Source organism: Bactrocera dorsalis, chromosome 5 (assembly GCF_023373825.1).
Source record: "Bactrocera dorsalis isolate Fly_Bdor chromosome 5, ASM2337382v1, whole genome shotgun sequence".
Classification (NCBI taxonomy): Eukaryota; Metazoa; Arthropoda; class Insecta; order Diptera; family Tephritidae; genus Bactrocera; species Bactrocera dorsalis.
Window position 1 is genome coordinate 37,864,514 of NC_064307.1, and position 576,716 is coordinate 38,441,229.

Below are 576,716 nucleotides of genomic sequence, written 5' to 3' on the forward strand. Positions count from 1 at the left end.
CACAAAATTTTGCGGATTGATAGTTCTTGACTGGATAAAGAGTCCGGGTTCCTTCCACTCCCGTAGACCTGAATGTCGTGTCAGAATTTCTTCTTGCTTACCTAAGCTTTTATGTGCTTTTTAATGCCGGATTGATTATAACTTTCATTTCTATCGTGTAAAAAAACATTGGAGCTGTGAATAACCCTCCCGTAAATTAGAAATAAATGCATATATGTACAGATTTCAATATCTCTTAAATAGTATTCAACTTTCTTGCTTCCATATTTGTCAATCCAAGCATCTTATATGAGAGCAGTCGAAAGTGAGAAAGTCGAATATTTGTGTTATCACTAGTTTATACCGGATATAGCAACAAATAAATAATTCTAATCGATGCAATAATTAACATTCCAGATAATACAATTAACATGCCAATTAACAAACCAGATAATATATATGTATGTATGTACATACTTGTATGTATATTTAATACGGAACTATAATCAAATTGTTAATATTAAACAGTAAATAATTAGGAAAAGCATCAAAAATAGTATATTAAAATTTTATACAAGGGCTAGAATACAATGCAGTCGGATTTCAATAACCAGAACGTTCTAACTTTATCTGAAAAATTGCTTCTCGAGAGTGTTTTGCGTTTATAACATATTTCAACTTTTTTTGAAAATTTTGGCGTGGTCCCATCTCCTATTAGAAGACCATTTTATGCTAAATCAAACAAAATTGCTCAGGACATATCTTCTTAGCACATCTTCTGACAGTGTGAAAATGAGTGAAATCGGATTATCACCCTCACCAAGTAACGGTTATGCTGGTAATAATAAATAAGATACTGTAAGCAATAAATAAATTCGACATTAAATTGGCGAAATAGAGCTAAAACCACGCGCTCATCCCATAAAAGATAATTTTCATTCCCTATAATTCTTTCTTCTTCTTCTTGATTGGCGTAGACGCCGCGTACGCGGTTATAAGCGAATTTATAACAGCGCGCCTGTCGTTCTTCTTTTTCTCTGCTTGGCGCAAATTGGAGATTCCAAACGAAGCCAGGTCCTTCTCAACCTGGTCTTTCCAACTGAATAGAGTTCTTCCTCTTCCTCTGCTTCGCCCGGCGGCTTCGAAAACTTACAGAGCTGGAGTGTTTTAGTCCATACGGACGATGTGTCCTCTTATGATTCTTTACAGTATATAAATGAAACACCAATGCATATATCGAGATCTCAAGTCTGAAAATTGTCAAAATCTCATCATAATTGTTCAAACAACTAAACCGTAGATATGGACCTAGCGCATTGACTGGCTTATTTACCCAAATTATCGGTCGAAATGTGTATATTATTGAAAATCAGAGATAATCTTTTTTCCTGATAACACACAAGGGTCCGTGTGTCAATAATGAATAAATCCGGGCCAATACTACCCCTAGCTCCCATGTATCCAATATAAGGATTTAAAATTTCCGGCAGTTTTTATACCGTATTTATCGGTAAATTTTTACGATATCTTGCAAAATTAAGGGGTCAGTAGGGTAATCTTAAAAAATTTTTTTGCATTTTCTGTTCCCTTATACCCTTACAATTAATGTGGAAACCCACTGGAAGGTCTCGAAAAAGGTCCAAAAATAATAATACCGCTCGAAGTTCGGAGCGCTCGGAGTGCACAACTCAAACATAAAACGCGTTTTTCTCAAAACATACTTTTTTAAACTTTCGGACATGATTTCGGTCGAACTACTCAACCGATTTGCTTAATTTGGTTTTAAATGTCATGATTAAATTAAATGTTTTTTCATAATTCTAGTAGGGACGATAACCACTCACATACTTTTTAAGAATAAATCCTGTTTCTGTGTTTCAGATGATCCAAACATGAGAAATCGTGTCCGCCAGTGAAAAAGCGCATCTCATTCACCCAGGAATTTCTCCGGCAGATGTCATCAAAAAATTCCGAAAAAATTTGTTTATACACTCCTTGATATACCTCATGTGAAAAACGTTCTATTGTAGAAAAAAATTCTATTAAAAAAAACGTCAAAAAAACAGGCCAGATTACCCTACTGATCCCTTAAGTGAACGTATAATAGTAGACATGTACCTTATGCATAATATTGGCTAACGGATTATACCAACTAGCATATACTATATACATATGTAATGGTATAAAATAAGCATAAAATAATAAGCCGATCAGACTTCGGATGCAACAAACTTCAGACATGCACTTACCGCCATTCACCTTCACCACCCTCTCAGTGAATGGCGTCCTTGGAGTCAAATCACCACCCATTGCAGACGAAGAGCAGAAGTTGCCGCGAGAATCGAGAGTGACCCTTGGTTAAACTCCTACTTATCAGCTAACCCTATAAATCAGACATCCTCTCCTTATGGCCCGACCCCGTCTAATCAGCTCTTATGGCCGCGGCTACGTGCCACACAGCACCTGTAAGAACCGAATTATTGCGAGAAAAGCTGAGAGATTCGATTATTTCAAGAAATTGTGGCATTGAATGGCCTCCAAGAAATCATTGGTCTTTAGCAATAAATCAGACTCTCTTCAAACTTTAGTCAATATTGAAAGTGATATTCATGACATACAAGTATGACTTGATTTAGTGGAAAAAATACTCGAAAATTGGGTTCATCGAATGCGGTTCTACTAAAGAAGTTGTGGGTTGAATGATGTTATATTCAGCACTTAATTGTATCGATTATACATACTTCACATTAAATAAAAATCATTTAAATTTCCATAATGACTAGTGTGTTTTATGGGAAAAGAAATCATACCACTTTTATTGTATAATAAGCAGAATTTATGTCGCTTATGTATGTCGTTCAGTGCGTTTGTTATCTTAAAATATTGCCTGGAAATGAGTTCCCGAATATACTTGAGTAATACCACAAATGAACTCAGACAGTCTAGACCTTCTACTCAAATACAATTCGGTTACACCCGAACTTAGCCTTTCCTTACATGTTTTTTTTTTATTAAGTTATTCGACTAATGGTTGTTTGAAGACTCGCAGAGAACTAAAAACTTGAAACATATACAAGTTAACAATTGTTATATTTTCCATATTTACTCGAGATATTTTTGCTATAATAAAATATATATTTTAAGGGACTAATAAAGACTATTTTTTATTTTTAAATGCAGCTCAACAACACAGCCGCAACAACCGTAGATATTAGAGACTTGTCAAGGAAATAGTAGTAGCGTTTACAATAACAACACTCTGGAATACTTTTACGTGAGCACAGCCAGTGAACTGCCAAACGCAACGTTTACATGTTTTTTACGTAACACACGTCAATTTGATTGTAACAATAATAACAGATATCTTAACGATCCGTATGACTCACAGAACCTGAACAACTGCAGCAATAGTGACGATTCCTTTATCTACATCAACAATCAGAGTCCACATCAATACCTTAACAATCACCTGCGCTACTTGCAACAACAGCAGCAGCTACTACATATTCAGCAACAACAACTGCTAATAGAACAACAGTACCTCAGTCAACTTCATAATATACATCATCATCATCATCAACGCCAACGTTACGATTACTATAATCAGCGTTCTCGGCTCTCATTGCCAGTGTTGCCACGCGTCCACCTGCAACTGCAGCAACAACAACAGCAACAGCTAGTACGACCTGTGCAACCTGTACAGCATACAACACTAACGCTGTTACCGTCTCAGCAGCAGCACCAACAGCCTTTGACGGCATCATCATCATCAACAGCAGCGGTGCACAACGAAGAGGAGAGCGCCGTCGCTGTCGCTGTCGCCAACGTCGTCGCTCCCACTCCCGCGTCCACATCCGTACCGGTAACTGCCTCCTCTGTCGCCGTCATCGCCGCCTCTGGTGCGTCCTGTACACAGCCGCAGCCGCTACCGCAGCCGCAGCAACCATTCACCCTGTTACAACACACACAAATGTCCAATAAGCTAAATCCGAAACGCCGCGAAGGACCGATCACTACCGGTACCAGCACAACATCGGCCGGCAATACATCCTCAGCCGCAAATACATCCTCCTCATCTAGCTCATCATTGTCGTCCGCCGGAGGCGGTGATGGTGGTATGTCTGCCGATCTAACTTCATTGTTTGAGTGTCCGGTGTGCTTCGATTATGTCTTGCCACCGATATTGCAATGTTCTAGTGGGCATCTGGTATGCGTATCGTGCCGCTCGAAACTCACCTGCTGCCCAACATGTCGCGGACCATTGGCCAATATACGCAATTTGGCAATGGAGAAAGTCGCCTCAAATGTGAAATTCCCGTGCAAACACTCGGGTTATGGTTGTACAGCTTCGCTGGTTTACACAGAAAAAACCGAACACGAAGAGACATGCGAATGTCGACCATACCTGTGTCCATGCCCGGGTGCATCGTGTAAGTGGCAAGGCCCATTAGATTTGGTCATGCAACATTTAATGATGTCACACAAAAGCATTACTACGCTACAGGGCGAGGACATTGTCTTTCTCGCCACTGACATCAACCTGCCCGGCGCTGTCGATTGGGTTATGATGCAGTCTTGCTTCGGCCATCACTTTATGTTGGTGCTTGAAAAGCAAGAGAAATATGATGGACACCAGCAATTCTTCGCAATTGTGCAGTTGATCGGCTCGCGGAAAGAAGCCGAGAATTTCGTCTATCGTTTAGAGTTAAATGGCAACCGTCGACGTCTCACTTGGGAGGCTATGCCGCGGTCCATACATGAAGGTGTTGCATCTGCTATACACAACTCCGATTGTCTGGTATTTGACACATCGATTGCGCAACTGTTTGCGGACAACGGAAATCTCGGCATTAATGTTACCATTTCGATTGTCTAAAATGAAGCAACAACAACAAACACATACACAAAAAAGAGAGAGAAGACAAGGACAGGGAATATTTGTAGAAGATAAGAAATAGTAGAAGGGGGGTGGGAGTGACTTGGATTTTTTCAATTGTGAGGGAGTGCAAAACCCGATAACAAGCTTCAGCAAAATGGGACAAAAATATAAAAATTGGCGCACACTGTTACATATATGTATAAAGTGGGTTCAAGCATGTATCCAAATAACCTAGAAATAACAAAAAATAAATGCGAAAGACAGAAATTGGATTTTTTGTTTTTTACCAAAAAATGTATATATTACAAGCTAGGCCGGCAGCGTGGAAAACTTGAAATAAAAATAAACACATTTTTACATTTTAAATGAAAGCCCCCAAATAATTTCTAATAAATGACCATTGCACGGTTTGTCCTTATTTACTGTTCGTAGATCGCTGGTACGTTGGAATCGCGAAAGTCAAAAATTTCACCTAATAATAAATTGCACATTGTGTACATACATACATACCTATGTATATAAAATAGATTTGGTTTACTGGCAACCCTTATTTTTTTTTTTTTTTAAAGCGTTTGTCCCGTTCCATTTTGCGTTGCTTGCCGTTTATTGCAGAAACCGTTTTCAAAACGATTTCATAAAGTCAAGGCTTCATTTGTTTCCTATTTTTATGTTATTCTTCTAAATCTATAAATATATATAATGTAATGTAATATCAGAAGAAAAACACTTTGGTTTAATTTATTATAATACGACACAAAACTGCTCCATCTTTTCATGGCCAAACGAATAAAACGCAAGGTACAAACATGCACTCAGAATTATTGCCAATATATGTACATACGTACATACATATGTATGTGTACCCGAAAATACTACTGTGAGCAAAAAATAGTAAGACTTTTTTTTCACATTCGTAAAAATATTTTTTTTCTAGGTTGGCATGACTGTTGGTGACATCTGTGCCAAAATTCACATCAAAATTTAATATCATTAGTGATTCATCATTGTTGTTTTTCTGAAGTCCATAAAGTGCATTCGTCAATTTTTACATCGAGTGAAATTATTCAACAAAGAAGTTCCACTAAATTTTGTATACGGAATCAAATCTCTGGTGCCGAAACGTGCAGAATGTTAGAAAAGGACTTCGGTGATAATTGTTTGTCGCGGGAAAGTATTTTTGATTTGTATAAATTATTCAAAGGGGGTCGAGAATGCGTTGAAGACGAACCACGTTCAGGATGGCCATCAACATTAACTGATGATCAACACGTCAATAAAATAAAGGAATTGGTGCTTGAGAATCGACGATTAACAAAGATCAGAGATCTTACTGGCATCGATGGAATATTTGAAGGGTCAGTGAAAACCATTTTGAAAGATCATTTGGGCCTATGAAAGCACTATTGGTTCCAAAATCACCACACAAATGATTAATTGGACCAAAATTGCAGCAAAGGTACGCCAAAGCTGAAAAAAGCACGTCAGAGCAGGTCAAAAATCAAGGTTATATTGACAGTTTTCTTCGATTATCGTGATTTGGTGCACTCCAAATTTCTTCCGACCGTCCAACAGTCAACAAGGTATACGATAATCAACACCACGATAATGCAGCGTCGCATACTGCATTGATTTTTCGTCAAATTCTCAACCAATATCGTGCCGCAACCACAGTATTCGCCTGATTTAGCTCCGTGTGAGTTTTGGCTATTCGACAAACTCAAATGACCGCGCGGGGGAAACCGTTTTGAGTCAATTGAAGTTATTAAACGTGAATTGCAACGCACTTTGAAGCCTATTCCGGAAATTGGTTTTAACAACTGTTTCGAGTATTGGAAAAAATGTTGGCACAAGTATATTGAGGCCAAGGGGATTACTATGAGAGGCATGACATAGATTTTGAAAAATGAATTAAGAACTATGAACAAAATCTTACTATTTTTTGCCCATAGTAGTATTTACTTTATCCGTTCGGAAACTAGATTCATAATTTTGCTTGCTCTAAAGCATTTTACTCTTCTTGCTCCTTCGGGGAAACATGCAAACAGGTTAATAAAAATGCATGTGTATGATTATACGCATATTATGTAATTAAAAAAACTCGTAGATTGATCTGATCGGGGTTTACTTAAAATATTTCTATAAATTTTAGTACACAAATGCTGATATTGGTGGACATAGATCTTTATACCCTTGACTACACTTTGACTACTTTCTACAATAAATGCCCAGTGATATTATAATTTAAAATAAAGCAGTAAAAACATTAACTTCGTTTGCATCGAAGCTATAAAACCCTTCTCAAATACAAAAAAATGTATGAAATTTTTTTTTAACTTGAATTTGATTTTGTTCGTTCAGTTTGTACTTGTATGTATATCTGTTACATGCTATACTGAACCGATCTGAAAAATTTCTTTGGATATTGCATCACTGCACACTTAATACCGATCTTTCAATTTCATTGGCAGCTATATTGACCCAATAACGGTAGTTCCGATAAGTGAGCAGCTCCTTGGGGAGAGGACATGTGCAAAATTTTAGATCAATATCGCAAAAACTGATTGACTAGCCCGCGTATTTGTATACAGTGAGGCGGATGGGCAGACAGACAGGTTAAATCGACTCGGTACGTTATGTTGATCATATATTTATGGACATATATGTATTTTAATAGGGTTTCAGACGTCTACTGCGGGTTACAAACTTCATAGCAAACTCAATATACCCTTTTCAGCGTATAAATATTTATTTAGCCACAACATTTAGTAAAATAATAGTTTCTCGAAACATTTTTGTAGTCTTAAATAGTACTAATTCTAACTAACTCTTAACTTTAATGTTTCTCCACATTATGGAAATTGTTAAGCTTGTATGAAATTACTGGCGCTTATGTAAAAATTGAATACAAATGTAAATTAATTTTTATAACTTTGCTGTACTAAATTACATAATTTTTAATGCATTTGAGCCTGTTTGCACTAATGATCGATCAAAAAAATTGAAATGAAACCAAAAAGGAACCAGAACGTAAAGCGAAATGTGGTGAAAAACCTACAATGCCGAATGTGTTAATAGTTTATAAAAAAAATAATGGACACCAACTTTGCAACTGAGGCAAAAATTTAAGAACAAATGCGATAATAGTAGACAAACATAAATATATAGTTAAGAATATGCCAATTGGTATATAGTAAAACTCAATTTGGAATCTACGCATAAACAATGCGCATACATGCATACGTATGTACATATATGTTTAACACATGTGAATGTGTATGTATGTACATATTTACTTTACTCTACGCTGACACCTAAGAAGTAATGTATCATACCATTATTTTTACCATAAGTCCATGGAGCATTTGCCACAAACAAATGGACGTATTTAACTGTATGTAACTGTTTTCCTACTTGATTTCTTAATTTTTCCCCCAACTGGGTTGCTTTCACCGTAAACACTTACATACGTTTTTTCCCCCCAAATGCATAACGTCTATGTATGTTTGTATGTATGTGTTGTACTTTAGCGCTCTGTACAGCAACTGCACGAGCGTATTTATATGAAGATATTTTAACTTAAAATATACATAACTTAAGCTAAACTTATGTATACTGAAAGATGTAGTTATTCTGTAATAGGTTAGTCGATCTCTAAATTATGATTGATGAGAAATACTGAAGACACTAAAAAATAACAGTAATAAAAAATAAAAATAAAAAAATTGAAAAGCGTAAAAAACATAGAAATGTGAAAAATCAACACTAGTTTAATTTGATTTAATTTTTAGTGCTCCTATGTGACTTGTAAATTATCATTATCTAATATCTCATTAAATATACGCATGAACATTTGTAACTGAACACTGTTTTCTTTCCAATTATCATCCTACAATATGTATGTTTGTCTTTGCTTGTATTTAAAAACATTTTTAAATAAATTTTATGCCACACTTTATGTTCATATCTCAAAGCAACAACTGAAATCGTTTAGTAGACTTTTTTTTAAGTTTTCCACTGTTTAGTTATGCTCCGACTTTTTAATTTGTTAATTTTTATTTAATATCTATTAGTGAAACGAAATAATGTAAAACACGCGTTGAAAATAACTTAAAGTGCATAAGTTTAAGGATACATACTTGTAAGACAACCATAAGACGGACGTTCAAAACACGGCGGTACGAATCGAAATTCTTGCAAGTCAAAGGACTACAGTGAATGTGAACATACAACAACATGTGTTTAAAACATAAAAGTGATTAGAGAAAATAAATATTTAAAAATGAATTTAAAAAGGTTTTTTTTTATTCTTATAGAGGGTGATCCATTTCGAGGTTCTCTACTTAAAAAAAAAAATAACAGAAACTTCAAATTTAATGGGGATAGTCGGCATAAACTTTAGACTTTACATAACCCCACAGGAAATAGTCCAACGGAATTTGGTAATAAAGTTGAACGATTTGAAAACATTCTTCAGGCGTATGTAAGTCTTTCCATGATTCTAAGTCTTTTCCATGACAGCTTGACACGACTCAGGCGTGATCTGTAAAAAAATGCTATTGAGAAAGGTATCTCTGCTTCGATCACCCGTTATATAGAGATGAGACCCATTTTTGGGCGTCGTATTGCTATTGGGGTGAGCCAAGTCGTCATGTGGTTCAGGAAACGCAAAAGTTGACCCTTTGGTGCTGGTTGTGATTGGCGTCAGCATCGGGCCTTATTCCCTTCGAAATCAGCCAGGAAATATCGTTACCATAACGAGCGTTATAACACCACCGACTTTTGATGAAATTGACGCGAACGATCACTATTTTCAAAAAGACGCTGCACCACCTCATGTTCCAAGTCTATACATGGACACGTTGCTTGGCGACTTGTTAATTTAGAGAAAAAGCTCAGTGGAATGGCTTCTAGCCAACATTCAAACGAAATGCTGCACCGGGTCATCGAATATTGGCAATATATGCAAATCATAAATGGCCTAAAATTATCTGCTATAAAAAACACCCAATTTGACCAAATTTGAGTGTTTTATTTCATGCTAACATCACAGCATGCAGACATGTCAGATTTAGGAGAAGTCACCGGAGAAGAGGCTAGGAGAGGATTGAGCTAACAAGAGGGGCACCTTTGCCCGCTCACATTGGAATGGGAAGGAGTTGGATCTTCATTTTCAGCTTGCGTTTTAGCACTGGACCAATGGACATAGCGTGCGCTTAGCAGGCGTTCATGATGCCACAATCGTAGAGGTCTTACTGGACATTGTCCCATAGGCATTCATGCGGTAAAAGTCTTGTTGGATACTAGTTGTTAAAGTCATATAGGGAATATAGAGGTGGTACAATCCAGGCTCCCCCATTGCCCATTGAAACATTTCGGCAGTTTTACCTTCGGCGAACCAGTCGACATAGCCAAAACTGACAACAGCAGTTTAAACAGGAGTTTATTCACTTTCATTCCTTTATTACAAAATACAGGTTGTGCAAGAACTGAGGTTCTCGACCTTCCCAAACGACACCGCTTCGCTCTATGGGCTCTTACAAAGTACTGAGAAGATCCGCCGTTTTCGAGCCAAATTTTGTTGAGCGATAAGCCCCATTTCTGTCTCAGTGGGTATGTAAATAACGGAAATTGCCACATTTGGGGCAAAGAGCAACCTGAAGAGATTCAAGAGCTGCCATTTCATTCCGAAAAAGCAACGGTTTGGTGTGGTTTGTCGTCCGGTGGAATCAACGATCCATATATCTTCAAAGATGATGTCGGTGAGAACGTGATAACCGACTATTGGATACCTGAAATTGAAGCTCGTGATGTCAGCGACACGTCAACAAGACGGCGCCACTTCTCACACATGGCATCAATCAATGGATTTATTTAGAGAACCCTTCTATGAGTAGATAATTTCAGGGTTTGGGCCGGTCGATTGGCCACCAAGATCGTGTTATATTTCACTGTTAGACTTTTTCCTGCAGGGATATGTATGCGAACATCGATTCAGGCCTTGAAGCAAAATATCACCCGTGCCGTTCGCCAGTTACCAGTCGAAATGCTTGAACGAGCCATCAAAAATTGATCTCAACGGACAGACCATCTGAAACATAGCTGTGGCCGACTTTTGAAAGAGATATTCACCGGGATATTCTTTAAAAAATTAATGCCAAAGAATGTTCTTTCGAATGATGATAAACATTCCACATTAAATTTGAAGTTTCTGAGTTTTTCTTTAAAAAGTAGGGAACCTCGAAATGGATCACTGTTTATTTACCAGGGGTTTCGAATAAAACAATTTAACTTCCCAAAATCCAAATACACGAACACTTAAAAAATTTTTTGAAAAGCTCTCTTACACTGTCACACTGTATGTATATTTTTTCTAATATTAGTTATTTCAAATCAGTTAAATATATCGGCAATTTACCACAGGCACTATCAGAGGTAATTTCTTTGTACACCTGTAATGTATTTCCTGCAGCGTTGTGAATAATTTATTATTCTTACCATTACTGGACATTGTAAAGCAATCAGTCGTTTAGCACATATTTCAACTCATTCACATACCTGGCACAAAACGATCCCAAAAGCCAGTCAGTGGCATAATAACCCACGGAGTACAGTACACCCATATCAGGAGATTCATTATGATAGCTTTGGTCATGGTCATTGAACGGTTCATTGGCTTCGTAATGACGTTGTAACGGTCGTAGCCGATAGCCGCATTCAACATACCCGCACCAATGCCAGAATATGAGCCGATGGCGGCAAAAATTTGACACCATGTATTGCCGAGCGCGAAACCACGATGGAAACTATTGTAGATGAATATCGGCGCTTTGGCGCACATAATGAAATCTAGGAAAGCCAAATTCAAAACGAATATATTGGATGGCGTGCGTAGGGACTTTGCGCTGTGGAATGCAAAGATCAAGAAAAAATGATTAAGAGCATTTACCAAAACGCTTTTATGTGCGACAATTGACAAGAGCTCGTTGGCGATGCATACCTCATGAAAACCCACAGCACTAGTCCATTACCGATGGTCGAGGCAAAGAAGAGGAATGTGTAGAGTATAGCGAGCATGTAGTGCATGGATGCTGGCGGTTCTAACTGGGTGAGCCAATGCTCGGGTATATATTGTATCTGATCGGGCGGCACATTCCAGCCCAGAAACTGTAGCTCATTCGAGACACTGGAAATTAAAAATTGAAGAATAGTACGACCATTGCATTATCAATTGACGCAATTCATATTCCAACTGGTGATATATTTTACCGCGCTTGTGGTCGCAGTACAGGCTCCAGGCTGGCATTGCAGCGAGGCAGCATGTTTCTCTCGTTGTAATTCTCTTGACGACGACGGACTGGATGCAGCGAATGAGTATGACGTAAGTCCACAGTTCATACGTTCACTCACTAAATGTGGTACAGGAAATTAAAAGAAATATCTACGAAAAACGGCACTTATGCGAACCAAGAAACGATTTACTAATTTAGCCGTTTAAAAAACTCTTGAAAATGCACCGCGCGCCACATAGCCACTGCAACTGAAATTCTCGACGCTGAGTAACGCTTAGGAATGTGGTGGGCTTTTATAGTTTCATAGGCATCGTGTGATTGCGGTTGGCTTAAAATGATTCTAATTAAATTTGCTATTGCATTTTGTGTAGCACTTTGCTTGCGTGCTGCTTAATCGGCGTTGTGGCAGAGAAAATGTTGCAAGTTGACAAATTCCGAATTCCATAGGGCCAAAGAGCAGTCAATGCCAAGAGTGTGACTTAAATCTATTCTAAGCGGCGAAAGTGAGATGGACAGCTGTTGATTGAATCCCACACACTAAATAATTATTCAATCCTAATTATGGTAAGTAAAGGTATAGATGAATTCTCTACCTCTCAAGTATTTCTAAACCTTTATCATAATGTGTAGATTTCTTTTATTATACTCGTACATTATTGTTTGTTTTTAGAAAAACTGACCTTGACCCCTTATAACACCATTCAGTTAAGCCTGACCGAAAAAAATGGTATGCTCCATTGTAATATGTGAAAGGAAAAACATTGAAAATAAATATTTTAATGGGGATTAGGGGGTGTAATAGAGTACAGTAATGCTTCTGGGTAAGCAATTACAGTCGTTGGACTATATCCAATTCCTATTCTTGCGTCCTTGCCGCGTAGCCTGAAACGTGAGTAACTTTTGTGTAACATGCGGTAGCCACGGTTATGGTTAAAAGAGAGGAAGCTTCAGCGCTGGCACTCCGATAAATTCAGTTTAAGGGTTCGCTAGGAATCGAGTCCTGACATTCACTCCGATGGATGGGGGTCTAGCCACAATCCGCATCAGTGCACCCCGACGGAAGAGAAGGACGATATGATCAAAGATGTCTTTTATGAGTGGCTGGAGCTCGCTTATGACGACAGCCCCCACCGCGATGTAAAAATTGTTCTTGGCGATGTTAGGGTGGGCAAAAAAGGCATATTTTATAAAACGGTCAGAAAATACAGCCGACTGGGGGAAACCACTCCAAAAGAGTTGAAGCCTGATCTTGTGGGACGGTATTTCAAGCCCCTCACGTACAGCTGCAAGCAAAAATCATTGGTTTTCGTAAGGTAGAAAGAAAAGCTGGTATGATTAGGGGACTGTCGTGTCGCAATGTAAAGGGACAGTCCCTATCTCGCAATGATGCAACCGACTACAACCCGAATGGGTTGGATAGATACCGAGAGTTGAAGAGGGAAGCGAGACTCTTATGCAGACAATAAATAAATAGGCCAAAATACGTGAGTACGAAGATCTTGACAAGCTGGCCGACAGGGGTAATGCTCAGAAATTCTACGAAAAGATGCTGCGATTAACAGACATTTTTCAAGACCAGAGCATACTCTTGTAGAACCCCAAGATGATCTAGAATTATGGAAAACTTTTCCAGCCTTCTGAATGGCAGTGAGGCATAACATCAGGAGATGGCGAACCCGATTCTGGAATCGTTGACGAAGGAGCAGAGGTTCCATTGCCCGACCATAAAGAAGTTCGAATAGCAATTACCCGTCTGAAGAACAACAAAGTGGCGGCGAAGAACTGATAAGGGTCATGCATCAGCTTCTTTGTAGAATATGGTTGGACGAAAGCATTCCCGACGATTAGAATTTAAGTGCCCAATCTACAAAAAGGACACCCCACAATCCGCGCCAACTACCCTGGGATAAGCCTCCTCAACATCGCATATAAGGTTCTATCGAGCGTATGTGTTGAAAGATTAAAACCCACCGTCACAACCTGATCAGATATTCACCATGCGCCAAATCTTGGAAAAGACCAGTGAAAAGAGAAGCGACACTCTCCACCTCTTCGTTGGTTTCAAGCTGATTTTGACAGCACGAAAAGGAGCGCCTTTATGCCGCGATGTCTGAATTTGGTATTACCGCAAAACTTATACGGCTTTGTAAGCTGCCGTTGAGCAACAGCAAAAGCACCATCAGATTGGGAAGGACCTTTCGAGCCGTTCGATGCCAAGCGACGCTTCAGGACAAGGAGACTTCCTATCGTTGTGACTTTTTCTATCTATTACTGGATATAGTACGATTTGCAGAGCTAAATAGACAAGGTAAAATCTTTCTACAAGAGTGTACAACTGCTGGCGTACGTCGATGATACTCGTATCGATATCAGTAGTCATTGTATGGGGACAGTGACTAGTTAGCAGTTCTACTAGAGTTGTTATGTCATTCCTTTTGAATTTAAAGTCGACATGTGTGGTTCATTACATTCAAAAATGTTTGTAAGTAAATTGATAATTATTCGACGAAACAATAATGGATTAAAATTCTATTAGGTATCTTATAAAGTTGTATTATAGGCCATAAGTAAAATTATCACATATGTATAGGGACCGATATATACATACATTAAAACGTCAACAGGCAAGTTCGAGAATCCTTATTAAGGATATATGTGGGTTCGGGAGAGTTTTGACCCGTTTTTAATTCATTTTGTTTTCAAAAGAACAAATTATTTTAAAAAGTGGACGCTGTCTGAAATTTATGAAGTTAGCTATCATAATATCGGTGTAAAGCCATCCGGCAGTTTTGAAAAGCCTTATATAAGTTATATGGGAGCTGGAGTAAGTATTGGCCCGCCTTTGGCCCAGGCGATTGGACAAAAAGAAACATTTTTGACGGACAAGTATGTCCTCTTTATTTCATTAAGATATTACACATATTGACTGATCTTTTCAGTTTAAGCCCAGTCATATTCTTTAGCTGGGGATATGAAAAGTTATATTTATTTTAGTTTTAAAGTTTTTATTCAATTGAAATAGCAAATGATATGAATCATGCACATTTTTACACCCTGAAGAAGGTATTTTGAGCTTGCCATGAATATTGTAATATCCAGAAGGAAATATTTGAAACCTTATAAAAGACGAAAGAGAGATTGTTGCAGACATGCCTCGTTTCTGGACGACCTTCGTCTATTCAACTGATGAAAATATTAAAAAGTGCAGAATATGGTGGTTGAAAATCGTTAAGCAAGTGTTAGAGAGATGGCACAGAGAGCTAGGCATCTCATGTAAGTCCGTTCGAATGATTTTGGTGGATATTTTTGGGTATGGAACGCGTTCTCACTCGACTAATTTTCGGTTTAAAACCCGTTCTTCCTCGACTAGCTCCGCTACAGCTGCATTTTTTTTCAAAACAAGAAAAAACGTTAACTTCGGCTGCACCGAGGGCTAATATCACCTTCACATTACATTGTTGCCTTAGAAAATAATCTGTACCAAATTTTGTGAAGATATCTTGGCAAATGAAAAAGTTTTCCATACAAGATTCCGATCGTTCAGTTGTATGACAGCTATATATTATAGTGTTCCGATATCGGCTGTTTCGAGAAGTGATCAGCTTCTTGAAGAGAAAGTGACGTTGGCAAAATTTCAAAACGATATCTTTAAACTGAGGGACTAGTTTCGTATATATACAGACAGACGGATATGGCTAAATCGACTCAGCTCAAACATACTGATCATTTAATACATATATACTTTATAAGGTCTCCGACGCTTCCTTCTGGGTGTTACAAACTTCATGACAGGGTATAAAGAGTCCTGTAAACAGGTTTCTTTGGACATGCTTCATCGTGCGAATTTCAATCGCATATTCATGGAGAGAATTATAACTGCCGATGAGATATTGATTAATTAGTTTGAAATGCAAACAACTCAACAATTGTGGAATGAAGAGGAAAAAACGAGCCGAAACCAAAAACACCAAGCCAATGCCGCTCAAAAAAACTTAATGTTTTTCCGATATTCATGGTTTGAGGCAATAAGGAGTTCAATTTGGCTGTATTTAGGCGTTTTAGGGTGAGAACATCCGGCGAAAACGGCCAGATCTGACAAGGCTCGCGATCAGTTTCCTAACAGTTTGGAACTTAGCATCCCAATGATGCTAGGAATATCTTCTATTATCGCTCATGTTTTGACAATCACGATTTGTGTGCGTACATGTCGGTAATCAGATATCAAAGGATTGCTTTAAAAAGTTCGAGAGAGTATAGTCTTATTTAGTTTTTAATACATTGGATTCAGAACAACCTTAAACATATTCGTTAGAGTTTTTGGATCGTCCTTACAGCTGAATTGTAATTTTTTTTTACTTCAAACCTCATCAATTTTACCCCTTCACTGCTTTTCACTTATACATGAAGTTGGTCTGTCACATCTTTCATGGCTGTCATCTTGTCACGGATTATATTGCAGTGGTAAGTAATTTATTATTAAGGAAGGTTCAATTGGCTGTAGTTTTTAAAGATGAACTAACAAATATCTTAATATTTATAGGCTTTGGAAGTAAAGTAATGGTACAAACTACAAAAGTACTTGTGAAATAGGCAATATTGTAAAAAAACCATATTCCACTTTTTAATACATTATTGCTGAACTCCAAAAGATCGCTGAAGTTTGAAGATTTGTTGGTAGTGGAAGGACCAAAATATTGGCACGCCGTAGGCTAAAAGTAAATTGCTCGGAGTATCAAGGAACACCACAAAATATTCAATGCCGCTATCGCCAAGGCCTTCGTGGAAGCTGGCATTGTATAAGTCCATCTCAAACTATTCGGACTTTTTGGCTTCATCTTATTATTGTGCAAACACCACGAAAAAAATCGCACTTATCGAAGAGAAATATTGCGAAGCGTTAACTATATTCCAAAGAGTATATCCAATGGGATAAAGAACTTTGCGATTCTGTAATTTTTACAGAGGAGTCCAACCACGAGGCTGCATTATGGCGTGGAGTGCAATGGAAGTTAATAACGTCGGGGAATTATGAAAGTCCAGCTTGGAAAAATACAGCTTGTGCATGAACTGAAGCTGACAAGTGACTTCGCTTTACTTTATGGGCTCTTGAAAACTTCCAAGAAGATCCGACGTTTTCGAGCCAAATTTTGTTCAGCGATGAGGCCCATTTCTGGCTCAATAGATATGAAAACAAGCAGAATTGCCGCATTTGGGGCGAAGAGCAAACTATAGAGATTCAAGAGCTGTTATTTCATTCAGAAAAATAACGTTTTGGTGTGGTTTGTGGGTCGGTGGAATCATCGGTCCATATTTGTTCAAAACGTAACCGTCAATGGCGATTGTTATCGCGTCATGATAACCAAGTATTTGAAGCCTGAAATTGAAGCTCGTGGTCTCGGCGATATTTCGTTTTAACAAGACGCGGCATGTCCCACACATTGCATTAATCAATGGATTTATTAAGAGAACACTGCGGTGAACAGATAATTTCACGTTTTCGGCCGGTCGATTGGCAACCAAGATCGCATAATATCACACCGTTAGACCCTTTTCTGGGATATGTAAAGTCTAAAGTCTATGCGGAAAATCCCGCTTCGATTCGGCCTTGGAGTTACGAGTCGAGAGATACAACGGTTGGACCATCTGAGACATAGCCGCAGCCAACATTTGAACGAGATAGTCTTCAAAAAATTAATGCCAAAATATTTTCTTTCGAATATAATAAACATTCTCCAATAAATTTAATGTTTCTGGGGCTTTTTTTTTAAGTAGGGAATCTCGAAATGGATCACCCTTTATATTACAAATATTAGCCTTCATTCACCTACCTGGTACAAATTTACCCCAGGTCTCAGTAACACATCCAATCACAAACGGTAGAGCATAGATGTATACAGACAAAACCATCATGACCGCCTTGCCGTGTGTCATTTTGCCCTCCATCGGCTTCGTGATGACGTTGTAGCGATCGTAAGCGATCAACGCATTCGTTGTGGACGCACCGATGCCTGTGAAGGCGCCAAGTATGCCATACACTTGACAACCGAAATTGCCCAACTCGAAACCTCTATGAAAACTATTGTAGATGAACACAGGTGTCTTCATCATCATGAAGAAATCGCATATAGCCAAATTGATAACGAATATGTTGGAAGGTGTACGCAGCGATTTGGCACTGGAAAAAAGTAAAAAAAAATTAATTGTTAAAGAAAGCACTGCGGGGCTTTCCAACATACTTACACGTACTTCATAAATACGACGGTTAATTATACTTACGCAGAGAAAACATAGACGACAACACCATTGCCACACATTGATATAGTTGTGAAAATGATGTACAACGTACCAAGCAAGTAGTGGTAATGCGCTGGCGGTTCCGGGTACTTCAACCAATGATCCGGTATGTGACGAATCTCCTCAGGTGGCACATTCCAACCAATTAGACGTACATCTGACGACAATCTAAGTAATTAATAGCGATATTATATTATCAATTTATCAACCTCGAAAAATGCAATCAGCACCTTGCTTCAGCGCGCAAAGTTGCCGCTGTCGACACATTGCCTAAAATATTTGGTAAGCTATATGAATAATCCACATTCACATCCATATCAACAATTTAGTCCTGGTCAATCACTGCCCAAACCCAAACTATCCACTTTGTATTGATTGAACCGAGGCTCTTGGCTACAATTTCTCTTCAGTTCGTCAATAATCACTTTCACTGGTCGACGTTGACAGAATTGTGCCGACTGCTGTAACGGTTTTTATACTAACAATAGACCAAGAATTGGCAGTGATTTTCACAAACTCAAAAGGGATTAGATTAGCCACTCGGCCGTATTGGATTAGCAGAGATTTTAGTAGGTAAAATCCAAGTTCACCAAAGCTATGCGCTGACAAGGCGATTTCAAATTTCTTTGCTATCGATGAGTTGTTTTGACATTTCACTGGTTAAATCATTTATTACGCGCCGAAACTATGCGATATATTGCATATTCACGTATGTATAAAAAAAACATACCCTGCAGGAACTTAAACTGGTTCATAACTGGTTTTCGTCGAGTTCGCTTTAAAAACTAACCGATGCAATCACTCTTAAAATTGATTTTAATAAATTTCTCAGTTTTTATATATGTAACAGACAACTTTCCTGATTTATAAATTTTGCTTGTGAAAATTAAGAGTAACTTCTATGCGTAACCAAATTTGAACCGGACTGCAAAAAAACAACAAAAACTACATTTCCACATGTTTAATATAAATCTAATTTCCCATACACTTGTTATCAGCCTCGGCTGGGATGGTCCTCTATGCCTTCAGCGTATTTTTGTTTTTTTCGGTTTCAATTCATTTTTGGAGCGCCATTCGCTCCATTGTTGGATAGTGGACAGTCATATTCATTAACTCACGTCTTTTCATCAGTAATGATGTGCTTGATGAATGTGGCTTGTCATTGTTATTGAGGCTCTTAGATATATCTATTATCCTCTACTAGACTTCGTTATTGGAAAATATTCAGGTCTTTTGGAACTAGTCTGACATTGACACCATTCATACCCAAAATATTAATCCATAAAAGATCTTGTGATCGTCTGCTATCTCTCTGATACCAACACGATGATTTTTAAGCATTATTTCCTTAAGTTTTTCGGCTGGATCGTGTCCAGAGTTGGATGGACAACTGGCATGAGCTAATTATCTTCATTGCTGCTTTCCGTTGCTATTGCACATGATCTCGGCTATTCAGCATGTCGTTAAGTCGTTCCTTCTCGATCTGATATCTGATACGTCTATCAGTAATTTCGGAGATTTTCACCATGAGCCAAATTTTTGAAGAGACCCGTGAAAGGAAAGAACACGCACCGCCACTTCGTCGATTTCAAAGCCGCCTTCGAAAAGGAACTGAAGAAATAGCAGCATTTCTGAACTTGGTATCCCCACAAAGCTAATACGGCTGTGTGAGCTGACCATTCGATACCAAGCGAAATTTCAGACATGGGGACTCTCTATCGTGTGACATCTGCAACATGTAGTTGGAGAAAATAATACAAGCTCTGTGCAGCTAAATAGAAGAAGTCCAATCTTCTCTAAGAGCGTAAGAGCTGCTGGCGTACGCCCACGATATTGATATCATTCTCCTTAATAACCACGTCTTAAGATCTGCTTTCTTCAGACTAGATAAGGAAGGTAGTCGCCCTCGCGGCTTGGCTCGCATGGCATTGTTGACAGTCATAACTTTGAGGTCATAGATAATTTCGTCTATCTTGGAACCAACATCAACACCAGCAACAACGTCAGCCTCGAAATCCAACGCAGGATTACTCTTGCCAACAGGTGCTACTTCGGACTGAGTAGACAATTGAGAAGTAAAGTCCTCTCTCACTCATAATTCTCGTCCTGATATATGGTGCAGAGGCTTGGACGATGTCAACAACTGATGGGTTGACGTTGTGAGTTTTCGAGAAAAAGGTTCTGCGGAAAATTTATGGACCTTTTCGCATTGGCAACGGCGTACGAGCTATATGAGATACACCACGACATTGACATAGTTCAGCGAATTAAAAGAATGGACGAAAACACTCCAGCCCTGAAAGTATTCTACGCAGTACCCGCAAGGGGAAGTAGAGGAAGAGGAAGACCTCCACTTCCTTGGAGAGAACAGGCGGAGAAGGCCCTGGCTACACTCGGTATCTCGAATTAACGCCAAAAAGCGAAAAGAAGAAGAAATGACTGGTGCGCTGTTGTTAACACAGATAAAGAAATTACATACATACATATATAATTTAGATATTTTATTAATTTATTAAATAATAATCTTAACCGCACCTTTTAATAAATGCTCTTATCGCTTTACAAAATCTGAATGGTTGACCCTATGCTCCTGTCCATAACTGTAAGTAAGGAAGACCTTATATCGTTTCTGCATATTGAGCTTTCCTATAAAACGGTGCTATAATTTTGTCTTCTCCAAAGCACCGGTAATATGTGAGCTTCTCAAACATCCGCAAATGCACATACATAGATACATACATACATATGTATATGTGTCTCGTCAGTGAGGCAAATAATCAGCTCCACCAACGCTGCGATGCTTAGGTCACTCGCGACCAAACAAATTTACAATATACGTATGCATGAATATATGTGTATACGTATAAATGGGTGAGTGTGCGCACGGCATCCATATGTAGTATGGGTGCGTGTGTGTGCTGACTTGGGGTTGTCAGCTTGCCGGCTTTCGTAATTCCAGCTGTTTTTGTGCTCTGCGTCTGTCTTTTATCATTCGCCACATATTGCTGTTTTCGGTTTTGTTTTGCTTCATTTGTTTATTAAATTGTTGCGTACGCTATGTCGCTTCGTGTCGGCATTTTTATGCCAATTGTGGTTGTGTTGGTGGGTGGCATTGCTTTTGCTGGAATAAGTGCACAAGTGGAAAAATTTGATTTCTGGTAAACAATACTTTGCCAGCGGTTAATCGAGAAAACTTCGGTTGTACCTGCACAAATGCAAATAATTCCGATTGGTCAGTTTGTATGGCAGCTATATGCTATAGTGATTCGATCTCAAAAACTTTTTTGAGTATTGTCTGAGGCAATAATCCCTGCCAATTTTCGTGAAGATATCTTTTCAAAGAAAAATGTTTATAGTTCGCGTATATGCAGACAGGCGAATGGATTGATGGACTTATACAAGTATGTCTAAATCAATTTGTCAGTATATTATCAGTACTCTTAAAAAAAATATGTCTAGAAACTACAATAAGTATTTTTAAAAAGTAATGGAGATTGGTACAGCTCTATTTTATAACCTTTTCCTATACCGGTGTAGCATAGAGTGGTCAAATATTCATAGCTCAGTCGTTTTTTAGCGCCAATTGGAGATTCCGAGGGCAGCCAGGTCCTTCTCCACCTGGTTTTTTCAACGGAGTGGAGGTCCTCCTCTTCCTCTGCTTCCCTCGGCGGGTACTGCATGGAATACTCTCATAATTAATCTCAGAAAAATCTTCCTCAGAACCTTTCTCTCGAAAACTCGTAACGCCGAATCATCAGATGTTGTCATTGTCCATGCCTTTGCCCCATATAGCAGAACGGGAATAATGAGGGACTTATCCAAACCCTATGAGTCGTTGAGACACAATCGCTTCTTATTATTACTATATCAAACTAGTGTTTTTTAATCTTAATTTTTCAATATTTTGTGGTATATATGTTCACTTATTTTTAGGTGGGCTACTCACATAATCTTGAAACATTTCGAGAGTGTTATCTTCGTGGAACCAGAATATGTAGTGGGAACTGACATAAGCAGCCACAACAAATTTGTGAAAGGCTCAAAGCGCTTTGTCGATTTGTAAGGGTCTTATGACGTATTATATATGAGTTCTAGGTACCGCAAGGAACCGGCGTTCTAAGCTGTCCAAATGGGATCCCTCTTAGGATCGACCTCTTAGCCTAACCTAACTAACATAATGTCGGCAATCAACTGCTATTCTCTATAAATGAACGAATTTTATTTACGTCCAAGTAATTTCTCTGCGAATCCAAGGAAATTGCACTTGTTACTATTATGCTTGTAGAAGGAGCTTTCCACGCGCAGCTTTGAGGCGTCAATGAATAGTTGTTGAATGAAAAATCTGCGAAATGCGCCCTTCACTTAAGTGCATTTGAAAATATATTTAATACCAAATTGTAACTAGAAGGATGAGTTTCACTACTGCACATTGTCTCACTGATCTCCTTTTTATAACTAAATTTTTTTGGTATTTTTTTTAAATTTTTCTTTCACCTCTCAGTTGTGAATAATATGCAATTATAGGTTCTAACATTATTTAAGAGTTAACTACTACGTTATGTATAGTATCGCAGGCTTCGTTCTAGCCGGCTCCAAGCTTTTCCAGTGTATTTTTGCATTCTTTCATTTCTCTCTGTCATATCAGCGCCAACACCACTAAACTATTGCATACACACAACTACATACATACATATATATTCTACATACTATGTACATTCATATGTAAAGGCATTGAAACCAAAATTTTGTATAATAAAATAATAACAATAAAAACCAATAAACAAAACACCGGTCGAGCCAGTTGCTGCTTTATGATGATGACTCGATTCGCTCTTTGGAACAGTTCGGCTGGAATCGTTGTTGGTCTGTTGAATGCGGCAATCGCCACGAGCGTCTTGTGTTGGTGCTTACTATACACGCTTTCGTCGAATATTTTTCGTAACTTCAGTCAGTCAGACGGAAGCGACTCAAGCGAACGAACGAATTTTGTACGGGAAATAGTAGTGGAAGCGCGCCCCAACCAAAGTACGCATACGAGTAAACAATACGGTACAATATACTACACGTGCAACAACAATATCGAAAGCGCCATATTCATAAAGCCGGCAAAAGCAAGCAATTGTGAATTAAATAGTGACGCCAACCAACCGACCAAAAAGTGCTTTAGTGTTTTAAACGATTTTATTTTGGTTAATTTTGTGTGTTGTTTTTTTTTGCTTTAACATTTCTTCCGAATTGGTATTGGAAGTGTTTTTATGTGTTTAAGTGATTCGCAGCCGAGACGTTTCATTTGTTTAATGGTTAGTAGTACTGGAGGCAATAATATCTAAATAATATTAGATGTGCGTATGATTATTGGTGCTTTTACGACTGTGCTGTGCAAGTATTTCTATGTGTGGTTATGATGTTTATAATTCTTAAGCATTTTGATTATTTCTTTAACATACATAATTCACGAATGGAACGCGAATGTAAATTTAAACTTAGAACAATTGAAAATATATTTTTTTTTTATTTATCGGGCAAGCGAATATATTGCAAATTCGTTTGTATTTTAATGCTGCGTGTGTGTGTGGCTCAAAATTGACTGCCAGTGTGAGCGATTTGGCAAGTGTGAGACCGCCTGCTGATTTCCAAAAAAAAACACTAGGAGGCCCCCAAAATAAAATATACTACATTTTTTCAACGCTCATGAGCGTTATTTGCCGCGTTTGTGTGTCTGTAATCAATGGAGTAAAACAAGTCGTACATCAAATGCGTTTTCCGTCGAACTTTTCACCGTTTAGTGAAGTGTTGATTTCTAACATAACCTTCCTGCCCGTTGAGTGGCGTATCCTCTACATACTACAAAAGTTTTACTCGCGCGTCAGTGCGTTCACAACGTTTACCAAATTCAAATGTAAATTCAATTTGCCACTTTTTGGCCAACATTTCTCACACTTTTGGTACATAGCAACTGTAGGGGCGCTAGATGAGTTGTAAAACCACAAGAAATTATTGTTATCACACATCTCCATACAAATAATGTGCTAGTTTATAAGTACTCGTATGTACGCGTGTAGTGGCGCGGTGCGTTGTGCACTGCCAGTGAAGTAGTTAAAATCTGTTATATAAACATTCTAATTATACGAACTTGTACTTATATAATGTTTATGAATTTGCGGAAATTTTGCAAAATTTTAACAATTTACGCAAAATAATCTGAAATAGCGTAAGTGTTGTGGAAACTGAAGCTACTGAAAGTATAAAAACTTTAGCAAAGCTGACGTCGACAAAATGCGATCACCATAAACAATTAAGTATACATATATGTATGTATGTATGTATGTAAATACTTGTATATTTACATAAGGCACAGTGTAAAATGCTGACGAATGCTGCAATTGAAGCGAATATATTAAAAAATTATTAAATAAATGGCATTTTTTATTATTCGCATGAATTCGAATTCAATTTAAGATTTCATATGGTTTATAAAGTGCCTACCAATAGGGATGACGTGCCGTTCCCACGAAAGTTGGGTCTAAGTAACTGGAACGGAATGACGTGATTTTCACGTGCCGTTCCCACGACAGTCGGATCTAAGTAACCGTTCAAAGACTGTTAACTCGACACTATTCCTTAAAATTGCTTCAGGCATGTTTTCTGCCGCTACAGCAACAACAGCAAGTGATTTGAGAGCTCGTGGCGGCAAGGTTGTTTACGGATTTGTGTCAAATTGTGTCAGTGTGTTCAGTAAGGTTTGCCATTTCATCATATCTGGCTTCGTCGACGAACAAAATTGTCGGTATTCGGTGAGTCAAATTCTCGTGTGGTCTAAGAAACGGAAATAGTTCAGTTAAATGGCCACCAAGACCATATGATTTAACGCCTCTGGATTATTCTCTATGGAAAATAGTTAAATAAAAGACTTACGTCAATCAACCAGCAAGGTTTGAGGAGCTTGAAGACAACATTCAGAGAGATTCCAGCCGAATCGCTGCACCGGGTCATCAAAAATTGGCGTAAACGGGGGAGATATGCAAACGGAGCTGTGGTGGCCATTTGGCCGAAGTTTAGTCCAAATTTGAGTTTATTTCATTTTAACATCACGTTGTTGTTGTTTTAACGGTATATTATATTTAACATCACGTCTTTCTTATTGGTATACCCTGTAGTAAACCAGTTAATATTTCGAAGACATTTCTTACTGAGTTGTGCAATGAGAAAATTTTAACAAAACTCATCTTATAAGAATAATATTATCAATTACGATATTTTTTATGAATTACCTGTTCGAAAAATTTATAGTCAACTTAGTTTGAATCACATAACAATCGCGTGGTTAAAATTACTCCAAACATTTATTGCAGACCACACACAAATTTTAATTAAGAAACCCTTCCTTCGCTTCTTATCATTTCTAGGTAAATTAATAACGATACATTTCTCAGCTTAAAACACTGTGCCTTTTTGTCGTCGTCATCATCATCATCTTCGACACCTTCAACGCAAACACATGACCATATAAGAGTGTGCTATATACCACTCATATACATATACATACATACAACATATGTATGTATGTGTTCAATTTTCTTTCTACTATAACTCCAGGCACCCTACTTTTATTTATTGCAAAAAAAAAACCAAAGAAATAAAGGAACATTAACAACAAAATTATGTAGATTTTGTTGTTGAGCAAAAAACAATAATAAAAAAAAAGAAAAAGAAAACACAAACCTGTACAGCACATAAAACGGATGAGCTGGACTTATTATTTTGCTGTTGTTGTTGTTATAGCTATTATTTTAGATTTTGTTTTTGTTTCCATACAATTTAGTTTAAGCCAAGAACCGGCAACTCACATTACTCAGATAACGAGTTAAACCGGCCTGGTCGTCGTTTGGGTCTACACCAATTACGATGAGGGCCAAGAGTAAAAGGCGAATGCTGGAAATCGAGCGGCGGGTGAACGATCAGCAGCGCTGCGCAAGCAAGTTAGGCAGTCAGCCGGTCCAAGCAGCACACACAATGCCGTCATGCACAGCAAGTCATGCCACAACGGCGGCTCGTTGTTGCAGCAACAAAATCTCGTGATCACGTTTCAGTGATCGCTATTGCACTTCCTCTAATAGGAGAATGCAACGGCGATCGCCAAACTCCTAGGTATTTGCTGCATGCATGTACATATTCATATGTATGAGTGGAAGTATTTACGTCCATCTGACTATGTACAACAACACAAGTGTCCATAAGTATGTATGTATGTACATATATGGAAAAATATGTATAAATATAAATACGTATTTAAAGATACTTATACATACATATTAAATAATAAAGGTATAATATGTTGGCGCTGTAGATATAGCAAAGTATACTATGTAAGAATATGTATGCACATACAATATGTTTATATGCATATTCAAGCGCTTGCCACATGCCACATTTTACAAGACGTACAAGGTAATCCTCAGTTTTTGCTTTGAGAGGTTTCGTATGTGTTCTTTCGTGGAGGAATCCGTTATTCTGATGATCCATCCCAATGGAGGTATTCTTCACATTCGCTTTAGCGTTATAAACCCATATACTTTTTTTTCAAACGTTGGCCGCGGATGGTCCATTCTTTGAGTCTCAGATGGTCCATCCTTTGATTCCAGTTTTCGATGATGCGTTCGAGTATTTCGACTGTTAACTGGCGAATAACACTCGTGATGTTTTGCTCCAAGACCTGAATCGAAGCTGGGTTATTCGCATAGACTTTAGACTTTACATATCGCCACAGCAAAAAGTCTAACGACGTGATATCACACGATCTTGGTGGCCAATCGACCGGCCCAAAAGGTGAAGTATCTGCACACCGAAATTTTCTGTTAATAAATCCATTGATTAATGCGATGTTTTGGAAGTGAAATACATTTTCACAGGCATAATTTTTGAAGAAATATGGACCGATGATTCCACCGAAATCAAACCACACGGAACCGTTGATTTTTCTTGGTGAAATATCAGCTGTTGAATCTCTTCAGGTTTCGTCCCAAATGCGTCAACTTTGCTTGTTTGCATATCCCTTGAGCCAGAAATGAGCCTCTTCCCTGGAAAAAATAGGATCGAAAACATTGGATCTTCTTGGAACTTTTCAAGAGCCCGTAGAGCAAAACGATATCGCATAAGGAGTTCGAGCGGTTTCAGTTCTTTCACAAGCGGTATTTTATACGTTTTGAATTTAAGATCTCGTCGTAAAATGCGTCAAGTCGTTATATCAGTCCGAATTGCTGCGAACGGCGCCAAATCGACTCTCCACGGTCTTCGTGTACACTCTCAGCTACGACCGCTATATTTTCTTCACTGCGTGCTGGATGTGGCCTATTCGATTAATATTATCCAGTAACAAAAGCTGGGTCTCACGATAGTATGCTCACTATTGACCATAAGTTGAGCGAAGCGCGCGAAGCACAAAACGTGAATTTTCGAAATAAAGTTGAACGATTTGTAAAAGTAAGTCTTGGCATAGGAATAAAATAGGACGTAGGCGAGCGAGGCGTAAGCTATTGTACCATTATGCCACTGGCTTCTATGATTTCACCCATTTTCATATTCTCAGGGGATATTCCAGAAAGACTTGTACTGAGCGAATTCGGTTGATATAGCTTTAGTGGGTTGTGGGAGGAGGACTGCCAAGCCCAATTTTTTAAAACCCAAATTCCTCTCGCATCTGAGATCCCCTACTTCTACTATTTATATATATACATAACTCTATAACTATCTCGTTTAGTCGTAGGTGCTATAAAGAACCGTTAGGCGATAAAAAACTATTGTACTCTGTAGTATCATGTTGCGAGAGTACAAATACCACATACATATGTATATGTTCATACATATGCACTGACCAAAGGCAACACAGTGGAAAACTCTCCAGCTGGCTGAGCTGGTTGCTATACATTTCTCACATTCCTGCCGAGGAGCCTATTACCGCTGTCAATGTAGTGCGGTGCCAATAAATGCATTGTAGTTTTCGTAGACATCTATATGTATGCAACAACGAGGCTTGTTTAAAAAGTATGTTGACTTTTCGAATTCCGGGGACTGCATAAATACTTTAAATTTGAAATTTAATATTTTATTCATATTCCTTGCAAATGATTCCGATGGTTCAGTTTGTATCGAGGGTTCCGACAAATGAGTAGACACTCGGACGGACCGACAGACAGACAGACTTGATCAAATCTACTGAGGTCACTTTGCTGATCATTTATATATATTTTTTACAGGGTCTCTGACGTTTCCTTCTGGGGGTTTACAAACTTCGTTGCAAACTCAATTTTAATAAAAAATGGACCAACGTTTAAATCAACCAGAAGTGAAGAAAAGTGCTTAATCATCGCTGAGAACTTTAACGATCACAATTTCCTCAAGCCTCATGAATTATCTCATGATTAGGCATCGAAATGTGCGATAGCTCACTCACCACCTACCTCTGGGTGAAATCATGTATTTCCGGAACAACTGTATCAATTTTAAACAAAGTCTATACATAAAATTAAGCTGACAGCCTTCGGAAACCAATCAGTTCTATTTTAAATATAACATATAACACAATTTTAAATTTCGTGCGACTCTTTTTTCTTTTACTTTATTGTATATAAATAAACGTCATCGAAACAAAACTTTGCTAAATGGTGCCTTTTACATTTTTGTAAGCCGACAGGCACAGAATATGTGGTTTCCAGTGTCTAAGCCTGAGTTTTTACCGAAAATACCGGCCAATCAGAGATATATATACTTGAAATTTTGACAGTATCTTTTTATGATTATAATGTGCCCTTAAGTAAAAAATGGGTAAACTTGGGTCAATACACCCTCTAGCCTCTATAAGTTTACGATTATTATGTGATAATATTGGATATACTACAGTTGTGTGAATGACATATGGCTTTCAAGAAGAAAAAACATATAAATTGAATGAGTGAAGAATTTGGCTTTATTATAAAGATAAGGCTTGTTTTAAAAATGAATTTGACTATCGATTCCAGCCAGGATCCTAATTTTCGACCACCTTTTCAGCAATTTGGGCCAAATGCCAGCAATAACGGCCCGAATATTATCTTTCATGGAATAAAATCGCAATCATGGAGGCCACGCTACGGATCCACGACTCAGGATAATACCCTCACCAAAAGCATCCTTTAATAAATTGATTGTAACACTATGCCCCGGCTTCATTTTTGAAGAAGTATGGATCAATGATTTCTTCTGACCACAGATCACGTCAAGACTTGCGGCTTTTCGAGGATAACATAACGTTTCAATAATCTCGTTTTGGACCCACTTTAAGGTGTCTCTGATAATGCGCTTTATGCATTACAGTAAGCGAGGTTCGAAACCGATCCATGATTGTTTGATTTACCGACTCATCTGGGCGATTACGGGTCCAAATATTGGACGCAGCTCGTGATAAATTCCTTAAAAGTCATTTTTTGTTTCTTGCTTATTTGAGTTTTGGGCGTGAAAAGTATTTGAGAAACATTCCTGTTAAACCATTCCAAATTGCGTGCAGATTTCTGGTCAAATTAAAAAGCTCTCCATGCAAGTCCTTGATTATTATCGTTAAGTTTGTATGCCAGCAAATACACTCTATTTAGTTTATAAAAATAAGATAACGATCTTTTAAACCCTTTCATGTTATATTAAATGCACCTGTGTAGGGTATTCTTGCTTTGGTGTAACCGTTAAATTTATGTTAAGGGGGTATTCTATTCTAGAAATCAAATTTTGGGCAGTTTTTTGAACTTTATTTAAAATTAAGAAAAAAATTTTTTACCATCCATTTTTTTATGGTGTTTTTATTGATATCTTAAGAATACAGAAAAAAAATTTACAAAAAAATATTAAAAAAAAATATTAAAAATTAAAATAAGTCTGAAAAAAAAAATCAAAAGAAATCTTAATCAGTAAGGATGCTGTTATAGTCCCTACCTCAGGGAACACGAAAATTTTTTTTTTTGAAAAAATGGCGACTGCCTGAAAATAAAAATCATTTTTTACGATTTTTTTTGAAATTCCTGATTTTTTTTTAAATATTAAAAACAAAGGATTAAAGATTATATAATCAAAGAAGGTTCACACAAAATTTCAAGTAAATCGGTTATATAGAGCTTGAGATAAAGCCGGTACCGTGTGGAAAAAAGTAGTTTCGAGAAAAATGCGTTTAAAAAAGTGAGTCTACCTACCTACCGAGCTAGGTACTGCGTTACTAAAGTAACTGTAGCTCTTAAAATAATTTTAATTTTGAAAAATCCTATGGAGTATATGTTCTTAATGGTCTAAACTTTAAATATATGAAAAAAAATCGAATTTTTCAAAATTCTAGAGTGGAATACCCCCTTAAAGACAGAACTAAACAAGTTTCGGCTCCATAGCACTTCCTTTCACATGTTGCAATAAATTGTAAATTTTACTTCGCTTTTCAAATGTTAGCCAATATTTTTACATTGTTTGAAACAAAAGTATATGTATCTATGTAGAAATATTCATTTGTGAATGCTCTCTCACCCACATTCTTTTAGAACCAACAACCATTTATAACTGTTGCAAAAGCTGAATATTTAGCCACAATCAAAAAATAGTTAACCTTTATAGGTATTAGTATAACAACAGCAGTAACGTATATACTAAAATTGTTGCACATTAAGACAAAAAAGCACCTGGAAATTGTAAATAAACCCAGTCCTCGAAACATGTTTCATAAGCACTTTTTGGTATGGGCTTCAGCTCCTTCAGCGAATTTTGGTTTATCTCTTCGAACGACTGAAAAGGAGTTCCATTCCTATGATTGTTGACTTTTTTTGCATGTCAAACCCTTAATGAATGTGGGATTGGAATATGTTCGATCAAGCATGTTCCAAGAGACATGTTTGCGGTTCTTTTTTTGAAAAAAAAAATCAGCGTTATCGGGACGAGTCGAGCAAGAACGTGTTCATACCAAAAATATCCACTAAAATCATTCGAATGGACTCGCGAGAGATGTCGAGCTCTCTGGGCATCTCTTTAAGACTTACCTCACGATCTTCAAGCACCATATCCTTCACTTTTATAATATTTTCATCAGTTGAAGAGATCAAAGGTCGTCCTGAACGAGGCATGTCTTCAACCAACTCTCGACCATCTTTGAAGGCCTTGTACCACTCGTAGGCTTGTGTTTTTGATAAAAATGAATTACCGTAAGTCTTTTTCAACATTCGCACCGATTCCGCATACTAAATTTGGTTAGAAATTCAAAATGTGAGACACATTCTTATTTCGATATTTTTATGCATTGTAAAAATGGCAACTCACTACTGGGGTGTACCGACTTAAGCAGCTGCTGTAAACATACTGGTAGGCAGATCGCGTTCAAATTTGGCATAGTAATTAAGGACAGTCCTACCAACTTAGCAAAATACATTTTGATTTGGAAATATAATTTACCCGGTGAATTTAATTATAGTTTTCCGGTGCTTTTTTGTCACAATGTGTTTACTTACTTACAGTATACCAATCGATTCATTGAAAAGTTTACTCGTAACTGCTTCCAACTTTGTTTTACCAGCAATTATAGTTTGTTATGCGCAGGATTTTTGCTATTGATAATCATTCTGCCATTAGTGGATACCTTCCTAGATATATAAATTTCTCTCCCTTAAATTTAAGTTACATGAATAGCTGTAAAATTAGGCAAGAGTGTGAGCTTTTCATATGATATTACTTAATTGTGCTCAACAGGTATCTGTAGACATCGCTGAAACTGTTATATGTTGTACATATAATAAATTTCTAATTTGCTTAATTGCTATAGTAAAAATGGGTAGCCACAGCTAATTTAAGGTTATGCAAGTTAAACAAACTTGTACCTGAGCAAAAGTGTTAAATAGGTGCATATAATCGAAAAAATCAGTAATTGCAACCCTGTCTGTACATATCACCCTTTTACCATCTACGCCATTATATTTCACTTCTCCTTTGTTACCCTCCCAAAACTCTATATTTACAGTGCACACCACCAGGTGCTCAGCTGTATTTTGTTCACAGTGTCTGCAGCGCTTGTTTGTGTTGTTATCAGTCTGTCCTACAAACACACATTTATGCATTCCGTTAAATAATTCGCTACGCTCACCCATCATTTACCTGTCCGATGAGGTGTCAGCCAAGGCGATTTTATGTGGAGCGCCATTCTCGCGGGCGTTGAATGCGTTTTAATCGCTTCGACAGCTGCGCTTGTGGGTCTGCGCCGTTTGTGCCAAGCGATAGCCAACTGATGCGAAATGAAGGGGTGTGAAGCGGGGAAAAGCAGCGCAGTGGTGATTGAATTTCTAAAAATAATCATAACGATAGTTGGACGCAACGTACGCTTATTGTTTCTAGTGTTTGTCAGTTATTGCGGAATAAAAAAAAAAACGTTTTTAGCTTTGCAGGCTTGCATTTTTCATTTGATAACCATTGGATAGCCAAGGTGATGATACTTGGGCCAAATCGAAATCTATTATTTTGACCGAAATGCTTTGCTTTAAGTTTACGGTGAAGTTTGATCTCTCACAAGTCACTTGATCGATTTGAACCGAATTCGGTACATAACATTCTCGTCTGCCAACTTAGCACAGTGTAAAAATGTGGAAACCACCTACAACCACGCACACTCAGCTTAATTAATTTCGTAATAGAGTCCATGGATTTTTATCCATTCATGCAAGTGAATCGTATTAAAATCTATTACTTGGATTGTTCTTGATTTAAGTAGACTTTTCTCCAAACTGGGTGATTCTGTTTAACATTCGTCCCCAGCCTTGGTTCTATATAGCGACTGTAGGCTTCTCCACCCTTATACCTTAAATGTATGTATAGTATATGGGTCAGTAGATGAATGTTAAGTGTTTGGAATATTATTGATTATAATATTGTTATTGAATAAATATATATTATATTTGACAGATAACTTATTGAAATTGAATGGGAATCGTTTGAATAGCGTTACTCGACATTACTCGACTGGGTAGAAACGTTCCATTTAGCCCAGGTATTCTGATATCTATTTCAAAAATTGTATAACATATTTTTGCAGACGTCTCTGTTATCATATTCTGATAGACCTTTCAAAGGTATACATACATAGATAAATGATCAGCGAGCCGAGGCTATTTATTCATGTCCACCTGTCTGTTTGTCTCGAAATATCGATCTGAGATCTTGCACATATCCTTTTCTCACCAAGGACTGCTCATTTGTTGGAACCATCGGACGTCTATAACATATAGCTGCCATACCAACTGGCTGATCAAACTCAAGTCCTTATAAAGACATTTTTTATTTTAAAAAAATTTCGTTATGAAATTCGGCATAGACTATTATCAAAACCATCGCTACAATGCTTACGCGGCTATAGCCGAGTTAACAACAGCGCCTGTCGTTTGTTCTTTGTGCAATGTGGCGCCAATTCTAAGCGAAATCAGGTCTCCACCTGATCTCTCCAATGGAGTGGAGGTCTTGCTCTTCCTCTGCTTCCCTCGGCGGGTACAGCGTTGTATACATTCAGAGCTGGATCCATACGAACGACATGACCTAGACAGTGTAGTCGTTGCCTATTAATTCGCTGAACTATGTCAATGTCGTCGCACAACTCGTACACTTTGTCGTTCCATCGAATATGAAATTCGCCGCTGCCAATGCGCAAAGGACGATAAATCTTTCGCAGAACCTTTCTCTCGAAAACTCTTAATGTCGACTCATCAGATGTTGTCATCATCCATGCCTCTCCCACGTAGAGCAGAACGGGAATAATGAATGACTTACAGAGTTTGGTCTTTGTTCAACGAGAGAGGACTCTACTTCTCAATTGTCTTCTCAGTCCGAAGTAGCACCTGTTTCTACAAGGACCTACCCGCCTCAGTTCTTGACCTGTCCATCATACACTAATGAGTACCTCAACAAGCTGAGCAGCGGCACCTCCCCAATTAAGGGACCGGACATTCTATGTGCATGCCCTTAAGTCATAATCCTTAACACGATTGCAGGCGTCGTCAAATGGGTCTTTATCTGAGGCTGTTTTCTTCTTTTTGGTAGTGTATTTCACGTGGCGGGTTCCAAACCCAGCGTACAATCCTGGGGACGGGATGTTTCACCATTTCACTTTAGCTCACTTTCAAATGAATGTTCTTTGGTTACCCAGAGGATACTTGGCCTAAGACCAGAAGTCGTGAGCTGCTTGAGACATATGTAAAAGAATCGTTTCTGGCCCCTCCTAAGTGAATGGTGCTCAGAGAACTTTCCTCACTTGCGTGAACTTCTACATATAACTCCATCCTTGTACTTGTTTACTTATATTATATAGGCAAAACGTATAAATATCAGAAATATGTATTTATGTTTTTAAATATAGTATGTATAATATAATTTCCTCTTTCACACACCGTTTATAATTAGTGGCAGCACAGTCGTCATCAGTTTTCAATGATTTGCAAACATTAATGAAATTTGTATGTATGGTATATATTGTATTTAAGTGTAAATATACTCACAAAACTTAGCTAAAAGTGTTAACTAATGCAAATTGTTTATTTACAGCTGAAAATATTGCACAAAAGAGAGTAAATCCAGTGGAAAAGTAAGAGAATAAATTTCACCGAAACGAGCTAAAAACTAGTGCAGTGCAGTGATTTCTAATTGAAAGAAGAATTGAGGTATAAGAATTTTGTTCCAAACTGTGTTAAATAATTAAATGTCACCCACTAAGGACAATATGAACGGCGCTACGGTTTCTAGACGTTCACGTGATGAATTCTCCGAAAAGGTGAGTGTTTGAATAAAATCTGAACCTGATATTTTGGACTGTGAAACTATACTTTGCTTATCAGTTTATTATATTCAGTTGATACAAATATGTATGTATGTATATTAGGGTGATTCAAAAAAAAAATTTTTTTTTTTTCAATTGGTACTCGCAAAAATAGGTTCCTAGACACCTCTAAGAAAGCCTCTCCAAATATGAGATTTTAATTGTAACGGGAAGGTCCTCCGCCTAACGGTTTTCTATTTTTTCTTATTATCAGATAGAAAAATTTATATCTCGCTTCCAACTACTTGAAAAAATATCTTGTTAATTAGGTTTTGTAGGAAATTGAATGCTCTAAAATATGGTCTCTTATGATTTTTTCGTAAACCCAACCGTTTAAAAGATATTAACGGTTGAAATTTGACTATTTTTGGAAAAATTCTTTATTTCTTATTAATTTTATAACTCAATGAAAAAAAAATTATTATGAATGATGAAACTCATAGTTTTGTAGGAAATTTACTGCTCTATAAAAATGGTCTACTGTAATTTTTCGATAAAGTTAAGCGTTTACGAGATATTCATCGTCAAAAATCAGTGCATATTAGGGTGGATCAAAAAAAATAAATTTTTTTTTTCGTTTGGTACTCTGAAAAATAGGTTCCTAAGCACCTCTAAGTTAGCCTCTCCAAAAACCTATTCGTAATAATTTTTTTTCATTGAGTTATAAAATTATTAAGAAATAAAAAATTTTCCCAAAAATCATCAAAGTTTAACTGTTAATATCTTTTAAACGGTTGGGTTTACAAAAAAATCATAAGAGACCATATTTTAGAGCATTCAATTTCCTACAAAACCTAATTAACAAGATATTTTTTCAAGTAGTTGGAAGCGAGATATAAATTTTTCTATCTGATAATAAGAAAAAATAGAAAACCGTTAGGCGGAGGACCTTCCCGTTCCAATTAAAAACTCATATTTGGAGAGGCTTTCTTAGAGGTGTCTAGGAACCTATTTTTGCGAGTACCAATTGAAAAAAAAATAAAAAAAATTTTTTGAATCACCCTAATGTATATATTTTATATAAGTATTATATATGGTATGTTCGTACAAAATTTATTAATAGCGATAATAACAATTTTGCATTCACTTTAATATGATTAGTTTCGTATTATCTGCCGTGGAACTTAATCAGGTTTAAAAGTACCGATTAAAATCATGTACTCATGTACTCCTAGTACTCAGAAAGCGTTGTTTCATAGGCGTTAACGCGACTCTGTTTTTCGAAGAAATGTAGAGATTTTGGAATCAATCGTGCTTTCACCTTTCTGAGGCCCAATGATCTTTCTAATTGTTTTTACCGATTCTTCCAATCTTCCAATAATAATCGTCGATTTCCAAGCATCAATTCCTTTATTTTATTGACGTGATGATCATCTCTTGATGTTGATGGCCGTCCTGGACGAGCGAAGCCGCTTTCTCTTATTTCGCTGAACTTCATGTGTCAATGTCGTCATATGTCTCATACAGCTCACCGCTCCATCGACTGTCGTATTTACCATTGCCAATGCGTAAAGGAAAATATAATATTTCTTACTCAGAACCTTTCTCTCGAAAACCCGTAACACCGACTTATTAGATTATAGTTATTAAAGTTGTCAACGTCCATGCCTCTGCACCATATAGCAGGACGGGGATGATGCGAATACTAAATATTAATGATTATTTTGACGTGACATTTGTTACAGATGCTACTGATAATCATACTGATTTTTTAAGAGCTTGATAACTTTTTTTAAAAAAAAAAACGCATAAAATTTGCAAAATCTCATCGGTTCTTTATTTGAAACGTTAGATTGGTTCATGACATTTACTTTTTGAAGATAATTTCATTTAAATGTTGACCGCGGCTGCGTCTTAGGTGGTCCATTCGGAAAGTCCAATTTTGGGCAACTTTTTCGAGCATTTCGGCCGGAATAGCCCGAATTTCTTCGGAAATGTTGTCTTCCAAAGCTGGAATAGTTGCTGGCTTATTTCTGTAGACTTTAGACTTGACGTAGCCCCACAAAAATAGTCTAAAGGCGTTAAATCGCATGATCTTGGTGGCCAACTTACGGGTCCATTTCTTGAGATGAATTGTTGTCCGAAGTTTTCCCTCAAAATGGCCATAGAATCGCGAGCTGTGTGGCATGTAGCGCCATCTTGTTGAAACCACATGTCAACCAAGTTCAGTTCTTCCATTTTTGGCAACAAAAAGTTTGTTAGCATCGAACGATAGCGATCGCCATTCACCGTAACGTTGCGTCCAACAGCATCTTTGAAAAAATACGGTCCAATGATTCCACCAGCGTACAAACCACACCAAACAGTGCATTTTTCGGGATGCATGGGCAGTTCTTGAACGGCTTCTGGTTGCTCTTCACCCCAAATGCGGCAATTTTGCTTATTTACGTAGCCATTCAACCAGAAATGAGCCTCATCGCTGAACAAAATTTGTCGATAAACACATTTCGAACCGAACACTGATTTTGGTAATAAAATTCAATGATTTGCAAGCGTTGCTCGTTAGTAAGTCTATTCATGATGAAATGTCAAAGCATACTGAGCATCTTTCTCTTTGACACCATGTCTGAAATCCCACGTGATCTGTCAAATACTAATGCATGAAAATCCTAACCTCAAAAAAATCACCCGTTACCAATCTAGAAAAAAAAATTTCGGTAAATTAATTTCATTAAATTAATTTTATTTAAAAAATCTTACTATTATTGCCCAATATATGATATTTCCTAATCCTTGCCGACCGAACTGTTGAGGCGGTTTGCCCCAAGTACATAGTGCCACCAGTAAAGGAGTCAAAAGCCAGATATTTTATTCCGCACTAGAAATTTCATTCGGCAATCACTTCTTCGTTCGACGAAATTTGATTCCCAGCGAGCATTGTTTTGCGATTTCAGACAACGAAATATAGTAATCTCCAGATCTGGAGAATACTTTTAATGTGGAAGCAATTCGAAATTCAATTCATGGATATTTGCCACCTTTATCACTATCTTGTGACTCAATGCATTGTCTTGAAGAAACAGCAATTTCTTTTTCTTTAAATGCAAACGTTTTTCTGCGAGTTCGTTCTTTAAACTATCCAATAACACTAAGTAGCGATTATATACTGATGGTCTTTCCTTTTTCAAAGTAGTCAATAAAAAATATTCCATGCGCATCCCATAATACAGACTGCTGCGTCCACGCTTTGGAACGGGTTCATCGTGTGCAGCTCACTCGGTACTGTCAACTGGACTTCAGAGTGAAATTATAGGGCCATGCTTCTTTCATTGTCAAATATTGATGCAAAAACTCGAGTTAATTACGCTTGAGCATCTCCATTGTCCTACATTGTTTTTGGTCAGAAGTGAACACGGGTGGCACCCACTTTGCACAGAGCTTGCTCATGTCCAAATATTCGTTAATGATACGAGTATGATGTACAAGTTCAGTTGAAATCCTTAGAGTGCCTGCTATCTTGAACAACTTTACTTTATTAATTAAACTATTTTGTGGACTTTGTTGATGTTTCCATTTGTGACAGCCTCTTCTGGAAGTCCACTGTGTTCAAAGTTTTCAAGTTTAAACTTAGCATACAAATCCTGGATGGTTGATTTTCGTGGGAGATATATGTATATATATATATATACGATATATGTATACTATATATACATATATTTTTGTAGGATCTCCGACGTTTTCTTCTGGGTTTTACAAACTTAAGGGTACAAAAGCACAAAATATAATTAAAATAAGAAATTTCGCAACCCCTCGCAGCATTTATTTTAATAAGTTTAACAATCAAATTAGTTGTGATGTAACATCTTGTTACAGCTCTCTCAGATTAATTACAAATGTATAATTCATTACTTTTCACAGTTGTTTCTATAGGTATTCTAATGAATTCAATATTTCATTTATTTTTTTTTTTCACAAACCAAAAACCGCAAGGGAATTCGCTGCACAACACACATAATTCTCAGCAACTGTTAAGTATTTATTGTTTTCATTTTGAGAGCCAGACTGTGAGTGAGTAATCGCGGTATTTAATTGCTGATAACAGAAACTCGCGAGAATTCAACAAGGTGTTACTACCTGTGTTTCATGCCTGAATAACATCTGTAAATAAATTGATATACAGCATATGACGAAGAATTAGAAACAGCAATCTTATAGCAGATATACACACATATTATATACCATATACTTGATTTAAGTGAGTGTTGCCTACCAAAAACTATAATTATTTATTTTAATTTGCGAAAGCTTTTCTTAAAAGATGTTGCGGGATGGCCTAGAGAGTTTAGAGATCCGTATGTTACGAAAGCAGCCCTTTATTAGTATCTGTGGTATGAAATCCTAATTGCGAAATCTAATCTGGCAAGTTGATAGTTTTTTCACCAGACATTTAAGAGATGCAGTTAGTGACATGAAACAATTACAATTTTTTGCCAGTAAATTATTTTATTTTATAAAAATTGTTAACAAAATATTAATAATTTTAAAATTAATGACTGTTTGTGTTGATTCAGTTCCAATCGAAGCTACTTGCAGTAACAATCACTAATCCTTCATTTAAATGAATCGGACTAAACATTAATTTAATTATAGATATTAATCTTAAGTTTTTTATTTGACAAATGGCAATCTCAGCAAATATTTTTCCAGATTTTCGGGAGAAAACAACTATTACACATTTGTAAAAAATCGAAATGAAAAAATTTCTTCGATCAGGTACTAATTTTTCATGTTTTCTAAAAGCTTTATCGTAAATTTCTACCAAGGGACTTTTGAGTCACAGTGGCCACCAGTTAAAGAAACACAGTTTGGAGAATAATGCATTTGAGGGTTTAAAAAGGAAATTTTAGAGTATCCGAGAACGCTTTGCTAATTATCGAATAACTCAGCAATTGTTTGTCGCATTTACTTTAAATTTCCAGAGAATATTTTTAATATATTATACTTTATGATAATTCTACACACTCCTAACTCCGTAAAACTTATAAATATGCACAGGGAAAATGCTGTGCATAATATTTTTAGTGAATCTCCTGAATGCATTTGGAGCTCTTTTATATAGTATGTATTGCCTGAAGTCCAGTTGGCTTAGACCCTTCAAAGTTTTAGTATTAAAATCAAATAGATAAAATTTAAACTAAGAACAATTCTGAAGCGTATGTCATGATTTTAACTCTCCTTCTGGCATATTTGATTTATAAAGCTTACTATTCAACATTAAACTGTATTTTTAAACGTGGTTGTAGTCCGATTTCGAACATTTTCATACTGTAACTTAAAAATGTCAGAGGGATTTCACCTACCAAATTTGGGTCTCGAGATATGTGATTTCCCCTAAAATTGGGCGGTTCATCTCTTCACAAATCGAAGCATTTGATTCTGTACATTGAGTTTGTATTGACAGCTATACAGGGTTTGTCGGGAAAGTAATAGGACTGATACCCGCGACTGTACTTTGGAGCGTGCGCGCACCGACTGGATAGATGGTAGAGGGCGTTCCTAGCTAACGAACGAACGGCTGACCGGTTGTCTCTGAGCACCTGGAGAGACAGGACAATCATTTTCGCGCGACGTGTTTCTGTGAGTGGTGCAAGCCAAAAATGCAGCGTTCGTTAGCGATTAAGTTCTGTATGAAACTCGGTAAATCTGCTACAGAGACATTTGATATGATCAAGCAGGTTTACCCAAATGTTGCTTTAGCAAGAAGTGATGTGTTTCGATGGCACTTGGACTTTTTGGTGGGCTGGGAAGAGGTCGCTGATGAAGACCGTGTTGGGAGACCTGCGACTTCGACAAACATCGACAATGTGACTCGTGTGCGCAAAGTTTTAAACTCATACCGTCGGCTAAGTATTCGTTTAATAGATTAGATGTTAAATTTATCAAAATCTGTGGTTCATGACATTGTGACGGAGCACTTGACATGCGCAAGTTGTGCGCGAAGATAGTCCCAAAAGTGAATATGTGTGAAAGTGACACCCAATTTTTGAATAACGTACTCACAGGTCATAGATCTTTGAGCATGATTCCTATGAGAGGCAAGCATTTTGAGATGACATAGGGGATCCAAGCAACATTGACCACGGCTCTCAAGGTTATTCCAGGGAATTCCGTGACGCCTGCAATGCTTCGAAATCACGCTGGCAGCGTTGCATCGACGCAGATGGAGCCTATTTGGTTCAATACATTTTTTTTAAATCTACTTAGTCCTATTACTTTCCGGACAAACCCTGTATGCTATAGCGATTCAAGCTGAATAATATCTGCAAAGATTGCAACATTGCCTTAGATTATGACGCTTGTAAATTTTCGGAAGATATCTCGTTTGAGTCTGAGCACTTGTTTCTGATCGTTGAGTTTGTGTGGGAGTTTATGCTATGGTGATTCTACTACTGTGAGCAATAAATAGTAAGACATCTTAATTTAAATTTGGTTTGGTATCTGTGCCAAATGTTACATCAACATTTTTACCATGAGTGAATTCAACAAAGAAGTTTAAATTCTGGTGCCGAAGCCTTCAGAATATTGAGAAAGCCCTTCAGGAATAATTGTGTGTCGCGAGAAACATTTTTTGTTGGGTATAAATTATTTAAAGAGGGTCGGAGAGGGTGAAGGCACGGTTGGTTCCAAAATCACTAAATTTTTTCAAAAAACAGCATCGCCTTAACGACTGTGAAACACTGTTTTTCGACCATCAGAATGTCATGAAACGTATTATTATTGGCGATGATCTTGGATCTATGCTTACGAAAACCGCTGATCAAGTGGCCGAATGTCGTGGCAAAGGTGAGCCGAAGCTGAAAAAGCCACGTCAAAGCTTCGATGTTTGGAAAAGGCTTTGACACAAATGTAACGGGACCAAGTGGGGTTACTTTGAAGTGGACTGGGAAATGAACAGCTTTTTGGAGAAAAAATAATGTGTGGAAAATTTCAGATCGGTATCTAAAAACTGAACTGAACTCAACATACTAGTGGCAAACTTAATATATTCTCTGTTCAGGGTATAAAAAGATCAATCCATTTTCGAAGGTTTGATAGGTCTTGTGGTAACGAAGAGGGAACACTACTATTTTGGTTAGAATCAACTAGTTAACTGTATGGAACACTTCTCAAATCATAAATATAATGTTATAATCAGGAATTTCTGCCATGTGGCAACTTTTTTTAGAAAAATTTACATATAGTTATGACATTAGATTTTGCCAAAACTGTAATTTCAGCCACGGTACACCAAAAAATATGACTACTTCATTGTCTTCTGACCTTATGGAGCTCAACTTATCAAGTTTTTATCAAATATGCGTACATATAAACAAACATAGCTTTGTGCATACATGTTTTTATCTTTGAACAACATGTTATATTTAAGGTATTTGATAAAATAATAGAATGTTGCGAAGTATGAAGAATCTATCGTATAATACATTCACATATCGTGTAAAAATACCTAACAATATTTCTATCGCGAAAAGATAGAACATAACTGAGATTTTGTTAGAGTCATTTATAGTTTCGTTGTTATACTTCGAATGTAGCATTAAATACGTTGGACAATAAGTGATTTAAAGGCTGTTTTTAGACTTGTGGTTTTGAAGAAGAAAACACCGCATATACTTTAATGTTATACCCAGGAAATTAACTTTAATATAAAAGAAAGAGGTTGCTATCACGTTTTAAAAATAATTTCGGTTAACCGCTGCGGTTGGTTGGTACTCGTATGTCAGTCATAATGTGTCGAATATTCTTTTCCAAAGCGGCAATCGTCTCAAGCTCATCTGCGTAGGCAAACGATTTCACATAAACCCGCGAAAAATAGTCCAGCGGTGTTAAATCGTGCGATCTTGGTGGATCACTAAAAGTTTACTTCAATAAATCATTGGCTGTATAACATGTAGCGCCATCTTGTTGGAATCAAAGGTCGTCCACATCAACAACCTCCACAACAGGCGCGAAAAAGTCATGGGTTGACTCATGAACTGTAACATTATGATCGGCTGATTTTTTAAAGAAATATAGAACAGTTATTCAAACAGTTATTCAAACATTATCATCTATAATTGGGGCGATATTGTCTTTGTTAAGAACCAGTAGTTTGGATTACCTCTTATGGTTCAGTTCGGGCAGAAGAATTTCGCAGTCGCACAAGTTTTGGTTGTTGACCAGCGCTTTCCCTGGAGGTCCAATGATCCAAGCAGCAAATATCGGAGAACCGGCTCTAATCTCTAACCGGAAGAAATGGAGGAAAGGGTGCCCACTCTAACCAGCTCATAGGTTTTGCAGTTTCTAGCGATTCCGCTGTAGCCGGGCACCTATACTAGTTTAACAGAGAAGAATATATTGCTAATGCGGTCATACACTCTTTGACTAGTTTTGAATGCATAGTCAGCGAGCTCAGAGACAGTATAGCCACTCGGCTGGTTGTTGACCAGCGCTTTCCCTGGAGGTCCAATGATCCAAGCAGCAAATATCGGAGAACCGGCTCTAATCTCTAACCGGAAGAAATGGAGGAAAGGGTGCCCACTTTAGCCAGCTCATAGGTTTTGCAGTTTCCAGCGATTCCGCTGTAGCCGGGCACCCATACTAGTTTAACAGGGCAGAATACGAGTATATTGCTAATGCGGTCATACACTCTTTGACTAGTTTTGAATGCATAGTCAGCGAGCTCAGAGCTAATATAGCTACTCGGCTGTCGGAGCGAATCCATACCGCTCTGAAAGAGACTGCACTCCGGAGCAGTACATCTACTGTCGCCTTGATGGGAGCCACCTCTACTTGAAAGACGTTACAGTGGTCTGCTAATCTGAAATTAGAATTGATGGAGGGCTGCCGGCAGAAGACTCCAGCACCGGCTGTCTTCCTTAACTTCGATCCGTCCGTGAAAAAGCTCACTCTAACGGTTTGGCCCCGTCCACAAATCCCTCGCAGGGGTATGGGACAAGAAGGAAGCGTCAGGAGAAGGGTCTGCGGGGCAGTTACTGGAACGAATGTAATCGAGGCTGTGGAGAAAACCCACAAATCAACGGCAGATGTACTTATTCGGGTGTTCTTCGATACTTTGCTTCACAGCAGGAGCACATTGAACGGCGTTTCTGAGTATGTGCATTATGCACTAGAGCAAACGCGGTGCGAAACCGATTGATGGTTCCTCGAATTACCGACTCTGCTGTAGGATTATATTGCGAAACAATGGACGCAGGGCGTCCACACGTCTTAAAAAGCAGTCATTAGTCGTCAACTGAATGAAGTAATTTGGTTTATACCGGGATCCAACCACAACAGGCTCTGTATATCACAGGCTATCGCGTACTTTTTCTACTAAGTTATAGTTTTGTAAAATAAGATTATTACCAACTAAAGCATATATTTTATAAACTTTAAATGCATATATATACTTATCTAGTGTTTACAGTACTTACTCACACACACACATTTGTACAAATGAAAACCTCCATGAGAGTAATTTGAATTATTCACTTTGTTATTAGAATCAATGAATTGTTAAGAGATTTGATGACGTCTCAATAATAACCGCAAAACTAGTTGTCATGTGGTTATTGCGGTTCATTCATACAAAGCTGTAAAGATAAGTGGCCATTCCAGCGGTTTTGTGCTTACAAATGGACAAATACAATTAATTATGTTGAGTAGCAATATTAAAAAAAACTATTATTCCAAAGTGTGAGGTTGTCAGTAAAGAAATAATTGCACAAAAGTACCATATATACATACACACATGCATTTGCTTTGTATATGATTGCTGGTGCGTCTGTCCCTCGAATGCTGCTTTATTTGCTTGATTGCCTTTGAAGGCTGATTAGTCGAATCTGGCAGGGTTTTGACAAATAATTTCAGAAGGTAACACTTCAATTGTCATTTGACATTTTTGGAGGTGGACGAAAACTATTCATATATATATGTATGTAAAGGTTCGGTATCATAGATATATACTCGTACATAAGTATGTGTATATAGCACGTACATATGTGAATGTGAACTGAAGCATTATTTTTGACAACGAGTTGTTTAGATCCCTCAATGAGTTTATGAGTAATAAATTATTATTAATAATTATGACTTATAAATGTAAACATACTATATAAACTTCGTAAATACACATGCATATATGCGTAAATACATACATACACACTCATGCTTGCTCAAATATCGCAACTGTTTCTCCAACGTCTGCAAAGTCACTACATTCTTGAGCGCTGTGATGCAATCGATGAGGTCATTGCAGAATGTAAAAAGATAACAATTATGAAATATGCCAAATGAAAAGAAATACAAGAAAAATTTTAAGTTTGTTAAATTCCACCGAAGCTATAATACCCTTCACACACAAATACGAGAGATTTCATACAAGAACTTTAACTTTATTTTGATCGGTCAGCTTGTATGGTGCTATATGCTTTTTAGTGGTCCTTAGTAAATAAAAAAGTTTTCCACTCAAAAACTCGATTTTGATTTGTTTGTTTGTTCGTCGAATCGACGAATGAAAGAATAAGCTTAATGTGTGTATTATGGAACTTACAAAAATTCTAAAGATTTACTTATCTACAATTCCATCGACAATTACACAGAAGTGACAAACAGATCAATTTAGTTGGCCTATATATGGTACCAATAATTTGTTTTGGGAGTTTACTAAATCTCTAAGAATATGTACAACATAAACTGAGCCATCATAATTGTTTACTTGATGAGTGAAATATACATTCGTATGTACATACATATATAATATGTCTTCTTCTTTATTGGCGTAAACACCGCTTACACGATTATAGCCGAGTTAACAACAGCGCGTCAGTCGTTTCTTCTTTTCGCTACGTGGCGCCAATTGGATATTCCAAGCGAAGCCAGGTCCTTCTCCACTTGGTCCTTCCAACGGAGCGGAGGTCTTCTTCTTCCTGTGCTTCCCCCGGCGGGTACTGCATCGAATATTTTCAGAGCTGGTGTGTTTTCGTCCATCCGGACAACATGACCTAGCCAGCGTAGCTGCTGTCTTTTAATTCGCTGAATTATGTCAATGTCGTCATATATCGCATACAGCTCATCGTTCCACGAATACGATATTCGTCGTGGCCAACGCGCAAAGGACCGTAAATCTTTCGCAGAACTTTTCTCTCGAAAACTCGCAACGTCAACTCATCAGTTGTTGTCATCGTCCAAGCCTCTGCACCATATAGCAGGACGGGAATTATGAGTGACTTATAGAGTTTGGTTTTTGTTCGTCGATAGAGGGCTTTACTTCTCAATTGTCTACTCAGTCCGAAGTAGCAGCTGTTGGCAAGAGTTATCCTGCGTTGGACTTCAAGGCTGACATTGTTGAGGGCGTTTACACTGGTTCCAAGATAGACGAAATTATCTACAACTTCGAAGTTATGGCTGTCAACAGTGGCGTTAGAGCGAAGTCGCGAGTTTGTTTGATGACAGGAAATATTTCGTCTTGCCCTCGTTCACTGCCAGACCCATTTGCTTTGCTTCCTTGACCAGTCTGGAGAAAGCAGTACTAACGGCGCGGGTTTTGAGGCTGATAATATCAATACCATCATTTGTATATCATATAAAATATAATATGTAGATTATACTTTTTCTAGCTGACTTGCCAATTTTTGAATTCCACATAGATTCAGATTGAATTCAATAATTTTTAAGGGCATATTTTTTAACAAAAACACACTATTTGTGACTAATATAGTCCAAGCTACTACATTTGAGAAGGTCTTGCAGTGTTATATAACGGGTGATCCAAGTTGGGGTACTTTTTCCGATAGCCCGCGTGAGTTGTGTGAAGTTATTTCTGTTCAGTATTGTTTGGCATATCATAATGGAAAGACTTACATAAGTATGTACGTCTGAACAACTTTTAAAAATCGTTCAACTTTATTACGAAAATTCACGTTCTGTTTTCTTTGTTTCACTCGATTCGATCAACTTATGGTCAACATAATTGGCCTATTGAGCTTACTATTTACAACACCATCACTCATGTTGAGACCCAGCATTCATAATTGGATAATATTCGACCGAATAGACCAAAAAGTTACTAAAAATTACATGCCATAGGGTTTTTATTACGCTAAAAAAGTAAACCGATAGTGACGCCATATTTTTTCCCCGCGCTTTTGACATTTCAATTCAGTAATCCAACTATGCCCAAATTATTAAAATTTAATACAGAAATTCGGAGTCAGATTAAGGCCGGAATGTTATAGTAAATGGGAATCGCTACCGCTCAATGATAATCAAATATTTTTGACCCGAATTGGATGATATGTAAGGGATCTTTACAAAGCTGCAGATCACACATTTATAAAGTTACTTACTCTTTATAGAAAAGACTACAGAAACACGATTGAAATACTCCATGGCTACAGTCTGCTAGCGGCACAGGCCTGCAGAATGCGGCTGACAGAACAAGATGACTGTAGATAACATCCTGAGCAAGGTACCAGGGAAGCGCCTCGCACTAGAAAGGCACAACTTCAAACACACAAGAAATGTCGATAATAAGGCAGCAGAATCTATTCAAATTCCTTTCAAGCAGTGGCATTCTGAAGGATGATTACTTTTCATGAATTACATACAAAACGACACTCCATCTGGCATCGCTAAGAACCGCAACGGTCTGTACGTAACTGACGAGCCTACCAGACTAACCGAACCTAATATATCCTTACAAAGTCTGTCGCAAAAGAACCGCAACGGTCTGTACGTAACTGACGAGCCTACCAGACTAACCGAACCTAATATATCCTTACAAAGTCTGTCGCAAAAGAAACAGGACTGTTAAAAAAAACAACAAACAATTAATATTTTTCAAAAGTTATGAAGTTTTCCAAATAGGCAAAAATCACAGGGTGCCAGATCAGGTGAGTAGGGTGAGTGATTAATGGTTAATATGGAGTTTTTTGTCAAAAAATCAGTGACAAGCGTCGACCATGACACGGCGCATTATCGTGCAACAGGCGCCAGGACCCTGCCTCACGGTATTGTGGTCGAGCACGACGAATGCGTGATAAAAGGCGCTTCATAACACCAAGGTAAAACACAGAGTTAATTGTTTGGCCAGGTGGGACGACCTCTCGGTGTACAATACCCTCGGAATTGTAAAAACAAATCAGCATTGTCTTTATTTTTGACTTCTGAAGACGACCGACTTCTGATCGTCACAGAGGTCCCCACGATGTTCTTGGAATCGCTTAAACCACTCATGCACGTTACTACGGGATAGGCACTGACCACCATAAACTCTTTTCATCATTTGAAATGTTTCAGTAAACGTTTTCCCAAGTTTAAAACATAATTTAATATTTACTCTTTGCATTTTACGACCGATGACCAAAAGTTGCTGTCACTTTTTGATCGATAACATCGACTGTAGTTATCCAATTGTCTTAAAATTTTTACGAAATGTCAACAAGAGATCAAACTTTTTATTTCATATACCCACCAATAGGTGGCGCCACCAGAAACAGTTATATTTAAAAAGTTCTGTTTCTTTTGCGACAGACCTTGTATATTATTTATTCATTGGATACGGTTGTGGTGACGAGCATTTTGTTTTAATTTTTTCTTCAGAATATTCATTTTATCTAGTTGATTTCCTGTGTATCTTGTAGGGTAAGTAATAATTATTTGTGTACATTCAAAATCACACAATTAGGCTTTTGTGAAATTTTTATTATCAATTATGAAGGAATTTTTATTTCAGCAACGAATTGCGCTTTAATTTGAAAGTGGTCCCACACTTTTATTTTGCATTATCGTTACAATGAATAAAATTAAAAAAAAAATTACTCATAAAATGCAGAGCTAATAAACACTCAAAAAAAATCAAATTAAAAGTCTGCTGTCAACAATATATATTTATGCGTATATTATATAGCATATATCGATATTGAATATTATAGGCTTTATAGCTGAGGTTGTATGAGTGATTTGCGTATTAACGAGTATGAACTCAGTATACGTTGCGTAGAATTATGGACCGATTTCCTACGAGCACTGTGCGAACTTGGCCTTATCGTAGTTGTTTGCTTTTTAAGTATGACATCATTATACCCGAAATAAGGTAAGCTCCATGTATTGTGGTGGTATTTCGCGCGCTTCGCTCACTTTGCTTGCCTACTCAGAACTTTGGCGAGCGTGTTAACTAACATGTCGACTGTTGTGCTGTGAGTGGTGCGAACGCAGGGTAAAGCCAAAGGTAAATAAGGAGCGTGAAGGGCTTGCGACATTGTTTTTGTTATTTTTGCTGTTGATAATGCAAACATACATACATACACATTTATATACATATATATGGTAGCAACGCATTTGGCAGCGCTGTTAGCCGGTAGGTAAAAAGACCCTAAACAATGGCAAACAAAATCGCGGAAATTGAATTTAAGTATTTAAATTTTTATAAACAACTCTGAGTGGGTATTTTATATTTATTTACTCGAAGCGTCTTCTTGATACATTGCGGCGAGACCTGATGTGATTTTCCGCCTATTTATCACATTTCATTTTCTGTTCTAGCAGACAGCCGGTTTTTCACTTAAGTAAACACGCTGCCGAGGTCGTACAAAAGAAAGTGTTGGAGAATTGCATAAGTAAACAGAATGTATGAAAAGTGACAAAGAGGGAGCGTCGACCTTTATACGCCTAAAAGCTGACCTAAATTTTGATTTTTGAATTGAAGTGAACGAAACGGACAAGTTGTTTCCAAAGTGGGTGGAACTATTGCAAATTGGTATTATTGGGTGGCATCTGCTCTTAAACTCATTCGATTTTTATATACAATATGTACAAGATAACAGTGTTCGAAAAATATTAAAAGCAAATGTATTAAAAATATACTAATATCAAAAAATGGTTAATTTATTAGCTTAAATATTTATAAAATACTCGATTGATATATAAACGACGTTATATATTCGAATTGAAGTTAAGGCAATCGAACTTCAGAACAACCAAACTCTTGTTTTTTGGTATTAGATTAGCTAAGATCATTTAGCCTTGAAATCAAACGCAGAATCATTCTTGCCAACTTTGGACTGAGTACGCAATTAAGTCCTCTCTCGACAAACAAAGTCCACAAGTCCCCCAACATTCCCGTCCTACTATATGCTTCTGAGGCATGGAAAATGGCATCCTCTAATGAGTTACCCTTAGGAGTGTAAGAGAAAAAGGTTTTGAAAGATTTCTGGTTTTTTACGCATTGGCAATTGCGAATACCGCAGTGGATGGAACGATGAACTGTACCAGATATATGGCGACTTTGACAAAGTTTGGCGAATTAAGAGACATTGACTGCACTGGCTTGGTCATGTCGTCTGAATGGATGAAAACACTCCAGCTCTGAGGGTATTCGACACAGCATCCGGCGGAGTAAGCAGAGGAAAAGACCAAAGGCCGGTTACACTTGGTATCTCGAAGTGATGAAGATCACCTGGTCATATAATGGTGTAATCCAACACAGAGTTTAAAAGAAAAAACCGGCAAAAGAAAAAAAATCGCGTAGGAATGTTTTTGTAACGGTATACATACACATATGTATGTATATGTAATCAAAACGTAAAATAGTCTTAAAATACAACAAAAAACCGGAATGGCTAATTCTACTGATTTAAATGACCTTTAACAGATTGAAAATTAAGGAACGCATGACGATCCATGCTTTATAGCCTGACTTCTTCCTTCTTATTGCGTTCACGGGGCAAGCCAGGAGTATGTGTTCTGATGTCTCCGCTCATGAACATTATCCAAATCTGTGCAAATGAGATTGTAGCCTACGGTCACCTGTATAAAGTCTCTAAAACTGCTTTAATTTGATTCTGAGAAAGAGCGATGAGTTGAATAGCCAGAAGTCACACGAATCACAGAAGTCGGGCGAATACGTGGTTTCGGGCCGATATTGCCGACGGAGCATTATCCCGATGCAAAAACCAAGATTCGTCGGCTCTCTAGAAATAGTTTCAGGCAAATGACGCATAACACTCAAATAGTGTTTTTTGTGGACAGTTTAGCCGGTCGGAAAGAATTCGGAGTGCATCACACCTTGATAATCGAAGAAAACTGTCGACATAACTTTGTTTTTTGACCTGTTTTGACGTAGTTTTTTTTCGTCTTCGACTCACCTTAGCCATGATATTCGGTCAAATGATTGTCTATTTCAGGATCGCGACATCCTGGTAGTAAGAAAGTATTGTTTCATAGACGTTAAAGCGACGCTCTTTCTCGAAAAATTAAGTGATTTTAGAACCAATAGTGCTTTCACTTGTCTTACGCCTAAATGATCTTTAAAAATGGTTTTCGTTGATCCTTCCGATATTCCAACGATGCTAGTAAGTCCTTCGCACCCGCCTCTGTGCAGCAAAAAACGCACGTCAACAAACACAAGGAAGGTTCGACGTCGAGAAGCTGCAATCACAACAGACAGCCGAAAGATTTTCTACTCGTCTTGCACTCCTGCTCTCTGAGAGCACTCGTCAACAACTCGGTATAAGGGAACTGTGGGCCGGCATTTCAAACTCCTTACGTACAGCTGCAACCGAAACCATTGGTTTTCGGAAAGTGCAAAAGAACAGCTGGTACGACGAGGAGTGCCGTGTCGCAGCGGAGAGAAAACAGGCTGCCTACCTCGCAACGTTACGATCGACCACAACACGTGCGGGATGGGATAGATACCGAGAGTTGAAGAGGGAAGCGAGACGCATTTGCAGACAGAAGAAGAAAGAGGCCGAAATGCGTGAGTACAAACAGCTTGATAAGCTGGCCGACAGGGGTAATGCTCGAAAATTCTACGAAAAAATGCGGCGGCTTACAGAAGGTTTCAAGACCGGAGCATACTCTTGTAGAACCCCCAAAGGTGATCTAGTTACCGATGCCCAGAGCATACTTAGATTATGGAGGGAACACTTCTCCAGCCTGCTGAATGTCAGTGAACGCATAACACCAGGAGAAGGCGAACCCGATTCCCCAATCGATGACGATGGAGCAGACGTTCCATTACCCGGCCATGAAGAAGTTCGAATAGCAATTGGCCGCCTGAAGAACAACAAAGCGGTAGGGGCCGACGGTTTGCCGGCCGAGCTATTCAAACACGGCGGCGAAGAACTGATAAGGAGCATGCATCAGCTTCTTTGTAAAATATGGTCGGACCAAAGCATGCCCAACGATTGGAATCTAAGTGTGCTATGCCCAATCCATAAAAAAGGAGACCCCACAATCTGCGCCAACTACCGTGGGATTAGCCTCCTCAACATTGCATATAAGGTTCTATCGAGCGTATTGTGTGAAAGATTAAAGCCCACCGTCAACAAACTGATTGGACCTTATCAGTGTGGCTTCAGACCTGGTAAATCAACAACCAACCAGATATTCACCATGCGCCAAATCTTGGAAAAGATCCGTGAAAGGAGAATCGACACTCACCACCTCTTCGTCGATTTCAAAGCTGCTTTCGACAGCACGAAAAGGATCTGCCTTTATGCCGCGATGTCTGAATTTGGTATCCCCGCAAAACTAATACGGCTGTGTAAACTGACGCTGACCAACACGAAAAGCTCCGTCAGGATCGGGAAGGACCTCTCCGAGCCGTTCGATACCAAACGAGGTTTCAGACAAGGCGACTCCCTATCGTGTGACTTTTTAAATCTGCTGCTGGAGAAAATAATTCGAGCTGCAGAACTGAATCGAGCAGGTACAATCTTTTATAAGAGTGTACAGCTGCTGGCGTATGCCGATGATATAGATATCATCGGTCTCAACACCCGCGCCGTTAGTTCTGCTTTCTCCAGACTGAACAAGGAAGCAACGCAAATGGGTCTGGCTGTGAACGAGGGCAAGACGAAATATCTCCTGTCATCAAACAAACAGTCATCGCACTCGCGTCTTGGCCCCCACGTCACTGTTGACAGTCATAACTTTGAAGTTGTAGATAATTTCGTCTATTTAGGAACCAGCGTTAACACCACCAACAATGTCAGCCTGGAAATCCAACGCAGGATTACTCTTGCCAACAGGTGCTACTTCGGACTGAGTAGGCAATTGAAAAGTAAAGTCCTCTCTCGACGATCAAAAGCCAAACTCTATAAGACGCTCATAATTCCCGTCCTGCTATATGGTGCAGAGGCTTGGACGATGACAACAACCGATGAGTCGACGTTGCGAGTTTTCGAGAGAAAAGTTCTGCGAAAGATTTATGGTCCTTTGCGCGTTGGTCACGGCGAATATCGCATGCGATGGAACGATGAGCTGTACGAGATATACGACGACATTGACATAGTTCAGCGAATTAAAAGACAGCGGCTACGCTGGCTAGGTCATGTTGTCCGGATGGATGAAAACACTCCAGCTCTGAAAGTGTTCGACGCAGTACCCGCCGCGGGAAGCAGAGGAAGAGGAAGACCTCCACTCCGTTGGAAGGACCAAGTGAAGAAGGACCTGGCCTCGCTTGGAATATCCAATTGGCGCCACGTAGCGAAGAGAAGAAACGACTGGCGCGCTGTTGTTGACTCGGCTATAATCGCGTAAGCGGTGTCTACGCCAGTAAAGAAGAAGAAGCTAGTAAGTCCTCACACTGTTAATCGTCGATTTTCAAGCACCAATTCCTATATTTTATTCACGTGTTGATCATCAGTTGATGTTGATGGCCGTCCTGGACGTGGTTCTTTGCCAACGCGTTCTCGACCCTCTTTGAGTAATTTGCACCAAACAACAACACTTGCTTGCGACAAACAATTATCACCGAGGGGATTTTCCAACAACTGAACGTTTCTGCACTAGAAATTTGATTCCTCTCGCAATTTAATAGAACTGAATAATTTTACTTATCGTAAAAATCGGCGAATGCACTTTATGCACTTCAGAAAGTCAAGTAACCGTTACTTAAATATTTATATTTTTTCTAAAAGCGTTTCGGTATAATGGTGCGAAAGAAGACTGACTTTTTGTCGAGTGTTTAATTTGTGGTATTGAGTTTTATTAGACATCCAGTTATTGATATCACTCTAAACATAACTCAATGAGTTTAAGCTGTATCCAACTCACTGTTATGTGAAAAAAAACTGTTATATTATTTTCAATACTTTATTTCTAATCTCCAACGTCTTTGATGTCTGACTCACCAAACATTTTCAACAAATCACACCATCATTTAATATTTCTGTTTTATGATTTCCTAATATTTCAATATGTATAACTGGAAATGTTTGGAGTGACACCGTAAAAGGTCAGCATGTCCCTGGTTGCCTTGTTGTTCTCTCATTCCAACCGAACCATGTAGTAGCTTTCTAACATTTGAGTTAATGCCATCTAATGAAGGACAGTTGTGGCAAAACTTAAGGTGTGTCTTCATCCCTCGTGTTGCTGTTCTTTTTTGCTGTCAATATTACGCCATAGTTTCGTCTTCGTATATTTTTTTTCCTATAAAAGCGCATGCATAGTATAACAAGAGGAGCGGAAAATAGTTTTGTTACCGGCAAAAGTAGACAGACATATCAAGCTGGTTACCTAGAGGTCTTTATGCACTCGTGGCATTCACACATCACACATTGTTAAGGACAATTGCATATTTCGCTATTAGATTGATGAAAGCGCATGACGAAAGGCACTGTGTCTATCTGCGTTCCAAAAATGTAAAATGTTTTTATTGATTTTTTGTCTTTGTAATTTCCTATTAGTGCATTGGGTTATATAATATTGGCTTTGTAAATTATTTACGCCACTTTTTTCGAACCTGTTTAGTGATTTTGAGTTGATTTTTTCATAAAAGCTCGGGGAGCTCAACACAATATGGTGACTAAATGCCGTCTGCGAGATAAAATTTAAAAGAACTGTAGGTGGAAAAATTTTTCTGATATTATTTCGATTCATAGAGCTTTCGGCAGGTTTTGGTTCCTAATGAACCATGTGTCTCACACCGCTAGTCAAAGGATATTTATGCATTCTCCTATTATAAATCTTTTTTTTTATTCCATACTACTCATGACAGTTGATTACAGATTATTCTCATTGTATTTTATAAGTTATTCTTACTCTTGTTCTCTTTAAAATTCATATGTTTCTCTTTTCTCTTTCAGGTAAGTTTTTTGATGCCATATCCCCGAACTGTTTAGGAAAGAATATACGTACATCGTTTATGATATTTATCTAAAGACCAAAAGTAATGCATTTTGATCAATATCAATTATTTGATCTATATGAATTATCATCTAATGATATGGCTTTGATCTCTGGGACTGTGCGCTAAAAACTAGTCTAGGAGTGTCTGAACCCATTAGCTTCAAGCTTCTTCCATATTAAAATAGTATGGGTGCCCGGTTACAGTGGAATCGCCGCCGGAATAGAAACATCTGTCCAAATGAGATTCATCGATTTTGGATCAACCCAATAATCTAACTTAACCTATCCTAACCTGTGATCTAACTGGTAAGATGGGATAATGAAAACTCTATAGAATTATAATTCTATTTACTAGTTACACTGTTTTTATTTTTTAAAAGAAAAGGGGCGGTGTGTAGCTGCATCATTGTCTATACTGTATCAGTAACATACATTTCCTTGTTTATTTTGCCTGGTCTACCTGTGTACCAAAGAGGTTTATTTGGGGTTTGGAAAATATGCAATTAAATCAGAAAGATCAGCTTTTTGCTACACTGTGTACCTATGTCAATACGGTTAAATCGGTATCAATAACTGTAGCACCTCCAGCACTTATTCCGTTTAATATGGCTAGTCCGTCTCTGCAAATAATCAGAGCATCTGAGTGTTATGTCTTCATAAATACACTTATATTGTAATTACTTCTGGTAGGAAAAATTTGTTCTACTAAATTGAACTGAACATTTTAGGCTCAGAGAAACTATTTCAAAGAGTTTGTGTATAATACGATAACGTTGTGAACAGTTACTAAATGAAATATATGGTTTGTGAAAATAAGGACTTTAGGACTACTTTTTGTATATGCACTACTTTCTGAAACCATAAAAATAGAACTCCTGTATTCGATATTTTAAATCAGCAAAGCGCCTTGCGATCAATAAAAAATTGCTTAGGCGTTAGATTTTTATTCCCACTAGCCCGGTGGGGAATCTGAAAGTGTGAGTTTAAGCCTTGAACTCGCAACCACCGGACAATCAAAAAGGAAGTGTATAAATGCTTTCTCTTCATCTTCTTCGATACAACTTCTGCAGGTGGCATTCGGTAAGATTCTCAATCTAACAGCGTCAAGACATGGTACAACTCCCACAACTAAGGAGTGACTAGCTTTACTGAGGGTAAAGAGCTCACTGGACTTCTTATGATCAAGAATCAAAGCTGTGGAAATACCTTCAAGTATAGGATTTTTCAATAGAGGACTACAAAAGTATACCGATAGGGACGGCAAACGACGCCATATTTTTTCCTGCTCTCTTGACATTTCTCTTCAGTAAGGGTTGAAATTTCATCATGGAAAGTTATACGAAACAATGAAATTCTATATTCCTGTGAAAGTACATTCGTAAGTACTCCATGAGCCACCATTGCATCCCGAAAAAATTGCGATTGTGATGTGGTGCGGTTTATGGGCCGAGGCGTCATTGGGCCGTACTTTTTCCGTGATAATCAAGACCGGCACGTTATTGGAACGGGAATCGCTACCGCCCATTGGTTCCAACAGGACGGCGCCACAAGCCACACAGCGAATGTTACAATCGATCTATTGAAATCCAAGTGTGGTGAACGTGTTACATATCTCACGCAAAGGCCCAGTCAATTGGCCGCCTCGGTGGTGTGATTTGACGCTGTTAGAGTATTTCCTGTAGGACAATGTCATGTCTATGGTCTGTGCCAACAAGCCAGCGACGATTGAAGAACTTCGTACGAATGTCGAACGTGAAATTTCAGCAGTATCGGTCGATTTATGCTTGAAAGCTGTCGAAAATTGGGTTCAGCGTCTGGGCTTCTGCAAGCGTACTCGTGGGTGCTATGAAAAAGAAATCGAGTTCGATACATAAGGGCATCGAATGTACTTTCACAGGAATAAAGAATTTCATAGATCTTATTGAAAACTCCGTTACATAAGCTTGTTAGTTATATGGAGTCGAGGGTTAGTTTTCGCCCGATTTTATTAATTCTAAGCACAAAGCGGCATCGTTAGAAAAAAATCTGACCTGATGCAACCAATTCTTACCTCAGGAGAGAATTCTCTACGAATTTCAATTTTAATTAGATTAAAGCAATTAGAAGGCGGAATCACTTACATTTTTTGAAAATTTTTTGCCCACACGTGCCTCTTGTATAATCTTATACCATAATTTAGTGGTCAGTTATGGTATTTTATATTGGTTTGTCCAAAAAGTCTTGCTGTATTATCGCTAGTTGGCGCTGAAAGTGCATAGTTCTAGTTTTATTCGTCGCATCGGGTCTTTTTGACATCCCAATATATCGGTTAATGGCGTTTTGTGGTCGTGACAGTGGTCCGATAACGTCCATCTACGAAGTCGTCTTACGTTTTTTGTCAAGGCATACATGTACCAAGTATTATTTCGATATCTACATTTTTAATCAAGTGAATGTTTGTCATCCTGATTATGATCATTTCTATATAATACTACATATGTATATAACCCAATATCTATCTCGATTAGTTTTAGATGATACCAACAACTGTTGGGTGAACAACACTATTATGCTCTGTAGCAACATGTTGCAAGAGTATAAAAGTAACATTAGGAAGAATAGAAGATTTTAGATGACTATAAAAATTATGCAAAGACATTATAATTTTGCATTTTAAGTTTACTGTCATAACCACCATCATCTACTCCAACAAAAACTTCAACAGGAAGCATTTCATCCGGCAGGGATATAACACTCGCTTCAACAATGATACTATAAGGACACATACACATGTATTAGGGTGGGTAAAAATGCAAATATTTTTTCGCTTTTGTAGGAAATTGCATGCTCTATAAAAGTGGTCTCGTAGGAGACTTTCGGTTTATACTGAGTTTCATAAAAAAATTATTGGACCTATCAATTATAATCAAACTTCAATCGTTAATAACTTTTAAGGTTTACGAAGTAATCTTTTGTGTAGTGCAACACATTTTCTATAAAATCTATGAAATAAGAGAATTTTCCTAGTAGTTGGAAGTGAGATTTGATATTTCCTGTCCGATAAAAAAAGCATACTGTAAGGCGGCGGACCTTCACGTTACGAGTATGAACTCCTCATACTTGGAGAGACATCCTTACAAGTGTCTAAGGACCTATTTTTCAAAGTACCAAATGAAAGCAAATTTGGATTTTATGACCGACCCGAATATGCATGTATGTGCACATATATGACATATAAAATACTGCTTCTTTCAACACAATTGTTTCTCCTTCTGCTTTGCGACTTCCCGCCGTTTGTGCTGGTGCTCGACTTCTGTTTCATATCATTTGATTTTTGCACTGCTTTGTTCACACTTTAATTTAATTAAGTTTCTCATTCAGTTAGCACGCGTTGGAAAGAGTTTGTCTGTCAGTCAGTCAGCCATGCATTTTTTACTTCTTCGGGTCACTCATTAATTTATTTGTTTACGTTGGCGTAGGAAATTACGTTTTTTTCGTATTCATTAATATGCAAATTTGTTAAGTAATTTCAAATGCGTTATTCTAAATTGGTTTTTGCATATTTAAACAAATGTTGGACATAAATATACATATATATGCATATATACGAGTATACATTTCATTCAAAAAATTACACTTTCGTTTTCCAAAGTGTAGGTCAAGTTTATTGGAAAAAACTCAGTACTAGCTTCAATCTTGCGTATAACTTCGAAAATATTCACCGGAACGATATGCAATTTTCTGTGTGTGTGTTTCAGTTAAGAAAATAAAATAATATTATTACCGATTTTTTGAAAACTCTAACTATATGTAACCCCTTAAATATTTTCTTGGTATTTTGGCTTTCATTAAGCCCAAACAATGTTTATTGAATTGGCGTTGGCGCTTGGCCACCATCTGTTAACGCGCTGTCACATAAGTATTTTGGACTAAGATTAATCTCAAGAGATCTAGTGATCTGTTTGCCCACAGTAAAGCTAGCTTTTCCCTTTCCCTGGCTTTTAACATGTCATTGCCCTATTGGCGTCCACGCAGTAAGTCTGGGAATCCTACCAGACGCCATCTGCAGAAGTTGAATAGAAGAAGATGAGGTGTAAAAAACTTACTGCGTCCTTCTTGACTGTTCCGCGTTTAGGAGTTCAAGACTTAAGGGGGTATTCTACTCTAGAAATAAAATTTTGGGCAGTTTTTTGAATTTTATTAAAAAAAAAAAAAATATTTTTACTATCCATTTTTTTATGATGTTTTTATTGATATCTTAAGAATACAGAAAAAAAAATTTACAAAAAATATTAAAAATTAAAATAATTAGAGGGGGGGAGGGACAGGTGTAAAAAAAAATTGCGCATCCTGGTGACATTGATCCTGACTCTCCTGGTGGTCTAAAAAAAAATCAAAAGAAATTCTTAATCAGTAATGATGCTGTTATAGGGAACACGAAACGTTTTTTTTTTGAAAAATGGTGCCTGCCTGAAAATAAAATAATTTTTTACGCTTTTTTTTGAAATTCCTGAATTTTTTTAAATATTATAAACAAAGGATTAAGGATTATATAAAGATACAGGATAAATGATTATATAAAGAAGGTTCACACAAAATTTCAAGTAAATCGATTGTATAGAACTTGAGATGATGCCGGTACCGTGTGGAAAAAAGTAGTTTCGAGAAAAACGCGTTTAAAAAAGTGAGTCTACCTACCTACCGGTATAGGTACTGCGTCACTAAAGTAACCGTAGCTCTTAAAATAATTTTAATTTTTAAAAATCCTTTGGAGGATATGTTCTTAAGGGTCTAAACTTTAAATATATGAAAAAAAAATCGAATTTTTCAAAATTCTAGAGTAGAATACCCTCTTAAACACTTGGGAGCTTACCTTCAGACATCCTATTAAAACTAGCGGGAGTTGAAAACAAACGCCTATTTAAATTTTTTTGGCTACTAGCGTTTTGCTAAGTTCGAACACAGGAGTTCTTCTTTTCTATGGCTTCACAAAATACTACACATGTATAACAGTAATCTAAAGGCCTTCAGGTTTTCTGTGAAGCACCTCAAACCCCAAATACATGAACAGAACAGTACTCATAACATGCGCTTATTTGGGTGTTTAGCTCTCCTCTTAATAAATGTTTGTCCTTTTCTGAGTCAAACTTGTCTCAAGGGATTGAACATAACAAAGATGAATTCTTCTACGAGTATACATATTACATTGCTTCAATACCGGTTGATGTTTTCTGCGCTCAATGCAACCATTTTTTCAATGTGTGTATTTCAAACTATGAGTTTGATTACAGTATTGCTGTGTTTTGTTCTAGATATCTGAAGCTAGTCCCGAACTGTATTTCGAGAAATAAGTAATCCCTTTAAAAAATTATCTTTTCTTAGACTGCGCAGGGGAGAAAGGAGATCGAAGAAAATGCTGTATGAAATTCTATATTTCAAGGACTATTCGACTGATCTGTAGTAATTTGGATGTGTATCCATATCTCAACATTCTTATTCTATATTATAAAACTGGGTGAAATCGAGCAACAACCACGTCTACTTCCCATTAATTAAAATTTTAGATTTCCAATAGATCTATCACTTCACAGAATATAACTCAGGCACCAGTGATTTTTTTTTTGGAATAAAACGTTGAACAAAATATGATGTATACTATCGCACATCGAAAATTAGTCGAAATAGAATCAGAATTATTCAAATCCCCAGGTACCGAACATGTGGTGTTCAGTACCTACAATTGATTTTTGACTGAAAATATCGGTAGAACTCTGAGACAAAGAACGAAAACTGTTTGGGATATGAATGAAATTCTTTATTTCTGTGTCGATGAAAATCTAGATTATTTTCAAGTTGTTGTTCAGACCAATTCACGAACATACGACGATTCTGCTGGTATAGCGGTTTTAGCTCTTGAGTCAATTTGATGTTGTAAAGATGTAGGCCTAGATCTTTTCGCAAAATTCGCCACATGCGAATCTTCACAGAGATGTTGAACACTTGGGAACGACGTTTAAGAGACTGATTTGGGGCTTCCCCAATTGATGCGCTAGCGGCAGCAATATTCTCGACACTACGGGCACTTTGTCTTTTGTACTGTGCCTGTGGATTCAAAATTTTCCATTAAACGCTCCATTGTTGATCTGACGACCGTAAATTGGACGAATCGCTCTTAAAGTTGAGGCCATTGACTCCGAATTTGTTTGCTGTCTCTATCTGTCTACTTCTGTATTGTCTCTATTGAAAACCCCGTTAAAAAACGACTATGGGATTATACATTAATTTTTCCGGTATTATCATTAAACCAATATTACTAAATTATGATAAGTTATAAAGGGTGATTTTTTAAGAGCTTGATAACTTTTTTTAAAAAAAAAACGCATAAAATTTGCAAAATCTCATCGGTTCTTTATTTGAAACGTTAGATTGGTTCATGACATTTACTTTTTGAAGATAATTTCATTTAAATGTTGACCGCGGCTGCGTCTTAGGTGGTCCATTCGGAAAGTTCAATTTTGGGCAACTTTTTCGAGCATTTCGGCCGGAATAGCCCGAATTTCTTCGGAAATGTTGTCTTCCAAAGCTGGAATAGTTGCTGGCTTATTTCTGTAGACTTTAGACTTGACGTAGCCCCACAAAAAATAGTCTAAAGGCGTTAAATCGCATGATCTTGGTGGCCAACTTACGGGTCCATTTCTTGAGATGAATTGTTGTCCGAAGTTTTCCCTCAAAATGGCCATAGAATCGCGAGCTGTGTGGCATGTAGCGCCATCTTGTTGAAACCACATGTCAACCAAGTTCAGTTCTTCCATTTTTGGCAACAAAAAGTTTGTTAGCATCGAACGATAGCGATCGCCATTCACCGTAACGTTGCGTCCAACAGCATCTTTGAAAAAATACGGTCCAATGATTCCACCAGCGTACAAACCACACCAAACAGTGCATTTTTCGGGATGCATGGGCAGTTCTTGAACGGCTTCTGGTTGCTCTTCACCCCAAATGCGGCAATTTTGCTTATTTACGTAGCCATTCAACCAGAAATGAGCCTCATCGCTGAACAAAATTTGTCGATAAAACACATTTCGAACCGAACACTGATTTTGGTAATAAAATTCAATGATTTGCAAGCGTTGCTCGTTAGTAAGTCTATTCATGATGAAATGTCAAAGCATACTGAGCATCTTTCTCTTTGACACCATGTCTGAAATCCCACGTGATCTGTCAAATACTAATGCATGAAAATCCTAACCTCAAAAAAATCACCCGTTAGATGAGCGTGAAAGAATTAAATTTGACAGAGAGAGGAAATATTCGTAAGGGTTCACGTAATGTCCTATCTACCATCCGAACATACATAGATCAAGATATATCTACATATATATAGTATATCTGTACTTTGTTAGCTTAAAACACCTTATAATCTCGATTGTACATATAACGGTGGTGGACTGGAATAACAGTGTAATGACACACGTGTGGCAGCTATCAAGTGCGCGAACTTGTTTTAGCGATTTTGACAAGTTTCAAACAGCTGATTATATGCCATTTTCGGCAGAGTTGTTTTTTGATTTTGAAGCACTTCTACACGTTTCATTTCTATACAATAAAAGCGCCAAGTGTCGTGAGCATTTCGAAAGGTGATGGAAAGTCGCTATCGATCGGTCATTTTCATTTCACCACCGCATCATGTTGAATAAGTGTTGGCTGGCGCGAAGTGCCACAAACGTTATTGCAAACACATGTAGAGATATTTTGTATGTATGTAGTGATTGTATTGACACCGTTTGTACATACATGCATACGTAAATACATATGTACATATGTGAACTCGCATTAGCGCCAATTGCCACTCGTGGGCTGCCAGTGGAAAGTTGTCTTAATACTCTTGGGCCAAATGTTCAGGCGTTAGAGAAATGTTGCAACTTGTTGCTAACGGGTTTTCAGTATTTAGGTAAATATTCAAAAACGAAAAAACAAGAAAATACGCCATCAACTGGTTATTTGCCTTCCAGGCGGATTGAAACCGAAATTGAATTAAGCTTTGTACGAATAATAAATCTTTGAACGCGTTTTTGGCGTAGGCTGTCTTGTTTCTCAAACTCTCAAAATTCGGTTAGGTGTACTTGTATGTACTATACATACATACGGTTTTTGAAAAAAAAAAATTATTTTTTTTCACTAATGTTCTCGCCTTCAAAAGAGTACCCATTCGATATAATGTAATTAGGCTCGCGCTTCTTGCAATCGTCAAATCACTTCAATATATCAACATAATAAAAAAATGAACAATTGGACTCTCCGAACCCGTAAAGCTTTAATTTTAAAATTTGCGTTATTTTTTTAACATACCTCGTCCGAGTCACACTGACAATCAGATTTGCTGGGGACAAGTTATTCTCCTCTTACAGTTTGGTAATGGGTGAAATCGGGCCAGCCAGGTCTTCTACGGTGGTGCGTTCTCGTTGCCATCGGACGCATTCATCGTCGTTTTTTGTCGCGTCGTTGGATAACAACTGAGTTTTGTAAAAGTCGACTTCTACGGACTTATCCATAAGTTTAGGTCTTTATTAGTCTGGCCGTCCGTCTGCCGCGACTCTCATTCTCCCGTCTTCGTAGCCATGCGATTATCGTATCTTTCTTTATCCAGTCCAGCTCTTGTTGTTTTCGGATGTTTTCTTTAGCTCCTGCAGCTTTTTCCTTTCGTATGCCAAAAGTTAAATTGGGGCATTATCGATTATAACTAATATTGCATCGCCTGACACCGTTCGGTAGGCTGATACAACGCTGAGGGCTGCAGTGCGGTCCACTTTGGCTACTACGCTGATTGTCGTCGACATTAGGAGTTTTCTTTTTCCTTTACCGGGGCAGTCTATGTTGGTCAGTAGTCTGCAAAGTTGGGAGGTGATTTTCGCTGGCTTTCATGCGGTGCGGAAGATTTGTACCCAGAAGGTTAATTTGGGGTCCAGAGTTACGCCTCGGTAGTTTATTGCTTTTTGTGTCCTAAGAATATCTGTAGTCGTTGGCATACTTATTTCGAGGAGTATGTACTTATTTGTGAGCAGTAGCAGCTCTCTTTTTTCCTTAGCGAGCTGGATGTTGTATGAGTCGAGCCATGCTTGCGTCCGTATATACTGCTCCAATGTCGTCCGCGTAGCCATTTAAGTACGACTCGTCTGGCATTTCGAGTTTTAGGATAGCGTCGTAGGTGATCTTCCACAAGTCTGGATTTAGAATGTCCGATTTCGACAAATGAGCGGCTTTTTGAGGAGAAAGGAGAGTCAGCAAAATTTTCAGATCGATACATAATACATATGTAATACATAATAATTACTTTATAGGGTCTCTGACGATTATTTGACGATTTTTGGCTGCTACAAACTTCGTGGCAAACTTGAAACATCCCGTTTCCGAACAGCAGTTCAGGATATAATAATTTTACAAGTGTATGTAAAAACTCTCAAAGCTCTTAATGCTTAGTAGTACTTTGAAAATGTACACAAATTCATACATACGAGTACGATATACGTATCTATACGAGTACATTCTACTTATACTCGTATACGTAAGAGCTTACGTAAGTACATATATATACTGGTCCATTTGTCTTGCGTATAATAATATTTTATAGGTATTATTTTAGCAATGACTTAATCAAACATTGCTATAAAAACTTGAGTTACAAATTTTCTCAATGTCACCAATTTCAATATTTAAGTACACAGTTAAATTGAATATAACCGGTTTGTATAGTGTTTTTGTAGGTACTACATATACTTGTATGTGATATATTCATCAGCGAGATGTGGGATAAAACCTCGGAAACGACAAAATCTGGAATTATAGAAATGCTTTTACAAAAAGTATAGATAACAGTTCATCGGACAATTTCATACACTTTAAAACTTTCTATATCAATATGTCAGCTATTAACAGTAGAACGAAAAATTATGGACTATTTTTTGACGAATAACAAAGCGAAAACCTCAAATAGTTGCGAAATTTTGAGCGAAGATCCAAAGTTTAAGTACATATGTACATATATAGACATTATATATACTTTACATATATATGTAAATATTAGGCCGGAAATATCTTAAGAGACCATTTTGTAGAGCTTTAAATTTCCTATAAAATCTATGAGGCGAAACATCTCTTGAAGTAGTTGGGAGCGAGTTTTCAATTTTTCCATCTGATAATAAGATCAAAATGTGAAAAGTAAAAGACGGAGGACCTTTTCTGTATAATTAAGGGATTACATGGGCTTCCTCCGGTAAAAAACAACATTTTTTTCCACAATTACACAGAATATAAAGAATTGTATGTCAAAGATCTGTGTAAAAATTCATGAAAATCGGTTGAGTAGTTTTCAAGAAATCTTGCCAATCGACTTCAAAAACACAGTTTCGAGAAAAACGAGTTTAAAGACGGCGAACTTAGCCAACATATTCTCGAGCGCACAAATTCTCAAGGCCGTAACTCTGAAACTATTACTCAGATCAACTTGAAAATTTAGGACAATGTTTTAGAGGTGTTGTAGAATTTAATAAGATAATAAAAAAAACCGATTTTTTCAAACCCGTAAAGCCCCATAATCATTCATACTTGGAGAGACTTTCATAGAGGTGTCTAAGAACCTGTGTTTCAGAGTACCAAACGAAAAAATATAGTGTTTTTTGACATACCCTAATAATGTGCCATATTCTGTCCCCATTGAGTGTGTTTGCGGTAATATTTTAATTGCTTCGCGCACTTTAATTAGTAGTTTAATGGAAACAAACATTTAAAAGCAGCAAATTAAATATTTTTTAAATCTCCGAGTTGTCGTTAAAAATTCGTTTGGCACTAATCATCTCGCGACGCTGTTTAATTTGCTGAATCTGTGTCATTGTGCTGTTGAAGAAAGTTGCAAGATTATTTTCAAATTCTTGGTAATCAATATTATTTACGTACAAAATGACGTGTTCTCTGCTTTGCAAACCATTTACACATACTAAATTTGCTTTCTTTCACTAACTGCACTTGGTTAACAAACTTTAAATTTTTAAAATTTTTCTTATATTGGCGTCCCTAAACAATAACACGGAATTGAGAAAACTTAAGGCATCAGCCTTCTCACATCAAAGCATATCTTCATATATAAAAATTACGTGTCACCTTGTTTGTCCGCGATGAACTTCTAAACTACTGAACCGATTTTAGTAAAAGTTAGCACACTGTGCCCAGTTCGAATCAACTTAGAAGATAGGATAGTAAAAACAATTCATAAATAGAAAAAATCAGTAAAAGTTCTATTAAATGGACACTTTATTAAGCGGATAACTCTATTAACTGGACAGAAAGGCTGGTAACCAGACATTGAGAAAACAGCCTTAATGTCGTTATTTTTTGCAATGACATTTATTTGCATGAACTTATTCAAAATTAAACCTCAAGTACAATCCCTCGGATTGATATATCGAAGAGAACGTTTTCGCCTTTATTCGTAAAAAAATTTTCACTGTATTGAATAGTTTATTATATGAATAATACTATAAAATATATACTACAGCAACGTGTGGCCGGATCCACTAGTATTTACTAAAAAATACAAACATCAGCTACATTTAGAGGAACTATTGCTTAATATTGAAAAAATACTTTTGAATTTCGTGAATATTGGGCCTCTGTAAGGTATTTTTAAGTCTCCAAATATATTTTGCTAGCATTCCTGCACGTCGTTTCCCTTGATAGCACTTTTACATTAAAGAGACGTGCTGATAAAGCCTCTCTCCTTGTTGGTCAAGAAAGGGAGAAATCCAGATGAGAGTACAGCATATATATAATTAAGGACATATTAGGCCCAAAGCTTTGTTTACAATCTGCTACGGCAATCTTGCCCTTAATTGGCACGTCTTTTTACAAATTATCAAATCATTTTTGAGACTCTCTGTATTTTCCTTTATTTGTCTATCTAATTGGCTTCAGAACTGCTTACTTTTAAATGTTTACTTTAGTTGTGCTGAATTTTATCAAATTATTTTGTTTTTTTACGATATGCTTACATTTCGGGCTACCTTTACTAAACACTAATTACATGGCTGATTGATTCCTTAGAGCTCCAAATGCCATATTTTGCTCAAAGGACAGAAGGTAGTTTAGAAGTTTCCACCAAAATATTTATGTGTTCTATCTACATAAATATGTATGTATGAACTTATGGAAAGGCAAATATTTATATTTTAGTTCATACGCCTCTGTCGTTTCTTATCGCTGTCGTGTGCTATGAAATGGCAACTGGATTTTTAAAAGCATCGTTTTTGCGTAAAGTCACATTTATGTTTGTTCTGTGATTATTCATCAAAGCACCGAAGGTCTTTGGTGTTCTTTGCTGACTTCTATGTTATACTCGTATCTGGCACTGCAGTTGTATTATTCATTGATTTTCTGCGAAATTGAATTGTTTATACAGAACGCAATGGTGTACCAGTTTAAGAAGCTTGTTGTATGAAGTTATGAAGTTTATTCTTGTATTAAAGTTTTTGAAGAGGGCATATGCATACATATTACACACATTAAAATATCTTCTCATAGGGTGGCTCATAGAATTGAGTACATATCATCAATGTTGTTTCAGCGCAATGTATTATTAAAATATGTATATGTATTCTACATATCACTACGAGATAATTTGATTTTCATTTGATATTTATATTGTTTTAATTAAATTTCGAAAATTTCAATTCTTTCACAAGAGCTGCCCAATGTCTCTTATGTTCAAGCATTTAGAAATATATCCCGTCTCAATCGCTGAAGGTTGGGAATTCGCAAAGAAAATGTTCATCATTCCTGCATTCCGATAAATCCACTTTACCAACTTTCTGAAGGTATGATCCTAGGTATTTCCACCATCAACCACCACTACTCTAAAGAAACTTTGTGGTAAGCTCTGTGTTCAAAGACATGGAGGTACTTGAATTAAAGCAAAAATCCATTATATACATATGTACAAGAAAAATTAATCTAATTTATGCAACTTTAGGGTTTTGTGACCTTATAATAGCAATATAGTGTAGTACAAATTTTTTTTAGGGTAGAGGACCTTTTAGATTTTGATTGCTGAAATCACTATTGTACGAGTACTTCCATTTTTTATACTTTACGTAACTTCCATTTCCATTTGGTAACTCTTCTGCAAAGCTTTTTATTCTTGGTTATTCGAAATCTTATACACTCTGACAAAAAAGTACCCACAAATTGTAAAAAAAGAAAAAATATTTTTTTATTCATCAATATTTATTTTGTCACCTTCAAAATAATCCCCACCAGATCTAATACACTTATGCCAATGATTTTTCCAGTTCTCGAAACATTTTTCATAAACACTTTTTGGAATGGCCATCATCGAATTCTGTTTTATCGCCTCGATCGATTGAGAATGGGTTCCAGGTTCGCCAAATCTGGAGAATACGGTAGTTTATCGCTGACAGTCATTGCATTTTTTAAATTCGGTCACTATCATACTAGCAAAATTTCTCTAACCCATGCCTCGATCTCTCGACCATCTTTGAAGACTTTGTACCACTCATAGGCTTGTGTTTTTGAATCGCCGTAAGTTTTTTTCAACTTTCGCAACGATTCCGCATACAAAAATTGGTTTGCTAAGATATCTTATATATTATTTGATATATGTGTATTAGGGTGTTTTTTTTTAACTATTAATTTGTTTATCAATCCCCTCACGAAATATTCTAGATGGTGTATAATAAAAAATTTATGAAAATTGCATACATACTTACTTAAAAAGTCGAATATCTTGAGAAGTATTAATGATAGCAATTTTGACCTTGGCTCTTGGACCTTTTTTGTAGCAAATAAAATTTCCTACAAGTTTGTCACAGACATTTTTTCTATAGCTCTTGTCATTTACGAGATATATACAAAAAAAATCGAATTTCGTGTCAGGTTTAGAGCCCCGTACTACCTCGCCGGAGTGAGTTACGCCTTTGTTGCACTGGGCACTTTTGTAGAGTGAACAATTCTGAGAAATATGCGTCTAAAGTCAAAGCGATACCTCTGCTCTGTAGGAATTTGAAGATAAAAAGTCACGATTGTAGTGTATTTTCTATGGAAAATTTTTACATGCCTTGGCCCAGTTCTTAATGTGAATATTAAGAGCTAAAATTTTCAGGGACTTTTCTTTAGGGTATTTCCAAGGAAATTTCGTGACTGGATTGAAAAAAATTAATAGTTCAAAAAAAACACCCTAATGTGTATGTTATTGAGTCCCCCGGAAGATAAAAAATTTGTATATCAATCCCATCCAGATTAAAGCAAAGACTGGATCGATTTGAATCTTCTTAAACCATGTGATGGCTGAAAGTTTGATCGATATTTTCGTTATAAAATCAGTCATATGCACTGAGGTTCACATATTTGGAGGGCCTAAAAAGTTACAGTATGAATACGCCCACCCAGTCGAGAAATCACACCTATAGAGAGACATTTTCAAGCTGTAATAGGAATATTTGATCGAATTTGGTTGCAATCGAACAGCTACCGTACAACATATTACAAGAGTAAAATAATACAGATAGAAATTTGCATTTACTGAGAGACAATTTAGTTAGATTATGTTTTATGGCTGTTTCCAGAGTTGGAGATCATATATGGGGTGCTAAGAACAAGCCCTTTTTGAAGCCAAAAAAAGTTCTGTAGTTGGATCTCATGTCTGACAAGCCTTCACCATTTATTAAATTAGCAAAATATTCAAAATAGGAAATATTTTTGAGCTACCCTACTATGTATGAAGGCGGTATTCTGCACCATATGCTTGTGTGAATCTGTAATTGCTGACAAACTGATGAATTGTGCGAGCTTTCAGCAATTGAATGCCTTTTGGGAAAACTCTGGCAAACAATTCATTGCCATTTTTCATGTGTCAACAAGAAAACTTTGTCTTTATCAAATGTAATTATTAATTAACTTTCATATTTAAATGAAAAGCTTTTCAATTCGTAAACAAACACTCAATTTTATTCATTTCATCTCAATTTTATTCAGTTCGCTTTCATTTTCGCTTATTTTGTTTATTGCAAATACCATGCATATATACAATAGTATATTCGATAGCAAGTTTGTTTAAAACTGTATGTATGTATGTGTGCACTTGGATATACGAATGAATTTGAGTTATCGGAATCATGGCAGAATTCGTTGGAACATCAAAAAATTGACATTCATTAAATTGAAGTCAATTGCTTTTGCACAATTTGAATGTATTAATCATTGCGTTACATGGACACACTGTTGCTGTAATAAACATGTTTGTTAGTGTCTATACTTAGACATTACTAAATGGAGGTGTCTATTAAAACCATAATACGTACGTACCATACATACTAGTATAACATTGATTCTAGTTTATGAGACTTTAACGATTTATACGGTTTGGGATCGTAGATACGTAGGCTGCTATATATATTTCTGGACTAGGCAACACTAAGTGTTGCCAGGTGCAATCTGACATTTCCATTGGAAAGTCTGACATTTTTTAGCATAACATCACTCAGAACGTTTTGTCATTTAATCGTTAATTGTTTTATTTACAGGAAATTAAAAAATTCATCTCGGCCAAAAAACGGAATTAACTCGTGAACATTTTCGTGCGATCATTTTTCACAACTTTCGACATGGATTATCACGACAAGAGTGCATCGATGCACTAAAATCTTTATATGGCTATGAAGCACCATCCTATAGCACTGTGAAAACTGGTACAACGAATTCAATCGTGGCCGACGCTCGCTCAAAGACGAATTCCGTGAATGTCGTCCAAAAACAGCCGTTGTGCCAGAAAACATCGAGCCGTACGTGAACTGATAATGCAAAACCGTCATGTAACATACCTTCAGATAGAGGCATGCCTATGCATTTCTCCCACCAGCATACATTCGATTTTGCATGAACACCTGGCCGTAAAAAAGGTTTGTTCTCGTTGGATCCCGCACAATTTGACAATCGCTCAAAAAAAGGCTCGTGTGGATTGGTGCAAAGAAAAAAGAAATGCTGAAAAAATACGATCGCGGTGCTTCAAAAGACGTTTATAAGATCATCACAGGTGACGAATCATGGATCTATGCGTATGAGCCCGAAACAAAACAGCAATCGACCGAGTGGGTCTTCCAAGACGACCCAATCCAACGAAAAAAAAAACCATTTTCGTTGATAAATATGCCTATTTCCATTATTAAGCCAGATATATATATATAGCAGCCCTCGTTTAAGCATAACCGGACAGTTTGACAAGCTTTTTGGTATTCGAGGACTACGTCAGAGTTTTTTTTGGGGGGTATGAAAAGTTTGTATAGATATTCAATTAAATATTAACTCGCTCCCTTAAAATTTTAATTCGGTTTGTTTCACTACTACATTCTAAAGGGTAATCCATTTCAAGGTTTTCTACCTCTTTAAAGAAAAAAAATCATAAACTGTTTTTTTTTATCATTCGAAAGAACATTCTTTGACGACATTTCATCATTTTTGAAGAAATATGGACCGATGATTCCAACGGCCTATAAACCACACCCAAACGTTGTTATTCTGGATGAAATGGCAGCTCTTGAATCTCTTCAGGTTGCTCTTCGCCCCAAATGCGGCAATTTAGTTTATTTACATACCTATTGAACCAGAAATGGGCGTCATCGCTGAGAAAAAGCTGAATCTTCTTGGAACTTTTCAAGAGAAGAAGGTCGAGCGGCTTCAGCTCTTGCACAAAGTGTATTTTGTGCGTGTTTAATTTAAGATCTCGACGTAAAAGCACCAAGTCGTTCCATACGTCAGTCCGAGTTGGTGCGAACGGTGCCGAATATACTCTCAACGGTCTTCGTGTGCACTCTCAGCTTGACTGCCTATTATAGCTAGTAAAAACGTACTTAATATATTTTAACGTTAACACGCTTCTTTTTTCAATGTGTAAATATTGTACATACGCATTACATCAACTTTGTTACAACGAACACTGACCAATTGATTGCTGGGTTATGAGCAGTGTTATTGTTTGTTGATTGCATGCCTTGCGGCGCACTCAAAGCTCGCTCGTTGTGTTGCGCCTGTAGCTATGCTAAAATTTCGTTACATGAAAAATTAATATGAACTGAACTTTTTCACTGTCGTTGCCATATTTAAAACACATATAGATAAACGTATATGAATTACTTCTGCCAAAAATAAATTACAGTTGAACGTCACTAGCTCCAATCGCCATAAGGATGTTTGAGTTATGGAAGTTCACCTGCGTTTCAAAATATTAAAATTTAAAAACTAAATTTTATGCTTATAAAATTTATGATCTTTAAATTATTTGCTTATATTATTATATTCTTATTATTTTATTTTTCAATTTTACATTTAAACATTTTTAAAGTTTTTTAGTATCAATAGGCTCTCTTACAGCTCATCCGCCACTTACCTCGTCTAGCATACAAGCTACGAACGCTTTTAGTTTTTAGCCAGCAACAAGCACTTTGGTTTTCTTATCGTCCGCTATTCTTTTTATGAATTTTCACTTTACATTCAATCTTAACGTTAAGGCTATTTGGCATCGGCATTGTGTTGCCTGCAAAGAATGGTTGGCAACAAATATTATTCTTTTGTTATTCGTTATGCAATTTGATCTTAAAGTCTCCAAGGCCTAAGCTTTTGTCTAAAATAACTAAAAGTTTATACATTTGTTCATAAATATACTTAAATATATACATATTTGTATACGTGTATACTTAAGTACTAATATACATATACATATGTATGTATGTACATACATATACATATATATTTGGTGCAAATAAAAGCAAATGCACAATGTCAATATTTTCTTGCCTCCTAAAATGGCCTTCAATACAAAAGAAAGTGTAAAGTGGCACAAGACATTAAAGACAAGCTTAAAATTATTTTGTCGAGAATTATTGTAAGATGGACGCAAAATATGGTGGGCGAACTCGGGAAATTATAAAACATTATTGAAATGCGGCAGTCGCAACTGAGTATGTTGATGGGTTAGCAGGAAGATATATCATTTTAGGTGATAGCAGTCACTTTTCCGCAAGCAGTGCCAATATTTTTCTTGCATTCTTGCATCAGATTTCCATCTGTTCTGAGCTGTTTGTCCCAACTGTGTATAGAGCTCTCGCATAATCGTTGGTAAGGGGCGACGACAAGGCTAGTAAAGCCGCGTGGATATCTTTGTATACATATTATGCGTATTCAGACCAGCCAGGTTAATTCGTTAATCGTTATTCGGTAGTTTTTTACATGTATTTTGTTTTTGTAAAATTAACAGACTATCGTGTTACCGAGTAACGAACTATCCATCTGGTAAGCTTGACAATTGTTTCGTTACTCGGTAATATCACATCAGCCGTTCTCCTGTTCCTCTGTTCATCAAATTAAAGTACTTACCAGTAATAAATTTGATCTGCTCCACATAATTTTCAATTAAATGACTGACAATTTTTGATTTTGCACTTTGTTGAGGCATTTTTACTCTTTAATAAAATTGAATCAGCTGTTTCGGAATAAAATTTACCATACTACAGAGGTAGAACAAAAAGTATGTTCACAGTTAAGCCTTTTAACGAAGTATCAACTAACGAATTACCAAATTAACAGGCTTTGATCTGAATACCCCTATTGTAGGTTTCTGGATGCTCTCCTAGTTATTCAGTAGAACTCCACATACCTTCTGTATGCCTAGTACTTCCACCTTGAAGATACTATCTCTGTTTGGCAGATAGATAGGGAGAAAGGTATCTACATCCTCGGATTACAGAACTTTATAAAGTCATAAACTCTGAAAAGAAAATAAATCTTAATGTATGGTTGGAACTTGGCTATTAAACTGAGGTAGCTAATTCCTATATCAAACAAGATTTTCATTCTCGATCAAGTAGACTCCTAAGCGTTTAGTTTTGGTGTAGGTTAACATATTGAGGTTCAGAAATATCGTCTTATTCTTTATTGGTAAAGACAACGTTTACGCGGTTATAGCTGAGTTTACTCTCTCTTGAAAAATCGCAACACCCACTCATCAGCTGTTGTCATCTACAGTGACTTATAAAGTTTGATCTTTGTTCGTCGAGAGAGGACTTTACTTTTCAATTGCCTACTCAGACCGAAGTACTTACTACCTGTCGGCAAGAGTTATTCTGCGTTGGATTTTGAGGCTGTCATAGTTGTTGATGTTAATGCTGGTTCCACGATAGACAAAATTATCTACGACTTCGAAGTTAAGACTGTCAACAGTGAGTCCGGGTGTCGGACCCAAAGTACGGCAGAGGTTTAAGATGGGCCTCGAACCCGGCCAAGGTGATTAGTGTGTCTAATCCACACTGCCAATTGGTACTGAAAATGCTTAGCATTCTCAGGGCGCTGAACAACGCATTGATTTGATCCGCTGTGCTTTTGAGCGCCGCGTGGTAAGGCTGTCGTCAGCAGGTACCCACGATAAACACACCGGACGTTGTCAACAGTGAGTTGCCTCGCATCCTTATCCAATCAATCAGCCAGCAGGCACTCTTATAGAAGATTGTACCTTCTTAATTCAGATCTGTATTCAGATCATCTTATTTCAACCCTCAATCCAGCAAATTTGGTACATCAGATCTGATTTTTAGCATTAAAAACAATATTGTTCTATCTCAGCTGATGAGTTTAGTTCTGTAGCTGAATATTTTCAAATTCAGACATTTAAAAGGCGCCTTCCATGTGATATATTCGTAATCTTATTACACTCTAAAGAGGTTATATTAAGTTTGCCAAGAAGTTTGCAATACTTAGAAAAAAATGTCGAATATCCTATAAAAAAATATGGGTAAATGATCACCATTATGCGCTGGGTCAGTTGAGGGGTTACATGGGTTCCACAGTTAAAAAAAATCGAAAAAAAAATTTTTATCTTATTAAATTCTATAACATTTCTAGAATATTGTCCTAAATTTTCAAGTTGATCTGATCAATACTTTCGGAGATACAACCCTGAGAACTTATGCGCTCGGGGCAATCTAGGCTAAGTGCGCCGTTTTTAAGCGCGTTTTTCTCGAAACTGTGTTTTCAAAGTCGGTTGTCAAGATTTCTCGCGAACTACTCAACCGATCTTAATGAAATTTTACACAGGTCTTCGAGATATCGTTTACAAGATCTTGAACGAAGGATTTTCTTTTTTTTAATTACAACTAAAAAAAAAATGTCGAGAAATTTTCATCGAAATTTGCATTTTTTTATAAAACGTCTGCTAAAAATCCAATTTTCATTTTTTTTCTTTTTCCTTCGTCCAATACCCAGTTTATTGTCTTTACTAAAACATGTATTTTTTATTTTTATTTCTGATGATCCTGAAAGAAGTTCTGCTGACAACGCAGATGCATCTTTTTTCCGAGGGACTGCCGGAAATGGCGTCGTAATGACTGCCATTTTGATATTTTGTTTTTGAAAATTTTACAAAATGTTTACTAAATATGAGTCTTTTAAATAAAAAAAAATTCATTAAAATATTTTATTTTTTATATGTAAAAAAAAATTATTGAAAAAAGGCCGTTTTTGCCCGAGGAAACCCATGTAACCCCTTAAGCCAGATCCGTTAGTCTGTCTGAACGACCTTCGACTCTTCAACTGATTAAAAAAAGTGAAGGATATGGTGCTTGAAAATCATCAGGCAAGTGTTAGGTAGATGCCAAGAGAGCTCGACATTTTTCGCGAGTCTGTTCGATTGACTTTGGTGGATATTTTGGGTATGAAACTAGCTCTTGCTCGACTCGTCTCGATTAAGCTGAATCTTTTTTTCAAAAAGAGTGCTGTAAATAGGTCTCTTTGGACATGCTTGATCGTGCGAATTCCGGTCCACCGTTCATGGAGAGCATTTTAATTGCCGATGAGATATGGATTCATGAGTTTGACAAGCAAACAAGTCAACAACTATCGAAATGGAGGGGAAAAAACGATCCGAAACCAAAAAACCGCACACCAAAGCCACTAAAAAATCAAGGTGTTACTCATTGTCTCGTAGTTTGATGCAGCATGAAGTTGTTCCGAAAAAACACACGGTCAATAAGGAGTTATATTTGGCTACATTGAGGCATTTGCGTGAGAACATTTGTCGAAAACGGCCGGTATTGTAGAAGAATAGTGTTCCGTAGAAGAGAAAAGTGTTTGGAAGACTGGAAAAATCGTTGGCTTAAGTTTATTAAGTCTGGTGGGGATTTTTTGTATGAATAATTAAAGATTTTGCTTTTTATTTACGTTTTCCGGGTACTTTTTTGTCTCAATGTACATACATATGCACATATCACCACTACAGTAAAGAACTCGATTTAACGCTTTTAATTCCAAACAAATTCGAAACGAATTTAGAAACTAGAATGAGGTGCTTTTAATTGCGTTACCGAACAACTGGAGATACCCACTTATGTGCAATTATAAGATATAAGCATGTGTATGCATGTGTGTGTGTAGTAGTACATGTGAAGTGTGTGTTTGACATCGATGCAGCCGTGTTTTGGGGCGCTGACGATTAGTCTGTTGCGTGCATTTGCGGAAGTATTTAGCATAAATAAACAATAGTTAACACTTCAGGCGAACGCAGCATAGCGTAAAACACAAAAGGTGGTAAGAAAAATAGTTACAGTATTTATCACATATAAACACACATAGACATAAAAGAGTGGGTGCAAATAAAATTTAGGTGTAAAGAGGAAATAAAAATAAAAAAATAAATGCCAAAAGAAATAAAATAAAATTATATAATTCAAACTGCCTTATTGTGCACAAATACATACATACGCACACGTTTAAATATATGTAAGTGCACAAAAAAGTACTGAAATTAGAGTAAAGCCGCACAGACACACGCACCGCACGGGAATGTTGTCTCGCTAATAAAGGTGTTCGTTAGACCGACTTCATAGTGCTTAGGTGACCGCCAATAATATGTGCTCTATGCCCAAGCGCAAGCGCAATGCCGATCAGTCCGGCTACTAAAAATGGTAAAAATTGTTGAAGCTGGTCTAAAGCTAATGACGTTGATGGCCATCGAGTTATTGAAAATGCTGAAGCGTTACTCGAATTGAGATATATATGTGTATGTACTTATTTAGTAATCAGCATGTGTACCACATGTGTGTATGCTCATGAATGCAGTTCTAATATTAGGCAAAACAAATGTGTATGAATACTAAAGTACTAAGCTTGATTAAGGAATCTTGAGACCTGCAATGGTTTTAATACTTAATAGGCAGATATGCATCACTACTTATGCTCCTTCCAACTATGCGGTGGATGTTGTGACGTTTATTTTTTATTTTCACATAATAAAAGGTGATCCAGGGTGAGCTTTTTTTTTTAAAAAAAACACAGAAACTTCAAATTTAATGGGGAATGTTTTTCTTTATCATTCGAAAGAACATTCTTTGACATTTATTTTTTGAAGATTATCTCTTTCAAATGTTGTTGACGCCTACATCTCAGATGGTCCATCCATTCAGTCCAATTTACGATGACTCGTTCAAGCATTTCGACTGGTAACTGGCAAATGAGGTAAATGACAGGTGATATTTTGCTCCAAGAATCTTGAATCGAAGCAGAATTGTCCGCATAGACTTTGACTTTACATGCTCCCACAGCAAAACGTCACCCTTTGTGATATCACACGACTTTGGTGCTCAATCGACCGGCCCCAAACGTGAAATTATCTGCTCACCGAAGTTTTCTCTCAATAAATCCATTGATTGATCTGATGTGTGGGACGTGGCGCCGTCTTGTTGAAACCAAATGTCGCCGAGATCACGAGCTTCAGTTTCAGGCATCAATAATCGGTTGTCATGGCGCGATAACGATCGCCATTTATCGGCTACATTCTCACCGCCATAATTTTTGAAGTTATATATGGCGATGATTTCACCGACCCTTAAATCAAACCAAACCGTTGATTTTCTGGTTGAAATGGCAGCTCTTGAATCTCTTCAGGTTACTCTTAGTTTGAAATGTGGAAATTTCGTTTGTTTACATACTCATTGATCCAGAAATGAGCTTCATCACTGAACAAAATATGGTTCGAAAACGTCGGATCATCTTGGTACTTTTCAAGAGACCATAGAGCGAATAGATGTCGGTTTGGAATGTCGAGCAGCTTCAGTTCTTGCACAGGTTGTATTTTCTACGTTTTCAATTTAAGATCTCGCGCCAAGTCGTTCCAAACGTCAGTCCGAGTTGCCGCGAACGGCGCCGAATCGACTCTCCACAGTCTTCGTGTACACTCTCAGCTAGGACTGTTTTTTTCTTTACTGCGAGCTGGACATTATCTATTCCGTGAAATATTATCCATTAATGAATACTGGATCTCAAGATGGCTGACGGTGTTGCGAATAGCATGCTCAGTAAATTAAGTTGACCATAACAGAGACGTTCTTTACAGAACGTGAATGCCCATAATAAAGTTGAATGGTCTGTAAACGTTATTTAGGCGTAAGTCTTTCTACCATGAAATGCCAAACAATACTGAACAAAAATAACATGACAGCTTGACACCACTCACGCGTGATCTGTCAAAAAAGGCTATTGAAAAAAGTTATGGGACCTGGGCACGCCCACTTTTTAAAACACAGATAAGTATTTATTCTTTAATGGTTTGTATAAAATTACAGTCTTGTATGTTATTGTGAAGCTAAGGATTAAGAAAGGGCTTGAGTTTGTTATTGCTGCCGAATGACTGGACTTTCGATGATGGTGAGGAAAGGGAGTTGTAGGAGCAGGCAGCAAGATCGTTGGGACAAAAGCGGTAACGGAACTTACGAGTACATCCAGGACTTCACATTTGTTAATCGTATGTCAGACTTCAGACTTATTGCTTACTGAGCATGGATATATTTTTGCATCAGAGATAACTATCTGATGAGTCGGAATGTTTATGTGTGGCTGGTTTAGACGATTGAGTGTTCGTTCTTACATGTGGTTATAAGGATAAGCTGAACTGACGGACGCTTAGATCTTCACTAGTCGAAATGCTGAACACTTAAAGTCGTTTGATATATTTGCGCGTTACGTGAATCTTAACTCTGGCACCACGTGGAGCTAGAGCCCTTTTAGTTCGTTTCAGAGGTTTTAGATGGACCTCGAACCCTACCAAATTGGCAATTGGTACTGAAAAATGTCTGGTATTGACTTAATCAGCTGTGTTTTCGAGCGCCGTCGGATATTCTCCGGTGTGGAGTAAAGCTTTGACACTTTATATGTTTCTGTAGTAGCGCTTATCTGTAATTCCAATCATTCTGCCAAAAATATTTTATGTTTTTATATTTCTTGTCCTTCACTCGAAATCGGATTTACACGACTATGTGCTCGTTTATTCCGAAGCTGAATGCGTTCTTGGGAAAAGTTGGAAAGTCCGAATATTTCAAGTTGTTCTAAATCATAATTAAAATTCTTCTTAAAATGTTTTCGTCCACGTTTGCAGGGGTCGTCATCAAAAGGAGGATCCGTGGCTGTTTTCTCCTCTTCATGTATGGTTTCTGGCTACCCAGAAGATACTTGGTCAAAGACCGGAAGTCGTGAACTGCTTGAGTCATATGTAAACAAGTCGTTTCTGGCCACTCCCGAGTAAATGGCGCCCAAAGAACTTTCCTCACTTCCGAGTACTTGTTCAGATGTCTCCATCCTCCATCCTCCATCACCACTCACCTTTTTTTAGTACCGAATTCATCACCCGATCTATTCCAAAATTTTCTCAAACAATATTTTCAATTATGGAAAAGCTGGAGTTAAAATATACCGTGTTGTGTGTGCTACATATGTACATACGTGCAAACGTAGTTAGTTGCGCTCACTCCCTTTACTGAGCAACTGAACGAGCTCCCAAGTAAAGCATGCAATGTTGTCGATGTCAAAAAAATATTCAAAAACTACTCACGAAATGAGCTGTTTTCGTGAAAAAAATAATCGAAACCTACAAATAAAAAGAAGCATGTATAAAAACTGAACAATAACTAAGTGAAAAAATCGTAACTCGAATTACTCCCGCGAGACCACGACTTCGACGACTATCATACGCCTCCGCAGCAGCTAATATAGTCTCTACGAAGCCAGCAGCAACAAAAATCGCAACGCAAAAACTTAAAAAACACATTTGAATACAACAACATTACCGCCGTTTCAACGTCATCATTAGGTTCGCGCCACGAAAATGGTCAAAATTGTCTGAACCGGCGCCGGCATTGTGGCTTAGACAGCGAACGCGGTTGACGATAACGGCGGTGAGTAACGACACACCAACACAACCGCGCAACCGATCACGAATGACTACTGAACTACAGATCACAAAGCAACAACAACAGAGCTACCAATAAATAATATTTAGCAGCAGCCAGCGCAACAACAACGCCATCAGGCGGTGCAGCCAACGATTGGAGTACGAGTTTTTTTGCTTCGATTTTGCGCTGACGGATTTCGGTTCGCCACTCTCGCAGCAAACACGTTTCAGCATTAGCTACGAAATACAAAACAATTATTGCCAAGTTTGCCAGTACGTCGAGACTTGGTGGCTCAGTTGCTTGGGCGCAGTGGACGTGTTAAGACCGGAACGGTGTTTGAACGTGTAACAACGCACGATTGAAATTTGCTTATTAATACGAGGGGAGTCGAAGCAGCGCAACGCTCAACGGAACTTGTTACCGCAACCGCTGAGAGGCGCTGGAAAAGTGCAACGAATCGGTGACAAAGAAAAAATCGACGATAAAACAGAAAATCAACGGTAACGAAGTTCAAAACATCACATCCACAACCACAAGCATTCAGTTTCGTGACAGCATTCAGACTAGAAGCAGTAGCCGTTTACGGTTGCGCGCGGCTCAAATTGCGATAAATTACCGACAATTGCTATAATTAACGTTAAAGAAATTGTGCACCGAAAACTGTTAAGTAATAGTCGAACTGTCGTCTGCTTGTTTATTAGATATTACGCGACGTCACCGCGCTTCGATTCGATTCTCGCCAAGTACGTTAAACGCGCTTGCGAATGTCGTTCTTTCGAAACTTCCGCGCGAAAACGCGTAGTAAGAGTACGTCTCGCGACACCACACCTGTGAATACGAACTCACGCCCCGGCAGCGTGATTAGCAACACAACGACGCATACACTTGGCTCATATTCGGCGCGTCGTGAATCGGTTGATTCGCGCACTGATTCACTGCTCAATCGTAGCGATACCTTCATACTAAACTCCGACCAGGAGGATAAGGAAAGCAAACAGAACTCATCGAATAGCTCAACGCTGGAGAAAAAGTCGAAAAAATCGAAAGTTCTAAGTAAATTTGCCACTTTTACCAAACGCAAGAAGACGCCAACACCGGAAAAAGTCGATTCCTTGGAGCATCACCCGAGTGATAATGCCACCAACACTTACTACAAATGGAAAGCCGATGGTCCGACTTCGACTCATACATTGGATTATGATTCACAGTCGGATCCGTTTAATTTCCTATACGAACAACACTCGAGTTTAAAAGAAATGCAACAGGGCAGTAGTAGTGGCTCCATGCACTCATCGCACAGCTCCAACTCCAGCGTACACAATCAGCCTTTTGACTCATCCACCTATCGCAAGGGCAAAATACCAACACAGTTAAAGGAACAATTGTCACAGCTGAAAACACAGACCAAGCCTGACTTGCACGAAGATGAGGAACTTACGGCTGAGCAGGAGTCGGCGGCGGATAAATATAAGACAGTGACGCTCAACAGTTTTCGTAAGTCGTTTCGTGAAAAATTTCTGCTGAATCAACACAACCCACCACATAATCCCGCCTGGTTTGTGGAGGTTGAACCGCCCAAATGCGAAACGCTTGCGCGCTGTGAATCCAAAGAGAATCGTCCCGACTTTCTTGTTTTCGAGAATGAGAATTACCGCCCCAATTCGCGTTCACCAGTACGTGATAGCAAGGAGCATACGCCACGCAACAACAGTCGTTCGCCGGTTAAACGTAATGAGACTTTCCGCATGGAACGACCGACATTCGATGCGACCAAAAGTAGTACAGAACGTCACAAGGGCATAACAACGCCGGCGGAGCCTTCAATACGCATTGAAATTAAGAATTCAATAGCGCCGAATATGCCCTCACGTATGGTGCCGGTGGGCGTGGCGAAACCCATGCTCTCCCCGCACCATATGCAGGAAAATTATCACAGTACAACGGCGCGCAGTAACGCGGCGGTCACTGCCAACGCTGTACAGCCAATGAAGCCGAATAAAGTGGTCGGGCGTGATAAGTCGCCGCTGCATAACTGGGGTAAGCCGATCACCGTCACGCCGGTACGCTATCCAACGGCCGCCAAAAGCGGCGCAACCACAACAACGACTGGCCGTTACCAAACATTGGTGCAAATACGCAATGAGGCCAATGCTAAAGCGGCGCCCACACCAAATCAGACGCAGCGGTCACCAGTGAGCCGCAGCCGTCTATCAACGCGCATACAACTGGGTGGAGCTGGCGGTTCGCCCACCTTACAGAAGCGTCTCAATACGCCTGGTACACGCCATTCACTTGCCACACCCTTACAAACGACGACGCTCAACAGCTATGAGCTGCTGAAAAACACGCCAGCATTGACAACAAAGTCCGCCGTGGATCAACGGAAGCTGCAACAGCCAAAGCACACTTACTTTGGCGACGCGGCCATGCACACCGTCAATAGTAACAACAACGGTAAAAACATTTCGACAACTACATTTTCGATGGGTCGCACGCCGGTTCATTCAACTATCGGCGGTTTCGGCGGCGCCAGCAGCTATGCAACGCCTGCGAGTCGACTGCAACAACCGCAAGTGCTGCGCGCAACTGGTGGCGGTACCAACTACCGAGCGCAGCAGCAACAGCAACAACAACAACAGCACCAGCGTGTACTTGTGCCAACACAGAGGCGTTCACGATCGCCGATCAAAATACCATGGCGTTGAGCGGATCAATGGTGGTTTAGCTGGTTTTTGTACTGCGTGGGCAAGCTGGGGTTCTGTGCCTGGCTAATGGTGGTGTGCGTGCGCGGGAGTCGTTGTGTTCTACGATTTTTTCCAAATATTATTAGCAGATATATATATTTTTGCCAATTTACCATAAGAAATTGCTGCAGCAAACCGGAAATAGTCATTTCTCGTGCGGACGGCTCCGTGTAAATCGGTTTCGACAACGAAATTCACTAAAAAAACTGCTAAATGATTAATATAACAAACATAACTGTCGCTTGTTATGACTGATTAACATCTGCTTCAAATAATTACTTAATACTTGAACAAAAATGGACTGAAAATCAAAAGCGCACATTTCGAATTCAAAACGATTGTGTTGTAGCACCAAGTAATTAAATACAAAAAACAACAACACAAAATTCCGAAATCCCAATTTAAAATATTAATATTATTGTATATATAAAAATGAAAAATTAACGACCGCGTATAATTAAGCGGCACTTATTTTAACTAAATTCCCATTTTTATACACTCACATGCATCCATAACTGTACATATGTGTATACATATATGTACTTGCATGCAAAAACGAATGAAAATTGCTCAATAATTCAATAATAATGAGTATACTGAAAATGAAATTACTTTGCGTTTTTTTTGTTTTGTTTTTCTGTGTCACCTTGAGGTTCATGGAAATGGTAATTAAGTGGTTTTCTGCCTAAAAGGTGATCTTTGCCTCAGAAATGAAATGAGATGAGATCAGCCCTTGAATATTGAGGCAGTTGTAAATGAGGCGTAGTTACATGCCTTTTGCGCGTATAGTATTATACTACTGAGTGGGCGAAGTGCGATGAAAATTTGAGAAAAGTGAAATCAAGACGAGCATGACTTAATTTAGTAGTGGCTACAACGTATAAATATTTATGTAACAATTTTTTATTTTATTAAATGTAAATAGAAACATACTACTACGAGCAAAAGATAGTAAGACTTTGTTCATAATTTTAAAATTCTTAATTTATTCTTCGGAATCTATGTCGTCCCCACAAAATAATCTTACTTGGTTCCAATACACTTGTACCAACATTTTATCCAATCCTCAAACCAGTTGTTAAAGTGTATTTGCGGAATAGCCTTCAATGCGATTCACGTTTAATGTCTTCAATTGACTCAAAACGGTTTCCCCCGAGCGCCAGTAATAATACGGTTCATAACTTACTGATAGTCGGAAATTGTTTGACAGACGTTAACGCTCTTGTTTTTCGAAGAAATTGAATGATTCGTGCTTTCACTATTCTTAGGCTGAATGATCTTTCAAAATGGTTTTCACTGATCCTTCCGATATTCCAACTATACCAGTTAGATCTCTGACTCTGACCAATTCCTTTATTTTATTAAATTGTTGATCATAAGTTGGTTTTGATGGCCGTTCTGAACGTGGTTCGCATTCAATGCATTCTCGACCATCTTTACTACTAATCCTGGATGCTGTTTCTCCGCTCATATGCTCACGAAGGTTATGTGAACTGGGAGAAATTTTAGAGAAGAAACGCAGAGAGCTTTTTCACGGATGGGTTAAAGATGGGAGAAAAAATTGGATCCACATCCACCTGAAAGATCTATACTTAATCTTACCTTTACGTTATCCAACTACTGTACTGTTTTTTTCAGGTAGAAGTGGCTGACTGCGAGGTCCTTCCCTTCTACTAAATCTACTGAACTGCTTGCCCTTAGTAAAGTCTATTTTGCAGCAATCGTAGAAGCTCTGACTGGACCTTCAATGTTATGGCTACAAATGCAATCGGGCGCAACTTCCAGACACTTTCTGCTCCATTGTCCAGCCCTTGCAAGAATAAAGCTAAAACATCTCGACGAATCAGAAGAAGTAGCCGAAACTGTCATTGGCACCTCAAAAAATGTGTAATCAGCTCAAAGCGCTTTGTCGATTTTTGAAGGTCTTTATAATAAGTTTTTATAAAAGCAGTAAGTACCACAAAAGCTGTTGAAGTGAGATCCTACCGTTGCCTAGGACAATAGTCCATATCAGAACATATCTTGTCAAAAAAATGTTTTCCATACAAGAATTCGATAGCGATTGTTCAGTTTGCATTCCAGCTAATGCTACATTCGTCCGATATCGCTTATTTCGACAACTGTACAGTTTCTTGGGGATAAAAGGACGTGTGCGAAATTTCAGGATGATACCGCAAATATTGGTTTGTGTATATACAGATGGGCGGGCATGATAACTTTCATAATTTTTCGAGGTAACGAAGAAATCTAATACGATTATGGAGAAGCTTGCTGATCAAGTGCAATTTGTGGGGAGTCAAGAGGGACTATTAATTTGTTATTTTGTGAAATTATTGAGTTTACAGCGGTAAAAAAAAGTCCTTAAATAATTCTCGACAATGTTAGATGACAATCTTTGGCCATATACTAATCAGGCTCCATTCCGGTGATATGGACTTGACTGTTTTATACTTTTAAATTTTGGCTAAGTCAGCTGATCTAATCCCGTAAGAGAGCAGTTTTTAAAGAATTGAACAATTATTTACAATTATGTCTCTAAACCCCGCTTACTCATTGCGTTGTTTATAAGGTATGTAAGCACACTGCCGGAATTCGCTAATTTAATAAATTGCGTAAAAAATAATTGTAAAACTCGCAATTGACTTAATATGAAGCCAAAAACACTTATGATTGAATTATCTGCGTACTTGTGGAGAGACAAATTTCTGGGTCGTACATTTCGAAAGTGTGAAGAGAAAATTCTCCGAAGGTGTAGCAATTTCCCGCAGTAAAAATGTTGTGAGACTGTTCAACACAACAACATTTTCTTGTTTTCCTTATTTTTATTATTTTGTTGTTTTTTTTTTACCAATGGAAACGTGTTAATTAATGCAAAAACAAGCATGATTTTACATTTGAATTTGTGATTTCGCGTGGTTTTGTACCATAGGTTGGTGACTTCTTGCTTTGTCGGCGGGGCGTCGTTGCCATCAGCTGTCGGCTGATTGTTTGCACCGCCGGTTGTTCACTTGCCACTTACCATTCGCGCGATTAGTTTTCTTCAGCCACACACACACACACCTATGCATTCAGCCGCAGTGTGAATGCTCTTCAGCCGAAATTCTCAGCCAGAAGCAAAGCAGGTCAGGTTGCAGTAGTACATATTGTAAAACCTGTCCAAATGTGCGACGCGAGCATACTCGGGCACTCAAGAAAGACCCGAACGATTACTTACAATTGGATACAATGACACTAGAGACATAGTTTAAAGTCTACGTTAAGTGCGAACAACGCGCACAATTAAACAATGGCAATAACGATTGTTATTGCTAAAGCAAAAACAACATCGAAGCGCCGCTATAAAATTAAACAATTAACTTAAACTTACTACCTACAAGGCAACAAATGCAAAGTTAAAGCGAGTTTAAGCTTGACCACTACGCTGGTGTTAGTAAGTATGGTAGGGTTGCCAAATTTGATAATTATAAGAACAAGTAAGGAAGAGCTAAGTTTGGGTATAACCGAACATTCCATACTATTGCAGCTTGCAAGGATTAAAGTCAGGGAAGTATCTTCAGGTATATACATAAGACTTGTTAGTTATATGGAGCCCATTGCGAGTTTTTACCCGATTTTAGTTGTCAGTAAAACACGCTGTCTCATTTTCATTGAGATTTTGTTTGAACATTGGATCGCAAATGGAGGATGGAGTTGGTGCGGGGATATACTGTCCAGAGTTAGGTATAAGGCGGCCTTTTAAGTTTAAGGTCTTTGCATTTGCAAAAGCCGCGGAGCTGACCTATAATGGAGACAAAATCAACATCTTTGTACACAGCCAAGCAGCAATTTAGGCAGTAACCTCGTATCGCATATCGGCCAGTAGTGTTTTGGGAAGCAGGACAGTGAATAGTATTGCCAGAAGCAAACAACTTCACTTTACTGGGTGCCAGATCACAAAGCATTGAGATCAATAGAAAAGAGGACAAGATTTCTAAGAATGTTGTGCGGCTAACACCCGAAAACGTGATCAAAATTGCGAAACCAATGCATTGTCTGTACAACGATTTCGACTGCAAAACGGTCGGAAGTACACAAAATTCCTATTGGCACTCAATAGAAGAGACTGTGGGAACATGATCGGAATACTAACTGGTTACTGTCTGGTGGCGACAAATGCCCGCAGAAGGAGGTTGATACTCGTAGTAGTAATGACTGTACGAAATGTCTAGAGCAAAGCACTAGGGAAACAACAGAACATCTCTTATGCACTTCTCGCGCATTGGCAAGACTACGCTTTAACACATTGAGTGCCAAAGGGGTTTTGACGAAAACCTTCCCCGGGTGCCAAGCACATTTTTTGCTATAAGCTGGTGTAAAAGTAGAAAATATTCGGTTCTGCGCCAATCCCGGATGATTTTGTGGTTTATTTTGGATTTTATAACGGTTTTTTTTTGTCGCACGTTTCCTTACGACATGGCACTGCACGACGGAATTGCAATCGTAAAAATCGATGTCATACGAAAATGTGCGACGCAATTTTTTTGCTATTTCTTATTTTTTTTTTCGTTTTACGCATTTTCCTTTACATTTACATGCCCCGATAATGGTATCCATAACAGATGGAGCACATAATCCTGCGGAGCCTTCAACTAGTCAAGGAGCGAGACGTAAAAGAGGAGCAACAGAAAAGCCACTGGCTGTGGTAGAATATAATGAGGGGAAATCAGGCATTGATCTTTCCGACCAAATGGCTTCATACGAAAATACCCTTCGCAAAGGGTTAAAATGGTACCGAAAGCTGGGAATTGAACTTTTACTTGGACTTTCCGTGGTAAATACCTTTACTGTGTATAAAGCAGCTACGAATAGAAACATTAATATACGGGCCTACTATACATAGATCTCACATCCCCGCAGCCTATATCGCAATCAAATCATATTATCACAAAAAGAGTAGATGAAAATAATAAAACCATCCGACGTGCTTGTGTTTTATGCTACGCTGAAGCAAAAAGAAAATTTAGTCGAAAGGAAGCAAGAAAGAATATCAAAACAACAACTTCGTACTGTCCGCAATGCCCCAACACTCCCCAATTGTGCATTGATTGCTTTCCAAAATATACACATCTAAAAAATTAATGTAAAAAATCCATGTAATTGGAGTTATCATATCCTAATTTTAATTTTCCAATATCTTTTTTATACTTTTTTTTCCGAAATATCGAATGAATTCCAATAAATTTTCAAAATTAAAAAGAACCTCCGAGTTTTTATTATAAAAACCGCAAAAATGAAGATATCTCTATGAAATTCGGACCAAAATTTAGGGCAAACATTAGGCTACTAGAAATACATTTAAAAAACCCTGTAGCGTCAACCAAAAACACATGACAATACCTAAGGCCAGACAATGCCTGTCGCACGAAAACGTGTAGCCATGGCACTCAATGTGTTAAGCATCTGGGGTCTCTACGGTGTGCTACACTGGAAGAGGTATCGATAGCGAGGCCACAGAATCTGTTAAAATTCGTGTTAAGTGCAGGCATGTGAAAGAATAACTACTCTTCATGAACCTAAAAACTGAGCTCCATCTGGTATCACAACATAAGTTAAAAAATAATAAAATAACAAATGTTTCTTTTAATTTTATATTTTATATATTTTTTTTTTAATTTCATGTAAACTATCCTTTTTATGTTCCATCGTTGTCCTCCTGAAGAATCCAATCTTCATATTTTCTGATGAACCATCGTTTGGCAGATAACAGTAAAGCCTTTTTGTTGATTTTTATCATTTTCTCGGCATTTAGGTTGTCAGTAAAGAGGTACAAAGTGCCGAGTTGTTTACGATCCGCCGAACAAGCCTATTGGTGGAAGTCGACCAGGCTCGCGTGAGAACAGAACGTGTCTATATAGAACATTTATCAGTAAAAATGACATTTTCAAAATCTCTATCAATATTCTTAAGCGCCCAAGCGAGTCGCTTTGTCACAAGTTTTTCAGTCAACAGAGGCTTCTTCATTGTGTTGCGCCATTTCAGATCATGAGTATGAAGAAGGGTTCGGATAGTTTTGTAAGATATATAATATAAACCTTTTGCCATTAATTTTGCTTGTCCTTGCCGCAGTGTTAAAGCAGGATTCCGCGAAAACAGATTCACTATTCTTTTTTCCTCTTTTTTGTTCACTTTTCCTATCGAACCACGTTCTGGTAAATCATCGACATTTTTAGCCACTATTTATCGCTGTTATCACTTCTGTACAAATGCCTTCGACTTTCTCATATATGTATTTAGCAGCCGCTGATTGCGAAATTTTGGAACCTTTCGGGTGGATGCAAAGGAACACAGCTTCGTAGCGTGAAGCGTACTTAGTATTCATGGCGTTTAACGTGATTCTCCTACAAAAAATCAACAACAACTGAACATTTGTTGACAATGCATCAAGGACAAAGTTTCCCTCTATCGGCTCGCGAAGAAATTAAAGCGAAATCTTTCATTAACTGTCGGTAAAGTCGACCACGCTCTTACTTGACAGACTGTATTTATAGTTTCGTGTTAACATTATTGACATCTTTTATTTCGGTCTGATAGCAAGTAAAAATAAAAAGGTAAATTCACGTAGATTCACACAAATCTTCGTGATTCCCTTTTTGTTCGATTCTCTGTCTATGTTGATGCTCATTATCGGTTAAATCTCACTTCAAGTTTAGCTGAGTTGTATGGAACCTATATATAATATATACATATATGTACATATGTATTAGTTTTATGCATATGCTTAACTTTCTCAGATTAGTACCAGATGGTAAATCGAAGTTGCCTTGAGTAGAGCAAGCAAAAATAGCAATGATTCAGCGCAAAGATTTTCAAATGGAGCTAATCTGTCATCTAAGAATATGTTAAACTGAAGAGCTTGTGTATCGCAACCACGTAGGTTAACAAAGTAAATAGTATTGAACTTCCGATTCCTACTTCCTTAAACTATTGAAAAAGTATATTGATACGATATCAATTGACCGATTGTTAGGACTATAATAAATTAAAATAAGAGAAAACGTTAACTTCCGCTGCACCGACCCATAATATCTTTCACAAGTAAAAAAGTTTCTTTGCAAGAACTTTATTTTGGTAGGTCAGTTTGTATAGCCGCTATATGTGATAGTGGTCTTACATAAACAATTTATTCGGAAACTATACTGCAGTCTTGTTTACTAATACGTACCGAATTTCGTGAGTATATCTTCTCGAATAATAAAGATTTCCATACAAAGACTTGCGTTGGAGCGGTCAGTTTGTTTGTCAGCTTCAAATATAGCTGTTCAATATCCGTAGTTCCGTTAAAGAAGCAACTTCTTGGAGAGGTCTGCAAAATTTCCGGCCGATACCTGAAAAACCGAGGAGTTTGTTCGCATATATATAGACTTACAGACAGATGACTATGGCTAAAGCAACCCCACTGGATAAACCCCTTAGCAGGTTAGGTTAGGTTAGGTAAGATGGCTGATCAAAGATCCCACGTAGACTAACAATTAGTCTTTGGTGATGCCATTGAAAAGGAACTTCCGTGTTCGGACTTACAGATTGGCGAAACGCTTTGTAGCCAATACATAGTTACACAGACGCTTAACTTCAACACCCGCCAGTTCGGTGGGGTGTCCAAAGGTAAGCGTCCCCAAGTGTCTGAGTCTTGACCTCCCAAAAGCGGGACAGTCAAGTAGGAAGTGCTGGCTTGTTTCTACCGCATCTTCTTCTAAACAGTTTCTGCAGTCGGCATCCATTCTTAACGCATGTAGGCCAATAGGACAGTGGCCTGTTAAAAGACCCACTAACAATGAGAGGTTAGCCTTATTGAGGGCTAAGAGATCATTGGATCTTCGACGATCTATCCTGGGCCAGAAGGCTTTTGCAACCGTACAGGTGCCGGTGCTGGCCCAGCGTTGGACGAGCATCCGCGTGGTCCAGCTATCTAGTAGTAGACCACAAGAAGAAACAGGAGCACCGATCCGTTCCCATTCTACCGGTAATGATTCTAGGGTACCTTTCCTTGCTAACTCATCAGCTTTGCAATTGCCTGCAATTCCGCTATGGCCCGGTACCCACACCAGTCTAATCACAAAAACTCCAGCTGCTAGAGATAACGACGCTAGACATTCTTCGACCAACCCTGAACGCACTGCGAATGAGTCCAAGGCTAATATAGCCGCTCTACTATCTGAGTGAATAGTCACTTCTCTGAAGGTGGATGTACTCCGTAGCAGCAAATCAGCTGCTACCTTGATGGCTGCGACCTCAGCCTGGAATACACTACAGTAGTCGGGAAGTCTGAAACAGGAGTTGATGGAGAGCTCCCGACAGTAGACCCCCCACCAACCTTCCCCCCCCCCAAGCTTTGACCCATCCTTGAAGCTTGCTGCCCCCTCCTCCAACGGCTTCTTCCCACCCACATCTCCCTCGTCGGTATATGGGCAGAGAAGGAGCCGCCAGAGTTCGGTATGGCGAGTCCATGATCCAGATGATCCGGTATGCAGTCAAAGTTTGTAAGGATATCTGAACGACCAGATGCACGTTCCCTTAGCAGGATCCTATATATATTTTATAGGGTTTCCGAAGTTTCTCTGATGATTCTTTCTGGGTGCTAGTGGGAAATTTAATATACCTTTTTAGGAGCATACAAAGAACTATTTTACAAAAGATTGTACAGAATTCCCAAACTAATTAAAAATTTCGAAATTCGATTGTAAAAACTTGCGAATCATAGCAAAAGACACCGAAGTTGATATTTTTTAAGATATTGTTATTGTTTTCTGTTTACTGAACCTTCTTATAATTTTATCTAACCTAGTTATGTAATACAAAGTCTAAAGCTCAAACTGTGTTACTGAATGACACCAATTTCGCTGGAAGAAAATATGCTTTTGTGTGTTTATGGTGTTAGAGCATTAATTGTTGTTCTGGTTTAGTACTAGAACTAGGACTAGATTTACTAAGAAATTCATTGTGATGCTCTTTTGAAAATTTATACATATACATAGCTACATATACTTGAGGGGAACAGAAATTGTGAGACTAGTTTGACTGGCTCAGCTGGTTGAGAGTACCATTAACTCGTCTCGGAGTTTTGTTGTTGCTAGACTTGAGTCTATGCGCTTTTTGTTTTTTGTGCTTGAATTTAACACGAGCAAAAATCATGATTCGCTAAATGCTTTGTGATCCGGAATTCTTTGCTGTTTGCTTGCCGTCCAGCGCTTGTTGTTGTGTGGAGTAAAATTGCGGGGGTTTCCAATTTGGTGTGCAACAAAAACAACTATCGACTGTTAATTTAATTCACATTTTTATTGCTAATTTTTGCTATTTTTTCTATAATACAAATGCCGTCTTAAGTGTTGTGCTGGAAATGAAATCTAATCAGGTGAAAAAATTCAAAGTAAACATATCGTCATTTCGCAGAGCGTAGCCGCTTTCGCTGTAAAGTTGTCTTTATACCCTGAACAGGGCATATTAAGTTTGCCACGAAGTTTAATACATGAAAGGAAACGTTGAAGACCCTATGAAGTATATACAAGTATGTACATATGTAGTGTAAATGATCAGCGTGAGAAGCTGAGTCGATTAGCCCTGTTCACCTGTCTGTCCGTTTGATATACGCGAACTCTTCCCTCAGTTTTTGAGACATCGATCTGAAATTTTGCACACGTTTTTTTCTCCCCAATAAGCGGCTAATTTGTCGGAACAGCCGATATCGGACCAGTATAGCGTATAGCTGTCATACAAATTAATCGATCGGAATCAAGTTCTTGTATGGAAAACTTTCACATTTGACAATGTATCTTCACAAAAGTTGGCACAGGTTATTTTCTAAGGCAACAATGTAATCTCCGAAGAAATTGTTCAGATCGGCTTACTATAACATATATCAGTCATACAAATTAATCGATCAGAATCAAGTGCTTGTATGGAAAACACTTTTGTTTGACGATATATCTTCCAGAAATTTGGCAGAGATCAGTATCCAAGGTAACGGCACAATATTCGGAAAAATTGTTCAGTTCGGGCCGCTCAATATATGGCTGTCATACAAACTGACCGAACTTGATCAAAATCAAAATCAATTAATTGTTTTTATATTTGTGAAGGGTATTATACTTTCGGTTCGATCGAAGCTAACTTTTTTTTACTGATTTCTTTGTCATCTCCGTCAATAATGAATTATTATTGCCATTAATGATTTGTTGTGTGTATGTGACGTAAATTGATGATGCTTGAACTTGCAGTTCTTTTATTTTTGTTCATTCACATCAAAAAGTAATTCGCGCGTGTTGTTGTTTTCTTAGTTTTATTTTGTTTGATGAAAACGAATCTGTAGAGTACATTAGAGAACACAAAGCATTAGAGGGCAGGAATTATGATGATCGTTCACATTTCTTAGGTTTTCTCTTTTTCGCATCGTAACTAAGCATTATAAAGGGTTATCCATTTCGAGGTTCCTTATTATTTTTGAAGAAAAAACACAGAAACTTCAAATTTAATGGGGAATGTTTATTATTATTCGAAAGAATATTATTTGGCCTTTATTTCTTGAAGATTATCTCTTTCAAATATTGGCCGCGCATACGTCTCAGATGGTCCATCCCATGAGTTCAATTTTCGATGATTCGTCGAGCATTTCGACTGATAACTAGCGAATGATACGAGTGATGTTTTGTTCCAAGGCTTCAATCGAAGCGGGATAGTTCGCATGGGAATTTAGAACTTATATATCCCCACAGGAAAAAAGCTAACGGTGTGATATCACATGATCTTGATGGCCAATCGACCGGCCCAAAACGTGAAATTATCAGCTCAATGAAATGTTGTCTCCATAATAATGGATAAATCCATTGATTGATGCTATGTGTGGGAAGTGGCGCCGTCTTGTTGAAATCAAATGTCGCCGAGATCACGAGCTTCAGTTGCAAGCATCAAATAATCGGTTATCATAGCGCGATAAGGGTCGCCATTGACAGTTACGTTCTCACCGCCATCATTTTTGAAGAAAAATTGACCGATGATTCCACTGGCCCACAAATCACACCAAACTGTTGTTTTACTGTTTGAAATGGCTCTTGCTCTTCTTCAGGTTGCTCTTCGCCCCAAATCGACTCTCCACGGTCTTTGTGTATGATCGGTGCTACAGTTGCTATATTTTCTTCATTGCATGCTGGACGTGATCTATTCAGTCGCATTTTATCCAATAATGAAAGCTGGGTCTCAAGATGGATGATGGTTTTGCGAATGTTACGCTCAGTAGGCCGATTATGTTGATCAAAAATAAAATTACATCTTTTCACGACTCACGCGTATTCTGTCAAAAATAGGCTATTCAAAAAACTACCTCGACTTGGATCACCCGTTAACTTCTGTATAAAATTATGTTCTATTTTGATATGTAAGTCTGTAAATATTAACTTAGATAATGTGGTTTAGAGTTAAATTATAATTTTCAGGCCGCACGAACGAGTTCGGAATTTAGTTATCGAATAGTCGATAGAAAAATCTATTTTCAGTGACTAGTAGAAGAGTTCATTGTCAAATAAAACTTCAAGATTCTTAAACTAGGTGATTTTTTGTAATAAATAATTTCCATTGGACCCCTTGTCTTGAAAGAATTCTTGAGCCTTGAGAATATCACATGAAAATAACAATTATTCAATCGTTTCATATTTAAATGTACGTCAGTTGCTTGTTCGATTTGCCAGTTTTCATGATTTGACAACTAATTACTAACTGACAGCTTCTATGAGGACTTTTGACGGTTTGCAACATAACGCTTCGTTAAAATAAATAAGTGGAAATAAATTTATATTACATATCTAATTATTTTCGCATAAGCCATATTGCTTAAGAAATATTATTTATCTTTATATATATAAATCTTCTGACCGTGTGTTTGCATTTGAACTGCTCCTAAACGGATGGACCGATTTTGATGAAATTTTGTGTGTATGTTCAAGGAGATTCGAGAATCGTTTAGATTTACAATTTGGTCCACTGGAAAATGTTTTTTAAATTATTTTTTCATTTTTAATCAATTGTTAATTTTGGAATGTTTGACCGATAGATGGCGTAGGCGGGTCCTCTAGTTATATATAAAAATAAATGATAACTATGTATATAAGACAATTTGATACGTATACATTTGCATATATGTATGTACATATGTATAAATTTATTTGAGCTTCTCCTCCTTTCGTTCAGTTCATCGGCGATCTTTGCGCCCGGCGAGCATCTGCTGAGCGCCGCGGTCCCAACACCAATCATGTGGAAACGACGACGTTCAACACGGTGAGATCATTTTCATTTTCGATTGTTAACTCTTTTTGCTTTCGTTGCTGTGATTATTGTGCCCACATGAATAGCTGCTGTGGTCGCTTTTATTGCCATAATTTTTTTTAACTTTTTCCTATTTTGTTTACTGTCATATAAAATTGTCATCAGAAATTAGTTTCTCGTAATTTTCTATTTTTGCACTTTGCTTTACAAAAAAGATGGAAAAATATGACATGTGCAAAATAATTATCTAACTCATTGGAAATTGTAACAATTATTATTAATTATACAATTTTTTACATACATTTCTATTATAAATGCATTAACGGATGTACATACATGTATACTTTTACAAGCATGTGTATAAACATATGTAGGTGTGGTAATACTTATAATATGTTAGGTATTTATATGCATATAAGACATTTTTATATATTTTAACGTTTAAATTTATCCTCTCTTCCATGACCAGATTTACCTTCATTCTGCTATTTTCCATTCTTCCATGCCTTGTTTTTATACTCCCGGTACATGTTGCTCAAGAGTGTTATACTTTTCTTTCTCTAACGGTTGTTTATATCAATTAGAACTAATCGAGATAGATATAAGGTTATATATGCATATATAAATGACCAGATTGGCGAAAGGAGCTGAAATCCGGGTGACTATCTGTCCTTCCGTCAAACAGATGATTTAAGTCGAGTCCTGAGTAAAATTTATATATCATATCTTGATGAAGCTTAGTATACTACTATGAGCAAATAATTTGCGTTGCGAATCAAGTTTAATGTATTCAATTGACTCAAAACGGTTTCCGAAACTCCGAAGAATCAATGCAGTATGCGACGGTGCTTTATCGTAGTGTAAAAACCAAAAGTTGTCGGCTCATAATTCCGGCGTCGTTATATGAATAGTTCGCGCAAACGTCGCATAACACTCAAATAGTATTCCTTGGTGACAGTTTGACCGGTCGGAATTAATTCGGAGTTCCCACATCTCGATAATCGAAGAAAACCGTCAACATAACGTTGATTTTTGCCCTGTTCAACTTAATTTTCATCTTCGGATCACTTTTGCCGCTATATTTGGCCGACTGATCGTCTGTTTCCGGATCGTAAGCATTGATCCAAGACTTTTCACCAGTAAAATACTACGTTTCATGACATCATGGTAATCGAAAAGCATTGCTTCATAGACGTTAAAGCGACGCTATTTTTCGCAAAAATTCAGTGATTTTGGAAGCAATACTACTTTTACTTTTGTTAGGCCCAAATGATCTTTCAAAATGGTTTTCACCAATCCTTGCGATATTCCAACGATGCTAGTAAAGTCTCTGACTATTAATCGTCAATTCTCAAGCACCAATTCCTTTATTCGATTCGGCACCAGAGATTTAATTCCGAACACAAAATTTAATGGAACTGTTTTGAGATATTGATATTAGAGATGGACGGAATCGGACCATTGCCACTCCCATAAAATGCTATACCTCCCAATAATATATATTTTATTTCGGTACAATGAATCCAATCAAGCACTGGACTCTATAGGATCCGGAATCAAACTTGAACAATTGTTGTGACATCGCCCACATTTGCGAGAAATATTATATCTCAGGTGCCTAGCAGTGCCTTTAACGCTTTTTTTCGGAAATCTAAAAATTATCAAAATGCCCAGATACTGAAAATGTGGACCTAGTGCTTGTGGTCAAATTTTTCACGAGAATGTTAATATAAAGAACTGAAAGTATTTCCTCGGCTTTGATTCTTGCTGACTGCGAGTGTATAAAACCATCGGTTACATTCGAACTTAGCCCTTCCTTGCTTGTAAGTATTTCGTAAGCTCTCTTCGTATATTTTTCCTTAGCATATTCTAATAAAACTTAGTTAGTATTAACCTTTCCCATTAATATATGTAGGTAATCTGAAAAAAATAGGTCATGACTTACAAATTAGCTGAATTTATAAGTAACTCCGATTTGGATACAGACATAAAATTAATAGTGATGAATATTTACATTTAATCAAACGAGTTTTAAGGTGTGTTGTTATTAAGTTAATTTAATTAAAAGACCCGTTTGATTCTGAATGAAAGTACTAAGGTCAATGATTGAAATACTTATATGAAAGAATGAGATATGATTGAAAGAGCATATGATTGTGGCACGTAATGTCATAAGCGAAATAATGAGGAGAAGATGACATGAAAAACCTGCCAAATTTGTTTGTAAATTGAAACAAAGATATGGATAGATAGATATCGGACATTATATGTACAAGACTCCAGTGCGTATGGTTGATTTTTTACCGAACATAATCAATCTGTGATGTCTGTTATTGAAATTCGGAGATAGTCTCTTCCTAATAACAATGTATACCCATGTCAAAAAGACGTAAAATTGGATACTTTTTCTAACAGAGATTGAATTTCTAATTTTTGAGTTGTAATTTATTTCATCTAATGAAAAAAATGTGCCGTTAGGACCTTCTCCAGGAATAAACGAATAACTGTGCAAAATTTCACGACCTTCTGTGCTGCAATTTTATGTTGTTTTGTAATTAACGATAAAAAGTGGATAATAGTAACGCTTTCACAACAATTTAATCTTGTTTATGTTCATGTTTGAAATTTTGGCCTTAACTACTCTTCTTGTCGAAGAAGGTGTGTTTGCAATCAAACTTTTAGATACAGTTGAAAGCAATAAAAATGCAACGCTGCAATTATTGCAAGACAACGACAAATTGAAAAGTTACTCATTTCTAGTAACCTTCGATATCGGGTCACTATAGCATAGCTGCCATACAAATGATCAAATATAGAGTGGTCCATTTCGAGGTTTCCTACTTTTTTTTTTTAAGAAAAAACACAGAAACTTCAAATTAAATGGGGAATGTTTATTATCATTCGAAACAACATTCTTTCGCATTTATTTTTTGAAGCTTATCTCTTTCAAATGTTGGCCGCGGCTATATCTCATCCGTTGAATCCAAATTTTCTAGCGCTGGTTCGAGCATTTCGGCTTGTAACTGGCCGCGTGGTGTTTTGCTCCAACGTCGGAATCGAAGCGGGATTGTCCGCATAGACTTTAGACCTTACAAGTACATATTGCCTCAGGAAAAAGTCTAACGGTGTAATATCACACGATCTTGGTGGCTAATCGACCGGCCTAAAACTTGAAATTATCTGCTCACCGAAGTGTTCTCTCAATAAATCAATTGATTGGTGCGAACTGGGACGTCTTGTTGAAAACAATTGTCGCGAGATCACGAGCTTTTAATTCAGGCATTGAATAGTCGGTTATTATGGCGCGATAACGATCGTTATTCGGTCGGATACGTTTTTGACATACTCGTTGAGCCAGATATGGATCTTATCTTTAAACAAAATTTGACTTGAATACGTCGGATCTTCTTGGAACTTTTTAAGAGCCCATAGAACTAAGCGATGTCTCTTGTACACTTCGAACTTAAGATCTCGACGTAAAAAGCGAAAAATCGTTCCATACTATACATCAGTCAGAGTTGTTGCGGGTGGCGCCGAATAGACTCCCTACGGTCTTGAAAGCACAAGAACGGGAAAATTACTCTTGATTGCGTATTTACCACTCGCTACTGTAGGCGCAAACTCACATACGAAAAACTGTTAAAGGTACTCAGCCCGAAGGATTTGTGCACTGCAGGGCTCACGCCATTTCAAATGGAGATGGGTGCTTCACTGAAAAGTAAATATAGGCACATTTTTGCACTTAAACATATAAACATACACTTGAGTGTAGAAAAAAGTGTGTGTGTGTGTGTGTGAAAGTACTTAGAAAGGGGACCACGCTACGCCAAGAACTTGGAGCATGCGCCTACGCTTTAACTTCAATTAACTGCACTGAATTATGAAACAATGTTTTTCTACACACGTTTCTTGCTGCTGGTTGTTGTTGTTGTTTTTATGCCTTGTACATATTTTTAATAGCTCTTTGCAACAAGAAAATGCAGTGACGGTTGCGAGTGCACTTGGCAAATAGGCGCAAGCAAAAGCAACACATGAATACATAGATGTGTTAGTGTACTTGTATGGATTTGTGTACGTGTATATATGTATATGTACCCAACATACATATATAGTACATATGCATTTATACATGTATGCATAGGCATAACTGCATTTATTTATAGCACAGGGCCCGTTGAAAGAACATTGTCATGCTTGCCTCAGCTAGTGAGTGAGTCACGCCCAAAAAGTGGGTCATCGATTTGGCACGAGCTTTAAATGTTACACATGCTGGCTATGTCAGAGCCCAAGACAAAAATAAAAGCAACCACAACACTGCGCCTAACGAGCAGCAATGTAGTGTCGAACAAACTTACAAACTGCTTACAGCCAAGTACAATTGCGGCAACATTTTACAATAAAGTGAGAACGCTGGTAAGAATGCTGGTTGCACGTGCAACATAATGCAGGCGAAACGAATTAAACCAAAGCATTGCAACGCCGTGCAGAAGTTTTGCAACTCCAGCGATGGAGAGGAGGTACTATGACATAAAGAAAAGTTGAGATATACTAAATGACTGCTGTGAAAGGTATTTATTTTCGAATTTGGATTTGGTGCTGTAACAAATTGGTTATTTGGATTTTGCAATCTTTTTCTGACTAACGAGTTTCTTAATAAAAGCGCTATGGTTTGGGATATCTATGAAAATAGATTTGTATGGAACTGAAATTCTATTGCTTGGTCACCACGGGCACGCTTGCAGAAGTTCAGACGCTGAACCCTATTTTCGACGATTTTCAAGCATAAACCAGCCGATATTGCTGCAATATCACGTTCGATATTCGTACGAAGTTCATCAATCGTCGCTGGCTTGTTGGCATAGATCATAGACTTGATGTAGTCTCACAGGAAATAGTCTATCGGCATTAAACCCCACGACCGAGACAGCCAATTGATTGGGCCATTTCGTGAGATAAAACGTTCACCAAACTTGGTTTTTAATAAAACGATTGGGACATTCGCTGAATGGCTTGAGGTGTCATTCTGTTGGAAGCACATACTGTACAAGTCCGCATCCTCTAATTCGGGCCAAAAATATTCAGTTATCATTACGCTGTAGCGATTCCCCTTCACAGTCTTCGGTCTTGGTCATCACGGAAGAAGTACGGCCCAATGACGCCGCCGCATATTTTGCTTACTGACGAAGCTATTCAGCCAGAAATGAGCCTCATCACTGAAAATGATTTTTCGATGAAAATCCGAATCATTTTTAAGTTGTTGCTCAGCCCAATTCAAGAACATACGAGGCATGCGACGGTTCTGATTGTCAAGCGGTTTCAGTTCTTGTGTCAATTTGATCTTGTTAGAATTTAGGTCACGATCTTTTCGCAAAATTCGCCACATCGACGTCACAGATATGCCCAACGCTTGAGAACGACGTGTGATGGACTGATTTGGGTCTTCTTAATTGTTGATCTGACAGGGCGATTATGACGACCATAAATTGGACGAAGCGCTCTTAAAGTTGAGGTCATTGACTCCGAATTTTGGTAGTAAATTTTAATAATTTCGACGACTTAGATCGTATATCTTTCCATGATGAAAAGGCAAACTTTACTGAAGAGAAATCTCAAAAGAACGGTAAGAATATGGCAGGTCAACCTCTTCTTATTCTTTATTTGCGTAGATGGTCTTTCCAACGGAGGGAAGGTCTCCCCAAGCGAATACTATGTCGAAAACTTTCAGAGTTGGAAACTAACACCTGTTAGCCTGCTGGTTCCAAGATAGGCGGAATTTTCTATGACTTCGAAGTTAAGAGTGTCAACAAGGACGTGGGAATCAAGCCGCTGTTGCTACGACTGTTTGTTTGATGACAGGAGATATTTCGTCTTGCCCTGGTACATCAGACCCATCTTATTTGCTTCTTTGTCCAAACTTGTCATCGGCGTACGCCAGCAGCTGTACACTCTTATAGTAGATAGTAACTTCTTTATTTAGTTCACGATAGGGAGTCGCCTTGTCTGAAACCTCAATAGGTATGGAGCAGCTAGGAGAGGTCCTTCCCAGTTTACAAAGCCGTATTAATTTTGCGGGGATACCAAAGTCAGACATACCGACATAAGTAAAGGGAGCTCCTTTTCGTGCTGTCAAAAGCAGCTTCGAAATCGACGAAGAGGTGGTGAGTGTCGATTCTCCTTTCACGGGTCTTTTCCAAGATTTGGCGCATGGTGAATATCTGGTCAGTTGTTGATTTTCCGAGCCTAAAGTCACACTCATAAGGTCCAATCAGCTTGTTGACTGGCTTGTTGTGGGCTTTACTCTTTTACATACATACATGTGTACATATATGTAATCCTCGATTGAACCTTATATGCGATGTTTAGGAGATTTATCCCACACTTAAATTCCAGTCGACGGGCATGCTTTCGTCCGACCATATTCTACAAAGAAGTTGATGCATGCTCTTTATCCAGTTTATCCAAAAGACAATGAAACCCTTTACATTTGTTGCATCGAAGCTTGGAATACCCTTCATAACTAAAAAAGTTTCCATATAAGAACTTGACTTTGATCGCTCAACTATAGTGGTCCGATATCGGCGGTTCCCACAAAGACATGGTATATAAGTCTATTTAAGCATTAACTCTATAAAATATATGTACGTAATAGATTTGAAGTCAAATTATATAAAAAAGTAGGTATGTGTTTGAAAACTCAGACCTTATTTAAGTTATATATAAAATAACGAGAATTTGTGTGATGATAGAAAATTACACAGAAAAGTACACTAATAATTTTTTTACTTCGGAATTTTTTTTATTAAATTTAAACAAATTTTTTTAATAACAAAAATTATTACTTTTTTTTATAAATTTCTTTAATTGCAATCACCTGTTGGTAACACTTATATCATTTAATCACTACCTAGTGGCAACACCTTCACTTATGTCAAACTTCCGCCATCATTTAAACAGTTCAAGTTGAATTTCCGCGTCGCGAGTGAAAATTTAGTTCAAAATAGTGATTTATTTTAGTTTTTTCAGAAAATGTATTATTCTGTTTACTTCATGGTTATTTAGTGTGTTTTCTATCCTAAAAAAGTGAAATATATTTCCCATCAATGTTATTTAATGTATGAGTAGTGAAAATATCCGTGTCTCGTATAAGCAGGCGCAGTCGGTTCGCGAAAATGCAACAAAAATTGTATCTTCCTTTGATTTGCTGTTCAAACATTGCAGGTAAACTCTTTCGAATTTAGAAATTGAGACATTTAACCACAATTAACTCTTTCCAAATCGTTAATGACTGCATGAGGTACTTTTCAGCTGTGGCTGGCTGTGCCCAGCGGAGCCCTACTTTTCTTTCGTTCTTGCACGAAGCGTTCAAATAACAGTGCCACCTACTTGTGGCTTTATCAAATTTTTACTTATTAGTAGTGCCTTTTAAAATCAGCTGAGATCAATTCGAATGCATTCCTGACATACTCAATTATTCACAAATAGATGGTGCTAAAAATTGTTTGTGTGAAAAGTGATGAATCAAATGCTCTCACACTGACACATATGGTTCAGCTCGTTGTAGTTGTTGTAGCAGCAGAATTAACAGTTCTTGGCCAGATAAAACTGCGGGTCCGTTCCGGTTACATAGACCCGACTGTCGTGGGAACGGTGCCTCAGTTCCTCATACTCCGTCGTTTCCTCCTTAGGACTTCTTTCTAGTTAGAACTTAACGAGGCCTTTCCAACATACTCAGTTATAAGTTCAGTTTCCAAACTTTTCGCCTGAAGAAATATACCATTTCTGGTTTCTTTAAATTCTTTATTCTTGTGTGTGCACGTGTAAGTACATACAGACAAAACCAGCCATGCTTAGATAAATACATATGGACAAATAAGTAGGCAAACGAGCACATAACGGGCGACATTTGAACAAAAGCTGAATTCAGATCACAAAACTTGCATGAAACATACGCTTTTGTAAAGTTCGGACAGACTGTCAGGCGACTGAAAGTAACCAATTTCAACAACGAGCAACGAGTATGTTTTTGGACGGATTTCAGCCGCAAACGAGAAATAAAACCAAAGCGCAACGAGCAAATAATATTCATGCCACATACATAAGTGGATATGTATGTATGCATGTGTGCACCTATGTATGTGTGGGCATGTATGCATGTGGTTAAGTAAAAGCGTTGGCATATTAACACAAAATAAATGCACTCGTTGAGGAAGGTCGCTTGGTCGGACTTGGCGACAGGATGTGGCAGCTGCAAAATGTGCCAGAATTGTCAACGTGGGATTTCATTGTTACTAGAACAGCATCAGCAGCTATAAAAAGCGAGGTCTATTCTCCAACAAAAAAAAATCATGTTTTCAATGCACATGAATGTGCACGCGTATGTAGTTGTATTTGTGAAATATGAAATCATTGCTCGGTGTTGTTGCAATTTTCTGCTGCAGTTGGTGTCACAATCGGTTTCGTTTCATGCATTGTTTTCGTTGTAACTGCATGCCGCATTAATTAATCATATCGCATAGTATTTAGTTATATAATACTCGTACTCTGCCCGACAGAGTTTTTCTACACACGTGATAGTAATTTTTTTTACCATAGAAGCTTGAAAAAAGCATGAATAGTGTTTTTGTCACAGGGCAGCAAATTGATATTTTTAAATTTTCTTTTGTAAATATGTAGTAGAGTCACTTGAATGTTATATGTTTGTTATATGAGGGCGAGGTCAAGTTTTCGTCCAATTTTATCCATTTTACACATAGAGATACACTGTTATCAATAAAACACGCTCTCTCATTTTCATTGAGATAACTCATACTTATATTGGCCGATATATGCGGTGTAAAGTCACCTAGAAGTTCGCAAAGCGTAGTGTTAGATATGTATATGGGGCTAAGGGAAATATTGACGCGATTCAACTGACACATCACTGTCAGGAAGGGATTCTTTCTGCATTTCAACTATAAATTTAACACACTGACCAAAATTTCCGATTAAAAATCAACTAGGGGTGCTGAATTCCAAACATTCGGTACTCAGTGGCTTGAACAGTTTCTGTTGGATTTGGACAATTTATAGTCATAAGATGACATACGCTAAAGGTATTTTTTGTGCAAAGTTTTATCCCGTCATTTTAATAGCTTCTGGCCTTGCACAATAAAAAGGAAAAAGTCAGTTGGAATTTAAAATTGTGTTATATGCTAAGTAGCCGTGGTTGCAGTCGGATTTCGTCCATTTTACTACTGTGTCATAAGAATGTTACCTGCCGAATTTGGTTGACATCGGTCCGGCAGATCCTGAGATATGTGATTTTACCTAAAAGTGGGCGGTGCCCATCGTCCAATTTTTTGCACCGACTTATATAAAGCCTTTTAATACCATCTCGGGCGTAGAATTTAATGTCTCTAGCGTATTTAATTTTTGATTTATCTCGCTTTTAGTAGTTTTTAAGAGTATCGTTAAATGTGGAGTCGGCAGGGTTGTCTTCCGATTTCATTGTCGATATAACTTTCTAGAAAAATTGCCTTCAGCGTTTTTGGTTATTGGGTTATTGTAGCTTTAGTAGTCTGGGAGTTATGTACATTAAACCTATTATAGGGCTACTTTTTCAAACTTTTTTACTCACAGGTTCCCCTTACACCTACGATCGCGGGTGCCAAGTTAGGGTTGTATATCTTAATTTAGTGCTTAGTTATGGTACTTTATACGTTTAATGGCATTTGTCGGCGTGGCAGTGATTCGATTTCTCCCATCTACTATCTCCGCGTTACTTACTTATTTTTACTAAGGAAGATGTTTACCAAGGTTCACCAATATATCTTAACGTTTCCTCACGTTACAAGGGTTTCAACTTTTCACCTCATCCTGGTCATACATATATAAACAACCCTATAGCGATTATTTTTAGGTGAATAAAGTGAATAAAACTATTATATTCTGTAGCAAAATGTTGCAAGAATAAAAAAATATGTTGAAAGGAAAGTGAACGAACTGTTGTCACTTGTTTGGTCTTCATTTAATTCATGTGGCCTTTTTTACTTAAATTTTCAGCTAAAATTCTTTAAATAGTTGTTTTTACTAGTCTTTAATCCTTCAGCTAATTCTGGTAGTCGCTAATTTCGCGGAATTTTACTAGCAATTCAGCACGATGACTAGCTACTGAATAACCTGGCCTCTGGTCGTTATTTAAATCCATACGGATATTTAAATAATATGCTTATGTACACTTTGACCTTTGTTGAAGGAGAAAAAATTAATCCCGGATCGCCAGCTTGGCTTCAGAAAATTTCATGGTACAATTGATAAATGCCACAGAATGTCATGGAATAAATAATAAATCCAAATATTGTTCAGAAGTTTTGTTTAATATCCGCCATTTATTTGATAAAGTCTGGCATCAATGCCTATGCCAAAGTCATTATTGCATAATCGGACGTTTTACGTCAGATGTCGTCATGCTAACTCGGAGCTGACACCCATACGCGCTGGTGCACCTCAAGACAGCGTTCTTGCACCTAATTTTCCAGTGATGAATTCTGACTTCACAATTACTTCAACCTATGCCGATAACACTGCACTGATGGCGTGGAGTAGCAATTCTATTGTCGCCTCCAGGAGACTGCAAACTCAATAGACCGCTCTAGAATCGTGGCTCACCAAATGCAACATTGGCATTAATACTGAAAAATCCATACAAGTGGTGTATACCCACACGAACGAATTATGTCCAGAATATCATGGACTTACAATTAATAAGAGACGTGGAGATATAAACTAAAACTGAATACAAACTCTAGTTAAGAGTTAACCAGATGTATTGCCTTCTAAGGTGAAGATCCCGCCTCAGTCTCAAAACAAGTAACTCATATGTATATAAAGCAATACCCAGACCGATCTGGTCATATAGAATTCAAATCCAGAGGAGTTCAACTGATTCAAATCTTAACAGGTCCTGACCCATGAATGGCTCTACTACATACGATTTTTAGTTAGCACTAACCTTCAAAAGGCGCTAGTATCAATTTGATACCTGATGGATCATTAATTTATCAATTATATGATTTTGAGTGAAACAACTTTTGTTATTACTTTTGATATTGCGCAAAAATGGATAAAAACGAATTTCGCGTGTTGATAAAATATTCCTAGTCTTCCGAGTAGACTGCACACGATGTGTCCACTCCATAGCGTGGAGAAACGCCCGAGCCGACTAGCAACATTACGACGTCTGTATTTTGTAATAATTTTTATTGATTACCTTGCCGCATTTGAAGAAAAAGGAAATTCTGTCTCACCATGACATGGCACGGTGTCACAAGTCATGGAAAACGATGACAAAAATCCATGAATTGGGCTTTGAATTATTTCCGCATCCACCGTATTCTCCTGATCTGATGCCCACCGACTATTTCCTGTTTTCAAATCTCAAAAGTATTCGCACTGGGAAGAAATTTTCGTCGCATAAAGAAGTGGTTGTCGAAGTTTAGGCCTGTTTTGAAGCAAAGGACAAATCGTACTAGAGAAATGGTATCGAAAAGTTGGAGGATCGCTACAATCCGTGAATCATCATTGAAGGAGACAATGTTGAATAAAAGAAAACGAATTTTGCTCAAAAAATTTATTTTACTACGGTAGACCGTGATTTTTTCGGACTGTAGTGGGCGCACCTAACATCCTCCAACGAGACGTCAAAATGCCTACTATAAAATGAACTGTAGAAGAATTTACTTGTCGTTCCCTTAGAGATGATGACGTACTTGTAATCCAAGTGCTGGGTAATATTTAACAATGTATGAGACTAAAATGGAGCTATCCTGTCGACGCGGTATATTTCTTAACAGTCGTGTAATAAGAATTCTGGTACATCATTTACGATTGGCCGTTGAGATCAATAATTTCCGGTATTATAAATCATAAGATTTCAATTCAAATATTCGGCAAATAATATTTCTTTAATTGCATTCTTTATTGTAGTTTAAAAATATTTTGTCTCACACTTTTACTTTCTCTTTTTTCACTTTGCAGGGGGTTGTTATACGAGAGGTGGACGACGGCGTACGCTGCGAACAATGCAAAACAAATTGTCCCGGTTTTGCAGCGCACGATTGGAGGTAAGCGCAACAACATGCCTATATACATATAATGTTTTAAGTCTTTTTATATACACACATGCAGACACTGAGTGCCACTGAGTGAGTTCTGTTTATGCAAACTAAATCTAATAGAATTACTTGCGTTCACTTTGCCCTGTACATTAGTCTCCCACACTAGCCTGTATGTTCATAGGCGAGTATGCCTCATTTCACTTACAGCAGCACACACATACATACGAACACACTTGTCACATTCGAGTAAGAGCTTGCAACGTTTCGCCTATACTGAGTGTTTCCATAACTTAATTTATGCCAACACTCAATTGACGTGAATAATTAAATATTGCACACAACACTTACAAAGAAGGCATTTAAAAGTTGCGACTTCATAAGCTGATGCATTCACTCACAAACAAATATACACTGATGCTTCGTGAGCATCAGGGAGAACATCATAAATGTTATACCCCTTCTTTTCATGAGAAAATGGTTACTGCCTCAGCAGCTGGTTTTGAAGAGCTCTTGCACTATTAAATACCAAAATCCTCACAGCTTCACTAAATATGGAGCACATACTCGTAAATATGAAATTAAAATTTTGCTGCCTCTGCTTTGTGGAGGGCGTAGAATACCAGTGTAGATGATTCGTTGACAAGGCAGCTATTTCAGAGATTACAAAATTTTAATGTGTAAAGGTCGTAGCATTGTTTTATGATTAATTTAAGAGCACGAACACATGTTAAAGGGAAAGGAGCTACTTATTGCTGGTTGACTTATAACGGGTGTCTTTTTGTTAGATATGCATGTGGTGTACAAAAAAGAAAGGTTACGACCAAGAGTTTAGCCTAAGTAGTTATAAAGATAAGGGTTTGTCATTATGTTTTGAAAATGATTTCTGGCAAGTAACCACCGGAACTGGCTCGCTCTAAAAAATTCGAGAGGCCAAATTTTCAACAACTTTTTGCAGCTGCTTTGCCTTGCTGTATGTCAGCAATAATGCGCCCAATATTCTCTTCTAAGACGCAAATTGTCTCGGCCGGGTTTAAGTGCGAAGACAAGAGACTTCACATAACCGGGCAAAAAGTCAAGCGGTGCTAAATAGCGCGATCTTTGAGGCTACATCACATGCCCGAGAGGCGAATAACGTGCTTACTAAAATTCTCCTTTAGTATTTTGATTGCCTTATTGGCTGCCGTATGGCATGCAGTTCTTATTGGGACTAAAGTTCGGTTAACATCCTCCAATCGCGAATTCTCCAGGCACTATAAAACCACGAATGACTGGTTTTATAGTGATCGTCAATGACTGTAATATTTTGAGCGGCGTTACTCTTGAAGAAATATGAATCAATGATACCCTTTGCCTCTAAAACACACCAAAGAGTGCCTTTTTGGCAGGGATAGATAGATTACCGCCCAAGCTATTCAAATACGGCGGCGAAGGACTGACACGGTGCATGCATCGGCTTCTTTGCAAGATATGTGATGAAAAGACTGAAATCCATCGTCAAAAAACTGATTGGATCTTGCAATCTACCACCGACCAGACTATCATCAAGCGCCATACCTTGGAAAAGACCCGTGAGAAAAGGATCCAGACACACCACCTCTTTGTCGATTTTAAAGTCGCCTTTTACAACATGAAAAGGATCTGCCGCAATGTCTGAACTTGATATCCCCGTTGATGTTGAGCAACACTAAAATCTCGGTCAGGAGCGAGAAGGATCTCTCCGAGCAGTTCGATACAAAGCTATATTTCAGACAAGAAGGCTCCCTATAGTAACTTCTTAAATCTAAAAATATAAAATAAGACGAACTGCAGAGCTAAATAGATAAAGTATACGTACCATCCTTTCTAAGAGTGTCCAACTCCTGTCGTCAAACAAATAGTCATCGCATTCGCGACTTGGCTCGCACCGCACTGTTGACAGTCATAACTTTACAGTCGTAGATAAATTCGTCTACCTTGGAACCAATATCAACACCAACAACAATATCAGCCAAGGAAGCTTATGCAGAATCACTTGTGCCAACGAGTGCTACCTTAGACTGAGTATACAACTGAAAAGTAAAGTCCTCTCTCGACGAACAAAGGCCAAACTCGACAAGTACTTCATCATTCTCGGGAAACGGTGGCATGGAAATAACCTCATCTGATGTGTCGGCCTTAGGAGTGTTCGGGAGAAAGATTTTGCGCAAGATTTATGGTGCTTTGTGTACTGGCAATGGCGAGTACCTCAGTTAATGGAACGATTAGCTGTACGAGATATACGGCGATATTGACAAAGAAGAATCAAGTGATAGTGGCTGCGTTGACTAGGTCATGTTGTGCGGATGGAAGTGAACACTTCAGCTTTGAAAGTTTTCGATTCAGTACCCGCGGGAGGAAGTAGAGGAAGAGGAAGACATGCACTCCGTTTGAGATATAAGTTAGAGAAGGACCTGGCTGCACTTGGTTTCTCGAATTGACGCCGAATAACGAAAAGACGACACGACTGGCTGTAGTTAATGCTATAACTGCATAAACCAGTTAAGAACAAAAACCAAACTGAGTAGAAATCTGGTAACCGCTGTAAAAAAGATTAACTTCGAAAGAAGCAAACCCTCATTAACAACCACAGGTTAAAAAGCCTTCCTTTACCTATGTATACCTCAGCGCTTAGTTTCTCTAGGCATCGTTTTCAGCTAATTTGTCTTTTGTTACCTCCCTCCAGTTCAAATAACTTTTGAAACGAATTTACAAAAGAGGTTATTTATAGTTTAAGAAGAAAACTTTATTAAGCATTTGAATAGCGGACAAATTTCAAATTTATCATCATATATATCATTTGATATCATATGATAAACGTTCTCTGAATTTTATTTACGATATGCTTGGCAATATTTACATTTAGCCACCACTGTAAAGCTTTCTAAGTAAAAGCTTCCACCGCTTGGCGTATGTTCACCAACAGATGACGCTGTGAAATGCTCAGTATTTGTAGTCGTATGAGTCAGTATAATTATACTTTATTTATAATTTAAATTATGTACATATATACATATGTTTTGTGTTTGTTTTTATTAAGCAAATTACCAATAACAAGTAAGAAAGGGCTCAGTTCGGGTGCAACCGAATATTTTATACGCTTGCCACTTGCAAGAATAAAAAACGCGAATCATTATACATGTCTAGTATATGGGACTTAGTGGTTGTATCAACCCGATTTTATCTATTTTTGCCAATACGACATACCATGAATGTGCCACATACTAATAATATGTTTTCTGAGGTTCACTAAGGTACCTCACATAGTCTTAACAATCATATGGAGTAAAGTCACCCGGATGTTATACGAAGGTTATTTCAAGTTTTCGCCCAGTTTTATCCATTTTAGGTACAAAGATATACTGTTTTCAATAAAACACGCTCCGCTTTATTTTTATTGAGCTAACTCACATATTGGTTGAAATATGCGGTTTAAAGTCACTCGAAAGTTCGAAAATCTTTGTTTTGGGTATATGGGAGCTAAGGATATTTTTGACCCGATTCAACCTATTTTGGACACACAGACATACCATTGTGAGGAAAGTGAGAAAAGGATTCTCTGTGGATTGCAATTATATATCTCATATATTGACCGATATTTTCGGTCTAAAGTCATCTATACAAGTAGATACTGGGGCACACGTACTCGTATTCAATACCTAGCGGCTGGAACAGTTTTGGTTTGATTTGGAAATGGAAACGCAAATGACTAAAGCGACTCAGCTCCTCAAGCTGATCATTTATCTTTAAATTGAATAGTGTTTTATTATACCCACTTCAAAAATTCCTTATCAATCACCTTTACATGAATACAGTGAATGAATTGTGAGTGTTTTATTCAGCCAGAGAACTCTGAGTAAAATTGGCTAATTTTACTTTTAGTGAAAGGAAATAACTAAATTTTCTAAATACACCTAAGCAAGCATTAAATTCTCATTACCACAGATTGGCTAATAAATTTGCTTCGACGCATAAAAATATTTTTAATTGCATGCGAAATAGTATTGGGTATATATTATATACTCACGTATGAAAGTAGTATTTTTCACGGTGCCACAACTAATGAAAACTAAATTTAGCTGCCTTCGCGTTCGGTATTTATCATGCCGCTGAATTATATCTGACATGAATTTGAGTAAATCAAGTAGCAGCCCAGCAGCACTGCTGTTACGTGTGCGTGTGTGTATGTATGCCGGTGTGCAGTTGGAAGCGGCAACAAATAAAAACCGCGTCAATAATTATACGGCTAGTCGTACAATTAGTAATGGATCTGGTGCACATGGCGTATACGTATCCAAGCTAGAAATCATTGCTAATTTAAATTTATCGCTTGTCTTGTCGTCGCACATGCAAATCAATGGCGTATACCACACACTCACTCACACACACATACGCCGTTAGGGTGAGTAAATACAGGTATTTACATATTTACCTGTGGGTGTTCATAATATTTATTTATTTTAGCGCTATAATTGCACGTGTGTTTGGAATTGCGAAAGAGTGCGAAATAAATGGAAAATAATTGTAGGAAAAATATAAAAAAAAATGAATCTAAAACGTTAAATAAAACAAATACCTGTTGTTTCAAAATTACTTTTCAGCCGAAGCGCGATTTAATGGAATGAAAATAGTAAAAGTTCATTTGCCCAATGCGGCTTATAAAAACAACTGTAAAATTATTGAAAAATAGCAAGAATTTTGATAGAAACGCATTTCCGCATTTTTGAAAATATTTCAATTTTCATTGCGAACAACTCTGGCATTCAATACGCGCATACACAATATGACTAATGAAGTTAAAATGAGTTTTAGAAATATACCTGTATGAAACTGAGTGGCAGATGCTTTTATGACACGGATTTTGCTTGTAGTTCTTCTTCTTTACTACCGCTTACGCTGTTATTGCCGGGTTAACAGCGCGTCAGTCGTTTCTTCTTTTCGCTATTTGGCCTCAATTCGAGATACCAACGGCAGAGAGATCCTTTTCCACCTAATTTTTCTAACGTAATGGAGGTCTTCTGCTTCCTCTGTTTTCACCGGCGGATACTAAACCTAAAACCTTCAAAGCTGTAGTGCTCATCATCTCATGGGTCTCAGCTTATGAAGTTTCACAGTTTCAAAAAATCGAAAAAAATTTTTTTATCTTATTAAATTCTATAACATTTCTCGAATATTGTCCTAAATTTTCAAGTTGATCTGATCAATGCTTTCGGAGATACAACCCTGAGAACTTGTGCGCTGGAGGCAACTATTAAAAAAAAAAATGTCGAGAAATTTTTTTTTATTTTTATTTCTGATGATCCTGAAAGAAGTTCTGCTGACAACGCAGATGCACCTTTTTTTCGAGGGACTATCGGAAATGGCGTCGTAATGACTGCCATTTTGATATTTTTTTTTTTGAAAATTTTACAAAATGTTTACTAAATATGAGTCTTTTAAATAAAAAAAAATTCATTAAAATATTTTATTTTTTATATGTAAAAAAAAATTATTGAAAAAAGGCCGTTTTTTGCCCGAGGAAACCCATGTAACCCCCAAAAGGCTATTAGTGGAGAAGTTTATAGGAAGTCTGATTCGCCTTTCAGTTTGCAGAACATTGCATTGCGGTGGGGTCCTACACCATAAAATAATTGCACCGCACGAAGGAGAGAGTGGGGAGAGAACGTCACTAGCAGCAGGCAACAGCAATAAGCTAAGCTAAGTTGCTTTTGGGTGGCTACAACCTAGCAAGGTTTAAAAATATGATCAACAACCTCCCCGAGATATATTCCGTCTCCTTGTCGCGCTCTATACTGGGCACTATAGGCTCAAGAAACACTTGTCCAATATGGGCTTAGCCTCTTGTGCAGACTGCCTTTTTTGCGACATGTCCGATTCCATGTCCAGAACACCTCATACCAGATTGCCCATGAATTTGTAGAAGCAGCCTCAAGGCCCTTGGATACATCTACATGGACAGAGATCACATGGCCTCCATCGTGCCAAGTAAGCTCTTGGTTGGCTTGGCAGAGTGCTGAACCTTTGTGACCATAGGTCGAAGTGCAAAATTAATTTCTATCCATGAATTGTTCTTCTACAATTCCGGCCTTTTTCAACGAGTTTTCTCACGCAAACGCACCAATACGGTCAAAAAGAAATCCTTTTGACCGTGTGGCCTTCCCGAACAAATTCATGATGTACTAAACCACGAATATCGAAAAAAAAAACAATAAGCATCCCCTTGATTTTTGAACGGACTTGGCGTGTTTTTTTAGTTTCGGCTGATTTTTTCCCCTCCATTTTGATAATTATTGACTTGTTTGCATGTCATACTCATAAACCCATGTCTTATAGGCAGTTATAATGCTCTCCATGAATGTGAGATCGGAATTCGCACGATCAAGCCGTGTTCAAAGAGACCTGTTTACGGTATTCTTTTTGAAAAAATTCAGCTTTATCGGGACGAGTCGAGCATGGACGCGTTTCGTACCTAAACTAACCACCAAAATCATTCCGAAGGACTCGCGAAAGATGCCCTGTCATATCTCTAACACTTGCCTGATGATTTGCAAGAACAGCCCTAGCAAATATATTTTTTTGAAACATAATTTATTTGGGGAATTTAATAACAATTTGTGGGTGCGGGCCCAAATGTACAAGGTGCCTTCCAAAGGGAACATGACATTATGAATCTAGCGTCCCCTGGTGGCGCCTTCTATATGTCGTGCGTTAGAATCTGCTATCTTTATCGATTTTCCAGTTAGAATTTCATGACATTTCATTGATTGGAAGTGAAGTTATTGCATTTTAAGTGTCAGTATGTCTGTGTTATCGCTGCGAAAATGAGTTTCGAACAAAGACCCAACATTTAATTTTATTTTAAAATTAGTAAAACTTTTACCGAAACGTTTCAATTGATGAAGCAAGTTTATGGCGATGATGGCTTATCTCGTAGCAGAGTGCTCGAGTGGTTTCAACGTTTTCAAATGACGATCAACATGTGGGCCAATCAAAATCCGTGATCACCGGAAATTACATCGACACTGTTCGTGAACTCATCAAAAATCAGCCGAAATCATCCTTGACATTCATGGAAATGGAATTGAACATCTCCAAAACATCGACCGAAATCAGATTTTAACCATTAACCACTCCTCGTATTCACCTGACATGGCACCGTGTGACTTCTTCCTTTTCGAAAAAATGCATGTGCCCATGAAAGGAAAGCGTTATGCAGACGTAGAGGGTATTCAAAAGGCTTGCACCGGCATACTGGTGGCCATACCGGCCAACGAGCTTAAACCCTCAATCGACATGCTTTTGGACCGTACAAAAATCTGTATTGAAGCAGAAGGAAACTATTTTGAATAAGATAAATTGATTTTGCCGAAAAAACTATTTGTTCTGTTTTTTTTTAAGGGGGTATTCTAGTCTAGAAATGCTATTTAACGACATTTTTTAAAGTCCAATAAAAAAAAAACTAAGAACATTTTTACTATCCAATTTTTTATCAGATATTTACTGACATTTTAAGAATACAAAAAAAAATAAAAAAAAAAATTGTGATAATTTGATTAATTGCGGCGTGGTGGCGTGGCGGGGGTTGAAAATAAGGGTACGCCCTTCCTGACACGATTCCAACACTTTGGGTGATCAGAAAAAAAAAAAAAAAATTAATAGAACTAGGATAAATAAAAAAAAAAAAAAATTCAGTAAATGGCGACTGTTTGAATTTTTTGCCCGTTTTTTGGCAAAGTTCGAAATTTTTTAAAAATAGTAAAAATCAAAATTTTTTTAAAATCCTAGTTCCAACTATAGAGAGATATATAAAGAAGGTCCACACCAAATTTCAAGTTAATCGGTTCATTAGAACTTGAGAAATCATGTCAGAAGTGTTGAAAATAGTAGTTTCGAGTAAAACGCGATTAAAGTTTTACGTTATACGACATTCGCTCAACCGTTATACGATATTCGCTCACTAAAATGGCTATAACTTTGAAAATAATTTGAGTTTTGAAAAATCCTTTTAGGGAGATATTTTTGAATATCAAAACTATCGAAATATGAAAAAAAAATTTCGATTTTTTCAAATTTCTAGACTAGAATACCCCCTTAAAGTCCTGTTTACTTTGGAACGCACCTTGTATATACATACATATGTATTGCGATATTCTTAAAAAATATTTGTATCACCTCAAAATTAATTGGATCGCTGATTATTATTTATCTCAAATTATTTGAGCAATAAACAAATATATTCTAAAAATAATCCACATTTCGGTTAATTATATTATTTTATAGCATGTTCTTGTTTGTAATCCGAATAGTGGTTTTTGCATTCGAATAATGGCATATGAAAGTAAAATAAAATCTAAAATTTGCCATCAATCAATAAAATCAACAATTAGTTAAACTACTGTAAACAATTTCGTATGTAGGCGGAAAAGTGTTAGACAAGCGTTGAAGTCTGTTCACATGCTAATTTAATTTAAAATTACCTCGCAGATTTTGCTGAATTAAATTTTAATTTAAGTTGAATGCTTTTATTTCAGACTAATTAGAAATAAATTTGCAGCATCTACACTTAAGTACTATAACTCATTTTCTAGCAATATTGTTGCTGTACGAATAACATCAAAATTTCAAAATGACATTTACGCAATTAAATTGCTCAACAACTCATTAACTCATAGGAATCAGAAATTTTCAGCATGCGAATTCGTTGTGTTACGAACTGATGTCCGAAGCATTGGTCAAAATTGTTTACAGTTATTTATGTGAACATATTTCATATATACATACATCATATATACAGCGGCGATTTCAGCTACAAAATAGTACTTCTATATCTTACATATTTGCATGAAAATTTTTCCATTTCTTTGTTTTAAACATGAAAAGTCTGCTGATCTTGCAGACGCCATAAATAATTTCTTACAATTCTGTTTTAATATTTTAATTTTCATATTGCAATTCTGAATGACGTTAATTAAACGTGAGCAATATTTATTGTCTGCTTTCATTTATAAACAACAACACTAGTACGCAAATGGGACACCTTTTATGACCAATTAACGGCATTTATTGCAATACTAGAAAAGCAAATTTTGAATAAGAATGACTGGCGAACAATTTAACGCGCTTGATGTACATATGTTTAAAGACTTTTCCAAGAACTCATGAATATGAACGATTGGCAAATTGTGTGGGATCCAACGTGAACGATTTTACAGTCAAATGATCATACAGTATTGACTGTATGCTAGTCTCACTAATGCTCATAGTTGTCTCAATCTCACGATACTTGTAGGTCAGATCACGACCTTGCAAAATCAGTTTGCACACAACATCAGTTATTTTCGGAACAACAACTGATCTTGGACGACCTTCACGAATTTTGTCTTGGAGTGGCCTTCGTCCTCGATTGATTCTATCATACCTTAGATAAATACTGCTCCTAGATTAAGGTTCATTGCCATAAATTGAGTTAAGTACATCGATACACTGTTGCTGAGTTAATTCACGTCGACAGTTGTAAAAAATTATCAAGCAAATGCCGATTTGAATATTTTAGGTTACTGTAAAAAACACGAATATCTCTTCGAGATATATATATTTTAATCTACCTGTGCCCAAAATATGTGACATTTGAATTTGAACTGCGCGCGTCGAAGGATTTGCAGAATTATTTTTTTTTAGGTTGGTAGTACTGTCAGTCACATTTATGTCAAATTTCATGCCAAAATATTCATTAGTGTTTGAGATACGTGTCGTTTTGTGAGCTGCTAAAAGTGAGTTTTTCGTTTTTTGCGATGTCGAAATTTGTTGAGAATTTGAATTAAAATTTGTTTACGGAATAAATTTTCTTCTGCGGATACATTGAGGATGGTGCAGAAAGGCTTTGGTGATGAGGCTATGTCTAAAAAAAAAGTTTACAAGTGGTATAGTGAGTTCCAAGCTGGCCGTGAACGTTTCGAAGACATTGAATTTTTTGGAAAAAAGGCGTCGCGTTGATGTATGTGAAACGATGCTTTCCGACTACCAGGGTGCATTGTAACTGGCGATGAGACTTGGATCTATGCTTACGACCCCGAAACAACCGATCAATCCAGCGAATATCGTGCCAAAAGAGAGCCGAAACCAAAAAAATCGCGCCAAAGTCGCTCAAAAATCAAGGTCATGTTGACTGTTTTCTTCGATTATTATGGTGTTATGCATTATGAATTCCTTCCAACCGGTCAAACAGTCAACAAGGAATATTATTTGAACGTTATGCATCGTTTGCGTAACGCTATCTGCCGGAAGACAATTTTTGGTTTTTACACCACGATAATGCACCATCCCATACTGCCCTCATAATTCGTGATCATTTCGCCAAAATCTCAACCCATATCGTTCCGCAACCACCGTATTCACCTGATCTGGCGCCGTGCGACTTCTGGCTGTTCACCAAGCTCAAAAGACCGCTCTTGGGACACGGTTTTTATACGATAGAGGAGATTCGAGCCGCGGCGAAGACGGAACTGAAGGCCATCCCGGAAAGTGACTACAACCAGTGTTTCGAAGATTGGAAAATCCGTTGGCATAAATGCATTGCATCGGGAGAGGATTACTTTGAAGGGATGAAATTGATTTGGAAGAATAAATAAAGAATTTTCAAAATAAATACAATGTCACCTTATTTTTTGGGCACAGTAGTATTCAGCGCTAAACCAATTCTTTTTTATGAGACCTTATCCACTTAAGTCAGGTATAGTCAAATATCACTATATAGAGTACATTGGGGTATGAGGAAAGTCTGCACTCATGGAACATGTTTCCACGCAATTTTATCAAGATAATTCCAACAACATATTTTCGGTATTAAACATGATTATTCCAATCTTATATACTTAATGTTCTTACATATTGACTGACATATGCGGTATTAAGCGAAATATTGAAAATGTTATATTAGGTATATGTGGGTTAGGGAATGAACTGACCCTATTTTTTCATGCAAATATCCTCTTCGAGTTCAATACAAAAAACAACGAACAATATAATATCATAAAATAGATGTTCAAGCAACTTCAAGAAACTGAAAATTACTTTACATGTTAAGAAAAACTGTTCCTCCAGTCATTTTTAAAAATTGTTCGTTATATATTGTGACAAAAAACCACCCGGAAATTGTAAAGGGTGATTTTTTAAGAGCTTGATAACTTTTTTTTAAAAAAAAACGCATAAAATTTGCAAAATCTCATCGGTTCTTTATTTGAAACGTTAGATTGGTTCATGACATTTACTTTTTGAAGATAATTTCATTTAAATGTTGACCGCGGCTGCGTCTTAGGTGGTCCATTCGGAAAGTCCAATTTTGGGCAACTTTTTCGAGCATTTCGGCCGGAATAGCCCGAATTTCTTCGGAAATGTTGTCTTCCAAAGCTGGAATAGTTGCTGGCTTATTTCTGTAGACTTTAGACTTGACGTAGCCCCACAAAAAATAGTCTAAAGGCGTTAAATCGCATGATCTTGGTGGCCAACTTACGGGTCCATTTCTTGAGATGAATTGTTGTCCGAAGTTTTCCCTCAAAATGGCCATAGAATCGCGAGCTGTGTGGCATGTAGCGCCATCTTGTTGAAACCACATGTCAACCAAGTTCAGTTCTTCCATTTTTGGCAACAAAAAGTTTGTTAGCATCGAACGATAGCGATCGCCATTCACCGTAACGTTGCGTCCAACAGCATCTTTGAAAAAATACGGTCCAATGATTCCACCAGCGTACAAACCACACCAAACAGTGCATTTTTCGGGATGCATGGGCAGTTCTTGAACGGCTTCTGGTTGCTCTTCACCCCAAATGCGGCAATTTTGCTTATTTACGTAGCCATTCAACCAGAAATGAGCCTCACCATAAATCGGACGTAAAGCGCGAAACACATTTCGAACCGAACACTGATTTTGGTAATAAAATTCAATGATTTGCAAGCGTTGCTCGTTAGTAAGTCTATTCATGATGAAATGTCAAAGCATACTGAGCATCTTTCTCTTTGACACCATGTCTGAAATCCCACGTGATCTGTCAAATACTAATGCATGAAAATCCTAACCTCAAAAAAATCACCCGTTACTTAAATTTCCCGGGTAAATGATATTTCAAAGATATTTGCTAAGTTGGTAGGATTGTCCTTAATTATTATGTCAAATTCAGGTATGACTGTCAACCACTTTGTTTAGAACAGTTGCTTTAGTCGGTACAGCTCAGTAGAGCGTTGCGATTTTTATAATAGATTAAATATCGGACAAAGAATTTGTCTCAAATTTTGTATTTGCTGAGGAATCGTTGCGAATGCTGGGTAATATGGCTTACGGTGATTCAGTTTTATCAAAAACACAAATTTACCAGTGGTGCAAAGCCTTCAAAGACGGTCAAAAGATCGTTGAAGACATGTCACGATCTGAACGACCATCGAAAGTCTTAAAAAAGTGAAGTATATGGTGCTTGAAAACCGTCAGGCAAGCTTTAAAGAGATGGCAAGAGAGCTGGAGGACTAGAAAAACCGTTGGCATAAGTGTATTACATATGGTGGGGATTACTTTGAAGGCGACAAAATAAATATTGATGAAGAATTAAATATTTTGCACTTTATATACAATATCCGGGTACTTTTTTATCACAGTGGAAAGTACTTGCCGGGCTGGGCAGGCACAAAAGTGAATTAAGCTAAATAAATTAATTCAAAATGAATAGAATTATTTACTCAGAAAAGGTAAGGTAACATATATATTTGAAAATGTGAATATTTTAATTAGATAATACATATTATATATGTATATTTACATTTAATTTCCCAATTACTAAAGAATGTAGTTTTATTTGCAAAGTGATTATTATACTACTGTGTATTTATTTTGAAAATTCTTGATTTATTCTTCCAAATTAATTTCATCTCCTTCAAAGTAATAACCTCCCGATGCAATGCATTTATGCCAACGGATTTTCCAATCTTCGAAACACTGGTTGTAGTCACTTTCCGGGATGGCCTTCAGTTCCGTCTTCGCTGCGGGTTGAATCTCCTCTATCGTATAAAAACGGTGTCCCAGGAGCGGTCTTTTGAGCTTGGTGAACAGCCAGAAGTCGCTCGGCGCCAGATCAGGTGAATACGGTGGTTGCGGAACGATATGGGTTGAGTTTTTGGCGAAATGATCACGAATTACGAGGGCAGTATGGGATGGTGCATTATCGTGGTATAAAAACCAAGAATTGTCTTTCCACAATTCCGGCCTTTTTAGGCGGATAGCGTTACGCAAGCGACGCATAACGTTCAAATAATATTCCTTGTTGACTGTTTGACCGGTTGAAAGGAATTAATAATGCACAACACCACGATAATCGAAGAAAACAGTCAACATAACCTTGATTTCTGAGCGACTTTGGCGCGATTTTTTTGGTCTTGGCTCTCTTTTGGCACGATATTCGCCCGATTGATCGGTTGTTTCGGGGTCATAAGCATAGATCCAAGTTTCATCGCCAGTTAGAATGCATTTCATGACACCCTGGTAGTCAGAAAGCATCGTTTCACACACTTCAACGTGACGCCTTTTTTCCAAAAAATTCAATGTTTTCGGTACCAGTCGAGATTTGACGCGCTTGAGGCCCAAAACATCCTTCAAAATGGTATTGGCTGAACCTTTCGATATGCCAACTTCATCAGCAAGGTCTTTAATTGTTAATCGACGGTTTTTCAACACCAAATCTTTGATTTGTTGAGCGTGAGCTTCGTCGGTTGAGGTTGATGGGGGCCCTGGACGCTCTTCGTCTTCGACACGTTCACGGCCGGCTTGGAACTCACTATACCACTTGTAAACATTTTTTTTAGACATAGCCTCATCACCAAAGGCTTTCTGCACCATCCTCAACGTATCCGTAGCAGAAAATTGATAAACCCGTCAACAAAATTTAATGCAAATTCTTTGCTCAACAAATTTCGACATCGCAAAAAACGAAAAACTCACTTTTACCAGCTCACAAAACGACACGTATCTCAAACACTAATGAATATTTTGACATGAAATTTGACATAAATGTGACTGACAGTACTACCAACCTAAAAAAAAATAAATCTCTAAATCCTTCGACGCGCGCAGTTTAAATTCAAATGTCACCTTATTTTTTGAGAAAAATGCAGTTTCCAGAGTGTTTGGTTTGGGGAAATTGTTTGCTTTATCTATTCTATCAATTGAATATTGTTGGTAGAAGTAGTGTACATATAACTTAGTGCAGAGATATAATTTCTTTATATCAATTAATGTATAATTTTTTTTGATGCCTAAAACTTTCCGTTCCTTTGTTATTTTTATTTGTTTGATTTAACTGAAATGCTCTTCGAGCGAAGTTTACGTCATCTTTCGATTATTTAATTTCTAAGCTTTGATATGACATATTCATCAAAAACAGTGCGCTCTATTTTTCTTGCTGAGTTCTGTTCTTTTTCCGTTTGTTTACATTTTCGTTCCTTCGCCGTTTGTAAGAGTGATTATTGAAATGTTTTCGTTATATGCCAGAAAAGTAAAGAAACAAAGCTACACGGATTTTGTGATGAACAGCTGATTGATATTTGACATATTTCAAGCAGGCATGCTTACATATTTTCGTGAAGTTAAAATATTTAATATTTAAAATTGTTTTTGAGCTATTAAACCATTTCACCTCAAAAACCGCGGCCGATTTTTGTCTCAAATGAAGACAATTTGAATGTATATGGTTTGATCGCTAACGCGGTTATAGTCCAGTTTACAATAGCGCGCCAGTCGTTTTTCATTTTCGCTGTTTGGCGCCAATTGGAGATTTCCAGTGTAGCTAGGTCCTTCTCCATATAGTATTTTCAATGGTGTGAAGGTCTTCCTCTTCCACCGGTGCGTACTGCGTCGAATACTACTCTCAAAGCTGCGTTAGTTTCACCCATTCTAACGATTTGGCTTAGCCAGCGTAGACGCTATCTCTAAATTCGCTGAACTATGCCAATGTCGACGTTTATCTCGTACAGCTCATCGTTCCATCGAATGTGGTATTCACCGTTGCCAACGCGTAAGGGACCATAAATCTTGCGCAGAACCTATCTCTCGAAAATTCGTAACACTGACTCATCAGATGTTGTCATCGTCAATGCCTCTGCATCACATAGATCACATAGCAGGGCCGGAATGATGAGAGTTTGGATTTTATTGACGTTGTTGTTGACGTTAATACTGGTTCCAAGTTAGACGAAATTATCTACCTTATTGCTTTCTCTACTTTGGACAAAAAAATATGGTTTGAAGTCAAAAGTCAGTAGAACACTTTTATCTTGTCTCACATACAATATAAATCTGTAACTTCAAATTATAGACAATTTCTTAAGGAAGATCTGACTTATTGAAGAAATGTTTTGACGGCTTCTGACAGAGTCTGAGAAGCATTTGGCGAGACCAAAGTCGCTTATGATGTTTTACAGTCAACTTAGAAGCATTAAAAGAGAAGTTTGGATCGTGAAGTCCTAACTCTCGCTCAAATATGAACCCCATATAAGCAAATAGCAATATCGACGCATTTGCTTTCATGAAACTTATCAAAAGAACAATTGCAACACATTTCGATTGTGCTAAGTGTTATACATCAACATAAACAACACTTTTGAAATTGTAAAGCAACAACGGCGAATAGAATTCTATGACCGAATTTGCAATGCGTTGCACGTTTGCCTCACACATGCACCTATCCATACGTTAGCAGCATACATGTATTTCGCAATGCGCTCTGTGTTGTATACTTTTTCGAAGAAGTGTTAACATTGCGCCCGTGTTATTGTGGACGGCCAAGTGCGCGCCTGTGCATGAAATTTCCGACATTGCGTCGAGTTTGCCGACTTCGCTGACATTGACACTGATCAAATTGATAGCTCCACTGTCGGTGGCTATTTTTAGTCTACAAGCGATTCATTTGCTTACGCGCTCGTACGGGTATTTACGAATATGCAAATATGTTCGTACGCTGAAGTGCTATTGTGGAGGAAGTTGTGGGCCCTGCACGCTTTGCATAGTGCTTCTTGTGCGTGGTTGGCGGTGAGTGGTTCTGGCTGTTCAAGGAAATGTTGCATGCGAGTAGCATGTGAAGTGGTTTACCGAATGTTGACGATCTCGCTTTGCATTCGAGTCGAGGGGTGAATTACCTTATAGGAGTGGCGCTTTCACGGTTGAGGTTGTGGGTGCGGTTGTGGTTCTAATTCGGCTAATTCGTCCGCGTTTGTCTGCCTCTAAGGCGAGCAAATGCCTCTTTTTGATGAAAAGCGTCTGCTAAAAGCTGCTCATCCGCCTTCTAGTTTTCCAGACTTGCTTTTATTCTTTGAATGTCGTGCGTGCGTGCGATTTAGCGCATCACTTTCCAAGCGTACGCTCACCCCCACTTAGATTTGCTATAGTTGAGTGTCATCACCAAGATTTGCATTTGCGTGAAATGCTATGATTTGAAGAAATCTAGCGTGCTGCTAATGTGTTTTCTAAAAGCAAAAGCGAATGAATGATAGTGATTAGTAATGAGCTGTTTTTAATTTTTTTCATCCGATATTATATTACTTATGCATCCATTTGCTTATCTAATTTGCCGTGTGTATCTGAAATATGATTTTTGCAACCTATCTAATTTTGAACCATTCTTTGTCTCCATCAACCATCTAAAAAATTAACTTGTATACTTGTACACTCGCAACATGTTGCTAAGGACGTTTGTATCGCCTAAAACTAAGCAGGATAGATATGGCGGACAGATAATCTAAGTAGAAAGGTACACCATTGGGCTAATATTTTTTTGAAAGTAGGCATGACTCACCCCCTAAACGGTTAAATGTTCCTTACATATCCTCCAAACCACTGAAGCTAACTCAATCAAATGTGCTGAGAAAAATACTTTTAGTACAAACATTTCTATTCCTATTATACAGTGTGATAAAAAAAGTACCCGGAAATTGTAAATAAAACGAAAAATATTTAATTATTCTTCAATATTTATTTGGTTGCCTTCAAAGTAATCCCCACCATATGTAATACACATGTATACTTATGCCAAAGATTTTTCCAGCCCTCGAAACACTTTTCATAAGCTCTTTTCGGAATGGCTTTCATCTTTTGCGCATTTCGATCGACTGAAAATGGGTTCCATTCCGATGAATGTTGACTTGTTTGCATATCAAACTCATTTACCCATGTCTCCACGGGAGTTACAATGCTCTCCATGAACGTTACAAAGGTTGTGGACTTGGTTAAGTGTAAACAAAATGTTCATTGACCTTCTAAAATGTAAACAAAAGGGTCATTAATCTCGGTAAATTGTAAACAAAAAGTTTCTTGACCTCATAATGTAAACAAAATGGTTACTGACCTCAAATGTAAGCAACGGTTTTTGATTTGGCTAAATGTAAACAAAGGTTGTTGACATGGCTAACAAACAAAAAGATCATTGACCTTCTAAACTGTAAACAAAGGAGTTATTGACCTCAGCAAAAAGTAAACAAGTGAATTTATTTATTTCAGTACAATGGACACTGTATAAAATGCCGTAGTTGGATGATAACCATGCCTACTTCTCATATAACAAAATTTTTAATTCCAATTACACTTAACAGTTACAAATCCAACATTAGTAATGTTATCACAATACAACTTTGCACAAATAATGTTCTCAAGGTATTGAAATTTATGCCCAAAATTTTTCGAAATCGGACTATGTCTCATGGGTGCTTGGAACCATGCACCAAATATGTATGTATGTGGATCCCAGTGCATATGGTTGATTTTTTACCGAAGACATATTGGTCGCAATTAGTGGGGTCTAGTATTGAAACTCTGGGAGAATATATTTTTGATGTCATTTGTCATTTCATTGGTTAAATCGGGATAATAGCCCTCATATACCTAACATAAAAATTTTCGAACTTCCGGTTAGTTTTATACCGAATCGATTGGTTAGTATGTAAGGAATATTAATACAAATTCAGAAAAAATCTCATTATAATAAAAGTTTATCCTCCCACCTAAACATAATGGATCAATACAATATTTTCCATTGTTCCTATATACCTATTATACGGATATTCAAACATCCGCTTCGCTTTTTACTTCTTATAAATATTAGTTAATCTGTAATTTTTTCTAATGAAATTCAAGGCATCTCTTTCTGATTAGGACATGTTGTAAAATCAAAACTGGATAAAATTGGGTTAAAATGTTCTTTAGCTCTTATGTACCTTATATAAGAAAATTGATAAGAGTTATATAACAACATTAAGCTAAAGAGTGGCTTTTTACCGTATAAATTGTGATTTTCCATCCTTTGGTTGATATTTTGTTCGTAATATTGAATTTTGCTTTGACTTAGGTTTATTTCACATACACTATATCTCGTTTAGAACGAGGGTAAGATAAAATTTCTGCTGTCATCAAACAAACAGTCACGGCATTCTCGACTAGCCTCCCGACAGTAATAACTTCGAAGTCGTAGATAGTTTCGTCTATCTTGGAACCAGTATTAACACCAACAACTATGTCAGCTTCGAAATCCAATGTAGAATAAATCTTGCCAACAGGTGCTACTTCGGACTGAGTAGGCAATTGAAAAGTAAAGTCCTCTCTCTACGAATAAAGACCAAATTCCTCAAGTCACCAAAATCTACAATTCACTCATCATCACCTTCCTACTATATGGTACAGAGGCGTGGACGATGACAACATCTGATGAGTCGGCGTTATGAGTTTTTGAGAGAAAGGTTCTGCGAAAGATTTTGTTTGTGTATTCAGATTTAAACATTTTGTTAAAAAAAACTACAGATATCTTCTGTTTTAATTGGTTAAATTAAGTTTGTCTCTTAAACTTCGACTAAGGTCGTAATATTTGGTCTAGTTATAGTCCATACCCTAGGTCACTAAAAAAGCTTGTACCTCATTACTTTCTCGGCTATTCGGTTTATTTTGATTGGTTGAATATGTGTGAGAAGTTGACTAAAGTTTTGAGCCTTATATTATTAAACAGACTGACCTAACCGATGCATGAGAAACAGTAAGAATTTATTTGTGACATTCCGGCGAAGCAATTTGAGTTCATTGAAGAGCGAGGTTGTACGAGTACTGTGTACAAGATACTGCTTCCATGTGTGATTTCTGAAATACCAAAAAGAAATTTTCAGTTCCTTCGTGAAATGTTATATGTATATACGAGGGCTGCTATATATCTTTCTGGCCTAATAATGAAAATAGGCATATTTAATGTTTTTTTTTTTTTTGCGTTGGATTTGGCTCGTTGGAAGACCCACTCGGTCGATTGCTGTTTTGTTTCGGGCTCATACGCATAGATCCATGATTCGTCACATGTGACGATCTTATAAACGTCTTTTGAAGCACCGCGATCGTATTTTTTCCGCATTTCTTTACACCAATCCACACGAACCTTTTTTTGAGCGATTGTCAAATTGTGCAGGATCCAACGAGAACAAACCTTTTTTACGGCCAGGTGTTCATGCAATATCGAATGTTTGCTGGTGGGAGAAATGCATAGGCATGCCTCTATCTGAAGGTATGTTACATGACGGTCTTGCATTATCAGTTCACGTATGGCATCGATGTTTTCTGGCACAACGGCTGTTTTTGGACGACCTTCACGGAATTCGTCTTTGAGCGAGCGTCGGCCACGATTGAATTCGTTGTATCAGTTTTTCACAGTGCTATAGGATGGTGCTTCATAGCCATATAAAGATTTTAGTTCATCGATGCACTCTTGTCGTGATAATCCACGTCGAAAGTTGTGAAAAATGATCGCACGAAAATGTGCACGAGTTAATTCCATTTTCAGAAATATATATAGCAGCCTATGTATTTATCCCAAAATTGTGGATAGGGCCACTCGATTAACTGGAGTTCTCTCTAAGTATTCCAATATGCTAAGCACATGAACGTACATAGCATATACAATTTAAGCTACGTGTACTTTTGTGTATTTGTTGTTAATCAACTGTTAATTTTGCGCGAATTCATAGCTTAACCAACGGGTATAATGCCGATCTGAAACCTATCAACCTAGAATAAACTCTGAAGAAGCTTCCCAAAAGTAAAGCAATGAAAAAGAACTGAGTATACAAAACACACATACATACATACGTATATACAAATATGTTCACAATACGTGTGTTTTACAGAACAAATAAAAAAGTCAAAACGTGATGCGTCAAACAAAGCAGAAATAGTAGTTTTACGGCTGCTCTTAAAAGTAGGCGTAGCATGCATGTGCCCAGTCAAAAGCAAGAGTCAAGTGCCTCGAAATGTGCCCATTGGGTGCGGCAACAGATACGAGTGCAAACGCCACCCTGTGACTAGCGCTTTTCCTTTACTCGAATCGCTGGTTGTTTTGATTTTGAGGGCTGTTCGCGTGGCTCGTGTCAACTGCTAATCCTATTGAAGCCATTAAGAGGCATTGAGATTGTGGAATTAATTAGCCAAATGCGAGACACTTATTTTAGCTGAAGGCTAAACACGCATACATATGTGCATGTGTATGTGTTTGTATGAATATTTGCTAAAAAGAATTGAGTCACGTGTTTAATACGGTTTTGCTGTGGGTGAATAGAATAGCTTCCACGAATGTTCGTAAAGCCACCGATCATCATTTTTTAAGTATTAGAGTATAACGAGTAAGGAAGTAGCACATTCGGGTTTAACGGAACATTTTATACTTTTACAACCCGCAAGGATTAAAGGCGGGGAAATACCTTCAGGTACATAAGGCTTGTTAGTTACATGGGGTCCAGTGCGAACTTTCATCCGAGTTTACTCCTCCTAAATACAAATGTGCACCGTTATGAGAGAAACGCGCTCTCTCAAATTTATTAAAATAACTCACATGCGGAATAAAGGCACCCAGAAGTTCGAAAACCTTTATATTGGGTATATGGGGGCTAAAGGAGGTATTGACCCAATTCAATCCATTTGTAGCTTGCAGACATACAAATATCAAGAAAGGAATTTTTTGAATTTCAATTATATATCTCACACATTTGCAGATATTTTCGGTAAAAATTCAACTATAAGCACTGCGTCCACATATTCAGTACGTAGGGTCTTGAACAGTACATACATTTATATGTATGTACAATGTAAGGCATCTATCTCGCTTAGGTGATACGTACAACCGTTAGATTAAAAAACTATTATACTCTGTAGCAAGCTGCTGCAAGAGTATAAAAACAAAAAATGTGCCAAAGACCTACTTACCCAAATAATTATATTCACAGATGCATATAAAATAAATATGCTTAGCCAAAACAACGAATTCCATATAAAGAAGCCATAGATTTACAGCTGACTTCTGATTGACCTTTCTCGGTCCATTTGCAGAAATATTCAAATTGGCAAACGATTGTTCTTAATTCGTTGCGCAACGCCATTGGATTCGCATGTCAATAAACTGGATTGATGTTCCAGCTGCGCTGCAAAGCACGCTCACACTCGCGCTGATTGATGGATTGTGGCGAGTGAAAGTCGTGAGATGACTCTTGTGAGATCATCGGCGAAAAGTATGTTTTAGCTTTTCAAAAGACAAAAGCTTTGCAATTTTACTTTTTATTTGTTTCTAGTCATTGACTTTTTGAATATTAAAATATCATTGTTTTCTCCACACGAAGTTGAAGCTGAGATTAATTACTGTACTTTTGTGCTTCATTGTTTCTTTCAGGGCGTAGAGCAACAAGTTAAGTTATGCATAACACTATTCGTCGTTCATTCCTCTTTGAATTCGTGTAATTATTTTTTATATATTTTTTAGTTATATAAAAAAGTAATTTTGTAATAAAACTGCTTATCCAATGGAATGTATTTATTTTCTCTCAGTTATTTCGTATAAAATTGGATGTCATACAAATTGAAATTCGGAGCCTCAAGTTATGTAATAGTAGCCAGAACCGAATATCAATATATCGCTCATTTGCTGCAAGACCGGCATAATTCAAAAAACGTGATTTTGGAGTTAATGCTGCAGAATTGTTCGTTATATCATACTTCATGTTGAGTGAAAAATTCATATGAATACCTCTTATATGCTCCGCTTGAGAAGAGGTGTAAGGTTGGAGTCACCGTGTAAGGTTGTAGTAAGTTGAAAACTTTAAACGCGTTTTCTGGAGAATCGATTTTTTTGACTTATGCCGGTCTTGCAGCAAATGAGCGATATGTACATAGGTAAAACTTATTAGGTATACGTCGATAGCTAACCGGCAACAAATTGCACAACGCATTACGTCAGAGAATGTCTTTAGAAGCGGGGAGACAATAGCTTTAGTGTCTGTCGGAGATCGACTGCATATATCTGCGTTTAAGGCCCCAAAGAAAACCTGGATACGACATAGCTGGTGAGATTGCCAAAATTGCCACCCGTCTTCGGTAGCTAGTGCAAGAATTATGTGAGTCGCTAAAAACTATATACAATGAACTTCCGAAAGGATTAGCAGACTGATCAAGGCGAAATGAAAGGCCTTAGTGGCATACAGGGTACTAAAGGAAAACATGTAAGCTTTTTCATGGTCTCTAAGGGACTGCAGGACGGTTATTGGTCTTATAAAAGGTCACAATGGCATCACATACGACTCAGATATATGCAGAAAGTGCAGGGAAGTAGGCTTGAGAGAGTCACTGGAGCACCTTCTATACTTCTGTTCAGCATTATCTCAAATTACTCCTAGATATCTAGGAGCTTCGCAGTTTAATTGACTAAACGAAGTATCAAAACAAGAAAAAACGTTAACTTCGGCTACACCGAAGATAATATACCCTTCACAAGTGCATTTCTTTTGGTAACTATGTGTTCAGTTTGTAAGGAAGCTATATGCTATAGTTAACCGATCTGAACAATTTCTTCGGAGATTACATTGTTGCCTTAGAAAATAATATATATCGAATTTCGTGAATATATCTTGTCAAATGCAAAAGTTTTCCATACAAGAACTTTTTTCCGATCGTTCAGTTTGTATGGCAGCTATATGTTATAGTGGTCCGATATCGACAGTTCTGACAAATGAGCAGATTCTTGAAGAGAAAATGACGTTTGCAAAATTTCAAAACGATTTTTGCACTTTTCAAAACTCAAAATTGAGCTCAAACATCGGTAAAGGATCTTTTCAGTATGTTCAAGTTTTGTACTATGAATCGATTAGTAACAAGCCAAATTGGTTCTTCTTCTGTTCAATACACTTTACGTTTGATCAATGCCCTCCAATCGAGGCTAAATTCAAAGCAACCTCTCCTCGTCCCTCTGCGCTGTCCTTTGATTGCCTCTTGTCACATGTGTGTACTCGTAGTTGACTTCATGTTGACATGTGACTATAAAATACACGTGCAGTAGCTGGCTTGATGCACAGTGCGAGTTAGGTGTTACATCGTCTTTCACCTTCTACTACCTGTATAAGGGTCGTCTTAACGCTAACTGCCGAATAGTAAATTCTAATTGTTCGAAAAGTAACGAGTGCTGATAAAAATTTCTGCAATGGAAATGTACTTTGATTCCAAAGCCGAGTAAATCTGAGCAACTTGTCAATTCACAGAGTAGACCGTTTTATAACTGATGCGTTTCCAAGTTGTAAATAATGTTCGGCAGTTTTCCTTGAGGTACGTCAAGCATTTGACAAGTGCTCTCCTTAGAGCTATTATACAATTTAAGGGAGAAACTTACTACTTACTGCCGAAATCATACTTGCATAATCGGACGTTTTACGTTAGGTGTCGTGATGCTGAGTCGGATCTAAGAAGTATTTGTCAACGCCTTTTGCGACTTTTAAGAGCGACTTGAAATCTAATTTTGATACTTCACCTAGCCCCTTGCGCTGCGAAGCTCCTAGATATCTAAGACGAGTTGTGGATAATGCTTCATAGAGGCATAGAAGGTGTTCAGACGTCTCTCTCATGCTTACTTTCTTGCACTTTCTGTATGTATCGTCGTTATTTATGGCCATCCGACTCGCTAGTAATTCAGTAGGTTACCTGTCAATAAACCAAAAACAGTCCTGCAGTTTTTTGGAGACCGTGTGAGTAAAAATTATGCTTGTTTTTCTTCAAGACTCTTGTATAGAATCTTGGTGATTGAGCATTTCTTTACGCCATTCCATCTCATCCTGATCCGTCTATCAGCCCTTTCGGAAACTTCATTGTATATCGTTTTCAGTGACTTCCGTATTTCCTGTATTGGTAAGGTAACCAGACGAACGGAACTTTTAGTAATCTCAGCATCTATTTTATTTTCCGGAATTCCTTTGTGGCTTGCAACTCAGTATATATGCAGTCGCTTTTCGGCAGACACTAAATATACCAGTCGCCCTGCTTCTAAAGACAGTCTTTGATATCTATAATTGGTTGCGAGATTATTGTCTTAATTGCCGCCTGGCTATCGACGTTTATATTGAACTTCTTTACCTTGTTCCCTGCAACGTTAGCTATCTCAGCCGCTTTCCTGACTGCAGCGACTTTTCCTTGGAAGATACTGCAGTATTTTGGAAGCTTGAAAGGTTGCCTAAGAGCGTCCGCAGTGTGGATGGTTAAAGCCGAACCGAGCGAGTTCCCATTTACAACACGCGCGGCCACTCCTTAAGCCATTTTTGATCCGTCTGTGTATATGCTGTTGGTCTCATCTTAATTTAAGTATGTAGAATACTTTTCAAAAAAAGTTTATTAGAAGTCATCTTCTTCTTTATTGACGTAGACATCGCGAGGATGGAGCCATGTGTAGAAGTGAGTGAGCAAGTGAGGAAAGTTCTCTGAATGTTATTCACTTGGGAGTGGCCAGAAACGATTCTTTTACATATGGCTCAAGCACCTCAGGTCTTCCGGTCTTAGACCAAGTATGCTCTGGCTAGCCAAAAAATATTCATTTGAAGGCGGGCTAAAGTGAGAAGGCGAAACATCCTTCCCTAGAGTAGCTGGGTTTAGGACCCGCCATGTGAAAAACAGCCAAGTGAAAAAAGAAAACAACCTCGGATGAGAGACCCCCTGCAAACGTATTAAGGAATACGATTTAAGGGCATGCCCCTGGAATGTTCGGTTCCTTAATTGAAAAGGTGCCGTTGCCCAGCTGATTGATTGGAGGCCAACAGGCTAATAATATTTGGATTTCTGCTATCAACGCTCGAAATGTAGTTCTACCAAAGCGATAGCAAAAAAATCGCTCCACCCTAAAGTAGACTTACAATATTTGTATGAAAAAGATGCATCTACATACAACTGCATACGCCTTTGTGTCTGCGTAAGCAAATACAGAAGAGCGTGCACCACGCCACGGCTGTTAAAGTAGGGCTTCGACACTTCGTCAAGCGACGAGCTACCGCAGCGCATCACAGCTGTTCGATTCATTCAGTTGACATTCAAGTGGTAATCAAAGCTGACGAATTTGCTCCAGTCAAAAGCTCGCTAGAGTGAATCTTTTCGCGTCGGCTAACGTGCGGTGTCTTCAAACTATTTACTACTCGGTGGCTCACGTTTCTTTGTTGAATGAGAATTTTGCTTTTGACGAAAGCACGCTTTGCGAACAGCTGTTCGAGCGGCGACTCTGTTGTCACTCTCTGCTTCTAATTTATGCTAATTGGCGCTTTTGTTAGCCGGATTACGTTCGAATCGTAGCAAATATATGTAGCTTTTTGTTGGTATGAAATAATAATTCGTACTTCGTGTCTTGACGCGCCTGTGAGTAAGTGCAACATATCTTATCGCGTACGCAGACAGACAACTGACAATTATATGACATATATAGTATGGGTGTACACCAAAAAGTGTTGATTTTAAAACACTCCTAATATATACATACATATTTACATGTGTGTTTTCGTATGTACATTCGTGTATATAGACAAATATGATTGTGAAGCATTGACGGCTACAGTTGTTGAAAATGAGTCAAATTGAAGTGGTAAATAGCGCTTATCAGTAGATACTTGTATGTATATGTGCTCAGATATTCAATGTATACACATATATATAGAAATATAAATATATTTCACGATTAAAAACACTGAAGCGCTTCAAAATTCAGTTGTATTTTGTATAACGGGGCGTATTTTCCCTTTCCTTCATACAAACATATAAAAATTGAACATGAAAAAAAGTGAAATAAAACAAAATAAAAAATAATTGCAAAAAAAATATAAATTACTTAACAATTAGTTGCGCTCAAACGACTGATATAAACGGTTGTCGTGCAATTTGACTGACTTCGTTGGCCTCCGTATTTGCACGTCGCGCGCTTCAACGAATCGCTTGCCGTTAGCAACTCAGTTGCGTTTTGAAACCGGCCGCTTAACAAACTGTCGAAGTGAAGTCTACGCTGTCGTTGAAACGCGCGCGTAAATAATAAATAATAATAATAAAAGTCCAATTCAGTTTACCAAAATGCGTCTGCCCGCGTGCATTGAGAGCGCCAAGCCGCAACTCCTCAAGAAGATTCCTAAAATTAAATTGTGCGATGAATTCGCCATACAACCGATACTGATTCGGAAACAACCGAAATTTTTGACGCGTGAACGTCACATGGCCATTCGCCGTAAGAAATCAAAGGCTCTACTTTTTGGTAAACAAACTGAAAACAAGAACAACATCAACAATCAACGCAAGCAAAACAAAGCGCATGAAAATCATATGATAACAAGGTAAGTAAGTGGTGTGCGCTCACACAGCTCTCTTTGCATTGCCATTGCGTTACAACTAAGCAGGTATGCGTACGTACAGTGGCGTTCAAAGTAGTAGCAGCGTTAAGCGTACGCGTATGTGTCACAATAGTAAAATTAAAATAAGAAAAATGGTTAATTTCGGTTGCATCGTAGCTATAATACCCTCCACAAATAAAAAAGGTTTCTATGAAAGCACTTGATTTCGATCAGCCAGTTTGTCTGATTGCTATATCATATAGTAGCGCAATATGAAAAATTGTTTCAGCTATTGTTGTGTTACCTTGTATAATAATCCATGCTGAATTTCGCCAAGATATCTGGCAAATACAAAAGTTTCTCATACAAGTCCTCGATTTTGATCGTTCAGTTTGTATGGCAGCTATATGCTATTGTGATCCGATCTGAACAATTTCTTCAAGGACTATGCCGTTGCTTCAGAAATTAATTTGTACAAATTTTCGTGAATATATCTTGTAAAATAAAAAACTTTTTCATACACGAACTTCATTTGAATTGTTCAGTTTGTATGACAGCTATATGCTATAGTGATCCGATCTAAACAATTTCTTCGGATATTGCATTATTGGCTTAGTCCATAATGTACGCCAAATTTCGTGAAGATATCTCGTTAAATTACAAGGTTTGCCATTAAAGTACCTGATTTTGATCACTCAGTTTGTATGACAGCTATATACTATAGTAGTCCGATATCAGCGCTTCTGGCAAATGAGCAGGTTTTTATTGAGAAAATGACGTGGGAAAAAGTTCAGAGTGATATCTACAAAAGTGATAGCCTAGTTCGGGCATATACACATTGCTAAATAAGCTCAGTTCGTCATTTATAGGGTCTCCGACGTTCGTGGCAATCTTAATATACTCTGTGCAGGGTTTAATGAGTATGAAGAGTTATCTCTACGATTATTTTTTACTTCCTAACAAAAAAATCAAAAGTTTGTCCTTAATGAACTAACATTTGAACCACTTTTGATTAGTTAATGGTTATTGCGGCCTAAAAGTATGAATTTTAGTAATTTAGATTAAAGCTGTCTTGTTGAAATTTTGTTAAAAATTCGTTAAAAATGTTTGCTAAAATAGTTTTTTAAAAGTCTTCTATCATATTCACATTGTATGCTTCCAAAAATATGATTATTTTTCCACAACTGTATATCTCAGCTGTTCCTAACCACTTGCCTTCGACTCACTGCCATTCGTCAAACAACCTATGCCCTCAATTTGAGCCACTCACATGTAATTTAAAACGACGAATCGTTTTTTACTTGATTTCCTACATACTCCATTCGCTGCGTTTTTATGTAAGCTTCGTTTTTGTGTAAGATTTTCGAATACGATATGTGTATGTGTGTTGGATTGCATATTTAAATGGCATGCAAAAATGGACACAGGGCCAAGTCGGAATTGTTTGTGTTTATTGCTTTAATCATTTCATTACATATTAGGTGTATCCGAATACAAAGCTTATAGGCGGTGCGTTGGGTAGGTTTGTTATGAATTAAAGCTTGAAGGTTTGGATTTTTAGGCGACTAGCAATCTCAGCCTACTAGCTTTGATCGGAAACTTAAATGTTATTTATGGCGAGTTTGTGTTATTTTCTTGATGTGGGCCTTATCACACACTAAATAGTAACCCATTAGATGATGGTAGTGTTTTTAGTTAAAATATGTTGTATTTTAAATTCATTTTTGAGTTCTCGAACTGAAATCCGAGGAAGCTGGTCATGTGTTGGAACTAGCGTTATCTGAGCATTATAGCATTTAGCTGTCCTACAAACTGAACTATCAAAATCCACACCTTTTATAGAGAACTTTTTTATTTGACGAGCTATCTTAATGAAATTTGGTCTAGATTATTGTCTAAAGCATAACTACAATATCCGAATATATAATACAGATCGTATCCCTGTAGCTTATAGCTGTCATGTAAGCTGAACGATCAAAACGTCTGTCATGAACTTCGATTTCTTTGTCGTCAGATATCTGTTTTCTTTGTGAACTTTGAACACTTGAGCACACTTTAAACTGCTCTGCTTCAATCCATAAATACAGACCGCAGACGACACGAATAGCTCCAAAGCGACGCATAAAAGCAAGTGCTAAAATAAAGCGACTGAAGCAGTCATTATTTGCATAATAATAAAGCAAGCAGTTTAAAAGCAGAGAAGAAATAAAATTGACAACAATTGAAAACAAAACACACTCACATACACATTAAAGCCATGGCCATGGCGCTCAAACAATTATTGTTGACTTGTTCATCTCCTATTCGCTTCTCTTTCCGTTTGGCAACTTGCCGCTCGCTTCGCTATTGTTGTCATTAGCATTCAGCGGCATTAGTAGTTTCGCTTTTGTTGATATTTCACTAAAACAACAATGAAAAATATGAAGAATTCATTCATGATTCTAAGGTAAAATCGAAATGCGAAATTTTTTTTTACTCTTGAAATAGTTCGATGTAATAAATTGCTTGTCTTAAAGAATGAGTGAGCAAATATTAGTGATTCTTATAAGTAATTCATATTTCCTCTCAGTGAGAGTGAAGTGATACGTTTACATCAACAGACATAAAAAATAATCAAATGAAATTAAAACTAAAAGATTCGTCTTATATGATGAATATATATTTTTATGTGTTTAGGAAAGGTGATCCATTTCGAGGTTCCCTACCTTTTTTTCAAGAAAAAACACAGAAACTTCAAATTCAATGAGGAATGTTTATTACCATTCGAAAGAACATTCTTTGAAATTTCGTTTTTGGAGATTATCTCTTTCAAATGTTAGCCGCGATTACGTCTTAGCTTATCCTACCGTTAAACCCAATTTTCGACGATTCGTTCGTGCGATTATTCGTCCGTAGAGACTTTAAACTTTACCTATCCCGAGAGGAAAAAGTCTAACGGTATAACATCACACAACTTGGTTGGGAATCGACCGGCCCAACACTGGAAATTATTTACTCATCGAAATGTTCTCTCAACACATCTGTTGATTGATGCAATATGTGGGAAGTGGCTGCGTCATGTTGAAACCAAATGTCGCTGAGATCACGAGCTTCAATTTCAGACATCAAATAACTGGTTATCATGGCGCATTAACGGTCACCATTGGCGGTTACATTCTCACCGACATCATTTCTAAAGAAATATGGACCGCTGACCCCATTCAAACCACACCAAATCGATGTTTTTCTGGCTGAAGTGGCAGCTCTTGAATTTTTTCAGGTTGCTCTTCGTTCCAAATGTGGCAATTTTGCTTGTTTATATTTATACCTATTGAGCGCCAGAAATGGGCTTCACGCTGAACAAAATTTGGTTCGTAAACGTCGTATCCTCGTCGAGCTGTTCAAGAGCCCATAGAGTGAAGCTATGTCGCTTGGGCAGGTCGAAGGTCTTCAGTTTAGGCACAAGCTGTATTTTGTCCGGTTTTAGTTTAAGATCTCGACGTAAAATGTGCCAAGCCGTACCGAAATTGTAATACCCTTAACAGCTGTATTTATTATAGCGTAAAAGCATATAAGAAGAAGATTATGCTGATTTTAATCGGCCAGCGTGAATAAGTAGCAGATTTAAGCTACATATAGTGCCCGTTCTGAACAGTTTTTTCGGAAATTTTACCAATACCTCGGATAATAATCTCCAACTTTGATCAAGATACTTTGACAATTAAAAAGTGTGTCCTACATAAACTTGAATTTGATCGATCCGTTTGTATGGCAGGTATATGCTATAGTGATTGCAACTGAAAGACTGGTATGAAGAATAAACACACCATTCGTTTGGACAATGAACTCATGCCAAATTGCGTAAAGACACTTTGTCAAATTAAAAAGTTGTGCATATAATGACTTGAGTTATATTTTATCAGTTTGCACTTTACGACATCGGTGGTGCCGACAAATGAGTAGCTTCTTGGTAAGAAAAGGACGTGTGTAATATTTCAGATCGATATCACAAAAATTGAGGTAGTAGGCGGCATATAAACAGACGGACATGGCACTCTGTTTATACTCTCTATATGATCTCCGACGTTTCTTTTGGGCATTACAAGCATGGTGGCAAACTTATTTAATATACCCTCTTCAGGGCATAATTATAATTAATAGGAAAATCAGTTGAACTCTGTAAAAAATTGAATAACATTCGAACTCGCCGGCATGACTCTGGGGCACATTAGTGCCGCTTAGTTGACTAAGTGTTTTGTTTCGCCGCTTCTATCATTTGGCAGTCGTCTCAGCTGTTTCGGGCTGGTTATTAAAATTTATGAGCCACGTAGAATGACAGCAATAAAGATAAAGAGAATTTAGAGCTGACGCAAGTGCACTTTTAAAAAGATTTTAATTCACCAATTCAAGTGTGCTATCGCACAGATTTTTGTAGAGTAATGGCTTAATCGCCTCGTGTGTACGTACCGAACAAAAGCTTTTCGAGCCGAGGTAGCAACAAGCTCAAAGCACGAAAGTGAACATGAGCAACGGAAATTAACTTAAAACTTTGATTTTTCCAAAGAAATATTATGTGTTTTTTTTTTAGATATTTTTGCACAAAATACTTTTTTTTATCAGAATTAAAGCGAATTACTCAATTAATTACTGGATTACAACCTAATGTTTTCTTATAAGTTCGAATAATTATAAAAGTCTCACCGCAATAAGTTTGCGCCCAGATATATACTTAATACTCGGACTATACACTAATTGTTGAGAACCTGGAAAATTTGATGGTCTCGGAAAGTTGAACGATTGAAATAATCGGTACCTAATATTGGTGTAATAACAGTCATCTAGTCCCCATTAGGGTGGTAAGGTTCAGATCAGTTGTCATCGAGGTCATCCAACAGTAGGCCCAAGAAATGTGCTGCTTCAACGGGGTTGGATCCTAGGGAAAGGTGTGTCGGATTTGTAGGGTTATCTGGGGTTATCAGGGTGCTAGACATAAGTTCAACCTGCTACAGCTGCAATTTTAAGGTCAAACCTGTACTCCAATTTGTGAATACGAGGTGTGTTCAAAAAGTATCGCGATTCGTAACTGACAGCTTTCTCCGATTGCAGGGGCGTGGTGCATCATGAGTTCTTGCCACAGGGAAGAACGGTCAATAAGGAATATTACCTGCAAGTTATGCGCAATTTGCGCGAAGCAATCCGCCAGAAATGCCCGGATTTGTGGAAGAACAAAAATTGGCTTTTGCATCACGATAACGCCCCTGCTCACACATCGTTGCTTGTGCGCGACTTTTTGGCCAAAAACAACACACTAATGATGCCGCAGCCACCGTATTCCCCAGATCTGGCCCCCTGTGACTTTTTCTTGTTCCCTAAACTGAAGAGGCCCATGAAAGGACGACGTTACGCTTCTCTTGACGAGATAAAGACGGCATCGAACGAGGAGCTGAAGAAGATAAAAAACATGATTTTTTGAAGTGCTTCGAAGATTGGAAAAACCGTTGGCACAAGTGTATAATATCTCATGGGGATTACTTTGAAGGGGACAAAATAGATATTCATGAATAAATAAATAATTTTTGAGAAAACACAAAATTCGCGATACTTTTTGAACACACCTCGTATGTGTTTTAATTTTGCAAAATATTAAAACTGTTCCATCTAATCGCCGTTAAACCTCAATATATTTAGGAAACCCACTAAACTTTATTAAAATATCATCAATTTTGACTAACACGAAGAGTTTAAAGTTGGATTGGGGATAAGGGAGGGTTTGGACTGATTGCATTAACTTTTGGAATAAATTTTTTATGACTCGCTCGAGCATTTCGACTGGTAATTGACAAATGACAGGGGTGATGTTTTGCTACAAGGTCGGAATCGTCCGCATAGACCTTAGACTTTACATATCCCCACAGGAAAAAGTCTAGCGGTGTGATATCACACAATCCACGACCAGCCCACAACGTGAAATTATCTGTTCACCATAGAGAAAACCGAAACCGAGAGAAGACCTCTCAATAAATCCATTTATTGATGCTATGAGTGAGAAGTGGCGCCGTCTTGTTGAAACCAAATGTCGTCGCGTTTACGAGCTTCTATTTCAGGCATCAGATCTTCTTGAAACTTTTCAAGAGCCCATAGAGCGAAGCAAGGTCGCTTGGGAAGCTCGAGTGGCTCCAGTTCTTGTAAAAGCTTCATTTTGTATGCTTTCAATTTAAGCCAAGTCGTTCCATAAGTCAGATGGAAGATATTATACTCTTTAGCAACATGTTGCGAGAGTTTACAAACCACTTCAAAGGTCATTGCAGTTTAATTGAATATCCTTTTAAATGGCATGAAGATAGGAAAAACAACAATACGCACATGCAATAAGTGTAGATACAAGTAAAATAAAAATTTAGCTGGCAACCTGTTGTAGTTGCCTGTATATACATATGTACATATGTGTATGAAGCAATTTGCAATTTGTTAAAAGAGCGCCGTGAAGAAAGCGCAGAAGTGTGGAATACATAGCCGAAAGCGGTGAAGACTAGACTCGCCTAGCAGCGTTGAATATGCATATACCTGTACATATGTATGAATACACAATAACCTCGTCAATGGGTTTGTCAACATTAGCGGCCCCTCCGGCATCGCCGCGGGCAGCCAAGCGTGGCGTATATTATGGCCGCCGCAACTTCATTGCAAATTGGTTGCAAGCCACAAGGGGTTCATGATGAAGATGTGAGCTTACATAAACATCTACATAACCAGTTTCAAGCATATCGGCTGGCAGCACAAAGTTGGTGGACGCGTTACTGGCGGCGTGCCGACTTGTTCCGTGATGGAGCAATGAAATGAAAATGAGCCTCGTAAAACTGTCACAAGTTGGCGAAAACGTGATAAGATTGGAAATGTATATACATGCAGGTTGTAATTTAAATGCGACAATTCGAACGCCTCGAATCATAATACGCAGATGTACATGTGTGGAGGCAGATGTTCCGAAATGATTGCAAATTCGTTAATGCCAAGTGTGTGACTCCATCAGAAAGAGATCAATTATGACATTTTATGATTTTGCTACGCTTTATTGCTAAGAGATGGAGAAATGAATGACATCTATAACTGTTTATGTGCATATACATACATACATGTACATATATGCATCTACGTACCCTGCAGAGATGTTTAGAGGTCGTAAATAACCTATTGAAAGTAGTAAAGTATCTGTAGGGAAGATGTTTGGTTTCCACCAAAGGTGGTGTACTCAAGTCGTGGTGAAATAAATAAGGTTTTATGGTGGAAGCTTTCCTAGCTACACTCGCTAAGAAGCTTGAATGTGTCCAAGGAGCGTCCCTCATTGGCATCTGTAGTGTATTGCGGGCTACACTTACAATTTTACTTAATACCATTATGCATCATAGACAGTGTCGGCAGGTGCATTGCTGCAAAGGTCGCTCTAATGCTCTGTCTTACAGCGACTTTTGCAGAAATGTTGGATACATGAAATGGTCGAGAGATTGCTACGCCGAACTATTTTCTGTTTCAATTGCATCTCCGAAAATGTGAACCCATCCATCCAAATCCCAGAGGCTACTCCCAACGGCTTTTCCTCTGCTTACAAACTGACCCAGAGGACTTGTGGTCGATGTGCAGTTAGAGCTCTTTAGCGGATGGATCAAAGTTAGGAAGTAAGTTTGGAGGGGAAGTCTCTAGCAAGCTTCACTTTAGACTTCCAGACCACTGTAATGATTTTTAGGTAGAAGTGACTGTTGTTAATGAAGCAGTAGACGTTCTGCTGCGAAGTGCAATCTCTTACAAAGAGGTGAGCATTCACTCCGATAGCAGAACTGCAATACTAGGGTTGTGCTCGCTAACTGTGCCATTAAAGTTAGTCAAGGAGTGTCTGTCCACCTTTCAATAGCAACAAGCTACCTCATTATCAAACTCGTCTGGGTGTCTCTGGTCATAGCGAAACCATTGGAAACTGCAAAGCCGATGGACTCATAAGATATAGCACACTTACTGCGCTCACATTAAAGTGGGAACTAGTTAGAACTCCATTGGCATCTTGCGTTATAACATTGGGTCTATGCGCTTAGTAGGTGTGGGTCGATAACCAGTTGCTTCGCAAATTCGGGATTATTTAGGCCTAAAGAAGAACATAGGAGATCTAATGAACTGCTAACACTCCTTTCGCAGAGTTCTTACCGGACATTGTTTAGTAAATTTGTGCTGTAAAGCTAAAAGTATTATCAAATTCATGTTGTCTAGGTGTATAGAAAGAGGTGAGTTTGAATCATCACTTTCTTCTCTATTGACCAGCTTTTCCAAGATTAAGGTTGAAACATGTCGGCCATCACAACTTCGACAAACCAGAAGACATAACCGACACAAGCCATTCCTGGAAAATTGCTAATGAATCCATTAACTAAAGCTTCTGGACTTTGAGCTAGTAGAATTTATTGTTAAGACATAAAACATTGCTTGAAAATATATTTAGATTGGAAATAATTGATTACGAAGCAATCAAGTGTTTGATTTCCCTCGGTGTTAGGGAAGGTGAAGGTTGCTTTACGATTCGATTCGGGTGAAATTTTGTTACACGAAAGCTGGCTAAGTAAATTTTCAAAAAATCCTCACAAAACACCAAATTTCTCGCGATTTCGACCTTCACTTCTCTCTGGTTCACTTCTTTTATGATTTCACACAGTTTTCTTGTTCTTCCCTCGCGTCTGCCGATGAATTGATTTATTTGTTTCTGCTTAAGATTTGCTGCCTTCTTTTATTTATTCTCAACTGTTTCATTTCATTTGGCAACTTACATACAAATGTATATTTTGGCAACTACAAAGTGTTACTACAATTTTCTATTTATTTTCATGTAAAATTCGTAAGTAAACGAATGTTAATAATAAATAATGTTTCCACTCGCATAAACTCAATTTAAATGAAAAACGACATTAAACAGCTGTGAACCTCCTACGCATGCAATGAGTCGCCAAATTCTATGACTGCATACCAAAGCGGTAGAAGCTTGAATAAAAGTAAATTTTTCCTTAATTTGATTATTTGCATTAACCTCATTTCAAAAACTATTAAAAAGCACATAAAAATATAGCAAACAAATCATTTTAGGACCTGGACTCGAAATTCTCAAACATTTCTAACAATGTGAGGGAGTAAAACAGAAAAATTGAAGTAAGAAGGAGGTAAGTTCGGGTGTAACTGAATATTTGAAACTCTCGGAAATTGCAGGTCTCAAAGGCGGGGAATAATTTCCGTTGTTGGTAACAATGTTTAATAAATAAGTAAGAATGGACTAAGTTCGGGTGAAAAATATCACACATACTATGTACTGACTGACATAAATGGTTTCAAGTCCGGTAAAAACTACGACATCACTATATCAGGTATTTTGGGAAAGGTCTGGAGACTGATTGCGTTGCCATGTGAGATTGTTCAGGTATATTCGAGAATATATTTTCCAATTTGTTTATTTTTATAAATGAACTAAGTCACACGCTAACTGTCAAAAAAAAAATTCGGCATAAATTTTGATAGTAACACGAAAATCATTGTAGCAACTATTCGTATATGGGAGGACCAATTTCAGACGATTTTAACTTTGGGCATATATCCTTCTATATGGAAGGTTACATAATTTTCCTAAGAAACCTCAGATTGTCCAGCTGTCGCCAGATTAAAGTTGAAGCATCACGGTTGCTATACTTTTTACGAATACGGCAAATAGGCTGAAGTATATATAGTACATAAATATTATCCAGCTCAATAAATTTGTGGCTGCTCCTAGGCGCTGCGTGTGCGACGGTCTCTTTAATTCGTACCTACGAGTTCTGACTATCACAGCTGTCAGGCGTTTCTAGTTGTAGAAGTGAGATTACTTGTTGTATCAGCCTGGTTATCACCCGATTTTCCCCCTTTTCACTCTTAAATATTGAAGGAAGTATTAGAAAGACTTGTCCAGAGCAAGTATAGTCGATATAGCTAGCTTAAGGGGCTATAACAGTGTAACCCATGAAAAATTAGTCGATTTTCGCAAATTTTTTAAAAGAAAGTACTCTATCGAATATTTCGAAGTTCTTTGGACATAATAAGGTATTTTTTCAGCTATATTTTAAGTCTTTTCTTTTACAAAAATATTTGAAAATAACGTATAACTCCGTCCGTGCTGTCTTCGGAGGTACTAAAAAAAAAGTTCCTCAACTGCTGACATGATACTATTGTGAGCTATAAACGCTAAATTTAGACTTAGTGTTCTGCAACTTTTTCAAGAAGTAGTTCGCTACTCACAGAAACACGAAGCGCGAAAATGTTTGTCCTAAGTCTACAGGTGCTCGGAGACAACTGACCAGCCGCTCATTCGTTAGCTAGGAACGCTCTCTATCGAAACTAGTGAAGAAATTTATCAAATTGGACCACTTGATCTTATAGCTGCCATACAAACTTAGCGATCCCAGTCAAGTTCTTGTATGGCAACATCTTTATTAGTTCGACTTTTAACTCAAATAAGTGGCTTTACTTAATTTTGAATTGCTGACAGTCGCAAAAGTCATTTTAATTTTTAACGCACTTGTGCCACTGTGTGGCTTCTTCGCACGCTAAGCATTTAATAGAATGCCTTTTAACATGTTTATTTAACTATCAGCTATTCAAATGTGCGTAAATAAATAAACATTCCATGCATAGATATATATGTATTTACAGTATGTATAATTGTACAAATAACGGGTGATTTTTTTGAGGTTAGGATTTTCATGCATTAGTATTTGACAGATCACGTGGGATTTCAGACATGGTGTCAAAGAGAAAGATGCTCAGTATGCTTTGACATTTCATCATGAATAGACTTACTAACGAGCAACGCTTGCAAATCATTGAATTTTATTACCAAAATCAGTGTTCGGTTCGAAATGTGTTTATCGACAAATTTTGTTCAGCGATGAGGCTCATTTCTGGTTGAATGGCTACGTAAATAAGCAAAATTGCCGCATTTGGGGTGAAGAGCAACCAGAAGCCGTTCAAGAACTGTCCATGCATCCCGAAAAATGCACTGTTTGGTGTGGTTTGTACGCTGGTGGAATCATTGGACCGTATTTTTTCAAAGATGCTGTTGGACGCAACGTTACGGTGAATGGCGATCGCTATCGTTCGATGCTAACAAACTTTTTGTTGCCAAAAATGGAAGAACTGAACTTGGTTGACATGTGGTTTCAACAAGATGGCGCTACATGCCACACAGCTCGCGATTCTATGGCCATTTTGAGGGAAAACTTCGGACAACAATTCATCTCAAGAAATGGACCCGTAAGTTGGCCACCAAGATCATGCGATTTAACGCCTTTAGACTATTTTTTGTGGGGCTACGTCAAGTCTAAAGTCTACAGAAATAAGCCAGCAACTATTCCAGCTTTGGAAGACAACATTTCCGAAGAAATTCGGGCTATTCCGGCCGAAATGCTCGAAAAAGTTGCCCAAAATTGGACTTTCCGAATGGACCACCTAAGACGCAGCCGCGGTCAACATTTAAATGAAATTATCTTCAAAAAGTAAATGTCATGAACCAATCTAACGTTTCAAATAAAGAACCGATGAGATTTTGCAAATTTTATGCGTTTTTTTTTTTAAAAAAAGTTATCAAGCTCTTAAAAAATCACCCTTTATATGTGCATGTATGTAGGCTGCTACAAAGCTTCCAGATGGAGGCACGAAAAACGCTTTGAATATTTCCCAGAAATCCATTTGTAGAAATAAAATAAAAATTAATAGCGAAACTCCTGAGACATGGGAAAAGTAAGGCAGAATAAATAGACATCACTTTAGCTATTTATAAGCGTCTAAACATTTAATCGTGCTTTGTGTGTGTGCGTGTGTGTGTGAGTATAGCCCAAAGTCTTTCGCGCTGTAGTATTCCACAGGTGTAACCTAACTTATTTCGCGCGATTGCAATTTTGAAACAAATTGTAAATGTACCGTTGGAATATAATTAGTATGTACATATGTATGTATTTATGCATTTCATTTGTGTTTCATGCCCAACCAATCTAATTATAAAATAATGTGCACTAAAAATTATTTGAAATTTAAGTAAATAAATATATTCTTTTCTTTGATCTATAAAGAATTTTGCTTATTTAGTCATTATACTATATTCTGTCGTCATTAGAATTACCAATCATTAACGAACGATCATGCTAACGATTTTTCTAGTCCTCGAAACACTTTTCATAAGCACTTTTGGGGATGGCCTTCAGCTCTTTCAGCGAATTTTATTTTATCTCTTTGATCGACTGAAAGGGGGTACCACGGAGCGACAATTGTGGTTTGGGCAGCAAGAAAAAATCACACGGAGTAAAATCTGATGAATACGGTGTTTTGTCGATAGTACTCATTGTTTTTGGCTTTAAATTAGGTCACAATCGTACTATTTTTGAAAAAATTCAGCTTTATCGGGACGAGTCAAGCAATAATACGTTTCATACCTTGCCCTCTAGTATGTTCAATATACAGATCTTCTTGACCACCAAAGCTAAATTGGTGAAATTCATTCTGGAAAATACTTGTAAGAACTAATGCCGATAGTAAAAAAATCGATGAAATCGGATGAAAACCCCTCCACGCGATAAATCAATAACTAAATGCGTTAGAGACATTAAATTTTACACTAAATATGGTAGGGTAGGGATTTATTTTGACGGTGTAAAAATTGAACGATGGGTGTGGCACCGCCCACTTTAAGATAAAATCACTTATCTCAGGTCCTAGTTGACCGATTTCAATCAAATTCGGTATGTAACTATCTTATGTCACAGCGTGAAAATGGGCGAAATCGAACTGCAACCACACCCACTTTGTATATAACACAATTTAAAATTCTGTTTGACTCCTTCCTGTCCAGTGTCCATTATCAAGAAGAAATTAATATAACGAATATGTGGACTCCCGTATCTATAGTTGGCTTTTGATCGAAAATATCTGTCAATGTATGGAATCCACAATTTTGAATTCGGAGATTTTCTTGATAATAGTATCTTTTTGTAAAAAAAATGGATTGAATCGGGTCAATATTTCGCTCGTCCCCATATACCTAATATAAAGATTTTCGAAATATTGGGTGACTATACCGTATATGTGAGTAGTCTCAGTTAAAATAAGAGAGCGTGTTTTACCCATAACAGTATATGTATCTTTGTGCCTAAAATAGATAAAATTGAGCGAAAACGGACCTAATCCCCATGTAACTAATTTTAAAAATTTCGAACATCCGGCTGACTTTACTTCACATGTTATTGGTTGTATGTATGGTACCTTAATGAAACCCAAAGAACATTTATTTATTATCTGACATATTCGTGGTTTGTAGTATTGTCAAAAATAGTTAAAATCGATTCGATATTATCCCAACTCTCATTATACTACAACCTGGCTAACAAACCTGACGTCAATATATCGGTCAGTGTATGAGTTATACACATATAGAAAATGTTTATATAAAATTGCTTGGATTCCGATTTTGTGGTTGAAAATTTACACCTTAAGGTATTTTCCTGAATTTGATTCTTTCAAGTTGCTAGAGTATAAAATGTTCGGTTAGACCCGAACTTAGCTCTTCTTTATTTGCTTTTTAATTACTATCTTATACTCGTATATTGTCATAAAATCAGTCCATACTCCGTTCAAAAATTTATTTAATTTGAATTTACTAAAGATTCCTAATATTTTCCAAAAATGGCTCTATATTTTTATTTTATGTATTAATTTGTCATAAGGATATTCATTACCACATTTAATGAATTTTATTTTTATTTTAGGTAAGCAATTAAAAAAACATAGCTCTTGACTCCATGGAACAAAATGTAAGTTTATATCCATTTTGTTTTGTCATTGCAAAAAAAAAAAATTATTATCTATCACGAATTTCATGAATATATCTTGTCAAATAAAAAATACTGTATGCCTCTGAAATACGTCCTTTCCCAACATAGGGAAATTCAAAATACTTTTTTAATAACATAAAATTGTAATCTTCTTCTTCTTAATTGGCGTAGACACCGCTTACGCGATTATAGCCGAGTTAACAACCGCACGCCAGTCGTTTCTTCTTTTCGCTACGTGGCGCCAATTGGATATTCCAAGCGAAGCCAGGTCCTTCTCCACTTGGTCCTTCCAACGGAGTGGAGGTCTTCCTCTTCCTCTGCTTCCCGTGGCGGGTACTGCGTCGAATACTTTCAGAGCTGGAGTGTTTTCATCCATCCGTACAACATGACCTAGCCAGCGTAGCCGCTGTCTTTTAATTCGCTGAACTATGTCAATGTCGCCGTATATCTCGTACAGCTCATCGTTCCATCGAATGCGATATTCGCCGTGGCCAACGCGCAAAGGACCATAAATCTTTCGCAGAATTTTTCTCTTGAAAACTCGCAACGTCGACTCATCCGCTGTTGACATCGTCCAAGCCTCTGCACCATATAGCAGGACGGGAATTATGAGCGACTTATAGAGTTTGGTTTTTGTTTGTCGAGAGAGGACTTTGCTTCTCAATTGCCTACTTAGTCCGAAGTAGCACCTGTTGGCAAGAGTTATCCTGCGTTGGATTTCTAGGCTGAATAAAATTGTAATGCCATCGAAATTTTTCTATAAAGAAAGTCACCTCATCAATTTGAGAATAAGTGTGCGAAATAGTGCGTTAATAAATTATTGTTGCTCATATACTAGAAGTGAAAATTTTTTCTCAACTTGTATTAAAAGTTCTGACTGAGCTCTGTTGTGCAGAAGTTGTTTACTATCAAAGGAAACCTGTTGCAAATGACGGCCAACAAAAGCCATATCAACATAAAAAGTCAATGTAAAGGCAAATATTAACATAAGCAATAAATGCTGCGAATTTCAGCCAACATGTCAACAACAATGGACGCAGCGAATATCTCTGTTACAGCTCTGCTACGATCCACATGCATTTGTTTGAGCAGTGATAACACTGATGAACAGCAACAGCTGCATTACAATGTCAAGTGAGTGCCGAACAAAATCAACGGCGGCAGAAACGACTCCACGCGCAAAGTACTTTCATGCACCTGCACACACGCACGCATATTCTCATTCACTCACAAACATATGTGGTCCACTGAAAAGTAAGAGCAATGTCAACAGCAGCTACAGCGGCGCTTACTCACTTCACAGCACTCGCACGTGCAAGCGACGTTGAGTTGAGCCAGTGGTTGTTGCTGTTGCTGTGGCTGCTGCTGGCATTCATGAGATGCCCTGCCATAAAAGACAATGGGAATAATGGTACTGCATAAAAAGTTGAGGGGGTGTTGTTTGTTGCGAAGTCAAATGTGATATTTACTTTCATTGAAAATATAAAAACAATTGCAAGTTTACATTTCTCTTGTAAGGCACTGTGAAGTAATATGCTCACAATTCGAAAGCTGTGGATAAACCCAACCAGAGATATATGTATGAATGTACATATACATATTTATAATAGTTACCTGTAAGAAATTTTTAAGCTTTAGGGAATCGCCATGAAAATTTAAATAAACTGATTTACAGTGGAAAGACCTTTGCGCTCGTCCTTAAGGCTTTAGAATAATTCAGGATATACCAAACATCGATTATCTTGTTTTTTGGCCTAAAGTACACTTTAGAGTCCTAAATACATTGTTCCATTATTGTAATAGCAAGAAAAATATGCTTCCTCTGTGGAAACCGCTGTAGTGTCTAAGCATCTAGGTTAGTCAGCTTTAAGTGAAATTCTCTTGAAATTGCATGTTTTTTTAAATCGGGCAACGATGGTACTTGGAGACTATAGCGTGTCTGCAATTGTAATTTTACTGTATACTAAGTATACATATGTAATTTTATAGTACCATACCACGATACGATTTTTATACCAGCTGTCGAACTGTGGGTTTATGAGATATAGTTTTTTGAGTGAAACAACTTGTGTTAGTTTACAAAAAATGGTTAGAGAGGTATTTTTTGTGTTAATAAATTATTACTTTTTGGGTAAAATAAATGCTGTTGACGTCAAGATTTGGCTTGACGGACTCTGCACCAGGAAAATCAACTATTAAGCAGTGGATTTCTAAGTTTATAAGATGGGAAATGGGCACGAAGGACGATGAACGCAGGGACGCCGCAAAAAGGCTGTTACCGACGAAATCATCAAAAAAGTCCGCAGAATAATTTTTGATGATCGTAAAGTGAAGTTGTTCGATATAGCTTATACTCAAAATATATCAAAAGAACGTATTGGATATATTGTAAATTAATATTTGGATCTGTGAAAGCTCTGTGCAGCGCGAGTTCAAAATCTATCAAAACCAAAAACGAATTGATGATTCTGAGGAATGTTTGGAGATTATATGACGAGCTTTTAGAATCACAGTCGTTCATAGAATTTTGGAAAATATGATTTCGAAGGCTTTTCGAAGGATTTCGTGATTATGTATCAAAGTCCATATTAACAATATATACATATGTATATACTGAAATACATGTCTCCAAGAATTGTCTCAGATTAAAAGAGAGAAATTTTAATTCGTTTTCCACAATCCCAAAAAATAACCAAACTTAGGCTTTTCTTGGGTTCTAAACTGGCCATACAAAACATCCTATATACATATTTTTAAGGAGAACGAATCCCTACTCACTTTAAACAGATAAAACCAAAGAAGTTTAAAAAGTGAATACAACACTGTAATCTGTTCTAAATTGACAGCTATTTTATGTAGGAGTTATCTGTTAATTTCAACTCCTGCAACAACTTTCTTGAGCGGTTTGTTAAGGGGGTATTCTACTCTAGAAATCAAATTTTGGGCAGTTTTTTGAATTTAATTAAAAAAAAAAAACAAAAATATTTTTACTATCAATTTTTTTATGTTGTTTTTATTGATATCTTAAGAATACAGAAAAAAATTTTACAAAAAAATATTAAAAATTAAAATAATTAGAGGGGGGAGAGACAGGTGTAAAAAAAAATGGCGCATCCTGGTGACAATGATCCTGCTTCTTCTGGTGGTCTGAAAAAAAAAAATCAAAAGAAATTCTTGATCAGTAAGTATGCCGTTATAGTCCCTACCTCAGGGAACACGATTTTTTTTTTTTTTTAAATGGCGACTGCCTGAAAATAAAAATCATTTTTTACGCTTTTTTTTTAATTCCTGATTTTTTTTTTCTAAATATTAAAAACAAAAGATTAAGGATTATATATAGATAAATGATAAATGATTATATAAAGAAGGTTCACACAAAATTGCAAGTTAAGCGGTTGTATAGAACTTGAGACAATGCCGGTACCGTGTGGAAAAAAGTAATTTCGAGAAAAACGCGTTTAAAAAAGTGAGTCTACCTACCTACCGGGCTAGGTACTGCGTCACTAAAGTAACTGTAGCTCTTAAAATAATTTTAATTTTGAAAAATCCTTTGGAGGATATGTTCTTAAGGGTCTAAACTTTAAATATATGAAAAAAATCGAATTTTTCAAAATTCTAGAGTAGAATACCCCTTAAAGTTTCGTTATTAAGGTCTGTTAGCTCCAACTAGGGTACATTAACATGCTCTGTAAGTATATGGACTGCAAGTGGCTTCAAAACACTTATTAGCACACAAAGTAACAAGTGCAAATGCATCGCTGCATTATACGACAATCGTATGAACATATGTATGTTGTAGTAGACATGCAAACATGAACTTGTCTTCCGTATAAGCGTCCCTCCCTCATATGATCCAACATATGTATGTAGTTAAATTTTGTATGGATGCAATTTGTATTCTCTACTCGCTCATTTTGTAATTCATATGACACATACATATATATACATATGGTACATACACATGTACGTAGAACATGTGTACGTATTTATGAATATGACTACTGTCCGAATCTCTTGCTAAGATGATTGCTCAGCAGCGATTACAGCCCCAGTTTCCCCATACGCTTTTAGCTTTGACTTTTAGTTGTGTTGTTGTTTTCGTTGGTGCTACGGCCCGTTTTGCATTTGTTCTGTCTCTTTACGAGTATTTATCATCTGGCAATTTGCAGCTTTCGCCAAACACCGCTGTGCGCCAGCCACAAGAACAACTCATCGAAGTGGTCCATTTCGCGATAGTGAGCGCTAAATTTTTTTTCTCTTGTATTCATAAATTGATGAACTTCGGCGTAAATATTAAAATTTGTTAAGGAATAGTATAAGTAAAACTAGAAAAAAAACGTTAACTTCGGTTGCGTGGCCAAAACAAACGATTCTATACCAGAACTTGATCGGTCGATCAGTTTGTATTATATGCGATACTAGTCCGATCTGCAATATTGCTTCGGAGATTTTACCATTGCTTTAATAAAAGCGTTGAAGTCGTTCCGTTTGTTTGCGAGTTACGATAGACTATTCTAGTTAGCATGAGAGTTCTTCAAGTTGGCGTCTACCATTCGTTCGCCAGAAGTTTTCGGACGTTCACAAATCCTGTACATTTGTGGGTTCCAATAAAGATAGATAGTAAAGATGAAGTTGTGCACTGCGACCTACGATCTATTGTACCCCAATAAAAAGCAGCTCTGTTTGTTGGTTTTTCCAATAGGTCTTGATTATAGCTGATAAGGGGCCCCCAGATCCTTAACTTTTTCTTTTAAACCTTTTCGTAAACACTAGTTTACAAAAGACTGCAGTTTCCGTATCACCACTCTTTGTTAAGGATCAGGATTCGCAACAGTATAAGAAGGCTGTTTTCATCCTGGTGTTAACTAAGATTCATTTAGAATACCAGATGATGTTTAACTAAGCAAACATATCACGAGCTTTGTTGATATTCGATTGCCACTCTTTGATTTTCGCCAGTATAACGCGGTGTCTAACTATAAGATTGGAACATGATCTGTTTGTGCGAAAAACTGCTTGTTACTTTCTCATTGAATCCTCAAAACGGGCCATATTCAGTTTGAAAGAAATTGGGTGAGAATTTCTGACGGGATGCTGATCAATGTGTTTATATCGGGATTTTCAATAAGACCGCTACAAAAGTAAGCAAAAACGGTTTGGGATATCAATGATATTTTTTATTCCTGTGAAAGTACTTTCGAGGCGCCCAATTGACTGAGCCATTTCATGAGATAACACCTTCACCTAACTCGATTTTCAATAAATCGATATTGACATTCGCCTTGTGGCTTGTGACGCTGTCCTTTTGGAACCATTTATTGCCCAAGTCCATATATTCCAATTCGGGTCAAAAATATTCGGTTATTGTTGAGCGGTAGCGATTCCCATTCACAGTAACGTGCCGGTCTTGATCATTACGGAAGAAGTACTGCCCAATGACGCTGTCGTCCCATAAACCCCACCAAAACGTAATTTTTTCGTGACGCATGGAGTACAAGTGGATCGCTGAACATGATTTTTTGATGAAAATCTGGATCATTTTTAAGTTGTTGCTCAGCACAAATCACGAACATACGGCGTGAGAGAGATACCCAACGCTTGAAAACGACGTGTGAGAGACTGACTTAAGTCTTCCTCAATTAATGCGCCAGCGGCAACAATATTCTCGGGCATTTCTTTTATCTCACTGTCCTGTTATTCTTCGCGTCAATTTGGTTCAAAAAGAGGATCGAATTAGCGAGGGAAGGTTGGACCTTGGAAGAAGCCTGTTTTTCTTGATTTAAGTTGTTTATAAGCAGCCTCTATTTCTTCCAAGTTGGGCGAAGAAGATGAAATTGATTAACGATGATTGACAGATGTAAAGGTTAGAAATTTAACACTTGTCGCGGCTAACTCTGTATTCCGGAGGGGCAAGCACTCCAGAAAATTTTCGGAACCCTAATTAAGCGATTGGAGCAGTCATATTTTCCAAGTGAGCACGGATATACATATTTCCATATTTTCCAGTGAATTTACCCTATAAAATAAATAAATAACTATGTCTAGTAGGTGTAGCATGACGAGCAGAGTCGATTTAGCTATCCATACGTATATACGCGTTAGTTTCTGAGATATTAAACTGAAATTTTGTATAAACACTGTATTATAGCTTCGATGTAGCCGAAGTCATATTATTTGCTCGTATTCATACGTTTAATTTTCGTGAAACACTCACCCTACACTTTCGCAGCGCACAAATCGTCAGCGCCCACTGTGCGCGTCAACGGAGTAAATAGTTGCTTATCGGTCGTGTGTTTTCTTGCTGCTCGCTGCGTAAGCATTCGCCAAGCGCGCGCAGTACGCGCAAGTGGGCAGCGTTGCAGCGTCGATGTCGGTGCTGGCGCGCGGTTGATTCACCGGCTGGTTGTTGCGGCCAGTGCTGCCAGCGCGTCAGTTAGAATTCGCTTGTGAAACGTATTGGTTGTTCGCGGGAGCTCTATCGGCAGCTGTGCTGTGTGTGACGAACGCGTAAAAATCTGTGCGTAAAATTTCGTAGTGAAATTGGCGCGCAACTTGGCACTTTCGACTGCCATTTGTGGGTGTAGTGTGTGCGTTTGTGCTTTTGTTAACACTCCCACTTATCATCAATCACTCGGTCACACCGAAGCCGAAAGTGCGGATGAAATGTTGTTTGTTGGTTTGTGGGGGGTGTAGATTTTTTGACGCAAAGCGATTTTGTGACTTACAACTCAATCGCTATTTCCTAGTTGATTGCTGTGCATGTTGTTGTTGGTGCCGACGCTTTCATTACCATTGTGTGCGTGTGATAGCGGGAGTGTTTTTTTTGTTGACGCGTCAAACATTTTGATCTTTCGAAGTAACAGTGATTCGTGTTAGTTTTTGTGAGTGCGGTCCTTTGCAAGCGTCTAAGCGCATATCTTTTGCAATATTTAGATGGACAACAAAGTGTCAGTGAAGTGTTGAAAGTGCTTTTTGCTTTTTGGTATGTTGGGGTTTGCGCGCCATCCTAAATAACTGTGTGTGTTGTCAGTTCTCGTTTGAATGCTGAATTTCGCTTTGTGAAAAATATTTCATTTATTATATTTTCTTCATACTTCTATCAATCGGTGCGATTTTGTGGGTGACTCGGTGTTGACAAGCGAATTCAAGTGTTTCTTCGACGCTCGCCTTAAAGAATGCGCGAAGATAAACGAAAATTTATTAATTATTTACACAGACAAAACGCTGAAGTTATAAAGTAATATATACATACATACTCACACAGTTTGATATAGCGCTGTGTACATATGTACATACAAAGTACCAACAACAAACTGCTGAGTTGAAAGATTCTTCTTCTTTACTGGCGTAGACACCGCTTACGCGATTATAGCCGAGTCAACAACAGCGCGCCAGACGTTTCTTCTCTTCGCTACGTGGCGCCAATTGGATATTCCAAGCGAAGCCAGGTCCTTCTCCACTTGGTCCTTCCAACGGAGTGGAGGTCTTCCTCTTCTTCTGCTTCCCCCGGCGGGTACAGCGTCGAATACTTTCAGAGCTGGAGTGTTTTCGTCCATTCGGACAACATGACCTAGCCAGCGTAGCCGCTGTCTTTTAATTCGCTGAACTATGTCAATGTCGCCGTATATCTCGTACAGCTCATCGTTCCATCGAATGCGATATTCGCCGTGGCCAACGCGCAAAGGACCATAAATCTTTCGCAGAACTTTTCTCTCGAAAACTCGCAACGTCGACTCATCTGTTGTTGACATCGTCCAGGCCTCTGCACCATATAGCAGGACGGGAATTATGAGTGACTTATAGAGTTTGGTTTTTGTCTGTCGAGAGAGGACTTTGCTTCTCAATTGCCTACTCAGTCCGAAGTAGCACCTGTTGGCAAGAGTTATCCTGCGTTGGATTTCAAAGCTGACATTGTTGGTGGTGTTTACGCTGGTTCCAAGATAGACGAAATTATCTACAACTTCAAAGTTATGACTGTCAACAGTGACGTGAGTGCCAAGTCGCGAGTGCGACGACTGTTTGTTTGATGACAGGAGATATTTCGTCTTGCCCTCGTTCACTGCCAGACCCATTTGCGTTGCGTCCTTGTTCAGTCTGGAGAAAGCAGAACTAACGGCGCGGGTGTTGAGACCGATGATATCAATATCATCGGCATACGCCAGCAGCTGTACACTCTTATAAAAGATTGTACCTGCTCGATTAAGTTCTGCAGCTCGAACTATTTTCTCCAGCAGCAGATTGAAGAAATCGCACGATAGGGAGTCGCCTTGTCTGAAACCTCGTTTGGTATCGAACGGCTCGGAGAGGTCCTTCCCGATCCTGACGGAGCTTTTGGTCCCGCTCAATGTCAGTTTACACAGCCGTATTAGTTTAGCGGGGATACCAAATTCAGACATTGCGGCATAAAGGCAGCTCCTTTTCGTACTGTCGAAAGCAGCTTTAAAATCGACGAAGAGGTGATGTGTGTCGATTCTCCTTTCACGGGTCTTTTCCAAGATTTGGCGCATGGTGAATATCTGGTCGGTTGTTGATTTACCAGGTCTGAAGCCACACTGATAAGGTCCAATCAGTTTGTTGACGGTGGGCTTTAATCTTTCACACAATACGCTCGATAGAACCTTATACGCGATATTAAGGAGGCTAATCCCACGGTAGTTGGCGCAGATTGTGGGGTCTCCTTTTTTATGGATTGGGCATAGCACACTTAAATTCCAATCGTTGGGCATGCTTTCGTCCGACCATATTTTACAAAGAAGCTGATGCATGCTCCTTATCAGCTCTTCGCCGCCGTGTTTGAATAGCTCGGCTGGCAATCCATCCGCCCCCGCCGCTTTGTTGTTCTTCAGGCGGGTAATTGCTATTCGAACTTCTTCTTGGTCGGGCAATGGAACGTCTTTTCCATCGTCATCGATTGGGGAATCGGGTTCGTCTTCTCCTGGCGTTGTGTGTTCACTGCCATTCAGCAGGCTGGAGAAGTGTTCCCTCCATAATTTAAGTATGCTCTGGGCATCGGTGACTAGATCACCTTGGGGGGTTCTACATGAGTATGCTCCGGTCTTGAAACCTTCTGTAAGCCGCCGCATCTTTTGGTAGAATTTTCGAGCATTACCCCTGTCGGCCAGCTTATCAAGCTCTTCGTACTCACGCATTTCGGCCTCTTTCTTTTTCTGTCTACAAATGCGTCTCGCTTCCCTCTTCAACTCTCGGTATCTATCCCATCCCGCACGTGTTGTGGTCGATCGTAACGTTGCGAGGTAGGCAGCCTGTTTTCTCTCCGCTGCGACACGGCACTCCTCGTCGTACCAGCTGTTCTTTTGCACTTTCCGAAAACCAATGGTTTCGGTTGCAGCTGTACGTAAGGAGTTTGAAATGCCGTCCCACAGTTCCCTTATACCGAGTTGTTGACGAGTGCTCTCAGAGAGCAGGAGTGCAAGCCGAGTAGAAAATCGCTCGGCTGTCTGTTGTGATTGCAGCTTCTCGACGTCGAACCTTCCTTGTGTTTGTTGGCGTGCGTTTTTTGCTGCACAGAGGCGGGTGCGAATCTTAGCTGCAACAAGATAGTGGTCCGAGTCGATGTTAGGACCTCGGAGCGCACGCACATCTAAAACACTGGAGACGTGTCTTCCGTCTATCACAACATGATCGATCTGGTTGGTAGTTTTTCGATCCGGAGACAGCCAGGTAGCTTGATGAATCTTCTTATGCTGGAATCTAGTACTACAGATAACCATATTTACGGCCACGGCGTAGTCGATCAGTCTTAACCAATTTGGGGATAATTCATCGTGGAGGCTGAATTTACCGACCGTTGTGTTAAAGAAACCTTCCTTGCGCACCCTGGCGTTAAAGTCGCCAACCACGATTTTGAGCTCTCATAGAAGACATCCTTGGTCACATCGTCCTTTTCTTCCGTCGGTGCCTGGGCGCAAGTCAGCGAAATGTTGAAGGCCTTTGCTTTGATGTTGATTGTGGCTAGATATTCATCCAGCGGGATGGATGCCAGTAAGCGGCGAGGGAATCTCTCTCGCCACGAATACAACACCAAATTTGTGCTGTTTTATATGGCCACTGTAGTAAATGCTACAAAATGCTACAAGGACTTGCTCCAGTCCTTGTCCCGTCCAACGCATTTATTTGACGGTTGTGATGTCAGCTTTTAATCTAACGAGGATATCAAATTGCGGGGCAGCGGCACCTTCCCAATTATGGGACCGGACATTCCACGTGTATGCCCTCAAATCATAATCCTCTACTTGGATCGCCCGTTAAAAACACTGTTCAACGGTAGTTTGGTATTCATTTGATGAAATATTACTCTGCTTTAAGCAAATAAATTCATCTGACATCAAGTTCGTAAAGCTTTTCGGCTATAGAATATCACCTGAAGCAATATTGGATCTAAGTTGTGAATATATATATTCAGATTTGTTCATTTGAGGCGTTAAGAGCTGACATTGAACTATCATTGCTAAAAGCCAAATCCTCCTCAAACTCAACCAAAACTTTCAACAAAAAAAGCTCCACTAAAGCGTAATTTAATTCCGTTATAAAGTTATGAAAGCTAAAAGTGTTCAATTATGAAATTTTACTTACATCAAAGCACCATGAGCGCGTGCAACATATCCGTTGAGTGAGCACAGTCTAAGCCATATCAATTAAATTAAAAATAATCTAATATGAAAATAATTATCCGACCACTTTGCGGCAAGCTAAAGCTCTGTTGCATCCGCTTTTAGCTCGTGGGCTCTTCGTTAAACTTAAACTAAAAATACAGCGCTTTGTGTACGCAGAGCGGAAAGCGCGCACTAACTGGCTGACAATGTTGCTGCAACTGCAACGGCCTGCAGCGCTTAGTGCGCGACGCGAGGGCGAGGGCGTGCAACCGTTGGCTTATGCATAAATTAATTATGCGCTTATTATGCACTCAAAACAATAACTTTTATGAAAATAACGCCGAGTGAACTTGGGCACAGGCATGCACTGATCTAGCGGGCATATATATAGACATATAAAGTATGGCTGTGTGTGTGTGCGCATGACAATGTGTGCGTTTGCTAAAGCGCTTCAACTCACTTTCAATTAAGCCACTTAAAATCGCTTGTATGACAATGCACGGCAGCGTTGGTGCAGGCAAGCGAGGGCATGTTGCACGTGCAATAGATGTGCAGGTTGGTTGACAGAGAGTGCAGTGCAACATGTGGCAGCAAAGCCTGAGAGCACTTGAATGTCGGAACAATGAATGGCTGATCGTTGCCAGAGTGTGCAGGCGGGACTAGATAGCAGAGTATGCCGGTTGCTGGATGATAAATATTTCGGATAACTCGTTTGTTTTGCTGCACGGAGTGAGAGACAAAGCGATAATCCGTAGTCTGTAGTTGCATTGAAAGCACTTGGGCGGCCAAAGCGTCGACTTTTTGCACCTCGCACTAAGCAAGTGCATATAAATGTGCATTTATACGGTGATAAGCAACGGGATGCTGGCAAATTGGCGCAGCTCGACAATTGTTCGAATGGCACAATTGTGGGAACAGACTGTCTGTTGGGCGCGGGACACTAAAATTAGTTGCAGCTAGTGTTTGGAAGGTAGGCGGGTGCGCGTTTCCATTTCTCAATTGAATTTGTTGTGGTGCCGTACATGCATAGATACATACATATGTATGTACATACATTTGTGTGAAAATGTGTATTTGCGCTTGTATGCGTGCCCCAGAATTGCATGCCAAATGTACCCTGGTGCAATAGGCAGCAATCGGTATTTGACGCTCGCACCAGCTGTCAATGTAGACACACAGAAAGTGTGTGATAAGAATGCAAATAGTGCACAAAAGTAGAAAACAATCACTATCTATGCACTCACACAACTCAACGCACTGTTTTATGGCAGTGTATGTATGTACATATTGTCACCTTAATTGAAGAACAACGTAACACCACTTTTCATAAGTTTGCAGGCGGAGCAAAAACGGTATAATAGAAACCACTCATATTGAAACAAAATTAAAAAAAAATTTTTTTTTGGTTATTTATTGGTTATGCATTGGAGAGCGGAAGCTGAAAATTTAATGCTACATATTTGTAATATCATGTTGTGAATCGTAAGCAATAAGAAACAAATTTGAGTTTTGGTTATGAAGTGGTGATGTATTGGTTATGTATTGGTTATGTATTAGTTATGTATTGGTTATGTATTAGTTATGTAATGGTTATGTATTAGGTATATCTGGCAGCGGAAGCTGAAAATTTTGTCCTACATATTTCTAATATGGATGTAGTAAATCGTAAGAAACTCAATTTCGATTTTTTCAAGATCGTAATATTGTATATACCTGCATATACATATACATATGTTTCTTAGTTTTTGAGCTATCGCTCTGAAATTTTGCACATATTCGTTTCTTGTAAAGATGCTGCTTATTTGTCGGAATCGCCGTGAACGGGCCACTATAGCATATAGCTGCCATATAAACTCGATGATCAAAATCCAATCCTAGTATGAACAACTTTTTTATTTTACAAGATTTCTTCACGAAATTTGGCATGAATTTCTAAAGCAACGGCATAATCCTTGAAGAAATTTTTCAGATCAGACCACCATGGCATATAGCTGCCATACAAATTGAACGTTCAAAATCGAAGACTTGTTTTAGAAACTTTTGTATTTGCCGTGTTATCTTCAGTAAATTTTGTATAGGTTAATGCTTTAGACCACACTGCAATCCAACCACGAAGAAATTGTCTAGATCAAACTACTATAGCATATGGCTGCCATAGAAACTGAACGATCAAAATCATGCCCTTGTATGGAAAGCATTTTTATTTGTAAGATATCTTCACGAAATTCGGCTTTTTCATATCGGACCACTCTTGCATACCTATATAGCAGTCACTCAAACTGAACAATCACTGTTGAAGACGAGAACATCGAATATATTTCATCATCTACCACATATTTCCGCAAAAATGTTCTTAGAGTATATACGAGGGCTGCTATATATATTTCTGGCCTAATAATGAAAATAGGTATATTTATCAACGAAAATGTTTTTTTTTTCGCTGAATTTGGCTCGTCTTGGAAAACCCACACGGTCGACTGCTGTTTTGTTTGGGGCTCATACACATAGATCCATGATTCGTCGCCTGTGACGATCTTATAAACGTCTTTTGAAGCACCGCGATCGTATTTTTTCAGCACTTCTTTACACCAATCCACACGAGCCTTTTTTGAGGGAGTGTCAAATTGTGCGGGATCCAACGAGAACAAACATTTTTTACGGCCAGGTGTTCATGCAATATCGAATGTATGCTGGTGAGAGAAATGCATAGGCATGCCTCTATCTGAAGGTATGTTACATGACGGTCTTGCATTATCAGTTCACGTACGGCATCGATGTTTTCTGGCACAACGGCTGTTTTTGGACGACCTTCACGGAATTCGTCTTTGAGCGAGCGTCGGCCGCGATTGAATTCGTTGTAACAGTTTTTCACAGTGCTACAGAATGGTGCTTCATAGCCATACAAAGATTTTAGTTCATCGATGCACTCTTGTCGTGATAATCCACGTCGAAAGTTGTGAAAAATGATCGCACGAAAATGTTCACGAGTTAATTCCATTTTTTGGCCGAGATGAATTTTTTAATTCCCTGTAAATAAAACAATTCACGATTAAATGACAAAACGTTCTGAGTGATGTTATGCTAAAAAATGTCAAACTTTCCAATGGAAATGTCAGATTGCACCTGGCAACACTTAGTGTTGCCTAGTCCAGAAATATATATAGCAGCCTACGTATGGTATATTTTTCCATTACTAAGTACTAGCTTCACCTGCTTTCCCAACGCAATGAAGAGAACAGTTTATGTGCTTTGCAATGAAGCCTTAGTGCTCAAAAATGCTTGCATGCAAACAATTATGGAGCCGCACAGACAAAGTACACAATGTGCCATTGTATGTGCGCTCGTAATGTTCGCACATATTTGTTCAAGCGCTGGCGATGGAGGTGGTAAAAATCTAAATTGCCATTAAACTGCGGGAAAACGCAAGAAATTGTGTTGATAAAAGCAGCATATAGGAAGCGATTACGTTCGATAAGCTCGAAGCAATAGCCGTGCTTGTTTTAAATAAACCATGCCAAATTTCGTGAAGATATCTCGTCAAAAAAAAAAAAATTCATTGAAGACCTCGATTTTGATCGTTCAGTTTGTATGGCAGCTATATCCAATAGTAGCCCGATCTGAAAAATTTCTTCGAAGATTGTACCGTTGCTTTCGAAAATAAACCAAGTTCAATTTCTTGAAGATATCTTTTCAAATAAAAAAGTTTTCCATACAATGGGTTGAGCTGGATGGGACAATTTGTATGGCAGCTATGTGCTCTAGTGGTCGGACCACGGTGGTTCCGACGAGTGTGCAACTTCTCGATGAGAAAAGAATGTGTTCAAAATTTTAGATAAATATCTCAAAAACTGTCATCAAATCAGCTCATCATTTCATATATTGGTTAGTCGAAAAGGTCTTTTCGTATTTTTTCAATAGATGTCGTGTCAGTCGTATATCTCCAGTGCTACCAATCACATTGTGTCATACCATATCTTGTTGGAAAGGAGAGATTTTTTAAGCTCCATTTAGTAAAAAAAATTTAATTCGGGGAAGTTGAAAAAAAGTTACAGCTGTTCAAAAATGTGTGAAAATAATGAAGAAATTCGCTATACTATATACTATGCTATAGTGTTATATTTTGAAATATTTTGTTATAAAAAAGGGATTGGAAAGGAATCATCAACTATGAGCTGCTCCAGTCTGATCGAACGATTGATTCTACATTTTACTGTCAACAACTGATGAGATTGAAGCAAGCAATCGAAACAAAACAGTCAGAACTGATCAACAGAAAGGGCTTCGTCTACCAGCAGGACTACGTTAGACCTCCCACATCTTTGATGGTTTCGAAAACACTAGGATAGCTTAGCTGGAAAGTTTTGATGCTTCCACCATACGTATATAGCCCTGACCTTGCACCATCAGACTAATATTTGTTTCGGTCAATGCAGAACTCCCTTAATGGAGTAAAGTTGGCTTCAAGAAAAGCCTGTGGAAATTACTTGTCGCAGTTTTGCGCCGAGAAACCAGGAGATATTTACACTGATGGAATAATGTCTCTAGCGGAAAAATGGCAAAAAGTCGTCGACCAAAATAGTATATTTTTGTTTATTAAAGTTTATTATAAATATAAAAAAAAAATAAGTTGAAGTTTGATTAGAAAAACGAAAAGACTTTTTCGACTACCCAATATATATACTATATTATATCTTCGTTGCAAATTTAATAGACCCTGTTCAGGGTATAAATATATGTATATAAATATAAATATGTCAGCGGCATGTGCAAGAATATAAACACACAACCATATAAACAAAAGTTGTGTATGTATTTGTATGTGCGTGTGTTTATTTGAGGAGAATGTCATCGATGGTGTTGACGCGCAAATGTGTCGCTTCCGCCGAACGAAAACACTTGACGACATGATTTTGGCTTTGCTCCCATTGCAACCAACGCGCTGCTATTTGCTGCACTTGCGCTCGACGGCAAGCATTTGCTTAAAATGTTATCATCTTTATTCAGTTTCATATTTTACGATTTATTCGCTTAAACTTTTTTGAAATTGAAATTTTCACAATATCCATCGACGCACTGAGCGCATGGTTGAATATTGTGCACTCGCATGAGTTCGGAAAAATCGCATTTAGAAAAGCAAAAACAATAAAAAGCGATAATAAATAAATAAATGAATTGCTTTGAGTTCAAAGCGTCATAATTTCTCAAATTGCTTGATCGTCTTAGCCGCCTGCATACACACACATACACATCGCTTGTTATTGAGCATCCATTTCAATAAAAGTAAATGTGCAAGCTTTTTGTAGACAAAAAGTGTTGAGGGGCGGCGGGCGATCTCGATTTGAGCGCTATTGACAACCTTAATTGCATTTAATTCATTTTCATCGGCAATCCATGTGAGTTCAAATGGCGCACATTGCCCAATTTCCACTTATGATATTGCTTTTCGACAATGGGCGGGGCAAGTGCATTAAGTCCCCCACTTAAAATTATAGCGGAGACGTCTGGTGAATGTACGTTGCTGCGTTGCAGGCGGCATTGCAGCGGCAAAAGCTTAATTTACGAACTTATTATTTTAAAATATTTGATTACTCGTACTTCATGAGCTGATTGATAAATTGAAATTTTATTTACGCTTCTATACGTGACAATGAATTTTTCGCTCATATAAAATGAGAGTAATAATAAAAAGGGCAAAATATGTATCTATTGGGTAACTTGGCAGAAATCAGGTCATTGGTTCACAAAATGCAGTTTCTATAAAGTATCACGGTGCCCTTAAGGTGGTCCATCCATTAATTCCAATTTTTGATGACTCGTTTGTGCATTTCGACTGGTAACTGGCGAATAACATGTGTGATGTTTCGCTCCAAGGCCTGAATGGAAGTGGGAATATCCGCATAGACCTTAGAATTTACTTATCCCCATAGAAAAAAGTCTAACGGAGTGATATTGCACAATCTTGGTGGCCAATGGAGCAGCCGAAAACGTCAAATTACCAGCTCAACGAAGTGTTCTTTCAATAAATCCATTGACTGAAACCAAATGTCGCCGAGATCACCTTTTTCAATTGCAGGCATCAAACAGCCGGTTATCATGGCGCGATATCGGTTGCCATTGATGGTTACGTCCTCACCAACATCATTTTTGAATAAACAGTTATCGACTATTCCACCGGCCTACATACTAAACCAAACCGTTGTTTTTTTCTGAATGAAATAGCAGCTCCTAAATCTGTTCATATTGCTCTTCGTTTCAAAGGCGGAAATTTGTTTGTTTACATGCGCATTGAGCCAGAAATTGGCCTCATCGCTGAACAAAATTTGACTCGAAGACGTTAGATCTTCGAGGAACTTTTCAAGAGTCTATAGAGCAAAGTGATGACGCTTGGGTAAGGCTATATTTTGTACGCTTTCAGCTTAAGATCTGGACGTAAAATGCGCCAAGTCGTTCCATACGTCACGATTCTCCGAGGTCTTCATGTACACTCTCAACTTAGGCTGCCATATTTTCTTCACTGCGTGCTGGATGTGGTCCATTCGTTCGAATATAATTCAGTAATGAATACTGGGTCCCAACATAGGCCAAGTATGCTGACTATAAGTTGAGCTAAACATATTCTTTACAGATCGTGAACTTTCGTAATAAATTTGAACGATTTGTAAACATTGTTCAGGGTAAGTCTTTCCATAATGAAATGCCAAACATAACTGAACAAAAATAAACTTGAGGGGGAGATTACTGGCTCTGTCTATACATTTAGGGTATACATGCTTCAATAATTTTGAGATCTCTATTTCTATGCATCTACCAAACTCAGCCGGAATCTTCCAAGCAGAAGTACTATGTATAAAGAAGGCCTGTGGCCACAGATTAATTCCAGTCTAGTCAACAATTCCAAGAAGGCTTTAAGTTCACTAGCAGGTGAACTCCACACGCTCACAATTTGGGTTTCCGGTCACAGGAACATTTTCGGCAACTAAAAGGCAGACAAGTTGGCAAAGCTAGGAAACTTTTTAGCCGATCACTTACAGATCTTACGGTTATTATGCCAATTAAAAGTCGCTTCGATATATGTATGTATTGTGGGTAGGTTGGCTGTAAGGTCTTCACAATACGTCAGAATTTGTTTACAAATTGTCTTAAAATCTTAATACGTTTTTTATCCAATGGATCATTTTTTGAGTGTGGCACTGTGCGTAGCCTATTTCAGAGCGTAATTTGTTCAATTATCGAGGTAGCGTCACTTTGAGACCAATAACTTGAGCACAATTGAATGGAAAATCACTAAACTTTGATAGTAATCTAATTAAAGCTGGTACTCTAAGGCAAAGGTGGATATTTTTTTGGTTTTTGCATGAAAGGCCAGTCCCTTTCCGCTTATGTAGCAGTCTAAATAATTCTCTCCATAAGAAAACTACATACAAAATAGTATATTTACAGGCAATAAAATGAAAACGCTACCTTTTGGCAACCAGCGACTGCCAAAAATTTGGCGCCTTTTTCAATAAATCGAGAACCCTAGCTGACTTGGCGCACTTAGCTTTCGGTGTCACATTTTATCGTATTAACTTCGATTACATTTTTATCTACTCTTCATTATCAAGCTGACAATATTATGACTGTGTGTATGTGTCTTTGTGTAAAAATATACACATAACCGCTCCCATAAAAAATATATATTATACAGCTCTGATAGCTGGATTCACTTAATTTTTATAGCAGTCACCGTTTAATTGAATACCAATGTGATAAAGCGATTTGACGAGGGAAAATTCTTCCGGCATGCACATACATATGTATATACACCTACACACACATTTAAATTGGTACGTGTAATGCAAAAGTTGTTATCACACGTACTAATTGCCGCTTTTGATATCAGACAGCGCTACAGATTACTGGCTAATTACGCATTACACTGTGACGATTTTATTGGAATGTCGTATAATAATAATTTTCGGTGTAAATGCTCGAGTATTACTCACAAAAATATTTAGAGTGTACGAGTAAATATTCAGTATTTCCGGCGTCTCTAGATATGACACTGAAATGCAACTGGAAATATGCTTGATTCATAGCCTACACAGCAGTGGGCATTGCTGAATACTGTTGGATTCTAGGAAAATCGTATTGTACACCTACTGAAGTAATTTCATTAATAATTGTCAAATCTATTTAAATAAATTAAAGGGTGATCCATACTTTTTTAAAGAAAAACAGATAAATTTCAATTTAAAGGAGGATGTTTATGATAATTCAAAAGAACATCCTTTGGCATTTATTTTTTGAAGATTATATCATTCAAATGTTGACCATGACTACGTCGCAGCTGCTCTATCCGTTGAATCCGATTTTCTATGACTTGTTTGAGTATTTCGACTGGTAACTGGCGATTGATACGCGTAATGTTTTGCTCCAAGGCCTGTATCGAAGGGGGATTGTCCGCATAGACTTTAGACTTTACATATCCCCACAAGAACAAGTTTTAACGGTGTGATATTACACGATCTTGGTCGCCAATCGGGCAGACCAAAACATTAATTATCAGCTCAACGAAGTGTTCTCTCAATAAATCCATTGATTGATGAATGTGTGGGATGTCGCGTCGTCTTGTTGAAACCGAGATTCAAGTTCAGGCATCAAATAGTCGGTTACATTCTCACCGGCATCATGTTTGAAAAAAAAGGACCGATGATTCCACCGGCCCACAAATCACACCAAATCGCTGTTTTTTCTGGATGAAATGGCAACTCTTGAATTTCTCCAGGTTGCTCTTCATCCCAAATGCGGGAATTATCGCTGGACAAAGTTTGCTCGAAAACGTCGGATCTTCTCTTGAAAGAGCCCTTTGAGGGAAAGCCCGATTTTCGCTCGGGAAGGTCGAGCGGGTTCAGTTCTTGCACAAGTTGTAATTTGTACGCTTTCAATTTAAGACCTCGACATAAATGCGCCAGTTTTTTCCATACGTCAGTCCGAGTCACTGCGAATGGCTGCAAATCGACTCTCCACGGTCTTCGTGTACATTCTCAGCGACGGCTGCTATATTTTCTCTATCGCGTGCTGAACGTGGTCTATTCTATCGAATGTTATCCAATACGCGGGATGGATTCTTTACAGAACATGAAATACCAAATATAACATGACAGCTTGACTCAACTCACGCGAGATCTGTCAAAAAAAGGCTATTGAAAAAAAGTACCCTCTACTAGGAACACCTGTTATGTTGTAAGGTATCACATATTAAACGGCTTAACTTTAGTTTCTGAGTGTTAACAATGTCGACCACCATCTTTAAGGTTAATCAACCTTCAAAATAACTAAAATCATAATTACTTATTTCTTCATAGCGTAGAATAGTTTCGCGCTGCCATTCTCTTCATCAGAGTGTCCTCAACACCCATCAATCTTCCGTCGACACATCAGGTTTTTGCCTTTGAAGGAGTCACTGCAGCCCCGGTTATACCGTGCGAGATACAAGCACCTTTGCGTCACAATGCATCTCCGGTGCACTATCTCGAGGACGGCCGCCTGCCACAAGCCTTCAAGCCTCACCACTCCTTCTTTTATCCATGGCAGTGAAGGGTCTTTACATTTTAGGATTTTGACTCAATTTTGTCAGCTCGCAGCAACAAAAGTTGGCATAGGCGTGACCGTGCCTCTGTCCATTTTTGCGGTTTTTTGAGTTCTATCCGCCTTGTGGCCGCAATTGCCTCCACGATCCGGTTCGCAAACTTTGGGGCTTTGCACGAGATTTTCGATGCGTTGTTCCTTCAATTTTCCCATGGTCCCAGCCAGCCTCAATTCTTCTTCCTTTGTCCGGTTGGACTTGCGGCAAAGACTTTCATGGGCTTTGACCGCCGCTTCGCATACAGCTTGCGCCTTCCACCTCTCTGTGAACCGCTTCCTTTACAGAAGAGGTATGGCTGCTAGCGACTCAGCTAGTAAACTCACTGTGCGAACTGTTGGTAGCTAATATAGTATTTCTTCCATTGAATTTTGGGGTGATAGCCAGGCCAGATTTTTCCCCTCGTTTTCGTCCAAGTCGAATTTTATTATCAGGGAGCCTCTACCCTTAGTGTTTAATACCCTGTAAAAGTTTAATAATTTTCACGTTTTCGGACTGAGTAGGCAATTGAAAAGTAAAGTCCTCTCTCGACGAACAAAAACCAAACTCTATAAGTCGCTCATAATTCCCGTCCTGCTATATGGTGCAGAGGCTTGGACGATGACAACAACCGATGAGTCGACGTTGCGAGTTTTCGAGAGAAAAGGTGGAGAAGGACCAGGCTTCGCTTGGAATATCCAATTGGCGCCACGTAGCGAAGAGAAGAAACGACTGGCGCGCTATTGTTGACTCGGCTATAATCGCGTAAGCGGTGTCTACGCCAGTAAAGAAGAAGAAGAAAAGTTTAATAAATTTTGCAGTAACCAAAAATCATTAAATTATAGAGAAAGAGAAATATATGTAAAATAATAAACTATATTCTTTATTTCCATTTACAACCAAATCTCACATAAAATCTCACCGCCAGTCGAATTTAAGTCAATCATTTAATGTAAATAAATATCAATCCATTACAACAAACAAAAACACACAGTAGTAAGTTTTTCACATTATTAGAATCCCTCTAATGCTGACGTACAAACGCTGCCACCAAGTTGGCATATCCACCGAATATTTCGAATATCAGATCATCACCGGTGTTTACGCACACCTTTGCCGCTACGTCACTTTTTCCAAAACAAATATTCACACATGTGGCCATAAACAAACAAAAATACCATGCTTACCAACCATTTAGGTGTGTGTGTGTATGTGGGTTGTATGCCACCGGTATCTATGCACTCTCACTGCCATTGAAAATCCATATAAATATACAGATAGCACATAATAAATATATTCCCAAGTTGTCGATTACGCGCAAAACTTTGCTATCTCCGTTCGAAATTGTATATCGAAAAGTAGCAAAATAAAATCTCTTTGCGCTTTTATAACCTATCGTTAACGCCTCTGAGGATTGTGTGCCAAAGAAAGCCAATTTTAGTGTGGAATATTTCTTACATGAATGTTGCGCCGAAATGATTCCCTATCAGTGATACCCTGCAGTTATTTCAGCTGGTTATTAAATACCTACGACTAGTAGTTATGAAACGAACTAGTCAGATGACTGACTTCGTTATAAACAAACAACAGTATTTTGTATTAAATTCGGGTGCACCGAAACCATCAAATCCTTCGCCAATATAAAAAATTCTATATACTATATTGGTTTGATCTAAACAATTTTTTCTTGAGATTATATGTACCATTGCTCTAAACAATGATCCATGAACAATTTCGTTAAGATATTTTGTCAAATCAAAAAGGTTTCCTTACAAGCGCAAGACAAAGATCGAACTGTTTTTATAACAACTATATGTTATAGTAATGCGATCTGAACAATTTATTCACAGATTACATTATTGTTCCAGAGAATAATCCGTACAGGCTCAAGTCCAAGATTCTTGCCGAATTTCGCGAAGATATCTCAACAAAGAGAAAGATTTTCAGCAGCTTTATGCTAAAGTGTTCCGATATCGGTATTACAACGAATAAGTAGCTTCTTTAAAGGTCGTTTGTAAAATTTCAGAGCGGTATTACGAACTTCGAAACAAGAATACCCTGATGCACTCTGCTGATGATACCTACCTGAAATAACTTCGCAAGTAACTTGCAGAATTCCATTGCTTTTCTTAGTAGTTGGATTTGAATCACAGCAGAAGTTTAGTGAATACTCACACACAAACACATAAACATATGTAGGCTTGTTGATTCTTCAACATATTAATGCTGCTAGTGCAATATATTTCAAGATACTGGGAAATGATGGCAAAACTTCTATTATCCCCTAATAATAATGCCGCTCAAGTTATGAGCATTCGCGTATAAATTCAAATGTTCAGTGGCAAAGGGATGGTTTTTCTTGAAACTTTTTGCATGCCTTGTTGTTGCCTTTGGCACGTATTTTGGTGAGAAACTTCAAATTTGATTATAAGTTATTAACCTATTCATACCCATATGATTGGCTAGTAGATGGAGTGTAGTGCCCGTTAACGAACTTCGCACCACAATTTGATTATGCTTTGCAGATAACTGAGTAATCAGTCAATACTTTTGGTGTATTAAAGGGTGATTTTTTAAGAGCTTGATAACTTTTTTTAAAAAAAAAACGCATAAAATTTGCAAAATCTCATCGGTTCTTTATTTGAAACGTTAGATTGGTTCATGACATTTACTTTTTGAAGATAATTTCATTTAAATGTTGACCGCGGCTGCGTCTTAGGTGGTCCATTCGGAAAGTCCAATTTTGGGCAACTTTTTCGAGCATTTCGGCCGGAATAGCCCGAATTTCTTCGGAAATGTTGTCTTCCAAAGCTGGAATAGTTGCTGGCTTATTTCTGTAGACTTTAGACTTGACGTAGCCCCACAAAAAATAGTCTAAAGGCGTTAAATCGCATGATCTTGGTGGCCAACTTACGGGTCCATTTCTTGAGATGAATTGTTGTCCGAAGTTTTCCCTCAAAATGGCCATAGAATCGCGAGCTGTGTGGCATGTAGCGCCATCTTGTTGAAACCACATGTCAACCAAGTTCAGTTCTTCCATTTTTGGCAACAAAAAGTTTGTTAGCATCGAACGATAGCGATCGCCATTCACCGTAACGTTGCGTCCAACAGCATCTTTGAAAAAATACGGTCCAATGATTCCACCAGCGTACAAACCACACCAAACAGTGCATTTTTCGGGATGCATGGGCAGTTCTTGAACGGCTTCTGGTTGCTCTTCACCCCAAATGCGGCAATTTTGCTTATTTACGTAGCCATTCAACCAGAAATGAGCCTCATCGCTGAACAAAACACGCGCGCGAAACACATTTCGAACCGAACACTGTTTTTGGTAATAAAATTCAATGATTTGCAAGCGTTGCTCGTTAGTAAGTCTATTCATGATGAAATGTCAAAGCATACTGAGCATCTTTCTCTTTGACACCATGTCTGAAATCCCACGTGATCTGTCAAATACTAATGCATGAAAATCCTAACCTCAAAAAAATCACCCGTTATATAATCTTACCATAACTTGTTATAATTCTTCTTCTTCTTTATTGGCGTAGACTCCGCTTACGTGGTTATAGCCGAGTTTACAACAGCGTGTTAGTCGTTCTTCATCTTTCTCTTTCGCGCAAATTAGAGATACCAAGTGTAGCCAGGTTCTTCTCCACCTGGTCTTTTCAATGGAATGGAAGTCTTCCTCTTTCTCTACTTCCCCCGACGGGTACTTCGTCGATTACTCTCAGAGCTGGAGTGTTTTCGTCCAGTCGGACAACATGACCTAAGCAGCGTAGACGTAGAACCTTTCTTTCGAAAACTGGTAACGCCACTCATCAGATGTTGTCATCGACCATACCTCTGTACCACATAGCAGGACAGAAATGATGACCGACTTTTAGAATTTTGTCTTTGTTCGTTGAGACAGAACTTTACTTTGCAATTGTTTACTCGGTCCGAAGTAGGACCTGTGTTATTCTGCATTGGATTTCGAAGCTGACGTTATTTTTGGTGTTAATGTTGGTTCAAAGATAGGCAAAATTATTTACGACTTCGAAGTTATGTCTTCAGCAGTGACGTGGAAAGCAAGTTGCGGGTGTGTTTTTGAAATTGTCAAAGAGGTGGTGTATGTTGATCATCTTTTCACGGGTCTTTTCTAAAAAAAGGTGAATGTCTGGTCAGTTATTGATTTTTCAGTGCTTAAGCCACACTGATAAGTTCCAGTCACTTGAATTCCAATCGTCGGTCATGCTTTCTTCTTAAACTTCTTCATAGTCGGGTAATGGAACGTCCACTCTATCAGCATCGATTGGGGAATCGGGTTCACTATATCTTGGTATTATACTTTCACTGCCATTCAGAAGGCTGGAGAAGTATTCTCTCCATAATTTCAGAATGCTCTAGGTATTTGTCTCTAGATCATCGCTGGAGTTCTATATACAAAGAGTGTGCCCGCTCTTGAAACCTTCTTTTAGTCTTCGCATCTTTTCGTAGAATAGTATACAGAACTGTCAAATTTAGTTAGCATCTCAAGACCAAACCTTTAATATTTGGCGATTTTTGAAGTTTTTGTATAACTTTGAGTAATAATGTCAAATACGTTGAACTGTGCTTATCAAAAATGAAAAATCAAAGATGTTTTATTGAGTTTTAAGTATACTGACATCAGTAGCCAATGGCAATACAAATTCATGTTATAGTGGTATAGTATTACCAACTATTTAGACCTTAATGAACACTCTAAATGCATAAAAAGAACATACATATATAAAATCATGTACCATAATAAGACACAGTGGAATATACCAAGGGCGCCCTTAAATAATGTAAATACAATTTCATTAAAAAGTAAATTCTGAAAATGAGTGAATCACTATCTCGAGCAAATGACTAGCAGGCTCTTCACGCCAAAGCCACTTCAATAATTTCTTTGCATATACATACATACATACATAAAAAATATGACTTTGTTTTTATTTATTTTATTTATTGACAACACGCAATCTCACAAACATACGTATATACTTAGGTGCATGCTTCCTAGTATCTGCACATACTAACCGAATGAGATTATTTTCTAGTGACATGAAAACGTGCAATCCGATAAGTCTTGATTCACCAATGAAATTAAGCCCCTCGATTTAATCTTATCACTTTTCATTTACTGACTCACCCACTTTTTTCGTGCAGCCGCACAATATTGGCTTAGTAAGCAGAAAGTTACGCGTAAAATCAGCAACCCTCTGTCGTACCAATTTCGAGTTTTCCATTTTTGTTTCTATTTTAGTTTTTATGATGAGACTTCCTGCGTTTAGTGGTGAGGGTGTGTGTATTTGTGAAAATCTAAAACCGCAAAATTAATATATTTTAGGGGAACAAAGGTGAGGCAGTAATAAAAGACGAAAATATTGTTTAAAAGAGACTCCAAAACACATTCAGAAAATTCAGAGGGTAAAATAGAAACAGTGGCATTAATAACATGCTGACTGACTGACTTCTTGTGCGTGACCGTGTCAGTAGTTCAGATGTGCATTCACGAGGGTAAATATGCGATACAACTTTATTTCAGACACAACAGTTAAAGGGACTTTAAATTAAACTTCCAAATGAAAACGGTAATGAAATAATACCCTTCACAAATACAAAATATTTCATTTCAAACTTGATCTGAACAATTTTTTCGGAGATGATACCGTTGACTTGCCCAATAATTAATGCTAAATCTCGTGAAGAAATTTTTCATATAAGAACCTGTTTTCAATCAGCCAGTTTATGTAATAGTGGTTCGACATAGGCGGTTCCCACAAATGAGCAGCTCCTTGAAGAGAAAAGGACATGTCCAAAATTTTAGAGCGATATCCCAAAAACTTCGTGTATATACAGATGCACTTGGCTAAATAGACTCAACTCATCATGGTATACGAGATATGACAATTAAATAATGAGACTGATTCCATAAAAACCGTATATTAGAAAATTATTGTACAACTCTGTCATCCCCTTCAAAGTAGTTCCCTTGGGTAGTTATACAGCGATTCCAGCGCGTTTTCCATGCTTCGTAACATTTCTGGAACGCTTCGACTGGGATGTCCGCGAGTACCCTTGTCAAGGCCGTCTGGATGTCCATAATCGACTCAAAATGGGTTCCTTTGACCACCGATTTTGTTTTAAGAAACAAAAAAAGGTACAGGTTGACATATTGGGCGAATAAGGCGGCTGTTGCAACACGGCGATATCTTAGAGGCTAAATACTGGGACACGCTCAGGGCGGTGTGGCACGGCGCGTTGTCGTGATGAAGGATTCAGCGATGTCTGGGCGCACTCGTTATCGCAATCTTTCGAGTACTTGGCAATATTAGACTTGGTTTACAGTTTTCCCCGGTGGAACGAATTCTTTGTGGACGATTCCACGGCTATCAAAAAAGGCAATAATCATCGTTTTCACCTTCGACTTGCTCATGCGAGCTTTCTTCCGACGGGGGGCGCGAGGAGACAACCATTGTGAGCTTTGGTTTCCGGGTCGTATTGGAAAATCACCATACGAGGTGTGTTCAAAAAGTATCGCGAATTTTGTGTTTTTTTCAAAAATTATTTATTTATTCATGAATATCTATTTTGTCCCCTTCAAAGTAATCCCAATGAGATATTATACACTTGTGCCAACGGTTTTTCCAATCTTCGAAGCACTTCAAAAAATCATTTTTTTATCTTCTTCAGCTCCTCCTTCGATGCCGTCTTTATCTCGTCAAGAGAAGCGTAACGTCGTCCTTTCATGGGCCTCTTCAGTTTAGGGAACAAGAAAAAGTCACATGGGGCCAGATCTGGGGAATACGGTGGCTGCGGCATCATTAGTGTGTTGTTTTTGGCCAAAAAGTCGCGCACAAGCAACGATGTGTGAGCAGGGGCGTTATCGTGGTGCAAATTTTTCGATAGGTGTTCTCCCACAAACCCGGGCGTTTCTGGTGGATTGCTTCGCGCAAATTGCGCATAAATTGCAGGTAATATTCCTTATTGACCGTTCTTCCCTGTGGCAAGAACTCATGATGCACCACGCCCCTGTAATCGAAGAAAACTGTCGCGATACTTTTTGAACACACCTCGTACACTCTTACAATTTTAGCGTACGTTTCCGAAACTATTTCGCCCAATCTGGAGCAAAATTTTATCGCGACGCGTTGCTCTTGAGTTCGTTTTTTCATTTTCGTGACGAGCACTACAAACACACGTCTACTCAACTTGACGCAGCAGGCGAACTAAACAAGCTAGAACTATGGTACATATATCAATGAAGAGGGGAGGGATGCCAGAAAAAGAGAAAGGAAATTTCAAGGTCACAAGTTTACCACAAGCGGCAATAAAATCAGTCTCATTACTTAATTGTCAAACCTCGTATTTTCAGATGTGAACAAAACTTTTTATTGCAAAATGTTGCGAAAAGTCTTAATGTTCAGTGTTCGTTGAAACTGGGCATCGGAAATCAGTAAATTAACTCATATCCCTAATTTACATTCATGTAGAGTTGAATTTCATTCATATTCAGTTTTAAGAAAGCTTCTCTATTTATTTTCCTTAATTCACACATCTGGTGGAAAGTTGCAACATACTATAAAGGATATTTTGAGGCTGGAAATAGGTCTGGAATGATTGGAACATATTTTCGTACAATTTTATAAATATAACTCATACACATTCAACGCAGAATCACTCCTGCCAACGGGGCTACTTTGAACTGAGTAGACAATTGAAAAGTAAAGTCCTTTCCCGACGAAAAAAGACCAAAGAGAAAAGTTTTGTCGAAGATTTATTTGTGCATTGGTAACGGCGAGTACCGCAGTCTATGGAACAACATTGGCATGGTTCAGCGATTCAAGAGACAGCTGCTGGGTTGGCTAAATTTTGTTGTCTCACGCAAGTGAGGAAAGTTCTCTAAGCGCCATTGATTTATTCATTTGAGAGTGGCCAGAAACGATTCGATGAAAAGGACACAACAGCCTCGGATAAGAAACCCCCCTTTCGATGACGACCACTGCAAATGTATTAAGGAATACGATTTGAGGGTATGCACCTGGAATGCCTGGTCCCTTAATTGGGAAGGTGTCTTAATTTGAAAGAGTTGATGTCCTCGTAAGTGATGAAACTTAACATTTTTTTAAAGCTGGTCTTGTCTTGTTTGTCCTGAAATGTATAGTACTTAGTATGTCATTTCAACGTGGTCGGCTCCACGCCCATTGTCAAATTTGTATACCACCTGCTTTGGACGTGGCAATTTCGCTCATCTACAATACCAACCTTTTTATGTTGCCATGGTGTTCATCTATACGAAATTGCTCATTGAATCTCTGGTTTTACTTAAGTTATCACCTGCGGACGGAGAGACAGCTACCCTGAAATCAACTTAGCTCATCATCCTGATCTGTTCCGTCTCGGTTAGTTTTAGGTGGCACATATTCAGTTATAACCGCGTAAATGGTGGCAACGGTTGCAAAAATTTTACTAACTAAATTGTGAATTTTATATTCTATATTTTCATTGCTTTCTGTAGACATATGTATGTATATCTATAAAGAAACAATAAAACGCATACAAAATTGCAACCTAAAAATACTACAATATACAAATCATTCAGCGTAATTTTCGGTGTCTATCAGTGGCATCAGTGGGTTGCCCAATCAACCGCTCAAATTATGACGATAATTAAAATGTCATAAAGATATACGATCATATAAAAACAAACAATATTTAAGACTTCCTTATGCATAAGAAATCCAACAAACTCACATCCAAACAAAGCAGTGAAAGTGGACGTCGCGTTGCTTAAATGATTTCCATCTAAAATAATTTCTAAAACTGCTAAAGTGATAAAGGTTTTGAAAATGTCAAATATTATTGTAGTTAAATTGCAAACAAATTGAATGGAACATCTCGATTTTGTTTACGAAAATGACAGTGTCAGTACGGCGGTGACAGTTCAAAAACATAAATATTAGTGTTTCGGCGTTTATCTACACATTTCAGCCAACTAACATTTCTAAATAAACAATCAATAAACAACACACAACAACAGAAAACAATGGTGAAAATGCTCGACTTGGATCGCCACGCTAACTGTCCCTTATGGGAGGCATTGGCGTCACAGTCCATCCCATGGACCGGCATGCGTTATGCCTGCCTCAATGTTTTGTACGCTTACTGTAAAGTATTTGATAAGAAGGAAATCTATGATCTCATTGTAAGGTAAGAAAAAGCAAATTGAAGTTTTTGTCAATTAGTTTTCAATCTGTGTCAAGTTGGGGAGAAAAAAAAACAAAGAAACAAAATATTTTTCACTTTTTTCTAAAATAGGATGTAAAAGTTTGACTACTGACTATTGTTTGTATGTATATAAAATTTATATAAAGCTCAAAATTTACCCAACCAGGCAAACGATATGCCAGGTAAAATTTTGACATACGTTCATCACGAAAAGTGTCAAAATTTCTCTCTCACCTGTCAAAAATTTACACCTTCTACTGTTTGGCTCACAGCCTAACTAAACAACAAAACAAATAATATTTTTGACTTGAGAAAAAACAAAAACAAAGCAAAAAAAAAAATCCTCAAAATTTATTTAACTTTTTGTTTATTTATTTTTCGATTTTTTTCTCTCTTCTTTTTCCTTTGGTGTTAAAAATTCTACAAACAGTAATTGGTTTACCAAAATAATAACAAACCCGAATATATGCATTAAAACATTTAATATTCATTATAAACAAAAATTTGCTTGCGTGAAATATTAAAAAATATGTACAGGTGCTGCCACAACTTTTGTGGTCTTTGGCTTCCGCTTAATTTCTTTGTTTGGCTATCATTTTCATTTTAACGAACGGCTTGGTCCATTTGAGTGATGCCATGTCATGCTATGAGTAATGGAAATATCGAACTTACAAAATTAATTTTCTTCCATATTTTCATTATCAATGCCATTAAAGAGCTGTGAAAAGCCAAATAGCAGAATGATTGGATCGATGTTGATGACTCCGAATATCACAAAATGTTTTAATTAAACAGCCGAAAGATTTGTTATAAAGTAATAACATAGAAAGATGTTAAAATACTGGTAATTGTTATAATCGAATTGAATTGGAATGTGTGATAAACCAAAAAAATATTATAAATTGTCACATCAGTTCTTCTGAATAATTCCTATGTTAATACCAGAAAATCTCTGGATCAACTTGTTTGTTTTACTTACTCTCCTTACATGACCATCAGTTCCACTAAACGTGGTTGATAAATACATATATCTGTCACACTTTTCTTCAGTGCACTTTCTGTTCTCTTTAAATTATAATATATGTAAGTTAGGTTAGGTTAATCTGGTAGGCCTATGACCCATGCATAGACCAGTTTTGGTTCTTTAAGATACCAGATGGAGTTCAGTTACTAGATCCATGAGCAGTAACTAGTTATCCTTTAGGACGCCTAGGCTTGACGCGAGTTTCAACAGACAGTGAGGCCACACTTTCGATACCTCCTCCAGTGTATCATACCGTATGTGGTCCCCCAAATGCTTACCGTGTAGTCTTGCCTATGCGGGACAAGTGCACAGGAGATGCTGCATTGTTTCCCTGGTGCCTTGCTCTAGACATTTCCTGCAGCCTTCTCGATCTTTCAGCTCCATTCTGTGTCGTTAGTATTCCGATCATTCCAATAGAAATATTGTGTACTTCAGATCTGCACATGACTTTTGCAGTTTTCTACCGAGGTAATTCCATCGCGTTTTGATTTTCTTTACCATGCTTCTGTCCAGATTGTCGTATAAACAAAGATGGGTTTCTCAATGTTGATCACGTTTTCTGGTGTTCCACCATTCTTGGTAATCTCATCCACTATTTCATACCACTCGATGCTTTTGTGGTCTGGCTCCTAGCAGAAATGAAATTGATTGCTTCTGCCCATACTTTCCACTGCTGCCCTGCTTCCCAAGATATTTCTAACCGATATGCGATACGTGGCTTTCGATATAGCAAAGACCTCAGCTTGAAGTATACTGCAGTGGTCGGGAAACTTAAAAACCTCCAAGAACGTATTCCTCATATTCAAGAGACCTTTCGATATTAAATTCCAGTGTTTCTCTACTAATCTGCGCCTTGGACAAGCTCCTAGGAGGCGCTCCGGCCAAGATATTCTATATCGTTTTCAGAAGGAAGGAAGTTAAGCGTGTAGACTTAAACTCTTTTGAGTAGGTTGGGTTGTGTCTACCTAACTTCGGTATGAAAACTACCCCAGCCTATCTTCATCGATATGGCATATAGCTAAGCTTCATCCATCCCCAAAAATCGACTTCAGCCGCGGCACGGATAGACAGAGCGCATCCTGTGGGAAATTTGTTTGGGTCGAATAAGGGGATTGCACATTCTATTTTTTTCTAACGTAAAGATGTGTTCAAAGCTTACCGTATCTTTACAGTTTGGAAAGTGGGCACTGACTGGGTCTTCCAAGGAGTTCTGCCAGTTGTCTGTCCACTCTTCGCTACTTTTGCGAATTAGACCTAAGTCTCGCCACATCGTGGCTCTTTTCAAAGGCAAAAAAGTTATTCACGGATTCTCGCCTTGTCCTACGCACCAACTTCTTGTAGTCCTTTAGTAAATCTTTATATTCATTATGAAAATATAATAAACCACGAAAAGACATTAACTTTGTTCTCCGACGTTTCTTTCTGGGTATTATAAATTTCGTGGCAAACCTAATTTACTCTAGTTCTTCTTCTTAATTGGCGTAGACACCGCTTACGCGATTATAGCCGAGTTAACAACCGCGCGCCAGTCGTTTCTTCTTTTCGCTACGTGGCGCCAATTGGATATTCCAAGCGAAGCCAGGTCCTTCTCCACTTGGTCCTTCCAACGGAGTGGAGGTCTTCCTCTTCCTCTGCTTCCCCCGGCGGGTACTGCGTCGAATACTTTCAGAGCTGGAGTGTTTTCATCCATCCGGACAACATGACCTAGCCAGCGTAGCCGCTGTCTTTTAATTCGCTGAACTATGTCAATGTCGCCGTATATCTCGTACAGCTCATCGTTCCATCGAATGCGATATTCGCCGTGGCCAACGCGCAAAGGACCATAAATCTTTCGCAGAATTTTTCTCTCGAAAACTCGCAACGTCGACTCATCCGCTGTTGACATCGTCCAAGCCTCTGCACCATATAGCAGGACGGGAATTATGAGAGACTTATAGAGTTTGGTTTTTGTCTGTCGAGAGAGGACTTTGCTTCTCAATTGCCTACTTAGTCCGAAGTAGCACCTGTTGGCAAGAGTTATCCTGCGTTGGATTTCTAGGCTGACATTGTTGGTGGTGTTTACGCTGGTTCCAAGATAGACGAAATTATCTACAACTTCAAAGTTATGACTGTCAACAGTGACGTGAGTGCCAAGTCGCGAGTGCGACGACTGTTTGTTTGATGACAGGAGATATTTCGTCTTGCCCTCGTTCACTGCCAGACCCATTCGTTTTGCTTCCTTGTCCAGTCTGGAGAAAGCTGAACTAACGTCGCGGGTGTTGAGACCGATGATATCAATATCATCGGCATACGCCAGCAGCTGTACACTCTTATAGAAGATTGTACCTGCTCGATTAAGTTCTGCAGCTCGAACTATTTTCTCCAGCAGCAGATTGAAAAAGTCGCACGATAGGGAGTCGCCTTGTCTGAAACCTCGTTTGGTATCGAACGGCTCGGAGAGGTTCTTCCCGATCCCCCCCTTTACTCTAGTTAGGGTATAAAAATAGAGCACAAATAGAATAAAACCACAACCCTTGAACTTGTTTGCTCATCGTTGCATGCCTTTGCTTATAGGTAAAAAGAAAAAGCAAAAACTCAAGCAACATGAACAAGAAGTTTGCCCTGCCTGAACTTAATGAGTATGAAAATTTCTAATTGGTTTCTACTTTCGTGCTTTCTTTTTGCTTAAATCTGAAATAAAATAGTATAACCATTTCACCTCATTCTTTTCGCTTATAATTTTACGCTTGCGGTCAATAAGAACGCACCACCATTGAAATAAGATAAGAAGACTTTAGCAATTTGTTTACACATTAAGAATATTAGTTAGCCATAAAGAATTTTCGCAAAAATAGTTTTTACTTATAAGCGATAGCTAATTTATTAAAAAAAATAAGAAAAATGTACAATCCATGGTAATGATGAAGAAAATAATGTGAAGTTGATATAAAGCGAATAAATCATTTTCACTCTTAACAATAGATATTGTATATTGTATATGAGTCTATATTGTATATTGTCGCAATAGGTGGTTCTAATAACGTATCATTCCCCCTTTGGCCTCATTAACTGCCTTAATACTTGAAGAAAGAGAATTAAGGACTTCAATTGATTTCCTTACAATGGAACCATACCAAACCAGTTCTAAAATTTTTATCAATTGACTTCTGTTTAGAAACTTTATACTTCATTCTATGCCCAAAGTGCTCAATAGAGTTTAAATCAGTCGAGTTTGCAGGCTAATCCAGGCGTTGTATCTTTAGAACGCTAAATTTATTGGTCAATTGAAAGTAAAAATTCGAGCTGAATGGGGTCATATAGGCCAATATTGTATAGATGTTTTATACGAGATTTGTTTCTTATTAAAACTTGCCATTTTGCACCATGGCTTGGCCCGAAGTCATCTTTAGGCGATTCTTATAAGGACAATGCCCTTTAATTACGCATATTTTTTATACTACGAGGGTTGCTATATATATTTCTGGCCTAATAATGTAAATAGGCATATTTATCAACGAAAATGTTTTTTTTTTTCGTTGGATTTGGCTCGTCTTGGAAGACCCGCACGGCCGATTGCTGTTTTGTTTCGGGCTCATACGCATAGATCCATGATTCGTCACCTGTGACGATCTTATAAACGTCTTTTGAAGCACCGCGATCGTATTTTTTCAGCATTTCTTTACACCAATCCACACGAGTCTTTTTTCGAGCGATTGTCAAATTGTGCGGGATCCAACGAGAACAAACCTTTTTTACGGCCAGGTGTTCATGCAATATCGAATGTATGCTGGTGGGAGAAATGCATAGACATGCCTCTATCTGAAGGTATGTTATATGACGGTCTTGCATTATCAGTTCACGTACGGTATCGATGTTTTCTGGTACAACGGCTGTTTTTGGACGACCTTCACGGAATTCGTCTTTGAGTGAGCGTCGGCCACGATTGAATTCGTTGTAACAGTTTTTCACAGTGCTATAGGATGGTGCTTCATAGCCATACAAAGATTTTAGTTCATCGATGCACTCTTGTCGTGATAATCCACATCGAAAGTTGTGAAAAATGATCGCACGAAAATGTTCACGAGTTAATTCCATTTTTTGGCTGAGATGAATTTTTTAATTCCCTGTAAATAAAACAATTCACGATTAAATGACAAAAAGTTCTGAGTGATGTTATGCTAAAAAATGTCAAACTTTCCAATGGAAATGTCAGATTGCACCTGGCAACACTTAGTGTTGCCTAGTCCAGAAATATATATGGCAGCCCTCGTATATTGCATATTCTTCCGAAACTAGAATCAACCGATATGGTCGTGGTTTGAAATTTTTGGACACTTATCAATATCAACAAAGTAGCCTTCACAGAATTTTATTATTAATGTTAATATTCAATTTTTTTCTTAGGAAGAAAAATACTTACTTCAAGGCATTCAAAACCTAAAATATATCGTCGACTATTTTTAATTAAATTTTATTTGAAATCAGCGAATTTTAATGCAGAAAGAACCCGTTAGGTGTGCTGCAATCGCTGCATAGCATTGCAAAGCTTTTCTGCTAAAAAGCGCTTTGCTCTGTTAAGACACTGTTAAGAAACATGTTGCTAGTATTTACATGTTTAACAGTGACTTAACAGAACAAATTATTGAATGTTAACAAAATTAAGTAAATATATTTGGTTTACAATTTGAATTATAATTTAATTATTATTAAAATTATAAATTTTTAATTTTAATATTTATGTGTTTTGCAGAAAAACTTGCCAATCATGCAAATGCCCACGAGAAGCGCATGCTATTTACCAGCAGCAGACGACCACGGTGCATGAGCGTTTGGGCTTCAAGGTGGTGTCGCCTGCCGAATCTGGCGTAGAGCCGCGCGATCTCGGCTACACTTGGGTGCCGCCGGGCATACGTGCCTCATCGCGCATCAATCGCTACTTTGAACAGCTGCCACTGGAAAAGGTGCCGAAAATCGGCTCGGAAGGGGCGCGCTATCGCGAGCAACAAATTGCCTATCAGCTGCCTAAGCAAGACTTATCGCTGCAGCACTGCAAGCACTTGGAGGAGCAGCATGAGGCTTCATTCGAAGATTTCGTGACGGCGCGCAATGAAATTGCGTTGGACATAGGTGAGCAAAAAGCATTGAAAGTTAATTGACTATTAGAAAAAATTAAAAAAAAATCAATTCACTTAAGGTTACATTAAGGACGCGCCTTACGATGAGCACTGTGCACACTGTGAGGGTGAGATCAATACCGGCGAGATGGTGGTGGCCGCGCCGAAATTCGTGGAGAGCGTCATGTGGCATCCGCGCTGCTTCACATGTAGCACTTGTAACGAGTTGTTGGTCGATTTGACGTACTGCGTGCATGAGGACAAAATTTACTGCGAGCGACACTATGCGGAAATGCTAAAACCACGCTGCACTGGCTGTGATGAGGTAAGTTAAAAGCGAAATTGAAATTAGAATTGAAATTGCAGCGTGGGTGTACATGTCGTATACGCAACCCCACACAGTGTAATTTAGAAATATCACTCATACGCCATGTACGTCATGTTAATGCGCAGGTTGCGTTTTTTCGCTAAGAAGATAATATAAAAATCATTAAATGTCTGTATGAGTTCGCTTGGTACATTGTCGTGTCAAGTGGTCATATGCGCTTTGAATTGCACTACAAGTAAGTCTGCTCTTCGCTGTACTTTTCACCGTTATCGGTATTAATTGGTAACGTAAGACTTTCACTGTCCGCACCCAGTGACCTGCTGATAAGTTTGCGCTTAATGACTGCTCACAATCAGCAATGAAAGCTGTAGATTGAGGTGCAGTCCATCTCTCAGTGTACTTGATAGCCAGCTAGGCAGACCTTTCACGTCAAATATACTTCAGAACTCAAAAAATTCTGAGTGCAGCGTGTTTAATTGCTATTAAAGGTTTTTTTTTATTTGCCTTAACTCGCTCTTCATGCCTGTAACTGCGTTTCAGTCCTTTCGCATATTCGTACACTGTCACGCCGCATGTAATCCAATATCTGTGGGCTGATGCGCGACCAACCGCTGGGTCGCCGTAATTATCAGCAACCAACGCCACCTGGTTGAAGCCGTCAGTCACTGTCTACAACAACATTGACGCTGCTGTCACTCTTGTTGTTGCAAGCCAGACTGTAGGTCGCCAGAATGTGGTTTACGCGTTGTTTCTCATCCACATCTAAGCAAGGATATTAAGCGTTAAAAATATTTGATTTCAAAGGAAAATTTTCCAAACACATTTTGCGGTGAGAAGGTAAAATTTTAATACTAAATCGAAGTGTTGACTTTCGGTAAATATTTCAAATAAATATTTCAATCGCATTATTCGCATCGCTCGTGTCGCGTTAAGATGTTGCGTTTCGTAAATGAATAAACTTTTGTTCCCAGTCGTGCGTTAAAGAGCGTAAACATGTGAAAAGGAAAAAATAAAATAAATCTATCGGATCAACCTGTGAAATACTTGACAATTTGGTATGTTCAACTTAAATACTCAGTATTAACCAGCAACTATAATACTTATTTGTGAAAAACATATACTAAATGGTATATTGAATGAGTTCTGTGTTGAAACTTTCTCTAGCATGGCTAGTGTCAGAGATCGCAAGCAGTTCTCTATGCCTTTAATTCAGTAGCCTAACTTGCGAAAGGGTAATGTACTTTAAAAGGAATATCAGTTATCTTAAATTTTGTGATAAAGAAATATAAAAACAAGAAACAACGGTAACATCTGTACCGAAGCTATAAGACCCTTCACAGGTGGATTTTTGGTAGCATGAAAGGGTATAGAGAGGTATAAAAAGGTCTTTAATCTGATTTTGTTCGGTCAATTGACATATATGGCAGCTATATAATATACTGGCACGATCTGAACAATTTGTTAGAAGATTGTAGTAATGCCTTAGTTAATAATCTATGCCGCGTTTCGTGACGATATCTCGTCAAATAAAAAAGTTTCCCCCACATTAGCTTGACCGGTCGGTTTGTATGAACGCTATATGCTATAGTGGTTCGATCTTAGTAATTTCTTCGAATATTATAACGATGTTTTAAATAAAATTCTCTGCCAAATCTTCTTAAAAAAGTTTTTCATACAAGGGCTTGAGTTTGATCGGTCAACTTGTATAACAACTATATTCTATAGTAATCCGATATTGGCGGTTTCGGCAAATCAGCATTTCTTTAAAGAAAAAAAGCCATGTGCAAAACTTCAGGTCGATATTTCGAAAACTGATGGATTAGAGCGCGTATGTACTTAAAGATATGGAAAAATCGACTCAGCTCATAACGTTGGTCATGTATATAGTACGTATACATACATATCGCCACCTGAAATGCAAAACAATGTACATATCATCAAAAAATCGAAATTGAGTTTTTCATTGCTCACGATTCACTACAACAAATTACATATATGTATGTAGCAAACCTTTTTTTAGTTTCCGCTTTCAGATATAACCAATATATACCCTCTTTATAACCAGAACTCAAATCAAATCTACAACTTTGCTTCCACCGTTTTCCAATAGATGTCTGTACGGTCAAGCACTGGTCGATTAAATCGCTTTATATCGATCTTGGACATTTGTGTCAACATTAACTCAACAAAATATTTGTAGAGATTTGTTTGCATCCCAAACTTATTCTCAACTGAAAATGTCACTTTTTGAGCCGAATTCTCGACATTTGCGGGAAATTTTGCTTTTCTTCTTTAATTCCAAGAAAAGTGCGACTGAGGACCGGTCCACGCTTTACTGAGGCTGATACATACATATGTAGATAATACTATTAATCTACTACTGCCATCTATATGATTAGGTATTAAAAAAATATAGAATTTTTGTAAAGCAACTTGTGTTAGTTTACAAAAAAATGGAACATAAAGCATTTCGTGTGTTAATTAAGCATTGCTTTATGAGGGACCCTTTTTATACAATTATTATTATCTTTGAAAACATTCAAGAATCATTCTTTACAGCATTTGAACCAATGTTCAAAACGGCGCCACCATTTTTACTATAGTAAATTCCAAATATGTGACTTAACGATTCTGTAGATGTCAAAAATGTTGTAAGTTTCATTCAGTTTCTGAACTGCCGCAGTACTTGCGACAGTGGATGAAAAAAAAAACAAAAAATTATTTTGAGTCTACAAGTATAACTATATTCGAGCTGCATTTGTTTTCTAAACTTTCAACTTTTATTGAAGTTTTGCCCATATGAAGCTATAGCCATAGTCCCGTCTCTCTGACAATGATCCCACGCAATACAAAGCTTTACGTTGGAGTCATGTAACGGGTGATTTTTTTGAGGTTAGGATTTTCATGCATTAGTATTTGACAGATCACGTGGGATTTCACACATGGTGTCAAAGAGAAAGATGCTCAGTATGCTTTGACATTTCATCATGAATAGACTTACTAACGAGCAACGCTTGCAAATCATTGAATTTTATTACCAAAATCAGTGTTCGGTTCGGTTTTTATCGACAAATTTTGTTCAGCGATGAGGCTCATTTCTGGTTGAATGGCTACGTAAATAAGCAAAATTGCCGCATTTGGGGTGAAGAGCAACCAGAAGCCGTTCAAGAACTGCCCATGCATCCCGAAAAATGCACTGTTTGGTGTGGTTTGTACGCTGGTGGAATCATTGGACCGTATTTTTTCAAAGATGCTGTTGGACGCAACGTTACGGTGAATGGCGATCGCTATCGTTCGATGCTAACAAACTTTTTGTTGCCAAAAATGGAAGAACTGAACTTGGTTGACAGGTGGTTTCAACAAGATGGCGCTACATGCCACACAGCTCGCGATTCTATGGCCATTTTGAGAGAAAACTTCGGACAACAATTCATCTCAAGAAATGGACCCGTAAGTTGGCCACCAAGATCATGCGATTTAACGCCTTTAGACTATTTTTTGTGGGGCTACGTCAAGTCTAAAGTCTACAGAAATAAGCCAGCAACTATTCCAGCTTTGGAAGACAACATTTCCGAAGAAATTCGGGCTATTCCGGCCGAAATGCTCGAAAAAGTTGCCCAAAATTGGACTTTCCGAATGGACCACCTAAGACGCAGCCGCGGTCAACATTTAAATGAAATTATCTTCAAAAAGTAAATGTCATGAACCAGTCTAACGTTTCAAATAAAGAACCGATGAGATTTTGCAAATTTTATGCGTTTTTTTTTAAAAAAAAGTTATCAAGCTCTTAAAAAATCACCCTTTACATTCAGCTTTAAAGTTTATTTAGCTGGTTGCTAAGATTCTACATATGATTTGTTGCTTTTGGTCTTCTGTTTGTAGCGCTCAAGCATCGTTTCTTTAATTCATATGCCCTCATTTATGAAATGGCTCCTTGAGTGACTCTCCTAGATTTTGTGAACTTTTCATCAAATAATGCTTCCAGTTCCTCATCTTCAAACCTTTTCGGCTGCCTAGGACGTTCTTCGACTTTGAAGCCAAAATCAGCTAGAACAAATTCTCCGCAAAAGCACTTTTTCAAGCACATTGTTCGGCATATATATATGTATATTTGAGTGAAAAATTATTGTTTACGCTACGAATGTGATACTTGTGGTATATTGAGACGCAGACACATTTGCAAAATTTGAAAAATAAAAAAAAATCTAAAAAAACAAAAGAGTTTTGACAAGCAAAATACTTTTTATACAATCGAAAAACTGATCATTGTACGGATGGTTTTTACTTACACAATTAGCAAAAAAAGCCAAATCGATAGAATGATTTGTTTTCGAATTAAATATGAAGCAGCCTCGATCGTTTTATAATTATCGTTTTCAGACTATTTTCCCTATATTCCCTGCATAGCAAAGGGTTAATGCACCTGAATTCATCAGAATAGTAAGCAGGATGGCTCGAAAAGAATACCCGAGTCGACTTAATGTTATTGGTTTTATATACTTTCAAATTACCACAATATCGTAATATGAAAAAATTCTTTCTAAGTCATTAGAGATTCTTTATGGCATTAGCATTATCTTCTCATCTTGTTGAATGAAATAATAATAATGTAAATTACTAATGTAATTCTACTAATTTACGACTAAACATTTATATAAATATTTATTCAAAATTGAATCACCTCACATCCACATTCAGCAACATACGCTTTTTTCCTTATATATTGACGAATATTTGAATGTACATTGGACCTGCAATATCGTCTTCTTTTTAGCTCTGCCCGTCGACACACTTCCCTCACCATTGAAATTATTATTAAATGTTGAAAATATAGTTTTCTAAGATGTTTTTGAAACAATAACTTTGTAAATGAATATGTTCTTCGCCGAAGTACTTTTCTCGACATTGAAATTCATTTGAAGTACATATGTACATATATGTGTAGCGTTTTTGAAGGGTACCTGGCGAGTTCATGCATCTTTATCTACCTAAGCAGTGCTCTTAGCGCCACAACTTGTTTCTAATTGTTTACATCAGACGCCGAATTTTCTAATGAAGTAGCAACAGCTCATCAGTCAGCGCCTTAAACCTCATGTGCTGATTGGCAGCATTTTCAAGTTCAGCCAACTTGCTTCTGCTTCTGGTTTTGCTGCTGCAGAACGCTGTACACAGTGCGATTACTACCTACGTACACTAGTCCTTATGATGCACACTTTCTATAGACCTTGAAAAATTCTTTAAAATTAATGTGTAAATACTATTATTGCAATACTTTTTATGTTTTAAAAATTACATATTTGTTCCTGCAACGATTTGGGATTACTTTTTGAACGTCAGTGGGCCATAGAGTAGAATTTTATAATATTTATTTTCTGAATGTGAATGTTACGAAATAAAAAAAAAATATTTGTAAAACAAAGTTTGCTTTGTCAAACGCTTTCCCACATCATGAAAAGTCCTTGCTTATTTTATAACAAGGAAATCAAAAAGTTTCCCATATAAGGAGTCGAGTTCGATCGGTAAATTTGTATGGCAGCTATATGCTATAGTGATTCGATCTAAGCCTTTTCTTAATATATTATAGCGACGCTTTGAATAAAATTCTATGCGAAATTTCGTGAAGATATCTTGTCAAATATAGAAGTTTTCCATACGAGGACTCGAGTTCGTTCGGTCAATTTGTATGGCAGCTATATGCTATAGTAATTCGATCTAAGCTATTTCTTCGGATATTATAGCGAGGCTTTGAATAAAATTTTGTACCAAATTTCGTGAAGGTATCTTGTCAAATATAGAAGTTTTCCATACAAGGAATCGAGTTCGATCGCTCAATTTGTATGGCAGCTATATGCTATAGTGTTTCGATCTAAGCCATTTCTACGGATATTATAGCAATGCTTTGAATAAAATTCTGTACCAAATTTCGTGAAGGTATCTTGTCAAATATAGAAGTTTTCCATACAAGGGCTAGGGTTTGAACGGTTAGTATACGTATAACAAAAATTTGCTATACTTGTCGAATATCCGGTTTTGACAAATGGTCATTTATATATAAACTTTATAGGTTCACCGTCATTATAAGAGTGAACACAAAATAGTATTAATACAAATGTTTGTTTCCGGGCATATTCTCGCAAAGGAAGAAAAATAATCATTACACCGACGCACAACAAAAGTGAAACTTTGCTGAATATTGTGGACGAATCACTTTAAATGCTCAAACAAATCTAAAAGTCAGTCAGTTTGGTTACATTGTGGCTTACCGACAATCGCTTCGTTTTCATATTTTATTTTACGAACAGCAATTGCTAGGAAGTATATGTATGAGTACTTACTCATCTTGGATGATATCATATTCGTATGACTATAAATTGAATCCATGCGATGGCAATAAAACCATTTGGTGCAGGTAACCGAAGGGCAGTCGCTGCGAGTGGGCGCACTGCAGCGCATTTGACGACTGGAAACAGCAGGAAACCAACGAGCGCTACATTGTTGTGCGCCAAACTGTATAAGTATTTGTAGTAATCTTGATGCAGACATGCCATGTAAGAAAATATTTGCAAAGTTTAAGGGGTTACATGGGTATCCGTGGGCAAAAAATTCTTCTCATATAAAAAATGGAATATTTGATTAGAATTTTTTTATTGTTACAAATATTCACTATTAACAAAGAAATTCCGAAATTTTTGGAAAACAATTTTTTAAACCCGGCCACTACGTCGCCATGCCTGGTGACCCCTCGGAAAAAATAAGCGCCTGCGTTGGCAGGATAACTCCTTTCAGGATCATCGAAAGTGCGGAAATATGTGTTTTAATTAAAACTTTAACTTAGAACTTAGACAAAGGAAAAAAACTGAAAATTGGATTTTTGGCGGACAATTTTACAAAAAAATAAAAATTTCTGTAAAAATTTCGCGACATTTTTTTTTTCAAATAGTTGTCATCGAAAGAAAATCCTTCGTCCAAGTCTTTAAGAATTCTATCTCAAAGATCTGTGTAAAATTTCATAAAGTTCAATTGAGTAGTTCTCCAGAAAACTTGCCAAGTGGCTTCAAAGCACAGTTTCGAGAAAAACGCTTTTAAAGACTACACACTTAGCCTAGCTGGCCTCGAACGCACAAAATCTCAAGGCTGTATCTCCGAAACTGTTACTCAGAAAATTTGAAAATTTAGGAAAATGTTCTATAGGTGTTTCAGAATTTAATAAAGCAATAAAAGCCGATTTTTGAAACCCGTAAACCCATGTAACCCTTTAAAAGACCGTTGAAGGCCGAGCGGTGTGTAAAACTGATTCCGATTCGAGTTTTGGTACCGTCGATCAGCTACGAAAATCACTGCTGAAGTTGTAGATAAGTGAGTACTAAAAGGCTGCTCCCATATTTCCCACTTTTACTCTCAGCTTTATGCAGTTTCCTTGGCTCGTGATGGCCTCTAAGCACGCAACCATAAAGCTGACTTACGTATATTGAGTTCACCAGCTTCAAGCTCGGTCCTCTTTCAGTATTCATTCAGCTATTCTATGTTTATACTTCATAACATTATTGCCCTTAATATTGCTCAAAAGCGGCTGCTACAAATTTCCAATTGGGTCACCTGAACCGCATCAAAACAAAAGGCAGCTAAAAGCCAAAAAATAATAAATATATTTGAGACAACAAATCGAAAGGCGAATTGTCTCAAAGCACGAAAAGTCAACAACAAATAGAAGCAGAACTTCGTGTCAAAGCAAAAATCACAAAAACAGCAAGAAACGGAAAACAAAAAAAACTAAAAAAAAGTGCCAACTATGACGCCAACCAGCTGTGCGCTGTGGCTGCTTGCGTTGACCCATAGCAAGGGATAAGCGTTGAGCATTGACTTCGCACTTTGGCGATGATGACGTCGCCACCACTAACCGTTGCCGTTGCCGCGCAGTCTGTGCGCGCTTTTAGCCATTTAGCATTGCACATATGTATGTATGTACTTATTATTCATTTCTATTTCGATTCTGCTGACGCGTTGCATGCCACATACCCACAATGCGTTTCTTCTATTCTGTTTAGCATACGGATTTCGGCTGAAGTCAGTTGTTACGCGTTGAACTGTCAGTTAGCACCTACTTGCGCTGGCACTAGAGTAGCGCGCCAGTACTCAATAACCGTTTTTGTTGTTGTGTGATTTTATACAAATACGCATAGCGAGCGGCATTTAAGCAGCTCAACAGCAAACTCGCTAATCTCTTGAAGTCTATACAGCGCTACTTCACATTCCTCAATTCGGTGTTGGTTATTTGGCGGCGTACAACGGCGGCGGTTTGTTGTGGTTTCACTCGACGGCGACGTGATTCATTGCTCACTGCATTTTTTATTTATTTTTTATGGCTTTCGCTTGCATTTGTCGAGAACGCAACTTTCGCGTACTGCAACCAGCTGCCGCTGGCCGTTAATCTACGCTGAACATTCTAAATTGGGCGCTTCGCTTCGCAGTTCGGTTTTTTGGCCGCTCGCGCTGATATCATCGCTTCGATTAGTGGTATTAACGATTCGGCAAGCCGTTCTGATATCACTGCTGCGAATATTTCGTGGTCAAAGCAGCCGTAGGTAGCAGTCGATCTCGCAGAAGTCCTCTTTCTGAATCAGCTGCGGACGTTTCGTTGCGGTGCTTGTTAAATTCTTGAAAGCAAATCAAAATTAATTTCCAAATACTTGTTAAATTGTGGCACACAAATGGCAAAGTGTTAACCTTGAACACGCTAAACAGTGCGGCGCGGGTGTGTGTGGTCTACAAAGTGCTCTACTATTCATAAATAGCGTCCATATTTTGCTTGTCGAGTGCCAAGAAATTCCAAGGCGTTCGCACTTGAATTTTCGCGAAAAATAAAACAAAGTGCCGTACAAATAGTCGCATGTGTAGATACAAAGTGTATTTTGTGTGCATATTTTCGGAAAAATAAAATCTGTGCATATGAAGAATAAAATTGAAAAATTTTCATTTGGTGAATTACACAATCAGTGAAACGACGGTGCTGGTGTGGTGAGATTTATATAATATTTACGCGCACAAGCAGGCAACGAACGAGCAGTGTAGAGCTTGCCTAGTTAGCCGGTGGCGCTAGTGACGATTTGTGGCCTGTCGGAGTATCGCGCAGCTCGTGAGCGCGCTGCAACAGCAAAGTGTTTAGTGAGTGCAGTGCGGTGGTGAATTTCTTGTTCCCTTGTGGATGCCACACACGCTTGTGCCTGCTTGACGCTCTCAATTCGAACGACGACGCAGTTTAATATTGCGTGTGGATCTGTAATATCGAACGCCACTTTTCATTTTATAATTCTTCAAAACCGTGCAACCTTTTTGCTGGCGTGCAATACTCAAGTGCAACATAAAATTAAACAAAATAAGTCATCAATTTTGTGCGTGTGCGTCACAAGGTCGCAGAAAGTGTTCTTTTGTTGGCTTGCTCCTAAAGTAGTTCTAACAAAACTTATACCTCTTCGCAAGGCGTCACATACCTAATTAATTTGTGGCTGCCACATATTTTTTGACTAAAAAATTCGAACTTAACTCATTTGTAAAAACAAACCGTTACGAAAATGGGTGATGAGCTGTTGCCCGAACTCGGTGATCTTGTGTTTTCGGTGCTCATCGGTTATGCCGGCGCCTTGGAATTCCTTTATGTCGTACGCCATTTATATCATTGGAGCTGTGGTCACATGAATACAACGCAAAATGATGCCGAAAGTCTACAGCGGCTCCAGCAGCGTATGCGCAATGAATTGACGGCGGCCGAATCTAAAGAACGGCAAGTTGGCACCGAAGTTATGAAAGATGGCGTGCTTTATAAAGACGGCTTTCGAATAGATGCCGAACAGTTGGAGAGAGATCGCTTAAAAGCGGCAGAAAATACACCAGAAGCACGTGAGAAGCGTAAAAAAGAAATTGAGCTGGAATTAAGACGCCAAAAGGAGATTGAAGACGAGACACGTAAGCAGTTGGCTGAGGCTGAGACAAAATTAGCCGAACAACGTAAGCAGGCTGCGGAAGAGCTCGAAGCGCAACAGCGTGCCGAAGAGGAACGTAAGTTATTGGAAGCAGAACGTGTGCGCGAAGAGCAACAAAAAAGAGAAGAAGAGCAGAAGGAAGCAGCGGAGGAAGCACGCAAGCTTTTAGAAATAGAGCGACTGCGCGAAGAAGAAGAGCGCCGAAGAGAGGTAGAAGAAAATGAACGTAAAGAGCGTGAGGTGGCAGAAGCCAAAAAGGCGGAAGAACAAAGGCAACGTCAGCAGGAAGAAGAAGAAGCACGCAGAGCGGCAGAGGAAGAGGAACTTAGGCGCCTGGAAGAAGCAGAATTGGCACCTAAAGCAGCGGAGGAGGAGAGAATTAAGCGACAGGAAGAAGAAGCAGCAGCAGCAAGAGTAGCGGCTGAAGAAGGGGAACTTAGGCGTCAAGAGGAAGAAGAAACCGCACGTTTAAGGGCAGCGGAAGAGGCACTAAGGCGTCAAGAAGAGGAAGAAGAAACAGCACGTCTAGCGGTTGAGGCAGAGAAACTTCAGCATCTAGAAGCAGAAAGTGCAGCAGCGGAACAGAAACGTGCAGAAGAAGAAGAAGATCTTGAGCGTCAAGCAATGGAAATTGAAGAGCAGACGATAAAGCTTATAGAAGCAGAGAGACAACGGGAGCTAGAACAACTTAGAAAGGAAATGGAGGATTCGGAACAAGCCAATCAAAAAGAAATCGACGAAGAAGCCGAAGCAATTGAAAACGAAAGAAAATTGCTTGAAGCGGAACGTCTGCAAGAAGCAGAACAGAGAGGCCAAGAACTCGAGGAATGGGAGTCTAAGATAAATACAGAAGAGCACTTGGAAGACTCTGTTTACAAAAACGAAGTATACGCAAGCTCGAATCCCAAGAAGACAGACGAAGCAGAAACTTTAGACAGCATAATGCAGCTGCTCGATGCAGAAAGTGAGCGTAATCTGCGCGAAAAAGAATTTGAGGAACGTGCCGCACAAGAGCGTTTAGAAAGACAGAAAATAATTGAAGAGAATGCTCGTAAGTTTCTCGAAGCCGACCATGAAATGGAGGAATTACTAGAAACCGTACAAAAGCAACGTCGTCTCTCAGCCACTGAGAGTGCACCACAATCTCCAGTTTTCGAAGAACCATGTGTCAAAAAAACGATGAGCCCACTCTCCGATAACTCAGACAGTGGAGGTGAACGTGTGACACAAACGGTTAAAACACAATTTGGGCAAACCAGCAATGAACCATATTCGTTAACAACGAAGCCGTTGCTCTTTAAGAGTATATCCGATGATACTCCATCTTTTGAGCCACAGAGTTCGTTAAGTGTACAACCATCAGAAGAGTATGATATCGATAGAGATGGAACAACAACTGAGCATAAAATAGATGTGCAATTCGCACAATTGGAACGACAAGAACCCGAGGGTGGTGAAGAAAATGATACTGCAACCTCCACGCAATATACCGAAGACTACTTGCGCTCACTCGATGGCATCAAGCAACGTCCATTGGTACGTGAGGATGGTTCTGGCCGGCGACGAGCTTTTAAGAAGCGTCGTTCCAGTGGCAGTTCGAATTCATCATTTGATTCGCGTGCCTCACGTGAAGAAGAAGTCAAAATGTTCACATCGCTAGAGGAGGAAGAACTGCAACCCAAGAAAGAGGGTGATACGGATTTTACGCCAATCACATACGCAAATGAACCGTTGTTGAAGGTAAAAATGCCCCGGCGACGTCACAAGCGTAGTCCAGCGAAAGACGCCAAGCCGAGCGACAACAATGTAAGAGGTTCACTAGAAATGCTTGATGAAGAGGCGAATACCAATCCGTGGGGTGAAGTTACGCCCGAGCACTACAAGGATATGCCATTCTGGAAACGTGAGAAGTCCATGTCCATCGATGAGGAAGCCATCGAACTCGAATCTCCAGCCAAGAAAACCGAGACAGAGAAGGACAATAACGCTAGAAATGTGCCACAGACTGCTGCTTTCGAGGAGGCTACGCATACACAAAACGAGGAAGCTATAACAGCCATCAAGCGCCAACAGACGAAGGAAGAGCAGGTGAGTAAAATTTATTTTAATATCAATATTGATAATTATCTCGAATCACATTCATTGCTTTCAGGACAATGCAGCGCAGAAGCCAGATTCAGTTGAACCAACACGATCAGACATACAATCGAATGTAAGTTTTGTACTTTTAGCTCACTCATCATTTAGTTTCAATCACATGACCATCTATTGCTTTTAACACTAACGGCTTTGCTTAACTATCTTGCATACTCATCTCTTCATTCACGCACGTGCTTCGCACACGCTGCTATTCCCGCTTTATTAGCTTAAGATCACACACGAAGTATCGCCCGATTCTCCGGGTGGACGTAAATCTGCTTCTCCACGCTTACGACGCAGCCCGCGTATTGAAGAAATGGATCAGTACGAAGAATTGTGGAGCAAGACTAACCAGTCGGTCGCTGCGGACGAAGTTTTAACACCCAACACGCCTTCTACGCCATCAATTACTGTTGACAAATCACCCGACATTGCGCCCTGGCGTGATGAATATGGGCTTCTGATGGAAGGGCTCAGTGATTTTTATGATTTTACCGCTTCGGTGAATCCATCGCGCTCACGTTCCACATCACGTCAGGCCTCGCCAGCATCTTCGCAGCCCAGTACGCCGCTACCTAAGAATGTGGAATTTGTGTTTAGTGATGATAGGCCAGAGGCCTTGGAAATATATGATGACACAGGCTCCATACTGGAGGCAGAGATAACAAAGGAAAATGTGGTGGAATTTATAGAATCTTTACAAAATGACTGCGTAAAATTGTCACAGACAATTGGAGATCAATTGAAAATTGTCGCCGACTCTCCGAATGTTAGTAGAGAAGGATCGGAAGGTGATTCACAAAATGAAATGAGACTGTTAGTACAAACATTGCGCGTAGAAAGACAATCTAGATCTCATTCACGTTCACCACTTCCAACTCCAGATAATATTGAACGTAGCTTGGAAACACGACGTACAAAACGTATTCGGCAAAATGATGAGTTAGGTGAAAAGCTTGGTTTAGATTCCAGTTCAAGTCGTACAACCAGTCCAACAGAGTCTCCCGTCGAACTTTCACCTGATCCCCTGACAGGTTTTGAGCAGGAACACTCGAAAGAGAGTATGAATCTCTTAGTACAATCTCTTCGTGTGGAAAGAACACAAACGGGTTCACGTTCGCACTCTCGTTCACCCTTGCCAACGGCAGAAAACTTAAGAACTGGTTTGGAACAACGGCGGAAGAAGAAAATACAACATAACGATGAACTTTTTCAACAGCTTCATATCAATATACCAACATACACAGAGGACTCTTATAATGCTTCAGAGAGGAAGGCAATTACGGCGCCGGTTATATCGATACAATGTTGTGATGAAGAGCACACAGGAAGTACTCCAGATACTGCGCAGGAAGAAAGTGAGTATTCACTAGAAAGTATGACTAGTTTGGTCGAGTCACTACGCTTACAACGTTCCCGGTCCAAATCACCGATGCGACGTCTTGAACGCGAACGCACGCCCGATCCCAGCAACATACGCGTGGGTATAATGGAACCAAATCAAACGTATGAAGACGAAGATGAACATGAACGTAGATCACGGACGCCATCACGCTCAGTTTCAGTCTCTCCCACACGCGTTAGTATGGATTCTCCATCACAACCAGTTGAAGAAATCGACTTTCACGTGATGTTAAATCTAGAAGCTTCACAAAATCGTACACTTTCCAAGCGCAGCGAAGAAATAGAGAGCATACTGGCTGAGAAGCAACGCCAAGTGGATGCGGATGCCTTACGTAAATTGAGTAACGCTAGTGAAGAAATAGAGCTGCGCACAGTGACGCCAATATCACCACTTCCACCTGCAGATAAGGACAAATTGATGGCCTTACCCGTCGACGAACGTATGCGCCAACTACGTTGCTCACCGACGACGCCCGATTACGATCGCACCATATCGCAAGAGTGGAGTGATGTGCAGCGCATAAAGGATGAAATGTTGGTAAGTGGATTTAAACGCTCCACCTATGTTGGCGAGTCATTGGATCTTGGCAGTGAATTTGTGCCATTACGCGAGCAGACAGCGCGTTTCCGACGCTCACGTAGTCCATCACCCTCACTTATTGCTACGGAGCCCTCACAAATAGCGGGTGAACGCCGGCAAGTGCAGGATAAGATTTTGGCCGAACTAATTTCAGCCTCAGAACAGGTTGCAGTTGAGGAACGTTTGGGCGCAAAACCCAAAGAGTTGCGAGACACCAAATCAAAAGAAAAGCAGCAATACGAAGAACTGCGACGAATGAATGCAAATTTTCAGCGATCTCGCAGTCAAAGCCGTTCGCCGCTGGGCGACATCGAGGCAAAAGAAGTAGCGAAAATTGAGGAAGAAGCAATAAAGCGCGAGTTGCAAGACAGAAAAGCCGATTTGGAAAAGGCAAATATTAATTTTCAAGAGTTCTCGCGATATCTAAATGCCGGCTTCTTAGATAATGAACGCAGAGCTTCGGACTCAGCGCTTATACAAAAACCGGAAATTATAGTTCAACTACAGGAGCTTGAAGAAGATTTTGAATTAGAACCCGAAAATTATCACCATTTCCGACGTTTCTCCTTGAATCAAGAACAGTCGATTGAAGAATACCCGAATGATGATTACGTCTATGTGTCACAAATCGAAGTGCAAACGCCTAGCGGTACACGCACATGGATCAGAGAAGACTACTATAGTGAAGATTTCGATAAGTTGAATTTTTTCGCAGAAGAAAGTAATGTAAATATAGGACCTATAATAGGCGCTTATGATGAAGTAGCAGATGAACAACTTCAGATTGCGGAGGACGAAGAAACGGATGGTAGCGAAGATGAGCGACAAACAGTAGTCGACGTAGACGATGAAATCGATGAGGACATTTGTGATTTTAACGAACGTGGTCCAGCCGATGAGTCCCACCACGAACAATCCGAATGCGAAGAAGCAGAGCGCGAGATGGATCATTATGCCGGCAGAGATGCCGATGACTGGCAGCGTGTCGAAAATATCGACGATTTGTTAGAAGATCAGATCTTGCTGACTAATGAGGAAGGCGCCGTTGGTGGCACCATTTCGGCATTAGACTATGATTCAGATTCAGCGGCGATCGACGAGATCTACGATGAGGCTATCAAAAATCGAAAACAGTCGGGTATACTACGCGATTACGATAGCATTTTAAATGAAATGCAAAAGAGCTATCTGAATAAAGAGATTTCAGCCGATGGCAGTGAAGGCGACGTGAGCGGTACCAGCGATACCGATCGTACGAATAAGGCAGCCAATAAGAGAAACGAGCATACGTCGTCCCTCAAACTGATAAGTAATGAGCGCCATGAGCGTGAACAGCGTTATCTGGGCGATGCAAGTGTAGCGGAGAGACAATCAACGCGATTGCGCACACGTTACGGCTACGCACCGCAACTGAATGTTAAGGGTATGGAAGATTTAGACATCGAAGTAGACCTAAGTTATACGCCAAAAAGAGAGTATAATTGGCGCAAGAATTTCAAAATAGACGAAGATGAGGAGAACTCCAACAAAACACAATATCTCGATGAGGAGATCAAGACGCCTGATAGCATGAACAATACAAATCAATATTTGGACTCGCGTAAATTTAGCCTTGGTGGTGAGAGCATAACACTTTTTAGCCGAGGTGCGGAAGGCGTGTGCTATGTCGCTGATGAGGATCAGCAGTACACCGAAACCATAGAGGAGGAGAAAGAGTGCTCAAATGAGTTAAATGAAACGTTGCAGTTGGAAGCAGCCGAATCAACCCTGATTAAAACCAAGAAAAAGAAAAGTAAAAAGAAATTACGCAAGGATTCAAAAGGCAATAGCATCGAATTTGTCACGAAAGACGATGATGACTCTGAGTCACACATCCACAGTAGCATGCAAAGTGGTGGCATTGAAACCGATTCACCCAAACGCATAAAAGCGCGCTCCCGCCGCAACTCCAGAAATAGTTTAACCAACGAGGAAACAAATGGCGCCCCATTCTCACCGCGCAGTAGTATTGTGGACGAAGAGCCAACCGATAATCTGCTAGACAATTCAACAGCAACAGTTAACAACAAGAAGAAACTCAAAAAGCGTAAGAAGACCAAGGAAACATTTGCCACAACGGAATCGGACATTAAAGAGGAGTTTGCGGTGGAGGGCGCTGAGCGTTCGTCTTATTTCGATTTAACTGTCAAAGTACCAACAGCGTCGGCAGCAGTCTCACCGGGCACGATCAGCATTAATCCACTCGCTACGCTGAGTCCACAAAATAGCATCTGCACGCCGAGCAGTTCCTTGGACTACGAAACGCCCGAGTCAAAGGAGCTGAACAGTGCCGCGTCTTCAGCCGAAGGCTCGCCCAAGCAACAGGAAGTCGACACACCCGCTGTAGAGGCGCGAATTTCGGCAGCAGCTGATGCTTTGACAATAACACCAGCAGCAGCAGCAGCAGCAACCACACCGGAAGCGATAGTAACGGTGGCCACACGCAGCTCTATTACCCCCACCACTACAACCAAAACAACCGTGGATACATTTGATATACTGAAGGATGCTAATTTCTACCCGCTTTTCTAATAATCGCTGCAAGTAATCTGTGTGCCTTCTATGTATGTGTGTGCCTTTGTGTTTATATGTTTTGCTTTCCATAAAGTGTTGACGCCACTTGTTTCCCACTTCTCTTCCTCGTAGTCGTATGGTGGTGACATCATGTTTAATTTGTCTTCATGTTTTTTAATTATTTTATTTTTTAATTTCAATTTTTTTCTATTTATTTCTTCTTATATTTTTTTTCTTTTCTTTAGACAGACTCATAGTTGAAAAGAAAATCCGAAAAAACGAAACCTCAAATAGCCTCACACTGCACCCGCTCCTGCACCTACTACACCTAGCATAAAGCAACTTGAAAATATACACATTAATATGAGTTAAGTTCATGCCAAAATGCAGCCGCATTGTTGATATCAAGCAAGCAAGCGTTTCTGCTTTCACCAGCGCGACATTAAACGAAATCCGATGAAGAAATACAAACTGTTCCAAAAGACACAGACCCACACGAACACCTTTTTATCTTGTATTATATTCATTTTTATTGATATGCGAATCCGAGTATTTCAAAATACCAAACGACGTTGTGCCAAATAACGAAGATTTATAACTCTTAACCTGTATTCACGCTTACATACATACATATCCTTTAAATAAAGTATTTACGTTATTATAAAATGAAAATCAAGAACCGACAACTGTTTTGAATCGTTATTGCTTATGTTGCTTTGTGTGACGTGACATTTGCTTTGAACGAATATTATATACATTTAGTTTGCATACAGTCTCTTATTGATAAAGATGTATCTAATACTATTAGCCTACTATTTGGTGTACAATTACCACTCAATATTTAAATGATTAGCTGTCTTCGACTCGCCAAATGCCTCTACCTCTGCTTCTCCCGGCGGGTACTACTTCGAATATTCCCAAAGCTGGAGTGTTTTCATACATTCGGACGACATGATCTAGCCACCGTAGCCGCTTTATTCTAAAAACTATGTCAATGGCGTCGTATACCTCGCACAGCTCATCGTTCTATCGACTGCGAAATTCGCCATTGACAATGCCTCTGCATCATATTGCAGAACGGGACTTGTAGAGTTTGAAATTTGTTCGCCAACAGAGGACCTTACTTCTCAATTGCCTACTCAGTCCGAAGTAGCACCTGTTGGAAAGAGTAGTTCTATGTTGGATTATATTATTATATTTATATTATAGACGTTGTTGTTGGTATAAATGCTGGTTCCAAGATAGACGGAATTATCTACCACCTCGAAGTTATGACTGTCAACCGTGACGTGGGAGCCAAGACGCGAGTGCGACTACTGTTTGTTTGATGACGGCAGGCATTTCGTGTTGATCTCTGCTGTACACTCTTATAAAAGATTGTAACTTCTCTATTCTCTTCTGCAGCTCGAATTATTTTCTCCAGGGGTGGATTGAAGGGTCACACGATAGGGAGTAGCATTGTCTGAAATCTTGTTTGGTATCGAACGGCTCGGAGAAGCCTTTCCCGATCCTGACGGAACTTTTTCACTTAAAGCAAATACTATGTTGTCAACCCCTGCCGAAGGTGTGGAAGTGGATGAAATCGAATTATAACCCTGCCCACTCCCCATATAACGGTTTTGTAAAAAACTACTAAAAGATCTATAAATTATTAACTAAAAGCGGCAGAGATAATGAATTTTACCAACAAGATGGTATGAAAGGGCTTTATGGGAGACGGTCTGAAAATTAAATGATGGGTGTGACACGTTCCACATTTATGTGAAAATCCATAGACGATATCAAACGTTTTCAACCAAATTCGGTGCATGACAGTACCCTGCCGTCCCTACATTAAAATCAGGCAAGAATCACGTCTACTTCCCATATAATAAAATTTTAAATTCCATTTGATTATTTAACTTTCCTGTACATAAATCAGATCAATGTATATATTTCTATAAACAGTGCACAAATACTCCGTTTAAGGTATGCCTTTTCAAGTCAAAATATTTACAAAATCGGTCTATAACAGTTCAAACCCTCACATTCCGAATATGTGGACACCAGTATGCATGGCTGACTTTTTGTCCAAAATTTTGGTTTATCTGTGAGATATGTTACTGAAATTCGGGAAGAATATTTCTTTGATAATAATATACGCTTGTGTCAAAAATGGGTTGAATTGGATCAATACATTCCTTAGCCTCCATATACTTAAGATTTTCGAACATCCGGATTTCCAGGAGTTTTAAGAGTTCGGCTCACTTTACTCCATATATGTTTTATCTTTGTTCTTCTTATTCTTTAAAGGTTTTAATGGAATTATTTGCGAGGGTTATATATATATATAATATGGTGTAGTTGAATGCATGTTCCATTTTTCAGGACATGTGCTTGTATGCGACAGAGCTCTTGGTCGAAATGTGGGATTTCTATTTTCGTTTCCAAGCTGATGCCAATTTTTGTATATTTATATTCAAAACATCAGTTCAACATAGGCGATTATTTATACTATAATTTTCTACTTAAACTTTACATATTTTTCAAATATCTCAAATATGGCTTGAAAGAAAAGACACAGTTTGGCTTTCCCATTCAATATACAAGTATGTATGTATTTGCTATCGAGGGCAGCGCAACGATTATTGCGATCTTACGGTTGTCCTATACCGTTTTTGTTGTAAACGAAATATTTGGGGCTACTACTTTTTCATAAACCAAAGTGCTGGATGGAAGTCTGAATAGTCTTCTTCTGGTTGGTTTCTGCTCCTGGCAGTTTTCACGAACTCGATAGGCCGAAAAAGTGCTTCGTCACCAACCACACTTTTTGAGATATACATCTGAAACTTTTCACAAACTCTTTTCTCACCTAGAAGATGCTCATTTGTATTAAGTATCGGACCACTATATAATAAAGCTGCAATATAAACTGAACTATCAAAATCACGTCCTTGTATGGAAAACTTTTTCATTTGACGAGATATCTTCACGGAATTTGGCACGAGTTATAGTATAAAGTAATGAAAGTAAAATCTCTGAAGAAATTTTTCAGATTGGATCGATATATCATATAACTGCAGTACAAACTGACCGATCAAAATTAAGTTGTTGAGTGGAATATTTTGAATTTGGGAAGGATATAATATTTTCGGTGCAACCGAGGTCAATGCTTCTTCTTGTTTTATTAGACATTAGACATGGAATTCAATATCACATTTTTTACGTTAACAATTTTGATAGCATTTCTTTTTTTTTCCGCCAACCACCAGCTGTTTCATTTTACATGAAAGTAAACGCATTTTGCCTAAAATATTGATTCTCGAGCTCGGCAACTAATACAATATTGTGTGTGCTGAAAAAATATTGGTTTTAATTAACAATGACGTGTTTTCGCCAAAATTTCTACAGAAAACAATTTTCAAAATACTCAAAAAACAATACATATTTGCACTCACATAAAATTAATGACCGCTGTATTTACCGTTGATGCATGACCAAGATGCATTCATATGTGTGATGTGTGTACTATGTATATGAGTACATTGGGCACAAAAATAGTTGTGCTGATGACAATATACGCTTGTATGTACATATGTAGGCGTGCATGCACATACGAGCATTTTCTGTAAATATAAGCAACAACCAACCGACAGTGAATAACAACAAACCCTAAATTCAATGTCAAAGCGTGTGTAGATGTGTGAAGATATCGAGAAGCACATACAATTTAAGTGAAAGCGAGTTGTTTTAGTTGCGAGGAGGCAGTGCTCATATGAAAACGATGATGGCATGTGTCCACCGTGCGTCTGCGCGCTGCCAGCAAGTGGGTTAATATGCTAGACAGTGCCATTGATATCATTTCTCAAAATATCAACTGGTGTGTCAGTTGTATCACTCATGAAAGAAAGAAATGTGTTTATTTCAAAAAGGAGGCCAGAGATAAAGTTGAGCAAATTAATTTTACGCTGTATATGTAATACATTTAATTAATTAAATAATAAAAAATTCCTAAGCCATATTGAAAACTTGGTTGGCACTAAACTTCCTTACAAGGGGAAAGCAAACTTCTGAGAATTTTTGTTCGGTTTTATTTAGTACTTCCATACACTTATGCTAAATGCTTGGATCTAAAATTTTTTCCGTTGTGACGTGTGCCCTATTAAGGTAATCTGGTAGACAAATAAGCCACTCATAGACCAGTTTAGGCCCTTTGCGATACCAGATGGAGTTCAGTTCCTAGGTCCATGAGGAGTAGTCATCCTATAGGATGCTTGCGCTTGACGCGAATTTTAGCAAACTCTGTGGTCTCACTATCGATACCTCCTCCATTGTATCATAACGTGAGGAGCATAGTCTTGCCAATGCGGGACAAGTGCACAAGAGATGCTCCATTGTTTCCCTCTAGATATTTCCTGCAGTCTTCTGACCAGTTAGTAATCCGATCATGTTCCTACATGCTCTCCTATGGATCAATAGCAAAGACCTCAGCTTAAAATATACTGCTGTGTTCCGGCAACTTAAAGGACTACTTTAAGCTTAACTCTGGACAGTATATCGCCGCACTAACTCCATTCTCCATTTTCGGGCCCTCCTTATAAATGTTTAGAGTGTTGCGTGTAGTTAACATAGCTTTATGCCAGTCATATTTTTCCATATTCCTCTTGAACCTTCTATCCCAGTGGAAAATAGTGGTCATGTAGTCGGTGTTTGCCCAGCCGCCATTACTCACCGATCTATGCTCGAAGGTTTTATATGTTAATTCTCTTGCAGCAAGTAGTCGTCCCGCCGATTTTGCTGCACAGTTTTCAGCGAAGAGGTCTATAGATGGCAAGTTTAGTACTAGTTCAAGAGCCGCCGTTGGAGTTGTTCTTAAAGCTCACGTTAAGCATAGCGCCTCTGAACCTTTTCCATTGACTGCCGGTAGGTGAATTTCCGTACCCTATCTATGATATTACTGCACCGTAGAGCAGAATTGGTCTTACAATAGCTATGTAGCACCAGTACATGAAAGAGGGCTCTCTCTCTCTTTCATGTTGAGCCGATCATCTGCATACCAACATATAAAGCATTCATAGCTTTTCTCACACTTTCTTTCACATTGTGCTACCACGGCAGTTTGTTGTCCAAGACTACCACAAGATACTTGGTGCGATCCTTGAGAGGGGAGGGTGTTGTGTCCTCCGCATATGTCTTTTTCTTAGAGGCTTTGCCTTCTAGATTTCTTAGCAGTTTATTCACTAATAATGTCCATAGACTTTGCGGAGTACGTCTACAGACTTTCTTGGTTATTTTAACGTCGTTCCATTCTGCTCTTATCCCTTTAGAGGTCAAAAGGCTTCTGAGTATGCCTCAAAATTTGCACACTTTATTTATTTATTTATTACAAAAAAGTCTTCGAATCGCGTACGTCTCTAACAAAATCTCATAACTCTTATATAGCCAATGGATTTCGTTTCTTTTAAACATTGCTTTGAGAAAAAGTGAACGAAAAGCGATTTTTGAAAGTAAAAAATTAACCGGCAAAAAAAGTATTCTACGTAGAAACTTCTATCTACTATATTATGATATTTTATTGATAATTTGTCGAAATCGGCCAGATCGAACAACTATATCACCTATCTTCCATACTACCGATTATTCAGATTTTTTTAACTTTGCCTTAAAAATTGCTGGTTGCTGGTTCGAAACCGGTTTTAGACCCATAGTCGATTAGGCAAAGTCGATCAAAATGATCCGTTGAATACATCCCACATACGCGTTTAAAAGAGAAATACCCGCTCTAATGCATATGGGGTATAATATAAAAAAATAAAAATAAAAAAATCGGCCCACTCCGGGATTAGCAGGGATAGTTGGCAAATTACTTGAAGTTTTTTTTGAACTTCCAAAAAATGGCGAGAAAACCGATTATTTTATATAATTGATCGTGTTAAATTTTTTTCCCGTATTTTTTCGAAAAGTTCATTCAAAAACAAAAATTTAAAAAAAGGTCCCCAAAAGTCAATTTCTACAAAAGTTATGGCTATTTGAAAATAAAAAATCCATTTTTTGAAAAATTCATAACTTTTTTGAAGTTGGACAACAAATTTTGAAAAAATTCTCAAAAATGTTTTTGAAAGGGTAGAAAGGATGGATAAGTTTCAGCAAAATTTAAAGGGGTCGGGTTCAAAAGTGGTCGATTTGGTATGGAATACCCCATATGTATAAATCTCCATTTTAATTGACAATTCAAATGATTCATTTGAATTACAAAAAACATTTAAAACAAGTAAGGAAGGGCTAAGTTCGGGTGTCACCGAACATTTTATACTCTCGCATGATAAATTGATAATCGAGATTTCATTATCCGTCATTTACATATTTTTTTAAACGTGATACCTCAGCTCAAATACCGTATTTGTGTAAAGTTTTATTCCGTTATCATCATTGGTTCCTAATGTATACATTATACAGAGAAGACATCAGATGGAATTCAAAATAGCGTTATATTGGAAGAAGGCGTGGTTGTGAACCGATTTCACCCATATTTCGTACATATCATCAGGGTGCTAAGAAAATATTATATACCGAATTTCATTGAAATCGGTCGAGTAGTTCCTGAGATATGGTTTTTGGTCCATAAGTGGGCGACGCCACGCCCATTTTCAATTTTTATTAAAAGCGTGAGTGCAGCTTCCTTCTGCCATTTCTTTCGTAAAATTTTGTGTTTCTGACGTTTTTTGTTAGTCGGTTAACGCACTTTTAGTGATTTTCAACATAACCTTTGTATGGGAGCTGGGCGTGGTTATTATCCGATTTCTTCAATTTTTGAACTGCATATGGAAATGTTTGAAGGAAATGGCTCTGTAGAGTTTGGTTGACATAGCTATAGTAGTTTCCGAGATATGTACAAAAAACTTAGTAGGGGGCGGGGCCACGCCCATTTTTCCAAAAAAATTACTTCCAAATATGCCCCTCCCTAATGCGATTCTTTGTGCCAAATTTCACTAATATCTTTATTTATGGCTTAGTTATGACACTTTATAGGATTTCGGTTTCCGCCATTTTGTGGGCGTGGCAGTTGGCCGATTTTGCCCATCTTCGAACTTAACCTTCTTATGGAGCCAAGAAATAAGTGTACCAAGTTTCATCATGATATCTCAATTTTTACTCAAGTTACAGCTTGCACGGACGGACGGACGGACGGACAGACAGACATCCGGATTTCAACTCTACTCGTCACCCTGATCACTTTGGTATATATAACCCTATATCTGACTCTTTTAGTTTTAGGACTTACAAACAACCGTTATGTGAACAAAACTATAATACTCTCTTTAGCAACTTTGTTGCGAGAGTATAAAAATTTCAAACAATTCAAAGATATCTCAAATTATTAAAATTTTGGATACTGTGCTTAATTGATATGATATTATTGATTGCATATATTGCTACAGATGTATAATATAAAAATAAATAAATATGTCTAAAAAAATATTAAAATATCTACAACTTATATGAAAATTCTGTTAATTTCTTTTCAATTTTTTTTTCATTTTTTTTTCAATTTTTTTTTTTCAAAATTCCTTTAATTTTCCACACAGCTCTAGAACCTTCAGCAGCAATACCTATTCATTCATCACTAATTTTCACATTCACATTCACTTGATTTCCACAACGCTTGCGCCTAAAAGCATGCTGTATGCACAAACGGAAGCGTTGCGCTGAAAATTTCTATTTTATTTGGCTATTTTGGTTGCCATTTTCAAAATGACTAAATATTTAAGTGAAAGCATTGATACAGAAATATAATAGGCTAATAAAATGGTTATTGTGAGCATATTTCCAAAATTTAATATTTAAAAAACTTAAAGATATTTTCTTCAAGAACTTTGGTGTTTACTAAAGAGTATATACAACAAAATATTGTTTAAAAATTTATATAGCGAAGCAAAATACTATTGTTTATTACAATCACTCAATAAAGGTAAGCGAAAGTTTTTAGGCAGTCACTTCATTTCACTTATTTATTTACGCAAAAACAATTTGTAAGGCTCAGTCAGTCCGCGTACATTACGCCCCTTCACGAACATCCGTTGCGTTAATCACCGACACTCGCTGCGGTCTCACACAACAAATTGTCGCATGTGTCAGCCACAAAGGCGAAATTCATTATTTTTCCAAACGTCAATTTGAATAATCTTTCGAGTGCGCGAGATTGAATATTTTCTGACATTTTCGCACCAATTTTTTTGCGAGCGCCAATTCATTTGTTTCGCTTGTACCTTTTTATTTTTTATTTTATCTTGCGCTGTACGTGTTGTTTTGTGTGTGTGTGTTTCTTTTTTAATTTTTGGTTGTACTTTTGTGTTGGGTTTCAAATTTTACTAACGCTTTATGACACTGAACAGCGAATTGTGTCATCCATGCAATTTGTTTGCGATTTTTGAATTTCGGTCGCGAGATGCCTATTTTTAGACACGCCAACAACTCACTGCATTAACCATATAAATATATGTACCTGTATGTAAATCGTTTACATATATACTTGCTCTATATATACAAGTATATCGGTTGCATTGTTGCCATATGCCCGCGCACAATTTTTTCATAATATCTTTCATACAACCATTACATAAGTAATGTATAATTAGCGGCGGTGGCTGCAGATATTCGCGTAATGGATTTGGTGAAATGAAAATTCTGGCAGTTGGAATCAACGTTTTGTGCGCCATTCAAAATTATACTCTTGTTGCAAAGTCTAATTGAGGTTACATTGTGGGGACTTAAGTACAAATACACACAGCAAAGATTTTTTTACTTTTGTATGACGTTGAAGTCCAACGAAAATAATAATTCCACTTTTGACATAGAGATTAACAAAGGACTTATATTGAAAATAAATTATGTCAGTACTCCAAAGTCAATGTAAATTTTATAATTAGTAAATTAATAAGGAATAAATGGTTTTTATTTATATTAAGTCCACATATTTTAAGAATAAGCCAATCAAAGGAGCAGATTACATTATATTATGTAGTGATACGAGTAGAGAGTTTTCACCGTAGCAATTTCATTCTCATTCAGAATAACGAAAATTATTATACATTGTGACAAAGTACCAGGAAATTGTTTTTTGATTTTCAGTGATTACGTCCTTCAAGCGGTCACATAACTCTATGTAATAGTCTATGTTGATGCTGCTCCCTTTTACAAGGTAGTCAATACAAATTATTCCATGCGCAGTTCCAACTCGATCCCATTCCGATGTGTGGTACTACCTCTGGCTAACTCACCGACTTTGTATTTGGCTATTTACTAAGTATCCTTCTTTAAATCATAAGTGCACGCATTTCAGTTAGTTCTGTACGATTTTCGAGTTTTTTTCATCTTCTAAATCCGTCATAATCCAACATATTGTATATACAATGAGCAATAATTTTAATGAAACATACAAATGTGAAGTCTCGGAATTTTTTAAATATAAACAAAATTTTCTGCAATTTTAATATTGTATATTTTCACGAAGTACCATTTATTATCGGTGGAAATCTATAAATTCACCAAATATGTTTATACATTTATGTATGTGTAAGGTGAATCACTGAAGTACAAACATTAATTATTATCTTAATTTTTCGCTTTTGACTCAACGCCTGAAACCTAAAAAATACTTTGCTATCGGAATTTTTTAAATCTCTGCTTGAGAAAAATGTTTATTTTAAAAATTTTAATTACACTTCTCAAATGCTACACTTGTGGTTAATAAGTTGTGGCTATGTACCCAAAAATGTTCACCGAATTTTATTTATGTCTAATTATATACATTTTGCGAATCTTTCTCGGGTAAAAAACACGGGAATGTTTGTGTAGATTTATCATTACTCTTTTAAATTTTTAATTTTAATTTGTAAATAAAAAATAAGTAAACATAAAAATATAGTATACAAGTACAAGTGAATATAAATACATTTGTTTAAAAAAGGGGGTTTTAATAGACTAGAGGTGGCAATACCCCACCTCATCCCACCCCTTCAAGATTTAACCCTTATGTGAGCACCCAGTTTTAGCCACCTTAATGGGCACCCAGGGTACCCAGGTACCTACCACTATAATAAAATACTTTCGTAGTTTGGAAGCGAACGAAATTCTGAAAAAACAATTTAATAATTCTCTTAAGAGAATATAACGAGTATTTTATCTGTGTTTGACTTTTGTCGCACATTTTATTTTATTTTTCTGGAAGAGAAATCAGGATAGGGATTTCCCGCGCTCTGCGAGTGGGACATGGTCAGTTTCCACCTTTACACGCCGACACGTGTTCGAAATGTTTGTAGTTTTGGTAGTATCAAAGAATAGGCTCATTTCAGTGACTTCGGAGTACACAGTGATGAAGCTTGGCAACTGTGGATCAAAGAGAAGTGAACAGTTGATGAAGAATGTCGTGTAATAAAGATTTGCGTTCCAAGAGAATAATTTGCACAAAAAAGTGCTGTGAAAGGTATTGTACAGACAATTTTTTTGAAAGTCAAGATTCTTCCGAATTGTTACAATATTTTTGGTGCAAATGGGAATATCTATCGGCTCTTCTTTTAAATGTATATTGAAACGACTGGGAATATCTATAGGCAGTTTTTATTTAGCTGTGAGGCAATTCTTTCTTCGGGGACAATTGTCTCCTTATTCTTTTTTTGTAGTTTTGACAGCTTTTACTTGATTTGTACAAAGTTCGGTTAGCCATTTCGTATTAACAGAACCATATTATTCTACCAAAATAATGGTTTGTGTGCTGGGTTTAATATTCGGTGGACATAATCGCTCAGCAGAGTCAATAATTCGAACAACTATGAATCGTTTTCACACCACGTTTACTCTAGTGGATATTGTACATCCTTAGAGATGATTGCTGTGGAGCTGGGCATCGAGGACCACCCATGGAATCTATCCGCTATCCGCCAACGCGCAGTGTCTTTACACTTTATGGAAGATTTTGCAAAATGACTTTGATTTGTGGGCTGGCAAAATCCAACTCGTGACATAAGAGCCGTACGATGATCAAGCGCGACGCACGTTCGGTGAATGGATCCAAAATGAAATGGCTACGAATCGCGATTTACACAAGAAATTCTCTTTTAGTGATGAAGCTGACTTTTGGTTATGTTAATATGCGAAATTGTCTCATTTAGAGTGATAATAATCAAGTGATTGTTGAGACGCATTATATTCTGAAAAAGTCACTGTTTCGTGTGATCTATGGGCAGAGGGAATCATTTGTCCATATTTCTTTAGAAATGTCGGTCATAATGTTACAGTCAAAGAGAAACACTATAGAAATATGAATGAATATGAATTTTACGTATATGAATTGGAGGATGTTGATGTGAACCACCTTTGTTTCCAACAAATCGACGTTACATGTCAAACATTAAACGAAACAGGCAATTTATTGAAGAAAACTTTTGGTATGCGCATTATGTCGTGAGTGTGCTCCAATATAGTGCGATTTAACACGCCTAGAATATTTTTTTTTGGTGTTATGTGAAGTCGCTTGTCTACGTGGATAAGACGGAGACTATTGATGCATTGGAAGAGCGTATTCGATGCGTTATTGCTGATTTACGGCCATTTTGAAATATAGTTTCTCTAAATCAAGTTTTTCTAAAACCATAAATAATATAATATTAATGCCTAGAACTCGTATTATAAGGTCTCAGCTAGACGATTATTGTATGATTTGGTAAAAGTACAGTAGTGGCTAAATAAAATCTTCAAAATATATTTGCTGATCACTCTACTCTCTGCGAAAAACTAACCTCCAATGTTTCTATATAAATTTCTATAAAATTCCTTCATAAAATTTTAGGTTGAAGTATGAGAAAACTTCAACTGCTGCCAAGCGTTTTTTCAACTCAATTGCATTTGCATCAGCTGTTTATAAATTTGCTGAATGACAGTCGGAGTATTGTTCACAAGTGTACAAAAGCGTTTTGCCAAAAGCGCAAAAAAAAGTGAACAGCGATGGAATTCAAACGCAATAGTGTGATTGCTTTATATTTAGCTGGAAAATCACAGCCAGCAATTGTTCGTGAGCTCAAACACCTTAATGTGAATAAAGTTTTTGTTTATCGCACCATCACTTGTTACAATGATACAGGTAGCATTGCAAAACGCCATGGAGGTGTTCATCAAAAGACTGCAACATCACGTGAGATGGTTCGGAAAGTGAAGAAGCGACTTGAGCGAAATCCACGACGAAGTGCCAATCAAATGGCTAAAGAACTGAAAATATTCGACAGCAGCATCCGACGCATATTGAAAAATGAGCTCAAGTTCAAGCCTTATAAGTTCCAAACGGCCCATGATCTCACACCAAAGCAGCAACAAGTAAGACTTGTGAGAGCGAAGCTTGACCGAAAGCGGTCAAATTCCGAACATTGTGTTTTCTGACGAAAAAAATTTTCTAATTGAGCAATTCGTAAACTCTAAAAACGATAGGGTTTACTTGACCGACCGTTCATACGAGAATCTAAGTCATCGGTTGGCCACCAGGAGGCAGCACCCGCCACAAATAATGGTTTGGACCGCTGTCACCGCAGATGGGCGCTATTCAATTGTTTTCATCGGGCCTGGCGTCAAAGTAAACGCGACTATTAACGGGAAAGTGTTCTGGCCAAACAAACATTTCGGTCGCAAACCATGAACGTTTCAACAAAACTCAGCACCGTCTCACAAAGCGCGAGTGAACCAAAAATGACTGAAAAACAACGTACCGAACTTCATTACGACCACACAATGGCTCTCGTATTCACCAGATGCGAAGCCAATGGATTATTCTCTCTGTGCCATTTTGGAGAGCAAGGTCCGAAGTAAAAAATACACCAATCTCGAGATGCTGAAGAAAGCCATTGTCCGTGAGTAGGCCAAGATACCGGCAAGTCACATTCGGCCAGCTTGCGGTTCGCTTTTTGACCGTCTCAAGGCCATAGTTAAGGCAAAAGGTGGTCAAATCGAGCAAAAGTGAATTGGTCCTGAATTTATGATTATTTTCACACATTTTGTAATTTAAAATAAATTAAAATAATTTTCCAAACCGAATTTATGGCTTTTTTAATTGGTTCGATTGCCGGACCCTGTACAAAAAAGTTGAAAAGTTGTTCAAAAGTTGAATTACTCTAATTTCAACTCAACTGAGTGGAGTTGAAATCGGTTTATAACCGGTTATTAATCAATAGGAAAAACTTGTTCATTTCACTATATGTATGCGTGGAAATTCACCGAATATTATTAGTAAGTAAGGAGAAATCTATACATTAGATATATAGACGGTATGCAATATGTAGGTGAAAAAGCATTTTTCAGCGCATTAAAATAATTTATTTGCGAGTAAATGAGCGAATTAATGAGGATGCAAATGAAGTGTGACATTGCCAAGTCTCTTGTGATTTGTTTTCTTTAAAGTGTCGCTGTTTGAATGTCGGTGCTTGCTTTCATAAGGCTGGGAATTCCTTCAAACTGTTGAAAACATAATATTGCATTCAAAATTAAATTTGAAAACAGATTTTTTACCAAACACTTACGAAAAATAACCAATCAAACTGTGTATCTGCGCGCATTCATTAATTTGAAATGTTTTCAAAATTATTTTGATCACTAATTCAATTTATTTTTAATAAACCTTAAAATAGCTTTCTAGAGATTATTTTTAGCTGACAAACTTTGGTGATATTTATGTTTAAAAATGAGATCAAAATGTGAGAATTGTCCACAAGTCTTTGAATAGCTTTTATATTCGAAATTTAGAAAACATAAATTAGAAAATAAATTTTCTCTGCCAACTTGGCACATCAGATATCTGTCTTCTTCTTTATTGGTGTAGGCACCGCTTACGCGTTTATAGCCGAGAGATATCTTTCGAGAGACTAAAAATATTGTTTTGAAAGTCATGGCCGTTATTAGTCGGCCAGTTTTTCTTATAATTTAAAGGGGGTATCGACCTTGAATATTCCATAAAACTGGTCTCAATTGCAAGTGTTGCAAATATCTTTTTAAAACAACAAAAAGTCCAATTTTTTAAACAAATTGATTAATAAAAATAATTTTGCATGAATCACCTTTTTTTGTTTCCATTTTTTTAACTCATAATTTATATTTATTCGCTCGATTTAGTGCAGTCGCAGGCAAGGCAATAAATTCGTTTCGCCTTAATTTAGTTATAAATGCTCTAATTATTTAGTATGAGAAATTGCAAAAGAATGGCTGAAGCAGCATAGAGATATGTAGGTATTTGTATTTTGGTCACTAAAAATGTGGCAATAGCAACCAAGAATAACCAAGAATAAGACACAAGAATACACTGGCAAAGTTGCAGTGGAAAATATCACAAGTGCAGTGCCACAAAGAATATACATTTTAATATGTCATGAAAATAATATGAAATTAAGTAAAATTACATTAAGTGAGGAATATTTATAAATAAAATTGCACACTTCAACATTCGAGAAAATCCACATCCGTTGTGTGAAATCAAGGCGGGCTGTCGGGGCGTATGTGGAACATTTTATTTTATTTTACAGTGCTTACAAAAATATGAGTGCGTTAAAATCGAAATATTTATGTCGAGCAAATTAAAAAAAATCAATTTTTCTTTATTGTGAAAATACGGAATTAAATGAAAACTAAGTTTAAGTTATTTCTTCAATTTTTTGAAGCAGTGTATTACTATAAAACTATCCTTAGACTTCGCTCACTTTGAATATCTTAAATAAATATAAAAGATTAAGTTTTAATAGAAATAAATTAGCATGATAACTGCAATATACTTGACTGGGACCATCAGCATCGTTAAATGGAAACCATAACGTTTTTTTTGACTTCCTATCGTTCATCGTACTTTCTTTTGATCAGCTTGGCTTTTTACAAAAAGACCTATCTGAATCTTTTTGAGGAACGGCTGATCCAGAGGTTGCACTTGCATTATAATATATGCACTCCTTTGTGAATCAATAAAAATAGAACACTGTGTGTCAAATATAAACTTGCACAGACGTTTAATTGCTCCCACCAGTTCGGCGGGATATCTGGAAGTATGAGCTCCCAAGCCTTTAAGCTTTGCACCTCATTTTTTTTCATCAGAGCTTTCTGGCTTTTGGTAAAATTTTCAATCTCACGGAATGGGCGCCGAGAGAGCAATGGCGTGTTAAAACCTCCAAATCTAGTGAAAGGCTAGCCTTACCGAGGGAAGAGGGCTCACGAATCTTCCACGTTCGATCTTGGACCAAAAGGATCTTTTGACAGCGCATTAACAGATTGTAGCTCAGCGCTGGCCAAACTCGCCCGAAACTCAGCTATCCAATAGTAGAACACGAGGATAGGGGTGCTTCCTTGCCACCTCTTAACCTTAAGCTTAGCCTTAATCTTAACCTTAACCTTAATCTTAACCTTAACCTTTACATTAACCTTAACCTTAACCTTAACCTTAACCTTAATCTTAACCTTAACCTTAACCTTAACCTTAACCTTAACCTTAACCTTAACCTTAACCTTAACCTTAACCTTAACCTTAACCTTAACCTTAACCTTAACCTTAACCTTAACCTTAACCTTAACATTAACATTAACCTTAACCAGTAGTAGATAAGATAGATAAATAATTGAGGCATGCACTGCGACCATGGGTCTATTGTGCCCTCTCCTAACTCACAGAGACTCGCTTAGCCCCAGCATATTGATAAAGTCCAATATCCTGCTGGGTGCTATCGAGGCAATGTGATCCCTATCCGGAAACATGGATCCGAGAGCCTTCGACCTGCGCCTACAAACTGCGGTGCAGTCGAATAGCAGGTGCTCCGGGGTTTCAGGCCCACTGTCGCAGAACCGACAAAACCAGTAGTATCGCCACCCTGTTATCAGAGTGGATAGTCACTTCTTTGAAGGAGGCTAATCTTCAGGGCATTATATCTACTGCTACTTTGACCCTCAAGTTTTTAGTCATACGTGATGGAGTTTACTGACCCTTTTCTCCAATAGGTTCTACCCACTCACAGAGAAGGTCTGGCTGCTCCAAGTTCCAAAAGATCAGAGATAAAGTCAAAACGTGTGAAGATTTTCCATATGTTCAGATATGTCTTCATTTAGAATCCCTGATTATCTGAGTCTGATAGCAACTTTCACAGAAAAACAATTTCTGGCGATAGTGGACCTTAGGGTACCACGCACGCCGAAAAGCGCCGCTCGTTGAACTCTCTCGAGCTCCTTGGAAGTGTGGTCTCTTCTGGGGTCCTCCCCATAATACATAATAAGCTGAACTATGGTGCCGTAGAACTAGGGGACTACTTTCGGTAGGAGACCTCACCTTTTGTCAATGGTTCCCCTGCAGCCGTTATAGAGAAATCAATTTTCTGCGGTAGGTAGGCGATACTCTCTCATAAAATTCAATTTCCTGCTGTCGACTGCGGCTGCTGTAATCGCACATTTATGGATGCGTGGTAGAGGGGGGGATTTTTTTCAACTTCAATTTCAGTTTAAGCTTTTGGATTGCCTTTCGGAACCTCGCTTAAATTTTTAAAGCACCACGATAGTCGCTCCTTGAAAGTTAATGTCAAACGGAATTAAACAAATATGAAAAATCACAATCACAAAATCCCACAAGCTATTCGGGTGGATTACTTTTTATAATAAAATATGTATATTTACATAATAGAAACCACTAATTTAAACAGAAATTTAATGAACTTAGCAACATTTTAGATCAAATATGCTGTTACTCAAATACATTTGGAAATCCAAAATGACTGCTGCTTGTCTCCTCGCTTTTACTGAATTAATGCAATTGAACGGATTCAGGTGAAATGCGCCCACATGGATCTGGAGCGTGATATTAAACTGCTGGTGTGGTGTTGTTGTCAATTTTTCTTCAGTTTAAGTGCTCTACATTGTTTCCAAAAGAAAAAATGCAAAATCGAAAATTGGCAAGCGCATGGGATCGTAAAAAATATACTATGTATATGTACTCGTATGTAATATACGTTCTATAATTTCTGTGTCGCTTTTACCGCTTATATATTTTATTTCTGTAATGCGCATCAAAATTTTTGCGTGAAAATCGTTTTATTTTTTTCTTAATTTTTTTTTATACAAATATTTTTTTGAAATTTTTTTTTTTATCTTTTTGATAATTTTTTTTAACTTTGTTTATTTTTATTTTTTTTTTAATTTATTTATTGTTTTATTTAATTATAAATATATATATATATTTTTAAATTAATTTATCGTTATGCGTACCGTTTTCGCATGGTCAGCTTTGGTATTGTAGTTTTCCCATAATTGCAGTTTTTCAAAAGCGGTTCTCATATCATTTTTTTCTCGACAATTTGCACTTTTCTCTTCCTCTTCCCCACCATAAATTGCTTACAATATCATTTACTAAATATATTGTGACGAAAAGGTAACCGGAAATTTTAAATAAAAGGCAAAATATTTAATTATTCATCAATATTTATTTTTTTTTACCTTAAAAGTAATCCCATCCAAAGTAATCAGCTCCTTCAGGGTTCCACGGAGCTTCAATTACAGTTTGGAGTACAATAAAAAATCACACGGAGCCAAATCTGGTGAATACGGTGATTGATCGATGGTGTTCATTGCGTTTTTGGCTTTAAATTCGGTCACAATTGTGGCTTGATGTGATGGTGTTTGTCATCGTGTAAAGTCCATGAATTGTTCTACCACAATTTCGGCTGACAGATATTCTCAAGCAAACGCCTTAATACGGCCAAATAGAACCCCTTATTAACCGTCTGTCCCTCCGGAACAAATTCGTGATGAACCAAACCACGAATATCGAAAAAACAATGAGTACGACCTTGATATTTTAGCGGCTTTGGCGTGGTTTTTTGATTTCGTCTCATTTTTTCCCTCCATTCCGATGATTATTGACTTGTTAGCATGTCATATTCATAAATCCGTGTCTCATCGACATTTGTAATGCTCTCTATGGATGTGGGATCGGAACTCAGATGATCAAGCATGTAAAAAGGGAGCTGTGTACAGTACTATGTTTGAAAAAAATTCAGCTTCACCAAAATCATTCGAGCGGACTCGCGAGAGATGTTGAGCTCTCTTACCATCTCTATAATGTTTGCCTGACGATTTTCAATCACCATATCCTACTGTTTTTTGGTAAGAAATACAAAACTTGGGACAAATTTTTTGTTGGATATTTTTATCCATTTTAAAACTCACAATGTACTACTGAGGTGTAAAGACTTGAGCAGCTGCTGTAAACAAACTGGTTGATAGATGGTTCATATATTTGGCTTAGTAATTAAGGACACTCCAACTTAACAAAATACATTTGTTTTTTAAAATATCATTTACCCGCGGAATTTAAAATATAATTTCCGGATACTTGTAAGTCATAATGTATGTACACACTTATTGTTTATTGTCACAATTTCGTCGCTATTAATAATATCTTATTGAGTAGGCACTGATTGTGCTTGCGTTACCTGAAGGTCATCATATCTTCCGATAAAAATCAGAACGCACCTCAATTAACAAAATCACATTAGACTAGCAGCACGCTCAGCGATACATTTGTATGATTCGTCAACGGTATTAGGCGGCATTATTTGCTGAGCAAATGCATATTTTCATATACAAATGTCATTTGAATTTTCGCCCTTGCGGTATGTGGCAAGCAACTTTCTATTGCACAACCCAACGTCTCCCGCCGAAATAATTATCGCAACCCCCCTCAAGCGTTGTCACCTGTCATTGTCACACTGCATTTGTGTGTTCTTGATTAATAAATTATCGCTTGCTCGTTTCTTTCGTCCTACGTGCAACAAAAAATACAACGTGTTTTGTTTTTAATTAGAAACAATAAAAGATTTCACATTTGTCGTTAGTTCTATTTACCTTTTGTGGACATAAGTGTTAATTCAAGCAAAAAAAAAACAGCCGTGCCAAAAAAGGAAATAAATTCTTGTACTACACGTGTACAAGTTGTTTATTGATATTTTATATTTCAAAGTGACAATCGTACAAATGATCAGCCTCAATGACAAATAGTGAGTAAAAAAATATTTTCCACATAAATGGTGGAACTCTGTGTACAACTATGGCTAATTAGAAGCCTTAGAACACGCACAAGGCGATGAACTCGTTGGTCCCACAGATCTATAATATTGTAATTTCTGAAGCCTGTAAAATTTATACAAATTGTTCTCTGTCCACATTCCATGATCTCCAGTTCTGTTTTTCAGTGACTCTCTCTTTTCTCATTACTCCAGATAAGCTCTCTTATGCGATATTTTATTACATTATAATACATACATAGATATTCAATATAATTATTATGAATATATGTGAATACAAATATCTTCCGGGGATCCGAATTTATTCATATTTCTTTTTAAAAATGGAGCGAGAAATAGGAAAATGGTTTCCTTAACCCTTCTAGCTTGCAGCTGCTTCAAATAATGTTACATAATGCCCCGTTATAGTAGCTGTAGATCTGTAAATATTATTGCTGGATCTATTTATTAAATTCCCAGTTTTAGTCTTGTCGTATTTCTGTCTTATCCACTTCGCTATCTTGCATTTGGTTGTAGATTTCTTTCTATTCGAGCCATTTGTTCGAATTGCATTTTTAGCTCCCTTCTGATCGTTCCTTGCGGGCACGGTATTGTCTAGGCCTTAAACTCGTTGTTGGTGTAGTTATAGCGGCAGATTTCTGCCGACTTGATAGTCCTTGACCACATAAAACATCCGGGTTTATTCCGATCGCGTAGACCCTACTGTCATGAAAACGCCTCACACTCGTCTAGAGAGGTGCCTGACATTACCAACTCGTCTCCTTTTTCGTTGCCACAAATATTTCCATAACCGGGAACCCAAATTATAGAGTTGCCAGTGAGATTCTTCTTCTTCTTTACTGGCGTAGACACCGCTTACGCGATTATAGCCGAGTTAACAACAGCAAGGCTGTCGTTTAGTTTTCATTGGTACTGTTTTTACGTGATGGGTCCCAAACCCAGCGCACAACCCTGCGGAGAGAAGGTTTCGCCTTCTCACTTTAGCTCGCCTTCAAACGGATGTTCTTAGGCTACCCAGAGGATACTTGGTCAAAGATCGGAAGTCGCGAGCTGCTTGAGTCATATGTAAAAGAATCGTTTCTGTTCACTCCCAAGTGAATGGCGATCAGAGAACTTTCCTCACTTGCGTGAACTTCTACACACGACTCCATACGCCAGTGAGATTACCTTCCTACAATTGTTGACTAACCTGGGATCAGTCTGTGGCGTCGATAAGAACAGCAATTTCGGCAGGCTATCCATGTGTATGGTTGCTTTCTGCATCGTATCGTAGTTATTCAATAGAACACCAGAGATCTTCTTAATACCAGACACTTTCACTTGGAAGATGTTGGCTGTGTTTGGAGAGAAAGAAGTCAAGATCATTGGAGCATAAACCAGCCTCTACTCCATAGTTTATTTTTAACCCTTCACCACATATAGCGGTTTCTATCATTCTCTCCTACTAGTATAACTGTAACTTATTTTTGTAGAAAAACCCGCTGATTAGAACTATATAACTCTATAATTGTTTCCCAACGGGAATGGTCAATTTTAGCCTAAAAAACGATTGAATCAAAGTTCCGTGAAATAAATGGGACACCATCCAGCTTAGACTACTAGGTATGTTGGAAAAGGCTTACGATGATTCAGTTTTATCTAAAACACAAGACTAAGAGTGGTACAAAGCCTGTAAAGAAGGTCGAGATTAACGCCGCGTTCTGGAACCGATGAATATTCAAAAAGTGAAGGGTATGGTGCTTGAAAATCGTCAGGCAAGTGTTAGAGAAATGGCAAGAAAGCTCAACAATTCTCACGTGTCCTTTCGAATGAGTTTGGTGGATATTGTGGGCATGAAACACCGTTTTCAGTCGATCGAAGAGGTAAAACAAAATTCGCTGAAGAAGCTGAAGACCATTCCTAAATGTGCTTTCGAGGACAGGTAAAAATGTTAGCAAAAATGTATTACGTACATCTGCTTCCCTTGAAGGCTACAAAATAAATATTGATGAATAATGAAATGCGCTTATTTATAATTTCCGGGTCGTTTTTTGTCACAGTGTACGATCGCCGTGACGAGCTGAGTCACTTTAGCCATATCCGTCTGCCTATGCGAGAACTAGTCCCTCAGTTTTTGAGATAACGACCTAAAATTGGTACTGATACTGACCGATCAACATCAATTTCTTGTATGAAAACTTTTTTCTTTGCGAAGTGTATGCTGGCTTCAATGCAGCCGAAGTAAACGTTTTTTCTTGTTCTTGTTAAGCTTAGCTGCGATGAGAACTTTTCAAGTGCTCACACAAAAGTTCAAAACAATAAAATTGGCATTGCTTTCATAGTTTCATACAAAATTTATTTATGATATTTATTCATGTAGGTACGTACTGCCGATTGTGCCAAACTAAAAATGTATGTAATTCAAATAATTTTCAAATATTTTTGCTTAATGCTTAAAAATATGAGCACACACGCAATGTCAGTGAATTTTCAAAGCGAAATTTTTGGCTTAAAATGTTGCTTTAATTATTTGCTGTTTGCTTTAACGCTTCATGTGAGTAAAAATAAGTAAGGTACATTTATGTATGTGTATGTGTGCGTATATGAGCAGTAAGTAAAATTTGTATACGCGCTGGCAGTTCTTCTAAATTTCATGAACTGCCGCCCGCCGCACACCGGCCACTTATTTATGCTTGATCTGATTTCGCGCGTCGCGCGGCTGCTGTCGTGTCGTGTGCACTGCAAACACAACGCCGGCCAAGCGGCTGGGCGCGTTGACGCACGGCGCGCGGTGGCAGGTGACGCTGCTGTGGAATATGCGTGTTTCACGACGTGAGTGCATACCGAAGCGTGCCGCGGGGCTTAGATGGATTTTAATGGCTGCTTGTCAGATTTTTATTTTACAGTTATAGTACATGCATTAAGAATTCGGTGTCTTCGTTCGCATTCATAATATTGCGTATAGAAAATTACGCAAAAATTTCGCTTCCTCCGCGCACCCCGTCTACTATTCAGTTCCATTGTGTACTCATATGTTAAGGAAAGCGTTGAAATGCTGCCAACTCTTTTGGGCTGTATATATGTATATATATTTGTATGTATGTATGTATGTACATATATTAGCAAAACTTATGTTATTTCACTAATAATTGGGCAATGTGCCGCCGCAATATTTTCAAAAGCCTTTCAAGCATATAGAAATGCATGTGAAAAATTGCTTTTACTCATGTGTCTTCTCACTCACACCTCAGCCGCGTATAAATAATTCGAAATAGTCGCATAATTTGTTTATGCTAAAATATTTCGAACACGTAAATGCCAATTATTGCAACGTTATGAGCTTTTGCCAAACAAATTTTTCAAAATTTCACCTATCAATGAAGAATTCTTCATACATACAAAAATAATTCCGTTAATTAAACCGTTAATTCTTGTGTCACAAAAGCTGCGGTTGCCTTGGTTACAATATCCATTGAACGCTGCGCTCATCGTTACCCAATGTGGCCACGGTGATGCGCCAACCCAAATCAAAATTTCCAATAATTCATATTATTTTTATAGCATATGTTTCCTGTTTGTACTCGGCAGCAAACATAAACAAATGCTGTATGTGCGATGTGTGAGTGTGCGGACATTTTTGGCACAGAATTTGCGTGAATTAATGCTTTTTGTGGAACCCCCGCTGCCAGCCGCCGTGCGTTGGTTAGGAGGAAGGTTCTAAAGTGCCTGCCAACCGCCAGTGGGGTCCGCGCAATTGACAGTCGTTTGTTTGGCTTTACGTCTAGCTGTCCATCAGCGCTGCTGACGAGGAGCTGCTCCAATTACTGGCGCGCCACTCGCGCGTTTCTTGGCGTTTGCGCGCTCTTTGCTCTGTTGGAAACTAAAGATTTTCGACAGATTCGGCACTATCTTTGTGCTCCAATACTTTGTGTACCGTCAGCCAGACCATATGGTTTGGCTTGCACGTGTCTGTGTGTGCACTTTGCTTCAGCGAAAATGCTTCAAAAATAAATCCATACATTAAGAGCACAACGCTCCCCAACACAATTCAAAAATCCGCTACAGTGGTGTAGTAGTGGTTGATATGCGGTAAAAAAATTTTAAATCATACTGAAAAAATAAAAAAAAAATTTTAAAATTTTTCATATATCTTGAAACTAAATATTTAAGGTATCAAATTTTTAATCCACACTTTTTCTTTCCCCAATTCCTGCAACTAGATAAGGTTAGGGTGTATAGCAGAAATCCTCGAACATTTAACTTTGTATGGAAAGGGTGTTCTATTCCCTACTTTTTTTAAGAAAAATCACAAAAAAATTCAAACTTAATGTATAAAGTTTATTATATGCCGAAAGAACATTCTTTGACCTTTATTTTTTCACCTTCAAAGGTTTATCTCTCAGATGGTAGATCCGTTGAGTCCAATTTTCGATAACTCGTTCGGGCATTTCGAGTGGTAACTGGCGAATGACACTTATGATGTTTTGCTCCAAAGCTTGAATCGACGAGGAATCTACCGCATAGTCCTTAGATTTTACATAACCCCACCGGGAAATGGCAAACGATGTGATATCACACGATCTTGGTGGCCAATTGACCGGCTCAATAGATGAAATTATCTGTTCATCGAAATGTTCTCTCAAAAAATCCATTGATTCGTGCGTTGTGTGGGAAGCGGCGACATCTTGTTGAAACCAAATGTTCCCGAGTACACGAGCTTGAATTTCAAACATCATATAGTCGGTTATCATGGCGCGATGACGTCGCCATTGACGATTACGATCTCAGCGACATCATTTTTTGAAGAGATATGGACCGATGACTCCACCCACAAACCACACTAAACCACTGTGTTTTCTAGATGAAATGACAGCTCTTGAATCTCTTCAGGTTGCTCTTCGTCCCAAATGTGGCAATTTTGTTTGTTTGCATACCCATTGAGACCGAATTGAGCCTCATCACTAAACAAAATTTGGCTCGAAAACGTTGGATCTTCTTCGAACTTTACAAAAGCCCATAGAATCGGAAGTTCGAAAATATTTTTATTAAGTATATGTGGGTTAAAGGAAGTTTATACCCAATTTTACTAATTTTTGGCACATGGGCGTGCTGTCATCCCAAAAATATTCTATCCAAATTTCAATACCAGAGAGACAGATATAGATCAGACATACTTAGATTGTTCGATATGTATGAGGCCATGCCCACTTTCAAAAATTTTTTAGCCCACAAGTATTCCTCGCTATAGCGACTGTTTTGAATCTTAATTTAGTACTTCATGAAGGCACTTCGTAGGTTTTCATTTTGTGGGCGTGGCAATGGTCCATTACACTCATCTGCAATAATGACCTCGCTTGGCGGTCAAGTTCTCACTTGCACGGAAGACGCATAGAGAGACAGTTAACTGGATTTCAACTCGTCTCGTTAGCCCGATCATTTATATATTATAACTCTATATATATCTCGACTAGTTTTAGGTGTTACAAACAGCCGTTAACTGAACAAATCAAACCAGAATCATATCTCAAAATGTAAAATCCACCAGATCTCAGTTATAAATTATTATTTTTCAAGAGTCGCTCTGAATGTTTTGAAGTAAAGGTTGAAAATGATCGATCGCGTCAAATTTCTTACTTTCTACGATTAACGTCAATCTCTCAACACTGTGCAGCACGCATTCTCTTCACTCAAGCCACACATTCGTACTTATACACTTATAAAAGAGCGCATATGCAGTTTCTGTTTCTGTTTCAGCTGATCGGAAAATTCATTAGCGACTCGCTCACAAAGTCCATGCACGCTGAGAGCAGTAGAATTTCCCTTATACTCACCATTGCGTTGGTAACTCAGCCACTCGCCTATAACATTTCGAACACTTTTTCTCACGCCGCGAAGGCGCTGACGTGTGTGTGTGTGAGTGCTTGCGCTGTTTTAATATTGAAACATTTCGAAAAAACACAACGTTTCAAAATTGGAATTTTCTTACTCATACACGGCCACAGTTCATATTTTGACTCGGCCAAGTTAAAAGCGTTTTTTGAAGAATCTCGAAATTGCAGTCGGAAAAGCGAAAAGCAAAAAGTGTATCGGCGGCAATTATACACACGGCACACATTTTGGTTTGGAAGCGAATTTGTATTGAGAAACGGGCGATTTTCAACTGAATCGTACAGCTGAAGTTCAGTCGGTCAATCGGCGTGCACGGAAATACATTTGGTACATTCATTGGCATTCACTAGGCGGTGAAACGGTTTCGAAAGTTCTACACGTACTACAAACACGCTCGTTTTTGACACACACTGTCACTGCCATTTATAACACAACGGTATTAACGCGCGTAACGGACGGTTTATTTATTTTCGCTTGATTAATTGCTAGGAGATTTAAGTTTCGAAACATTAAAAAGAAGTGTGAGCGGTAAAAAAAAAACTAGAAATAAATATGGCCGACGTGGAAATTATGCAAACCGTTTCGGAAACGAAGAAAACGAAGAAAGTTAAGAAAACAACAAAACGACGCGAATCTGAAGTTCAAATAACCGAAGTTGAACAAACCGATCAAAATGAGGAGAAGGGGTATGTGTCGTGTCGTCTTGTTTTGTGGCAAACGAAATTGGAGAATGAGTGCGAAATCGTTTTTGGAAGGTTTGGAGTTTTTTTGTTGTTCTGAATTGGTTTTTTTTACCACTTGATTGGAGACACTGCAGATAGTTGAAATATTTACGCGATCTTGAGTAGTTAATAAAGCGGCGATTTTTATTGCGAGAGTTTAGTTATAAAGTAAATTTTATTTAGAAATTGTTTTATACGTGAACTAGTCCCTCAGCTTTTGAGATATCAAACGCAAATTTGGCACGTTCCAATGAGTTGCTGTTTTGTCGGAACTTTACTGGTGTAGAACTGAGAACTGGTTATAGCCGAACTATAGCATATGACTGACTTAAAAACTGATTGTTCAAAACCATGTCCGTGTAAGCAAAACTTTTTTAGTTGACAAGCTATCTTCACAAAATTTGGCATGAGTTATTGTTCAAGACAGCGTTATAAGCTCTGAAGAAATTGTGCAGATCGAATCTCTATAGCATATAGTTGTCATACAAACTGAGCGATCAAAATCAGGTCTTTGTATGACTAACTTTTTTATTTAATAAGATATCTTGATGAAATTTGTTATGGTGTATTCAACAAGGTAACAGTACAATCCCTGAAGAAATTGTTCAGTTCGGAGTAGTATAGCATATAGCTGCCATACAAACTGGCTGACCAACAGCAAGTTCTTGCATGAAAACCTTTTTACTTGACAATATATATTCAGGAAATTCGATATAGATTATAGCGAAAAGTAATGCTATAATATCCGAAAGAAGTCTACAGATCGGATGACTATAACATATAGGTGCCGTACAAGCTGAACGATCAAAATCGAAGTCTTGTATGGAAACTTTTGTACTTTTTAAGGGTTTTATAACCTCGATTCAAGCGAAGTTAATCTTTTTTTCTTTTTTTTTTCTTTTTATTGGCATTTATTAATTATAAAAACATACTTACATTTTTAATATTTTATTGTTAGAATTTTCTTTAAATAACTATTGTAATAGTTTATTATTATTTTTTTGTTTTTGGAGAACTTGTTTTTGAATAATAATTTTTTTAATAATATTTTTTTTTTTTAATAAATAAATTATTGCCAAAGTAGAATCCGACATTTTACAGTAAAAATTCAGTATTAATTACAAAAGCTGATTATTATGAAAAATTATTTGGAGAAGCGTTAAATTTTAAATATATTTATTTGCTTGAAGTTTATTCTTCAAAATGCTAAATAATGCAGATTTCATTTTCATAAAATTTTTTTTTTGATATTTTTTGATATTAAAGTTTTTTAAATTTTTTTCTTGCAAATATTTTTTTTTGTTTACTATATATTTTATTTGCAATCTACCTGAAGATACTCAGCAAATTTTAAAAACGAAAAATCCTTAACTGAATTGATTGTGCTTCATTGAGACTAATCAATGTATTCTTCAATAACATAATTTGCTAAAAAATATTCTTAAAACTACTTAAACTTTGGAAGCTCAAAAATGTGAGTTCTTTTTAAGCGTCTAATATCCATGCTGTTGTCCAGCAGACTTATTGCTAGTAAGTTATCATGATTAGAAAGTCTATTTAGGTACCTTGGACAGGCTTTGTTGATTTCGTTCCTAGCAAAAGATATATTTAAGTCTTTGTGGACTTGTGGAGTTGCACAAAAAATAAAAAAATTTAAATATTCCGATTCAGCTTCCGTCGTATAAATTTTAAATGTAAAAACCTTTTTTTTATTATTTTTCAATTTTTTATTTTTTAAATATTTTTTTGAAATTACTTTTTTTATATTTTTGATTTTTTCGATTTTTTTTTAATTTTTTAAATTTTTTAATACTTTTTTAAACTATTTGTTTTTTTTAATTTTTTATTTTTGAAATTATTTTTTTGATTTTTTTCAATTATTTTTTTAATATTTTTGAAATTATTTGTTTTTTTTTAATTTTTTAATTTTTTTAATATTTTTGAAATTATTTTTTTAATTTTTTTCAAATATTTTTTTGATTTTTTTCAAATATTTTTTTAATATTTTCGAAATTATTTGTTTAATTTTTTTTTATTTTTTTAAATATTTTTTTTTTATTATTTTTGTTTTAAAATGTTGTTTTTAAATATCTTTTGCGTTAATATTGTTTTTTTTTTTTTAATTTCATGACTATTTTTTAAATATTTTTTTGAAATTATTTTTTTAATATTTTTGAAATTATTTGTTTGATCTTTTTTTAATTTTTTAATATTTTTTGAAATTATTTGTTTTTTTTTTAATTTTTTAAATTTTTTAATATTTTTTGAAATTATTTGTTTTTTTTTTAATTTTTTAATTTTTTTTAATATTTTTGAAATTATTTTTTTGATTTTTTTTCAATTATTTTTTTTAAATATTTTTGAAACTATTTGTTTGATTTTTTTTTAATTATTCCAATTTTTTTATTATTTTTGATTTAAAATTTTGTTTTTAAATATCTTTTGCTTTAATATTGTTTTTTTTTTTGTTAATTTCATGACCTGCTTTTAATACCCACTTTCTTTAACAAAATAATTTTTTTTCTGTTCTACAATTATATAATATGTATTGCGTTTTTATGCTGGCAAGCAAAAAAATTACATAGGCGCTTATTTCGCAAAGTAGCAAACGTGTGCCTCATGGAAAAATCTTAACGAAAAATAAATTCGGCGAGAGTCTAAACAAATGCTGTTTTCAGCTAAAACCGAATTATTAATGGGTTTTTAATAAACAGCCATAAATTCTGAAATAGCCGCAAGCTTTAGGGAAATGTTGCGCACAAACACAGACGCAAAAGTTCACAACGCTAAACAGAACAGAACAATGTAAGCTACATATGTATATTATACAAACATACATACATACAAATGTACATGTTATATATAGTACATAACTGTAAACCGATCGCGCAAACTTTTGTGTTGCCATAAGAAACTGCAGGCGTTCACTTGGGTCAAGAACTAGCACAAAATACACGTAAAAATTTATATGAAAAAACCGAAAGACTTGAAGCATTTCAAAAATACTCGAGCCTATGCATTTGGCACAAACAAAACGACACATGTACTCCCTTACTCCTTGATTTACGCAAAAGGTACAACAAACAAGCTTATATAAGTGTAATTTACAACAAAAACAACAACAACAAAGCACATTTAACAAGCAAAGGACTATTTCCAAAGCAAAAACCAAAATAAAACATGAAGCAGTGTTTCTATTGGGCACACTTTACAAAAATACAAATACAACAAACACTTGTTGTCACATACAACAAAATTGAATGTTTTTTGAACTCTAACTCCAAGCATTGTTTTGAAAAATGTTACACTGCACAAAACTACTTAGCTTACAAACAAATTTGGTAACTCCACTAAACACAAAAGGTTAACAAAATACTTCAATAAATGCACACACATACAGTTACAACATGCACATCATGCATTAAGTGAAAAAGTTTTGTGATACAGACAACAAAAGTGCATTACAAACAAACAAACATACATACATTTTACACAACAGTACATTTAATTGCCGCGTAACCGCTGGGCGTTCCTTTTTAACATTCCCGAAAATTTGCTTCCCTTTTCAGTTGATTTTCAGTGGGGAATACACGAAGGCCATGGACAAGGATTGGCACTCGGGCCATTTCTGCTGCTGGCAGTGCGATGAGAGTCTAACTGGACAGCGCTACGTCATACGCGACGATCATCCTTACTGCATCAAGTGCTACGAGAATGTGTTCGCCAACACGTGCGAAGAGTGCAACAAGATCATCGGAATCGATTCCAAGGTGAGTTCAGCGTTTTTTTTAACAAAAGTTAATATAAAAAAAAATGAGTAACGAAATTAGACTAGAAAATTAGTACAAACAAGTTAAACGGCAATAAAGAATAAGAAGAATAAAGGGTTACATGGGTTTCCAAGGGTAAAAAATAGCGTTTTTTCTCTTATAGAAAATTATTTTCTTAGAATCAAGATCATCTAAAGTGAAAAAATACGTGTTTTAGTTAAAACCTTAACTTAGAACTAGGATGAAGGAAAAAAATCTGAAAATTGAATTTTTGACAGATATTTTTACAAACAAATGAAAATTTCAGTGAAAATTTCGCGACATTTTTTTTCAAATAGTTGTAATCGAAAAAAAATCTTTCGTCCAAGTCTTTAAAATTTTATCTCACAGACCTGTGTAAAGTTTCATGAAGATCAATTGAGTAGTTCTCGAGAAATCTTGTCAACCGACTTCAAAAACACAGCTTTCAGACCAACGCGTTAGAAGACGGCGCAGCTAGCCTAGATAGCCACGAGCGAACAAGTTCTCAAGGCTATATTTCGGAAACTATTACGCGGATCAACTTGAAAACATATGACAGTATTCTAGAGATATAGAATATAATAAGACAATAAAAATAAAAATAAAAAAAATAAAAATTCGATTTTTGAAACACGTAAATCCATGTAACCCCTTAATACAAGCTGAGATACCAGTGCATATTTTAACTTTAGGTGATAGTTTGGTTTCAAGGAGATTTCATGTTTTTAAGTTAATGCTACTGTGATCAAATGGTAAGGTGACAATGTTATTCAAAACTCCCGACTATCAAGAAGACAAGTAAATTTGTTTTTTAGAGTGGTAGGACTGACTATAATAATGCTCAAGTGTCTCTGTGTCCAAAAAAAAAGGTTTATTTTACGATTTTTACTATGGTTGATTTTGCTGAGCAAAGAACTTGCTTTAAATTTTATTTACGGAGAGAATATTATTGTACGGACATGCTCACGACCGCTTTTGGTGATCAAAATTCTTTTTCTTCTTCTTCTTTACTGGCATAGGCACCGTTTACGTGGTTATAGCCGAATTAACAACAGTACGCCAGTCGTTTATTCTTTTCGCTATTTGGGGCCAATTAGAGATACCAAGTGCCAAGTCACATGATCTCTCCAACGGAGTAGATGTCTTTCTTTTCCTCTGCTTTCACCGGGGGTACTGCATCGAACATCTTTATAGCTGGAGTGTTCTCTTCCATTTGGACACAACGACCTAGACAGCGCAGCGGCTGTCTCTTGTTTCGCTGAACTTTGTCAATGTCGCTGTATACCTTGTACAGCTTATCGTCCCATTGACTGCGGTATTCGCCGTGGCCAATGCGCAATTGATCATAAATCTTCCGCAAAACCTTTCTGTCGAATCATCAGATGATGTCCTTGTCTATGTCTCCGCACCATATAGCAGAACGGAAATAATGAAGCCGTGAGAGTTTGGTCCTTGTTCGCCGGGAGAGGACTTTACATTTCATTTTCCTACTCAGTCCAAAGTAACACCTGTTGGTAATTGTGATTCTGCCTTGGATTTCAAAGCTGATATTGTTGTTGGTGTTGATTTTGGATTCAAGTTTGACGAAATTCGAAGAGTCCAAAGTAGGCTGAGAACGCGTTATACACGAACCAAACACAATCAAAGATTTATTGCTTAAAAATTGTCGATTGATATTTAGAGTATTCGTGGATGATCTTGTAATATCATTTGACTCACTCAAACTATTGGTGGTACCAAAGTCACGATAAAGCACCATGTCATACTGCATTGGTTCTTCACGACTTGTTTGCCAAAAACTCGACTCAAATACATACTGTTCTCTAATCACTATCTTCACCTGATTTGGTTCCATGCGACTTCCGACTACTCACAAAACTCAACACTATTGAGAACATATAAACGGAATAAAAGAAGATCATAAAGCGTGTACCTGAAAAATATTACTCCGACTGTTTCGAGGACTGGAAGAAGTGTTGGCAAAAGCACGTTTAATAGGACGGGACTTGAAAGAATTATTATGTTGCCAAAAAGCAGAATAGTACAAACAGTTATACGGGATGCTTTTTCATGCAAGTTTTTGACACGAAAGCAGCGTTCAAAGTTAGAACTACAGAGCAAATCGAAAACGGGTTTTTGAAACACTGTTTTTTAATGGTATTAACCCACATAGTAGGTTAGGTTTAGCTTCCTTGGCTTCGGCAGTTAGTCTACTGACAACTTCGCCTGATCATGTTCGGCCAACATTTTATATAACAGCTGATATTTTTTATAGAAAAAGAATTTTCCTCACAAAGACATGGTTTTGGTCCGATCTAAGTCATTTTTTGGAAGAATTACCGTTGCCTCAGGTTGTAATCTATGCTAAATTTTGTGGAGATAATTTTTACTCACAGAGATTTCTTCGAAGATAGTACCGTTAGGACAAAAGCTTGTACATGGCAGCTGTATGCTATAGAAGTCCAATATAGGCGGTTCCGACAAATGAGCATCTTCTAGGGGAGGAAAGGACGTGTGCAAACACTTAGATCGATATCTCAAAAACTTGGAAACCAGTCCGCGTATATACAGACAGACAGAGGGTAATTGTTCAATCGAATTAGGTGATAATTTATATATAGAAACATTGCGACAAACTTAATATACCCTTTTCAGTGTATAATAAAATGAAAATATATTTAATTCATGAAATGATTACATCATAATATTTAATAAAATTATTAAATATCGATTGTTTTCCTTCCTCTCTTAATTTTCTTTCAGGATCTTTCCTACAAAGACAAGCATTGGCACGAGGCCTGTTTCCTTTGTTTCAAGTGCCATTTGTCGCTGGTGGATAAACAGTTTGGTGCGAAGGCCGACAAGATCTACTGTGGCACTTGCTACGACGCACAATTCGCTTCGCGTTGCGATGGCTGCGGCGAGGTGTTCCGCGCAGGTAAGTCAAGTCACCACCGAACTGTATTCTCTGACTAACAAATGGAAACTATTCCATTGGAATTTAGTAAATTTATTAACAAAACTCGTTGCATACTTTTCGGAAGCGCCAACCAAACCGCTGGCTACCGTTTAGAAAGCGTTGTAATTTATTACAATCAAGTGTAAAAAAATAACTGAAAATAACAACTTCAACGTCTGTAGCCTAAAACTAGTTTATTTTACATATCTACAGCATTTAACCACTTTCTTGCGACTGCAGATGAAACGATCTCTGCGTTCACATGTCATTGGCATATTGAGTTTTATTCGGCCCCTCTGGCAATTAATTACCGACATGCAATCAGGCACACCAAAACGACATAAATGCCCGAGTTGCACAGTTGCCTTTGCGCGCTGTCTCAATTCTGCTCCACAAACATAAATTGCTGCAAGTCTATTTTGTCGCCCAGTCGATGGTCATACATGCCAATTGGCTAACTGGTCCACCAACTCCCAATCGGTAACTGAACGCACACACATGTGCATATGAAACCATATACGCTTACATTTTTGTACTAGCAGTGTATGTACATGTATGTGCGTGCGCCATAAGCGGCAGTTGCGCATTTTTGGTGGCCCAAGAACCATTGCGCATGCGCACCACTTTGGATTTTGGTCAGCGTGACATTAAGCATTCAGCAAAGCCATATAAAATATATATACATATACGCATTCAGCGTAAATATTGGAAAAAATGCAGTACTTTATCGCTAGCTAAATGAAGACACAAGGCGATTTCATTCACATATTTCGCCTTTAGGCATGTCTGGTGTTTATCATTCGGTCACAGCTATTTTAATAGTTTTCAAAGAGTTTTAACACTTTTCTTATCAATTTTTTATAGTAATAAGAAATTTTTTGTTTTCCATAAATAGGGTTGTGTGAAGAAACACACATATGTGTATATATTTAGATATCTGTACGAGTATCTCCAATGTATCTTCATCCCATTTGGGCGGCATTTCACAACGTAAAATCAACCCCTAAGCGCCATGTGACATCTTTTTATGGTCTTTGTTTCCATATATAGCATTAGTATGTATGTCATTGGGGCCATTTGTATGAAACACACGAGGAAACCAGTCGAGATAAACGTCTGGGTTCAACTGGAATGATGGAAGTCTTAAAAGTGTAGAAAAAGCAGCGTGCTCTATTTTTATACTAGAAGAAGAAGCGTTAACTTTGCTGGCATCGAAGCTACAATACCCCTCACAAATAAAAGAGTTTCCCATACATGAACTTGATTTTGATCGTTCAGTTTGTGTGATAGATATAAGTTATAATGGTGCGATCTGAACAATTTTTTCGTACATTGTACCTTTTACGATTAAGGTTAAAGAATTCGCTGTTGAAAACTTCCTTGATGTTGAGGGAGCTTGCAATAACGTCGTGACGGAAACGGCCATAACTGCTCTGGACGGTCCTAAGGTTGAATCAAACCTCAAATACCTCATTTTCAGTCTTCTGTGCGACAGAGTGATAGAAACGGAATGGGGCAACGCACGACGAAATATGAGTAGGGGAACCCTAGAAAGAGGATCCTGATCGTTAACGACCTGCTTAAAAACTTGAGGATCTTGGCTACCAGGTTATTGCTTATGCAGATGATGTCGCTGTTAACGTGAAAGGAAAGTTCTTGAGTACCGTGTACGAGTTGACGCAAGGGTATCTCAGCGTCGTAATAAATTGAGCAGTAGGAAGTGCCCTCGCCATCAACCCATATAAAGCCAAAGATGGTTTTATTTACTAGAACATACAAGATTTTGGGGTCACCGCTGCCGCTGATGGGAAAGATTTGTCTGCAATCGGCGGATACAGTGAAATATATAGAGCTTATACTTGATAGGAAGCTTTCATGGAAGCCAAATATCAAAGAGAGATCAAAAATGCCCCTTATACTACTGTAGGGGAGTCATTGGTAAAAGGTGGGGTCGCTCACCGAAAGGGGTTCTCTGGCTTTACGACACCATAGTCAAGCCCATTATATTCTCTGAAATCTTTATGTGATGGAGGGCTCTAAAAAAGACCACACTTGCGCTTGGGTGGCGCTCATCAGCATTTGTGGTACACTAAGGTCCACTCCATCCATGGCACTTAAGGCTATCTTGCACATAGTGCCCGTAGACATCGTCGGAAGGTGTATGAATGCGAAAGTTGCTATCAGTATCAGAGAATCTGGGTTCCTAAAAGTACACGTATCTGAACACTCGTAACTCCTCTCACACTTTCACTTCATACCACTATATATCCATATCATTTGGATCATAGAGTCGCTAAATTGAACTCTGACAGCCACTTTTCTGCCGATAAGCCTTTGGAGGAGAGGGACAGTGAGGTACTTTACGGATAGGTCAAAGCTTGAGCGAAGGTTGATGGAGGGGTGTATTTCAAGAGCTCTCTATCAATTCCAGCATCAGACTTCCTAGCTATTGCAGTTTCTTCCAGGCCGAGATTGAAGCCATTAAGTTGATTTACTACTCCGGAGCACAGCCTCCTTCAGAGAAGTGACCATCCACTCAGATAGCTGGGCGGCGAAACTATGAACTCATTAACAGTGCGATTAGGGTTGGTCAAGGAATGGCAACCCTCGTTACCAATTGCATCGTTTGTCTTTGTGATAAGACAGATATGAGTGCCAGACCACAACGGAATCGTAGGAAACTGTAAAGCTCATGAGTTAGCAAGAAATGGCACCCTAGAACCACTATCGGTAGAATAAGAGCGGATCTGCGCTCCCGTATCCTCTTCTATTACTGAATAACTGGGCCTAGCGGACGCTTGGTCAGCGCTGGGCCACCAATGGTACATGCGCTGTTGCAAAAGTTTTTTGGTACAAGATCGTTCGCAAGAGGTTTAGATTTAGATGTAGTGATCTCTTTGCTCTCTGTGAGGCTAGGCTCTCCCTAATTTTGAGCCTTTTAACACGCCATTGACCTATTGGCATCCATGCAGTAAGGCAGGGAATTCTACCAGACGCCATCTGCAGAAGCTGTGTGGAAAAGGACAAAGTGGCAACAACTCAAGGCCGCCTTCTTGACTGTCCCGAGTTTGGAAGGTCAAGTCACCGAACTGGACGGAATGGAAATAACACACCTTTGCAAAATTGTATTGTAACACAAAGAGTTCTTGTTTTCTATGGCTTAACAAAGGAAGACCTATAGCAGTCTACGTGCAATTTTTCAAGATCTAGATAGCCGACCAACGAACCATTACTTTAAGCAATAATCGATGTTAAATTTCATGAAGATACATACCTTGTCAAATGTTTTTCCATACAAAAACTTATTCCGATTATTCAGTTTGTATGGCAGCTACAAGGTATAGTTGCCCGATATCAGCGGCTCCAACAAATGATAAGCTCCATATAGACAAAAGGAAGCGTGTCAATTTCATATCGTTATCTGAAAATTTAGGGACTAGTTCGCCTATATTTGCTGGGTGTTACCAATTTCGTGGCAAAGCAGTTTGTGTTTTATGCCATACTTTCACTTGCAAAACCATAGACAGATACATATGTAATTCTCTGCGAATGTTAAATTATTTTTCCGTAGTTGACAATTTAGCAAGCATCTCAAATTTCCGTCTGGGCAGAGTGCATACTGTGATATTTTCTTACTTCCTCATACCGACATAAGACATCAGCGCTTAGTTAGCAGCGATTATATCGTCTTCAGCAGTGCAAATATAGTATTTCGCAAATAAATGCAAAATAATACAAGCCAAAAGATATGAAATAATTAAAAACTGGCGCTGCAAATTTTACAGCCGCAGTTGCTGTCTATGCATACCGGTATATAAAATAAATACAAATATATAATATTAGGCAAAAACATACTTACATACTTTTCACATATAACTTTCTGTGAGCCATTTTTTTGTATTTGTATGACATTATTTGCTTAAAATTGTACTAAAACCTCTTGAACCCACACAATTCGCCGGACTACAACAGAGAGTCTGTGTTGCCATGCAATTTGTGTAGCATGATTCAGACGCACCAAACAGGAACAGCGGAACATGTGTTCGAGTCTCCACAAGGTACATATATGGCACTTGACCAAAACGCGCTGAACAGGTCATTAAAATATTATAAATCGTGGATTAACATTATAATACAAAAGCCATAAATTGTGCTGCTTGCGTTGTCAAATTTTTCAAATATCTTTTTAATAATTATTTATGTATGTTTTTGTTAATTGTTTTACACGTGTAATTTTTGTTAATTAATTAAGGGAGATATAGCATTTTTTACTAAACAGAGCAATTTATATTAAAATAAAAAAAATTTTAACTTGGGTTACACCGAAGCCAGAAAATCCTTCAGAAAAAATTAATTTTTCTTACAAGCACTTGGTTTTGATCGTTCGGTTTGTATGGCAGCTATATAATATAGTGGTCCGATCTGGAAAATTTTTTCAATTAATGTAACGGTGGCTTGGACATTGCTCGCTGCAAAATTTTGTGAAAAGGTATTGTCAAATAAAAAAGTTTTTCTTACAAGGGCATGGTTTTTATCGACCAGTTTGTATGGCAGCTATGTGTTAAAGTGATTCGATCTGAACAATTTCTTCTAATATTATAGCATTGTATTGGAAATTATTCTCTGTAAAATTTCATGAAGATACCTTGTAAAATAAAAAAGTTTTTCATACAAGGACCTGATTTTTATCGACCAGTTTGTATGGCAGCTATATGCTATAGTAGTCCGATCTGAACAATTTCTTCTGATATTGCACCATTGCTTTAAAAAATAATCTATGCCAAATTTCAAAAAGATATCTTGACAAATAATGAACTTTGCCATACAAGAATATGATTCCGAGCGTTCAGTTTGTATGGCAGCTACTCGAATTCGTATTAAAGGATATAAAAAAACTTTATTATTACTATTTATTATACTTTGGTAGACAATGCCAAATGAAATTTTCCGCCTTATCTCCCTTTTTAAGATTTTAGCTAAATTCTAATTAAATGCAGAACCCTTAAATGTGCTTGCGATCGTGTAGGCAACCTACCCAGCAAAGCATGGCACACTTGTTTTGGTCAGTTCCACTCGGCTTGAGCGTAATTTTAATATATTTTACCCACAATTAATAGGTATTTTAATATATTAGCATCATATATACATACATGTGTACGTAATTAACATTCCTAAATTGAATTGTTTACATGCTAACCATTTGTTTGCCGTTGAATAATATAGAACTAGACATTGATTGCTTTGCCAGACGACATATGTGCTTGTAGTATTTATGAGTATGTATTTAGGCATGTGTGTACATTCGCCCCGCCCAAATAGTTGTGGTAAGCCCACTTAATATAAATATGACTGTATACTGAGTGTAGGTTTAAACGGGCTAAAACAAATCAGCCACTGAAATACAACCGAAACGAACACAGTGCTTGAGATCTCAAATTAAATTGTCAACTGTCAGCTGTCAAACGTCGCTGAGAAATAAAAATCGCTAATTTTGCCTTAAATATCTTAAAAACAGACGCAAATGATTAAATGCCAATTGTTCAGTTTTGCGCAGTAGATTTGTCTCCGTTAATTTAGGTATAATGGGGTAGTTGAATTTAGTTAAGTTGAGTTGAGTTGAGTAGAGTTGAGTTGAGCTGAGTCAAGGTAGATGTTAAAGTTAGGGATTTCCACTTGTCTTTGTCAATATTTTTTCTATTCGGAATCGAATTGCATACTACTTTTTATAACCGGAAGTTCGCAAAACTAATAGTTTGGTTATGGCTTATAAGGAAAATTGAAAAATATCACTAAATGGATGCTAACTATGGTATATAAAGCTGATCCATTTCGAGGTTCTCTAATTTTTTTAAAGAAAAATCACATAAACTTATCATCATTCGGACATTCTTTGGCATTCAATTTTTGAAGATTATCTCTTTCAACTGTTGATCGCGGCTACGTCTCAGATGGTCTATCCGTTGAGTCCAATTTTCAATGACCCATTCGAGCATTTCGACTGGTAACTGGCGATGAAGATCTTTTGCTCCAAGATCTGAATCGATGCGGGAGTGACCGCATAAACTTAAAACTTTACATATCTACACAGAAAAAAGTCTAACGGTGTGATATTACGCAATCTTGGTGGCCAATTTACCGGCCCACCGAGAAATTATCTCCCCACCAAAGTGTGTTCTCAATAAATCCATTGATTCGTGCGTTGTGTGGGAAGCGGCGCCATCCTGTTGAAACCAATTGTCGCCGAGATCGCGAGCTTCAGTTTCAGACATCAAATAGTCGGTTATAATGACGCGATAACAGGACAGCTCCAATTATTGGATGCGATGGCACATGGACTCATTCGTCTTCTTCTAGACTCTGCTCCACAGCAGCAACAGCGTCTTTGGTACGCACTGTACGACATCTCTGAGGATGTGTATTATTCAGTAGAGTAAATCTAGTGCAAAACCGATCCATGGTTGCTCGAATTACCGAATCTGCTGGGTTATTATGTTGATCGAATATTGAAGGCAGCGTCAGGCGAACTGAAATATTATTTGGTTAAGACATTTTGCACAATTCGCAGCATTTTGCTGAAGTAAGTCTGAGTATAACTCAAGTAACAGTTGTCAAAAAGAACAACTGCGAAAAAAGTATTCTTTATTTTCGTTGTTTGACACCATTTGGAGATTACAAGTATAACCAGGTCCTTCTGCACCTGGTTTTTCCAACGGAGTGGAGATTTTCTTCTGCGTCTGCTTTGCTCGGAGGGTATTTCGTCGAATACTTTCTGAGTTGGAGTACTTTCGTCCACTCGGACGACCTGATCTAGCCAGTGTAGCCGCGGTATCAAAAAGCTACTTTCTTCTATTCATTGGTAGTGCTTTTTACGTGGCGGGTTCTAAACCCAGCGCGCAACCCCGATGAGAGAATGTTTCGCCTTCTCACTTTTGCTCGCCTTCAAACCCATGTTTTTAGCCACATACTTGTTCTCAGACTGGAAGTCATGAGCTGCTTGAGCCATATATAAAATAAATTCTTAAATTGCGTGAATTTTTAAACATGGCTCCATCATTCACTTCTTCGAGAAAAGTATTACCACATTGAAATCCACACGTCTAAAAATGACATACTCTCTAGTACGAATTCAACACGATAACTTTGTGCTTGTTAATAGCGAATCGAAGAGACTTCTACTTATACCACTTCTATTGTGAATACTTTTCGACCCTAGGGCTAAGTTTTAATAAGAGGAAGAGACTCAGGAAGATAATTATTGGCTTTATAAAAGTTAAAGTAATCGGTTATCCATACTTAATGGTTGGTAATCAAAAGAAAATAAAAATGTATGTACTTCATATACATAAATATTCTGTAAAACGGTAGTGGCTTCTTTTAGTTTCACGCAAACACACAAATTCTGCACTTTTTACACACATATATGTAAATAATATAAAATATGAAAATATGTTTAAACAATGTCTGCCCGCAGCCATATTCACACATTTCGAATTTTAGTAGTTATTTATGCCCATTAAAAATATGGCTGTGTGTACCCGGTAAACAACATAATTTAGCAAAATAATAATATTTGCGTTGGCAAGACGTTTACATTTCATCGTCCTTCTAAATTTGCTCACCCAAACACAACACACAACATGCACACACACATACATGCATATACATAGTACATATGGACATATGTATGTAAAGTAGTGGCTGTGCTTATTCGCCGAAGGTGTGCCTCGGAAGGTTTTATTTGAACTGAAATGGAAATTATTTGCGATTTTCAGCATATTTAACATAATTCGTCTGCTTATTTGTTTCGAATTATTATCTGTGCATATAATGAAATCGTAAACACCTTCCACCATTAAAACTATTTGGCTGGCTTGCCAACTTTGTAAACAATTATATAAATGCATATGTGTATATAGCTGTGTGCATTTGCTTGTTTTACACCACCTTTGCAGCGGTGAAATAATAAAAATTTTATTATAACAATATTTTCACACATTACATTTTGTGTTTGGGGAGAATAAATTCTAAATTTAAGCATTGACTAAAGCCTCAAAATGAATATGCATAAGTAAACGTATGTAGTTGGTGCAGGGTTTAGATGAATTACATATTATTTTCATGCTTATGTATGCTTAAATACCAATAAGCCTACCTAATAACCAATTGTTATACAACCGTAATGGTTCCAACGTTAATGATGGGTGTCGATTTCACCAAGTTCCTCAATAGTTTAAAGTGAGGAAGTCAAAATATTATTTAATAACATCAAATGCTTTCGAAACGGCCAACTAATATCAATGGAAAACAATTTGGTTGTCGACAAGCTCATGACTGTATTATGATTACTATATTATGCAAGGCGACTAGTGTATAGTTGCCGGTCTACTTGTCCGACTACTATCGTAGCATATTGTATTGCAATTTTCAACTTAGTTCAGATATGTAACTTAAACACAGTTTGAAACCATTTTGAAAGATCACTTGGACCTAAGAGGACTGAAAGCACGTTTGGTTCCAAAATCACTCAATTTTTTTGATAAACAATGTTGCGATGATATCTGTAAACCAATGCTTTCCGACTACCAGGATGTGATGAAACGTATTATTACTGAGGATGAATCTTAAATCTATGCTTATGACACGAAAACAGAGTTTATTCGGCCGAATATTGTGGAAAAAGTGGACCGAAGCCGAAAAAATCACGTCAAAGCATGTCAAAAATCAAGGTTATGTTGACAGTTTTCTTCGATTATCGCGGTATGGTGCACTCCAAATTCCAAAAAGCAAAACTAACAAATAAAAAAATATAATTTTTATAAAAATAATTTTTGTATATATTTTTTTTTTTTAGTTATATATAAATATATTAATTTTTTTAATATTTTTTTTTTTGTAAAATGTCACCGAAAAATCGATTTTTTATGAAAATCTATTTTTTTTATATTATATTTAATAATTTTTCTAATTTTTTTATAAAAAAAAATTATATTTATTTTATTTATTTTTTTTTGACTTTTTTTAAAATTTTTTTTTGTAAAATATCACCGAAAAAAATAATTATTAAAATTTTTCTATTCAAAAATATATAACAAAAAAAATTGATTTTTAAAGAATTTTATTTTTATTTGTTCTACTATAGAAACACTATTTTCATATAAAATCGATTTTTTTATATTATATTTAATATTTTTTCTAAATTTTTTTTTTTTAATAAAATCATACCGAAAATTATAAAAATCTACGACAGAAACACTAACAAATAAAAATCAATTTTTTTGTTATATATTTTTGAATAGAAAAATTTTAATAATTATTTTTTTTTTTGTAAAATGGCACTGAAAATGAGGAAAATCTACAATAGCAACCCTAACAATAAAAAGTATAATATTTTCCATAATTTGTATATTTTTAGCAACCATAATAAATAAATATCAAATTTTTATAAAAATATATATTTTTTTAATTTTTATTAAAAAAAATTGTAATACCTTTTTTATAAAATGGCACAGAAAAGTAGGAACTCTAATAAATAAAAAAAAAAGAAATTTTTATAAAACATTTTTTTTTTAATATTTTCTTTTTATTAAAACAATTTTGATACTTTTTTTCTAGATTTTTTTTTATAAAATGGTATCGAAAATTCGGAAAATTCACTATAGCAAACCTAACAAAAAAACCCAAATTTTTATAAAAATTTATTTTTATTGTTAATATTTAAAAAAAAAAAAAAATTTGAGATTTGCTATTTTTTAAAAAATATTCAAAGACTTTAAAATTTTTTATAAAAAAAAGCAAATCTCAAAATTTTTTATTTAAAAATATATTTTTTATTTTTTATAAAGTCATTTAATTTCTAAATGATTTTTTTTTTTTGATATTTACTTTTTTATACATTTTGTTTAAATCTTATTATTATTTTTTATAAAAAAAGTTATTTTTTATAAAAAAAGTTATTTTTTAATTAACTTTTTTTTTGTTTTTGTTATAAACATAAATTTGTTTAATCTTTTTTTCCAAAAGTCGAAACTTCATAAATTAAAGTCAATTCGATTTGAATTCTTCCAAGCATTGGGTTATTCGCCTCAAATTCCGCATCCATTAAGCACAAAATGTTAATGTGCTTGCAATATATAGTTTTATTGTCAATAGTCCATGTATAATTTACCTTATTGAATGCTTAATTTACGCTTTTACGTCAATTTAAAAGTCAACCATTTCACAAGAAAAAAGCCCACGCTTATTAAAAATGTCGCTCAATATTTGTTTTGGGAATTTGTCAATAACTGTACACATAAATCAAATAAAATGTTGTTAAAACTTTTTGGTACACCAGTAAATTATTAATCTCAAGCTGCATGCACACACACACACACACATACACGATTATGAACACAAAGGTTGCTGGTCAACAACACCAACGCAGTGCCAATGAACGCCAAAGTGCAGACAACCTTTACCAGCAGCTACACACACACATATATGCATGTGCTTAGATCTCAGTGTGTGTTTGTAGTAGCTTATGTAACTGTTGGGGCACTTGCACACACAGCATTTCAACTCACTTGCCAGCTTGTAAACAAATATTCGGTGTTGGGCGTTCTGAAAATGTTGTTGCTTGTTACCTCTTAAATGCCTGGAAGGTTATAAATTCATTATCGCCTATGAGATGCAGTTGTTGATATTGACGAAATACATTGACAACAACAATAAATACACTCAGTAGTGCAGCAATTTCAAGTTCACTTCGAACGGCCCACATCCAAGCAACTCGTACTTGGCAGCATACACCGAAGCATTACTTAGTGTGTTTCTTCCGTATATAGAAATATATGTACAATGATGCCACAAGTTATATATAATACTTATGTAAATATGTTTGCTAGAATGACTCTCTTTTAACCAAATCGTGCTAATAGAAGCTTTCCCGCCAGTTTCTGGACATCAGCTGTGCACACATACCTTGGTTACGACTGTTCAGTTTGTATGACAGCTATATGCTATCGTGGTTCGATCTGAAAAGTTTCTTCGGAGATTATACCAATTTTTTTAGAGATGAACCCGTGCCGAATTTCGAGAAGTAATCTTTTCAATTGACGAAACTTTCCATACAAGTATTTCATTCCGATCGTTCCGTTTGTATGACAGCTATATGCTATCGTGGTTCGATCTGAACAATTTCTTCGGAGATTTAACCGTTTTGTTAGTTAGTTATACCTGCTCAATTTCTTCCAGATATCTCGTCAAATACAAAGTTTTCAATAAAAGATCTTAATTTTGACTGTTCGGTTTTCATGGCAGCTATATGATGTAGTGGTCCGATATTGGCGGATTCGACAAATCATTAACTTTTAGAGAAGAAAAAGATGTGTGCTAAATTTCAGATCGATATTTCTTGTACCTTAGTTTTAGAGTTGAAGTTTCGGGTATATACAGACAGATAGACGGACCTCACCTCACTAAGTCAACTTAGCTCGTCACACCGATCATTTATATATATATGTTTTACAGGGTCTCCGACGTTTTCTACTGGGTCTTACAAACTTCGTAACAAACTTAACCTACCATGTTGTGTAGTATTTGTAGCAACGAGCTTGAAGTTCCGCCCTACATGTGTTGTAAGCTACAGTTAGTGTGTATTTAATGTTGATCAATGATCATGCCCACTGGCATTTTTCTCGTATAATAATATTATAATATATGCAAATAGTAGTATAGCCTTTTAGTTAGTACCTATACATATATGTTTACATTTAAGTTAAGTTAAACTGGTAGGGCAATAAGCCACACAAAGACCAGTTTTTGTCCTTTGCGATACCAGTTGGAGAAGTTGTCATCCTTTAGGATGCCTGCGCTTGACTCGACTGCGACCTCACTATCGATATCATACATGTATTAAATCGTGGGGACCTCAGATACTTATAGCGTAGTCTTGCCAATGTGGGACATGTAAACAAGAGAAGCTCCAATGTTTCCCTGGTGTCTTGCTCTAGACATTTCCTGCAGTCTTCTCGATCTGTCAGCTTCATTCTGTGGGCGCGTGCTGCTACCAGACGGTGATCTGTTAGTCTTCAGATCTTGTTTCTACAGTGTCTTCTATTTGCTTAAATATTAAATCCAACACTGGGTACTATGGATACCAACCAAATATTTCTAAAGGATCTTTGAAATTTGTTAGTGTAATTTTAAGATGTTTTGATGATATCTCCCATTAGGAAATAGTATATGTTTCCATCCTTTTCTTAGAATTAAAGTATTAATCATTTACTTCATCATACTTTAAAGCTTCGGACTAGAGATAGAGTTTGATTGCGCTTTCTATTGCTAATTGAACGGCTAGCCCTTAAGACAGCCATTTAATTTTCGTGCAGCTTAACATTGATTGTTGCAAGGAAAGCTCTCTGAAAGACTTGGCTGCACTATCTATGCTACCAATGTCTACGCTACGTGTTTGCCCTGCTTCTCGTTAGACTCAAAATAACAAGCTCATCGCTGATCAAGCTGGCTACGTAAGCTAAACAAAATGAAAAGTTCCAAGTCGAGAGCGATATTTTGTGTCCATTGATGAGGCAGTGCTGCTCTCTGGCAGTGTCTCGCCTACTCAGCTAGTTCCAGTTGCCATAAGCAACGCTATGTAAACAGAGACTGACAGCACAAGAAGTTCCACTTGCTGCAGCGTCCTAATGAAGAGAGTCAGCCAAGCAATGTGTTGTTGACTGCTTGGTTTGCAAAAACTCGAATACTCATTAATTTTGTTATTTGTTTACCTTGCTGCCTTGTCCACCTTTCCGCTCCTGGCGCTATTTGAGTGAACGCACAGTTCCACGACAGCACATTTTAAGCTCACTTCAGTAACAAAACAACGCTCAACGTGTTTGGTATGCTACGGCAGTAAAGAACAGTATTTTTTGTGAAATATTTCTTTTTATGTTTTCATGAATGAAGAAAGTTTCGGTCGCGCGAAAAATATTTGCATGAGCTTAAACAGATGAGCTAGTGATAAATTTCGGAAAAATTGGAATTTTTTTGGTTTAAACAATAAATGTATATATGTATATTTGAAATAAAAAAATTGATTATATATACAAATGGACAATAAAAAGCGCGTATAGAATTCTTAAAATCGCTTGTATTGCGCTTTCAAGTCTTTGCGAACGTTTACAATTCCAGCCACGGAATATTGAAAGAATTACATTTCTTTTTACAAGCGCGTAAACAATTCCATTTTTTATTTGTTCAGCTTCGGCTTCGGTGTCGGAAGGTGCAGTGTGAAAACGCCAGCGGAAATAAAAAAAGCTTGAAAGGAATTAATAAATTTCAGTTGCTGTTCAGTTTTTGCTCGGAAATGACAATCAGTGTCAGGCAAATTATCTAATTAAACGCTAATGGTTAATTAAATTGTTTCTCAATTATATTTATGTTGTGAAGATTAAGGGAGTTTTCAAGTAAATTTAGTATGTAATTAAGGCATAATAATTGAAATAATTGTGGTTAGCGAAAAGAATTAGAAATATTGTTTAAAGCAGTTTTTTGATAAACCCTTTGGCGCATTATTAAAGAAAATATATATATATCGTCACCTTAAACGCAAAAATAACGTAGCATCACTTTTCATAGGTTTACAGACGATAGAAAAGCAATATAATAGAAGTAATGGTTATAAAATGGTTATACATATATTGGTTATGTATTGGTTATACCCTAAAATGCAAAGTAACAAAGCACCACTTTTCATAAGTTTACAGACGATACAATCGAAATTTGAGTTTTGGTTATAAAATGGTTATATATTGGTTATGGATTAGTTATATATTGGGTATATCTGAGCTGAAAATTTTATGTTACATCCATGTAATATGGTGTAGTGAATGGAAAGCAACAAAAAACTCAATTTCATTTTTTTTTTATGAAAGGTTGCTTTGAATTTTAGGTGACGATATACACTGACTGCGTGTTTGTGGTATTTAAAGCATTGTTTTTGCCTTCCATACTACGTTTATATGTGTTACGGTTAAACTTTTAACTGTGAAAGTATTATAAAAGGTGATTCATTTCGAAAGAAAAAAGCGTGTTCTGTCAGAAAAACGCATACTGAAAAAAGTTACTTTTAATGGATCACCTGTTATATTGAGCTTGAATAGTGTGACAACTTCAAAAGCTTGCAACTCAAAACAATTTAGAGGAAGAATTGAATGTTTAAGGTCATTAGTATGATAGTTACCCAATTTTATAATAAAGAAATACTCATAAAAAGGACGAATAAAAATCGTTGCATACATCTTTCTCTTCCCAAAGAGCTGTTGATATATTGGAACCGCCGATGTCGGATTACTACAGCATATGCTGTCTTACAATCTGAACGAACAAAATTTAGTTCTTGTATGAAAACTTTTTTATTTGACAAAATATCTTCATGAAATTTTGTATAGATTAATACTATAGGCCACTCTTCAATTTTCGAGGAAATTGTCTAGATCGAACTACTATTGCATATAGCTGCCATACAAACTGAACGATCAAAATTTAGTTCTTGTATGAAAAACTTTTTTATTTGACAAAATATCACCACGAAATTTGTTCTGAATTATTATCCAAGGCAACGATACAATATCCGATGAAATTTTGTATATCAGACCACTATAGCATAAAGCTGTCATGCAAACTGAACGATCACCATTGAGTTTTTGTATAAAAAATTCTTTATTTGTGAAGGGTATTCTTTGTTTTTTCTTGCTTACATTTGTATCGTAATGCATACAACTAAGCCCACGCAGCATTTCTGTTTATATTGAATACAATTGATGTAAGAACACATATAAAACATACATACATATGCTCATTTGTAAGTACTACTTATAGGTATATACATCTATGCATATGCTCATCGCTCAACTTACAAGTAAACTACATAATTCATACTCATTTATAGTTATATAGAACATAATCGTATCAGTACTCATTACGTCAGGCTCATTTCATTTGAACTCAACATTTGCTCGCAACATGTTGCTCTGTTTCAATGTTGTCTTTACAAATTTTTGTTGTTGCTATGCATTATGTTTTCAGTAATATTTACACATATGCAGCGGCATCTCTATTAGCGTCATGCGAGTATGTGTGCAAACGCCGGTGGACGCTGCTCAGCAATGTACGTCATTAGTGTTGTTGTATTTCTGACAGAAACATTTTTCTTTGAAGAAAAAAACACTTCCCTTATCTGCTACACTCATTCATGCTCAATTTATTGAGGCTCGTCAATGATAAGGTTATCAGCGTTTGCGGTTCGTTGGCCAGCAGTGCGTATAAGTAATCATCTGCATACAAAAGTTCTACAAAATCTGTGGCACTGTTCGACACAAAGTTCTGCATGCCATTTGCTTTCACATTAATAAGGCAATGCTCTCATTGTTATGGGGAATTTCGCAAACTTTTTGCTAAATTCTGTCTGCATGCTTTTCATGTACGACACGCAGGCACATGCAAATTAATGTCCCAAACAATTGCCTCCAAAGCGGGGGTTTTGCAGAAATAGCGTATGGAAGAAAATGTTGCGTGACCACAGTACGAATGCGTAACTTAAGCCTTTTAAGTGTTTTTTGTTTATTTACTTTGTAATTGTTTGATAGCAACAACTCATCGAATCACTCTAACAACAGTTATTCATTAAATTGTAGTTCAATAGCTTCTTGCTTTGTTGAACTTGTCATGAACTCATAAATATGTTTCATGTGCGTGTATTCTAAATTAATTCTTTTATAAAAACGTAATGATGTTTTATTTATTAAAATATTTATTTTATTTGCCAGAAAATTGACATTGAAACAAGCAATAACAAATGTAAAGGGTTCGTCTGTGTGTACACGAACTAGTCCCTTCATTTTCGAGATATCGCACTGAAATTTTGCAAACATTCCTTACTCTTCAAGAGCCTGCTCATTTATAGGAATCGCTGATATCGGTTCACTATCACATATAGCTGCCATATAAACTGACCGACCGAACTCAAGACTTTCTATAGCAAATTTTTTCATTTGACAATATTTTACATACATGATTAAATTTTGCTCTTGCTTTCATACCGAAATTGTCTATAAAACAAATTTCCTTGCATCGATATATACCACTTATTTCCTATTCAGTATACAAGTCGACGTGTGCTCGCTTGAATGCGTCGACCTGCAGCTCGCAGACATTCCACACAAACGCCTCTGCACTCGGCGCCAAGCTACTGCCAATCAACCTTAACAGGCTAAAAAAAGATTGGAAAAGAAACTAAATGCATTAATTGAAACTTTCGTAACACATATTTACATATTCGTGCATATCTTCAAAGGCAACCTGAAATGCAAGTGACAAAACGCACACACATGGCCATAAATAATTTCTACTGTCCATATGCATATGTGCGTATGTATATAAGTGTGCGTGGCAAGTGTGTCAAGAGACCAGTGATTTCAACTTGTAAACCGGAAATGTCTGCACTTACCGCCGTCATGCACTCCCCGAGCCGCCGTGTAGAGTAAATAATTGCACAATATAAATTAATGTATCCAGAGCTATAATTGCAGCCGTGTAAGAAGTGGGCGTGTATACATGGAAGTTTAATAAGATTTTTAACTTAAAAAGTTATACATAAATTATAATAAAACACTTTCTTATCAAATGAAATATGGAAATTTTTTCTTCGAAAGCATAATTTTCTCGCTTCAAAAAATTCCTCAACTGCAAAATTTCATATTCAATGCCAGAGATTAAGTAATTCAAGAAGCATTTTCAAAGTTAGGCTTTTAGCAATGTATGAAAAATCCGTGTGTTTTTGTTGTAATTACAGCGTATTTTATATATTGTATTCAATATTCGGTGACAAAAAGTCTGTATTCCATATAAGAACTTGATTTTGATTGGTCAGTTTGTTCGGCAGCTATATGTTATAGTGATTCGTTCTGAACAATTTCTTCGAAGATTATACTGTTATCTTAGAAAATAATCTGTGTCAAATTTCGTGAAGATATCACGTCAAATGAAAAAGTTTTCCATACAAAGACTAGATTCTGATCGGTCAGTTTGTATGGCAGCTATGTGCTATAGTTGTCCGATCTGAGCAATTTCTTCAGATATTATACCACTGCTTCATATAATAATCCATGCTAAATTTCATGAAGATATCACGTCAAATGAAAAAGTTTTCCATACAAAGACTTGATTCTGATCGGTCAGTTTGTATGGCAGCGATGTGATATAATTATCTGCTGTGAACGATTTTTCCGAATATTGTACCACTAGCTTAGACAACAGTCCGTGCCAAATTTCGTGAAAATATCTCGTCATAAGAAAAAGTTTTTCATACAAACAGTTGATTCTGATCGAACAGTTTGTACGGCAGCTATATGTTATAGTGATTCGATCTGAACAATTTCTTCGGATGTTGTACCGTTGTCTTAGACAATTATCTGTGCCAAATTTCGTAAAGATATCACGTCAAATGAAAAAGTTTTCCATACAAACCCTTGATTCTGATCGGTCAGTTTGTATGGCAGCTATATGTTATAGAGGTCCTTGATCAGCGTTTCCTACAAATAAGCAACCTCTTGGGGAGTGAAGGACGTATACAAAATTTCAGATCGATATCTCAAAAATTAAGGCACTAGCAGCTCGCGTATATACAGAGACAGTCTCGAAAACTATTCTGAAGAACTCGAAGATGGAGAACATGTTGTATATTTTTACAATGAAAAGTTCATCAAAATCATATACCGTCGCCAATCAAAGTGTATTTAACCTTCAAAACGTCACACAGCACTACTAACTGCTCATTGATTTCAAAGTGGGAAAATTGGAGTGATCATGTGCTCTACAATTTAACTATTCGCAAACGAAAAAGAAATAATCATTGTATATGTACTATATAAGGTACAAGCAGTCGAACACATACTGGTGCTGGTACTCATTACACACGTAAATGGGTTCGTGACGCCCGCATATCAACCTAAACAACCGCTAACATCCGCTGGCATGTAAACATATCAGCCAATGTTGATTGGTGTCCAACATGAACCGCAATATTCAATTACATTACAACTGCAAATGCTTACTTTACTATTACTTTATTATTTTTTTGTATTTAAAAGTGAAACTAAATGGTTCTCAGCTCTTTTCTCAATACTTTTGTGTGTGTGTAGTCGCGGTTGCCATATCATATGTACTCAACTGAATGTGTTGCCATAATTTCTTTTTGATTTCTCCAACTACCAAAATGGTTGGTAATGGCAATGAAGCCCTTTAAATGTTGATAATACGAAACCAATAACAAAAACAAATTTTCTTTTGACACAAATCAGCGTGCTAAAATATTTATAAGTTATTAGCGAGTGTTTTTCAGCTTGCCATGTGTTGTTGCCTGTTTCTTTCAATGTCACTTTCCGTACTTATTTTCATGTATGTACATATGTGAGTAATATGTATGTATGAACATACAAGTATGTATGAAAGTGTGTACTCGCTTGCGCCTACTCGCCAATTAAGCTTATGGCTCGCTTTTGTAGGAAGCGTGTTGCATACAAAGCTGCGATAATTTGTGGGCGGCTGCACGACTGCAATCTAGCCATTCAGGTGTACGGCGGTAAGCCCAAATATACAACTACATATACATATGTATATTTATATTTGTGTTCAAGTGTTCGAAATTGTTTGCAACTCGTTCTTTGTGCGTTTCACAGTGTTGGCGAAAAAACTGCAGCGTATTTATGAATGAATTGTGAATTTAAATTGTAAATCAACAACAACAACAACTAATTATTGCTCTACAGTTTGTTGATATGCAAATTTTAACATTCAAATGACTTTTATGGGCATTCAGGTAATTTATGACATTTAATATGCGATTAAATTAATTAAAAAATTGCAGTTATCTTTTTTGGTTGCCTCAATGAACTTTCTAATTTATGGACTTGCAAAGGATTACACTGCCTATATAAGCAAAGTAAGAAAAAAGTCAACTGCGCTTGCAAGCACTTCATTTTGAACGGTCAATTCGTATGGGAGCCATATGCTATAGCGGTCCGATCTGAATAATTTTTTCAGATATTATAGCATTAATATTAAAAATAACTCATGCCAAATTTCGTGACGATAGCTTGTCACATTAAAAAGTTTTCCATACAAGATCATGATTTTGAACGATCAGTATGTATGACAGCTTTGTGCTATATCGGGCCGATCTGTATAATTTCTTCAGATGTTGTAGCGTTGATTTTGAAGATAACTCTTGCTAAATTTCGTGATGCTATCTCGTCAAATAAAAATATTTTTCATACAAGAACTTGATTTTGAGCGTGCAGTTTGTATGGCAGCTATACGCTATAGAGATCGGATCTAAAAAATTTCTTCAGATATTATAGTGTTTTTTTGGAGAATCATCCATGCCAAGTTTTGTGCAGATATCTCCTCAAATTCAAAAGTTTTCCATACAAGAACATGATTTTGAACTAGCAGTTTATATGACAGCTATATGCTATAGCGGTCCGATCTGAATAATTTCTTCAGATATTGTAGCGTTGCTTTGGAAAATAATCCGTGCCAAATTTCGTGAAGGTATCTTGCCAACTAAAAAAAAATCCCATACAAGACTTTAATTTTGATCGTTCAGTTTGTTCGACAGCTATATGCTATAGTGGTCCAATATCGCTGGTTCCAACAAATGAGCAATTTCTTGGTAAGAAAAAGATGTGTGCAAAATTTTAGCGTGATATCTTTAAAGCTAAGAAGCTAAAAATAATTTTGTTGCTTCGTCTGTTTTTAGTCGTAAAGCCCATAAACTAAAAACACCTTTAGAAAATGTAATATTATTAGAAATAAAAACAAGTTGTTTCATTAAACACTTGAAAGAAACAATAATTTTCAAAAGCTGCCTAACTTTATGCTTTTTAGCCAAATTGAAAGGCATGTTTTGCCCCATCAACAACTTCTTGTTGTCCACTTATGCACAAGTGTTGCCATTTGTTTAGAGTGCCGAAGCATTTCGTCTTAATATTCAGCGCTGCGTGCTCGCACTCATTCAGTATGCCAGAGTGCACGTTAAGTGCTGGAATCACTTTCAGTTGGTTCGTGGTCACGTCACACTTGCACTTTCATTTCGTGGGCGTCAACCTACCAGCACTCCCTTCTGACGGCACAAGTGAGCCTGACAACTATTTATACATTCCACGCTGGTATCAAGTGGAATTTATTTGAAGTTTGTTTGAGATACATATTTTTATGGATATGCAAATATAATAATTTGTTTTATATATTTTTCATGTTCTGAAACCTCATCATTGATCACTTCCAGTTCAATCAGTCATTCCAAAAAAATAGTTTATCACTACACACCCTTTCCTTTTCTTCTTTCATCGATCTTTCGCTTCTTTCTAAATGGCGCATCTTCGTCCAGCTGCTGCGCCAATAATTAGCCAATTTATTAGCCAATTAATTGGCAATCTTGAGCTGTACAGTCAATACTTCATAGCTAATTGGCAAAAGTAAAGCCACTTAAGAGTCTCGAAAAAAGTTTCCGCTTTTATATTTTTGTCTATTTTGTCATAATTTTTGTTGAAAGTCATTGTTGACCTCAAAACTGCGTTGGCCGGGTGTCGTGTATATTCGAGGTAAAATTAACTTGAGACGGCAACCACCCACGTTGAATATGACAATTGTGAACAGAAATTAATTAAATTGACAATTGGATTTTGTAGGACTTGAACTGTATTGGCACTTGAGAAAACTCGAACTATCGAGAGTGGTCATGAAATTTTTTGAAGGTGAAATTTGTAGTGCCAAACCTGCACTCAATCACCTACTCCAGTATAAAGGGTGTTTACTTTAGGCATGTGGTTTTGAAGAAAAAATAAAACACATATCTATATTTTAATATTATAACCTAGAATTTTGCTTTATTATTAAGAGAAGAGTTTGCCACAAGACCATAGGCCCAATCATCGATCACTTGCGATTTATTTTGCGCCGTATGTCAGCAACAACGAGCCGAATATTATCTGCCAAGGCCTCAATCGTCTCGGGTTTATCTGCGTGGACAAGCGACTTCACACTTCATTTAAACAAATAGTCTAGCTAGCGTTATTAAATCACACAATAATGGAAGCCCCGACTCGAGATTATGCGCTCATCAAAAGTTTCCTTCAACAAATAGATTGTTTCATTTTTTTTTGAAAATCGGGATCGGTGGCTATCTCGTTTTGGACTCTTTCACCGAATATGGAAAGCGTTTGATGGTGATTCTACTCCATTTGTTGAACGAGTTGGATTTAGTAAGCCTGCAAACCAAGATCCTTCCGCTAAAGTTCCGCAATTAAGTTCATGAAAACGGCTCCAATTGTTGCGCGTGATGGCTAATGAACTCATTCGGACCTTCTTCGACTCTCTGCTCTACAGCAGGAGGTTTTCGGTGCGCACTGTATGTCATCTCTGAGGATGCCGATCCATAGTTGCTCGAATCACTGATTCTGCGAACAATTTCGAAACGAATGATTACTTTGGTAATAAATTTGCACGGTTTCCAAACGTTCTTTTGGAGTATGTCTGTTTATTATGAAATTTCAAACCAAACTGAGTATTAATCAACTAACAGCTGTTAAACTGTCCAACTCCAAAAAAAGTATTTTTTATTGGCGTAGACACTACTTGCTTTGTTTGGCGACAATTAGAGATTCCAAGTGTAGCCAGGTCTTTTCTCCACCTGGTCTTTCCTACCAGGAGGTCTTCCCCTTCGTCTGCTTACACCGGCAGGTACTGCATCGTATACTCTCAGGGCTGGAGTGCTTTCGTCCATTCGAATGACATGACCTAACAAGGTCTCTTCATTCACTGATCAGTGTCAATGTTGTCGACCATAAATCTTCCGCTGAACCTTTCTTTCGAAAACTCGTAACGTCGCTTCATCGGATGTTGTCATCGTCCATCATATAGCAGGACGGGAATAATGGAAGTCTTTTAGAGTTTTGTCTTTGTTCGTCGAGAGAGGACTTTACTAGGAGGACGGAGCCATGTGTAGAAGATCACGCAAGTGTGGAAAGTCTCTGAGCGTCATTCACTTGGGTGTGGCCAGAAACGATTCTTTTACACATGGGTCAAGCTGCTTACGATTTCCGATCTTAGACCGAGTAACCTCTGGGTAGCCAAAAAAATCCATTTCAAGGATGAGTGAGTTTCATAACTCTCTGTGTTACATAATTTTAGATCATTACAATTCAAACTATAATATCATAACAGTACTGCTGCATTTGCCTCTAAAAACTAAAACAACAATTTCACTGAACAGTTTCGAATTTCACTGCTTTTGTCGACATGGCAACTTGTGACACAACAAAAAGATTTTGCAATGAAGTCATTTTCAGACAAAACTAGGCTCTTTTGTCTATTTTGATCGTGTCTTTTTCTTGCTCACCCTTAGTTAACGGCAAAATCTTACGTCATTGCTGTTGTTGAGAAATTTATATTTACTAGAACACAAACAATTTTGGCGAATCAAGTTAAACACGATATCTAACACCGCAACGAATTCATCTCATAATTAACTACTTTTCACGCGCAAGAAACAAGTGGCGAGTCAACAAAATCTGTTGCTGAAGAGATGAAGTATTATTTAATATCTATATTTATAAAGAAATCTCGTAGAGAACTATATTGAAATTAGTCAAAACTATAAACCAGATTTTTACAGAAAGTTATGTTGCAAAAAATCAAAAAAAAAAAAAAAAAAAATTGCTGACAAAAGCAATACAACATATATACATATGTGTGTCAATTAAGTTTTCCGTCATCCAGCAGCGGCTTAATGTCTGCCGGAGTCGGCGTATCACGCTAACATGACATCATGGCCAAAATTGTTAATCGGCAGCATGTGTGTGTGTTTGTTATTTCTTCCATCACTCAGCGACCAGTTTCACCCGCCATCACCAAAATTCATACACACATCTAACTCTAATTCGTAATCTGGTAATTTTTGTTTTGATGAAACACATTTGCAGCTACAGACATTTCGTTTAAATATTGGCACTGGTCATTTGTGAATGTCTAAACCGAGAAATCGGCATTATTCAATTAGAAAAAAATATTAATTTATTACAATCAAGCGCATACAACTAATCGAAAAGCGTAGACAAGCAAGCAGGAAGCATAAAAAGTTGAAAATGCAATTAATGGAAGGAAATTGTAGGAGCACATGACAGGAAATTTGTTTGAGTTTCGTCTTAAAAACGCGCCATTATTCCTTTTTCGGTCTTCCCAAAAAAATTAAGTTTTATAGTGGACGAATAAGTTATAAAATGAAATTAATTATAAACACCCATGGTATTTATTTAATGTGAAATATAGTCGAACCACTATTTTTCGACAGCCATTTTGATCATCTGTGGAAAGACTTGAATCAATATGGGAAAATAGGTTTTTCTTTACTAATATCACTGATCTTCCTTTATAATTACTCTGGGGGTGTATGTTGTGTAGTTTTGTGATTTCCGCCTAGCAACCACGTTACCCGATACAAACCATGGTTCCTGGACTAAAGCCATATCGTAGCCGCCCTTCTCTAAATTGAGAAGAAGCTCGGCAAAGGCGATCTTACTTTTGTGGAGGTTCACTTGGAGCACCCTCAGCTCTTGGTTTTGGACCATCAGACTGTGAACAGTGACAAGTGGGGTAGTCATGTGACCTCTTCTATGCGGAAATCCTTTTCTACTTCACCCGCCTACAACGCGATTTTATTGCCGTCCGATGGAATACTGCTGCGGGCTATCACCTCCTGTTTAGTTCCTTCCCACAGGTTTGGAAGCGTTCCGATCGCTTCCCTTACCCATGTTAGCGTCGTGTCGTTGTTACATTTTAAAACGTTAAAATTATACTAAGCCATCCTATTCTATCAAATGATTCTCGAGAAGAAGGCTTCCAATAGCTTCATTTCCACTATTTTCCACCGCTCCTGTGACATTTGTCCCAGCGGATTACTCTGGTCTATGCCGTTTTGCAATCTCATTGGCTGCCGCCGCTGCCTTGGACGTTGTGGGTTTGTCCGCGTGCTTGGCGTCTAGCATCCCGGCTAGGCCTGTACAATTCGTCTTTTCCAGAGGGCCATTCGCCTCATTACACCGAATTCGAGTGGCGAAGTGTGTCGGCCGTTCTTTACCTCCTCTCTAGCCCAGGCCAGCCGTTTCACTTCCTTTTCCTTCAGGCTGGACTGGCCCTCGAGACGGTTGCATATTCCCATCGCCGACAGGAGAGTGAAGAAGCTCTTGTTTTCTTTTCCGCGTCAAAGTTTACAACGCTTTCTTAGTACGAGTCTTCGTGGACTGTGGCACCTGTGCGCTGTTAAGCTAGTTTGGCAGTAGTCTGCTCCTGTTGCAGTGGAGGTGTGGCCGCTGGCGACACAGCTCCTAAGAGTGCTGTGCCCGACGGTGGTAGCAGCCTCGTCTACTACCGTCGCTTTCGTTCCTTTATTGTTCTTCATGTTTATCGGGACTCTCTAGCAATGGCAATGGCCGTTGTATTACCCATTTACCTACTTCTTAGGAGTCGCCTGTTTGCAATGTAATGACTCTGACAGAAGCCGGCTTGAGATCATGACATTGTAAGCAGCGACAAAATTGCCTAGTCGCGTGGAGGTTACAGCTAAGATGATTTTTGCCGACCCACTTATCGGTTAAATCGCCGGTTAATTACCCATAACGCTAGCAAAGTTTCCCGTTAAAGTTTCTATAAGCCCAATAGACCTAACCGAAACTCTTGTGTACATGAAATCGTTTCTTCCTTACTTACGCAAAGGCCTTGTACCTCATACAAATATATATATGTGCACTACTTTAAAACTGAATTGAAAGATAACGAAAGCAGTAATCATCAAGGTTTTTTTTTAATACTTTATTGTTTATAGTAACCGTAATATTACATAAAAGAAAGAAAAATAATTCTTATAAAAACATTGAAAAACTTATATGAAATTGTTCTTCGTAGTAAATGTTTATATGTGCATGGTAGGTTTTCCAGGTTTTATTTAGTAATTCCGTGCCATATTTCTGTTTTTAACATTTTATATGCTTACCTTTATTCATTTTAACCTGACTAAGTCGATATGGCATGGAATTCACCAATGATTTTAATGTGGATGTGCTTATTTGGTTCCACTCCTGCACTATAGCCGATTTTAATTCCTTTGCCGTCTCAAATTGCCTTCCATTTTTGAAAACCCTTGCAGAGAGTATTCCCCAGAGGTCCTCGATGGGATTTAGGTCTGGGCTTTTCGCTGGCCAGTCCAATAATGGTATATTTCTGGACGCAAAAAACCCTTTGGTAAGTTTTGCGCTATGAATCGGCGCATTATCCTGTTGAAATGTCCAATTGTCCCCATATAGCTGTTCAGCAAATTCTATTAATTCATCATCCAATAAGGTCACGTATATTTGCGCATTCATTGCAGTTGAAATAAAACACAATGGAGATTTTCCTTTATAACAGAATGCAGCCCAAACCATGATCGATCCTCCACCATGAACACGACGATGGAATGTTCGCCGCGGTTGGCTCATTTGCTGCCAATACCTCTTGGAACAATCAGGATCGTCTAAGTTGAACTTCTTTTCATCGCTAAAAACTACGTTCCGCCACTCTTCATCCCAAAATTGGTATTTGACAGCGAACGCCAATCGAGCACTTATATGCCGAGCCAAAAGCTGCGGTTGAGGTTCCATGCAAGTGTATCGAACGTCCGAATTTTCGTTGAGGATTTGCACAATTCTATTTCTTGTCACTTCTAGACCCAAATGATGCTTGATTTGTCCACTACTCATCCCTTCATACACTGCTAGGCGTTTTATATGCCGTTTACATCGAGCATCAATAGTTGGTTTTCGACCGCTGCGCTTGATAGAACCGTAATTAAAGGGCTCTTTTAGAAAATTCGTAATAGTATTTCTATGGCGATTAAGTGCTGCAGCAATTTCAGCAATTTGCGATCCTTTTTCACGCATTCCACGAATTTGACCCTGCTCAAATTCAGAAAGGCTTGTTCCACGTGGCATTCTGGTCTAAATACCAAAAATTATTTAACAATATTTACAATTTCGTTATAATTTATTACTTAAGATTTATTTCACAACTTATTTTTACAAAAACACAGCTTACAAAGTATTTTCACCAGCGATCAATCAGCAAATGACATAAAGCACATATAATTATTTACTATGAATCACCGCAGGTATACTTGCACTTTTCAAATAACGGTACTGCGAATGAAGTGATAATGAGAAGCTGTTGTATTGCAAATAGCAACAACGAAATATACTAACGTTCTGCATATACGAAATAGTAAGTGCGTACTTAAAACAAAGAAAAATTGAAAAAAAAGCAATTATGCACATATATATATTTGTATGAGGTAAGTTGCACGGTGCATATGCAAAGTGACCTTACTCCACAGGTTATATTAGTTGTCCAATTGCGGGATCTTATAACATATTGGCTACTATTAAACTATTTACCTCACCCTACCCTATAATATGCTTACCGAGCTGCTCCTATAACTTCAGCAACAATTTCATTTTTAATCTTGATTGTCATTTAGATCAGCCTTCGGTAAAAATAACGCGCAAAAACGAGGAGATGATTCTTACACTTTACAGTAATATATTGACTTCAATTAAAAGTACTATTTTCAAAGTATATTTTACATGTGTATTGTATCTATGTACTTGTTATATGCATACATTTGTTAGAAACGTCGACCGATGGCGACGATCGCACATTTAATTACGATTCAATTTTTACAATTATTAAAGCAATGACAATTGTAATGAAACACAAAATAAATCACAGACGCTATAACCCATACGTAAGCTAACGAGGTCTATTGCTTCGTATATTCATACATACATACATGCAAACACAGAGTTGTACGAGTGGTCCAATAAGCAATTTAAAGTCAAGTAACTTTAAGGAAGAAGGAAATTGTTAAAGTCATGCTCAATCATCAACAACAACAGCAAAAACATCGGCTTCAACAGATTTGAACTCAGCCTTTTGTAGTTTTATCACGTATTTATTTGAATTTTCTTTTTTGGTTCGGTTGGCTTAACATCAGATAATCAAAACTTCATAAGTACAAACATATTGTACTTGTATTAGTGCCGGTTGATTTACAAGGAGCCAACAAAAAACAACACAAAAAGTGTCGCATGCGGGATATATTCTATGGAGCATTTTGAACAATTTTACCTAAGGAACCGTGGGTCTAAAACCAGCGATTTTAAGGCAAAGTTTTTTAGCGATCATAAAAATTTGAGCGTCAGTTTTTGAGATATACGACTGAAATTTATTACGCAGGCGCACTTTGATATTCCATTGATCATTTGTTGGAATCGGCGAAATCGGACAACTATATCACATATCTCCCATACTAACAATTATTCACATTTTTTAAACTTCGCCTTAAAAATCGCTGAATCGAAACCAATTTTAGATTTTAGTTGCTTTGGTTTTAATTTCTTAGGAAAAGTTATTCAGTAGAGCTTTTCCGGCATAAGCAATTATATAGGAAAAAAATCGACCCGTTCTACTACTATATGTGTATTGGATACAAATTTTGGCTTTGGTGACACGTTCAAATCTTTTTCTTTGCTTTTGAGACACGTGCTATTTTGTTAACTTATGTTATATTCAAACAAGCATTCAAAGTCTTTGAATAAGTGAGACCAATCTATTTTCGTTCCCATAATTTACAAAATTTTAATAAAATGTAGAAGCTTCTTCTTTCTTGTCGTAGACACCGTTCACGCGATTATTGCTGACAGAAAATATCTAAGCATAGACATCTTCGATGTATTCTATACATTTCTTTCAATGAAGTCAATCAATTTGTCAATCAAATTGTCAGTCGTCTGCTTTCAGATGATATTAAATTGTTATTAAATAATGTATGTATGTCTAATACTCTCTAAATGTATTTTATTGCTTAGTTATATGTTAGGTAAAGGTAAAGACCCTTCCTCCATCTTTGTCATTCGTGGTTTTACTCCCACAATTTTCTATAAATTTCATTTAATTATGGTTTGTAGATCAACCACGGATCGTTGAAATCAATACAACAATTCAATCGAAGCAACCACAAGCGCTCTTTTTCCCAGTGTTTACCGTTATAATATGGTTACAATAACAATTCCAAATATACATATTTCACACATATGTATAATGCTTTATTTCTTTCACATAAGTACTCATATTTCACAGCATTTTCGTCATGTTAGATACACATTAAATGTAACGGGTGATTTTTTTGAGGTTAGGATTTTCATGCATTAGTATTTGACAGATCACGTGGGATTTCAGACATGGTGTCAAAGAGAAAGATGCTCAGTATGCTTTGACATTTCATCATGAATAGACTTACTAACGAGCAACGCTTGCAAATCATTGAATTTTATTACCAAAATCAGTGTTCGGTTCGAAATGTGTTTCGCGCTTTAATTTTGTTCAGCGATGAGGCTCATTTCTGGTTGAATGGCTACGTAAATAAGCAAAATTGCCGCATTTGGGGTGAAGAGCAACCAGAAGCCGTTCAAGAACTGCCCATGCATCCCGAAAAATGCACTGTTTGGTGTGGTTTGTACGCTGGTGGAATCATTGGACCGTATTTTTTCAAAGATGCTGTTGGACGCAACGTTACGGTGAATGGCGATCGCTATCGTTCGATGCTAACAAACTTTTTGTTGCCAAAAATGGAAGAACGGAACTTGGTTGACATGTGGTTTCAACAAGATGGCGCTACATGCCACACAGCTCGCGATTCTATGGCCATTTTGAGGGAAAACTTCGGACAACAATTCATCTCAAGAAATGGACCCGTAAGTTGGCCACCAAGATCATGCGATTTAACGCCTTTAGACTATTTTTTGTGGGGCTACGTCAAGTCTAAAGTCTACAGAAATAAGCCAGCAACTATTCCAGCTTTGGAAGACAACATTTCCGAAGAAATTCGGGCTATTCCGGCCGAAATGCTCGAAAAAGTTGCCCAAAATTGGACTTTCCGAATGGACCACCTAAGACGCAGCCGCGGTCAACATTTAAATGAAATTATCTTCAAAAAGTAAATGTCATGAACCAATCTAACGTTTCAAATAAAGAACCGATGAGATCAAATTTTATGCGTTTTTTTTAAAAAAAAAGTTATCAAGCTCTTAAAAAATCACCCTTTAGTATAGTATATTGGTATGTAAATAAGTACACGACTAATAGGTATATTTGTATATACTACTTATACAATTGCTTATGAAATAAACCATTCCACATCAAGCTATCCGTATTTCACAAATTCAAAAGATACCTGACAAGAACTTTGATGGGTATTTGTATGACAGCTATATGCTATAGTGTGCCGATCAGAGCAATTTCTTCATCGTTTGTAGTAATACCTTGTACAATAATCTGTGTCAAATTTCATGAAGATATCTTGTGAAATAAAAAGTTTTACATACAAGTACTTGATATCGATCATATATATGTATGTCTGCTATAGTATAGTGTGGGACCCCACTTTGATGCATGGTTCTGGCTCCATCATCCTGAACGCTGCCGCAGAGCGGGCTAGTTCGTCGGCCAACTCATTCCCGGCTACCCCTTTATGCCTCGGCACTCATACGGTTATACACTGATAGGCGGTTCAGCTTTCCTATACATTTCTCCACTAAAAGCGATTTAATCGCATTCACTGAAATTGCCTTTAGTGCCGCTTGACTATCGCTAAGTATAGCTATACGTTGGTTGCAATAGTTGCGATGGAGATTGATCTCTGTATATTGGCTTATAGCAAAGACTTCTACTTGAAAAATGCTCGGAAAACGTCTCATTGGTATGTATAGTTTGGTATGCAGACCCCTAGCCTGCTCCTATGCCTTCCGGTGTTTTCGAGCCGTCAGTGTACCACTGGATCGTTCTGCCCCTCAGTAGTAGATGAAGTGTAGAATCACTACACTCCGCCTTACCGCCGAGAGTAACTCAGAACTTCTTTGTAAAGTTGACCCACTTCGTAACGCCGTCCCTTGATACAGGGTAGGCCATTTAAAGTTGACCCATCTGGCAACGCTGTAACTTTTAACAGCGCTGACAAATCGGCTAATGTCATACCGCGTTAGAAGCGTCATTCGAAGACAATTTATACCATGAAGGGCCTGTGGTGTGTCTTCCTCTAACGCCTTCAGTTGTTTGGACGACATTATCTACCCTTTGCCGAAACCCTCTGCTGCTATGAGCAATATGGTATGGTATTTCGATTTATTGTATCTCCAACGTTTCCTGCTGGGTGTTATGAACTTCGTGGCTTAATGAACCCTGTCCAGGGTATAAGAATGAAGTGTTAAAAATATGTCCACCTCAACTTGCTCAAGCTTGCACTTCATCGGTACAAAAATTGTCACATTCTATTACTTTTAGAGTATAATTTTAGCGAAAATTTCTTCGTTTTCATTATAGGGCATATAATAATATTAATATAATAGCAATAAATAATGATGAAGTTTGTTCACCCTGATTTCCCTGCTTCGTTTTCACTTTCTCTTCGTGTACTAAGCAGTTAGGCAGACTCCTTTCGAGCCTCTGACCTTCATATTAGACTAACTGCTCTTTTGCTACTCTCTGCTGGTAACACGTTGCAAGCAAAAAGTAGCAATCCAAAGACACATCGACTACTTGCCATTTGTCGCACTTTGAATGAAATGAAAAACGAACAAAATCGTGACTTATTGCTGGTAGCTGCTAACTAAAAGTTAACGAGGAAATTTTACCCAAAAATTAAAAACATATTTGCAGCAGTGCGCCTTCCACTCAGAGCAACGATTGGGCAATTTAATTGGCTATTGGGAGTAATAAAGCAAAATGAAATGAAATAAAACTTAAAAAAATAAATAAATTTCAATTTATATGGAAAAATTTCGCTGACTTACTGAATGTCACCGTCGCGCTTATTCTCGTACATGTTACCTATGAGCGCGGCAAAAAGCGAGTTCCAAAAAGGTCGAAGTTGTTTGACTAGCTTGACATTCATGTCGCTGCACCAAATGAGCGTTTAGCCTTTTTTAAGTAACTTATTAACTGTTTATGTGCCATGAAATATAGTTTCGATCAAGAAAACTTTTTCCGCTCGCTGTTTTCACTGCAAAACGAATGCGCGTGCATTTTTTGCCTAATAAAGTTGACACGCAAATATTTTTCGACTCCGAAAATCGAATCGAATAAGTTATTATTATTTTTGTTTTATTTTGAAGCTAGTAACAAAAAGTGCTTGAGTGTAGATTATAAATTCAAAAGTGTTTCAATACTTGACGGTTCATATTTTACACACGAAACGCGCGTTTAATACTCGTAGCGTAAACTAAAAGCGAACGCGCACACCATGGCCGACGTCGATAAGTTATCTTCGCGAATGAAATCTCGTTTGCATTTACAAACGAAAACCATCGGCGCCGATCGCATACGTAAAGCCAAAGATAATAATGAGGATATTGCGGTGTTGAGTATGTTCCTGCCGAATGCGTCGGCGCAGGAGGAGAATCGCAAATTCTATTGTACTCTGGGCGATTTCTGTCGCCTTGGAGATCCGCGCGCAACAAAAGCAGGTAAATCAAATGAATCAAGTAATGTTGTTATAATTGAGAAATAAGTATATATTTATATGATCTCACGTCTAAAAATAGTCGAAATCGAACCACATTTTTTCAAGTTACCAGTTATCGAATTGGGCTTCAGTGTCTGCAGTTAACTTTTTACCGAAAATATCTGTCAATTTGTGAGGAAATAATGTCATGGAAAACATTGTTTCCATACATCCCCTAGCCCAGCTAGTTGTAATTTGTAGTTTGGGCATGCAGTATAAATTATATACCGCTGCCGCGTCAGTCAAATTCTTTGCGCGTCATATATTTGAAACTTAACTGCCGACGTGTTATATTGAAATACTTGTCATGAAAGCAAAAAACGTCAGAAAATACCAAATTAATTTGGACAACTACTATACCGAAATAAGTCCGCCTACGTTGAAAATAGATACCGAAAGTAGCTAAAAAGGATGACTAACACTTTCTTGTTCAGCAAGTGCCTATACTTGCAAACTTTTCGCCAAATATATTTCTCAAAACAAAAACCTTAGATGAGATCACTTCAAAATCTTTATACAACAATAGTAAAATGTACAAAGTGTACATATGTATACATACTATATATTTAAAATTTATAGCTTTTGTGATTAACAGCGCACGAGATTTTTCTTAGGGGTGTAAGGAGGTTAATGAACAGCATTTTGCTATGATTTATTTAAGCAATTTTGAATATGAGGATACTATATGTAGATACATATTAGATAGACTGGCAATTAGTACAATTTTTGCAAGAAAGTGTCCTGAATAATTGTCACATTAGTTAAACCATTTTTATTGCGGATTTTTTCAATGGACGCCGAGGAAATTCATGAAATTAGTTATACAACCTTCTAGCTAAGATATCTGTTCCAAATATCACCTACTTCTTTGGCAGAAATATTATCATAAAGAGCGCTTAACCCTAGAGAAGGCGCGCTATGAGCATTTTGCTCACACAATTTTTTCTTATGTTTTGTACAACTACCTTTACCTTTATATATTATTTTTGTTTCTGTCAAATAATAAACATTTTTTAAGCTTAAGGCTCAGTAATGGTATTTAGTTTAAATTTAAATATGTAACACTTTATTTATATAAACGTAACTGAACATTTTCAGTACGTGAGCAAAATGCTCACGCGCGACAAAGCATGTCACTGTCCGGAGCGCGCCTTCTTTAGGGTTAATATGCCCGCACTCCAGTCCAGATTTAGTAGACAATTTGACTCAGAAGATATGCTTTGCAACGTCGTTGGATGTGCCATTGACTAAGAGAAAGAAGGTGTTTAAGAGTCCTAATTGGACACTGTCTCATTGTCACTCACGCGGTGAGACTAAAGATTTTGTAGGTCCCAACGTCAAATTTGCAAAGGGGATGATGAGGAGACATTTAGACATTTTTTCCCCTACCGTCCAGCTTTCGCCACACTAAGACTGAAACGTTTCGGTAGCCAAACTTTTTACGAACCTGTCGAACTGGTTGGAATGGATATTAACCGCCTCAATAAATTTAAATTAGGGCTTACTCTAGGCGCTTAGTTCATATGCGAAGGTGTTTTGATCAGTAGTTTTGAGCATCTCAACAGACAGGGGTCTCTAGCTGCTCAAGTGAAATTATTCGTAACCTCACGAAAAACAACATATTCGCCTAATTTTACCTAGGTGAAAAAGTCTTGCTCGTGAAGAGCTAATAAAAAGCTTTCAAACAATGACATAGAATCGGTAAAGAGCGTCTGATCCCATATATGAATAAAATGAGGTTATAATGGGTAAACCAAAAAGACCGTTTTTTGACAAATCACGCGTGAGTCGTTTTAAGCTGTCATGTTATTTTTGTTCAGTACAAATCGTTCAACTTTATTACAAAAGTTCGCGTTCTGTAAAGAATGTGTTTCTCGCGCATCGCTCAACTGATAGTCAACATAAACGGCCTACTATTCGCAACACCAATACCCATTTTGAGACCCATAATTCATTATTGGATAATATTCGATCGAATAGACCACGTCTAGCACGCAGTGAAGAAAATATAGAGATAGAGAAAATAACAGAAATGTAAACAAGCAAAATTGCAGCATTTGGGACGAAGAGCAACCTGAAGAGATTCAAGAGCTGCCATTTCATCTAGAAAAAACATTGCTTTGGAGTTATTCGTGGCCCGGTGGAATCATCGAATCATATTTCTTCAAAAATATTACGCCATGACAACCAATTATTTGATGCCTAGCCACTTCCTACACAACGCATTAATAAATGGATTTATTGAGAGGTGTTCTCTCGGTTTCCGTTCTCTCTTCGATGAGCACATAATTTTACGGTTTGGGCCGGTCGATTGGGCACCAAGATCGTATGATATCACACCGTTAGACTTTTTCCAGTGGGTTGTATGTAAAGTTTAAAGTCTATGCTTCGAGACGTGTGAGACGTAGCCGCTAGGGAACCTTTATAAGAGATTAGCTTCCTCAAAACACAAATTAGCCTTGAATGAAGCGTGTTTGAAATGCTTTTCAAAATACTAAAGGTTTTAAAAGTATATGTAGGTCCGTACTTGGGAAACTCATAAGAATTAAAACGAGTTTCTAAGCTTACAGCACGAAATATCAACGGAAACACGAAAGCCATAGTAAACTATGGCCCGCGTAAAAGGACTGTGTTGAAGGATATAGGCTTTTCATCATTACACTAAATCTAATTCGTAGTTTAGATTAATTTCATTGTCGTTTGTAGGTATTGAAATCAATAAAAGCTCCGTTTGTATATTTCTAAATATGTCACTTTAATGAAGTCGGTAACTAACAAGCTCAAGCCAGAAGAGCTATAGTATATTTCTCTTCCAACATATACAGTATACAAGTATATACGAGTACATATATGCATGTAAGTATGTAAGTACAAGTCTTCTTACTTCAACAAGTTGCATTTACATTCTTCTTACTTCGACCCATTTTGTTGTAGCCACAAGCTTAATGCCATTCTTAAATAAATTACGAATCTTTCATTATTGCAACTTATTCATAAGCAACACGATTATTTGCATTAACCGAACTACAGAAGTCGGTGAACTTCACGATAAAGCGCGCTCATTCACCACCTTTGCAAGAATGCTTTGGCAAATTTGTTGACATTTTTATGGCGAATAAAAAGTAATGGCGTGTTGCCATAAAATATGTCTTGCATACATTAGCAGCAAGTCAGCCAAACATCCAATAACGAAACTAGTTTTCTATTAACACGAAAGCAACCGAGTTTCTAGGCATATGAGTGCTGAACTCGTCCATTAACTAAAAATAGTAAATATTTCTGGTCCGAATTTATTTAAATCAACAGTGTTGTTGGAAAGTGAATTTTTGGTATACTCGTAGGAGACTCTGAAAAGAGATACATTCTTTGTGGCTGGGTAAAGAATCACTCTTTCAGCGGTTCTAGAACTTCTGATTGCTCTTGGTTATTGCGAATTTGTGTCACTAGTGCATTGTCAAACTGGCAAGCACTTCGGAGATGTATGCAAATACAAAAGAGCTTCCAAGCAGCACGGAACAACATGCTGACAAGTTAACGCGAATCATTTGAACTTGCATGTCAAATCCAAATTACAATTATTATTATTATTATAGTAACAATAGAGTAAAGGTACTCAATAGAATAAAGGTATCGCAGATTGTTTTCATGCTTGCATGACTGCCGTCAGCTAGACAACAGCTGTGGAGCGGTACAAGTTCACCTCATGTAATTTTAGCGAAAATGAATTTAATGAAGCCAAATCGCCTAAAACAAATCCATGTGCTATTTGCTACCGCTAGACAAAACAAACAAGCACCAAAAATGATGACCTTCAAAGGCTATCGTTATGCCAGCAGTTAGTGGGTGAGTGGTACGAGGCGTACGACATGGCGTCATTGAAGAGTATGCAGCAGTATTTGTTGCAAGGCGTTGCAACAATTTAACTAAAATTATACTGAAAATTTGCCACTTTTCCAATGCACTTGTGTGAGAAAACAATCAATTGATTCGATAAATTTGTCTTTTATTTACTTTTAGGCACGAAGAAAATGGAATACAAGACACGCCAGTGGCATGAGAATTGCTTCTGTTGTTGTGTATGCAAAACGGCCATTGGCACTAAGTCGTTCATCCCCAGAGAGCAGGAGATCTATTGCGCTGGCTGCTATGAGGAGAAGTTCGCTACCAGATGTATCAAATGCAACAAGGTGAGTTATTTAAAGAGCTCAACTCATATAAAAGTTCAGCGTGAGTCAAAACTCTGAAATAAATTGATCACTTGGAACATGGAGTCGCTAAATCGAACTTTGGTAACTCCCTCTCTAACCATATACCGACGAGGGATTTGTGGGTGGAAAAAAACCACTGAATGACAGGGACAGTGAGCTTCTTTATGGATGGGTCGAAGCTTGGTAGGAAGGTTTGTGGAAGGGTTTTCTTTCAGGAGCTTTCTATCAACTCCAGCTTCAGACTTCCTGACTATTGTAGCGGCTTCCTGGCCGAGGTTGTAACCATTAACTTAGTAGTGAATTTACTGCCCCGGAATACAGCCTCTTACAGAGAAGTGATACTAGCTTCATTAACAATGCGTTCAGGGCTGGCCAAAGAGTGCCCGACCTCGCTATCAATAGCATCGAGTGTCTTTGTGATATGACTGATATGGCCACCGCGGAATCGTAAGAAACTGTAAAGCTGATGAGCTAGCAAGAAAAGACCCCCTAGAACCTCTATCGGTAGAATGGGAGCGGTTGGTGCTCCTGTATCTTCTTGTGTTCTACTACTAGATGGCATGGTATCGCAGAAACTTGGCCAGCACTGGGCCACCATCGGTACATGCGCTGTTTTTAGCCCAAGATCGATCTCAAAAGATCTAGTGCTCCTTTTGTCCTCAGTAAGGCTAGCCTGTCCCTAGTTGTGGGGCTTTTAACAGACCATTGCCCTCTGGGAATCCTACCAGACGCCAACTACAGAAGCTTTCTGAAGAAGATGTGATGGGAACAAATTAACGATTGCTGAACAGGTCTAAGGCCCAACAGTCCGGTAATAAACCACAAGAAACCAACGGAACTCCTAACCGTCCCATTCCGCAGTTATGGAAACTGAAGTACCAGTCCTATCAAGCTTATCAGCCTAGTGGCCAGGCACCCAAACCAGTCTAATAATAAAATAATTTCATAAAAGATATAAGCAGTCCAGCCTTCTTTTGACAAGACGTGAATGCACAGTATTTTCTGAACTGGTTCGGAAGCGAGACGGTGGTACTTTTCGTTTCCTCGAACGAACCTGGTAGCAGTAAGTAAGGTAGTTTTACGACAGTCACTATATGCCTCATCTAAGGGCATTCCCTGACGCAATGCGATGTGAGATTATTGCTTAAACTAAGGCTTGGCTATCGACGTATATATGTATGTATATACAAGAATATTGAAGTTTTTTTAGTCGTTTTCTGCATTATTAGCTATGTCAGCCGCTTTCCTGACCGCAAAGATACGGCTGTAAACCGGCAGTTTGTGGAATCGCCTATGATCTATCTCTGCGCAGTGAATCTTGGCGCCCACTCCATTAGAGATGCTTGGAAAATACTGCCTTATTCCTGGATTTTGAAAGATCGCCTGTGATCTAGCTCCGCGCAATCGATCTCGGCGCCCACTCTTATCAGGAATTTTTGATTCGTCCGTGTAGATGTTGAAAGTTTCGATAGCGGATCACGAGCCTGGTGCCATCCTCCTTCTTTTAGTGTGACTTGAAACCTTCTCTACCAGATAAGGCGTAAGGGCATGTGGTCTATTTTATATAACGATTCCTTGACTATCGATTCCGAAGGTTCTGGTGAGAAATTCACGTAAGGCAGCCAATCTTGATTTCGCTGCCGAGCTTTCCACTGCAATGTCAGTTGGGGCCAAGTGCAGCCATTGCAGTGGTTTTAGTACTCATGTTATGCAGAAAGCAGCAAGCCCAGTGTGAGATTCTGCTGGCAGCAGTCCACCACACTAAAGTACTGTAAAGTAAGATTGGCTTGACTATTGGTGAGTAACGCCAATCACCTTACATGCGTAGAGAGTATCACTGTCCTTTCCACTCTTTCTTCCACATTGATTTTCCACAACTGTATGCTGTCCAAAATTGCTCCCAGGTACTTAATATAAACCCTAATAGTTAACTCTACTCCGTTAAGCCGCGGGAGTGTCCATGACGTGGTCTTGTACCTCCTTGCAAAGAGTACCATATCCGTCTTACTAGCATTTCACGCTACTAATTGTGTCTATGAATTTGTCCCTCACTAATACAGCCATCTCCAAAGGCTACTATTATAAACATAATTTTGATACATTACAATAACTTATATATAAACTTTGGATTTTCATTAATTGCGTATTACAGGTCATCACTTCGGGCGGTGTAACCTACAAGAACGAACCATGGCATCGCGAATGCTTCACCTGCACTCACTGCAACATTACGTTGGCCGGTCAGCGCTTCACCAGTAGAGATGAGAAGCCCTACTGTGCCGAATGCTTCGGTGAATTATTCGCCAAACGCTGCACAGCTTGCGAGAAGCCCATTACTGGTAAGAATATCGATCACATATAAATATTTTAAACAAATAAAAATACAAAAAAATATTTTACTCTCTTCTCATAACACAGGTATTGGCGGTACACGCTTCATCTCCTTCGAGGATCGCCACTGGCATCACGACTGCTTCGTATGTGCCAGCTGCAAGACCAGTCTAGTCGGACGTGGCTTCATCACCGACGGCCCCGACATCATTTGCCCCGAATGCGCCAAGCAGAGACTCATGTAAGACCGCACACGGCTCGTCTATGCAATGGCAATGTAATGGGCGTGGCGTGCTCCTATTACAACTAAGAAGATCGTGAAACTTATTAAACACAAAAAGAGTAAAAATATAAAAATATGAAAATATGAAAATATAAAAATAGAAAACAAAAACTTGCTGAAAAGTAGATGTACTTTGAAAACCTAAAGCATTACAAATACAAAAACCAATACAGCAGCCTCGAAGCGAAAAGTATGAAACTTCTTTTGAGCAAATAAATTACCTAAAGCAAAAAGAAAAAAAAAAAAATAATATAAAAAAATATGTAAAAATAAAACTTTTAAATTATTAGCTGTTAGTTTACCTCGATTAACATGAAATTATAATTGTTACACTTCCTAGTTATAAAAAAAAAGCTGAAATATACACTTTTCTAAAAATCTGAACAAAACACATTCGGCTTTAAGGAATTTACATATGTATGTATGTATGAAGAAATTTGTTAGTGTGATGAGCAATCGTATTTGAAAATAGGCATTTAAAAAAATATTGAGAAAAGCGTAGTCATCATATGTATGTACAAGTATGTATGTGTGCAGCTGTAGAATCGAAGTTAGTTGCCGCTGATCACTGTAAAATTTTCACAAAGCAAAAATAAACGACAAGCAATTGAAAGCACCGTTATTCGTGTACTATGTAGAAAATTGCATATTGCCAGAGCCGAAGCGCTACAGAGCCAAGCCATTTTGTTTTGTTATTATCTCTGTATAGGTATGTACATATGTGTGTATATTTAATGGTAATAATTGATAAATGTCAGAATTTGTCAAAGGCCTTAAAAGCTTATTTAAATATTTGGTTGCTACGGAATTAAATTCAATACAAGCATATGCATGCATGTATGTGTGTATATATTAAACACGTTTTTTTTTTGTTATACAGCTTAATTTCTATATAAAATTTTAATAATTTCTAATTTATATATGCCTAAAACTGTACATTATTTATTACACTAATACATAATAATTTAATATTGTTTAAAAACTTAATTTATGAAGAAAGCAAAAACGATTATTTCTATTTATTTTATTTCTTCAACATTTTTTTTTTTATAATGCTAACTAATTTAAACTAATTTAACTTAGAAGTGCTTATATATCTATCATATATATTATAACTTTAATTTTGAATTTTGTCATTCGTTGGAATGTACTTATTTACAATAAAGTGCTTATGAGGCATAAGCACCATGTGAACAGGGGCATATGTATGTGTTGACATAAAAATCATTATTGTTTACAAACGCTGAAAGCAAAAATACTGCGGAATCCATATTGATGTAATATTAAACAATTAAAAATGAAATAAATAAACAATTAAAGTTAATGTGTTGTTAAGACTTTTATTGCGATTTGTTGTATTTGTATTATTGTATTGAATGACGCAATTTAGTATTTTATCTTTACACAACATGGAGGCAAAGTCAGAACTCTTAATCTGAGCTTAAAAACAAGAAACAAAGTTAACTTTGATAGAATACCCTTCACACACAAAAAAGTTTCCAGTTTGCAAGAAATTTGTGCGGATATTGTACCGTTGCTTTGTGTAACAAACCGTTCCAAATTTCCTGAAGGTACCTTGTGAAATAAAAAGCTTTTCCATTCAAGCATTCGATTCTGATCGTACAGTTTGTATGACACCTATGCACATATACTTTTAGAGGTCCAATCTGAACAGTTTTCGTCGGAGATTGCACCATTGACATTGCCTTAGACAAAAACTCGCCGTTCCACCGAGAGTTGGGTACAAGTAAGTATACGGCCAAAGACTGTCAAATCGGTACCATGCCTCGAAATTACTTAAGTAATGTTTCTGAAGCTACAACAACAATAACTCGTGACAAATTTTTTGGCAAACACGAAAGTTATCCATACAAGCATTTGATTCCGTTCGTTTAGTTTGTATGGCATTTATACGATATAGTGGGCCGATTTCGCCAATTCCATCAAATGAGCAGCTACTTGGAGAGAAAAAGACGTGCACAAAATTTCAAATCGATATCTCAAGAACTAAAGAACTAGTTCGAGTAAACGGACAGACAGACGAACATGGCTAAATCGACTCAGCTAGTGATGCAGATCATTTATATATACATTTTATAGGGTCTCCGAAGTTTCCGTCTAGGCGTTACGATTTTCGCCGGAAACTAAATATATCCTCTGCAGTAATTTAAAATTAACGGCAAAAACTTTGCGTAGTCTGTATCTTTATGGCGACCGCGGTTCATTATATTCACGATTTGTAGATCTCGCAATCAATATTGAATATTTCTATGTAAAATGTGACATGACGGAACAAATTATTTAAAAAGAAAACTATCAAATCGTCAGATTTTTATTAAAATATGAACGATCACACTTTTACTGAAGTTACGGTTATAATTGTCAACTGTATTAACCGATAGGTTAACATTATAATTGTTTTTATAATAACCACAATCTCTGAACGCATTAAAATGTCAAACACAAGCGCAGCTAACTTCGCTTTGGTAGACATTATTGAATAACACTATTTTTATCCCTTTTTCTCTGCCAGCTAGAATCGTCTAGCATGATTGGAAGTGCAGGAAATTTGTAAAATCCGTGGTATAACTGCATTAAACAAATAATTTTACATAAACTCGTGGAGATTGCAAACAATTCAAATATCAAGTGCATATTTTAAATAAACCTTTGCGTGCATATCTCAATAAAAGTACAATGGTATTATCTGAAACTGAGAAGGTGAGTTGGTCTCGTCTTGACACATGCGACTTTGGCAAAACACGACGGACGAGTAAAAACCCTCATTATTTGACTAAGCAAAATAATATGCAAATAAGGCAATTAGTGAATGCCTTTGGATGAAATGGAAGAAGCAAATCCTGATAACTGCATATTGCTACGGATAGTTTCCCTCCATATAAAAGCCCTATTGGATTTATGAATTGCATATGCTTATTGGATTTTAAAGTAAACAGTGTTGGTTAGATGTTAAAATTAATGAGTGTTTGCTTATTGAAATTCTTAAGATCTGGAGACGTGGAAAACTATTTACGTTATTGCATATACCAATGAATTTTGATATTTATTGGACACTAGTTTATGTACATATATTAAATTAGGAAACTATAACAAATTTAACCATCGTAATGCAATAGGTTTTCCTTGCTATAACAGGTCCCTTCTCTGATGGGGGCACTGAAATAACACGCAAAACAAAATATGCAATGGTTCTTCATCAAGAGCCGTATTAATTTTCCTTTAATGAGGCGTAGCAAAATAACTGCACACGTCCAGCTATTCTAATACATTTCGCTGATATTTCTATTTCGCCAATTAGGTGTTCTCCTGCTCTTGCATATTTTGGTGTATAATTTTTGCATTTCGTGCGATCTTACAAGAGCAAGAGAAGCTCGTATTGTGTAAAAATCTCATTGCAATCTTTCAGACGTAATCTAATCTATTTTATTATTTGGTTATATGTTGAATAAACACATAGTGTTGCGTTAACATGGAAGCAAATGTTTTATGGCCTTTGCACTTGGTTTTGTAATAAATTTATTCTTCCTCAAATTAAATGTAATAATCATCAATTATGCTAAACTGTAAAACAACTATACGTTTAATTTATATATAGAACTGGCGTAATAATAACCAAAATTCAAAATAACAACAATGCATGTTTTTTTCGTCCGTTTTTCCTTCTGGTAACTTATTTTTGATGACGATATCGATATTTTGGGCACATTAAATAAGTCACTAAGGCAAATACAAATGATTTCTATTTTTTGTAACACTTTAATAAAATGTTAAACTCTATTTTTGCTTTTTACCTCTTGTAAATGTGTGTACATATTTAGACATTTTTTTCGCACTTAACTTTAAAATTGAATACTAATATATAATAAATATACCACAGTTGTGCTATATTCCGAATATTGCTCTACGCTCTTGAGGAGATTCCGTCTGCTTTCTTTTTCTCCGTTACTTTCTTGCTCATTTTAATGTGTATGATTCATAGTGGACATTGCTTTTACTTCATTATATTTATGTACATACATATATGCCATATATTTAAAACTTTTTTTCTGACCGCACAAAAACAAAAATTGTACAAATATGTGCACTTTTGAGTATGAATTATTTAATTTAATCATTCGTTGTTGGTATAGTAAATCACAAATGTAAGGAAGTGACTTGAGAATCACAATGCAGAATATATGTAAATATGTATTATTTCAGAAAATATAAGCAGGACATGTAATTTTAAATATGCAAATATAAAACATTACAGTATCTAATCCATAGCTTATAATAACTAAGCTATTTTCTAGGTTAGCAAGCAGTATGAACAGTTAAGCTACCGGGCACTTAATTTTATATAGCGGCAATGCTTGGGTAGAAAAACCTGTGCAATTGTTTTCTTGTTAAGTTGCTTTCCAATCTTTTGCTAATACCTACGTACAGTGGTCTTGTCCGATAAAGTGTGAAAAAATTGTAATTTTTGTTTAATTTTTATCAGAAATTCATTAGCTTTATTTCTAGCAACCGAATATTATAATTGCAAAGACTAATATCAGAAATTAAAAAAAAGATACATATGGAAAATAAACAAAAATGTAAAAACAGATTCCAATTATATACATACATATGTATATGTTTGTGTGTCGTAACTTAGAAAAGTTAAGAGACAACTATAATATTATTATGGAATCTATATATCCAGTGTATTGTCCCTTTATAGACATTGAAATGTACATATGAATTCTACGAGAAAGCAATGCCTCCAGTCAATAAAATTAAGATTTTGATCTCACATATTTGGTGGGGCTGAAGTGTATAGAGATTCTGCAAAAAGGTTCTAGATAAACCATGCCTTCTATCCAATGTTTGCCTACAATTACGGACTCTTGATTTTAACCACATGATTTTTTCGCTTTAGGCTGAAAAAGTTGTACGTCCGATGAGAGGTTTAGCCAACTTTGCTACCAAAGTCATAAGAAAAATTGAATTCGAAAAATATGAACCATGAAAGTAGACAGAAAACTGTTTTTCAAGCAGCAATTATAATTTGCTGTGTGTAGTCAGGTAAAAACTCCACTGTATTTGCTTTTCGGCTATCATATGGAACAAACCGATAGCATTGCAAAACACAAACAACAACAAAGTACAATTGCCTGATGATCACAAGAGTTATGTATCTTTTGTGGTACTCTCTACCTGCCTGTATTATTGTAAGCCTGTTTACCACTGTGCTCCGTTGTATTTTTACTCTCTTTCTCTCTATTTTTTTGGGTTCACGAATCTTTCCTCCCCGGTTTCTTTTGTGTTAACATCGGGTTGGATTCAGCTCTTGATATGCATTAATATACGAGTGCAGATGTATATAGCTGGTGGTTTGCTGCCTGTTCAATTCCCTCTCGCAGTTTAGTTGCTGTCGCGCCGGCCCGTTTAATCACTGTATACACCGCTCACTGCGCATACAGTATTCGATGTTCACTGTTCGTTGTCGCTGGAACAAAAACACTTTTTGGAAATCATCTAGTTTGCCTTGCTATCATGTGTTCAAATGTGAAAATTTACTAAAAAGTTTATTAGAATTTTAATTAAAAATTTCGTTTCACTTCACTTTGTTTCGTTCACAAAAATTTTCTCTCAAAACAAAAAATAGCCAAAAATATAAAACTCGATTTGGAAATTGAAAAAACCCCGATTAAATAAAATTCGTGAAAGCAAAAAACCGAATTCAAACCCGAATTGCCATTGCAAAGCAAGACAGGAAAAAAGCAACAACAAGCGTACAGCAACACTTTTATACGTTTCCAAAAGAAGAGAACGCTGTTTTTGCAACTCAACACAGCCACGAGGCCATCGGAGTCGCCAAGGAGCTAAAACAGAAATAATAGCAACGCCCGTGACAACAAATACAACACACACACACACCATACGATATCATCATTACTGCTGATTTTATAGTCACCGACCATTCAAATATCAGCGAGTATTTTGAGTAATAAATCGTGCATTACGCCAACACTAAGAAAAACGCACTGTGTAACAATTTTCAACTCGCAAGAATAACAACAACAATAAGAGGGCACCACTGTATCAGCTTCAGTTGGAAGCTTGAAAGTAGAATTGAGCGAGTGAGCAGTACTGTCAGTGGGGTGCGTCTTTCGTCCGATACGAGCAACTCGAATCACTGCTGCTTTTACGACTGCAGACAGTATTAGCAAAGCGATCAGTACACTTTCGCTTTTCGACATAGCCTACATATATTGATAGCTGCTCCACCCCTCCGCAAAGTTAGTGCAGTGCTATAGATCAGAGTCTTTTTACTGTGCATTTCATTGTTTGATATTCGTAGCATGATGTTTCAGAGCGACTTCCATAGAAAGAAAAATTTCGCTAATCCTAATTTGTTCAATGTAATAAAATGATTTTTTGTATAAATGTTGGAACATACATGAATCTACATTAATTGCTTTACGCTTTCAGAATTCCACTGCTGCGGAAAAGCCTGCACCTCCTCAGCAACCAACACCTGCAAGCGGCCGTCCTGATGCCAAAGAGGAGACCAAGGAACAAGAAGAAGTGCGTACAGAGCATCTTTTTAAGCACCCACTGCATAATACCTGGACTCTTTGGTATTTGGAGAACGACCGCTCCAAATCATGGGAAGACATGCAAAACGAAATAACCAGCTTTGACACCGTTGAAGATTTCTGGAGGTTAGTAAAAAAATAACCAAAACTGCATATTTATGTATACTTCGACTTTGTGATTGAAATATCTATCTGTGTAAAGAAATGTAAAACAAAAGACAGTATTTGCTTTAATGAGTTGTGGTTAAATGTGTATCATAGTTCGATGCTGGCAACCGCTGTTATCACGATAGTTGATAGTTGCATGTATGTAACCGAAATGTATTTAAGTCCGGCCCATGATTGTGATTTCAATATTATTTATGCTGTCTCAGTTACAAAAGATAAATACTTGATACTCAACTATTTCGTCTAAAATGTGCTACTGAATTGACAATGAAGATTGTAAAAACAATAACAAAATAAGTTCACTGCACCGAAGCTGTAATACACTTTCACAAATAAAAAGTATTTCATACAAGGACTTGATTTTTAGCGGTCGATGGTTATCATTTATATATGTACATGTTTTATAGGGTCTCCGACGTTTGCTTCAAGTTATTACAAACTGCTTATCCTTATCTCTATTTGCAGTCTCTACAACCACATCAAGCCCCCATCTGATATCAAATTGGGCAGTGATTACTCGTTATTCAAGAAAGGGATCAGGTATTATTATTCAGAATTTATTTATGGGGTTGTACGCTTAATATTCTGTCATTTTTCAGACCGATGTGGGAAGATGCTGGCAACAAACAAGGCGGTCGTTGGGTGATTACACTAAATAAGACTTCCAAGGCAGATTTGGACAATTTGTGGCTTGATGTTGTATGTACTTCAATATTACATTTTTTTAAACAACTTGTACTAAATATTTCACTTGTATTTACTCTATTGACAGCTCCTTTGCCTAATTGGTGAAGCGTTTGAGCATTCAGATGAGGTTTGCGGTGCTGTGGTCAATATCCGTGGAAAGAACAATAAAATTTGTAAGTTTTGTTATAAATTTATGTTCGTACGAGATCTAACGGGTTTTCGTATTTTAAATATATAGCTATTTGGACAGCTAATGGCAATAATGAGGAAGCAGCACTAGAAATCGGAAATAAACTGAGAGAAGCCCTGCGTTTGGGACGTCAAAATTTGCATTATCAGTTGCACAAGGACACAATGGTTAAAACGGGTTCGAATGTAAAATCGGTTTATACTCTCTAAAAAGTGTACGTACGCGCTTGTGTAGATTTAGCTAACCACACCTCGATACATTTACATACACACGCGCTGACAACATCGTTTGATCGAGTTAAGAAATTTCTATTGTACTAAGCCTACGTTTCTAAAAAGTGAATTCAGAAAATCTAAGAACTACCAAAAAAAAAATTACATTACTAAAACCAACCCACACATTAATCGTTGCATATGAGCGTCGCTAACGCTTACTTACCGGATTTCATGATCATGACAATTCGAATTTGTAGCCGTTCCGACGCCGTTAAAAGAATTTATTCAATTGTAGCTGTATATGCAAGGAAGGAGTAAATGGAATTAAAACCCACACATCGTAAAGCAAACTTCAAAATAATACATATGCAACATAAATTATACAAGAGATCTTTGTTAAATGAAGATACAAATTTGTTTTACTGTAGGAAAGATCGCTGCAAAAATATATACGAGACTGCAAATGACTGCTTGCTCCAGGCAAATTAATGACGAAAAAATATAGACTACTGTTAATAGAATTAGTTCGAATTAAAAAAAAAAAAAAATAAGAAGTGTTGAGACTGCAAAGCAGGTCTTTCAGCTAAATGTGTATCAAACTTGAAACTTTAAAGAAACGAAAACGTCTATCGTCATTATTTACTGGAAACGGCCTGGTTCGCATACAATTGTAGTCAGTATCGAATCCTATGCGTGTTATAATGTAAACGATATGGAATTAAACTAATAAATTTGATAAAACATATATTTCTGTTTCAATTCTTCGATTTATCTTAATATATACTGGTAGGTTTGTCAAATAATTTTGAGGCTCAGTCTATTACGCAACGCAACGGGAAGATGGACCATGAATTATCTGAACCGTCGTAAATCATCTGTACTATTTTACGGTCTACTGTTTTTTCCTATATCTCGAAAAAAGTTACCACTAGAGGGAATTGCCATTAGCTCATACGTTTATGACTCGCCTGAAGTTGACGTCAGGTACTGGAATCGCCTATTCGTTGAAAGGCGCCTAAATCTCTCCACTGCTAGATCTGCAGCAACCAAATTACAAACTATTCGAGGAAATACAGAGTAGACCTCGAAATTTTTGTCGATGACTAAAATTCCGACAGTCAATAACTTAATTTTGGGCATTCATTTTGATAGTCTATACTCCATTCCGCATACGACCACGATCATTACCAAGGTACAGAAACACCACCAGATCGTCATGTGTTACTAATCATTTATGGATTTCCCACGAAATTGGTCTTACCTCAATTTTTTTCACATGGTTTCAATGACACATTAGGTAATCCGACCCTGATTAAGCAATTTTATTGCAAGTTAATATCGTTTAAAAAACCACAACGGAAGTGGCGTCTTCAATTGTTCATTTAATGCAAAATATATACATACAAATTAATTATACATACATACATATACATAAAGAACTATTTACAAAAAATATTTGGTATTTGGTATTGTATATTTTTATAGTAATTTTATCACAAATAATCAGTACGACAAGATGTCATCAATTTTGCGACGTAAGTCTTTTCGGCGAGTTCGGTCCAAGGCATCTTTTATCATACGTAAATGCATTTTTGGATCATTGCAATCATCCTCTTCAAATAATTTCAACACTTTGTAAACACGTGTAGTCAGGTCGCGAGGATACTGCAACTCGATTTCATCCATCATTCCTTCACGCAATCCCAATTCACGGCCGAACATTCGCCAATGCGTACCTAAGTATTGGGAGAGCATTTTATAAATGGCAGCACGTTTATTCTCAGTTAAAACATATGGATGAATGTTGGAATTATTTAATCCAGATGAAGATGTTGTCAATGATGCAGTTTCTAACGATGCAGACCGTCGCATATTATCGTAGGCAATGCTGCTGTGCTGTGACGGTGTGTTGTGGCCATTAATTGTTAGTTTATTGGACAATTCGTTGGCCAGATGCATATAATGATATTGATTGGTACCTTCAGGCTCCTGCACGTAGTTATGCACGGGAAGAATATATTGAGAACAGTTTTTCTTTATTTTCAGATAATTAACTTACTTTCTGTGGAGGAATATAACTATCAATAGCATCGTCGAGTCGTTTATATCCTAGGCTGCGAAGCGGCTCTACATTTTGTTCATTGATAACATCGCGCCGTTCAAGACAGTCAATTAAATCAGCCATGGTTCTAATGCATTCGTAGCGACGTGGGGAATTAATGCCATTTAAAAACATGGATTTTAGTTCAGTCACATAATCTGGTGAAGACAGTTCTTGCGCCGCAATGTTTTTTAGTAAATCATAAGACCAATGTTGTGGTGTACTATCTGCCATTTTAATACAATATTTATTGTAAACAATCACTGCTCAATAAAAGATCAAACACATTCATTCGCTTTAGTGATGTTGCTCCGAGCACTCGTTTTGTTAATTGTTGGCTATAAATTCGGTGCTTTTGTTAGTTCTTGAGAAATCAATTCCAATCAAAATTAGGATAGAACTAAAGTTATTTTACATTTAAAAGTACTTTAAAAGTTGTATCATTAAAGATATTAAGCCATAAATAGTAATTTTATAATAATTTCAATATCGGCACAATATTTAGTCGATATTAAGAGAGCAGTCGATATAATCGATTCGATTTTTATGTCACTGTGCTGCCATTTTATCTGCTCAGTAACTAAAATGTGCCAAACAGTAGAAATTTTCACTGTAATGAGTTGGGAGTAAAAATTTTCTATGGTGTAATAATTTTTCTTATTTAGAGCATAATTTCTGTATTGTATGGAATAAATAATAACATACACAAATGAATAATTAAGAATTAATAACATTTTCTCCAATATACACTGGCGGTTATGCAAAGTGCAACAGTGGCAGCACTGCCATTCAAGTTAAAAATGTGGGGACTTTACCGGTTAATTTCTAAACCAATAATGGTGATTTCCCGTGTTGACGTGTTGTTGGTGTGTTTACAGCAAATGTTAGACATTCGCGAGTGATCCTTTGTTATAATTGAGTTGTGGTCATAAAAAGAGGAATATGGGTGCAAATTATAAGTAGTTGAGTCGTGATAAAAAAGTTGCCATTGATGCGTTGGTGAAGGAAAGTCTTCTTTATAGGACCATTCCTAAAATTAGATTTGTCCTAACCTAGTAAATATTTCTCCTATTTTATTACACCCGCTGTGATGGTCTTACACGCTCTTTTTCATTGCTTTAGCGCAAATGCTTAATATATTTTACGATCCTAAAGTTACAACTATTTTGGATAACTTCCTACTACTCTTTGGTTAACAGCGTACTTTGCATTGGCTTTTAGCCATCTGTTACCCAATATGGTTTGTTTGGTTATTGTTGTGGTTATCTATATGTTACCTAAAACTGGTGGATGAGCTAGCTAGCCTCAGTTTCGGCTCGGTGGATGCGGAAGCAGTTCGAAACTCGATTCAAGGATTTTTGCCATCGTTTTCATCTACTAAGGGCAGAGCTTTCGTATACCCAAATTTTAATTAACAATATATCCAGTTCGTTCATATTAGAGTTTACGAGCGTCCGAAATAATTTGGTGGACTTTTTGATGTTTTCATTGGTATCAGCGTCTTTAGGACATCCAATGCTTTCTTCTAACCTCGGCGCTAATTTCGGCTCGTTCGAATTTAGAAAACTATTTTTTAACGGTTTATTTCCCTAGTGTAGAGTCCAAAATGATTTTAGAGCTGGCTGAGCAGAAAACTTTGCTCGTAAGTACAAGGAAATTGGAAGAAAGGGTATAACTCACCTTAGGATTACTTCACAGCCATAGCTGAAAAGTAATATTGGACTCCAAGTTAAAATTTAAGGAACACTTGGTATATATTTCGGCAAAGCGAACAATATATGTACATATTTATTTACTGCTCTATCGAAAAAGATGGTCAACAAAGGCTGCGTGCGTTCCAGTCGGCGATTTTTAGTAGCAAAAGCAATGAGTTCCGTGAATTGTATGCAGTATCATTGTGGATGCTAGCGCTGGACATGAAATCATATGCAAGACCAATAAAAGCAGGGCTTTCTGCAATCCGAGTAATAAGTGCTTTCTGAACGATATCGAGCGATGGTGCTGAAGTACTAACCAACATGCCGCCTATTGGTATCCAGCTAAAAAACAAAACAAGCAAAGAGGCTTACAATGTGGCAGCAGCGGTGGCAAACCTCATCCAAAGGATGATGAACCCACAGACTGATCCCAGACATCCGTTAGTGCATAGACAGGCGACTTGGGAACCTGAATAGATTTTGAGTCAGTTAGTTCGTGGAATAGAAGAGACTTAAATGTCGTTTTATCTACCATGAAGTAATACCCAATTCGGTGGTTCCATCGGCAAGACATGAGTTGGGAGTAGGTTAGGTTTAGCGGATTAAAGTTCCGCACTCCGGCTTTTGATCTTTCCCTACTAATGGGTTTTTTAATAGAGACGCTACCAAAGTGGATCGATAGGAACGGCTCTTTTGACATTTCTCTACAACAATGTTCGCCATGGAATCATGGAAAGATATACGATCCAAAAAGAGTCGAAATAATTAAAAGTGGTCTCCACTTTAAGAGCGCTACATCCAATTTATGGTCATCATAATCGTTCTGTCAGATAAACAATTGAGCGTCTAGTGGAAAAATTTGAATTCACAGGCAAAGTACAAAATGTTTCCATGCCAAGGAAGACCCAAATCAGTCTTTCACATGTCGTTCTCCAGTGTTGAGCATCCCTGTGACGTCGTTGTGGCAAATTTTGCGAAAAGATCTTGGCCAACATCCTTACAAGATCAAATTGACGCAAGAATTGAATCCGCTTGACTATCAGAATAGTCGTATATTCGAGAATTGGGCTGAGCAACAACTTAAAAATAATCAGGATTTTAATCGAAAAATCATCTTCAGCGATGAGGCTCATTTCTAGCTGAATGGCTTCGTCAATAAGCAAAATACGCGTTATTGGTCAGGCAGCAATCCACATGAACTCTATGAGTCACCATTGCATCAGCAAAAAATTACGGTTTGGTGCGGTTTATGGGTCGGCAGCATCATTGCGCCGTACATCTTGCGTCATGATCAAGACCAGCACGTTACTGTGAATAGAAATCGCTAACGTTCAATGATAACCGAATATTTTTGGCCCAAAAAAGATGAAATGGACTTGGACAATATGTGGTTCCCACAGGACGGCGCCACAATCAATTTCGAGCCCTATCAATTCCACAGTACTCTTCGAAATAATTTGGTGAATCTTCTCAGCCGATATATCAATACAACAAACACTGTCATTCATTTGGAATATTTATTAATAATTTTCATTTATCGCATAATTTGTTTTATAATTTTGCTTGTAAATTAATAAACAAGCCAAAAGCCTACAATAAAAAATAAGTACATACATATGTGTGGAAAACATATTACATTATAACGGAACTACATATATAGTAAGTAGAATTACGCTGTTGCTTTAAAGTAAGCTTCTAACTAAATGAACCGATAACATATTTTTATCATTTTAATATTATTTAACAGCTTTGTTCTTTGGCTTTCTTCCTAATTTATCTGCTGTAAGAATCTATGTATATATATTTATAAGTGTATGTATGCATAATAATATGAGTATAAGCTGCTCTTGTAGTACATATACATACATACATATGTATATATATTAATATGTAATCATACATTGAAAATATGTAAGCACAATCGATATACTATTAGTAAATTAATCGATAAACGCTTTTCTATGAGCTTAGCAATAAATTTTTAACAAATTGTTAAAAACAACTTACAATAAGCACTAAATTAGAGTATGAAATGATGATAATTATGAAATATTTTAACCGATTATTTATGCTACACGAACCGCTTACAATTAATGGCTGGAATCACTTAGTGTTCTTAAAAGCACTTGGAAACTTTACTTAGTTAAGAAATACGAGTATCAATTACAAAACACCATATTTTACGTATTTAAATAAAATTATTGTTAATGTCTTTATGAATGCTTGTTTTCATTTCTCGCCGCAGTAATTCTAATTTCTGTAGCATATACGTAAGTATGTATTATATAATGTACGTTGAGTTTTCGAAGCAAAGCGTTGTCATAAACATACACACACATATACTGAATAGCATTTGGATGAGTCTAATATTTGATTGACTTATTCTTCCTTCTCATTATGAATATTCTACTCAATAGGCATCAGTTGGGTTCCACCGAAAGGAAGATTTGCCGCTATTGATTCCGTATACGAATTGGGATCATCTGCTATATAACCGACTTTGATGGTGATATCTGTTAAATTTAAAAGAGAAATGTAGATATTCAAACATATTATTAAAATTTAATATTTGTAAATAAATGTATATTTGAAAGTAACACAAAAAAGTAAGGAAGTGAAAACCATTTTGAAAGTTCATTTGGGTCTAAGAAAAGTGAAAGTATGATTGGTGATTTTGAAAACAACTCAACTTTTTCGCATTGCGTCGCATTAACATCTACGAAACAATGCTTTCCGACTACCGGAATGTTATGAAACGTATTAATACAGGCGATGAGTCTTGGATCTATGCTTACGACCCGGAAACAGACGATCAATCGGTCGAATATCGTGGCCAAGGTGAGACGAAGCCGAAAAAACACGCCAAAGCAGATCAAAAATTAAAGTTTTGTTGAAAGTTTTCTTCGATTACACTAGCCGACAATTTTGACATATTTTTTCTGCTCTGAAACCAAACTTGTTTTTTATGTTGCTTTGATAAGGTACATATATAATTGGAATATAAAAAAAAATTGCTAGATCCAGATTAAGAGAAAAATAAAAGTAAAGTTTTTGCAAAAAATATATTGAATATTACAAATTTTTATCCCTCAATTTATATTTTCTTGTACTTTTTTGAACTTCTGCTGTATTGGTAGTCAGGATTATCATGTAAGTATATCTAGCAATAGTCTGCCAGCATGCTAGGAGTCCATTTGCCTTGATACCTTTTCTCCATACTCAATATGTCTTGGTGAAATCTCTCCCCATGTTCATCACTGACTGCACCTAAATTGGGAGGAAAGAAATCCAAGTGCGAATGTAGGAAATGTATTTTCAGGGACATGTTACACCCTAAAGGTGAAAATCCGTCAATAGGCTTGATATGAGTTCTTCATAATCGGGTGATTTGGTGTTACCCAAAAAATTTTTTACAACCTCAACAAATGAAAGCCATGCTTTTTTTTCTAGCGTATTTAGTTTAGAGATAAAGTTTTGATCCTTCATAACTCGTCGTATGTCTGGCCCCACAAAAATCCCTTCTTTTAATTTCGCATCACTAAGTCTCGGAAATATACTTCTAAGGTATTGAAAACCTTCTCCCGTTTTATCCATTGCTTTTACAAAATTTTTCATTAAACCTAATTTTATATGAAGGGGTGGCATTACAATATTCTCGGGTTCAACAAGACGAAGATTGGACACACTTTTCTGATTAGGTACATAGTCTGTTCTTTTTGGCCACTCTTTTTGGATATAGTGTTTTCTTCGAGTTCTGCTATCCCATTCGCACATAAAACAGCAAATTTTTGTGTAACCAGCTTGCATACCTAGTAACATCCCAACTACTTTTAAATCAGAACAAATTTTCCAAGAATGTTTAGCATACTGTATTTTTTGTAATAGATTTTTGATATTTTCATAGGTTTCTTTGATATGTACTCCATGCACCTGAATCTATCGCAACCTTTTCCGAACTCGTATAAGAAGTATAACTTCAATAATATTATCGTAATTGGACCTAAGGATTTTTTTTTTATTATTTTTCTAATGATATACATACTAACAGGAACCAAAATATATAATTTTTATTCCAGAGCAAAATCCATTGTCGGCTAGTGTTATCGGGGTGTGGTGCAGTCCGAGTTCCCTGCGACCGGCCAAACAAACAAAGAATACGGTTTGTGTGTTATGCGTCGTCGAAATAAAATTATTCGTAAAACGAGGCCGGAGTTCTGAACCGATTGATTGACTGCATTGATTATTTGTGAATTTTTCGCCAAAACCACCGTATTCACCTGATTTAGCTCCGAATGATTTCTGTCTATTCAGCACACTCAAACGAGCGCTCTGGGGAAACCGTTTTGAGTCAATTGAAGACATTAAAGGTGAATAGCTTCGAGCGTTGAAGGCTATTCCGGAAATTAACTTTAACAACTGTTTCGAGAATTGTAAAACAACGTTGACACAAGTGTTATGGGACAAGTCATGGATCTTTGAGTATGATCCTGAGACAAAGAGACAGTCTTCCGAGTGGCACACGCCGCCGTCTTCTCGCCCAAAAAAAAAGGAATAATGAGCAAATTCAAAGTGAAAGTGATGTTCATTGTCTTTTTGACATCAAAGGCATCGTCTACCATGAATTTGTTTCTCCTGGACAAACCGTCAACGCCAATTTTTACGTGGAAGTTCTCAAGAGACTCAAACGAAGGGTCAATCGGGTCCGACAAGACATCGCAGCGCATTGAAAGGTGCACCACGAAAACGCCCCGCCTTTCTTGTGAACGGTTACCTAACCAAGACCAGCATCCCAACGCTTCCGCAGCCACCCTACAGCCCGGATGTGGCTCCATGCAAAAATGTATTGTTGTTAGTGTTAATGTATTGACATATGCGTATAGTATGTGTCCTATTTACATCTTATACCTACATAACTATTGGATCTGTTCTGTTTACCGACTTTTACAATTGATCTCTGCATTTGAAGTGGTACTTGGTTAATATGAAGTAAAAGCTTGCGATGCGGCATAGAAATTTGGGCGACGATTACTCGGATGTTTTTTAGACAAGTGGTTTTCAATGAGGCAATACGTTTTTCGGGATTAGTCTTTTTCAGAGCCGTTATTTGATTTATATTCAGTTATACGCGTCCGTCATCGCGCATAACAATTGAACCTGTGCTCATCCACTTAATGGCAGTTTTTGCGGAAGAATCTTAGTTTAAGGCTTTGCAAAATCCAATTCGTGCAAGAATTGAAGCCAAACGACTATCAAATGCTACGCATTTTTGATGAATGACCCAAAACGAGACGGCCACCGATCTCGATTTTCCTAAGAACATTGTGTTCAGCGATGAAGCTTACTTTTGGTTGCATGATTACCATATATTAAAGACAAAAATTTTCCCATTTGGAGTGATGATAGTCCACAAGCCATCGTTGAGACGCCGTTACATCCTCAAAAATATACTGTATGGTTTGGCCTAAGTTGAGAGGGACTCATTCAGATTCATATTTCGTTAGAAATTAGGCCGACCATAACATTGCAGCCAATGAGGAATGTTATAAAGCCCAAATTATAGACTTTTTTGGACCTGAGACTTCCGAAATGTCAGCCAACGACACAATGAATTTGTTGAAGGAAACTTTTGGTGAGCGCAGTATCTCGCATCGTGGCGTGGCCTCCAAGTTTTATTTCGCCACCATATATAATACACTTATGAGCACTTTTTGAGATGGTCTTCAGCTCCTTCAGCGATCGACTGAAAACGTGTTCCATGGAGCAGCAATTTCAGTTTGGGGAACAAGAAAAAATCTCACGGAAAAATCTTACGGAATCTGGTGGTTGATGGCTGGCATTCATTGCGATTTTGGCTTTAAGTTCGGTCACAATCGTGGTTCGATGCGATGGTGTATTATCAGTGTGTAAAATCCAAGGAATGTTCTTCCAAAATACCGGCCGTTTTCGGCGAATGTTCTGACGCAAATGTCTTCTTATTGACCGTCTGTCTGTCCGGAACAAATTCATGATGCACTAAACCACGAATATCGTAAAAACCAATGAGCAACACCTTGCGTTTTGGGCGGCTTTGGTGTGGTTTTTATGGTTTAGGTTCGTTTATTTTCCTCGGTTCCGATGACTGTTGACTTGTTTGCATGTCAAACTCATAAAACCATGTCTCATCGGCAGATATAATGCTCTTCATGAATCTGGGATCGGAATTCGCGATAAAGCATGTCCAATTAGACTTGTTTACGACTTGTTTAATATCCAAAATATTCGGAAGGACTCGCGATTTTCAAGCACAAAATTCTTCACTTTTTTTTTAAATTTTCATCAGTTGAAGAGATCGCGAAGTTCGTCCACAACAAGGCATAATTACAATTTCCGGGTACTTTTTGGCATAACGTATTTCTTCTTGAAAACCACATGTCTTAAAAAAAACACCCTCAAATCATCTCACAACACAGTATATAAATCTCAGTATATTTCGATTTTGAGTAGCGGTATATTGTTTCTTAAATAGCGCAAAAAATTAGTTACAACAAATCTTAAATGTGCATTAATTACGGACATAGAGCAAAGCAAAAGCGGAAACATAACCACAAAACACACAGAGAAACACAAAACATGAGTACAAAACATAAAATAACGAATACTCAAAATAATTACGGTAAAAAAAACGAAACAAAATACAAAAAAATGCTTACCTCAAATATGTTTGTATGTCAAGTGGACTTAGGCGAATGAACTAAATGGCATAAAAAAACAACTAAATAAAAAGTAAATGAAAAGTAAATAAAAAAACATGTTTTTGTTTAAATATTTTTGAATTTCGATATATTTTTATTATCATTACCATTTTTTTCAAACGTAATCATTCATGTTTCTTGACTGTTAAGATTAAAGAAGTAAAGTCACTTAAACAATGTAAATACAAATAATTATCATAATGTTTATAGACACGCTCAGCAGCATTATAAACGGTAGTTTTTTTTTTTGTTTTTATTAAAGTAATGAATTTTAATTTCTTCTTCTTCTTGCCTAAGCTAACTACAGCTAATTAGTTATACTTAAAATTAAACGCAAGTTATTTAATTAAAAAGAATAATAATTTACAAAAAGTTTATGTTTATACTTAAGTAAAACTTAAGAAACGACATTTGAGTAACGGTTTCTTATGCGGTTTAGTGAAATGTTGCTTATAAAGTTTTACTTTTGGTTTTTTTTTTGTTTTGTTTTTGTATTAAATTATGTTTTATAATTATATTTCTCTTTGCTTTCTTACTATAATTTTTTGCGCTACATATTAACAATTTACAAAAGTTTATTTTATGCTTTACTTTTATTAATTACAATAAATTAATTACAAAATTATAATATTTGGTATCCGTTCTATTTCTACTCAAAATATATGTATGTATGTATATGCCTTTGCATGTCGACTGCAAAAGCGTGTGTAAAGGGTTCACGCCATTTTTTGTTCGTATTCGTTGCTTTCGTCATTTAAACTGCCGCGTGCGTGACAGCTGGCGTACTTTTTTCAAATATTGAAACATTACAAAATTTTTTATCGGTTATGTTTCGGTTATAAACTGGTTAAAATCACGTGCGCAAATTTTTTATCGGTTATGTTTCGGTTATAAACTGGTTAAACACACGTGAACAAATTTTTATTATCGGTTATGTTCCGGTTATGTTTCGGCTATAAACTGGTTAAAATCACGTGCGCAAATTTTTTATCGGTTATGTTTCGGTTATAAACTGGTTAAACTCACGTGACATATAACCGCTTTCGCACGTGTTTTTCGTTAAAAATCGTAATTAATGTTTTTTGTGTCAGTTAAAATAGTCAAGTGCAAACCTGCTCTCATACTCATTCTCAGTTCAATATTGACTCTCTCTCTCTCGCTCATTTGTTTTCAACAGCAACGAGGAGCGTACATTTAATTTTCAAAATTTTGTTGTTAAATAAATTCTTTTGTGCTTGATTAGTAAATATAATTATTTGCTTTAAATATGCTCTAAATATTCGCGTGTGAGTCGATTGTTTCTTAAACATAGGACAAAAATTAAAAATAAAAAAAATTATACTTTATATTTACACTTTTATTACAATAGTTGTATTTACTGCATACATAATATATTTTCGAAAATATATGCAAAATGTGCGCTTTGTTCGTGATTAAAACAAAAACACAGTAATAAATTTAACGCCTTAAGCAAAAGTAAAATGAAATAATATTTAACATAAATTTATTTATTTAAAAAGTAGGAAGGAAACTTTTAGTTTAGAAATCCTTTAGATTAAATACTGTTGTCTAAGTCGGCGGGTTGCAACGACGCTGCAAAACCGAGGCGCTCAGCATTACACTGTGAGCGCAAATGTTTCGAAAAAAAGCTCAAACAATATTTCAAAATTGCAATTTTTTGCGTTTTTGTTGAATTTTGTGCTCGCAAGTATCGTTCGGTTACGTGGAGTTTTTAGTTATCAGTTTGATGCGCGCAGTTCTGTCGGCATTAACGTGCTTGTTGTACCATGTATGTATGCGAAATATTTTTTTATGTGTATTTTTTTTTAATATAACTTTTTTTTTATAAATTTTTTTTATATAATTTTTTTTTTATAAAATTTTTTTATATAATTTTTTTCTTTCATAATTTTTTTTTTTTATATGCATGTTTATACTATATATTGTATTTACACACCTATGCGTGTTTCGTTCAAATGTATAGTTTTGGTTATGTTGGAAAAAATAGCGGTAAACATCATCTCAACGGCACAACTGACTAGGCTCAACCCACTGCTCTAGTTTATTGCTCAGACCTACATCTATTTATTTACATATTTATATATGCAATAGAACGCTTATCGCGACTCGTCACAAATCGTCGCGCTGGCAGTCGATTTTCAGTTCAATATTATTGGCTTCTACTGTACGTTTTCACAATTTTTTTCAGCGCAGTTATTAAATAAACAAAATATTTTGCTTTATAATTAAACAGAAATCGCTAAAACTCGTTAATCTTAACAAGGTATAACAACAAAAACGAAAAAAAAAAAACGCAACAGAAATCATACAATTAATTGTGGTAGGTATTTGGCCGTAGATTGCAACAAAAAATCTGTGAAAAAATCAAAACATAATAAATAGATTATTGTTTTGCTGTGTGTATTTGCAAATAAAAATTCAAAATGGCAATACTCAAAATTCACTAAAAGTATTACAGTTTATTCGCTAAAACAACTTTGGAGTGAAAGACAAAAGAAGGGAGAAACTAGTTAGTTTGTTTAGGTGAATAATGTCTCCGACTAAAGCGTATGAAAGCGGGGATTATGAAAGAGTTACGAAATTAAGGAGAAAATCAAACGAAAATTAAGAAAAAAATCTAAAGAACTATAACTAGAAGAGGCTTCAACTACCCAAATACCAAACCACAAATATTATTAATGCAGTGCATCTACAGCCAAAGTGTTAAACAATACAAATAAAAAAAAAAAAAAATAAAATTCAAAACAAACAAGTAAAATGTAAACCAAAAAAACTAAAATTCAATAAAAAAAAATAAATAAATAAAATTCAATTAAAAAAAAATAAATAAATAAAAAAAATTCAAATAAAAAAATTAAATTCAAACCAAACAAAAAAACTAAAATTCAAACCAAAAAAAAAATCAAACCAAAAAAACTAAAATTCAAAACAAAAAAACTAAAATTCAAATCAAAAATAAAATAAAACTCAAACCAAAAATGTTAGCTTGGCAATACTTGCATAAAACAACTAGTTTTAAGTGATTACATGGGCTTCAGCGCTTCAAAAAATCGACTGTTTTTCTTGTCCTATTTAATGCCATAACATCTCTAGCATATTGTCTAAAATGCGCAAGTTGATCCGAGTAACTGATTTGCAGAAACAGCCTTGAAAAGTTGAGAGGTCAGCTATATAGTCGCTTTAAGGGGTATTCTAGTCTAGAAATAAAACAAAAAATCGATTTTTTCTATATATTTTCAAAGTTTAACTATTCAAGAATATGTCTGAAAAAAGATTTCTGAGAACTATTTTCGGAGATAAAGGTGTTTTGCTGATCCGCGAAACTGTTTTTTTCAACGGGATCGCTTTACCTAAAATTTTTAGAGTGTCTTCTTTTTAATCATACTCTATTCCCGAATTTCAATTTTTAATATTTTTAAAAAAATTTGAAACTGTCAAAAAAGTAGCACAAATCTGTTTTTTCAGGCAGTCGACGTTTCGTGTAAAAATTTGTTTCCTTACATTAAGGGGTTATATACAGTTAGAACTTTCAAAAAATCGATCTTTTTTATTTTATTTTCTTAACGTAAATATATTTAAGATCATACATAAAAAATTTCATATCGTTCCGGTGAATATTTTCGAAGTTACATACAAATTTGAGAAGGCCTTTCAGAATGATTTTAAAGTGATTGCAGTCCAAACTTTAAAAGTGTTTTTCTCAAAATGGTGTTTTCAAAGTCGGTGACCAACATTACTCGAAAACGCCCAAAACGTCTCAAATTTCAACACAAGCTTCTTAAATAGATTTTTTAGTAATTAATCCAAGTTGTCTTCTCACCGATAAATATTTTCTTCTATAAAAAATTTAAGGCCGAAAATTTGGAAAAAAATTTATTTATTTTTTTTTTTTTGGGAAACCGTCACTTTGTCAAAAAATTTTATTTTGCTTATTAGTTCTATTTGCATTAATAGATTTAACATTACTTTAACGACATCTGTTTAGTTTTTGAATTTCCGAGGATCCAGCTCAGAAATAGAAAGATCAGCACAAAACGTCTGTTTTGAGAGTTGCTCCCGGAAGTCAGTTGTAGTCGTTTTCCAAATAAATATTTTTACTAATACTAAGTTTTAAAATAGAGTTAAGAGATCCAATAATATGTGTACAAATCATTGGATCAATAAATTTAAAAGTTTTCTCTTAAAAATTCTGGAAAATTCGCATTTTTTCGGCCTTCAAACTGTATATAACCTTCAAACTGTATATAACCTCTTAATAATTTGTTTTAGATTGCTAAGAGGCTTGAAATTTTGGTTATGATCACGCGCTAATTGTTTCAGACTCCCTGTTAATTTTTGAAAGTTTTAATTTCTTTTTTTGAGTTTGTTCTGTATTTTGTATTGTTAATAAAAAACTTATAAAAAATGGATAGTAAAAATTTTAAATTACCTGAGATTCATGCCTCTAGACTATAATACCTCCTTTAAGCTTTAAACGCGTGCTGTTCGAAACTGTATTTATCAAGTCGGTTATCAAAAACTTATTGCACGAGCTAATAAAATGTAATACAGGTTTTCGAGTTATAATTTAAAAGGTCTTGAACAAAGATTTTTTTTTTTTTTTAATTACGACTATTTGGAACAAGACAAATCGAGAAATTAGAATTTCTTGGAAAAAATTTTCACAATTTTCGTAAAACACGTTTTTTTTCTTTTTACCTCATCTAATCCTGTAAATAGTTCTGCTGTCAACGCGGAAGCACTCTTTTTTCGAGCGCCTACCGTGACGTCTGTTTGGTCGAGTTTTGAATATTTCCCTTTGAAAAGTTCACAAAATCTTTGTTAAATTTGTATGTATCTTTGGATTAATAGGTTGCATAAAATATTTAATTTTTCACAAAAGTAAAAATGTTGACCAAAATTTATTGAAAATTTGCCGTTTTTTGCTCGAAGAAACCCATGTAACCCTTTAAGAAGGGACACATAGCGCGTCTGCGCTTAAATAAAATTATGTCAGTTTTGTATTTTAGCTATGACAAGTGATAATTTGGACCTAAAATGCTACGAAGAAATTCGCGAATGAAACGCTCGCTGTGTTAGAAGAATCAGTGTTCTGTAATCAATAGTAGTTTCTGAACTTGATACGAAGAAATGAAAGGACCGATGTGGTAGAAAAACCGGTGTTCTGTAGTCAATATTTGTATCTAAACTCGATCGATTTATAAGGTATAAAGACTACTGTACTGTAATCAATATTTGCTTCTGAACCTAATGCCTTTGCCTAGCACTATTTCTGCGCTCGGTTTCAACTGTGACGTGGTTGAGGAGGGTGCAAATGGTTTTCGCAAATGTGACGTTTTGTATGAGCGACAGTTGTGTTGTTGAGTTTGTCAGTTGGGCTGAGATGTGCTTAATTCGTTAAAGGATTTTCAAAGAGATGCCGTTGAAAATATGGTATGTTTCAGAGAAGGGCACGCTACTGTTTATGCCATTATGATTATTTTCGTTTTGTTTTTGTGTTCTTTTTAGAATTAAGAGCGAGGCTATGCGAGTACCAAAATAAAAAGTATTTGTCAAAATCTCATCAATTTTATGATTTCATTATGTATTACAACTATTTACGGTCTATATGTGAGATGTATATGCATGTATGTGTTTGTGTGTGTGCGTGTGTGTGAGTATGTGTCCATGATGATTTGAAATAAATAGAACGGCGAAGTGTGTAGTTGATGAGATTATGTGGGCGTACCCATGTTTGCACACACACACACACACGCACACTTACAGCCGTGGTGTGTGTGTGCGCTTGTATGTGCATGTGTGTGGACGCGAGCAAGAGAGCCTCTTATTTTCAGAAATATGTATTACTATTACTTTCGTAATTACACGTTGGTTCGCAGTATTTGTTAACATTTTTGTTGTTATTGTTGTGCTGCTTGGTTTCAATGCTTGCAAGCATATTTTAATGCATTTCCTCTAAAACTGCTTAGAATATATAATGTGTTTTGCCTTTGTTTTTGTTTTTGTTTTTTTCTTTTTGTAAAGTTCTTTGCTTGTAAATAAATACGTAAACTAAAGTTAATAAATAATTTAAAAATAATAAAATAATTTTAAGTGGTATTATTAATGGTAAAAAAAAACAAATTAAACTAAATAAAACAACGAAAGCGCAGTAGAAGTAAGAGGAACAGAATAAGTAAATAACATGGAGTATATATTATTGCGTAAAATAAACCTTCTATAGCACCGTTATTTTTACAAAACAAATTCGTACGCTAAGTTCGTTTACCATTCTCAAGAAGTTCCATCATCTTAGTGGCTTTTAAATACTAGTTTCTTTTATTAACTTTTTAACTTTGAGCTTTCAACTTGCTTTGCTTTTGCGTTTAAGTGTGTTATACCGTTAAACTGTCAAATCGCTGAATTTGTAATGTTTTTTTTTCATTTAATTAAAAATATTAGTTGTTGGAATGTGTTTTAAAATTATTTGTGAAATTTAAGTTTCATTAATATTTGTGTGTGTGTGTGTATGTATGTGTTTGTGTGTGCATTTATGTAGATTCGCTTTGATACGCAGGAGTTACGAATATATTATTGTATTAGGGTGGATCAAAAAAAAAATTTTTTTTTTACGAAAAACACCTAAAATATATATATCTGTATTAGGGGGGTTCAAAAAGTTCGAAAATTTTTATGTAAATTCGTTTTGATACGCTGGAGTTACGAAAATTATCCAAAATACGAGTATATAATATAGTATACGCTTCTATTCTTACATTAGGGTGGGTTTAATAAAAAATAAATTTTTTATGTAAATACGCTGGAGTTACGAAAATTATCCAAAATATGAGCATATAGTATACGCTTCTATTCCTATATTAGGGTGGGTCTAAAAAAATAATTTTTTTTATGTAAATACGCTTTGATACGCTGGAGTTACGAAAAACACGCAAAAAAATGTGTATATACGTATATAACCCTATATTAGGGTGGTTCAAAAAGTCCTAAAATTTTTATGTAAATTCGCTTTGATACGCTGGAGTTACGAAAATTATCCAAAATATGAGTATAGACGCTTCTATTCCTATATTAGGGTGGGTCTAAAAATAAAGAAATTTTTTATGTAAATACGCTTTGATGCGCTGGAGTTACGCAAAACACCCAGAATCTGTGTATATATGTATGTACGTATATAACCCTATATTAGGGTGGGTCATAAAACCGAAAATGTTTATGTAGAATCGCTTTAAAACGCAGGGGTTACGCAAAATACCCAGAAAATGTGTATATACGTATATAACCCTATATTAGGGTGGTTCAAAAAACCCGAAAATTTTGATGTAGAATCGATTTGAAACGCAAAACACCCAAAAAATGTGTATATACACATTTATCCTCATATTAGGGTGGGTAAAAAATTTGAAATTTTTTTTCTTGATACTCTGGAAATAGGTTCCTAAACACCTCTAAGAAAGTCGCTCCAAGTATGAGCCGTTAACCGTAATGAGAAGGTCCTCCGCCTTAACGTTTTCTGTTTTCTTATTATCAGCTAGAAACATTCAAATCTCGTTTCCAACTACTGAAAAAATGTTTTGTTTCAAAATTTTTTTTTAAGAAATCGAAAGCTCTTCGACGATTTTTCTTAGGATTTTTTCATAAACTTGACTGCTTAAAAGTTATTATCGTTGGAAGTTTGTTTATTTAAGACAACTTTTTTCTTATAAATTTTATAAAAAAAAAACAGAAAACTTTGCTTGCAGGTGTTTTAATTTGAATTTGTACTATTTTTTCTGTTTCTGTTTCTGTTGGCGTTAGAAAAGCTCTACAGCTATACATGCATATACAAATATGTATATTTATATGTGTGCGTTTGGAATAAGTTGCGGTTCATCGCTTCCTACTACAGTTAAACTCAACAAATTATTTTTTTTTCTGTTTCTGTTCATATGTGCGTTTGGGATTCCTACAACAGTTAAACTGTTTCTGCTCCTGTTTGCGTTCGCAAAGTTCTACAGCGTTACATGCACACACAAAAATATGCACGTGTATATGTGTGTGGTTGTGTTTGTGGTAACTTGCGGTTCAACTTTCTACTACAGCTGAACTCAACAAATAAATAATTATTATGTGTTAGCATTTTCTATTTTATCAGTATTATATTGTTTATAACTAATTTTTGGTTTATTGCGCTTTTGTAAATGTTGATTTCGTGTATGTTTGTATGTGTGTGTGTGTGATGGTGCAATTCATTATGCATGAGTATATGTATTTTTGGTATAATGACATGCATACATACATACATACATATCTAAGTATGTAAGTAGTTGTAAGCATGTATGCGCTTTCAATTTTCTTTAATTTCTTCTATGCCGCATACTTTTGTATTACTCTTGGTGGCGGATTTCTTCTTTTAATTGCAAAAAGTATTTGTTTTTTTTTTACTCAAGTTAAACCAAACGTGATGCTATAGAAAAGCCTACTTTAGCAATAATAAACTCCCAAAAACTTCTCACATTCTTGGGCATTATTGTACGTACTGGGAGATAAATTATTGACTTCCTTGCGGTCGCAGCGTTCACCAATGAATCCCTCCGGGCATCTGAAATGGAAAAGTACAAAATGATCAAATATTAGAAGTCATTTGAACTTAAGGCAGATTCAAGCATGGATAAATATCCGAAAATCATAGATTCATAAGCTAGAAATGTCTAAGATATACGTTTATATAGGGTGCTCCAAGTAGAGGCACTTTTTTCAATGGCCTTTTTTTGACAGATCACGAGAGTCGTGTGAGGCACATCGCTTTGCTCTATGGACTCTTGAAAAGTTCCAAAGAGATCCGAAGAAGGGAACCTCAAAATGGATCACTCTTTAATACTTTATAGGGTCTTCGACGTTAACTTTAGGGTATTACAAACGTCGTGGCAAACTTAATACACACTGTTTAGCGTATAAAAATATACACGCTCTTCCTTTTTACCACAGAATCGCCATAAACCTCAAAAAAAAAAACAAATCTGCGACCAAGTGTTTTCCAAACCTTTCCGATCAAAGCCATCAATTCGACTATATAAATTATAAATTTCTCAAATTCAATTTTTAACAGTTTTTAGAACACAACATTGATGGACTTATATTGCAGTGCTTGTAAGAATTTATTGTTTCTGTATAAAACAACCACACTGGACCGCTTTATCGTAGATATCAATTAGTTTAGTTAAACAATCCACTTTGGCTGCAATTTGAGACACACCTACATTGAGTGATTGCAACATCAATCCATTCACCCCTTCACAGTCCGGGCTCGATTTCATGTCGCAGCTTGCTCCGACGCGTAGACACTTTTGGCTGAAGGAGTTTTGTTTACACAATAACCCTTGATTGGTTTGTCTAAATATAAATCACCAACAACAAACGTGAATAGACAAATGCACATTCAGAGAGGATGCAGCGGCATTGCAGGCGGGGATGTTGCGCGCTCAAGTGGTGGTTGTCAGAGCGCTAGAGTCGCTGGCGTAGTCATCGAATGCATGCATGTTGCTTGTAGTATAGGTGTATGTGTGCTTTAAAAGTGTTCTGCTTGCAACTAGCAGGCAGTAGTAGCATTCTAGGTTGCTCTTGCATACGCACAGTGGGACGTTAGTGCACAAAGAGTGCTCAAAATGAATTCATCATTGTGATTGATAGTGCGCATTCTCATAGACGAGGTATAGGGCACACAGAAGGCTTTATTACTGCTGTGGAGTAGAGTATCGAAGCAGAAGATTTGAATGTGTTCATCTGCCAACTCGCGCAACAACTGCAGCTGTGTCTCTTTACTTTTTACTTTATGAAAGATTTTGCGGAAGAATCTTACGGACCAATAGCAATGAAGCCGAACGACTATCAACGAACGGTCGACTTGTCGTGGGCTCCAAGATCGTGGAAATAACACTGCTAGTCTATTTTTTATGGTGTTATGTGAAGTCGCTTGTCTACGCAGATAACCCTGAGACGATTGGCATCTTAGAAGAGAATACTCGTATGCAGCGCGTTATTGATGACATACGATCGCAATTGCTTCTAAAAGGAATTTGGGTCTCTCGGCTGGAATTTAATCGAGCCAGCTGCTGACCGAATTATTCTAGAAAAGAAATTGGTGTTTTCAATAGGGACGTTAACAAAGTAGATCGATAGAGACAGGACAGGGACAAAGGACGTCATATTTTTTTTTTGCTGCTCTTTTGACACTTCTCTTCAGTAAGGTTTGCCATTCCATCATGGAAGGTATACGATCCAACAACAAGTTAAAACTATTAAAATTTACTACCGAATTTCGGAGTAAGTGCCCTCAACTTTAAGAGCGCTACGTCCATTTTGTGGTCGTCATAATCGTCCTGTCAGATCAACAATTGAGCGTCTAGTGGAAAAATTTTAATCCACAGGCATAGCACAAAATGTTACCGTGCTAGTGAGACAAAAAGGTGCCCGGAATGTCGAGAATATTTCTTCGGCTAACGCATCAATTGAGGAAGACCCAATTGAGTCTCTCACACTTCGTTCTCAAGCGTTGGGCATCTCTGTGACGTCGTTGTGGCGAATTTTGCTAAAAGATCTTGGCCTCCATTCTTACAAGATTAAATTGATGCAAGAACTGAAGCTGCTGGACTACCAGAATCGCATGTTCTAGAATTGGTTTGAGAAACAATTTAAAAATGATCCGGATTTTCATCGAAAAATCAACTTCAGCGATCAGGCTCATTTCTGGCTGAATGGCTTCGTCAATAAGCAAAATATTATTGGTCAGGCAGCAATGATTTATGCGCTGGCGGCGTCATTGGTCCGTACTTTTTGAGCGTGATGATCAAGAGCGGCACGTTGCTATGAATGGAAATCACGACCACTCAATGATAACCGAATAATTTTTACCCTAATTAAATGATATGGACTTGGACAGTATGTGGTTCCAACAGGACGACGCCACAAGTCATACAGCGAATGTCGCAATCGGTTTATTGAAAACCAAGTTTGGTGAACGTGTTATCTGACGAAATGGCCCAGTCAATTGACCGCCTCGGTCGGATATGACGTCGTTAGACTATTTCCTGTGGGGCTACGTCAAGTCTATGGTCTATGCTAACAAGCCAGCGACGTTTGATGAGCTTCTTATGAATATCAAACATGAAGTTACAGCAGTATCAGCGTCTGGACTTCTGCAAGCGTGCCCGTGGTGCCCATGCAAAAGAAATCGAGTTCCATACATAATGGCATCGAATGTACTTTCACAGGAATAAAGAATTTCATTGATAAACCGTTTTTGTTTTATTAAAAAATACTTTTAGCGCTCTTATTGAAAACCCCGTTATATTAATGACGCTACTTGTCGAAACTATGGAAAAAACGATACCCATGTAATCACTCGACAACAGCGATTTGGTGTATTAAGGTGAAAGTGCCGGGCGACTCCGCATATTTCTCTATTTAAATATCGCATCGACACACTGTGCACTTACGCCTGCGCCCATACGGACACACACGAGTATGTGTACGGGGCGCTGTAGTAAAGTGCAGCCAGAGTGCTAAAGCGTATGCGCCGTGGAAATATTTTGGTAGGGCGTACTTTTATGATGTTTTTCAATTTCATATTTTTAGCCTCATCTTACATTTGCTTTTGTTTTTTGTTTTTTATTTTTATGTTTTTCTGATTTTTAAGCATACAAACATACACTTATGAGATTTAACAAATTAACTATTAAGAATGGCGGCGGCGGCGGCGCTAAAGTAAAATGAGGGTCACCATCCGCCGCTGTTTTCGTTGTGGTTTGTTGGGGCAAAAGTGGCACGCTGTTCCCTCAGCAATCATTTTATTTTTATACTTTTCCGTTTATTAAGCAGAAATCGCGTGCGTTCACATAGCAAATCTCTGTGCGCCATACTTCCAATTGTCACCAGAGAAAATCGTTGGATTTCGCCACAGATGTGTCAAACGAACGATGTCGAAAGTAATCAATGAACTGTTGACATTTTTATTGTTTTGCAGATGGAATGAAGTTGAGCAAACTACTTGTATCTGGCTGACTTGACAACAAGATTCAGAAAAATAAAGAAATCCAATCTTAAATCAAGAGCATGAAGCGCCAAAAAATTAGTGTCGTTCGTAGAGACAAAAAAAAAACCGTTGGAGCATTTCTCCACCCCACAATACGCCGCAGCAGTTTACAGCAACTCTATGCGTGCGTGCATGCGTGTGTGTGTCGTGCGCGCACTTCAGTGTACTTGGTTGTCGTGATCGCGCGCTGTGTCTGCCTTCATTTTTGTGATCTTCATTTGTTCAGCGCCCTGCCTGCCCTGCTTGCACGTGTTCGTATCGCAAATGGAGTGCGTGTGCGCAATGTGAATTATGTCTTTCAGCGCGTCAATTTATTTCCAAATGCGCTGCGATCCCTGAAATCTTTGCATCTTTACAACTACATACACACTTAAACACATTCAAGTGTACATATACATATATACATACATTTATTTATATGTATATACTCATATAATATATTGTATCTCGATGAGTATGCATGCCGTCAACGTGCACTCGCTCGCGCACTTTGTGACTATTCCGGGGCAGTGTTCGACGTCTGCCGCTTCCCAACACGCGTTACATGCCCCAAAACTTGTGTGCGGCGCTAAGGAACGATTACTTTGTTATATGCCTGCTTACATACTTATACGTATGTGTATATATTTATATATCTACATGCAGTTCTTTGAGGTTGTTTTGCATCCAGTACTATACGCTGTTGCCCTTGATGCAGCTATACTATACATATATTTGTATGTGTTGTTGTATTGTAAAGTATTTTTCTTCTAACTAACTAATTTAGTACTCATTTCATGTTTAAGTTTTAGATCCGCTGGAATTATTCTACTTCTTGTTACCTGTTTCCATACTTACATGCAAGAGAATGAGTTGATTTCCGTATAGAAATGACAGGTGCCGCCATTCATACAGAATTCAGCGGCATCATCGGAACAGACCTTTCCAGTGCCGCCTGCTAGATTTGTTGTAGAACGTGTCTCTGAAAGGTCAAAATGTGTTTTAATTCGTTTAATTAAAAGTTAAAGGAACACAAAGAGTTAAAGGTCGGGCGATTTCGGAGGCCTTACAAAATTGACTAAAACCCCGAAGCCTAAATTGATATCGGAATTGCAGCAAAAGCCTGTCCTTCGCATTGAAAGGGAACTAGATATTATTCTGGTAATATTCTATAGAGGCAAGGTTGCTTATGCTAGATGTATCTCTAGGTGGGTGGGTAATAACTAAATGCGTTCTCGGCTGCAATTTAAATTTTCTTGGTGCTTTTATCTAAAAAATAACTTAATTTTTGGATGATTTGGACTTAAGGTATGATGAGACTGATTACGACTGTCGTGGCGCTTTGAAGAGAAAGCGAACAGCTTACCTTGCAACATTACAATCGACCACAACACGTGCGGGATGGATAGACATCGAGAATTGAAGAAGGAAGCGAGACGCATTTGCAGACAAAAAAGAGTGAGGCCGAAATGCGTGAGTACGAAGAGCTTGACAAGCTGGCCGACAGGGATAATGCTCGAAAATTCTACGAAAAAAGCGGCGACTAACAGAAGGTTAAAATACCGGAGCATACTCTTGTAGAACCCCTAGAGGTGATCTAGTAACCGATGCCTAGAGCATACTAAAAATATAAAGGGAACACTTCTTCCGCCTGCAGGATGGCAGTGAAAGCATAACATCAGGAGATGTTGAACTCGATTCCCCAATCGATGACGATGGTGCGGACGTTCCATTGTCCGACCATGAAGAAGTCCGTATAGTAATTACCTGTCTGAAGAACAACAAAGCGGCGGGGGCCGATGGATTGCCGGCTGAGCTATTCAAACACGGCGGCGAAGAACTGATAAGAAGTACACAAAAGCATGCCCGAAGATTGAAATTTCAGTGTGCTCTCCCCAATCCACAAACTGTGGGGTCTCCCATTATCTGCGTGAACTATCGCCAGCCCCCTCAACATCTCCTATAAGGTTCTATCGGTTCTATCGAGCGTATTATGTGAAAAATTAATGTCCACCATCGACAAATTGATTGGATCTTATCAGTATGGCCTCATTCCTGGATAATCAATAACTGCCCGCGTATTCATCATGCGCAAACCTTGGAAAATACCCCTAAAAGAGTATCGACACACACCACCTCTTCGTCGATTTCAAAGCTGTTTTCGACAGCACGAAAAATATCTGCCTCTATGCCGCTAGGACTGAATTTGGCATCTCCAGGAAGCTAATGTAGCTGTGTATACTGACGGTGAGTAATACCAAAAGCTCCGTGACGGTCGGGAAAGACCTCACCGAAACGTTCAATACCAAACGAGGTTTCAAGCTAGGCGACTTCTTCAATCTACTCCTGGAGAAAATAGTTCGAGCTGCAGAACTGAACAAAGAGGTTAGAATCTTCTACAAGAGTATTAAACGGCTCGCGGGAAGGAGAGGAAGTGGAAGACTTCTACTCCGTTGGAAAGACCAGGTGGAGAAAGACATGGTTCCACTTGGAATTTCCAAATGGGTCGAACAGCGAAAAGGAAGAACGACTGTGGCGTTCGGCTATAACCGCGAAAGCGTTGTCCAAGCCAATAAAGATAAAGATAGGTCTTCAATGTTTCCTTCTAGGAGTTACCAATTTATTTCAATCTGTTCATGGTAGGAAAAAGAGCAGAGCTAAAAAAGCTATCAGCGCAGTGATCAGATAAAAGCGGCTTATGCGGTTGTTGACTCAGCTGTGGTTTTTGTCCAATTGATTGAGGAGTGTGTGTTGATATTATTTGATCCTGATGTCCTCTATGCCTGCCTAGTGGCAATCAATACTTTTGCTGTTGGGCCTGAACTGAGGTTGCATCGAAGACCTTGCATAAGACCAACGAATATCCAGCTAAGTAAACTCAATAACTGGAACTACTATAATCAATATACTGTATATGTGAAGTACCTCTATAATCTATAATCTACTTTATAGCTTTTTATGCTGACTCATTTCCACCTCACATTTCCTTCTGCAAATGGTTATGAGGTCGGTTATGCATTTTACAGAGCCAATTTCAGTTTTAACATAAATTTTCTTCAACAAATATACAAAAGTGGTGAGTGCAAAGAGGACTTAAGGCACAGCACTGCAGCTCACATAATCTACACAAGCAATAATAATTTTGTAAGAAAGGAAATGTTGCGATAAATCACAAATTAATTGGAGCGCAATAATTTGTGTGAAGAAAGCGAAAACGAAAGAAATCAAAAGACAACTTAAAAAATAAACAGCGCGCAGATATATGGCGTGGAAAATGCAAATATATATATGTTGTTTTATTCACGATCGCATCTGCTGTATGCGGTGGATGCGCTACTCACCTGGATCCGCTTTGATTGCTATGATGCGTCGAGCTGGCTCCTGATTGATTTTATTTTTGGCACGGCATTCGTAATGCCCCGTATCGGAGATGTTAAACGAACGAATGATCAGCTCGGAGCGCATTCTGTCGGTGTGTTCCAAAGTGGGTGTTGGTGTTGATTGGTGGTGGTGATGTGTGTGAAGAATTGTTGTTGTAGCACATGCAAACACAATTAGACATATAATTATTGGTAAAGTGCAAAATAAATTAGCTTAATTTGTTGTTACTCACTTGAAGTGCCGAAATTTGTATAATTTCCGATTGCGATTAATCGATTTGCCATCCTTGAACCAGGTGACCTTAGGCGGTGGCCGGCCCTGCACCTTGCAAACAATGTGCAACTCTTTACCGATTTCCATCGTCCGATTGGTGGTTATATTTCGTATCGATGCGAGCTGTGCTGTAAACAATTTAAAGCAAAAATGTTTCGTAATTACTAATGAATCAAATGGTGAGGTTGGAAGTGAAAGAAACAAAACAAATAAAATATTTAAGAACGATAGATAAAGCGGTATATTAAAGTGTGTATGAAAGTACGAAGCATGTGTAAAAGAAGAAAATTTTAACTTCGGTTGCACTGAAGTTGTAACAAACTTCAGAAATAAAGAAGTTTTCTGTACAAGAATTTGTTTTGATGGGTTGGTTTGTATGACAGCTATATGCTATAGTGGTCCGATTTAAACAATTCCCTCGGAGATTATACCGTTGTTTGAGGTCATAATGTATTATAATTTTCATGAAGATATCTTGTCAAATGAAAAAGTTTTCCATACAAAAACTTGATTTTGAACGGTCAGTTTGTATGACAGCTATATGCTATAGTCCACCGATCTAAACAATTTCTTCAGATGTTGTGGCATTGCCTTAGGTATTAAGTCATGCAAAATTTCAGGAAGATATCTTTACAAATAAAAAACTTTTTCATACACTGACTTGACTTCGATGGTTCAGCTTGTATGGCAGCTATATGAAATAGTAGTCCGATCTGCAATATTTCTTCAGATTGTAGAACCTTGTTTTGAACAATAATTCCTGTAAAATTTCGTTAAGATACATTGTTAAATGAAAAAGTTTTTCATACAAGAACTCATTTTTTATCGTTCGATTTGTATGGTAGCTATATGATATAGTGAAGCGATCTGAACAATTTCTTCCGAGATTGTACCCGTGATTTAAGCAATAATCCATACTAAATTTCGTGAAGATATCGCTTCAAATGAAAAACTTTTCCTTACAATGATTCGATTACAATCGATTGTTCAGTTTGTATGGCAGCCATATGCAATAACGGTTCGATATCGGTGATTCAGACAAATGATACTCAGCTCAACACGCTGATCATTGTATATACATATATGTAGACATATAATACAATACATATCTACATGTTAAAGGGACTCCGACGTTTCTGCTTGGGTGATTACCAACTTCGTGGCAAACCCTTTTCTGGATATATAAATATTTGAAATATATCAACAATTGGCGCGATTGCAATTCCCATTGCTGATCGTTTGTTATATGTATAAAAAAGTGCAAATTTCGCTTAAGCCAATCTGCCAGACACATGTTTTTCATAGCCACTCGCCAAACAAATTTCTGCTGACCGACACTGTCTACCGCCGTAGGTGATGAATAAAACATGCAAATCTTGTCACAAAATATCACAAAAGCTATTGAAAAGGCACACAAATAAAAAAAAAGAACGCTACCAAAAGAATCTATAAAAGATTGTGGAAAATTTTAGTCCGATCAAAACACAAGTGATGCCTAAAACTCTTTGAATTTTACGAGCAACAGATGGGCGCTAATAGACAAAGCCACGGCAAGCGACGCAGATACAGACGTTTTTCTGTTTCTGTTTCTGATTTTGTTTTTGTTTTTTCTTTGGGGAGCAAGCATTTTTTTCTCTTAGAAGTAATGGCGTTGAGTTCGGCATTGCAGCAAATGCACTAAAATCCAGCAAAACAGAAACTTTCCGAAAAGCGCTTATAGTATGTGCCACTAATATAAATATACACGCGTTGTCAGCACACAAGAAAAGTGATTTTCAGCAATTTTAACATTAACTCATAAAAGCACGCTATTTGTGCTTAAGTTAGTTTAATTTTCGAAGAATTCGGTACCAGAGTGCTTCCCCTCTGCATTATAGTGTATGTATTTGTTTAAGTAAACAGCGTGAATTTATTTGTTTATAAATTTGGTGAGGCTATAGATACAAGTATGTATCTCTAGTGTGCGAAAATATTTTATTTTCGGTAATACGTTAGCTTGCAACATTAACAAAGTTGCACTGTATGCAACACAGTTGGCCATTCGCATGTTTCACGCCCACCTGAAACACACACACACAGCGCCTGTATTGCAGTGCACTGAGTAGGTGCGCGCGGTCGTATACGTAACTTAATTGATTTCTCATCATTCATAGCCGCCAAGGCTGCATCATGTGATGCGCGATCAGCCGACATTGTTACACGTCTCTTTTGCTACGCTTTTATGCTGGGCACTCGCGACTCCCGGCACTCTACGCAGTTATACAATTCGCGCTTAGTCATTGATCGGTGAGTCGCAGCGCAAGAATGTGACACATTGACCAAAATAAATCCCACGAATGATTTGCGACAACTCAAGAAATGTATATATATATATATATATGGGTTGGTTTGTATGGCATATATTTACACTTAAATACATTTAAATATAACTTTAGTATGCTCTCGTTGGGAAGGTCGCCCGAGCATTCGAAAAATATGCTTTTAAATAGTCAGCGAGTAAAAAGCGCATTTTATATAAAAATAAATTGAATTTAAAATAGTTCAATTGTTGTGCTTGTTAAACATTTAATTAATTATATTAATTAAACATACAAATCAACACTTACAACCGACTGCCCAATTGTGAGTGAATTAAAGCACGTGATCTATTTTTATTTTTGCTAAATGTGGACCGCAGTGTACGGTCCAAGCGATTAAGGGTCTTTTCATGATTGAAGAAAAGCCCAAACTGGTTCAACTAATGCATTAGAGTCAGTGTGGGGATCCTTGAAGTTGTTATTTGCAAGTACTGCCTTGCGTTTTGAGGGAAGCTTGAAGATTTTAGTCTACAGAATAAAATTTACATAAAAGTTTCTTAAAAACAAAACATCAAAACAGAAATTTATGGTCGATATTTCCAAAACTGGGAACTACATAATTGGCACGTATACAAATGAACCGGAAATGGCTAAGTCGACTCAGCTCAATTTGGAATAAAAACTTATTCAATCTTTAAAATTAACGAAAATATTTTAAATAAATTCAATTAATTTTAATAAATTTATTAGTTTTTTAGTATTAAAATTATAAAAATTAATTAATTAAAGTATCTTTATTCTCAATATTATAATTAATTATGGCGATTAATTAATTTTAATTAAAACTAAAATTTTCTAATTTTAATGTATTGTTTAATTTAATTAATTAATTAATTTTATTTAAAGGAATAAAATTATAAAAATTTTAATTTTAATTAATTAATTTCTATAATTAATATAATGATATTTATTAAAATTAATTAAATTTATTAATTAAAAAATTAAAATTTTATAAAAATTAATTAAAATTTTTAATTAAAAGTTAAAATTGTATTAATAATTTTAGTAAATATTATTATATTCATTATAAAATTTTCATTTATTAATTTAAAATACAAATTTTAATTAATTAATTAAAATAAATGTATTAATTAATAACAAATTTAACTAATTTCCTGATTAAAATTATAAAATTAATTTATAAAATTAAAATTTTAATTAGTTAATTTTTATAACTTCAATAGTTTTAATTAAAATTAATTAATTGATTTAATTTAACATTATAAAATATAAGTAATAAATTAAAAAAAAATTAATTAATATTAATTAATTTATTTTTTATAATTTTAATTAAATTTTAGTTAATTAATTTTATTATTTACGAAATAATTTTTATAATTTCAATTAAAATTTAATTAATTAATGTTTTTAATTTTAATTAAAATTTAATCAATTAATTTTTATAATTTTAATTTAATTAATAGCCTTGATTACTACTTAATTAATTTTTCAAACATTACAATAAAGCTAATTTTACATAGTTTAATTTTTAATTTTGCTAAACAAGTTACGTTTGAGTCTATTTTAATTTATTAATTCAACAAAAAATTTAAATAAAATAAAATACAATCGTTTAAAATAATTTAAAAAATTTCTAAAATAAATCTACAAAATCTTCGATTTATTTTAATTTCTGCCATGATTACATTTAGTAGATGTACGATTGTGTTGCGACGCGTTTCATCACATTTTCAGATGTTGTTCATACGCCCCGCCGTATCACATGAAAAATACGGCTAGCGCGCAAAACGAATAAAATGAACAAAACCTTGTTGTTGTTGTTGGAACAATCCGTGCATGAATCACGTTTGTTGTATATTTAAAGTAGTTGTTGTTTTTCTATTATAAAATTAGCATGCTTTTGTTGCTATACAACCTGTAAGCAGCCACGATTCTGAATTATTTAATAGTATATAGTATATAGTATAGTATAGTATATATGGCGGGTAGGTGTACCGGCTATTACATATGTATGTATATTGAAAGTATTTTCTGTGCTGCTACACTTAAATTGTGTATTCTTAGCTTTCGAAAGTTTTTGTCTGCCAATCGGGCTGCCAATTGGCGGGAGGATGCGGCTGGCGGGTAAGAGTAGTGTGTTGCTGTCGGCATATCGCGAGCAATATGACTTTTTCAGCAAGAAATATGGCAATATTAAATATATCTACGAAAAAAATGGTAAAAGATAGCGCTTGAATGCAGATAGAGTAGACTTATGGGCAGTTGTAGGTAGTTTTATACATACTTGAAGATCAGTAAGAAACTAGCTAGTATTTCCTAGAGCCGAAATTCTTTTCAGCTACATAAATTTCTCAATAACAAGCGTCATTAAACAATATTAAAGAAGATTGCGAAATAATAACAAGGCAAAGACATGTCTTTAATTATATTGTGTGCTCGTTTGGCTTTAGGGTACTCAACAAGCTTTACGACCTACACAGTTGGCTGAAATTATTCCAGTCACTAACAACATGCATGCCGCGCATACAAAAATATTTATAAATAAATTTTCGTAGCTTTTTTAATTTAATTAATTTATTTTATATTATTTTGCTCAGAGCACACGTTCTTTATCGCTGTTTAACAAGCGGGTTGTGTTTGAAGCAATTCGTTTTCGGAATGTAATTACAGATTAAATTTTATGTTTTATGTTTGTGTTTTTGCTTGTCTTCCAATGCTTGGCGCAAAAGCTCGCCAGTAAATTTCTTAACGACATTATTAACTCATAAACAATCGCCTTGATTATGTCATTAACGAGCGTGAAGAGTTATAATGAGTAGTATGGGCGACGAGCCTTATGGACCTCACTGAAGCTGGCCACTTGAATCGGCACCGGCAGCACTGAATTCTCACGGTCCGTAGCGCAAAGAAGCAGCACAAACTGAAAATATGAAAATAAAGCCAACACACACACACACACACATACACACATGTGCGTTCATAAGCATTACGAGTTTACAAAAAAAAACTTGCCGTGCTGCTAAGGCGCCTTTAGATTGCGATTGTCGCTGCATGTGTACACCTTCCTAGTGGGGAACTTTGGGGCCACTTGTCATGCGGCGTAGGCTTGTTTGTGCGCTTATGTGTGTCACAGTCGAATTATTTGTTGTCTTGCTGCTAGAACCGCGTATCATTACGACTTAATTGTGACATTTTTACGACTGGCGGAATAGCCGACAGCAGCGTCAGTAACACAACAACACAACAGCGACAGCAGCGTGAAAAGTGAGCCGCATACTGAATTCGCACTGCTGCCAGCTGTTGAGAATTTCGGTTAGTAATACCTACATATATAGGGTGATTTTTTAAGAGCTTGATAACTTTTTTTAAAAAAAAAACGCATAAAATTTGCAAAATCTCATCGGTTCTTTATTTGAAACGTTAGATTGGTTCATGACATTTACTTTTTGAAGATAATTTCATTTAAATGTTGACCGCGGCTGCGTCTTAGGTGGTCCATTCGGAAAGTCCAATTTTGGGCAACTTTTTCGACCATTTCGGCCGGAATAGCCCGAATTTCTTCGGAAATGTTGTCTTCCAAAGCTGGAATAGTTGCTGGCTTATTTCTGTAGACTTTAGACTTGACGTAGCCCCACAAAAAATAGTCTAAAGGCGTTAAATCGCATGATCTTGGTGGCCAACTTACGGGTCCATTTCTTGAGATGAATTGTTGTCCGAAGTTTTCCCTCAAAATGGGCATAGAATCGCGAGCTGTGTGGCATGTAGCGCCATCTTGTTGAAACCACATGTCAACCAAGTTCAGTTCTTCCATTTTTGGCAACAAAAAGTTTGTTAGCATCGAACGATAGCGATCGCCATTCACCGTAACGTTGCGTCCAACAGCATCTTTGAAAAAATACGGTCCAATGATTCCACCAGCGTACAAACCACACCAAACAGTGCATTTTTCGGGATGCATGGGCAGTTCTTGAACGGCTTCTGGTTGCTCTTCACCCCAAATGCGGCAATTTTGCTTATTTACGTAGCCATTCAACCAGAAATGAGCCTCATCGCTGAACAAAATTAAAGCGCGAAACACATTTCGAACCGAACACTGATTTTGGTAATAAAATTCAATGATTTGCAAGCGTTGCTCGTTAGTAAGTCTATTCATGATGAAATGTCAAAGCATACTGAGCATCTTTCTCTTTGACACCATGTCTGAAATCCCACGTGATCTGTCAAATACTAATGCATGAAAATCCTAACCTCAAAAAAATCACCCGTTATATATGTATATGTGGGTATACTTTTGGTGAATATTTAATGACCGCAGCGCCCCGCGTTCACGCTGGCATTGGAAATGTGCAAGAAATTTCGCAAAAATCTCATAACTTTGTAGGGGATTTATGTGGACATAAAAATGTTTATTGCCCAAATGACTTGGAAAAATCATAGAAATTTGATTAATATTAAATTGTTTTGAATTTAATTAAACTCATAACCGAACTGAAATAAAAGTCAGAAGCCTTTATAGCTCCGAACAAACACATACTTATGGGCATTAGGGTGGGTAAAAAACGTATAATTTTGTTTCGTTTGGTACTCTGAGAAATTGATTCTTACACTCTTTTAATAAGACCTTTCTTGAAAATGCAACTCTTTCGTTAGTCATCTTATGTACATTAGGGTGGGTCAAAAAAACGGGTTTTCGTTTGATACTAGATTCTTAGACTCTTTTAATAAGACATTCGTTGAAAATGCAAGTCCTGCGTTAGTGTTCATTAGGGTGGGCCAAAAAATTTTTTTTTCTTGGTACTCTGAAAAATATATGTTTGGACTCTGTTAATAAAACCTTTCTTGAAAATGCAACTCCTTCGATAGTCATCTAATGTCCATTAGGGTGGGTAAAAAAAAACACAAACACACTTATGGTCATTAGGGTGGGTAAAAAACGAATAATTTTTTCCGTTTGGTACTCTGAAAATTGATTCTTACACTCTTTTAATAAGACCTTTCTTGAAAATGCAGCTCCTTCGTTAGTCATCCAATGTCCATTAGGGTGGGTAAAAAAAACTAATATTTTTTCGTTTGGTACTATACAAAATAGATTCTTAGACTCTTTTAATAAGACATACGTTGAAAATGCAAATCCTGCTTTAGTGTTCATTAGGGTGGGCCAAAAAAAAAATTTTTTTCTTGGTACTCTGAAAAATATGTTTGGACTCTGTTAATAAAACCTTCCTTGAAAATGCAACTCCTTCGTTGGTCATCTTATGTGTGGGTCAAAAAACGTTTTTTTCGTTTAGTACTATGAAAAATAAGTTTTTAGACTCTTTTAATAAGACCTTCCTTCAAAATGCAAATCCTTCGTTAGTGTTCATTAGGGTGGGTCAAAAAAACGAAATTTTTTATTGTTTAATATTCTGAAAATTGAGTTCTTAGACTCTTTTAAAAAGACCTTTCTTGAAAATGCAACTCCTTTCCTTCGTTAGTCAACTGATACCCATTAGGGTGGGTAAAAAAACTAATATTTTTTTCGCTTGGTACTCTGAAAAACAGTTCTGTAGACACCACTATGAAAATCGAGCTCTTAATTGTGACGGGAAGGTCTTTTTCTTTATAGATTTAAATTTTTTCCTTATTATCAGATAAAATAATTCATATCTCGCTTTCAACTACTTGAAAAAATACCGTCTTATAGATTTTGTAGAAAGTTGAACGCTCTAAAAAATGACATTATAGGATTTTTTGGTAAATCTAAACATTTAACATATCTTATGAATTTTATAACTCAGTGGAAGGAAATCACTTAAATTGTAAAACTCACAGTTTCGTAGCTTCTCATGTCGAGTTGTCTAAGGACCTTTTTCCCGAGTATGAAACGAAAAAATACTATTCTAATTTTTTTACCCACCCTAATGGACATTAGATGATCACCCTAATGGACATATGGATGACTAACGAAGCGGCTGCGTCTTCCTGCAATCTCTTACTCTTACTGTTGAAGCTGCTTTTCAGCAGAGACACCCGATCATTGATCGTGACTTTCTCGTGCAACTTTTAGATAAATATTTGAAGTATAAAAAAAAGTAAAAATAAAAATTTGTTTGAATATATTTTTTAGAGTAAAAATTAATTACTTTTGAATATATTTTTTAAAATGTTGTAACAGCAACTTATTTTATGGTTTTATATAATTAAATTTTTATTATGCACTTCCTTAAAAAAGTCCATCGCCAGCGTAGCGTCGTTATCAAATCGAGGTCGCAATAAAATTATTGGTCTCATAGTCATTAAAATACAATTTTACTTTTTCTTCTGCCATAGGCATAATGTGCTTACTTCATATTTTCTGTGAAGACACGGGCAAACTTAATTATTAGTGACACGACGCAACGGAAACGGCGCCCACTGGTGACACTCAGGCGCCTGCGGCAGACACAAAAAATACGCACTTTTACTGCAGCGTTTGTAAAAATTTTCAGCCAAAGTTTATGGACTTGAATAAAGAAATAGAAATTGAGCTTTTACTACTGGAAAATTTCTCTTGGCTTACATAAGTTGCCGTTATTTTTTGAAACCAACTCGTTTGCTGAACTTCGCTGTGTATGAGTTTAGCTTGAACCCAAATCTGAGTGCTACATTTTGAATTTTGTGCGCCTTGAATTGGGTCAAAATATTCTAAATTAATGAAAAATGCTTGGGACTTAGTCAAGCTGAACTTATTTGTAGGTCATCATAAGGTAAAGTGCCCAGAAAAATATTAAAAGAAAAAATAAGTTAATAATGAAATGCATTTTATTCTTGATTAAAAAACAAAACAACAGAAAAATACTATTGAATTTTCCATGGTCAGCTACATATTAAAGCAAAAACAATAATAAGAGGAAATAAATTGCATTGGATGTCGAATATGGTTTGGTATGTAAGCGCTTAATGGCTTATGGTGGCTTTAAACACAAGTTTGATAAAAAATATTCTATGCAAAATACAATTTATGTCTATTTATATACTGGTTGACTACCCAGGTATACTGATCATAAATATTTGCTGCCCAAAATTATCACGAAAATAGCGCCCAAAGTTCTAGGAACTATTTTTTGTGTTTTTCTTTAGAGCTTAGGATAGGTTAGATTAAGTAAAATGGTCGATCCTAACAGGGTTCTCACTTCGATATTTTAGAACTGTCCCTTCTGGTATCCAGAACTTAGGTGTAGAAGGGTTCTCTTACTTCGATAGTTTAGAAATGTCTCTCAGAACTTCTATAAATTCTATAAAATTGATCATAAAGACCCTCATGAATCGAGGAATTGCTTTGAGCCATTTTCAAATTTGTTGAAGCGGCTGATGTCTGCTTCGGCTATGTCTCCTGATTCGTTCGGAAGTGTGAATACCTTCGAGATATTTGAAACTCAGTCTTCCAAAAGCTGGAGAATGGTGGAGAAAGTGCCTGGAGGTTTCCACTTTATGTTCTTCAATACAGCTTTGACGATTTGAGACCGTTTGGACAATGTCCATTAAGAATTCTTAGAATTATGACAAGATGAACTTTGCATTTAGTTGAGCAGAGCTCCTACGTTCTACTCTAGGCCAAAAAGATTTCGCAGTTAATTGGAGGCCAGTCGTCGACAACGCCTGCTAAATGCACGCGAGGTCCATAAGTCCAGTGCTAGAAGGCAAGCTGACAATGACCCTTACCCAAACTAGTCTGTTATAGAAGTAGCTCGATTTTACATCTAGTGCTAGAGTACACTTTGACTAACATTGAGCGCATAGTTTGCGAACTCAATGAAGTTATTTGTATTAGGCATTACTCTGGAGCCTTGAATTTGCTAGGGAAGGCAGTTTATACAGCCTGGACTCAGTTATAGACATGTAAGATGTCTAAAGTAACAAAATTGTGGTGCCAATATTAAATTGAAGTATAAATAAATAAATCTTTAAGTTCTCTTCGTCTAACTACCTCGAATTCTGCTCAAGCTCTAAGTTCCCAAGTTCCTCGAAGCACCCAAAGGCAACTAACCTTGAATTAGTGTTATAAATAATTCAAAATTCTATGTAAATTAGCAACGCTTATATATTTGAAATTCATTTTTCTTTAGCATAAATGCGAAAAATGCTGCTTTAATTAATCAAAATCGTATTTATGCGGCACACAAGACAATCAAAACGCTTTTCAACACGCCTATGACAGGCCAAATACTAGGAATAAGTATACCAAGGGAGTTCAAGCATAGGAAATATGTAAATGGCTTTGCTCATACATATGCATATACATATATTTGTATGTAGCGACATCTAGTGGAAGTGGGTGTGTTCCATGTGAGGAATACTGTCGGCAGTAATGAGCTAAGTTGAATCAAATCATTTCTCGCCAACATTCAACATTTCAGGTATTCAGTGGTGCTGTCACTTTACCGCATCGCCGCATCAGTCACTTTACTCCACATTGTATGCACATTCAAACGGGCTTATGGCGGCGTGTGGCACATTCGTACTCGCCGAGTACGCCTTTATTGCGTTTCGCATGTCACTCGCCTGTCCAATTGTGGCATAATTTGTTAACAGCAATTTTACGCTCGATAAATTTAAATTGAATTGCACGAGTATAAAGAAATCATTTTGCATAGAGACAACCGAAAATAAAAGTAATAAATAAGTCAAGTTCATGAAAATGAAATTGAAAATGCATAAAAGCCCATTGTCAGCTGTTGATTGTGGGCTTTGAAGCGGAAATGATAAAGCTCGTGGTTTTTGGCTTTCGAAAAGCAGAAAAGCATGTGTGTAAGTGATTTTTTCTTAGAAAAATGACAACATAACGGTTTAATTTTGAGTGTTTTTAGTGGCGATATTGCCTCATAACAGTTCACTAGAAAGCCCTGAGGCATAACGTTTGTATGCATTTCTCTATAAGTTATTTGCAAAGGCTGAAGCTGATGAAATGGAATGTCTGTTAGTTAAAAACCAAAAGGATTTGTAAATCATGCCAAGATTGGGCACCTACGGTCTATTGTGCCCTTCCCTATATCACATATGGCCACCAAAGTGCAGTATCCTGAACAATTCCAGGAGCCTGCTGGACGTGACTGAGGTGATGTGATCCCTGTCCACGTGGATGGAACGTAGTGCCTTTACTCTGCTTCTGCAAATTGCTGAATCAAGTGTTCTGGGGTTTCTTGTTCCATGTCGCAGAACTATCAGTTTTCGCAAGAGACTATGCCCATGTTGGACAAGTGTTTCCTGAGCCCGCAGTGCCCTGCGTGATAAGGAGGCAGAACTTGTCTCGAGGGAGGTTGATTATTTCCTTAAACTTTGCAATTATATCCTCCCAGTAGCAGTTTGGCGTATTCCTGCTGCTGCTGCCAGAGCTTTCCTCTCGCTACTCTCCGTGTGGAGCAGCTACTTAAGAGTGTCGAATCCTACAGCGATGCATGTTCGTCGACTAACACATTGCCGGCTACCCCTTTATGCCCCGGCACCCAGATTAGGTGTACCCGGTTGCACACTGATAGGCAGTTCAGCCTTCCTATGCACTCCTCCACTAAAAGCGATCTAACTTCATACGCTGAGATCGCTTTTAGTGCCGCTTGACTGTCGCTAAGTATGGCGATACGCTGGTTGCGATAGTTGTGGTGGAGATTGATCTCTGCACATTAACTTATATATAGCAAAGACTTGACTGCTTGAAAAATGTTCGGAAAACGGCCCATTGGTATGGATAGTTTGGTATGCGGTCGTGCAGTGCCTGCTCCAATGCCTTCCGGTGTTTTCGAGCCGTCAGTGTATCTGATGTACCTGATAGTGCTGCTTCTCAGCAGTGGATCGAGCGTAGAGTCATTCCACTCTACCTAACTTCTTTGTAAAGTTTGTATGACGGTTATGATTAATGAACAGCTGTTTGAGAAGAAAACGAGGGCTACAAAATTTCAGATCTGTATTTCAAAAACAGAGGGACATGGCTAAATCGACTTAACTCATTACGCTGATCATTTGTGTATTATTTATTTTGGGGCCCTTGACGTTTGCTTTTGGGTATTACAAACTTCGTGGCAAACCTAATACACCCTGTTCAAGGTATACAAATATCAAACCAGAGATTTTTAATTAATAAAATATTTGCTAACCATCCGCTTGTTAAGCATATAAGAGTCGAATTAGCGTGACAAAGTTGTCCACATTTTCCAACAATTCAAGCCAAGCAATTTTCCCAACATTATTCTTCAATCATATGAGCACTTAACAAACAGGCATTAATTAATTTGACATGCACGCAATGTGTCAATTAATACAACAGCTGATTCGCCAATTTGTCTTCTCTCTTATCTTAATCTCTTTGCATTGTATGCTACTTGCAATTTGCGAGCATAGCTTTGCAGGCGCGCAGAAGAGAGCGCCAAGAGTGTGTAATTACTTCGTCAATGCGAACTCATGCGTAGTGGAATGCTAGCGACCAGCAACATATAGTATATATAGTATGTCAAAGCAGCAGTTAAAACCCAATTAAAATTAAATTAGCCTAAAGAATATGGTCAAGGATCAATAAACTCACTCACACAACCCACACACAGCCAACTAAACCTGCTTATAATTTGCTGTGTACTTGTCACTTTAATTAGCGATTTCATTGAATGCCAGACGAACCAAGAAAGCCCCGTCGAAGGTGAAAGTATGTATGTGTAAAATCGTGCTCAGTGACCCACTGTGGCGGTAGTGTGAATTTCTTGAGTTGGTTTGGCTATGCCCGTCTGGTTGTCTGTATATATTACAACTAGTTCCTCAGTTTTTGAGATAACTCTCCGAACTTTTTCACACATCCTTTCCTTTCGAAATCGTCGATATAGAACCACTATAGCATATAGCTGTCATACTAACCCAGCAGTCACAATTTAGATTTTGTATTGAAAACTTTTTGTTTGACAGGATATCTTTCCGAAATTCGGCACAGATATTTGTCAGAAGCAGCGGTATAAGTTTCGAAGATATTGTTGTGATCGGACCACTATAGCATATAGCGGTCATACAAACTGATCGTTCAATATCAAGTTCTTGTATGGGATACTTTTTTATTTATAGAGATATCTTCATGAAATTTTGCATGGATTATTTTCCAATAAAAAGATATTATCTCCGAAGAAATTTTTCAGATCGGACCACTATAGCATATAGCTACCATACAAACTCATTGATCAACAGCAAGTTCTTGTATGAAAAACTTTTTTATTTGACATTATAACTTCACGAAATTCGACATAGATTTTCACCCAAGGCAAAGCTACAATATCTGAAGAAAGTTTTCAGATCGAGCTACTATTTGATATAGCTCCCATACAAACTGAACGATCAAAATCAAGTTGTATGAATATTATTTTTTTTTTATTTTTATGGCGTAATATAACCTCCGTGAATCCTAGTTAACGTTTTTTTTTTCTTGTTTAGATTAAAATTACAAATGTGGTGTTGGCAACGCTGGTTGCTTGAAACATTTTCGTTGCAAATACACATTTGTTTGCATATCGTGGCTGCTGAAGCACCGAGTAAAACACTCGCACACACGTGCCAACCATTTATCATGGCCATCAAATATTTTCGCGATTTGTTGTTTGTGTGATTTTCGTTGCAATAGATTTATTTATTAATGCAGATGCAGTCGCCGCGCTCTTTATGTCAAACAGAGGCAATCGACGACGATTTGCCATATACATATATATATTTGTGTGTTGTTGTATAAAAAGCCATTTGTTGTTGTAGCCGCTGCTGTGACCAGCTAAATAAATGGCAAAGCGCATGTGGCGCGTTGGCGAACATTTGCTCGTGAAGTTCAATTAAAAATAGTTTCAGCAGCGAAACGAGGTAATACAAACGCTGGCAGGCAACACGCTAGCAACATGTTGATAAACACATATGATTTGTGTCGAACGAAGTGCCGTTGACAGGCAGCGGAAATGTTCTTAAGCTTAGTTTCCTTTACATAACGCAGGCATGTCGCGTTCTTAAAATTCCTGCCGCTTACCAAATAAAACTATTTTGCTTTATTTACAAGGCGTTTGTGGATGAGAAGCGAAAAGAGAGCGCTTTAAGTGCAAATTTCGTGATTTGAGACGGCTTAATGCGAAATCTTCTCACACTTTTTATCAATTAAATATTATTGAAAGTTTAATTGTACGCACACAACAACAACTGCGATTTTGTGTCCACGATTTGCCTGCGTTTGTTTACGATCGCCGTTAGCGAGATTAATGAGCTATTTTAGCCTACTTTCGATTTTAATTAGCAAATCTATTTTTCAATCAGTTTGCCAAATACAATTAGTTAAATTCGGTTTGGATGTTAGGCCGTTCGACATATTCAATGCGTTGCGTCCTTCTGTTGTTTTGGTCTGTAGACAATAATGAGATGGCATCGTGGCTGTGGCTGCCGACTGCGTTTGCTTTTGCGCTTCACTGTGAATGCATGCAGTCTTGTTGTTGTTTTGGTTGTTTTGCGGCCGACGACTGACTGTCTATCTGTCTGTGGCTGCCCCTTCTCGGTTTGGTTGTAAACGCATTGTTTGTTGTTGTTGCGTTTGATTAATGAGTACCGTAAACTTGTGCCTTATGTGGAACCGCGCGCTGATTGCCGATCTTTTCCAACATTTTTCGCACATTTTCGCACTCTTTGCAATTCAATTGCAGCCGAAATTATTTTTAGCCGAAATGTAAGCGTTTATTTTATGCTTTCAAAAGAAAAAAGTGAAAAAAAAAATATTGCCATAATACTCGTATATTTTTCGTGATGTTGGGATGGGGTGCGGCAAGTAATGAGGGTGGGTTTGTAATGCGATTTTTATGTATATGTAGATATTTCTACCTATCTTCTTCTTTTTTGGCGTAGACTCCGCTTCCGTGGTTATAACCATATTCATATCTATCTATATTAAGTCAATTTGTATACCAGTTTGGCTGAAAAGCTGAAAATATTGTATTGCTTCTCAGAGAGTGAGCCATTTTTCGCGAGAACAAAAACTTAAATGTTTTCTTAAATTCAGTATAGCCGCTAGAAACCTAAACGATGGATATAGTAGTTGTCCAAAAGAGACTGATATGTTGGAAAACGACAGAATAAGTCCACAAATTGGTTTTAGCTTATGGTAAAATGAAATTGAACGTGATAGCTGAGACTCTAGGGATATACAATGAACTTCGAGTTGTTGCAGCGAATTCTGTATTTTTCTTCAATAACTTTTTTTTGGTCAGATTCAGCACATTTCCCACTGGCAGTAAATATTACAATAATGGCATCGAAAAGTTACTGCTTTATTTAAAAAAATATTTGAGTGTATTAGTTTTATTTTGATATTCTGTTACAGCTAGGCCAGCCTTTGGAATCTCTCTGTCTGTCTGTCCGTCTGTATATATACGAACTATTACCTCAGTTTTTAAGTTTTCGTTTTGAAATTTTGCAAACGTTATTTTCTCTTCAAGAAGCTGCTCATTTGTCAGAACTGCCGATATCGGACCACTAAAACATATAGCTGCCATACAAACTGAACGATTGAAATCTAGTGCTGGTATGGAAAACTTTTGCATTTGACAAGATATATTCACGAAATTCGGTCTGGATTATTTTCTAAATTAACAATGTAATCTCCGAAGAAATTGTTCAGATCGGTTCACTATAGCATATAGCTGCCATACAAACTGAACGATCGCAATCAAATGCTTGCATAGGAAACTTCTTCATTTGACAATATATCTTCACGAAAATTGGTATGAGTTATTGTTCATTGAAATAATTTAATATCGGAAGAAATTGTACAGATCGGCTTACTATAGCATCTAGCTGCCATACAAACCGTACGATTGGAATCAAGGGCTTGTAAGGAAAAGTTTCACATTTGACGTGGTATCTTCACGAAATTTAACATAGATTACTGCTTAAGGTAATAACATAATCTCCGAAGAAATTGTTCAGATCGGTTCACTATAGCATATAGCTGCCATACAAACTGAACGATCGCAATCTATTGCTGGTATGGAAAACTTTTGCATTTGACAATGTATCTTCACCAAATTTGGTATAAATTATTTTCTAGAGCAACAATGTAATCTCCGAAGAAATTGTTCAGATCGCTGAAATATAGCTTATAGCTGCCATACAAACTGAGCGATTGAAATCTAGTGCTCGCATGGGAAACTTCCTCACTTGACAATATATCTTCACGAAAATTGGTATGAGTTATTGTTCATAGAAATAATTTAATAACGGAAAAAATTGTTCCGATCGGCTCACTATAGCATATAGCTGCCATACAAACCGTACGATTGGAATCAAGGGCTTGTATGGAAAACTTTCACATTTGACGTGATATCTTCATGAAATTTGACATGGATTACTGCTTAAGGTAATAAAATAATCTCCGAAAAAATTGCTCAGATCGGATTACTATAGCATATAGCTGCCATACAAATTGAACACATAGTTACTAAAAGAAATGCACCTGTGAAGGGTATATTAGCTTCGGTGCAGCCAAAGTTAACGTTTTTTCTTATTCCAGAGCTCATTTACTTGCATATATTTTTTGTGCATTAACCGTTTTTGATATGATAATAAGATAATTAGGAACTGCCTGCGCCATGGTGCCACAGCGCGTATGAGTAACATTTTTTTCTAAGGCTTATGCGCAAATATGTTTCATGCGAAAATAAAATATTAACGAAATTATTTTCCTACAATTCTGTTCCATTGAGTTGTCTACTATCTATAGTCTAGCTACTCTACTCTAGATCTAGTCTATATGTATTCTTTTAATGACTTCTTTCCAGATTGTTACTTTTGCTACTTGCACAGTGCAATGTACCTCACACACACACACACGCACACACGCTCATTTCTGTGCGCTGTTAAGCACTCGACGTAATTAATATACAATTCACTTCACTCATGCAGCTCCACCCACTAAGCACTAAGTGCAGCGTAAAAGCATTCGCATGCGATCATTGCAGCCAACAGAGTGAATCAGGTTGAGTGATTTGATGGCATATACGAGTATGTGTGTACCTACCATACGATAGTCTACGAAGAACAAATAAAAGTTTTGCATAGCTTCCTCTTGTTTAATCACCGCAGTGCTTAAGTGCATATGGCTTTGTGTGTGTGTGTGTGTTTCCGTGTGTTTGCGAACCTTTTTAGTGGCATTGCAGTTTTTAACATTGCGTTCGACACGAAAAACCCGGTCGCCAGCTAAGTGGGTTCAAGCACCACAACGAACTGTCTGTCAGGCCAGTCAACCGTTTGTGGCAACTTCTCACATAGATTTCCATCGCAATTCCCAGCCGGTGGCACAAAGCGTTCACCGCGCAGACAAAACAAACAAATGACTGCCCTCTAAAGCACTAAAGCAACAAATGCTAAGCAATTTATGCATTAATTCAATAATTTATTTGGTTTTTACGCTTTTGGTTTTGTATTACCAATGCTTTGCGTTTTTAGGTGCCTCGGAGTCTAGGTAATTATAAAGTTGCCAAAACGCCAATTGCTGCGGTGTCATTGGTGTTGGCGTGCTCCGGGCGTGAAGTGCCAAGTTGCAAGTGTCATGCAACATACACATGCCACAGCTGCTTCCACAAATTAATGACACTCTTCATCGCCACTCACAGACAGACGAACAGCATAATTTTTAATTACACTTTTTAAGTTTCGCATAAAATTTGCTGAATTCTGCGGAAATGCATTTTTAATTTGCAATCGCAGCGTGGAGGGGGCGCCACATCCGCACTTTGGGTGCATTGTCTCAACGTGTGTGTGAGCGCACTGCAATTAGTGCTGACATTGAGCGCTGCGTGTCTGCTAATTCTCAAATAAATCTACATTTTTAAGCAATTTTACTTTCATTTTTTTTTTCAGTTTTTTCCTGCTTAGTGCAGCGTTGTTGCTGCAACAGTTTTGCATTTTTTATTTCACATACGGCTATAAAACTATATTTTTCTTGAGTTTGATCGGCTATAAGGTTTATATGGCTGCTAAATGCTATAGTGATCCGATCTGAATAATTTCTTTGAACATTTGGAGCGCTGCCTTAAATAATATTTTAGACAAAATTTTGTGAAGGTATCTTGTCAAATGCAAAAGTTTCCCATACAAGGACTTGAATTCGATTGACCAGTTTATATGATAGCTATAAGTTATAGTTGTCCGATATCAGCAGTTCCGACAAATGAGTAGCTTCTTGGTGCGAAAAGAATGTGCGGAATTATTCAGGCCGATATCTTAAAAGCTGAGCGACTAGTTCGCACATTTACATACGGAGAGGGCTAAATAGACTTAGCTTAATATACGGATCATTTAGGTATGTATACCGTCAATTAAAATGAAAAATAACGTAACAAGATTTTTCATATTGAAAAAAAATTGAGTTTTGGTTATAAAATGGTTATACATTGGTTATATATTGGTTATATATTGGTTATACATTGGTTACATATTGGTTATACATTGGTTACGTATTGGTTACATATTGGTTATACATTGGTTACATATTGGTTATACATTGGTTACGTATTGGTTATATATTGGTTACATATTGGTAATAAATTGGTTACATATTTGTTATATATGACAGCGGAAGCTGAAAATATAATATATATACATATATGTATACTGCAAATATGTAAATATATGTAATATAATTGAGTGAATCGTAAGCAATAAAAAACTCAATTTCGATATTTTCGGTGATATGTTGTTCTGAATTTTTGATGATGATATCGTATATACATATGTATATAACGGGTGATTTTTTTGAGGTTAGGATTTTCATGCATTAGTATTTGACAGATCACGTGGGATTTCAGACATGGTGTCAAAGAGAAAGATGCTCAGTATGCTTTGACATTTCATCATGAATAGACTTACTAACGAGCAACGCTTGCAAATCATTGAATTTTATTACCAAAATCAGTGTTCGGTTCGAAATGTGTTTATCGACAAATTTTGTTCAGCGATGAGGCTCATTTCTGGTTGAATGGCTACGTAAATAAGCAAAATTGCCGCATTTGGGGTGAAGAGCAACCAGAAGCCGTTCAAGAACTGCCCATGCATCCCGAAAAATGCACTGTTTGGTGTGGTTTGTACGCTGGTGGAATCATTGGACCGTATTTTTTCAAAGATGCTGTTGGACGCAACGTTACGGTGAATGGCGATCGCTATCGTTCGATGCTAACAAACTTTTTGTTGCCAAAAATGGAAGAACTGAACTTGGTTGACATGTGGTTTCAACAAGATGGCGCTACATGCCACACAGCTCGCGATTCTATGGCCATTTTGAGGGAAAACTTCGGACAACAATTCATCTCAAGAAATGGACCCGTAAGTTGGCCACCAAGATCATGCGATTTAACGCCTTTAGACTATTTTTTGTGGGGCTACGTCAAGTCTAAAGTCTACAGAAATAAGCCAGCAACTATTCCAGCTTTGGAAGACAACATTTCCGAAGAAATTCGGGCTATTCCGGCCGAAATGCTCGAAAAAGTTGCCCAAAATTGGACTTTCCGAATGGACCACCTAAGACGCAGCCGCGGTCAACATTTAGATAAAATTATCTTCAAAAAGTAAATGTCATGAACCAACCTAAAAAAAAGTTATCAAGCTCTTAAAAAATCACCCTATACTTTACAGTGTCTGAGACGCTTTCCTTGGGTATTAAAAAATCACGGCGAACTTAATATACCTGGTTTAGGTAATAACTAACTGAAAAGTCTCCATTTCGTAGAAGGAAGGATTACAATTTTTGTATACATTGAGAGAGTGAGATGAAGAGAAGGCTGAGAGGTGCGAATATAGAGAAGCTGAGATGTTTATTGCTAGCGTTTCCAAGCATATTAATATCAGTAGTAATATTCACTATACATACATACATATGTATGTACATAATATGTAAGACTATTGTGAAAATTCAGTTTAGTTCTTGTCAATGCTCAATGCAAGCTTCGGAGAGTCGAGTTTTTTATTTACGATTATCTAAGTGAGCCGATGATTTGTGATGTTCTCTTGCGTAGATAGCACAGATAAAACTTAATATTGCTCAATTTTCAGATATTCAGCGCATTGATCAAGCGGTTTTACCCCATTAAGGCGCCTAAACAGTAAATCATAAAATCCAACAGGAATATTAGCTGCCATCACAAATAGGCGCCTACGCAACTGTAGTTGAATTATGAGACGAACGAATAGAAGAGTTCACAAAGCCAACTAAATTAGTACGAAAATTTCGTCATCGCTTAAACTGACGCTGAGGAAGTGCGGGCAGCACTCCAAATAATACAGCGATGATTTATGAGTGTTGTTGCACTCAAAGATTAAAAGTGCGCACTAACAACAACCAAAATTAAAAAAAAGAACACCACACTAAAATCTCGCTGCTGCCAAAATATGTATACGTCAAATAAACAAAGCATATTTCAGAATTTCCTTGACGCAGTTCATAGCAAATCGAGTTGTTGCAACACACACTCGGCAACAGCGCGAATCAAAGAACTCAAAAAAAGTTGAGAACTCTAAAAACGCGCTGTATGATTAAATGGAATTTCGTGCTACTAAACACATACATACATATGTATGTATGTACGTAGGTACGCTATGAGCCAACAGCACGGCGTTAAGGTGAGTTATGAGGGCGTGTGAATATGCAACGATGACGCAGTTGATAAGGCGAGTGGAGCAGCGCCGCTGGGTACGTTGTAAGCAGCAAAGCAAGCAAAGCGAAAACAACACGTGAACAACTGAATGTGTACGTGTGTGTGTGCGTGTGCGTGTACGTACGTACGGGAGCGTATGTTGACAACGTGCTGTCAGTATTGTTTAGCGACACATGTTAGCCGATAGGGCGTTGTTGTTGTTGTTGATGCAGGTAAACAAGTGAGCAAACAAACCGGTAAACAAACAAACAGTGCATGGAGCTTGGAAGTGACAGATAAACGAGATGATCTCAACTGCGACAATGACGTATGCTACGTGCGTGTGCATGTATGTGCACTGTGAAACGAGTTTTGATGTGAGCGATTTATGGTAGGGAAATTCCGCTACGTAAAATGGACTTTGTTCCGGTTTCCGTTTTTGTGTGACAAGAAGACATTTCAATTTTGTGTTTTAGCCTTTCAACATGTCAAATGAAATCAAACGGTTATAACGGTTGTTATGTTAAAAGTGAGCGATTTGTTTGCATTAAATGCCACTCTGAGTTGCATATTTTGAAGTATACATGCTGTTGTTTGTAAAATATATATAAAATATATATATATAGGGTGATTTTTTAAGAGCTTGATAACTTTTTAAAAAAAAAAAACGCATAAAATTTGCAAAATCTCATCGGTTCTTTATTTGAAACGTTAGATTGGTTCATGACATTTACTTTTTGAAGATAATTTCATTTAAATGTTGACCGCGGCTGCGTCTTAGGTGGTCCATTCGGAAAGTCCAATTTTGGGCAACTTTTTCGAGCATTTCGGCCGGAATAGCCCGAATTTCTTCGGAAATGTTGTCTTCCAAAGCTGGAATAGTTGCTGGCTTATTTCTGTAGACTTTAGACTTGACGTAGCCCCACAAAAAATAGTCTAAAGGCGTTAAATCGCATGATCTTGGTGGCCAACTTACGGGTCCATTTTTTGAGATGAATTGTTGTCCGAAGTTTTCCCTCAAAATGGCCATAGAATCGCGAGCTGTGTGGCATGTAGCGCCATCTTGTTGAAACCACATGTCAACCAAGTTCAGTTCTTCCATTTTTGGCAACAAAAAGTTTGTTAGCATCGAACGATAGCGATCGCCATTCACCGTAACGTTGCGTCCAACAGCATCTTTGAAAAAATACGGTCCAATGATTCCACCAGCGTACAAACCACACCAAACAGTGCATTTTTCGGGATGCATGGGCAGTTCTTGAACGGCTTCTGGTTGCTCTTCACCCCAAATGCGGCAATTTTGCTTATTTACGTAGCCATTCAACCAGAAATGAGCCTCATCGCTGAACGGAATAAATCGGACGTAAAGCGCGAAACACATTTCGAACCGAACACTGATTTTGGTAATAAAATTCAATGATTTGCAAGCGTTGCTCGTTAGTAAGTCTATTCATGATGAAATGTCAAAGCATACTGAGCATCTTTCTCTTTGACACCATGTCTGAAATCCCACGTGATCTGTCAAATACTAATGCATGAAAATCCTAACCTCAAAAAAATCACCCGTTATATATACATACATATGAAAGTATTTTGGTGTATTACGACATATTATTTGCGCATTGTTTGGCTGATCTAATGATAAGCTGATCTAATAAGATTGCATTGAACATACATTTGTACATATGTAATGCATGTATTATGCTATGGTGAACCAATCTGTATAATTTGTTTGGATCTTATAGCGCTATCTTGAAGAATGATCTATGTAAAATTTTGTGAATATATCTTGGCAAATAAAAAAGTTGTTCATACAATGGCTACATTTTGGCCAATCAGTTTGTATGGCAGCTATATGCTACAGTTACCCGATCGGAATAATTCCTTTGGATATAATATCTCTACATTAGAGAATAATATGTGCTGAATTTCGTGCAAATATCTTGACCCATAAAAAAGTTGTTCATACAAGCACTTCACTTTGATCGATCAGTGTGTATGAAAGCTATATGCTATAGTTAACCGATCGAAACAATTCCTTTGGATATAATATCTCTATGTTAGAATAATCTGTGCAGAATTTCGTGCAGATATCTTAACCCATAAAAAAGTTGTTCATACAATGGCTACATTTTGACCGATCAGTTTGTATGACAGCTATATGCTATAGTAACCCGATCGGAACAATTCATTTGGAGATAATATCTCTATGTAAGAGAATAATCTGTGCTTAATTTCGAACTAATATCTTTGCTCATAAAAAAGTTGTTCATACAAGGACTTCATATTGACCGATCAGTTTGTATGACAGCTATATGCTATAGTTACCCGATCGGAACAATTCCTTTGGAGATAATATCTTTGTAGTAGAGAATAATCTGTACTGAATTTCGTACAAATATCTTGACCCATAAAAAAGTTGTTCATACAATGGCTACATTTTGGCCAATCAGTTTATACGGCAGCTATATGCTACAGTTACCCGATCAGAACGATTCCTTTGGAGATAATATCTTTGTAGTAGAGAATAATCTGTACCGAATTTCGTTCAAATATCTTGACCCATAAAAAAGTTGTTCATACAAGCACTTCACTTTGACCGATCAGTTTGTATGACAGCTATATGCTATAGTTAACCGATCGAAACAATTCCTTTGGAAATAATATCTCTACATTAAAGAATAATATGTGCTGAATTACCTAATACAAATATACAAATACAAATATCCTGTCCCATAAAAAATTTTTTCATACAAGGACTTCATTTTGACCGATCAGTTTGCACGACAATCCTTTGACCTAAATAAACTATGTATATAAAACTTATGCTTATTTACAAATTTATATCAATTATTCATTAAGAGTTGGAATTTGAAAGAACAATAAATTTTGGAACACTGAAGTAATACTACTCTCCTATATAAGTATACTCTATAAACCACAATAAATATTTCTTGGATTCCTTTCACAGAGCTTGTAGTATTTTTCTCTCTTGCTCTTTGAGTGGATAAATAGCAAAGCTTACAAGTTTCTCTGAGCAAACTATTCTGATCCATTTGTTACTGCAGAGTCATCTTTGTCAGCACTTTACTTTCTTATCGCTCTAAAATCTCGAAAGACTAGAACTTTATATAATAAATAATCATTTTTATCTGCGGTAAACAGAAATATTACACTTAACTGATAATATCATTACATTATATTTGCTTTACTTCAAACGGAAATACCCCTCTGGAGAAAAGTTCAATCTTATAATAACAAAATAAGAAAAAGAATGACTTCGTCTATGATGTCCCTCACAGACTTCTTATAGAATGTAAGGGTATAAAAATATCTGAACAGTTTCTTCAGAGATTGTAGCGTTGATGTGAACAATAAGCTGTGCCAAATTCTGTGAAGATATCTCGGCAAATACAAAAGTTTTCTATAAAAGAACTCGAGTTTGATCGGTCAGTTGTATGGCAGCTCTGTGTTAAATATAGTTGTCCAATATCGACGGCTCCGACAGATGTGTGGAAAATTTCAAATCTATATCTCCAAAAATGAGAGACTAGTTCGCGTAGATACAGTTAGACGGACATGACATAATCGACTCAGTTCGTCACACTGGTCATTTAAAACCTTTTCAGTGTGTGATGAAAATATGAGAGCTAATATTGTCGTGCCTTCGTGGGTACGCTTTGGGGCTGAGAACATTAAACTACAACAGTTTTCTCTATTTTTGCCGAGGTCACGCCCGCTGTACATCACAAGTGCAGATAGATTGTTTATTCTATTGGATGCATGGGCGCCCTTGCTTCCGTTGTCCAACCATGGGTCTCGAATCAAAGCGGCTTTTTACTGGAGTATCATCTTCCAAGTGAATGTCATGTCCGCTTAACTTCAACCATGTCACTGTGGTGACTCAAACCGATCGTGGTTTCATATTCTTCGATACTGATCGCTAACATGGACTCCTCAGAAGACTTGAGAACAATTTTTCCGAATGCTTCAAGTGTTTTCTCATCTCGGTTTCTCAATGTCCACGTTTCTGTGACGTTAAATAAATCGGAAATGGTTAAACTTATAGAGCTTAATTTTTGTACGTGGATAGCCAGATCTGCAGCTCAATTACCTACCGTTTCCAAAATGTTACAGCTAGTGGCAGTAACGCATTCAAAAATAATAAATTTAATAACAATAAAACTCAAAATAAGTGTTGCCACTTGCTTCGTTTTGGTATTATGTTCTTAAGTTGCCGTTACAACTAACTGACTAGAGTCTGTGCTAATTTTTCTTTTACAGTTAGTTACAAAGCAGCTAAAAATTTGTTGTTGTTTGCAGAAAGAATTGGGTTAGTTGAGATTTGCTGTAATCATCTTAACTTGAAGTTGATGTGGAAAATTGCCGCCAAACCGACCGAAGTGGTTAAGGAAAGTGTAAAGTGCTTAGCGGGATTAAGAGAGACGGACCTAGCCACTAGACCAGTAGTAGTGGTTTTCCGAAGTGCAGGAAGGAGTAATGGCAATTGTTGCTAGCTACATGTATGTAAGTATGTTTGAGTGTGATTATCTTGATAAGTATATACATATGTATGTAAGTGCAACTGCATTCAGTTATGGTCGTGTTTGTATGTATGTGAACAATTGCAGATGCTAAATGTTGTGGCTAAATTTAGCCGCATGGGAGAATTCAGCTCAGCAGACGTGAGCGCAAACACGCTGCCGACCATTTTGGTGAATAGTGGTGGCTCGTACTTGCAGTGGTATAGTCGCAGCCGCAGCCGTTTTGATGCGCTGCCGCTTGGCTTCATATGTACAGCGCACTACAAGCGCAGGCTTGCAAGCTGTGTGCGCAAAGTACGGACTTGCAATGCAGATAATGTGGGACACAATGCGACAAAAATGGAATTGGTGAGCGAGCAAGGCAAAACAACAAGCAAATGCGAAAGACAATTTCGCAATAAAAGTTGTGGGAAGCAACTGCTGACCTGCGCAAGCAACCGAGAAGTGGGCTTTAGTTCGAAGCAGTTAGAAAACGAGGACTTTAGTGCGTAAGCTTTTTAAGTTTTTGGGTGCTAACTTGAGGTTGTGAAAATTCTACTATCTTGGTAATATTTTCGGACCGAGTTTATTATCTATCTCTTTCACCATCTCTCTGTCTCTTTCTTTTTCTGTGTTAGAAGTATTGGAAGTGTACTCGCGTTAACTTTTTCGTTGCTGAAATTCAAATATGTCGGCATACAAACATTATAAAGTTATGAAAGACAATGTTTCTCACTGCGAACCCACTTTTAGCCGACGCAATGACTCAGCACGAAAAGGAACTGCCTCTATGTCGCTTTGTCGGAACTTGGCAATGCCGCAAAGCTAATACGGAGTTAAACTAACGTTAAGCAACACAAAGTGATCCGTTAGGATCACGAAGGACCTCTCGGTGTCGCTCCGTGCAGCTCCGTACCATCATTGACCACCGAACCGGCAGTTATGCTTTCTACAGACTGGATAAGAAAGAGAACGGGTTTGGTTGGATCAGACGAAATATCTCCTGTCATCAAATAAATACTCGTCGCACTCGAGACTAGGCTCCCACGTCACTGCTGACAGTCATAACTTCGAAGTCGTAGAAAATATCGTCTTCCTTGGAACCAGCATTACCATCAACAACAACGACAGCCTCAAAAACCAACGTAGAATAAATCGTGGAAACAGGGGATACTTTGGACTTGAGTAGTAAAGTCCTCTCTCGACGAACAAATACCAAATTCTACCAGTCACTCATCATCCCTGTCTTGCTATGTGGTGCAGAGGCATGGACGATGACATCATCTGAGGAGTTGGCTTTATGAATATTCGAGAGAAAGGTTCTGCGGAAGATGTATGCTTTTTTGCGCATTGGGAACGGCGAATACCACAGTCGAAGGAACGATGAGCTGTACGAGATATACGGCGACATTGGCATTGTGCAGCGATTCGAAAGGCAGCTGCTGCGGGGGATAGGTCAAGTTGACCGGATGGATGAGAAGACTTCATCTTTGAAGGTATTCGATTCAGTTCAGAGGAAAACTTATTCATCTTTGGAGAGATCAGATGGAGGAGGACCGGGCTATACTTGAAGAGTAGAAATGACTGGCGCGCTGTTGTTAACTCTGCAATAACCGTGTAAGTGGTGTCTACGCTAGTAAAGGAGAAGACTCAAGAATGACTCAAGCTCTCTAAGCCAAGCTTATAGTCAGTAGCTGCAGCTAAGAAGTCACCGTACTTTATCTTGATCGACGCAAAATAAACATACTGCCAAGCAGACTAACCAACAACACAGAACCGCACGGTCGGCCGCAAGAGTGACAGCGATAATTGCTGTGTACAACAGGGTCTAACAAAACTTTACAAAAACAAGAAAACAAAAAAGAGAAAAATGAAACTAAAGTAAGAACTATATATGTAGCTATGATGCAGAAGCAGCAACAGCAACAGAAACAGGTAGTGCGCACTTACAAAGTTCTGCGCAACGCAAAATACCTACAAACGTACGTCTGTAAGTACGTGTGCGCCGGGAAACGCTTTGGAGCGGTGGGCGATGTGCGTCATCGTCATCAAAATGCAATGCGTTTATTGCGGTGGCCTTAAATTGGTTGGTTGTCTGCTTGGTGACATTGTTGGCGCACTCGCCACTCACATGCAAACGCATGCAATGCCGCACAATGCCACTTACACAGAAACATACGCGCGCGCACACTAATGTGTCACGCCGCAAAGTGGGCGATTTGCGGCTGTTGTGGCAACAGTTTCGAGTGGTCGGTGCTGCGGTGCACGGCGCGCGCAGAGAGCGATTGTTGGCAGCAGACACAAATGAAGTTTCAATGCCAACGCCGTTGTGGTGTATTGACATGTGTGCGCAGGCGCTTCCATGACAGCAATGCAAACTTTGTTAATGACGATCAGTGCGCGGCGATCGTGTCGCTGCCAACAAAACATACCAACAATGTTCATTACGTCGCTGGTGTTGCGCATTGCACATTGCACATTGCTGACGGTGCGATGCGGCTGCCATGCGCACTGCACTGCACTGCACTGCCTTGTGGCTTACAAATGTCGCCTTGGCTGTCATTGTGTTATTTCCAAATCTTATCGCATTGCTTGCCGTCGCGCTTTGTCGTTGAATGTCGTTGTATGCAAATGTGAATAATGTCGTCAATTTTGTCTTGGATTTTTGCAAAAATTGATCGATTTAAAAAGAATTAAGATCATCAGCGTTTAACCGGTTGCCTTCGAGCGCACAACATGCCGCAGTCTCTATTGTTGTTGTGTTGTTGTTGTAGTTTGCGCTGCAGTTCTCATTCTTATTGATTGCGAGCGCCACGTAGGCCAACTGTACAAATTTACACTCACACAAACCTATGTTGGGAGTGTCCAAAAGACGGCAACTTAATTAGGAGTTGTTGCCGCTGCACCTCCTTGTTGCATACTACTTATTCCCCGCTCCTGTAATATTGCTGATGGTTGCTGGCAGTGCTTCTGACGCTGCTTCCGCTGCTGTTTCTTTGCGTTTTGGTTTTGTCGTTGGTATGCCATGGTTTGATGCCTGCAATGCTTGGGAGGTTGCTTTGTCATGAAATTGGATAGCGATTGGAATCAGCAATCAGTAGCATTGTTGCCATGACATACGCTTAAGTGGCCAACAACAGCAGGGGTGTTGCAAGCAACAACCAAGGACACACTATTGACCGTCTGCGGCAAGTCATTGTGGAAATTCGGTGGTCTTTCCGAGCTTCAGCTTGACTATTTTTGTGAATTCTTCATTTGCTTATTAAGAAGTGCTGCGTCTGCCCACTGGGACCCCGAAATTGCATGTGCTTGAGCAGGTCATTTCACTTAAATAAGACCACCAAGTCGTCCAGAGTGCATTTAAGCAGAGATTCACAAAATAACGTTACACTTATTTGACATTGAGCTCGGACTGTAAATATAGCTTTCACTTTCGGGTAATTTCTAACCTAACTTTTGTAGCCACCTGAAAGACCTTAACCAAGTTATGATAATTCTTATAAAAACTACCAGGAAATATCAGTAAAAAACCCTAAAAGATATGGCTGAAGCCCTTTATAATAAGTTTAAACTAGTAGTTATACACTGGAGAGAATATATTGATAGTCGAAAAAGTATTTTCGTATTTTTTCGGACCGAATTAACATCTGCGATTCTTTGCTGAAAGGAAATGAAATCGAACCATTTCTGAAGCGAATGGTAACAGGCGACGAAAAGTGGTTCAAATGCGACAATAATGTGTGAAAAAGATCATGGTCTAAGCGTGTTGAAGATTAACAAATGGTTGCAAAGCCAGGAGGATTGACACCGCGAAAGGTTATGCTGAGTGTTTGGTGGGATTGAAAAGGAATCATTCACCATGAGCTACTCCAGTCTGGTCGAACGATTATTTCTACATTGTATTGTCAACAACTGATGAGGTTGAAGCAAGCAATCGAAACAGAACGGCCAGAACTGATCAAAAGAAAGTGCTTCGTTATCCATCAGGAGAACGGTAGATCACACACAACTTTGATGACTCGGCAAAAACTGGGAGCGCTTGGCTGAGAAGTTTTGATGCATCCACCATATAGCCCTGACGCAGCACCATCAGACTACCATTTGTTTCGGTAAATGCAGAACGCCCTTAATAGAGTAAAGTTGGCTTCAAGAGAAGCCTATGAAAATTACTTGTCGCAGTTTTTCGCGGAGAAGCCAGAAAACTATAACACTGTTGGAATAATGTCAAAAAGTGTTCGACCAAATGGAAATACGAAAAGACTTTTTCGACTAGTAAATATTTAGAGGTGATTAAGTATCATTTAATGCTAAAACATTACATCCTTCATCCAACATCTTTCAATAACTATCAAACGCTTGACACCTTTCCACATAAAAATCCTCTTAAGGCATGCTTTTTTCAACTCACTTATGATCTACTCGTTGATACAATATAATAACGAGTTAATCGATTGATCAAGCGCACGGCGCGTTCGAAGGTGGCGCTTCGTTGTGGTGAGTGGCACAAGTGACAAATGCCGTAATTAGACAAATTAGCCAATCATTATTGGCATGCAAACAGCTGCATAATTGCCACAGTCACCGCTGTCTGCTTATAACGTGTATTCGGCGGCGGGTCAGCTGGTCGCGTTTTGCATGATCCGGTTTCAAGCGCGCATTCGCAGACATGACTGCCAACAAGTGAGCGCTACACTGGCACACATAGTACACACTGCGCTTGTTGTTGTTGTTATTGGCTGTCAGTGTCGAAGCTTAGAGCGCCAATGTTACGGTATGTGCAAGACGACCTTCAACTTCGGGTGTTGCGCGCATTCTTGCAACAATACCTATACCAATTACAACAACAATAACTAAAGCAACAATAACAACAACTACAGCAACAATAAGCATAACCACAATTGGGGCTCAGCGTCGCAACAAAGTAAGCAAACTTGCGCACGCCCAATTTTGCGGAGCGTTTGCTGGGGTGCCATTGGCGTGCCAATAACGCTGACGGAGGTTGTTGCGCCGATGGTGGCGCACAGCGCACTCAACTTCATCAATGCGGTTGGCTGTGTGTGCGCTGCGATTAAAATGGAATTTTTATGTTTTACGCTGAGGTAAGGTAACCGGCAACGAATTCCGTTAGTGGCATGACGGCGCGACATAAGGCGCTTGGCAACAATGCGAGCGTGCATTTCATTTTGCCTGCGATACTCACACATTATTATGGTGTACTTTATTTTAAATTTCACAGCTGTTGGACGTGCATTCACTTAAATATATATGAAAAAATAGTTATATTGTGCTTTTGTCACCCTGTTCTTAGCGCATGCGCCAAAGCTTCAAACGTAAGCCGGTTCCCGCTAAGCCGCGTTCGCAGCAGTTCGGCGCTGTGCAGGTGCTCGCCGAATTCCTTTTCTTGTAGCCAAGCAAAGACGTCGGTTCAATGCTCGAAAGTTGTGCAAGTCGTTAGGTGAGCACTTTTCTGGCGCACAGTGCTGTCTGCTGCGCTGCGCTGCGCTGTCGGTGATGCAAATTGTGTGCGCGCCATGATACGGAGATGTGGAGCACACGATACGGAAGCAAGTGGTGCCTTTAAATGTGGGACAATGAATTTCTCACGCTTTCTGCTTGAGCCGCTGTAGAGTCTTAATCGTTTGGGAAACGCAAATACATACATACATACTCGTATGTGTGTGTGTACATATATGGTTAGCGGGGACAGTACCCAAAAGCGGTGTGTGCACCAAGTGTGCACTGCGACAACAAAGTGCGCCTACACAACATTTTCGTGCCGGTCGGCCAGCGATGAATCATACAACAAAACAAACAGACAGACGCACGCACTTTGTGAGCAAGCGTACGCTTAGTGCGCCTGCGCAGACAAAGTGGCATGTGACCACAGGTGGCAATATCACACGTACCAAAGTAAACAACAAATAATAAAATTAAAATAACAACAACTCTTTTTAGCTTCCAAGAAATATACCAATTTGATCTCGTCGCGCAACAAAGTATCAAAGGAAAGCTTTAAGTGCTTTGGCACTGTGAGAAAATATTTAGTTATGTAAGCGCCGTTAATGTCGACTGGATTTGGACCCTCAAGCGCTCAATGCAATGACAGGTGAGTAGAATAAAACTGACAATGAACGGTTGGCTAATTCGGTACTTGATTGCTTAAATTATTTGCGAAAAATCAAATGGCATATAAATAATTGAAATATTTACAGGTTAGCCAGTTTGAAAGCTCAAATTGATGGGATGTATGATAGCTTTATGCTATAATGGTTCGTTATGAACAATTTCTACAGAGATTGTACTGTTACTTTGGACAGTAAGGATATCTTGTCTAATACCAACGTTTTCCATACAAATACTGTATTTTGAAAGGTTGGCTTGTATGGCAGCTATATGCTATAGCGGTCCAAACCGAAAAATCTCTTTCGATATTATAGCGCTGTTTTAGGCAACAATTTATTTTGAATTTCATAAAGATATCTCGTTACATAAAAAAGTTTTCCATACAAAGTCTGATTTTTGAACGACCAGTTTGTATGGCAACTATATGCTACAGTAGTACAACAACAACAATTCTTTCGGAGATTATATAATAGTCTTAAAGAATAATCTCTACGAAATTTCGTTAAGATATCTTGCCAAATACCAACGTTTTCCATACAAATACTGGATTTTGAAAGGTTGGCTTGTATGGCAGGTATATGCTACAGTTGCCAGATCTAAGTAATTTCTTCAGATATTGTAGCATTGTTGTTGGTAAAAATCTCTGCCAAATTTCGTGAAGATATCTCGTCGCAAAAAAAAGTTTTCCATACAAGATCTAGATTTTTATTCATCAGTTTGTATGGCAGCTATATGCTATAGTTGTCCGATCTCAACAATGCTTTCGGAGATTTTATAATAGCCTTAAAAAATAAACTCTGCCGAATTTTGTTAGGATATCTTGTCAAACAAAAAAGTTTTCCTTACAAGAACCTAATTTGAACGCTCAGTTTGTATGGAAGCTGTATTCCATAAATAGTAGGCTGAACTAAACAACTTCTTTGGAAAATGTACCCTTACTTTGGGCATGATCCGTAGAAAATTTCATTAACATATCTTGCCAAATAAAAATTATAAAATAGCGGAAAAAAGAAAAAAGAGAGTGCAAGCTATGAAAAGCTCACAAGTCTAGCCGTTTCTCATTCTCACAATTACACTTGTTTTAATGTGTTGTTGTTGTTGCGTTTATTCGTGTTTCTATTTAAATAAACCTGCAAGATTTACAACAACAACAATGAACTCTTAAAGAAGCCCATTGAATATCCTGCGATGAATATTTCATTCAGTTGTCCGCATTCAAAGTTTGTGCTCTACTAAATGCTCATAAAATCGGTGAACTGCTCGCACAGGCCGGGTGTTTATGCGCCTACGAATTTACAACGGCCAAGTGGCCACTTCAGACAGTTTACCTCGATTTGTTTGCGCGCTTTGAAGATGCGGCGTCAGTGGCAATTTTGGACTAGAAAATAAATAAACCAAAATTCATATGGAAATTTTGCAGTAATCCACATTCTAGCGAAATCTTTTCGTAATAAATTATGTGAGCATGTGGGTGTGTTTTTCGGAAAAACAAAAACACTTCACTTGAATTGTTGGAGAGCGTCATATCTCTGGGAAATGTGCTTAGCAAATTGTACGGTGTCATAACAAATTCGTTTGGTTTCTCACCCACAACACAGTGCATTAGTTTTCTTGACGGAACTTTTACTTTCCGCACTAATGTGAGCTGTTTAAATTAAGGAATTGAAATTAATGCTTTATTCTGCTAACAAAAGCTTTATAATATCATTTCAAGCTCCTTACGTACAGCTACAAGAGAATTGGTTCTCGCAAATGTCAAAAGAACAGCTGATAAGATAAAAACTGCCGTGTCGCAGTGGAGTGAAAGCGGACAGCCTCCATCAAAGCTTGAAAAGCCGAACGACAGGGAAAATGCGCGAAAAGATGCGGTGACTAACGGAAGGTTTCAAGTGTGAGCTTGTTCTTGTGGTCCTAAAGAGGTGATCTAGTGGCTGATGTCAATAGTATACAGAATTTATGGAGGGAAAACTTCTCCAGCGTGTTGGACGACAGTAAAAGTGTTACATCAGTATGGAACAGATGTTCCATTGCCCGATTATGAAGAGGTTCAAATAGCAATTACACCTATAAATAACAACAAAGTGGAAAAGTATATGGTTGGATGAAAGCATGCACAATTATTGGAACCCAAATATGCTCTGACCAATAACAAAAAGGGGACTCGACATTTTGCGTCAATTGCCGTGGAATAAGCCTCGGTCTTATCGAGCGTAGTGTGTGAAAGACCGAAGCCAGCCCACCATTAAACTCTTTGGACCTTATCAGTGTGGCTTATAGCTGGAAAATATACTATTGACCACATATTTACCATGCTCCGGATCTTGGAAAAGTACCGATCGAAACAGACTAATTCTTTGTCGATTTTAGAGCAGCTTTCGACAGCACAACAAGCAGCTGTCTCGATGCCGCTATATCTGAATTCGACATCTTCAATCTATTGTTGGAGAAAATAATACGAGTTCCAGTGCTAAATAATTAATAGATAATTTCGATTATCTTGGAACCAGCATTAATACCAACAACAACGTCAGCCTCGAAATACGACGCAGAATAACTACTGACAAATAGGTGCCACTTCGGACTGAGTAAGTAACTGAGAAGTAAAGTCTTCTCTCGGCGAACCAAGACCAAACTCTACAGGTGAATCATCAACCCCGTTCTGCTATATGGCGTAGAGATATGGACGATGACAACATCTGATGAATCGACGTTTCGAGAAAGATTATGCGAAAGATTTATGGTCCTTTGCGCATTGGCAATGGCGAATACCGCAGTCGATGGAACGATGAGCTGTTCGAGATATATGACGACATTGAGATAGTTCAGCGAATTAAGAGACAGCGACTTTGCTGGTTCGGCCTTGTTGTCCGGATGGAAGGGATCACTCCAGCTCTAAGAGTATTCGAGCAAAACCCGCCGGGGAGACAAAGGAAAAAGAATATTTCTACTTTGGTGGAAAGACCAAGGAAAGAAGAACTTGGCTACTCTGGGTATCTCCGACTGGCGCCAAACAGCGAAAAGTAAGAACGACTAGCGCGCCGTTGTAAATTCGACTTCGTAAAATACCAACCACTGGACAAAAGATATATAAAATGCAAAAAAATCAAGGTGTCGGGGGAAATGGCATACAACTGGAATGTTAAAATCATAAAAAGAAAAGTTCTACTTTTTTATTTAATTTAAAAAATTTTCCTTTATATTGCCAATATGTTTGTTATTGTTTTCACTTTTCATTGCTAATGTTTATTTGAATAAATTCTCATGTATAGCAAAATCTAAAAACCAAATCAAGATCAGAGGCAAAATAACACTGCAGTAAATTCAACCAAAACAAACATTCGGTGGGCCACCAGACCGACAGCCGGCTGCCGCATAACACCAAACGCCACACACAGGCCAGCGAGCTGCCACAGTCGGAGCTGGAAATGCATACAAACATGCCCGCACTACTACATTCAATACATTTGTACCGCTGTATGTGAGTGCAAGTGTGGACGCCATAGCTAGACCGCTAGACATTGCTGCTGCCCACAATAAATATCGCTCCAGCGCTTCTAACGTCGGCAGCCAGCAGCCTGTGATATGCTATTGACTTAAGCGCCTGCATGGCGTGTGACTTTTGTGCTTCGCCCAGCCGGCAGAGTGGTGCAGCTGCAGGTGCCAAGCGATATGCACCTATGTGGCGAGCGGTGCGCCACCCCACAGCTGCAATGCTACAACAGCAACAGCAGCAGGGCACATGCAACTATGCAGCATGCGGCGGCACTGCACAATGGCGCTCAGCAGATCAAAGGCGTTGATTACGCAAATTAACTGTACGCGCTTAATTATTATTATTGTTTGCTGTTTAATTGTTGTTGGCTTTGTTATTTTAATTCTATTATGATTGTTTGTGTGCATTTATGCTTTGGCAGCTTGATGTGATTGCTTTTGTTTTAATTATTAGCATAATGCAGAAGGCATTTATCTGTCTATAAGCACACGCATATGCATATATACACTAGGGTGGTTGAAAAAAAGAACATTTTTGGCTTTTTGCTTGGTTCTCTAAAAACTAGATTCTTATGTGTTTGTAAAACAGTCGCTTCAATAAAAATTAAATATATGTACATATATATGTACATACATATAACGGGTGATCTAGGTAGAGGAGCTTTTTTTCATCTGGGAAAATATTCAATAGACCCCGTCCAGCTCGCAGCTGCCGTAGCGAAGACCGTGGGGAGTCCATTCTGCGCCGTTCGCAGCAACTCAGACTGACGTATGGAACAACTTCGCGTATTTCACGTCGAGATCTTAAAATCGATCGATCTTCGCAAGCGACAATGCTTTACTCTATGTGTTATTGAAAAGTTCCAAGATGATCCGACGTTTTCGAGCCAACCTTGTTTTGTTATGGGCCGTGGAATCATTGGTCCATATTTCTTCAAAAATGATGTCAGTGAGATGCTACCCGTCAATGGTGACCGTTATCGCGCCATGACAACCGGCTTTTTGATGTCTGAAATTGAAGCTCGTGACCTAGTGGACACTTGGTTTCAACAAGATGGCGCCACTTCCCACACATCGTATTAATCAATGGATTTATTGAGAGATCCCTTCAGTGAGCAGATAATTTCACGTTTTTGGCTGGTCAGTTGGCCACCAATATCGTCATATCGTGTGAAATTACACGGTTAGACTTTTTCTTGGGGGATATGAAAGTATAAAGTCTACGTTTCGACACAGGTCTTGAAACAAAACATCAGGCGTGTCATTCGCCAGTTATCAGTCGAAATGCTCGAACGAGTGATGGAAAATTGAACTCAGCGGATGGACCATCTGAGTCGAAGCTGCGGCCAACATTCGAAAGAGGTAAACTTCAAAAAATAAATACCAAAGAATGTTCTTTAGAATGATAATAAACATTCTTCATTAAATTTGAAGTGTCTGTAATTTTTCTATAAAAATATAGGGAACCTCGAAATGGATCATTCTTAACTTTAAGCCACTCAAAAGTGACCATAAATCTATTTTTCAGAGTACGATGCGAAAAAAAGTATGCGTTTTTTGACAACCCCCCCTAATAAACACACGAATGCCCACATAAACGTGGCTGCTGCACCACAAGCGGTTAAACATATCTGCACACACTCATACACACTTACAACAAACACGAGCGCGTTCGTGAAATTGCGCCCTTACGCGTTGGCACGCTTCAAAGATCGACGTCAACAGCCCGCGCCGTCGGTGGCAAGCGCAAAGCGCAGCGCACATGAAGTTGCTATGCGCAAGCAGTAGAGACGGCAGCAACAACAAGGAGGCGAAAGCAGTGGCAAGAAGCTGGCGCGGCATTAAACAGCCGCAATTGCCGTTTGTGGCATATGATTGTGGTAGCGAGTGAGTACAGGATTTTGACTTTAATTACACTTTATATCAATCAGTAGATCCGCAGTGTTGCAAGTTAATTTCTTCATCGTCTTTTTCTTTTGTTCCCACCGCATCATTAATGACTGTTGAAATGTGTACCGCCGGCAGCTCCGAAAACCAAAACAAAAACACAAAAAAGAAAAACAAAAAAAAAGAAACCAAAAAAAGAAGATGAAGAAGAAGAAGCAGCAGAATCAGACTGCAACTCTTTTAATTGAAATTTTTAATTAGGCAGCTAAATTACGGTGTCGTTGAAAGATGCCCCAACATATATCCATGTAAATAGTATGGTGCATAAGTGGAGCATGTGTGTGCTTTGAATATACATTCCTTTTTTGGTTCGGCGTTTGCCATATGAAACAAATGGATTTTTTGTTGATTTGCCACCGAAAAACAATTCTAATATTTTAAGGGATCAAAAGTTAGTAAAGCTTTATTTCCAGTTTCCGCTTTTAGCAGCTAAATCGCATATGAACTGGATAATATAGAGCATGGCCAATAAATTTCTAATTACATTGCTGTTTAGAAATCTTTATTGCTGCATCAATAATCGTTAGAATTTGAGTTATGCTCATCAGCGTAGGGCGCGCACGTTTTAAATTTCAAATTCCCCGCGGTATAGAAACGAGATATTAAAACGTTTAAAGATACATAACCTTAAAAAGCGTAAAAATGCTGTAAGAGTTTTTCGAAAACGAAATTTTTTGTCTTTAGTGTTATTCGGAACATTAACTCATGAAACAGATGGCTTTATTTGTGGTTGTTTAAGAGAGAAATCGTTTCAAAATCTAACTTTTTGTATGAAACATAAAAATTTCAAGCGAATTGGCTTCAATTCTTCTACTTATGTGCAGTACTCTAAACTCAAAAGTTTTTACAGATTATGCTATTGTCCTTGATAGTTATTCGTGTCAAATTTCCTGGAGATAAGACGTATAATAAAAGAGTTTTTCTTACAAGATTTTGAATTTCATCAATGAGTTTGTATGAGAGCTATATGTTATATTAGTCCGATCTATATGATTTCTTCGAATATTATACCTTTGCTTTGCAAAATAATTTATACCTAATTTCGTCAAAATATCTCGTTAAATAAAAAAGTTTTCCATACAAGAATTTGAATTTCATCACTGCGTTTGTATGACAGCTATATGCTGTATTGTACCTTTGCTTTGGAAAATAACTCATACAAAATTTTGTCAAAATATCTCGTCAAATAAAAGAGGTTTCCATACAAGAAATTGAGTTTCATCACTGAATTTGTATGGCAGCTATAAGCTATAGTAGTCCGATCTGAATTATTTCTTCGTAAATTGTACCTTTGCTTTGCAAAATAATTTATACCAAATTTCGTCAAAATATCTCGTCAAATAAAAGAGGTTTCCATACAAGAAATTGAGTTTCATCACTGAATTTGTATGGCAGCTATAAGCTATAGTAGTCCGATCTGAATTATTTCTTCGTAAATTGTACCTTTGCTTTGCAAAATAATTTATACCAAATTTCCGCAAAATATCTCGTCAAATAAAAAAGTTTTCCATACAAGAACTTGAATTTCATCACTGAGTTTGTATGGCAGCTGTAAGCTATAGTAGTCCGATCTAAATGATTTCTTCGTAGATTGCACCTTTGCTTTGCAAAATAATTTATACCAAATTTCGTCAAAATATCTCGTCAAATAAAAAAGTTTTTCTTACAAGAACATGACTTTGATCGTTCAGTTTGTAAGGGAGTCATTGTTATAGTGCTCCGATACCGGAGGTTGCGACAAATAAGCACTTGCTTGAAGTAAAATGAATGAATGCAAAATTTCAGATCGATATCTCAAAAACTAAGGGACTAGTGCACGTATATACAGGCAGATAGGTATGCATATTTATATCAAGACTCTTCAAGATAAAGCCAAGACTATAGTCCATGCACGTACGCACTCGTTGTGGTAACGCAGATCAGACTGTCTTGGGATCTTTCCTACTTAGTTTTGATAAACTTTTTCAGCTAAATACCACAAAAAGTGTAGGGTCTGGAACGAATGGTTACTATACATCGAAATTTGCATTATAAATGCCACAGACTACTGGCTATAGGATTTCGTTAAGGGTTTCAAAAATCGCTTTTTTTTATTACCTCCGAGTAATAGTTTCGGTGATACAGCTTTGAGAACTTGTGTGCTCTAGGCTTGCTAGGCTAAGTGCGCCGTCTTCAAACGCGTTTTTCTCGAAACTGTGTTTTTGAAGTCGGTTGGCAATTTTTCTCGAGAACTATTTACTTAACCTATCTTCATGCAATTTTACACAGGTATTTTAAATACAATTCTTGAAGATTTGACTTAAGGATTTTTTTCGATTACAACTTAAAAAAAATATCGCGAAATTTTCATTTTTTTGTAAAAATCTCTGCCAAAAATCTAAGTTTCAGTTTTTTGCCTTTATCTAAGTTCTGAACCAAAATACGCTTTTTTCACTTTAGATGATCCTGTAAGGAGTTGTCCTGTCAACGCGGACGCATTTTTTTCAGAGGGGTTACCGAGAATGGCGTCGCAATGGCCGAGTTTCAAATATTTTTTCCAAAAATTTCGGAATTTCTTTGTTATTGTTTGTAATACTACAAAATTTTAATAAAATATTTTATTTTTTATATGAGAAAAAAAATTGAAAATAGGCTGTTTTTTAGCCTAGGAAACCTACATATGTAACCCCTTAAGTTTTTCATAACAAATCTCTTAAGGGATGTATCGAATTTCGAATACAAGAGCATAAATGAACAATAATCCAATGCCAAAGCATCGACTTGGCGGACTTGCTAGAGAAAATATTCTATTGCTTGAGAAAAATTTTATTCCGCCCGAAGAAAAACTTATAAATATTTGTTTCAATTGAATCAACTCAATAAATAAATTAAATTATCGCTTAGCGTTTCTATTTTTTTTTTTTAATTTTGCGGCTCGTTAATGTCTATGCCTTCGTTCACATGTGCTGTTGCTTCTCTAAATACCCGAGTGGCTGCTAATCTTAATTGTTTTTCTCGATAAAAGATTGATTTTCATTAGTCTGTAGTGGCATGCGAAAAAGTAAATAATTGATGGGTAGGCGGCCATTTTCACTGCTACATTTTGTAACTAAAAGTGTATGCAATATTATTTATAAACAACTATTCTCAAATACACAATCACTTCTACTGCCGGATTGGTTTTAATACCCTGAAAAGTTTGCCAGGAAATTTGTAATAGCCAGTAGGAAACAGTTCGTCAGTTTTTGAGATATCGTTCTCAAATTTTGCACTGGTCTTTTTCTCCTCATAAATCTGAATTTTTGTTTCAATCGCCGATATCGGACCACTATAGCTCGTGGTTGCCATATAAACTGAGCGATCAAAATCAAGTCCTTGTATGGAAAGCTTTTTGAATTGGCGAGATATTTTGACGAAATTTGGTTCGAATAATTTTTTAAGCCAAATGTGAAATTTCTGAAAAATTTGTTCAGATCGGACCACTATAGCATATAGCTGTCATACAAACTGAGCGACCAAAATCAAGTTCTTGTATGGAAAGCCTTTTGAATTGGCGAGATATTTTGACGAAATTTGGTTAAAACTATTTTTTAAGCCAAATGTTAAATTTCTGAAAAAATTGGACAGATCGGACCACTATAGCATATAGCTGTCATACAAACTACGCGATCAAAATCAAGTTCTTCTATGAACAACTTTTTTATTTGACGAGATATTTTAAGAAAATTTTGTTTGTATTATTTTCCGAGACAATGCTATAATTTTTGCGAAAATTGTTCAGATCGGGCCACTATAGCTTATAGCTGCCATACAAACTGAATGATCAAAATAAAGTTCTTGTATGGAGTCTTTTGTATTTGTGAAGGTTATTATAGTTTCGGCGCAACCGAGGTTGAGGTTTTTTCTTTAATTTATTGGGTAATTGATTGAATGACGATCAATTGGAATTGGCTCCTTATTGAAACCTTTTAACTCTGACAACCCTCTACGCGACTCCACTAGTTTGAAGCCTTTGAGAGCCTACGAATAAAGCAAATACCAACACATATGAGTTGAAAAAGTCTTCTAGGGCCTAGAGTAAGTAGTAAGAATTGTTAGCTGGTTGGTGAAATCTTCAATCGCGTTTCAAAATTTTCATCGGCGTCATGCGCAGCTTGCTGAGCACGAAGCATTTGCCCAGAGTGCAATAACCCAACCGATATTAGCCAAGACATTGTTTGTCAAGACGAAATTAAAATCAAGCAGCCACAATTTTCCCGCTCATTACACTCATACACCCATTCTAACACGTTTCGGCGTTGCCAGCGCCACCGTTTATCGCAGCCAGATCTCGAAACTCCCAACAACGCAAGCGCCGCGCAGTTCAAAAAAAAAAAAAGAAAATAGAAAAAAATGGAACAATGAAGCTGACACTACAACAGTTAGGCTCGTAAGTCAAAAAGTAGTTGTGGAGTAATTTGGCATTTCTCACGCTCAAATTGCCACAATTACAAAGTAGCAACAACAGCAACAAAAAACGGGCAACAAATAAAGCTTCACACAGGCATAAAAGTCAAATAAAATGACAGCTCAAGAATTATGCCCAACAATTGTTGTGTGTGTGTGTGTATGAAATGTGAATTGCGCATTGTGTTCAAAATTTTAATTACATTGCCACTGACAGCCACCAGGCGACCGACCTACACTTGCCTGCTTGCTTGGGTGGCTATTATTTTAACACAGAGCAGGTTCCGGCGCGCTCGTGTGAGTGCGCGTGCGTGTGTATGTGTCCAAATGACAAGCGCTTAATGCGAATAACACAGAACACCTCTAATTTCGACAGCCGCGGTGACATCGTTGACCGCTACATGATGACGACGACGACGCTGCCGCCAAACGCCAGCTCAACAACAGTGAAATCTGACGAAAATCGGAACAAACAATTTAATTGTTGAAACGCATATGTAGCAAAGCGGCAAGAAAGTAACTGGAGGCATAAAAAAAGCGTAAAACAAAAAAAAAAGAACCATCCGAAGCCGCGCCAGCAACATTTGAGTTATGGCGGCATCTGACAAAGTGCCATTTAGAGATTTACAAGCAAGACGCCGCCGGTCGCAGCCGGCCCCCACACAAGTCCATTAGCATACGCGGCTAGGCCCAAAGCGTAGGTTCGGGTTTGTGCGCCGGTTGTCTCTGTGTGTGTGAGGGGTGGCACGAGGAAGCGCTATAATAACTATGTTTCTCGATTTACGACTTGCAGACTTTTTTCTTTTTTTTTGGTTTTGAAATTTTCGAATTGATTTTTTATCTGTTTTATACGCGTACGGTATGGTATTCACTTTCGGCCGAGCGACCAACAAAATTTAATAACAAGCTGCGCATAACAATTAGAGTGCACTGTTGGTATGCCGCTTTGCCGTTTGAAGCGCGAGTCACATATGAGTATACGCCGCGCTGCCGCCAAATTACCGCTGAGCAACTGTTAGCCAAGCGCTGGTGCGTGAACTGTTAGGGGGGAGGGCTGCTCTTAAGGTGATATTACTTTAATTATGTTTTTATAACTTTGATTTTTGTGCGCGCCGCCAACCATTTTTCATACCCAAATACTGCGAAGGCAACTGCGGCGACTGGTGTGTGGAGTTTGCTCACTTGCGCTTAGTCTTTAACTAAGGTTGTAATTAATTTATTAATAGCCGCAGTGCTGAAGTGAGAAAACGAAATACATCAAAGATATTTATGCCATTTAAAGCCGCGTTTCAGTGGAAAGGTTTTGCGTACACATGCTCTTAAAGTTGCAGCGGTTTCAACGACCTTTGGCAGCGCTCTATTTGTCGCACTTTTGCTTATGCGTGGACAGACCGTTATTGCTTGGTGCGTTCTAACGTGCAAGTCTAGAGTTAGTGAAACTCATTATAATTGGCGAAAGCGGTGTTTTATGTTTGCTGACTTTGTTGTACAATGGCTAAGAGTTTTTGATTTCAAACTGTGGACTTTTAGTAAGATTCGGTTTAAATATTGCGAGCAAAGTGTCTACAAAAGAGACATGAAACAGAAAATTATTGGTAGTAACATATTTATTCATCTATTTAATTGCTTATTTTGTATACAAAAACTAGATCAGAACAACAATTAGTATATTTGTGAGGCTTATTTTGTTCTCCCGCGCAGCTTTTTCATGTTTCTTCAAACCCAGCAGTTGAGTCCTAATTCAGTATATTGGAATAGTGGTTATATTTTCTTTAAAATAGGCTGAGTGCTATGGCTTCCCAAAAGTAAAGCTCGAATGTTTCGTCAACCTCATTACGCAGCTTATACTTTATAGATTCTACGTTTTTTATATATCCGTTCTGGATCCTGTGATGACTCCTATTTCTCCTTCGTTCTGACTGACTTTTTGACTGTGCTAAATCCACACTGAAATAAGAGGATGGAATCTTATGTTGAAGTTCATGAAGGTGAGGAAAGTTCTCTGAGCGCTATTATCTTGGCAGTGGACAGAAACGATTATTTTACATATGGCTCAAGCAGCTCACGAACTTCCGGTCTTAGATCAAGTTGCCTCTGGATAGCCCAAGATCATCCGTTTGAAGCTCAAGTGAGAAGATGAGCTAAAGTGAGAAGGCGAACCATTCCTCCCCGGGATTGTACGCTGGATTTGGAACCCGCCACGTAAAAAATGAGACAAAAGTCTCAGATGAGAGACTCCCCTTTTGATGACGACCACGGCAAACGCATTAAGGATTACGGTTTAAGGGCATGCACCTAGAATGTACAGTCCCTTAAATGAGCAGGTGTCGCTGCCCAGCTGGTTGATGACCTCGTAAAAGTAAAGGCTAATACCACCGCCGTCCAAGAAGTGCGATGGATGGGGCAAAAACTGAGACAAGTAGATTCTTGTGGCATATGCCACAGTGGCCACATAAAGACGTGTAAATACTGTGTGGGTTTCGTGATGGGAAAGAGACTCCGCCGCCGAATATTAGCATTTACCCGGTGTATGAACATCTAGCTACAATCCGCATCAAAGCGAAGTTCTTTAACACATCACTGATTGGCACCCACACCCCGACGGAAGAGAAGGACGATGTGATCAAAAATGTCTTCTATGAGCGTTAGGAACGCACTTATGAGAGCTACCTCCGCCACGTTGTCGAAATCGTGCTTGGTGACTTTAACGCCAGGTTGAGCTTAGAAGGTATCTTTTGCACAACAGTTGGAAAATTCATTTTTCATGGCGAAACCTCATCAAATGGGTTGAGACTGATCGATTTCGTCGGGGTCCAAAATATGGTTATCTGTAGTACTAGATTCCAGCATAGGAAAAGTCACCAAGCTACCTGGCTGTCTCCGGATCGAAAAGTCACCAACTAGATCGATCATGTTGTGATAGACGGAAGACACGTTTCCAGTGTTTTAGATGTGCGTTCGAGGTCCTAACATTGACTCGAAATACTATCTTGTTGCAGCCAAGACATACATCCGCCAGCAATTCGTCAGCAACTCGGTGTAAGGGAACTATGAGACGGCATTTCAAGCTCCTTACTTACAGCTACAAACAAAACCATTGGTTTTCGGAAAATGCAAAAGAACAGCTGATTAGGAGTGCAGCGTCACAATCGAGAGAAAACAGACTGCTCGCAACTTTAACTTGAAAACTTGTTTATTAGATGAGATATCTAGGTGAAATTCGACATGAATTATTGCTTAAGAAAATAGTATAATCTCCGAAGAAATTGTTGAGATCGGTTCACTATAGATTTTAGCTGCCTTACAAACTGAGCGATCAAATTCATGTCGTTGTACGGAAAACTTTTTTATTTGGTGAGATATTGTGGTGAAATTCAGCAAAAATGTATGTTTGGGCCAACGGCACAATCTCCGAAGAAACTGTTCAGATCGGACTACTATAGCATATAGCTGTCATACAAGCTGATCGAGCAATAACAAGATAAAGATCACTTTATTCTCTCTATAAGAAAGGAATGCCCTTGTGAAGAGGTATAATGTAGTTTGCGTCACGCCACAATATCTTTTCTTTTTAATAAAAATAATATTTTGTCTAATTCTAAAATTGCAGAAAATCGCAAAACCATTATTTGCAGCATATTTGTGTCAGATTTCAAGTATTATCTACATACATACATACATCAGTATGATAATAGAATCAAGTCCGATATTTACAGATCTGCTTTGAGGTTAGAGTCCATGCGATATACTCCGAAGTTTGTGATTTATATCACAACATTCCGCACATTCACATTCCGTAGCTAAAATTGTGAGCGCAGCTGTGTGTGTATGTGTGTGTGCAAAAGCCAATTTAATTCGACGCAATATTTTCGAATTCAAATCACGTCGCCTTACGCAAATAAATCGACATTTATAATTAATTGCAGCCAAGTTTGGCGGCCTCTTAAATGTGTTTTTGCGTACATTTCGCGACAAAAAGCCACAAGACGTGCTTACACACGCCCTCACTACCCTAAATGGCAAGCCGCCACTCGTAAGTTTCGTAATTAAAATTGCATGCAATTGCATACCGATAGTTATCGCTCGCCATTAACCTACGAACGAGCAGTGCAAGCGGCTGACGGCGGGACAGATCCCAGAACAATTTTCACATCTGCGCCCGACTGGGGCCCGAATCGCACAAAACTTATGTGTCTATTATTAATAGTATTTAACACGAATACCAGTAGTGGAACTCGGATTGTTTTCGGAGGGTGGAAGGGGTTTTTTCTCATCCAACATATTTTTAATAATGTTGTTACTTTAAAATTTTCTGTAGATTCTTCTGTAGTGGTATTAAAATCTTTGATTTTGTGGGGTGAGTTGGTGTGTTTGGGTGCTGCGACTCCCCCGTGGTTCTGCCAATGTCAATTTCCGATTGCAATCCCATCAAATTTTGAGTTTTTGTACTGACAAGTTAAATAGTAACGGGAGGCAACCTTTCAGTGCCAAACTTAAGCCCCACTTGTCGCTCAGTGCCTTCTTCTGCTCACAGTATTTGTGTATTTGTGTTAGCGGGTATGCGGTTTTCTCGAAAACTGAAACTGCTTGAGCCGCCATGGCTATATTTGCATCTGTGCTGCCTTCAGTTATGTGATACAGCAACAACAAATGCCATGCAAGTCGTAAAAATGCGCGGCAAGTCCATCAGTGTCACCCTCATTACCGACATCATCAACATTATCATTATCATTAACAGCAATAACAACAACAACACCGTCATCAGCATCCACTATTTACGACAATTACTATTATTTACGAATTCTACTACTATTATTTACTACATTTTGTCGCGTTGACACATTCGTTGGTTTTGTGGCACAGCAGCCTTCACGCGATGTTGTCATGCCGTGTGTGGTGTGTGCGGCAATTATGGTGAAAACAACGCAAGCGTACACACACACGGCTGCTTGTATGTATGTATTTGCTCGCTTGCTTGTTGTTTTTGAATCTTCTATGAATTGTGTGTGTGTGTGTGCCTTTACTTTTAATTTAATTTAGTTTTACTTATTGTGTTATCGTCGCTATATAAAGCCGCGCGTAATGCGGCTGGTTCACTACAAACCCGGTAGTATGCTGCGGTATTGTTGTTGGTGTTGCTGTGGGTCTTGCTGTTGTTGTTGCGTTCATGGCCGCATCAAACGGTGCAGCGTAGTATGGTCAGCTTGCAGCAGTTTTGCCTTAATAGCGCTGCGGTTTAGGAGCGTGTGACAATTTTCCAAAGGTATCGCCTGCATTTCGAGCGTGTTTGCGCGGATTTTTACAACAACTCTATATCATACGAGGATGTGCGGTCATAGAGATGTGCTTATAGGAGTATTAACGCGTTTCTGCCGTAGAACTTTCATTTTTTTACTTGCTTGGTTGGTCGATTTAGCTGCCACAGCAGTGGTTAAGACTACTAAAAGTGATTGAAAAGCACTAAAATAACAATAAAATGCGTGCTTATTCTTGAGATAATGCGCTGAAATTTCGCACATGTCCTTTACTCCCCAAGAAACAGCCCATTTATCGAAACCAGCGTTATCGGACCACTATGTCATATAGTTGCCATAGAAACTGAATGATCAAAATTAAGTTCTTGTATGAAAAACTTTTTTATATGACAATATATCTTCATGAAATTTGGGTCGAATTATTTTTTAAGTCAAATGTTAAATTTGTGAAAAAAATTGTTCAGATCGGGCCACTATAATTCATAGCTGCCATACAAACTAAAAAATAAAAATTAAGTTCATATATGAAAAACTTTTTTATTTGAAAATATATCTTCATGAAATTAAGCATAGAATATTTTTTCATGAAATTCTGCAATATCTGTAGAAATTTTCGAGATCGAACCACTATAGCTTACATTTGTCATACAAACTGCACGATGAAAATCAAGTTCGTGTATGAAACCTTTTTTTAATTGACGAGATATCTTCCCCAAACTTGGTTCTAATTAGTTTCTAAGCAAAATGTAAAATTTTTGGAAAAATTGTCCAGATCGGACTACTATAACTCATAGCTGCCATACAAACTGAACGATTAAAATTAAGTTCTTGTAGGAAAAACTTTTTTGTTTAACAATATATCTTTGCGAAATTTCGCTTGAACCATTTTCTAGGGTAACAGTAAAATATTTCAAAAAATTTCCCAGTTCGGACTACCTTGCCATATAGCTGCCTTACAAAATGAACGATCAAATTCAAGTTCTTACTCTGGGCAAAAAATAGTAAGACTTTTTAATTGACCTTTTGCGTGAAAACCTATTCGTCGAAATATTTTTTTCTAGGTTGGTATGACTGCTCTAGACATCTGTGTCAAATATCACAGCCAAACAATCATTAGCGTTTACTATACGACTGTCTTTCCGAAGTACATAAAGTGCATTCGGTGATATTCAAGAAGAGTGAAATTATTTAAAAAAGAAGTTGAATTAAATTTTGTATGAGGAATCAAATTTCTGGTGCCGAAATGTTCAAGAAGTTGGAAAAGGGCTTCAGTGATAATTATTTGTCTCAAGCAAGTGTTTTTGATTCTCACAAATTATTCAAAGAAGATTGAGAACGCGGAATCAATTTCTGGTGCCGAAATATTCAAGAAGTTGGAAAAGGCCTTCAGTGATAATTATTTGTCTTAAGCAAGTGTTTTTGATTCTCACAAATTATTCAAAGAAGATTGAGAACGCATTGACCTCGAATACGTCTAAGACGGCCCCCAACATCAGCTGATGATCAACACGTCAATAAAATAAAGGAACTAGTGCTTGAGAATCATCAATCAACAGTCACAGATCTTACTGGCATTGTTGAAATATCGTAAGGATCACTGAAAACCATTTTCAAAGATCATTTAGCCTTAAAGAAACTGAAAAAATGATGGGGTTCAAAATCACTAAATTTTTTCGAAAAACAGCGTCTCGTTAACGCCTATGAAACAGCGCTTTCAAACGACTAGGATATAATGTAACGTGTTATTACTAGCGATGAGTTTTGGATCTATGCTTATGACCCGAAAAGAGGCGATCAATTGGCCGAATATCGTGGCAAAGGTGAGACAAAGTCGAAAAAACCAAGTTAAGGGATGTCAAATCAAGGTTATGTTGACAGTTTTCTTCGACTATCGAGGTTTGGTGCATCCCGAATTCCGTCCGACCGGCCAAACTGTGAACAAAGAATAATGTTTGAGGTTATGCGTCATTTGCGCGAAGCTACTCGTTAAAAAAGGCAACATTTATAGGCTGACAACTCTTGGTTTTTCCACTACAATAACACACCTTGGCATACTGCATTGATTCTTCGAGGGGGTTTCGACAAATTTTCAATTGCCGCAACCACCGTATTCGCCTGATTTAGCTCCGTGTGATTTCTGGCTATTCAGCAAACCCAAACGACCGCTACGGAGAAACCGGTTGTAGTCAATTGAAAATATTAAACATGAGTCGCCACGCGCATTGAAGGCTATTCTGGAAATTGACTTTATAAACTGTTTCGAAAACTGAAAAAAAAAACGTTAGCACAAGTGTATTGGGGTCAAAGGAGATAACTTTGAGAGAGCGCCATAGATTTTTAAAAATGAATTAAAAATTTTGAACAAAGTCTTACTATTTTTTGCTCGTAGTGGTATATGGAGTATTCGACGCAGTACTCGCCGGGGAGAGCAGAGAAAAACCACCATTCTGTTGGAGAGACTCGGTGAAGAAGGACCTGGCTACACTTGAAAAAGGAAAAACGATTGGCGCGCTGTTGTAAACTCGGCTATAACCGCGTAAGCGTTCTCTGCGCCAATAAAGAAGAAGAAGTATAAGGAAACTTCTTTACTTGTGATGGGTATTCGAGATTCAGTACAACCGAAATGCTACATATATTTGTATATGAAATATTTTATAATTTAGTTTAACGCTCCACCCACGCTCCAAAAACATCTTTCACAAACCTTCAAACTCGAGTTAAAGCCTTCGAAAGTTACGTATACGCACTGTAGAACACTGCCTAACTAAATAATGACGTGGAAGCGCTTGCTGACCACTTTATGGATTTCAAATCTTAGCAACGCCAAAATACGCAAATCACGAAAATTGTGAAGCTACATATATGAAATAAGAAAAAGACGCTCAAAATTATGCTCTTCAGCCAGACAATTCACACTCAACACCGGAAATATGCATCAGCAACAAAGTTACCAAAGCGAAATTTATTGCGTGCGCCTGCAGCAGCAAGTCTCGGCCATAGGCGACGCTGCCTTTTAACTGTACTTTCATTTGTGCGTCGTGCACATTTATTCTCACTTTCACGCGTTTTATATTGCCCACTAACCGCGCTGCCATTGGCACTGCGTTGGCTTCGGTGCTCGTGTTTTAATTTCACTTCATTTGCAATGTCGCTCGTCCGATTTTGCATGCGCTTACCTCGCGGCGTACGTGGCACGCAATGAAAATAAATAAATTCGCAATGGACGAGTACTTTGACTTTGCTGCCATGCCACATTTTTAATTTGGCTCGCCTGTTATTTTTTATTTATTTATTTTTCGTGTTCTTTTTTTTTTGTTTTTTGCTTTTGTATTCTCATTCTCTTAAGGCGCATTTTTTTCTGCACCAAACGAGGTAAATGCACCTGTGTGCGTTTGTGTTTTTGTTTTTGTTTTATTTTTAAATAAATGTGCTTGGCGTGACGCACAGCGCGGCAGACAGGCGGTACTTTTCCAAGCACAGACAGGCGACAGGCGACAGGCGGCGGATGAAGTGCCAATGTAGCCATAGATTTTAGCCGCGTATTCAGTAAATACGTTTTTTGTGAATTAAATTTTTCCTTTTGCAAATTTGTTTTTGCTGTTGCACTTTTTGTTGTTGTTTTTGTGCGCGCACTCGCCGCTATACACTTCGTCTGTTGCTTGCTGCTCATGCTGTTGGGATATTTCATGCTTTCTTTTTGCCTCCATTTCTCAGCGCGTTCTTGCCACGCTCTGTTTTACTTCAAATCTGTCTGCCGTTGTGCAGCGTGTGCGCGGTCGCCATTAAATTATGACAATTTTCGTGATTCTTCGTTTTTCCACGCCGATCAACACATACATAAATTGGTTTTTGAAATTTCCCTCAGTCTGCGCACGTGTAAATGTGTGTGTACTTGTTTTGCTTTTCGCTTTACACAGCACTCCACTGCGACTTCGCCTTGCTGCCCAAAAGTAAAGCATAAGCATGAAAGAGACGCTGCGTCGCGACCGTTTTCCGCTTTGACAATCGGTGCGTGCGTGTGTTGTGTCACTGCTTAACGCCGCCACCGCTGATTTAATGATTTTGGCTGAATGTGGCATGTTTGTACTCGCATATATTACACGTACAGTGGGGAGCAAAACTGTCAACATGTTTACTGAATGCGACTAAAGATCCTTATAACTTTTTTCTACTAGCAGTATCGGCAACATTCATACACCAAAATAAAGATAATAATTCAATTTATTAAAAATAGAAAACAGAACAGCTTTCATTTATTCTTGAACGAAATTGTGCGATAAATTCCATTTACAAGTCATTTTGACAGTTTTGCACTTGTACACTTAGACCTAAGTTCTTTACAGGGCTTAGTACTTTGTCCATAGACCTTTATTTTTTCATACGCTTTTTATGAGTCTGGGCATAATTTCAACCAAGTTTTCAATAATTGAGTGGGGTATACTTCTCCACTCCGTCTGTACCCGACTCCACAGTTCGTCCATGTTGGAAGGCGGATTTCGATACTTAGCCCGCTGATGCTTAACGTATGCCCACAGATTTTCTATCGGGTTAAGGTCGGGACTTTGTGCTGGCCATTTGAAAGTTTTAAAACTTTGGTTTTGGAGCCATTCTTGGACAATTTTCGCCGTATGTTTCGGGTCGCCATCTTATTGGAAAATTATTTCCTCCGCTGGATAGGCACCTTCGTCCACGAAGTCAGGCAATTGTGAATTTAGAATATGCAGATATATCTCCTTATTCATTATTCCACTTATTCTAAACAAAAGACCAATATGCCACCACGTGAAGCAACCCCAAATCATCAAACTTCCGTCACCGAATTTGGCAGTTTGCTTTACCTGTCCACGCTGAAGCTTTTCTTGTGGACGATGCCAAAAATATGCCTTACCATCAGATTTATACCGGCTAATTTTCGTCTCATCTGACCATATAACCCTTTTCCAGTCCTCAATTGTCCAATCTTTCCGTTCTCGGCAAAAATTAAGTCTAGCTTTAACATTTCGCTCAGATAAAGCAGGTTTTTTTGTTTAACCGCAGCAACCATACCAATTTTATTTAAACTGCGTCGAACTGTCCATGTACTCGCTTGAAGTTCTAACTTAGCAGCAGCTTCTCGAGGAGTCCTACATTCATTTTTGCGCAATAATCACTCAACAGCACGGGCATCACCATCGGTAAGCTTCCGCGGGCGGCCTCCAGCGTTTAGACTTGGACAATATTTTGTCTTTTCTTCGCATTTATTACCGTTTGTCGACTTATATTTTACTTTTCGGCAATTTTCCAAGTTGAATAGCCGTTTTTAATGAAAGCAATAACTTTGTCTTCGACGTCTCGCAGTAACTTTCGCATTTTTTTTTTTGGTTCACAAAAAGCCCCTGGAAAGTTTTTTAGTAATCGACACGACAGACAAAACGTTACTAATATAAATTGTTAATTCCGTCTCCGCTCAGAACTTCGATTGAATTACCTGACCCAGCCATTCTAGTAAATATAGCGGGACTTTTATGGTATACTTATGCAGTGGTGCAAAACTGTCAAAATGACTTGTAAGTGGAATTTATCGTACATTTTCGTTCAAGAATAAATAAAAGCTGTTCTGTTTTCTATTTTTAATAAATTGAATTATTATCTTTATTTTGGTGTATGAATGTTGCCGATACTGCCAGTAGAAAAAAAGTTATAACGATCTTTAGTCGCATTCAGTAAACATGTTGACGGTTTTGCTCCCCACTGTATATATGTATGTATATATGTTTATGGAGACTTTGAACGTTTTCACTTCCTAATGTCTGTCATCTGCTCGCTTTGCAGCGACTAAATTTTTTAGTTATTATGTTATTTTGATTTTTCTATACTAAATACGAGTGTTGAAAACAAAGGAAATTCTTGTGTTTTGAAGAAAAATATTTAATCATCTGTCTACATTTACATATGTTGTGGACTTCAAAATTGTCCCCATTCCATATTAGGCAAGATTTATTTCTAGACAATCTTCACATGAAAGCCTAACTTTGGTCAAATGGTCAACTTCTGAAAACACGTTCGAAGCAGATTAGTGTAAACAGATGTAAGCGGTTTCTTCATTGCCATGCGACGCCAACAAAATCATCTCTTTGAAGGAAGGAAGACTGTCCCCTAGACAACACGGCTTTAGACTCGGCAGATCAACTTTAGGAGCTACAAAATGCGTCATTAAAAGTATACTCGTAGAAGCTGCACAGTGTAGATGACCTAAATGCCAACTAATAGTGTTACTGGCGACTTTAGATGTCCGGAACACCTACAACAGCACCAGATGGAAGTGATATGATTGACACTCTCGAAAAAATTATATATACAATACAATTCCCGACTCTCTCAGAGATGCGAACATACCTTAATAACAGAAAACTGCTGTACCACACTAGAGAGATATCACGTCAGATAGAGGTCACGTCAAGAGCAGCACAAGGATCCATTTTAAGCCGAGACTTTTGGAATATCAGCTAAAATTCTTTATTAAAACACGAAATGCCAGACGAATCTTAGTTAATTTACTACGCCGACGACATTGCAGCAATAATTACAGCACGAAACACAGAAGAAGCGCGAAAAAAGCTTAATCAGGTCATGATAAGGGCGCAAACATGGCTTGATTCATACAAACACCAGCTCGCTACGGAACAACAGATCTACTTCTTCTTAATTAGCGTAGACACCGCTTACGCGATTATAGCCGAGTTACATCTACTACTGCTAACAAATAGCAACATACGTATCGAGATCTAACGACTATGGATATTCTCAGGATACAAAAAGCAGTAAACAACCTAGGCGTAAGACTGGACCCCAGACTAACCTTCTAGGCACCGATCCAATACGCCGCAGGATATCACCTCCCAACTTACCAAACTAACGGCCAACATAGAGTGCTCCAGTCAAGGAAAGAGAAGGCTCCTAATGTCGACGACAAGCAATGCCTCATTATACGGAGCTGAGATATCGCCAGATGTTCTTAAAAAGAAAAACCGGCGTAAGATAGTGACCAGAGTTCACTGCACCGCAGACCTGAGAGTTGCATCAGCCTACCGAATGGTGCCAGGCAATGTAATATTACTGATAAGCGGTAAAGCCCCAATTAACGAAAAGAAAGACGAAAGAAAAAAAACTGTGGGAGCTAAAGCAAACAACAAGAGCGCAATTGACCGAATAAAAAAAAAAACACGATACTCTCATGGCAACGAAGATGAGAGAATGATAGTCGCGGCAGTTTGGCGCCCAGACTAATAAAAGACTTAAACTTATGAATAAGCCGTAAATTCAGAGAAATCGCCTTGTACACAACTCAGCTGTTATCCGTTCACGGATACTTCAAAAAGTATTTCCACAGAATGCGAAAACAGCGGCTCAACAAAAGACGACGCTGAACACACTTTCTTTGAATGTGTACGTTGGCAAGGAGAACGTACCGCCGTAGAAGACCTGGTTGGCCCAATAAACGCGGACAATGTAATCAGCGTCATGCTGGAGAGTGAAGCAAACTGGATGATTATCCAGAAATTCTAAGCAATTTTGCTATGGAGGTACCTGCATAATGTAAATCTCTCAATGAGAAATATGGAACGCCACCCTGAAGTAATGCAAATGTGGTCCCAGGGTGGGCCCGCTTCGCTCAACTTATGGTCAACATAATCGGTTATTGAACGTAGTATTCACATGTTGAGACCCAGCATTCATATTGGATAATACTCGAACGAATAGACCACGTCCAGCACGCAGTAAAGAAAATATGGCAACAGTAGCTGAGGGTGTACACGAAGACCATGGAGAGTCGAATCGCGGAGGGTGACGTATGGAATGAAGGAACGAACGTCGAGATCTTAAAATCCCAGACGACATCGCTTCGCTCTATGGGCTCTTGAAAAGTTCCAAGAAGATTCGACTTTTTCGTTATTTTATAAATAATAAAAACATTATGGCGAAACGAGTTGAAAATCATCTTAAAGTGTTATTGTGTCCCAAGAAGATATTGACTATAATCAGACCTTTCTCTGCTAAGCAAAGTTTATTGTTATTAATTATAAGCGCATTCTTTGTGGCCGCGCGTAAAAGGCAGGCATGAAGACAAGCCGTAAGAATTTTAAATGCCACTTTCGCAAGGAACCAAAGTGAAGTATGACATGTGGTCAAAGCGAGCGCGCAGATATTGCCAAAGCGGCGAATTAATTCCTGCCCTAAGGCGAAACTAACGAGCAGGAATGTGCAGGAGCAGCAGCAATCACAGAGCTGGAGCAACGTTGCATGTTGCAACACCAACACCAAACTCAATGCCACTCGCACTTGCTAAATTATTTGTTGTTGTCCGAGAATCTTTTTGCGTGCGATGGCAGCAATGCTTTGGTCTGATACGACCGCAGAGCCGAAAACATAAATTTTTGTTGTGTTGCACTTGAGGCCATAAAATGGCAACACCAGGGTCGTCAACGAGCGCCAACACCAACACCAACAGCAACGCTGCCACTGTCATATGGCATAATGCAACAAGCTGTGCAAGTGTGCTCAGCGGCGGCTGCCGTGAAAACAACAACAACAACGGCGATTAGTTGTTGGCACAGCATCATCAGCGGCAGCAGCCTTATTGATGTTTAGCCGCCATCTTCCATGCAAATTGAATGATTTTTCTTACCAAAGTTTGCACAAGTGATTACACAACAACAACAACAACAACTACACCAACGACAACCAAAGCAGCAGCCGCAGCAACAATTAATGAAGTTGCCACCCGAAACGAGCAGCAAATAGCAATTGTGGCCAGAGTCACTCTTAATTGCAGTGCGAATTCCTCAGCAGCATCAAGCGAAACAGGTGGAACGCAGCCACCGCCGCTGCGGTTGTGTGCCGGTTGCTGTGGCAAGTGCGCCGTGCAATGGCAGCGCGCATGTGCAATGAACACAGCGCCACAAGCAACTACCGCAGCACAATTCCACAAACGCATTCATCAACAGAACAAACAACAGCAACAACAATGGCGAATTGGCGCATACTAAAGACTTTGGTGTAAACCGCAGCAGCGTCAACAGCAACAACAACAATAACAACAACAGCAAAAGCAAGTACTGAGTGTATTATCACATCTTCTTCGGTAGCCCGACTGTCGGGTGGCGGCAAGGCAAATTGATCAGCGAACTCGAAGCGATCCTGCCCGCAGGCAACAAGGCAGCACAACAGTGGTGTACTTGCATGGCTAAATAATTATATAATAAATGGTTGTGCACCCGTCTGCCCATACTGGCCGGCACACAAGCCATGGCAGTTTAGTGGCCACAAACATGTGCCAGCCAGGCAGCATTTTTTCCTCACATTCTTGCTACACTTGGTGTTAGTTAGTGTTGTTGTTGTTGTGGTTTTGGTTGCTGCCCAAAAGAATGTCTATGCGTGGAGTAAAAATTGTTGTGAATTTATTAAGCGGAATTTGTGAAATTATTATTATAACTTTTGTTTTTGCTTTTGTTTTTGTTGTCTTGCGATTTATGTTGTCCCTTGCTGATTCTTGAGGACTTTTGGCAGCCAGTAATTGTGGCGCAAACACTGAATGTCATTATATGCCACCAAAAATTGCATTACCAATATAATATAATATTTATAAAAGAATCTTTTATGAAGCTTACAACAACATCGGCCAACAAAAATATGTTTGTAACTCGTCTCCCGAATGAAGAGACAGCGGCTATGCTAGCTAGGTCATGTCGTCGGAACGAACGAAAACACTTCAGCTCTGAAAGTATCCGACGCAGTACCGGCCGAGGGAAACAGACGAAGAGGAAGACCTGCACTTTGTTGGAAAGATTAAGTGGAGAAGAGTCTGGCTTCACTTAGAATCTTCAATTGGCCCCAAACAGCGAAAAGGAAGAACGACTGGCGCGCTGTTGTAAACTCGGCTATGACCGAGTAAGTGGAGTCTACGCCAATAAAAAGAAGAAAAACTCGGCTCCCGATGGATTACCGTATGAGCTGTTTAAAGTTAACTGCGAGGATACTACAACTAAAGGAAAGAAAGATCCCACGGTAGTCGCTAATTATAGCGGGATCAGTCTGCTTAGGAATGCATATAAGGTTCTTTGGAATACTATCTACCAACTATAAATAAAACGATTGAACCTTATCATTGTAGTTTTAGACCTGGCGAATCCACCAGTTCCGTACGTCACCATACGTAATATGACAAAGAAGGATCGATTTCAAAGCTGCTTTCGACAGCACCGTCAGAAGCTACCTGTTCCACGAAAAACGTTACATTCTTCTCTCTCTTTATTCCCATCCAAATATATGGCGCAGAAACAACATGAGAAAGGTCTTGGAGCATTCGATAGAACTGTCTTCCGCAAAGGCTTTGGAGAAAAATGTACGAGTTCTACGATGGCATGAATATAGTTAAATGCAAAAAATCCAACAAATATGGAAGATGATGCTCTAGTGAAAAGATACTTCGATTCGAGACCAGTGGACTAAGAAGAAGAAATCGATATTTTTAACTTAGTCGTGCGATCTGAATAATTTGTTCCGAAATTGTAACGATGCCTTGGATAATAATCTGCGCAAAATTTCGCGAAAATTTGTTGTCAAATAGAAAAGCTTTCCATACACTCAAGATCGTGATAAAACAACGAAAAGATACTTCGATTCGAGATCAGTGAATGTCCCTAAAGCCAAATAAGGAGACGAAGATATCAATATTTTTATCTTACGTCATCTGATTTGAAAAATTTGTCCCTGATCTGAGCGAAATTAGACTCAAGATCGCGAAAAAATATTTATTTATTTATTTATTTATTTACAAGAGTAATAATTATAAATAATTATTCCACTTAATAACTAAAGCACTGGCTGCCAAGGCCTTCGGCTTGTAAAAGAATAACTAAGATCTAAATTATTATATATTGCATAAAATATATAACGGGTGATTTTTTTGAGGTTAGGATTTTCATGCATTAGTATTTGACAGATCACGTGGGATTTCAGACATGGTGTCAAAGAGAAAGATGCTCAGTATGCTTTGACATTTCATCATGAATAGACTTACTAACGAGCAACGCTTGCAAATCATTGAATTTTATTACCAAAATCAGTGTTCGGTTCGAAATGTGTTTCGCGCGCGTGTTTTGTTCAGCGATGAGGCTCATTTCTGGTTGAATGGCTACGTAAATAAGCAAAATTGCCGCATTTGGGGTGAAGAGCAACCAGAAGCCGTTCAAGAACTGCCCATGCATCCCGAAAAATGCACTGTTTGGTGTGGTTTGTACGCTGGTGGAATCATTGGACCGTATTTTTTCAAAGATGCTGTTGGACGCAACGTTACGGTGAATGGCGATCGCTATCGTTCGATGCTAACAAACTTTTTGTTGCCAAAAATGGAAGAACTGAACTTGGTTGACATGTGGTTTCAACAAGATGGCGCTACATGCCACACAGCTCGCGATTCTATGGCCATTTTGAGGGAAAACTTCGGACAACAATTCATCTCAAGAAATGGACCCGTAAGTTGGCCACCAAGATCATGCGATTTAACGCCTTTAGACTATTTTTTGTGGGGCTACGTCAAGTCTAAAGTCTACAGAAATAAGCCAGCAACTATTCCAGCTTTGGAAGACAACATTTCCGAAGAAATTCGGGCTATTCCGGCCGAAATGCTCGAAAAAGTTGCCCTCGAAAAAGTTGCCCAAAAAACATTTAAATGAAATTATCTTCAAAAAGTAAATGTCATGAACCAATCTAACGTTTCAAATAAAGAACCGATGAGATTTTATGCGTTTTTTTTTTAAAAAAAGTTATCAAGCTCTTAAAAAATCACCTTTTATATACTCGTATAAGTTCGGAGTATTTATTTACAGTAGGTGGTGGAGTGGTTATGGGAAGATGTTAGGAGATTAGTGTGACTTGTGTGTAAGTATTATTTAATATCTTAGAATGCTAAATTTAATATACTGAAATTGACTATACGTTTATTTTAGCTGCTAGTATGAAATCACAAATTTTCTGTATGGACTTGTCGTCTGTATTTCGTAGCATGTCAGATGGTTTTGTTTCTGCAAATATTGAGGATCTAAGTGTATCCAGTTCTTGACAGTTATCGAGAAGATGTATTGTAGATAGGTCATTTGCACCACAAAAAGGGCAATTAGGCTTCACTGATCCTTTTAATAAGTGTGCATGAGTAGCTAACGTGTGACCAATCCGTAGACGTGTGAATCTTCTTATGCTTTGACAAGACATATTTGACGAGAGCGATGGTCTAATTCGCGAAAAAATAATATTTGTAGAAAGCGAAGGATGTTTTGGGGTTAGCTCTCAAAAAATTATTGTGCCACTGTGATGGTGTTTCAAAGTCGTTAATTTTACAGGGATATCGAAAGCGGTAAGTTCAAAAGGGGGAAAACTTTTAGTGGGCTGTAAAATGAGTCACCATTACTATCTTGTCGCGATGTCTCGTACAATGCCCCTAAGGAATCATGATCTTAAGTAGTTCAGATCGAGGATGAGTAACAAACAATGATAAGACAAGCCTTCTGCGACGCATACCTTAAGGCATCTGACTGATGCCAGTGACTCGTATGATAAACTTATATATTTTTATGGCTGATTCGTTAGCAAAGGTAGCAGTCACACCAACGAAGCAGGAAACCTGGACTAATCTCACATTTCTCTAAAAATACTAGATTGTTGATAAGAAAGTAAAGACCAATAAGAAGAAAACATCAAAAAAAAAAGTTGACGTCCATATTTAGCATGCAATAGGTAACCCGAATTGGAAACGGGATTGGTCCTACTTTCTAAACTGAGTTAAAGAAAATACCATATACTAGGTATATATTACCACCAAGAATCAAAAGTGTGCAAAATGTGTAACTGAAAGAGTTGAATAAAAGTTTCACCCTAGGACTATCGGAACGAAAGTTGTTACTTGTCCATATGTAGAGCGGTCATATCATGAAGACTGGAAAAAATGTTTAGAGCAAGGTACCAGGGAAACAATGGAGCATCTCTTGTGCACTTGTCCCGCATTGCCAAGACTACACTGTAAGCATCTGAGGTCCCTACGGTATGATACATTTCAGGAAGTATCGATAGTGAGGCCATAAAGTCTGTTAAAATTCGCTTGAAGCACAGGTATACTGAATTATGACTACTTCTGTTGGACCGAGGTACCGAATACCTTCTGGTATCGCAAAGGACCAAAACTGGTCTATGCGTGGCTCATTGGCCTACCAGATTAACCTAACCTAACCAATGTAAAGCGGTAGTCGTCGAAAGAGTAATAATAATAAAGATCGTAGTCAAAATAAGCGCCTACACTGCAAGTACGCGTGATGTACGCGGTTTCTTTGCAGCAACATAGTAAGATTTCGGTGCGCAAACACAATGCGCCTGCGCGCGACATTGCTTAAATACCAACAGTGGAAAATAGCAATAACTCGATACATGTATGTATGTAAGAAAGTAAAAACTTTTAGTGCAAACAGCGTCGCATGTATGTATGTACGTTTCAACAATAAAAACAATACCAGCAATGCCACCAAAAGCATGGTAGTTAGTGGGTTGCTGTTGTTGTTGAGTGTGGCCTACAGCCGCATATTGACTGCACTTCGTTAGCGGCGAATCACCTATTTTTATGGCAACATAATACAACAACAACAGCAGCTGTGCAGGCAGCAGCAGCCAGAGTGGCATCAGGACCACAATGCAACAGCTGAAACTATGGCAACAACAACAACACTGAGTGCACCAGCAACAGGGGCGGCAGCAATCGGCAATTGGCGTTATTGCAACAATAATGAAAAATGTGCAAAAGCGACGAGTCTCGCTGATCAACTCGCCACATATAAACATACACACACACACTCAGCCAGGTTTGAGTGTGCACATAAAACTTTTATTTGAGACACCGCTACCGGAGTTTTGGTGGCGCAGTGGTAGTGGTGTTGGTGCTGGTGCTGCGTTGCTTGCAGCAAACAGTTTAATTTCCAGTTTTTGGTTCCCATAATGCAAAATGTCTATAAAAAGTCCACATGACGTAATTAGCATAGAAAAGACAAAGAGTCGAAATCGGCTGGCAATCCGTATATAGGAGGTCAACGCCGGCGCGCATGCGGGAAAGCGCCTCAACCAGGATTTAAGGCAATTGAGAAATTGTATATGCATCGTGCAAGTACAGCAAAGCTTCATTGAGCAGGTGGTTTTGAGAGTTTAAAATGCTGAGAGTTGCTCAATGCAGGGAAGGCGAATCGATCGAGCCAAGGTACTCTCTAATATGTAGGATTAAGCCTTGAATGAGGTCAGTTGTTGGTTGCAATTTCAAGCTATCAAGAACTGATACAATTCTCTTATGAAAGGCTTGATTTGTATGTTTTCTTTAGAAACAAAAGAAGACTCCGAATCGCTATTTCTCCGTTATAAAAGTACACAAATAGAGACAACAACGACGCCATACTTTTTCCCGCTTTTTGACATTTCTCTTCAGAAAGGTTTGCCATTTCATCGTGCAGAGATATACGATTCAACAACGAGTCGAAATTATTAAAATTTACTGCCGAAATTCGGAGTCAGTGGTCTTAACTTTAAGAGCGTTACGTCCAATTTATGGTGGTAATATGGTCCTGTCGGATCAACAATTGAGCGTCTAGTGGAAAAATTTGAATCCACAGGCACAGTACAATATATTCCCCTGCCTGTGAGACAAAGAAGTGCCCGTAGAGTCGAGAGTATTGCTGCCGCTAGCGCACCAGTCGAAGAAGACCCAAATCAGTCACGTTGTTCTCAAGCGTTGGGCATCTCTGTGACGTTATTGTCGCAAAAAGATCTTATCTTATATCCTTACAAGATTAAATTGACGTAAGAACTGAAGCCGCTTGTCCACCAACATCGTCGTATGTTCTTAAATTGAGTCGAGCAACTCCTTGAAAATGATCCGGATTTTCATCGAAAAATCATCTTCAGCGATGAGGCTCATTTCCGTCTGAATGGCTTCGTCATTAAGCAAAATATGCATTATTGGTCAGACAGCAATCCACACGTGCTCCGTGAGTCACCATTGCGTCTCGAAAAAATTACGGTTTGGTGCGGTATATGGACCGGCGGCGTCAACCGTCAACCGGGCCGTAATTCTTCCGTAATGATCAAGATCGGCACGTTACTGTGAATGGGAATCGCTACCGCTCAATGATAACCGAATATTTTTGACCCGAATTGGATGATATAGACTTGGACACTATGTGATTCCAAGCACCATAAGCACCGCAAGGAAAGTCCCAATCGTTTTGTTGAAAACCAAGTTTGGTGAACGTGTTATCTCCCGAAATTAACCAGTCAGTTGACCACCGCGGACGTGCGGTTTGAAACCGTTAGACTATTTCCTGTGAGGCTACGTCAAGTCTATGGTCTATGCCAACAAGCGAGCAATGATTGATGAACTTCGTACGAATATCGAACGTGAAATTGCAACAGTATTTGCCGATTTATGCTTGAGAACCGTGAAAAATTGGGTTCAGTGTCTGGACTTCTGCAAGAATGTCCATGGTGGCCATGCAAAAGAAATGGAGTTCCACATATGTAAAGGGTGATTTTTTAAGAGCTTGATAACTTTTAAAAAAAAAAAACGCATAAAATTTGCAAAATCTCATCGGTTCTTTATTTGAAACGTTAGATTGGTTCATGACATTTACTTTTTGAAGTTAATTTCATTTAAATGTTGAACGCGGCTGCGTCTTAGGTGGTCCATTCGGAAAGTCCAATTTTGGGCAACTTTTTCGAGCATTTCGGCCGGAATAGCCCGAATTTCTTCGGAAATGTTGTCTTCCAAAGCTGGAATAGTTGCTGGCTTATTTCTGTAGACTTTAGACTTGACGTAGCCCCACAAAAAATAGTCTAAAGGCGTTAAATCGCATGATCTTGGTGGCCAACTTACGGGTCCATTTCTTGAGATGAATTGTTGTCCGAAGTTTTCCCTCAAAATGGCCATAGAATCGCGAGCTGTGTGGCATGTAGCGCCATCTTGTTGAAACCACATGTCAACCAAGTTCAGTTCTTCCATTTTTGGCAACAAAAAGTTTGTTAGCATCGAACGATAGCGATCGCCATTCACCGTAACGTTGCGTCCAACAGCATCTTTGAAAAAATACGGTCCAATGATTCCACCAGCGTACAAACCACACCAAACAGTGCATTTTTCGGGATGCATGGGCAGTTCTTGAACGGCTTCTGGTTGCTCTTCACCCCAAATGCGGCAATTTTGCTTATTTACGTAGCCATTCAACCAGAAATGAGCCTCATCGCTGAACAAAATTTGTCGCGAAACACATTTCGAACCGAACACTGATTTTGGTAATAAAATTCAATGATTTGCAAGCGTTGCTCGTTAGTAAGTCTATTCATGATGAAATGTCAAAGCATACTGAGCATCTTTCTCTTTGACACCATGTCTGAAATCCCACGTGATCTGTCAAATACTAATGCATGAAAATCCTAACCTCAAAAAATCACCCGTTATAATGGCATCAAATATTAGGTTGCATCTCAAATACTGGCCGTTTGTTCGACTCGCAAGAGATTAACGCTTGTCTAATCGTAGATAGTTGAGCGGAGACAAGTCCCTTATGAAGGGATTGATTTGCATATTTTGTTCAGAAATCATATATTATATAATATAATATTAAGTAGTAATTCTCCCCAATTATTTGCTGAGTATCCGAGACAACTCTATCAATATTTAAACTGTGTTTTTCCATTAGCTCAAAGCAGGCAAAATGAGCAAGTGCGGAGCGCTGCAAACAGGACACTACGTCGCACATTCTTACAGCGCCGGCGAGAAAAGCGTGTGAACATCGAATGCCGCCCGCCCAAGCGCACACAACTCACTTTCCCAGTCGCAACATCGCAGGCGCGCGTTGCACACACCACAAAGCCTACGTAGTTGCTGTAGGTATAGTGTTGTTGTACTCCACTGAAATTGTTGTCACTTATTTTCTTCGCGTTTCGTAAATACTTATTGCTGCTGCTGCACAGTTTAGTTGCCTGATCAACTTGAATGCTTTGTGTGGTAGCGCGTTTGTGTTGTTTGTCTCAAATTTCGTTGCTCAGTTTTGGCGGCGGCGCCGAGGGAAAATACTGCCAAATTCACCAAATGAATTTACGCGGCTGCACACACACATGTGCTTATGAGTACATACATACAGTTGTGATGTGCACAGCAGCCAACATGAGACGCTCTCAAGAGACCATAACTCATGCGGCAGCGGCAGCTAGGCCGCCAACCAGCCAGCTAGTCAGCCACTACTGACCGCAATTGCCCACGGCACTGTTGCGTTTTGCTTGCCGCTCTGCCGTTAGCGCTGGCTGTTGCCTACAACTTTGGCTACAACTTCCCATGTGTGGCAGTTGCAGATGCCAAACTGTCGACTGCGCAAAACAAAAACGAATAAAAACAGCAGCGCAACAAAAACAAAGCCCAGCGACGACCCAAACACGATCTTTATCAATTCGATTATTGATTACCGTGGAAGGAATGAGAGTGCGCCCGTTCGATCGCTTGCGCGCTCACTTTTTGCCGCACATACATATGTACGTACACATTCACTTAATGTGGTATGCAAGCATGCGGTGCTGTTGCAACAACAAACACTGTGCTGGGAACGCGCGATTCGCAAGTCGCGTCTATTCGCATGTGCGCAATCGCAGTCGCAATCGTTGTTGTGGCATTGCCACAAGTAGTACGTAAATTGTGCTGTCGTTGTGGCTGCCGTTGTCGCCAAAAAGGCCGGCGCGCGCTGATACGAAATGCGAAAATGAGAGAAATCTGTTACATTCTCGGCAATATACATACATAGACATACATACACTCGTGTGCATCTAAGTTGGCGCAGTATCTAAAACTGTTTTTGTTATTTGGATTTTGTAATTGTTATGGCTGCCGATGACTGTTAACGCGGCTGTGATTTAACGAGCGGCGCGCAGTGGAAAACTCTTGTGTGGCTGTATGTGGTAACGCGGATAGTCGAACAGCAACATGTTGCCGCGGTTTATTTGCTGCTGATTGGTTTAAGCAGTCGTGCATGGTGGCAAGTAAAGTGCTTGCAGCAAGTAAAGTTGTTGCAAGGAAATGGTTTTCATTTCAAGTAGGAAAACACGCATGATTTTTACTATCAGGGTCTCGAAAGAACTGCAGAATGATTCTTAGCCTAATGATAGATTCACAACCTACCGGCATCACATGCTAGTCGGACGATACATGCGAAAAGGAGGCATGAGAAAGACGCTGGAACACCTCCTCTGCTTCTGTTTGGCCTTATCTAAAGCTTGGCTTAGATATCTACGAGCTTCCCAGTTCAAGAGACTAGATGAAGTATCAGAATTAGACAGCAAGTCATTATTGAACCTCACAAAAAGCGTTGATGTCCTACACGACCTGAAGCTCAGCCCGTTTCAATCATATACGAGTATGTACCTCCATCTGGCGTTATAAAGGTCATGTAAGACTATCTATTGCGTTACAGCCAGCCAGGTGTAACTTAATCTAATCTAAAGTGGTCATAAAATCGCATGACTAATGGCATGGCATTTTGAAAACTCATTTCTGACCCAAACTGGTACTTTGTGAAGCTTACCGGCATTATTTTTTTGTATAATAAATATTTTTGAAATTTTCTAACAATTCCATATAGTTTAAAAACACTGCATCAGTTATATTCTGGTTAGTTATATAGCACCTTTGCAGTTTATTTCGAAAAGTTATTTTTGTGAGTGCGAATGAGAAAACTGATTTTTTCGAGCCACATTGCGCTGTGGGATGCTTTGTTTGGTAGTTGGAAGCATCACTGAATTTGAGAACGTTCAGTAGCAGACTTTTTGTCGCCCATTATTGACATATTCGCTTTCGCTGTTGCTCATGGCGATCGCTAAATTTTTGAGTCGGACTTTTATTTGGACTTTCCTGCATATTACATACTCAAATTCCTGTATGTCGGCATGACAAATTGCTTGAGTAGCGAAGTCTTACGAACAAGTATACAAAACCTCACTCAAATGCTGGTGGATCCGCAGACTGATACCAGACATCCAGAAGTGAATTGAGAGACGACGTGTTCAGAGTGCTTTTAAGACTCTGAGTATGTATTCCTATATTGTCTTCGCTTTTTACACACTTTGCACTCGGCGGTAGTTTTATGGTGGAAAATTTGACGACCCTTATGTGCCAGTCCACTGAGAACTGGAAAGCTGTCAGCGAAGCGGCAGCCTCAATCATGACAAAACTGAAACAAATAGAGCAGATAGGCCATCCATCAGTCCGTGTCATAGAGGAGACTTACATCACTAATCACTCCCACGAAGTAATACTTAACCAGGTGGTTACGTGGGAGAGTCTGGGGTTGGTTGAAGTTCCGCACTCCGGCTTTTGATGATTTCCCTTACTTTAAAAAAGTATACAAATAGTGCTATCCGAGCGTACATGAACGTCAGGCCCCTTTGTCTTACCTCGTCTTCCGCTCGCCAGCAAAAATCGGTTTGAAGGACGCGAAAAGTCCTCGCCTGCACATAAGCCTAGAAAGCACTTTACTTGCTGCGTCTAATAGCGCCTTAACTTTTCTGCTTGCCGACGACTGAGGCTACGATTTGCTTTTATGCGCGTGAGTGTGAGTGCATGCTCTCGGCGTTTGCTTGCACGTGAGAAACGCGCGCGCGCACAACTCATGAAATCGCATTGTGGTGGCGTTTTTCACTGATTTCTTTTTTATATATTTCCGCAGCGTACAAATTCTTGATGTGGTGCTGTAAAATTTAAATGTCATTATCATAACATTGTGGCAACTTGTTTGTACTATGTTGTATGTTGTTATTTAGCAAGCTATTGCTTGTTGCCGGTGTGGCGCGTTACGTTTTTCTATGTATGTATTTTTATTGCTATTGTTGTGATTGCGATTTGTTACCATTTGCCAGTATATGAAATTTTATTTGCAGTAAAGTTGCAATTTATGAAGTTCGCCGGGCCAGTTGGCTGCTTGTCCGAAATTCAGTGGGCCGCTGTATGTTTTGAGGTGTAATATGTAGTATGAGTTGTAGCCAGCGCTATGTTGCCTTACCACCCATCTTCTTTCATATATGTGTCTCTCTGAATTCCTAAGTTGAGGTTAGGTGATAAGCTAATTTTTGGTTAGATAGGTTTGTTAGTGGTGATGCCCAGAACTCCTAGGTATATTGAAGACCGTCGCATATCGCCGAGGCGCTAAGAGCAGGCCAAAAATTTATTGAGGCCAGCTCGCCGCTCACTGTCAGCGAGCTCAAGACCTATATAGCAGCATTACAGTCGGAATGGATTCAAACCTCCATCAAACAGCCGCACTCTCTCTACTTGAAAGATATTACAGTGGCATGACAGTCTGAAATAAGAGAGCTACCGACAGAAGATTACCCCTCTAACTTTTCCCTTGAATTTTGAGAACCATCTTTGCCTCTTCTCCAGCGACTCCGCTGCACCCACATATCTCTCGGAGGGTACCAGGAGCGGGCTTCGCGACATGTCGGTCCAAGTTGTGAGGGAATATCACTCTCTGGAACATTTAATGTGACCGATTTCTCGGAGTCTGTTGACAGCCTTCGCAGCAATGTAGTTGTCTCTGGCCACGCCCACAGTTGCCATATGCAGAATGGACATTAAGTAAATCCCAAGCATATTTTTCAAAGTTTCTACAAGCCCAAATTTTTTTCCTGTTTGAGCTGACTGATCGAGTCTGTGATATTTTAGTGAGTGGTGTATAGTAGAGACTAGCAATCTATTTGAATAAGGCCAGGTATTGTTTTTGTAGCGGTTGTAGCTTGGGTGGTAAGGTTCGCATTGTTTTGACATTGACATCATCTAATGTTAGCCCCAGGAATTTTGCTGTGTCGACGGAGTGAGACCAAAACGAGAGGGGTGTTAGGTAAGTGGGGTTCACCAGGCATGTAAAAAGGTGACTTCAACCATGCGAGGCTCATTGCATGCCGGACATATATTTGGTATGAAGGGATCAATAAGATAAGTAGGAGTTTAACCTAAAGCATCCAGAAGGCAGTTAAGCAAAGATCACTTGAGGAAAACTCCGGATCTTCATCCGAAATGGGCCGACTCTAAGTACGCAATTCACTGAAAGGGATTCGGTGCAGGTGTTGATGGCTCCATGTGTCGCATTTAGCGTGTGTCTAAAGGTTGTTGGACGTCATACAGTACGATGCCGTCGACGTAATCAAAGAAATATTGTTTGATGATCCTAGGAGATCGCTCTGCTCAGGCAGATGACTGCAGGGATGATATTTGCGAAAACATGCCCGTAGAAACTGCTCAGAGAGGAGCGCATTAAGTCAGTTGACCGGAAGCAAGCGAACTCGAATGCATTATGTTCCTAGGTGAGAAACATGTGAACTCGATTTTGTAATTGCCAGTTGTTCGTTCGAATCACCAGCCTATATCTCACCAACACTAGTTGAAGATGGTTTATTGTATCAACGAATATCTTCATGAAACTTGAGGCGACCGTTCCACGCTAATGTGTCGCTGCATTTACGTGTATTGCGCGCTCGTGTGTGAATTCCAATTATGGGCGTTTGGTGTCATAATGACGATAATTTGTTGACGCTGTAAAGCATCGTGAGCCAGGTTCGGACTTGGCGTCCCATAACCGAAATATTTGATCAACTTGCACTGAGTCACACATTTACTGCATCGGCGTGCAAATCGCACATGTGAGTTGTGGAAAACAAGCAATTTTGATGCAAAAAAAATACAAGCAAACGAAAGACAAAAAGCATAATTGCAATCAAATCGATTTTTGGAAAGAGTCGAGCAACGAGCGGTATGCGCGCTGCGCCAGCTGCTGCCGTCGTTCTACGCTTGGGGCTTCTGTTTGCGTCACAACACGCGGCTTTCAATTAACATCAAGCAAATCAAAACGAAATCGAATTAAATAAATGAGTGTAATAAAATAAGATTCACACACACACACACACACGATCGCGCTGCGCGATCGCATATCGACCATACCGACGCACGTACACGAGTCATATATGTTTGTATCTATGTGTGTATGCGATTATTGTTGGCAACATTTTTTCTTGCTAATTACCCCAAATGCATGCTTAATTAAATTCTCATAAAAAGTCAAGATCTCCGAAAATGCGCCGCAAAACTCACGAGTCGCAGCGCACAATAACAAAGCCAATAACAAAGCACAACAAAACAAGCGCGCACAAACTCTTACCAATGCAGCGGCAATAACAACAGTAACAACAGCCATGAAAAAGCATGTGAAACTGCAGAAAAATGAAATGCCGCAAATGCATTTAAATGCCATTTAAAATTGATCAGGCATTCGCGCCAATGCGCCCGCCGGCGAGAGCAAGGTGCGCTGCCAACGCCAACGCCACCGCTGCAGCTGCGCACAGCCAACTACCAACTGCCAACTGCCACTGTTTGGTGCATGTGAGAACGTGTTGCGGCTGTGCGCTGTGAGCAAAGCAACAAATTTGTTTGTTGCGCGCTTTAACTGCCCCGTTGGCTGCCGGTTTCTTCTGGCCACTTGGGCGCTTGGTGGCTTGGGCACATGGCTGGGCTGATTGCTTGGCTGCTTGCTTGCTTGGCTGGCTGGCAGGCCGGCTGTCGAGCCCGTCTGACTTGCGCAAATATGCAGCCAATGCAATTCGAAGCATGGGAACCGCGCACACCATCAAAGCACGCGGACGCACATACACAGGCATACGTTGTGTTGTTGTTTGGCGTGTGTAGAGTTATGCATGCGCTAAACGTATTAATAAAAAGCTCGTATGCTGCTGATCGAAGTGCCGAGTCACAATGCAAATGTGTTTTTATGTGCGCCTGCGAAAGCTGGCCGACCGACTGCTATTTGTTTGGCACGTCGCAAGCGTGTTTGGTGTGTGTGTGGCGCATGCGCGCCAGCATTTTCGGCACACGGTCAGCACGCCGGACAACAGCGGCCGCAAACACTTAACAACAATTTGCAAAAAATCTCAAAAATACAAAAAAAAAAATGAAAAGTCTGAAAATTAAACAAATTTGACTCGTTCTATATCATTTTCGTTTTCAGCACTCACACGAGGTCACTCAGGCATCTGCATGAGATAATACATATATACATATTTACATATACATATATTATGGTATGTGCGCTCAATTTGATTGGAAATTTTCGGCGCTTTAATTGCCTTAGCTACTTGGCTCGTGGGACTGTTTGGCTGGCGTTTGGAACTTGCAACTTATAGTATTTTTGTGTTCGACACAGTTGTCTGGCGCTAATACCTACATATCTAAGATTGGCAATAGTTCACAGCGTAACTATTATATTAGAAATCGTTACGTCATTTGTATTTGATTGTAGTGGGTGTAAGGAAATATTAATGCCACACGCTCGGGTTTCAATCTAATATATTGTATCCTATGGCATCGCGGGAGAGCTAAGCACCACAATGATACTCTTCTATTTGATTCGGTATGGTGCTTGATTTGACTACCACTTCTTTGGACCTTAGATACCTAGATTTCCAAATTCCCTCGCCAGGTTAGAGCGGGTCGGCTTTTCCGTTGGCTACTTTGTGGATTCCAGTCGATAGCGTACCGGGTTTTTGCGTCGGTATCTCGTCTCAGAACAAGCCGGAGCTATCCCCATTTTCTTTTGAGAATTAGTTTACATAAGTAAATGAGGATTACACCGCGACTTAGGGTCTATTGTGCCCTCTCCTAAGTCACAACGTCTCACCAAGTCCCAGCAAATTGATAAATTCCAATATACTGCTAGGTGCTATTGAGGCGATGTGATCCCTATTTGAAAACATGGATCCAAGGGCCTTTATCTTGCGCCTACAGACCGCTGTGCAGTTAATTAGCAGGTATCGTGGAATTTTAGATTCCAAGCCGCAGAACCGGCAATTTGCACCAGAAACTAGGCCCATGTTATATATGTAAGTTCTTCTTGAGCTTACAATGTCCAGTGTAGAAGGCGAAAAAATAGCTTTAATTTTTCCCTTGGGAGGTTTATTACATATTTTAACCTTTTAATGTTGTAACCACCCATTAGCAACTTGGCATGGCGCATGCCTAGGAGTTGTTGCAAATGCTTCTCCCTACCCACAGCTTCATCCTTGCGGAGCAGCTCCTTTATGGTGTGGGCACCAACCGCAATGAAAGGTCCGGTCCTACCATGTTGGTGGATGCTGCGGAGCAGTCAAGCTCATCAGCCAGTTCATTTGCGGCTATAGCTTTGTGATCTAGCACCCAAATAAGGTGCACTTGGTTAGGATCTGTTAGACTATTCAGTCGTTCTATACACTCCTGCATCAAAAGCGGTTTGATCTCGTACGCAGAGATCGCTTTGAGTGCCGCTTGATTATCGCTTAGTAAAGCTATATGTTCATTGCGATAGTTGCGTTGGAGGTTTAACTCTACGCACTGACTTATAGCAAAAATCTCTGTTGAAATACGCTTGGAAAACTACTCACAGGTATAGAGAGTTTTGTGCGTGGTCCTGCGACCCCAGGACCAATTTCTTCCGACGTTTTCGAGCCGTCGCTGCACCACTCATTGTACTGTCCCAAAAAAATTGCTCGAGAGTAGAATCGTTTCATTCGGACTGACTGCTGAAGGTTCTTCGGCCCATAAGGATGCTTGATTTGTGTGTTAGAGACGACGACGGGTTAGAAAATGCGGGAAAGATGTATTGCGAAGCCATCGATTTGTGAAGACTTGCAGCTTTTGGACGTCAGAGGTTACAAGATTCCATGTTTCGCAGACTTATAGAAATATAGACTTAACATAGAAACTGAAAATCTTTATTTTGATACGGCGTGTAATGATGGAGGAGCTTAAGACCGTTTTGACTTGCTCAACCTTCTTTAAATGGATAATATATCCGATAACTGAACTATCGGCAAGAAATGATTGCATGGAAAACTTTTTCATTTGATGAGATATCCTCACGAAATTTGACATGAATTATTGTTTGAGGCAGCAATCTCCAAAGAAATTGTTCTGATCGAATCACCATAGCATAAAGATGAGCCTAGTCAACGTTTTTTTTTTGGTTTACCGTTCCAATTTAGTCGATTAGAATGTGCCGAAACGACATTGTCATTGGAGTTACGATGCATTGGTAGTTGAATAGTCTATCCATTGCCTACTTATCTCTCTCATTGACCTTCCATATCTACGTTTTTTGTTCAAACAATTTCCAAGACGTTCCACTGTACGCGTGCGTTCCTTGCGTGCAAAATTCACTTGACTTCAAAAGGGAACATATGTTGTTCGTAAAGAATCGGGAAATCCCCAACAGCAACATGTGTCGCAGAAGAATGTGCAGATCTTAGACAAAATAGTAGCAATGCCTAAACAAAGGCTGCTGCACGGTGCGTTTTGCTTACCTGCCCTTAGTCGCGGCAATGGACTTGCCACACTTGGTGCGTTAGTGGAAAATCCCGCGCTAGGCACGTAGCGGAATGTGCAATGTGTTCGTGCAAGGACAATGCGTACTATTTGGTATATACAGATTGCATTTTACTAACATATTCACACATATGTATGTATGTCTAATTATTGGCTGGAAGGAAATTAAAAGGAATTGGGAAATCAGGTTTAACTGACTTTGTTTGGAAAGAAGTGTGAGAAATTTTTCCTGATCTTATTTGAATTTATATATTTGTAGAACCAAATTGAGTTATATTAAGTTTGGTATTAGCTAATTTTCGTTGGTCCTTTGGGCTGTCTGTGCAACAAGCTAGAAATTTCGCCATAGCGTTTCAATGTATATGAAGACTTTTCTTCAACTTCATGTAGCCCCTCTCGTAGAATTGCTTATATAAACACTTCGCGAAATAACTACCGTAGCTGCAGACGACGCAACAACAACAATAAACGCAATCAGCAGAGGCTAGCAATTTGAGTAGAGCCTCAATTTTATAGTCTTATAGCCAATCACTTAAGCAATTTTACACTTTCAACACGTGTAAGGCACACCGATGCCGCACAGCCAGTTGCTACAACCGTTACGCCAGTCAATGAGTCAACGTGTAGTCGCAGTTCTTGTAACTGCCTCGTTATTCAGGCGAGTGCTTGAGTCACTACTCGTCTCGCTTAACATACTTGTTACTCTGCACAACTTGCACTGTTAAGTCAGCTGGGCTTGCCGCTGTACTCCAGGGTTTGCAAGGCTGTTGGCAGGCAACATTATGGATAGCCGGCTCCTGCCTCAAATGTTAAAGAAGTTAGTTGGTTTGAATCTCTTTTATGACAGACATGTGTTGATTGAACCCAATTATAAATAAATCTCTTCATTGTTGAAATTTGGAATATTATTGGAGATAGATGAAAGCTCAATTTCGTTTTGTTTTTGTTTGTAAGTTACAGGTATTCCATAAAGTTCGAACACTTTAGCTTCCAAAGCCTCATGATGTTTATTGTTTTTCTGAGCATTTCTCTGCTCTCTTTAGCTTTTGCTGAAAGCGTTGTACTCAGAAACATGGACGATGACAAGATCTGATGAGTCGGCGTTTCGAGAAAAAAGGATGTGCGAAAAGTCTATGGTCCTTTTCGCATTGGCAACGGCGAATACCACAGTCGATGGAACGATGAGCTGTACGAGATATTCGGTGACATTGACATAGTTTAGCGAATTAAGTGATAGCGGCTACACTGGCTAGGTGATGTCGACTGAATGGATGAAAACACTTCAACTCTGAAAGTACTCCGTTGGAAAGACCAGGTGAAAAAGGACCTGGCTACACTTAGAATCTCCAATTGGCGCCAAACAGCGAAAAGAAAGAACGACTGACGGATTTATTGTATTCATATGTCAGTAAAAGCTATACTCAAAGCTAACCCTATTAGGACCGACGCAATTTGATTTGCGAGAGATTCACAATTTGCAAGCAACTTTTGCATAATATTAAGATTATTGAATTTTCGACGTTTTCTGCTTGTTGTTCACAACAATTTGGTCAACTGCCATTAGATTAACTCATTTCAACGCGCTTTATGCGTTCAGCGGTGTTAAAAGTCTGTCGCTCGATGTCAAGCGAACTAGTTGTTGAAACGTTTAACTCATTCGTGACCACATCATCGCGTAGTCAAATGATATTTTTAGCAATCGACGACATCAGCGCCGCAACTGCAATTCGCATTGGCGTTACAAATAATTTATGTAGCTGCGATCAATTGAGTGGGCGTATCGATATGTGGCAATGCCATCGTTTTCGTGACAAGTGGGGCAAGCTTATGAATAACATGCATATTTGATGAGTGTCAGACGAAAATGTTAAACATTTTTGGTTTAAGTTGATGTACATACATGTAAATATGTGCACGTAAATATGTTTAAGCTTAAATCGGCGATGTGAAGGGCATTTAGTACTAATATCTTCTTCCAAGTGTTTCATTAAAATATAAGATGTAAGCTTTCGTGACATGCTCCCGTGTCTAAATAACTGGAACCTAAACTCGGCGAAAAATCATCTTTAGCGATCAGGCTCAGTTCTGAATAGCTTCGTCATCCACGTACTCCATGAGTCACTATTGCATTCCGAAAAAAATTCCGGTTGGTGCAGTTTATGGGCCATGACTAGAAAATGGACGAGGGAGTTGGTGTGGGAGTATACTGTCCTGAGTTAGGCATTAGGCAACCTTTAAGTTGCCGGACCACTGTACTATATTTCAAGCTGAGATCTTTGCTATTGCGAAAGCCGCGGAACTGGCCTCTAATGCACCTGCAGGCAAATCCAGAATCAACATCTACGTAGACAGCCAAGCAGCAATAAAGACAGTAACCTCGTAGGGCATATCAGCCAAAAGTGTATTGGGAAGCAGAGCAGCAGTGGAAAGTGTTACCAGTAGTAAGCAACTTCTACTGGGTCCCAGGCCGCAAAGGCATCCAGAGCCATGAGATAGTGGACGAGATTGCCAAGAATGGTGTGCGGCTAAGATAGCGTGATCAGCGTTGTCTATATGGCGATCTGCACAGAGACATGGTAAAGGAAATCAAAACCCCGATTGAACGAGCTACCTGGGTGCAGAACTGCATGTGGAAAAAAAAAGAGTCTCTAGGAGCATGATTGGAATACTAACTGGTCACTGTCTGGTGGAGACACATGCTTACTCGTCGATCCCACGACAGTCGGATCTACGTAAAAAGAACGGACCCGAATTTTTGTCCGGCCAAGGACTGTGAACTCGGTAGAATACTGCCGCTACAACAGCAACAACACACCCGACCTCAGAATGAGGCTGACAAATCGTGAAGACTGCAAGAAATGTCTAGAGCTAGGCACCAGGAAAACATTGGAGCATCTCTTGTGCCCTAGTTCCACATTGGCAAAACTACGATCTAAGCATCTGGGGTCCCCACGGTATGTTACAATAGAGAGGGTATCGATAGTGAGCCCACAGAGTCTGTTAAAACTCGTGTTAAAAGCAGAGATCCTGAAGGATGACTACTACTCATGGACCCAATAACTAAGCTCCATTCGGTATCGCAAAGGACCAAAACTGGTCTATGTGTGGCTCATTAGCCTACCAGATTAACCTAACCTAATCTAACGCTTGTGATAATCGCTGAATTTGGATATTTTGTTTACGGATTAACGGATGGTTACGGTTGTTTACGGATTTGTGCAATTTTTTTTTTGTTGAGGCTAAACCGAATCAGTCAGTTCAACGTTTAACTACATAGTTGTTTCTTACTTCGAGAACAACATGGCTAATTTTGCGGTTGATTTTGGCTTTGCGTTCGTATGAGATTGTATTGGTACAAGAACTGAAGACGACAGATCATCTGAAGCGCCGTAGATTTGCCGATTGGTAGCTAGAAGTGATGGAAACCAACGAAGATTTTCATCGACATGTTATCCTCTCAGCTAAAGGCCATTTCTGGACTTCTAGCTGCGTCAACACATGAAATTTTCACTTCTGGGGTAAGTCAAAACCTTGCGAGGTTCAGGAACCGCAATTGTTTTCCAAAAAATCATCCGTCTGGGATTACACGGGTTTACGGGTTTCAAAAACTCGAATTTTTATTATCTTATTAAATTCTACAACATCTATAGAGTATTGTCCTAAATTCTAGTTGATCCGAAATATATATAGTTTCGGAGATACAACCTGGAGAACTTTAAAAGCACCGTCTTTAAATGCATTTTTCTCGAAATTGTGTTTTTGAATTCGGTTGGCAAGATTGCTCGAAAACTACTCAACTGATCTTTACGAAACTTTACACAAGTCTTTCCAGTACAATTTTTAAAGACTTGGAGGAAGATTTTTTTTTTGTTTACAACTATTTGAAAAAAAAAGTGTCGGGAAATTTTTACTGAAATTTTATTTTTTTTTTGTAAAAATGTCTACCGAAAATACATTTTTAATTTTTTTTCCTTCGTCCAAGTTCAAAGTTAAGGTTTCAACTAAAACACGTATTTCGTACACTTTTGATGATCCTGTAAGGAGTTATCCTGCCAACGCGGGCACATCTTTTTTCGGAGAGGTCACCGGGAATGGCATGGCATTGGTCGAGTTGAAAATATTTTTTTCCGAAAATTTCAGAATTTCTATGTTAATACTTGTAGTGTATGTTTGCAACAATAAAAAAATCCAATAAAATATTTTATTTTTTATATGCGAAAAAATTTTTGAAAAAAAGCTGTTTGTTCATGACATAAGCATAGTTATTTCGCTTTTTAATAATTTTATAAGTACTGTCAAGCAAGAAATCCGAATATCCGCTAAAGCGTTGATTAATTTGTAAAATTTGCAAGAAATATACCGCTTACAGTTGCTTCATGCTAATATATGTATGTATGAATGTATACTGTTTATATATATATTTATAAGTAGTAGTTTAATGTCATGGAACATATAAACGCCTAATCAAATTAGACAAACTCTTAATTCGGCGTGCACTTGACTGGTTATTGAATGAAATTTTCGACGAATGAAGGCAAAACCAAGTGACGAAAGAAAGTCCCAGCTCGCGAGAGGTCATTGCATTGTCACTTGATGGCAGTGAAAACAATGAGGTGTCGAAATTAGCTGTTGAAGAACATGCAAACTCGAACTCAAACGCTGGTGACAAACTGAAACACGCTTTGCATATATACCAACCTAACCATAAACACACACACGCACATGCACCGGAGCAGCGTTTGATTTTCGGTTGTAAAAGAGCATATTTATGAATGAGTTGTTGCATATGAATGGCCAAACGTCGACATACGAGTGCCCATGAAATTTGACAGCTGCCTGCAGATACATACATACACATACACATGCATGCATACGTGTATGTATAGGCTTAAAAGTACCTGCGCGCATGTGTGAGCCGCCAGTCAAGCAAATGAGCAGCGCGAAGTTTATAGCTTGGCGTGAAAATTGTGTTGGCGAACATCCTACCATTAATGTAAAAAAAAACAACAACAACAACAAGAACACAAAGACACAACACGAAAGTTAGTTTAAGGATTCTGGTGTATGCGCATGTGTGGCAGCGTGTTGCTACCACTTATTATGCACGCCAAGTCGGACGTTTTTGTTGTAAGTGTGGCCTGCCAGCTTTAATTGCTAGCGCTAGTTATTAGTATGACGAATGTCATGGCACTCACTCACTGAGTTCCCTATAAACTAATAAGTGTACTTGTCTGTTGTTGTTGTTTACCGATTTGACAGCGTCACCTTATTTTGTGGCAGCGAATTATGTTGTTGTTTATGTGTTGTGATTTTCGTTTACATTTTGTTTTTGTTGTTTTTCCATTTCGATTTTTTATTAACTTCATTTTATGACGAACGGAAAATGATTTTAATGGTTTGCCGTTAGCCCGGTTTTTCGATTATGAAGTCAGCCAGCCAGCCAGCTAGTCAGCTATGTAGCTCACACAGCGCCAAACGGCTTGGCGTGCACACAGCGGCCACTCACTGTCAAAAGCTTAGCGGACGGACGGCCAATGCAATGAGCAGCAAGTGAATATCTAAATGAAATGACCTCATTGGCGATATCAATCAACAACATTGAGTTGAAAGCACTTGCAACATGAAAAGAAAAACAAAAATAGGCATTATACAAGTACACTGAGCGTGTGTGTGTTTGGGTGTGTGTGTGAATCTAGGCAAGTATAAATTTGCAAAACAGCTATGGTACAAAAAAACGGCTACATCTTCAGACGCAAATGCTTCGGGTGGCATGAGGTGAGTAGCGAGTGCTGAAGTCAGCAGCAGTGTTCGGCAACGGCTGGACTGACTTGCGAATGCTATTAATAATACGAGTACAATCGGGCAAATAACAATTGCATCAAAAGGCAAGTAAGGCAGTAACAAGTGCGATTGCAGCCGATTTAAGGCATGTGAAATATTTCCAGTTGTGGTAAGAGTTACATATACCGATTGCCTAGCAGTTTGATATCATATTAATGTATATATTTTGGTCACGTGACAGCTTCGTTTTAATAAGTTAATGCCTGAAATATTCTTGAAAATCTGCTACAAAGTCAAACTGACTGCTGTAAATTCACAATTACAATTATTATTTAACAAAAAACCTTAACTTCGGCACTGAAGCTTGAATAACCTTCAAAAATAAAGAAGTTGAAAGCGCATATGCGATCTATGGTGATTTTAACATTTTTGGCATCATTTTACGATGTCATCTTATATCTCACAGAGTAACCGATGTAATGGTTACCTATATCCAAGTAGAGGTACTTTTTTCGATAGCCTTTCTTTGACAGATCGCGCACGAGTCGTTTCAAGCTGTCATGTTATTTTTGTTCAGTATTGTTTGGCATTTCATCATCGGAAGACTTATGGCTGAACAACGTTTACAAATCGTTCAACTTTATTACGAAAATTCACATTCTGTAAAGAATGTCTTATGAATCGCGCGCTTCGCTCAACTTATGGTAGACATAATTGGCCTTCTGAGCGTACTATTTGCAACACCATCAACCATCTTGAGACCCAGCATTCATTTTGGATAATATTCAACCGAATAGACCAAAAACAGCACGCAGTGAAGAAAAAAATATAACAGCCGTAGCTGAGAGTGTCTCCGATACCATGGAGAGTCGATTTGGCGCCGTTCGCAGCAACTCGGACTGACGTATGGAACAATTTGGCGCATTTTATGTCGACATCTTAAATTGATGTAAAAACTAAAGCCATCCGATCTTCCCAAGCGACAACGTTTCGCACTATGAGCTCTTGAAAAGTTCCAAGAAGATCCGATGTTTTCACGCAAACCTTTGTTCAGCGATGAGGGCATTTTCTGGCTTAATTGGTATGAAAACAAGCAAAATTTCCGCATTTGGGTCGAAGAGCAGCCTGAAAAAATTCAAGAGCTGCTCTTTTTTATCCAGAAAAAACAACGGTTTGGTGTGGTTTACGGGCCGGTGGAATCATCGGTCCATATTTCTTCAAAAATGATGATGGTGAGATCCAACTATTTGATGCCTGAAATTGAAGCTCGTGATCTCGGCGACATTTGGTATCAACAAGACGGTGTCACTTCCCACACATCGCATTAATCAATGGATTTATTGAGAGAACACTTTGGTGAGCAGATAATTTCACGTTTTGGGCCCGTCGATTGGCCGCCAAGATCGTGTGATATCACACATTTAGACTTTTTCCTGTGTGTATATGTATAGTCTTAAGTCTATGCGGGCAGTCTGCTTCAGTTCAGACCTAGGAGCAATTTCACATATCATTCGTCAGTTACCAGTCAAAATGCTCGAACTAGTCAACAAAAATTGGACTAAAGGGTTGGACAATCAACAGTCAACATTTGAAAGCGATCACCTTCAAAAAATAAATGCCAAAGTACGTTCTTCCAAATGATAGTAAACATTCCCCATAAAATTTGAAGTTACTGTGTTTTTTCTTAAAAAAAAGTTGGCTACATCAAAATGGTTGGATAATCCATTAATTTTGTGGTCTCAGGTCAACACGAAGTACAATTTTTCGTTGTTGAGAGAAGAAAGGTAATCTACCTTCTCCAACATGTTACGAGTGTATAAAGAATAATCATGCACATATATACCAACACATATAGATATATAAGTAAAAAGTAATAATAGAAATCAAAACCAGACAATTCTATGCACTTAGCGCCGAAGCGACGATTGACTGTTATTCGATTTGTTGATTTTGTAAACATGCATGCACATACATACATACTTGTACAATGTACATGCATAAGTATGGTCGTATACATATTGATGTATGGTATATTTTGTGTATTGCTTGTTATTACAATTATTTCAGTTTTTTAGTTGAATGCCACACAATACATACATATGTACATACATATGTCACTTTGGCAAATTCGATTTATGCGTATTGAGTTAACAGGCGAAGCGTCGCGATCCATTAATCATACACAGGAATATATAGTTATGTGTAAATAAATACAGAAAAGCAAGCAAAAATATTAAATTTGATGGCACTGTAGCTAAAATACACTTCACAAGTACAAAAGATTTCATAAAGGAACTTGATTTTTATCCTACAGTTTATATGGCAGCTATGTATACGCTATAGTGGTTCAATCTCAAAAATTTTTTAGGAGATTATAGCGCTGCTTTGGACAATAATCCATGCCAAATTTAGTGAATATATTTTGACAATTAAAAATTTTTCTATACAAAGTTAATTTCGATCGTTCAGCTTGTATGGCAGAAGGTGCTATAGTGGTTCGATCTGAAAAATATCTTCAGAGATTGTACCTTTGTTTTGGATTATAATGCAGATCCAATTTCATGGAGATATATTTTGAAATAAAAAGCATTTTTTCATACGAGAACTTGATCCCGATCCCTTAGTTTGAATGCCAGCGATATGCTCGTAATCCGATATCGGCGGTACCGACAAATGAGCACCTTCTTTGATGTGTTCCAAGTATTTTGAGTCGGATTTGGGGTAGAGATAGGCATTCGAAGAGAAAGTTAAAAACATTATACATACGTGTTCCCTTCTTGCTGCCAGCTGCCTTGAATATTGTTATGAAGCCTATCTGCGACTATTGACTGCGCTCGGACAAGGCTGCCTGACCAGCCGTGTAGAATTTGCCCGCGGTAAGGTATGCCTGTCGTAAGAGAACACTAAAACCCAATATGCACTACGAGTATATTTGTTATTTGGCTTGCCTCGAAACTGCAGCGTTGTCCTGTCAGAAATAGGGCTATAATACTCAGCTTGAACTGATATTAGAGACTTTGAATGAGTTGACATCTAATGAAAAGATATTTGAAATTCAAGGGACAAATGTCACCAGTCATTGAGTTTGTTGGGTGCTCAACTGGTAGTAGCAAAAGATACAAGGTCTGACTGGAGACATAAATGTGGTACCACTGGTAACAGTTAGCCCTTGGGCTTCACACCAATCTGCTCATTGTGTTTGATCCTTTGGCGAGATGCGTGGTGGCTGTGGTTTAAACATAAAGGCAGGTAAAATTGAAAATTCAGTTCAGTGTGAAGTCGCATTGCGGTCGGGAGCTAGACCCACAACACGGCAAAGGTTTCAGGTCGGATTTAAAATGATAACCCTTCCACCTGACCAATTGGAACCAAATCATATCTGCTTTTTGTAAGTATTTGGGATGCTGGTCAACTCATTATGTGGATCTATGTGCTTCTAAACACCGACTGTTGTACCCGTGTATATGGTTGACTTCCATATCTGTCTGTAGTTATTGAATACAATATCTCAAGCCTTCTCTATACCAAGTACCATACTTCTGCTTAGAAAATGTTAGCTGAGTACGGCAGACAGATAGTAAGAGAAATGTCAAGATCATTGGAGTCTACATTCGCTCCTACTCTGCTGTGCATTTTGGATCCTTCGGTATCAATAGAAGTACTATCCACTTTCTACTACTAAATCTCTTCTTCATTCACGTCTAGAGGATAACGTCATTCGAAAGTAATTAATGAAATCTAACATCGGGAGAATATAGTCTGATTTACTCATGTTTAGCTATTTAAGATTGGCGCTAATCCTTTCGGTTCCAACTTCCTTATTTCCCTTATTCGGATAGCAGAACTTGCTTCTATATTCCAGGTAAACACTTCTATAGACTGTTGATTGCAGGACCTTATTAAACCCCTCGGTCCATATATCATATATGATTTGTGCCTTACCTTCCTGCCATATTGAAGTCAATGCAATAATGTACGTACTGTGCCACTGTAGCTCAATTTGAGCTGAAGGCGGTAGGTTTCGTCCAGAGACTAAACTCCAGACACTGTTGGCGACATAGCTTCATTCACAATGTATAATAAAAGAGACAGGCAGAGCAAAAACGGAAGATGGTAGGAAAGGCACAGCCATAGTGACGTCGCCACTGCGCACTCACGCACACAAACCGAAATAAAAACATGAACAAGAATCAGTTAATCCATGGAAATGACTGCTGGCGCGTAGCCGAAGCGGCCGGAACAATCAAACAGCCAGCAGCCAGTTAGGCGACAGCGGCTTTAAAGCGTTTCGGGAGTGAGCCATTTGGCAGTCGATTTGCTGGTTACTAAACAATTTAGTTGCTCTTGCGTCGCCAGCGCAGCAGCAGTGGAAGCAAGTCAATCACCCGCTTGGCATCAATTTCTACTTTTCGATTTTTTCATTTCCTGATCAACTTTTGTTTTTGCAAAAAAAAAAGAGAGAAAAATTTATAAAAAAAAAATAAATAAAAACGAAATTCATTACGCTGCCCCAAAAAAAAAAATAATTCGCGAGACTAATGGAAGCTAAGAGACATACATACATAAGTGACTAGCTATGTTTAAATGAACATAACGGTATAGAAATGTGTGGTGTGTATTTGTCACCCACTTCGCGCTGCGGCATATTGGCAGCAACTGCTGCTGGGTATGTAGGTATGTACATATGTATGTATACATACGTGCGAAGTTGTGCGTTTGTGTGTAAGTGTTCTACGATAGCCAGGTGGCGGGGTGTTAGTTGGCGGTCGGCGTTCGGTGGTCGACGTGGGTGACAGCATGCGATACTTTCAGCATCACTACCGCGGCAAACAAACGATTTCATTGATTTTGTGAACTTTATGAGTTGCCGCCAAACAACTGGTGATTCATGCTTGAGCACACTTGTACATACATATGTATATGTAGCTATGTGTGGAGTCTAGCGTATCTTATTTTAAAATATGTGTGTTCTACACATAATATTCAATTTATTCATAGTTTTTTTTTTTTACTTACGAGTATTTTGGCAAATTGGACATTTTAACGAGTATCCAATAAGCAGAGACAATAGTTCTAGATTATTTTTTTTTCCAATTTATTTCGTTAAAATGAGAGTGTTAAAGAGTTTACCAATGGGCATGACACGATTTTGACTTACTGATACAAATGAGGTTAAAACTACGAAAGTACTGCCCTTGGTCGAATAAAATCCGGGTCGATTCCGGTAACGTGGAACCGGCTGTTGTGGGAACGCAGCGTGCAACGAACCGCTGCATGACACTAACCGCCTCTTTGCTACACGTACACCTCTTTTCTAACACTACACATCTGACACGCCTTTGCCAATGGTCCGACCCCGTTGAAACAGCACGTTTCCTGGACCTATCGTTGGATGAACTCGACGAAGACTTATCTGAACCTTACCATCCTAGCGGGGACAACAATAATAAAAACGCTATTTTGACAGTTCGTGTCGGGCCCGTTAAGTTACGGTGTGGAACACTTGGAAAAATCTAAGGTTATTACTCCAATTATCGTTAACCGAAAAATCCATAAATTCACGTTCACCGATCAATCATCTTCATAAATGAGGTCCATTTTTGGCATAACATACAAAATTGTCGCTATTGGGGTGAGTCAAAACCTCGTGTCGTTTAGCAAACGCAACTGCGTCTTCAAAAATTTACTTTTTGGTGCGGATTGTAGTAGAGCGACATCATCCGACCTTATTTCTTTGAAAATGAGGCAGGAAAAGAAGGCAGAAAACGATGTTGGCCGCCTTTTTTCAGGGACTTTGATGAGAACGACGCGGACGTTCTTAAAGTAACAAACAAGACAGTGCGAGACCTCACGTTTCATGTCTAAAAGTGACCTAATGAAATGATCGCCAATATCATGCAATTTAATGCCTCTAGATTATTTTCTCTGGGGGTGGGTTCGAAGACAATATTCAGCGCACTAAGGCTAAAATGATGCACCGAGTCATCGAATATATATATGGAAACTCTTTGAATAGAAATCACTCATATTGAAACAGATTTGAGTTTTAGTTATTAAATGGTTATATGTATGTATATACATACATATATGAGAGCGAAAGCTTGAAGTTTTACGATATTACATACATACATACATACAATACAATATGATGTAGTGAATCGTAAGCAACAAAAACTTTTCACTTGCGTTAATTTCTTTTTCGCGAACATTTCTCATTGCGCCACTTCCGGTGAAATATATTTGGTTTCAATTTCCAAACCTGTCACAGCACATTACGATTTCTTTAAAATATTTAACTTTCTGGGCGTAAGCGCATAGAGTGAGAAGCTGTGTGCTTTGCAAAAGGTATGAACAATTTATAAATAAAACGACCAAATTGTATGGATCTCATATGTATCTATGTAGCAAGAACTATACAGGCCTAGAAGCACCTGCTTGGCAACGCTACATATGTACATAGCTGGTACATACTTAACATAGATGTAGAATTATGAATCTACTACAATAATTATGCTTGCGCCTATAAGATCAGTGCAAAAACTTGTGAAAATGGTAAAAAGTGAAAGTAATTTTTTTACCTACAACTTTTCCATATAACTTTTTTTAAAGGATCCGTACTTTTGCCGGAAATTGTGTAAAAACGCTTTTAAGCCTTCAAATTTCACGTCAGCCCTTCACCACCTCTTCCAGACTTCAGATCGCCCGTAAATTATTTTTTCTTTCATTTTTGATATTTTTTATATAGCTTCCAATAGGCTTCATGATACTACTTATATTGTTTTGGCTAAAAATTATCTACGCTGGTTTGTATCTCAAATCTTTGACTGCAAGCCCACAAATTGTAATAGTAAATTCCACATTTTACAAAATTTACTCCATTCCAACCGGCTGTAGCTAGTTAATAACTCTCAACATGCTCTTTTGACGTCAGTGCTTTTCTCTTAACAATACACAACTTTTATATGTATGAGCCAAACTGAACTAAAGCCTTTAGTTTTGACAATAATTGGATGCCAACTGTCACGGGAATACATATTTATATACGTTATTGATACCATTTTGGGAAAATGGAAAGTCTGGTTAAAATATTTTCTAGGTTTTCTTTATGATATATGTTTCTCAAAACACTCCATCTGATTATTTTTATCTTTATCTTATTAAAGTATGTTTTACATTTCAGACTCAGGTCAGGCTATATTATAAGGTCGATTCTAACAGAGATTTTACTTCTATAGTCGGCTCGTAATGATACCTAAAACTAATATATAATTGAACAAAAATACCTCACACATTGAAATAGCGTTTTTAAGCCTGTCACAAACTTGTCGAGACGGCTAATATCAGTACGAAAAAGTAAGACTGATAACCTCAATAGCTGGTCAGTGGATGAAAAAGTGGTTGTATGTTGCCATCTCACCTTATTCAATACAACTTTGACAATTTGCGTGCGACTGGATTTTAAGCCTTACATACGTACCTATACCTATTGGACAATGTTCACTAAAAACTTTTAAGGGTGCGGCTAGATGAACTTTGTTCAGTAGATCTGCTGTATTCTACTCTAGAACAAAATTATCTCTGGTGGGAGAGAAGCGCATCGTCGACAAATACCTGCTATGGGTACGCAAGTCAAGTGGCCGATTGAGATCCAAGTCGTTCAAATTCTATTATTTCCGGGTTAAGAGTGCCTCTGTTGCTAGCTTATCAGCTTTGCAGTTAGCAGTGATTTCGTCATGGTCGGTCAGACTCAACTGAATTTCATTGAAACACTCACTCCTCAACTTTTAATGAACTTATACTTATAGTTTGAACAAAATTGGTTCGTAATTCCAGGTTCTATAAGAAACTTGAATGCTTTTGGCTCGGGTTACACTTATTATAGTTTGACAGTTTTACGAATTTGTCACAGACTTTGAAATCTATCATGTGTTCCTTATCATTATAATAGAAGTCGAGTGCCAATTAATATTGCGCAATAAATTCAAACAATGCAAGAAATGAAATCTCCAAGCAAGCATATTTTAACAAATCGATTTTTTGAGTTCTGACTAACTTTTCTTCCTATATATGCATGTGTATGTATGTACATCTGTATGACATGCGAATTCTTCGCTTCATCAGCACATGACCGCTTGTACATTTGGTCGTTAGACGCGTACGCGTTCGAACTATTTGATGAGCTCGAATTTACACGTTCGCCAATTTGTGACTTTTTTCACTCGTTTTGCCATGTTTATGGCGAAAATCATAAAAATGCGAACAACATTTGAACAATTTGCAAAAAGATCTGTCGCCGCCTAACATACTGAAAGCAGAAACAAATAGTAAAAGTTGTCGAAAAAAATAAACACAATTAAGATGAGTAAAATTTCGTGAAAAGAGAAAATTACTTGAATACAAAATAGCGAAATGAGATAAAAAAGCGTTTGAAATTTATACAAAACTATTGCACAGCGCTGCCGGTACATATGTGTGCAAAGCATAAGCAGGCATTGGTGTAGGAGTAAATGACCTTACTACGAGTGGCAGCCGTAAATTGGCGCGTGTTGTACTAAATGACGCAAAACTGGAGAAACAGAATTGTGGCAACATGCGCTGAAATATAAAACCATATTGTACTCTCCTATGCTTTCGGTTACGCACTCTGGCATTGGAACATTTGAAGTGGCATATAAATAGCCACATTCATTTGGCTGTGGACGCTCTCCTCAGTATATGCTAGCAAACGGACTACTTAATGACTTCAAAAGTTGACGATGCTCTAATGATAAACCAATATTTTGAGCTAGAAATTCCTATTCAAACAAGAAAAAACATTAATACCCTTCACAGTTGAATTTTTTATAGCATTAAAGTGTAAGAAAAAATTTGTATTCTCAGTTTCACCGGTAAGTTTGTATGGCAGCTATATGCTGTAGTTGTCTGATCTGAATAATATGTTCTGATATTGTAGCGGTACTTTTGGTAATAATCTGTGTCAAATTTCGTGATGATACCTCGTTAAATAAAAAAGTTTTCCCTACACGAACTTGAATATGATGGGTCAGTTTGTATGGCAGCTATATGCTCTAGTGGTCCAATATCGACAATTTCGGCAAATGATCAGCTAATTGGCGAGAAAATGGCGTATGCAAAATTACAGGCCGATATCTCAAAAACGGAGGGACTAGTTCCCGTGCAGAAATTCGACTATATACTTAGGTTTATAAATATTTTTTTTTTGTGAGGAAAGCTCTCAGAGCGCCATTCACTGGAAAGTGACCGGAAACGATTATTTTACATATGTCTCAAGCAGCTTACGACTTCTGGTCTTAGACCAATTATCCTCTGAGTAGCCAAATAACATTCATTTGAAAGTGAGCGAAAGTGAGAAAGCGAACCATTCCTCCCTAGGGTTGTGTGCTGGCTTCAGGTCCCGCCATGTAAAAAACACTACCAATGAAAGAAGAAAACAGCCTCGGATAAGAGACCTCTCTTTTGATACTCTAGACGAAGAAAGAGACCAAATTCTGCAAGTCACTCACTCATTATTCATTATATGATGCAGAGGCATGAACGATAACAACATCTGTTAAGTCGATGTTTCGAGTTTTCGAGAGAAAGATTATGCGGAAGACGAATACATTGACATACATAGTTCAGCAAATTCAGAGACAGCGGCTTTGCTGGCTAGGTCATGTCGTCCGAATGGATGAAAGTATTCGACGCAGTATCCTCCGGGGGAAGCCTAGGAAGAGGAAGACAGCCACTCCGTTTAAAAGACCTAATGGAGAAGGACCTGACTACACTTGGTATCTCCAATTGGTGACAAACAGCGAAAAGGAAGAACGACTGGCTCGCAGCAAGCCAACAATGAGCTTATAAAAGCTTCACAAATCTCACTATAGACATTTGTTTATGGTGCATATATGTATGTATGTATATGTATAAATAGAGTAGAAAAATTCTAATAAAAAAAATCGGTAAGAAATGGTTTTTCGCAGCGACTTGGGGTTTCGAAACCTAGTTCCTAATTACTTTGCTGATATTATTTCTCAAATCTGTAGGTTAGTGTCCAGCCTTTGTTTATTATGTTAAATTAGTACCATGTTTACGCCTTACATAATTATATATATGTCTTCTTCTTCTTCTTCTTTATTGGCGTAAATATCTATGTATATATACATTTTCAATCCGTGCCGCCATAAATAAGTTTTTATTTGCAGCGCCCAATACTTTTTGTCACAAGTGTCGATGCGCCTTAAGAAGGTGGAAAATTCGAGGAAACTTTCCAAATTGAAAAATAAATAAAATTTAGGTCAAATCACGATGAATGTACCGTTTCCAATGAGTAAAAAACATGAAAATAAAATAAAATAATTAAATACGCATCGGGCGGCAGACGCGTTCGAGAAGAAAACACCAAAGAACGCTCAACACCCCAGCAGCGATTATTATGTTATTTTTTTTTTTTTTAAATAAATATGCCGCTGATGAGGCTGGTGGACATGGTGACACAAGAGTTGGTTTATGTGCTTGCTTGTACATGGACGACTGTGAGGCTGGGCGTAGTGCAATGCTGTTGTTATTGTACGCGACATTTATGAGCGCCAGGCGCTCGCCACGCCACAAATCATTTTCTTTTCATGCGTACCAAAACAACCGCCGACACTTTGAAGAATTTTACATACAAACGTAAATTTACATATGTACATATGTAGGAGTACAAGTATATGCAAGTGTGCGCTGCACATTGACAGTAGTAACGGCGTGGAACGGGCGCTGCTTTGAAACCCATAAGTGTCGAACGTGTGACACTTTAAAAATAGCCAAATATGAAATTATGTTTCAAGCCGTAAAACCAAAAGTCGAATTAACGATATATGTATGAATGTACGGAGGGTATTACTTGTATGTAACCGACACTGATACTACCAACTGGTCGAAAAAAACACCACTTTAGATCAATGATGTCCTTAGTGTAGTCAAACTAGTCGGTAGAGCATTAAACCTATACTACTTTGGTGTAAGTTGGTTCTGAAAGAGACCACAGTGACTCTGTCTCTGTCGGCGAATTCTTTTGTATGTCAATAAACTTACGGATGACGTGAATGATTGCTATAAAAAGTGTTTTCCTGTGTATCCAATAAAATAACCAGTAATATAACCGATATAAACTAGTGTGTGAATACCCAGAACAGGGTATTCAGTTTGCTACGAAGTTTCTGAGATCCAGAAAGCAGCTCAGAGATCCTATAAATCATTAGATGATCTCGCTACAAACAAGACGGTGCGCCGGCTCAAGTTTCAGGTCAAATTATTACCTTGTAAAATGATCGCCAAGATCATGCGATTTGACGCCTCTAGATTATATTCTAAGGCTGTATGATACCATAAATTAAAGGTCAATGCTCGAGGAGCTCGAAGACAACAATCTGTGCAGTAGAGCCGAAATGCTGCGCCGGGTCATTGAATACTGGTATAAATGGACGGTAATACCGGAGCCATGGCGGGCCGCTGGCCGACATTTTGTTCAAATGATAAATTATCTGCATAGAAAAAATAACGAAAACCAAAGCAGAACCCATTTTGACCAAATTGGAGCGTCTCATTACAGTAGATATCTGTACAACAGTAACTCTCCATTATGGAGTCTTTCTATAAGGCAAGTAAGAAAGTTTTTTTCAGTTATTTAACTATATTGGGAATGTAAAGTAGATCTTTTATACCCTAAGCATCCACCAACATGGTAAGACCGAAACCTTTCATTGTGGTTGGACCCCACACCATGCGATCAAAGGAGCTGTTCCGCAACGAAGAAGCAGTGGGTAGGGTGAAGCATTGGAACAACTCCTAGGCTTGCGCCATGCCAAGTTGTTAATGGGTGGTTACAACCTTAAAAGATTTGAATATATAATCAATTTCCCAAGGAAAAAACTCTGGCTACGTGTCGCCTTCTACACTGGCCACTGTAAGCTTAAGAATAACTTGTGCAATATGGACTTAGCTTCCTGTGTGAATTGGTGGTGCTGCCACTTGGAGTCCGAAACCATAACACCTCCTAAATGACTGCATAGCAATCTGTAGACGCAAGATAAAAGGCCTTGGATCCATGTTTCCCAATATGGATCATATCGCCTCAATAGCACCTAACAGTATATTGGAATTTATCAATTTGCTGGGACTTGGTGAGGCGTTATGGCTTGGGAGAAGGCACAATAGACTCTAGGTCGTAGTGCAATCCTCATTTACTTATCTTATCTAATCTATAACTGGAACATAGTATTAAGTTTGCCACAATATTCTTAATACCCAAAAGGAAACGTCGGAGGCCCTATAAAGTATATATTTACATAAATGAACAGCATGATGAGCTTAGTCGAGTTAGCCATCTTTGTTCGGCTGTCTGTATAGACCCCAAGTTCTAGTTTTTGAGGCATCGATCTGAAATTTTGCACACATCTTTTTCTCTCCAAAAAACTGCTTATTTGTCGGAACCGCTGATATCGGACCACTATAGCATACAGCTATCATACAGCCTGCCAGACAAAAACAAACTTCTTGTACGAAAAACTTTTTCATAAGATGAGATATCTCGAAATTTCGCATGTAATACTCTTCAAGGTAGAGCTATGATATCTGAGGAAATTTTCTTGATCGGACTACTATGAAAAAGACCAATCGACGGACTAGTTCTACTTGACACAAGTTGCGTTAGAATTTATAATCCACTGATTTCACCTATCATAAGCACTCATATATGTATGTATTTTTGTATGTTTCAAACAAGGCGAGATGGCATACCATTAGAAGTAACCATACATTATTGCCGGCGGAGCGTGTTAAGTATGACGAAAACAAATTTAAAGAAAATAATTAAAAATAATGCAATGAAATAATGAACTCCCACAGCAGGCATTTCCCCCACAGCAGATATTTCCCCCACACCCCACCCGAAAGTAAAATTTTGCATTGTATCCGTTTGCATAAACGAGAAAAATAGATGTCAGTGGAAAAGCAGCGCTAACCTTCGACTTACACGCCGCCACTTTAGTGCAGGGTACGAAGATGTTGCCGACGTCGTGTCGCCAAATTGCCAAATGAGTAATTGACTGAGCGCGAGTAGGTGTGTATGTTTGGGGAAATGCGGTGAACAGCCACCAACACGCGTATGTCAGAAAGAGGTGATAAACAATTATGTACACACACACATACACATACACATACATATATATTTGAATGATGATGAATGATGTGTGTGTGTCACAAATGAATTTTCCACCAAAACGCCGTGCCGCCGATGAGTGTCTTCTGCCGCTACTCCCGCCTTTGCTGGCGCATTCGTTGAGAAATGACAAAAATAATTTTCCTTCTTGCGTCCGTCTTTTCGGCTGCGTCGCTTCTCAATTTTATGAGGTAATAATATTTTTGTTTGTACGCGCGACATTTTTTCGAAAATGAGCGGCATAACAAACATGACAACAACAACAAAATAACAACAAAACAACAACACTGCTACAACATTAAATGCCGAAATGACAACGTACATACGAAAATGTTACAACAACATGGCATCAGTGCGCCACCGCATCGCATTACGCGGAAGTGATCAGCGTCATAGTCAATGTTGTAGTTATTGTAGTTTCCTTTTTCGCTATTGACTTTTGTCGCATTCATATTGCTGGCCCCAACGATGGCGCTGTTGTTGTTGTTTTGGTTGAAGAAAATCACTTCAAAGGCAACAACACACACATAGTTACACAACAAACACACACACACAGCCGAAACATGTTCCAAATAAATTTGGCTATGTTTTTAAAATTTTAGGGTTTTTACATCATCCATTTGGGAATATTACCCAGACTCAAAACTTTTTACAAAGATCTCTATGTTTTTAGCTAGTGAATTTAGGAAAATCCTTACTTTGGCTAGGACTGAAGTCTCCAACTAATAAGCTTAGAGATGAATATTTTGACCTCATCCTAACCTCGTGCGAGCTTGCATCTCTAATATCAGACTGGAATATTCTTGATGATCTCTCCTTCTCTGACCATAGTTACATCGGGTGCAAGCTAGACGAAGAATGTTCGCCTAGAAAGACTTTGGTCAGCTCCAACTAATAATCTCAGAGACGAAGACCTTGACCTCATCCTAACCTCGGACGAGATTGCATTTCTGATAACAGACTGGAATGTTCTCTATGGAATAATCTCTCCTTTACTGACTTTAGCTACATCGGATACAATCTAGATGGAGAATATCCGTCTTGAAAGATTTATAGAAATCATAAATATTCAAACTGAGACTTGTACTGCAGGGAGCTCCGACTAGCTTCGCATGAAAGTAGTCCTTTGGCGCTAGGTCATCGACACCGTAGTCGAGCTCATTATGGGATCTTTGCGTGGTAAAAAGTGCTAGCAAAGACTAAACTTGCGTCCAAATTGCGCTCTTCAGGATGTAAGGTCCACACCAATGGTGGCCGAAAGGTACATACTATAAGGCCACGAAAGTTTCTATCAGATCAGATAATCTAAGTTTCTAAATGAACATTTTTCTAAATGAACATTTTTCTGAACCCTGAAGGATCCTTGCAGACTTCGACATAGGATCTTTTGGATGATGGAGTCGCTTAATCAAAGTGTAGATTTGTGGAAGCCCCAGGAGAAGAGGGACAGTGAGCTTCCACATGGATGAGAAAGGGTTGGTAAGAAGGTAGGTGGAAAACTATCTGCCATTTCCAATTTCAAGCTTCCTTACTACCGCGAAGTTTTTCAAGCTGGTAGATCTACTGCTCCTAAACTGCTTCAGATAAATGACCATTCCTGTGCTTCAGGTATTCCTAACCTGGCAGAGAAACACTTTGCTATAAGACTATAATATGGGTGTCAGACGACAGCGGCAGGCAACTGCAATGCTGGCGAATGGAAAAAAATACATACCTTTCGCTCTCAGTATATGTAAAATGGGAACTGGCCATTGCTCCGTTCTCTTCGTGCGTTGTAATATTGGATAACTTAACTTCGCGGGAGTTGAGCTATTCCTAGCTTTTGCGCTGTGGCAAGATCGTTTTGGTTCAAAGTGAATCGTATTAAATACATTAAGCTTTTAGCCCTCAGTAAGACTAACTAGACTTTCCCTAACTGCAGAGATTCTAACGAGCCATTGTCCTATCGGGGTTCACGCGGTAAGGTTGAGAATCTTACCGGATGCCAGTTCTGGAAGCTGTTTGGCAGCAGACGAGGTAAGAGCAATTCAAGACTTATTTCTTTATTGTCTCACGTTTACGAGATCAAGGCTTAAAATCTGCAGATTAACAGTTTTATATAGTCCTCAAAGCGCTTTGTTGAACTTATGAGACATATGGTAATTATAGGAGTTTTCCAATCGTCATCTTGAGGATATGCCATTGGAAACATACTAAGGGCTTTAAGTGTAATAAACTATTTAAAGGACCGTGGTCTAAACATGGTTATGTGAAAGCTAAGTTGTTGAGAAACCGTCATGATCAGTATGATTTAAATTGAAAAAATTTTCAAAATTTTTCAAAATATTTGAAAAGACACACAACAGAAATTGGCACAGGTAGGCTACAAATCCACTAAGATACATTGAACATGGCATCATTAGTTTCATAATAATGTCACATTACCCAATAATAAACACTCAAAATTTTCAGTGTCGTATTTTCGTGGCGTTGCCATTTTAAGTTGACCATGAAATCTGTGGCAAGTGTAATTGAATGTCTAATTCATTGCTTACCTCGCAAATTTCTCCTTGCTTTACTCAATTACAACTGCTCGCATACATTTCGTGATACAAGGCAAATTGCTCATTGAATGCTCATATGCTGTGTAGGGCCTCGAGATAATTTGAGCCTAAGCAACATCCGTACAGTTGCTAGTTGTGTATATATATAAATAAGCATAGTATTGTATACCAGCCTCATTAGTGGCATGTGTCGGTATAAATGTGCTTCCAATTGTTTTCAATTAGTTTTCAATGTAATTGATTTACTTATTTGGACTGAAATTGCTTTTCAATGCTACATTTGACAAACGCGCTGGATAAAGGTGAATAGAAGAGCTAATAGGCAACACATTTTGCAACACATTTTGATAGCCTACTTCTCACATATATACCGCATAATTCTGGGAAACTTCTGCAAGAGTGATCTCATCTATGTGTCACTTAATCACGTCTCCACCAATATTTATGATAGATATTTAGAAATATTGATAAGCAAGTTATTATCGATGGCAGATGATAATGCTGATTATAAGGCATGGTTATCAATGAAAAAAGCGGGGGAAATATGCTTTTCCAAGGTCTAAGAATGGCAAATGGTTTCTATTTAAGAATCATGTATAAAAATATATATTTGACTTTCAACATAATCGACCTACCACCACCTATTTTCAGACCCAGCATTCATTATTGGATAATACCAGATTCGACCGAAAAGATCACGTCTAGCAAACAGTGAAGAAAATATATCAGCCATAGTAAAGAGTGTACATAAAGACCGTGGAGAGACGATTCGGCGCCGGTCGAAAGAACTCGGACTGACGTATGGAACGACTTGGCGCATTTTACGTCGAGATCTTTAATTGAAAACGAACAAAATACAGTTTGCGCAAGAACTAAATCCGCTGGAGCTTCCCAATTGAAATCGCTTCGCTCTATGGGCTCTTGAGAAGTTCTAAGAAGATCCGAAGTTTTCGTGCCAAATTTCGTTCAGCGATGAGACCCATTTCTGGCTCAATGGGTATGTAAGTAAGCAAAATTGCCCCATTTGGGACGAAGAGCAACCTGAAGAAATTCAAGAGCTGGCTTTCCATCCTGAAAAAAACAACGATTTGGTGTGGTTTGTGTTCCGGCGGTATCATTGGTGTATATTTCTTCAAAAATAATGTCTGTGAGAACGTAACCGTCAATTGAGGCCGTTATCGCGCCATGATAACCGTCCTTTTATGCTTGAAATTGAAGCTCGTGTCCTCAGCGACATTTGGCTTCAACAAGACGGCTGCATTTCGCACACATCGCATTCATTGAAATAACACTTCGGTGAACAGGTAATTTTATTTAAGCCAGCGCTTCTATCAATCGTCGAAACACTACTGAAACGCGATTTATGGAAATAGGAAAAAGTCACATAAAGCCATGTCTGGTAAATATGGAGGCTGAGGTATTGTGATAGTATTGTTTTTGGCCAAGAACTCACAACACAACAAGCATCGCCAAGCTCATAGATAATCTTAGCCAAAAATATCCAACATGGGTGAACGTTGATGAAGTATTATCGATGCATGAGGTCTGAAAAATAACTAAATTCTTCATCAGTTCGATATTGCAAAAAGTTTTTCTAAATCCATTACATGGAAATCGTCTAGAGATAAGGACATTGTTTGGAACAAAAGCGTCACGTGAAGAGATATCACATGCTTTGGTTGCGCTGCAGAATCAAAAATAATAACAATATTACAATTGAACTTTGAAATAATTGAGTCTTAAGGTACTCGTATTATCTAAGTATTTATAATTCACAGGAATTGATAAAAATTAACAATAATTACTTAGTATGTTGTTGGGTGCCGTATGACCGATAGAGACAAATAGATGTGACGTGCATGTTGGTAAGTACGTCACAATACATTTAAAAAGATAAGAAACATAAAGTTTGTAACGAATTATAGAAAGGAGTTGAATTAACAAAAATCAGTAAAAGATTTTGAGGTTAAAATAAAATAGCGCCGCCGACGACTTTGTTTAATAACTAAATAAAGGTTTTCGAAAATTTTCAGTAATTAGAAATATAATTCATGTAAAGTGGAAGGCAATTTTTATAAAATTCAATAACAAATAACAGAAAAATATATTAGTTGTAGGAAAGTTGGAAAGCGTTGCCAATCACTCTACAACTAGTGCACGCAACTGATGAGATTGGCTGCGAGTGTGCAAACGGCTTGAGGCCACACAACTTTGGCTGTGTCAGTATTAGCTCGGAAGTAAGTGAATATATATATTCCTATTTGTTTGACTTTTGTGATATTTGTGAAATGACATGCAAATTTTTCATAGCCGCCAGTAAGCGGGCACTTGTTATAGCAAATAACAGTGCGAATGATTAATTACTTATTCAGAGACGAGTAAAACAGGTATTTATACTGGAAACCAACCTACTTTCAAACGGCTTTGTTTTCCCATTCAGGTTAATGTTTTCGTCACTCTTATCACTTCCGAGTATTATTGTCACAATTGTTGGTTTTATTGCGCTGATAAGCTAGCGCCACTCGAAGTTAAGGAGTAGCAGCAGATACAGTGACCCACAGTTAACACGTACAATGTAGTTGAATAAAAAGGCTTCAATATTAAAAGGTGCTTCTTAAACAAAATCTTTGCAAATTTTCACTATTTTAGAAATATATAAATTTTAACGAGTAGATAATTTTATATAAACGCGTAAGCTGCTGTGTCTTCGCCAATGAAGAAGAAGAAGGAGTAAAAAAATTTTAATTTGGTGTAGAATTGGGATATCCCACTATAAAAATTGGGAGAAATATTTTAATGGTAATGGTTACATGATTCCAATCAGGGTTGCAAAGGATGCATTAAAAAATATTTGAATAAAATTTTGTTTGTGGTCCCCAATACGGTATAAAAACAAAAAAAATTATCTAAATGAAAATACCGGCTCAAAATCTTTCAACTTCAAATATGAGATTCAAAAAAAAATAATAATAATAATAAAAAAACATTTTTAATTTCAAATACCGGATTGACAACAAATTTGAATGCCAAATATCCGATTATTAGCCGACTGAAAACTAAAAAAAATTTTAACCGAAAATACGGGAATGAAATAAGAAATAAAAAGATTTTAAAAATAAAAAAATTAATCTCACAAATCAGATTAAAAAATTAATAAAAATTATTATTATAAATTTAAAAAATATGAGTTAAAAAAAAAAATATTGAAGACACATTATCTAAATATGTCGTTGCAAATTTTTTTTTAAATTTTATAAAAAAAATATACAAAAATTTTATTTGGAAACTTATAATATTAGAAAATAAAAAATTTAAATTTATTAAATTTTTAAATTTATGAAAAATGAAGAAAAACTAAAATTTAAAGAAATGAAATTTATAAAAAATATTAAAAACAAATTATCTAAAAATTTTATTATCATAAAATTTAAAAATTTGAAATTTATGAAAAAATTAAAATAATTACATAAAAATTTTATTTTTAAAATGTATAATATTAGAAATTAAAAAAAATAGTATTTTTATAAAATGTTAAAATTTAATAAAAATGAAGAAAAACTATTATTATAAAATTAAAAAAAAATTAAATTTATAAAAAAATTTTAAAAAATATATATAAAAATTTTATTCTAAAATTTGTAATATTAAAATTAAAAAAAAAAACAAATTTATAAAATTTTTAAAAAATTAAGAAAATAGTCTAGTCCCATAAACCGGGTAAAAAAATAAAAAAAAAACAATTTTTAATACAACACAGAGGACTGAAAACTAAAAAAAAATATTAATTTTATAAAATGTTAAAATTTAATAAAAATTATTATTATAATATTTAAAAAAATTTAAATTTATAAAAAAATAAAAAAAATATATATAAAAATTTTGTTATAAAATTTGTAATATTAAAATTAAAAAAAAAAAACAAATTTATAAAATTTTAAAATTTATAAAAATTAAGAAAATGGTTTAGTCTCATAAACCGGGTAAAAAAATAAAAAAAAAACAATTTTTAATACAACACAGAGGACTGAAAACTTAAAAAAAAACATAATACCCCAAATACGGTATAAAAAAAATAAAGAAAAAACAAATCGGCTTAAAAATTTATTTTTAAATACTCGTACAGATTAAAAAATGAAGAAAAAATATTATTATAAAATTTAAAAAAATTTAAATTTATGAAAAATAATTATAAAAATATGATTATAAAACTTAATATTTAAACCTCAAATTTTAATTCAAAAATTTTTACTTGAAAAGTCATTTATAACTAATATAATAATTTATTTGAAAATAAATTTTTTATTAAAAAAGCAATTCTGATTCCAATAATTATTTTCCACTACTTTTCGTTTACGATATTAACCAATAAGTGGAAATTTGGCTGGAAATCAAGTAGGCCGCCTTAACGATAGCTCACTGTACAAAGTGAATACATTCATACATACATATATTTTGTTTACCAGTTACTCACACACACACACATACACAACATTGGGTGGCGGTGCTTTACAGGTGTTTCCCCAGTTTTTGTTTCTTTTTTCAATGCCGGCGAATTGGCCGGCTCTTTGACGAATAATTTGAAATGCCTTTGAATAACGTAATCTTGTGAAATTTAACGCAAATGCCCATCTAATCAGGCCTAAAAAATATGAATTATGACTGTAATAAATCAAAGTTCAGATAAACCTTTTGTATAGCAATATAGGAAAGCAAAATATTCTTATCATTGCATAATAATTAGGCCTAATTGCGACGGGTGTAATTTCATAGCGCCGCGCGTTTCGTATTTCAGCTCCCAGTTCTAGAAGCCGTTGATGATCGACGCTCCGTTATGAAAGCACTTGTAACGAAGGTAATGGGTATTGAAGGCTTTGTTAGTAGTAAACTTGTCGCAATCTGATTAGAGGAGCGATCTGTGATGTTGCCAGTGGATCAAAGATAAAACTGGCCACAAGCCGCGTAACGCCATACAATTTTTCTCAAAGAGCGAGGCGGCCTTACAATATAATGCAATGTATTAGTGTAGGTATATATGTATATATGTATGTATATATGTATTAAGGTTTAATACCAAAACATTAAAATTTCGAAAAATTTTAAAATAATTGATTGATTGTAAATATGTGCATGCCACTGATAAAAACTGACCGACATTGCGAATTATCTACTCCAAATCAATTGTGGGTCGAAAAGAACAAAATACTTCATTACGAAATACCTGTTATTGTACACAAACACACTCTCATATGCTATTTATATACATACATACATATGTATAGAAGTAATGCACGTCCATTCTTATAGCCACATACATACAAACAGTCAAGCAAAAGTAAAATATTTCAATTGCTCGTGAAATGCCGCTTGTTTGATTAATTTGACAAAAATTTCAGATCGATTTCTGACAAGTACACACATACCCACTTGTCCATATCTATATGCAAGCGTATATAAATATTATATTAAAAAACGAATGTAAAGCCCACTATACCGACAAAACAAAGGCAGAAAACCGTAGAAACAAAACGATAATTGCAGAGATAAACCAAAAATGTGAAACGGCGGCAGGGAGGAGGGCGCAGTAGAATGCCACGCAGCGACAGATAAGATCACAAATGAGTTCTAACGCGAATGTCAACACAGCCAATTAACGTCACAAACTCGAACTCGAATGCTCAACGTGAACTCTAACGCTGCTGACGGTGGGGTAGTCGCGGCTAATTGGGGGCGTAAAATGCCGAATTGTTATGCAATAGATATGAGAAAACGTTGCCATTTTCATTGGCCCGAGACTCAATAGAAATAGACTCGATATGCGTGTACTGGGAATCAGATAGCTGAAGTTTGTTATAATTTGCTCATTTGCAGGTTATTGTGCTGAACTAAGGAGTTTGTCTAATAAAAAAAAATAACTGTTAAAAATTAAAAAAATATATATAAAGTGGCGCAATAAAAAAAATATATATATATGAAACTAAAGAGTTTGTCTAATAAAATAAAATGTCATTTTATATATATTTTTTTTTGAATTTTTTACGGTTATTTTTTGTTTAATTAGACAAATTCCTTAGTTTAAGCAGTTAGTATATATATACATATATATACCATTATAAAATTTAAATAATATGATATTTTAGAAAAAATATTAAAAATAAATTATCTTAAAATATTATTATACAAATTAAAAGTTTGAAATTTAGCGAAAATAATAAAAAAAATGAAAAAATTCTAACTGTTACAAAAAAAATATAAAAAAAATTATACAAATGTGCAATTATACATACTAAAAAATTATAAAAATTATAAAAAAAAATTTAAAAAAATTTATAAAATTTATAAAAAATAAAAAAATATATAAAGTTCTTAAAAAATTATAAAATTAAAATATTAAAAAACGATATATGGATACATTATTATAAAATTTACGAAAAAATAATAAAAAAATTAAAAGAAAAATTATAAAAAAATTTATAAAAATAAAATTATTATAAAATTTATAAAAAATAAAAAAAAGTATAGTTATAAAATTCATATAAATTAATAAAAAAAAATTATATATTTTTTGCATCAGTTTTAATAATTATTCATCATAAAAAATAGACCTAATATGTGCCAAGTAAAGAAAAATTAAAATCAAAGAAATCTAATAAAATTTACAAAAAATAATAAAAAAAAAAATTAAAAAAAAAATCAGAAAAATTATAAAAAAAAAAAATTTTTTAAATGTAAAATTATAAATTTTGCAATATTAAAATAAATTATAAAAATTAAAAAAAAAAATTACAGAGTTTTGAATTCATAAAAAGAAAAAAAAATATATAAAATTATATATATTTTGCATCTGTTTTAATAATTATTCATCATAAAGACCTATCAGACCATAAAGACCTAATATGTGCAAAATAAAGAAAAATTAAAAGCAAAAAAATGTAATAATTATAAAATTTTAATTTATAAAAAAATTGACTAAAATAAAAATATTATTATAAAGTTAAAAAAAAATAAAATATGTAAAATAATATAAAAAATTATAGAAAATTAAAATTATAAAATTATAAAATTTATGGAAAATTAAAAAAAAATATAAAATTTATAAAAACTAATCAATATAATTATAAAAATTTAAATTATAACATTTATAGAAAATAAAAAAATTAAAAAATCAATTTAAAAAAAAAAAAAAATAAAAAAAAATTTCGTATTTTGTGTGTTGCAGTCGTATACCATATAATGTTGGAAAGTTGAGTTGAGTTTTAAGCTTCATTTAATAAAAAAAAATTAAATTCGGTAAATTCAAAAAGGCTACAGCTATTCGAAAATGAGTGAAAATTATGAAGATATTCGCTATGTTTTGAAATTTTTGTATAAAAAAGGGAAGAATGACCCTTTGACCAATGAAATTTGTGAAGTTTACGTAGATGATGCTGTTGAACAACAATTGTTCGGTCGCTTGCGATCTGGAAATTTCGAAATTTCGATTTGCACTGATGAAAGTTTTACACTGATGGAATAATGTCTCTAGCGAAAAAATTACAAAAAGTGGTCGAACAAAATGGTACAATTTGTTTATTTATTTATTTGTATAGAAATAAAACAAATACGTTGAAGTTTGATCACAAATACGAAAATACTTTTTTTTTATGTTTAACCTGTAAAATCTATGCTAACATCATGGGCACGTAACATTCTTTGGGTCGGCTTTACTATACCGTCCCAGGATTTCGGGAATAAAATGGGTATGGTCGGATAGAGGAGATTCTCCAGATTAAGAAATTATATAGTTATAGCCGCAGGAAGCTTCTAGTTTTCGAGATAATCTCCTCTATCCAACCATACCCATTTCAATCCCGAAATCCTGGACTAAATTCTTCCCCATTCTTTACCCCACAGCGACTCCGCTTTTCTGGATTGCCAAAGCCAGTTACACACTTGGACCAGACATACGAGCACAATATAGCGTAATCTCGGTAAGTAAACTATATTTTAGCAAAACTGCGTTGAAGATAACAAACAAAAATGACTCAAGGTAATGGCATACTATAGATTAAAATTATGAAAAAAACCATAAGTGTATGTTTTTATTTGCATACACACTTAAACTACGCTTATTTACTCGTAGACACTAGAGAATATTCGTAGATACTAAAGAATGTATGTATGAAGATTTAAGTATGTCTGTTTTCACATTTTTATAGTGCAACATTTTCACTCGCAGACCTAGTGCCCGTAGCGCTCATAGTCAACACCTAATCAGTTACTAAACATAAATCAAACTCAGCAAAAAAGCAAATGTGAGTAAAAATGCTAGACAAAAATAAACTAACTACATTGTTTGCAATAATTTTAAGCAAATAAAATATTTATATTAAGTTAAGAATTATATTATAATAAAATATATTAAGAAAAAGCGTTAACTTCGGTTGCAACAAAACTCAATACCCTTCACAAAACAAAAGAAAAGCTTAATTTGGTTCGTCGTTCTTGTATGGTAGCTATATGGTATAGTACCACATACGGTCTGAAAAATTTCTTCGAATGAAATAGTCTTTCATACAAGGACTGGTTTTTGATCGTTCAGTTTGTATGGTAGCTATATGCTATAGTGATGCGGTCTGAAAAATGTTTTTGAATATTACGGGGTTTTATGGGGTTCCCTTGGAAAAAATTCCTTTCCGCATTTCGTGAAGATATCTTGCTAAAAGAAAACGTTTTTCATACAAGCACTTGATTTCGATCCTTCAGTTTCTATGGCAGCTATAAGCTACAGCAGTCCGTTATCACAGCTTCGGAACTTTGGGCAACTTCTTGAAGAGAAATGGACTTATGCCAAATTTCAGAGCGATTTATCAAATACTGAGGGGCTAGTTCGCATATATATAGATAGACGAACAGAGGAACCCTGTTTAGGGTATAACAAAACTTACTAAGTTAACAGCAATAAAATACTCGCTTGCAAAGCGTGTGCGCAAAAGGGAAGTTATCACTCTCATACATTTCCATACAAACATACACATTTATACACACATACTTATGTATATGTATATGCTAATGGACTGATAAAGTCGCGTAAAACAGCTGATTCCAGCTGATTTGTAGAGCCAAGCGTGCATATACCATATAAAATATTCTAGTATACATACGTCTGATTATTTGCAGCTGAAGTTGTCAATGAGAAGACTTATAAAGGCGAATTGGCATGAAAAAAATGTTAAAACAATAAATAGTAATCAGTCGCTATAGGTTTTATATATGCAAAAGAAGAGAAACTGCGAGCGTTCGCATTCATTGCAGAAGTAGGTAGCCATATGGTTCAAAAGAAACCCTATAGGAAATGTTTAATATACATATGTACAAACAAAAATTTCGACCTTTCAAAAGTTGACTCTAAAAATTACCCGTTGATGTCTTTGATATGCCCACTGCGCATAAAATGTAAGCAAAACTAATAATTGAAGGATGCTGAATCCACAGCAAGCAAATAGATTCGATTCTGAAGTGATCTTTTGACAGATGATATAAAGTGCGTACGTTTTCAGTATTATTTTAGGGTTCATTTTCAGTATTAATTGGATATATTTCTAGTATAAACTGGATATACATATTTCTAGTATAAACTGGGTTCATTTCCAGCATAAATCGGGGTTGTTTTCAGTATTTTTATAGAGTTTTAGAAAGAGCAGTTTTAGTCAAGAAAAAGTTGCACAAAATCTAGCAGTCATGAGAATACGCCTAGGAAGTCCAAACATTTCCTTCGAATACGCCCACTTTAAGTAGTAGTAAAAGGCCAGCCCTACGTTGAGTGGAGTTGTTAGCGGCTGTGTTTTTACACACGAACCCACGAACATACATATGTGTTCGGACTTAACGATGCAAGTGTGGACTCGTACGCATGAGGTCGCACATCGTCGTTGTATTGTTACTGTTATTCATACTGAATATTGTTGATGAATGAAATTAAAAACGCGTCGTTAGCGACTGCATAAATGCAGAAACAAAACGAAAATAAGTGTCAGTTCACACACGGATTCTTTTGTCGCCTAAAGTACGTTTTTGTGGGTGAGAAGACGAAGAGGAAAGACGAAAGGACCGTGAAATATGATTGCAGGCTGTTAATACATCCCAAAAGAGTAGGGAATTCGCGTCATAACTTTGTTCCTGTAGCAATTAAAAGGGCGTCTTCAATACATTCTGATGGAGTAGGAAATTTCCGGCCTAAATGTTTCTTTGAAAATATTGATTCTAGTAATTCTGGCCGAATCGCACAAACATTTGCGTACATTTTGTGAAAAAGTAGATAGAAAACCTCTACTCGAGATGCTTGACACTTCTCCCACGTGTGAACGCGCAGAGTGACGCCAAAAGAGAGTTTGCCGATAATAAGCGCAACAAAAGTGTCTCCATGTAAACGCCATCTAACTAAAGTGAAAAAAGCAATAAAGTCGAACTGGTAGCAGATATGGTAGCAAAACGAATATAAAAATAAAGGGAGCAGGCAAATTAAAATTAAATAACAAAAACGAAAACAAAAAAAAAAAAACACAACGGCAAAACAAATAAACTAAAGCGCTGGTCATAAAACAAAACTTTTGAGCAAACACAGAGTAAAAAGGAGATTAAAACAAAGAATCGCTAAGCAAATACGCAAAGCGGACGGAGTCAGCGAGCGTACGAGCGAGTGCGCGCGCTGAACCGCAACGCTTACAACGTCGCGGTCAGCTGAATGCAATGCGGCGCGCGCGCTGCCAACAAAACCAACGCGAGCGGGAAATTTTACAAACAGTTGTTTTATTCGGTTTGCTTTGCTACTTTTCGCCAACTGAATTGAGGAAGGAAACAATAACGAAGAGCCGCTAAAGCAACAGCAGCAATCAACGATAGCGCTGGGCGTGTGAGCAAGTAGGGGAAAAAGGCGCGCGGCAACGCTCACATGCGACTTCTATGCAATTCTTGCTATTATAACAACAAAAATAGCAAAAAGCGCAAATATGGTAGTATCAGTGATTAACGGAAGCACAGTTGCAGCAGCGTTGCGATTTGTGGTGGTAGTGTTGGCGTAAACCTCTGTGTGCTGAAAAAAAGCGCGCACAAGTAGAAACAGTTTCCCAAAAATTTAACAATTTTTGGTGTCATGGTTGTTGTTGTTTTGGCGAACTTTTTATTGTAATCACAGTTGTGTTTAATTTGAGTAAAGAAATGTTGCCAGCGCATTCGTTCCACATGCTGCGATACGCGCACGCGCAACTATACCCATACACACACACTCATACAAAGAACTCGAAACTTTTAAAATGCAGTAAATTGTATGTGTATTTGTGTGGCACACCAACACACACATACATCTAATGCAATTTACCTCCCTCTCCGCACATAAAATGCTCTGTTTGTATATGTATGTGTGCGTGTGTGTGGATGGTATGTGTGTCTGTCTCGTTTACGGGTGTGTTGAATAAATTATTTCGGTCTAGTGGCTATTAGCAGAGCGTGAAGTTGACAACAAAAACAACAAATAAAACAAAAATAGCAACAGTAATAATAATGACAACAACGTAGAATGGAATGGAATAAGCGCGACGAGGAAATGAAGAAGCTACACCACATAATGAGTATCCATCAGTAACGTCCATATACCGCATAGCAGAATTTTCAATACTAAAACTTGCAGTTTTGAAACCGTTTAGAAACGAACTGCAGAGGAATATTCAATCTGGATCCGGCATAAGGGCTCAGGTCCATATATATAATATGAGAAAGTGAAAATGGAGGTCTAAATCAGGAATATATTGTATAAGCGTTTACAACAACATTACATACCGTCATACTCCAAAATTTCCCGCTTTTGATCAGGTTTAAGCGTTTGCGCAATGCAAATTATTCCAGGAAACTAAAACCACGTTCAGACGAAGACTTTTTATTGCTCAATATCCACAAACTTTCATTTGGAGTCGAGTCACGATCTCTACGTCTTTTCTCATCGCCTCCGCGCGTACCAAAAATCAGTTGGGACAACAAAAAAGTTCAGACGAGGACTCTTTTTATCGCTCGATATCGACAAATTTTCTTCTGGTGTGGCGTTACGATCTCTACGTCTTTTCTCATCGCCTCCGCGCGTACCAAAAATCAGTTGGGACAACAAAAAAGTCCTCATCTGAAAACCTGGTATAATCAAAACAAAAGTCCTCGTCTGAACATGGCCTTAAAGACCGCATGTAATAAGTTTTTCGAGTTATGCATAATGTGTCTGAGCTTGTGTTGTTCATATTGATACTAACGAATTTCATGGTTTGTGGTATAAACTTGATAAGCTTTCGCGGAATCTAAAACCGCGTTCAGACTCGTGATTTTTTTTATCGGTCAATATCGAAAAATTTTTCTTTTGATATCGCATCCACCCAAAAGCAGCTGGGGCGACAAAAAAAGTGCTCATCTGAAAACCCTGTTTAGTCGACACAACAGTCCTCGTCTGAACATAGTCTTAGAGGCCGCTGCTATGCCGGCACTTTTCGAGGTGTACATCGACACAACAGTCCTCGTCTGAACATAGTCTTAGAGGCCGCTATTACGGCAGCAGTTTTCGAGGTATGCGTAAAACGTCTGAGCTCTCTTGGTTTGTGATCTAAACTTGATATGCGATGCCAAGATGGGCACCAACTATTACATAAATTGTATTGTTGTTGTTAAGCAACACCACGAAGCTGGAATTTTCCAACTTAATTGCGCAATATAACTATTGCTCTAAGTGCCTCTTAAAATATTTCAATTGAAAAAAATACGAAAATTTCAACTCACCATAATTTTCGCTCACGGCATCCTTCACTGCTTCGATGACGCGCCGCGTCTTCCTGATCGGCTGGCCGAGTATGGTGAAGTTGCGCATATCGATCTGTTGCACGAAGAATAGATAGGTGCGCTGCAGCTCCAGCTCGTCGCCGCGCACTAGGCCGCGCGGTCGCAGCTGCTCACGATAGATGTCGCACTCGCCGCTGCTATTGATATATTCGAACTGCAGCCGCACGAATTGCTCACGTTTCACCTGATAACCAATCTGCTGTTTGTATGCGTTCAGCACTTGCACTGTGGCGGCAAAGTTGTGTCGGCGGTCCGGTGACATCGATGTGATTTTACCCTCGAACACGATGGGCGCCTCGAACGCCAACTGTGCCGGATCGCGCGCCGAACAATAGCGTCGCGGTCGCTTGCGTTGACGTTGACGCTGATTATGTTTATTGTTGCCATGATGGCCGCTGTGCGTATTACGTTGATGATTGTTATTGTTGGCGCCCATACCGCTTAGCGCGCCCTTATTGTGTTGGTGTTTATGGTGATTATGCTGTTGTTGCTGGCGATACGGCTCCAGCGTTTGGCGTTGGTACATGTTGCCGCTCATTTGCTGCCAACTGTTGCCGCCGGCGCTGCTGCTTTGTTGCAAGCGTTGGTATTGGTGTTGTTGTTGTGCGTTCAATTGCTGCGCCAATGTGAGCTCTGGCGCCTGTTGCATGCTGTAGAAGCCAGCGTTAATGCCACTGCTCATGGGCTGCGCCAAACCAAAGACGCGCGAGTCGCGGCGTGAGCGCGCCGTTTGATCTTGCTGCAATTGCAGCTCGTGCTGTTGCTGCAGCGCGCGTCGTTGCTGCTCCGTCAACTCACCGCGGTAAGGCAGTGACGCGGGTATTTCATAAGCGGTAAAGCGGTAATGTGTGGGCGGCAGGATATGCACAAGGCGCGTCAAATTCTTGCCGTTCACCAGCTGGTACACTTTCTTGGTGGGGTACGCGGCGATGGGCAGCGGTGTGCTGGTGAGCGCGTGTTGTGCGTTCTTTGGCGCATGCGCGGCATGCAAACGCAATGCATGCTGTTGTTGTGGTTGTTGTGTATTTGTAAGCGGCACATGTCGTCGCGCCTTGTAGCTGCGCTTGCCCGCCGCGTATGTTAGTGTGTCGCTGCGGCCGCTAATGGCGCTTGCTATGTGTGATGGTTGCGCAGTTGACGCGCTGCCGCGCGTGTGTTGTTGCAGTTGCTGTGGATGTGTTTTATGTAAATTTGAGTTGGTGTTGTGATTGTAATTGGTATTGTAGTTGTTAATGTTGTTAATGTTGCTATGTTTATATGGTTTAAATAAATTAATTATGTGACTATTTTTATTATTTGGAACTTTTTCTTGTTGCTGACGACCATAGTCGTCGTCACCGCCCTCGTCCGATGCATGCGCATACACATCGGCATCGGCGTCGCCATCGACATCAGCATCTACATCCTCAGCTTCCTCCTCCTCACTCTCCTCTTCCTCCTCCTCATGGTCATCCTCCTCCTCATCACCATCGTTGGCAACGCGTTCATCGTTCGCCACATAGTGGGCGCTAAACTGCGGTCTAAATACTGTTGTTGGCGCCTGTGTCGCCATCACTGCTGCTGATGGCTTTGTGGCTGCTTGTAAAGCGTTTGCCGATTGGTAGAATGCTTGTGGCGCTGGGCGTCGATAAAACGCGTAGGCCAAATCGTTTGCATTTGCTTCGGTTGCGTCCAAACCAACGGTTTGTTTATGTAGCTGCGCTTGTTTCATTTGTTGTTGTTGCTGTCGCCCACTGTTATCGCTGTTCATTACACTACTACTGCTAAATATCCTACTGCTGCTGCTGCTGCCGCTGACCGCCCCGTCGTTGCTGCCACTGTGCCCCACTAAATCTACACCTGCCGTTGCGCCCGCTGCACCATGAACGCCTAGCGCTTGCGCTAGACGATTGCTGCTGCCGCCATAGATGTTGCTATCTGCGTCGGCGCCATCGACCGGTATGTAGAAACTTTCTTCGATGATGTCGCCAACAGTGGCGGCTTCTGCTTTTGCTGCTGAAGGCGTGAGCGGCTGTGTTGCTGATACGATTTCGCGTGTGCTTGCACTCGCCACTGCTGGTGCCGCTGGTGCTTCTGCTGCTGCTGCTGTTGTTGGTAGCGGTGCCGTTAGTGTTGCCGCCGCATTGGCAGTCGCAAACGCGGTGGCAATCAGTGGCGCGGTGGCAGGCGCTGTGCTCCGATTCACACGCAGGCGTTGGGCGTAGGCGGTTGTAAGGCATGTGACCGGCGTTGTGTACAGACAGATCAGCAGCAGGGTGAGCAGCAGCAGCCGCCACATGTTCATAGATACTTGCGGTTTCGTTTGTAGACTCCATTTGCGCAATACTCGCGCATACATGGCGTCCGCCCGTAGGAGAGTTAGTACCAACTCTACAGCGACGCACAGAATACACCGAATTTCACTTTGTGCCAGCGACAATCGACTTTTTTTGTTTAAATTTGTTCAATTTTAAACGCGCCCGTCTTATAATTTACTTCTTCAACTTTTTAATTGTTTTTTTTTTTTAGTTTTTTAATTTTAGTTGTTTAATTGCCTTCTCAGCACAATAGTTCAAGCTGCGTTTTAGTTTGGAAAATTTTTTCGAATTGCCGGCATAAACTATGTTTGGTTTGTTGTTATTATTTTTACTATTTTTTAATACACTCTCGAAAGCAGTTCGCTTATTTGTGTTGTTGCTGCCTTAACTGCTGACAAACTGCCTGGCGGGCACTGCGCTGCCTTTAGCTTTGGCCGTGTGTCCGTGTTGTTGTTGTGGTTTTCGCATGAAATGCTGTCGATGAGTATGATTCGCAAGCCACATTGTCACTTGTTCTACTGTTGTTGTTGTTGCGTCTATAACGAAATTGTTTGCTTTTTATATCACTATTTGTTGTTATTGAATATTGACGAAACTCCGTTTTTATATTTTTTAATGCGTTTTGATTTCTCTTAAATTCTTTTCACAATGCTTTTCCACTTGTTTTCACATTCTTCGTGCTGCATTTTGTCGCGTTAGAAACACTTTTTGCATATTTATTCTCTTTACTCTCGCAAAGCGTATTGTGTTATATACACTAGCACATACACACATACATATGTATAGCAAGTAAAATGTTAATGCTGTTCCACTGTATGTCGATTTTCTGGAAAATTAAGAATTTTGTTGTTAGAAAAACCTAAAGTAAACATATTTTTGTGAATTTGAATTTTTAATTGTTGTGAAATGCGTTGATTGTTTCTTTGTTTGAGCTGTTTGAGTGGTGTTTTTAGCACTTCTGATTGTTCCGTTTTTATTTATCGGCTCAGACACTTTCGCAACTGCAAATCAATTTCTAAATTGACTGCGAAATTTTGCATAATTTTTAACACATGAATTATTTTATTTTATTTTAGTTTAGAATTAAATTTAAATTGAAGTTGGCGTTGTCTCACTATTCCAAGTTTACAACAGCGTCCAATCGTGCTTCCATCCCGCTATTTGGCACCAATTGGATATTGTCTCCCTCTACCTGTCAGAAATTTTAGATAAACATAGTTTCTTAACAGATAGACAATTGTTGTTGTTCTGTTTATAGCTATACTCTCAAGATGGTATAATAAGTTTGCCCCGACCCTATATATAAATATATACCTACATTCTGACAGGAAAACCTCGGATCATTAAATTCCCCGGGTAAATGATATTTCAAAAAATGTATTTTTCTATTATAAGTTGGTAGGACTGTCATCAATTACTGTGCCAAATATGAGCGCGATCTGTCAACCAGTTTGTTTAGAGCAGCTGCTTAAGTAGGTACACCTTATTAATGCGTAGCGATTTTTACAATGGATAAAAGTATCGAATCAAGAATTTGTCTCAAGTTTTGTATTTCTAACAAAATTTCATAAGCGGAATCACTACGAATATTAGGAAAAGGCTTACGGTGACTAAGTTTTATCAAAAACCCAAGCCTACGAGTGTTATAAAGCATTCAAAGACGAGCAAGAAATCGTTGAAAACATGCCCCGTTCTTGATGAACTTCGACCCCTTCAACTGATGAAAATATTAAAAAAGTGAACGATATGGTGCTTGTAAATCGGCTGGTAGGTATTAGAGAGTTGGCAGGGGAACTCGATATCTCTTCCGAGTCCGCTCCAATGATTTCGATGGATATTTTGGGTTTTTTTTTTCAAAAATAGTACAGATCGCTTTGAACATGCTTGATCGTGCGAATTCCGATCCCACATTTATGGAAAGCATTATATATTGGTTTTTGAATTTGACGTGCAAACAAGCCAATAATCATCGAAATGGGGAGGAAAACGAGCAGAAACCAAAAAAACCGAATCGATAATGCACCGTATTCACCAGATTTGGCTCCGTGAGTTTTTTTCTTATTCCTCAAACTGAAATAGCAGCTCGGTGGGACCCGTTTTCAGTCGAAAAATTTGCTGAAGGAACTGAAGGCCATCCCAAAAGTGTTACGAGGACTGGAAAAATCGTTGACAAAAATGGGGATTACTTTGAACTTGACAAAATAAATATTGCGCGTTTTATTTACAATTTGTAGGTACCTCTTAGTCACAAGTGTTTATAACGGTAAATATGTCCTGCTGAGTAAATTAGCAATATCCGTCTGTATATATGGAAACAGTAACTACTAATTTGCAAGAATCGTCAATATCGGATTAATATCGCTTAAAGCGGCCATACAAACAGAATGATCGAAATCATGTCCTTGTGTGGAAAGTTTCTATGTATGTGTTAAAATATTATCACAATTCATGTTCTTCCCATCAACTTCGTGGGAAAATGTCGAATGGCATCATGGGCTTCACAAAGTCATAAACGTAGAGGTGTGTAAGGAGGCCAGATTGGTCCGGTTGTAGCACCCAGTCGAACCTTTTTTCCCAGAAAAAATTGTGAAGATTATTATTGGCACGTTATGAGAGAATCGAAGAACCTCTATCGGCATACGCTAATACTGCTCAATCCAGAGCCGGGTAGTCCTCTCAAGGAGCTTAAGGCGGCCCTCAATCCCCTAGTGTCGTAGAGGAAAAGGAAGGATCGATCTAGGGACCATGCTTTCGGCTTCCGCTGCATCTGAGACTTTATTATAGTACAAAATATTGGAATATGGTTCTAAGCGGCAATATACTATACGAGTTTACAATGGCTAATGCATTTGGCGGTGAGTATTCAGAAAGGAAATGCTAATTTAATATGGGGCAATGTTATCTATATTTATTGTGCGAGAGGGTGCTTTAATGCATTTGATATTTACAAAAATATAAACAAGTCTATTTACAAATAAAAATAGGCAGACATTCCATCCACTGCAAAAAAAAAATCGAAATAAGAAATAACAATCCCTACCGCTACATTACTAACGGCACATATGCACACAAGAGTACGGAAAAAAAAAAACAAATGGTCAGTAAGGCAGACAGTCGTAATCAATTGCCGGTAAGTGTATCGACCGAGCAGCGCTCAACGTGGCGTATACGTAATGTCTGTAGGAAATAAGCTCAACCAACCAATTGCGTATGTAGAACCGGCTGGAGATTTCATAGCCTCGGTTTTTTCAATTCAGTCTTTTTTGCTGCTCTCGAATAAAATATAAAAAATGCACATGTGTCACAAAGCCAGCAAAGTCAGGAGAATAGCGGATGGCAGGAATCAGGTGTGGCTAAACCGAGGTGAAGCTGCTAACCAGCCACCAAAAACAGGATGCGCAAAATATTTTGTTTAGCTAACACTATTCTAACACTATTCTATACTATTATATTGTTTGAATTTTCTTTTGTTGTAATTTTCAACAGAATTGTGGCGGCAGATTGCACTATTTCGCCGATTTTAGCCGGCATGTGCTTTTGCCGGTTAATAATAATGTCAAACGAAGTCGATCGGTTCGTGTATGCTCGCTGATGACTGGTCAGAAAGTACTCGGATACGAATATACACGAATAGTACTGGTAGCAGAAAAACATTAACTGTGTGTGTGTGTGTGTGTGTGTGAATGGGCTGCCCTGTAAGAAAACTCTGAGCTTTAAGAGCATTTAACTAAATATGCAATAATTTTGATAATGACAGCAGCCAAGACATTGATTTAATTCATAGCAGCTAATTAGCAGGAATTAGTGGATACTGAAGCGCCACAGTTGGACGGCCTACAAATAAACCAACACGTTCCTACATACATATGTGAAATTGTTCAAATTCGTGTCTATATACATACATACATGTATTATGTAGGCGTGTCGCCATGTATATACATATGTCTACGATTTCAGCGCTGATTCATACACAGTGTAGTCAGGTTGCTGACGCCGCCAACGTTTCAACGCCGCCTTCGCCGCAACTCTTATCCTCGGCATCAGGGTTTTCTTATTGTCAATACCATGACGACGACGACGACGACGAAACGGTGGCGTTATCAACGACGATGACAAAGACGTTGCCGATACCAACGACGCTAACGCCACCGACTCCGACTCATATAGCAGAAACGATTGACGAAAACCACGGACCACGACAACTAGTCTCGATGAGGAGGATGAGCTTAACGAACTGTGAGCAGATGAGGGGACAACAATAAAGTGTATGTGGTTGTCTGTGTTGTTGTTAGTGCTGCCACTACCAGAGAGCGCGCCAGCAGCCATTCTGGCACTGAATCTCAATCTCTATTTGATTAGGATGCCATTGACGGTGACCCGCCTTTAGGTCTATTGAGACGAGATGCAATTAAACACAAGTAGAGTACAAACGTTGCTGCCACTTCTTCAATGTTCAACGTTTTCGTTTCAATTTCGCAGCTACCCGCTTGGCAGCCGAGATGTGCGATATGCCAGACACACCACGTTCTCTAATTTTAGACAATGTAATTATAACAAAAAACGCAACAGCAACACCAACAGCAACAGCATCAGCATCAACATTGATAAAGAAACTAAAACAAAATCGGCGGTGTGCGGCAAATGCACCAACAACGATAATAACAACAACAATAACAATAACATTAACAAAAACAAACACAATCAAATCGGTAGCAACAAAAATAAGCAGCCAACAGAGATATTGTATACGCGAGCATGCTCGTAAAACGATCAGCGATCAACGATCGAGTCGCTCGACCGAATACGAGAGCCGAGTTGAGTGAAGCAAAGTGAAGTGCCGCAGACAGCACCCGACTACACACACACACACATACTCATACATATGTATGCATGTACGCATGTAAATATGATCGCAACAGCTGCTAGTGTTGCTGTGTTGGTGGCGATGGTGGCGGCGGTGACTGTGCCGCTGTCGCTGTCGCTGACGAGCGCCAAGTCGAGGAAAATTCAAAAGATTTTCATGCGCGAGCAACGCATTCGCCTGCCAGCATTAAGAATAATTATGTCTGTCTGTCTGTATGTGTGTGGGTGTGTATGTGTGTGTATAAATGTGTTTATATTATATTTGATACATGCGATTGTGTACATTCAGCCTCACATATCGCACGCACTCACATTTAAGGCCGTGCAGCTACATACATACATACATATATGTACATTAATTTATGCACATGCTATGTAGATACATTTATAATTATACATATCTACACATAACTACAAATATCTGGTATATATATATATATATACTCGTATATTTGTATATAGCGGCGTTCTTATATTTAGCGCTCATGCCGCCGCCGCCACCACGGGCACTTGGGCGTGCGGCTCATACACGTATACACATATACATATGTTTGTATGTCTGTATGTACTATGTGCGTTATTCAAACAAGCAAATATATCGCGTTGCTCATAGCATTTCACACGCATTCTCTCGCCTTATCGAGCGGCGTATCACTAGAGCCCCCTTTAAATACTGCCATGCATGTTTGTTTGTGTATGCATGTATGCAAATGCTGTTCTGTTGGTGTGTATGTATGTGTGTGTGTGACTTTGTGATCGTGTTCGTTGGATGCACACCCACAATTCGAATTTGAAAATTCTGAAATACACGCGTTTTCCTTTGCGAATCGGTGAGTAATTTCATTTGGCAGGTAAATTGTTAGCGTATTTCGAATTAATTTTTATGCAATTTTGATGATTATAATATAAATAATATAATCATAATGTAAGAGCGTACTCTCTAGTAGCTGTCTCAGTTAATTTCGCCGGTAATTGCTGGCGCATGTTAGTAACATTGTTTACCAAATGGGTGTGCTAGTTTTGCGTTCATTTTCTTTGACTTTCTTGAAGGTTTAATTTTGATTCGCGACGGACGACTTAAAAAAAAAAAACAAGAAAAAACGTTAACTAAATACCCTTCACAGGTGCATTTCTGTTAGTAACTATGTGCTCAGTTTGTAAGGAAGCTATATGCTATAGTAATCCGATCTGAAAAATTTTTTCGGAGATTATATTGTTGCCTTAGAAAATAATGTATACCAAATTTCGTGAAGATATATCGTCAAATGAGGAAATTTCCCATGCAAGTATTTGATTCCGATCATTCAGTTTGTATGGCAGCTATCTGCTATAGCCAACCGATCTGAATAATTTCTTCAGAGATTACATTTTTGCCTTGAAATATAATCTATACTAAATTTCGTGAATATATCTTGGCAAATGTGAACGTTTTCCTTACAAGAACTTGATTCCGATCATTTAGTTTGTATGTCAGCTATATGCTATAGTGGTTCGATATCGGCAGTTCCGACAAGTGAGGAGGTTCTTGAAGAGAAAATGACGTTTGCAAAATTTCAAAACGATATCTTAAAAACTGAGGTATAAGTTCGTATATATACAGAATTGTATCTCAAAGTCGAAGTCAAAGTCTCTAAATCGACTCAGCTCGACATACTGATCATTTATATATATACTTTATTACGGATTACATGGGTTTACGGGTTTTAAAAAAATTTAACTCTTTATTGCCTTATTCAATTCTAAAAATCCTCTAGAATATTGTCCTGAATTTGTAAGTTGATCCGATTAATAGTTTCGGAGATACAGCCCTGAGAATTTGTGCGCTCGAGTCTAGCTAGGCTATGCGTGCCGTCTTTAAACGCATTTTTCTAGAAACTGTGTTTTTGAAGTCGGTTGGCAAGATTTTTCGAGAACTACTCAAACCGATCGTCATGAAATTTTACGCAGGTCTTTGAGATACAATTCTTGAAGATTTTTTCTATTATACTATGTTCGGACCGATATTGAAAATATTTTGAAAACACATTTGTGGGTTGTGGAATCTAAGTCGTTCGGACCGACAAAGTGTGTTTTCGATGAGTTTTCACTGACAACTATCAATAGGGGGATTCTTTTGCTCTTGCAAGATTGCACGATGACACAAATTGCAAAAAATTCGTCGCGATTGCCGAATTTAAATTTTTTTTTCATAAAAGCCAGTATTTCTTTGTTAATAGTGTATGTTTGTAACAATAAAAATTCTAATAAAATTTTCAATTTTTATATGAAAAAAGAATTTGAAAAAGGCTATTTTTTACCCGAGGAAATCCAGGTTACCCCTTAAAAGATACTAACTGTTAAAGTTTGATTATTTTAAGGCAAAATTTTTTTTCTTATGAAGTTTGTATAAATTCACTTGAATTTGGCTAACTCAAATCGATATGATTCACAAAAAAACTTCGAGTTAGAGAGACTTTGAGTTATAGAAGTTTTCATTATAACATAAAATTTTTCGAAAAGCTCTAAAATATAGATTTACAAGTATACACAGTGTGTTTTATTTACTTCGCCTAAAATTTGTTGCTTATGCACTTAAATCATGTTTTCCTGTAGTTTTTGGCTTAGCATATTTACATATATGTACTTTTTGCTTGTTTGTTTCAGTGAGAAGGGATTCTAAACTGTTAAGTGCTTTGTAGTAATCTTTGGTTGTATCAATATTCCCATTTAAATATGAATTTAAAATTGCAAAGTAATAGAATTTTGAATGGCGATTGACTAATTTCTTCTTCAGAATACTAAATCGCTTTCCATGGTGCTAGAAGTCATATTCCAAGGGCCTGTTAGAAATCCGGCTGAACAATTCTAGTTGTCCATCTCAATATAAACTGTAATAATAACATTTGAAAGAACAAATGCGTTACTTAGAGCTCGACTTATGAAGAACTTCGAGTTAGGTTAGTTTGAGTTATGAAAGTTCAACTGTATGCGATAAGTATATACAGCTGTGTTCATGCAAATAGTAGTGCTGGTGGGATACAACCCTAAAAAAACAGGTTATAAATACAGAATTGAGAGCTGTTTTTTTTTGTGTTAATTTCTACATATCGCGTAAACACATTTTTTTCATATTTTCCTACACGACTATTCAATTTATCATTGCATTTTATACCACTTCATATGATCTGGAGCTGTATCTCACTGTTTCCTAACTCTTGACATGTCAGAAGATGTGAAACAAGTTCTTTAAATATACGAAGTTATAGCACTACTATTTTCATGAAGACAGCAGCAAGTGTCCACTTTTACTTAAGTCGAAACATTAGTTGCATTATACAAAAGAAACTTTACTTTTATTTTTAGAAATTCCATTTAAAATATTTTTAATGAAAATCTGTACACTTAAAGGGTTAACTAGTAGATTCTTGAACTTTGAGGTAGGAGGGTTAAAAATGAAAGACTTCTAGTAAGCTTAAAGCAATTTTTCAAATACGTTCAATTTATGACGTTCGCCAGTTCAAGAGTTCGAGTTAAGAAAGATCATAAACGATGAATTATATATACAAAAGAAGAAAAAAAGATCGAACCATTATAAAGGGTGATTTTTTAAGAGCTTGATAACTTTTTTTAAAAAAAAAACGCATAAAATTTGCAAAATCTCATCGGTTCTTTATTTGAAACGTTAGATTGGTTCATGACATTTACTTTTTGAAGATAATTTCATTTAAATGTTGACCGCGGCTGCGTCTTAGGTGGTCCATTCGGAAAGTCCAATTTTGGGCAACTTTTTCGAGCATTTCGGCCGGAATAGCCCGAATTTCTTCGGAAATGTTGTCTTCCAAAGCTGGAATAGTTGCTGGCTTATTTCTGTAGACTTTAGACTTGACGTAGCCCCACAAAAAATAGTCTAAAGGCGTTAAATCGCATGATCTTGGTGGCCAACTTACGGGTCCATTTCTTGAGATGAATTGTTGTCCGAAGTTTTCCCTCAAAATGGCCATAGAATCGCGAGCTGTGTGGCATGTAGCGCCATCTTGTTGAAACCACATGTCAACCAAGTTCAGTTCTTCCATTTTTGGCAACAAAAAGTTTGTTAGCATCGAACGATAGCGATCGCCATTCACCGTAACGTTGCGTCCAACAGCATCTTTGAAAAAATACGGTCCAATGATTCCACCAGCGTACAAACCACACCAAACAGTGCATTTTTCGGGATGCATGGGCAGTTCTTGAACGGCTTCTGGTTGCTCTTCACCCCAAATGCGGCAATTTTGCTTATTTACGTAGCCATTCAACCAGAAATGAGCCTCATCGCTGAACAAAATTTGTCGATAAACACATTTCGAACCGAACACTGATTTTGGTAATAAAATTCAATGATTTGCAAGCGTTGCTCGTTAGTAAGTCTATTCATGATGAAATGTCAAAGCATACTGAGCATCTTTCTCTTTGACACCATGTCTGAAATCCCACGTGATCTGTCAAATACTAATGCATGAAAATCCTAACCTCAAAAAAATCACCCGTTATCATTTAGCTGCCAAACAAACTGAAGGGTCGAAACCCAGAGCTTCTAAGAAAAACCTTTTAATTTGACGAGATATTATTGCGAAATTTGGCATGCATTATTATCCAAGACATCGCTACAAATAACGATTATTTTATACGCTATTATGTTATAAAAAAAGCACTTGTGAGGGTATTATAGCTGCATTGCAGACGAACTGAACATTTTTCTTGTTGTTTATTTTTTAAGAATATAAATAGTCAAGAAAATACTATAGGTTTGCGATTTCATGCATTTTAAGGCTTAATCTTTTGGAAAGCTGTATTCTATAATAGCTGCTATCAAACTAAACAAGTGCAATGCTTATAGGAAATATATCATCACCTAAAATGCAAACCAACGTACTGTCAAAAACAGCGAAATTGTTTTTTTATTGCTTAGGATTCACTAAATCATATTACAAATATTGTAGCAAAATTTTCAGCTTTCACTGTCAGATATAACCAATACATAACCGATACATAACCAGTACATAACCAATAAATAACCAATATATAACCAATACATAACCAATACATAACCAATATATAACCGTTTTATAACCAAAACTCAAATTTTGTTTCAATATGAGTGATTTCTATTATATCGTTTTGCCTTCGTCTGTCAACTTATAAAAAGTGTTGTTATGTTATTTTGCATTTCAAGTGACGATATTTGTAAATATATCTATGCATTTAAGTAAGATATGCGAGTATTTCTACCAAGAAAAATTATTTGTAAAATAGTAAATATTACAATTAACTCAATTTCGAACTTATGCTGGCAAGTTGGCAATGAAAGAGAAAGAGCTGTTCATACATTTGTGTGAAATTTTACAAAAATTCTCATGAGCTTCATACCACGAATACCGGAATACCCGAAACTACAAAGTTAACTTCTACAGCACTATAAAGGACAATAAGAGATATGCTCCTGATGATTAAAGGCATCGATTGTGCATCGTTTGAATTAGTATTTAACAAGTAGATTGTCTAAATTTTAAAAATTTTAACTTAAATTAAATTAAATTTAAATGACGAAGCCAGCTATAGTCTCCATATATTGATTTTCTCTACCCACTACATTTGTACACTGCTGTTTCGACAAAAGAAAAAAACTCCATTCAGTATACCAAAAACCCAGTTCTCTAGTTAAAAATGGTGTAGAAGCATGGGCACCTGATTTGGGTGGGTTTTATAATATAACTGTCCTATGCTTTTGTGCTGTTATTATCTCTATGTAATTACGTCAATTTATACGATTCTGTTGTGTTTGTTGTATTCATCAATATAAATCTGCTCTTGGCTGGCATTTGATAAAGTTCTTGAGACTGTCAAAGCCATATTTACACTGTGTTTTGCTTAAAATCCGGCGGCAAATCACATTGTTGATAAATACAACTTTTTGTGAAGCCAATTAGAGTATGGCACATAATGATAATTGTTGCATACAATTGTAAGAAGTTTGTTTCCAAAAAAATATTTAAAGATATTTATTTATGAAATTTGTATGAAAACTCTTTTGTTGTGAAAACTGCGACGATTTCATTCAGTTTGTTTGATTGCGTACAATATTATTAGAAAGCCGTGTACTTAGTTTGAGAGTAATTCACAAAAAAAAGTTTGAATTTTTCGTATATACCGAGTTAAAAACGACAAGTCAAGCACTGCTTCATATACCGTAAACGTAATTTTGTTTTCATCCACAACAGCCATTTGTTATTTCATTAAACATTTTCAAACGCTTCGTTTTCAAAAACGCACAGTTCATTTCCAAACAACACCAGATTATACACGCACGTCCATGTTGTATACACTTTATTTGTTTCACTTAGCTTTCGAAAACACTGAAAATGCATTTTTTGACTTTTCGATATTTTTTTTTTGATTTTTTTCGTTCACACTTTCTTTTGAGTTAACACAGTCTCTTAGCGACCTGCCGACTGTCTATCGTCAGCGAGCTGCCCCAATTTTGCCGCTACAGTTCACTATTTCCCAATTTCACGTCTCTTTGCTCGCTAAAATAAAAAATACCCACACACACTCACATATATACACACGCACACACTCATAAATAGATACGTATGCTTGTTTTTATTTTTATACATGGATTTTTCTTTGCCGATTTTCACATTGGTTCACCATTGTACATACATACATATGTATATTCTTTGCGTACGTACAACTGTAAAACATTTACGACGTCTCGTAGGTCTGCGGGCACGGCCGTGCAGCTGCTAAGGTATCGTCGCGCGACGCGTTTTCAATTTTCGCATTTTCTGTGGTCAACATGGACAGAACTAAATCGAGCTTTCGCCTGTAAGTAGTTCTGCTCGAGTTCGAGCTGGCTGATCCGTTTGGTGGAAAAATTGTTCAGTAATAAAAACAAATCCAGTACCGACGGTATATTCGATTTTCACAACAAACAAAATCACCTAGCAACTTACAATAAGTTATCATGCTTTATTGTAGTGTTGCCACAATTTAAATTTTTCAAACAACATATTTTCGAAACCATTTAATTTTTTTTTAATTTTTTAGGTGTCTACTTATTTCCAATTGCTTACTTTTCAAATTCGAAATTCACTTGTGATATTCAAAAACGATTTCGTATGCCATAGGCGCTATTTCATGATTCACCTTGTTGGGTATATTTATTTATTTTTTCTTAGAACTAAATACACTATTATTCAATATTCTTGTTGATTCACTTTCAGCCGATGAATAATATTTCACAACAACATTTTCATATTTTTTTTAAGCTTATTCAGCGGCATTTTTCAATTTTGTGTAATTTTCGTGCGTTATTTCATCAAAAAATTTCTTGAAACACCGGAGAGTTTTTGAATTCACGAATTCACTCGTTAACTTGTGTTTGTATTGGGTGTAGGTGGTGTTAAATATACAATATGTGTTGTTGTCGGGCACTGAGCACTGAAATGTTTGAATTGAATGCAACGCAGCCACACGCTTACATATAGAGCTAGATGGATATTAATTTCAAACAACCTCAATAAAGTTTATCAAAAGACAGATGCGGAACTGGGAACTGCGATTTCCGACATTAGATGTGAACTCAACGATTATTAAACTATCACTAAACCAGCTGCTTATTCGCATCCGTCGCATTGCCGCATTGCCGTCTGCGTTCGGAGGCTCGCGCACTCGGCTGTTAACAGCGCTGCGTTCGGCACGCTTGTCAGCATGTTAAATATCTATGCATGCGCTGTGCGCGCTGACAGTTGCGCCAACAGCGTACGTTAACGTACGCGCTGTCGAGCATGTTTGATGTTCGCGCTGCCGCAACACCGATGTACATATTAAACATTATTTAAACAGCTGCTAATTAGACAGTTTGCTAATAACTTTAATACCAGAGTATGTTACTACACAGAGAAGGCGCAAATGTTAGCTGTTCTAAAATGTCAATTATTATGAGGGTGATCCAAGTTGAGATCACGGGTGAACCGATATTTTCGAGCCAGTTCAAGTAGAGATCACGGGTGAACCGATATTTTCGAGCCAGTTCAAGTAGAGATCACAGCTGATCAAATATTTTCGAGCCAGACCTTGGAGCAAGACATCACGCGTGTCATTCGCCAGTTATCAGTCGGTCGAAACGCTTGAACGAGTCATCGAAAATTGGCTTCAACGGATGCACCATCTGAGACGTAGCCGCCGCCAGCATTTGCAAGAGATAATCTTCAAAAAATAAATGCCTATAAATTTCATTTCGAAGGATAATAAACATAGTTTCGTTGGCACCAAAGGTCGTACACATCCAAATCGTTCAATTCAGACACGAAATATTCATGACACTATTACTGCAACATAGTGACCGAATTAATGATTATTTCTGTCCATGGAAAATATCAAATAGTGACATTTTGAGTATGTCACAGCGTTTCAACGAATATTTCTGGATTATTATAGTTTGTTTTGTGCTCATTCACCGAACTTCCGAGAACCTAACGAGATTGATGGTCGTTTAACTTTTATTCAGCGGATGCACTCATCCCGGTTTTCTTAGATACTCTGCTCCAAAGCAGCAATAGCGTTTTCTGTGCATACTGCACTCGTATGACGAAGACGCCCATTATTCACTAGAGAAACCGATCCATGATCCGGAGTGAATATGTTCAGCTGTCAAAGAGACTATCTCCGAAAAAGAAGGATTGCCTCATTGAAAACAATAATAGTTTAAATTAAAAGTTTCCGACCTGACACAAACATAGTGCTACTAGAAGATTTTTAGTCAGCCCTAACCCTAAAAAGGCGCGTGCATAAATTTGATCAACGAATCATTGTGACTTATAACATTTTGAGTGAAGCAACTTTTGTTGATAAAATATTATTTTTTGAATGGGAAAAATATACCAAAAACTTGGTTTAATGATCTCCGGACACTGCCCCAAGGAAATCAACCGTTGATGATTGGTACATACGTTAAGTTTAGACGTAGTGAAACGAGCATCGATAACGGTGAACACAGTGGACGCGCAAAAGAGGTTTTTACCGACGAAAACATCAAAAAAGTCTACACATCATAATTTTGGATGATAGTAAAGTAAAGTTGTTCAAGACACTCTAAAGCTAAACTTGGACATCATATCATTCACGAATATTAGGATATCAGACTGCTCTAAGCAAAGTGGGCGCCGCGCGAGCTCACTTTTGACCGAACATAACGACGAGTTGATGATTCGGAGCAGTAAACCCGAGTTTATGCCTCGATATGTGACAATGGATGAAATATGGCACCATCATTTCATTCCGAAGTCATATCAAGAGTTATTCGAGTGAACTGCACACTATGAACCCGCGTCTGTATTTTGGGATGCACATAGAATAGTTTTTATTGACTCCCTTGAAAAAGAAAGCATCATCAACAGTGACTATTACAAAGCGTTATTGGACCGTTATTATTCATCATTTATCTAGAATAGGGCTTCGATTTGCTTACGCATCCACTGTATTCTACAGATCTGACACCAAGTGACTATTTTCTGTCCGCGGATGTCAAAAGAATGCTCGCTGGGAAGAAATTAACGTGGAATGAAGAGATGATCGTCGAAACAGAGATCTGTTTTGAAGCAAAGGACAATTCTTACTACAAAAATGGTGTCGAAAATTTAGAGGGTCGCTATAACCTGTGTATCACCTTTGCAAGCAATTATGTTGAATATAAAAATAAATTTTGCCAAAAACAAATGTCTGTTACTATGGTAGACCGGGGACTTTTCAATTAATCTGTTACATCTAAAACAAACACCCGTTACAATATTTAACAGCGATCGTTAATTATAGCAGTACTAACATTAATTATAATGAGATTTACTAACATCATTAACATTCTCTGCTAACATTATCTGTTTTTATGTTCTCCTCGTCTGTAGATGTTCGGCAGGCGCCACACGCAACATGTTGGTTTGGCAACTTGCGCCATGCAACTTGTTGTGTTTACACTTTACAACCAAAGTACTTTTAAATGCAATGCTAACGCCACACAAGTTAATCACTTTATCGCTTCTGTGTGTGCTTGTGCAGAATGCGGCACTTCCGTTGCTTCGGCAAAGGGCACTGGATTCGTGCAAGGCGACGATGCACCTTCTGTTGCTGCTGGTTATAAGAAAGTCATCGCGCGAGCCATTACGAAGGTAGACGAATGTATGGTATATCTCTAAGAAGCAAGAAAGCGCGACGTTCGGCTGTAATCGAGCATTTTATACTCTCGCAAGGATCAAAGCCGAGAAAAAATTCCACGTATTAGTAATACTTTATATTTATTAGAAAATGTTACAAATTCAGCATTCTTCCTGATCCCTAAATTTCATTAATATACCTGATATGAAAATTGTTATATTAGGCATATAAGGGTTAGGTCAGGTAAGGAACAGAGGTTTTCCATTATTGACAATATGACATACTTGTATTACTTCCAGTAACATGTAATACTGAATTTCATTAAGGTAACTCACACATTGACTGCTATTTTTGGTGCTATGTCAGCCATAGGTACTGAGACCCCCATATCGGTATCGGTAACTGGGAACTTAAAAATTTATGTTCCAATTTCGACTGTTTTAGGACATGAGATTGCATGGCTTGAATACACTTGGAAAGCAAAGTTATATTTGGCTAATTTTACCAAATTAAAATTGTGATATATGGGAAATAGGCGGACAGAGACACGCACATTATACACTTTTGACACCTGCTCCTATCTTGGTTTTAAGATTTTATGTACTTATTGTAGCACTTTTGGTAGTTTTCACAACATAACCGTTATGTGGTGAGTGGGCGTGGTTATCGTCTGATTTAAACGATGCTCACAGTAACTAAAAAGTTTTCTAAGGACTTCCTTTTATCAAGTTAGGCTGAAATAGGTTACATAGTTTCCGAGATATGCTCATTAAACCTAGTGTTCCAAGAACTGAGGTGTTCGTCTAGGGTCCATTGCTTCCAGCAACCCTTAAGGGAACTAAATGGCCTCGGCAGCTAAGGAAACTTGTATTTCCAACTGCCTTCGAACTGTCCAGTTTTGGCTGTCGAGTTATTGCCCGCTTGCTTAGCCTAACGAAATGAAACATATATAGGCGCTACGGATAGCTCTAATTGCCCCTTGACTATTCACTATAAGGTTATGGCCTTAATGGTTTGAGCAGAGGCCCACTTGGCACTTTCTGTTATGCCCATAAGTTTGGCCTGAAGGGCTGAATTGGAGTCATTTAGTTTGTAGCTACCTTCTGTGTATGGATTACTACGGAAGAAGTGCGCTCCTCTTCCCATTTCGCACTTTAATCCGTCGGTGAATATACAGATTTCGCTGTTGGAACTGTCGATCATAGAAATATTGATCCATTATTTTTATTTACTGGGGAATGTAAAAGTCGTGTTTAATACCTCATGGTTCTATTTTTCTCGGTGGAATTGTCCATTTAGCACGATTTAAAATTTGCAGTTTGATATCGTACCCGTAGTGATGTCGAGGCTGGTTCTAATAGCCTAAAATTGTGAGCCGGCTGCCCATAAGCATGGTCTCATAACCTCCGGAGCCTTTGTTGATGCAGTTTTCATTGCGCCTTAATCCCCAGAAGGCAAGCTCGTTGCCATATTACAGAGGTTTAATGCGGCACTTTTTCGATACCGTACCAGTTTGGGGCGGTTGACACTTGTGTAGAACCAATAAACCACGCGAGTCGAAAACCTCACTTTGGTGTAATAGTTCCTCTGCAGGAGTTTCAAATTCGAAAGGCATTGGAAACTCTTCTCTCCAGCCTAGTTTTTTATCTAGGATAACTCAAAGATATTTGACAGAGATCGAGAAATTATTAGTTTACTTAGCGAATATATTTACACACACATGTATATAAAACATTAATATACAATATAATATTGAAAATTCATTTGGAAGATTTGATTGGAATAAACGAAACTCGTAAGTAAGGGTGACAGCAGAAAAGTCAAATGCTTATCGCGTGAAGAGAATGTGACAACGAGTAGATGTTCACACACATAGCCACAAATGTACATGCGTCCGCACATGAGCATGTAATGAGCTGTACGGCAAGTTCCATGTGTATGTGCGTGTGTGTGTGTGTAGAATGCAGACAAAGCGGCGAATGTCGCGAGCGTCAAATGCTGACTGATGAGAACGTCCGTCCGCCCGCCCGTCCGTCCGTCGAATGGCAGCCGAAAAGTGCACACTAATCGTAGATAATTAAAATTAAATTAGTGTGTGCAGAGGCAACAACAATGCAACGCTAAAAACAAACATCACCAAGCCGGGCCGTGCACACACGCACGCACCCGTGCAAACACATCGCCACCATATGCTGCTGCTGCTGTTGTTGCTGTTACCGATTATTTAAAACATTTCATACGCAATGTTGTTTTTATTGGTAGTTACACTTTGTTATTGTTGCGCGCTGGTTGACTGGCCTGTTTGTTGGCTGTTGGTTGTTTTCATTGTCAATAGTGCAACCAACTGTCGTCAACTCACCGAGGCACAGAGAGTCTTCGCTGCCCGCAAGTCCGATGACAATGACAAAGATGTCGAGATGTCGAGATGTCGACAAGATTTCAATGTTTTTGTTGTGCGGCGTCGGCTTTATTGTATACCAAGCTGCTTCTGGTGTCGCTGCACTTCCGACTGAAAGTTGGAGTGTGGCTCTGACTCTGGCTCTCATATAAGAAATGCGGAAATTAGAAGTTTATGGCGCAAAACCAAGTTTATTGTGGCACACAATTTCATCGAGTTTAAGCGAAAAGCGACTCATAGAGTTTGGAAGATGTTTAATGACTTCAATACTTTCCAAATTTCTAGATGTACGCATGTTTCAGTGTTGTGTAATCTCCAGACTTAAACAAGGATTCTAGAACTCCTCTCTTCAAGCCTCAGATGCCTTAGACTTTTGTTGGCATGCCGTTAGATGACGTTGATGATAACCTTTGATTTCTTCAAGACTTGTATGGAAAATTCCATCAATGCACATATGATGGAAGTGCGTATGAAATTTCGTATGTATCCAATTATATCCATATCAATAACTAAGATTCTCTTAATTGTCTGATTACTCTAGTTTTTTCTACAAAGAAGGCATTCATTCTGTAAGGTTGAGCATCTTACCGGCCACCTGCTGAAGAAGATATATGGAGTTAGGCGAGGAGGAAACATCTAACACTCCCTTTTTGAGTCTTCTATGTTTGCGAGATCAAGGTTTAAGCCCGGCTTTAAGTCACAGTATCTTTATTGATGAAATTAGACTACTTATACAGACTTCTCGTACAGCTTCTTTTTATTTCCGTACTTCAAAAAGTCCATCGGGCAGTCATAACCGCCACAGAACCCACTTTGAAGAGCTGCAGCAAATTTATTTTCAGACTGGTTATATTATTATTATAGGATTTTGGACCAAATTTAAGAATACATTTTTTGGGGGTTTTTGGATTTGATTTGGGCCGTTTTAAAGCTGCGAAAAGGTGGTGACTTTATGACGCGACGCCTGTATTTGATATTCCCGCAAAACTAATATGGCTGCTGACGTTTAGCAAACCAAAGACTCCTTCAGGATCGGGAAGGAGCTCTCCGAGCCGTTCAATACCAAACGAGGTATCATACAAGTCGATTCTCTGTCGTACAACTTCGTCAATCTACTGCTTGAGAAAATTATTCGACCTGCAGAGCTGAATAGAGAAGTTACAATCTTCTACAAAAGTATACAATTGCTGGCGTACGTCGAAGCATCGATGTCATTGGCCTCATCAATCGAGCCGTTTGTTCTGATTTCGCCAGTTTAGACAACTAAGCAACGCAAATGGGTCTGGCAGTGAAAGAGGGCAAGACGAAATATCTCCTGTCATAAAACAAACAGTCCTTGCACTCGTGACTAGGCTCCCACGTCACTGTTGGCAGTCATAACTTCGAAGTCGGCACCAGCATTAAGACTAACAACCACGTCAGCATCGAAATCCAACGCAGAATAACTCTTGCCAGCAGCTGCCACTTCAGACTGCGTTGGCATTTGAGACATAAAGTCCTCTCTAAATTCTACAATCCCCGTCTCCACTTATTATCCCCGTCCTGCTATATGGTGCAGAGGCGTGGACTATGACAACATCTGATGAGTCGGCGTTACCAGTTTTCGAGAGAGAGGTTTTGCGGCAGATTTATTGTTCTTACTGCAATGCCAACAGCAAACACCGCAGTTGAAGAACGATAAGCTGTACGAGGTATACGACGACATTGGTATAGTTCAGCGAATCAAGACAGCGCCATCGGGGGCTAGGTCATGTTGTCCGGATGGATGGGAACACTCCCGCTCTGAGAGTATTCGATTCATTATGGGCCGATGGAAGCACAGAAAGAAAAAGACCTCTTCACCGTTGGAAAGACCAGGTGGAGACACTTGTAATCTGCACTTGGAATCACCAATTGGAGCCAAACAGCGAAAAGGATGAACGGCTGGTCGGCTATAACCACTTTTGCGGTTTCTACGCCAGTAAAGAAGTAGAAAAATAGTGTCTAAAAGTTTGATTAACACCTAACGCAAGTATCGAGTCCATCACACAAATTATTTTTAAGCACTCAATTCGAGTTTTTGGACATTCTCAGTAGGATCTCTAATGCAATTTAATTGGATTAGTGACTCATGGGTTTCAACTAATGCCGTTACATCAATGAAAACTATTTCACAATAATATTTCGAGAGAGTTAGTACTGCAGTTAGTTTTTGAGAACCTTTCTTATAACTTGCAATGTTTGGAAGATGGGAGACGCAGATTTAAGAAGAGCCTGATCTGTATTCATGTCCTTTAATTAAATGGGGTACTATAGACTAGCAATGCGACGGCAGTTCCGGCAATACTGGGGCACTTTCTCAAACGATTACTAATAAATATTTATGTTTGTATTTTTAATTTCGCCAAACCGAATAATTTATTGTTGCCTCAATTTGCTCGTTTTCCGCCTGACGATCATATAATATTAATATTTAGCTATTTGTTGTTTGTATTTGTATACGTTAAACATATGTGTATGTGTGCATGCGCGTGAATAAATACAGGCGTGTACGTAAGTCGGCTGCGCATGCGTGCTCTGTTGTCTTAGGCATGACTGTGCGTGTGTGTGGGTGTGCGAGTGTGAAATTTCGTGGTGATGATGCGTTGACATTGCGGTTGGCAGCTGCTGTCAGCAAGTGCCAACAGTAACCACAAACACTGGCGTACACACACACACACACACACACGATCATTTCAAAACAATATATTTTTCACACATGCCTTTGTGTGTTCGTTTGCCTTCAAGGAAGTGAATAGCTGACAAAAAAGAAAAACAACACATGTGTGTATATATGTATGCCTGCATACTGTATTGACTGTGTTGAATGCTGCTGCACGAGGAAGTAAGAAAACGAAAGGAATTTCCGATTCTTATTCTTCGGATGAGCTGCAGCTTTTCAAATATCCAATATTTAGCAAGCATTTTCTTGATCCAGACAACAGAACCAACTTTGCTAGTAACGCAGCTGCTATAACCTAACTTACACATATATTGTATGTATGTACGTATGTACCTATGCCGCGCCATAGTCGCCACATACTCATATGTACGTAATTGTAATGAGGGTTGTGCGCTTTTTCAAGCACTTTTTATCATCCGTTGACTGCATTTTCACCTGCTACCAACTGTAGCTACCGAAATTTGTCAAAATTTCAGCTTAATTTCTGCTTACTTCGTCGCACATTGTTTTATTCCGTTTTCATGCCACCGCTTGCATAGTAAATTACAGAGTAGCGAAGGGCACGCAGCCAAAATAAACCACCTGTGTGCACAAACACCACCATCGTCGCCGTGAGTTCAGCGGCAGTGACGTAGACATTATTGCTATCAGCTTCGTCACCGCCCCGATTGCCGCCGTGCCCACTGTCAGCGCCACTGACTACCCGAGCCAAAGCGCCGCAGTTTGGCCGCGGCCACGATGGTAATATCGTTTAGCGGCTTTTGGAAGTGAAAAGTAACCTTCAAGTCGCGTCGTTGCAGACATTGTGCCGCACATGTGATCACTTTAACAGGAGACAGTGTTGCCACATCATTTTAAATGGTGGGCTTAATGCTGTTTACATTAGCATTTGTCTTGGACAATGACCCGAGCCAAATTTTGTGAAGATAACTTTAAGGATAAAATAATTTTTCCAACAAGGACTTGAGTTTGATCGTTTAGCTTGAATGACAACTATACGCTGCAGTGGTCCGATCTGAACAATTTCTTCGAAGATTGCACTATCACTTAGTACATATTTACGTGCCCACAGACGTCGCCAGAAGGTGTATGACTGCGAAAGTTGTTATCAGACTTGGAGAATCAGGATTCCTAAAAGAACACGTGTCTGAACAATCGAAAATCCTTACACACTTTGACTTCATACCGGACCACTTTGATTATGGATCCGCCAAAACAAACTCTGGCGGCTCATATATCGACGAGAGAGTTGTGGTTGGAAAGAAGCCGTTGGAGGAGAGGGGCAGTGCGCTTCTTTACGGATGACTCAAAGCTTGTGGGAAGGTTGGTGGAGGGATTTACTGTCAGGAGTTATCTATCAACTCCAACTTCAGTTTTCCTGACTATTGTAGAGTTTTCCAAGCCGAGGTTGCAGCCATTAAGGTAGCAATAGACCTACTGCTCCGGAGTACAGCCTCGTTCAGAGAAGTGATCATCCATTGTTACAGCAAGGCGGCGATAATAGCCTTGAACTCATTAGCAGTGCGTTCAGTCTTGGTCAAGGAGTGCCTAACATCGCTATCAATAGCAACGATTCTCTTTGTGATAAGTTTGGTATGAGTGACAGGTCAGCGTCAGGTCAGGACAGAAGAAATTGTAAAGCTGATGAGCTAGCAAGTAAAGGCGTCCTAGGAGCGCTATCAGTAGAATGGGAGCGGGTCGATGGCCCTGTATCCTCATGTGTTCTACCTCTAGATAGCTGGATTTCGCGGGAGTTTGGCAATCGCTGGGCAACCATCGGTATGTGAGTTGTCGCAAAATGTTTTTGGCCCAAGATCGATCGCAAGAGATATAGTGATATCTTTGGCCTATGCAAGGCTAGCCCTTATCTTGTAGGTGTTTTAACAGACCATTGGCATCCATGTTTTAAGGCTGGAAATATTACCAGACGTAATCTGCCGAACTTGTATGAAAGAAGACGTGGTGGAAACAATTCAACACTTCCATGTTGACTGTACCGCAGTTTGGGTGGTCAAGTCTTAATCACTTGGGAGCGCATACTTTCAGACATCCCACCGAACTGGCGGGAACTACTACTGGCTACTAAGTGTGTTGTTTAATATACCGGAGGTCTTGTTATCTATGGCTTCAGAAAGGACTACATATGTATACGATCTCTACTGCTGAGCCATATAATCTAACCTAGCCATTACCTTAGGAAATAATCCATTCCGTATTTCTTAAAAATTCCTGATCAAATAAAAAAGTTTTCCATACAAGGGGTTGTGATGGATCAGTCAGTTGCGTCTTCAGGAAAAAAGTGAACAATTTTAGATGGATATCTCAAAACTTGATGGACTAGTTCGCGTATATATAGACTGAAATTGCTAAATCGGGTCGTCTCGCCACGCTGATCATTTATAAATACATACTTTATAGGCTAACCGACGCTTCTTTTTGGATGGTACAAACATCGTGGCAAACTTTAAATACCATGTTCTGGATATAATAAACAATCGACCTATAGCACTAGTAGTAATTTTGTAACCAAAACCGTCTACATAACTTTTTCATACCCTTTTGAAATAGTGTTCTCACTTCTGTTCGGCATTTTTGCGCATGTTGGCAACCATATATAGGAGATTGAAGTCATGAGAGCGGCTTCACGCGTGGGTGAGCCACACTTGTAGGCAGACGTCAGTCCAACATGAAAACCGTCTAAGCCGCAAAGAATTTCCAACAAGCTCGCCAACTAAATGGCAACTTCGCGAACAATCAAATCTTATGCGAGAAAATTTAATCTTGCGCGGACGGACAGACAACTACTCCGCTACTCCGTATGAGACAAAACAATGGAGAGAGTTAAATGAACTGCCTCGCATTTGAGCAAACACAAATATACATGACCAGCCACTGAAGTCGGCTAACTAGTTAGATATTATACAAACAGAGTTAAGTAGTGTAACAAACAGTCGGACGAAGAGTCCAAAACGAAAGACAAGCAGAATGGGAAGAATGAGCAGAATGCAACAAGTGCATTTCCTTTCTGGAAGTTACAATGCGGAAGATTACACTATTGTGCCACACGGTTATTTGCCTCCAATTTTGACTTCTATGTGCTACTCTTCTTCCTGTTCATACTCCGCGGCCGTTTGTTTGCTGCTGGCTCTCCTGCCCAATTCCTCAGCGCGCCATCTTGCCATTCGGTGTTTGTGACGCCTTTATCTGATCTTTTTGAAATTTCCATGTTCTGCATTTAATTTATGTTTGTGCACTGCCGAGCCAAATAGGTTTGGACGAAGTGGAATTAACTCTGTGCCACTTCTGGCCGACAATGCTTGGCCAGAACAGGTACAGAGGTACGTACCGCGGCACAAACACCCCTACAAGCAGTCGCAGTCGCGGTTGCGCATTGTGGTATTTTCGATTTCGAATTTGAATTTTTTAACCATTATAATTACACACTTTAGTGACTTTGGCGAGTTGGTCGTCTGTGGCGAGGCAGGCGCATTTATCAACTTCCGAAAAGGGAAACGTTTCTCTTACAATTCTTCTTACAATTGCTGTATATGTATGTATATTGGTATGTGTGTTTGCTGGTGTGTCGGTATGTCTACTTTTGTATATCAAACTATTTTTCTACACTTGGTTAGCACGTCCGTTCGTTATGTGGCGCAGCTTAATTTTCAGCTGCAGCAATTTGTGGTGAGAAATTTAAATTCTTGATATCACGTGACTCACTTTATTTGCACCACTTAACCATCAAGCCTTGCTTTTCATTGTTATTTACATATTCACAATTGGCTGTAGGTAAAATAATTTATATCATTTCACTTCTTCAATTACTACATATATTCCACATTCTTCTGCTTGTTGGCTATGGATCTGTGTTGGCAGCAACCCTCAGTGGCACTATTGCGCTTTGAAAGGAACTTTCTTGAGATAAAGCTTGAGGTAGAATTTCTACAATTTTTATGTTGAATTCAGTTGACTTTGCTAGTCAAGTGTCGATACTCTAATGCAACAATAGCGCGGTTCGGCAGCAGTGGTTCGATCTAAACAAGATCTTCAAAGATTGCACCGCTGCCTTTAACACAAAGTAACTCTACGCTGTTGTTGTCGTAGCGGCAGAAATCTGTCGAGTTGACAATGCTTGGCCGGATAAAAATCCGGATCCGTTCCTTTCACGTAGAGCCCACTGTTGTGGGAATGGATAATTCATAATTTATTCTATCCCGGGTAACGCTGAATAATCTGTGCCGTCATGGCTTGGACTCTGGATTCAAATTGGATATGCATTTGGATATTTTTCTTTATGATTTCAATAGAGGTCAGGGCTGCTGATTGTTGCATTTTGCCAACTCTCTTTAAATACCTGGTAGGCTTCAGAGAACGTTCATCAACGCATCGTCAATAAGTTAGCGTGGTAAGTGCAGGTTGAAAGAAAACCCTGATCAGCTCTGAACGCTAGGCGTCGTAAGGAAATAGTTCAACCAACTCGTTACTGAGGCAGAACAAGCTTAGGTTCCTTTAACGGGAGCTCTCGACAGACGCATGGAGACTCTGAGTAGATACTCAACAGATAAGAAGAAAGAACGGACGAACATAACCTTAATACTGGACTGTAGCAGGAAGATAAGTGTGATAAAAAGAGGACAGCCAAGACGGCAGTGCCTTAAGCGACGAAACTATCATCCACAAACAGTAGCAAATTGTCTAGCATGTACTCTGTCTTAGGTACTTCTGGAGCAGACTGATAGGTTCGAAGACGACGAGGGGAACCTGCTGCAAGTGAAGTGAGTAGGGCTAATATAAGTGGCGTAATTGTTAGCACTAGTAAGGGAAGCCTTTCAAAATTCATGCGGGCTGCTATGGCAGATAACAAAAATGTGGGAGCGCTACACTGGCAGGCATACTGATAAGATATCTGGGCCACTTCTTGGTACGATCGGTTCCACTGCATCAATAACTGAGGTCATAGCCGCGATATCTGATTCCACAGTTTTCTCGAATAGGGTTAAAGAGAACCCTGGAACACCTAAAAGGTGTGACAGTTTTCAATTAAACGCTTAAATGGACTTGAATGGGTTCAAGGCGCTTTGTGGACACTTAAAATCGAAATGCTAGAGTTCTTTTTCTGACTTCAGAATAAACTTACTGTCAATAAATTAGTCGCAGTTCATCAAACTCTCTATTTTTAGTTCACTTGGCAAATAGTAAACACTAAAAAAACAACTTCATGTGAAGCATTATAACAATTCCAAATTCCAACTCGAATTTTATTTAAATAACTGCTTTTGTAAACCGGCTCCCAATATACCAATAATTGACACCCTCGAACGGAGGATAAAACTTGGGATTATTGACATTTTTATAACACATATTAATAAACAACACAATCACTGGCGATCGACGACGACGCTCTCACGAACAAAGCCGATAAAAAGTGAATAAGTATAAAGAAAAAATCATTTTGAGGCTCCCAAACACCTAAGGCTGTTCATTCGTGCTTCACTTCAAGAATACAACAATGAACATACCAATCAAAATATTGTAGATTTATATCTACATATAGTATGTGTATGTCTGTGGCCCAATGTGTTCTTTAATATTTTCCCATGATTATTTGCTTTATTGTCTAATGTCAAAAAGCTACAAAGTCGCGGCTGCCAACAAAGCCTTCACTTGTTCTATGAAAATAACAAAAACAAAAGTGTATGATTCGAAATGTCACCGCTGTTCAGCGACAGCACTGGTATTAAGCAACATGAACAACAACAACAACAAAGAAGTAAAGACAAGTGTGAAAACGCCAAGAAGCTGGTAGAACACGGACAATGAAACGGTAATGATAGTAAAACGAGTTCAAACTCTTCAAAAATTCGTAAATAGTGAAGTATGTATATACTCATGTGCATGAATATATATGTATGATATGTGAATTTGGTAGCGATCCCACACTGCTGCCCTGTAGGAAAATTGTCAGAAGCGCCTGATTTTAGAATTGTGAATTTTTTTGTCTCCATCAAAGTATTCCTGACCAGATGTAGTACACTTATTCCAATGATTTTTCCAGTCCTCGAAACACTTTGATGACCTTCGGCTCCTTTTGCTCAACTGGTAATCTTCTGACGACGCGTCAGATGCAAACAACTTCTTCAGTGACACGCGATCAACGGCAATTAATGCATCCTTTCTAGAAATGCAAAATTTTCAATATTCAAAAAGTTTTTGTTAAGTAAAACGATAAAATTGAAGCGCAAAAAATATACTTCACTGTGGTCAACCATTCAGTTGTTGTATAGGTTTGGTGGGGAGTCGCCTGTAGATGCGCTACGCCTCTTCACTTCTGGGAAAAGGAGTTTAAACTGGAGCAAAAGTGTATCAGCAGGATAATTTAGAAGGCGTAGTAAAGCACTTAAGCGTTCGATAGAGAGCCTTACATCTTCCAGCAACCTTCTGTCTCAGCACAGAAGGCAAAAACCAACGGGCAGCAGACTAAAAGCAATATTCCTTGATTCATTTCTGTAGTTGATTGACCGTCTGGAAATCCAGATTTCAATCTATTGAATACCTTGCGGTCAGCAATTTAGAACATTGCGCTCGAATACCACACAGAAATTGGGAAAGTCTCAAAAGTGGTTTGCTTCGAGAAGCGTCGTCAATACCAAGAGAAACTGTGCGTGCTGCTCTATAAAATATTTGTGTAATTTATCAGCATGATGAGCTGAGTCGCTTTTCTAACTCCGTCCATCTGTACATACGCGAACTAGTCCTTCGGTTTTTGAGATATTGATCTGAAATTTCGCATACATTATTTTCTATCTAAGAAGCTGCTAATTTGTCGGAACCGTCGGACGATCGTATTATAGAACTAGTAAGGAAGGTCTAAGTTCGGGTGTCATCGAACATTTTATACTCTCGCTTGATAAAGTGATAATCGAGATTTACTTAAGTATCCGTCATTTACATATTTTTTTATTTTGCTGTAAAATTAATTAGAATTAAATTCTGAGAGATTTACCGATATTTTCGGTGAAAAATTAGGTTAGGTTAGGTTAGGCACTGAGTTCTTCGTGTTCGATATCAGGGACCTTGAAAAGTTATAGTCCGATCACGACAATTTTTCCACAAGGGATACCTCAGCTCAAATACCGTATTTGTGTAAGGTTTTACACAAATCATCATTGGTTCCTAATGTATATATTATACAGAGAAGGCATCAGATGGATTTCATTATATTGGAAGAAGGCGTGGTTGTGAACCGATTTCAGCCATATTTCGTGCATATCATCAGGGTGTTAAGAAAATATTATGTACCGAATTTCATTGAAATCGGTCGAGTAGTTCCTGAAATATGGTTTTTGGTCCATAAGTGGGCGACGCCACGCCCATTTTCAATTTTTAAAAAAAGCCTGGGTGCAGCTTCCTTCTGCCATTTCTTCCATAAAATTTAGTGTTTCTGACGTTTTTTGTTAGTCGGTTAACGCACTTTTAGTGATTTTCAACATAACCTTTGTATGGGAGGTGGGCGTGGTTATTATCCGATTTCTTTCATTTTTGAACTGTATATGGAAAACAAATCTGTAGAGTTTGGTTGACATAGCTATAGTAGTTTCCGAGATACGTACAAAAAACTTAGTAGGGGGCGGGGCCACGCCCACTTTTCCAAAAAAATTAGATAGAAATATGCTCCTCCCTAATGTGATCCTTTGTGCCAAATTTCATTTTAATATCTTTATTTATGGCTTAGTTATGACACTTTATAGGTTTTTGGTTTCCGCCATTTTGTGGGCGTGGCAGTGGGCCGATTTTGCCCATCTTCGAACTTAACCTTCTTATGGAGCCAAGAAATACGTGTACCAAGTTTCATCATGATATCTCAATTTTTACTCAAGTTACAGCTTGCACGGACGGACGGACAGACGGACGGACAGACGGACGGACGGACAGACAGACATCCGGATTTCAACTCTACTCGTCACCCTGATCACTTTGGTATATATGTATAACCCTATATCTGACTCTTTTAGTTTTAGGACTTACAAACAACCGTTATGTGAACAAAACTATAATACTCTCCTTAGCAACTTTGTTGCGAGAGTATAAAAAGTCATTGTGTTGAAAATGTTTTTATTTTTGACGAGATATCATCACGAAATTTGGCATGGATTATTGTTCAAAGCAATGCTATAATCTCTGAAGAAATTGTTCAGATCGTACAAATATTACGGGTGAACCAGGAAGGGGTACTGTTTGAATAGCCTTCTTTGACAGATCAACGGAGAGTCTTGTCAAGCTGTCATGTTATATATAGCTGCCGTTAATGGATACCGAATAGACCAACGCTCAGTGAAGAAAATATAGCCAAAAATTTACAAGAAGACCGTGAAAAGACGATTCAGCGCAGTTCGCGACAACTCGCATTGACATATGGACTTGTTTTACGACGAGATCTTAAATTGACAGCGTACAAAATACAGCTTGTATGATATAAGAACTAAGGACCGTCGACCTTCCAAACTACATTACTTCCCTCTATGGGCTCTTGAAAACTCCTTATCTCTGCGATATTTGGTTTCAACATGGTTTCACAATCGGATTTATTGAGTAAACCCCTCGGTCAGGAGAAAATTTCACGTTTCGGAATGGTTTGTTGGCTCCCAAGATTGTGTGATATCACACCGTTAGACTTTGTCCTGTGGGAATATGTAAAGTCCAAAGTCTATGCGGACAATCTCGCTTCGATCCAGACCTTGTGGCAAAAAATCACGCATGTCATTCGCAGTTACTAGACGAAATTCTCGAAGGACTTATCAAAAATTGGACTCAACGGATGGACCACCTGAGACGTAGCCCCGGCCAATATCTCAAAGAGATAATCTTCAAAACATGAATGCCGGGAAATGTGCTTTCGAATAGTAATAATTTCCCATTGAATTTGAAGTTGCTGTGTTTTGTCTTTAAAAACCAAAAGCAGAGAGCCTTGAAATTGATCACCCTTTAGTTTATGACTGCCTTACAAAGTGACCTATCAAAATCTTCGATGCGCTAACTTTGGCTGCACGACTAAAACGAGTTTTCCTGCAGGGTCGCTAAGCAAGTTGTTGGAAATTATTATTATGAGCATTTAAGTATAAATATTATGTTCTTCGCTTTCATCAAAACATGGGTAATCACGTCTATTAAGACGGCTAAATGACATGCCTGTTTGTATGTGTGCACTAACCTATGAGCTCACTTTTGGCCAGTTCGGCTTGAGATTCAGCGTTGTAATGTGAAAACTGACTGACCGCACCATTTTACTGGCGAACTGTCCCCAATGGTTTGTTCAGCGTTCGTTGCTCGCACTCGGTTCGTTGTGTCATCCATAGACGTTCTAAGCACCAAAGGCGGCTTTTGGGGCATTAGATGCTAAATGTGTAGCACTTTCGACATGTCTTCGTGTAACATCAACCACAATGGTCATGTGTAAACAATAACAAAAACATGGGTAACAACTTTATTGTTGATTGTTTTGACAGAAAACAATCAAAATCAAATTTAAACCTTTGAAAAATAAAAATACAGATTAACTCGGATAATTGTGCAACAATGGGGAAATAACAAAAGTAAAGAAAACAAAATGTGGGAAACTGGGAAAATTCGCCAAGCTTCGGCTTTTAAAGAGGAACTAAACTTGTAAGCATTTATATTCATATTTATATAAAATAATGCAGCCATATACCATAGCACCACATGCCGCGTTGGGCCTCTAAGTATATTTAATAACTGTTTTAGACACCTTATCTATCACTTACAATTCCAGTAATTATAAGTAGTATAAATTCCACAGATAGTGCAAAAAAATGCTATGACGTTGTAACTAGTTATCGCCTGTCTATAGCCACCTGCGAATGTACTTTTGGAACTTCTTCTTACGGCGAGTTATAACTTGTTTGTTTGTTTCGACAGGTATTAGAAGAGTAAGACTTTTCCAGAATGTTACTTAAAAATTTTCAATTTTTTCTTTTGTTTAATTTCTGTAAGTATTTACCCATTGAAAATCTATTACTATGGTTTCAGAAAAGTTTAAAATTTTAAATGGTATTTCCGCTATTTTTGATTTTTTTCATAAAAATCGTAAGATCCAAATGCACGTGTATAGGCAGCAGTTGCTATGTAGTAAAAAATATCTCAAGTATCATAAAAATATTTGCGGAATGACGCCCGCCTAGCGGCGCCAATTGTAACCGCCTTTGTTGTTTCCTCAAGAATGATTATATATAGCGGCTCTTATCATTTCATTCATGGTGACTGATTAAATACAATATTTCGCTAGGCAATTTTTGTGATTCATTAGAACTTCATAAATAATAACATAAAAGAAAACAATGATAAATAAAATAGGAATTACAGATTTCTCATGAAAAACGATTGTACCGCTCGAAACAGAAATGATGAGAAATCATTGATTCAAAGCAGGTATCATACTGGGTCGCATATTTTCATACTCTTGCAACATGTTGCTACAGATCATAATAGTTTTGTTTCCTTAACAATTGTAAAGGGTGAGCAATTTCGAGGTTTCCTAATTTTTTAAAGAAAAATAAATCCATTGATTTATGCGATGTGTGGGAAGTGGCGCTGTCTTGTTGAAACCAAATGTCGCCGAGATCACGAGCTTCAATTTCAGCCATCAAGTAATCGATTATCATGGCGCGTTAACTGTCGCCATTGACGGTTTGTTCTCTCAGGCATCATTTTTGAAGAAATGTAAACCGATGATTCCACCGGCCTACAAACCACACCAAACCATGAAATGGCAGCTGTTGAATCTCTATAGGTTGGTCTTTCTCCCGGCAATTTTATTTGTTTTTATACCCATTGAGTCAGAAATGAACTCATCGCTGAACAAAATTTGGCTCGAAAATATCGGATCTTGTGGAACTCATTTTAAGATATCGACGTAACATACGCCAGGTCGTTCGACTTTACACGGTCCTCGTATACACTCTCGTTACGGCTACTATATATACGTATGTGACTGTAATTTGGGACAGGGGAATACATTGACAAGTGGCACCAGTGGGTTAAAGATTTTGAAAACATGGACGTGGCATCGCCCTCTAATTAGTTCAATATACATATCCCATAAAGCACTAAGTAAGCTACAATATCTAAATTCGCTTAGGGCAAATTACTAGGGGTGCTAAAATGATCGACACTGTAAAAATGATGAAATCGGAAGATAACCAAGTCCACTCTCCATACAACGATACTGTTAAAAATTGTAAAAAAATGCGATAAATCAATAAAAAAATATGCTAGAGATCTACAATTTTGCACCCGATTTTGGTATGAGAGAGCTTATTGAAACCAGAGTAAAAATTGGACGACGGGCGTGGCACCGCCCACTTTTACGTGAAATCTTATATCTCGGGACCCGACCAAATTTAGTACGTGTTAGCCGTAGCCCCATCTACCTAACATAAAGATTTTCGAACTTTCGTGCAATTTTATATCGCATATGTTGGCCAATATGTGAGTTATCTCAATGAAAATGAAGGAGCGAATTTTACTCATAACAGTGTAGCTTTGTACTTCAAAGAGAGAAAATTTGGCGAAAGCTTCACCTAGCCTCTATATAACTTATGTCATGATTTTCGAACATCCGGCTGATTTTACCCCATATGATTGGTGATTATGCAATATATGAGGTACCTTAATGAAACCCAAAGAGCATTTTTTTAGTAAGTGGCATGATAATAGTTAGTACATAAACTCGGGTCGGTTCTACCCCAACTCCCATATACTACATATAATGATTTTCGTTTTTCTAACAAACCTTATGCCGAATATGTTCGGCAGTGTACGTAAGTATATGAGTTATTATAGTATATGTATGTACGATGCATATATAAAATTTCTTAGATTCCTGCAAGTTGCAGGAGTATAAAATGCTTAGTTGAACCCGAACTTAGCTCTTCCTTACTTGCCATTGCTTAGCCAACTATTATGTAGTATTTGTGTGATCAAAAAAGAAGGAAATATAATTTTAATAAAATTCACTTTCCACATTTCTCAAAGTATCTAAATTTTCCTGACTGCCGCCTTATATCGCCATTTTGCTTTAAGCCTCTTCTCGCTTGGCTTCTTCCAAGGCCCTCTCTTGTTTCCAGAGTCCACATGCTCAGAAGAGTGATGTAGTTCTTCCTCTCTCTCTCTACGTTCGTGCTCACTGTGATATCCCCACCACTCTAGAAATGGCTTGCCAGTAATTCTACAATCACCGCAACCTGCTCCCGTTGCAGTGAAGGTGTGGCCGTTGGCGATACAGCTTGCAGAAAACGCTGTGCCTATCTGTGGTAGCAAAACATTTACCACCAGTCACTTTTCCTTTGACCTTTGGGATGGTATCCCAGCTTTGGATTCGGAAAGCTCTATCTCTAGCGTTTTATACCCGACAATAGGTACCCCATTAAGATCACGGTTGCAAGCAGCATCCTTCATTCACCTCCTTCTGAGGTTACAGCTAAGAGAAATTTAAGTGAAACTCATATCGATATGGTTCGAAAAACAGCCAGGAAGTAAAATCAAATACTTTTGCAACATCAATTGATCAAAAGTAGTTCCAATTTTAATTAACTATAAGGAAAAGATATACGCAACATAATTAGGGATAACCTGTCAGTCATGTGAGTCTCTTTCATTCCTTCGCGATTTGCTGACATCAGTATTTGCCTTCCTTTCTACTTGTAAATATAACAGAACTATTAATCTAGATTAAAGTAAAACTACTTCTTCTTCTAGAGTTCCGTTCAACTGAATATGTCAAAGAATCTGATCGATAGAACTGTAGTCCTTGTAAGGAAAATTATCTAAAACATTCATATAACCTTCCAATAAATTGTTCAGATCTGAAAACTGAAGTGTATGAAATATACGAAATCAATATAACGATTTTTTATACTTTCTTATGCGTCTATGAAAGCTACTAAGGTTTCGGTGGTATACTTGTAGGTCTTAGTCGTAGTCCTGAAGTTTGTTTTACCTTTCATCACACTGCATTGTTGGCTATAACAAAGAAATGATAATCTAAGAACCTGAAGAAGCAAAACATTTACCACCAGTCATTGACAAAGAGAATGTCTCCGATCGCAGACAGCGACAACATGCAACAATTGTCGCCGCTTCACAAATTTGTCGCTTGCAGGCGGGAAAAGTCTTCCCCTTTCGTGGACGCGTGGACTGACACTGACTTCCCACCCTTCTCCAGCTGTTGCGCCGACTAGGCGCACCAATGCCGCTCTCCAGTTCACCGGCGTGAAATGCAAATAATGCTTTTGAGATGAAAATAGAACGCTGGCGAGACAAGCTATAAATAAATATTTAATTTTCCTTGCAAAATATGTTTGTATGTAAGTGTGTGGAGGTAAATGGGAGAATAAGGCAGCATATTGGCGACATCAACTTGGAAAAATCGGCTCAATGAACTGCGCTTGTTTTAGTGCGATATTTGTATACGCTTGTAACATGTTGCTACAGAGTATAATAGTTTTGTTGACCTACCGGTTGTATGTATCACCCAAAACTATTCCAGATATATATAAGGTAATATATATGTAAATGATCAGGATGACGAGACGAGTTGAAATCCGGGTGACTGTGTCTGCCTGAGTGTTCGACTGTCCGTCCGATATTTTCAAGGAAATTGGCATGCGCGTTCCATGGCAAAAAAGTGCGAGTTCAGAAACCCTCACAATATGCCATTAACAGAGAACGTATAAAGTACCCTAAGATATAAGATAAGATCTTACTTTGGCACAGTGGATAGCAGTAGTGAGGAGCGTCTGTGGAATTTTTATTTTGAAAAAGTGGAAAAAACACCAAAAAGGCTGGAAGACCTCCGAAGAAAATGCAGTGAATGCGTAAATGGTATCCACTAATGATTCCCTTAAATGAGATTAGAACAAGCTGAGCAAAATACAGAAATATTAGTCATAAATATTACTAAATAAGGAAGGAGTATCTCCCGCCACAGCCACAAACAAAGTAGTATTATTAGATCTCAGATGGCTGGAGGTAATATTAGACACCAACATCAGATGTAAGGACTACCTAGAATACACTTCAGAACTACACTTGGTGGTAGTTTTACGGTGGAAAATATAACGACACATATTTATCAGTCCACTCAGAATTGAAAAGGTTTCCTCAATCATGACAAACTTGAGACATACATACGTAGTTTGATATTTAAAATTCTAGATTTGCAATGAAGGAACTCAAAACTTCATAGTAACATTTTACGTTTTTGATGTTATACATACAGGGTTTGCTCGGAAAGTAATAGGACTGATTTTCTCCCGTGGGACTGTACTTCGAAGCGTACGAGTACCAACTGGATTCGGTAGAGGGCGTTGCTAGCTAACGTACGAGTGGCTGGTCAGTTGTCTCCGAGCACCAGGAGAGTCAGGACATACATTTTCGCGCGACGTGTATCTGTGAGTGGTGCAAGCCGAAAATGCAGCGTTCGTTAGAGCAGAGATACGCGATTAAATTCTGTGTGAAACTCGGTAAATATGCGACAGAGACGTTTGATATGATCAAGCAGGCTTACCCAGATGTTGCTTTAGCAAGAAATGGTGTGACAAAAGAGACAACCTTCCGAGTGGCACACGCCGGCGTCTCTTCGCGCACAGAAGGGCAGAATGTGCAAATTTAAAGTGAAAACGATGCTCATTGTCTTTTTTTGGCATCAAAGTTTTGGTCCACCATGAATTTGTTTTTCTTGGACAAACCCTCAGTGAAATGTCAATCGGGTCCGACAAGACATCGCAGCCGATTGGAAGTTGCACCACGACAACGCCCGGCTCACATCGCCTTTCTTGCGAACAGCTAGCTAACCAAGGCCAGCATCCCAACGCTTCTGCAGACGCCCTACAGCTCAGATGTGGTCCCCCAGGACTTTTTTGTTTTCTTGCCTGAAAAGGTAACAGAGAGGATCCATGCAGCATGTACCTCGACTCTCAAGGCTATTCCGGAGAATGTCTTCCGTGACGCCTTCAATACTTGGAAATCGCGCTGGCAGCGCTGCAATGATGCAGAAGGAGCCTATTTTAAAAGTTTTTAAAGAATGGTAATATTACTTTCCGGGCAAACCCTGTACATATATACTCAGAACATTTTGACATACGAGAGGTGAGATGTGGTTTACAGTAACTTAAAATATTCAATCGATCAACAAATAGAATTTTAAGCGGACATTTTCTACAACTTTGGCGTGAATTAAATTAAAAAAAGTTCAACAATATACCTAATTCTATTCGTGGCGATGAAGCTTCATCGACAAACAGTGTTTGTCAATGAGATGGAAAATTTAATCGAGAGAGTAGATCCATTTTGAGACATTCGTATAAATGTTTCATGATTTGCGCGCAGGAAACATACCTTTACGTCATCCATCTTTTTTGTACTTACTCTGAATTTCTTTCCTAATAGTCGCTGCTTGCAAGCCTACCATATCCATCGAGGTACGCCCAAAGGTTATATATTTAAACTCTTCTGCAACAGCCTTCGAGAATTAAGTCTCCGGTCAGACCTCGTAGCCGAAACTACTATCAATTGAGCTTTCATACTGCTCCAGACTGGTGACCAGGGGTTGGACTCCAAATGAATATTACACGCGCACATCATTCACACAAGAACGCTTTCGCCGCTTAAACACACACAAACGTCCCTAACTGTTCGGCATTCCGATTAGTGGAGATCACAGTGTTAACATATAATGCCCATACCACTCAGATCCCTAATATCTGAGTACATCGGGCACTCTGCAATAACATGCAATCCAATCCTCGACCCGCGACCCACACAAATATCTCTACCTCTCGTATAGGTGCCTCTGATGCAAAGACGCATTCAGAGGCCAATGCCCCGTAAGCAGAAAATCCACACTTAGACTCAGACAAATATGAAATCTGGGTTACCCTGAACAAATCTAACGTTCCGCATGTGTTGGTAGCTCACTCGTTAGGACTATTGTTCCAACGGTCCTGCCCTCCCTCCTTAGTTTTTGCTTCAGTGACTCTTGGAAATTTTTGTTTCAGATACAAGAACCCTCTTCACTGTCTGTTCTGTCCATTGCCTTAACAAAATTTTTTATTCCAATTTAGAAGGCAAAGGTGGTAGTAATACCTTTCTGGGATCAACTAGAGGTTCACTGGTAACGTTCTTTTGTCCCGAAGTGAGTGCCTGACGTACTGACCACTGCTCGGAGTGGTCATTTGAATTTGCTGAATAGCCTGAAGTTGCACGATGGTAAATCAGGCGAAAGTGGTGATTACGGCACGATATTAGTTGAAAATGTGGCGAAATGATCACGAATAACCATAACGAATAAACATTGAAAATTGGACTCAACGGATCGACCATCTGAGACCAACATATAAAAGAGATAATCTTCAAAAAATAAATGCCAAAGTATGTTCTTTCAAATGATAATAACCATTCCGTGTATCTCAAATAATAATAAATATTTTGACGTGAAATTTAGTACTATCCACTTACAGAAAAAAAATTAACCAATTCGAAAAACACGCGTAGTATAAATTATTCAAATTAATTCACCTTTCAATTTGATCACAGTAGTATTGTAAAATTTAAGCCGCAGGTTACAGAGATGTGGGTGATAAAAAAATTCTGTTTTCAGATTTGACTATCAAACTGCATTAGAAACACCTAAGAATTTTCATGCTTCCCTCTACTTACGATAAAAAGAAGGAGCTACCAGAGTATTGAAGTTAGCCACGCTTAGCTAACGTCTTCATAGAAACTTTAAAGTCTTATTTTCATCAAATATCTGCTTATATTGTTATTTCATCTGAGACCGACATATAGAAGAATAATTTTTATAAAATTATATACTCAAATGCTACAACAGTATGTTCTTTCAAATAAATACAATTTTGCATACGTTCTCTCCACACTCACACTGCTCGAATTTCTCACAAGAATATGCTTTTTTGCCAGAATTCAGAAAATTAGAAAAATTGAAAATATTTTGAAAGAATTTCAATCGCATCAATGATGGTGGCATTTATGACCAATAAAACCGTCTTTCTTCATCACCTCAGTGATTTAGGGAAAACAAAGAATCCATTGCCTGCCCTCATGACTCCTTTCGAAATGGAATGGTTTGGAACGTAAGCAGAAATTTTCAGAATTTTTTAAAAACTCTCAACCCTTTGGACGACGGCGCGAGGAATATGTACCTTGAAAAAGGCAACAATAATGATTGGCATTGAATCTCTAATATATTTCGTTTCGACATGTGTGCGCACACAAATATCATTTTCGTTTAATTGATTCGCTTGATGTTTGCCAAAGCGCCTCATCTTTTGCTTTCTGTTCGACATAGATATGTGGCGTTTGGTGCCAGTCGAAAAACCCGCGACTCCACTACACTTGACTGCGGCAAACTAAGCTTCTCGTGAACTTTGGTGGCACACCACCTCCACCTTTAGAGATATCCACCAGGCAGCTGAATTATTTTGTTTTGGTTTTTTCTTGCTGATGACTGCACCTGCACAATTTGTGCGCCAATCACCGGCGTTTAGCTGCAAACATTTCTTTTGTTGTTAGTGGTTTCTGCCCATTAGTTACTGTTCCCCAGCTCATGTCCTCGCTGCTGTTGTGGCAGTTCGTTCTTAAAGGCTTTGGTAATCTCGCACATATTTGGCAAAGCAAACAGCCATTAAACATGATAAACTTGGTGAGATCCATCTATTCAGTTTTTTTTTTTTGCTTTGCTGAGATCGCACATAATTAATATTTGATTACTTTACAGCTGCGAAAAAATTTGCGGCAAAAGAAATAAAAATCGCATTGTTGAACATTGGAAACCGCGACATGCAAGCCCTTTTGACTGGCCGCCTGAGTCAATAAACATTTGTTTACCATGATAAAACGATTACATTATTTAAATCACAACCTCAAAGAAGCTCTACATTGCGCACCGAAGACGCTTTGGCTGCTGTGAAGTAGACTATCGATGGAAATTCGACCATCGGTTTTTGAGCGCGACGGTTGGTGTTTCGGATGTCCACTTTATGGAAGATTTTGCAGAAGCATCTTAGTTTATGAAGTTAAAAAGCTCAAACCAAGATATCCACTGATCCGTCAGCAATTCTTATTTTTCGCTGATTGGCGTCAATTGGAGATTGCTAGTGTAGACAGGTCCTGAAGTAGATATCTTTCTCTGCGCGGTCGTTATGGCCAATGATACCGATGTCATCGGCGTACGCCGGCAGCTGTACACCATAGATTGCACCATCTCGATATAGCTCTGCAACTCAGCATAAAGACAGCTCATTTTCGTGCTGGCAAAAGCAGCTTTGAAATCAAGGAAGATGAACGTTGGAAAGCCATGATTAATGACTTTCTCGTGTCCAAATTCGACTATGTCATTGTGGAAGACCTTTGATTCCAACAAACAGGTTTGTTCAGTTAGCTTAAACATTGGGGTCTTCTGGATCATAATAAAAGCGTCAAAATCTTAAATGGCACTAGTTGCAAACTTATACTTGCTTTCGGTAGGATCCACAATTAACAAGATTCAACTTAATTTGTTACAAAACTTGTGAAACCGCAGCCATCAGCCAATTGGGCTGTGCATATGCGAAAGGATAATGTTTCGCCAACACACACACACACACACATCACCAGCTGCGATTAGCCATGACGTCTGATGCTTGAGCCAGATCGCATGAAATGAGCCGCCGGCCGACTGCTGTTGATGCCTGCAACAGCTTAGGGTGCTGCCGCGGCTGTTGGAGCGCATGATTATTATGAGCGCCCTATAATTTTCGCGTGCATCATTTGCGGTTGATGATGCCGCAGACATGTTGGTTAGCTTTGCTTTTGCCGCCTTGCATACGGCTCGCTTGATTGCGTCTAATTATGTTGATCAACTGAATTGGTCGAATTCTGATGGAGGTAGATTTTGTCGGATTAACACGTCGTGAGAGTTGGCCACTCGTTGTGCATTGTTGTTCACACGCACACTCACTCGTATCGCTTCGTGTTTTATTGACGCCAATGATTGCCGCTATATTTGCCTGCCTTCGCCTTCGGTTGTGTTGAATATCGCACTTTTGGCCAACACAGACGGAGCTCTGAGACGACATAAGCGTTTTTTAAGAGCCCAGCGGTCAAATGTGGCCAACAAAGGCGCCTTCGCAATGGACCATCAATGCTGATTAGCGAAAAATTATGATGTCGGTCAGCAAGGGTGGAAGCGTTGGGACCACCAAATGCGGCAGTCAAAGGGAGAAAAGAAATATGACAAGAGTGCGGATTAAAGATTTATTCATATCTTAAGCGCGTAACCGCATGTGGAGTTTTCTGCATCGCACTTTTGCCATATCAGCTGTCGGTACTTTGTAAAACGCTAATATTTTCGCAATTCCTTTGATTTTGTGATTGATTTCAATTACGAGATTGCATCCTTCATTTTATACATTTTACAACTTGAGTATTACTCGGCTATATGCGTTGGTTGGCAGTCAAATTTGCTGCTCAGGTTCCCACAACACCGCTAACGACTTTCCTTGAGATTTTATTAAATATGCATTAAGGTTTGCAAATATAAATAGAATAGATTATATCCTCCCGAGGTTTGATTAGACGTGAATGGGGAAGAGTTTTAGCAAGCGAGGAGAATACTACCTCTATTTACGCCGGCGGGGGACTCACTGAGAAAGCATGTGGAGCTCTAGTGACTAATCTCGGGAAGATATAGAAAGCTATTATATACACGAATAGGCATTGATAGCCTTGTCGATGCCCCAGATACTTTCTTACGTAGTTAACTATTACAGGAAGACTTTAAACCTATTATCAGGTTGACTTCACTTGTCTGGTCTAAAAAAAGAGGTTTAAGAGCCCAATGTCAACAACTATCCAACAGCTGCATTTTTAAGCTTCCAGACCCCGCGGAGATTGGTGTTATAAAGATAGTGGTTTATGTCCGGCTCTGAAGCGCAGTCACTCCGACATTAAGGCAGCGATATTAGCCGTAAGTGCCCTAATTATGTGTTCAAGGCTTGTGAAAGTAGTTTTTACTTCTTATCTCTTTCATCAAGTTATTTTATGATTAGATTGATTTGGGTGTCTGGCCACAGCGGTTTTGCAGAAAACTGCAAAGCTGATTATCTCTCTTGGACAAGTACTTGAGACTCAGTAACTGGAATGGGAACGGTTAGGAGTTCCGTTGACTTCTTTTGGTTCACAACAGGACTGTTAGGCTTCAGACCTGCTCAATTAGCACTGGACGACTATCAGCAGCTGCACAGTAGCAAAGTCCTTTAGGGCCAGAATAAATCGTAGCAGGTCAAGTGAATTCTTCACTCTCAGCAAGTTTTACCTTTTAATGGTTGTAAGGGTTCTAGCTGCACACTGTCCAATAGGGATTCCTGAAGAAAGATTGATCATCTTACCGCATGCCGGTTGCATTGGCGGTTTGGAACAAGATGCGATGGAATCAACAACACTTCTGCCTCGAATATTCTGCCTTTGCTAGATCAAGGCAAAAACACCTTGGACCTAATACTTCTAGACATCTAGCTGAAATAGCCGAAATAGAAATAAAAAACTAAACAGATTTGTTTTAAGTTGGGCCGATAAATAGCTGGTATCCAACTACAGGAGCTTTTCGATTGGCTTCAAACAGGAATGTACATAGCAGTCTAAATATGATTCCTCGCCCTGTTGAAGGATCAGCTAACTAAGCTAACCTAACATACGAACCTGCAACGAACTATTAGAAATGTTGGCGAAGCCAGGAGTAGTTCTAGGTGACTCTGAGGTAGCGATATAAATCCGTATCCCCTAGAAATGACCAAGAGAGAGCTCAATATATAGATAGAAATCTACTACTAAATGCAAGATAGCAAAGGAAATATGGCCAAAATATGGAATGACAAGAACTAAGGATTTGTTAAATTGACCCAGTTATTTATAGACTTCAAAGCAGTAAGAATACTTGACACAGCTGGAAACTTGAAGGTAGTAAGTAAACGGTTCTACACTGCCTCTGTGAATGTCTAGCTCTATCACAAACGCGACATAGAACTCTTGGAATCCTTCAGGTACCAAACCTTGTTGGTCTACCTACAAAAAAAGTAATGGATATAAATTCACCACACCGTTAGTAGTAGCACCATAGTTTCATTCACCTATTTTTCTACCCACCTACCCACGAACCTTCCTCAATATCTATTGAGGTTAAGCTTAAGTTAGGTTAAGAGATCGAGCCAATCAAGGATCTCACTTGAACAGCTTACAACGTCGGTCCGTTGTGGTACATAAAAACTCTTATACATATTGAGGTTTGCGGCCGAGTTGACATTCCTATGCCAGAGATTTATCCGATTGCATTTCAATTATGCAATCCGACTATCATGGGACTTGTTTGTGACTGAGTTGTGTGGTTATATTGCCATTAGTATAATAATGCTTTCCGAGATACACGAGGCAAACGAGTATATCAAAATTAGTTTAAAACTTTGACCATCTCTGGATCGGGAAGTACGGTTTGAATCCTCAATGTGTATGTAACTTATATTTTCGTATTATATAAGTATGTATGTATATAGATTTGTGAGAACTGTATTCTTTTTGAAAGCCAAATGAAAATTAACAAATAAAATTTGACGAATGGCCCTGTTGGGCCAAACAAATTCTCCGCGCGCCAAACGAACACATTCGTCCATCGATGGAATTCAATAAAAGTCACAACAGGAGGCTGACCCTATGCCGATGTGATGTTAACGATGCAAACATAGCAGTACGGTTGCCTCGGTGTTGTTGTTGTTGTTGTGGTGTTGCGGTGTTGCGGTGCTGCGGCATGAAAGAAGAAAACGCCGACACAGCACACTTGCCAAGATGGGGCGCCTAACCGAAAAACGAAGTGCAGACTGAGAATTAACAGCACGTACACGGTTGAAGAGACCGCCGATCAGTAAAAGGGATGAGGGTGCGAAGGCGGTTAAAGAATAAGAGAAATTCATTTTCCATACAAAACCCCAACAGCGACATAAATCATAAATAACCAAGTTGTTGAGAGTTGCTGCTGGACAACGATGTTAATGCCTCAGCTACAGCAACAGCAACAGCAACAGCAACAACAACAACAAAAAGGCAAATGCAATAACAAAATTCTTAAGCAAAGTAAGGCCCGCAGCTAAAGCAACACATCAAGCAGGGCAATCACAACGCGGCCAAAAAATAAAATATGCCAACAACAAAAACAGCGCACAGTTTGCTGAAATTGAAGCACCAAGAAAAAAAATGAAATAAAAACGAACACTAACAACAACAACAACACGCAAATATGTGGTTACGGCAAGGCACCGCCAATATGCGGCAAATTTGAAGGCGGAGGTGTGAAGGGCACACTGCGCTAACACCAACTATACAGCAGCAACAGCAACAACAACAACAAAGGACCATTGTAATGCCAATAGCAGTCAAAGCGATGTTGCATGGCGGCGCGAAGATAAATTTTGCGAAGCGCCATGGTGAATTTTTGCCTTGCCGCAGGATGGTGCACGAGGGAGGGGAGCCATTGGAATGCAATTGAATGCAGTGCGAAGTAGACCGTCGCTTTTAGCCAAATCAACAGCAGCAGTCGCCCGGCAAGTGAAAAATCTGCAGCAACAACAACAATGTCGAAGAAGCTGACACTCAAGTGAACAATAGCATGGATTCCAGGCGCTGCAATATGCAGCCGCCGCCAATAAGTGAGGCAAATGTTGCATGCAACGTGTTGTTGCATGTTAAAGGGCATGCAGCGTCAGGAGCAGCGGCGCAACAATGGCAGCAACTAGCGAACGTGAGGTCTACAAATAGTGTGTGTGTGTGTGTATGGAGCGTGTGTGCGGCTTTTGCGCGGCCACAGCGAGTGACATTCTGCACCTTCGCAGCAGATGACCATGAAAGGTGCGTCGCTGCTTTCAACATTTTCGCGAAACATTTACATGCAAACCCATACATATGCCGGCGCGTGTGTGTGTGTGAGTGGCAATGGCGGTGGCGGCGCTACAAAGCGACGCTCCAACGAGTTGAGGTGCGATGTGGTGCGTTGCATGAGCGCCAAGTTAATAATTGGCAACGAGCGTGCTGCTGCTACTGCTGATGATGCCTGCATTGTTGCTGCTGTTGTTGTTACTCATTGGCACGTTCGCCGCAGCATCACGACCATAAAATATGAAATGTATCAGAGGCACCGACCGGCACAACTAACAATCAGCTACTTGCCACATGCACGCTGCCGCCGCCGCACCATTGCCGCAAGGTGGTTGCAGCAATTGACCCTCTTTCATGGCTTTCTCAAGTGCGCCGTGATCTTGCACTGATTCTGTTCACACTCCTCGCCTCTTGCGGCAAAGTGAAGCACGTGTTTAACCTTTGGCTTGCGTTTGCGCTCATGCGAACTCGGTGCTTCGCAGGAGCAACTGCTGTCACTTGCCTCTTTTGTTGTTGTATTTGTCGGGGCGTGAGAGCGCATCATCATTAACAAAAACTTTATATTCTTGTTATCTTTAGTGTGGTGTTTTTGTATTAGAATGGCTACGCCCCTCCTTTGCGATTTGGAAATGGAAATTGATTTCGGTTTATAAATGTTTCCACTAACCAACCGAAGCCGCCTTCAAAGTACATAAATCCCACCAGATGTAATACACTTACGCCAATCATTTTTCCAGTCCCCGACACACTAAAAATGGGTTCCACGAATGGCAAATTTTAAATTTGGTGCATACAATGGTTGGGCGATGGTATTTATTGACGGATGTTCTCACGCAAATGCCCCAATTGGTCAAATAGAACTCCTTATTAACCCTGTGTCCCTCCGGAACAAATTCATGATGCAGCAAACTAAGAATATCGAAAAAGAAACAATGAGCATCTACTTGATTTTGGAGCAGCTTTGGCGTGAATTTTTTTGGTTTCAACTCGTTTTTATCCTCTATTCCAATTTTGTTTGACTTATTTGTATGTCAAGCTCATAAACTCATGTCTCATCGGCAGTTATAATGCTCTCCATGTATGTGGGATTGAAATTCGCACGATCAAGCATGACCAAAGAGACCTGTTTACGGTAAAATTTTAAAAAAAAATACAGTTTTTTATCGCAGCGAGTTGAGCAAGAACCCCCTTCATACACAAAATATCCACTAAAATCATTTCAGCGGACTCAGCAGAGATATTTAGCTCTCTTGCCATCTCTCTGACACGTGAGCACGGGCCTGTCGATTACCAGCGCTATAACCTTCACCCTTCTAAAATTTTCATCAATTGAAGAGGTCGAAGATCGTTCAGAACGAGCCATGTCCTCAAATGATCTCTCGACCGTCTTTAGTTTTGAATTATTGTAAGCCTTTTCCAACATTCGCATCGATTCCGCTTACGAAATTTGTTTGGAAATACAAAATTTGAGACAAATTCTTTGTTCAATATTTTTATCCATTGTAAAAATCGAAACGCGCTTGTAACGACTTAAACAGTTGCTGTGTATAAACCGGTTGATAGATCGCATTTATATTTGTCATGATAATTAAGAACAGCCCTACTAACTTAGTAAAATACACTTTTTTTGAAACATCATTTACCCGGAGAATTCAATTACAATTTACTCGAAAAATTGCGAAAACGAGTCAACAGGGTGCGCCCAGACATCGCTCTTAACTGGATCCTTCATCACGACAACGCGCGGTGCCACACCGCCCTTAGCGTGTCCCAGGATTTTGGCCTCTAAAGGGATCGCCGTGTTGCAACAGCCGCCTTATTCGCCCAACATGTCACCCTGTCACTTTTTTGTTTCCTAAAAAAAAATCGGTGGTCAAAGGAACCCATTTTGAGTCGATTGCGGACATCCAGGCGGCCCTGACGAGGGTACTCGCGGACATCCCAGTCGAAGCGTTCCAGAAATGTTACGAAGCACGGAAAATGCGCTAAAATCGCTGTATAGCTGTCCAAGGGAACTACTTTGAAGAGGATGGCAGAGTTGTAGAATAATTTTCAAATATACGGTTTTTATGGAATCCGTCTCATTACTTAATTGTCATACCTCGTACATGTTTCGGCTTAAAAATGGGACACAAGTGTCCTTTACTTATAAAGTGAAGAATGGTTGAGTGGGCCAATTCGTTGTGATATTACTCTCACAACATGTTTTGTTCATCCAATGGTTGGTTCTAACATCTATTCAAGATAGATATGGGTATATGGTAACTTTGACTACATGGGTGACTGCTTTTTCTTCTGTCCGTCCATTCGTTCGTGTAAGCGCCTTGGTACGCGTATTCGTTGGCAACCAGGGGTTAGTATTGCAGACGAAAGCGGACCATTGCCACGCCCACAAAACTTCATAATCGAAATCGAAAGCTTATAAATTGCCATAGATAAACTCTGCAATAAGATAAAATAAATTGTTTGGTACAACGAATTTCATTAAGGAGCATCTTTGTCCAGGCTTCCTAATACTTTATCAACCAAAAATTGATAATTCTTTTCGATACTCACTCCGACAGTGTGAAAATGGGTAAATCGGACCATTTAATGGTTATATTGAAAACTTCTAATAGTACGATAACTCAATAAATAAGTGTACCCAGATGATACGAAAGGCCTTTACATATGCTGGTATCCCATATATCAGGACCTGCGAAACCTTTTGATTTGTTTCTATTCGTTAGCCTAATCCCCTTAACCCCATTATAATGATTTCCGTCTCAGTGATTAATTTTTTCCTCAGATTAGACTTCGAAGAATGAACTAGTTAGCTCACCCTAAGGAGCTAAATTCAATAAATTATACCCAATATAATATAACTAATTTACTCTTCAAAATCTATGTTGTTCCCCTCAAAACAATCTCCCAATACACTTGTGCCAATGTTTTACCTAATTCTTGAAACAGTTATTAAAGTAAATTTCTGGAATAGCCTTCAATACGCATAGCGATTCTGGTTTAAAATCAACATAACCTTTATTTTTGGTTTTTCCTGCTTCGGCTCACCTTTTTCAGGCTATTCGGACGATTGATCATCGGTTTCTGTGCCGTAAGCATTGATCCAAGACACATCGCCAGTAATAATACGTTTCATGACATCCTGGTAAACGGAAAGCATTGTTTCACACACGTTAACGCGACGTTGTTTTTCGGAAAAATTCAGTGATTTTAGAAACAATCATACCTTCACTTTTTTTAGGCTAAAATGTTATTTCAAAATACTTTTACTGATCTTTCCGATATTCCAACAATGCCAGTAAGATCTCTGACTGTTAGTCATCGATTCTCAAGCACCAATTCTTTTATTTTATTGACGTGTTGTTAATCATTTGATGTTGATTGCCGTCCTGGCTCTCTGTACTGTCTAGAACTTTCATAGATGGTATATGTGACCTGGTCTACGGAAAGGGGGCTTAGGTGTCAAAAAATCATTTTTTTTTTTTAACAGCTGTTTCCCAGAAAACTAGTTTTCGCACGTTAGCTCCCTTTTCGTAGACCAAGTCACATATAATAAAAAATCCATGAAAATTCCATATAGCCTTACTTAAAAAGCCGAATATCTCGAGAAGTATTAATGATAGCGATTGTGAAATTAGACCTTTTTTGTAGCAAATAAAATTTCCTATAAGTTTATCATGAACATTTTTTTATAGCTCTTGTCATTTACGAGATATATACAAAAAAATGCGAATTTTGTGGAAAAATCAGGTTTAGAGCCCCGCACTACTTCGCCGGTGTGACTTTCGACTTTGTCGCACTGGGCACTTTTGTAGAGTGTTCAATTCTGAGGAATAGGTGCCTAAAGTCAAAGCGATGCCATAAAATGCCTCTGAGCTATAGAAATTTAAAGACAAAAAATCACGATTGTTGTGTATTTTCAATGGAAGATTTTTACATGCCTTGGTCGAGTCCTTAATGTTAATATTAAGGGCTCAAATCTTCAGGGAAGATTTTTTAGGGTATTTCCAAGGAAATTTCATGATGGGACTTTCTAAAGTATTGTAGTTGTTGGAATGGTCCAAAAAAATTTCAATACCGATTCGTAGGTGTGAAATTCCTAGACTTTCAATGTAAGGGTTTGTACGTTTGTTCATATGTATCCTCATTTTGAGGTCTTTTCGAGTCTGTATTATTTTCAGTAGTTATGGCATTCTGGTTAAATTTTCTAATACGGGCATTCGCCTGTCTTTGAAGTAGCTCTTATTACCAATTAGCTTAGTTACAGAAGCTTGTTTAATTCCAATTGAAAAAAAAATCTTAAGCAATGATTACATTGAATCACAACCAATACTCATATGTATAAAATACATATACATATAATACTTGAAAAGCCTAAAAAAATTGTGCTTGATCGACCGAGCCGCCGACCGAACCGTCGAGTCCGCTTGCTACAAAGTTGCACTGGAATCACCTGATGACTAAATTAAAGCGGAATTCTTGTTGCATTGTTGACTTCACTGCCTGCGGCTATGTCGTGAAGTCTTGTGAACTAATTTCGTAAATTTTTCGAATGATCTCATTCCCGGCGACGAGTATTTTAAAATACGAATTGGTTTAATTTACCTTTTTTGTATTATTGCAATTTTGCACAAAGGCGCACAAGTGAATTTTTAATGAATACCAATGAGGAATCACGGTGTGCGGTCACGAGCAACAATCCAAACAATCCAACCAACGCACACACACACATACACATACGGTGCACACAATCAGAGAGCGAGGACCCGCGTAGAGGGCCAAGCGGGCCCGGCAAGTGCACCAGGTTGGTGGTTCGTGTCGGTAGCTGTGTGTGTTGGTGCTGCAGTGTTGTGAAAATGTTGCATGTCAAATATAAAGTGCTGAACAGCAGCAGCAGCAACGACAAAAACAAACATAACCCACTACCAAGCCACGAGCAAAGACTTTGAAAGCGACGCAAAAAAGTTGCGAAGATAAAATTCTACAAGTCTATGCATGGCATTGCTTTAGAGGGTGCAGGAATACTGGTAATAGCAACGGCATTCGCGGCAGTGGGCAGTCAGTGGTCGGCAGGCAGCAGAATCATGTTAAATATTTCATTAAAATAAAAATGAGATTTTCAATATCAGGTTGTATCAGGTTCTACCAAGCCAATACCAATATGAGTATTTGTATGTATGTATATATGTATGTATATATGCAGGCATGAGCATATAAACAACGTATGGACAAAAGCTGAAGCAACTTCCCCGAAAACTTGGACGAAAACGCGGCCGGCAGCTAGTATTTTCACAGCAAGCTCAGCATTGGCCGCATGCGCGCTCGGCTCGTCCATATGTGGGACGGTTTGTGCGGTCGTCAGAGAGACAGTTGGACCACCATCGCTGCCGCAATGCAGCGCCAATTCACTCAGGCAGGCCAAGAAATCAATGGGCAACGCGTTGAAGGAAACCAACAACGAGCTACATTTTTAATTGGTTTTGCTTCACCAGCATTATGGGCACCACCGCCAATGTGTGAGACATTAAATTAAGCGCAGCTCGTTGAGCAACTTCGCGGACGAAAACCGAAATCTTTGTTACAAAATTTTTTCAGCGGAACTTGCCGAAAATTTATACCCTACACAAATTTAAATACTTAAAATTGTTGAGCTGATCACAAATTTGTCGAGGCGGCTACGGTTACGGATATGGCTCTTGGTTCGCCGAAGATATGGCTGCCGAGATATTTGAACCTCAGTCTTGAAAAAGCTGTCTATTGAACAACGTTTAACATCCGGTTTACGTAGGTACCTGCTGACGATAGCCTTACCTCATGGCGCTCACAAGTACAGCTGATCAAATCAATGCGTTGATTACCGCACTGAAAACGCCAGTCATTTTCAGTACTACTTGAGAGTGTGGAATGAACATACTAACCACCTTGGTAGGGTTCGCGACCCATCTAAAACCTCTGCCGTACTTTGGGGCCGGTACCCGCTTGCAACGCAACTTCACATTCTCCTGGCAGTCAGTTCTTTCCGCATTTGGGTTTTAACCACAACCACCATGATACTCTCCGAGGGACCAGTCCTCATGAGCAGCTTGGAGCGAATTCCAAGGGCTCCAGCTCCCCGTGATACCATAATTAAGTCTACGGTCAGATCTCGTAGCCGAAACTACTACCAGTTTAGCTTCCATACTGCTCTAGACTGGTGACCAGGAGGACAACGTTCAGTAGTAACTCCAACGATTGCGACAAGATGAACTTTGTTAAAGACAACTTTTCTAGTTTAGTAGATCTCCTAGGTTCAACACTAGATGAAAACCATCTCGGAGTCACACAAACTCCTTCCACTGTGAGATTCCAACGTGAGAGCTAGCTCATCGGCTTTGCAATTACCAGCAATTCCGCTATGACCAGACACCCAAACGAACTTAAAGTACCTTGATGCTATATCGAGTGCGATTGGACACTACATAACTAACTTCGAGCTCACAGTTATCGAGCTCGACGTTTTGTTTTCGTCGCTCTGCTGTCGGAGTTAATGAAGGAAGCTGTACTTTGAAACCGAAAGTCAAGTGCTAGCTTTTGTCTGAAAAAACACTATAGTGATAATAGCCTAAAGTTTCGATTAACGGAGAGCTTCTTACAGAGATCTCCCTCTTCAATCTTATCCCCTAACTTCGACCCATCGATCCTTCCGTTGTGCACATATCGTATCGTATCGCCTCGCCAGGAGTAGCCTCTGCAATGCAGTTGTCCCTAAAGTTTAGATTGACGGAGAGCTTCTACAGAGACCTTCTACTCCTAGCGTATTCCTTAACCTTTACTCATCTGCAGTTATGACACTGACAATGTTGCATGCGACTTGATCACAAACCTTATCATCGATCCCAGCACCATTCAAGCGATGTGCATAAAAATTGTTGTTACTGATGATGATTTTGTTAACCCTTGCCATTGGTGTCAACCGCCGCCATCAACTTCAAGGCTGTCTGCCAAACCATACTTGTACCATTATATACTTGCAACGTATGTTGCACACGTGCATTTGCCACATGGCTGCGTAACTTATGTATGTACAGTGAACTTCCACCGGCCTTCGAGCGCACCTTATTGGCAATGCGTGCGCGCACTGACATCACCAAATGGAGCCAAATTGAAAGCTCAGTACGACACCGATTCGCCGAGGTGGTTCGCTGATAACCCAAAGGGCCAAAAGACGAAAACCTAGAGGTCTGCTTGTAATCATCAACAGAGTGTCGCACTGCGCAGGCGCATGCCAAATCCCAAACTTGGGCAATTCATCCTTTATGAACTCACAAAATAGCCGCTGTTTATACCAAAACAAGTTAATTCGCCTCCGCAGCCGAAGACGGAGACGAAACCGCAACTACTGATGATTGCGCAACTGTGCAATACGAACAATGTTGAGGTACGTCAAATGATCATACCGAGTGATCTTAAAAATACATACATACTCCCTTTTACTGATGTATTCATTTCAAATTCGAAGATAAGTCTTAAGATATAACTCTTCAAAACTGGCAGTGTTTGTGCGTTTAGTGTAGAAAATTATATTGCAATTTGTTTTTGATTTTTGGCGACAATAATACGATTTGGTAGATCGGTACATGGCACTCAAATGGATATACAAATATATTAGTCTTGATTTTAATCGGTTAGTTTTTCGATTTTTGAATGAATTCGAGGTACCAAGTGCAGCCAGGCTCTTTTCCACCTGATCTCTCCAACGAAGTAGAGGTCCTCCTCTTCCTCTGCTTCCCTCGGTGGGTACTGCATCGAATACTTTCACAGCTGGAGTGTTTTCGTCCAAACGGCCGACATGACCTAGCTAGAGCGGTTGCTGTCTCTTAACTCGCTGAACTATGTCAATCCCGTCGCATATCTCATACAGCTCACTGTTCCATCGAACGCGATATTCGCCGTTGCCAAAGCGAAAAGAACATACAATCTTACGCAGAACCTTTCTTTCGAAAACTGGTAACGTCGACGGGACGGTTGAGTGACGGGCAGGTTGAGTGACTTGTAGAATGCTGTCTTTGTTCGTGGAGAGAGGCCTTTACTTCTCAATTGCCTACTCAGTCCGAAGTAGCACCTGTTGGTAAGAGTTATTCTGCGTTGGATTTCAAGGCTGATATTGTTATTGGTGATAGTGCTGGTTCCAAGATAGACGAAATTATCTACGACTTCGAAGTTATGACTGTCAACAGTGACGTGGTAGCCTAGTCGCGAGGGCGACGACTGTTTTTTTGATGTCAAGAGATATCCCGTCTTGTCCTCGTTTACTTCAAGACCCATTTCGCATCCTTATCCAATCTGGTGAAAGCAGAACTAACGCCGTTGTTGTTGCATACTGTACACTTTTATAGAAGATGTTACCATCTCTATTTAGTTCTACAGCTCGAAATATTTTCTCCGTGAGTAGATTGAAGAAGTTGCACAAGAGCGAGTCCCTTGTCCGAAAACTCATTTGGTATCGAACGGCTCGGAGAGGTCCTTCCCGATCCTAACGGAGCTTCTGATATTACTCAACGTCAGTTACAATAAGGAAGCTCATTCTCGTTGTCGGGTTAGCAGCACTCTGTCAGTTAAGTTGAATCCAATGGCATCTCCGTTTCGGTATCTTAAATTTGTATCATTAGTCCTTCCCAAATCAAGAAAACACCTTGAGCCTGTCACAAATTTCTTGAACGGCTAAAGTCAGTTTCGACTTTGTCCCCCGGTTTGCTGAAGGTATGACAGCTCAGATGTTTCAAACTCCGTCTTGGAAAGACTGGACAATAAAGTAGAAGTTGCCTGCATGGTTCCACCTAACCTGCCTTCTATAATCTTGACAACTTGCATCCAATAAAAGTTTCAGATTTACCACACGAATGTCTGTTGAACAGTGTCCAATTCGAACTCCTACAATTCATAGCAAGTTAAACTTTGTAAAGGGCATATAGTTCTCTAAATCTTCTGCGTGCTACTCTAATTCAAAAAGGTTTAGTAGTGGTATGACCAGGCATCGAAACGAGTCTGATAATGAATTTGTTTTATGCTCACATAGTTAACGATCTGAGTGCTAGTTCTTCGCCCTGCTGTCGGATTGAGTGCTCACTTCATCGAAAGAGGCTTCACTGCTTAGCAGTACGTCCACGTTGACTTAATAGCAACAACTTCTGCCTGAAAAGCTCTACAATAGTCCGGGGGCTTAAGCTAAGATTGACGGAGAGCTTCTCAAACTAAACTCCCAATACAACCTTCCCTCCTAGCTTCGACCCATTAAACTCCTTCCCATCCACATATCCCTCGTCGGTATTTGAACAGAGAAAAAAACACCACGAGTAGTCTCTGCGACGCAATGTTCAAAGTTTTCTGAAATGCAGCTAAAGGAGAAGAGAATTTTAGTGTGCTTTTGTTCGGATCCTTTCATATACCCAATATACCAAAGCCTTAGAGCACACTTCGCAAGAATGCACCTGCCCGCAATGTCCACGGGTGCATGGTAAATAGGCAATGCATCATAGAAGACTTACGCTCTTTGGATACGTTGAAGCTTCTTAGCAAATGTACCTATTTTGACGGTCCGCCACCAGCTGATACACCAAAACATCACCATTGGTGAGAGGCTCAACTCTTTCCAAAGTATTCCTCTTTATCAACAGGTTGTAGAACGTCTGGTATTTTATACCTCCTGATAGATTTAGGCTTTTTAGTTTTACTTTGTTTGACGTCATGGAAAGTGGCACTAATCAAAAATTTTATAGATGCTTATGGTCTATGAGAACAAACCCACATTGTTCACACATATTGTAATTTTGAACCAATTTAGATTTGGTCTAAGGAATTCCAAAAATGTACACTTAACGTCAATTCTCGAATAATGCAAAAGTGATCGAATCAAATTTAGAAACCAACATTCCTTCTCGCTAAAGTCATAACGATCATTTGCAGAAATGCACACGACATACAAAGCTTTACCTTCTTAGTCGGTGCTATACCGACCGTTTAATTGCAGACAAGCGAGATCTTTACAACTTTCACACACACTCACTCACACAGACTTGCATCAGTCGAGTTGTCTACAAGGTGACTGGAGACGCACTGCTTCAAATGCGTTCCGCATGCTGATGCAGCAACTTTTGCGCCATGCCGCAAATGGTTGCAACAACGTGCTGCCGCATAAAAGCACATATATGTATATGCTACTCATAGACAGGCGCGCCAGCCGCACTATTTTGCGGGATCATCTCTGCGGCTGCAATGTGGCAAATGTAGCAACATCATCATACCGTTTTGCCACACAAAGATTTTCCCTTATTCTTTCGCGTTGCACTTCAACGCATTCGTCATTCCACAGTTTTTTGCGATTTCGTTCACACAATCCTATGAATTTATCGCGTCGCGCAGCGTCGTCTCGCAGTCTCACAATCCAACAAGCCAATCTGCTCTTCTTGCCACGGCTGAGTGGCAAGCCGTCCTTGAGTTGACAGTTTGAAGCGGCTGCGCGCTTCCCATAATTTACTGCATTGCACCACATTGGCTAAACGTTCGACAGGCCGACTGGCTGGTCGATTGGCTGGCCGTCGTGTCGGCTTCAAGCACGCTGATGGATTGTGCTACATTAACAGCATCGTTGGCAACACTGTCATAGATGTCCAAACCGTGCATGGATGTTGTTATCGTTCCCGTGAAGTTGTATCGATGTTGTTGCTTTTATTTTTGTTATTGCACTTCGCGTAGCAAATAGCCCGGAATGGTCAAATATTTGTTTAGATATAAATATAAATTTTTATAGTAAAAAGGAGTACGACAACAGCAGCAAGACCCCTTAGGCAGGCGTGTGTGTAATCATTCAAAGAAGTCAACCTGGTCAACATGCCACACACCAAGCAAACATAAAACTCTGCGCATTCTTCGTTATGCGGTTCTCTCTTTCTCCCTCTCTCCTTCTCTCTTTTGGTTTTGCTGCACATAATTTATTTCTCTTTTTTCGTTTTGTGTCCTGGTATCCTAGTATTTGGTGATTGGTGATTGTGCGTCTGTGCGACCAACTGATTTCCATAATCTTGCATTTGCTGAAGAACTAGTCCATCAGTTGAGTAACTGCATTATTAACTCAGGAACCGAAACTCGCAATATACACAAATAGTTTAGTTATATATATACTATTTGAGTGCAATCTTGGTGCCAAGCTCAGTTATATTTGTGTTGCTTCTATTGCGATTACAACTGGAATGAGCGCTTCGCAGTTAGCGTAGACAATACGTCGTCATGGACAAGCTATTTTAATACCCTAACCCGGTTATATTAGGTTTGCAACGATGTTTTTAACACCGAGATAGAACGGGGACACTTAGAAATATATAAACATACGCACAGCGCGACGAGCTGACTTGATTTAACCATGTCCATCTGTCTTTCGATCGGTCCGACGGCATATACTTGAGCTAGTCGTTCAGTTTTTGAGTTATCGATCTGAGATATTTCCTCAGCAAAAAGCTGCTCATTTGGAGAACCGGCGATAACATATAAAGCATATAGCTGCCATACAAAGTGACCGATCCAGCTGTAGTTCTTGTAGGAAAAACTTTGTTATTTGGCAAGGTATCTTCCAGAAATTTGACATAGATTATTATTTGGGACACCCCTACTATATCCGAAGAAACTGTTAAGATCAGACAACTATTGCGTATAGCTGTCATATAAAGTGACCGAAGGAACTCAAGCCTTGTATGGAAACTTAAGTTCCTATATGAAAAACTTTCTCGTTTGACAGGATATCTTCACAAAATTCATCATGGTTTGTTTTCTAACCTAAAATTATAATATCTGAAGAAAATTTTTGGATCGAATCGCTGCAACCTATATCGTCATACAAACTTAATTATCAAAATCTTGTTCTTGTATGGTTAGTTTTTTATTTGTAGAGGGTATCGGTGTAACCTACTCACTTCGAAGTGGCCAGAAACGATTATTTTGCATGCAGCTCAAGCAGATCTCAACTTTCGGCCTTAGACCAAGTATCATCTGGATAGTCAGAGATCATCCGTTTGAAGGCGCGCTAAAGTAAGAAGGCGAACCATCGCTACTCAGGGTGTGCGCTGCGTTTGGTAACCGCCCCGTGGAAAACATCCGCAGCAAAGGAAGAAAACAGCTTCGGATGAGAGACCCGCCTTTTGAGGACTATCACCGCAAAGGCATTAAGGATTACGATTTCAGGGCATCCACCTGGAATGTCTGGTTCCTTAATTGGGAAGCTGTCGCTGCCCAGCTGGTTGATGTCCTCGTAAAAGTAAAGGCTGACATCACCACCATCCAAGAAGTGCTATTAACAGGATAAAGACTGAGACGAGTAGGTCCTTGCGACACTTATTACAGTGGCCATATAAAAGAGCGCAAATTCGATGTGGGTCTTGTGTTGGGAGAGAGACTCCGTCGCCGAGTTCTGGCATTCACCTCGGTGGATGAATAAAACATAGATACAAGTATGATAAATGACATGAATTCTGATCAAATTACTAATCTTCATTGAAATAGCTTAAGCGTTTTTAAATACATGCCCAGTTGTAAGTTAATTTCTAGGCTGCAGATACGAATCGAAATTGGCAAGAGCATCGTTTACTGTGACAAGATCACGCAGATCAAGCAAACGTATACGTACTCGCCACACACTCGCACTGGCACGACCCACACGCCACAACGCTGCGCAGCCGCACATTACTCAGCGACGGCTTGGCCTATGCTCCATCAACATCCACCGGCTGCAGCAAGTCCTCTTCAAGTGTACCACTACGTCACTGTCAATGAGTTGTTAGAGTCTTTTGTTGTATTTATTTGTTGTGCGCTGCAGCTACTTTACGTACTTACTTAACGTCGCCGTTGTTTGCTGTTGTCTGTGTTGTGTTGAAACCGGCCCGCAGCTATACGGCTACTGAAGCTGCAACCGCTCTTAGATTTAGTTGCAGCTTCTGCAACTGCCCCCGGTTTCGGGCTACCGTTGCAGTGCTGTCCACTAGCCGCTAGGAATCACTGGCTGCAACTGACTATCGTTTAACTTGTGTCCGTCCACGGCATACTCATGGTTTAACTGCAAGCTCGCTGCACTGACAGCTTGCCACCTTAGTGTCCGTCTGTCAGTCTTGCCGATGCCTGTCTGTTTTTCTTTTCTGCCGGTTGGTTTGCTGGCAATGCTTGCTCGCTCGCTTATTTGTTTGTTTGTTTGTGCAATCGGCCGGTCGGCCAATCGACAACTTGTCTAGCCGGCTAGTTTGCCATTGCCATGGTCGTGCAGTGCCGTCTCCGTTGCTGTAGCTGTTGCTAGTGTTGAAGCGGCAAATGCTGCTCCCATCCGCATTGCTGCTGCCAGTGTGTCTGGGAAGTTTGCCGTTGTCGCCACAGCGGCTGTTGTTGCAATAAAGAAAAAAGTGAAAAATGCATTCAGGATAATGATAATGTTGGTGATAATAGTCGTGGGTAAGATAACTTGTTTATTAGCCGCGGGCAATGTAAATAGTTTTGCAATTGCCCTCGTGTCCGTGTGTGTCCGAGTGTTCGCCTGGGCTGCGCACCTGTCCGCGCAGTCGGGCAACTACTGTTTTTGCTGCGATTTGATCGTTGACCAACGTTGTTGTTGTGGTTGTGGAGCAACTCCCCATCCATCCTTGGCGCATTTGCTGTGGCGCATTCAGCGCTCAGGCGCGTCAAACTTGATCAAAGTCAACGTTGCTCTACGCTAGGCCGGTTAGTACTCGTCGTCGTCGTTGTGCAGCAGCAGCAATTCCTATGCGCTGTGGTTCAAATGTGGCAGTGGTTTGTTGCAGCTGGTACAGCTGTTCTGCAGCTATTAATGTTAAAATCGAATCACGTAGTTGGTGTGCTGCCGCATCTTTCGTCATTTGCCCGTGTAGCAGTGCGCTGCTGTGGTAATGGCGATAGAAACGTCTTGTTGCTCTTGTTGTGCACATATGTGTGTTTTTATTGTAATCGCTAACAGCCGTTGATAATGTAGTTGTTTATGTTAATTTCAATGAGCCGCGGAGGTGAGGCTTTCGTATGAAAATTTGTCAGGCGGATAAGTGGAATCTCTCGAAGCTTAGGCTGTGCGCATTTGTTGAAGAATTATTGGTTTGAGTGGAAACGAATCATTCCAAGCAGTAGCTACGGCTTCGTGAATGATTAATTAAATACAATCATAAAAAAATATATTTCGGCTAATATGTTGATGTTTTAAAATTTTTTTTTAAACCAAAAAGCTCATATACTAGCAAAATGAAAGGGTAACACTGAGATACATAGGTAGGTAGGTAGATTGCAAAGTAAAGGAACTAACATCCCACACTCTTTTGTCTCTTCTCTAAACCAGCCCTTAGTATATCTGCGCAACCTACGAAACGTCATCCAGAAACCCCCGACCGATAGCTACGATTATTTTACTGTTCTACAATCTCTTCTTCTTCTACCTCTTGACAGCTTCCACAATAGCCATTATATGGTGTTCCAAGTTAACTTGCTGGTTTTCCAGTGACCTGTTAGCACTCCTATTAAAGTTCTTATAACACATCCAGTCATATTATTCCTCTTGATTTTGAATAGTCGGCATGTGGGGCCCATATTCCATCCAAGTCACATTTAGCTGTTTGTTGAGCATGCTATCGAGTGACTCCAAGACTCTTTTACAACATGTTTGTCGATTAAATGTCTATAAGTAATCAGAGGCATATATATTTCCAAACGAACTATTGAAGTCTCATTGTAGTTCATCATTTACAGTTACCAGGGAAACCACTATGTTCTTGAATGCGTTACAGTTTGTAGTGAAATAACATGTTAGATCCACTAAAAGATGAAGGCATTCTTTCACAATATGCGATTAAATATTAAGAGGCTTTAGTAATTTCAAAAACGGCTGGCAAAACCACTCCTAATGAAAAAGAAACAATAGCCTCGTATGAAAGGCCCCGATTATAATGACGGTTTCTAAGTTAGACTGTTTTATGTCCTCGTAAAAGTAAAGCTGAAATCACCGACGTTCAAGAAATGTGATGGACGGGACAAGGACGAAAACAATTCGGCCATTGTGACATTTAGTACAGCGGCCTCTCAAAGGAGCTCAAATTCGGTGTTGGACTCGTGTGGAGAGAAAAACTTAGTCGTCGAGTCCTGATATTCAATCCGGTGGATAAGCATCCAGCTACAATGCGCATCGAAGTGAAGTTCTTCCACATATCGCTGATTTGCGGCCACGCCCCGACGGAGAAGAAAGACGATATCACCAAAGATACATTTTATGAGCGCCTGGAGGGCGCTTGTGATGACTGCCCCGCCACTACACAAAAACTGTGCTTAGAGATTTTAAGCCAGGGTGTCCACTGAAGGCACTTTGGTACTACAGTAGAAAAATTCAGCCTCTATGGCAAAACCTCTCCAAATGTGTTGAAGCTGATCGACTTCGAAATATGGTTGTCTGTATTTCAAGATTTCAGCACAAGAAAATTCATTCCTTGTTTTTGGATCGAAAAGTTCAACAGATCGATCATGTGACTTTGAGGTTCGTACACTTTGAGTGTCTAACATCGACTCGGACCACTATCTTGTTGTTCATTCCTGCTTTTGAGAGCACTCGCCGGCAACTTGGTATAAAGGAACTGTGAGACGACATTTCAAGCTCCTTACATACAGCTGCAAACGAAACCATTGGTTTCTGGAAATGTCGAAAAAACAGCTGGTACAATAAGGACTGTCGTGCCGCAGTGGAGTGAAAACAGTCAGCCTACCTCGCAATATTACGAGCGACCACAGCACGAGCGGGGTGGGATAGATACCAAGAGTTGAAAAAGGAAACGAACGAGATCAGACAAAAGAAGAAAGTGTCCGAAATGCTTGGATATGGAAGCTTCAAAAGCTGACTAACAGGGATGATACTCGAAAAATCTACAAAAAAAAACGGCAACTAACAGAAGTATCAAGACCTATGCCCTTGTAGGACCAAAAGAGGTAATCTAGTGACTAATGTCCAGAGGATTATGAAGTTATGAAGAGAACACTTCTTCAGCCTGTTGAGATGGCAAACCCGATCGATTGCGATGGAGTAGATGTTCCATTTCCTGACTATGTTTTATCAAGCGCATCGACTAGATTTTCACCATGCCCCAAATCTTAGAAAAGACTCGGGAAGGAAAGATCGGCACACAGCACCTCTTCGTCGAGTTTGAAGCTGCTTTTGACAGCACGAAAAAGAGCTGCCTCCATGCCGCTGTGTCTATCCCCTCAAAGCTAATACAACTGAATAAGCTGACATTGAGCAACACGAAAAGCGCAGACAGAATCGGGAACGACCTCTCCGAGCAATCCGATATCAGACAAGGAAAGTCCCTATCGGGTGATTTCTTCAATATCTTGCTGGAGAAATTAATACGAGTTGCAGAGCTAAATAGAAAAAGTACAAAAAGTGTACAACTGTTGGCGTAAGCCGATGGCATCGACATCTTTGGGCTCAACAACCGTTCCGTCAGTTCTGCTTTCTCCAGACTGGATAAGAAAATGAAACGTATGGAGGTCTGGTTGTAATTGAAAGTCGTTGCATTCACGATTATCAAAGCAACAACAATATCATCCTTGAAATCCAACCGAGAATCACTCTTGATAAAGGACACTACTTTGGTCAAAGTAGGAAATTGAAAAGTAAGAGGACCTACTCTCTCTCTCGTACAGAGACGCTAAAAATACTTCATTATTCCTGTATAGTGCAGAGGTATAGACAAATCTTCTGACGAGTTGGCCTTAGCAGTGTTTCAGAAAAAGGTTATGCGGAAGATTTATAGTCCTGTGCGCATTGGGAGGATGGAGTCATGTGTAGAAGTTCACGCAAGTGAGCTGAAAGTTCTCTGATCGCCATTCACTTGGAAGTGGCCAGAAACGATTCTTTTACATATGACTCAAGCAGCTCACGACTTCCGATATTTGACCAAGTATCGGGTAGCGACAAAAAAAGAGAGTTTGAAGGCGAGCTAAAGTGAGAAGGCGAAATATCCCCTACTTAGGGTTGTGCGCTGGGTTTGGGACCCGCCACGTAAAAAAACCCCCCAGTACCCACCGGCGGAATCAGACCAGGAAGAAGGCCTCTTCACCGTTAGAAAGATGAAGAAGGATCTTGCTTGTACTTGGTTGACGTATTGACGCCAAATAGTGAAGCGAAGAAACGATTGGCTCGTAGTTGTTAACTCCGCTAGTGGGGTTCTCTGTGAGGACGTCCTACACATTTCATTACCGAACGAGCTTCTGAAGTTATTAAATATACAACTAATAATTATTTTTTTTGAGGCAACATTTCTCGTCAACCAAAAAAGTTTCACATACAAGGACATGAGTGGGAACGAGCAGTTTCTATGACAGCAATATGCTATGGTTGTACGAGAATGACAGAAGCATTCCCGCTCCTGAAGTGGTTGCTAAATTATATTTCCAATTCAGTTAATAAACTATAGTGATTGATTTTCTTTTATTTTTTTCCATTTAGGCAAATATGACTCAGTTTTGCATGCACTAAGCAGCGATTTTATACACAAATATTTCATTTACCAACACATGCATATTTTACCAATTTTGAATTCTCACCTCAATGGACATTAATTAATACTTCAACGAGGTGAATACTGCCTGAATGTCTGTACCGAATTTCCAAGCCAACGCCGACTTTACACCTTTGAACTAGAGTCCCGCGGCTGCCGAACGCTTCGACGAAAGATGCAAAATTAATGACCCCATTAGAAATAACATTGTCCACGCTGCGTGCCATCAATCTTGTGCGCGCTAACCAACTGCGTGCCAACTTGTGTATGAACCGCCGCGTATGTACATATGTGTGAGTCTGTGCAAAGCGCAACGATCCATGTGCAGCGCAAGCCATTTGCTTAAATGGTATCAAAAGACTTAAGGCACAAACCTCCCAAAATAAATCCGGCGTTAATGGTGCGCAAAGCGTAGGCATTACACACATGTGCGTACATATGTGTGCGTAGAGAGGTGTTTAAGCGATTGTGCGACATACTTATGTCTTGAATTATAGATGATACCTATGTATGTAGCATGCAGGTGGATGAAGGAAGCCGCAGCCCTTTGCGCGCTGACTCAATGTCAGTGGTTTTTAGCATAAAAATGCGCGAAATTCCATAGATGCCACAAAAGTGGCTGAAAACAATTGGAGCGGACTTTTTTCCCGTGCGCCGCTCTGCATGCATATCTGTGCATACCGTGGAAGTGCAGGATTTATTGATACCCTGACAGGCAATGAAGCGACACAAAGGACTTGCGCGACGCGTCACAGCCAACCAACGCGGCTGTTGCGCCCTTTGTTGTTGTTTGACAACATCGGTATTGGCGCGCGCGGCGAAAACCCAAAGTGTTGATCGCCTCAAATACCCAAAACGATATTGTGTAACCAAGCTTGCCGCAAAGCAGCTTCAGCTTGAGTATCGAAATAAAAATTTAATCGAATATAAAAAACGCGACAACAGCCGATAGTGCAAATAAAATGTGTGAGAAACGCAATTCTGGCGTGCCATGCCTTGGCAGACTCCTGCCGGCGGAAAGGTGCCACCAGCCACAATGGGTCCACGGTGCATTGTCTGCACAGCAGATGAAATAAATAATGCAGCGCAAGCACTTTGCATCGACATCTTGTTAGAGCCGCGTCTTGTAGGCCGCATAGAACGCGAATTCAGGTAGAGTGGAATGCAAGAATGCAACCCCAATGCTTGCCACATTTACATAAATGTGTTGTGGGGCAACTTTCGGCGGCGGTTGCATGGCGTCAAGATTATCGCGATAAGATCAATGGCGTGTCGCATCAATGCCCAATAAAATTGCTCCAATATGGAATTGCAATTGCTGCCGCCACGGCCGTCTGCATGTGGTGGTATGTTGCTGCCTCTTCGGTTTGGCGGCTGTTTATATTGAAGTCGTGTGTGATGTTTTCAAGCAGTTTACATACAAATGCTAGCTTATGCCCTCGGCATTTTTGTGATACTCACGGGCAGACGACTCAACACCTTCAGCCAGCACATTCTTTGCAAACTCTGCATTTTATATGGATGTCGAGTATATACATATGTATATAATATATACAAAAAACCTCCATACTTCACCTTTGAGTTACTTAAAAACTTACATCTATCTATTTTATAGTGTTTACAGTCTCTGCTTATTGGCTTATCAACGAGAGAAAGGTGTTCAAATGTATAGATGATTTGAAATCCAGTTAACTATCTGTTCGTCCATACGTGCTAGCTATAACTAGAGTAAATATTAACACATCTTAAGAAAAATTGGTACATATATTCCTCGACGTTCGACGTTGTGGTAAGTGGAATCGATCCACTGCCAAGACCACAAAACGACATTAAAAAGACATGGTACCGCCTACCTTCAGGTGAAATCGTATGTTTGATTAATTAACATCAAATTCATTTTACAGAATTGTATTGAGATGGTCATACTCCAGTGTGATAATAGGGGAAATCGAAATAGATCCACGCCTACTTGCCATATAACAAAACTTTAAATTCTTCCTATTTTCTTCGTTCTAAATACACTCGTGGCCACGCAAACCTTACCACTATAGTTTCTTACATTTTTTTTCGAACTCTTTCGTTAATTCGTGATTTTCCTCTGTTTTTATACCTTGAACAGGGTATATTAAGTTTGTGACGAAGTTTGAGACCCTATAAAGTATATACATATATAAATGATCAGTATGTTGAGTTGAGTCGATTTAGCCATGTCCGTCTTTCTGCCTGTCCGTATGGATATATACGAACTAGTCTCTCAGTTTTTAAGATATCGTTTTGAAATTTTGCAAACGTCATTTTCCCTTCAAGTAGCTGGTCATTTGTCAAAACTGTTGATATCAAACCACTATAACATATAGCTGCCATACAAACTGAACGATCGGAGTCAAGTTCTTATATGGAAAACTTATCTGAAGATTTTCAAGCTTCACGTACTTCACCTGTTTAATATTTTTATCCATTGAAGAGGTCGTTCAGAACTTGGCAAGTCTTCATAGATCTCCCGACTATCTTTGAAGACTTTGTACCACTCGTAATCTTGTTCTTTTGTTTAAAGTGAAGATTCGCAATGATTCCGGAAACGAAATTTGGTTAGCAATACAAAAGTTGAGACGAATTCTTTGTTCGATATTTTTTTCCATTGTAGAAATCGCAACTCACTACTGCTCTAAACAAACTTGCTGACTGATCACCCTCGTATTTGGCATAGTAATTAAGAGCAACTTACTAAATTTTAATTTTTTGAAATATCATTTACCCAATGAATTTAATAACAATTTCACAATATTTTTGTCACAATATATGTGATATCATTTCAATGTTTCCATAAACATAATTTGGTTTAGCGCTGAATATGAATGAGATCGTTAGACACCGTGCTATAAGTACCTTATGGGGAGTACCATAATATAATGATATCGATTGATTTTTTCATCATATACCCAACATATCACTAATTTTGGCTGTGCTAACCTACCTTACTTAACGTACCCATTTAACCAAAAGTGAGCTTCATCACTGGACCAAATTGTCTTATGAGAATCAAGTTCGGGCCCATTCACGAAACATGCGTCGTACATTGGTTTCTGCTAGTGCATTATGAGGCTAAAAATATAAGGAGTTGTAGCAGGACAATGACATTTGGTACATCATTGTTTTGGATTCCAATTAAGAAAAAAATGAAACAATTTTTTTAAAAATTTTATTTTACACCCACCTCCCATATAAGGTGAAACTTAATTTTTGACCTACAGCACTGATTTTTGGTGCATAGCATTTTCATGACATTATATATGTTGGTGTTAAATTTCAATAATATCCGCCCACTTTTACGCCCACCTCCCATACAACTAAATTCTCTTTTATCAAGTCTCTTTTAGCAAATTTCTTACATCTTCGTGACATTCTGACACTGTTTTTTTCAAGGGGGGCAATTTGGGGCAGCTGAATTTTTTTTTATAGTTTAGCTGAGACTTCAGGCTTTAATTCGGTATATGTATGTCGACAGCGGTAGACAGCGCTAAAAAGATGCACCACTTTGAATTTGAAGAAAATTGAAATTTTGACGTCCAAATTATGTTGTTCCACAAAATTTTTTATGCATTATTTTTTTCAGTGGATTTTGATGCAAATTTTTTCTTTGATACATATTATAAATGAAAAATAATAACAAAGTTGAATTTCAATAGTTGTTTTATTGTATCAATGATTTGACTTTTGAGTAAATTTTTTGCTAATTTTGATGTTCTCTACATTCACCAACTTTGGGTATTTCTGGACAAAAAACTAATGCAGATAGAATCCTAATACTTTGGGAAAATAATGTATAGATAGTTGGTAACAAACTGTGAAATTTTCATTCAAATCAGACAACATGAAATTTTTGAATTTCGGCCACAGATATACCAATGTGCGTCGTGCTTGCGGTCGTTCGACTTCAATGCTTGCACGAATTGGATTTCGTAAGTCCATAAATCAAGATAATTTCACAAAGTGTTCCATGAAATGAATGGGAACAGCTCAAATTGTACCAGGCACCAGTAAAGTCATTAAAATAAGTTTTAAATTTTTGACGTGAAACATAATCAGGAGGTTGATCAGGAGGTATATGGACTATTCCATATGTTTTAGGTACTAAGTATGGACATGGAATATGAGGGGATAGAAACACAGTAAATACACTCCAGGCTACATTGGAGTTATGGAAGAAACAAAATATCTTTACCTAAATTTCTATTAATTTTGCCTCTATTTGTGGTCAACTTAGTTTGGTTCATGGAAACACTTTCATAAAATTTCGACCAATTCGAATATAAAAAATTTTTAAGAAACTCAAACTCTTTTTACTTCGCTTGTACTTCATTGCTATTTAATGAATAAGGGGAGCTGTGTTACAACAATACTAACAACAATTTCTATAGTAATTTTATTTACGCGCCGCACTTACTATGTGTAGCTCGTGTCAAGCAGGTGTTTCGCCGAAAACCAACTGCAACCGAAATTTATAGCACATGTCAGACAATACTCACGAGCACATACATACATCTACATAGTATGAATTTAGAGTGTGCTGAATTCATTGCCCGGCACATGACTACCTAGAATGTATGTATCTGCAATTTTCGTGTGTTCCTTTTGTAGTACGTTTTGTTTGCGAATAAAAGCCAAATGCACGAGACATCCCCAAAATTAGCGCTGAAACATGTCGGTGCCAGAGCCGACGGCTGAACTCCTGCGCAAAATACTACAAGGGCCAGCGCTCCGCAACAGCTGCTCTTGCATTAACTTTTTTTGGCCTCCTTACAGACAAGGAATATGTTTTATTATAAAATCAGACAGTTTGATAAGTTTTGTGCAAGAAAGGAACATTAACAACCAAAAAAAAATTATGCTTTTTTATGTTTTTAAAACATTTTTTTTTTGCAATAAATTTTGTTTTCGAGTTTGTTTCATATTTGCTTTCAAAGGACTCAACCGAATGAAGAAATATGAAGAAATGAATGAAGAACGGTAAGGGTTGCTGCCAAAAACGTAAACAAGTTTGCTTATACCATAATATGTGAGTTGTTCAATCGCTTCGATTGTATACTATAAATATGTGAGGGAGCGTGCGCTCATTTTTGCGACTAAAAACATGTGTTCCTACAACTCCAACGTTAATTTTCGATATTTAAATGTTTTATTATCCTTCAACGGGAGTTAGGTTGTAAAGTCATAAAGTATGTAGTTATATATGAATTAAACGAGATATGAATTTTTCTAACTGATAATAAGAAAAAATTGGAAACCGTTAGGCAGATTACCTTTCCGTTAAAATTAATTGCTTAGACTTGGAGAGCCTTTCTTAGTAGTTTCTATCAACTAATATTATATTTCTGCGAACGAAGCGAAAAAACCTGAATATTTTTTATTAGGATTCGAAAAAATTTAGTGATTTTGAAAACAATCGTGTTTTCACTTTTCTTAAACCTTTCGGAATGGTTTTACCGATCCATTCGATGGAAGTCAGTAAGACCTCTGACAGTTAATCGTCGATTCTCAAATATCATTTCCTTTATTTTATTGACGTGCTGATCATCAGTGGTTCGTCGTCAACGTGTTTTCGACCCTCTTTGATTAATTTGTTCCAATCTAAAACACTTATATGCTACATATATCCGGTTTAAAATTTTAGAAATTGGACTATAATTTTTTAAGCCTCTGATAATGAATAAGAGTCATAATAATAATGACAAAAATGCCTTAAAGTCGGTTGATAGATCGGATATCTCTATATATTGGAGCAAGGCTCAAGTTTGGGACTGACGGAATGGAGGTTTTCCTCTTCCTACTGCGTCTCTCAGAGCTGGTGTGTTGGTCTTTTTTCATAGGAGAGAGAGGAAATTCTCTACGACTTCAAAGTAACTATCAACAGTGAAGTAGTAGCCAAGTCGCGAGTACTACGACTGTTTATTTGATGACAGGAAATACTTAGTCTTGCCCTCGTTCACTACCAGACCCATTTGTTTCACGTTTTTATCCAGTCGGGAGAAAGTAGAAATAACAACGTCGTTGTTGAGGCCAATGATATCAATATACATATACATATATATTGGGTTGTAAAAAAGTCTTGCGGTATTTTCGCTAGTTGGCACTGTAAGCGCGTAGTTCTAGTTTTATTCGTCGCATCGGGTCAATATGTTGTTGTAATCCTTACGTAAACATAAGCAAGGGAAGCAATGAATCGATTTTATTTTCCGCACCAGGTTGCAGTATTACCAGAAAATGATGTTAGCTAAGTTTTATTGTTAGTTGTCGGTGCACCGAAGCTAATATACCCTTCACAGGTGCATTGCTTTTAGTAACAATGTTTAGTTTGTGTGGAAGCTATACGCTATAGTAATCCGATTTGATTTTTTCGGAGATTTTATTATTACCATTAGCAGTAATCCATGTCAAATTTCGTGAAGATACCACGTCAAATGCAAAAATTTTCCACACCAGCACAAGATTCCAATGGTTCAGTTTGTATGGTAGCTATATGCTATAGTTAACCGATCTGCACAATTTCTTCGGAGATTACATTGTTGTCTTAGAAAATAATTTGTACCAAATTTCGTGAATATATCTTGAACTTGACTTGCCAAGTTCTGAACGACCTCTTCAATGGATAAAAATATTAAACAGGTGAAGTACGTGAAGCTTGAAAATCTTCAGACAAGTGTTGGAAAGATGGCAAGAGAGCCATCTCGCGAATCCGTTCGAATGATTTTGGTGGATATTTTGGGTGTGAAACGCGTTTTTGCTCGACTCGTCCCGATAAAGCTGTCTTTTTTTTCAAAAAGAGTACCTTAAACAGGTTTCTTTCTATATGCTTGATAATGTTAATTCCGATATCACATTCATGGAGAGCATTATAACCGCCGACAAGACATAGGCTTATAAGTTTGACATGCAAAGAAGTCAGCAATCATCGGAATGAAGAGAAAAAAACGAGCCAAAATTAATAAAATCGGACCAAAGGCGCTCAAAAATCAAGGTGATGCTCACTGCTTTTTCGATATTTGTGATTTGAGGAATGATTTATTTGTTACGGAGGGACAGACGGTGAATATGGAGTTAAATTTGAAATTGTGGAATAACAATTCATAGATTTTAAAGTCAAAACCGCAATGAATACCATCGGTCAACTATCGTATTCACCAGATTTGGCTCCGTGCGATATTTTCTTGTTCCTCAAATTGAAATTGTTGTCCGTGAAACCCGCTTTCTGTCGATCGAAGTGAAACCGCTGATGGAGCTGAAGGCCATCCCAAAAAGTGCTTATGAAAAGTTTTTCCAAGTTCATCCATGATAACCAACTGTTTGATGCCTCTAATTGAAGCTCGTGATCTCGGCGAAATTTGGTTTCAATAAAACGGGGCCACTTCTCTCACATCGCAGCAACCAATGAATTTATTGAGAGAATACTTCGGTTAGCAAATAATTTCACATTTTGGGCCTGATCGTTTAGCCACCAAGATAGTGTGGCATCACAACGTTAGACTTTTTCCTGTGGAGAGATGTAAAATCTGAAGTCTACGGGGACAACCACGCTCAATTCAGACTTTGGAGCAAAATGTCCCGCGTTTCGTTTGCAAGTTACTAGACAAAAATGCTCGAACGAGTCATTGAAAATTGGACTCAACGGAATCTTCAGAAAATAAATGCCAAAGAATGTTCTTTTGAATGATAATAAACATTTCCCATTAAATTTGAAGTTTCTGTGTTTTTTCTTTAAAAAAATAAGGAGCGTCGAAATAAATCACCCTTTGCACAATTTCACATGTGTTCACAGCATTTAAAGAAGTCCTGGAAAGACTTCTTCCCAGCAAGATTGGTTGAAATAGTTTAAGTGGCTTATGCGCACTTAAAAAAAACTAAATTTTCAAGGCACAAATGCCATTCCCTAAGTAATTTATCGTACCAAATTATAGTTTTTTGTCTCAATACGGAGCTCAGTTATGTCACTTTATGCCTTTCCTATGGCTTCTATCGATCGTATACCGTACAAGCCGATTAAGTTTTACAGGGAGTATTTGTATGAAATTGGTCTTATGAGTGGGTTAATAGCCAACTGTAATAGTAGCCAGTAGTTAAACGTGACGTTTGAGAAGTCACTCTTTAAAAAGTTATTTTTTATTATATTGGATTTTCCTATTGCTACTCTGCCAAAACAGAAAGGATCCGCCATAGCTTCTGCCTTTTACGGCAGAAATTTTTTTCTAATGTGCCTTTCTGTGCCTAATTTAAATGCAGTAGCTTAAGTTGTGTTCCAGAATATTTGGACCTTTTGAAAATCTGGTGATAGAGGGAAAATATACGTCCTAATTTTAATATGTACATATGATATATAACTCTGTCTTGTGTAGAGTTGTTACAAACAACCGTTAAGTGACCAAATCTACTCCGTGGAATATGATTAGCTCTGTCAGCTAAAAAAAAAAATGCGTAAAATATTACATCTTAAATTCTCGCCAAGTTTTCCCACACTGCACGTACTCCATCAGTACCGTTAGTTAACAACGCATATAAATGAGCAATATGTGCCAACAACAAAAGGCAGTTAGCATGCGACAACGCAATGCGAAAGATGCAACTGATATCGTTGGCAATGCTACATTCTGTGGTGTGTGGCGGTTGGTGGTATGCCACAGTGCTGCGGCAACTTTCCGTTTCACTAATGACCAACAAACGCGCTTGGTGGTCACCGTTGCCGAAAATTGTCGGCAAGAAAACAACTATTAGCAACAGCTTACTCGTATATACACTCGTGAGAAATTCCCAGCGCCAGCAATAACCAATACAGGTTGATCAATGATGGCCAAGCAACGCAAGGCCAACGAGTACCCGCTCACAGGTAGCGCCACCGACAACAATAGCTGTCCAACAAGCATAAAGGATGAAATGAACGCCAGCCTTACTGCCACTATCGACACGCACCAGCTTATTTTCCTTATTATTATTTCGTTGTATGAATACTACAAGGCAGCGGCAGCATCACAGCAGCCGCGGCAGTATCGGCGCATGGACCTCACAGCAAGCTTACCGCCAGCAAAGTCCACAATTCGCCACTAAAAGGTGGTATCTGAGCGTGGTGAAGGCTGCGACGACCAACCGAGGTGACGGCTACTAAGTTCGAGTGAACTCTGAAAACACCAAAAACGAATCGAGACAATCGAGAGTCGAGTCTCTGCATATATTAATGCTAATATGGTCCACAACAGCAACTTCGGCAGCGCTGTAGGCATGCGTGATTGTACTGGTGGATTGGTGGTCGCTTCGCTGTAGCGCTGTAGCGGTGTCAACGGTTTGTTTGGAGTAGAGTTGGCTGGCCGCATGTGAAGAAGCGGTTGTGAAGCTGCTCTTGCCGCTTCCTCGTTGTACGCAGAGGCGATAGTGGCGCAGCTTTTGACAAGCCGAACCATCCTGTGGGAAAATTAAAAACGAAGCGAAATTAAAAACGAAAATTGTTTTCACTTCGCATTTAATTAATGTGGTTTTCCTCCACAGATGCTAAAGAATTGATGCGCACTTTGAGTAGTGCTAGTCGAAATTTTACGACTCTATACGGGAATACCGGAATAAATACATGAAGTTGTATTGGAAAGCTTATTGTATTATTTGTATCGCTTTAAACTACATTTGGCCGACATTGGAAATTCCGAAAAATTAGCAATGTCTTGGCGAGTAAGTGCGAAATATGAGGTATAACCGTTGCATAAATAAAGATCTTTCTCTCTGAGGATGGTTTGTAATGCTCTGAAGGGAACGTCGAAAGCCTTATGTATATGTACAAATCATCAACATGGTGAGCTGAGTCGATTTAACCATATCCACCTGTCTGTCTTCGAGTTATTGATATGAAATTTTGCACGCATTGTTTTCTTTCCAAGCAGCTAAAAAGAAAGATCACAAATGCGGCACAAGTAAATGATCTCTAACTGCTGCAAGCTGATGACCGATTCGGTAACTCCAAAGTACAAGGCCTGGATGAAATCCCCAACAGGACCCTGAAGCTCGCAGTTAAAGCAAAACCAGTTACGGCGCTATTTACACGATGTCTACTAGAAGGGATTTTCCCCAAGATATGGAAAATCCAACGTCTAGTTCTATTACAGAAGTCAAACAAACCAGCAGGGGAACCGAGTTCTTACCGAGACACAATGAGCAAAATGCTGGAGTGGATTATCTGTGGCCGATTAGAAAGTCACATAGAAGGGGTGGCTTACAGCCTATCCAACAAACTAATACGGTTTTCGCAAAAAACGCTCAACCGTGGACGCAATTAAGGAGCTGGCAGGTATTACGGAAAATGCCATAGAAAGAAATAGGTGGACGTATGACAACAAAGAACACTGCGCAGTCATCACCCTTGATGTGAAAAACGCAATTAATTAGATTTACTGGAAGAAATACCTCAAAATTTCAACATGCAGCAAAAACTCGAGAATATCATCTTAAATATTGACGGGCATATCATTACAACACAATTAGCATTAAAATACCTTGGTCTTATAATAGACGCGAGACTCAGCTACAAAGTCCGCATTAAGAAAGTGAGCCCATGCTGCGACTGTATGGGGACCAGCAAAAAACATATGCAAGTGTGTCTCATTAAGCCACTAGCATTATATCTGTGTTAATGACGCCAGACATAATAGCTTGAGAACTGATGCGGATCTATGACAAAAGCAAAATTATATACAGAAAGCTGAGAATGGCAGAGCGTAAAAAGGAAAGACAAGTAAGCATACAGGAATGGCAAAATCGTTGGAACACAACAGCAAAGAGAAGATAGATGTACCGATTAATCGGAAATGTAAAAGCATAAGTGGAACAAAAGCACTGCGCGTTAGACTTTTACATGACACAGTTTCTAACAGGACAGGACACAGGCGTATAGCTGTCATACAAACTGACCAATCCAATTAAAGTCCTTATAGGGAAACTTTTTTATTTGTCGAAGTGTGTCCACGAAATTTGACATGAATTTTTACCCAAGATAACGCTATATTCTTCCAAATTTTTCTGTAGATCGGGCAACTATAGCATATGGCTACCATATAAACTGACAGATCAAGCTCTTGTATGGAAACTTTTGTATTTATGATGGATATTCTAGCTGGTTAATAAGGTACGCTTAGACCAGTTTTGATCCTTTCTTGTTACTAATTAGTTTAAAAGGTTAAGTTGTTGCAATTTAAATGCAATAATTTTTCATTAATTATAATGACAGCATATCGATTTTATGTGGGTCCCTATATATGCCATATACCATAATTCTTTTTGCAACTATGAAAAAAAGCGGTTGATATGAACACAATGTCACATTCACGCCACAGCACAAGGAACATTGCTGTCCGTATGTATGTATGTAGAGTAAAGCATCGCAGAAGACACTAAAAATCAAATCCCCCCCAAAAAAAGGAAATAAACACCAAAGACGAAAGAAGTTGTTCGGATAGTCCACACACACACAGCAAATAGAAAGTGAGCAATAAAGGTGTGGTCGTCCAATTCGAAATAAGTTCTCAAAATGCCATTTAAAAACACCATAAAGCCGCACTTCAAAGGATAACGCAAATGTCTGCCTGCGAATGTAAATGCGATCATTCTGTGGCAACTGTTGGCAAGATGTTGGCCAACACTGTTTGAAGGCAGCGGCAACAAGGCGATAAAAAACCTTCATTAATTAAGTACGCAATCACCGCAATGCAGAGCCACGAAACTTGCGATCACACCAATGCACCGACACACATACTTCTGCGTACATATGTATGCCGCTCTCAGCAAGTCCGCTTGTGTCGGCTTGTGTGTGTATGTGTGTGTGCGAGCCTACATTGTATGCACAGCGGAGAGTGCGGATGGTTTGTGCGCTTCATAGCAGCAACAACAATGCATCTTCGGTGTCCGTCTGCCCATTAGTTAGCTCATCTCATTGCATTGTCGACGATGAGCAGCGCGGCGCGGACCTCACATGCGTGAATGAAACTGAGGCGATTGTCAGTCGCACGCCCGATCCCGTACCCTCGGCCGCGCCGGCACACATCTGTGCGGCAATTCACTCTTCATTCATTTTCATTGCTTCGCATTGCATTGCATTTCATTACGTTTCGTTTCGTTTCGTTTGGGTATAAAAAATGACTTTACGATTAGCATCACTGTTTGATGGCTGTGAGAACGATGATGCTCAACAGCTCGTACTGATATGATTTCCCTTGTTGCATGGCCCCAATGTTGTACATATTGTTGTTGGTTTTTTTTTTGCAGTCTCTTAATTTTTTTTTTTGTTATTTTTTTCGTTGGATTGCCATGCTTTGACAGGAGCTGGGATTTTCGGACAGACTTTAGGTGCTTATCGCATCTTTTCGCGGACATTAGTACTGAGGCGTCTGACAACTCGTTTTGATAAGATTCTCAAATGGGTTAATGTATTCCTGCGTATCATTGTCATTGTCATTCTCTGCTGGTGTCTGCACGTCTGGAAACCGAACCGTTCATTGAGCTGTTTTATCAGTTGCAACTGTACACATGCACCGATTGATAAGTTCAATGCGCGCGCAGGCGTTTTAGTGTGGTTCCTTAGCCTGTCAAGTGGCTGGCGTTATGTTACAGTTGTTGTCACAAATGAAATTTGGAAGGTGTCGATTGACCTTAGGTTAAGAGATTACAAAAAATTGAAGAGCATACAGAAAATATCAAGATCATTGCAAGCTGTGGAATTTAGTTGTGATTATCGGCATTAAGAACTAGAAGACGAGAAGGAAAATATATGGTGGACTAAAGACGACGAAAAAAAAGGCTGGCAAACCCACATGGATCGAATTGCATCACGTATAAGTAGGTCATTTGTACATTTTTCTTTATTTATTATAGCTTTAATACCTAAAATGGAAAAAAGTTGTATAAATATTTACTTTCTTAAATTAACTAACTAAGTTTTCATAAAAAACCAAAACAATCTAAATTAAAATCGAGTTATGCAAATAAAAATCAAGATATCTAAAATTCTGGATATCACTGTGGTGTCTTAAAAATCTAGAAGAGAAAAGCTTACCTTGCTGTATTGCTGCAAAAGTTGCTACCAGACTCGGAGAATTTGGGTTCTTAGAAGAACACATGCCTCAACACTCCGAAATCCCCGCACAATTTGACTTCATACAGGATCAATTGGATCATAGAGTCGCCAAACCGAACTCTGGCGGCTCCTTCTCTACCAATATACTGACGATGAAGTTGTGGATGGAAAGAAGCCGTTGGAAGAGAGGGGCAGCGAGCTTCAAAGCTTGGAGGGAAGGTCGGTAGAACGGTAAACTCGAGCGTTAGATTTCCTAACTATTGCAGTAAACTGAGGTTGCAGCCATTAAAGTCTGCTGCTCCTAAGTGCAGCCTGCTTCTGAGAAGTGACCATTTCCTCAGATAGCTGAGAATAGCCTTGAACTCTTTTACAGTGCGTCAGGGTTGGTCGAGGAGTGCTTAACCGCGCTATAAATAGCAACGAGTGTCTTTGTGATAAGCCTGGTATGGGTGCCGGGCCATAGCGGAATCGCATGGAATTACAAAGCTGATGAGGTAGTAGGGAAAGGCATCCTAGCACCGTTATCGATAGAATGGGAGTGGGTTGGTTCTCACGTATTCTTTTGTGTTCTACTATGGCTTCACAAGGAACCACATATAGCAGTCCACTTGCGATCTTCGATCGGCCATCTAACCTAAACTGCTTTCATATGAAATCAAACTTTCCATTTTAGATTATTCGAATGGAGTAAACGAGAGTTTCAGGATATAAGCATTACTGAATTCTTAACTAAATCGGCAAAAGAAATCAATTGGAGAATAACAACTAACAAACAATAAAGGTGTAAAATTCATTTTGTAAGGATGCCAATAAATGTTTAAGTATTTACTAAATTTTATCTATCTATGGATAACACTGGAGAGAAAGCAATGGTCCTACCTTGTAAAACGTTGGGACGTCCCCTCGAACACCCTTGTTTTATGAGCAGAAGTATGTTAGACTTCAAGTAGACTACTCAGTCCTCAATAGAAGTGTAACCTTCAGAAATCCTAAGAATACTAACTGGGGTCTGTACAGGAAGACAGTAATGAAAAATTCAAATAGACTTGAGAAATCTGGTTCAATCTCTCAGCGAGATGAACGGACATTCTCAAAGAGCGTATTACATCGGGTGCCCTCCAGCAAAGCATGTATCGGAGCCACTTTGGTGGAGCAAGGCAAGCTCGGGTGTCACCGAACATTTTATACTCTCGTATGATAAAGTGATAATCGAGATTTCATTATATTTTTATTTTGCTGTAAAATTAATTAGATTAGTAGTTCCTGAGATATGGTTTTTGGTCCGTAAGTGGGCGACGCCACGCCCATTTTCAATTTAAAAAAAAAAACCTGGGTGCAGCTTCCTTCTGCCATTTCTTCCGTAAAGTTTAGTGCTTCTGACGTTTTTTGTTAGTCGATTAACGCACTTTTAGTGATTTTCAAAATAACCTTTGTATGGGAGGTGGGCGTGGTTATTATCCGATTTTTTCCATTTTTGAACTGTATATGGAAATGCCTGAAGGAAACGACTCTATAGAGTTTGGTTGACATAGCTATAGTAGTTTCCGAGATATGTACAAAAAACTTAGTGGGGGGCGGGACCACGCCCACTTTTCCAAAAAAATTACCTTCAAATATGCCCCTCCCTAATGCGAACCTTTGTGCCCAATTTCACTTTAATATCTTTATTTATGGCTCAGTTATGACACTTTATAGGTTTTCGGTTTCCGCCATTTTGTGGGCGTGGCAGTGGGCCGATTTTGCCCATCTTCGAACTTAATCTTCTTATGGAGCCAAGAAATACGTGTACCAAGTTTCATCATGATATCTCAATTTTTACTCAAGTTACAGCTTGCACGGGCGGACGGACGGACGGACAGACAGACATCCGGATTTCAACTCTACTCGTCACTCTGATCACTTTGGTATATATAACCCTATATCTGACTCTTTTAGTTTTAGGACTTACAAACAACCGTTATGTGAACAAAACTATAATACTCTCCTTAGCAACTTTGTTGCGAGAGTATAAAAAGTAAGTTCTTAAAGCCAAGAGGGACTCATGGAAGAGCGCCTGCTATGAGTTAGAAAATATAAACGAGGTAGTTAGGCCTATTTAACCACACGACTACCCCTAAGCCACTACGCGAAAAATAATGAGAAAGGACTGGATTCAGTATGGAATCACTGGTAGACTTGATCAACACGCATTTTCCTGGGTGTACGCACGCTACAAATCTCCAACCTGTAGGAGATAGCTTAAAGTACTTCCCTACCAATATCCTAACAAAGGACAACATACTTTTGCAATCAACAGCTTCGAATGTTGTATTTTACGACGTTTATACGAAAGGTAGATCTACGATGTCTGCACCTCACTCACTAACCATTATTTAAAAAAAAAGCTCTAGAGCATAAGGAATATGTTCAGAGCATCTTTTTTGACAATCTGAACTAGATGAACGGACAGTCACACTCATTCAAACTCCCAAAAAGCGTATAGCATTGAACAATGCTTTCAGTAATACAATCGTTAACAGTCAGGAAGAAGCCCGATTAGAACCTGCCATGATAGCAGGGATAAAAGCTCGAAAGAGCTGCAGGTGGATTAATGCGGAATGGAACGAAGCCAGCCAGGAGGCAGTAAATATGGCGGCTGATGGGGGATGCAGATATATCAGTTTCCGTCTTGCCACCGAAAAAGTACAGGAAATACGTAAGTCGTTAAAAATAATACATAATGACAATTCCGAAAGGGCCAACAGATGTATCAAAGTGAGATGGAATGCCTTAAGAATATGCAGGATTGACAAGATCATGTGCAAGAGCCTCGAAGAAAATTAGGCATGTTTTTTACTCACACGGTCTCGAAAGTAATGTAGGACAATTTGTGGCCTAATGACAAGTAACAACTTACTTACTCGCAAGCGAGTGTGACGGGCATACATACATACGACGATACTATGCTTATATCCAAGCTTATATAGAACTCGTTTTAGATATCAAGGACTTCGCAGTTCAAGGTACCAGTTAAAGCATCAAAATTTTATATCAAGTCGGTTTTGAAGTTTTATCAGTAGAGAAATAAGAGCTGTCACAATGAAATCACTAATAAGCGTCTTCACTTTTCATTCGTGGTTTGGAAACTTATCCAGGGGAACGTTACAGCAACATTATTTCAACATTTCATTTGAATATTGAGTTAAGCTACTCTGGCCGCAGCACGTGTTATTGCCATACACTTTGTTGGTTTGTTCACAGCTGCCAATTGCACGAGTCCTCGCAACGTGCCAACACCTGCACCTACCCCACTTTCCGCAGCTTACAAGCGATTGCAAAAGCGAACCCATAGATTCACAAAAACATTTGAAATTCCGAGAAATGCGCCATTTAAATTTTGCGTTTTGGTCTTTGTGCCCAAAGCCGCCGTATAATTTACCTAGGTCATCGAATTTTTGTCCATCGCAACCAGGCAGGTGGTACCCCTTTAGCACGTAGAAACATGTCACAATTCCGTGGCGTTGGCTCCGAAATCCGTTATTTGCACGCGTTCAGGTCAGGTGCTCGACCAAAGCAAAACAAAATGCGTTGTCTGAGAGAAAAGGCAAAGAAATGAGACGGACAATGGCGCTTACGGCGCGCCTCACAACACAACCGCATTGTGGCAACTGTGGCATAAAGGAAGGGTAAAACAAACGCACATTCACACACACATGCAGGGTTGCATTGTTTGTGGCAAATTTGGCCCAAAGTCCTGCAAACGAGCCGCATAAATTGACTGACTGACTAACTAACTAACCAGCCGAATGACTGACTGGCTACTTAGCTGATTGCCGGACGGCTGGCTAAGCAAGCTCGTTTTATAAGAAGCAACTTCGATCGGCTGCACACGGCTTTTTATCGTCGCAGCATTGTTTTGTTAGTTGTATGAGTCGCTGGCTGGTTGCAACCGCAAAAGGTTCGACCAGCTTCCCAGATGCTGGATGACTTGCAGCCGCGCAGAGAACTTAAATTAACTTTTCGTTTCACTTGGTTAGCTCGAGAGTGCAGAAATATGGCTTTTGTCTTTCCGCCGTTTTCGGACAGACACTGCATGTGTATATATTTCATTGCGGCAACGGCAGTCCGCCTGCCAACGGTGTTGCCTTCATCATCATCATCAGCACCTCCAATTGCCGGCAGTGAATTTCGCAAGTCATTATCGCCGCCGCCTAACAAGATCCTCGTTTATTAAAATTACAAAAGGACTGTAACCACAGCAACAACAGTGAATGTGGCACAGCAAAAAATTACTAGCAAGAGAACCAAATTTTTGCATTCCAATTATCGACTGCACCGCAATCAATTTAGCGTTTAGGCTGGGACTCACAATTCACATCCGAATGCCGATGCAAAATTCAACACAGTTCTTGACAAACATTTGCTCGAAGTGCACGTGAAACGTCAGCTAAATTTCAACCCATACGCGTGATAACCGCCGCTGACCCTGCCCTAAACTTTGACCTCACGCCGCTAGTTCAAACGGTGAAATTGATATACGTGAGCGCCCTTCAACGCCTACGTCCATAAACAAGTATGTAGTTAACCAGCTCTGGTTCTCGGTTGCGGCAAGTTGTACTGAAACTACCTCTACTTCAGGGGTTGTGCCTGTCCGTTCGTCACTCATCGTTCGCTTATTGGCATACGCATAAATCATTTGTTGTGAAACGTTCCCCTGAACGTGTTCTCCTTTCATAGACGCCAAAGGAATTCCTTTGGTTCGTCGAGTGAAATAAATATGTATGCATTGATTTGGCCTGAAACGCATAACATTCATCTGCTGCATCCTTGGCCACTTCCATTTAGCCAGTAGTTATGGCGGATCGATTGAAATGACGCGCGCGGTCATTCTTGTGACTGCCGATCGGTGGCTATTAGCTGCTGGTCGACGGTCGCGGCTTTTAACACAAAATAATCGGTGTTGACTGGGCGATCGGCAGCCAAGCAAAGCCGGTAATGTGGCAGCAATCAATAGTAGTGGCGGCTTTAACTACTCGTATTCTGTATGGTGTCGGGACGCTGGTGAGGGTGGCGAATCCATTTGATTGAATGCATTTATGCGGTTTTCGCATTTTGTTTCGCTTCGTTTGGCCGTTGCTGATCTTTTTCGAAATTTTTGTTCTTTTGTGCGCCTTTTGTTTAATTTGTAATTTTGGTTTCGTTTTCTGTTGGTTCTCACCGAAATCAAGTCAACAACAGGCGGACTAGCGGCTGTTGCCGTTTCACCGCCCTCTTAACTCTTTTCAACTCACTTAGCCGAGCTCGTTTGCATTGGACTGGCATTTCGTGTTGCTTTTCAATCTCATGTTGTTTCGTTAACGAAATTCCTCGTAAATGTTAATCGAAAGGCGTTAAAGTGCATTGAATAATACATCGACGCCGCGTAATTTATTGCTTATTTTTATGGATACATATTGCGGTGTTTTACTGTCGTTGTTTATTTTATAATGCATTATTTGAGTCTTCGTTCAAAGAATTTATACTAAGGGTGGGAAAGTCTTGAAACTCATTGATTTATGAATATTTTTATTAACTGATTTGGTAAAAATTTCCAAATATTTCATTACATATTTAGATTAGATGGTTCTATTGGGCAAAGCTAGCAGAAAGCCAGGACTGTTAGAATGAATATAAAGATCTTCTAAGGGACTACAAGAAGTTGGTGCGCAGAACAAAGCGAGAATCCTGGAAAATCTTTTGGAGTGGATATGAAAAAACCCAGGAGGTGGCAAGACTTAAGAAACTAATATCCGTCTCGCAATGTTTAATTCGCAAAGGTAGCGGAGAGTGGACGGATAACTGACAAGACAAATTGGAAGACCTAGTCAGTGTGCACTTTCCAGGCTGTAAGGACGTGGTAAGACCTTGCTACGAAAAGAGTAGTGCAGTAAATTGCGAAAGCCGCGCCGGAGTCAGCAGCTACGTAGATATCAACCAGAAGTGTCTTAAGAAGCATTGCAGTAGAGGAAAGTGATGCCAGAAGGAAGCAACTTCACTTCTACAAGCTGCCAGGTCACAATAGTGGACGAGATTTGCTTGTGTGCAGTTAACATTCGAAAACGTGGCCAACATTAGGAAACCCATGCATTGTCTACGCGACAATCTTGACGGAAGAGTGGTAAAGAAAATCAAAACCCAATGGAATGAGCTACGTGGGTGTAAAACTGCACAAGTCATGTGCAAAACGGTAGCTTGGAAGTTCACAAAATTCCTATTGGCATCGATAGAAGGGATTGTAGAAACTGATGGGAATATAAACTGTCACTGTCTGGTGACGAAATACGCCCGTAGTATGGGGCTGATAGATCGAGAAGATTGTAGGGAAAGTCTAGAGCAAGACTACGGCTGTAAGCATCTGGTGTCCCACAGTATGATCACTGGAGTAGGTATCGATAGTGAGGACGCAGAGTCTGTTTAAATTCGCGTCAAGCGCTGGCATCCTAAACGATGACTACTCCTCTCGGACTTAGCATGTGAACTCCTTCTGGTATCGCATAGAGCAAACTGGTCTATGCGGGGCTTATTGGCCTACCAAATTAACCTAACCTTGCCTTCTTTAGTTTCCCGTTACTTGTAATATTTGAAGAGCTAGAGCTGAGTGAAAATGCATTCGGAAATCAAAAGCTCCAATTCTATGTTTGTATCATGTCTTAGCTATCAAGACGGGTACCCGTACCCCGCTCACAATGGAGTGGTAACAAGTCGGATCTCCGTTGTCATATTTCGATCTATCGCTGGACCTATTGACCTCGTGTACGCTTTGCAGTCCGTGGTCGACGACCAGCTCCTTGTACAACTGCGAGGTCTTTCTGGCTAAGAGTAGAAAGAAGGAGTACTAATGAACTGCTTTGCCTTAGGAGTTCTTACATAGACATTGTTAGATAGGCGAGGCCCTTCTTTTAAAGTCAAAGGAGTTTTGATTAATTGCTATCAATTAGTTCATCTTGCAGTCGTAGGAGTTCTTACAACAAATTGTCAAAGCATTCTGTGAGAAGATGAGGTGGAAGCCTGCTTTCTCCACAATTGTTCTATCTAAGACTGGAATTGAAGAAACATCTCGGTAGTCACAACTTCGCGAAACTAGAGATATTGCTGAAAGTTTTATTGTCAGAGCTTAAATACCAATCGTCTTTAAATATTCAGTCCTTAAGGCCAGTTCTGATCACTACCTCTCTAAATTCCGCAAGTGTAGAGTGTTATTTTTTCATTATCTCAATCGCTGAGTTCGTGTATTGGATGAAAGACTATCTCCATATTATTGGTGTTTCCCATGAGCAAACATTTGTTCACTGGTCTTTTGTTTATAAGTAAACAGTACGTGTCGCTAAAATTAGTGTGTTGCACGTACGACGGCGAATGTGTTTTCAAACAATGTAAATTATACAATGATTGGTCCATGGATGACCAATCGTATTTTCAAATTTATTTGTTCTTAACAAGATTATAAAAATCTGTATACATTTTTTAATTAGCCTTAGGTGTATTCTAGTGAATTACTTTCAAGCGTGCACATATGTATTTGAAAACATGCTGCAGTTTAAGAATGGCCTGGCTACCGGGCACGCAGCCTTAAAAATCAACATTTACGCTCTTCCTGTTTTGTTAGTCCTTTCGTAATCTTGGCTTTGTTGATGCACGTACAATTAGGTGTTGATAATGCCTTTGATCCGCCGGTTGATGTGTGGCCAATTGATGTGCAAACAACCTCAGTAGAGGCAAGCCATGAGTAAATGGAGATGCAGCTACCAGCTGTCTAATAGTCAGGGGTTTATGGGAACCTTCGCAATTGACAGATAGTTAAATTGATGAAAAATTGAAAGTATAAAAAGAAAAATATAAAAGGCGACCACACTGCATGACAGAACTTTCGCGGTACTTTACATTTGACTTGCATAGTAAAGGGTCCTAAATGGACCAAGCTCAGCCAGCATTTTCCAAGCGGCAGTACTAGGTGTCGAGAAGGGCTGTGGAGTTTTTTTTTTTTTGAATAACTACAGGAGAATACAGATAGCAACCATACATACAGAGACATTGCTGGACTTGTCGACTCCATTTATTAATACCAGTGTAGTCAGCAATAACAGGACGGCTTTATACTCACTGGTAGGTCAAACGACTTGTCCATAATTTGGGCTTCTGGTCTCGGGAACATTTTTGACAACGAAAAGTCAGACGAGTTTGCAAAGCTAGGAGCTTCTTTCGACCAATACGAGACGGAAATAATGCCACGCCCGTTGGGAACTATCAAAAGAGAGCTTTATATGCATTTCGAACAAGTAGCCCAGAATTGGCGGAAATCAATAACCAACTGCAAGACTACGAAGCAGATATGACCCAAGTATGACAAGGCAAGATCTAAGGATAGTATATACAGTCATCTTGGATATAAGCTTTGTCTATGAATTCTTTGAAAACAAGAGATTCAAAATCTGCCAACCAGATAAAATAACAACATGGTGGGGTTTGTGGGCCGTATTTCTTCCAAAATTTTTCCGGTGAGAATGTGACCGTCTATGGCGAACGTATGGCGCCATGATAACCGACTGAAATTGAGGATCGTGATCTCGGCGACATTTAGTTTCAACAAGACTTCGCCACTCCCCACACATCGCATCAATCAATGAGAAATGAAATTTATTGAGAGCACACTTCGGTGAGCAGATAATTTTACGTTTGGGCTGGTCGATTAGCTACCAAGATCGGTTGATATTATACTTTTTTATAGGAGGATGTAAATTCTAAGGCCTATGCGGACAATCTCACCTCGTTTCAGGTCTTGAAGCAAAACAGCACGCGTGTCATACGCCACTTACCAGCAGATATGCTCGAACAAGTAATCGAAAATTGGTCTCAACGGAAAGACCATCTGAGACGTGACCGCAACCAACATTTGAAAGAGATACTATTCAAAAAAATTTAAAACCAAAGAATGTTCCTTCGAATGATAATAAAAAATCCTCATTAAATTTGAAATTTCTGGGTTTTTTCTTCAAAAAAACGGGAACCTCGAAATGGATCACCCTTTATAATTGCATTACATTGATGCCACTGTCATCCAAGCGGCGACAACATCTTTTGTCTTGTGATTCTTGTGTTATGCTAAAATAGACTGATTATATATACTATATATATAGACTATAGCACTAAGCAAGGTTGGTATTTCTGAGAAAAGCAAAAATCAAAATCAGAAATTATAAACAAACCGCAACGGCGACAGTTGACTCATATTCAATACATGCGAGCTCAAATTAAACGTCTCCGAGATGCTTGCCTTACGATCCATTTAATGACCGGAACAGATTTCGAAGCGAACCGACAAGCCAGACTTGCGCTGTTATCGACTTGTTTACATTGCCGTCCCACATAAATTCCAGCTCGCATTCACTTCGACACAATTGCACCAGCGTCGCTGCCAACGCATTGCGCCGTCTCACAGCCAGCACGCTCTGTGGGTGACCAATTTGTCTATGATATGTGGGATTGTGCGCGTACTTAAAATCCTATTAGGCTCAATTATCCGGTTATATTGAGCGCGTTCAATGTGTTTTATTCTTTGCTTCATTACGTTTGCCAGGTCCTCAGTCCTTTTCCTTCTGCTGCAGTCTGTAGCTGTATCTCAGCTGCTTTCGGGTGATTGGTGTTTTTTCTAGGAAATGTGTCTAGGCCAACAAAAACAAGCAAGCATTTTCACATTTCACATCCGCACATCCTCACGTCCGCACGTTTCGTGGTGCAGCGTTAATGCACTGCCAAGGTGCGCATGCCCATTTGTCCAATTGTCGCTCACGTCATGTCGTCTGCTGCCGGTTGTGTGTGTGCCGCACACCTTGACACACATTCACTTCCTCTCCGATCTTCGTTATTTTCACTACTAACATTCTCATTCAACGGCCACGGACGATACTCGCCGCCTGCGTGTGTGCCTCCACTGGCCGGCTGTCTTCTGTCTTCCACACTGCTATTGTTTGCCACCGTTTGTGTTGTGTCTTTTGTGTCTCACGCTGTGCCTTTATGCCTGTTGACATTGATTCATATTTGGAGAAATTTCTGTTAGCCGTAGGTTGTGCCCACTAATGTTTTACCTCATTGTTGTTGTGCCCGTTGGTTGCACGGTGGTCCCGCCGACTAATAGACACATATGCTGCGCGCAGAAGCGTTCTTTTCTATTTCGTTTGTGCTCCCGGTTAATTGATTACCCGCGTCGGTGACGGAAGCTGATTACACTTGTCCCCGCATTCTCAGCGTCTGCTTCAAGCCGCCTATCGGCGGCGTCCTTGAGCACTGAATTACGTTGTCGTCCAATAGAAATGTCTAATCGTCTTATGGATATTAATTCCCGTCACAAAGTACTCGGCGTTCAATTTTTTCCTCTCCCAACCTTTCGCTGTCATTACTAATTGCCTTGCTTTGCCTTGCCAGCATTTGCTGGAAACGAACGTGCTTCGTATAGTATTATGCCGATTATCATTTAAATCCCTTTCCTTCTGTGTACACTGAGGTGTTCGTTGCCACTCGGCAGGTGCTAGGTAACGCTTTCGAATTTGAGTAAAACTGTTAATTTTGTTTGAGATACCCCGTGGAAACCTTCGATAAAAAGTTGCCTTTGTAAACCAGTAGACTGGGAAAAAGCGTTGTCCATTATTTGCAGTCGAAACAAATATTTTGATTTCCAAATAAAAGTGCGCATCGACTGTCTGTACGGTACATGTATGTTCGTGTATTATTGAGCCATTTACTCCATAGTTCATCATCGATTGAACAACACATACAGGAAAGGCTATCCTATATCATACGAGGTATGACAATTAAGTAATGAGACTGATTCCATAAAAACCGTATATTTGAAAATTATTCTACAACTCTGCCATACCCTTCAAAGTAATCCCCTTGGGTTGCTATACAGCGACCTCAGCGCGTTTTCCATGCTTCGTAACATTGCTGGAACACTTCGACTGGGATGTCCACGAGTACCCTCGTCACGGCCGCCTGGATGTCCGTAATCGACTCAAAATGGGTTCCTTTGACCACCGATTTTGTTTTAGGAAACAAAAAAAGGCATAGGGTGACATGTCGGGCGAATAAGGCGGCTGTTGCAACACATCGATCTCTTTAGAGGCCAAATACTGGGACACGCTGAGGGCGGTGTCGCACTGCGCGTTGTCGTGATGAAGGATCCAGTTACGAGCGATGTCTGAGCGCACCCTAATGACTCGTTTTCGCAATCTTTCGAGTACTTGGCAATAGTAGACTTGATTCACAGTTTTCCCCGGTGGATCGAATACTTTGTGGACGATCCCACGGCTATCAAAAAAGACAATAATCATCGTTTTCTCCTTCGACTTGCTCATGTGAGCTTTTTTCGGGCGGGGGGCGCACGGAGTCAACAATTGTGAGCTTTGGCATGACTAAGAGCATTATCACCATACACCGAAGCTTTTTCGCCCAATCTGGCTCAAAATTTTATCGCGACGCGTTGCTCTTGACTTCGTTTTTCCATTTTCGTGACGAGCACTCTAAACACACGTCTACTCAACTTGACGCAGCAGGCGAACTAAATAAGCTAGAGCGATGGTACATATATCAATGGAGAGCAATAAAATCAGTCTCATTACTTAATTGTCAAACCTCGTAGATATAGGATAGTCTATTTTGTGCATGAGAAGAAAAGGACGAAGAAATCAAAGAAATGCCCTCACCAGATCGCACTTAACGACTTCCAAGCCAAGTTAGGCAAACCAGTCATCTTTAGACACGTCTAGTATGCTAGACGTACATTCGATCCTAGGTACTAACTCGGCTCGGCTCACTATCTATGTTGTTGCAGAGAAAGCATGAATCCACCTCAGTGCAGCGAAGAGCATACGTCACATAACTATAAAAGTGAACGTCGAAAATCTGCAAACTCAAAAGACAGCCAAATATTACCGTACTCGATTCCCCATCCTGCTTAACCAAAGCAAATCTCCAGGACTCCAGCTCCCGTTCTTTTCATTCCGATGTTGAAGTTACTACCGCCATCTCAGAAATACTTGGTTGCAGCCGCTTGTTATGAGGTATCTGAAGAAAACGATACCAGGAGAAAAAAAAAGTCAGAAACACTTGAGTGCGAAGATCTTCAGATTCCTGCTAGTAGAAATTCGACCCGAAAATTTTCTCAAAAATTAAGGCAGTATACAAATGGTTCCAAGTCCGGTGCTATCTTCTCTAAAGACAGGAGTGGACCTCCTGTCTTTAGCCCGCTAGTCGCTAAAAGTGAGCCCTATGAAAACCAGGGTTCTTACCGGGGTTATTTGGACTAATATAAAAAATCTTTGTTTGTGATTGTATTTCTCATAATATTATACATATATAATCGGCTTACGGCTAGTAAGTTATAAATCACTCCAACTGTCGGCCATAAATAGGCGAAAAGGCTCGGCAGTACCCAGTTCAGGTGGATTTATCTGGGTACCCGGTCACAAAGGTATATACGGGAATGAACTGGCTGATGAGCTCGCCCGCTCCGCAGCATCCACTAACATGATAGGACTTGAAACCTTCATCGCGGTGGGTCCTTGTACTATAAAGGAGCTGATCCGCAAGGAAGAAGGAGTAGTAGGCAGAGAGAGATATTGGCGGGAACTCCAAGGCATGCGCCACGCCAAGTTGCTAATAGGGGACTACAACCTCCCCAGGTTTAAATATTTAAGCAACCTCACTAGGGACAAACTCAGGTGACTTGTCGCAACACTGGGCACTGTAAGATCAAGAAGCACTTGTATAACATGCCTAGCCTCTTGTGCAAATTTCCGGTTCTGTGAAAGGAAGCCCGAAACTTCAGAACACCTGCTAATTGACTGCAGAGCACTCTGCAGACATAGGATAAAGGTCCTTTTTTTAAATAGAGATCACATCAATTCACTAGCACCTATCAGTATCTTGGAACTTATCAACATGTTGGGGATAAGTGAGTCGTTGTGACTTAGGAGAGAGTAGAACCCTTTAAATCGCAGTGCAGTCCTCTTATCTTTTCTTAACAATGAATCGTAATTCTTCTGCGATAAGCGAATGTAATACTCCCTATAGCCCTTACATGCTCCATCTAACATAGGACAAATAAGCGTTGGCATATGTTCGAGAAGAAGATTCTAGGAGGCAGTTCATTCAATTATTCATGAACTTAATTATCATTAAATTTGAAAATATCTCCTTGAAAGAAAGCAGGTGAAGTGATTTGAAAAGTATCTCTGTCGTAGAAAATATGTCAGCGCCTTGAGGCCAAGTAGTTAATGGATCAGCCATCACTTTCTGGATAAAATTTTGTTGCTGTGCCTTCTTATCAACGTTACAACTAAATACTATATTAGTTGTTACTACCAATAAAATGCCAGAAATATGCAAGCAGCTGCTAAAAAAGCAAGTTTCTTCGTACAATCCTTCTTATGTTTCATAGTATATGTACTTATATGTTATGTTCATATGTATGTGCGAACAAAAATTCAGGACCCAAGTGTTGCAGGCACAATTTGCCTCAACATTGCAGGCAATTGAAAATGCATTTAAGGGGTGGTTCCTTACAGAAAATGTTATTTTGTTCGATCGAACCAGGAATTTAACATAACTAATTGGCCTTAACAGAGGCGGAGTTTGAACTCAGGCAGTTCATGTAACGAGCGTTAATTGGGTGTAATGTAAGCAAACATACTGGCAGATATGTCAAGCACATAAAAAAAAGCATTGAAAAAGAAAATAAATCCAATGGAACAACAAAAGATGGAATAAAAAAAAGATGTGGTCCTTCTGTAATTACTAACAAAAAAATTTCGAAAAAAAGCTTCGTTCTTATTAGTCTAAGTCGTCTATGGACGACTCACTCGTTTTATGAGATTTTTAAAATTTCAATAATTTTAATTAATCTGTATATATGTATAAATGAAAGTCGTGTTTATAAGACATAAGGCTACCGATTTCTTCTGGACCGAATCAACACCTGCGATATGCTGCTGAAACGGAACGAACTCGGCTTTTTTTTGAAGCGTATGGTGACTGGCGATGATAAAAGGATCACATACGACATTATCAAGCGAAAACGGTCGTGGTTGGAGGCTGGTGAATCGTCCCAAACAGGAAGGTTTTGTGGTGTGTTTGTTGGGATTGGAAGGGAATCATCCACTATTAGCCGCTCCCATATGGCCAGAAGCTTAATTCTACCATCTACTGCGAACAACTGGACCGCTTAAAGCAGGCGATCGAGCAGAAGCGTCCAGAATTGACCAACAGGAAGGGAGTAGTGTTCCACCAGGCCAACGCCGGACCACACACTTCGTTGAGGACTCGTCATCGAGTGCTACTTTTGACTGAGTAGGCAATTGAATAGTAATGTCCTCTCAAGACGCAAAAAGACCAAATTATACAGGTCCCTAATCATGCCCGTCCAGCTTTATGGTGCGAAGACAAATATAACCACGTAAGTGGTGTCTACGGCAGTAAATAGGAAAAAGATTATACCTGATCGGTCTGGCCGTCTGTCTAACTGTATATACGAGAACAATTCCCTCAATTTTAGAGATATCAAACTGAAATTTTACATACGTCCTATTCTCCCTAAGAAGCTGAATAGTTCCTGATAACATTATCGAAGAGCAAATGATATACATACAAGTATTATTATATTGTATTTACTTGTGCTTCATGCTAAAGCCACAAAAGTCAAGAAAAAATTGTTAGCGTTAAAACGGAAGCGAACAAAAATGAATAACTTTAAATATCGTTCTTCTGAAACTCAAAGTCAAATTCGACTTATGCGAACTTTAATAAATTAATTATTTTCTAAATCCCTTCTTAGCTCGTAACAGTAAATGAACTTTGAATAGTGATTAAATGGGTATAAATAAAATGTGTTCTCAATGTAATCCTCATAAAATCGTTCCCATATCTCCACGAGTACTAACTGCAATATTTTCATTAAACTGTAGACACATACACACATACATATGTACATCCATGTGCACTCGAACACACATGGGTCCTTGTGGAGGGCTCGATCTGTTTGTTTTTAAACAACTTAATTAAAACGTCCGCGAAACGAGAGAAATTGTTTCAAATCGTAAAATTTAACGACAACGCTTAATTATAAAATCAATAAGAAGCGCCAAATGAGCGGACGCCAATCCGCATAAATGCCCGGCTCACCTGCATGCACGTCCACATGCAGACACAGGCATACACACCGCCGCACTCACGGATCCACATATGTATAAGCATAAAAGTGTTCTCTTGGTCCGCTGTCGTACACGCCGACTTGTCAGCGACTTTACGAGCGAACGCGCTATATTAAATTCCCACATTGGCATATGTACGTGTTGTTGTTATTATTGTTTGCGTTGTTAGCGCTGTTGTTGGGTCAGTTATGAAGCGGTTTGCAGCTGCCCGGCGATTTGGCAGCAAAGGCGCTTACAACGATGTGTCATCAACGGAATCGATGTGTCCATGACGAATGCTTACGACTCTTAGTGAAGAAGTTGCAGATAATGATAGTTTGTAAACAGGTGTTCTGAGGCTTTTAAATACGTTTCGCATAGACGTTGTAAGATTGTTATATCTATGACTGGAGGAATGCATAGGATTTAAATAGCATGATTCCCAAAGTTGAGTCCAAATAAATTAGTTCCAAGGCCTTAATATACTATATACTCTCTCTCTCTCTTCATTATGAAATGCAAACCAATCTTAACAACAGACGTAACAGCTGTCAAAAAGACCACCTCCAAACAAAACTCTGAGATACCTTAAAAAACACACAGATGCGTTTCTCTACAACGACCTCAAATCAAGCTATGGTTCCGTCTCTTATTTATAACACTTCTGTCGCTTTTTTATACCACTTTATAAGCTTTCCATTAACCGCACTTTGAAGCCGTAGTAATAGTTCGACTTCGCCAACCGATGTGTAAAAGCAAGCTCCCTTGAATACCAAGAAACACATGTATCAATATATCTCAATTCTTATCAATTCTGGCCTCTAAAGGTGTCGCCGTGTTGCAATAGCCGCCTTATTCGCCCGACATGTCACCCTGTAACTTTTTTCCTAAAACAAAATCGGTAGTCAAAGGAACCCATTTTGAGTCGATTACGGACATCCAGGCGGCCCTGACGAGGGTACTCGTGGACATTCCTGTCGAAGCGTTCCAGAAATGTTACGAAGCATGGAAAACGCGCTGAAATCGCTGTATAGCTGCTAAAGGGGACTACTTTGAAGGGGATGGCAAAGTTGTAGAATAATTTTCGAATATACGGTTTTTATGGAATCAGTCTCATTACTTAATTGTGATGCCTCGTAACATATGGAACGACTTGACATATTTTACATCGACATCTTAAATTGAAAGCGTCCAAGAACTGAAGCCGCTCGGTCCTACCAAGCGACATCGCTTCGCTCTATAGGCTCTTGAAGAGTTACAAGAAGATCCGACGTGTTCGCCGTTTCGGCGATGAGATCCATTTCTGGCTCAATAGGTATGTAAAGAAGCAAGATTGGCACATTTGGGACGAAACACAATCTGAAGAGGTTCAATAGCTGCCATTACATACAGAAAAAACAACGATTTGGTGTGATTTGCGGGCCGGTGGAATCATCGGTCCATATTTCTTCAAAATTATGCCGGTGAGAATGTAACGCTCAATGGCGACCATTATCGCCATGATAACCGAATGCCAACCGAGTATTTGATGCCTGAAATTGAAGCTCGTGATCTTGGCGACACTAGATTTCAACAAGACTTCCACAACAAGATTCCACATTTCGCATCAACCAATGGATTAATTGAGGGAATATTTCGGTTAGCGTTTTTGGCCAGTTAATTAGACTTCCTGCGGGGATATGTAAAGTCTAAAGTCTATGCGGACAATCCGGCTTCGATTCAGGCCTTAGAGCAAAGCATCACGCGTGTCACTCGCCACTTATCAGTCGAAATGATCGAACGAGTTATCAAAAATTGGACTCAACGGATGGCCCATCTGAGACGCAGCCGCGGCTAACACTTGAAAGAGATAATAGTCAAAAAATAAATACCAAAGAATGTTCTTTCGAATGATAGTAAACGTTTCCCACTCAATTTGAAGTTTCTGTGTTTTTTTTTTAAATAAGTAGCCCAAAAATGGATCACCCTTTATATAACTCTACTGTATCTATATTAATTAGTTTTGTAACAAAGAACTATTAGATAAATAAAACCGTTATATCTATACAACATCTTGCAAAAGTATAAAATGCAAACTTGAAAATATTTTACTTCCTTTTAATTTTCGTGGTCATAAAGTAAGGATATAAAGCAAATGATATACAAACGCCATGTGCTGATAACATTCAATATTGGCCATGTGTACAATATTTAGCGTCACTTCACTCATCCCTCATCGCCATTACTCAGCAACACTTTAATAATTGAGTAATCAATCAATGAATGCCAGCAATTGCTCTTTCATTGTCACTTACGCAGTCTCCTTTCTCATCTGTTCCTCACTTCTACCTACCCAAATACATACTGATATACATATGTACATATATAATATATATTTATTTGCAATATCGAAGTAAATACATATGTATGTAGGACCTATATTGAAGGCATGCAATTTAATGTTACCTATTTTTACCTGTGTGTGTGGCTGCCTTCTCGTGTGTATGTGTGTGTGCACGTCGGCATTGATGATTCCCTGTTTTCACACAATTTCACAATTCGATGCAATTGTTTGGGTTCACTTAATTTACCTGAACCCATAATTAATTTAATCCCAAACGATATTCGTGCGTCAGTGTAAGTATTTGTATGGCTGTGTGCTTATCCGAGTTTACTTTATTCATTTTCTTTCCCCTCACTTACGGCTGTTGTAAGCATTTAATTGCCCGTGAAATTCGCAGATCTAGCCGATCCGGCAGTACATTGGCATTTTATGAGTTGTGAAAATATTTTGACATTTCCAATTCTTCAATCATTTTTACCGTAAGCGGATCAGCACGGCACAGCGTAGATGTTATTGACAGAATTATCACAGCAAAATTGAATTGGCATTTCTTCAGTGTGTTTTAAGCTGCGGGTTCAACTGATTAAGGGCTGAGGTTATGAAGGGAAAAAACTGTAAACAATAGAAATGGAAGCTACTTATGTATGTATGTAGATAAATCAGTTATTAGATAACTGTTTACCAAAAATATCAAATGTGAGCTAAATACGATATACTATGTGACTTTTTCTGAGTCGAGATTTTTCATACGAGTAAAAGAGGTATCCGTCCGCAACCGGCGGATACAGTGAAATATCTAGGGCTCATCCTGAATAGGAAGCTTTCATGGAATCCGAATATCGAAGACAAACCTAAAAAAGGCATCGATTGCCTTATACTGATGTAGAGGAGCCGTTGACAAAGGCGGGGTCTCTCACCGAAAGTGGTTCTCAGACTCAGAGTATCTGGGTTCCTAAGGCAACAGGTGTCTGATCATTCGGAAATCCTCACACATTTTGGCTTCACACGGGATCACTTGGATCATGGAGTCGCCAAACCGAACTCTGGCGGCTTCTTCACTGCCCAAATATCGACGAAGGAGTTGTGGGAAAGAAGAAGAAAGGGGCAGTGAGCTTATTTACGGATGGGTCAAAACTTCGGGGGAAGGTTGATGCAGGAGTTGTCAGGAGCTCTCTCTCAACTCCAGCTTCACACTTCCTGAACTTTTGCAGTGTTTTCTAACCTGAGGTTGCAACCATTACTGTAACGCAAGATTTACTGCGTCTAAGTGCAGCCTCCGGTCGAGGAGTACCTATCTTCTTTATCAATTGTATCGAGTCCTCTTGTGATAAGAGGGGTGCCAGGCCACAACGGCATCGCAGGCCATTGAAAAGCTGATAAGGTAGGACACCCTAGAACCGCAATCAGTAGAATGTGAGCGGATTGATGCTTCCGTATCCTCTTGTGTTCTACTACTAGATAGCTGTACTTCGCGGGAGCTTGGCCAGTGCTGGATCACCCTAGATACATGCGCTGTCGCAAAATCTTTTCCCAAGATCAGCCGCAAGAGAACTAGATCTCTTGCCCTCAATAACACTAGCCTCTCCCTGGTTTTGGGAGTTTTAACAGTTCATTGCTCTGTTTGCGTTCATTCTTTAAGGCTAGGAATCTTACCAGACGCCATCTGCAGAAGCTGTAAAGCTGAAAAAGACGAGGTGAAAACAACTCAACACTTCCTTCTTGACTGTCTCGCGTTTGGGCGGTAAAGGCTTAAGCACTTGGGAGCCCATACTTTCAGACATCCCACCTTATTTGCAGAAAGCGAAATTAAACAATATTTCGATCACTCTAGATCAGCCATCTAACCTATTCTAATCTAACCTATGGTATTTGACTCATGGTCGTCGACATTGAACAATGATTTGGGTAGCCAAGGCATCAAGAGGAGCAGGATCTATTTTACCTTTTTGGACGTCAAAGATCCCAAGCTTATGGTGCTGGTTGTGGTTACTTTATAACATAGTAAAAGATCTTTCCCATCTTCCCCAGCGTCCAGATATCAATTCTGTTGAGACCCATAAAACAAATAAATACGTAGAGGTGTCCGAAACTATAAATTCATAGTAGCAATATTTGTACCCGAGTGTCCAATGAAATTATAATTAATTTAAAACACTTTAACGCCAGTTTCGACTCCAATGCTACCTCCTTAGCATTTCAGCTTAAGGTGGCGTTAATCAGCTAATCTGGTTATCAGATTTTACCTGCCTCAGCTTGCTCATCAATGGCATATGTGTGAATGTAATCCAAAAGTGCCGCCTCATGCTATAATGAGGCTGAACGGACCAGCCGCCGCATTCAACACTTCGCCACAAACTCATGTCTGTGTGTGTTCCTCAACTCAAAGCTTTGGGCGTCGCAAACACACAAATTCTGTCTACAATTGCCACTTGGTCGTCTGAGTCAGCTCATCGCTCAGGTGGCAGGCAATCAAACGGTGTCCGCTACCATGGTAGCTCCAACACAGCAGTAGCCAGAGCAGCACCAACGCCAGCAACAACAACAATAACAGCAATCGCTGCACAAGCACGTCAAGCATCTTCACCGGCTGGCGGCGCTTAATTCTACCGATAATCGCGCATCAATTCGTTTATAATGGCGTTTTATCTACGCCTTCTGATCTCGACGCCGGCTATCGCGACCCAAAACCGCACCGCGTTGCACGTTCGACGTGCCAACGTTTCAAAGGCGAATCGTCGGATTTACAACAACAGAAAGCGCTGTAGGTGTATGTATGTGTGTAGAAATGATTGTGCCACGAGTTCTTCTTTTAATTTGTTTAGTCCGCGCCGTAGCCTCGGCAATTTGGTCCGGTTATTTATTTTGCATGATTTGTTTTGCTTCGTTTGTTAGTTTTTGGGTTAATTTCTGCATCGTGGACGCGTAGCTGGCTGGCATGGCCTCGACGCTTGGGAGATCTTGTATCGCTTCTTTGTCTATGAGTATTTTGCACCATCCATGGTCTCTCATTCCTTGGCTGTTTGAATAGCCATGCATATCGAAATGCTTCTCATTTCTTGTTTGTTCTTTTTTATTTTGGCCACACAGATTTGCGCGCTGGCGCATTTCCCACTAATTGACATTGTGCAGACCTTGAAGATTGCCAAACGATCATTCAGTTTTGATTAACAGCGCATGCGTCATTACTCATTGGTGGCGCTTAGCGCTTAGTATCTCACTGTGTTTATTAGTTCACATAAGCATCTTAAGAATAATCTGGAATTTAAAAGATGTGTTTAAAGGGTGCCTCAAAAGCGAAAAAACATAAATTAATTTATGTAGTCCACGATTATAAAGAATGTTTTTTAGACATGTGGTATCAAGAAGAATTTTATGTTATAGCCATAAAACTGAGAGTTATGTTTTAAAAATTATTTCCGTCAAGTGATTGCCGTGGCTTCTTCTTCTTTATTGGCGTAGACACTGCGCAAATCTGCAGTTATAACAAAGTTCCATTCGTTGCTTTTCGCTGCTTGGCGCCATTTGGAGATTCCAAGCTAAGCCAGGTCCTTCTCCACCTAGCCCTTCCAACGGTATGCAGGCCTTCCTCATCCTCTGCTACCACCGGCGGGTACTGCTTCGAATACTCCGTGGCTGGCTCGAGTATATTTCAGTCAAGAGTATAAATTTTCAATCACTTTTTGCAGTAATTGCGCCGGATATTCTCTTCAAAAGCGCCAAGTCCTATCTGCTTAGACAAGTGACTTCACAGAACTCTATAAAAAAGATCCAAAGGCATTACATCGTATGATCTTGGAAGCCACGTCACAGGCTCACGACGCGAGATAATGTGCTCATCAAAAGTTTCCCGCCATCTTGTTGGAACCAAACATCACATCCTCCAATTGCAGCATGGAAAAGTTATTAATTATGGCCAGCGTTCCCCATTAACTGTAACATTATGGCAGGATTTCTTTTTGAAGAAATATGGACCAAGGATTTTCTTCGCCCATGGAGCACCTCAAACGATGGCATTTTGTGGATTGTCATCACCCCAAATGCTACAATTATATTTATTAATCCTGAATGGGTCAAAATTCACTGGACGAGCAATGCGTCGTTCGGCTTTAATTCTTGCACGAGTTTAATTTTGTAAGCCCACAAACCATGATTCTTATGCCAAATCTTCTATTAAGTGGATGGACACAGCTAGCATTTTCGGGTCTTCTTCGATACTCCGCTTCACAGCAGCAAAAATAGCGTCTTTGGTAAGCACTGTACGGTGTCTCTAAGGATATTCATTATCCACTAAAGAAAGCATGTTGCGAAGCTGATCCATGGTTGCTCGAACTACCATTAGTAGTCCGCATATTGGACGCAGCGTGCGAAGCGTCCCGCCAATCGAACCCGTCTTGTAAACGCGACTATCAAAGAGACCATAGAGGGAAACGGTGACAATAAAATTTCTATTTAAATTTCGATTCGATTTGTAATTAAATTTGAGTCCACAGACGTGTAGAAGTCAATGATCCAACCAAATGTATTCAATGGCTTAATCAATGAGTAATTTTGATTTTATTATGTTCAACGAATATAACAAATATAACATTTGAAGTATTTAAGAAAAAAAGAGCACCCTTTACCAATAGTTTTTTTTCCGATTGCCTCTTCCATCCTAAGGTTCTATCTCGAAATCGTTTCATCTACTAATTTATTAATTTTTCATGTGATGGCAGAAAAAAACAACTATTTCTGACTGTTCATTATGTCAGAACTAATTTATTTGATGTCTTTATGTACGATCGCAACTTCGGCTTGAAATTCGATCTTTTATTCTGAAGCCTATTCTTTTAGTGGTGTTTGCTATGCATTCAAGCGGTACTGAAACATTTAACGGTAAATTTGTGTCTTTGATGTGGCTTCAAATTAGCTTTGAGCGTTAGTTCTATAATCGAATTTGGAAATTGTGTATTTATTTAAATGTAACCTGTAGAGATGAGAATTCGTGGCAATCTGAATAGTAATAATGATATTTTACAAAAAACTTTCATAAATATCGAATACAGTTATAGTAAATGTCTTCAGGACCCAAACATTTTTTCCTGTTCTGTTCCTTTGAAGAATTTATCGTTGATCCCAGTTATTTGCTGCGCAGAACTTTTCTATGTGAACATTTCTTCTTTCCGAAGGCTTTGGGATTGGTATTATCTTTTGAACGAAGCCATTGTTGCCAGTGGAATCAAATGTTAGGAAAAACTATTGTACATCTATTGTCGTCCACTTTTACTTTGTAAATATCAATGAAGTCATTTCAGCTTCGATGTCACCCATATGACTATTCTTACGCGGTTTTAGCCAAGTTTACAACATTGCGCCAGTCGTTCTTCGTTTTCACTGTTTGGCGCCAATTGGAGATTCCAAGTGTATCCGGGTCCTACCTACATGACATTTCCAACGGAATGGAAAAGCTGAAGTGTTTTCATCCATTCAGACGACATGACCTAGGCAGAGTATCCGCTGACTCTTAATTAGCTGAAATATGTCAATGTCGTCGTACTATATATCTCATACAGCTCATTGTTCCATCGACTATGGCATTCGCCATTGACAATGCACAAAGAACCATAAATCTTCCACAGATCCCTTCTCTCGAAAACTCGCAATGCCGACTCATGAGATATTGTCATTATCCACGCTTCTGCACCAGTTAGCAGGACGGGAATGTTGAGTGACTTGTATAATTTGATCTTTGTTCGTCGATAAAAGACTTTGCTTCTCAATTAGCTCCTCAGTCCAAAGTAGCACTTGTTTAAAAGAGTTATTCTAGTTGGATTTCGAGAGTCATTCTGACGTTGTTGTTGGTGTTAATATTAAGAGACCTCTTATCCAAAGCTGTTTTCTCCTTTGGTTTTTTTCTTCGTGGTGGGTCCCCAATCGAGCGCACAACTCTGCGGAGGGATGGTTCGCTTTCTCTCTGCCTTCAAACGGATGTTTTTTGACTACCCAGAGGATACGTGAGCTGCTTGAGCCCTATATAAAAGTATCGCTTCTAGCCACTCCTAAGTAAATGGCACTCAGAGAACTTTCCTCACATGCGTGCGTCCTCTACTCCGTCGTCCAACCTTACTTTGGAAATATGAATGAAGCTGTTTGAGCTTCGATTTTATCGATATGAATACTATATTCGAAAAATACGGCATTCATCTAAAACATAGAGTTAATCTTGGATTATTTCACATATTATTTTGTATGGTGTACCATAACTACTGATATCTACTTATATAGAGCCGTTTCAACAGCCATAAGGGCAAGTATGGCCATTTCAAGATTTCTCAGGTGTTCTACGTCAACCGGACTTGTTAAATGTTTTAATAAATTTTCTAAAAAGCTCAGACTTAATCGAGGAGGTCTTTATTGGATTCCTCATATCATTTCTTCTTTTCCTTCTCAGCCGCAGCTCGAACAGTATCTCCACTCAGAACCTGACAGGGCAAATTTATCTGGTCATGTTGCGTTCATGTAATCATGGGGTTGAAAATCAAATGTCCGTGGCTTGAGTATTTGCTTCATAAAACACATTTTTCATAAATTCCTTCATGACAATCGTGTTCCTCACCTTCTTGTAAGACTAAGCATGAACAAATTTTGAGAACGAGAGAGCTCTTCGACCTTTTTTTTGGATGTTACAAACTTCGTGGCAAACTTAACATTCCCTGTTCAGAAAATAAAAAAGATTAAGCCAACAACCGTAAAAATAATTATAGGATATTTGGGAATGAAATCAAGCCTTTTATCGAATAAACGGAAAGTTGGGTGTTTCTCCGACAAGAGCCCAATTTGCGGTTCTTCGGGCTTTTGGTTTAACTAGCGTTGTCATAAGCCACTATCAATTATCTCCGTTGTAAACTATTATAAACGTTGTTTGCAAACACCCGATCGTAAACGGCTCAGTGAGTCTCAGTGCAAAGCATCCGTGAATGACCATGAAACAGCCTACACCTTCGGTTTACCCTCAGCACCCAACAAAAGTCACACTTTAATGCCCGTTAATAATAAAAAAAGCGAAAGAGCCTGCTACAAATGTGAGTTACCACCTTTCGACGTTGCGGCGCTGCGGTGTTGCACCAATTGTTAGATAAATATTTGCACTAGTTCGTGGCGGTGGCGGCTGCGCACAAGTGCGTTGTGCATTATTTGCCGTATGGCACTGGAAGCGACGGCGATTGGGCGCTCACACTTAACAGGCATTGTGGCTCGTGTTGCAACCGCTCCAGAACACTGACTTTGCATCTGTATCCGGGTTTGCTATTACTGTTGTTGCTGTTGCAGACGCGCGTGCGCGAATATTTAAAGTAGCAACATGCTAACTTACAACAACTGTACACAATTGCAACGGCAATGTCAGCCACACACCTAATACAACAATGGGCGCATGGCAATGGTAACAATGCGCCGAGCTAACAGCCGCATGCAAACCCGAAAGCGAGGCTTTAATGATGCCGGCATCATCATGCGAAGAGTAAATAGGCAACTTAAGTCCATATTAACACATATGTACATATGTAGTTATGTATGTAAGAGCCGACAAATGTGTAAACAAAGTGTAAATAAAGGATCGGCAAGAAAGCGTTTGCCGTTCGACAGCTTTGCGTCGCATTCACAGCAATTTTTGAAGATGTGCAAATAAAAATATGCTCTGTGCCTTTTAGTTCGCCAGTTTGCCACTTTTGTAAACATGAAGGCGCCGCTTAGGCAATTTCAATGGTTTTCATTTAATACATTGGCGATAAGAACAGAACAGCTGCCAGGTTTGCAGGTTGCCATTTGATCTCCCGAAGAAAATAGCCAAACTCTTTCTACTTTTCTTCTTCATCGGGAGGTAGACTCGTTGAAATAAAGTGAACTTGGTATCTCCGGAAAAATAATACCGTGTAAACAAACGGTGAGTAATACCAAAAGCTCGGTCAGGATCGTGAGAGACCTCTCCGAGCCGCTCGATACCAAATGAGACTTCAAACAAGGCGACTACCTATCGCTGTAGATCTGACTGTAGTTTGAGAGCCGATTTCTTAAAAAATAAAATTTATCAAATTCTACTACAGCAAAATTCCAAGTTTTAAAAACAGAAAAGTAAAAAAATCCAAAACAGCAGTCGTTATATCTCTTTAACCCCATGGAGATAAATCGCATCAGTTTAAGCTTTTCCCCCGAAACCGAATTCCTTGGATACGAAATGTGGCCATTTAGATTATCTAAACGTTTCAATTAGCTTGCCGCAAATTTTTAATTACCCGCCACCGATGGCACCAATGGCGTTGAATTGGCATTAATTGAAGTAAAACAAACAGAACCAAGCTGCCTAGAGACGCCGTTTCAAAGATGTGAATTCCTCCGCCAACCATAGGTGGTCGAGGCTTCTCGCACTACCGCGAAGCGAACAGCTCTTATTAAGTTTCTTTCACGAGCTCTGCTAGTTCTTCTTCTTGTCTGGTCACTGCTGACTAACTCGTCTAAAGCGCTATTTTGACAGGGCAGCTGTTGTTGTTGTTGCAAATAGTTGGCGATACCTTTCGATTTCGTTGCTTGGCATCGGCATTAATGTACTAACCTAGTCAGCTTAATAATTTACAGCCACTAGCCAGGCGTCTGCGGTTGGTGCCAACACACCGACACCTTAACATCAGCACGATCACCACCTTTTAGTTCCGAGCATCACCAACAACAGCACACACACACACACACCACTTAGCTGCCTGCTTGCTTGCCAAGCACTCACTACCCGTTGTCTGGCATGCGGCGTCAAACCTTAGCGCCGGCAATGCCAAAAACCAAAAACCGCGAAATGGACACACGATCAACAAAGCCGACGCTGCCGATGCTGCCGTCGATCTCGACGATTAAGGCCGCTTATCAATTTCGCGAGAATCCAATCGATGTTGTTGGCACTTTTTCACTCTTGTTTCTCAGCTTCGTGCTGATTGTTTTTGGTCGGCCCTTATTATGCGCGCGGTTTAAAAATATTTCGAAAAAGTAAGTAAAAAAAAACAAAAACAGTAACCAATTGAAAGAGGATCACGGGCGTGCGAAAAACAAAGAACAAAGCAAAACGGAGCAAGCGAAGGTATAAAGATAAAGCGTGGTAAATGGTGTTGATATCCCGTGAGGCGTGTGAAGATGCTAACGATGCCGCCGAAACTTGTTAACCGCAAAGCAATTCCGCTCGACGCCGCCGCGGCACTCTTCGTATTTTTTTCTTTTTTTGGTTTTTTGTTTTTTATTTTTGTTGCATGGATATTAATAAGGTTTTTTCCCACTCTTGGTTTGTGCCGCAAATGAGATAATATAAATTAAAGGAAAAAACTTGACTGCGCACGCCATGGGCGGCAGGTGGCGGGCACATGCCCACAACGCCCGTATGAGACGCGCACACATAACAAGCAGTTCACATACATACATACATACGTGGCTCCATTTATGGTATCGAGTAAATAGATAGGTATGTTTGCAATTATTTAGGATGCGCGTATGTATGACGAATCGGGCTAAATTGGTGAGCGAAAGGCGTAGAAAATATAATATCCATTTAAAACAATTTTAATTTTGCGAATAATTAACTTAAGACATTCACACGGCAGCTTTAGTGGGAACAACGAATCAAGCCTATTCCTGAACAGCATCAAAAATGCATGAGAACTATGTTTTACCACTAGAAATTAAGGCTTACTGGCAACTATATGAGTATAATGGCTTGGCTAAGCAGTCTGAGTAAAAAATGTTAATATCAACGGGTAGTAGCTGGGGCAAGGCACATAAGGTGTTCATGTTGAGCTTAATTGGATAATCACAATGATAATTAGCCAATTTCGACAGGAACATGTATACTTTATAAGTCATGAAGTTCATTTATTCAACATCATTTTAATAGCTTTATCAAAACTTTTGGGCATTCTATTATATAATATACTACTGTGGACAAAAAATAGTAAGACTTTTTAATATAAATTGATTGATATGACTGCCTGTAACATCTGTGGCAAATTTCACATCAAAATAATCATCAGTGTTTAGTATACGCTTGTATTTCTGAAGTACAATGAGTGAAATTATTCAAGAAGAAGTTATATTAAATTTTGTATGCGGAATAAAATTTTTGGTGTCGAAACGTTCAGAATGTTGGAAGAGGTCGTGTTTTTGATTTGTACAAATTATTCAAAGAGGGTCTAGGACGGCCATCAACATCAACTGATTAATCAACACGTCAATAAAAAAAGGTGCTTGAGAAACGACGATTAACAGTCAGAGATCTTACTGGCATCGTTGGAATATCGGAAGGGTCAGTTAAAACCATATTGAAAGATCATTTAGGCCTAAGAAAAGTGAAAGCAGTATACAGTACATGATTGGATGCAAAATCATTACGAGGGCTGCTATATATATCTCTGACCTAATAAAGAAAATAGGAATATTTATCAACGAAAATGGTTTTATTGTTTTTCAAAATATTCTCCATCAAGATTTATATACTTTTGCATGCGCTCAAACTAATTTTTGAAGCACTTTTCCCACTCCGATTGAGACACCTCCAAAACATGGTTTTTGAATGCTTCAACAGCATCTTCTGGCGACGAAAATCGTTGACCACGCATTATTTTCTTGATGTGTGGGAATAAAAAGAAGTCATTGGGTGCCAAGTCAGGGCTGTACGGCGAATGACCCATCAATTCGACGTTTTGGCCGGTCAAAAAGGCGCTGGTTTGAGCCGATGTGTGAGAGCTCGCATTGTCATGGTGCACAATGATTCGTCTTCTCTTGTTCGTTTTTCGAATTTCTCCGAAGACTTCAGGCAAACAAATGGTGGTGTACCACTCAGAATTGACCGTCCTACGTTGCTCAAGCGGAACAGTCGCCACATGACCAGTTTTGCCGAAGAAACAGGCGACCATTTGCTTCGAAGTGCTTCTTCCACGAACAACTTTCGTTGCATTTGGCTCGTCTTGGAAGACCCACACGGTCGATTGCTGTTTTGTTTCGGGCTCATACGCATAGATCCATGATTCGTCACCTGTGACGATCTTATAAACGTCTTTTGAAGCACCGCGATCGTATTTTTTCAGCATTTCTTTACACCAATCCACACGAGCCTTTTTTTGAGCGATTGTCAAATTGTGCGGGATCCAACGAGAACAAACCTTTTTTACGGCCAGGTGTTCATGCAATATCGAATGTATGCTGGTGGGAGAAATGCATAGTCATGCCTCTATCTGAAGGTATGTTACATGACGGTCTTGCATTATCAGTTCACGTACGGCATCGATGTTTTCTGGCACAGCGGCTGTTTTTAGACGACCTTCACGGACGACTTATGGGTCGAAGGTGATCCAAAGCTAGAAAACCCACCTTAAAGCAGGTCAAAATCAAGGTTATGTTGATAGTTTTGTTCAATTATCCAGGTGTGGTGCACTACGAATTACATCCGACCGCCAAACTGTCAAAAAGGAATATGGGCCGACAATATTTGTCCTTTGCACCACGATAATGCACCGTCGCATATTGCATTCATTCTTCGTGAGTGTCTTCACCAATTTTCAACCAATATCTTGCCGCAACCACCGTATTCATCTGACTGAACGAAGTCTTACTTATGTTTTGTTCATAGTATTATACCAGATATCTTTGTGTAACTCACAGAAATATTTTTGAATACACTCAAATTTTTCTAGTATTCAAGTTTTCTATTGTAGTAAAAGCCGGAATCGACAAAGCATTGGCAATATGGCCGCCAAAGCAATTTATACAGTTTAGAGATATACCAAAACCAATGGTAGCCTTCCCCGATGTTAGGAAGCATAAAAGTCTCGCGTATATTATCATCCAAATTTAACACTCCATTTCTGTTAAGCAACTCTTGCTATGCCCATGCACTGTATTGTAGGCTTTGCGAAGAATCTTGGTTTGTGGACTTGTAAAATCCAACTCGTACAAGAATTGGAGCCGAACGATCATCAAGCGCATCGCACGCTCGGTGAAAAGACTCGAAACGAGACGGCGAGAAGGATTTTAACAAGAAAATGTTGTTCAGCTGCTCGTATGAAGCTCAATGGGTACAAAAATAAACGAAACCATCGCATTTGGAGTGATGATAATACACAAGTCGTTGTGCCATTGACGCCATTACACGCTCAAAAAGTCACTGTATGGTGTACTTTATGTGCAGAGAGAATAATTGGTCTATATGCCTTAAAAAATGAAACCGATAATAAGGTAACATTCAATGAGAATCAAGACGGCGCTACATGCCATATGCGAATATCCCACGAAACAAACAATTTATTAAAGTACCTGTCCAAGGAAACTCATCAACTTGATAGTTTCCTGTAATACCGCTGCGGCCAGGTATCCAAAGCAGTGTAATAATAAAATAACTCGATTTCCCCCAATAACACTCCCCGCAAGTTTTGATCCATCCATAAAAGTTCTCACCGCCTCTCTCTTCCAGCGTATACTTCCCTCCCATGCCCCGTCAAAGGTATATGAACAGTGAAGCGACAACCGGGGTTACGTACTTCAACCTAGTAATCCAAAAATATTGGAGAGAAATCAAAGAGGGCAAGGATTTCAAAGTGCCCATACTGCTAATCATCCAAGTACACAAAATCTCTGAGTTCTTTACGGCCTTACACTTTATTTTTATATCCACCGCTGCCATATGAAACAAGACATTTATTCAGTTTCGTGGTTGGTCTGGTTCGTATTGCGCCCGCCAACCTCCCCATTTCGCCCCTATCGTTCGATTGCAGGTAAGTTCGAAGATGAGATGCTTAAAGTTCGATTCGACCCAAAACCTTTTCTAAGCTCTAATAATAACCTCGAATCGAGGAAGGTCTCCAAAGTCCTTCCTCCTTATGGTACTCTCGAGCCAAAAGACAAGAGTGTGCTCGACAATATCCACATACCTACCTTTACAATATGGATGCTATTCTCTTAAAAGTCGATTTCTTAGGATACCAACCCTTAAATGGCAAACAATCAATCTGTCTAATATTTTCAATAAGAAAGGGAAACAACTGAAGGTTCTAATGAGTCGATGTCACGAGTTTTCGAGAGAAAGATTCTGCGGACTTATGATTTTTTGCGCATACGATGAGATGTACGAGATATAGGATGACATTGACATAGTTCAGTGAATTAAGAGACAGCTGTAACGTTGGCTAGGTCAAGAAGTCGGAATGGATGAAAACACTACAATCCGATTCTTCTTCTTTACTGGCGTAGACACCGCTTACGCGATTATAGCCGAGTACCAATTAGTACCTATCATTTTGAGCAAATGTGTATTTAACCATATGTAAAAACGGAATTTCAAACCTCTAAAATATCAATAATAAGTAATAATTATATATTCGTAAATTTTATTGTACATTCCTTGCAACATCACGAGACTAAAAAAACTGGACTCCACGAAGACAGGCGAGCGACACAGTGCAAATCTGTACGGTTCAAAAACGACGCGCAGCAGTGCGTTGAAGCGCCGCTTTTAGAGACAATCGGCGACACCTTTTTGGTAAAATACTCGTCAGAAGCGCAGCAAATACGCAATGCCGAAGTTCGCGCGAAATGCGATGTCATCCAGAGCTTCAACGCAAAATTCCAAAATTATGTCTACTAACAATAACAATTGTATTGTTATGAGTTTGCGAATGCGATGCAAAAGCGGATGGGACAAAGACTGAATGCGACTGCACACCATCCACCGACCGAATGCTTAGTACAATGGTAGAAATACCAATCACACTGGCCCAACGGTCAGTCAATTGAAGTGGCATATGAAAATGTTGGGCCGTCACAGCGCGTCCAAGCGGTGGCGACGGTAAAGTAGCCGACTTTTTATGGTTGAGCCAGTTGCGGCTGGCGGTAACAAAGTCACCATGATAACTTTGATATCTTCGCAGCCACCGTCCCGTTACAGCCAACCGCCGATCACAATATAGTGAGAAAGCGACAGTGTTCGGCGAGTGTAAGAAACAATGCCTTGGCGCATACTACACACATGTAGAAATGTGTAGCGAAAATTTCCTTTTCGGGGCAAACAATGCGTTCGGGCTGGAGAGCGCGGTGGGTGCAAGCTAAATTGCGAGCCCAAGCGACATGATGAGCAGCCTGGCGACGGTGTTAAGGTAAGAGCTTCTTTTTGGGTTGATATCATATTTGGTGGATAAAAGAGCGCCGGTCTGCAGTACGCAACTCACATTTCTAGACTCCTTACTAGCGATTGCCGACCCGGGCATATAGTGTTTTAGTTGTTTCTTTTGTTTTTGTTTGTGTTTTTGTTTTTGTTTTTGTCAAGTGACAGCTAGCGGCGCTCGCAATGAAGTAAATGTAAATAGAGACCACAGTCATATACGTTCGCAGCGAAAATAATTATTGCAGCGAATGTGACTCGACCCCGACAGTTCTCCTGTGGGACAGGCATTTTGTATGTATAAATATATTCGAAGCACATGGGACATAATGATGGCCAAGCTACAGAAATGGTAACCATATACTATAATATTCAGAAGTGGGAATATCGAGTGATGGGAAGCTGATCAATCGTCCCAAGTAGTCATCGATTAAGCCAAGTCTTCTGCCAATACATCATTGTTGCTGTATTTTTAACTTTTGTGCCTGTGCCTGTGCCTGTGTCTCTGTACGTACGTACATACGAATTGTTCGCGTAGATTATGGAGATAACTGTGGCCGTAAATGGCATGAACGCATGAGCAATGTGGCGGAGCTGACAAAATAAGGTCACTCCAATGCAACATGAAACTCGCAATCCTTTCGCCCTCACTTTTGATGCCCTGGACGAGGGGTAGCTTGCTGGTCGGTCGGTCAGGTTTTTGGGTATCGGGCAAAGCAAGCGCTTAAAGTCTTTTACAATTAAGTGGAATGTTGAAATTGGGTGGCCAAAATGAAAACATTAACACCTAAATTCGCTGAGAAAAAAAGCAGCCGAATGCCATGAGGCACAAAGGATTGAATAAATTGTACAATGCCGAGCCAAAGACCGCGGCGATGGTGGCTGAAATGTAATAAAGGTTAATAAATGAATGCGCCAGAGGAATTCGGAGCTGTGGACGTTGACGGAAACCATTGAAAGGCAGAAGCGATTGTGATAAAGACCTGATATAATAAAAAATAGAGTCATACACATATCGGACGTCGAATGTATGTGGCAACGGCGCTGAAAATCCATAAAGTCTTTTAATTTGTGGACCAAATACCACGGCGTATGTTTCTTTGCCTCACCAGACAGCAGGCAGTCAGGCGTACCAGTAGTAGCCCAACAACGAACGGGTGCATTCAGGTAATGCTCTTTATTTTCTTTTAATTCTCATTTGTGTCAGTACGCCAAAACTCGAGCGACCAACGAAGGTTGCGCTGACGGTGGAGTTGGCGGTCGGTTGATTGGTTGGTTGCTTGGTTGGTGACGGAAGAGGCGCAAATGAATTGTAAGCGGATCCCTGTAAAATTTGCCGCCTCTGAAGTGAAGATTTCTATCTTTTCATGGGAGGTGCACCTCTTTCAAAATCAAAATCAGTGAGCAAAAAAAAACGTCGGAGCTCAAAAAAACATCCAACCCAAAATGAAGTGCCACAAAAGGGAGCAGTGAAAAACTGCTCTGGTATATGCAATGCACCAAAAAAGGTAGAACAAGGTATTCGAGCAGTTTATGTTGTTGTTTTTGTTTGTAGTTTGTGTTGCAAAGCCAATTAATTTATTAAATTGAAGTATTTGGCTTGCTAAGCGCTGCTTCTCAGCGACGCCCCGGCAAAGGAGGGACGTGTGGCGCGGCCAACTGAGTGTCATTGTTGGCGAATTGTAGTGAGCTGAGGAATTTTAGCGACAGACACCCAAAAGCGAATAACGCGTTCCTTGTGTGAAGAAATACCGACGAAGATGGCGGACAGAATGAAGCTGCGGTCGACTGCACTTTGCATACTTCATAAATCCGTATGTGTGATGGCACATGTGTATGCGTTTGAGTGGGTAACTATGGTATACCCTGTAGGTAATGTTGAATTTATGGGGTTCAGAATTAAATTGTTCTTGCTTTGTTCTATAAATAGAGCTCTTATGGTAAGGGTTTACTATTACGTTTCAAAAATCATTTCGGGCAAGTGTCCCGAGCGGCAGGCGTAAATAAATTCCAGCCCAGAAGCAATAATTTTGATCACTTTTTGCAGCACTGTGGCAACACATCATCAAAAAGATGCCAGCGTAGCCGTTGTCTCTTAATTCGATGAACTGTGTTAATGTCTTCTTCGTATATTTCGTACAGCTCATCGTTTATTGATACGAGAGCCTTTCTCTCGAAAACGCTTAACGTCGCCTCATCAGATATTGTCACGTTCCATGCCTCCGCACCACCACCCAAGATAGACGTTATTATCTACGACTTCGAAGTTATGACTGTCAACAGTGACGTGGGAGCCAAGTCACGAGTGCGACGACATTTGGTTTGATGACAGGAGGTATTTCGTTTTGCCCTCATTCGTTTTGTCTGAAATCTCGTTTGGTCTCAAATGGCTCGTAGAGGTGTTTTTTCCGATCCTGATGGAGCGGTTGGTATTGATCAAGGTCAGTTTACAACAATCGTATTAGTTTTGCGAGGAATTGTCTCGATCCTCTTTTTACGGATCTTTTCCAACACTTGGCGCAAGGTGAATATCTGGTCAGTTGTTGACTTCCAGACCTAAAACCTCACTGATAAGGTCCAATTAGTTTGTTGACAATTGGCTTTAATCATACACATAATACACTCGATAGAACCTTATATGCGATATTGAGGTCTCCTTTTTGTGGACTGGGCAGAGCACACTTAATTTCCAATCGTCGGGCATGCTTTCATCCGAACATATTCTACAAAGAAGCTTATGCATGCTCCTTATCAGTTCCTCGGCGCAGTCCATTTGTTGTGCTTCAGCTATTCGAACTTTTCACAGTCGAGAAATGGAATGTCTGCTCTATCGTGGTCATTAGAGGATGGTGAACCCCCTAATTCTATGATTTGACTGCCATTCAGCAGGCTGAAGAAGTGTTCCCTTCATAATTTTAGTATGGTCTGTGCATCAGCCACTAGATCGGGCGCTCTACAAGAATATGCTCCGGTCTTGAATCCTGCTGTCAGTCGTCGCATCTTTCCGTAGAATTTTCGAGCATTGCTCCCGTCAGTCAGCTTGTCAAGCTCTTGCGTGAGTACGATTTCGGCCTCTCTCTTTTTTTGTCTGCAAATGTGTCTTGTGTCCTTCTTCAACTCTCGGCATCTATCCCATCCCAGACATCACGAAATAGTGACTTGTTGAGGTTGCAATGACGTCTCAACTATGGCTTGTGGATTATCAACTCTACCATTCAATCAAAAGTGAGTTTCATCGTTGAACAAAATTTTCGTGTGAAAATCGGGATCGGTGGGCACCTTGCTTTGAGTCCATTTACGGATCTTGGAACAGTCGTTTGGCTTCAGTTCTTGCACGTGTTGGATATTGTAAGCCTGCAAACCGACGTGGTTTCGCAAATTCTTTAATAAAATCGAATATCCTTCTGTATTGTGAAATAGTGTGCCTTTAATAATAATTTCCGACAGGGCAGCTACGCAATTGATGAGTTGCAAGCATGCATGTTAGTGATGCACCAAAAAAAAAAAAACAAAAACAAAAAACCAATACTAAGAACGTATAACTCAAGGTATCGGCAAAAGTTGCAGAACTAATGGATATTTCAGTTGCAGTTTACCAAAAAAGCAAGACAAGTGGCGCGCTGACTGCCAACGCCAACGCCAACGCCACGTAACCACATACAAATGCCCCAAGTACATAAGTGGTCGCACATATCTCTACACACACATGCGCCGATATACTCATTCCTTAACATATTCGGTGTGTAGCTCCATTGCGCCGGAATGCGCCACAGGCAGACTGTGTGAATTGCAATGTTGCAGGTCCTCTCACCTCGTCAACGCGGTTCGTTCGAGTATTCAGCTCGATACGTACATACATATGTAGTATAGGTACTAGCTTTTTGCATCTACATTTATGTATGTTGATATATAGTACCCACGGTCACTTAAGGATGTGACAAAGATCTTATTATAAAGAAAAAGATCTGGAAATCTGATAAGGAAATGATAAAAAAGCAGACGCCAGTTTTTAATTCGATAGGAATGAAGGTGCTGTGCCAAGACGAAAGAAATTGGAACAATATGTATGATCGAACAGGTAGACTTCAACGTAGCACCTAAATGGTGGAATGTGGTTGAGAGGGGCTGCGAGTTGGTGTTGGGCACGGATGGTAGGCAGCGAACATTTTTGGTACGAATATCTCAAATGCAGTTGCGAGAAATTACATAAATCAAAGAAATTACCAGATATGTATTATATGATCATCAAGATTTCAATAAAAACGCACTAATTACAAAAGCGCATACTTAAATACCAGATGTTCTGAAGGCAATATCAGTGTGAATCAGCGTATGAGTAAGCAGAGCGATTAACAGTACGGTTTCAAAATCACTGTCTTGTAATTATGTTTGTTTTTACTACACTTGGCACCATTTCTGAAATGAATATACACAGTAGTAACTGGGAAATCGCCTTATTCCATTTTACGAATTTTGACAATTAAGTAATGAGACTGATTTTATTGCCGCACTTGTGGTAAAACTGTGACCTTGAGATTCCCTTTTTCTTTTTCTGGGATCCCTGCCCTCTCCATTGATATATGTACCATTGCTCTAGCTTGTTTAGTTCGCCTGCTGCGTCAAGTTGAGTAGACGTGTGTTTGTAGTGCTCGTCACGAAAATGGAAAAACGAAGTCAAGAGCAACGCGTCGCGATAAAATTTTGCGCCAGGTTGGGCGAAACAGCTTCGGAAATGTACGCTAAAATTGTAAGAGTGTATGCATAGTGCTCTTAGTCGTGCCCAGGCTCACAATGGTTGTCTCCGCGCGCCCCCCGCCCGAAAAAAGGGGAAGGTCGAAGGTGAAAACGATGATTATTGCCTTTTTTTGATAGCCGTCCACAAAGAATTCGTTCCACCTGGGAAAACTGTGAATCAAGTCTACTATTGCCAAGTACTCGAAAGATTGCGAAAACGAGTCAACAGGGTGCGCCCAGACATCGCTCGTAACTGGATCCTTTGTCACGACAACGCGCCGTGCCACACCGCCATCAGATCGCCGTGTTGCAAAAGCCGCCTTATTCGCCCGATATGTTACCCTGTGCCTTTTTTGTTTCCTAAAACAAAATCGGTGGTCAAAGGAACCCATTTTCAGTCGATTACGGACATCCAGGCGGCCTTGACGAGGGTACTCGCAGACATCCCAGTCGAAGCGTTCCAGAAATGTTACGAAACATGAAAAACGCGCTGGAGTCGCTGTATAGCTGCCCAAGGGGTCTACTTTGAAGGGGATGGCAGAGTTGTAGAATAATGTTCAAATATACGGTTTTTATGGAATCAGTCTCATTACTTAATTGTCATACCTCGTATGTTTTAATACTCAATAAAATGCAATATGAACATACAATTTGTATGCATTTCTCAAATTTTATAGTTTTCAACATTTTTTTAAACGGTTTTTCGAAGAAAATATAGTTCTTTATTTCATCTTACATGGTTTTCAGATGACATGGAAAATATCCCCCATTTTACTAAAGGAAGCGCCTCTTTTTTACACGGATTTCCAAGAAACGTATCTGCCGTGTAAGAAAAGAATTGGGTGTGTGTATATCTCGGTTAAGAAAATATTTGTATCCAAGAACTGAATATATTCTTGAGATAGAGAGCTCAGCTGTTAGATCTAATAACACAAATTGATCCAAAGTGTATTAATGGGACAATATGCTAGATAACCATCAACAGACTCAGTACTTTTCTTCAGCTTGGACAAAACCGCGAAGCAATTGGGTCTGGTAGTGAAAGTGGGCAAGACGAAATATCTCCCGTTATCAAACAAACACTCGTCGCATTCGAGACTTAGCTTCCACGTCACTGTTGACAGCCATAACTCCGAAGTCGTAGATAATTTCGTCTATCTTGGAGTCAGTATCAACACCAACAGCAATATCAGCCTTGAAATCAAACGCAGAATAACTCTTGCCAATAGGTTCTAGTACGGACTGAGTAGGCAATTTAGAAGTGAAGTCTTCTATCGACGAACAAAAGCCAAACTCTATAAGTCGCTCATAATTCCCGACCTGCTATCTGGTGCAGAGGCTTGGACAATGAGAACAACTGATGCGTCGATGTTGCGAGTTTTCGAGAAAAGATGTATGGTCCTTACGCATTGGCCACGGCGAATATCGCATTCGATTTAACGATGAGTTGTACGAGATATACGATGGCATTGACATAGTTCAGCGAATTAAAAGACAGCGGCTACGCTGGCTAGGGCATGTTGTCCGAATGGACGAAAACACTCCAGCTCTGAAAGTATTCGACGCAGTACCCGTCGGGGGAAGCAGAGGAAGAGGAAGACCTCCACTCTGTTAGAAGGACCAAGTGGAGAAGCCCCTGGCTTCGCTTGGAATATCCAATTGGCGCCACGTAGCGAAAAGAAGGAACGACTGGTGCACTGTTGTTAACTCGGATATAATCGCGTAAGTTGTGTCTGCGCCAGTAAAAAAGAAAAAGAAGATGAAATACATTGAAGGCAAAATTTGTGAAAGTATCCAAATGAATTTAAAATTGTGGTATATGGGAAGTAGGCGGCGTTTTGTCTGTAATTTATGAATGTCAGGCTAGTATCACCTACGAAATTTAGTTGAAATCGGTCTACTACTAAAACTCTCTTGTATTATCTCAGGTAAAGTGTTTACATACTATTCAAGTATATGCCTCTGGCACCCTTAGTTATTGATTTATCGCACTTTTAGGGTTGTAATTTGATTTCATCCATTTTCATATTGTCGGTAGAGGTTCATATATGATTTGTCCCAAACAAATTGAGTTATTATAACTTTAGTAGTTTACGAGATATGTTATCGATTAATTGCGGTTTGTGGGCGCGGCAGAGATCTGATTACGTCAAAATTCGATCATATGTCTTAATTTTCACTCAAGTTATCGCTCTCACAGACAGAAGGATGGATAGACGAGCTGACCGGCAACCCGGAATTCAACTCATCTCGTCAACCTGATCATTTATATACCATATGCATACTTAGCTCAATATCTAACTCGATTAGTTTTAGGGGATACAAACAAGAGTTAGGTGAACAAAACTGTTATAATCTGTAGCAACAGTATACAAAAATCATAAGTTTTTCAATTTTATAACTAAATGAATAAACATCATTTTAAATTGCAAGGTCTTTATAATTTTTTGAGCTCATACTTGGAGCTCATTTATTAGAAGTGTCCATCAACCAATTTTTCAAAATATGAGGCGGAAAAATCAAGCCAATATCGGATCACCATAACGTTTAGGAATCAAGTGCTTGTATGGAAAACTTCTTTAATTGACAAGATATCTTCTTTTATGTGAAGGTTATTCCAGTTTCGATGCGACCGAAGTTAGCCTTGTTTCTTGTTTTGTCCTGGTTTCTCAGCTGTCCATCAACACATGACATTTAATTATGTATTTCCTTGTCATTAGACATTTTCCAGCTTCGTAGTTTTTCCTTGGCGCTGACATAATACAGAATCCATTTGGCTGCGCAGGGTTTACCATCTTAGCTGCGTTTAACGGATTGCTGCAACTATGGAAATTGCATTTGATTGCCAACATGTGTCCATGTATTTGTATGTGTGTGGGCGAATAGAGTGTGACGGTATGTGTGTCAAGTCAGTTGATATTTATGTGCTAAAAGTCCATTGTGACTTTAGGAATTCATTCTACTTACACACACAAATGTTGCTTGCTATTCCTACAACAAATTCCATTATGCTGAGCCAAAACAGCAATCAAACAAGTCCGCACAGTGATTCGACATGAAGCAAATTGTGAACATTTATGGTATACCTATACATGTACATATGTATATACATACGAGGGTTGCAGCATCCAGAAGGCAATCCTATAAAGAGACCTTATAAAATATATATATATATAATAATATACTAGCTGACCCCGTAGCCGTTGTCCTGCGCGAAATTATGTGTTTTGAAATGAAAAGACAAAAATTCATATTTTATTGATAATCATTTATTTGCTATTTGTCTATATTTTTCTTCAATGTAACGCAGCTTGATAAACAAAATTTTTTGGTTTCTGTTCCGGTGCGTAAATGTACAGAGAAGATGGTTTTCCAACTCTTGAGCACGCCACGTATATCTGGCCGTGTGAAAAACATAGCATTTCCAAATGTATGCCACCCACTATGCGACTATTCTGTTGATCGTCATTTTAAATTCAATTTTCACTGGAAACGGAATACTTTGGACCGAATTGGCAAATCGTTAGAACTCAAAAGAAATCCGTAGAATCAAGCATTCTGTCCCTTATATTTGATAGGTGCATCACAATCAGATTGCGATGATGCGGTGGCATACCAGGCCTCTCCAAAGAATTTACAAATTCCACTGGTAATTCACGGTGTCGTCTTTATTGTCAGACGATCGATCGATTTGTATGATTGCAAGTCTCCTGGAATTTGACTTTGAAATTTCCAGTTTAAGTCAACAACATAGGTATTTGTGGCAGCTAAGATTGCTCGTACACTCAAGGAATCGTACTTACGACAGTTTGGCCAATGTTCGTATAAACATTCGTAATGAGTCCATCTTTCGTAAATTGATAAACGGCATATGGGATTGATATCAGACCATGGGAAGTATCAATCAGTATTGACCCATTTCCAATTCTTAGCGTATGTAATGTAAAATGTCTTCGGCAATGTAATTTTTGGTCGTATCCCATAACGCGGATTTGAAGGCTGATCATCGCGAAATGTGTGTGAACTTCAGTGGCATTCGTTTTTCGGGTGGATTGTGTAAGTTCATTCTAATGCATTAGTTGAGAACACACCTGGATGTCCATCTACTGGATGACCCTGCTTTCTGCGTAACAATTTCTTCGATGATGCATCCCATGTATAATATCAACGTATTTCGAATAGAGCAATGTTCTCGCAAACGGATCACTGACGGAAGTTGAGAAAAAACTCGCTAATGTTAATTTTGTTGCTGGTGGTGTTTCTGTTGACTGTACTGTATTCTCTGGGTTGAAATAGACTCTTTGGTCATTCCCCAAATTAACTTCGAGACGCACAATAGTCGGAAAACGTTCATGAATTTCAAAGGAAATATCCTACAAAGCACTTTATTTCAGTTCACGTATCGACCGTGTCGTTTAAAACCAATAACCGCCATGTTGCTTCCTATGGTGACGTATTTACAAACGCATTTTATCGATTACACCAAACTACAATACGCAACATTCACATGACTTTTGAATGTAATTAGACAATAGTGGCGAATATGGTACGACCCATGTGTTGTCAAATTTGCTATGTTGTTAACTTCGATATTTACGCCGATAGAGTGGATATCCATCATTTCCAGCTTGTGTTTCAGAAAAGCACATGGATAATGTTTCGCGCATTTATTGTCAGGCATACAAACCGATGTGTGATTGTGGTGTCCGCAAGGTCCATGAACCATGTTGGTTTTCGTCACTTCATATAATACTGGATCTTTCTCTGCATCATTAATTTCCGCAGAAATGAGTTCATCAATTTGATCTGGTGTGACAACCATCCACCATCCAAAGAAGAATATGTACGTGCGACAAACCTCTCTTTTGCTACTCAACAGAGTACATTTAGCATCTAACAGTACCACATATACCTACCCTACTCCAAGATAAACTCCATGAAACATCGTAACTGTTGTTTGAAAAGTCGTGCTGTGACATCGTGACGATCGCTTGCTTATTGACCGCGATCCATAATTCCGCACGTATGTCACCGCATCCTGGGAGTACTTCTTGCCTTGCCTTGCCTTTGGCTGCCATACTTTGATGGACCGATATTAGGGCGACCTCTTCGTGGCTTCGTAACAAATTTCAATCTGCAATTGACCTCTTTGTGTGAAACGCACGTAAAGTTTTCACTGAATAATTTTTCTTTTCAATAGCCGGAATAAAAAAGCAAGCGACCGAAATTGAACTATTCAAATAATTTACAAATCAAAATATTGAAAAACAAAACATACAAAAATGTTTATGGAAAAAAGATACTTTTTGGAATTATCCTAAAAAAAAAAGTATTCTCGTTGTTTGGGTGGAGACCTATCCGAATTGGTGGTAATCACCGAAATCGGTCCAGGCGTTCTCTAGTTATAAGCTTAGTAACTAACATCACTTTCTTTTATAGATATTAAGCGATGTGATAAAAACTTGATCCACAGATATCGCCTTTTTCTTTGGCATCGTTTTGTTTAATACACGTTTACACCAATTTAAGGTTTGAATATTGGATACTGCGATGGGAGCGCCATCTATCGGTCAAACATTTCAAATTTAAAAATTGATTAAAAATGAAAAAATAATTTAAAAAACATTTTCCAGTGGACCAAATTGTAAATATAAACCATTCCCGAATCTCCTTGAACGTACACACAAAATTTCATCAAAATCGGTCCATCCGTTTAGGAGCAATCCCAAGGCAAACACACGGTCAGAAGATTTATATATATAAAGATATAGAGAGAGGAAATCCGGGTCTGTCCGGACCAGACTGTCTGTCCGTCCATCTGACCGTGTAAGCTGTAACTTGAGGTAAGATTGAGATATCTTGATGAAACTTGGCATGCGTGTTCTTTGGAAACAAAGTGCGAGTTCGTAGATGAGCACAATTGGACCATTGCCACGCCCACGCAACGCCATTAACCGAAAACCTATAAAGTACCATAACGAAGCACCTTATTAAGATATAAAACTTTTATTTTGCACAAGGGATCGCAGCAGCAAAAAGCATCTATGGGCAAAAACTTTGGAAAAAGTGGGCGTGGCCCCACTCTCTAATAGGTCTAATGTACATACATATCTCCCAAGAGGATGGAGTCATGTTCACGCAAGTGAGGAAAGTTCTCTGATCGTTATTCACTTGGGAGTGGCCAGAAACGATTTTTATAAATATGGCTTAAACAACTCACGACTTCCGACTATCCTCTGGGTAGCCAAAGTACATCCGTTTGAAGGCGATTTAAAATGAGAAGGCGAAACAGCCTCTTAGCAGTGTTGTGCGCTGGGCTTGGGACCCGCCACGTAAAAAAAAAACGCACCCAATGAAAAATAACAAGCAGCCTCGGATGAGAGTCACTCATTATTACCGTTCACTATATGGTGCAGAGGCATGGACGATGACAACAGCTGATAAGTCGACGTTACGAGTTTTCGAGAGGAAAGTTCTGCGAAAGATTTGTGGTCCTTCGCGCGTTGGCCACGGCGAATATCGAATAGCTTTATGAGCTATACGACGACATTGACCTACATAGTGCAGCGAATTAAAAGACAGCGGCTACGCTGGCTAGGTAATGTCATCCGAAGGGACGAAAGCACTCTAGTTCTGAAAGTATTCGATGAAGTACCTGCCGGGGGAAGCAGAGGAAGAGGAAGACCTCCACTCCGTTGGAAGGACCAGGTGGAGAAGGACCTGGCTAGTCTTGGAAGCTCCAATCAAGTGAAAACTCGACCTAGAGCCCTGAAAGTTGGTGCAACCTAAACTAAAGTTTTTTCATGTTTTGGAGTAACTTCTATCACAATTTTCAACCCTCAAATCGGTAACCGAAGATTAGAAGCTTGGACTTACTCTTAGGCTTAATAATCTTATTAGATTAGTTTGATTTTTAGCAGAACATGCAATGCGAAGTATCCAACAGTTTTTTTGGCATAATGCCTGTTCTTCTAAGTCAACTCCATAACGTATGTGACGTTCCGTACAACATTACATCACTATGACAAACTCATTTCTGTCTAACCAAATTGCTGGCGCGTCATTTACATTTTTATTAAGAAATCTTTGAGGTGTCCAAGAACTTTTATCCTTTTTCAGCAATTATAATATTTATGAAAATTCTTGTTCCTTTTTGCAGTCGAAGTATTACCATGCATCTACAATATGTTATAAAGTCAACTGTTTATTGTACATCCATAGATATATCACTGTCCAAGAGCAACGCCTTACGCAAACAATTATGTGCACATCTTCATACACACACATATGCTTTTGTATCTATGTATATGTATCATTTTGATTACATTGTTGTAAAAAGCAGGAAAAGAGAAAATTCAATAATAAAAGGATACAAAAAAAAACAACGAAAAAAAGCAAAGAGAAATAAGATGTTACAGTCGGCAAAGAATAACGGCGCCAAGCACCACTAAAACGCGATTCGAGCGGCGCGTGGCAAAAGGATGATTTCGATGCACGAAAGAAAAGTATAAAAAAGGACTCTTAACCCAATAAACGATTAAGGGAATTTTCAAACCATAATACTAAATTCAGTATTCAACGACGTTCATTATTTGAAAACTTCCATTTTTTTAAATATAATACTATATCCATCATTATAACGAATTGCGAGAGAAAGACTTAGTAGACCATCTGATTCGTTTCAGTCCTCTCTCAGGCTGATTTTCATCACTAACATAGGGTTTGAAAACAAATAAGGAATTCCATTATGAACCGTTATGGTTGAAATCGAATTTGAAATTTGAAAAGCAAAGAGGCCCTCATTAAAAGCCGTTATAATCGGGTACCTCATCAGCGGATAGCTTTGAGGTCTGTCAAATGCTCCTCAACTTGAGATGCTACTAAAGTGTTTATTGGGTTGGTGGTTGTAGTGCTAGTCGTATTGAGCGAATTTGGTTGAAATTCAGTGAGCCACTACTACAAACTCACCACAGCCATTAATATTAAGTCGGGTTATGCCAGAAGTCAATGACATTTTTTCAAAGAGTGCTGCGTACTGTTATCCAAAAATGCACACACACCACTGTATATGCATGAATGTGACTTATTTAAGGCAGAAAAGTTAAGTTGGTACAGAGGTTAACAGTTTTGTCCATCTAACGGTTGTTTGTAACAGCTAAAATTAGTCAAAGTAGATATATGTATGTATGTCTATTAGGGTATTTTTTTTACCAACAATTTTATTCAATCCCATCGTGAAATTTTCTTGGAAATACCCTAGAAAAAATTCCCTCAAATTTTGAGCCCTTAATATTAACATAAAGGACTGGACCAAGGCATGTAAAAATTTTCCATTGAAAATATCGGACAATTGTGATTTTTTATCCTTAAAGTTCTATAGCTCATATTCCTTAGAATTGAACACTCTACAAAAGTGCTCTGTGCGACAAAGTCGAAACTCACACCGGCGAGGTAGTACAGGCCTCTAAACCTAACTTTTCCACGAAATTCGCATTTTTTTGTATATATCTCGTAAATGACAAAAGCTATAGAAAAAAAGTACATGGCAAACTTGTAGGAAATTTTATTTGCTACAAAAAAGTTTGGAGGTAAAAATCTGTGTCATTAATACTTCTCGAGATATTCGCCTTTTCAAGTAAGGCTGTATGGAATTTTCATAGATGGTATGTAATAAAAAATCAGTGTCGGCTCATAATTCCGGTCTTTTCGTACGAATAGCTTCACGCAAATGACGCATAACACTCAAATAGTATTCCTTGTTGACAGTGAACCTTGATAGTTTACCTGCTGTGACGTGTTTTTTCGGCTTCGGATCACCTTTGCTCCAATTTCGGACGATAGATAATCTATTGAGGGATCGTAAGAATACATACAATATTCATCGCCATAATATGTTTCATGACATCCTGGCAGTCGGAAAGCATTGTTCCACAGACGTTAATGCGACGCTGCTTTCGACAAAGTTGGGTGATTTTGGAACATTCTTTCTCTTTCCTTAGGTTCAAATGGTCTTTCGGATTGATTTTCACTGATCTTTCTGATATTCCAACGAAGCCAGTTAGATCTGTGACTGTTAATTGTCGACTCTCAAACGCCAATTCGTTTATTTTATTGACGTATTGATCATGAGTTGATGTTGATGGTCGTCCTGGATGTGGTTCATCGTCAACGCGTTCTCGACGCTCTTTGAAGGTCTGGTATTGAGTTCAACCAGAGCCAGGAGGAGTTTTTCTACTGCCTTAACGTAAAGACTCCATCAAAACTCCACCTCGGTTAGGTGTAATAGATGCAATGGATGGAGCCTGACCTGCTCAGTGCTTCAGATACACATGGAGGGGACCAGAAGTTATGTAGACCCATGCAGCCAACACAATACTGCGACACTAGCCTCTACGACTGAACAGATTGCACCCAGTTTCCACATTACGCCTCCACTCCAGTAGGGGTAATACGATTCCAATTAGCTCAGGAGCTGATTAGATGCACAGTCTGTTATGGGTATCAAACCGCCATATAGCGGAACGTCCCATCAATCAGGTGCGATTCTTATACTGGTTGGTGAACTTCCACAGGTGCTCCGGCCTACGCCCCACGCGTAAGTGGAGTGTGTCTTAGATTGGTCCGTGCTGCAGGAGTCTGTCTAGTGGCGTCAGCAAACAACACCATAGAGTGACAACCTGCCCGCGAGTTCCACAGCTATAACAACCACTAGGATCACTCCAAGTCATGGCATGTGTTCGGAAGTAAACAGCTACTCCTCCGACCTTTCTCGTTTCCTCACTGCACGGAATCTCACACTTTCCCCCACCAAATCCACAGCGACCATCTTTAAGAACTGGACGAAGGAGCATAGACTTGAACTTAATATTGCAGTCGATGGCGTCAAAATGCCGACTGTCAATAACCCTAAGATTTTAGGTGTAACCTTTGATAGTCTGTGCTCCTTCTCACCCCCTACGACCGCGATCATCGCCAAGGTACAGGGTCGCAACAAAAACCTCAAGTCGCTAGCCGACAGCACATGGGGAAAAGACAAAGAAGCGTTGTTGGCAACATACAAGGCAATCGGCCTGCCGGCCTCAACTACGCAACACCAATATGGTCGCCTGGATGCAGTGGTACGCAGATGAAGAAACTCCAGACCTGTCAAAATACTGCCTTCCGGACCACAACGGGATGCCTTTTGATGTCTCCCATCGAATACCTTCATAGTGAGACGCTTATGCTCCCAGTTAAGGAGCATAATGAACTCCTCTCTAGTTCCTGCTGGGATGCTTTCGTAGAAATCACCCTTGCAGCCACCTGCTTGGAGCGGAACCGCCTCCTAGGAGCATCAAGAGGTCTTTCCTTAACTACGTCGTACAGTACGCCGAACGGACTTCGGACGCAACTGACTTCCGACAGGTACTGACCGCCATTCACAGTGGAGCCATCAACACCTTCACCGACTCCCTTCACGTGAATGGCGTTCTTGGAGTCAAATCACCACCTATGGCAGACGAAGAGCTCCAGTCGCCGCGAGAAACGCGAGTGGCCCTAGCGCAACTTCATTCTGGATATTGTAACAGGTTAAACTCCTACTTATCCAGAATAGATCCTGACATACCCAATGTATGTCCTGCATGCAACGAGTCTCCGCATGATACTGACCACCTCTTTGCATACCCTACAAACCCCGCTCATCTAACACCCACTTCCCTTTGGTCCGACCCCGTTGAAACAGCACGTTTCTTGGGCCTCCCGATAGATGACCTCGACGACAAGGCAAATGACCCTTACCATCCTAATAGGGATTAGATAACCGTTAAAACAACAACAAGATGCCAGGCACGATAAAAAATCGTACTATAAAGCCTCGAATAGTATTAAATAAACAGAATCTTCCACAATCTAAAATTTGTTCAGAGGATAAGCGTCTATATAGGAAATATGTATATATACAAATAAAAGCCATATGTATGTATATACTGAATAGAAATTTTTAGATTTTTATTTATATAAATTATATGCACAGATTTTAAAACATAAAATAAACTTAATATTTCGCATACATCTAAGAAATGTAATTTAAGAATTTTTCACCTCCATCGCTTATTTGAAAATTGTTTAATCCTTTGTAACTGAATATTTATATAAAAAACTAACTCATTTTTTTTTTTAATTTTTAAAAGTGAAAAATCTACAAATTACGGTAAAATACTGGAATGCAATATATGCAAATTAATTCTCAATCATTTACACAAAGTTTTAAAAATCGTTATAATTATTAAAAAAATCTAAACCAGCAAGAGTAAAGAAATTCACTTTCTATCTCAAGACAATTGCTTTTATACCCATTAACACAAGCAGCACTAAAAGTACAAAACTTTTCTTATTTTACATTGGCCTACGTTTGGACGGCACCACCACATGACGCACGATAATATTTGGTTTCTTGCGCACCTCCTTAACAAAGGCTTTTTGCTGCGCTTCTTTACTACTACCGTCATTTGTGGCATCTAAGCTGACATTCGCACTAATTTCATGTACAGTTGGACCCGCTGCACTGAACTGCACATTCTTCTCGCAATTATCTTCAGTGATGAATGCATGACTTTGCTTTGAGAGAATGGAAGGACCCGGTTGAGCATCAAGTCCAGGGGGTTCCCTTTTGAAGTTCTTTGGTAGTGTCATCTGCAATTCGTTTGCTAAAGAATTGCTCTGCATATTGCTATCGCGCAAATATTTATCAGAACTAAGTTCTGACTTCAATGAAATAGTTGAACGCGGCTGTGTTTGTGGTGTACCAACATTTTCTTTAAACTCAACATTTGGTTTTAATGATACAGGTGTGCTGTCGCCACTTTGACCATTAACTTCTTGTTTCACTGAAATATTTTCAGGCGGTGTGTTGCATATTGCTGAGGAATTCTCATTTTTAATGGAACGTAATGGTGTGCTAGGTATTTGTGGTTTCCTTTCCGTGGGTGTGGCAGGTGATGCGTGCAAAATACGGGGTCGTGCAGTCTCCTGTTCTTTCTGGGTTATATTGAACTCTATTGCACGAATAGCTTTGAACTCAATGCGGTGCTCAGTCAAAAGATCCTCTCTGTCGAGCAGTACACAACGCGTTTTTAATGCTTCGAAGCGCCATCTGAAGATAACAAAAAAATATAACCTTTCCATTACGGAGTTAAATAGTTGTATTGAAATACCTTGTCATCTCCTGTTGAACGTTGCGTAGCTGCTCTTCCAAACTGGCTTTTTGAATTCGCACACCATGAAGTTGTTTCTTGAGTTCATCAGTTTCTTGTCTAAATGAATTGGGGAGTAAAAATATTTGTGTGAAACACACATAATCCTTAACTGTACCGTAAAGTTAGTTAATATATATTCTTAGCACGAAAAATAGCCTATATTTACAAATGCGTTTCCATAATAAATGATGGAGGTGACGAAATTTAGTATGAACATGAACTATCAATTAAATGTTATGCCCATTTGTACTATACAAAACATACGACTATAACGAAACTTCTTCCACACTTCACTAGTGAAATGTGTTACACAATTTACAACTTCTACGGGTAATGCGTACTTGCAGAAATTCAGCATCGAATCAAGCCACGCAACACCCTTATCGTTGGCCAAGTCGCGTAGTCGACTCTGGGACACATTTAATTGCTTCTCTAAGCCTTCTACTTGACCGAGTAGTTGGCGTATGCGCTCATTTAGTTTGTCTGCAAAAGATGATGATGTTCAATTACGTCTGATTTTAAAAGTTTATAATATTTCAATAACTCATATTAAGTACCTTGATATGTACGGTCGGCTGAACAAAATATTGAACTACACTCCTTAAGCTCTGTGTGCATTGCAATATTTTCTCGCTTTAATCGTCTTATTTCAGACTGACTGTCATGACAGATTTTCTTCATATCAATGTAGCTTTTCTTTTGGGCAGCCAGCAATTTTTTCATTGCTTGTCGTTGGTCGTCCACTTCAGCGAAGAGCGAGTTGCCTTTGCGATCTGTAAGCAGTTTGCAAATAATCAAAATCAAATCATTAAAACAATAATAATAAATAATTGTAAAAGTACGTACCAACACCCTCAGGCTTTGTTTCTAACAACGCCAACCTCGCATTTGCATCGGCTAAATGTTCTTGGGTACTTTCAAGCAAAACTGTCTTTTCATCTAAATCTTCACGTTTTGAACGTAAATTTTCCTCCAAACATGTTACTTGATCACGTAAAACTTCTATATTACTCTATAAGAAATATGCACACAAAATAAAACTTTAATTTTTCATTATTAAAGGGATAGTAATAGGTTTTACCTCTCTTTCTGCTAACGCCATTGTTTGCCGCACCATACTTTCCTGGAACTCTTCCAATTTTTTCATTAAAGAAAAATTTTCACCTTCCAGCGATGCTATACGTTGGGTGAGCTCCTCTGTTCCAGCATCTACTATCGACGACGTACTTAGCCTTTTTGCTGATTTTACTGTTTCTAACTGTTTACGCATTTCGGCATTTTCTGCACTCAACGTCGCGTAGTCCTGCTGCAATGTGCTGTAGTCTGTAGATAAAGTATGGTGTTGTCTACGCAAATCTTCCAGCTCCGTTTCTACTTTAGTTTTCCCTTTACTCTCCTTTTCAATCGAGGCAAGCGTTCGCATGAGCTCTTCGATTTCCTGTGAAAGATAATTTTCTGCAGCATAAGCTGTCTCCAGATTGCGCTTCAACTCATGGATACGCTGTGTGTCGGCCTCCGCATCATCGCGCATTTGTCGATAACGTTCAAACAGTTTTCCATAGTGATCCTGAAGATCTTCAAGTGGCAGCGACATGAATTCGATTTGAAAATCGTCTTCCATAACAAGCGTTTAAATTGAAGAACTTTTTTCTTTTAAATTATATGTCACTTTAGTGCTTCAGTGCTGCCTAATTAGAGCAAGTGACGCTACAATTTGTTTTCACCGCGACTATTTTCGCGCTAGATGGCGCTGTAATTGATTGCGAACTTGTGCGCACTTACAGTTTCCTTGTCAGTTTCCTTATTTCAAATATTATCTATTTACAACATTTATTTATTTTTGTACTTTTCATATTAGAAACGTATTTTTGTAAGTATTTTCACTTTATTTTTCACCAATCTTTGAATATAATAAAACTTTATTCACTGCGGTTCCGATGTCAACTTGCGGATAGTTTCATGACTAAAAGGACTATGCCACTCGGCTGCGTTTTTATATTTGGCAGCGACAAATCGGCACTTCGCAAGCCTTACCTGAGTGTGCTACGGTTTTTCGTGTTCGGGAATTTACCTGAGCGATTTTCCTAGAGTTAGTAAATATGTTGCGCATGTTTAGCCGTGAAGATTATATGAATTATTAGTTCGTATATGCAGCATATGAGCAAATTAGAAATAGCGGAAAATGCAGTTAATAACCAACATATGTTTTGACAGATGAAAAGTTGACTTAAGGTTTTAATATGTAAATATTATGAGATTTTATTTTATTAATTTTCATACTCGTATAAAGTTATTTACATTTTCCTCCTTCTCTGCTCCGTTTGCCTCCTTAGAACATCAAGCAGCTCCTTTTGCCTTCGAAAGACATCTTTTACAACAAGCATAGCCCATTTTAAGAAAAAAAACTGACTTGCGCTGGTGCCGTCCATCTCCTGGTAACTGGTTGGAAACTAAAATTACGGATAATTTCTGACAAAGTGAGTTTGAATGTTTTTCTTTTTGCTAAAATTTTTTTGAAGCGATTGAGAAGTTTAAATGAATTTGTTTAAGAAAATTATTTATACTTTTAACAAAAAAATTTTTGAATTGAGTGATATCAAATGAAAGAGGACATTTTCACTGATAATCTTACTGAATATAAGCAAAATCATTTGGTCTTTTAAGAGAAAATAAATATTTTCAAGGATCGTATTAAAAATATGAATAACAATAATTTTCGAATTTTTTTGTGACCACCCCAAATTTATGGTAGACCTTCCAAACATGTAAAAAAATGGGTGTATGCTTTCAACTAGGTTAGGGTATTCGGTATTTCGAAAATTGTATGTCCTAAATGTAGATCACAGTGTGTGTGCTACAGCTTTTTCACTACGCTAATGAAATTAAAAAATTAATATACTCATTTCATTAATATAAAGGGTGTTTTTTCAGACGTGCGATTTTCAATGAAATAATAACTTTCTCGTCGGTTTTTTTGACAGCTGTCACTTGAATTATATTCAATTTGGTTTACCTTTTCAAGAATTCAAGCCTCAGGCGCGTCACATAATCATTGCATAGGCTCTAAACGAGATGGGCACAGACCCAGATTTTTGCAAGAAAATTTGTAGATATTTCGAAGTTAAACATTTAGGTCGCACCCGATCTTAACGCTTCCTTACTTGTTCTAACTAATTTTCAGTGTACTCAGTAGTGAGGAATTGCTTGCCACACTTTGGAAAAATTTCGCACGCAGATGTTGAGCAAATGTTGGTGGATTAGTGACACCAATGAGATCGAAATAAAATTCCAAAACTGGCGTTGACATATGTAACAAAATAACTACTTGAGCAGAAGCAAATGTCTGTTTTTGTGTTTCAAGCTGAACAAATCAATTATTATCCCTGCAAATATAGCAAACAGTTGAGTGCCTCAGAGACATACATACATACATACATACATACATATACAATCTTATGTATGTGACGGCGCTTCAGTTTAAGACAAGCGCGTTTCGAAGTCCTTCAAATGGTCTTCTTTGTGAATTTCCATTGTTAAAATTCTTGAAAAACCAATAGACAACCGAAAACATATAAATATGCACATTCTTGTTTTGTGCTTCTAAAATGCTAATTATCCTCGTGGCGACACTCCGCACCACTACAGGTAAATACTCTAAAGAGCGGTTACATTTATTTATTAATTTTCCCCGGCTTTGAATGTGGTCTGCTTGTCAATCTGCAAAATAAACTCATTTTCACGCCAAACACTTGCGGCTACACTTATGCAAATACTTCAACCCTCTACCACGCGTCAGCTAACTACCTGCTCTCATACGCACTCTACATGAAGCCTTGAGGCCTGTCGTTACTATGTTATATATGCTTGTGTGTGTGTAGCTCTGAAGGGAATCTGTTAAATAATGCTAAATCGCAGTAAACATGAGCTACTTAATACCTTCCTTCTTTTCATACCTCAGCTCAGTTACATTAACTCGACGGATTTGCATATTTCCGGGTTGCCGGGGAAGATTTGCATGATTGCGTGTTTCATAGAATGTGGGCGTTTAAAATTGTTAGTCAATCAATTGAGTTGCAACAGTGCCTGACACAAAGAGTGTATGGAGTTTGATAAAATTCGGAAGTTATACGCAAATAAGTTCAATATCACTTTCATACCAAAATAGAATTTGAAGTCACTCCATTGAGAACGGCCGGTTATTGCTATTACAAGGTACTTGCCGATTTAGACATATTTTTATACCCGGTTTGGGTAACGTTACTCAAAAAATAAGAAAAACGTCAACAACCACCGAAACCATCAAACCCTTCACAAATTCCTGTAAATAACTTGATTTTGATTAGTCAGTTCGTAAGTCAGGTACAGAATTTCGATCTGAAGGATTTCTTTGGAGATTATCTTGAAGATATGCTATACATGCCATAGATAGATCTATTGACCCTCTCTCGTTATCACAATACATACTTCATTTAACCCACTCAAATCAAAGAGGCTTACTAAAGAATCTGTTGTTGTTGTTGTAGCGGCAGAATTCTGCGAGTTGACAGTTCTTGGCCGGATAAAAATCCGGGTCCGTTCCGGTTATGTAGACCCGACTGTCGTGGGAATCTGTAATTAATTGCTGACAGTCTGACTCCTTCTTGAGATTATACTCCAATAAAATATGCTCTGGTGTCTCTGCCATTTGGTCACAGAAGCGACACAGATCCATGTACTCTAATCAAGCGGCCTTAACTTGTTTCAGAAAAGAGCGATTAGTTTCTTAAACCTTTCTATATCGAAATCTCCCAGAAACAGCCTCGCCCCTCGAAATCTGCAGTTGTTTCCATTGACGTTGTCTTCTGACCTTTTTTACTTTCTGTATCTCGTAAAGTATTGGAGCGAAGCTCAGTGAAAAACGGTTCCGGTACTATCGGACTGGTTGTCACAGCTTCTTTCGCCAGGAGATCGACTAGATCATTTTATGCACTTCAGCACCATTGTTGATTCGATTGCAACTGACGAGATTGCCTGAAGTACCGCTTAGCTGAAGATGACAATTCGTTCCTCATGATTGTTTTCCCTAGGAAAGTTTCTTATTTTTGGAAATAGGAAAAAGTCACACGGAGCCAAGGTTGGAGAATGTGGGGGCTGGGACATCCTTATAGTATTGTTTCTGGCCAAGAATTCACAAAAAAGCAACGAAGTATGAGCAGATGCATTATCGCGGTCTAAAAGCCATGAATTGTCTGGACGTTTTTTCAGATTCGGTTTGCTTCACGCAAACGGCGTTGAACTTACATATACATATGTATCTGGGAATACTACTAACTGGCTGTTTGGCCTTGAAGCAAGAATTTATGATTCACTATGTCATTAAAGTCAAGAAGAAGTAAGCATAACCTTCACGTTTCACTCGCTTATCGAGCCTTTTTCGATCTTGGCGAGCCAGGATGCTTCCACTGAAGCGATTGACCCTTATGTTAGTTTCAACGTCATATTCATAAGCCTATGTTTGCTCACCTTCCATAACACGTTTAAGCAATTCTGCACCATTCGCCGCTGTTTTTGTTCAAAATTTAGCAATTTTGGAATAAATTTTGGTGCTACGCGTCTCATATCGAAAACATTCGAAAAAATTGCTTGACCAAACGATATGCCAACATCATCACCGACTTCCCTGATTGCGTCCATAAGGAAATAATATTATTTTTCATAGTAATTCTGTTCTTCGGAGAAATCATTGCTTATTTAACTAACTGGCTGCATTCCACAGACAAGATCTTCAAATTCAACATGTGTCTTTCCTTCTCCTCAGAAAAAAAAAAACCATTTAGAAAGCCCCCAATATATTGGACTTAGAACGACCCACTTCTCTTTGTAGACTGCTTACGAGGGCTGCCAAGTCAGGGCTGTACGGCGGATGACCCATCAATTCGACGTTTTGGCCGGTCAAAAAGGCGCTGGTTTGAGCCGATGTGTGAGAGCTCGCATTGTCATGGTGCACAATGATTCGTCTTCTCTTGTTCGTTTTTCGAATTTCTCCGAAGACTTCAGGCAAACAAATGGTGGTGTACCACTCAGAATTGACCGTCCTACGTTGCTCAAGCGGAACAGTCGCCACATGACCAGTTTTGCTGAAGAAACAGGCGACCATTTGCTTCGAAGTGCTTCTTCCACGAACAACTTTCGTTGGATTTGGCTCGTCTTGGAAGACCCACACGGTCGATTGCTGTTTTGTTTCGGGCTCATACGCATAGATCCATGATTCGTCACCTGTGACGATCTTATAAACGTCTTTTGAAGCACACCAATCCACACGAGCCTTTTTTTGAGCGATTGTCAAATTGTGCGGGATCCAACGAGAACAAACTTTTTTACGGCCAGGTGTTCATGCAATATCGAATGTATGCTGGTGGGAGAAATGCATAGGCATGCCTCTATCTGAAGGTATGTTACATGACGGTCTTGCATTATCAGTTCACGTACGGCATCGATGTTTTCTGGCACAACGGCTGTTTTTGGACGACCTTCACGGAATTCGTCTTTGAGCGAGTGTCGGTCAATTCATTGTACCAGTTTTTCACAGTGCTATAGGATGGTGCTTCATAGCCATACAAAGATTTTAGTTCATCGATGCACTCTTGTCGTGATAATCCACGTCGAAAGTTGTGAAAAATGATCGCACGAAAATGTTCACGAGTTAATTCCATTTTTTGGCCGAGATGAATTTTTTAATTCCCTGTAAATAAAACAATTCACGATTAAATGACAAAACGTTCTGAGTGATGTTATGCTAAAAAATGTCAAACTTTCCAATGGAAATGTCAGATTGCACCTGGCAACACTTAGTGTTGCCTATGCCAGAAATCTATATTGCAGCCCTCATAAAAACAAATTCTGCTTGTCATGGTTTAGTTGCTATGAAAATCAGGTTCATGTACTTAATAATGTTATGTGGTGTTCCTAGAGAGATCACAAATATATATCGAAAACGAATTACTTTCATAAATCACTAACTATTCACCCCTTTTCTTTCTACACCCACGAAGCTCTATACTCGTATGCCTCTGTTGATAACCAGAGTCTAGTAGTTACTTCACTATCTCGCTATTTTTGAGCATTCAGCTGCAAATCTTTACCGTCCATAAGTTCTCAAATTCGCAAACCTCTTTTTAAACTCCATTTTGGCTAACACTCCATATCACTGCAGACCTTCCTCTCCGTTACGGTAGAACTAACAAAAACGTGAGAAACTTACCAAAGTGAAATCCGCAAAAAAGGACCGTACACTTAAGAAGACAATCAATGTCCTTCCACATGCTTACGCCAGCGATTATAAACACATTTGTGTCCTTTTCCACTTCTTATGTGATAGTATAATGAACGGCTGTGGCCAAAGTTTCCACCACATACACATAAGCTTTTGTTAATTAAATTTGATCATTAGGGATTTGGAAAGTGTGGCGAATGATGAAGTGTTCATGTAGTACTAAACCCAAAGGTACTAAGGTATGTACGAAGGCAAATAAAGTTGGGCTATATTTTGGAGCGGTGGATAGAATCTCATACACGTCAACTTCGCTGGGACAAACATTTATTTATAACGGTGTTTTCAATAAGAGCGCTAAAAATGTGAAAAATGAATTTCTGTGAAAGTACATTCGATGCCATTATGTATAAAACCCAATTTCTTTTGCATGGCCACCACAGGCATGCAGAAGTCCAGACTTTGAACCCAATTTTCGACGGTTTTCAAGTGTATTTCGGCCGATACGACTGCAATTTCACGTTCGATATTCGTACGAAGTTCATCAATCCTCGCTGGCTTGTTGGCATAGACCATAGACTTGACGTAGCTCCACAGAAAATAGTCTAACGTCTTCAAATCACACGACCGAGGCGGCCAATAGACTAGACCATTTCGAGAGACAACAACTTCACCAAACTTGGTTTTCAATAAATCGATTGTGACATTCGCTGTGTGGCTTGTGGCGCCGTCCTGTTGGAACCACATATTGTCCAAGTCCATATCATTCAATTCGGGCCAAAAATATTCGGTTATCAGTAACGTGCCGGTCTTCATCATCACGGAAGAGGTACGTCCCAGTGGTGCCGAGCGCCCATAAACCGCACCAAGATGCAATGGTGAAGTACGTGTGGATTGCTACCTGATCAATAACGCATATTTTGCTTATTAAGGAAACCAATCAGCCAGAAATAAGTCTCATCGCTGAAGATGATTTTGCGATGAAAAGCCTGATCATTTTCAAGTTGTTGCTCAGCCCAATTCACGAATATACGTCGATTCTGTTGATCAAGCGACTTCAGTTCTTGCGTCAGTTTGATCTTCTAAGGATGTAGACCAAGATCTTTTCGCAAAATTCGCCAAAATGACATGTTGAGATGCCCAACGTTTGAGGGCGACGTTTGTGAGACTGATTGGGGTCTTCCTCAATTGATGCGTTCTTTGTCTCACTGCCACGGGAACATTTTGTACTGTGCCTATGGATTACAATTTTTTTACCAGACGCTCAATTGTTGATATGACAGGACGATTAAAAAAAACCTCTTATATACGAATACTTTGTAGGTTCTCCGACGTTTCTTTTTGGGTATTACAAACTATGTGGCAACCTTAATATACCCTGTTCAGGATACAATTAAAAATGGGTCAAAAGCCTATTTTATATCAAGCAACACTATTAGTTCCTGAATACTCTCCTTTTATATGTTTGAACCCTCGTTTTAACCTCGATCCTTAACAGTTTATGGTTATTCATTGCACCCATTTTGGTTTGTCAAAGCACACACACCCTAATATTTTGCATATGCATACTTAAGAAGGACAGCACGTCCGCACACAACTTGGCAGGAAGTAGTTGTTAAAGACGGACAACAACTTGTGAATATGGCTGAGCAGATGTACGTACATATATGTATATACAACCATATGAAGACACGCCATACATACATATGTACACATGAGTCGCTCCGCAGACTTGCCAAGACTACTTGTTTTCATATGTCATTAGATTCGCAACAGTTGACAAACAGTTTAACGCTTCAGCACGTTTTCAATTCAATCTGGTGACACTTGGGTGGGTTGGGGTGAGGTCGCTGCGACAGTGCGGAATAGTTGATGAGACTGTCAGTCCAACAGCGAAGTAGGTAAAAGATGGAATAGCGTAACGGACACAAGAAAAGCCCTGAAGCGTGACAGCATCCCTCACCCACGGAAGAAAGGAAGGCCAATAAACAAGTAGTAATGAGCGCCATGTCTACATACATATATTTGTAACATGTTTTCGTACATAACCTACATTTCTTTGTTGGTTACGGCACAATAAGGTGAACATTTATGAATTCAAGTTTTTAAATCGCGATAAATCAAATGCGCCATCCCTCATACACGCACAGCCAAAGGGTTATCGCTGTGATAACCGCATACAACAAATCTGGTTGGCGAGATCTTGAAGAAAGTAAATTTATAAGTTATGGCTAAAAACAATAAGCATCGCTTAAAAGTACATAAATCAAAAATTAAACAAACAATTCAAAGTCGCGCCAAACTTCTGCGTCCGAGTAAACACAAGTGCTATGGGATTGACGATTCTAACTGCATGAAAAAACGCAATATTAATGTTTTTTCCGCAATGCAAGAGAAAACTCCCCTAACTTGGCGGCATACGAAAGTCAAGTTGAAAGAAATAATAATCATGAACAACTGTTAGTTGGCTGGTAAAATGACAAATGTAATCACGGTCGTAGCTATTGACCCCAGTAACGCCAGAAGTGGAGAAGGAGATGCACGAGCTGTGAAGAATAAAGTTAGTAAATAACAAGAGGTGATTCATTTCAGAAATTATGTTTTGTTACGTTTTTCAGTGAATTTATCAAGGAAGCTGTTTAACTAGGCATTGTCACACTTGAAATTCTGAACAGAAATGGTTCGGACCAAAAACAAAAGAGGATTTCGCCAAACATATTTAATGTCGTAGTACAATGCCAGTAGGAAAAAGTTGTAATTTCAGTCGCCTTCCAACTTTGACTTCTCTACTTGAGCTACAGATTTAGCTTGTTTAAATATAAGATAACTTTGACAAGAAAACTCACCATTGAACTTTGAAAACTAAACTACTTATTCACAAATATCGTGAATTCTAAATTTGTTTAGGCCTTGCGCTAAGTTCGCGCAAGGTGTGAAAGTTCTTCTTCTTCTTAATTGGCGTAGACACCGCTTACGCGATTATAGCCGAGTTAACAACAGCGCGCCAGTCGTTTCTTCTTTTGGCTACGTGGCGGCAATTGGATATTCCAAGCGTAGCCAGGTCCTTCCAACGGAGTGGAGGTCTTCCTCTTCCTCTGCTTCCCCCGGCGGATACTGCGTCGAATAATTTCAGGGCTGGAGTATTTTCGTCCATTCGGACGATATGACTTAACCACCGTATACGCTGTCTCTTAATTCGCTGAGCTATGTCAATGTTTTCGTACATCTCGTGCAGCTCATCGTTCCATCGAATGCGATATTCGCCGTTGCCAATGCGTAAAGGACCATACATCTTTTCTCGAAAACTCGCAACGTCGACTCATCAGTTGTTCTCATCGTCCAATGACGGGAATTATGAGCGACTTATAGCGTTTGGTTTTTGTTCGTCGAGAGAGGACTTTTCTTCTCTATTGCCTCCTCAGTTCGAAGTAGCACCTGTTGGCAAGAGTTATCCTGCGTTGGATTTCCAGGCTGACGTTGTTGGTGGTGTTAATAATGGTTCCTAAATAGGCGAAATTATCTACAACTTCAAAGTTATGACTGTCAACAGTAACGTGAGAGCCAAGTCGCGAGTGCTACAACTGTTTGTTTGATGAAAGGAAATATTTCGTTTTGCCCTCGTTCACTACCAGACCCATTTGTTTTGCTTGAAAGTGCCCATATAAATTATCCTTGAGTCCTCCATACAGCTTTGAAAAAATGCATTCGACTAGATGTTTAGCCAAAACACATACATATAAGCTTATTGTCCAGCCTTGTCAGAATACCTTTAGCTGTGCCGAGATGAACTTTGCTAAGACCAATATACCGAGTGTTCCAGCGCGAGAGGACAACGGCCTACCGACTGATTTCCAATCTGATGAAATCTCTCTAGTCATATCCTGGTCTTTGTAGTTTCCGGAGATTTCGTTGTGACCGGGCATACAAACAAGTCGAATAACAAAGTTGTAAAGAAGAAAGCAATGAAGTTGGAGTCTTGCGAGCTCAAAGCCAATATATGTAGCTGCCATGATGTAGGTGTCACACGTATGAAGGAGATGATCTCCGGAGCAGTACATCTATCCATTGCTATCATTAGATGGCATTCACCTCTCCTTAGTAGGCACTAAAGTGCTTTGGTAACTTGAAGCTAGAGTTTATAGAGAGGTACCGATAGAAGACTTTGGCTCCCATCCACCTCAAGCCATTGATTCATCCGTGAAACCATGCACCTCTTCTCCATCAGCTTCGTCCTGACCTCCAGGAAAAGATTCAACTATGTAATGGTCCAGATGGTCTGAGATGCAAAGGATTTAGCCGAGAATGTCTGCATGGTTGAGCCGCTTCATGTACCTATGTATGTATATTCTCTGAGTTTAGTAGCAGCCTTCGCCGCAATGTACTAGATCAACCAACAATGCACCACAGATGCGAATAAAAGCCGATTTTTAACAATGTTCCAGTTGCTGGGCTAATGTAGTTTTTCTGAAGCTTTTCCACCAGATAACAATTCCATAAAACATTACTGTTTCTCAGACCCAGATTGTCACTGTTGATCAGTGGCTCAAGCCATTCCCAATTGCACGTTTGACTTCCACGAAAGCTTCCTGTCAAGAATAAGCCCCAAGTAATTCAACCTGACCACCAATTAAAGAATGAAAGAGAATGAGGAGGAGAAACATCAGTGATTTTGTATCTCATAGTAAATAAAATTATATTAAAGATAGTCCACTTTCATGCTCGTTTGGGCCTTAGTTCCCTTTTCGTGCTTCACTCCTTCCGCCTTGTCATTGGTCAAGGTAAGAACCATTCTTTCGAAGCCAAAGCTGACGGTCCGTCTAACGTTGCTCAAAAGACTGATAGATTCTTAATTTGGGAGTATCAACGCTTGCCAATATCGTTCATTTCGCGAGAAACTCTTATAGAATCCTTGCAGCTTGCGACAGTGCATTATGCTGGCAAAGGCCAAGAGCTGTCGGCCCATAATTCCGATTTATTTTTACGAATAGCTTCGCACATACGACGTATAAAACTCAAATAATATTCCGCTCGGAATTCGGACTGTACCACACCTCGAAAATCAAAGAAAACTGTCAACATAACCTTGATTTTTGACCTCCCTTGACGTGGTTTTTCACTTTTCACCGATATTGAGCCTATTGATCATCTTGCGTTTTATGACATCCTGATAATCGGAAGGCATTGTTACACAGACGTTCACGTGCGACATATGGTAAATCAAAAGCGAACTCGACGACAAATTTAATTCAAAACTCTATTTCTTAGTATTTGTATGATTACCTTCTGCTTTGGTTTTTTTCAATCTGTCTCTCCCTGACAACTGGCAACTTTTTCATTTTAAGATATTACTTTTTTGTCTGTGGTTTTTGTCTACTTGTAAATATCATCCTTTGCATTAGGCAAGAAGTTTTTGAGGTCGAATCTTGAAGTACTCGACTTCAAACCCTCTGCGCTTTCAACATCAGTTAATTACTTGTTCTGTGGTTCTCTTGGGGACTATTGGCATTTTGTGAGTCATTTTGATGTCAAAATTGTCAGTTGGAAGTCTTGGATTGTCAATTGATAGTCAGTGCTGCATCCGAATAATATGGTTTTGTAGTAATTTTATAACAGCACAACTTACTACAGGGTATAAATGAGTGCTTTCTCTTAGTTAAGAACACAAATGAGGGTGAAGTTAGTCCAAAAGATGTCAACGTGTTTAATAACAATGCTTTTGTTGTCACTGTCTTTTGGTCATAAAGACAAATGTAAAATATGGATTTGAGTGCTTTGTAAATGAGGGTTAAGTGACTCTAGCATTAAAGTAGAATTCGGAAATCAAGTTGACTATGGACATAATCCACTTGTTTGTGCGGATATAAAATATGTACATACGTGTATTGTTTGTTTGTACATTCACTATTAAGTTTATTATACTTTTGTACAAGTTTTGGCAGGACAAAAGGCTAATGGCCTAATTCCAGAAATCGGTATTGAGAGTGAGTGTTGTTATTGTGGTAAAATATAAATTCATAAGTTAAGAAGGGGATAATTTCAATAAGTTATTGAGTGTTGCTTATGAGCGAAACAATAAAATTTGCATTCGAGCAGAGGGAGTTGACACTACAATGCTACAATGAAATGGCTAAGAAATAGTGGGTGTTTTTTATTAGACGTGTCGCTTTCATCAAAGCAATACTTTTTTGGAGTTGGTCTTTCTTTGCTGTTACTAGATTTACTTTGGAACATTGTTTGTAAATCGTACAATTTCATTACCATAATAATAGTTCGCTTCGACCGAGTGTTCGCGTGCTGCGTCTAATATTCGGTCGACACATTCGCCCACTCTAATTTGAGCAATCATGGATCGGTTTCATACCAAGTTTACGTTAATAGATAATGTGCGTCCTCAGATACATATGTCGTACAGTCTCGAATGAGTCCATCCACCATCGCGCACAACAACTGGAACTGAACTCATCCCTTTTTTTTGAAGATTTTGCCGAAAGTTCCTGGTTTTCGAGCTTACAAAATCCAACTAGTGCAAGAATCCAAACCAAACGACAAACAAGCGCTCGGTAAATGGGCCCATAACAAGCTGGCCACCGATCCCAATTTTTACAAATCAATTTTTTTCAACAGCGATGTTTACTTTTGGTTGAAAGGGTACGATAATAAAAAAAAAAAATAAGCCATTGTTGAGACGCCGTTATATTCTCAAAAAGTCACTATTTGATGCGTTCTAGTGGCAGAAGGTCGAAGGAATGATTAGTTCATATTTCTCTAAAAATAAAGACTGGACTTAATGATACAGTTAATGGTAACGTTATAGAGCCATGATTAATTACTATTTCGTACCTGAATTGGAGGTTGTTGATGTAGACGACTTTTGGATCCTACAAGACGGTGCTATACGCCGAACAGCCAACGTAAAAATCAATTTTTTGAAGAAAATTTTTGGTGAGACTGACACAACTTTCAGGATCATGCGATTTGTCGCCGCTGCATTATTTTTATATGGTTATGGGAAGTCTCTTGTCTTCGTAGATAAGCCCGAGACGATTGACACCTTGGTAGAGAATACGGTCCAAGTGCTGCAAAAAGTGAAAATTAGGCCTCCAGCCTGAAATTTTCACTCGCTCGAAATCGTTTTAAAAACATAATGGCCAATCCTTATTCATATAATAATCAAATTATATGCGTTCAATTTGGATGGCAGCTAATTGCTACAGAAAACCGATCTGAACAATTTCTTCGAAAATTATAGCGATACCTTGGGTAATAATATCTGCCAAGTTTCTTGAAGATACCTAACGCTTGATTTCGATCGTTCAGTTTATATCGCAGCTATATGCTATACTTGTCCGATATCGGTGATTCCTACAAATAAGCAGCTTCTTGAGGAGAAAAGGACTTCTCGTAAAATTCAGATGGATATCTCATAAATTGAGGGACTAGATCGCGTATATACAGAGAGACGGACGGACGAACAGCCAGACGATCATAGCTAAATCGACCCAAAAATTGACGTGACCGCGTCAGTAATATCATGAGTTCGGCATCTATTGATAAAAGCTCAGGCTAACTCAATAAATTTAGGCGAAATTATTTCGTTTAGTTTAAAAAAATTCAGTAGTAAAAATAGCAGCAGTAATTGTGACTATTTCGGATATAAAGAAAGACATATGTACGTAGTTCGCTCTTTATATGTATTTCGGGTTTTGCCAACCCTAGTTTTATAATGTGGCAACTCACAACTCACATTTGTGAGTGTGTGACATTGATAGGATGCTATACATACTCAGAACGCTTTGACATACGAGCGCTATTTGTGTGTTTGCAGTTACTTAAAGTATTCTTCTCAAAATTGAAGTTGCGCGCAATCATTTTTTACGACATGACCAACTAATCACATGAATTAAATCATCAAGTGTGCATAACTCAATTTTTGACGATCAAGCTCCATCAAGGATCAACTATGGTCATTATTGGAACTAGCATACATTCAATATTGCATGAACATTTTACTGTAAAAAAAATTGTTCACGTTGGCTTCCACATAATTTTTCAATCGCTCAAAAAAAGACTCATGTTACTCTTCGCCACGTCAATGCTAGAACTGAAACAACAGCAGTTTTGAACACTCAAAACATCAACTTGATGAGTCATAATCCGTAAAGCTTTGATTTGGTACCGAAGGACTTCTTTTTATTCCCGTTCGTAAAAAATAAACTAAGAGGTCAACATTTTTCGATACCTGAAAAGACGGCTGATGCGTTTCATCAAAGCGCCAAAAGTGCTTCAACAATTGATTCAAACGTTTGCAATCGTTTATACACCTTAATGGAAAATATTGTGAAAAACATTAAAGCAATTCAATGATTAATATTCGGTTGTATTCTCTAATCTCGAAATATAAAAGGCACCCTAAAAACTCACTTGACTTTAAGAATTTTGTCGAACGTTAGAAGGTTACAGACACTCGGTAATATTTCATACACCCTTCATACTTACAAATTCTTTTAGTATGTATGAGTTTAACTACACCCGATTTTAGTCTTCCTTGTTTGTTTTATAAAACTTGAATTTTCTAAGCTTAATGCTATAAGTCAAACATATCTGAATAATACCCTACAAATTCTTAATTCAATTAAACATTTATCCATGGAACTTAAGAAATTTGATTTACGTGCATATATACAAACATATATGTATGTATATGTGCTTATAGTACAGTATATGCACTTACATACATACATGGTTTTATTACAAACCCCTACATTTCTGTGTAAGGGAAACTAAATGTTAAAATATGGACTTTCCACTTAATTTCCCCCTCTAGGGTTGCAAATGTCACGATTATTTATTGACAGCAAATAATGCATGCGATTGCTACAACACTTACATACATATGTATGTATGTACATCCTATATGCATCTAACGATTGGCAAATATTATACAAATATTAGCAAACAGTTACAGAATTATTTATGCGCATATGCATATTTGGAACACAGTCAAACCACGTTAAAAAGACCTCCGCAATATAAGGCAGTTGCATACAGTTGAGAGATTACAAGAGATTTCATTAAGAACATTATATTTAAATTCCCCGGTAAATGATATTTAAAAAATATATATATTTTGCTAAGTTAGTAGGACTGCCCTTAATTGCTATGCCAAATGTGAGCTCGGTCTGTTAACCAGTTCGTTTACAACAGCTGCTTTTTACAATGGAAAAAAATATCGAACAAAGAATTTGTCTCAAATTTTGTATTATTTTGTGCGGAATCATTGCGAATGTTGAAAACGGTTATCAAAAACACAAGACTTTCAAAGACGGTCGAGAGATCGTTTAAGAGATGCCTCGTTCTGGACGACCTTGAAGCTGATGAAAGATGTGGAAATTGTCAGGCAAGTGTTAGAGAGGCAAGAGTGCTCGACATCTGTCGCGAGTCCGTTCGAATGATTTTGCTGGATATTTTGGGTTTAAAATGCGTTCTTGGTCGACTCGTTCCGATAAAGCTGTATTCTTTTTCAAAAAGAGTACAGTAAACAGGTCTCTTTGGACCTTTTTTTCCGATCCCATAATCATGAATAACATTATAACTGTCGATGACACATGGGTTTATGAATTTGACATCAACAATCATCGGAATGGAACCCATTTTCAGTCGGTGCTTATGAAAGTGTTTCGAGGACTAGAAAAACCGTTGTCGTAAGTGTATAATATCTGGTGGAGATTGCGTTGAAGGCGACTTTTTTGACACAATGTATTTTATGAGGATAAATCGAAATTTATATATTTGGTTGTGTTACTTAGGCAGGCATGACAGTACCAAAGTCTATACTCACATATGTATGTTCAATATATGTATACATATGTACATATATCGTTTTTCTGTTCTATTTGCTTATAGTTATGTATGTGTGGTGTAAGTACTTAATGTCGTTTACATTAAATATATTAAAATGTTCGCAAGAAAACAATCGTTATGGGTGTTAAATGGAATGTTCGACTTTAAATGGGTTAATGGATTTCAAATGATATTAACAACAAATGTTTGTATTTTCACCATATATGTATGCATGTATGTATATGTAGATTTCTAAACTACGGAATCAATTTCATATGTGTACTTATTCGCTTACATATGTGCATATATGCATTTATACCCGAACTAAACGCAAGTAAAGTAAGGCTTCGATGAAATGAAATTCATACACTTGTGTCCATACCCGGCTAGTCAAACGCTGAATGACGTGCGTAGGTTTTTTCATTTTCTTTATCCTAGTAACGCTATTGGCAGTCCTAACTGTAAGTACAGACTACGCTGGTTGGCTGAAGATATTCTAGCTATAAATAGTTGGGTTTTCGTTGAAAAGGCTAATGTCAGATTCGGCTTTGTCTTCTAGTTCACCGAAGTTAATTGCCGAGATGTTTGAATATCAGTCTTACAAAATCTGGACGAATGGAGGAGAAAGTGTCTTGTAGTTTCCATCTCACACTCCTCCATATAACATTGACAACTTGCATCCGACCAGACTTTTAGGCTTACCGCATGAATGCCTATTCGACAATGTTTAGTAAAAAACTTCTATGATTGTGGCATGATCAGCTCAGTAGATCTCCTGCATCCTACGTTCTAGGCCAAAAGGATCTTCTAGTCGCACAGCAGCGGGTCATCGAACAGTACCTGCTAAGCTCACGCAAGGCCCAGTAGTCCAAAGTTTACTTTCCTTTCTAGCCTCGACCCATCCCTAAAAAAGCTCCCTGCGCCTTTTCACCATCGACGAATCCCCATCCACGTATCCCTCATCCGCAGATAAGAAGCCGCCACGAAAATCCTCTGCTACACAGTGGTTCGAGCTTTCAGGAATATATGACGAATATATTTAACATTTGGATCTTGGTTCATGTAGTCTTGTAGCGGCGAAAAACATTCCTGCCATAATTTGGAGAAATGGTGCGGAGTTGAGAGCCATTGATAGGATAAAATGCCAAGAAGAGCTACTTCAGACTGGGTAGACAATTCAGGAGTAAAGTCCTCTCTCGACAAACAAAGACTAGACTGGTGCAGAGGCATGGACGATGACTTCTGTTGAGTCGACGTTACGAGTTTTCGAAATTAAGGCTCTGCGGAAGATTAATGGTGGTTTGCTTATTAGCAACGGCGAATACCGCAGCTGGTTCAATCATGTCGTCTGAATGGATGAAAACACTCCAGCTTTGAGAGTATTCGACGCTATATCCGCCAGGGAAAGCAGAGAAAGAGGAAGACCAGAGTGGAGGTTGGCAAAACCAGGTGGAGAAGGACTCGGCTAAACTTCTAATATCCAATTGCTGCCAAAAAGCGAAAAGGAATAACGGCTTGGGCATGTTGTAAACTCTGATATAACCGCCTAAGCGGTGTCTACATCAATAAAGAAAGAAGAATATGGTGTAATGGTCGGATCTGAACAGTTTCTTCTGATATGGCACTATTGCTATAGACATAACTCATGCAAAATTTCGAAAATATATCTCGTCAATCCGATCCGATCAATCATTCCTACAAATGTGCAGTTTCTTGAGGAATAAATAAGGTCAGATCGATGTCTGAAAAACTGACTGTTTGTAACTGACTGTTACAAATTTCCTGGCAAGCTTAATATATCCGGTTCAGGATATAAATATATATTCACGACTTGGAAAAAAACAATATCTAATAGATAATTTATTATGCGTATATTCGCTGTTCTTTTACTTGTTTATACGGATTTATTTATGTATTCGCTTTGAATGCCTAAATAAAACGGTGATTTTTTTGAGGTTAGGATTTTCATGCATTAGTATTTGACAGATCACGTGGGATTTTCAGACATGGTGTCAAAGAGAAAGATGCTCCAGTATGCTTTGACATTTCATCATGAAATAGACTTACTAACGAGCAACGCTTGCAAATCATTGAATTTTTATTACCAAAATCAGTGTTCGGTTTCGAAATGTGTTCGCGCTTTACGTCCGACAAATTTGTTCAGCGATGAGGCTCATTTCTGGTTGAATGGCTACGTAATAAGCAAAATTGCCGCATTTGGGGTGAAGAGCAAACCAGAAGCCGTTCAAGAACTGCCCATGCATCCCGAAAAATGCACTGTTTGGTGTGGTTTGTACGCCTGGTGGAATCATTGGACCGTATTTTTTCAAAGATGCTGTTGGACGCAACGTTACGGTGAATGGCGATCGCTATCGTTCGATGCTAACAAACTTTTTTGTTGCCAAAAATGGAAGAACTGAACTTGGTTGACATGTGGTTTCACAAGATGGCGCTACATGCACACAGCTCGCGATTCTATGGCCATTTTTGAGGGAAAACTTCGGACAACAATTCATCTCAAGAAATGGACCCGTAAGTTGGCCACCAAGATCATGCGAATTTAACGCCTTTAGACTATTTTTTTGTGGGGCTACGTCAAGTCTAAAGTCTACAGAAATAAGCCAGCAACTATTCCAGCTTTGGAAGACAACATTTCCGAAGAAATTCGGGCTATTCCGGCCGAAATGCTCGAAAAAGTTGCCCAAATTGGACTTTCCGAATGGACCACCTAAGACGCAGCCGCGGTCAACATTTAAATGAAATTATCTTCAAAAAGTAAATGTCATGAACCAATCTAACGTTTCAAATAAAGAACCGATGAGATTTGCAAATTTTATTGGTTTTTTTTTTTTTAAAAAGTTATCAAGCTCTTAAAAAATCACCCTTTACTTATTGAATACCGAGAAATGTAAACCAACACTAATTTTTACTATTTTCTTCAGTAAATTTATTCCACATGATTAATTCCAGACTCAATTTTCAGACGAGCAACTTTTCCCCAGGTACTCGTCGTATTTCCTTTTACCTATTTTCCCAATCAGCCGCAAACCATCTACCGTATCGCTCATTTGCTGCAAGACCGGCATAAGTCAAAAAAATCGATTCTCCAGAAAACGCGTTTAAAAAGTTTTCAACTCACTACAACCTTACACGGTCACTGCAACCTTACACCTCTTCTCAAGCGGAGCATATAAGAGGTATTCATATGAAATTTTTCACTCAACATGAAGTATTATGTAACGAACAATTCTGCAGCATTAACTCAAAAATCACGTTTTTTGATTTATGCCGGTCTTGCAGCAAATGAGCGATATATTCTTATGTAATACTCTAGTGACGAACTTTATGTGCCGAAAATAAAAAGGCAAATATTTGTCCTACATAAATTCCTCTGAATTGCATCATTAGATATGGTAAAAACCAAAATTTATGTATTGAGCTGAAGGGGAGGGGTGTGAATAGGTATGCAGAATCAATTTTATTGACAGGAACAAAAAGGAAGCAAATCAATTGATAATGCAAAGTGGAAGATGGTGGAACTCTGTACAGGTGGGGCAATATGGATACGAATTAAATGAACAACGGCACGTTTCTACAACTGAATTCAATTCTTGTAGATTTTAAATAATAATAATCAAAATCCACATTGCGGTCCATATTTCTGCAAAGTTGCCTTTAATAGTCAATTATTTTTACAGTAGATTAGAGTGGAAGCCGCGTCTTTAAGATGCCAAGCAAGAAATCGTCTGAGGGATGTTTTATTAAAAATGTTACATTAATGCAAAGTAAAGGCAACAGCAAACAACAGTATCCGCAAGACAAAAAATAGTCAAAAGTAATGCTCTCACGAAATTTGGTGGACTTAATTAAAAAAAAAAAGTTTGAACAAATCATACCTAGCTGATTAGAGCCTTTATGTACTTATACTATTTCTATGAGGTTAACTAATTTTTTATTCAAGTTCAAGTTTTCACCGACAGAAATGCATTCGAAAATAATTCGTCTTGTCATAGTGATCAATTTAAGAATTGCATGAACTCATTAGCAATAGCTTCCAGCTTCTTCCATATTAGATTAGATAGTATGGGTGCGCAGTCACAGCGGAATCGCCGGAAGATGCAAAGCCGATGAACTTTCTAGGGAGAGCACCCCTTCCCCAAACTCATCCTATTGGAAATGCATCAGTTTTCCGCTGTCTTGCGATTTGACTTTGAACCTACAGCGCTCAGCAAAGGCTGGACAACAACCAGAATTTTGTGTTACTGTGAAATTTTCTGGTGTTCTGTCTGGACACTGCCCAATAGCTTCACAACTAAGCTTTACAGATAGACCGATATGTTCGGTAAAAATCATCCACATGCACAGGTGTCCACATATTTGGTGCCCGGGTCATTGATAAGTTATGGTCCAATTCCGGAAATCTTCAGGCGTATAATAAAATACCATGACAGCACATACTACTGTGCCCAAAAAGATGACACTGTATTTATTTGAAATTCTTTATTTATTCTTCCAAATCAATTTCATCCCCTTCAAAGTAATCCCCTCCCGATGCAATGCACTTATGCCAACGGATTTTCCAATCTTCGAAACATTGGTTGTAGCCACGTTCCGTCTTCGCTGCGGCTTGAATCTCTTCTATCGTATAAAAACGGTGTCCTCCGTGCGGTCTTTTGAGCTTGATGAACAGCCAGAAGTCGCACGGAGCCAGATCAGGTGAATACGATGGTTGTGGAACGATATGGGTTGAGTTTTTGGCGAAATGATCACGAATTACGAGGGCAGTATTGGATGGTGCATTATCGTGGTGTAAAAACCTAGAATTGTGTTTCCACAATTCCGGCCTTTTTAGGCGGATAGCGTTACGCAAATGACGCATAACGTTCAAATAATATTCCTTGTTGACTGTTTGACCGGTTGGAAGGAATTCATAATGCACAACACCACGATAATCGAAGAAAACAGTCAACATGACCTTGATTTTTGAGCGACTTTGGCGCGATTTTTTTTGGTCTCGGCTCTCTTTTGGCACGATATTCGCTCGATTGATCGGTTGTTTCGAGGTCGTAAGCATAGATCCAAGTCTCTTCCCCAGTTATAATGCATTTCATGACAGACGCTGGTAGTCGGAAAGCATCGTTTCACACACTTCATCGCGACGCATTTTTTTCCAAAAAATTCAATGTTTTTCGGTACCAGTCAAGATTTGGCGCACTTGAGGCCCAAAACATCCTTCAAAATAGTATTGGCTCAGCCTTTCGATATGCCAACTTCATCAGCAAGGTCTCTTATTGTTAATCGACGGTTTTTCAACACCAAGTCTTTGATTTGTTGAACGTGAGCTTCGTCGGTTGAGGTTGATGGTCGCCCTGGACACTCTTCGTCTTCGACACGTTCACGGCCAGCTTGGAACTCACTTTACCACTTGTAAACATTTTTTTAGACATAGCCTCATCACCAAGGCTTTCTGCACCATCCGCAACGTATCCGCAAGGTATCTGTAAACAAAATTTTAATGCAAATTCTTTGCTCAACAAATTTCCACATCGCAAAAAACGAAAAACTCACTTGTTAGCAGCTCACAAAACGACACGTATCTCAAACACTAATGAATAGTTTTGACATGAAAGTTGACATAAATGTGACTGACAGTACTACCAACCTAAAAAAAAAAAACCATAATTCTCCAAATGTCACCTAATTTTTTGGGCACAGTAGTATATGGGTAAAGATTTATTATGATAACTTAGGTTAGGTTAGATGGATGATCAAAGATCGCATGTGGACTACTATATGGAGTCCTTTGTGACATCTTAAGAAATAAGAACTCCTGTGTTCGAACTATAATTTAGCAAAACGCTTAGTAGCCAATACAAATTGCAGAGGCTTTTAATTTTCATCCCCGCCAGCTCGGTGGGATGACTGAAAGTATGGACTCCCCCAAATATTTAAGTTTTGACCTCTCAAACGCGAGACAGTCAAGAAGGAAGTGTTAAGTTGTTTGCACCGCTTCTTCTTCCATACGGCTTCTGAAGATGGCGTCTGGCAGGGTTGCCAGCCTTACTGCATGTACGCCCGGTAAAAGCCCCAAAACTAGGAAGAGGCTAGACTTACTGCGAGCAAAGAGATCACTAGATCTCTTGCGATCGATATTGGGCTAAAAAGCTTTTGCGATAGCGTATGTACTGATGGTGGCCCAGCACTGACCAAACTTCCGCGAAGCCCAGCTATTTAAGTGTAGAACTCAAGAGGATACGGGATCACCGATCCGCTCTCCCATTCTACCTATACCTGATAACTTTATTTAAGTTTGATTTGCATATTGTAAAGTCCAAGAATCGGATGGAATTTAAAAGTTTGTTATATGTATAGAAAGTAGTCTCGGTTGTTATCCGATTTCGCCCATTTTCTCAGTATATAATAGGAATGTTTGGATAAGCTCGCATAACAAATTTGGTCAAGCAATTTCTGAGCTATAGGATTTGATCTAAAGGTGTGCGATGCCATGCCTGTTATTAAACTTTTACAACCGAAGCTATAAAATTATAATTATTAGTTATAGCACTAGTCGTGACAGTGGTCCGATTACGTCCATCTGCAATACCGATATCCCTTGGTTGCCATGGAACTTAAGTATTAGTTTCATCAAGATATCTAACGTATCTTATTGAAGTACGATATGTTTGCAAAACATTAAGTTCATTTCATTTTATGACTTGTATGGACCAATGTATTGGCATAAAGGCGATTTTTTAAATTACAACATATTTTGGAAATTACCCAGACGTCCCAAGCCGCCGAGTAAGACGTCTTATCTTAAATGAAGTCGATGGTAAACCGCAAACGGTTTGCTTTAAATCATCATCGATCGCGCCTCTAATCAGGCTGGGCAAATCAGATGAGCGCATCGTGATTGGACGTCCCCTTGTGCTCATCTTCGCAGACGTGGCAGTTGTCCCGCGAGACAAACGAGACAAAGAAATACGTCCAAAGCGTCATTTGCCGAAGCTACAAACACATTTAAACATGTCATACATAGTTGCAATATTGACTGCAAATTTGCGGCAACAACAGCATATGCTGATGCCACATTAGATAAACAACTCACTTGTCAAGAGAAAATAACTTCTCTTTACCCCATCCGAACTCGCCGCCGCACTTGCATGCAGGTGTCAGGTACGCTATGTGGCTGGTGTTTGGTAAATGTTTATCACTGCACCAATTCTAATCAGAGTCAAAGACCCGAGGGATGCATTCGCAGGCACTTTGTGCACATATGCCGACATTTGCCCAACCACACTCGCCCTCGCACGCGAAGTTCCAATTCAAATTGGATTTGAAAACACACAAAACTAGTTGAGAGAATATAAAAAGAATAACACTGCGGTTTCACAGATCATCAAAGTAAACGAAAATGGGCTCGCATTGTAGTGCAGCAGCCCTGAGCTAAGCCACCCCAGCGCTCAGCGCAGTGCACTTCGGTACTAGTGTGCGCGAACCGCATTCGTACCTCCTCAAACAGATAGAAAGTGTCGAGAAAACGTAAGGTATTCGCTGGCACAGGGGTTGAGTTACAGCAGCGCCAGCGCCAGCGCCATCGCCACATTCATCCAGTTCAATTTGGTGCACTGCATTACATGCCACAGAAGTTAACAAAGCCATCAATGATCCATAAACTAAACACTTTTTAAATGGGCGTTGCAAGCAGGGTGACGCTTTTAAATGGTCTCGCCGTCAATATCACGTCGTAGTTGTGAAGGACTGCGACGGCTATCAAGAATATTGTTAGCATCGTCGAAAAAAGTGCACAGATGTCAGTGACGGCACTCTATTAAAGGGTAGTTTTCATCATTTGTTTCTTGTTCGCAGTTGGAATTCGTAAATTACGTTAATGCAATTTGGTAGTTTAGCGCACAGTGGGTCGGATGTGCTGAATATGGTTATAAAATCGCACCAGTAGAATTTTTTATTTAAATAATCAGAAGCAGTTGTAACAGCCCTGGCTGCTTTTTCAGCCTTTTGTGCGACAGAGTGTTCGTAAAGAACAAGACCGTTTTCCTTTGCCTTTACTATTGACGACCAATAGTCAATGGCCTGCTAAAAAAAACTCGAGGATCGTCCCTGCAGAGTGATTGTTTATGTAGATAATGTATAATGTCATGGTCAAAGGAAAGTTCTTGAGTACAGTGCACCGAGTTGGTTTTATTTACTAGGAGATACAAGATTCTGGAGGTTCCACTACCGTGGAGGGAAGTATTCGTCTGCAGCCTGCAGATACGGTGGAGGATCTTGGGGTTCGTCCTAAATAAGAATCCTAATATTGAGGAGAGAGCAAGGAAGGCATAAGCTTTATATCCCGAAAGTAGGCCTCTGGCTCTACGACACCATGGTTCGAACCATTATGTTCTATGTGGTCTTTAGGTGGTACAGGGTCACAGAAAAGACTACACGTTCAACGAGTGGCGCTCTTCAGCATGTGTGGAGGCAACCAAGGTACTTAATGTTTTCCAGCATACAAGTATAGTACTTATAAATATCGACAGAAAGTTCGAATTGGCTAAAATTACTATCCAACTCAAGGAATCTGGGTTTTTAACTGAACACGGGTCGAAACATTCGGAAAACCTTGCACATTTTGACTTTATACTTTTGGATCATGAACTTACCAAACCGTATTCAATCGGCTTTTTATTTTCGGATGACGGACCAGAGCTGAGCCAACATTGGTTCCTGCGCTGTTGCAAAATCCTTTTGGCTCAAGATCGATCATAAGAGTTCCAGTGAGCTCTTTGCACTTAGTAAAGCTAGCCTCGTCTTAGTTGTTTCTAATAGTCCATTGACTACTCGACGTTCATGGGGAAAGGTTAAGTAAGAATCTTTGCTAGAAGCTGTTCGCTGAAGACGAGGTGGACACGCGTTAACACTTTCTTCTTAATTGTCTCACGTTTGCGAGATCAAGGCTTATATAATTGAGGGTACATACTTTTAGATATCTCACCGAACTAAAATGAAAATTTGTATTGACCAGAAAGCCCTCGTTAACTCCTTAATGCATGTTTTCTCTTTTTATGGCTTCACAAAAAACTGTATAGGGGGTCCAGGTGGATCTATCAGCCATCGAACCTAACCTAACCCAATCGACGTTCAGTCAAAAACTAAAAACAAGCGGTGTTAAAGCTTGATATTAGTCATCTGCGAAATATATTCGTTGTTGAGTTATCATAACTAGTGAAACCCTCCTAGAAACGGAACACTAAAATCTTGGACCAGCATATACCATAATAATTATTGCAAGCAGGTTATTCCTTCACAGCGGCTTCGTCATATTGACGATTGTGTAATTAAAATAAAGTTCTCACTTCATCTCTTTCATCCCACTGTTCACTGCCTTTACGTATTGTATGACATGTATGTATACATGCTGGATTCTGATTAGATATGATTTTCGTTTAGCGAAAAATACACATATTCCTAATGGAAACGGAAACTAAACTAACGCGTCGGGCCCATTGCAATCAGAGTAATAGAGCGACCTGCTGTGCCGCACCAGTAAGACCCGTTTAAATCAACAAGGATACGACGCAGCGCAGAGCCGCATTGCGTAGTGAGACATTCTAATAGAGAAACATTGCACAATATGTGCTTTAAATGTGCCACAGCGCAATTTGCACACCAGAAACGTATTGTGCAACTTTGCAGCGAAACGATATGAATAAATATGAATCACCACTTTGCCAACGCACATTATAAGATTGATGAATTACTGTGCGTCCAGAGCGGCGTTGCCAAAGAACTGTTACTGCTGGTGGACGACAATTGTTAGCCACACTAATGGTGATGGTGGCGGAAACGCGTTGCTGCAAGGCAAGTGCTTAGGGCACGGGGTTTGAGGGTGTTGCTTTTCATGCGTTTGTTTATTTCGTGGTCTCGCATTGCTTCAGCTTCACTGAGCATACGCTGCATATCCGCCAATCTGACTGGCCGTAGACTTTTTCATGCTCGTACCTTTGTCCTTTGGCCCTTTCGTTTCGGCAAGTGCATATGAATATGAATTGAAGTGTGTGCTTGTATACATTTCATGTCGAGCATCCTTGACATTATGCTGACTTTTTAGTACAAATTCCAATTTATGAGTGTGTGTTTATACCTACACATAAGTACTTATATTCATAAATATATTTGTGTACATATGTTAGTGTGGTTATGCGCGGGCATTCGAAGGACATTATTGTTGCTTTGAAATTATGTGGCATGATTACTCTTGCGCCATGTATGAGTGTGGCATATTAAATATGCTCAATTAAACTCATATGGCAACAAAAATGTGTTGTACAAATACAAAATTGCACTCGTATGAGTTCGTTTAAATCAAGACATAACGAGTAAACGTATATGAATACATTCAAAGCGCAGCATATTAACATTGTCTACAAACCTCCAAATGTATTTCTACGAGTATGTAGGTGGCTTTGCATCTATTTTAAATTATTTACCATGTATACAAATGTGGACTCATAAAACCGAGGTGCTCATACCGACAATTCACTTAGATAAACACGCATTAATAAACTTGTTTGCCTGAATCAACAAATTTCCATAGCATTGGAGTCGAGGTTTTTGAAATACATACATATGTATGTCGATGATATTGACAGTGTGTTACTAAATACAAAGTTTGCAAAAAAATATATATATACGAGTATTCATAAATCTAAAATAAACATGAAAAAACGTTAACTTCGTTTACACCGAAACTTGAATACTCTTCACGAATAAAATGAATTCCATACAAGAACTTTATTCTAATCAGTTCAGTTTGTATGACAGATATATTATATAGTTGTCCGATTTCGAACATATCTTCAAATGTTGTAGGTTATCTTGTATTATACTCCGCGCCAAATTTTGAGAAGATATCTCGTCAAATAAAAGAAGTTTTGCTTACAAGGACTTGAGTTTGATCATTCAGTTTGTATGGCAGTTATATGCTACAGGGTAACCTATTTAAAAAGCCATAAATTCGGTTAGGAAAATTATTTTCATTTATTTAAAATACAAAATGTGTAAAAATAATCATAAATTCAGGACCAATTCACTTATGCTCGATATGACCACCTTTTGCTTTAACTATGGCCTTGAGGCGATCAAAAAACGAAAAGCTAACCGAATGTGACTTGCCGGTATATTGGCCCACTCACGGACAATGGCTTTCTTCAGCATCTCGAGACTGGTGTATTTTTTACTTTGGACCTTGCTCTCCAAAATGGCCCAGAGAGAATAATCCATTGAATTCGCATCTAGTGAATTCGAGACACATTGTGTGGTCGTAATGAAGTTCGGAACGTTGTTTTTCAGCCATTTTTGGTTCACTCGCGCTTTGTGATTCTTGTTGAAACGTCCATGGGTTGCGACCGAAATGTTTCTTTACCCACGGCTTCAAAGCAGCCTCCAGAGCACTTTTCCGATAATGAAAACAATTGGAGAGCGCCCATCTGCGGTGACAGCGGCCCAAACCATTATTTGTGGCGGATGCTGCCTCCTGCTGGCCAACCGATGACTTAGATTCGGTCGGTCAAGTAAACCCTATCGTTTTGAGAGTTTACGAATTGCTTAATTGGAAAAATTTGTTTTTGAGCTCACGAACAATTGCTGGCTGTGATTTTCTAGCTAAATATAAAGCAATCATACTTTTACGTTTGAATTTCATCGCTGATCACTTTTTTTTTGCGATCACTTTTGGCAAACGCTTTTGTACACTTGTGAAAAATACTCCGAACTGTCATTCAGCAAATTTATAAACAACTGATTCCAGTGCGACAGCTGCGCGAATCTGATCTAGAAAATTTCGCACGGATCCTATTCGTCGAAATATTTTTTTTTTATGTTCGTCTGTGTCAAATGTCACGTAAAAATAATCAGTAATGTTTAGAATACGCTTGTCCTTCTGAAATACATTAAAAAGTTTTTTATTAGGAGTGAAATTATTCAAAAAAAAAGTTCGATTCAATTTTTGGTGCCACAAAATCCAGTAAGTTGGAAAAGGCCTTCGGTGTTAATTGTTTGTCGTATTTGATTTTGATTCGTACAAATTATTCAAAAAAAGTCGAGACACATTGACGTCGAACGTCGTCCAGGTCGGCCATCAACGTCAATTGATGATCAACGCGTCAATAAAGTAAAGGAATTGGAGCTTGAGAATCGATGACTAACACTCAAAGATCTTACTGGCATCGTTGGAATATAAGAGCGATCAGTGTAAACCATTTTTAAATAGATATCATTTGGGCCTAAGAAAAGTGAAAGCACGACTGCTTTCAAAACAACTAAATCTTTTCGAAAAACAGCGTTAAGTTAACGTCTGCTTTCCAACTACCCCGATGTCATGAAATGTAATAATACTGGCGATGGATTTTGCCGCTATCCTTCCGACCAGGAAACAGACGATCAATCGGACGAATATCGTGGCAAAGGCGAGCTGAAGCCGCAAAAACACGTCAAAGCAGGCCAAGAATGTGTTAATTGTTTTCTTCCAATATCGAGGTGTGGTGCTACCCGCCAAACTGTCAACAAAGAATATTATTTGAGCCTTATGCGTCGTTTGCGCGAACTCTGGTCTGAGTTTTTTCGCTAAATTTTCGTACCGTTTTGAGTCAATTGAAGGCGTTAATCGCGAATAGCTACGCGCATTGAAGGCTATTCCGGAAACTGACTTTAACAATTGTTTCAAGATTTAAAAAGACGTTAGCACAAATGTATTGGTGACGAAGGGGGTTACTTTGAAGGGGAAGACATAGATTTTGAAGAATAAATTAAGAAGAATTTTAAAATTATGAACAAAGTCAAATCTTTTTGGCACACAGTAGTATGCTATAGTAGTTCCAACAAATGAGCAGCTTCTTGGGGAGAAAAGGATTTGTGCAAAACTTCAGATCGATTTCTCAAAAACTGAGGGACTAGTTCGCGTACATACAGACGGACAGGCAAACGGATAACTTTAAATCAAAACACAGCTCGTCATGCTTATTACGCTATTGTTAAACTTGACATCTTCAGTTTAAAAGGGACTCGCTAACTCCAGCAAGAATTTAAATTTTGTGAACAATATTAGTGTAGTTGTAAAATTAGCTTTCTATTATTTTTCGAATCCCATCACTATAAATACTGAGTATCTGTAAGCAGGATGCCCATTTACGGATGTATCAAAGCTTGCGGGAGAGTTGGTGGCGGAATATATAGTCGAGGACAGTTGGTATTAAGGTAGCAATAGATCTACTGCTCCAAAATGTAGCTCTTTTCAGAGAGCGAGAGCATTGAACTCACTCATCGTGAGCTGGGGCTTAGTTAACTAATGGCTTGCCTCACTAACCGTGACACAGAGTTAGGTCAAAATGGTATTGGAAATAATTGAATGATTAATCAGCTACCAAGGATAGATAATAGGTTGAAAATTGCTGTTTTCTTGCCGTTTACTACTGAAATGTTGTGCATCGCTCGAACTTGAAAAACTCCTAACACTTTCGGAATCTGAGCCGATGTAAATCATATGACGCTTAGTGAGCCCATTGCCCTCAGCAAGATTTTCCATTTTCTAGTTGTAGGGATTCTAACCCTTTCACTGTCCAATTAAGGCTAAAGGGCCCAACTAGAGGGCCTGATGGATGAACTGTTGCTCTTCAGATGCCCGTAGATCTTTCCTTTTTAAATGGGCTTAATTATTACTGTATCAAAGCATTAGCAAATGGATTTGGATCGTCTCGGAGTTCAAGTCCATCGTTCTTTCTGCTGTAGTAATGGATGTACGGTTTTTTTACGATAGGAATACTAAGGTCTTTGTGAATATTTTCATTATGTATGTACCATGGTGAATACGTTACAGCTATAAGCATTTTTGACTGGAACCACTGTATGATATCAATATTAGTTGCTTTGATTGTACCCCAAGAAAGATAAATACATTAAAACAATAGGTTTGAAAGGTTTAATTACAGAGTTCATAATGCCCAAATATAAATTGGAAACATATATTTCACAATCCGAACCACATTCAGTCATGTAAATACATTTTTTAATCAAAAAAATCTGGTGATCACAGACTATGTTTGATTCAAACGAACCAAGGATTTATTCTCTACATCTCTCTACCTCCGACATCCCGTTGTTCCAAAAATTATTCTGTTGCTTTTGATGAGGGAGAAATGGAACACTGTGCGTTATTATTTCAGTTTGTTCAAAATACCATCGAAGCACATGAAGCGGAAGCGTTTAAGATAAGAAGTGCAACAACGACACGCGTTACTGTGTTGGAGAAAATAACAACAGCAAAATATGGAGACATAATTGAAAATTGAACTCGCACTCTAAACTGAATACTGTCATTTAGAATAACCGAATTATAAATTCTTATTTCTGCAGATATCAGCAATAAAAACGCAAGAAAACACACTCGTCACGAGGGATGAACTCATTTAATTTCAACTAAGAATATACCACATTGAAGTTTTCTGTTGTTCAAAATGCAGTGGTATTACGTATATGATATCCTTGCACCGCCCTCAAGGCTCAGCGAGCATATTGTGTAGCATAAACGACAAATCCGCACTGCTAACAAGTTCAATGCCGACAAAATCCAACATATGGCCCAGTGGTCGTCATAGGTAATTTAAAGAAGAATGCGATTGTGTGCTCGTGACGCACAAAACTTTTAGGTTATGTAAAATGTGTGTGGAATTGCAACCCTCCCATCGGCAGTTGAGCCAAAGTTAACAATGAATTATTCACATTAATCCACCATAAGCCATCGAATATGGAATATTCTAAACGCTTTGAATTATAATTATGCTAATGCATAGTTCATTTCATTCACGTGCTCATTTACGAGTATGTTTTGATCAGTAAAATTTGCTGATACTCAGTGTAAGTTAGTCTCAGGTTAGGTCAGACTGGTAGGCTAGTGAGCCACGGATAGTCCTATCATCCTTGGCGTTGCCAGATGGAGTGTCGCAACGTTGTTTATGAAAAGTAAGTATCATTCAGGATGCCAGCGCTTGGCACAAATTTCAAAAGTTCCTGTGACCTCCAGTGTCTCACACCATGGGACTATCATCATATGCTTGAAGCACAGCATAGTTAATGCGGGAGAAGTACAGATGCTCCATAGTGCCTTTCTCTTGACATTTCCTGCAGTGATCTCGAATTGTCAGCCCATTCTGGTGTCATATGCGGCCAGACTATACTCGGTGAGTATTCCAACCATGTTCTTACAATCTCTTCTATCGAATACTAGTAGCAACTTTGTATATTTCTGATCTATCGCTTTACACCTGACTTTTCTATCCTGATAGATAATGTTAACGTATTTTAATTGTTCTTGTTATGCTTCTCTCCAGATTGTCTTAAAGACATGGTCTTACCAAGGTCGAACACGTTTTCGGATGAAAGTCGTACACTACTCTTGGCAATCTCGTCCACTATTTGATTACTATGTGACCTGGCAACTAGTAAAAATGAAGTCCATTGTTCTAGCCGAAACTCTCAATTGCCACTCTTCTACCCTTCTGGCGGACATGCTAAACGAGATTATTGCCTTAATTGCTGCTTGAAGGTTGTCAACGTAAATGTTAATTCTGTAGTTGGCCAGGAGCTGGGAGTGTATAGAAATTTGAGACCCGAAAGATCACGAGCTTCATTTCAGGTATCAAATTGCGGAACACTCCCAGCCACGGTTGCTATATTTTCTTCACTGCGTGCTGGACGTGGTCTATTTAGTCGAATATTATCCGATAATGAATGCTGGGTCTCAAGATGGGTGATGGTGGAAGCGAATAGTATGCTCAAAGAAGAGATTACGTCGCTTACAATACGAATTTGACATTCGTTAACTATAATAAATATTTGAATCTTCGGTAAACATTGTTAGCAAGATATTCCATCACAATTTTTGACTTTTAATTACGATTTTAATGAATGATATGCCTTTGTAGAAACTTATGTAGATAAATATCTTTAGAATCGTTAACTATTTAAGTCGTAAACGAAAATCTCATAATCAGTTCATCAAAACGCACTTTCCATCACAATAAAGAAAACTGCACGCAGCAAATGCTAAATCAGCACTTCAGATGATCCGCTTAACCGGCTAAACAACTGAAAACAAAGAAACGCATCGTGCCCAGAGGCAACCGCAATGCCACACCACCACAACCCACATCCACAGCGCGAAGCAACGCAAATCATGTGTTCGATCAGCGCCCGTCGGCAAACTATCGACCACCAGCCGACCGCAAACATTGTTCGCTGGTTGCTTAGTGTTCGGGTAAATCAAATTTTATTCTCTTTTTCGCGCGCACTGAACCAATAAGCCAATACTGTTCAGAAAGACAGAAAGCCACAAGGCAGGGGGTGCTGCAAAGCATTTTTCCACACGTATGCTCCGATTTTAATCCGTTTAAATGAATGACAGTCTAATTGGAGGATTTGATGTGCAAAACCCAAACGAACGGTACCAAGTTTACCATGTATTTACTCGTAGAGCAAACAAGTCCTTGCCATATGCTTCGAAAAAACCACATGTTATGCACGGTATTTAAACAGGCGACAACAATGCGCGCTACACTAAAATGTAGTAAAAATATGAAATGTAACAGGATGCGTAACAAAAACAAAACAACAAAGTAAACAATACTTCTTCACGGAATCAACGAGCCACAAGCAATCAACCCTGCTTCCGAGGCCAAACAAATGAGAACGAAATAAAATCGCATGAGAGGTGACGAGTATTCGTGTTGCGTTATGTTGCGGCAGATTGGGGTGGTGCATGTGTTTCTTGCTGGCGACCTTATTGTGGCATAAACGAATTGCAATTAAGAGAAAAAACCTCAAATCTTGAATAAAAATGAAAAAATCCAATTCGAATTTCAGTTTAATGCTCGAAAAGTATTTTAGTAGGGTGGGGTTCCAGTGTTCAGTGTGTGCTTTTACGCCTCACCAGTACCATACCCTTATTTGGTTAGAATCAAGAATACACAATTGTGCCTAAAGAGTACTTGATAAATGCAACACAGCGCAATTAATTGAATTTTGTGAATGGAGACTACGACCTGACTACAAGAGCAACTCTCTTTTCGATTATAAATACTTTAAAGTTATACAAGGCACTTTATTTCGTCGAACTATACGATAATAAAATAAAATATTAAAGTGTTAAGCCAATAAATCTGTGGGCGATCAAACTTCTAAATATGGATCCAATTACCCTCATAGATCGACGAAGCGCTTTTGTTCTTTAGAAAGTTCTTAATGTGACTTATTCGATGCCAATACTAATTCTTCCGATTCGTTTTGTGGAAACTGTGAGATTTCTTATTGCTCGTCATCGTACGACAATCAAAATATTTTGTAGAACTTCTTCCGTTAATTCGTTTCCTCGAAGGTAGGCATTCCAAAGTAGCACCTTCATATATGATATATAAAAAGTGGTTGCAAATCAAGAGAAAAAGTGATTGGTACTTAAGCTTTGCAGGTGTGAAGCAGTAACGGTTAAAGTTAATCCCAAAGTCTTCAAAAAACTCGTTTTAATGGCCAGGCAATTAAACAGGTAACCATCACCTTGCGGTCTCTAACAGAGGCGGCTCTTGGATTACGATGACGTTGGCTGCGTTTTTTCTCATATGACGCAGGAGATTGGCAGAGGTCGCTTTTGTAAGCTATAGATTATTGTTAAGGATCTTCTTTCTCCGGACTTTCTCGATAACACACCCAATTCAGCCATTACGTCGATAAATGTTTAGGAACGTCAGCGCTTGTCGAGGTGGTCACCCTACAGTCTTGAAGAGGAGAGATGGATTACAGTACTACAATTCCCCATCCAGACACTTAAATGATCATTGGACCAACCCAATCTCGCAGATTTGTCGTTTCACCGCCACTCAGTGTCTAAAAAGGCCCACTTCAATGTGTAAGTAATAATTCCACTTCAGTGTGCTGACATTCTGCTTACCTTGCCTACCACCGTAGCGTTGTAAAATCTTTGTGATAATGTGACAACTTCAGCTTCTTAGCTGCCGTCTCAAGCTGCCTTCCGAGACTTTAAGATTGTGCTGAGGTAACTGCTGCTTCTATAGAGGTTTTTGACCGCCTTTCCCGGGGGCGAATTTATCGACATATGCAAATACTTACCCGGCATATTATATAATTTTTATGTTAATGTGTTCGTTGTTTATTGGGCCCCCACTCACAGCCGCTATTCTTCTTTCGTAAGGTAGCCGTCTTTAGAGGTCTTATCCTTCAATCGTGTTGGTAGGATACCATGAACGAAATTTTTTAACTTTCTCAAAAATCTCCAGTTTTTTGTTAATGTGTTCGTTGTTTATTGGATTCCCAATCAGAGCCGCTATCTTTCTTCCGGAAGGTAGTCGCCTTTAGTGATCCCAAGGCTAACTCGGATAAGAGCCGACCAGCGCAATAATAGAGTTGTCTTAGCCTACATTTAACACATAAACTTATTATGTCAGGATTATGGATTTAATGGGACGAAGGGAGCCTTTGAATACCTCGAACACCAGTTCATTGTTCAACTAAAACCCAGTACGTGTCAATCAAGGGTAAACAATCTTTAAGGATTTTTACAAACCATGATATCCGCAGGTCATCCAGCATTACTCATGAGGCAAAGCACGGAGACGATCCATCTTACATCCCTTAAAGAATGGTTGAAATCAAATACATTATCGAAAACTAATCGAGGTGCAGTAGTTTCGATAATCTTCGGACAATCATTAGGTACGATTTGAGTTCGATACCTGTTCTAACCGCATCACATTCCATTCGGGAGGCAATAGCAAACCTGCAATAGCAAACCTGCAAGCGCTTCTCAAACAATTAATACACCATTCGGGATGAACTTAAAACTTATCGATCAGTTGAATGAGTGTCTTTGGAGAATCTTAAGCCGCTTGTCATGTAAGTCTGCATAATCACTTTCTCGACATCACGAGTCACTTAACTGAAATAATTGTTAATGCTACGACGAGAAGATGATTTTCTTAAAAAAATTCATTATCGTTTTCAAGTTGTTCCAAGGCAAACTCAGCAAATTCAGCACGTTTACGGTGGTCCCATGGCTACAGTTCTTAAGTGAGAACAATTGTATACGGCTGCAAGTCCAAATCCTTTTACAAAATCCGCCAGGTTGCTGTTTGAGACAGTCTCAACTCTTGACGACGTCTTGGAATTGACAAATTGCGGTCTTCAGCAACACTTGTCAACACTTAGAAATCATATCATCCCTATTGAAAAACCCGTTATATATGGTATATGCATATCATACTCATATGAACTCACTTTCGGTGGCATGTTGAAGGAAAACGTACTGCAATTACATTAGCCACCGATTCGTAAAGTTCTCAAATATGCTTGTATGTATGTATGTGTGCGTATAGATTTTGTGTAAAGGCTTGAAACTAACTAAACTAATTAATTCTATGAAATTAAAGCAACTGTGTTAGTATAGCAGCGCAGCACCGATAATATTTCTATAATTTATTCATGAAAGATGTGAATCTCAGCCAAGACAAAAGCAGAAACCATTTCTTTGCACGCTCCTCTAGTTAGACAACTGCTTGACTGTGACAATGGCGACAAGTAAAGGTGTCGGCTGTCTCCGGTTATATAATAGAAATACAGAAACAGAAATCCACAACAACGGCAATGCAAGGCAGCAACTTCGAATAGAAGATGGCAACCAAGACGGAGAGATGCAAATGAATTTGCCAGCCAAGCTGTTGGTTGCCAAAACTTGTCTTGGTGCGCACTCTAAGACATTCTTACGTAAGACTTGCATAATTACGTAGCAAACGTAAGTGAAGGGTAAGGTGTATGCCAGCTAACTTGTAGTGAGCTACCTGTCTTTACGCCAAAGGCAGCGCGTAGCTATGAGCAACCCGATTATACTTAGTCTGTTGCATATCTAACAAATGAAATCTGCGCATAAATGGAAATGTTCTTTCCACATTGTAAACTACACTACAGAGCTAAGCGCTAATTTTCTTTGCACAACAACAATGTAGCTTCAGTATAAATTTGCGCAGCATACGCCACGCGCTTGCAATGCCAACCCCCTGCCACAATCGCAACCAACCGCATAGTTTAATTACTCTTGTTGCCACTAGATAATCTCACTTTTATTTTGCTTTATCAACCGAGTGTGCTTCTTCCGTTCCTTCTTATGTTGTTATTTTACGAAGTTTGGGAAAATTAAAATTTTACACCAAAGCAAATAGGCGCTTGGCGCTCACTTTCAACTAAGACGAGCTGCGGCTTTTGCAGCCCACCATTCCACATATATAGTTTTTATAGCTGTGTGTGTGTATGTACTTATGTGCGGGCAGATTTAATCAATCCACATTGACAAGATATGGAAACAATTTCACGCCTTTTGCTTCTCTGACATATCCCTTTTTGGGATATTGTCAGTCTTGTTGTCATCGCCGTAGTTTTTTGCTTTTATCGCAATAATCTTGATGGAAAATTTGTGATTAGAAAAAGTTGGTTTGTTGCCACCACCAATTTTGTTACTGTCGCAGCTCAGTTTGATGAATTAATGTTGTCGATACTATGAATATCCAAGGAGCGAGACGCATCGGGGCTGTGGAGATGTTCGCGCTCAAGCTCCCAGCTGCACTTGTTTGTCTACTCCATTCACTTCGTTTAATTCTCGAAAGTCAAGTGCTTATTTGCCACTTGCTAATAAGAATCTGCCAGAAAGGGTAGATTTTTCCTATGAAATAAAGCAGATTTTTACTTTGTTTCCTGCGATTTTCTACTCGATTTGCTGAAATTTAGTTTTACGCACATTTACGAGCATGTTAGTGAATTCGCAAAGTTTTGCCTACGCGCGACTAAACGTGTTAGTCACGTGTCTGCTGTAGACTTCAGAATATGTCTATATTGGTGCTCATATGTAGACACGTGCCCAGAAAGTGGAATTGCTTTAAACATACTTATAGATTTGTTTGTAAAGTGTCTATATACAATTATATTACAATAAAAACAAGCTGCGATTTAATGATTTTATTATCATATGGATACCCTTGGGATTAGTGCACGGATTGAAATTAATAGCAGGATTTTAATGATATATCAGTTTAATAATGGCAAAAAACTTGTAATATAAGTGAACTACAAACATCTGAATGTATTCTATGTTCAGAACGGATGCTCGAAAGCAAATACTGAAAACTTTGGTAGTAAATTTTGAAATTTTATAGAGTCTCCTTCATGGATATTGCTCAACTATTTATGATAACAACACCCATTCTCCATCAACGGTTATGTCGGGTTAAATTATCTAAACTAATCTACATAGATCGGAAATTCCATTTCCCAGAACCTAATCAATGAATTGCAACCAAAATTTGCATATACGATTATTCGAACGTTTACTTCCTAAAGGCTCCGGCACTCGAAGTGTAACCAATTAAACAAGCCATAAATTCGGGATGGAAAATTATTTTTATTTATTTTAAAGTACAAAATGTGCGAAAATAATCATAAATTCAGAACCAATTCACTTTTTCTCGATATGACAACCTTTAGCCTTAACTATGGCCTTGAGACGGTCAAAAAACGAATCGCAAGCTGCCCGAATGTCACTTGCCGGTATTTTGGCCCACTCACGGACAATGGCTTTCTTCAGCATCTCGAGACTGGTGTATTTTTTAATTCGGACCTTGCTCTCCAAAGTGGCCCAGAGAGAATAATCCATTGGATTCGCATCTGGTGAATTCGAGAGCCATTGTGTGGTTGTAATGATGTGTTTTTCAGCCATTCTTGGTTCATTCGCGCTTTGTGAGATGGTGCTGAGTCTTGTTGAAACGTCCATGGTTGGCGACCGAATTGTTTGTTTGCCCACGGCTTCAAAGCAGCCAAAATACTTTCCCGATAATATGTCGCATTTGCTTTGACGCCAGGCTCGATGAAAACAATTGGAGAGCGCCCATCTGCTCTATAACACAATTATAAACTCCATCTGATTCTTTCAATTTGTAGTACACAAATGAAGCTATAATGAAAATATATACAACTTTAGTGTTTTTAAGATGTCATTCACTTCACATGTCTAAAAACGGACCATAACTTTTCAAGCCGCATCTACCGATGTGATGAATCCAGCGCGTATGGCTAACTTTTTACCAAAAATGTCGATCGGTATGTGAAATATATTATTGAGACACGGAGAGAATATTTTATAATCGGGCCAGTAGTTTCCTTTGCCCTCATATACCTATTTTATAGTTAATAGAACTTCCTGTTGAATTTATACAATGTATGCGGTATCAATAATTGAGTTATCTTAATGAAATTCAGAAACACTCTACCCACTAGCAGAACAGATTTGTGTCTAAAAAAGATCAAATCGGGTGAATATTTGCACTAGCTCTCATACGAGGTGCGTTCTAAAGTAAACTGGACTTTTTGAACCTAGCGCCCGCTGGTGGTATATGCCTTTATATGCCGACTAGTGCGTTAG

General features: G+C 38.3%; 8 protein-coding genes and 1 long non-coding RNA gene across 27 annotated transcripts; 5 read left to right on the forward strand and 4 right to left on the reverse strand.

Annotated features, from left to right (window-relative positions):
- The first annotated feature begins 3,120 nt into the window (after window positions 1–3,120).
- Window positions 3,121–9,142, forward strand: LOC105233714 (E3 ubiquitin-protein ligase sina). Its single transcript, XM_049459511.1, has one exon. It carries the CDS (start codon window positions 3,950–3,952, stop codon window positions 4,853–4,855), a length of 906 nt encoding a protein of 301 aa, XP_049315468.1. The 5' UTR covers window positions 3,121–3,949; the 3' UTR covers window positions 4,856–9,142.
- A 2,260-nt stretch (window positions 9,143–11,402) lies between these two features.
- Window positions 11,403–18,892, reverse strand: LOC105233715 (uncharacterized). The gene is made up of 6 exons (XM_049457847.1): window positions 18,672–18,892; window positions 18,424–18,609; window positions 17,976–18,322; window positions 12,125–12,251; window positions 11,856–12,041; window positions 11,403–11,760 (listed from the first exon to the last, which is right to left on the reverse strand). The coding sequence occupies exons 1-6, from the start codon at window positions 18,755–18,757 to the stop codon at window positions 11,406–11,408; spliced, it is 1,287 nt and encodes a 428-aa protein (XP_049313804.1). The 5' UTR covers window positions 18,758–18,892; the 3' UTR covers window positions 11,403–11,405.
- A 4,495-nt stretch (window positions 18,893–23,387) lies between these two features.
- LOC105233722 (four and a half LIM domains protein 2) lies at window positions 23,388–271,999 on the forward strand. Of its 9 annotated transcripts, XM_049459497.1 has the most exons (10): window positions 23,388–23,741; window positions 35,017–35,242; window positions 107,694–107,779; window positions 183,507–183,883; window positions 183,951–184,195; window positions 230,069–230,269; window positions 233,054–233,228; window positions 268,948–269,117; window positions 271,291–271,477; window positions 271,557–271,999. In XM_049459497.1, the coding sequence occupies exons 2-10, from the start codon at window positions 35,171–35,173 to the stop codon at window positions 271,712–271,714; spliced, it is 1,671 nt and encodes a 556-aa protein (XP_049315454.1). In that variant the 5' UTR covers window positions 23,388–23,741; window positions 35,017–35,170; the 3' UTR covers window positions 271,715–271,999. The 9 variants fall into 9 exon arrangements, with proteins under 9 accessions (XP_049315454.1, XP_049315451.1, XP_049315453.1 ...); XM_049459496.1 differs by lacking the exons at window positions 23,388–23,741; window positions 35,017–35,242; window positions 107,694–107,779 and adding exons at window positions 154,676–154,819; window positions 177,394–177,735; XM_049459494.1 differs by lacking the exons at window positions 23,388–23,741; window positions 35,017–35,242; window positions 107,694–107,779 and adding an exon at window positions 133,165–134,446.
- Window positions 80,297–83,998, forward strand: LOC105233716 (uncharacterized). Its single transcript, XM_011215868.4, has one exon. It carries the CDS (start codon window positions 81,411–81,413, stop codon window positions 83,349–83,351), a length of 1,941 nt encoding a protein of 646 aa, XP_011214170.3. The 5' UTR covers window positions 80,297–81,410; the 3' UTR covers window positions 83,352–83,998.
- LOC125779071 (uncharacterized) lies at window positions 256,028–260,791 on the forward strand. The gene is made up of 2 exons (XR_007423102.1): window positions 256,028–258,061; window positions 259,666–260,791. It is a non-coding gene; the product is annotated as an uncharacterized LOC125779071 (long non-coding RNA).
- A 2,260-nt stretch (window positions 272,000–274,259) lies between the features above and the next one.
- On the forward strand, window positions 274,260–280,341 carry LOC105233718 (eukaryotic translation initiation factor 4E1). Of its 2 annotated transcripts, XM_011215870.4 has the most exons (7): window positions 277,152–278,036; window positions 278,099–278,159; window positions 278,230–278,462; window positions 278,970–279,044; window positions 279,104–279,203; window positions 279,277–279,364; window positions 279,430–280,341. In XM_011215870.4, exons 2-7 carry the CDS (start codon window positions 278,100–278,102, stop codon window positions 279,588–279,590), a joined length of 717 nt encoding a protein of 238 aa, XP_011214172.1. In that variant the 5' UTR covers window positions 277,152–278,036; window position 278,099; the 3' UTR covers window positions 279,591–280,341. The 2 variants fall into 2 exon arrangements, with proteins under 2 accessions (XP_011214173.1, XP_011214172.1); XM_011215871.4 differs by lacking the exons at window positions 277,152–278,036; window positions 278,099–278,159 and adding an exon at window positions 274,260–274,473.
- On the reverse strand, window positions 280,131–282,204 carry LOC105233720 (fas-associated death domain protein). The gene is made up of 2 exons (XM_011215872.3): window positions 281,656–282,204; window positions 280,131–281,585 (listed from the first exon to the last, which is right to left on the reverse strand). Exons 1-2 carry the CDS (start codon window positions 281,929–281,931, stop codon window positions 281,100–281,102), a joined length of 762 nt encoding a protein of 253 aa, XP_011214174.1. The 5' UTR covers window positions 281,932–282,204; the 3' UTR covers window positions 280,131–281,099.
- Window positions 282,205–284,791: 2,587 nt separating this feature from the next.
- LOC105233721 (uncharacterized) lies at window positions 284,792–427,223 on the reverse strand. 10 transcript variants are annotated; one of them, XR_007423099.1, is made up of 8 exons: window positions 426,634–427,170; window positions 412,323–415,505; window positions 305,806–305,974; window positions 305,534–305,658; window positions 303,051–303,174; window positions 298,663–298,724; window positions 293,174–293,343; window positions 291,227–292,499 (listed from the first exon to the last, which is right to left on the reverse strand). XR_007423099.1 is itself a non-coding variant. In XM_049459502.1 (7 exons), the coding sequence occupies exons 2-7, from the start codon at window positions 414,718–414,720 to the stop codon at window positions 285,801–285,803; spliced, it is 2,985 nt and encodes a 994-aa protein (XP_049315459.1). In that variant the 5' UTR covers window positions 414,721–415,505; window positions 427,076–427,223; the 3' UTR covers window positions 284,792–285,800. The 10 variants fall into 10 exon arrangements, 8 of the variants coding, with proteins under 8 accessions (XP_049315459.1, XP_049315461.1, XP_049315460.1 ...); XM_049459502.1 differs by lacking the exons at window positions 291,227–292,499; window positions 293,174–293,343 and adding an exon at window positions 284,792–285,907 and having other exon boundaries at window positions 427,076–427,223; XM_049459504.1 differs by lacking the exons at window positions 291,227–292,499; window positions 293,174–293,343 and adding an exon at window positions 284,792–285,907 and having other exon boundaries at window positions 427,042–427,170.
- A 108,604-nt stretch (window positions 427,224–535,827) lies between these two features.
- On the reverse strand, window positions 535,828–539,327 carry LOC105225259 (protein Spindly). Its single transcript, XM_011203650.4, has 6 exons — window positions 538,184–539,327; window positions 537,949–538,114; window positions 537,660–537,875; window positions 537,444–537,585; window positions 537,061–537,159; window positions 535,828–536,999 (listed from the first exon to the last, which is right to left on the reverse strand). The coding sequence occupies exons 1-6, from the start codon at window positions 538,721–538,723 to the stop codon at window positions 536,243–536,245; spliced, it is 1,920 nt and encodes a 639-aa protein (XP_011201952.2). The 5' UTR covers window positions 538,724–539,327; the 3' UTR covers window positions 535,828–536,242.
- Window positions 539,328–576,716: the final 37,389 nt, after the last annotated feature.

Coding starts and splice junctions, on each gene's coding strand:
- LOC105233714 (XM_049459511.1), top strand. CDS start 3,950: ATGTCCAATAAGCTAAATCCGAAACGCCGCGAAGGACCGATCACTACC.
- LOC105233715 (XM_049457847.1), bottom strand. CDS start 18,757: ATGGATGTGAATGTGGATTATTCATATAGCTTACCAAATATTTTAGGC. Junction 18,610..18,671: donor ACTTTGCGCGCTGAAGCAAG/GTGCTGATTGCA, acceptor TTAATTACTTAG/ATTGTCGTCAGATGTACGTC. Junction 11,761..11,855: donor GTGCTGTGGGTTTTCATGAG/GTATGCATCGCC, acceptor TGCATTCCACAG/CGCAAAGTCCCTACGCACGC.
- LOC105233716 (XM_011215868.4), top strand. CDS start 81,411: ATGTCGTTCTTTCGAAACTTCCGCGCGAAAACGCGTAGTAAGAGTACG.
- LOC105233722 (XM_049459492.1), top strand. CDS start 193,768: ATGGGTGATGAGCTGTTGCCCGAACTCGGTGATCTTGTGTTTTCGGTG. Junction 196,264..196,327: donor AACAGACGAAGGAAGAGCAG/GTGAGTAAAATT, acceptor CATTGCTTTCAG/GACAATGCAGCGCAGAAGCC. Junction 196,388..196,540: donor GATCAGACATACAATCGAAT/GTAAGTTTTGTA, acceptor CCGCTTTATTAG/CTTAAGATCACACACGAAGT.
- LOC105233718 (XM_011215870.4), top strand. CDS start 278,100: ATGATGTTTCAGAGCGACTTCCATAGAAAGAAAAATTTCGCTAATCCT. Junction 278,160..278,229: donor CTAATCCTAATTTGTTCAAT/GTAATAAAATGA, acceptor TTACGCTTTCAG/AATTCCACTGCTGCGGAAAA. Junction 279,365..279,429: donor TGGAAAGAACAATAAAATTT/GTAAGTTTTGTT, acceptor TTAAATATATAG/CTATTTGGACAGCTAATGGC.
- LOC105233720 (XM_011215872.3), bottom strand. CDS start 281,931: ATGGCAGATAGTACACCACAACATTGGTCTTATGATTTACTAAAAAAC. Junction 281,586..281,655: donor GTTATATTCCTCCACAGAAA/GTAAGTTAATTA, acceptor AACTACGTGCAG/GAGCCTGAAGGTACCAATCA.
- LOC105233721 (XM_049459502.1), bottom strand. CDS start 414,720: ATGTATGCGCGAGTATTGCGCAAATGGAGTCTACAAACGAAACCGCAA. Junction 305,659..305,805: donor TACAAATTTCGGCACTTCAA/GTGAGTAACAAC, acceptor ACACACCGACAG/AATGCGCTCCGAGCTGATCA. Junction 298,725..303,050: donor ATCAACTCATTCTCTTGCAT/GTAAGTATGGAA, acceptor TTTCCATTTCAG/ATGCCCGGAGGGATTCATTG.
- LOC105225259 (XM_011203650.4), bottom strand. CDS start 538,723: ATGGAAGACGATTTTCAAATCGAATTCATGTCGCTGCCACTTGAAGAT. Junction 537,586..537,659: donor AGCCGACCGTACATATCAAG/GTACTTAATATG, acceptor CATCTTTTGCAG/ACAAACTAAATGAGCGCATA. Junction 537,000..537,060: donor GTTCAACAGGAGATGACAAG/GTATTTCAATAC, acceptor TGTTATCTTCAG/ATGGCGCTTCGAAGCATTAA.